The sequence below is a fragment of the Panthera pardus genome, unplaced genomic scaffold (genome assembly GCF_024362965.1).
Source record: "Panthera pardus isolate Hobbes unplaced genomic scaffold, ASM2436296v1 HiC_scaffold_3, whole genome shotgun sequence".
NCBI lineage: Eukaryota > Metazoa > Chordata > Mammalia > Carnivora > Felidae > Panthera > Panthera pardus.
The window spans coordinates 47,235,646-47,812,361 of NW_026526876.1; the positions used below are offsets into that span (position 1 = coordinate 47,235,646).

The 576,716-nt window shown below is 36.1% G+C and overlaps 3 protein-coding genes, 1 long non-coding RNA gene and 2 pseudogenes across 6 annotated transcripts; 3 read left to right on the forward strand and 3 right to left on the reverse strand.

Moving 5' to 3' along the window:
- Positions 1-29,272: 29,272 nt before the first annotated feature.
- On the forward strand, positions 29,273-138,399 carry MED13 (mediator complex subunit 13). Of its 2 annotated transcripts, none has more exons than XR_002075509.2 (30): positions 29,273-30,098; positions 31,890-32,124; positions 40,808-40,976; positions 61,986-62,131; positions 63,166-63,363; positions 64,991-65,185; positions 65,751-65,913; positions 66,104-66,214; positions 79,138-79,821; positions 91,485-91,698; positions 93,799-93,880; positions 95,860-95,981; positions 97,691-97,781; positions 97,921-98,135; positions 99,506-99,702; positions 100,456-101,369; positions 112,641-112,802; positions 115,421-115,644; positions 117,067-117,256; positions 118,212-118,674; positions 120,777-120,996; positions 121,839-122,030; positions 122,218-122,441; positions 124,922-125,064; positions 125,521-125,679; positions 125,790-125,975; positions 127,911-128,059; positions 130,871-131,044; positions 132,500-132,574; positions 133,915-134,017. XR_002075509.2 is itself a non-coding variant. In XM_019431058.2 (30 exons), exons 1-30 carry the CDS (start codon positions 30,033-30,035, stop codon positions 134,501-134,503), a joined length of 6,522 nt encoding a protein of 2,173 aa, XP_019286603.1. In that variant the 5' UTR covers positions 29,274-30,032; the 3' UTR covers positions 134,504-138,399. The 2 variants fall into 2 exon arrangements, 1 of the variants encoding a protein (XP_019286603.1); XM_019431058.2 differs by lacking the exon at positions 132,500-132,574 and adding an exon at positions 134,371-138,399 and having other exon boundaries at positions 29,274-30,098; positions 133,915-134,015.
- On the reverse strand, positions 120,392-145,700 carry LOC109256103 (uncharacterized). The gene is made up of 3 exons (XR_002075510.2): positions 144,978-145,700; positions 143,492-143,607; positions 120,392-120,585 (listed from the first exon to the last, which is right to left on the reverse strand). It is a non-coding gene; the product is annotated as an uncharacterized LOC109256103 (long non-coding RNA).
- INTS2 (integrator complex subunit 2) lies at positions 145,161-205,519 on the forward strand. Of its 2 annotated transcripts, none has more exons than XM_053892320.1 (25): positions 145,161-145,263; positions 146,557-146,863; positions 147,493-147,631; positions 150,933-151,035; positions 152,122-152,235; positions 155,698-155,828; positions 156,059-156,232; positions 159,660-159,886; positions 162,002-162,127; positions 166,138-166,209; positions 166,293-166,407; positions 168,280-168,348; positions 170,070-170,204; positions 171,470-171,646; positions 172,429-172,537; positions 184,276-184,380; positions 187,093-187,257; positions 188,334-188,535; positions 192,385-192,510; positions 196,578-196,776; positions 200,660-200,911; positions 201,267-201,374; positions 201,758-201,863; positions 203,223-203,399; positions 203,516-205,519. In XM_053892320.1, exons 1-25 carry the CDS (start codon positions 145,254-145,256, stop codon positions 203,683-203,685), a joined length of 3,618 nt encoding a protein of 1,205 aa, XP_053748295.1. In that variant the 5' UTR covers positions 145,161-145,253; the 3' UTR covers positions 203,686-205,519. The 2 variants fall into 2 exon arrangements, with proteins under 2 accessions (XP_053748295.1, XP_053748294.1); XM_053892319.1 differs by having other exon boundaries at positions 145,183-145,276.
- Positions 205,520-207,143: 1,624 nt separating this feature from the next.
- On the forward strand, positions 207,144-414,731 carry BRIP1 (BRCA1 interacting helicase 1). Its single transcript, XM_053892318.1, is given in 22 exon segments — positions 207,144-207,392; positions 209,041-209,156; positions 210,700-210,811; positions 212,411-212,584; positions 223,385-223,515; positions 224,428-224,547; positions 262,447-262,737; positions 267,449-267,670; positions 270,588-270,787; positions 276,525-276,657; positions 286,235-286,389; positions 289,542-289,707; positions 289,825-289,965; positions 294,764-294,925; positions 344,050-344,209; positions 345,203-345,324; positions 376,023-376,135; positions 395,923-396,005; positions 405,857-406,183; positions 412,669-413,302; positions 413,304-413,353; positions 413,356-414,731. Coding segments are annotated over 21 exon segments (3,687 nt in total). The 5' UTR covers positions 207,144-207,392; positions 209,041-209,063; the 3' UTR covers positions 413,454-414,731.
- LOC109256120 (60S ribosomal protein L26-like) lies at positions 377,743-378,261 on the reverse strand (annotated as a pseudogene).
- LOC109256082 (ankyrin repeat and SOCS box protein 3-like) lies at positions 409,643-412,107 on the reverse strand (annotated as a pseudogene).
- Positions 414,732-576,716: the final 161,985 nt, after the last annotated feature.

The following is a 576,716-nucleotide window of genomic DNA, read 5'->3' on the forward strand; positions in this document are numbered from 1 at the left end:
AGGGGATGCCAGTGGTCTCTAGCAGCCAGAGGTCTTCCAGATAGTGAAATAGTCTTCATGCCTGTCACTTCCCAACTCCTGGGCTTTCACAATGAATGCTAATACATCCAATTTGTTGGTCAGTGTTCTCCTGCTCCTGGCAGGTCTTCAGTTCTTGGATTTCTGCTTATTTGTTCCAGGATCACGACTAGTGTCTGCATGAACCATCATAACCTCAGATAACTCTGGGCCAACACTAAATACTTCTGTCCAAGTCAGGTTGAGGACACACTACCAGATGGTCCCAGAGAAAACTCAGTTCTCTGTGTGTTTTTATTTCAAAATCAAGCCTATCTTCAGACAACAGAACAAATGTGCTAATATCCTGTTCCAAAAACCAAAATACACAAACTCTCAGGAACCACCAGCCCTCCAGTTGATCTGCCTTCTAGAAAATGCCCTTACTATTCAATGTCTCTGGGTTCTTACCTCCTTTTCAATCACACCAGTAATGCAACACAGCACCTGTAGCAACTGAGCCTTGCCAACTTTGTTGCTAACCATATAATCCACAGTACAGGGAGCTGCCACTTAATCTGGCTTTCCCCACATAAATTCCTCTTTGTGGGTTCCAGCAGGGGAAGCCAAGGTCATATGCTATAGTTGGGCCGTGATGCCTTTGCATACCATGCTTCATTGAGAACTGCCTAAGATAAACACAATGGTTCTACATCTGACATAAGAGTTAGCGCTTTGCTGAAACCTATGGCACTTAGGCCCGGACTAAGGACTGTCCCAGAGAATCCAAAGGCCTCTTGCTCTCGCCACTTTCTTCTAGGCATCCCAGGAAGAAAATTTTGTTAGAAACTTATCACTGATTTACCCTTATCTAAGGCTATGCTGTTTTCCTGCAAGGAACTGGACAGAATTTCCCTAAGCCTCACTCTGGTCATCATTTGAGTGATTAACGCAGCCTGATGCTGTATTCAAAACCACCCCTGCTCTCTGCCCTGCACCCTGCTCAGAATCCTTGATTCAAACAAGTGCCCTCTTTCTATCTCATGAATGAGAAAATTCCCTATGGGTGAAGTCCTTGCACATTTAGATTACTGCTCTGGAGTGTAAGGTTTATCTCCCAATGATAAACATGTCAATTCTATATAACGTCTGCTGCACTGTAATTTCTTCCTTCCAAGAGAAGCTTATTAATTTGAGTTAAGCGGCAGGTTGCTGATCAGCCCATGTATTAATTGTCCGTGGTCAAATGCCAGCCTTTAGTCCAATTAGCTCTGTCTGGATGTTGTGGACATGACCGCCTGTTGTTGCTGCCCTGAAGATGGCCAGCTCATGGGTAGTTTAGCAACTGATCCCAAGGCCTGGTTTGAACAAATAAACCGAGGCAATTAGAATGCACCTGAAGCACTTTTGTGATTATCTGACTAATGTCTTTCTGACTAGACAATAAACTGCATGGGAGCATACAGTAGTTGCTCAATAGGTATTTTTCAAATTAATAAATGTATGAATAAAGCAGAAAGACTATGGGGTTAAGAGAAGTCAGGGAAGTCAGGGGAGGACTTGAATGAGTCAAAGGTTTGACTAAGTTATGACTAAGCCAAGTTATGAGTAAACAAAACCTATAATGCAGAGAAGACACACAGAGTAGATGGTAAAAAATCCAGACAGTAGTGAGTGGAGAGTGTGGCAGACATAGGGAGTAGCTGAGTCACTTAAGAGTAAGAATTCACAAAACTCAATGGCTGAAGTCTTAGAACTGCCTTGAATCCACAGCCGCCCTCCTATTCCTGTTCTTCCTGACTGTGATTGCTCATCCTTCCCTGGGTTTTTATGAATTGCATCTTTAAAATAAATCATTTATTACTAAAGGTAACTTGAGTAAATTGCCACTCCTGGAAGTCTCAGTTGGGAGCTTGAGGATAGCACGTGAGCTCTAAAGAATCCAGTTGTTTTTCCCATGAAGCACATTATCTCTTTCTATGAAGAGAGTGATGGTGAGTGATGGAGACACCTTGACATAATTGCATTCAGGGTGGAGACACAGCTTATGGTCCATCTAGAACTCTTGCCACAAATATTTATCTTCTTTTTTTACTCCACATTTTAAGAAAATCCTCTTATTACTCTTGAGCAGTGATAACCAGATTTGCTTGACCACATCTGCATTTTAAGATTGAAGATTAGAAAAAAATATTTTAGAATATTATTTTTGAGGATTTGTGAAGGTAATTTTTATCATATCATAAATAATTATTGCTTGGTTATTATGATTAATCAATTGGTTAATTGGAAGCCATACTGTCATTACCTCCGTGGTCCTGAGCCCTTTTCAGTGTCTGTATATATTGGTTTTCTATTGCTACTATAACAAATTATTATGACATTAGGGCTTAATCAACACAAAATTATTATCTTAAAGTTCTGTAGGCTGGAAGTTCAACACAGCCTCGCTGGGCTAAAATCAAGATATGAGAAAGGTTTCATTCCTTTCTAGAGGCCTTATGGAAGAATCTGTTTCCTAGCTTTTTTCAGCTTCTACAGGATGCCAGCATTCCTTGCCTCACGGTACGCTTTTCCCTTTTCCATTTTCAAAACCAGCAATGGTGTGTTGAGTCCTTTTTATATCAAATCTTTCTGACCGTTCTTCATAGTCACATCTCCCTTTCACTGACTGCAGCTGGGAAAGGTTTGCTGCTTTTAAGGACTCATGTGATTAAGTAGGGCCCACCTGGATAATCCAAAATAATTTCCCCATTTCAAGGTTCTTAACCTTAAACACATCTGCAAAATCCTTTTTGCCAAGTAAGGCAACATATTCACAGTTTACAGGGATTAGGAGATGGACGTTTTTGGAGAGCAATCATTCTGTAGTTACATACTCCAGTTACAAATCCTTTTATGTTCTTATAAGAACATCTAGGATCAAGATAGCAGTCAAGTATGTCTGTAAAAAGTGCAAGTAGGTTGCTAGATGGAGAGAACCTTATATAAGAGATGAGATATGGCTTTGTCCATTAAAAATCAGCAGAAAAGAAAGAGAATTACCACTTACTGGGTGCCGTTAGCTTCAATGTTTCAGGTATTACAGTGAGATATATCTTAATCACAGTTAGCCTTCACAACAACTCTCCGATAGATATTATCTCCATTTCCTAGTCAGGGAAACTGAGACTCAGAGTGATTAAATAATTTGTGCAAAGTCACACGGCTGATAAGTGGGTAAGCTCGAATTCAAACTAGATTTGTCAGGCACTAAAACAGGTACCCTTTCCAGTATGCTACAGTATGTTACTCCCAAATTTTCTGTGGAACATAGTTCGACTATATAAAAAAACATACAAAAGATTCCTTCAGGGGCTTGAAGACTGACTTTCTGGGACTCTTTAAAGATGTATTTGGCATTGCACATCTAAAAGGAAAAGATGTTCCAAGGACAGGATGCTGCTTCTATTTCCCCACTGTGGTGTATAACCAGGAAGACTGCTAGACACTGCTAGACACACTAAATATTTTTCTTAGAAATATAATCCTGCCATTTTATTAACCAGGAAGGCTGTGGACCTGAGGACTGCCCACGAAGATTTACTGATCAGATCCATGCTCCAGTCAAGTCCTCCCTTTCCATCAGTGACAGATAAACCTGCATACGAAGCTAGCCAAGACAGCCCTGAAATACTTTCCAAGGAACCTTGTTAAGTCTCCTTCTCACTCCTAACCATCTAGTTACAGTTACCAGCAAGACTACAGACCAGGCTCACTGCAGACGCATTCTCACCAGGGTGAGAGAACTGTAATGGCTTTGTTGAGGCTAAAAGAGTATGTTGCTTCTATAATGAGAGTCCTTCTCTGTTGGGTCTGGGTACTGTCTGTTCTGCTAACTCTGCCTCTTCCACATTTCCTGTGACCCTTTCTGAGGCCAACTGTTTGATTGATCAATAGCTTTCCTCCCTGCAGGCCGTATGTACTTTGGTCATCTTATCTTGTTCTGCCCTTGGATATTTATTTACTCATTCTTGATTTTTGTTGATTAATTGGCCTTTGTCTTATTGCTGCCCAAACCCTTGCATTTCTTGTTGTGGCCTTGGTCTGCTGCAACATTCAACATAAATACTATTTCTTTCTAGAATTCTCTAGACTGTTTTGGAGTCAGCTTCTTTTAGATCTTTCCACAATCAAAAGCCATTTATTGAGATCAGCAATATCTTAGGACTGTGACTTTTTCTTGATTCTATCAATTTCTTAATATTTGTATTTTTTAACGCATAATGTAATTTTGGTGCTTAATTTGTATACTTGAATTGCATTCTTCTGCACCTCAGTATGTGCTTCTTTGCAGAGCTCGCTATTTATGCTTCTCTCGGTAGACAGTTATAGAAAGGGATTCATTTGTGTACTTCTCAGCAAATGCATTTTCTTTTTCAGATCAGCTTGACTCCGTAACACTATTCAGTAATTGGAAGGTAGTTAATGCCTGTTCTTAAAAACAAATCTCTGAACAATCACAACAAACATTTAAGTAGTTCATAGATATTATCCTCACATAATATTGCTAAACGTTCCCAACACTTCCAGACTAGATCACTGTTTTACAAATGATGAAACTGAGGCTTTAAAAGGTCAAGTAAATTATACAAAGTCTCCTAGCTAGCAGGTGATAGATCCAGGAATTCAACCCCATTTTATCAGTTTCCAAAATATGGACTTCCATTACCTTGTATTGCTGCTGGTGGTTCAGATCTTAGTTTGCAACATTTTAAGAAAGAGAGTATCAAATAGCCATGTAAACAGCAAGAAATACTATAGAAACAAAGAGAATTTTGATTATTGTCTCCTGGTAGGATAAAATGAGACAAAAGTGGCCAAGTAGGGTAGCATCTTAGAGGGACCAGAATAGAGTACCTACTAGACTGTCTTAGAATGGTGCCAAGGTATAGAACCAATGTAAGTGGGAAAACAAGGAGAGTTAACAAATAAGTTGAAGCAAAGGAAACAGGAAGGAACGATAGCATGAAGGAATTCCCAACCTGGAAGACACACACTAGTGGATACTAGTGTCATTTTAAATTTCTGTGCCAGTTTACATGGGTTTGTCAATTACAGCAACTCAGTCCAAAAGGGGACAGACTGCACCAGGGACAGAGTTTCACACAAAGTGTGTGGTGGCTGTAGCAGCGAAGAAGTGATCTTGAGTTCTGAGAAGACAGCCTTGCTTGGTTCCAGCTGCTGTTTTTCTTTCTATCCAGGATCCCCACCCCAGTCAGGTGATGGTGACTGAAGGAGAGGAGTATTGTTGACCTTTGAGGGGTTGGGAGAGTCAGAGGTTGAGAGCAGGAGGTTGTTGGCTAAAGCGTGGGATTTCTCACCTCAGATGATGGAAGATGCCCAAATCATAGAAGCCAGGAGAGCTGAGAAAGGTTCAAGGAACCAAAATCCTAGAAGATGGGAGGTAAGATGTGAGTGAGGGATGTCACCAAAACAGCACAGAAAGGGAAGCTGGATAGTAACACAAAGAGTAAAGGATTTTTGTCTAGAACAGTTCAGACCTTTCATAGTTCTTTTCCAATGCGTGGAGGCTGTAAAGGCCCTATTAAAAGCCTGGGGCTGCTCATTCCTCTGCTCCTTTATTTTATTTTATTATTACTATTTTTTTTTTTTTTTTTTTTTTTTTTACCAAAACTACTTGCTCTGTCCTAATGGTCTCCATTTCCATCCTGTTGTGCTGTACCTAGCCTCTGCTGCTCTGCTTAGTCTCATTGGCCATGTAATTCACTAAGATAATCTCTGTAGCCATCTATTACAGTTTTAACCCTTGACAATGTCGACATTTGCTGTCGCTTCATGCTCTGCAGCCTGCAATCTGTCTTATCCAGCCAACTGGTTAACTCATTCCACAATACCCCCTGACTCCTTCTTAGAGGTAGGCCCACAATGGTGTTTCTTCCATTCTATCTGGGAACCAAGGGGTGGAGACCTGTGTAGTGTTGGCTGTATGCAATATCACTGATCATGTCCTGCCAAATACCATGATGTCCACTGGAGGTGGGTTGGGGAGGGATGTCTCCATTATAGCAGCAGAATCTATAGGTTTTATAGGTTAATAGGAATTGCTATGTTTTTCAAAATGACAAGTAGGAACACAAAACCCATTTAGTCAGCCACTAAACTTGAGCGTCTTTAATAACTACATTTTCAGGAGAAAGCAAGAAAATTTTTCCTTCTGTCATTCACTTTATTCACGTAGACCATATATAGGAAAATACATGAATCACAAGTATACAGCTGGATGAATTTTCACAAAGTGAACACACTAGTTTAATCAGTACCCAGATTAAGAAACAAACATTATCAGCAACCAATCCTCTCATGTCCCCATCTGGTTACCACTCCCCATATGGTAATCATTCTTCTGACTTCCAACAACATTGATTAGTTTTGCCTGTTTTAGAATTTCATATAAATGGAAAATATATTATGTATTCTTTTGTGTGTGGCTTTTTTGGGTCAACATTGTATATATAAGATTTATCCATGTTGTCATGCATAGAAGTAGTCTGTTCTTTTTCATTGTTATATTAGCACATTGTATGAATATACTACTCTATCCACTCTACTGCTATTAGACATTTGGATTGTTTCTAGTTTTTAGCTATCATGAATAGTCTTGTGAACATTCTTGTACGTGTCTTTTGGTGAACATATGTATGCATTTCTACTGGAAATGTATCTAGGAGTAGGATTGTTTGGTAAAAGTATACACATATGTTCAGTTTTAGTAGATACTGCCAAACGGTTTCCAAAATTGTTGTAACCAAATATATATATATATATATATATATATATATATATATATATATATATTATCCTTCCTAAATTTCATGGAGCCAGAAGAAAAATGGGACGGAGGTGGGCAGGTAGAAATTTGGCTGGCAGTGACAGCAAGTGCAGGTTGAAAACAATTCTTCCCTGTCTTCTGCCATTGTTTTTGTCCGATAGTTTTCTTTCCCAGTCACAGGGCTTGGACAATACATGCCACCCAGGTGCAGGTAGCTGTTGGAATTCTGCAATAATGGGGATGAGAATGAAGATTCTCAGCTAAATCAATATGGGATACCAAGCCAGAGGAACTAGTATAGCTGAAAAGTGAGCAAGAGGTCAAAGTCCAACCAGCCTAAAGGCAACAGTATAATCCACCAGAGAATGAAGTTGGGTTGACACAAAGAAAGAGAGATGCAGATATCAAATTGGCATATGAGACCAAGAATCCAGGATTAGGAGAGAAAGAACAAGCAGGTAAAAGTGAGTGGGAACAGATATGTGGCTCATGACTGGCTTTTATACACCAGCCTAGGGTGGAATGAGAATGGTCAGCCAAGTATAAAAAAAATAAAACAAAACAAAATAATTTTATCCTACCAAAAACCAAAGCTGAGTAAGTCTTGTCTGGAAACATCTTTTGAGGATAATTGCAAACTTCTGGGAACTTGAATGTTAAGTGTGGGGGTGGAACAAATACAGAGTTTTCTGTCAGAGTTGTGATGTTTGTATAGCAGACATTTCTCTGGGCCACTCTAGTTTGACAGTAGAACTGGATAATGTGGACAGTAGCAGCCTCTACAAGGTGATCATATGAACCTTAGGTCACTTCTGTATCTCTCAAGATACATGGGGGGAGGGCAGGTCTCACATGCATTTCTGAGTGGCTATTCACAGACGCATATCACCAACCACAGCTGGACAGTGCAGCCACTTCTTTGCTGAAGTAGAAAGAGATGCCTTCTTCCTACCTGTTCTGTTATCAAGCCACAAAAAAGGTGACTTTGGGCCCAGTTTCCTTGGGTGCCTCTAATAGAATAGCACTTTCATTTGACTTTGTTTTTCACTTGAACAGACAACAATTGAGATGACCATGTAAGTGACTTCATGATGTGCCATGCTCAAAAAGCATCTCTCCTGGGGCACCTGGGTGGCTCAGTCGGTTAAGTGTCAGAGTTCAGCTCAGGTCATGTGTGATCTCATGGCTCATGAGTTCGAGCTCCACGTCGGGCTCTGTGCTGACAGCTTGGAGCCTGGGGCCTGCTTTGGATTCTGTGTCTCCCTCTTTCTCTGCCCCTTCCCTGCTCACACTCTGTCTCATTCTCTCTCTCTCTGAGAAATAAATTAAAAAAAAAAAAACATCTCTCCTGATCAACCTCCTCCAACCCACCCCTGTAATTCCTAATACTTACACTGTGTTGCCTCAAACAAGTCATTCAACCTCTCTGATACTTAATTTTCTCATGGGTAATATAGCAAGAAAAATATCTACCTTCTAAAGTAGAGTTAATGTGATTAAATAGGTAATATGCATTTTTCCCTAACTTCCCTGACAGAAGTGGCTATTGGTTGGTTAGATTCCAAGACATTGACCAGGTCATTTTCCCCAGCAGTCAAGATCATGCACAATGTCCTTGGATCACACATGGGTATGGATCCCTCTGGGCTCCTCTCTCTTTGCCCTCATAGGAACTGAGTGACACTTTAACCCAGGCCTGCCCTCAGGCTTAGAGAGGGAACAGCCAGGTTGTAGTTACACTGTGAAGGCGCAGCCTGTTTCAGCTAGTGTCCATTTTGATTAGGCAGGTTCTTGGCTTTCCTGGTGGCTAAATATATTTTTTTAATTTTTTGTTTATTTTTGAGAGAGAGACACAGAGAGAGAGAGAGAGAGAGCAAGCATTAGCAGGGGAGGGGCAGAGAGAGAGGGAGACAGAGAATCCAAAGCAAGCTCCAGGCTCTGAGCTGTCAGCGCAAAGCCTGACGTGGGGCTCGAACCCATGAACCATGAGATCATGACCTGAGCTGAAGTTAGATGTTCAACCAACTGAGCCCTGGTGGCTAAGTATTTTTAATTTTACCCTTGAAAAAGGCCCTATAAGCCTCCAGCTCTAAGCATGTCACCTCAGACCACCTGATCAGAGAGAGCAAGCCTAGCTAAAATTCAAGTGTTGTTTTCTTTTGCCACTGTCTCCTGTATATATTTCTTCCTCCAGACCTTGGTGGAGGCGTAGGGGATGGCTGTGGTCTAAGGTAGGATTCTAGTATTCTTAAGCTTCTTGACCAAATATTATCTAATGGGACTCAAAACTAATCATAACCTTTAACATTATTAATCTTAGTAGTGTTTTGGTTATCTATTACTGCTTAATAAACCACTCTAAAATTTCATGGCTTAAAACGACATCTTTTGTTTTTGTTTTTTATTATTTATTTATTTATTTATTTAACATTTTTTTATTTTTGAGACAGAGAGAGACAGAGTATGAACGGAAGAGAGTCCGAGAGAGAGGGAGACACAGAATCTGAAACAGGCTCCAGGCTCTGAGCTGTCAGCACAGAGCCCGACGCGGGGCTCAAACTCATGGACAGCAAGATCATGACCTGAGCCGAAGTCGGACGCTTAACCGACTGAGCCACCCAGGCGCCCCTGTTTTTGTTTTTTAATTTCTCACGATTGTACAGGTTGACTGGTTGGTGCTCTGCTGGTCAGTTCTCCTGGTCTCCTTTGGGTCTCTCACATGGCTGCAGTCGGATGGCAGCTGACACTGGAAATCTCCAGGATGGCTTCACTTCTGTATCTGACACCTCATTGGGCATGTCTGGAAGGCCAGACTCAGTTGGGATGCTGGCAAGGAGAGACCTCTCTTTCCTACCATGTAGTCTCAGGGCTTTTCTCTCTCCATGTGAACTTACCAAATGGTGACTCAAGGCTCCTAAAAGCATAAAAGTGGAAGCTGCCAGACATTCTTAGGGCTTAGGCCTGGAACAGGCAGAATGTCACTTCTACCATATTCCATTCTTTTTTTTTAAATTATTTTTTAAATGTTTATTTTTGAGAGAAGAAAGCATGTGCATATGCGCACACAGGGGAGGGAGGGGCAGAAACAGAGGGGGACAGAGGGTCTGAAGTGGGCTCTTTGCTGACAGCAGAGAGCCCAACTTGGGGCTCGAACTTACAAACTGTGAGATCATGACCTGAGCTGAAGTTGGACACTTAACTGGAGCCACCCAGGTACCCCTCTACTGTATTCTACTCTTAAAAACATAGACCGAGCCCTGAGAGAAGGGACTATATAAGAATGTAAATGCCAGGAGGTATGGTTGATTGAGGGCCACCAATGTAACTGACTTCCATAAGAAATATTAGATTTTATTTTCTGTCTTTAGATTTAATAGACATATACCAGGATTAACCTCTCTCTCTACCCAGGGTAAGTTTTTTCTTCGTATGATACAAATCTCCATTGAGTGTGTCTTGAGAACTTGGGGGTCTTAGTGTATAGGGCTAGTCATATACTCCAACATATCCAGTCACTCTCTTTTGTATGTGGTTTTATTTACAATCATGCAGATAAAGCCTCTGCTGACCCACCTGTTCAAATTTGACCTCATAGGGTTATGTGGAGGATTAAATAAAATCATTTGTGTAAATTGCCTGGCAGTACATGTCAGTAAGTTCTCAATAATGGTAATTGTTATTATTTTATTACCAGGGTCCCTAAGGCATTGGGTTGGCCTTGGTAAAAATGTAATGAGATGACTTTGGGAAGTCACAGTTCCCGAGGGCACCTGAGTGATTAATACCCAAGAAAGTGGGTGAGATAATGGGACAGAACAGGTTATCTGCTGTCCACATGCAAGATGGAAAGAGAATCAACAAGTACAGTTGTAGGAAGTATCAGAAAAACAAAAACAACAAAAGGAAAAGATAGAAATAGTGTGAGGTCAGGAGAATAGGAAAAATAATTTAGAGATGTCAGAACAAAAGGAAGAATCATTTATTTCTTAGGCAGCAACAGGCCCCAACAGGCGATGAGGCAATCTAATACAGACATTACCTGGAGGCGGGAAATAAGACGAAGAGCCACCAGTTTCCAGCTTGCAAGGAAGACAGAGCCAGGCACCAACTAGACTGAGAGACAAGTAGAACCTACATGCCCTTTGGAGTAGCATCAGCTTTCCAATACAACTAATTGTGGATGAGCCAGACAGCAGAGGACAAAGGAGAACACCAGCTCTTGGAAAATAACAAATCAACTCTATCCAGAATGAAGAACCTGAGCCAATCAAAACAGCTTTGGTCTCAGGGCACCTGGGTGGCTCAGTTGGTTAAGCATCTGACTCTTGATTTCTACTCGGGTCATGACCTTATGGTCATGAGATAGAGCCCCGCCTTGACCTCTGTGCTGGGCACTGGACATGGAGCCTGCTTAAGATTCTCTGTCTCCTTCTCCCTCTGCCCCTCCCCTGTGTGTGCACATGTGCACTCTTTCTCTCTTTCAACAAACAACAACAACAGCAACAAACAAACACACACACACACACATACACAAAACCCCAGCTTTGGTCTTATCATGATTACAGTGTTACCATTTAGTCAGCTTATAACTATCTATGAACTTCCTTTTCCCACATCTTACTCAAGTTTTCCCCTTGGTTCTCCTAGAAAAACTTGTAATAACCTGCATGAGAATAAAGGGATTAAATAAGATTTAAGTAAGATCATGGGGTTAAAAAGCATCTTGTAAACTCTTAAGTGCTCTACAAATGTGAAATGCTATTACTTTCAAGGGAAGCAGATTCAAGTATTACCGCTCAGAGAGAGAAGTGTTGGAGGCCCATGGCTGAGGCATGTAGTTCCAAAGCCAGTAAAAACCACAGAGATATTGGGATAGAGACCATTGCTAATTGTTGACCCTGTGAGCTCTCCTCCCTGGCTCTGATCCTCACCTCCGTCTCATCTCCCAGTGGCTCTGAGAGAGGTGTTTCGTACCATTCAATCTCAGCCAAGCTTGTAAGCTGAAGTTGCAAGAAAAAGGGCTAATGGATATTTAGCCATTGCATCAAACTAATAATCAAATATCTGGAGACAAGTAATACAGAAAGAACTGAGAGAAGCACAGATAATCATCTCTCTCTTCTAGCTTCATTTTTATCAAAGAAAGAATTTCTGAACAGAAGGGGAGGAAAATTTATGGGGAAATACTTTACTAGTTGTCTGAAAGGAGGGCAGTCATAAGAATAATTTCTTCAGTTAATTTTACTAGAAACACAGCAGGAGGGTCTGTAAGGGCTTTTGGTGCTAAATTAGTCTGAAGCTACAAAGCCATGGAAATGTACCAGAAAAGATGGTATAAGATTCAATATAATTTTCACTTTCTCTTTTATTCAGCAAGAATTTACTGAGTATTTATATCCATGATACTCTCTGCCTTCAAGGAATTTATATTCTGGAGGGTGAGACAGACAATAAAATAATAAATAAATAAAAACCAAATAAATAAAATTTCAGGTAATGAGAAATTCTATGAAGGAAATTAAATTGGGAAAGGGGATGGAGAAATATTGTGCACTCGCACTCACAGCATCTCTGTCCCCCTGCACTTAGCTCAGTGAGTGTCTATAAATGCCTGATACATAAATGAATAAATAATGTGCCTTCCCAAGTTCAAGCCCTTACTACTCCATGCCTAGTTTATTGTTAATCATGCTTTAAAGGGTCGTTCTGCCTTCATTCTCTCATTTTCTGATATGATACATACCTGGTTTAAAATACTACTTTTATCATGTCACTTTTTTTTACTTCAAATCTTTCAGTGACTTCCTAATAATTAAAAAACATGTTAATGTTTATTCATTTTTGAGAGACAGAGACAGACAGAGCACGAGTGGGGGAGGAACAGAGAGAGGAGACAGAATCTGAAGCAGGCTCCAGGCTCTGAGCTGTCAGCACAGAGCCCGGTGCGGGGCTCGAATTCACTGACTAGGAGATCATGACCTGAGCTGAAGTCAGAGGCCCAACTGAGCCACCCAGGTGCCCCCTTTCAAGTAACTTTTTTAAGCAAAGTTTATTTTTTTAATTTTTAAAAAATGTTTATTAATTTACTTTTGAGAGAGAAAGTATGAGCAGGGGAGGGGCAAAGAGAGAGGGAGAGAGAGAACCCCAAGCAGGCTCCATGCTGACAGCACAGAACCCAACGTGGGGCTCAATCCCATGAACTGTGAGATCATGACTTCAACCGAAATCGAGAGTTGCGTGCTTAACCGACTCAGCCACCCAGGCACCCCTGCAAAGTTTAAAGAAAACATTATATTTGTCTGTCGCTGAATCTTATTTCCTGATTAATATTATGTCTGTCCTATGTCTTCCTAAAAATATGTGGTATCCTTTTAAAATTATTATTAACCTAAACAATTTTATGGGAAAGAAGGTAATAAACGATAAACTATATCTATGTCACTCCGAATCTGTGAACTCTGGAATCACTAAACTTTAGCACTGAGACTGGCCTTCCTTATAGACTGACTCTAGATTAAATTCTTCATTTCATGGATGAGGAAACTGAGAACAAGCAGATAAATTGCTTAGATATCAATATCCAGCCAAGTGTCACAACTAGAATACAGCTCTTCTGATTTCCACTGTCCTTTCCACTGTACTACAGTACATAGGCATATATTTTTACATAGTTTAACCGGAGTATATATGCTACTTTGTATCTCTTCTTTTCTTTTTTTTATTACTCTATACACATTTCCATGTATGGACATGAATGAGGCTCTTGTCATTTTTGGTAGCTACATGGCATTCCATTATATCCATATAGGCTATGGTACTTTATGAATCATCACTGAGTTGCACAAAGGAAGAAAAGCCAATACTAATACTTTGTATTAACTTTTTAACAATAAAATAATATCTGCAGCTGCTTTGTAAATTATGTTTTAATAAAATCATATATTCTTAATCTCGTTTACTCATATTTTCTTTTTTTAAAAGTGGACATTTAAAAACATTTTGTGTGTTTTCTAAGAGCTATTCTTTTTTTAAAATTTTTTATATGTTTATTTATTTTTGAGAGAGAGAGAGAGAGAGAGAGCAGGGGAGGGGCAGAGAGAAGGAAACACAGAATCTGAAGCAGGCTTCAGGTTCTAAGCTGTCAGCACAGAGCTGATGCAGGGCTTGAACCCACAAATCATAAGTTATGACCTGAGCTGAAGTCAGAGGCTTAACTGACTGAGCCACCCAGGCACCCCTCTGTTATTCTTATTTCAGTTTTTAAAAGTATATAAAATGGTTAAGCTATAAATACATGCAAAGTATGAAATAGTTTTGCATCAAAATTGCCAAACCCATTTAGTACTGAATCAAAATATGTACATATTTAGATTCCTGATTATTCTTTGTAATTCATTTTTTTGGTTATGGCTGTTCTGCATTTGAATATATAAAAAGACTTCATAAAGTATTATTCTTCTCCCCTTTCCGTCTAGAAAATAGGGGGAAAGAGTCTTACAAAGGTGATTACCTCCAAAGTTTATTGAATACTTCCCAAAATATCTTAAGATTTATAACATTTACTTTCCAAAGACCAATTCTGGGAAAATTAAGCCCAGGTTTATAATCTGATAATCATTTTGTGGTGTTGCAGTGTCTTATTTTTCTTGAGGGTCATCATTGTGAGAAAAAGTATTTTTAAAAATGTCTACTTCATTGAATTACATATTGAATGGACTGCTTTGCATCCAGAGAAAACTTAAAAGTAAGGAGCAACACGACCATAAGTTAAGCTTTTTAATCATTGTTATTTTTGAAGTGCCTTCAACATTTTAAAATCACTAATCACAATATGTCTTTTGAGGCAAGGGAAACAAGAGCAAAAATGAACTAGTGGGACCTCATCAAAATAAAAAGCTTCTGCACAGTGAAGGAAACAATCAACAAAACTAAAAGGCAACTTAAAGAATGGGAGAAGATATTTGCAAGTGACATATACAATAAAGGGCTAGTATTCAAAATACATACAGAACTTATAAAACCTAACACCCCCAAAAAACAAATGATCTAATTAAAAATGGGCAGAAGACATGAACAGACATTTCTCCAAAGAAAGACAGATGGCCTGGGAATGCAAGCTGGTGCAGCCAGTCAGGAAAACGGTATGGAGGTTCCTCAAAAAACTAAAAATAGAACTACCCTATGAGCCAGCAATTGCACTACTAGGCATTTATCCAAGGGATACAGGTATGCTGTTTCAAAGGGACACATGCACCCCCATGTTTACAGCAGCACTATCAACAATAGCCAAAGTATGGAAAGAGCCCAAATGTCCATCGATGGATGAATGGATAAAGAAAATGTGGTATATGTATACAATGGAGTATTACTCGGCAATCACAAAGAATGAAATCTTGCCATTTGCAACTACGTGGATGGAATTGGAAGGTATTATGCTAAGTGAAATTAGTCAGAGAAAGACAAAAATCATATGACTTCACCCATATGAGGACTTTAAGAGACAAAACAGATGAACATAAGGGAAGGGAAACAAAAATAATATAAAAACAGGAAGGGGGACAAAACAGAAGAGACTCATAAGTATGGAGAACAAACTGAGGGTTACGGGAGGGGTTGTGGGAGGGGGTATGGGCTAAATGGGTAAGGGGCACTAAGGAATCTACTCCTGAAATCATTGTTGCACTATATGCTAACTAATTTGGATGTAAATTTTTAAAAATAAAAAATAAAAAACAATAGAAAAAAAAGAAAAAGATGGCCAACAGACACAAGAAAAGATGCTCACCATCAATATCATCAAGGAAATGAAAATCAAAACTACAATGAGGTATCACCTCACACCTGTCAGAATGGCTAAAATAAAAAACACAAGAAACAACAAGTGTTGACAAGGATCTGGAGAAAAAGGAACCCTCATGCATCGTTAGGTGGGAATGAAAACTGGTACAGCCACTGTGGAAAACAGTATGGAGATTCCTCAAATAGTTAAAAATAGAACTACCTTATGATCCAGCAATGGCATTGCTGGCTATTTACCCAAAGAACACAAGAACACTAATTCAAAGAGATACATGTACCCCTATGTTTATAGTAGCATTATTTACAGTGGCCAAGATATAGACACAGCCAAGTGTCCATCAATTGATGAACGGATAAAAAAATATGTGAAATGTGTATATATATTTTATTCAACCATAAAAAAAAGAATGAAATCTTGCCATTTGCAACAAAATGGATATAGCTAGAGAATATAATGCTAAGTGAAATAAGTCAGAGAAAGAAAATACCATGTGATTTCACTCATATGTGGAATTTAAGAAATAAAACAAACAGGGGCACCTGGGTGGCTCAGTTGGTTAAATGTCAGACTTCATGGTCTTGCAGCTGGTGAGTTAGAGCCCCGTGTCAGGCTCTGTGCTGCCAGCTCAGAGCCTGGAACTTGCTTCAGATTCTGTGTCTCCCTCTCTCTCTCTGCTCCTCCCCCATTCTCTCTCTCCCAAAAATAAATAAACATTTAAAAATTTAAAAAAAGGGAACAAAACAAACAAGCAAAGGGAAAAAATAACAGAGAGACAAATCAAGACACAGACTCTTAATTACAGAGAATATACTGATGGTTACCAGAGGAGAGAGGGTGAGAGGGTGGGTTAAATCGGTGATGGGGATTAAGAAGTGCACTTATGGGGGCGCCTGGGTGGCTCAGTCGGTTACGTGGCCGACTTCAGCTCAGGTCATGATCTCACGGTCCGTGAGTTCGAGCCCCGCGTCGGGCTCTGTGCTGACAGCTCAGAACCTGGAGCCCGTTTCAGCTTCTGTGTCTCCCTCTCTCTCTGACCCTCCCCTGCTCATGCTCTGTCTCTGTCTCAAAAATAAATAAACGTTAAAAAAAAAAAAAAAGAAGTGCACTTATGATGAGCACCAGGTGATGTGTGGAAGTGTTGAATCAGTATATTGTACACCTGAAACTAATATAACACTGTGTTAATGACCTAGAATTAAAACAAAGGCTTAAAAAATATCCCTAATCAGAGGTGCTTGGGCGGCTCAGTCAGTTAAGTGCCTGACTCTTGGTTTTGGCTCAGGGCATGATCTTACAGTTTGTGAGTTCGAGCCCCACATTGGGCTTGCTGCTGTCAGCACAGAGGCAGAGCCAGCTTCAAATCCCCCATCTCCCTCTACCTCTGCCCCTCCCCCCCCAAATAAATAAACTAAAAAAAAAAAAAGAATTAAAATAATCACTAATCACAGATGCCATGTAGTGTTAAGAGAAGATAAGACCTGAAGACTGAAAGGTGAACTTCTTTCTTTGCTTGCCCAAACTGTTAATAGTAGCTATCATTCATTGAACCCTCACTCTAACAGGCATTTTGCTAAGTACTATATTATATCATCTAATCCTCAATTTGGTTATTATCCCCATTTTACAGAGTAGTAAATAGAGATTTGGAGAAGTTTGGTAACTTGCCCAAGGTCACACAGCTAGCAAAGATACAAGGTTTTAATTCCAAAGTTTATACTTTTCATATACCATACTGTCTCTATTTGGCAAATCATTGAGGGAGAGGGCAATAGTTCATCTTTGGAACAGTCTCATAGAGAAGACCTATCTAAAGGTCAAGGTCGTACCTGTAAGAAGAAGGTAAGTCTTCTTATTAATTGAAATGTAACATTTCTTCTGGTCATATACTTTCAGTAACTTATCTCTCCCACATTAAAAGATACAGATTGTGAATGAATACAGTTTGGGCTTTTTAAAGGAAAAAAGTTACTGATTATTTATATGATTTTCATGTTTTAAAAAAAAGAGGTCTTCTAAAATCAAGCATGTCAGATATTGTATATACCTGCTTCCCCTCTCCCCAAAGAGATGAATTTGTTTATGGTGAGCAGAGGAATAAAATAACTGGTGTCATAAACTACTTTTCTTCATCAATGATGAATTTTCAGCCTTTGGATAAATCTTTGTTCTTGAGAGATTCCTGACTTGCTTAGCTTTTGCAATAGGAAATCCCATACATAGCTTTGAAAACAGAAATCCAGAAGACTGGCTGAGCTTGCACTGAAATTCTTTAAAATTTGACCTGATAATATGATATTTTCAGTATGCTAGGCATAATTTGGCTATCCAAATTGTATCTATTTCGAAAGAGTTTTGTTGAGGGAAAGACTGTTAACAGAGGAATCTAGAAATGCAGAACATATGCTATGGTAGCCAGCTTCCAAGATAACCTAGACTGATGCTCCTATCTTGGTGTTCCCCTCCTACATTCAATCAGGGATGATTTGTGTAACAAATAGATTACTATAGAAGTGACAGTGTAGGCCTTCTGAAACTAGACATTAAAGACATTGTAATTTTTGCCTTGGCCTCTTAAATCCCTTGCTCTGGGGGGAAGTCAGCCACCATGAATTCAAGGACCCCCTGAAAATTTACCTCTGTGAAGAGAAACTGAGGCCTCCTGCTGGTAGCCAGCACTAACTTGCCATTCATGTGAATGAGCCACCATGGAAGCACATCTAGTAGCCTAAGTCAGGCCTTTAGATGACTGCAATCACAACCACCATCTGACTTAACCTCATGGGAATCTCTAAGCTAGAACCAAACAGCCACAGACTATGAAAGATAATAATGTTAATAATGTTAAGATAATAATAATGTTTGGGGATAATTTGTTTTGCAGAAATAGGTAAGTCATGTACACATTACAATTTAAATACTGCTTTTCCTAAAAGATGTCTATTCTCTTCCTAGTTACTAGCTCATTATTTCCCTGAGATATACTTCCATCTTCTTTTCTCATCACTAATTCTTTTCAAAAGAATTTCTCTATCTTTTAATGTCTCTGACAAAGCTGTTTTTTAGAGGAGTATGTTGCAGCATTTTCTTTTCTTCTGAGGGTTTCTCCATTTTTTTTTTTTTTCAAATTCATCTACTATATTGAAAACATAAGCCAAACAAGATGAGATACCTAAAGTTTGGGTCAAGTTTCTTCAACCCTTTTAAACCAAAGATAAAGGCAGTAGAAAGAAAAACATTTAAACTGCAATTCTCTTGGGGTCCCTGGGTGGCTCAGTCAGTTAAGCGTCCAACTTCGGCTCAGGTCATGATCTCACGGTTCGTGAGTTCAAGCCCCGTGTTGGGCTCTGTGCTGACAGCTCAGAGCCTGGAACCTGTTTCAGGTTCTGTGTGTGTGTCTCTCTCTCTCTCTCTGACCCTCCCCCGTTCATGCTCTGTCTCTCTCTGTCTCAAAAATAAAAATAAACATTAAAAAAAAATTTAAACTACAATTCTCTTTTCACCATTTCACTAACCATACTAGGTAATTCTGCATATAAAAAAATAAAGGGCATTGCTATGATTAAACAGTTTAGCTCAACAATTCTAACTTTTTACCCAACAGGAGGCAACCTTCAGTCCTTCAGTGACTCTTCAATGCCTATAGGATCAAGTTTAAACACCTCACCCTCAGTGATTAAGCCTAAACCCTTTTCTCACCTTGTTTTCTACTGCTTTCCTTTACAAAGCTTATTGTTTCAGTTAAATTGATCTATGATGTTTCTAAGTCATGGCTCTTGCATCCTAGCTATAAGGTGCATGTAAAAACAAAACAAAACAAAAACAAAACAAAGGTAGGATCTGTGATGAAAAGAATTTGGGAAATGTTGTGTGTTGTAGATTCCTCAGGGAGATTGACAGTGTATTTAACATATTAAAAGCTCTGAAAAGTCCCACAGTAAAGAAATTTGTTCCCTCAAACAAAACTTTGTTCAGCTCAACAGAACCTCATTGACTAACATATGAATCAAGATCCAGAACAGAAAACAGCACCTATGCCAGGGAATTCAATCCAGGGAATCTAATGTGAGGAACTAGTTTTAAAATTTTTAGAGAAATTCTAAGGGTAATAGTGGGACAACCCACAGATGGGCAATATGAGGGAGATGCTACCCCTTGGATTCTAGAGACTAAGGGAGAAGGTAATGTTGCCCAGATGTGTGGTAATACATTTTTTGGCAGATTCTCCAGCCCCAGTTAAGCCTTGAGATAACTGCAGCTCTAGCAAACATCTTGACTGACTGCATCCTCTTGAGAAACCCTGAGCTCCTAGCCCTGAGTTCTAGCTAAGCCAGGTCCTGGACTCCTGATCCTCAAAAACTGTGTGAGATAATAAATATTTGCTGTTTTCAACTGCTAAGCTTCAGCATAATATGTTACATAGAAATATATAACTATGTACTTATTGCTACCTGGAAGTGGGATTCTGCTGTAACAAAATCCTAAAATGCAGAAGTAACTTTGGAACTGGGCAGTGGACTTTGGAGATGGGGTTAGTGAAAGTCTAAAGTACTTGAAGAAACTGTTAATAGAGGTATCATATCATATGTTTGATATGCTGCAAGTGAAGGTTTGCAAGAAAATGAGGTTCTGTTATTGGATACGAGAGGAAAGGGGACGTTATTACAAAGGAGCATAAAGTTCAGCAACACCATTGCCTGCCATACAGTAACTGAAAGGTAGAAAACGTGTCTAATGAACTGGGTGATCTAGCAAAACAGATTTTCAAGCAAATCTTTCTTCTATAGTAACATGTGAGAGAAGAGAGGTAAAATAAAGAACTGTTAAACAAAAAGGAGACAGAATTTGCCGTTTTTGAAAATCCTCAGCTTCTCTGAATGGTAAACAAAGCTAAAATTAAGATGCAGCTTCTGAGCAATTATGAGATCCAGGGCACTGTCAGTAAAACACAGCCCAAAGATAAAGCCAGTGGTGTGACTGTAAAATCTTTTGTCAAAGAAAGTCTCAGAAAGATTTAAGGCATGTGTCAGAGTACTATTCTGTCAGACAAAAGTTCCTCTAAGGAGATTAAAAGTGTGTCTCACACAGACTCTCAATAAAATGATAAAGCATCTAGGAAGCTTAAGGTCATTATCCCTCAGCCATGTCATCAGAAAGGTATTTGTAGGTGTAGCTTTTGTCTAATGGAGTGGACTCCAATAAGATTCACAGAAAACTCATACAAATTTTAAAGGAAGTGTGTATGCAGAAACATTGCCATCTTGGACCAAAAATTATCAATATAATACAAAATTTTAAAAGGCCTTTACACTCTCAAAAGTCCTACTCGCAAGAAGTAGGCTGAGAAAACTCCTCAGCTGTAAACATGGGCTATCTTTCATGAAAAAGGGAGGATGACTTTGAAGTCAGAACCAAGACCCCAGAACATGAAGCTCAGAGCCAGGGAGAATTATTCCCAGACATTGAGACTTAATTAAGGAACTTTCAACATTTGCTCAGCTGGGTTTAGGAATTACAATGGACCAGTGACTTCTCTGTGCCTGCCATTCTCCCCCTTTTTGAGCAGGAATATCCATAGCAGTTACCCTCTTATGCCCGTGTCACCATTGTATGTTGGATGAATGGAGGGCTGATAAGTTGTTGCTTTAGCTCTATGGAGGGGAGAGGGACTATACTCAAGGAGCTATACTTAAGGAAGCCTCAACTGTGTTGGGACTTGATTTAGACGATGACACGTTGACTTCAAGCTGATGCCGTAAGAGACTTTTGGTGACTTTGGGGAGAAAGTAAGTGTATTTCATATTTGAGAGGGACGTTAATCATCAGGGACCAGAGGATGGACCAGCCTTCAAGATAGCCCTCAATTATCCTTGCCTCTTGGTATTAGCACCCGTGTGTGCCTTTCCCGCACTGATCACAGTTAGTCTGTGTTACCAACAGCATGTGGCAGAAGTGGTGGTGGTATGTTACTTCTGAGTTAGGTTATTAAAAAGACTGCATTTCTATTCTGGTATCTCTAGCTCTTGGATAACTTCCTATTGGAAACACAAGCTGCCATGTTGTATACAGTTCTGAGGAGGCCACCTGGCAGAATACTGAAACCTCTGGCCAATGTCCAGCTAGGAGCTGTGTCCTGCCAACAACCATGTGAGTGAACTTGGAAGTGAACTCTTCAGTCCTACTCTGGAGACTGAAGACTCTCTGGAGTCTACTCTGGAGTCCTACTCTGGAGTCCTACTCTGGAGTCCTACTCTGGAGAGTTATCTTGAGATAACTGTAGCCCCAGCCAACATCTTGACTGCAACCTCATGAGAGACCTTGAGCCAGAATCACCTGGTTAAGTCACTCTCAGATTACTAAACCTCAGGAATTGTGTGAGATAATAAAATATTTGCTGTTTTAAGCTGTGAAGTTTCAAGGTAATTCAATATGCATCAGGAGATGGCCCAAGAGCCAAGACTACCCAGTAGAAGCTGGGTCCACTGAGAGAGAGGAGCTGTCCATTTGCAGTTGGAGTCCCAAAGAAGATGCAGCCAGTACTGGAGACACTGCCTGAAGCACAGGGAGAAGGAAAGACCTAGCCTCTCCATGGCCCCTCATCTGCTGCCCTTGCTTTCATTGGCCAAACCAAACCACAAGGAAACTGATAAGAGAGCCTGAGAAATGTCAGTTGTAAGGAGCAACTTCTTAAAATGCAAAATATGGCAGAGGGAGAGAAGGAAATCAATTTGAGAATAGGCAAGTTCCCAGCACAACCAAGAACCTTCTGTCATGGAATTTCCAATGTTCTTCAGAACCTTGTTTTCAAAGTCCAGCTTGGGAAACAGTAGCCTAAATTGCTCTTCCGAAATCTCTGCAAATCCAAATCTTATACATAAATTATTGTCCGCTTTAAATGCAAAGTTTCGCTCCTTTAACCTTTTGTTCCTCATTACTTGAGGATAGCCCCATCTACTTTCAATTTTATAATATTTGATCTACACCCATTTTAGTCATTTTTATACACAACTTACTTTTATTTAATGTTATCTTACTGTCTGAGAATTAAGAGCTTCTTCAGAGTCAAATCTATTTCTGATGTACTATTGCATATTGCCCCATCGTTATAGCACCTAGCACAGAACCTTGCTCATTGTAAATATCAATAGATATTAATTGAATGAATGAGTGAATGAATGTCAAAGCTAGTGGTAGAAATGCTATGAAACTATTACCTTCATCTATGTTACTATTAAATCCCTTACATATATGCAAGTTCTACACGGTAGAATAATCCTAGAATAATCTTCCCATTTTATCACCTCATTACATCTTCTGAATTCTTTTGAACCTTTCCTTGAGGGAAGAGAACATAAAATCCCAAACTGGGTTGTATCTGGGTAGGAATTAAACTGGGTTGTATCTGGGTAGGAATTATCCTGTGAGACCAAAGTTCTGTGTGGAACTTTTTTTTTTTTTTTAATTTTTTTTCAACGTTTTTTATTTATTTTTGGGACAGAGAGAGACAGAGCATGAACGGGGGGAGGGGCAAAGAGAGAGGGAGACACAGAATTGGAAACAGGCTCCAGGCTCCGAGCCATAAGCCCAGAGCCTGACGCGGAGCTCGAACTCACAGACCGCGAGATCGTGACCTGGCTGAAGTCGGACGTTTAACCGACTGCGCCACCCAGGCGCCCCTTTGTGGAACTTTTTAGTAGGAGGAGTAGGTTCAGAGAATGGCACTTGTCTCCTCTCTTAACTTTGGCTACTCTGAGAAAAATCATCTGCTCAGTAAGAAAGGAATGCTCAGCATTTTGCAAAAGTGATTTCCTCTAGCTCCCTGTCTTCCTTGCTGATGCCTTAATAGAGGGAATAATTGTGAAGCAAAAAGGATGTTTTTAGATAAGCTCCTCTTAATTAGTTCAGGCGTCTTCACTTCCTGACTGGATTTCCATAATGCCCAGAACAAGTCTCCTGGCATCTTGCTTCTAAAAACAAATCTTAGTTCGGTACTCTCATGTTTAAAGTTTTTCAGTGGTTACTCATTCTCTTCTGGAAGAAATCCACACTCTTCATAATTTGGCCGTAAGGTTACTTCTTCAGCCTAATCTTTTCTTACCAACACTAAGCTTTCCGTTCAGCCCCCACCCATCTCCACCCCATCCCTTCCTTCTGTCCCTCTCCTTCCCCTTTCACCTGAATCTTTCCTAGCTCAACCTAACTCATCCTTCAAGATTTAGTTTAACTATCCCTCCAGGAAGTTTCTCTTGAGCCCGTCACTATGGATTAGGCTCCCTTAGCACACTTTTAGAGACCTTGAGCAAGTTGTTCTCTAAACCTCAGTATTCCAATCTAAAAAAGTGGGATAATATAGCACTTACCTCAGAAGCTTGTGGAAAGGATAGTAGATAATTAATGCAAAATACTTAGCACAGTGCCTGACATATATTAAGTGTTACATTTGAGGTGTTAAATCATAGCAATTATTTAATTCAGTCTTTCATAATTGAGAAAACTGAGATCCAGAGCAATCAAATGACCAGCTCAGATAAAATAAAGAAAGGGGGAAGGAGATATTTGATTTGCTTATGAAGGATTACAAACGAAATTTCAAAGTGAGGAAATTAGGGGGAATTGACTTCAAATTTAATATTAAAATAAAACATGTATTGAGAAACTTGTGTTTGAGAGTAGATGCTACACTACTAAGAAAAATGGCAAGTCAGTCCAACCTTGAAGACAGTTTAGGATATTTAGCACTTAGAACTGAAATGTTTTAATTGGCTCAACTTACTAATTTACATTGTTTATTTCTATATTCAACGAAGCAGTGTCTGTGCATTCACTCAGCCTTTTTTTTTATACATTGAATTAAATACAACATTAAAACATTAACATGACCTTATGAAAATCAATATTGTCCCCAGGCTCAAGACCACTCACTCTACAGCTTAATTGGTCCTTAGTTTATAGCTTTTGACTGTATAGACATGTATTACTTAACATAGTAGCCACTAACCACGTGTGGCTATTGGGCATTTGATATGTGGCTAGTGTGAAATGAAATGTGCTGTAAGTGAAAATACATGTGTATTTTGATTCTGTGTAGATTTTGAAAGATTGGGTTTTAAAAAAAAGGCAAACTATCTCAATAATTTTTACATTGATTACATATGAAATTGTAATATTTCTGTTATGTTGGGATAAATATATAATTAAAATTAATTTCACCTATTTATTTTTTTTATTTTTTTTAATGTGGCTACTGAAAAAGTTTTAATTACTTCTTTAGCTAACGTTACACTTCCATTGGATAGCTCTGCTCTAGACCCTGGGATTTTTCAGAACAGGTGGGGAACATTAGTCCTAAAGTCCGACATTGCCCTTTCCTAGACTTTCTCTGTTTTAGATGATGTATCTGTCCCCTGTCCTGGAGGCCAGGTACATCCACTGTCCTTTTCAGAATGGAGTCCCTAAAAGGGTGAAGGAGTTAGAGAACAATTTTAAATGTAGATCATTAAGCAAATTCACATTTCAAAGGGTCAAAGACAATAGGTGATTAGCACCCCAACGCAACTGTCTACCATTCACCTTAGCATTTCTGCTTGGCTCTCCTATTTTACTTAGATTATCTCCTTTGTCACAACAACTCTAACATTTGGGTGCTATTGTTGCATACACATTTTACTAATGAGTAAATGGAAGTTAGGGAGCTAGCAGGCAGTGTGGAGTTTTGATCCTAGTTGGTCTAACTATCCAATTGCCATATCTAGCAAGATTATGAACTCCTTGTATATCTGATGCCTTGTTCATACATGACCTGACACATTAACTAGATAGTAAATATGTATAGTAAAATGTATATGTAGTATGACTACAACCATGTCGGAGATATATATGTATATAAGGAAAAGTCTGGAAGGAAAAACGTCAAAATGTTAAAAGATGGTTGATTATGAATGGTGATGTAATGGGCATTTAAAAAAATTTTTTTTAAATGTTTATTTATTTTTGAGAGAGAGAGAGGAAGAGTGTGAGCGGGAGAGGGGCAGAGAGAGAGGGAGACACAGAATCTGAACTAGGCCCCAGGCTCTGAGCTATCAGCACAGAGCCCGACGTAGGGCTCGAACCCACGAACCACGAGATCATGACCTGAGCTGAAGTCAGATGCTCAACTGACTGAGCCACCCAGGCACCCCTTGGGCATTAAAAAAAAAAAAAAAAAAAAAAAAAAAAAAGTGTACACTTAAAACGTTTCATCTTTACACTTTTCTGTATCTTCCAAACTTTTGACAATGTGCATATACTGTTTTATTTCCGTTACTTTAAAACTTACACAAAATAGCATTTTAAGAGAAGGTAGGTGGTTACTGACATGTTCTCTGTGTGCTGATATTGATCTTTTCTCTTCTCTCCATGATGTTTCCATTCCTCTCACATTTGGTGTCCCTTTCCTCCACCTTGTTTCTCCATTTTCTCTCAGTTTTTCTCTTTTGCTTTTTCACCCTTCTTTCTCTGTCTTGCTCCTTTCATGATCCTTTCTGGGACATTTTCTCCTGGGTCTTCTATCTCCTCTCTCTTCTTTTTGACAAGAATGATATTCAAATGAAAGGTCAAACAAATGTTATTTTGCAAATGTTTCAGGGAGATTCTACCTGCCTCTGGAGTCCTGAGGAAGGTGCTTGAGTTGAGGCCTGAGCAATGGAGGGTGAGACTTCCAAAGAGGATGGCTATGTTTTGGATAAAATAAAAGGTGGGGAAGGACATTTCAGAGTGCCAAAAGCAGTGGGAACAAAGATCTGAGGATTCTATCAGGGAAAAAGAGATGTGGAGAGGCACTCTTACCTTATGGGGTCTGGGAATTGTTGTCTCCCTGGTGCTGGCACTCAGAAAGGATGTGGACTTCAGCTAATTTGAGCTCCTGGATTAAATTAGTCTTGGTTGTATAATTGACTTTGATATGTGGCCTTTGGATCTGAATTGGGCTTAATAAGATTTAACTGCTTCAAAGGGCTTTATAAGAATTCATTTTATCCTTTAAATCTGATTTCAAATGCTACCTACTTTAAGATGCCTTCTCTGACTTTGGTGCTCCTCCTCCTATTGTGCCATAGTTGATACATGCCTTATTCAAGCAATCACCTTCATTGTATTTTATCTGATTCTGTGAGAAATGTTTCCTTTATTGCCTCTTTTCAGGAATCTTGAGAGACAGGCAGGTATCTTATTCATATTTGTATCCCAGGCCTAGCAAAGACCAGGAACACACTCAGTTAAGCACACAGATGCTCAATGTTTTTTTTTTTTTTTTTAATTCTTTTAATGTTTACTTATTTGAGAGGGAGAGTGCGAGCGCGCATGTGCATAAGCGGGGGAGGGGCAGAGAGAGAGAGAGGGAGACACTGAATCCAAAGCAGGCTCCAGGCTCCGAGCTGTCAGCACGGAGCCGGACGCAGAGCTCGAACCCAGGCGCCTTGAGATCATGTCCTGAGCCGAAGTCAATCACTCAACCAACTGAGCCACCCAGGCGCCCCTCAATAATGATTTTTAAAAGTATTTTAATAGCTAACATTTAGTAAGCACTGCGGCAAGCCCTATACCTACAATGTGTCATTCACCAGACACTTTAGGAGAAAAGTACTTTTTTTTAAAAGTTTATTTATTTATTTATTTTGGGGGGGGGCTGGGAGGGGCAGAGAGAAAGGGAGAGAGAATCCCAAGTAGCCTCCATACTGTCAGAGCAGAGCCTGTATGGGGCTCGATCCCACGAGACATGAAATTATGACCTAAGCCGAAATCAAGAATGATGCTTAACCAACTCAGCCAGCCACATGCCCCCCCAAAACACTTATTATCTTCATTTTACAATACAAAAGCAGAGAGTAGTAGAAATTTATTTCATCTGAAGTAAAATTTAATCCAAGATCAACTAGTGAGAGGTAGAACTTTTTCTACAGGCTTTGGGCTTTAAGATTTGGGCTCTTAATCATCATAGATGAACGAATGGTTGACTAAAGAATGCTTTCCATTCCATGGCTGTAGAAGTGACATGGAAGAGCCCATCATTTATATTACAAAGGCAATTATGATGTAAAATTATGGTAAATCCTAACTCAAGAAAGAATGTTTCTTTTTTTTTTTTTTCCTTTTTTTGAGAGTGTGCACACACACATGTGTGAATGGGGGAGGGGGGAGGGAAAGGGAGAGAATCTTTAAAAAAAATTTTTTTTAATATTTATTTTTGAGAGCAAGAGTGACAGAGCATGAGTGGGGGAGGGGCAGAGAAAGAGGGAGACACAGAATCTGAAGCAGGCTCCAGGCTCTGAGCTGTCAGTACAGCCCGATGCGGGGCTCGGACCCATGAACCCCCAGATCATGACCTGAGTCCAAGTCGGATGCTCAACTGACTCAGCCACCCAGGTGCCCCAAGAAATAAAAATTTTAAAGACAACAAATACATGAAAGAAAGTTCAACTTTCATCATCAAGATGAGAGAGAGAATCTTAAGCAGCCTCCACTCCCAGCACAGAGTGAGCCATGCGAGGCTGGATCTTTTGACCATGAAATTGTAACCTGAGTCCAAATCAAGAGTCGGAAGCTCAACTAACTGAGTACCCAGGCATCCCCTAACTTTTGATTCACCTTTACCTCTCCTTGCCTTCTTCCATTCTCTCTCTTACTTCCTTTCTCTCTCCCCACTGTTAGGGGAGAGAGAAAACCTCAGGGAAAATGTTTGAATTCTTATACTTAAGTGTAATCTAGGAAAGAATTGAATGTTTTATAGGGAAGGGAACTAATATCTTACTTACTTACCACTTCTTACTATTCATCGATTTGCAGATTTACAAATATCAAGCACCTACTGTGATCTAGAAACCTTGTTTTATGCCCTAGTGATACAGCGGTAAGCAAAACAAAGTTCTAGTTCTCACAGAGATTATACTGGTGGGCACTTCACTTAAACTGACTGGTTCACCAACTCCTCACAATAATCTTATGAGGTAATGATGACAACAATAATAGATAACTCTTAGCAATGCAGATCTATCCCAGGTACTTGGATACCTGCTTTATATGTATTAATTATCACAACAATCCTGTGAGATAGGGGGTATCTCTTCCCCACTTCACAAATGAGGAAACTGAGACACAAAGAGGTGACTAGCTCAAGGTTTGAACCCCAACAGTGTGGCTCTAACTCTCAGGCTATTAACAACGAGGCTATATTGTTTCTTATACATTTCTTTCTTAGTATCACAACTTTTAAGGGTCCAAGTTCTATCTCAGGTCGTCTGACTCCCAAGCTCGGAGGTTTGCAAAACACCTCAGTGGTCCCCTGGAAAAAATGAGGATTGAGGATGCCTGAGAATTTTTACAACACTTTCTCTTACGACGAAATCAAACTGATTTCCACGTAATTATCAGATTTGTGATACAACCCTCTTGCACTGCAAAATTCCCAGCAAGGAACAAGGTAGGGCCTGGGGCCCGGGGTCATCTTACACTAGCTGGGGCACCCAGCAGATGGCGCTATCTTAGTAGCCGCCAGCTGGTTGTCCGGTCCCCAGGGCTCACCGCCTCCGCCGAAAGCTTCCCGGCCCTCTCTCACTCCCTTCTCTCTCCTCCTCCCCACGGAGCCCGAGCCCACGTGACCTCAAGGCGGCCAATGGGCGAGCAGAGAGGGCGAGCTGGTCCCTGTGGCCGCCATTAAAGCGAAGGGAAAACCCGTGAATTCGGATTAAAGGGGGAAAAACACCGCCCGCTGGGCCCACAAAATGGGGGAGACTACGGTGTCCGGGCGGTGAGGCCGCAGTAGAGCAGACGTTAGGCCGGCTTGGCCCAGGGACGACACGAAGACACAGCCAGAGAATGGTCTCAGCCCGCAGACGCCGCCACCACCTCCGCCGCTGAAGAGATTCTGGGCTTAAGGACATCGCCGCTGCCGGGCCGGGGGCCTGAGCTTCTCTCCCGGTTCTTGCCCTTCCTGCCCCTCTACGGGCGCCTCCCCGCCCGGGAGAAGTCTCCAGGGCTTGTGCTCTGCCCTCTCGGACTCGATTTTAATTATTTATTGTGTAATTTATTATTTTTCCTTGTGGAAGGGGCCCATATCTCCTCTGTCCCCCAGAGAGGAACGAGCGTCCGCGGGCTCCGCGGCGGCTGCAGTCCGGCCCGCGGGGCGAGCGCGGCGCGGCCCTCCCGCCGGCCCTGGGCCCCGGGCGGCTAGGTGCCGGCCGGGCGGCGGGGGCTGCTCGCGGCGGCGGGGGGGGTGGGTGGGGAGGGCGGGCGGCCCGGCGGCCTCCTCTTCCACCGCTCCCCCAACCACCACCCCCCCGCCCTCCCCGGTGTCTGTGTTTCTCTCTCTGGTCGGAGGCGGCGGTAATGGCGGATGGTGGGTTGTGGCGCCGGCGGCGGCTGCTGTGAGGGACGATGAGTTCCTCCTTCGTGCCGAACGGGGCCAGCCTGGAAGATTGTCACTGTAACCTCTTCTGCCTGGTAAGTGCCCGGGCCGCGGGCAGAGGCCCCGGCGAACGGGGCGGTGGGGGAGGGGGCGGCGAGGTGCGCCCTTGGGCCGTGGGGGAGGGGGTCCGGGTCTGATCCAGATGCCCGAGTCCCTAGGCTAGGCCCAGCCAGAGCCGGCGTGGCGGCCCAGCTCCGCACCAACCCCGGGAAACGCGTTCGCTCACCCACCATCCTGGGCTCTGGTGTAGGAGTGCTGGCTTTTTTTTTTTTTTTTCCTTCCTTGTTTCTGACTCTTTCTCACCGTAGTCCTGCCTTCAACTTGTGCTCCTTATCTGGCTGGACACTCACATTTCCCTCTGTGTTTCTTAACTATTGCTTTTCACCTTATTGACCGTGTATCTTTCTTCACACTTTGCACATTGCCCATTCTCCCGGTGCCTTTATGCCTCAGTCCGGTAGTTTGGTTTCCCCCAATAAACAGTACCCCGGAACTTAGATACTAAAAATCTCTTTTCGTTTTACGTTCTTCTAATGAGTCAAACTAGCAGATTAGTTTTTTCCTCCGATGAGTTCATATCTCTGTATAAAAACCAGTAGATACTATTTCATATGTTTTCTCTTTAAACTTTGAAAACAGTTTACCGTTTTGACAATTTCTAGCCATCTTGCTTTTATTACATTATGTTTGTGTGAGAGTGAAACGGACTAATGGAGGTGTCATGATTTTGCACTAATTTTTTTTTTTTTTATTTGTCTGTTTTGCTTGTATTTTTAGAATGCTTTGAGCAGGTTGCTCCTCGTTTTATTGAAAAGTCTAGGGAAGTTGGATGCAAGAATGACAATTGTATAGGTTGGCCCAGTTCTGGGAACATCCAACTATTAAGACTTTGAAAAGTACCAACTGTTGCAAATATTTAGTCCTCAGTTGGGCAGTAGCTTAGCTTCATCCATGATTTAAAGTTTCAGTGACTTTTTTTATATTTTCTGTGCTATGAGAAATATTAAGAGAGAATCTGATAGGTAAGTGAACTGAGTGGGCGGAGCACAACTAGTTGGCAAGTGTAAACTGCCAGTCATGTATCAGCAGTTTCATTTTTGGCACTTTAGGCTTTACACCTTTAAGCGCAGTAAAGAATTACGGAATTTCCTCTGTCGAATTTCTTTCACTGTGCCAAATAGGGATTTTTAGCGCCCTTCTCTTATAAAATGTTTTCTTGTACAATGTCCATTAATCAGCATCATCTTCAGATGTTAAGACATAACAGCAGGTTTTACATTTCTGGCTCCGTCTATTTTTGGTACTTTTAGTATCAGGTTCTTTGAAAATAGACTACTACAAATCTTGACAGTTCTTTGTGAGCACCTATTTCACTTTTCCTAAAAGGGATATGTGAAGAACTAATAAATTTTTTCAGTTATAGTTCACGTTTCTTTTCATTAGAGACATCACTTCTATAAACATGGAATGATGAGTCTTTAAAAATTAATTTTCTGTTACAAGTGTGACTAGTTGGAACAGAACTTAGGAAATGTTTACTAAGTGTGCAGTATTAAAGTACATGTTTGTATTTAACATTATTACACTTATTTCTCTTTGGGACACAGTATTTGTTGCTATTCAGTGATATGTCAGTGTTAATTTTTTAACTGTTTCTGGTCCTTAAATTTTTGGTTCACTTATCAAACATTTTTTTTTTTTCAGTCAATCTGCTTTAATATCTTAAGTATATATTGAAAAATTATAATGTCTTAAAGAAGGGACTTTAAAAGTGAGTGCTTTTGACTTTGAGTGAATGTGCAATAATCACGCTTTCTTTTCTTTAGGCTGACTTGACGGGAATTAAATGGAAAAGATATGTATGGCAAGGCCCAACTTCTGCCCCTATTCTGTTTCCGGTGACAGAGGAAGACCCCATTTTGAGCAGTTTTAGTCGCTGCCTTAAGGCAGATGTACTCGGTGTTTGGCGGCGAGATCAGAGACCTGGAAGAAGAGAATTGTGGATATTTTGGTGGGGTGAAGACCCCAATTTTGCTGACCTTATTCACCATGACTTGTCAGGTGAAAGCAACTTATCATTTCTAAGTAATGATACAGCAACATTGTATACTTTTCCTAAAAATCATTTATATTACAAATTGAGATGTTTTTGTGTGTGAAACATTGTTAGGCATGAAGCCAGATAAAAATTTAGCTTATTTCACTCTGGTTATTTTATTTTACTTAAATTATCCATACTGTGGTAGGCTTTAGCCTTGAATAACTGTTCTTTCACCACCCAGCTTCCTTGTGAACTTCTTACAGACAGGGCACAGGGAAGACATGTTACATTACCTAAGAAAAATGGAATGGGGGAGCATAAAGTTCCTAACAGTAATTTGTAGGCATATGTAACTAACTACTTGAGTCAATTTTGCCATTGCTGTCTACTGTATGAGTATGCAGATAGTTATAGGGGTATCTAGAAATGTTGTAACTTTCTCGTGTTTTTTCAGATACATATTTAGTTATTGTTATATTAACGAATGAAAGCATATGTTAATTGTGTTATTTTTGGAAAGTGATTCTTTTAGATACTGTTTCATCAAAGACTATCATTAAGATGAGACTAGTGCCAACTTATTTAGCTTATATAGAAAGAACATGGGGTCATAATCAAAAAAGTTACACAAAAATAATTTTATTATAAATGTATCAATAAGGTTACTTCTGTCTTATTTTTGTGACTTTTAGGACTAAATGTTACTTTAGAAAAACAAACTATAGCTCTCTTACAGTAATCGCTGATGCTTTTGCTTACTTTGACTGTAAGAATCAATGTTAACTGAATCTTTGATGATAGGAATGTAAATGATTAGTTATTTGCATGTAAGGTACCAACCACTTCAGCAAGATGTTTGGTAATGCTTCTTGACAGGTAAATTTAGGATTTTTAGATAACTAAAAAAAAGCATTCTTATTTGAAATTGAGTACTCTGAAGTTTCTATTAGTGCCCATTTGACCTGTAAGACCTATTTTATTTTTGGATGTAATGTAATCCAGGTGGCTGTCTCAAATAAGCCCTTAGTAAGACTAACTTTTCTGTAGGAATGTATGTGTTATATTTGTTTTGAATGTCGCCTTTACCTTCTAATGAACAAACCCTTCAGTGCTAATCCTTATTTTGAGAGTGATTGCAGTTCTTTTATGATAAATGCTTTCCAGCTTTTCCAGCTTTCCTAATAAGATCCCTGCTGGAGAGATTAGTTCTTAGTTCTAAGTATGCAGTGTAGTTGTAAATATGTAAAGTGATGTGTTTATATATATGTACATGCACAAATATATGATATATACATATATATCAGGATATGAAATTTCTTCCTGGCATCAGCAAGATGCTGCTGCTTTTTAATTGTTATGTCAAAAGGTAAGCTTGCCAGCTTCCTTTTTCTTCCATTGACTTTGGTATGCTGGAGTTATTTTAATCTTTATTTTAAGTGGTCATAAAAACCACCTTACAAAAATTTTGGGAACTATTTTTAATGATGTTTATAAACTATAGATAAAAACTAGTTGTTGATAAACTATAATGCTGACTTGGGGATTTTAGTGTTAATAAAATTGGCAGAGCATATGAACAGACCATTTCCCCCCCAGATTCCATGTAATACATTTTGTGAAATCAAAGATAATTTTAACAGGTGTGAGGTATTCAGTTTTACCATAGTAGGACTAATGTTTTAGAAGTAAAGCCTATTAAAGTTAAATGAAAATACTGTGTGGATTTTTTTTCTCCCCTAAGTTTCATGTTATGCTAAATGTTTTCTCCTAAAACTGGGCTACAGTTTAAAAAACTGCTTCTGTAGTTTAATTTTGCTTTTTTGCATAACTAAAAAAAATGGTAGTACCTGTATTTTAAAATATTGATCTTGAATGTAAATGAATATAATTTTGGCATATTAGGTTTTAATTGTTGTTAGATTTTGCTGAATGCCACTGAATGGTAATTAACTTTAAAAATTTTGTCAAAGTGAAAGCAATTGAAATAGTAAAGCAAAATATATTAGGAGTAGTATGTATAATCGTAATTACCGTTCCAAAGCCTGTTCTGTAGTGTGTATAGTCATTGGTATTTATGTAATGTTTTAGCTTTCTCCCCCAGCCCCCTTGTCATTTACTTTAGAATGTTGTTACTTAAATCAGACATATCTTAAAGAATAATAAGGTCTTTTCAGATGGAGTATATTTGTCTAGCCCTTTTCTTTGCTCCAGGGACACCGTCTGCCTCCCTTTTGGGATAATTAGTCTGCCTCTGTCTGTCTAGCTAACCCCTTTTTCATTTCTTCCCATCTGTGGCACTCTATTCCCTTCTTTTAAGCTCCCCTGAGAAGAGAGCAGCTGGATAGTAGGGGTGGCATCAGCTGCAGGAGGCAATCCTGAGTTCCAAGTGGAGGTGTAGCACTGAGGAAAGGGGAACCGGAAGGACCCAGGTGGTAACTAAAAAGCTGGTTAATTTAGTTTGAGCTTGCTTTTTGCAGGCACAGGCAGTGCCCTTCTGTTTGGTTCAGCACCTATGACATCTTGTTACTGAAATGTTTGTGATTATGGTGATATTTCCCTTCTTGGTGGGGAAAGGAGGGAAAGCATTCTATTTTGCAAAGAGTAAAATTCTGTTTTTCTTATTAACTGAAATATTTAGTTATAAAAGTACAGAATTGCCCTTGCTTAACCCCTTTCTTTCATGTCATCCTTAGTGTATTTTTAAAAATAAACTCAATTTTAAAAGTTTTACATAAAATTTGCAAAGATAGTATAGAAAGTTCCTATATAATTCTCACCTAGCTTTTATTTTGAGTATCTTATGTATTGTTAACATTTTTCACAACTAATGAACTGATAGTGATACAGTGGTGTTAACTAAAGTCTGTACATTATTTGGGTTTCCTTTATTTTTACTTGAAATTCTTTTTCTACCCTCTGCCTCATCCAGGATACTGCATTTAGTTGTCCCGTTTCCTTAGGCTGTTCTAGACTGATATTTTCTCAGACTTTTCTTGTTTTGATAATCTTGATAGTTCTGAAGAGTCTGATCAGGTTCTATAGTGCATTTTAAATTTTGTCTGTAGCCTATGTTTGGGTTCCTTTCTTTTCAAGTGTAGATGAGGTATAGAAATAGAATGTAAACTCACCTTATAGCTAATTGGTAGAAATCTGTCATGTTGCTAATTGGTAAAAATCTGTCACAGCAAACCAAATCTAATTTGATACTTCAAACCCTCAGTTATTTGTTTTGTAGCAGTAGTCAATACTGTTTAGTAATTTGCAAAGACCTAATGATTTTTGGGTTAGGGTTTATGCTAACTAGTATTGGCCTAACTAACATTCCAGGAGGACATTTGTTCAGAATATTCTTTGAATCCCAAAGCCAAAAACTTCTACTTACTACTATTTTTTTTTAATTTTGTTTTTAACTTTTTGCTCTTTCCTCTGAGAATGGGTAGTTGAATCAATATCAGTATGTGTTTTTTTTTTTTAATGTTTATTTTTGACAGAGAGAGACAGAGAATGAGTGGGGGAAGGGCAGAGAGAGAGGGAGACACAGAATCAGAAGCAGGCTCCAGGCTCCAGGCTCCAGGCTCCAGGCTCCAGGCTCCAGGCTCCAGGCTGTCAGCACAGAGCCTGATGCGGGTCTCAAACTCACAGACTGCGAGACCATGACCCGAGCTGAAGTCAGACCTTCAACCGATTGAGCCACCCAGGGGCCCCAATATCAGTATGTTTTGATAGAAGAAGGATTAGGGAACAAAATTCCTCTCTTGATTACAGCCTTAAATTTCTTCTTTTTCTTTTTTTTTTTTTTTTGCTTTAACATTTGTAGCAGACCTCATTTAGTGGTTGTGTGATAGAAATATAAAACTGGTGCTGGGAAAATTTTAGCTTAATTTCTCTGGTCACAAGTCCTATCTATAGTGGGCAGGACTGATTTGTTCTTTTAAGTGTGCTATTAGTTTGCATCAAAGCAAGATTGTTTTATTACCATTAGTGTGTCCTTGAAGGAGAAGAATTTTTTCTGGGTATTTTTGTTTTATGCCTTCACTTTTTTGGAATTTTATTGCTGTCATTATTGGCTTTTAGTCTTTCCCTTAAATAAGAATAAAAACAAAACCTCTCCTGAAGGTTTACATCTTTTAAAAAAAAATTATAGTAAGCTAGAATGTGATGAGACTTTGAGAAAACTTGATACCTTGAGAACTAAAAAAACAAAGTCAGGGCTAAAAATACTTGTTATTTTTTTTGGCTCCTGTGGTGTATATATGGAATTTTAGCTACGTGTCCAAATACTTTTCATTATACAAGAATTTCATCATAATACTGTCAAACTAAATGGGCCATTCGTTAGTCTTAGAATTTTAGATTCTTTTATTGAAGGATATTAATTATAATGGAATTTAACCTTGAGTAGCAGCTTTAACAGGATTAACAAGTAGATAAACAGCAGTGAAGTATAGGAATCTAGTGCAGCCAAACTAAAAACTTTTGTTCTCTAGCTACCCTGAAGAGAGTTAATTCATTTTTGTCTTCTTCCATAATTTACTTGTGACCCAACTTTTTTATTCACTTGTCTTTTAGGACACTTTTGTTTGTCCTGTTTCTTCTGTGTACTGTCCATTTTGAGCAAGAAACTATATTTTTTTAGACCTTCATATCAAAGATAATCATCAACATATATTAGGGTATTTAAACCAGAGCTTTTCAGGTTTTGCCATAGATCAATGATGCTGTCAGCTTAAGGCTCTCAGTAATATTTGTTGAATGAATGACTGTGAATGGGCAATTATAGTATTCAAGATAAATGCTGAATTAGACATTTAAACATTTCTTTTTGGGGCGCCTGGTTGGCTCAGTCGGTTGAACGTCCGACTTTGGCTCTGGTCATGATCTCGTGGTCTGTGAGTTCGAGCCCCGCGTCGGGCTCTGTGCTGACAGCTCAGAGCCTGGAGCCTGCTTTGGATTCTGTATCTACCTCTCTCTCTGCCCCTCCCTCGCTCATGCTCTGTCTGTCTCTCTCTCTCTCTGTCAAAAATAAACATTAAAAAAAATAATAAAAATAAAAACATTTCTCTTTACTCTTTCAGGATATTTTTTTTTCAGGTAGTATTTTCTACCATCATTTTGACCCATTCATTATTCATTAGTGTATGTTGTGTTTTAATAGTTTGTCAAAATTATTTAGGAAAAGATTCCTTTTTTACTGGTCTATTGTTGAAATGTTTAAAGATGTCAGTTTTGAGAAAAATGTTGAACATTAGGTATTAGGTGTGTCAGCTCATTTGTTCTTTTCATTTTTTCCCCCACTCAGAATTATTATTTTTAAAGATTTTATTTTTAAGTAATGTCTATATCCAATGAGGGGCTTGAATTCACAACCCCCAGATCAAGAGTCGTATGTCTACCGACTGAGCCAGCCAGGCACCCCACCACTCAGAATTATTTTAATGACCTATCAGATAGTTTATCATCATCGCTGTAGTCTTGTATCCTCAGGAAAAAAAATATTTTATGGTTATCAAATTTAGCATGTGAACTTTTGTATTTTTTTTTCAAATAGATACTTTGTAAAAATTTTTCAAGTAACGATGATGAAGAATTCTAATGCTAAGAGTTCTGATGGAAAAGTACTATAAACAAAATTGAACCTGTTTTCTCTGGGGATACAGATACAAGAGGAGAAAAAACATTTAAGTGCATTAAGCAGACTTTTTCTGTTAGGCTATGGTTGATAAAATTCAAAAGAACTAGGTAAAGATTTGCCATGTGTTCCCCTCTACCTCCTTTCTCTATTGTAGTACTTGTGTTGCAATTCAAGGACTTGTTTTAATTAGTGTAAGAGGTGCATATCATTGTCTTGGGTGGGTTGGTTGTACCATTTCACTTTTCATATCTGAATACAACATGTAGAGAAGTATTTTTGCTATGGTTATTATAACATCAGGATATTAGAAGCTTTGCTCAGTAGTCTCTTATTTTTAAGTGATTCCCCCACCCCCCCAAAAAAAAAAACACCAACAAAAATCTTTAGGCTTTTCACTGAGTGTTAGTTATTAGGACTTACTTCCTCAGCAGTGAAAAATGAAATTATGTTACTTAAGTGTAATAGTTGCTTAGTTACTTGATGTATAGGTGAGGATGTACTTAAGATGTTTGTTGGCTTAGAAAACCCTAACAGGTGGTGGTTTTATGCCTAAATCCCATTTACTGTTAATGAAAATTGTGGGAGTTTGAGGGTATGATGTAAAATGAGGATAAGTTCATTTGAGTTTCTCGAGATAAAAGCATTAAGTTCACCTGAGTTTCCCTAGATAAAACTTAAAGCAATGAGAGAGAAATGCTTGAAAATTAATGCTGATTAATTTCCTAAACTATATTTAGTATTCTTAAATCATTTAAATTCAGGTGTAACTGAATTTTATGTAAAAAAAAAAAAAAAATGTATGTAGGGGTGCCTGGGTGGCTCAGTCAGTTGAGTGTCCAACTCTTGATTTCAGCTGAGGTCATAATCCCAGTGTCCTGGGATTAAGCCCTGCATCAGGCTCTGCATTGAGTGTGGAGCCTGCTTAGGTTGGTCTCTTTCCCGCTGTCCCTCTCTCCTGCTCTGTGTCTCTAAAAAAAGAAGAAAAATGTATATAAATTATTGTATTGTAGGCTTTTACTATTCCAAACACTTTTTTATTTACTTTTTGGGAAGAAGGCAAATTCATTCTCAAGTTTTAAGTGAATAATTTTCCGATATTTGAAGTTTATAGTAACTGTACAACTTTAATATGTAATGGTGATTCTGTGTCTTAGGTTTTTGTAGCTTTTGAACTTAGAACTAGTTAAAAAGGTTTTGGTAAAGATTTCTTGTATAGAACAGATGTTATAACCATTGTGCTTCTCGGAAGGTAAGGATTTTTGAGGTAAATGGCAATAAAAATACACTAAATAGATTACAAAGAAGTTAAGAACTGGAAGATATTCCTAGGATAACTTTCTTGGAATTAAAAACATGCATATTTTAAGTAATTATAAATCATAATTTGAGGTAAAACTTTTAATGTGACTTTAATTTTGAAATGATAGAATCTGATTAGCCTGAAAGCACATTAAGATTTTTTTCTCTCAGCGACTCACAAATATACTTGTGATCTAGACCCTTAAATAATTAAATTGAAGTCCATGTGTGCCACTTCTCTTTTCTCCTAGCTTACTGTTTTCTTTAATAAAGCGAAACTCATGAAGTTTTGGCTTTAAATGGATACATATATATAGATAGATAGATCGATTTATATAGATCTAACTATATATGGTTGTCTATAATATAATAGAATGTGAAAGCCTTTTATCTTTAATACTAATGCTTAATATTAATGATTTAAAATTATTCCAGTTCTCAAGTATTGTCATTTTCTATAGCTTACCTGATTTTTTTTAAAGCTTACCTTTTTGGAAAAATAATTAATTGACTTAAAAGACTTGACTAATTTAAAACACTTTAAAAACACTTTAAAGAACATTAACTTTGTAGTGGCACAAATTTGTAGTGCAGTTAAAGTCCACTGTCATTATATGCTTTTTAGTTAATGTTTATTCTCCCATTTGTTGTGTAGGTTATGAATGTAAACCATGTGTCCCTCTAAACACATGCTTCTGCTTTTATTCAAAAGCATCATAGTTTATTATTTTTCTATGAGTGTAGTGTAGACATTTTTAGTGTTGAATTAAGAAAGGTTTTATGTATTTTTTTACTTACATTGAAAGATTCACATGTATATTGTTTGTAAAGACATAGGCTATGAAATAATACTAAATTATATTTGAAACAAAATAAGTTAAAGAGCTCAAGTACAGTTTGTAGCAGTATTCTTTTGATGCTTTGTTAAAGGTATGAAAGGATAGAGTAATACATTTTTGTTAAACTATATCTGGACTTCTCTCGAAATAACTATGTTAATATTTTTTGATAAGTTAACTTGGAGTGGTTAATAGGTGAGCTGGCAAAATTGCTGCTTACTAATGAATAGTGAGGGTAGTTACAACTATATCATAAGTGCTATTTAAAATTTTGGTTTTTATATTTTAAAATTTCTTCCCCCAGTAGAGGATCCTATACTGAATAGTAATCATGGGAATCGTTTGTTTGAAATGAGACCTAAGGTGGCTAATAATACGTTGCTTGTTAGGCTGTGTGCCAAAAGCTTCCTTTTTATTCATCACTTATTTTTATAGTTGAGTCGTGGATTAGAATGCTGATGGACATAAAATGTTTTGGGTTAATTATTAACTAGCTAATTTTTTTGGCAAGCTGAATGAATAGAGGAATTAGGACAAGGTAACTAACAAGTAAGCCAGCTTAGAAATTGGCACTTCAGGTATAGAGTGTCTTTAATAAATACAAGCTTATACAAATGGTCTTTTCATGGATACAGAAATCAAATCAGTATGTTTGCATTACATCATTGCTTTTTTATGCAGTGGGAAAATAATTTTCAGGTACTTTAGTAGAATATATGGCACTTAGGCGTTTTATTCCATATGGAGTAACTTTGAAACCTGATATCTTAATGTGTAGAGATATATTGAAGTGATGGTAGCTCAATATTCTGAGGTGCAGTAGGTTTAATGTACTAAGTGGTAGTGGGGTTTACGAATTGAGAGTTTAAATTGTAACACTTTTTGCTTGGCTCTGAGTAGATATAGTTTTTGTTTCTTTCATTTCTCTTGTAGAAGAGGAAGATGGAGTGTGGGAGAATGGACTTTCCTATGAATGTCGTACTCTGCTTTTTAAAGCAGTTCACAATCTGTTGGAACGGTGTTTAATGAACCGGAACTTTGTACGCATTGGCAAGTGGTTTGTAAAGCCTTATGAAAAAGATGAAAAACCTATAAATAAAAGGTAAGCTATCTTATTTAAACTCCTACTTAACATTTCTTAGGTTTGTTAATTTTTATAGCTTTACAGAAAATGTGGAGTAAAACAAGCTATCTTACAGACAGATGAATGAGGTTAATTTTGGCAAAGTGCTGTAAGTATGTGATTTTCTTTAACCACTTCACCCTTTCTTTTACACATTTTAAGAATTTTCTTGAAGTGAGAATAGGCTGTGGTTTCAGTATAGTGGCCTAAATTTTTATTCGGGATGATAGAAAAAAGGTAGGATGAAAGCAGAGGCTTAAGCAATGAACAGTGCTTATTTTAGTACTATACTAGTGCAAATATATTCACAGTACTCTGTTAAGTAATATTAATACTTGTAAAAGATAGTGATCTGTAATTGTAGTGATCTGTAGTTATGTTTTGGATTGAGTTAGCTCTTTTCATTCCCAAACTTCTCATTTTGCTTTAAAGTAATTTAAATTTGTGCTTTTCTTTAAATTTTTTTTTTTCAACGTTTTTTATTTATTTTTGGGACAGAGAGAGACAGAGCATGAACGGGGGAGGGGCAGAGAGAGAGGGAGACACAGAATCGGAAACAGGCTCCAGGCTCCGAGCCATCAGCCCAGAGCCTGACGCGGGGTTCGAACTCACGGACCGCGAGATCGTGACCTGGCTGAAGTCGGACACTTAACCGACTGCGCCACCCAGGCGCCCCTAAATTTGTGCTTTTCTATATAAGACCTGTTTAGTCTTAGAGTATTTGTAATTTTCTTGAACTTTGAATTAAGCAAATTTATGACACTAATTTGTAGAGTAGGTAGAGGCACAGAAGACTTTTAAGATACCATCTTTTCCTGTGCAGTTAAAAGCTTTAGGTTGCTACAGTTCTCTGTGATTTAAATGGTTTGAGACACAGCCTGTTAGAAGATTTGGTCCCAAGCAGTTGTTAAATTAGTGAGGCTTCAAGAGAGATAAAACAGTGGTAAGATGGAATGTGAGAGAAGGGAAAAGGAAATATTTTAGTTTTCCCTGAAAGATGTGAGGATATGAAGTAAACATTTGGTTATGTTGTATCATTGCTGAGAGGCCATCTTTTCTGTCTTATGTGCACATCTTTTTTTAATGTTCTTTTAAACTTCTCTTTTTAGTTTTATTAGAATGGATGAGTAGATAAACCTGGACAAATCAAGGCTCTTTTATTTTTTCCCTCTTTGGAAATGAACATAAACCTTTATTATCAACAAGAAAATTAATTGTACAGGTTGGGAATGAATTCAGTTGCAAAAGACAGAAGACTTAACCACTTGCCTTATGTAGGAATTGATTTTTCTCAATTGCAAGGAATCTGGGGGTATATAGTTCAATACTAGTGCATTGGTTCAGTAATGTCTTCAAGGACTCAGGTTTCCTGGACTTTTCTTCCATGTCGTCTTTAGTCTTTGGCTTTCATCCACCTGGTCCCAGTGGGTGTTGTTGCTTTGGATTTCACTCACAGTGAATTCAGGCAGGAAGAGGAAGGGAAGAATTTAGACGGGGTGACCCTTGAATTAGAAAATAGGTTCCTTCTTAGAGACTTTAGCTGACTTATCACTGTCTATCCTGAGAGAAACAAATATTTTTATGTGGAAGCATTGCTACTCTGAACAAAATAAGGTTTCTGATTAGAAGAAGAAAGAGAGAATAGACATTAGGTAGGCAATTAGAAGAAGGGGAAATACAGGTTGGTAATTAGCAATGTTCACCAAATACATAATACAGTTTTGAGAAGTCAAGCACATTACTAAGATCTAAAATGATGAAAAGCTGTGATCCTGAGCCCCAACTCCTAGATGTGCTCCTTATACGCATTCCCTTTTAATCCTTTTAACTTTCTTTTAATTTACCTATTATAAATTTTAAAGCAAGTAACATGCTTACTCTTGAGTTTTCAGTTATTCAGGATTAATCTATTGACTTTGTATTGATGGTTTAGTTACTTTATACTCTTCCTCCATCCCAACCACTTGGACATTGATATACTTGTATGCGTTCTTTTCCCTTTGTTTCTTTCTTATCTTGCCAATAAGATTATAAGAGTTCATAAAAAATATTTACTATGATTATATAAATACTATTTATAGCCAAGCCATATAGTATATTAGGATTATATTCCATTTACTCTGTATCTTTTTGTTTTCCTCTGTGTTCATGATTATTTCTTTTTTCACTTAATTATCTATGTCAGGGATTGGTAAACTACTACTCCGCAGGGTAAATATAGCCTGCCACCTGTTTTTGTAAGTAAAATTTGATTTTAACATAGCCATGTTCACTCATTTATGGATTATTTTATGCCTGCCTGCACGCTACAGCACAGCCGAATAGAGATAGATGACCCACAAAGCCTAAAATATTTAGCCTAAAATGTTTATCCTCTAGCTCTTTTCTGTTAGTTTTCTGACCTTTGATCTATGTACTGATTGGTGATTCACTCCCAGACTATTTACCAGAAGCACAAATCTTCCCTCCCTTCCTTTAAGTAGTTTGTGTAATCTGTTAGTTTCTTTTTTCTTTCTCTCTCTTTTTAATTTATTTTTGAGAGAATAGAGAGTGTGTGAGAGTGCACTCAGGAGAGACAGACAGAAAAAGGAAGAGAGGATCCCAAGCACCATCAGTGCAGAGCCTGGCACAGGGCTTAAACTCCCAGACTCTGAGATCATGACCTGAAGCCGAAACCAAAAATCAGGACACTTAAACAACTTGTGCCACTCAGGTGGCCCTCTGTGTGTTTTTGTTTGTTTTGTTTTTTAAGATTTATTTTTAGAGAGCATGAGCCAGGGAGAAGGGGGGCGGGGGGGGGGGGGGGGAGAGGAAGAGAGAGAGAGAGAGAGAGAGAGAGAGAGAGAGAATTTTAAGCAGATTCCACACAGTGCGGAGCCTGACACAGGGCTCAGTCCATGACCCTGGGATCATGACCTGAGCCAAAATCCAAGAATTGGACACTCAACCAACTGAGCCACCCAGGCTCCCTTCTCTTGTTACTTAATATCTTTATTTGTGGGGCACCTGGATGGCTCAGTTGGTTAAGCATCCAGCTCTAGATTTCAGCTAAGGCTATAATCTCACAGTTCATGGGTTTGGGCCCCACATTGGGCTCTGTGCTGACAGCATGGAGCCTGCTAGGGATTCTCTCTCTCCCTCTCTTTCTTTCTTTTTTTTTTTTTTAATTTTTTTTTTTTAATGTTTATTTATTTTTGAGACAGAGAGAGACAGAACATGAACGGGGGAGAGTCAGAGAGAGAGGGAGACACAGAATCTGAAACAGGCCCCGGGCTCTGAGCTGTCAGTACAGAGCCCGACGCAGGGCTCGAACTCACAGACTGTGAGATCATGACCCGAGCTGAAGTCGGACGCTCAACCGACTGAGCCACCCAGGCGCCACTCTCCCTCTCTTTCTGCCCCCTCCCCCATGTGCCTTCACGTTCTTTCTTTCTCTCTCTCTTTCTCTCTCCTAGGATAAATATTTTAAAAAAATATATGTTTGAGCCCTTCATTTTTCAGTTCTAATTTGGACTGGTTGTTCTATAGGCTCGTTTCACAGCATTCATCATGGGAATTCCCTTTCCCTTATTTCCTAGATCTCATGTTTGCTTTTTTTGTCTTAACTATTTTGGTAGTGCCTATCTACCAGTAGTTTCCTAAGAAGGGAGTACATGAGAAGTAATATTTTGGGATCCTGAATATCTAAATTACCTCCTTTTCTACTCTTGAGACTTCTGGGCACTAAAATACTGATTGGAAATTCTGTTTGTATGTGAGTAGCTATGAAATTGCAGGCTTTAGTAGGGTGACTTGTCGGGGACCTGTTCATTTTATTGGGTGCCTGCTGCCTGTCTATCTGTATGTGTCCCTCCCCACCCCCATTACTTTAAGCTAATTGCTTTCCCGGAGGAGTCCTTTAGTATCCTAACTAGAGAGTATAAGCTTGGCTGCCGATGTTTAGGGAGTCTACTGGGGAAAGGGGGCTGTAGTTGTACATTTATATTGGGGAAATACTATACTTGTATGGTATTTAGATTTTCACTTAATTTCTCTTTTAAATACATCATTTCAGCTGTATCTAGTATCTTTAAGTGCAGAGTCGCTCTGTTTCATCCAATTCATAGTGAACTTGTAAGTTTTCCACTGATCTGGAAAGATGTAAAGATCCTGTCTACAGGATGGAGAAGTAAGTCTAGGAGTCTGACTTATCATTTGAACTTTCATTCTTTCTCTTTTTAGTTACACCATGCATCCACCTTCAAAGATCTACCAGTGTCTTCAACTTTTGTACCTCTCTGGGATTCAGGATTCTGTGGGTTTAATTCATTTTTTACCTTGGTATCTTCCCGTTAGCCCTTATTTACTAAGTTAGTTACTATTTTTGCTTTTGCTTGCTAGCTCCCCAAATTTTGTGATCATGTTTTGTCTGTTGCCTTTACTTCCACCATTCTCTTTGTGCTTCTCCTGCCTTTTACTATCTATTTTTGCTTCACAAAGAAGTAGAAGTAAATGAATGTGTTCGATGGGCCATGTTAGATACTGGAAGTATCTTTATTTCTCTTCATGCAAGAAGTTCTCTTAATGGGCTATTATTAATAGAAGATACAACTTTTCATATTGGAGATTTCCATGAATCTAGTAGATTCTACTTGTTATTTAATTCTGTAATTGAGCACTAGTGTTTTTCTGTGGGCTGACCCATTTATTTATTTTTAAGTTTATTTATTTTTGAGAGAGAGCATGAGTGGCGGAGGGGCAGCGTGGGGGACCAGAGGATCCAAAGTGGGCTCTGTGCTGACAGCAGTGAGCATGACGCAGGGCTTGACCCCATGAACCATGAGATCATGACCTGAGCTGAAGTCTGACACTCAACTGACTGAGCCACCCAGGTGCCCCAGGAGGCTGACCCATTTAGAAGGGGGACTAAATTCAAATTGTGTTTTATTAGTGGGGTGGTATCAGAAATAGTATATGCTCTTTTGAATTACTCTTGAAGGATAGTTGTGGTACAAAACTGATTTTATCCAGGAAGAATAAATGCTGTTCCTCAAATCTTTTTTCATAGGAGCTTACCTGACATCTCCCCTCCCTTTAGAAAAGCAAGTAGAGGGGTACCTGGGTGTCTCAGTTGGTTGAATATCTGACTTTGGCTCAGGTCATGATCTCACGCTTCATGAGTTGAAGCCCCGTGTCAGGCTCCATGCTGCCAGCTTGGAGCCTGTTGCCTGCTTTGTATTCTGTGTCTCCCTTTCTCTCTCTGCCCCTCCCCTACTTGTGCACATGTGCGCGCTCTCTGTCCCTCCCAAAAATAAATAAACATTAAAAAAAAAAAAAAAAGGAAAGGAAAAAGCAAGTAGAAAAACCTAGCATATAAGTCTGTCAGTTGCTTTAAATTATGGTTTGGGACTACTAACTTTTCCAGTGAATTCAATGGAATGATAATTGGGAAGGTAGATAAAGATTAGATTATAAATTAGTGCACTTCTAGCCCATTATGAAGCTAACCCATTAAGCATAATATATACTATTTTTGTTCACTGATCAGTTCACTTTTTGTTAAACTTGTATACACTTTCTTAAAAAGAATTAACACAATTGTCAAGGAAGGAAATTGTTACTGTGAAACTGGTTTGATTTGAACAAAGGAGAAAATACTATTACTGACCTCTTCTTCATTCTTCCTCCTTTTATGCCCCTTAAATATAGATTCTCATCTAATAATCTGGACTTCAGTATAGCTAATTGTCTGATTAACTGTAATAGTCTTCAGGGACTCAGGAAATGGAATTAAATCTAGTGGTATAGCTAGGTTAGCTGTAAAGAACCCCTCAACTATATGGGTAATTAACCACAGAAATTTAAGAAGCTATAAGGATAATTAACACAGAAAAATTGAAAAGAATTACTTTTAAATCTGCCATCTTCAGGTATTGTTAAAAGAATGATCAGTGTTTTGTCTTAACAGTTTAGGTATTTTCCTACAGTGTAAGGGGCTCTATCAGATGACAGTCGCTATGTTTGCTAGTAAAAGCACAGATAAATGGATGTAGTAAGTACCAGTGACTTACTAGCATTACAGGTGCCCCTAGTAAGAGTTTTAAATGCTTGTAGGAATGTACACAGAGTAGAAAGTTATTAGTAAGGATTTTTTTTTAAGACTGCTAGTCCAGGAGCACCTGAGTGGCTTAGTCGGTTGTGTCTGACTCGATTTCTGCTCAGGTCATGATCTCACGATTCATGAGTTCAAGCCCTATAAGTTTGAGCCCTGCCTTGGGATTCATGCTGAGTGTGTGGAGCCTGCTTGGGATTCTCTGTCTGCTCTTCCTCCACTTGCACATGCGCTCTCTCTCTCTCTCTCTCTCGCTCTCTCTCTCGCTCTCTCTCTCTCTCGCTCTCTCTCTCACTCAAAATAAACTTAACAAAAAGACTGCTAGTCCAGTATCTTACAGTATGTATTTACATAGGAGTCTGCTAAATGGCAGTTGAGATCGTATAGGAGAGAAGTTAATAGGGAACACTGAATATATACCTTAATTTTACTATGTTCCCTCAACTACAAATGTAGCCGTATAATTAATTTCTATGCAAAAATATATTTGGTAAATCTGCTTTGAGATTTTTACTGTGTAAGATACCTTTAACTTCAATTTTAAAGGCAGTATAGGAAATATGTATATACACATATATAAGATATATGTATGTGTATAGTTACATGTATATATAAGTAAAATAAATCTTTTCTGGATAGAACATAAAGGAGATGGGATCAAATGTCTGTTCTGTATGTTCTAAGCCGTTACGGTTAAGTATTAGCAAAGAGAGCCTGGTTCACAGAGATTTTCGTCTTATGGCGTGAAGCAGGCAAAGTTCACAGGATGGAGAGGAGTACATCCCTGAGTATTTGTACAGAGTTAATTGTAACTAGAATATTAGGGCAAAATAAGGAAATATCCCTATTTTTTTTCTTTTAAAGAAATTTTAGAACTGTGCTATTCAAGATAGTGGCCACTAGCCACTGGTGGCTATTTAAATTTCAGTTAATTGAAATAAAGTTGGAATTCAGTTTCTCAATTTCACTAACCATATTTCAAGTGCTCCTGTGACTGGTGGCTATTGTATTGGGTGATGTAGATAATAGAGTATTTCCATCATAACAGAAAGTTCTTTTGGATGGTGTTGTTTATACCAGAGCCTTTACAGTTATAATTAAAATAATACTTCAGGAGCTTTCCTGAATTAGTTGGTCAAGATTTTGTTATTAAGGCGATACATGAAGGAATATACTTTAAATTTCACCCATAAAACTGTTTATCTTTACTACACCTGTGGTTTCTACACAGTGACTTTAATATTTTAATAAATATAAACACAAGATTTAAATTTCATTTGGAGATACATTAGCAGCCATTTTATATAGCTTTAGGATGTCCTTTGGTTGGATTCCTCAATACCTCTGAAAACTTGAACTTCTAGGTAAGATAAGAGCTATCACTATTATTTTTTCTAAGGATTCCTTTTCTTTCTTCCTGCATTCTAAGGTAATAGTGTCCAATGGAAATTTTGTGAGTTACAAATGTAATTTTTAATCTTCTAGTAGATACATTGAAAAAGGTAAAACAAAAAACCAGGTGAAATCAATTTTAATATATTTAACTCAGTAGATCCAGAATATCATTTTAGCATGTAATTAATTATGCAAAGAATATTGAGATATTTTACTTTTCTTAAATAAGTTTTTGAAGTTTAATGTGTATTCAGTAATTAGAGTACATCTCAGTTTGGACTGGGCACATTTTAAGTGCTCAGTAGTCACGTGTATATATTAGCTGTTGCATTAGCAATATAGTTCCAGGACTTTAAGTCCAGCTGAGCTTGGTATAGTGTTTATTGGTAAAAGATATTTTTTATCTGGTTTTCTGAACCCTCTTGGAATTGTATGTTAAATTTTGAGACTCTCAAAGATAGGGGAAACCTTCACCTATCTCAAAGTACCTACTATTTGCCCAGTTGGACATAGTTGCTGTCTTTTTTTTTTTTCCCTCTCTGCAGCCTGTGTTGGTCTGTCATTAATGTCTCTTCAAGATTATTATGTGTCCTATTTTCTGAAATCTTAAGTGATGATATAATAGTACTTATGACCCATGAAATTTCTCTAATGCTTCAGTCATTAGGATTTACATGGTCAGTTTTCTACATTCTCATGCTTTCCAGAAACATTTATGAGAAAAATTAAGTGCTAAGGAAGACTTCTTCCTTTTTTCCTCTCATTTGAGCTTTTCTTACTATCATTTCTTACATGGTTTTTACCATAGACTCCTATAATCTGTCCTTTTGAACCATTGGCTTTAGATATGAATGATAATAGGGAAGGTTTTTTTGTTTGTTTGTTTTTTCTCTCTGAAGGGGAGGAGGGTAGTGAGAAACCTTTGCTCAAGCAGAACTGTCCAGGCTGTGTTCAGAATAAGGACTTAATGTGTATTAACTCAATTCTTAAAACAACTCTGTTATTACTTCAGTTTTACAGTTGCTAAGCCTGAAGCACAGAGAGGTTAAGTCCCTTATCCAGGGTCATACATCTTGCTGGTATTGGAGCTAGATTATAGGGTATGAGAGATAGGACAGATTGTGGACCCTGTAGACCACTGTTTCTTCTGTATCTACATCTTTTTAAAGTGATAGGAAGTAGTAAAAGAATACTTACAAATTTCTTTTCTCTCTCTAAGTTTATTTATTTATTTATTTTGAGAGACAGACTGTGAACAGAGGTGGGGCAGAGAGAGGGAGAGAAGGAGAATACCAAGCAGGCTCCTCACTGTCAGCACAGAGCCAGATGCAGGGCTTGAACTGACATACTGTGAGATCATGTCCTGAGCTGAAATTAAGAGTTGGACACTTAACCAACTGAACCACCCAGGCGCCCCCTGACAAATTTTTTATATTGGAGAAATATAAGCATATAAAGAGTACTTGCAGAGCATCTGAAGATGTAAACCAGAATATCATTGCTTTCTAAGTATTCCTTACACTGTAGTGTAAGTAATGTGTTTAATAAGTGAGCAGAAGTATATTCAAAATTCACAGATGAAATGTTATCTTTTAGATTTTAATAAAGCTCTCGTTCATGGAGATATGTTCAGAATACCTAATGTTGAAGTTATAAATTTAAGAAATTAAAAATGGTACCATGAGAGCTACAGAAATATAGATTAATGCAGTAGCCAAACTTGATGTGGAATAACCTTGAAAGATTAAAACAATAGTGATGTGTCCATGTTTTAACCTGGGAGTATGGCCTGGGCTTTGAAATTTTTAAAAGCTATGCAGGTTGATTGTAATAAAAGACAGGTTTGGAAATTATTGGATTAATGGAATAAAAATATAGGAATTGGGGGAACTGGTTTGTTTTTTTATTATTGTGGTAAAATAGACACAACAAATTTACCATTTTAACCATTTTTCAGTGTACAGTTCAGTGGCATCAAGTATATTCGTGTTGTTGTGCAACCATCACCACTATCTACAGAACCTTTTCATCATCCCAAATTGAAAATCTGCCCTTTAATAACTCCTCCTTATATAGTCCCCTCCTCCTAGCCGCTGGTAACCACTGTTCTACTTTGTGTCGCTATAAATTTGGCTGTTTTAGTTATGTTATATAAGTGGAATTATATAGTATTTGTCCTTTTGTGTCTGCCTTATTTCACTTAGCTTAATGTCCTCAGGTTCTGATCCTTGTACTATGCACCACAATTTCATTTCTTTTTAAGCCTGAATATTCCATTGTATTTTTATTCCACATGTTGTTTATCCATTCATCTGATAGTGGATGATTGGTTTTTCCCACTTTTTGTGTGTTGTGAATAATGCTGCTATGAATATTGGTGTGCGAATATCTGTTCAAGTCCCTGCTTTTAGTTCTTTTAGGAATATACCTAGAAGTGGAATTGTTGGATCATATAGTAATTCTGTGTTTGATTTTTTTTTTTTCTTTTTAAAGGAACTGCCATACTTTTTCATAGCAGCTACACCATTTTACATTCCCACTAGGAGGATTCCAATTTTTCCACATCCTCACAAACACTTCTTTTCTAAAATATTTTATTTAATAATAGCCATCCTAGAGTTGAAATGGTATATTGAAGATCTGATTTGTATTTCCTTAATGATGAGTGATGTTGAGTATCTTTTCATGAGGTTGCTGGCTGTTTGTATATCTTCTTTGGAGATATAAGAAGTCCTGTTTTAAGTTCTTTGTCCACTTAAAATTGGCTATTAGGATGACTAGGATGTTAAGTCAACATTCTCTTTAACTAGTTTTATGATTTTAAGACAAGCCTGTTAACTTCTTTGTGCTTTAAATTCCCAATCAGCAAAATGGGATATCATCTTCCTGTACCTACCTAACAGAAGTGCTAAAACTAAATGAGATATGGCATCTCTTAAAACAGTGTACATATTAAACTATTAGAATAGGTGTTTATAAGCATATTTTCATTTTGTCTTAGAAATAATGTTTTGTTTAATTTCAGTCCTTAAATGAGGAATGTTTACTATTCTACAACAGATTATTTGCTCAGGTTTCATCTGTAAACTTTTGCTTCACTCATCTTTTTGTTTTGGCTATTACAGTATTAGCTCCTAGAGAACAAGGTATTCTCTGCAGTAACTATAGTAGCTAGCAGTACCTTGGATTCTTTTTTTTAATTTTAGAGAGAAAGTGCATGAGTGAGTGGGGGATAGGGGCAGAGAGAGAGAGAGAGAGAAAGAATCTCAAGCAGTCTCCATGCTCAGCACGAAGCCTGGCAAGGCTCAATCCCATGATCCTGGGATTGTGACCCCAGCTGATAACAAGAGTTGGACGCTCAACCAGCTGAGCCACCCAGGTGTCCCACCATGGATTCTCATTGTAGTTACACATATTTAACTCCATTTTGCTAAGTGCCAAAGATGTTTTAAGTGATGTTATAAATAATATCTTCTCCTTGAAATAAGAGCCATTCTGAATTTAATATGGCAGTATTATGTAACATTTTTTTGTCCTATAATATTTTCTGACTAGAATATTGTCTTTAATTTTAGAAATTTTTAGAATTTTAGAAATTTTATGCCATATTAAGAATGGTTAGTTTTTTCTCCTGTATTCACAAATTTGATTTATTTTAAATCATTTTATATTAGAATTAGATAAGGCTATATTAGGAACATATGCTAGCAATATAGGAGGTGATATTTTTCTTTAATCATAGGCATCTGGAATGGAGAGCTGCTGATAAGTAGGAAAATAACAGATAAATAGTGGCAGCTGAGAGATTGTGTGTTGGAATGTTGGGTTTTTACAAAACCCTTTGGAGACAAATTTTTTTACATCAGCCAAGTTTTTGTGAATTAAGAGTTATGAGGGTTAAGTACTCATTGTACATAATGGAAAGCCTATATTGGACCTTCATTTTACAGACCATGGTGTTTGTATATACCAGATTGTTTATTTTCCTAAATAATATTTAATAGAATATAAGTAGTGTACTTTTTAAAAAACATTTTCCAGATTATAGTAATCTTTTTAGGAAAAACTTGAGGCATGTTATTTGCTTTTTATGTCATGACAAAATCAATTTTGAGTTTCCTTTTTTATTCTCATTTAACATTTACATACGAAATGAAACATAGTCAAACTGTATTTTTAAGAACTATATTTCACTGATTTTTTTTTCCCTAAATTTTTTTTATATTTATATATTTTGGGAGAGAGAGAGAGAGCGTGAGCAGGGCCGGGGCAGAGAGAGAAGGGGAAGAGGATCCGAAGTGTGCTGACAGCAGCAAGCCTGATATGGGGGGCTCAGATTCACTAACTGTGAGATCATGACCTAAGCCAATATCAGATGCTCAACCCACGGAGCCACCCAGGTGCCCTATACTTCACTGATTAAAAACAGGGAGTAGGATATAAAATTCAAGTTTCCTATCCTCTTAGTCTTTTAAAGATAAAGAACATGAGACTGTTTTAGGTTGTTGCTTACACTTGCAAATGTTCTTGAAAGTATTTGCAAGTCAGATTTTAAAATTTACTATTCAGTTACTGAATAAGCACATAGCATTCATAATCATTTTTGTAAAATACTTAATTGATCTTTAAAACTAACCAAATTACAATTTCTTTGTGTAATCATTCTTGCTAGAGTCACTTAATATTTTTTTTTGATGTAAGTATTCTTAGTAATTCCCCAGTAAACTCTTAAATTTTGTCTCATTTATTGAGAAATATTTGTCTTCTAAAGTTTCCTGAAAAATCCCGTAAAAAAAAAAAAAAAAACAAAAAAAAACAAAAATGGGCCGCCTGGGTGGCTCTGTCAGTTAAGCGTCTGACTTCGGCTCAGGTCATGATCTCATGGTTCGTGGGTTCAAGCCCCACGTTGGGCTCTATGCTGACAGCTCAGAGCCTGGAGTCTGCTTTGGATTCTGTCTCCCTCTCTCTCTACACCCCCCACCCCTTCTCTCAAAAATATTTATTTTTATCTTAAATTAAATAATTTAAAAAATTTAAAAAACCAAAAAACAAAAAACCTTGTAATGGTAAAAAAATATATATATAGTCATTCTAACCAGTTGAATATGAATTTTCTTAAGTTTTTTTTTTTTTAGCATTTTGTCCTTTTTTTATTGTTTAGAGAGAGAAATGCTTTGAAAATTATCTGCCTGTTTTAAAATGGGCCAATCTCTCTCAGAAATTAAACATTAATGGTTGGCTAAGACAAAAATGCTGTTTAGAAATTATATTTATATGCCCTATTACTCAGCCTTAACAATTATAGAAGAACTGTGTCAGGAAAGAGGACAAAGAAAGAAAAGTACAAATATAGCTATCTATGTATTCCCACATATAGTAACAAAATATTGCATAAATACTTGTTTACTTTAGATACCTTCTTTGAGAAAAATGTATTGAGGCCTAGGAGTGATATTTAAAAATCTTAATGTTTCAACTGGTATCAAGAATCATGTATTTTTAACAAAGGGTATTAGAATCACACTCTTGATCTTGTGTTTTCTTTGAAGCAGTGTTATATATAGGCCACACCATCACTTTGTTGATGAATAGTATTATTTTCTAGCCTACAGTTTCTGGGTTGTCTGTATCTTTATAAATTATGCTTGCAAACCATCAGGTTTTTTCCTGAGCTTATCTCTGTCTTTTAGTACCTTATGAAGTATAGCTAGTAACAATCAAATTACATTTTGACTTGATGTGTTCTCCCAACTCTTTAAATTCATTAGGTATATTTTCTGTCTTCTAGATTATTTCAGGCAACAGTTCTATGATGTATTTCTCCATTACATAACATGGGTCATCATTTTCCCAGCCCCCTAAAATAATTTCTTCATCAGTTTTCAGTGTCGTGTTCCTTGCTAATCTCATCCTAAAGTTAGTGCCACATATTTAGATTTCTGTCATGGTAGCACCTCACTTTTGGTTCCAATTTCTGTATTGGCCATTGCTGTGTAACAAACCACCCCCAAAACATGGAGGTGTAACAGCAGTTCTGTGTTTTCAGTAACGTGCCTGCTTGTCAGCTAGGGGTTAGCCAATCTAGTCCACACTGTGAACTGCAGGTTGGGTAGAGGTATATTTTATATAATTCTCATGGGAATGAAAGAAGCACTGGAGGGCAATCCAGACTGCATATGCATGTTTTAAGCTTCTGCTTGCCAAAGCAAGTACAAAGCAAGCCTGAGTCAGGTTGGGGAGGTATATTTCACCTCTAATGGGAGGAACTACAATGTCACACCAAAGAGCCTGGATAAAAGAGGGTGAGTGGAGTCCCTGGCTGGCTTAGTTGGTGAGGCACGCGACTCTTGATCTCGTGGTTGTGAGTTGAGCCCCACATTTGGGTTTAAAGATTACTTAAAAATAAAATCTTTAAAAACAAAAAAAGGGTGAGCAAAACCTATTACAAAGCTATATAGTAATCAAAACAGTGTGGTATTGGGACGCCTGGGTGGCTCAGTCGGTTAAGCATCTGACTTCATCTCAGGTCATGATCTCAGTTTGTGGATTCGAGATCTGTGTCGAGCTCTGTGCTGACAGCCTGGAGCCTGCTTTGGATTCTGTGTTTCCCTCTCTCTCTGCTCCTCCCTGGCTCATGCTCAAAAATAAATAAACATTAACAAATTTTAAAACAAAAAAAACCCAGTGTGGTCCTAGCATACAGACATGTAAATCAATGGAATAGAAAGTCCAGAAATAAGCTTGTATGTATGTATTCAAATGATCTTTGCAAGGGTGGCAGTACCACTCTGGGGAAAAGAGCAGTGAGACAACTTAGTATCCACAGGTAAAAGAATTAAGTTGGCCTTTATCTTACATTACATACAAAAATGAGCTCAAAATGGATTAAAAATCTAAATAAGACCTAAAACAATAAAACTTGTAGAAGAAAATAGGGAGAAAGCTTTATGACTTCAGATTTGCTAATGATTTCCTGGTTATGACATCAAAAGCATAGGCAGCAAAAGCAAACATAGACAACTGAAATATATCAAACTTAAATACCTTTGTGCATCAGTGGACATAATCAGTGAAAAGGCAATTTATGGATTGGGAGAAAATGTTTACAAATCATATATCCGTTAAGGCATTAATATCCAGCATGTATGAAGAACTACAACTCAACAACAAAAAGTCAAGTAACCCAATTTAAAAATGGGCAAAAGGCTTGAAAAGACATTTTGAAGATATACAGAGGGTCAATAAGCATATTGAAAAAAAAAAAAAAAAAAGATGGTCAACATTACAAATTCGAGAAATGCAAGTCAAAACCACAATGAGATACCACCTCACATCTGCTAGGATGGCTACTATTAAAAAAAAAAATCACAAAGGTTAGTGAGGGTAGAGAAATAGGAACCCTTGGTGCACTCTTGGTGGGATTGTAAAATGCTACAACTGCTCTGGAAAACCTTATGGAGGTTCCTCAAAAAATTAAGAATAGAACTATATGATCCAGTAATACTACTTCTAAGAGAATTGAAAGCAGGATCTTGTCTTTTTTCTTTTTCAAGTTTTTATTTAAATTCTAGTTAGTTAACATGTAGTGTAATATTTGTTTCAAGAGTATAATTCAGTGATTTCTCACATTTAACACCCATTGCTCATCATGACAAGTGCCCTCTTTAATACCCATCACCCATTTAGCCCATTCCCCCACCCACTTCCCCTCTAGCAATCCTCAGTTTATTCTCTGTAGCTGAGTCTGTTTTATGTTTTGCCTTTCTTTTTTTCCCCCTATGTTCACCTGTTTTGTTTCTTAAATTCTACATGAGGGAAATCATATGGTATTTTTCTTTGACTTAGTTCACTTAGCATAACACACTCTAGCTTCATCCACATCATTGCAAACGGCAAGGTTTCATTCTTGTTTTCCATGGCTGAGTAATATTCCATTGTATATATGTATAAACCATATCTTTATCCATTCATCAGTAGATGGCTATTTGGGCTCTTTCCATAGTTGGCTATTGTTGATAATGCTGCTGTAAACATTGAGGTGTGTCTTCTGAATTAGTATTTTTGTGTCTTTTGGGTAGATACCTAGTAGTGCCATTGCTAGATTGTAGGATAGTTCTATTTTTAACTTTTTGAGGAACCTCCACACTGTTTTCCAGAGTGGCTGCCCCAGTATGCATTCCCACCAGTAGTGTAAGAGGGTTTGTCTTTCTCTGCATCCTTGCCAACATCTGTTGTTTCCTGTGTTGTTAATTTTAGCTACTCTTACAGGTGTGAGATGATCCTCATTGTAGTTTTGATTTGTATTTCCCTGATGATGAGTGATGGTGAGCATCTCTTCATGTGTCTGTTAGCCATCTGTATGTCTTTTATGGAAAAATGTCTGTTCATGTGTTCTGCATCCCCCCCCTCCTTTTTTTTTGAGAGCACAAGTGAGTGAGGGCAGAGAGATGAGAGTCCTGGGTGGAGGGGGGTGGAGAGAAAGAATGAAAAAGAGCGAAGCAGGGCTCACCTGAAGAGGGACTCGAGCTCTTCTGATGTGGGAGTCAAACTCATGAACTGTGAGATCATGACCTGAGTCGAAGCCAGATGTTTGACTGAGCCACCCAGGTGCCCTGTTCTGCCCATTTCTTAACTGAATTGTTTGTTTTTTTTAGGTGTTGAGTTTGATAAGTTCTTTATAGATTTTGGATACTAACCCTTTATCCAATATATTGTTTGCAAATATCTCCTCCCATTCTGAACAGTTACCTTTTAGTTTTTTTGATTGTTTTCTTCACTGTGCAGAAGATTTTTTGTCTTGATGAAGTCCCAGTAGTTCATTTTTGCTTTTGTGTTGCTTGCCTCTGGAGATGTGTCTAGTAAGAGATTGCTATGGCCAGTGTCAGAGAGGTTGCTGCCTATGTTCTCTAGGATTTTGATGGTTTCCTGTCTCACATTTAGGTCTTTCATCCCTTTTGAATTTATTTTTGTGTATGGTGTAAGAAAATGTTCCATTTTCATTCTTCTGTATGTTGTTGTCCACCAATCCCAACACCTTTTGTTGAAGAGACTGTCTTTTTTCCATTGCATATTCTTTCTGGCTTTGCCGAAGATTAGTTGACCATATAGTTTGGGTCCATTTTTTGTTTTCTATTTTGTTCCATTAATCTATGTGTCTGTTTTTGTGCCAGTACCATACTATCTTGATGACTACAGGAAAGCAGGATCTTGAAGAGATTTGCACACCCATGTTCATAGCAGCGCTTTTCCCAATAGCCAAGAGGTAGAAACAACCCAAATGTCCATTGATGGATGAATGGTTAAGCAAAATGTGTTATGTACACAGTGGATTTTTATTTACCATGTAAAAGGAAAGGAATCCTGTCACATGCTACACCATGTATCAACCTTGATATTAATGCTAAGTGAAAAAAGCCAGTCACAAAGACAAAAACTGTATGACTCTACTTACATGAAGTAGATCTAAAGTAGTCAAATTCTGGGTGCCTGAGTGGCTTGCTTGGTTAAGTGTCCAACTCTTGATCTCAGCTTAGGTCTTGATCTCAGGGTTATGAGTTCAAGCCCCACGTTGGGCTTCACTCTGCGTGTGGAGCCTTCTTAAAAAAAGAAAAGTACTCAAATTTGTAGAAACAGAAAGTGGAATGGTGATTGCCAGGGACTGAGATGATGTAAAAAGAGGGAATTGTTGTTTAATGGGTGTAATTTCAGATTTACATAATGAAAAGTTCTGGAGATCTAATTCAGAATGATAGGAATATATTTAACATTACTGAACAGCACACTTAAAAATGGTTAAGATGATACATTTTATGTTGTGTTTTTTACTGTGATTGAAGAAATGAAAGAGGAGTGAAGAATTGGGACCAATAACTCAATTTTCTACAAATATTAAAGTTACAGTTTTTCTATCAAGGAATTTACAACATGGCAGGAATTCAATTAGTTAAATAAGTAATAGTAGTGTTACAATAAATACTATGATAAGCATAGACTATTATAGGAACACAGAGATAATGTTTAAAGGAGTGTTGGAGAATGATGAAGAAGTCGGAAGGAATTCAGGGTAAACAAAGGAGGGGTTCTTAGTGGATTAAATACCTCTGCCTGGAGAGTTAGGCAAGGATCAGATTCTGAAGGGTCTAAAGTGCTGTGCTAAGGTGTTTTTTTGTTGTTGTTTTCTGTCCTTAAGGCATTGGGGAACTATTGATTTTGAGCCTGCCAGTTATGTGATCAGAATTAATTTTTAGGAAGATTGCTGGCAGCAGTGAAAAGATAAATTAGAGATTTTAATAGTTATTCAGACCTTAAAAAGACAATTGACAAATCATAGATACTTAAATAGAATCAGTAGGAATTGCTGATGGTTTAGTTAATTATAGGGAGTTTAGGAAAAAAGAAAAGTTTAGTGTGATTTACATGTCTGGCTTGGACAGCTATATAGGTAGAGACTTGGTAAGAAAAGGAATGTTTGATTAGAAATGAGTGGTTCAGGAGATGCCTGGCTGTCTCAGTCGGTTAAGCCTCTGACTCTTGATTTCGGTTCAAGTCAGGATCTTGTGGTTCGTGAGTTGGAGCCCTGTGTCCGTCTGTGCTGACAGTGTGGAGCCTGCTTGGGATTCTATCTCTCTATCTCTCCATCTCTCCTTGCCCCTCCCTCATGTGCTCTTTCTCTCCCTCAAAATAAGTATTTTTAAAAAAGAAATAAGTAGCTCAGATACAGAATTTATCCTATAGTATTTAGTGCATACCTACTATGTGTTAAGGACCTATTCTGAAATCTGAGGATACAACATTGAACAAAGGAGACAAATTCTTCCTCCTTTAGAGCTTATGTTCTGGGACGACTATAAGAAATAAACTGTGTAACACGTTAGATTGTGATTTCTTAGCCAAACAAAATCAATCCCAGAAGAGGAATTGTGGGTCAGTTTAAAGTAGGGTGGTCAGTGAAGATTGCACCTATGAGGTATCTGAACAAAAAACCTAATGAAGGTGAATGTAGATGTGTAGCGTGTTTCAGATTGAGTAACAGTAGGTATAAAGGCCTGGTATATTTAAGGAACTGCAGAGAGACCAGTTGAGGGAGAAGGGAAAGTATTATAAAGGAAGACTAGTAAAGAGATGAGGTTGGGGAAGAAATCGGTACCATGAAACATAAGAATAACTTTTATGTTGTTACCCAGGGTACCAAGTTGATTCTTTTCTGCATAGGAATTAAAGTTTATTTTCATTATCTAGGTCTTAAGACATTCTCATAGCATCTTGTACCTTTTTTTATAGCACTTAGCATAACTTAAATGTGTGCTTAGCATAGTGCCATGTGCTTAGCCATAAAATATTTGTTGAATAAAGGAATAATACTTGCTTTCACTTGGTAGCTTAGATCTGAATATTAAACTAAGTTTAATGCAGAGTTCTTTTGAATGTGGGTGGGTGCTTTAAGCATTTGGAGTTAGGTTTATGTTTGGTAGGTTTTTTGTATGTTTTACAGTATAGGTACCTTACCAGTGCTGGAAAATACTGCTGGAAAGCAGTAATAAAATTGAGTTTACTTTAAATGGCCATTAGCAACGGTCTGCCTTTGGGAGGACAGTTCTCAAAGTTATTAGTTAAGACTCTTATCTTGGTGATTATTTTAGATTTTACTCTTACTCCAAAGCAAATGTCTGTAGGCTTTGTAATTACTCAAGCAGTAGCTGTTCCAATAGGATTAGTCTTTCAGTCAGATGAGAAACAAGCTTAATATATTTATTAAAATAGTTCAGATACTTTTATTTCCTGTTAAAAAACTGTTTGGCTTTATCAGTAAGGCAGGGGAGGGAGGTTAAATGCAGTGTGGTATCTTGGATTGGATCCTGAAAAGGAAAAATGCCATAAGTGGAAAATCCAAAATGACTGGAATTAATGTACTGGTGTTAATTACCTGCTTGACAAATGTAGCATGATTCTGTGAAATGTTTAACTTTAGGGCAAACTGGGTAAAGGGTATATGACAACTCTTTGTGATACTTTTGCAGCTTTTCAGTAAACTTAAAGTTATTCCAAAAATAAATTTGTTTTTAAAAAAAAAAAGCAACAGAAGCTACTGGGGTGGGGAAAGATACAGTAATCATTGTAGAATTCATAATTTTTAAGAAGGTAAAATTAATATAATTTAAACAGTACAATTCCCTAGAAGTAACCAGGTTTAGTTTTCTATTTTTCGTGTTTTAACTTTTTTGCTTACTACTTCTGGTGGTTACTGCCATAATTCCAGCGATGCTTGTACCTCTAGGCCTTGATTAACTAACTTTAGACAGTATCTGATTCTTTACCATGAAAGATGATTTGCTTTATTAGCTGTATTTTTGTCAGTTTTTCTGTTGGTTATCTTTTTAACTTGAGTGATATGCTTAAATTTCAGTTTCTTGCTATTTTTATCAGCTTCAGACAATCTTTTGCCTCCATTGTGTGTGTGTGTGTGTGTGTGTGTGTGTGTGTGTGTGTGTGTAATGAAGAAATTATCAGCTCTGCGTTACTCTTCACCTCCTTCTGACTTTTTGTTTTCCCACTTTCTTAGCTCTATTATTACTTTTAATATAACTTAATTTATTGTGTCCTTGACTTGTCCAGAAATAATTCAAGAGGGTTTACAGAAATATACAACAGGTTTTTAGTTTATTAATGGTTATATTTTAAAGAACTAGTTCTTTAAGACAAATTCTTAAGATAAATGTGTGGAGAAGAAATAAGAAAAGTGGATTCTTCTTAATGTACAGTCTCCTCTTCTGGGCCATTTGACCTTTCTAAGTTTTATCATAAGGATACATGTGCTTTCCTCTTGGGAACTTTCATTTTACCAGCCATATCTAAATATCATAAGATGTTCTGCATATAACTTTGATTCTAGGATGCCTTCAATTGTGAGACCCATCATGGCTTTAAAGTACCTTATCATTGGGGGTCAGGGGAGGGCAGTACATTAAATGCTTGACTAATGGTATGCAGCCCAATTTCAGAAATAAAAAAATGAGAAAATATAGTTGTATTTAATTTCTCATATAGAAGAGAAAATAAAAATAAAAATTAGGTCATCCTTAATTCTATTGCACGCCTAGATTTTTTTTCACCGAGGGAACCTTTCTTAAAAAATTGAGATTATACCATTTTGGTAGCCTGTCCTTTCCATTAAACTCACTCCCCTTTTACTCCACCTATACTTATTTTGGTGGCTATATTATAATGGTATGTGTGGGTGTACCTAACTTGTTTACTGATTCCTTTATTTAGTTCTTTCTACTGTAAACAGTGCTATGAAGAACATTTCTTAAAACTAAATCTTGGCTCATATCTGTGATGTTTTTTTGTTTTGTTTTTTTTCTCCCCTTCAGATGATGAAGTAGAATTTCTGGGTTAAAGAGAATGTGCGTTTTTGTAGTATAACTTATTAATAAAGAAAAGCAAGTTAACTTATTTTTTGGCTATTAATCATCACTAAAATATAACTTTTTCTTCTTTATTAGTGAACACTTGTCCTGCTCTTTCACCTTTTTCTTGCATGGAGACAGCAATGTTTGTACCAGTGTGGAAATTAACCAACATCAACCTGTATACCTTCTTAGTGAAGAGCATATCACCCTTGCTCAACAGTCTAATAGTCCATTTCAAGGTAGATTATTTTATTGGCTTAGATATTTCATTTGTCTCAGGAAAATTCTTATTATAGTTGGTAATCTTAAATTTTGGAATTAATGAGAATTCCCCTGATCTTTAGCCTAGCGATGATTCTAATGTAGTTTATTTTCTTCTTCCGTATTAGAGTTTTAAGTCCGTGAAAACAAGTCAATGAAGCAAGTTTTTTAATACAAATATTATTTGAAAAAATTTTTGTGCATGAATGATAGTATATTTTAAAGTGTTCTTTTAAATAGCATTTAGCAGATATACATGTTCATGTTTTCAAGTTCATCTTTTGTTTGCAGTCACATAAGCCATTTTTAATGTTGGTACACAGGGACTTTAATAATATTTATACACAATTGCTGATTTATTTTTAAGGACTGGCAGTGTGTTCTTGTTTAATTCTAAGCCTAGTATTTCCTTTTTTAAAATTTACATGGCAGAACATAATAAGTGTACACACACATTATTTTGTTTTCTCAAATTGCTTTCTTAGTAGAAATCAAGAGAAGTTGAAGGATGTACATATATCCGCAACTCATGTTGAAATTCTATCTATGTGAGATTTTTGAGTGAACGAAATTTTAAGATTTAAAATTAAAAAAAAAATTTTTTTTTAACGTTTATTCATTGTTGAGAGACACAGAAAGACAGAGCACGAGCAGGGAAGGGGCAGAGAGAGAGGGAGACACAGAATCTGAAGCAGGCTCCAGGCTCCGAGCCGTCAGTACAGAGCCTGATGCGGGTCTCAAACTCACGAACCGTGAGATCATGACCTGAGCCGAAGTCAGACACTCAACCGACTGAGCCACCCAGGCACCCCTAAATTTTAAGATTTTATAATAAATTCAATATTGTGGTTTATCTTCACAATAATGAAATACAGTGAATTTTCTCTGGAATGATCATTTTGGGTTTCCTTTTCTTTTTTAGAATTGCACAATTACTTATCAGACTATTCTGTGTGATCTTATTTGGTGTAACAGTCTTTAGTTACTTACTTCATGTCTCTTGGGTTTCTAGTAATCTTAAGCCCATTTGGACTAAATGGCACACTCACAGGACAAGCATTCAAGATGTCTGATTCAGCTACAAAAAAATTGATTGGTGAATGGAAACAGTTCTATCCTATCTCATCTTGCTTAAAGGAGATGTCTGAAGAAAAACAGGAAGATATGGATTGGGAAGATGATTCTTTAGCTGCAGTAGAAGTTCTTGTTGGTATGGATTCTGAGTATTAATTCTAAGGGAAAAATATGTGACTATATGTATTAGATTTTGTTGAATAATAAACAATTCATATACCTCAGTGGCTTTCAACATTAAACATTTATTTCTCCTTTATTTTCTCCTCACATTACATAAAGACTGCAGCTTGGTTGTGGTTTGGCTCCTTGTATCTTCTCATTCTGCAACCTAGGTTCAATGAGTACCCAGTATCTGGGACATGCTGTTCTTACAAGAACAGAGGAATAATAAGGACTGAGTGTATCATGTAAGTGTATTTAAAGCTTCTGCTAGGATATGATGTATGTTACATTTGCTCACACTCCATTAGGCAGAACTAGTCACTTTGCCATGCCAAAGTCATTGGGGCAAGGAAACATATTTCACCTAGAGGTAAGCTTGCAAAGCTTATCATTGCAAAGAAAATAATTGTGAATAAATAACATTTGGAAGCTGGAAAGTTGACAACCTGTGTTATGTAGTATTTTCACATTTCTTAAAACTGTTGCCTCTGATAACTTTTAAAAGGTAGAAAATGTACCTAAAGAACTTGTGGGTTTGATCTGCTCTGCCCGGGTCAACTCTTTTCATATTGACTCTACCCTGTGTCTTCTCATTTAAGGGACCCAGATTAACAAGATAAACTATATTTGGGACATGCTAATCTTGAGGCAAAGGGCAGAAAAAAAGAGAGGCTGCTTCTGTTTTAAGCTTCTGTTGGAGTCTGGTCTATATTGCATGCAGGTCACACAGCCAAGCCTAACAATGGGATAAAGATGGGAGGTTGTGGAGAATGTATAATTGAGCAGATAATTAGTATTAGAGTTTGCAACAGTGTTTAATGGAGTCTTATGGGAATGTTATGTATATGAAAATTGCCTTGAGTTTTTTAAATAAAAAGAATACCAGTATTGAATTTCAATAAATGCATTTCTGCCAGAGTAGTTGTGACAAAACCAGAAACAAAGCATAAACATATTAGGTTTTCATAAAAAGAGATATATAAAGAAGAAAGCAGAAGATGGCCCATAATTCCTTTTTTTAATGTTTATTTTTGAGAGAGTGAGAATAAGTGGGGGAGGTACAGAGAAAGGAGATAGAAAATCCAAAGCAGGCTCTGTGCTGTCAGTGCAGAGCCTGACATGGGGCTTGAACTCATGAACCATGAGATCACGACCTGAACCAAAGTTGGAAGCTTAACTGAACAAGCCTCCCATGTGCCCCTGGTCCATTATTGAGTGCCCAGATTACCTGTTGTTAAACTTAAAAATTCTTTAAAAGTAATACACAATATAATTTGTCAGATTTGCAAGTAAAGATTTAAAAGTAATACTCATGGTTAGAAAATCCAAAAATGAAAAGAGAAGCTGCTTTCTTCTAAGTTTCTTCTAGGTTACTGAAGGTAACCATTGAAGGTATTAAGAGCTTCTCCTGGTTTATTCCAGAAAAACTTTATGCCAAAAGGAGCATATGTTTATAAAAATATATTAAATATATTTTAATTTTATTTAAACATTATATAATCATATGTACTTTTCCATTACAGTACTTTTGAGTGAAACTAATCCCACTACAATCACAGTGGTAATTGATTTTCTTGCCTATTATTTTTGCCTTTCAGCTGGTGTCCGAATGATCTACCCAGCATGCTTTGTTCTAGTCCCTCAGTCAGACATTCCCACTCCTAGCTCTGTGGGATCCTCTCATTGTTCAGCTTCTTGCTTGGGTGTCCACCAAGTGCCTGCTTCCACAAGAGATCCTGCTATGTCTTCAGTTACTCTTACACCACCTACATCTCCTGAGGAAGTCCAAACAGGTATTGTACTGATCTGTTTGATTAGCACTAGTTACATATCTGTTATTTTGAATACATCAACATTTAAAAAATTGTTTTGAAGTAATTTGAGACTTATTGAAGAGTTTGCATGTACAATACAAAGAACTCCCTCATTCAGATTCCCAAACTGTAAACATTTGTTCCATCACCCTTTTTGTATGTATACATTCATTATCATTGGTCTTTTTCTGAACCATTTGAGAATGAGCTACAGACATGATGCCCCATTAGCCTAAGTACTCTGTATTTCCCAAATGTAGGAACACTGTCCTATATAACTACCATTTAATCCTCAAAGTCAGGAAGTCAACACTGATATAACACTACCATCAAGTTTACATCCTCTGTTCAGATTTTTAGCTTTCTGTGTTTTAAATAAAGGAACATGCTTTTTTGCTTCAAAATATAAGTAGACCTACCAGATAACAGTGGAGTATGTTGTAACACAAATTAACAAGTAAAAAACAAAAAAAACCCCACAAATAATGTTACTTTAAATCTACTTTTGTTCTCCTATAGCCTATTCTTTTTGGTTTGTTTTCAGTTGATCCTCAGTCAGCCCAGAAGTGGGTCAAATTTTCTTCAGTATCTGATGGCTTCAACTCTGATAGTACTAGCCACCATGGTGGGAAAATACCCAGAAAATTAGCAAATCATGTGGTGGATAGAGTTTGGCAAGAGTGCAATATGAACAGAGCACAGAACAAGTATGTGTTTTCATTTTCAAGTTTAAAAATTGCATGTTGGTAATTACTTTATAAATAGAAGATGTTTAAAGTATAAACAGTCGTTTGTACGCCTTTAATTTAAAAACTTTAAAAATTCAATTTTAATGCTTAATTCACGGTTATGGGAAACTTCATGAATTCTAAAGAATTTTATAATTTCAAATCTTAGGAGGAAATATTCAGCTTCATCAGGTGGTCTATCTGAAGAAGAGATACCTGATAAAATAGCATCCTGGGATTTTGTAGAAGCAACACAAAGAACAAATTGCAGCTGTTTGAGGTAGTACCCCCAACCCCCCAGTTGATCGATGCCTATATATTTGTGTGTTGTAGCTTCTTATGCTACTGAATACATCTCAGTTTTAGCTAGCTTACCTAAACATAGTGTGTTAGGATTGTTTTCAAAAGAAAATTTGAGGGGAAAAAAATTTAATAATTTGGAACTGATTATGCAAGTACATACAAATGTATGCCATAGTCCTTACCAGAGCTGAACTGTGAAGGCTTGGTTTTACAGCTAAATAAAAGAGAATTTTATACTGGATTGTGGTATATATAGTATCTATAAGGTAAAAGCACAGAAGTCTCTTGAAAAGAGTTCATAGATGGCACTGGGCTGGAGAAATTTCTCCCATGGGTTCTCATAAAAAAGATGATATATGATACACTAGATGAAAGTTTCTGCGATTCTTTTTATAGTAAATATGGTTTTGGGTTTTGTGCAGAAATTTCTTATCCTTTTGGGCAAATTACATGTGAAAGAAATGCTGAAATAAGATCAGAAAAAACGATTCTGCAAGGGATTGAAGCTGTACTATAAAAGTACAAGCTTTCTAATAGACTGTATTGGTTAAAGATTGGTAGAAGAATGGATGAACTTGGAATTCTTTTGGCAATTGTATTTATATATTGGAAACTTTGATGAGATTTGGTTATCAGAGGCTTTCAGATTATATTGCCTAAAGTTTATTAATTTATTCTAATATGAAAGATGCGTTTGCAGTCTTGTAAAAAATAATAATGATAATAATAATGACATTGGCATCCCTTACCAGAACTTGTGAGCTAATAGTTGGCCACTCTTTTGTCACAGATGTGAGCCAAAGGAATGGAATACTTGTATGTTAGGGCCAAGGTTTTTCTTATATTAGCTCTGTGTGATTACTGTGACAGACTCTGAAGTGCTTTGGTATGTTTTTATGTAGATTAAATGTATTTACATAGATTCTTTGGGTTAGAGACTGTGTAATGTCTGACAACTTTGTTAAAAACTTGTTTCTGTTGCTGATAGGTTGGAATAAAAATATGGACAGATTAGCTCTTGTTTAACAGTTTAAAATGGTTAAATACCACAGCCACTTGGGTGGTTTTAAGACCCAAACCTAGTCTTAAAATGTAGAGCTCCATCACATGTTTGTCTGATACCAGAGATCAGCAAACTGTGATCCATTGGTCACATTAGGTTCACTGCCTGTTTTCATATGGCCTGTGAGCTGAAAGTGACTTTTACATTTTAAATAGATGGAAAAAAAAAAAAATCAAAGAGTATTTTGTGCATGTGAAACTTCTGTGAAATTCAGATTTTAATGTCCATAAAGATTTATTGGAACAGAGCCACACCTGTTCATTTACATGTCAGCTATGGCTGCTTTCACAGAATTGAGTAGTTGCAACATAGACTATATGGCCTCTGGAGCCTAAAATATTTGCCATCTGGTCCTTTATAGGAAAAGTTTGCCAATTTCTGGTCTAAGACCAGTAAAGTGCTTAAATGAAGTTAGGCTTTTCTTTCCATATATTGGCATTTTTATCAAGCAGCAATTCTTTTTTAGTTGCTAACCTAGACTTTTGTTTTATTCTTTTTGAAAGATGTGGGTTTTAGGTATATTTGTCTAAAATGGTTTTAGAATGGGATGCCTGCCTGGGTGGCTCAGTCAGTTAACCGTCTAACTCTTGATTTTGGCTCAGGTCTTAATCTCAGGGTCGTGGGATTGAGCCCTGTGTCAGGCTCTGCACTGACAGTGTGGAGTGTGCTTGGGATTCATTCTCTCTCTCTCTTTCTCTCTCTCTCTCTCTCTCTCTCTTTCAGCCCCTCCTCCACTCGCACATGCATACTCTCAAATACACATTTTTTAAAAAATGATTTTAGAAGAAGACACTCAAAATGCATATTGATTGGTAGTATAAATTTAATTCTTGGTCTCTGAGCTGAACTTTTATTTCTTAAAAACTTTGTCTCATATTTCCAGAAATTCTTCCCAGGCATAGAGGGAATTGATATAATGAAATTTTATATAATCCATACATATGACTTGTTTTGGTAAATTTGCCCCTCTAGGAAGTAACAGTGTTTCTAATCTTTTACCCCCACCCCTCACCCCCTATTGTATTCCGTACTTCTAATTCCCCTCCACTTCCCTCAAATCAGGTTCTCTTATTTAATTCTTCAATAAGACTTAAAGTAGATTTTGAGCCACCATATGTATTATCTGCTGCCACAGAATATAGGAAGTAGGGCACACATTGATAACTGACTGTGCTAGTCAGCCAGTTTGCTGTCAGATCTATCCCTGCTTTTTCCCTACTCTGTTCTGTATTGCAGGGTATTACATTTCCTAGGCTCCTTTGCTTTTTACATGGTGTTTTTTTTTCCCCCCAGCTTTATTGAGCTATAAATGACAAATAACATTGTATAAGTTTAAAGTGATGATTTGACTAGGCCCAGTTGTTTTCTGGATTTGGCTAAGGTAGGCACTAACAAAAGATTGGTTCATGAAATGAGGAAAGAAGCTGGCAGATTTCCCCACCCTTCTTTTGAGTCAATTCCAGCAGCAGTTCTGCGACCCATTAATAGCCTCTTCTTCCGTGGTCCACTGAGCAGATCCCACTAATGTTGTAACAGCATCCCAGGCTTCTTTGATCTGGTGATAGTTACTATCTTCATCTTACTGTCCTTCTAGTCCTAGAAGTCATAGAAACCCTCTAAACCCTCTAAATAGAGCAGAAGTTACCCATGACCACTCTTAATCTCTCTACTACCTCTTCCTAGAATTGACTACTTGCCAATAAGGTATTATCTTTCCGTGTTTTTTCTGTAGTTTTATATGTGTATGTGTTTTTCCTCTCAACACACAAATATAATACTGATGTATTTGACAGCTTATTTTTTTCACTTAATGTGCCTTCAGTCTTTCCATTTTAGTTACTTGTGGATCTGCCATATTATTTTTAAAAATTTCTTGGGGCCCCTGGGTGGCTCAGTCGGTTGAGCATCCGACTTCGGCTCAGGTCATGATCTCACAGCTTGTGAATTGGAGCCCCGCGTCGGGCTCTGTGCTGACAGCTCAGAGCCTGGAGCCTGCTTTGGATTCTGTGTTGCCCTCTCTCTCTCTACCCCTAACCCACTTGCATTCTGTCTCTGTCTTTCTCAAAAATAAACATTAAAAAAAAAAAAAATTTCTTGGTATTTTACTGAATGGAAGGTACCCCATGGTGTCTTTAATCATTTGGATTTGATGGACAAATAGGTTGTTTCAAAAAGTTTGTTTGTGTTTACTTTTATAAAAATAATACTTCTTTATCAATTATTAGATTTTTTTAAAACACTTATTCTATGATAGGAGATGTCCTAGGCTCAGATACACTAGTCAGTAAGGCTCCTGCTATTACGAAGCCTATACATTAATGGGATAGATAATTACTTAAAAAAAAAAAAATTAATTTTTTAAAAAAATTTAGGAGTGATGCAGGGCTACGAAGGAAAAAAATGAGGTGGGTGGTGTGATACAGAGCTGGGGGGTGGGGGGGAGCTGTTTAAACCCTTCTGTGAATTCAGGAAGATTCTACCATTTTACTCCCACTTTTTACATATAGGAGTGCTGTTTTTTCTTGTGCTTTCACTGATCTGAGAAACTGTCCTCAAAATTATATTTTGCTCTTATAGTAAGCAAAAAGCACAAGATTGCTTCAGTTGGAATTTTTCAGTTATTAATGAGATTAAATATTACACATTTATTGAAATTAAGCTTTAGTCTGGTAGAATGTTCTTGAGAAAATAAGCATTTAGCAAGCTGTATAAATAGAAAGTAATACAATAAATTCCAAATAAATTTCCTGAAAAACTAGGAGTTAATCAATAGGAAAACAATCTAAAGGGATCATTCTTTAGATCATCTTGAATTTTGCTTTAAAAACACAACTTTTTTTTTAGGACAGTTCCCCAAATTGGTTGAGTTCTATTATGAAATTCAGTTGCTCTCTAAAACAGACTAGCTTTAAGGAAAGGGTCTATATAGAAGAAAGGGGCTGTGACTTAATGTTACCAAAATTTTAGAGAGTCACTACTATTAGTATATATCCCAAATTAATAGTTTCTTGTCCCAGATTAATAGTTTCTTACCCTTATAGAAGGGTAAATGAATTTATGGCTGTGTGCTTTTCGTATCTCTTATATACTTGGAATATAGTTCACCTCAGATTATTGGAGATACTATCTCTCCTTAATGCCTTGTGTAACTGGACTGATTCTTAAACTTTGGTCTCATCACTCATCTGTGCTCTCAAAAATTATTGAGGACACAAAGTGCTTTTATTTATGTGGATTATATCTAATATCTATTTTAGCAATATCAAAAAAAATTTTTTAATGTTTTTATTTTTGAAAAAGTGCAAGTGGGGGAGGGACAGAGAGAGAGAGGGAGACACAGAATCTGAAGCAGGCTCCAGGCTCTGATTTGTCAGCACAGAGCCTGATGCAAGGCTTGAATCCACGAACTCTGAGATCATGACCTGAGCTGAAGTCAGATGCTTAACCGACAGAGCCACTGAGGCGCCCCTGTTTTAGGGAAAAAGAAAAATTAAGAAAAATGTTTTTTTAATGTTTTGTTTATTTTTGAGACACAGACACAGAGCATGAGCAGGGGAGGGGCAGAGAGGGAGGGAGACACAGAATCCGAAGCAGGCTCTCGGCTCTGAGCTGTCAGCACAGAGCCCAATGTGGGGGCTTGAACTCACAAACTGTGATATCATGACCTGAACTGAAGTTGGACGCTTAACCAACTGAGCCACCCAGGTTCCCCACACCCCCCGCCATTTTAAAGCTCTATTAAATTTATTTATTTATTTTATTATTTAAAAAAAAATTTTTTTAACGTTTATTTATTATTGAGAGACAGAGCATGAGCATGGGAGGGGCAGAGACAGGAGGAGACACAGAATCTGAAGGAGGCTCCAGGCTCTGAGCTGTCAGCACAGAGCCCAACGTGGGGCTCGAACTCACAAACCCAGCGAGATCATGACCTGAGCCAAAGTCAGACATGCAACTGACTGAGCCACCCAGGTGCTCCAAGCTCTATTAAATTTATTGAAAAAATAACAGTAAGACCAGTACATATTAACATAAATAAAATACTTTTATAGAAATCAACTGTATTTTCCAAAACAAAAATTAGAAGAGTGGCACTGTTGTACAGTTTTGCAAATCTCTTCAATGTTGAACTTAATAGAAGATAATCTGGATTCTCCTCTGCCTCTGTAGTCAGTCTTTTGTGTATATTAGTTGAAGTAGGTGAAGAAAATCCAGCCTCATGTAGCTATGCAGTTGGAAAGGGGAAGGGTATTTTAGTAGCTTTTTCAGGTAATTGTGGATACTCTTCGATACTACACCAAAATTTGACAAATGGTAGTTTCTTAAAGGTTAGTTCTCACGTGTAATCTGAAGCCATATTAATTAAATCCTTGTACTGCATAATAACTAATGGATCTTTTACTTATGCATGATTTTGCAACATCATTTATCATTTGGAAAATACCAATTCATGGCATTATGCAGATCCTGAGTGTTGGCACATTTGTTTTACAGTGTAAAAAAAAAAAAAAAAATCACATTCATTAGTATCACCAGTGATCTCACCAGAAATATCTTTTCAGTATGGGAAGCTGTGAAGCTTACTATAGCAGATACAGTTTTCCAAATTCAAAGTCTTGTTTAAAAGCTCACATTTTATTATTCTTCCTTAAAATGACAAACTCATTTTGTTCATTTTGAGACCTAAATAACCAAGTCTGCCAAATAACCAAATCTAGTTAACTAAGGTTTATCAGTCAATAGTTATGTAAAAAAAAAAAAAATTTTTTTTTTACATTTATTCATTTTTGAGAGACAGAGAGAGGGCACAAGTGGGGGAGGGCCAGAGAGAGAGGGAGACACAGAATCTGAAGCAGGCCCCAGGCTCCGAGCTATCAGCACAGAGCACAGTGTGGGGCTCGAACTCACAAACTGTGAGATCATGACCCGAGCTGAAGTCGGATGCACAACCAACTGAGCCACCCAGGCACCACATTTTTTTTTTTAAGTTTATTTCTTTTGTGAGAGAGAGAGCCAGAGCATGAGCAGGGGAGGGGCAGAGAGAGAGAGAGGGAGACAGAGAATCCCAAGCTGGCTCCCCATTGTCAGCGCAGATCGCAGAGCAGGGCTCAAACTAACGAACTGGGAGATCACAACCTGAGTCAAAATCAAGATTCAGACACTTAACCGACTGAGCCACCCAGGCACCCCTAAATGAAAGTAGTGTTCCTTGAAAAAAATGGCTAGTTGAGCTTACAACTCACTTATATAAAGCCTTTTCCATAAATCAGCCATTATTTTATAATATGTAGCAGAGGGGCACCTGAGTGGCTTTGTTGATTGAGCATCCAACTTTGGCTAAGGTTGTGATCTCACGGTTTGTGAGTTTGAACCCCGCATAGGGCTCTCTTGCTGTCAGTACAGAGCTGCTTTGGATCCTCTGTCCCTCCCCAGCTCATGATCGATCTCTCTCTCTCTCTCTCAAAAACAAAACTAAAAATAAACATAATATGTAGCAGAAATGCTTTATGTGTATTTTCTGTTTCTTTTTGAGTTTTTTTTTTAAGTAAACTACATACCCAATGTGAAACTTGAACTCATGACCCTGAGATCAAGAGTTGCATGCTCTACCGACCCAGCCAGCCAGGCACCCCTCCTGTTTCTTTAGGTAGAATATGAAAAGCTGTGTATGCAGGGGTGCCTGGGTGGCTCAGTGAGTTGAGTGTCTGACTTCAGCCCAGGTCATGATCTCGCGGTTAATGAGTTCAAGCCTCGCGTCGGGCTCTGTGCTGACAGCTCAGAGCCTGGAGCCTGCTTCAGATTCTGTGACTCACTCTCTCTCTGCCCCTCCCCTGCTCACGCTCTGTCTCCCTGTCAAAAATAAACATTAAAAAAAAATAGCTGTGTATGCAGAGATTGAAACTTAATAAAAAATCATTTTTACTGTCTTTTGAAAGACATTCTTTAAAAAAATTTTTTTTAATGTTTTTATTTTTTATTTTTGAGAGAGACAGTGTGAACGGGGAGGGGCAGAGATGGAGGAGGGATACACAGACTCCGAAGCAGGCTCCAGACTCTGAGCTGTCAGCACAGGCCCGATGTGGGGCTCAAACCCACGAACTGCGAGATCGTGACCTGAGCTGAAGTCAGAACGCTTAACCAACTGAGCCACCCAGACGCCCCTCTTGAAGGACATTCTTAAGTGAAATTGGCCTTAAAAACATGAGTGTATAGTGGTAAAGAATACACAGTACTACTACTAATAGTACCACTGCCTTGAATCATGATCTGTTGCCAAAAATTTTACTGTCTGTTGCTTTTGTAACATTGTTAAATATCAACATAATGAAAAAGGCAAATAATGTCTTATGCTATTATGATGGTTTGAACCCCATACAACCCTGAAAGAGTTCATGGACCATACTTTGAAGACTTTCATAGTAGACACTAAAATATTTGAATAATTAATAAATGAATAATAACTGTCACAATATACCTATCTATTCCTACCTTCTTATTCTGCTTCCCCCACACCCTATTTTGCTTTCCTTCCCCTTTCCTGCTTTTATTGTTGACTGTCTTCTTTTTTTCTTACAGCTGGCTGAGAAGTTATTTTAATTCTTTTGTTAATTAATCAAACATTTATCTCATTTGCTTTCCATGAAGTTTAAAGCTAATCTTTGTATCCCTATATTCATTATGGAACAGAGAAGGACTTTGGGACAGTTCAATCTTGTTCCAGTTATTTCCATTTTATTATTTTTTGCATTTTAGTTCTATCTTATTCTGTGAAAAATTTCAGATGTGCAGAAAAGTAAGAAAGTTGGACAGTGCTCTCCTGTCTATCAGCCATCCATATTTACTTGCTACATTTGTTTCATCTAGACTTCTTCTTTTACTGAAAAACTTGAAAAAATCTTAACATTTTATTGAATTTGATCTAAAATTACTATTTTGGGGTGCCTGGGTGGTTCAGTAGGTTGAGCAGTTGAGCATCTGACTCTTGGTGGTTTCACCTCAGGTCATGATCTCAACGTTCTGAGATCTAGCTCCGCTTTTAAGATGTTTTAAGATTCTCTCTCTCTGCCCCTCCCCTACTTTCTCCCTCTCTTTTCTCTTTCTCACTCTCTAAATATATATATATATATATATATATATATATATATATATATATATATATATAAATTATATTTTTAGTTTTTAATGTTTGTTTTTGAGAGAGAACGAGAAAGAGAGAGCACGAGCAGGGGAGGGGCAGAGAAAGAGGGAGACACAGAATCTGAAGCAGGTTCCAGGCTCCGAGCTGTCAGCACAGAACCGGATGCGGGGCTCGAACTCACAAACTGTGAGATCATGCCTGAGCCGAAGTCAGATGCCCAACCGACTGAGCCACCCAGGCACCCCCAAAAATACACACACACACACACACACACACACACACACACACACATGCATACATACACATATATATGCATGTATATATATATAATTTTTCTCTTTTTTCGACTGGAGCTATTTGACAATGGCCGGAATGCCGTTCCTTATAAATCGATGTGGTCTTTGTCATTGAAAGTACTCAAAGAGAGGATGATCAGTGAAGGGATTATTCCTACATTGGAATAACCTACTGCTTGTTTTTTAATGCTATTTGTAAAATTTTTTATGCTATTTAAAAAATTCAAATAATGCACATGAACTAAAAGCTGTGAGTTCCTTGCGCCTATATACTTACGATCTGCCTGTCTGCTTTGTTTTCATACAAGTGGAATCCTGCTATGTATGCTGTTCTGCAACTTGCTTTTTTCTTTTTTAATTTTCTATTTTTTAATTTACATCCAAGTTAGTTAGCCCAGTGCTTCATCCCCTATGTATAATACCCAGTGCTCATCCCACCAAGTGTCTTCCTTAATGCTCCTTATCCATCCCCCAACCCACAACTCCTCCACCAACCCTCAGTTCTCTGTATTTAAGAGTCTCTTATGTTTTGTCCCCCTCTTTGTTTTTATATTATTTTTGCTTCCCTTCCCTTCTGTTCATCTGTTTTGTATCTTAAATTCCACATATGAGTAAAGTCCTATAATATTTCTTTCTCTGACTGAATAATTTCACTTAGCATAATTCCCTCTAGTTCCATCCACATAATTGCAAATGGCAAGATCTCATTCTTTTTGGTTGCCAAGTAATACTCCATTGTATGTATGTGTGTGTGTGTGTGTGTGTGTGTGTGTGTGTGTGTGTGTGTGTGTATCTCACATCTTTATCCATTCATCCATCAATTGACATTTGGGCTCTTTCCATACTTTGGCTATTGTCGATAGCGCTGCTATAAACATTGGGGTGTATGTCCCCCTTCAAGACAACACATCTGTATCCCTTGGATAAATACCTAATAGTGCAATTGCTGGATCATAGGGTAGTTCTATTTTTAGTTTGAGGAACCTCCATACTGTTTTCCAGAGTGGCTATACCAGTTTGCATTCCCACCAGCAGTGCTGAAGAGATCCTTTTTCTCTGCATCCTCTCCAACATCTGTTGTTGCCTGATTGTTAATTTTAGCCATTCTGACTGTTGTGAGTTGGTTTCTCATTGTGGTTTTAATTTGTTCCCTGATGATGAGTGATGTTGCACATCTTTACATGTGTCAGCCATCTGGATGTCTTTTTTGGAGAAGTGTCTATTCATGTCTTTTGCCCATTTCTTCACTGGATTATTTGTTTTTTGGGTGTTGAGTTTGATAAGTTCTTTATAGATATTGGAACTTTTTTTGATAAATAGTAATCATGGGTATTTTTCTATGTTAGCACATTTAGATCCATTCTTTTTTTTTTAAGTTTTATTTTATTTTATTTACTTTGAGAGAGAGAGAGAATCCCAAGCAGGCTCTGCGCTCGAACCCACAAACCATGAGATTAGTACCTGAGCCAAAGTCGGTTGCTCAACTGACTGAGCCCCCCCCCCGACGCCCCCCCCCTTTTTTTTCTTAATTTTTTAAACGTTTATTTATATTTGAGAGAGTGCGTGAGCAGGGGAGGGGCAGAGAGAGGGAGACACAGAATCTGAAGCAGGCTCCAGACTCTGAGCTGTCAACACAGAGCCCTGTGCCCGACGTGGGGCTTGAACTCCCAAGCCATGAGATCATGACTTGAGCCAAAGTCGGATGCTCAACCTACTGAGCCACCCAGGTGCCCCCCCTTGCTGAAGATTTTTAAAGCAAATCTTAAATATCATTTCACTCCTACTTCAGTATGCAACTCTAATATTTTAATTCTGTTATTATTTAATAATATTCTGCTAATATTTTCTTATATAACTATAATTCCATTATCACCCCTAATAAAAAGAATAGTATTTTCTTGGCATCATCTGATATCCTCTACAGATTTGTCTCAGAAATGTCTTTTTTAAAAAAATAATGTCTGTGTAGTTGGTTGTTTGACAAAGACCCAGACAAGAAGTATACCTTTGGTTGTCTTGTAATCCCCTCTCCAATTTTTAGGACATTGGCTTGGCTGGAAAAACTAGGTCAGGCATCCCGTGGAATGTCTCACATTCTGTATTTCTCAACTTGTCATATTGTAACTTGTTCTTTTAGTGTCATTTAATTTCTTTATCCCTTGCATTTCTGTAAATGGAAGTTACCTCTAGAGCTGTGCTGTCTAGTCCTAGCCATGTTAGTAACCACTAATGGATTTTAAATTAAAGCATTTGAATTTAAATACAGTTAAAAATTCAGTTTCTCATTGCACTGGCTGTATTTCAGGCCTTCAGGAGCCGCATGCAGAACATTTCTGTCATTACAGAAAGTGTTGTTGGACAGTGCTGATCTAGAGGCTTAATGAATTTAGGTTCAATATTTTTGATGAGAATACTTCACAGGTGGTGCTGTGTTGCTTGGTATCTGTCACATCAGAAGACACATGTCTGGTTGTACCACTTTTAATAATTTGTTGAGATTGAGAAGGTAATGGTCAGCCTGACCCCTTATTGTAAAGCTTGCCATGTTTAGTATGAATAAAGACAGTTTTTCTTCTTCTTTTGAAATCTCCAATCTTTCTTTTTCTTGACTTACTGCATTGGTTTAAACTTTTGATAAAATTGTTGAATAGAAATGTTGAGTTAATATTCTTGCTTTGTTCCCAGTTTTAGGGATTAAGTTATTCAGTCTTTGATCATTAAGTATGATATTAGTATAGTTTTTCATAGATGTCCTTTATCAGATTAAGATTAGTCTTGCTTTTTGAGTCTTGTTTTATAAATTTTTTTTTATGTTTGTTTTTGAGACAGAGACAGAGCATGAACAGGGGAGGGGCAGAGAGAGAGGGAGACACAGAATCTGAAAGAGGCTCCAAGCTCCGAGCTGTCAGCACAGAGCCTGACACGGGGCTTGAACTCACAAACTGTGAGATCATGACCTGAGCTGAGATCAAGAGTTGGATGCTTAACCGACTGAGCTACCCAGGGTGCCTCTCTATTTTTTAAGTTTATACTACTCCATAATACTATGAAGGTATAATACTTTGTTTTTGAGAGATAGAAACAGAGTGCAAGTGGGGTAAGGGCAGAGAGAGACGGAGACACAGAATCCAAAGGAGGCTCCAGGCTCTGAGCTGTCAGCGTGGAGTGGTGCTCAAACCCACAAACGCAAGATCATGACCTGAGCCGAAGTCGGACACTCAACCGACTGAGCTGCCCCAGCGCCCCTTGAGTCTTTTTATGATGAATTATGTATTGAATTTTGCCATGTTTTTCTGTGTTAAGATAGTTACATGGTTTTCTCTTTTATTCTGTTAATGTGATGAATACTACTGGTTTTTATTGAATGTTATACCTTACATTCCTGGGACATGTTTTAAATTCATCTTCCCTCCACATTTTTCTTCTAGTTTCTTAGTTAAAAAAAAATATTATATATATCACTATCAGTTTAGCTTGGAAATCTCATAGGGCACAGTATTTTTACTATGCTGAAAGAAATCTTAAACTCTGAACAAAATTACTAGATTTTTAGGCATGTAGTTTTAAGTTTTTCAGTTTAGAAATTGCTTCACATTATGAGGGAATAAATTTCTTCAGGCATTTTCTTTTCCTTTTCTAGTTAGTGGATTCGTTCTGTCATGGTATGCCTTGGGAGAAGGATGGCAGATATGGTGTGGGGCCCATCAGTCAGTTGCAGTGCTATCCAGCATGATTAACTTCGTTTCTGTAGAATAAGTTTCCTAGCTGGTTGCTGTAGGATTGTAGATTATGACTGAGTTTAGCCAAGCCATTGATTTGCAGGTACATTGGTAAATGAATAAATTTCAGACCTTTTTAAACACGACTTTATCTTAACTAAAATTTTGTCTCTTGATTCAGATACTAAAATATTTAGGTTACGTTAGTAAACTATCTTTGGTTGTCCGATCACATAGCTATTAAATGAGCAGAAGAGAATTGGCTCTTAGGAATCTTTCTGCAGTTCTTGGTTTTAGGTCACTCAACAAAGTATTTTTTATTTTTTTTGTTAAAAATTTTTTTTTAATGTTTATTTTTGAGAGAGAGAGTACAAGCGGGTGAGGGGCAGAGAGAGACACAGAATGTGAACCAGGCTCCAGGCTCTGAGCTGTCAGTACAGAGCCAAATGCGGGGCTCAAACCCACAAACCATGAGATCGTGTCCTGAGCTGAAGTTGGATGCTCAACCAACTGAGTCACCCAGGTGCCCCAAAGTATTTTTTTCCAATGTAAATTCAAATAATTTTACTTTTAGATTTATATGTAAAAAACAAATGATAATATGGAATGTCTAATAGTGTTTACTTGTGTACTTTGATGTAATAACGATACTATAAACATTAAACCTTTCTTTTAACTTTTTAGGCACAAAAATCTCAAGCCAAGAAATCCTGGACAACAAGGACAGGCACCATCTTTAAGTCAGCAACAACAAGTACTTCCTAAGCACAAGACCAATGAAAAACAAGAAAAGAGTGAAAAACCACAGAAACGCCCCTTGACTCCTTTTCACCATCGTGTTTCTATTAGTGATGACGTTGGCATCGATGCAGATTCAGCTAGCCAAAGACTTGTGATCTCCGCTCCAGATAGTCAAGTGAGATTTTCAAACATCCGAACTAATGATGTAGCAAAGACTCCACAGATGCATGGCACCGAAATGGCAAATTCACCTCAACCACCCCCACTCAGTCCTCACCCATGTGATGTGGTTGATGAAGGAGTAACTAAAACACCTTCAACTCCTCAGAGTCAACATTTTTATCAAATGCCAACACCAGATCCCTTGGTTCCTTCTAAACCAATGGAAGATAGGATAGACAGTTTATCTCAGTCTTTCCCAGCTCAGTTCCAGGAAGCTGTAGAACCTACAATATATGTCGGTACAGCAGTAAACTTGGAAGAAGATGAAGCTAATATAGCCTGGAAGTATTACAAGGTTCCAAAGAAAAAAGATGTAGAGTTTTTGCCTCCTCAGCTTCCAAGTGATAAATTCAAGGATGATCCAGTTGGACCTTTTGGACAGGAAAGTGTAACATCAGTTACAGAGTATGTATTTTTTTAATAGTCACTATTATAATTTAAGGGTGGAAATGATGTAAGTTCTTAATACTAGGACTCCAGAATTGGCTTCAGGGTAGGATTTACAATAATAATAAACCCTGTAAATATTAGTTTTGCATAATTTCTTTACTGTGATTTTTCCTTAGGGAGACTCTTTATTATGAGATACTTTAGTCACAAAAAAGTGGAGAAAATAATAGCACTTATCCATCAAACAACTTAAAGATTTTGAATATCATTAGAACTCTTGTGTACTGTTTTTTTTCCTCCATTCTTCCTTCGTCTGTCCTAAATTTGGTGTTTATCATTTCTGTACATGTTTTTATACATGTAGCTCTAATTAATTCATTTTAATTGCTTTATAGTATTTGTTATGAATATACATAATTTATCTACTCTCTTAAAGGTGGACATATTGGTTATTTCAGTTTTTTCCAGTTACATAGGATGTAATAGTGAGCTTTTTGGTACACGTTTCCTTATGTACTTGTATAAGATTTCTCTAGGGAATACATCTCAAAGTGGAATTACTGGGCCATGGGGTTTGTCCACATTCGGCATTAAGGGTCATTGTCACATTGGCTCTCCAACTATACCAGTTTACACCTTCATCAACCAGCAGAGTATGAGAATGATCTTTTCATCAGCATTTGGTATTACGAGCCTTCAATTTAGCTAATTTTCTATATGCAGAATGGCATCTTACTGTCTTAATACATGTTTGAGAGTAAGCATTTATTTAAAATGTTCTTTGGACATTTAGGTTTTCTCTTCTGTGAATTGTTTGTATATCCTATCTTTTAGTCCCATTTTTCCCCCAATTCTTTGCAAGTTCTTGCTGTAAATCTTCAAAAAAAATTTTTTAATTAAAAACATCTTTAGTGTTTATTTATTTCATTTTTTAAAAATATGTATTTATTTTTGAGAGACACAGTGTGAGCAGGGAGGATCTGAGAGACAGGGAGACAGAAAATCCAAAGCAGACTTCCAGGCTCTGAGCGATCAGCACAGAGCCCAACGCAGGGCTCAAACTCATGAACTGTGAGATCATGACCTAAGCTAAAGTCAGACACTTAACCTACTGAGCCACCCAGGCACCCCCTGGCTATTAAGAAATAGTATCCCCTTCTTAATGTTCTGTACCTTTTTTTTCTATAGAATTTCTTTTCATCTTTTTCTTTACTGCTTCTCATCACATTTTTTTTCATTTATTTTTTAATTTTTTTTTAACATTTATTTATTTTTGAGAAGCAGAGAGATAGAACAAGCAGGGGTGGGGCAGAAAGGGAGACACAGAATCTGAAGCAGGCTGTAGGCTCTGAGCTGTCAGCACAGAGCCCAATGCAGGGCTTGAACCCACAGGCCGTGAGATCATGACTTGAGCCAAAGTCGGATGCTTAACTGACTGAGCCACCCAGGCGCCCCTCTTATCACATTTTTAAAATATAATTATTGTTTCTTCCTACACATTTTTGAATGAAGGAATAGGGGAGCTGATTGGTAGGCCTTACTCATTCAATAAGTTATTTAGCTTATACTATGTATTAGTTTCATACACTGCTTTATGATAATGGGGTTGGGATATTTTGGAGGGGAGACCTGGTACCTAAAATTGCAGAATGAAGGGGATCTTGGGTCTTTACCAGGTAGGTTATTCATTTTTATAGAAAAGAAACCCTGTTGTTCCTCCATTTTCAGCTCTGATTTTTCATTTCTGTCTAGAAATACAGGTTCATATTTTCTCTTGAGTTTTTGGTCATTTTGGCTCTCTTGTTGTGGGTTACCATCACCCCCTCTTTCATATTCTAGGCCATGAACTTTCTCTGCTGTGTTTTATTGATTTTGAGTTTCCCTGAGACTAAATAAAATGTCCCATTTGTAGCCTTTGTCTCCTTTTCCCTACTGTTAAAGATTTATTCTTTCAATATTCCTTGTTATTTTAGTAAACCTGTGCATCTTATCTAGCTCTTTGAATCTTAAAAATATTCTAGTATGGGTTTTTTGTTTTTTTTTTTTTCAGTTAAAATTAATCTGGATTTGAAATTTAGGGACTTTAGGATACCTTTTGATCATGGAAAGCAACTAGCTTATTTAACAGAAAGTCTCTTGAAAACAAATGATGTCTTGGAAACAAGTCTTAAAAAGATCTTAGTCTCATTTGTGCTGGATATAATATAAAAGTCCTGAGTACTTGCCTGAAACTACTTTTGGTCTCCTTGTTTCTGTACTTCTCCTTTACATAATATTCCTACACAGTAGAGTGATCATTGTAGGTTAAATGTTAGATGTTACTCATTTGCTGAAAACCCTCCAGTAGTTTCCCTCTACATTTAAGATAAAATCCAAACTCTTTTTCCTCATCTGTAAGCTTCTACCCAGTTTCCTGTCTAGCTAGTTCTTCACTCTTATCTATTACTGCCCTGTTTGCTTTCTGATTTTGAGGCATCAGATTTTCTGGTTATTCCTTCAGAAAGCCAAGCTCGTTCCTTTTTTTTTTTTTTTTTTTAATTTTTTCTTAAAGTTTATTTATTTTTGAGAGAGACAGAGACAGAATGCGAGTGGGTTAGGGGCATAGAGAGAGGGAGACACAGAATCCGAAGCAGGCTCCAGGCTCTGAGCTGTCAGCACAGAGCCCAACGCGGGGCTCAAACCCACAAGCTGTGAGATCATGACCTGAGCCGATGTCAGATGCTCAACTTCAACCGACAGAGCCACCCAGGTGCCCCAAGCCAAGCTCATTCCTAATGGCCTTTAGTATTGTATTACAGATGCGGGGAATAGCTCACCCCTTCTTATTCAGTCCTGCTGAAAAGTTACCTTTTCAGGAGGTAGTATCCTGACCATTTTATCTAAACTATGGCTTTTCTTCACTCCCCAAATCACTACCTACCTTGTACACGGTTTTCATTTTTTCCTTATATATATCATTCTATATCATCCAAAATCATATCATGAATTTGTTAATGATCTTTTCCCTATTAAAATACGAGCTCTGTGAAGGCAGGGCCTCTCCGTCTTGTTTACTGCTGTATTCCTCCAGATTACACACAAACATCCCTAGAACAAGTCTAGGCACATAGTGCACATTCAGTAGACGTTTGGATAAATTAAACAACAGTATATTCCTAGGGTTACTTTATGATTTTAGAACTTATTTTCTTTCTAGATTATATTTTCTTATTTAATATAAAAAATGTAGTGTTAAGGACGAAAAGTACTGTTATGAATATTTTAAAAACTTAAGGGGTGAGTTTATGGGCATATTGAATCCATAAGATCAAGAATTCTAGCCATGACTTTAAATAAGTGTATTAGCTGATTGTATGCAGGAGCATCTGTAGGTGAAATGAAATGAAGGTCTCTTAGAAGTTTTAGGGGTGCCTGGGTGGCTCAGTCAAACATCTGACTTCGGCTCAGGTCATGATAATCATGGTTCATGAGTTCGAGCCATGCATCAGGCTCTGTGCTGACAGCTCAGAGCCTGGAGCCTGCTTCGGATTCTAGGGCTCCCGCTCTCTGCCCCTCCCCTGCTTGTGCTCTTTCTCTTTCAAAAATAAACATTAAAAAAAAAAAAAAGTTAATATATTTGGGGTGCCTGGGTGGCTCAGTTGGTTAAGTGTCCAACTTTGGCTCAGGTCATGACATCACAGGTTTGTGAGTTTGAGCCCTGCATTGGGCCCTTTACTGTCAGTTCAGGGCTCGCTTCTCTCTCTTTCTGCCCCTCCCTTACTTGTCTGTTCGTGTGTGGCACGCTCACTCTCAAAAATAAATAAACATTAAAAAAAATAAGTACAGTTTAACATTAGAATCTGTTTTGAAATTGTTTGACATTTTTCTCATTGAATAAGAATGAGAGGATACAAGTATAATGTAGAAAGGTAGCTGCAGAGTAGAATGGTGCTGGGTCGTGATTATTTAAATTAAGGAAATAACATGCTTCCACTTGTTCCTCGTCACCATTTTTTCTGCTTTGTGAAAAGAGAAGACTGAATAAAAGGGTGGTGGTGTTTTTTTTTTTTAATTCTGTGTCTTATGTGAGTATTGTTTTAGTTACATTAGTTACTAAAATGTGTATTATGTTACAATTTGCTTTTGCGTAGAATCCTTTATTTTAATAGTAGATTAGAATATGGAAAAAAGTAAACAGGTTTAGCTGCTTGCTGTATGAACTAAAACATTTATGGAACATAATTGTTCTGTACTTGATAGAAGTTTTTTGGTTTTATGTTTTAATCACGTGAATATTTTGTCCTTGGCAGTAGCTCTCAATTGGAGCAATTTCTTATTCCCTCACTCATACCTTCAGGTGACATTTGACAGCGTTAAGAGACAATCTAGATTGTCACAATGGGGAATGTGCTACTGGTATCTGGTAGGTAGAGTCCAGGGATGCCGCTAGATACCCTACAATATGTAGGACAGTCCTCCGCAACAAAGCCCAAAATGTTCATAGTGTTGAGGTGCCTTAATATCATGAATAACTTTTACAGAAATTTGAACTCTGGAATAAGTTATTAAATTAGATAGGCCAAACATGTTTACTGATTAGTTTTACTAGGGAGATTCCCCATACTATTTTACTATACAGTAAAATACCTGGTGTGGGCTTCAGTGTTTGCATTATGCTAACAAAAGTTTTGTTTTGTTTTGTTTTGTTTTTCATAGTTAAAAGGATCTTATTTGGATAACTTAGTGATTCAGGTACCTACGATTAATATTACTTGAGATAGGATGTCATGAGGATCATCACTCAGGTGGTGTCTCCTGTCATTAAAATAAATTCTATGAATTAATACTCTTCTCGATGGCATTTAAACACCTGTCCTGAATTCTTTTTTTTTTTTTTTTAATGTTTATTTATTTTTGAAGGAGAGACAGAGCACTAGCAGGGGAGGGGCAGAGAAAGAGAGAGAGGGAGACACAGAATCTGAAGCAGGCTCCAGGTTCTGAGCTGTCAGCACAAAGCCTGACACAGGGCTCGAACTCACAAACTGTGAGATCGTGACCTGTGCCCAAGTCAGACGTTCAACTGACTGAGCCACCCAGGCAACCCTTGTCTTAAATTCTTTATAGAAGCATTGTCTAGGTTTAAAGATATAATATGATCAAACCTTTTCTAGTCAGAGTAGTCCAGTCAGAAGCCTAGATTGCTTTATATAATAAATTTCTGAATTCATATTACTAGGTAAATTCATATTACTGAATTCATATTACTAAACTTGGTAAATTTCTATTCTTTTTCCATACTCTGAGTTTTGAAAGTATTTAAATATATGGCGGTTAATTAGGGGGCTGTTGCAACTCCTGCATTCTTTTGCCCTTTGGAACATTATCTTTTTAAATTCATATTCTTCAAATATCTGTTTCATCAGTTTGAATAAAACTGAAGTTTCTCTAATATGCAGGATGCTGCAAAGCACTGTTGGGAGTAAAAAATGAATTTGGTCCTGGCCCTAAATGAAATTGTAATCCAATGGAAACTAACATTCTTTGATAGAAGCATACATAAAAGATATTAGGGATGGTGAGCCAGAGTGAAGAATAATTTAATTCCATTTATGAAGATCCAGAAGTTTTATGTACTTTGGTATGGATAGATTATACGGTGTTGCTTAGTAGTTTGCTATGTCATGATGAGAAATGAGACCTGAAAAGGGAGGTGGGGCTATATACTGGAATAAATTATATTAAATACTATTTATAAAAATACTGTTTATGAGCTTACCTATTTTCCTTGAGATGATAGGGGCACTGTTGCACTTTTTTTTTTTTTTTTTTTTTTGAGGTAGATAAAATAATAGGGTTTTGGAAAATAAGGATTTTAGAAATATTAACCAGGTAATATTATTGAAAGATTATTTGAAATGAAGAGGTATATATGTATGAAAGGACATCAGTTTGGACTCTTGAATAGTTCAGATATAAGGTGATACAGGGCCCTAGGAAATTAGAGATCGTAGGGATGTGTAGATTTTGTTAAGTATAGAATAGACAAGAACTTTATGACCAGTTGAATAGTGCAGTGAGGTAGTAACAGGAGAGTTAAAAACCAGCATATTTATTTTATGAGGGAAAGAGGAGGAAAAACCGATTTGAAGACTTCTACCCTTTTACTCAATTTACATTAAATTAAGATTTACGTAATTTTTAAAATTTTTTATAATTTAGTTTTTATAATTTTTTTTAAAGTACAATAAACTGTTAATCCCTGTTATCTTGAAGGAGAGGTATTGGGATATTTAGAAGTTTCAACTATGCCTTTGTTTATAATATGACTTTTATTTATTTTTTTATTTCATTTTATTTTTTTAATGTGTATTTATTTTTGAGAGAGAGAGAGAGAGAGAGAGAGAGAGATCGTGAGCGGGGGAGGGGCAGAGAGAGAGGGAGACACAGAATCTGAAGCAGGCTCCACGCTCTGAGCTGTCAGCACAGAGCCCGACGCGGGGCTCAAACTCAGACCACGAGATCATGACGAGAGTTGAAGTCGGACGCTCAACCAACTGAGCCACCCAGGAGCCCCAGTGTACAATAATGACTTTTAAATATGTGCTTATAATACATACACATTGTAAATTAAAAAAAAAAAAATCTTAACATTCATTTTTGAGAGTGAGAGAGACAGAGCGTGAGTGGGGGGGGGGGGGGGCAGAGAGAGAGGGAGACACAGAATCCAAAGCAGGCTCCAGGCTCTGAGCTGTCAGCACAGAGCCTGATGTGGGGCTTGAACTCACGGACAGTGAGATCATGACCTAAGCTGAAGTCAGATGCTTAACTGACTGAGCCATCCAGGCACCCCATTTAATTTTTTTAGTTTATTCATTTATTTTGAAAGAGAAAGTGTGAGCAGGGTGGTGGGGGAGAGAGAATCCCAAGCAGGCTCTTCACTGTCATCTTAGAGCATGATGCGGGCCTCGAACTCATGAGCTGAAATCAATAATCAGACAGGAGTCAAATGCTCAACCAGCTGAGCCACGTAGGTGTCCCTATGTTGTAAATTTGAATTTAGTGTGAGGAGCCTGCTGAAAGATTCTGTCAGACATTTGTGACATTGTATCTGAAGCTTAGGAGAGGAAACTATTAACACAGTTGGAGTAATACATAATGCAAAGAGGGGCAAGAATCTTATCAGTAGAAATTTAAAAAGAAACATTTTTTTAATAAAAATTTTATAGGTGTGTGCTTTTTTAGAATGATGGAGGAGAAATTTGTATGTTTGTTTTATTCACGTTAAGTGAAAATTCAATTTCCATTTGGTATAAATAAAGTTTTCCATTGACTGCTGTTAAAGAGTGGCACTGTACTTCCATAATAGGTGGATAAACAAAAGAAAGCAGTATTCTTAGTTTTTTTAATTCTTAGCTTTAGATGGTGATGGCTGCCTAACTAGTACAGAGTATTAGGATTCATCATTTCTAAACATCTCCCTTGTTCTTAGACTTCCATGTGCCTCAGTTGATGCCAGATTTTTCAGCAGCTACTTTAAAGCGAAATTCCTTTCTAATTTCTTAGAATTTAGTTCGGGGAGAGAGAGGTTGAGGTGGAGCATAGCATATTTTACATACCGGATGTACACATCTGTGGCAATCTTCTTTTTGCTTGTAATTATTTTTAGTTTCTTTATTGGTTAACGCTAGTATCTATTTTAGAATAGTGGCTTTTAAGACCTCATAAGCTTTAGGGGTGCCTGGGTGACTCAGTCGGTTAAGCATCTTACTTTGGCTCAGGTAATGATGTTGTGGTTTGTGGGTTCAAGCCCCGCATCAGACTCTGTGCTGATAGCTCAGAGTCCGGAGCCTACTTCAGTTTCTGTGTCCCTGTCTCTCTGCACCTCTCCTGCTGGCACTCCGATGTTCTCTTTCAAAAGTATAAATAAACATTAAAAAAAATTTTTAAACCTTGTAAGTTAAAAAAAAAAAAAATAAACCTTGTAAGTGTTGAAGATAGCAAAATTTCTGCAAAGAAACATTACAGTTTTTTTAATATCATTTTTCAAGGGCTAGCACTTAGTTCTAGTAGTATTTTGATTGCTTAAAATAGTCTTCTATTTTGATTCAGAGGGAGACATTTCTAAACCCTGAGCAGAGAAAGAACTATACTGGAGCATAGTTTTATCATGTCTTGTTCTATAGCAAGGCTACATCTGGATATCTTAACCATAGAATTCATCAATAGAATTAGCTCCTATGTTGCATTAGGGGTATACCTGACATTTATATTGTATATATCATACAGTTACAGAGTGCATTATCTGATCTCTAAAAGATAGTTTCTATTTTGTTTCATAGGAGTCTATGATGAAATAAACTTGTTTTGGTTTATTGTAATCTAAATATTTTAAGTAAGTCTTACTTGATATCCTAATACAATAAAGCTATTCTTCTTACAGTTAGCTTGACTCAGTTTAAGGATTGATGCTGAATAGTGGGCGTGGTACCAGAAAAGGTACTATTAAAGAAAATAGAGGATTTTTGATATTTATTAAATTCATTTGTTCCTTAACATTTCCTTCTATAGCTTATCTCCTTCTATAATTGTCAATCCTAAAATACTGTCGTTTCTTGTCTGGAAGAATTTTTATTGAATAAAGGCCTGAAAGCATGTGCTACTCCAAGCCATGTTAAATTCTCTACAAGTATATTTCAGGATAGAATGTTACTGTTGTCATAGTAAAAGGAAAAAGATACACTTAATGAATAATACAAACGTAATTTCAGTTTGCTTTGGGCTTTGCAAAGCTTCCTGTTCATTACTGTACCTAATCCTCTTCCAGTTTGTCTGTACTTAGCTCTATATCTGATTGAAACTATCTCTGTAGTTTGACTATATGTGAAAAGTTTCTTTTAGAAAAGCAGGGGTTATTCCTGTTTCACAGAAATATATATATACTATATGATGATAGTGATGAAATAACTTTGAGTTTTTAATCTGACATCTTTTAAAAATCACAATTTTTTCTATTCTTATCAATTTTAAATATAGAAAGATGTGTAATGTAAATATATTTTAAAATATGTTGTGACTTGATACTCATGATATTATTGACTACATTTAAATTCATTGCGTATCCCAATGTCTGTGAGAACCATTCAATAAAATAACAAGTTGTCTTTAGGCACTGCATTTGGTTTACTCATTTTTATTCTTAATAGAGCCCTGTGCAGGAGCATTGGTCCTTTTAATGTCACTGCACACTAGTTTAACTACTTGTGTAAACAGTGTGGCAGTTTTCCTGCTTCTGCCAGAGGACAACTTAATATGAGAAACAGAGTTGTTTTATTCACCTCTACACAGAGTAGTAGTGTCTTTCAGGTTGGTGGTGGGGAGGAGGAGTGGGATCTTAACACTTTTCTCCTATGAATAGTTACTTGAATATGCATACTTAAAATCTTTCCAGCCTTAACTTTGTTACTATGTTACCTTAGCATACCATTTCTTTCTACATAATTTGCACATCAAAATCAGCATACTCTGCATTTTCTGTCTTATAAGATTAATTTTAAGTAGTGAATAAGAAAACATGTCAAAGTAGATAGCAAACTACTTTGGAGAGACTTATGTTAGCACCTAATAGTTGAGCAAACAGTTTTGGTCTAAGATGGTAAGATATAATGCTACTCTTTAAGAAATACCTATTCATTCATTTATAGAAGTATTCTAACAATTTTAAAACATACTCCTGTTAACTAGTTAGCACCATGTTCAAATGGAAGAAAGTTTTTGTAGACCTGGGATTTTAGTTTTGGGGATAAATCTGGGGCATATTGGGAATAACAATGACATGGTATTTGATAGCATGTTTAGAAAATATCAGTTATTATTTTTTTATGGCCTCTGTTTCACCCTTAGTTTATAGTGTATATGGAGTACTTATAGTGCTGGGCATCTTAAATAGATTTAAAGTTATGATATCCTTCCATTCAAAGATTTTATAAGCTAACAAATACCTTCACCTTCATTGTTCCCAAATCTTACATCTCTTATAATTTTTTGTCTTAAATTGTAGGATAGATAAGTGGCAGCAGTATCACTTTCTGATGAATGAAGATGGTTTATTTCCAAGTACAAGATACTGTATTTTAGAATTATTAATGCATCCACAACGTCTCAATCCTATGTGGTTTTTCGATTTCATGTATTCATTTAAGAAATATTTATTGAGTACCTTCTACTTGCCAGGCCCTGTTCTAGGCATTTGGGATAATTCAATGAACAAAGACAAGATCCCTGTCATTTAGGGTCTTATATTCTAGTGAGAGTGACAGTCAACTATTAATACAAGCAAGTTATATAGATTTTAAAAGATAAGTGCTATGGAGGGAAAAATAGAGCAGGGTGAGGGGGATCAGTGTTGAAGTAGTTGGGCATTTTGCAATTTTAAATAAGGTCTCCTACATAAGGTGACATTTAAACAAAGTCTTTTAGAAAGTGAAGGAGTTGGCCATGCAGATACTTGGAGAAAGAATGCTCCAAACAAAGGCAACTGTCAGGAGTGTGTCTGGCCTGTTTGAGGAACATGAAGGAAGGTCTTGGAAGCAGAGTTGAGAGAGGCAGGAGTAGAATAACCAGATGAAGTTGGTTGGAGAGGCAAAGAGGAGAAAGGTCAAGGAAAGCTTTGGTAGGATATTACAAGGGGTTTGGTTTTTATTCAGAGTGAAATAGTCCTTGCTAAATAGGACTTTTACCCTGGTCTGAGTAGAAGCCTAGCTACTTCTTTCTGGCAGCATGGGAATCTCCACTTTACAAACTATAGAGAACATGAATTTGGGAGTCAGAAAGTGTCTTCTACAAACCAAAAACATCATTCAGTGTTCACACTCACCAAGTACCCTGGTCTTCAGAGATAGAAAAGTCTTGATGCTTTCCGGGATTCTGGTGGTGCAAATCAGCTTGTGGCTTCTTGCTCTTACCCTTAGATTTTAGCTTTCTCTGATCTGACAGTTTCTACTTGTTTGTCTTTCTAACTTCAGTGTTGTCTCCTCTCTTGTTTTGTTTTATTGATTCTAGTCACCATGTGAAACCATAAGACTGATGATATAAAAATAGATTTTTCCAATCTGATCAGATAAAAACTTTGAGGTACTTGAGCTGAAACTTCACTTGCCATTATAAAACCTCTTGCCAGAATTAATAAGTTATAGTGTTCATGAAACACAAATTAGGTCCTTATAATTTTATAACCTTATCCACTCATGTCAATAGGAAAAGGATAATCACTTTCATTGTATAAATTGTATAAAACTAGTCTTGCCTCAGCACATAGCCCACGATTTTGAGAGTTCCTGTCCTGGAGCAATTTTGATGTAAGAGTCCCTTTCAAAAAAAAAAAAAGTTCCTTTCAGTGAATAGACTTGGACAAGTTAATGCATGTAAGGAATTGGGGACAGAGTGGACATATTTTGGTGGAAAGAACATATAGATAGGAAACCTAGATTTTAGCTTCATTTCTTGATTGCTAAACTTGAGGCTTTAATAAATCATGTAACCTCTCAATGCCTTAATTTCCTCATTTGTAATATGAAGGATTACAGTTTAGATCATCTCTAAATAATCATGAAAACTTGATGATTCTTAAGTCATTGGAATTTTTTTTCTTTTATGGAAAATTAAGTATAATTTTCTAATTTTGTTTTTTTTTTTTAATGCAGGTTAATGGTGCAATGTAAGAAACCTTTAAAAGTTTCTGATGAATTAGTACAGCAATATCAAATTAAAAATCAGTATCTTTCAGCAATAGCATCTGATGCAGAGCAAGAATCTAAAATTGATCCATATGCATTTGTTGAAGGAGATGAGGAATTCCTTTTTCCTGATAAGAAAGATAGACAAAACAGTGAGAGAGAAGCTGTAAAAAAACACAAGGTGAGTAAAAAATCATAGTACACCAAAGGGTCGCTGATATTTTTTAACACAGCATATAGTACCATACTTCTCTCTCTTTTTTTTTTTTGTCTTTTAAAATAGATTAAGGGGCACCTGAGTGGCTCATGTCAGTTAAGCCTCCAGCTCTTGATTTCAGCTCAGGTCAAGATCTCACCATTGTGAGATCAAGCCCCGTTCCGGGTCTGCACTGACAGCATGGAGCCTGCTTGGGATTTTCTCTCCCTCTCTCTTTGCCCCTCCCCTGCTCGCACTTGCTCTTTCTCTCCCACTCTCTCAAAAATAAACACACTTAGGGGTCCCAGGGTAGCTCAGTAGGTTGAACGTCCAAGTTCAGCCCAGGTCATAATCTCGCGATTTGTGGACTCGAGCCTCGCGTCAGGCTCTGTGCTGACAGCTCAGAGCTTGGAGCCCGGTTTGGATCCTGTTTCTCCCTGTCTCACTCTGCCCCTCCCCCACATGTGCCTGCTCTCTAAAAAATAAATAAACGTTTATTATTTTTTTATTTTTTTTAACGTTTATTCGTTTGTGAGAGACAGAGACACTGTGAATGAGGGAGGGGCAGAGAGAGAGGGAGACAGGATCTGCGAGGCTTGAACCCACGAACCATGAGATCATGACCTGAGCCGAGGTCAGAACCTTAACCTGCTGAGCTACCCAGGTGCCCCAATTTTTAAAATAAATAAATAAGCAAACAAACTTAAAAAATATAGAATGGATTTTTATCCTTTTAAATTATGAAAATATTTTTTTTAAATAGGTAAATCAGGCACATTGTATAAAATTTAAGAGTTTATGTAGACTTTATACCTGGTGTCTGATAATGAAAAATTGTTATTTACTGTAAGAGTTTTTTTGGGTTTGAGGAAAGTACATTAACTTCTGTAATATTGAAATCAGAAAATTTAGGTAGATGAAGTATTTTGATACTGAGTTAAAATATACTGAAATAAGTGAAGTGCCAGTTTTCAAAATACAATAAAATACCCAATGCTGAGTTTATAACGTACATGATATTTTTGAATGTGAGTTAACTTATAGAGCCCCTTGATGAAATATATTAAATATAGGATACAGGAGTATTTGTTAGAAATTTGAAAATCTAATATTATAGGATGTATTAAGCACAAGATAACTCTGTTGGATAAGAATTTTGCCTTTAAGGGTACCTGGGTGGCTCCGTCAGTTATGCGTCTGACTTCAGCTTGGGTCATGATCTCATGGTTTGTGGGTTCAAGTCCTGCGTTGGGCTCTGTGCTGACAGCTCAGTGCCTGGAGTCTGCTTCCAATTCTATTTCTCCCTCTCTCTGCCCCTCCCCTGCTCATGCTCTGTCTCTGTCTTTCAAAAATAAATAAATGTCAAAAAGTTAAGACAAAAAGTAGGGGCGCCTGGGTGGCTCAGTCAGTTAAGTGTCCAGCTTTGGCTCAGGTCATGATATCACACTTCTTGGTTTCAAGCCCCACTTTGGGCTGTGTGCTGAAAGCTCAGAGCCTGGAGCCTACTTTGGATCCTGTATCTCCCTCTTTCTCTGCCCCTAACCCGTGTGTGCTCGCTCCCTCGCGCTCTCTCCCTCTCTCTCTTTCTTTCTCCCCGTCAAAAATAAATAAAAACATTAAATAAAAAAAATTTTTTTAATTAAAATTTGCCTTTAATGTAAAATATGGAAATTGAAAGCTGTAAAATTGTGAAAAGGACCCAATAATAAGTATAATACAGAAAATTCTTTCACAGAGTTTTTAGCCTTACTATGCGCCTGGTACTTGAAATTTTGTCCTTCTGTAAATATGAAGACAGTAGTAGCTGGGAAGGATATAGGTATTATAGAAAGAACATGGACTTTGGAATTTGACAAATTTAGCTTGGAATCCCAGCTCCCACCGTTTATCCAGATACATTTCCTGGGTTATCTTTAGAACTATTTTTTGTAAGTTGAACGTGCTATTTATCATATAGATTAATTGTGGGAATTAGTATGTCTGTAGAACATCTAGTAGGATGCTTGACACATAGTTACTCAGTAGTTGGAAGATTTTGTTATTTTAAATTATATATTTCAGTCTAATATGTAATATTGTTTGCAGGTAGAAGATGGGCCATCTAGTGTAACAGTATTATCACATGAAGAAGATGCTATGTCATTATTTAGTCCATCTATCAAGCAAGGTAAAACTTTTATTTTCTAATCAAAATATTGCATTACAAGATTACTGCTACAAGCTAATCTGATATTATTGGACTTACAGTGTTCCTTTTTGCATAATTCATGTTTCATAGAAAGGTACCTGTCTTAAAATGATTTACTGCTTATTTTGTATTGAGAGAAGCAGGTTGAGATGATAGAAATTCTGTTTTGAATTGTTGAAACTTTCTCTCAAATAAAAATAGTTCTTATGGAAAATGAGATTTGAAGAGATCATCACCTTAAGGTCCCTCTCTGATCTGAAAACTCAACTTTATAAATTAGACTTGACTACAATTTTGTTGTCCTTTACTCTCTCACTCAAATTAGAAGAACTGTTGAAATTATTAATTTAACAAATATTTATCAAACAGGTTTTATATGTAGGGACTATTCTTAGCACTGAGGATACTGTGAAAAAGACTCCACTTTGAAAGTGTCTGACTAGTGCTCCTTGTGCTTGGAATAGAGAGGTGTGGCACATTATTTGTTTTACAAAATTTGTGTGGGAATGAGTGTAATTGCTGTCTTCTGCTTTCTCTAAATTTGGACCATCTCCCACATTCTGGAGCAATCTTTTGAGGTGGAGCTTTGAAATATTTTTTAATAAGTACCCTAGATGATTTTTTACACCAAATTTCAGAACTGCTCCAGTTAATTTTTAGAACTATCATGCAGAGGCACTTGGAAAGTGACTTTCATCTTTCTGAAAGTGAGGACTATTTCAAGTCATTTGATACACCAAGCATACTTCAGAAGGTTATACACCAAACTGTAATTTTTTTTCTTATATGAGAATGTAAAAGGAATTTAACTTCTGTTGGTATTTGTAATTTTTCTTAAGTAATCCTATATTTTTCCCTCTACAACTGGGGAGAGTAAAAAAAAAAAAAAAAAAGAAAAAAAAAGGAAAATAAAATTCTAGAACTAAGGGGGCGCCTGGGTGGCTCAGTTGGTTAAGCGTCCGACTTCACTCAGGTCATGATCTCACCGCTCGTGAGTTCAAGCCCCACATTGGGCTCTTTGCTGACAGCTCAGAGCTTGGATCCTGCTTCAGATTCTGGGTCTCCCTCTCTCTCTCTGCCCCTCCCCTGCTCATGCTCTCTCTCTGTCTCTCAAAAAATGAATAAACGTTTAAAAAAATTTTTTTTTAATTCCAGAACTAAAATGAAAGCTTAACCAACAGGTAGTATTTATTGAGTACTTCACTGCCTGGCACTGGACAAAGTGCTTTAGCTACATCCTTCATTTTTAATTCTTGTTATTACTAAGGTACAGAGAGGTTAAGTAACTTGTTCAGGGTCATATTGTTAGTGTCATAGTTGGGAATTCAAATTCATGATAGTCTGTCTGACTCAAGAGCCAGGGCACTTAATCATTGTACTATGTTTCTTTCTTTCAGGAAGATAGAAAACTAAAAATGTGGAAGATAGAAAAATAAAAGTGTCCTGTTAGTGTATATCTTTTTATTTGTTATATAAAATCAGAGTACTTAGCCATGTTATGGATTACATAGCCTTTAGTGAGCTTCCTGGAGAAGTTACTACATTTATTTGCAATTTTATTTCTATGAAAAAATTTCTAGATTTCAAGGAAATCACTGTTTCGTTTTTTTTTTTAATTTTTTTTTTTTTTTTTAATGTTTATTTTTTTGAGAGAGACAGAGAGACAGCATGAGCTGGGGAGGGGAAGAGAGACGGGAGACACAGAATCTGAAGCAGGCTCCAGGCTCCGAGCTGTCAGTACAGAGCCTGAAGCGGAGCTTGAACTCCCAGACTAGGGAGATCATGACCTGAGCCGAAGTCAGACACTTAACCAACCAAGCCACCCAGGCGCCCCAAGCAAATCATAGTTTCTTATTGCAGAATAGGTTTAAGGTTAGATATCTAGTTTAAATAAATAGAATAATACTTATTTGGTCAGTAGTGGAATTTTTTATTTTGCCTTTTTGGTTGACGTGTAGATGCTCCACGCCCTACTAGTCATGCCCGCCCTCCATCAACCAGCTTGATTTATGACTCAGACCTGGCTGTCTCTTATACTGACCTTGATAATCTTTTCAATTCTGATGAAGATGAATTAACAGTGAGTATTCTATTAATGGCTAAGATTTATAATATCTTTTCCTTAATTTCATGTAGACTTATTTTTCAGAAGTGATGTGTGACTTGAACAGTATGTTTTGGCCCTGAAAAATAAGTATTTTGGAATAAAATTTTATTAATTGGTTTCCTTTTTTTAAACTTATGTTTGAGCATTCTTGGCATAGTGTCACCTACAAACTATGTGTGGTTTTTTTAAATTTTTTTTATGTTTGGGATGTGTGATTAAGTTTAATTTGAACGCTACGATATATTTTTTTTCTGCAATCTTTAGGAGGCAGAATTATTTTCCTATTCTTTAATCCTCTCATTTGAGAAATGACCCTGGAATTGACTCACTTAGATAAGAATAATAAGTAGTTAACATTAAAATTGTATGCCTTGTCAATTTATTAAGGAATACCACTTCTTTTGAATATGTTTGTCATCATAACCATTATTTTAAGACAGCAATATACTATAATAATGAAAAAGGAAGAAGAGGTAGTATTTAATTTTGAACATCCATTTGCAGACAAAGGTGATTATAAAAGAAAACTTAAAATGAGGTTTGTTAGAATGTCAGATTAGTGAACTGAGTGCTGCATTATCATAAAAGGGAATTCCATTTTCATCTGCATAAAGGTAGCTTAAAAACATCTGTAGTACATTTGGTCTTTCTTGTCCTATATAATACATACTTTTTTATATAACATATACTTTTAATCCTCTTTTGTATATGATACACACTGTGTGTATTTGTGTATATATACACATACGTACACATATAGGCACATTTGGTGTCTTCAATTAAGTGATATACAGCAGGTATAGCTGTACATAAACTAACATTTTATATCTCAAAATATAGTATATTTTAGAGAGCACCATTTACTAGGTAAATATATCCTTGAATTCTTTGGTACTTTTATGCTTCCTGTTACTATTCATGTATCAGCTATGGATATTGTGAGGTAAGAAGGTTGTAATTAGAACTGTTATGTTTATGACAAAGAGGCTAACAGGAGACTTGGAACCATGTTAGATATAACCAAATATAAAAACATTGGTGATAGATTGGAGATAGTAAAACTTGGTTTGTTCAACGTATTAAAACTAATTTTTAGTTAGGTATACTATTGTTTGTCATATGAGATCTTTCTGAAGTGTATGCTTTTGTTTTACGTGTTGCAGCATTTTTCTAGGGAGAGGAGGTTATTAAACAAGGTAAAAATATAAATTAGAATTCAGAGAGGTGATTGATTATATAGGAAAATTTGATGTATTTTATTTGAGGGGACAAATGTTTTAGGAGTATTTTTTACTAAAAAGCGGTTCTGTATTACAAATCCTTATTGCAGATTTCCGTTTTCTTTTTTTTTTTTTTTTTTTTTTAATTTTAATGGGCTTTAAGTGGTAGGTTATTCTTCTGTGTTCTGAAAATATTAGTCATTTTTATTTGGAGGAACTTTTCCCTCTGTTAAATTGCAGGATTATCATATAAACAGACAAAATAATCTAGGTTCAGTGATTGTTTAAAATATGTTTTAGGTCTTTATAAATTGTTTCTAGTATCTAATATTTTGGCTCTAGCATAAATTCAAAATACTATATTTGATGAATGGGTTTGACCTTCAAGTTACATCTTAATGATCTTGAATCACATTGGATTTAAAATTTCAGATAAATATGTGTTTCTGTTTTTGTTAATAGCCTGGATCTAAAAAGTCAGCAAATGGAACAGATGATAAATCCAGCTGTAAGGAATCAAAAACAGGAAATCTGGATCCATTATCTTGCATAAGTAAGCTTCCCAAATCTGCTGCAGATAAATCCGTAACTTTTAATATGAATAAAATTCCCCACCCCTTTCTTTTAAACACAGATTAATTAACTTCTTTTTATTTAGTCTTATGTTAAAATGTGCGCTTTATTAATTATAGGCACTGCAGATCTTCATAAAATGTATCCTACACCACCATCGTTGGAACAGCATATTATGGGATTTTCCCCAATGAATATGAGTAATAAAGAATATGGTAGTATGGATATAACACCTGGAGGAACTGTTCTAGAAGGAAATAGTTCTACTGTTGGAACACAGTTCAAAATTGAGGTTGATGAAGGATTCTGTAGCCCAAAACCTTCTGAAATTAAAGTAAGTATTTTATATTTCTGGAAAAATAGTTTACTACCAATATTTTCTTATAGATTTAGTTAGTTTGTTGCTATATTAAAAAATCTGTCATGATTCTCATTTTGTAATTAACAAATTTATAGGCTGAATAGTGGTGAAACTACAGAGAATGCATTTAAGAATACTTGGGCTGCTTCCATAATTTGGCTATTGTAAATAATGCTGCTATAAACAAGGGTGCATGTATCCCTTTGATTAGTGTTTTTGTAATTTTTGAGTAAATACCCAGTAGTGTGATTATTGGACTGTAGGGTAGTTCTGTTTTAAACTTTTTTAGGAACCACCACTGTTTTCCACAGTGGCTGCATCAGTTTGCATTCCCACCAACATTGTAAGAGAGTTCCTTTTCCTCCACATCCTCTCCAATACCTGTTTCTTGTGTTTTTTATTTTAGCCATTCTTACAGGTGTGAGGTGATATCTCATCGTAAGGGTTTTTTGTTTTTGTTTTCTTGTAAGTGAACTCCATACCATACATTGGGCTTGAACTCACAACCCTGAGATCAAGAGTTGCATGCTCTACCGACTGAGGCAGCCAGACTCCCCTCTCATTGTAGTTTTGATTTGCATAGCCATGATGATGAGTGATATTGAACAGATGAATGGATAGAAGATACACACACGTAGGAATATTATTTAGCCATAAAAAAGAATTCGGTCTTGTTATTTGCAGTGACCTTGATGGAGCTAGAGAGTGTAATGCTAAGTGATATAAGTCAGAAAAGGACAAATACCATATAATTGCACTCCTATGTGGAACTTACGAAACAAAGCAAATAAGCAAAGGGAAAAAAAAGACAAACTAAGAAACACTCTTAACTATAAAGAACAAACTGATGATTATCAGAGGAGTTTGGTGATAAACACTAGGTGATTTATGGAGTTGTTGAATCACTATATTGTACACCTGAAACTAATATAACACTGTATGTTAATTTTACTGGAAATAAAATAAAAAGAATGCATTTAAGAATAGAATAATAGGCACCTGGGTGGCTCAGTCAGTTAAGCATCTGGCCCTTGATTTCCACTCAGGTCATCTCTCGGTTCGTGAGATTGAGCCTCGCATCTGTCTCTCTGCTGATAGTGTGGAGCCTGCTTGGGGTTCTCTCTCCCTCTTTCTCTGTCCTTTCTCCCTCTTTCTCTGTCGTGTGTGTGCGTGCTCTCCCTCTCTCTCTAAATAAATAAATGAACTTAAAAAAAAAAAGAATAGAATTATATTTACATTTTATTATTTTGTTTAAAGAGACGGGAAAAAAGACTAGATAGAGACAGTTTAGCTTTTTTCCCTTGGAAGATAAGATGGTGAAAGTCATGGTTTTTGTATTGTAGGATTTTTCTTATGTCTATAAGCCTGAAAATTGTCAAGTTCTGGTGGGGTGTTCCATGTTTGCACCTCTAAAAAGTCTCCCAAGCCAATGTCTGCCTCCTATCAAATTGCCAGAAGAGTGTATTTACCGTCAGAGTTGGACTGTTGGAAAATTGGAATTGCTTTCCTCAGGGCCTGCAGTGCCATTCATCAAAGAGGGGTATGATATAGATTTATGTTATTGGTATACTACAGGTGTGCTTATATAGCTTTAATTTTTTTTCATAGAGGTGCCTGCTTTGCTAGTATTTAGAAAAAAGATGCTGGGTTTTAAAGATTCTAAGAATTGTTTTTTGATCAATAAATTATAATGGTATTAGTTGGGTGTGGATAAATTGTTGGAAAATTTAAGTATTACTCATTGATTACTTGCTTTCATTTTTTTTTTTGTTTTGTTTTTTGATTGTCTTCAGAAGCACTGTTTATTTTGCTCTAAAATTCTAAATGCCATTTGTGTATTTGCCATATCACATACTTCTCATATTTTAGTATCTGAAATTGGGGTGTCTTATGACCTCTTTAAATGGCCATTGTCCCTTATTGCATGTAAACATCTCTGAAATTAGAAGTTTTTTTTTGTTTTGTTTTTAACAGTGGCATCTTAGGATCAATGAAATATGGTTATTTGTAGTATAAGAACTATAGATAGTAAAGGTGGATGTTTAGGTGTGGGTAAGTGTAAACAGATTTTATTTACAATATGGAGCTAGTTGGTTGGTCCACAGCCCACAACAGTCACCTAGAGTGGATTTATTAACCAGAAATACATTTTAATTCTACTTGTAATTTTTGCAGTAATTGTACTTTCATAATTATCAGTGTTACTGAAAAATACTGGACATTTTTTGTTCTGTTTCATATCACTAATATGTTCCTTTATGTGTTTAATTTTCTTTCACCTTGGTAACACTAGCGATGGAAGTACTATTGATCAAGAATATGGTCCTGCTTATACACCTCAGACTCATACTTCTTTTGGGATGCCTCCTAGCAGTGCACCTCCTAGTAACAGTGGAGCAGGAATTCTTCCTTCTCCATCTACACCTAGGTTTCCAACTCCAAGGACTCCAAGGACTCCAAGGACTCCTCGAGCTGGTGGACCTGCTAGTGCTCAAGGTTCAGTCAAATATGAAAATTCAGATTTGTATTCACCAGCTTCCACGCCATCCACATGCAGACCCCTTAACTCTGTTGAACCTGCAACTGTTCCTTCCATCCCTGAAGCACACAGTCTTTATGTAAACCTCATTCTTTCAGAATCAGTTATGAATTTGTTTAAAGACTGTAACTTTGATAGTTGCTGTATCTGTGTCTGCAATATGAATATCAAGGGTGCCGATGTTGGAGTTTACATTCCAGATCCAATGCAGGAAGCACAGTATAGGTGTACCTGTGGCTTCAGTGCTGTCATGAACAGAAAATTTGGAAACAATTCAGGATTATTTCTTGAAGATGAACTAGACATCATAGGACGCAACACAGAATGTGGCAAAGAAGCAGAAAAACGTTTTGAAGCTCTCAGGGCTACTTCTGCTGAACATGTTAATGGAGGACTAAAGGAATCTGAAAAATTCCCTGACGAGTTGATATTATTGCTACAAGATCAGTGCACTAATTTATTTTCACCCTTTGGAGCAGCAGACCAAGATCCTTTTCCTAGAATTGGTGTAATTAGTAATTGGGTACGTGTTGAAGAGCGGGACTGTTGCAATGACTGCTACCTTGCATTAGAACATGGACGTCAGTTCATGGATAACATGTCAGGAGGGAAAGTTGATGAAGCACTTGTGAAAAGTTCATGCTTACACCCCTGGTCCAAAAGAAATGGTAAGTATGCTAATGGAATAATTTTTGTTTCTTTTCCTTTAAGTAGGACTTTGCCTTTCTTTCTGAGGATAAAGTATTAAAGGCAGTTTTCCATGTAGCTAATAGAGACACTAAAATTTGGACTGAAAACTCCTTTAAGGATGACATTTTTAAAGGGAGAAGTTCCTAGCAGTTTAGTTTAATTTCACCAATAAAAGTATGGCTCTTGTAAATCTGTAATTATGTACTTATGTGGGAGTATAAAGGGTACTTTGTAGATGTTAATTAACAGAAAATTGCTAGTTGTCTGCTTTATTCAACATTCTTTCAATCATTAAATATTTACTGAGCACCTGATATGTGCCACACACTGTTCCTTTGTAAAAGTGCAGCATTAAATGAAACAAACTTAGTTCCTGCCTTTTTGAGCCTATAATTTAGTGTAGAACATATAAACAAATGAAAAAAAAGTAATTATGTAATGATAGTGATAAATGGCTTTGAAGAAAAAGCAAGTGGAAAGGAGTGGAAAAAGACAGGAGGACACTATTTTATTTATTTAGGTAAGTACTTCATGATTTATTTTAATTAATTAAAGTGAGCTCTATACCCAGTGTGGGGCTTAAACTCACATCCCAAGATCAAGAGTCACATGCTCTACTGACTGAGCCAGCCAGGTGCCCCAGGTGTGTATGGTTATTTTAGATGTATGGTTAGGAAAAATATTACCGAGGGACAGCATTTGAGCAAAGTGCTACATAAAGTAAGGGAATGGAGCTATGTGGATAACTAGGGGAAGAGTGTTTCAGGTAGTGCAAAGACCCAGAGGGAGTAGTATGGTTAATATGTTTGAGGAACAGTAAGGAGACATTGTTGCTGGAATGAATTGGGTGATGGGGAGATTGGTCAGACATGAATCTAGGAGCTAGCCAAAAACCAAAATCATGTAGGGGTCTTAGGGACTGTGTAAAACCTTTATAGTTTATTCTAAGACTGATGGGAAGCTATAGGTCAGTTTTGAGCAGAGAAATAACACGGTCTTTTTTCTGTCTATTTTTTTAAAAGATCATTCTGGCTATTATGTGTTGTGAAGGTAAGAATAGAAGTAGATAGAATAGTTAGGAAGCATTTAGAAAGATGGTGTAAGATGATGGTAACTTAGACAAGATTGGAAGCGATGGAGATTAGTAGGTTCTAGGTATATTTGGGAAGTAGAACCTATAGGATTTGCTGATACATACAAGAAATGATGAGGCATCAAGGATAGCTTGAGCAGCAGGATGAATGATGGTTCTAATTATAGAGGAGGGAAACACTGGGAGAGGAGGTCAGGTACATATGTGGAGATAACAGTTTTAAATTCACAGGAGTGGTTGGGTCTGGAGATTAAAATTTTCTAGTGTAAGTTATCAGTGTTAAAATCTATGGAGCTGGATTTAACAACATAGAGAGTAACTAGAGAGAAGGATGGAACTGACATTTAGAGATGGAGAAGGGAAGGATCCAGGATTGGAAACCAAGGAAGTGGGAGGAAAACCAAGAGAGTAGGGTGTCCTAGAAGTCAAATAGGTACAATAAATGTTTGAAGAAGGAGAAAATGATCATCAGCGTCAAATAATGTTCTACAAGGTACAACGTCAAATACTAGCTGTGTAGAGTTTTAAGGATCTAGGGGCACCTGGGTGGCTCGATTGGTTAAGTGTCTGACTCTTGATCTCAGCTCAGGTCATGATCTCAAGATTTGTGAGTTCAAGACCCACACCGGGTTCTGTGCTAATGGTGTGGAACCTGCTTTTAAGATTCTGTCTCTCCTTCTCTCTGCCCCTTCCTGCTTGTGCGCGCACGCTCTCCCTCTCCCTCTCCCTCTCTCTCTCTCTCTCTCTCTCTCAAAATAAATAAACTCAAAAAAACTTAAAAAAAAAAAAGAAAAGAAAAGCTAATGATTTAATCCATATTACATGCTTGGTACAGTGCTTGGAATATAGTACTGAATTAATTTAAGTTGCCATTATTATTAAAATAGATATTTAAAAAATTTTTTTTAAGTTTTTATTTATTTATTTTGAGAGACAGAGCACAGGTGGGGGGAGAGCAGAGAGAGAGAGAGAGAGAGAGAGAGGAAGAATCCCAATCAGGATCCACACTGTCAATGCAGTGCGTGATGCAGGGCTTGAACTCACAAATGGTGAGATTATGACCTGAGCTGAAATCAAGAGTCAGATGCTTAACCAACTGGGCCAGCCACCCAGGTGCCTCCAGATATTTTTCTTTCAGGCACAACCAACCAACCAACCAACGTACAGTTTTTTCAAAAGTTTATTTATTTATTTTGAGAGAGTGGGGAGCAGGGAGTGGCAGAAGGAAAGAGAATCCCAAGCAGGCTCCTCACTGTCAGCACGGAGCCTCCAGTGGTGGGGCTCAAACTCACAAACTGTGAGATCATACATGAGCTGAAATCAAGAGTCAAGACGCTTAAACTGATTGAGCCACCCAGGCACCCCAACACTTTCTATTAATTTTTTTTTAATGTTTATTTACTTTTTTCGAGACAGAGAATGAGTGGGGGAGGAGCAGAGAGAGAGGGAGACACAGAATCTGAAGCAGGCTCCAGGCTCTCAGCTGTCAGCACAGAGCCCGAAGTGGGGCTCAAACCCATGAACCGTGAGATCATGATCTGAGCCCAAGTTGGACACTTAACCGACTGAGCCACCCAGGCGCCCCCCAACAGTTTTTAAAATATGTCTCAGTATACCACCTAACTTTTCTAATTTTTGACTGTTATACAGAAAATTTGCCTCCTTCAAAATGTGGTTTTTGGTAAGGATCTTTTCTAAGGTGGTATATGCCGTATAATAACTTCTCTATTTGGTCCATGAGTCATTTGCTAATTCAGTCATCTTTTTGACACATGCAAAACAATGTGCTTAGCATTCTGGGAGATACGATGAATCTCCTACACTCATTCATTCATTCATTTGTTTATTAATAATTTCATCTTATTTAAAAATTTTTAATGTTCATTTTTTATTTTTATTATTATTTTATTTATTTATTTATTTATTTATTTATTTTTTTTAATGTTTATTTTTTAGACAGACAGAGTATGACCAGGGGGAGGGGCAGGAAGAGGGAGACTTAGAATTCGAAGCAGTCTCCAGGCTCCACGCTGTCAGCACAGAGCCTGACACGGGGCTTGAACTTATGAACTGCGAGATCATGACCCGAGCCGAAGTCAGACCTCGGCTTAAGTTGCTTAACCGACTGAGCTATCCAGGCGCCCCAGGATAGTGGTTAATTTTAAAAAGCTGTGGGAGGGATAGGATAGAGAGAAGAACTTTGGTGATGTTCTAGTTCTTGGGTCATGAGATCATAGTTGTTCATAATATTATTAAAATTTGTGATATAAGATAGGAGGGCAATACATGGACCAGTGGTTAATATTTTGTTCATGACATAATTTGATGATTCATCAAACTCATTGTACTCAAGGACCAAGTTGAAAAAGGTATATGTGAATGTTGTAGATGTTCAAAAAAAGGGCAGGATTGTTTTCAGCCGTAGGTGATAGTTAAGAATATAGGCTGTGGAGGCATTGTGGTGATCATTTTACAACATATGCAAATATTAAATCATTACATTGTGCACCAGAAACTAATGTTATGTCAATTTTACCTCTAATAAAAAATAAAAAAAGAACTTAGGCCAGATGCACCTCAAAAAAAAGAACCAACTTATTTTCCAAATAATAGAAAATATTGAGTCTTAATATTTTTTGTGTAACAGTAGACATTAATGTAAACCGAATCCTCAGAACTTGTGTTAAGCTAATTCAAAACAAGCGTGCCTGGCTGGCTCAATTGGAAGAGCATGCCACTCTTGATCTCAGAGTCATGAGTTTGAGCCCCACATTGGGTGTAGAGATTACTTAAATAAATAATTTTTAAGAATAATTTAAAACAAAAAGAGCAATGCCTTTTTATACATTTCAGTATAAAACAATGCTTTAAAAGCTAAATGTGTAATATTTATTGGAATGCTTTCATTAAACTACAGTAGCATCATGAAAGGAAAAGTCCTACATTAGGTAGGACCTTTGCCTAATTGTTTCCTCTGCCTGAGACAACTTTCCCCCACATATTTACATGGGTAACTGTCTTGTCTCCTTTAAATCTTCTCAGATACCATTTTCTCAGTATAAAATTGCAAACCCCTCTCCACATTCTCCATCCTGCTTGTTTTGTTTTTTTTCCATAGTGTGCATATTACCCTCTAACATACTAATTCATAATTTATTATTATTATCTCCATTAAATTTACCCAATGCAAATTCTGTGTAAGTGCAAGAATTTTTGTCTGGTTTGCTTGTTGATATATCCCAAATACTTAGAACAGTGCCTGGCATATGGTAGAGGTCCAAGGGGTTAAAATATTTGTTTGAAGGAATTAAAAATCTATAAACAACAGTTTGTATATTTTATTTTTTTATGTTTATTTATTTATTTTGAGAGAGAGAAAGTACAAGTGGGAGAGGGCCAGAGAGAGGGGGGAAGAGAGAGAATCTCAAGCAGGCTCCACACTGTCAGTGCAGAGCTCAACTGTCAGCATAGGGCTCGAACTCGCGAACTGCGAGATCATGACCTGATCAGAAATCAAGAGTGGGACGCTTAACCAAAAGAGCCATCTAGGCACCCCGGCAGTTTGTGCATTATAATGGTAATGTTAATTTTTTTTTTCAACATCCGAAAAGCTTTGTTCTAATTTTTTAAAAAATGCATACTTGCTGAAAAGAAAGGATCTAGACAATGAAAAAACCGAGAAGTAAAAATTACCCATATTTCTGCCCATCCTCACCATTACAAAACTCCAAGATAACTCTGATTTCAGCAGCTTTATTGACTGCCATACCATACAATTTTCTCATTTATAAGTGTACAGATGGTTGAATGGTTTTTAGTTCAGGCATGCCTCGGAAACATTGTGCATCTGGTTCCAGACTACCACAATAAGGCGAATATCACAGTAAAGTGAGTCAAATGAGTATTTTGGTTTCCCAGTGCACATAAAAGTTACATTTACACTACACTGTAGTCTTATTAAATGTGCAGCAGCATTATGTCTAAAAAATGTATAACCTTAATTTTAAAATACTACATTGCTAAAAAATGCTAATAATCATTATCTGAGCTTACAGCAAGTCATAAATCTTTTTGCTGGTTGCCTCATTGTTGATGGCTGCTGACTGAGAGGATGGTGGTTGCTGAAGACTGAGAGGTAGCTGTGGCAATTTCTTAAAATGAGAACAACAGTGAAATTTGCCACATTGATTGAGTCTTCCTTTCATAAACAGTTTCTCTGTAGTAGGAGGTGCTGTTTGATAGCACTTTACCCACAGTGGAACCTTCAGAATTGGAGTCAGTCCTCTCAAATTCTGCTGCTACTTTACCAACAAAGTATGTGTGTGTGTGTGTGTGTGTGTGTGTGTGTGTGTGTGTGTGTGTGTATTTAGAATATGTAATATTCTAAATCCTTTGTTGTCATTTCAACAATCTTCAAAACATCTTCACTGGAAGTAGATTCTGTCTCAAAAATAAGAAGCAACTTCTCATCCATTAAAGTTTTATCATGAGATTCAAGCAATTCAGTCACATCTAATTCTAGTTCTGTATTTCCACCTCATCTCCACTGAAGTCTTGAATCTCTCAGAGTCATCCATGAGGGTTGCAATCAGCTTTTTCCAAACTCCTGTTAATGCTGTTTTTTGACCTCTTCCCGTGAATCACAAATGTTCCTAAGTGACATCTAGAGTGGTGAATCATTTCCAGAAGCTTTTCAATTACTTTGCCCAGATCCATCAAAGGAATCACTATCTATGGCAGCTACAACATTATGAAATTATTTCTTAAATAAATAAGACTTGATCCTTAATCCATGAGCCACAGAATGCATGTTGTGTTAGCAGGGATGAAAACAACATTAATCTCATTGTACTTCTCCATCAGAGCTCTTGGGTAACCAGGTGCATTGTCTTGAGCAGTCATATTTTGAGGAGATTGGGTGTGTTCAGGGTCGTATGGCTATAGACTGAGCAGTCATATTTTGAAAGGAATCTTTTTTTCTGAGCAATAGATCTCAGCAGTGGACTTAAAATGTTCAGTAAATCATGAGGTAAACGACGTGCTATCACCCAGGCTTTGTTCATTTTATAGCGCCAGGGCAGAGAGGATTAAACATAATTCTTTTTATTTTCTTTTTTTAATTTTTAAGGGCCCTAGGATTTTCAGAATAGTAAATGAGTATTGGTTTCAACTTAATGTCACCAACCACATTAGCCCTTAACAAGAGAGACAGCAAGTCCTTTGACTTGGCATTAACTTCTCTCTAGCTATGAAAGCCCTAAATGATATCTTCTTCCAATAGAAGGTTGTTTCATCTGCATTGAAAAATCTATTATTTGGGGCTCCTGGGTGGCTCAGTCAGTTAAGCGTCTGACTCGATTTCGGCTTAGGTCATGATCTCGTGGATTATGGGATCAAGCCCATGTCAGGCTCTGTATTGACAACATGAGGCCTGCTTGGGATTCTCTCTCTCCCTCTCTCTCTCTCTCTCTGCCACTCCCCAACTTACGCTTGCTCTCTAACTCTCTAAATAAATAAATAAACATTAAAAGAAAAATCTATTTAGTGTAGCCATCTTCATTAATTTTCTTAGCTAGATCTTCTGGATAACTTGCTGCAGGAAGTTAACTTAAACAGCCTTACTGCTTCACCTTGCAGTTTGGTGTTATGGAGATGGCTTCTTTGCTTAAACTTCATGAACCAACTTCTGCTAGCTTCAGACTTTTCTTTGGCAATTTCTTCACTTCTCTTCAGCCTTCACAGAATTGAAGAAAGTTAGGGTCTTGCTCTGGATTAGGCTTTGGCTTAAGGACATGTTGTGTTCTATCCAGAACACTAAAACTTTCTCCATATCAGCTAACAGGCTGATTTTTTAAAATCATTTGTTCACTGGAGTAGCACTTGTAATTTTCTTCAACTTTTCCTTTGCTTTCACAATTTGGCTATTTGGTGCAAGAGGCCTAGCTTTCAGCCTGTGTGGGCTTTCGACATACCTTCCTCACTAAGTTTAATCATTTCTAGCTTTTGACTTAAAGTACAACTCTTCCATTCACTTGAATACTTAGTGGCCACTGTAAGGTTATTAATTGGCCTAATTTCAATATTGTTGTGTCACAGGGAATAAAGAGGCCCAAAGAGAGGGAGAGAGGGGGAAAAGCCAGTTGTAGGGCAGAACACACACAACATTTATTAGGTTTGTCGCCTTATGTGAGAATGGTTCGTGGTGCCCCCTAAATTTATAAGAGTAACATCAAAGATCACTAATGGATCACAGATCACCATAACAAATGTAATAACAATGAAAAACTTTGAAATATTGGGAGAATTACCAAAATGTGACACAGGGACATGAAGTAAGCAAATGCTATTGGAAAAATGACACCAATAGACCTGCTCGTTGCAGGGTTGCTACAAACTGTCAGCCTATTAAAAAAAAAATGCAGTATTTGTGAAACACAGTAAAGCAAGGTATGTATTCATGGAGTTGTATAGCCATCATCAGTCAATTTTACATTTCATCACCATGAAAAAGAACCTCATACCCATTAGAAGTTCCCTCCAAACCCTCCCTTTCCATGCCAGTCAACTACATTCTCTCTATATGAAATTTTTTTTAACATTCATTTTTTGAGAGACAGAGTGTGAGTGGGGGAGGGGCAGAGAGAGAGAGGGAGGACAGAATCAGAAGCAGGCTCCAGGCTCTGAGTTGTCAGCACAGAGCCTGATACGGGGCTTGAACTCATGGACCACAATATCATGACCTGAGCTGAAGTTGGACATTCAACCGACTGAGCCACCCAGGTGCCCCTACATTCTCTGTATATAGATTTTTTAGTACATTTTGCATAATCATATACCGTAGTCTTTTATGATTGATTTCTTTCACTTAGCATAGTGTTCTCAAAGATCATCCATGTAGCATGCATTAGTACTTAATTGCTTTTTTTTTTGAAAAAAATTTTAAAGATTTATTTATTTTGAGAGAGAGAGAGAGAGCATGAGCAGGCGAGGGACAGAGAGAGGGAAAGAGAACGAATCCCAAAAAGGCTTTGCACTGTCAGCTTAGAGCCCAGTGGGGGCTCAAACTTCCAAACCGTGAGATCATGACCTGAGCTGAAATCAGGAGTTGGGTGTTCAACCAACTGAGCCACCCAGGCTCCCTGTAATTGCTTTTTATTGCCAAATAATACTCTGTTGTATCCAGGTATACCATACTTTATTTATCCTTTCATCTGATGATGGACATTTGGAGTGTTTCTACTGTTTGGCTATTACGAATAATGCTGGTATGAACATGTGTGTACAAGTTTTTATGTGAACATGTTTTCATTACTCAATGGGTGGACTTGCTGGGTCATAGAACTCTGTTTTACCTTTTGAGGAACTGCCAGGTGTTTTCCAAAGCACCATTTTACATTCCCACCAGCAGTGTGTGGGGGTTCTCCTTTCTCCACATCCTCATTAACACTTGTCATTTTGTGTCTTTTTTTATTACAGTCATTGTAGTGACTGTGAAGTATTATCTCATTGTGGCTTTGATTTGCATTTCCCTAATGACTTTTCATGTGCTTGTTGTCCATTTGTATGTCTTTGGAGAATTATCTTTTCAGAACCTTTGTTCATTTTGTAATTAGACTTTTTATCCTTTCATCATTGAGTTGTAAGAGTTACTATTTTTTTAACTTTTTATTTTTGAGAGAAAGTGTGAGACGGGGAGGGGCAGAGAGAGAAGGAGACACAGAATTCGAGGCAGGCTCCAGGCTTTGAGCTGTCAGCACAAAGCCCAATGCAGGGCTCAAACCCACAAACCACAGGATCATGACCTGAGCCGAAGTCGAATGCTTAACCGACTGAGTCACCCAGGTGCCCCTATAAGAGTTCTTTACATGTTCTGGATACATGTCCCTTGTCGGATACATGATTTGCAAATGTTTTCTCCTGTTCTCTGGGTTGTCTTTTCACTTTGTTAACAGTATGCTTTGAGGTAGAAGAGTTGTTTGTTTTTTTTAAGTTAATTTATTTTAAGAGACAATCCTATGCAGGCTCCGCACTGTCATCACTGAGCCTGACGTGGGACTTGAACTCACAAAACACGAGATCATGACCTGAGCTGAAACCAAGAGTTGGATGCTTAACCAACTGAGCCACCCAGGTGCCCCAAAGCAGAAAAAAATTTAGCTTTAATGAAGTTCAGCATACTTACTCTCTCATTGCTTGTGCTTTGGCATCCCATCTACAAAGGCTTTTCCTAACCCTAAGTCATGAATATGTATTCCTGAGTTTTTATTTCTAAGAGTTTTATACTTGTAGCACTTCTATATGGGAGTATAATAAATTCCTAATTAACTTTTGTATTAGGTGTAAGGAAGGGGTCTAGCTTTATTCTTTTGCATGTGAATATCTACCTGTCAACAGAACCATTTGTCAATAAGATTCTTTCCCTGTTAATTTGTCTTGATGCCCTGTCAAGAATAAATTGACCATAAATGTGAGATTTCTGGGTGTTCAGTAATGTTTCTACTGATTTATGTGCTGTCTTTCATGATCCCTCTTAAAAATTGTTTTATACCCTTTTAATCATTGCTTTCCAAACAGGCTTCAGCTTAAATAGAGACTTGGCACTTGTCACTATATACGTTTATATTCTTTTTCATGTCTGTCTCCCCCACAAGATTATAAGATCCCTCAAGATGTAAATAAGAATTAATTTACACAGCATATTTCTTGCAGCTAGCATAATTCTTGGCCCATAATAGGTCTTAAATAAATATACTTTCTAAAAGAATGAAAAAGTATTCAAAATACAAATTCCTGAGCTAAACCCAGGTCAGAATTTCTCAGGGTAGCTCTGCATATGTTTTTAAAAAGTTCCCATGTGATTATGACAAACCACCTTAGCCAATAGCAACTTTTTCTAGATTTCATTTTATGTGAATACACATTTATGTTTTATACTATTTGTGTAAAATATCCTCTGTAGATAGTTTTATAACTTGCTTTTGCTTTACCAGTGTGTAAGTCAGTCCATTTCAGACAGCTCTGTTGTTACTTTACTGACTATATATTCTATTGTGTATACAGTAGTTTATTTAAGCATAATAGTTATTAAGCAGTATATTTGAAATTAAATTACTTCTAATTCATATGCTATTTAGATATAGGGAATGAAAGCCAGATATAATAAATTAGGCAATAATAATAATGAACTAAAGTTAAATGACTAACTGTAAAAGTACTCAAGCATGTTTAATGCTACAACTAAACCTACTGGGGGAGCAGATTAAGTATATCAGTAACATTTAGTGATTTTTTTTTTTTTTAAAGCCTTTTGATATTTAAGAGCAACATCTTTCATACCCATTCTGATAGTGGGTCAGAAATGCAGGTCATGATAATGTGATAATCTATAAATCTGTAATCCAGGTTTACAAAATATCTGTGGATATTATAACACTTTTTATAGTGTGAGCAAGTTATCTGTTACTGTATAAGTTCTGTATTTCAAAATTGTTACGGTTTACTTTCCAAATTAAATTTTAGTCAATGTAACTAGTCTTCTCTATCAGATCATTTTACCATAGTGGTAGTAACTAAGGTACACAATTTATAACTCATTTCACTGTGAGGTAGAGTTCTTTCTCCTAAACTACCAAAACTACCATCCAAAACAAATGCAAAAAGGAAGAAATTTTTTGATTAATTTATAAATTGGTTAGTGAGCTAATGATTAACTTTTTTATGGAGATGAGTTACAATAACTTTCATTACGTCTGTTCATTGGTAAGGATCTAGAAGAACCATTTCTACAGATCATTTGAGATCAAAACTAATACAGTTTTCTGCACAAACAGATGCTTAATCTTGATGATGAAAGTTGAACTTTCTTTCATGTATTTGTTTTTTTAAGATTTTATTTCTTGGGGTACCTGGGTGGCTCAGTCAACTAAGTGTCTGACTTCAGCTCAGGTCATGATCTCACGACCTGTGGGGTTGAACCCTGTGTCAGCCCTGTGTCAGGCTCTGTGCTGACAGCTCAGAGCCTGGAACCTACTCAGGATTCGGTGTGTCTCTATTTTTCTGCCCCTCCCCTCCTCTCAAAAATAAATAAACATAAAAAAAAAAAGTTCTTTGTGTTGGCAATAGTAATTCTTATTTTTTTCCTTTTTAATGGTTGTAGATGTGAGTATGCAGTGCTCACAGGATATACTTCGAATGCTCCTATCTCTTCAGCCAGTTCTTCAGGATGCTATTCAGAAAAAAAGAACAGTAAGGCCTTGGGGAGTTCAAGGCCCTCTTACTTGGCAACAATTTCATAAAATGGCTGGCCGAGGCTCTTATGGTAAGTAATTTATAGTAATGTGTATTGACTGGTTTTATTTTAGTCCTCCATTTTTGTGCCTAACTTAGAATAAGCACATTCATCTTTTTAAAATATTTTTGTAGCATTTGCTTGGCTTAATGCCAGTGTGGTCAGTCCTAACCTTTGTTAGTTTGAACATTTCCAACATTCAGTTTACTGGGTTCTCCAACCCCTCTTCAGAAAGAACAGCCTCACCTAGATCTATTTATACAGGCTAGACTGACCAGTGAGATTTTATGAAATCTAAGATTTTTGAAAGAAAGAATCGTACTGCCAAAATTTTTTAAAATGAACATTGCTTTCGTTGCAAATTATCATTTTACAAAATTGAATGAAAAATAGGGCCAATGGAGGGGATAATCGTAGTGATAAAAGACCCCGAGTTCTTCATTTGCACAAAAGGGGGGAAACGAGAAGAAATTTGCTGGTTGTAGGAGTAGCAAAGGAATACTCAATGTGGTACACAGTTAGAGGCACCTGGCTGGCTCAATAGGTGAAGCATGTGGCTCTTGATCTCGGGGTGTGAGTTCAGGTCCCACATTGGGTATAGAGATTACTTAAAAATCTTTAAAAAACATATACATATATATATATGTATATGTATATGGTACACAGTAGATTTATGGTCATCTGTAAAGAAAGAGAACGTTCAAAATCTTGAAACTATTGGGGTGCCTGGGTGCTTCAGTTGGTTAAGCGTCCTACTCTTGGTTTTGGGTCAGGTCATGATCTTGCAGTTTCGTGAGTTTGAGCCCCACGTCAGGCTCTACGCTGTCAGCTCGAAGCCTGCTTGGCATCTCTCTCTCTCTCTCTCTCTCTCTCTCTCTCTCTCTCTCTCTCTCCTCCTCCTCCTCCTCCTCCTCCTCCTCCTCCTCCTCCTCCTCTCCCCCCCCCCCCCCCCCCCGACTTGTGTGGTCTCTGTCTCTCTCCCAAAATAAATAAATAAACTTAAAAAAAAATACTTGAACTATCTATTGAAGATTGTCTCTGAAAGGTGGGAGTAATTGGAGCTTTTAAAATATATTTGGAGGCACCTGGGTGCCTCAGTTAAGTGTCCCAACTGTTGATTTCGGCTCAGGTAATGATCTCATGGTTGGTGGGATCAAGTGCCACATTGGACTCTGGACTGAGTGTGGAGCCTGCTTGGGATATTCTCTCTCTGGCTCGCTCTCTCTCGCTCTCTCTGCTCCTCCTTTGTTTACGCACGCTCTCTCTCTGTCTCTCTCTCAAAATAAATTTTAAAACAGGTTAATGTTAGTATCTGCCTCATGGTTTTGTGTGGATTAAAAGAGTTAACATATGTAAAGATCTTTGAACAGTATCTAGCACATAGTAAATGTTATAACTGTTCACCATTTTAATTTGCCTTCTCTTAATGAGATTGAGATCTTTTTATGTATATTTGTTTCTGTGGATTTTGTTCATATCCTTTATCCATTTTTCTGTTAGGTTGTTGGTCATTTCTTAGGGATTTATAAGTCCCCTTTATATGGTAAGGAAATGAACCTTTTGTCATATGTATTGCACATCTTTTTTCCAATTCATTGTTTAATCATTTGGCTTTTGTATAATGCTTTTTGTGCCAAATTTTAAAATTTATGTAGTTATAATAATTAACTCTTTTTAAAAAATGTTTATTTATTTTGAGAGGGAGGGAGGGAGGGAGGGAGGGAATGAATGAATGAATCCCAAGCAGGCTTCGTGCTGTCAGCACAGAGCCTGACGTGTGGCTCATCCCATGACAATGAGATTATGACCTGAGCTGAAATCAAGAGTCAGACGTTTAATCAACTGAGCCACCGAGGCTCCCCAGATTAATCAACTTTTAAATGGACAGGTTTTTATGTTATGCTTAGAAGGGCTTTCCCCAGTCCAAATTTATAAAAAATAAAACTCCTCTTCCATGTTTTCTTTTGTACTTCTTTTTTCATTCTAAATTAATTTTTTTACACTTATTTTTTTTAACTTTATTTGTTTTTGAGAGAGAGTGTATGAGCTTTAGTGGGGGAGGGGCAGAGAGAAGGAGGGAGGACAGGATCTGAATAGGGCTCTGTACTGACAGCAGAGATCCCCATGTGCGGCTCAAACGTGAACCAGCAGATCTTGACCTGAGCTGAAGTCAGAAGCTCAACCAACTGAGCCACCCAGGTGCTCCAATGGATTTACATTTAAATGAGGTATAAATCATATGTTTTATAAAGACCATTTAGCAAATGCCTAACTGTGGACGCGTCTCAGTCATTGGCTTTACATGTTTTTGTCTTTAATTACTTCTAATAATGACTTCAGTAATTTTGACATTTAAATAAAAAAGAAGACAGAGGCACCTGGGTGTCTTATTTGAGCATCCGACTTCAGCTCAGGTCATGATCTCACAGTTCGTGAGTTCAAGTCCTACATTGGGCTCGCTGCTGTCAGCACAGAGCCCACTTCAGATCCTCTGTCCCCATCTCTCTCTTCCCCTCCCCCACCTGCACACATGCTCATGTGTTCTCTCTCTCTCTCTCTCAGTCTCAAAAATGAATAAACATTAAAAAAAAAAAAAAGACATGTAACTGCTGTAAAATGTTTTCTTAAAATCTGATTTTCTTATTTAGGAACTGATGAATCCCCAGAACCACTGCCAATCCCTACGTTTTTGTTGGGTTATGATTATGATTTTCTGGTGCTTTCTCCATTTGCACTCCCTTATTGGGAGAGACTTATGCTGGAACCCTATGGATCTCAAAGAGATATAGCCTATGTTGTACTATGTCCAGAAAATGAAGCCTTGTTAAATGGAGCCAAAAGCTTTTTTAGAGACCTCACTGCAATATATGAGGTAGGTGTTTAAAAAGAGGTAGCATTTTAAGACTATAATTTGTATGTTTATATATGAAATGTACTGGGCAGTTCAGTTGATTGTACAGAATAATAATGATGTGAGACTAGTTGTGTAGTTCTCATACTAGCCAGTTATATTCTTCACAGCATTAGACCGGGACCCTTTGTTGGATATGTGTGCCATGTGTCACAGTAGAAATTGCTGTATTGGGGAAAAACCTTCAAGGGCATATATGTACCTTTTATGATCATCTTTTTTCTGAAACAAAGGGTAGTATTAAGTAGCCAGGAAAAAATTACATTTATGAAAATTCTAGTCCTGATTCTCTAGGACCTCAGGTACTGACACTAGGCCTCACTTTCATAAAATAAAGCTGTGCTAGATTTCTCTATGATCATTATTTTTTTTTGAAATTCTTGACTGATCTTCTTAAAGTTATAATTCTCATGTTGTAGCCATCATGAGTGCAGTGATTACAAATTTTAAGTGGTACAGGACATAAAGCCTTACTTGATTATACCTTTCTTTTCCTACAAATGTTGGAAATCCAGTCCTTAAAATTTAATTTGACAATCTGAATTGTTAGTTTGTGTTAGTTTAGTTCCTTATAAATGTTCCATTTAATTGCAGGTCATCTGTAGTGTGTTTGGGAAATAATTATTTCCCAAAGAGTGTTACTTGTTCTGCAAAGTCTCTCCAGACAAAAGTTCCATGATTAAATAGCTCTGGGGAAACATTATGCTTTATATTACTTTTTTAGAGATTCACTATTCATATTAGATTATTAAAGCCTTTGAAAGTCTTAAGAGTAAAGAAATCCTCTCTATATTTTCTTAATTTAGTGTTACAAACTTATTTGATATTGGGCTTCTTGTAATAGACATCAGTGGCCCATAGAATTGGAGGGAGAGCTGGCAAATTCATAATGTATATACAGTTTTTATTTTGATTTGACTGGGATATATGTGCATTTTTATGCTCAGTTATATCTGTATTCTGCAAGTTTTCAATCTTCAAACTATGCTTCTTGTGCCATTCTTATCTAGGTGTTTTATTTCATTGGAGATAGTTTAATTTGGATTTCTCATGTGAAAGAGAAAAAGATGTACCGTTTCACTCTTGATATTTTTATTCCAAATGTTAATTATAAATTATAAAGCTTACTTTAAATAACTTAAATGCTTGGGGCTCCTAGCTAGCTCAGTTGTTAGAGCATGTGGTTCTTGATCTTGGGCTTGTGAGTTGGAGCCCCATGTTGGGTGTAGAGATTACATAAAAATAAATGAATAAATGATTATTTAAAATATGTAAGAGATATTTTTAAAAATAAGTAAAAATAAATTAAATGCTTTATTTATAACATGTACTCAAATACTATAATAAATTCACTAATTCTGTTTTCTTTATGTATATCTCTAGTCCTGTCGACTAGGTCAGCATAGACCTATTTCTCGACTGTTGACAGATGGGATCATGAGAGTTGGATCTACTGCATCAAAGAAACTATCAGAAAAGTTGGTAGCAGAATGGTTCTCTCAGGCAGCTGATGGTAACAATGAAGCATTTTCTAAACTCAAGCTTTATGCACAAGTCTGCAGATATGACTTAGGTATTAAATTTGCATTTATTTTATAAGATCAGTGGTAGCAAAGTGTAGCTTTAGTGTATTAGCTGTTTTTGTAAATAAAATTTTATTGGAACCCAGCCATGCTCATTTGTTTACATATTGTTTGGCTGCTTTTGTGCTATAACATCAGAGCTGAATAGTTGTGACAGAGACTGTGAGACCCACAAAACCCAAAATATTTACTGTCTGACCCTTTACAGAGAAAGTTTGCTGATTCCCAAAATAGGGATTCTATCAGGTAAGAAGAAATTGAGGGTATAAACAATTTCCTTTGCTTCTTTTGGATCTGATGAATTTGTGTTTTTATTTAAGCTTATTAACATTAAGATTTGTTATTGGTTTAGAGATAAAATGACTTGTTGTTACCTCTACAACACCAAGAAACAGTTCTTTGTTGAACTAAGAAAATAACATCTATTTAAGACGGCTTTTAACACCCTTGAATTAACATTGAATTAAATAAATATCAATGGACTTACTTTAGACAATCCAAGGAAACACAGAACCAAAATATTGACCCTTATTAGACATCCTGATAATATGAATCCCATAATAACATTTTCTATTTTATTTATATCTAGTTAGCTCCCAATTCACTCAATATTAGGAACCCTTTGAATGGTTTGATGAAAATTTGCTTGATATTATTTTCATCTAATTAATTATGCCTAGTAAATATAATTTTGTTATACTTTCTCATAGGAACCATTTCTTGATTTTGTATGAAAATGCTGGCTTTTTCAATTCCATTTAAAATTTGTTTCTTCAGTTTCTGGGGGGAAATAAAAAGCTTATATCTGCTACACTGCTAGCAAGTAACTAAGGGAGGGTGATTTAAAAAAGCATCAACTAGATAATTATTCACATAGTAGAATAAAAAAAGAACCAATCAGTAAAATAAAGAATTAAATATACTGCCTGTTTTTATTATCTTTAGGTCCTTATCTTGCTTCCCAGCCTTTGGACAGCTCTCTACTCTCCCAGCCAAATTTAGTTGCCCCTACAAGTCAATCTTTGATTACTCCACCTCAGATGACAAATACTGGAAATGCTAATACTCCATCTGCCACCCTAGCATCTGCAGCAAGTAGCACTATGACAATGACTTCAGGTGTTGCCATGTCTTCTTCAGTTGCCACAGCTAATTCAACTTTGACCACAACTTCAACTTCATCTTCATCATCCTCCAACTTGAGTAGTGGAGTACCATCAAATAAACTACCCTCATTTCCACCCTTTGGCAGTATGAACAGTAGTGCTACAGGATCCATGTCTACACAAGCGAGTACAGTTCAGAATGGCCAGCTAGGAGGGCAACAGTCATCAGCTCTACAAACAGCTGGGATTTCTGGAGAATCATCTTCACTTCCCACTCAGCCACATCCTGATGTGTCTGAAAGGTACCTTTTTTAAATATACTATTGTTCACAGAAATGTAAATACATTGTGAATGAACACAGAATTTTTTGGTCTTATCCTTGAAATTTTAGTTTTTGTTACGTTGATTATTTTACTTATAAAAGTATGATGCAGGGGTGCCTGGGTGGCTCAGTCAGTTGAGTGTCCAACTTTAGCTCGGGTCATGATCTCACTGTTTGTAGGTTTGAGCCCCATGTCTGGTTTTGTGCCGTCAGCATGGAGCCTGCTTCAGATTTTCTGTCTTCCTCTCTTTCTACCCCCCCCACTGCTTGCATGCATGCTGTCTCTCTCTCTGAAATAAACATTAAAAAAAATTATAATGCAGACTTCATAAAGCCTTTATCATAGCATCCTAAAATTTCAGTGTGGGAATTAAGACCTTGAAAACCATTTAGGTCAACTGTCCTGTGATGTTTTGAATCTCTTCTGTGACATAATTGTCAAGTAGATTTGCCTTTGCAAATCACTCCCAATGATATAGTAGTTCCTATTGAACTAGTCTGTTCAGAACTTATTAAGAGTCATAACCAAGATTTGAATCTTAGCTCTGCCATTTTCTGGCTGTCTTACTTTAGGAAAGTTGTCTAAATTTCTGAGCATGTTTCTTTAATGTAAAATGGGAGCAGTAGGGTATAATGTACATTAAGTGCTTTATACAGTGTTTTCCAAACATATGAGTTATTTATAGTGACAACAATGATGATGGCAGCTCTCTATTCCTTTTATGAAGGTTTTGAATGAGCTTCCTTTTGATTTATAGATTAGGTTAGCCGGAGCTTGGTAATAATCTTTCAGCTACCTAGATGCATTTGGCTCAAAGTTAAAAAACTCATTTATGTAAGTAAAAACAAACCATTAATTACCTAGATGGATCCATTCATCTTGAATATCTAAATAGATTTGGGGTTTTTAAAAAATCGTATCACCATCAAAGAACGAAGCTTGTTCACCATTAAAATTATGAAGTGTGAAGTGGATTAGTATAGTCTAAAAATGTAATAGAACATTGACTAAGTTTGAAAACCTGGTTCCTTTCTGGTCTAGCTGTGCTTTGTGATTTTCAGCAGCCCATTTAACTTCCCTTTGTCTCAGATTTCTCACTAAAGCACTAAGCGCTCTGGCATTTCTGATATTCTGTGGTTTTAGGAATACTTTTCCCTTTTTTAATTCAAGACCTCTTAATGCAAGCATCTTTGTATACCATGAAATTGTGTGCACAATGTTTTACTATTCTCTTTGGTAAGAAAGAGATGTCCCTTAATTTTTAGACAGGCTCTCTGACACCACCAGAAAAAAGGGAGAGGATAAAGTATTTAGGGATCAAGAGGATTCCTTAGTAAGACCAAATATTTTTGTCACTGAAGTGTTCTGAGGTATACCCTGATGTTTAAAAATATATATATTGGCTAAAACACTTTCACCTTCTGGATCTACTTTTTAAATCATCTATTCCCTGTAGTTATTAACTATATGTACCAGGCCTCTTTAGAAACTAGTGTGTTAAACTGAACCAACTTGATGGGAGTAATTATCTATAGGACTAATTTTCCAAAGAAGAACATTGTTTAGAGTAGCGAAATTATAAGTCTACTTGTTGTAAAGCTGTTCAAGAAGTAACTTGGCAAGTTTTGTGAGTGAAAATGTAGTGCTCAAGTGCTTTAAAAGGTTATAACAAAGACAAATGAATTTTTTAAAGTTTTGTGAAAATGTTTTATTTGCGGGAAGTTGAGTTCTAGATGACTGGGCAGTTCCAGAATGTAAAAACTTTAGGTATATACATGTCTGCTAGGAGATTCAAGGAAGGAAGGAGGTAGTTAACACTGATGACTTGAAGTCTTCTGTGACTTTCCCAGTGCACACTCAGGTGGCAGCTGTGGGGTGGTGAGCCTTTTCTAGAACACACAGAAGAGAATGGGAATATCACACAACATGTATTCTCTGTAATCCTGTGTTACGTTTCCTAATAAACTACTCTTTTCTCCTTGGGGCACGGAGAGGGGAAAGAACCTGCTTTTGATACTACCTCAAAAAAGGTACAGTACAACTTTTTTTCCTAACTATATATTTCTACCTTAAATTTTAGCACGATGGATCGGGATAAAGTGGGCATCCCCACAGATGGTGATTCACATGCAATCACTTATCCACCTGCAATTGTCGTTTATATAATTGATCCTTTTACCTATGAAAATAAAGACGAGAGCACTAATTCTTCTAATGTATGGACTTTGGGGCTACTTCGATGCTTTCTGGAAATGGTCCAGACTCTTCCTCCTCATATTAAGAGTACTGTTTCTGTACAGGTAAGAATGGTAAATGTTGCAAATAAAATTTATATAAAACAATTTGATGTAGATAGAAGTTTCAAAAATACTATTCTGTATCCAAATTAATTTTTTTTAAAAACCAGGTTCTATTATATTTTACTTTAAGTGATATTATGATAGAAATTTTCGGGAGTTTATGAAGATAAATTTTACAGTCATATCACATTAATAGAGGATAAAAAGATTGCATTTAAGTACATTAAATATTTCTCTTGTGTTGCTTTTATAAACTAATTTTTAAATTCATATGCTTAAATAGAAGACTAGAGCATGGGCCTATATAATTTTTCTTTTTTCTTTTTACGTTTATTTCGTTGAGAGAGAGGGAGACACAGAATCTGAAGCAGTCTCCAGGCTCAGAGCTGTCAGCACAGAGCCCAACGTGGGGCTCAAACTCATGAACCACGAGATCATGACCTGAGCCAAAGTCGGACATCTAACCGACTGAGCCACCCAGACACCCCTAGAGTATGGGCCTATATAAACTAGAATTCTAAATAAGACAGATTTCAAGTAAAAGTAGTAAATAATGATATTAACTTTTTTACAGATATTTTGAATTATTTCTTTATAGACTATAACAGAACTAATCAATGGCAGTATTAATATAACTGCTGTGTAGAAATTTTAAAGTTTTTATATAACCTGTTAGTAAAATTATTAAAAACCTATGTAATAAAATATAATTCTTTAGATTATAGTTTTAATTAGGTTTTATTTAAATTTTCTGGTAAAAGTTTTTAGAGATTTAGACCCACAGTTCTTTTTATTTTTATTTTTACAAGTTTAACTTTGTAATATTTGCTTATAATTCTTAGATTGTTCCTTGTCAGTACCTGTTGCAACCTGTGAAGCACGAAGATAGACAAATATATACCCAGCATTTAAAATCCCTGGCTTTTTCGGCCTTTACCCAGTGTCGGAGACCACTTCCAACATCAACCAACGTGAAAACATTGACTGGCTTTGGTCCAGGTTTAGCCATGGAAACTGCTCTTAAAAGTCCTGATGTAAGTATGTTTTCTGTGACCAAAATTATTGAATGATTATACATTTTATGATTTTATACAAAACTACAATCCTCTGTTTATTTCTCATTTTCCAATTATCTTATAATTGAATAGAGATATCACATTTTCAGTAAAAGATTTTTAGGATTGCATAGTACCAATAGTACCTTAATTTTTTATTTTACAGAGACCAGAGTGTATTCGACTTTATACACCACCTTTTATTCTGGCTCCAGTGAAGGATAAACAGACAGAGCTAGGAGAAACATTTGGAGAAGCTGGACAGAAATACAATGTTCTTTTCGTGGGCTACTGTTTATCACATGATCAAAGATGGATTCTTGCATCTTGCACAGATCTGTATGGAGAACTTTTAGAAACTTGTATCATTAACATCGATGTCCCGAATAGGTACTTCTGTTTCCTTAAGTGTATCATTAGATCATCCATTTAAAAATACTCTCACACACACTATATTTCATTATTAATGAATAGAAAAATAGAAAATTGGAAGGTTATATCATTAAGTTTTGGAATTGTGGGTGATACTTTTTTTTTTTTTTTTTTTGGTAGGTAATATATTGTATAATTTAGGAGTATTAGAAATAATTTTGAGAGGTGTCAGACTTTGGCTCAGGTCATGATCTCATGGTTCGTGGTTTGAGATCGAGCCCCGCATCAGGCTCTGTGCTAACAGCTTAGAGCCAGGAGCCTGCTTCGGATTCTATGTCTCCCTCTCTCTCTGCCCCTCCCCCGCTCATGTTCTGTCTCTGTCTGAAAAAATAAATATTAAAAAAAATGGAAAAAAAATAATTTTGATTTTTGTTACATAGAAGAGAGTAAAGTACCTAAATTCTATGTAATAAGGCTTGACACAATGATTTTAGCCTAAAAAACTTTGAAGCATGGAATGAGAGAGCCTCTGCAATTTAAAAAAAAAAAAAAATCTAGTAAAGCATCCTAGGACATTTATTTCTCTCATGTGCCATCTAAAATATAGTCCATAATTAGCTGCATTAACTTCATTTACTAAAATTGTTGACTGAAAATTTTGCCTTTTAAATTAAATATTGGAGTGTCTTTTGAAAATGGTGGCCTTATTTTTAGAATAATTCTTGGTAGTAATTAGGTATCATGGCTAGTTATTTCTGAAGGTTGTAAGTAATAGATCACAACAGGTAAGCCTCATATTAAGTTATAACTTAATAGACATTTCTAGTAATATATTTCAAGGCTAGTGAACATGGACTAAGAGAACCTGAAAGGCAAGTCCATGAAGTAATTTTCAAAAAATTTTGAGGTTTGGTTCTATCCTTTATTATTTTTTTTATTATATGAAGGTTCAGTTTCTTTAAGTTCAGAAATTGGTTATATACAGAAATATTTAATGACTATTAGATTATAGTGATGCTGAAGAAATGAAATATAGAAACATTAATTTTATATTATTATAATGTTTTATTGGCTATTTTTAATAAACCTTAGAGAAGTACTTCATACCTTATTTCCTTGACACAGTTTTTATTATTTATTTATTTATTTTAAGTTTATTTACTTATTTTTGAGAAAGGGAGTGAGAGAGGGGGCACAAATCGGGGAGGGGCAGAGAGAGGGAGAGAGATTCCCAAGCAGGCTGCATTCTGTCAATGCAGAGCCCAGTGCAGGGCTCATACCCACGAACCATGAGATCATGACCTGAGCTAAAATCCAGAGTCAAACACTTAACCAACTGAGCCACCCAGGCACCCCATAAGTTTGATTTTTTTTAAATGCTAAGTTAGTGAGCTTTGGAAATAGTATGCTTATCTGTGAAGGTTGAGAAAGAATAGAGAAAGAAAAATATCACCTTTCCAGTACAAAGATAGTATTGCCATTTCACTGAAGTAGAAATGTCCAACTCTAGAGTTTTAGAGATCTGGGTTCAAATCCCGACACTGCCACTTACTGGCTATGTGATCTTGAGAAAACTACTTTAGCCAGCTAAGCTTCAGCTTCTCTGTAAGATTGGGAGAATAATTTTATCTGCCTCATAGGGTTGTTAGGCTGAAATGAGGTGTAACATGTAAATTGCACATAATGCTTGTTATGTGTTAAGTACTTAGTCAATCGTTGCTCAGCCAAGAGTGCTTATGTTACGTACTTGCCTAATAAAGGACTTATATGCAGAAAACCCAACAGTGTTGTTTGGTCTGAGAAACATAGTGTTTTGTTTGATATTCTTCAACTTAAAGTATGAAGCAAGGGTTAGCAAACCACAGCCTTTGGGCCAAATCTGGTCACACCTGTGTGGTTAGGTATTCTGAAGGACTGCGTTCATGCTGCAACAGCAGTTATTGTTGCAACAGAATCTTGATGGCCTGGCCTGCAAAGCTTAATATATTGGCCCTTTAGAGAAAAAGTTTGACAATCTCTGGTGTAGAGCAGTGTTTCTGGTGAATTTTGATGTTTTGTGAACAATTTTTCATTTTAAAAGTTAAATATTTTAATGTGTTGGGGCGTCTGGGTGGCTCAGTCGGTTGAGTGACCAACTTCGGCTCAGGTCATGATCTCACGGTTTGTGAGTTCGAGCCCCGCATCAGGCTCTGTGCTGACAGCTCAGAGCCTGGAGCCTGCTTCAGATTCTGTGTCTCCCTCTCTCTCTGCCCCTCCCCCACTCATGCTCTGTCTCTGTCTCGGAAATAAACATTTAAAAAAAAATTAAAATATTTTAATGTGTATTATAAAGACACAAACTAGCATAACCTATGATTTTATGTATATTCTTGCTTAGGACTATGTAGAAAGTGTCAAGCATTAAAATTAAGGGACCAGTTTTTCACAAATTTGAGCTCTTTTAAAATGTCATATGAATTTTAGAAATATTTAATTGTCTCTTGTATTCTGTACAATAGGGCTCGTCGGAAAAAAGGATCTGCTAGAAGGTTTGGTTTACAGAAACTTTGGGAGTGGTGCTTAGGACTTGTACAGATGAGCTCATTACCATGGAGAGTTGTAATTGGCCGCTTAGGAAGGATTGGTCATGGAGAATTGAAAGGTAAAATTGTGCTTTTGATTGTTAATTCATACACTGTTCAGACTACATCTGTGTAAATGTACTGAATAAAATTCAGAGGTTATAAAACTAGTTGTTTTGTTTTCAAAGAGGAATCACAAATGTCTAGTTCACAAATGGCCTAATTCCAATTTTGAAAGGACATTTTACTTTGTTTTGACTTAATGGCAGTGTTATTACTACTGTCCTTATTTTTTGTCTTCCATTTTTTCCTCTTTTTGCCCATTATTGCAGCTCATCCCCTATTTAACAGATCAGTTGATGTTGACCTATATTAAAATATGATGTTGAGTAACATCAGCAAGATTTTTGGTTTGATGATGATTCCTATTTGAGGAATGCAGTAACTTAAAAACCATTATGTTTTAACTTTGGTTCTACAGAGTGTTAACAATGCTGTTACTTTGGATGTTATATTTTTACTGTTGATACCCACAGATTGGAGCAGTTTGCTGAGTCGTCGAAACTTGCAGTCTCTAAGTAAAAGGCTCAAGGACATGTGTAGAATGTGTGGTATATCTGCTGCAGACTCTCCCAGCATTCTCAGTGCTTGCTTGGTAGCAATGGAACCCCAAGGCTCTTTTGTTATTATGCCAGGTTAGCTATCCTTAGTTTATATCCGATTTAATTCTTCATGCACTTGCACTTCTAAATATCATATAAAATTGATTCTTCTATTATTGAAAGAAAAAAAATTCTCTTTTCAGATTCTGTGTCAACTGGTTCTGTATTTGGAAGAAGTACTACTCTAAACATGCAGACATCTCAGCTAAATACCCCACAGGACACATCATGTACTCATATACTTGTGTTCCCTACTTCTGCTTCTGTGCAAGTAGCTTCAGCTACTTATACCACTGAAAATTTGGACTTAGCTTTTAATCCCAACAATGGTAGGTGAATTGTTCTTTAAAGGTTTGCAAATATAAAGTAAGTCTTGATGATTGTGGCTAATTCATCTGAAGAGTTCCTCCCCAAACCTATCCGCATCCTATAAATGTTTATGAAACCTGTGAATGTTACTTTATATGACCATAAAAGACTTTACATGTGTGATTAAGTTAAAGATCTTGAGATGAAGAGGTTATCCTGGGTTATGCAGGTGGGCCCTAAATGCAATCACGTGTATCTTTACAAGAAGGAGGCAGAGGGACGTTTGATTATACACAAAAAAGAAGAAGGCCATGTGATGGAAACAGAGAGAAGCAAAGTCAGAAATGATGCTATGCTGCTGACCTTGAAGATGAAAGAAGGGGCTATGAGCCAAGGAATGCAAGGAATATAGTTCTAGATGCTGGAAAAGACAAGAAAAGCTTTCCCCTAGAGCCTCCAGAAAGAGAATAGACCTCCTGGTACCTTGATTTTGGCCTAATAACCAGTACTTTGATTTCAGCCCAGTAAAACTGATTTTGAATTTCTGGCCCCCAGAACTGTAGAGAATTAAGATATGTTTTTTTAAGTCATTAAGTGTGTGGTGGGGCACCTGGGTAGCTCAGTCAGTTGGGCATCTGACTTCAGCTCAGTCATGATCATGAGGTTCGTGAGTTCAAGCCTCACATTGGGTTTGCAGCTCTCAGCGCAGAGCCCACTTCAAATCCTCTGTCCCCCCTCTCTCTGCCCCTCCCCCACTTGCACTCTCTCAAAAATAAATAAAACATTAAAAAAAGCTTGTGGTAATTGGTTAAAGTAGCAATAAGAAACTAATACAACCATTCTTCTACTTTATTGATACTGGAACTAGTGCTATGAATTGTCTCAAAAATATTTACTTATTTTAAAAGGCAACATTGATCATAAAATGTTTGTATAGGTTTTTGCCTGTGCTGTTTACCTGTACATAGACAATAGACTTTGTGGCACATTTTATATTCCTTTATAAATTGATTTGCCAAAATAATATAGTAATTTATATAAACTGCCATAGTAGGGATATAGCTTTTGTAGATGAACTTAATAGATTACATTTTAGTAGAAGAGAAAATAAATGATATTCCATTGTTGCCCTGAATTACCTTAGAACACGGCACATCTCTAAAGTCACAAGTAGGGACTATTTAATATTCTCTTCTTTTAATGTGTTATACAATAACTTGAATATTTTATTTAATAAGGAACTAGAGTATTAATTGTGCATAGTCCCATTTTAAATATATTTTCATTCCAAGCATGCTGTTTTGTATTATTTTACTGTTGCTGTTGTAACAAATTAACACATGCTTAGTATCTTTAAACAACACACATTTATTTTCTTATAGTTCTGGAGGTCAAAAGTCTGAAATCAGTCTTAAGTGGGCTAAAGTCAGGGTGTCTGCAAGGTTGATTCTGTCTGGAGGCTCTGAGAGAATCTGTTTCTTTGCCGACATCTAGAGACCACCTGCACCTCTTGTCTTCCATCTTCAGCAGCAGCAGCAGCAGCAGCATAGCATCATCATACGTCCTTCACTGACTCTAACCCTACTGCCTCCCTCTTATTAGGACCCTTGTGATTACATTGGACCCACCTGGATAATCCAGAATAATCTCCCCATCTCAAGATCCTTAGCTTGATCACATCTGCAAAGTTCTTTATGGTAACATATTCACACATTCCTGGGATTAGGATGTGGACATCTTTGGGGGAGGGCATTATTCACACTACCACATGCTTGTGTATAATGTATAGTTGTTTATATGGCTTCTAGAACAATACCTATCACATAGTAGGCATTAAATAGATGTTAATTAACCCATTTTTATTAAAATTCATTAATTTATTTTAACCCTCTTCTGCAAGTGACCATGGGATGTGAAAAATGGAATATTTATTTATTTTTCTTTCTCCTATATAGATGGAGCGGATGGAATGGGTATCTTTGATTTGTTAGACACAGGAGATGATCTTGACCCTGATATCATTAATATTCTTCCTGCATCTCCAACGGGGTCTCCTGTACATTCTCCAGGATCTCATTACCCCCATGGAGGTGATGCTGGCAAGGTAACCCTGTTATAAAAGCTTAATCTAAATGTCATTCATTAACTTAGTAACGGATTGATAAATAGAACACTATTTTTTCCTTGGAAATTAACAAGAAGTGAGAATTACAGTACCTGCATGCACTTTTGTCTTACAGATGTTAATACCTGAATCGCATATTTTTTCTTCAAATTCTTATTTAAATTCTAGTTAACATACAGTGCAGTATGGGTTTCAGGAGTAGAATTCAGTGGTTCATCACTTACATACAACACGTAGTGCTCCTCATATCAAGTGTACTCATCACCCATCCAGCCCATCCCCCCATCCACCTCCCTCCATCAGCCGTCAGTTTGTTCTCTATTGTTAAGAGTCTATTAAAAAAAAAAAAGTGTCGGGGCGCCTGGGTGGCGCAGTCGGTTAGGCGTCCGACTTCAGCCAGGTCACGATCTCGCGGTCTGTGAGTTCGAGCCCCGCGTCAGGCTCTGGGCTGATGGCTCGGAGCCTGGAGCCTGTTTCCGATTCTGTGTCTCCCTCTCTCTCTGCCCCTCCCCCGTTCATGCTCTGTCTCTCTCTGTCCCAAAAATAAATAAAAAACGTTGAAAAAAATTAAAAAAAAAAAAAAGTGTCTATTATGGTTTGTTTCCCTTTCTCTCTTTTTCCCCCCCTCCCATATTTTCATCTTTTTTTTTTTTTTTAAATGTTTATTTTTAAGAGAGAGAGAGAGAGACAGAGTGCAAGCAGGGAAGGGGCCGAAGAGAGAGGGAAATACAGACTCCGAAGCAGGCTCCAGGCTCTGAGCTGTCAGCACAGAGCCCGATACAGGGCTTGAACCCATGAACTGTGAGATCATGACCTGAGCTGAAGTTGGATGTTTAACCCACTGAGCCACCCAGGCGCCCCGTCATCTGTTTTGTTTCTTAAATTCCACATATGAGTGAAATCCTATGGTATTTCTCTTTCTCTGACTTATTTTGCTTAGCATGATACAGTCTAGCTCCATCCACATCGTTGGAAATGGCAAGATTTCATTCTTTTTGATGACTAATATTCCATTGTGTATATGTACCACATCTTCTTTATTCATTCATCAGTCGATGGATATTTGGGCTCTTGCCATAGCTTGGCTATTGTTGATAATGTTGAATTATATATTATAAACAGAGTCTCTAAGGCTCTGCTGTCCCTGACTTCATGTTTTCTTGGCTTTAGTCCTTCGACCACTCACCATAGCTTCTAATCAGGTATGGCTAGACCAGATTATTTGAGGATTATAGTATATGCTCTAATCTGCCATTTGTATCAGGGCTGTGAGGAGGAACATAATAGAAATATTAATTTTCTCATAAGAATAGGAAAAACAGGGGCGCCTGGGTGGCGCAGTCGGTTAAGCGTCCGACTTCAGCCAGGTCACGATCTCGCGGTCTGTGGGTTCGAGCCCCGCGTCGGGCTCTGGGCTGATGGCTCGGAGCCTGGAGCCTGTTTCCGATTCTGTGTCTCCCTCTCTCTCTGCCCCTCCCCTGTTCATGCTCTGTCTCTCTCTGTCCCAAAAATAAATAAAAAACGTTGAAAAAAAAAAAAAAAAAAGAATAGGAAAAACAATATCTTCTTCCCTCCATCCTAATTTTTAGTGTTTAGTGTTGGGAAGCAGCTGTCTTGTTCTTCTATTTGAATTCAAAACTGATTGGGCTTCATTTGAGTAACATCTTTATTTGAGTGAAATTAAATATAGTTTTTATTTGATTATAATAGTATGCATATGTTTAGAACCTGCCTATTTGTTTATTCTTTAGAGCCTGACTTTTTAAAATAAGGAAGGATCTTTGCCCCATCTTACCTTGTATCCTTTCCTTTTGTTTTTAACTGGAAAGAAGTAAGATCATTGGGGCACCTGACTGGCTCAGTTGGGAGAGCATGCAACTTTTGATCTTGGGGTTGTAAGTTTCAGCCCCAAGGAGGGTGCAGAGATTAATTAAAAAAAAAAACAACAAAAAACTAAAAAAACAGTGAGAGTATTAAAATGTGTGTGTGTGTGTGTGTGTGTGTGTGTGTGTGTGTGTGTGTGTGGAAAAGCACCAGTAATTTCATCACTTTAAGAAAACCATATGTACTTGTAGCAAATTCCCTTTCACATGTATTTATGTTACAGCTTCCAATATGTATAAATAAGTATAATAAGTTTTTTAACCTTGTTTTCCCATAATTTGTTATGTCATTCCCAAAATGTTGGACATTTAAGTTTTTTTTTCTTTTTTTTAATGAAAAATTTTTAAGTTTATTTTGAGAGAGAGCAAGTGTGTGCATGCGAGCGAGCAGGTGAGGGAGAGAGAGAGAGGGAGAGAGAATCTCAAGCAGGCTCTGCACTGTTAGCACAGAGCCCAACACGGGGCTCGATCCTGTGAACCATGAGATCATAACCTGAGCTGAAATCACGAGTCAGATACTTAACTGAACCACCCATGCACCCCCCCCCCCTTTTTTTTGGTCTGTTATAGGTAATGTTGCAGTGAACCTTTGCATATCACTTTTTCTTCTTTTTATCTATTTCCTTAATGTAAATATCTAGAAATACATGGACTAATCTAAAGGATACAAGCATAAGCAGTTGGCATATTAATTTCCTCTTAAAACTCTTGAAATAAAGCTCATTCTTTTAGTACTGTTACTAATTATGATCTTCTTACTAAGTAGATAGCAATTGATTTTTTTCAATATCTTTCAGTATTTTTCTAAATTGACATCATAAGATAATGAGACTGATTGCCATTGTGTATATATAGTGCCCAAGTATATATCAAATGAACTAACACTTTTAATTTTTCTCTCTTAAAGGGTCAGGGTACTGATCGGCTACTTTCAACAGAATCTCATGATGAAGTAACTAATATTCTTCAGCAACCATTGGCCCTTGGTTACTTTGTGTCAACTGCCAAAGCGGGTCCGTTACCTGACTGGTTCTGGTCAGCATGTCCTCAAGCACAATATCAGTGTCCCCTTTTTCTTAAGGTATTTCCATTTTTATGCCAGTTCCTAAATAATACTAATCGACGGCTTAAGTCTTAAACACAGAAGTGTCTAAGGTCAAATGCATTGCAATATATGACAAGAGCACAAAGAAGTTATCTAATTATGAAACAGCTCCACGTTTTAAATTGATACTAAGTTTGAACTTTTAATTAATCTTAAGTCATATTTCTGGGACCCTTGCTCTTATTATTTTCAGCTGCACATATGGAAGTTTAGAGCTGGGTGAAAACTTCTATTACTTTTAATCTAATAACTTTTCATTTTCTAGGTGAGCATATTAAAGTTCAGAAAAACTCATTTGTCTAAAGTCATAAATTGGTTAGTAGACTAGGATTACAGTCTGGATCCTTTCATGATTATATGGTTATTCTTTGAATTACATCATACTGTACTTCTGTTATGCCTCAGTATTTGGGGGATTAAAGGATTCATAATTTTGTAAGAATATTTGATATTTAGATCCACTTACTACCTCCTTAAAAATTTTTTTTCTAGCTTTGTGTAAATTGCTGTGTTAAAACTACTAAGTCATTTTCAAGTACTAAGACTCCCATAGTGACTTATTTTATCAAAACAAGTTCATTAGCAAGTGCTGTAACAAGGTTGAGATACATCATATAATGGTAAAATGAGATTTGAAAGCCCTATCCAGAGTTTGTTGCTTCTGCTTACTACTTTTCCAAAATAGGAAATTCAGATCTGATTCACTTATTCTTATATATGCCCACCAGAAGTTGACAATTTTATTCCAGAGGTCATACTAACTAACCTAACTTCTTGCCAATTGATTTTTAATTGTAGGGTAAAAGTTGGATGCTATGCTTTTAGTGGGTACTTGAACCAATAGGCTTGGTATCTTTTAAGCCTGTTGCTATTAAATCTTGATACCCTTGGCCAACATACCATTGAGTCCGTGACATTTGAGATTAAGCAATGAACTTCTGTAGCACATAAAGAATACAACAGCTGTTGATCTGAATTGACTATTAATGAGGTGATATATTTAGGAAGGTCAGCCAAGGTAATAAAGTTTTATCATATGGATTTTCCTCTCTTTCCAATATATGTACAGTGGTCTATATAGATCTCATTACAAGAACATATTCCCAAGTGTGTTTCTGCAAAATAGTAGTCCTTGGTGTTTCTATAAAACAAAGGGTTTTTTGGTCCTTTGGGAAATGTTACACATGCTTTCTGCTCCCTTTTGTTGTTATAATACATGTGTGCACATTAAAATCTCTGAAAAATAGTAGCAAATAACATTGTATACCTACTATTTCCCAAATTTACTTTAATACACAAGAAAGCAATTGTGTAACACCAGTTAATAATTCATGACCTTAGTGTTTCACGGAACATTTTTTTAGGAAACACCACTTTACAAAAAGTCCAAGGGACTATCCAGATTCTTTTCTACTCAATATTTATTTGCAGAGAGGATAGTGTAAAGTGGGCATTCACCCTCAGATACAGTGTAACAAGATTAGGACTTCTGGTCTGAATTACCAGGTAAGGCATAATTTACCATAATTTTGTTCACCTTTTATTTTCATACATTCCATTTTATTTCCTGTACCATAGGCAATAAAACCACCCGATGTGTTTCTCTTTGCTTAGAAAAATAGTAGATTATTCCCTAGATGATTTAAAAAATCTTTTTATCTTAGAAATTAAATGGTAATTTTGGTACTGATTATATTCATTTAATCTGTAGTGATCTGTCATATGAGACTTGTCTATAACTTACAAATGAAGAGTTATGGGCAGTTAAAGACATTTCTTTGGTTATATTCTTGAATATATATTAGAAGAGTTTATACATCTATTGCAGTTGTAGAGATCACCTAAATATAAAATAGTACCTTTTACTTTATACAGAATGAAGTCTGCTAGTGTTCTGCAGTCAATACCTCCATCTCTCATAGTTTTTTCACACTTAATATATTGACTCAATAAACAAAATGATTCACTTTCTTTAATTGAAATGTGAAGAAGAGTACCACATTCCTTTCTTCCACTCTTCATTGTCATACCAAAATGGGTGTGGCAGTTGTTACTAAGCCTCCATTATGAAATTGCATGGGCAAAGGAAGGCATTCTATGTACTGTATTAGAGTGCTTACAATTCCACCATAGGTAGCTTTATTTAAAATTTGTAGCTTTGTATGTAGTATATTTGCATATGCTGACTTTTTCAGTGCTAGACCTAGGTGTATGTGCATAGTCTTAAGTTCTGTGTAACCTGTAGACAGGTTTATCAGTTTAGTGCTTCCTTAGACATTTACTTGACACATCTAGGCATGTTACATGCAGAAAATAGATAATAACTTTATTTTCTTTTTTTACTTTTTATTTCGTTTTTTTAATGTTTATTTTGAGAGAGAGAGAGAGAAAGGGAGAGAGAGAAGCGATCAGAGGAGGGGCAGCAAGAGAGGGAGAGGAAGAATCCCAAGCAGGCTCTGCACCATCAGTGCAGAGCCCGACTTGGGGCTCGATCCCATGAACCGTGACACCATGACCTGAGCTGAAATCAAGAGTTGGCCACTTAGCCAGCTGAGCCACCCAGGCACCCAGAAAATAGATAACTTTAAGTAACTTTTAAAATAACTATTAAATAACTTTTGAAGGGATTATTATGTGGTCTCAAAAACAATAGAACTGAGGAAAATTAAGATTGAATATAAATTACGCACTTAAACAAGAAGAACAAGCATCTTTATAGTGGTGCCCATTCATTACATAGGTCGAAAATGTATTTCATCAAGGACGAGACCTTGGGAAAACTTGGGAAAATAAGGTAAAACCAACAGAACTTTTTCATTTGGCTGACTGATTACCTGTTTTTTTAGGCCTCTTTGCACCTCCACGTGCCTTCAGTGCAATCTGACGAGCTGCTTCACAGTAAACACTCCCACCCACTTGACTCAAATCAGACTTCAGATGTCCTCAGGTATAGCTCTTTTTACCATTAAAGGTTCTCCATTGCAACTTGGAAAGAGTATAATGTTGATCCTTATGTATTTTCCTCCTATTTGTCAATAATTTATAGTTGTGTACCCTTGGATCTCTAGATGAATTACATCATTCAGAATGAGTCCTTTTCTTTCTAGCATGTGTAATCTACTTTTGAGAATACTTTTTTTTTGAAAATTAGTTTATCTTTAATTTCCCCAAGGACTCTCTCTTCCATACCTTCCACCGTTTTTTAAAGTGGCTTTAAATCTTAGATGCCATAATTGGAAACTGCTTCCAAAATCTACAGTGTAAGTATATACAGGACTTAAAACAGTTTATTTACTTTTCAGGTTTGTTTTGGAACAGTACAATGCACTCTCCTGGCTAACCTGTGACCCTGCAATCCAGGACAGACGCTCCTGTCTCCCAATTCATTTTGTGGTGCTGAATCAGTTATATAACTTTATTATGAATATGCTGTGATCTTCATTGGATGGAACTGTGCAAGAAGAGAACAAGGAAAAAAGATATTTCACTGCAAGATTAAGTTATAATTATCTTCTCAGTGAAAGTCATCTGTGATGGGGTCTAATTCTTATTACTTCAACAAATATTGTTTTGACTTGGGGGGAGGGGCTATAACCCTGCTATTTTTCATTGACTATACTGAACTCTTTAGGATGATGACTGATCATACAAAACGTATTATAACATTTTCGTAGCAAAATTAACCTTTTTTTTCCAGTCACAGTATTTGTGAAAAGTAATGAGCCATAGTACCCAGTCATGTTAAATGAATATTAAAAGCATGGAGAGGAAACATGAGGAACAATGAATTTCAACATATGGCTTCAGAACATCAAGATGTTCTTGTATTGGATTATAGTATCTAGTATTCAAAAATGCCTGCATCTCTTATTTATTGTAAGTTTTTAAATGTATAAATTGTCTTATATTTCTTAACCTCTTTTATAAAAATTTTCCTAGAAGGTTTATACTGCCTTCTTGCTTTAAAGCAATTGGTCTAAAATATATGTAATCGTCTTAATTAAAAAGTTGCAGTAGGGTTGCTTTTAGAGTATTATTTTTTTGTAAGGGGGTGGGTGGGACAGTAAATTTGTATTGTCTCGATGTACAGTTTAATGGGGATAGAGGGGGAATAATGTCCATACCATTGTGTGTGGAGGATTTACAGCTAAGCTGTAGTTGCAGAGTACATGTACAGTAATGAAGTTCACTGTGTTTATAAATTGAAAAGGTACCGGGTCTTACAGCATTTTATATATCACACCTTTACAGAATAACATGATGGCAATATACAAGTGATATTGTTGGGTGGTTTAACTTAGAATAAAATGAGAATTCTTCAGTTATATTTTGTACTATGGTTTAGGGCTATGACTAATATTTCAGGCCATTTCCAGTGAAAGAAACTTAGTTTTACAAGAAAAACATTTGCTACTGAATGCTTAAACTAATTTTGGTGTTTAATGTTACATGCTTAAATGTTTTTTTCAGTTTTGACAGTGGCACATCTAGGCATGGGAATATTAATTATGAAAATTATCTTCAGGATCTGCTATAAGGTTGAAATTTAGCCCAGCTCTAGGCATTTTACAAATTATTTTAAGAACAGTCACTCTGATTGTTTGACTTTTTTTTGTTTTTTAAATTAAAGATTGGGAATGTATGTGAGAGTATGCATATGTATGGATGTGTGTGTGCAATCAAACTGTGGTGTAAATAGATTCTCAGTGAATTCTGGTATTCAGACTATTCCACTAGTTAAAGAACCATTTTCTAAACTTAACCTGTTTCCTTTTGCCTTTTTTATTTATTTAATTTTCTTGGTTTGGAGATGGCAGTCCCAAACACCAGAGTCTGTACTTTTCTATAACACAGCTCAGATTAAGGCAGGACATATGCCAAGGAGGATCTCACCTCCCTAAAGAAGGGACTTGAATTTTAGGGACTTTAATTCACCCCTTCCTTCAATACAGCTTTTCCCCTTCTTGTTTGCACATGCCAAGATAAATGCTTTTATGCAGGCTTTACCCCTTTAAAAAGTTGTTTCTACAGTGCTGCTCACAAGAGAGTCCAAGTTAGCTTCCTGCCTGTGTTGCTGACTTGAATTCACAGTCACCAAGTCTACCTATCTTTCTTGGAAGCAGTCTAGAAAAATTCTGAATTTGTACATTCAGTAATTCTCCACAAGGACAAAATCAGTTGTATTTACAAAACTGTAATTCGGTGTGTTTTGTTTTGTTTTTACTGAAACTTGTTTTGTAAATACTATATGCTTAGCTTAAATATCACTTTCTTACAAACAATATAACTTCTTCAAATTGTGTATATTAAACATTAGCAAGTCTTGTTTTTTCTATAAAAAACACACAACTGGTGACAAAGGTTTTCAATCACTTCTTCAAAATTATAATGCAATTCCAAGGGTCAGCATTTTTGAAATTAGAATTTAAAGATCACATCTCTGCATTCATTTTTAAATTATGCTAGCACACTACAGATTATGTTGGCATGTTTTGTTCTATACTTAAAAAAAACTTGTCTGAAATTTGAGGGGAAAAAAGATGCTTATTTGGAATATCTATAAAAAGTATCCTCTTTTTTTTTTTTTTTTTTATAAACTTAGCTTAGTAGTGACTTAAAAATAAAAGCTATATTCTCAGTTGTTTAATATCACTAGCTTGTAGTGAACACACCTCAGTTTGAGGATAGATTTTAAAAAAATTATTCCCTGACAGTTTCTTTTATATGGAGCCATAAAGAAAGGAACCCAGTATACAATTCCTTTTTATCTGGGAACAGGGAGTAGTTCCCAAATATATAAGATTTACTGATAAGATTTTTTTCTTCCCTTCATATTTAAGTTCACACTTAAATAGAAAATTATTAAATATCCATTAGAAAAGGTCAAGAGACTTATTTCAAAAAGTTAAGCCTTTTATGCAGGATGATGGATCTGACTTACTACCATACTGTCACAGACAAGTATGGGTAGTTTTTTGTTTGTTTGTTTGTTTAAATGGTAAGCAAAATAATATATACTTTATACCAGTTGATCACCAACACATTGACTTCTTTGTTACAGTGCTAATGTCTGTTTTTTGTGCAGTTATCCATTACAAAGCAGGGTGGAAGTACAGTATTTTGGCATTTAAAAAGATTAGTTATATAATGTCTGCTTCCAGCCAGTGAGAAACATCTAGCCATACTTTCTTATGCAAGCCATTCAGTTATCAGGACTGTGAATTAACACTGTATGAATAAATTTCTGTACACCTTATTGTTTGGCCAGAAGGCCACCAAGTGTACTTATATGTAATCCTTAAATTTTAAAGTAGCTGTAATTTTTAAATCTTTCTAAACTTTTCTTAAACCACTAAAATTAAGCTCTTACTACTTAGTCAATTATCCTCAGCTGTATTCGTACTCAATTGTCAGTATGGCACAGATTACTGTATTAAAATATTCTCCTTTCGTCTTCATATTTACCTTCTGAGGTAATTTTTTAACTTAATGTGTTACTACAAAGATTTGCAGATCTTTAATCAAGCACTATGTTAATACTGTAATATTCAAAATACTATGTTGCGTTATTTAAAATGTTCAAATTGAATACATTAAAAGGAAGTTTTTAAATGCTGTTGCATCATATAATTTGCTACTCATCCACTATGGCATCGCATACCAGTCTATTAATACATTTAATGTTGCATGAGTAATGTTTTGGTCTGGGTTTCCTCTTAAGATTTTAGTTTGTCTAAATTAAAGAAAAATGTTTTTGACATACATTTTTTTTGGTCCCTCACCCCCTCCTCCCCCACTCCCAATCAGCTGGAAATCTTAACCTTTAGGTTTTTCTTGGTGTTTTAATGGGCCCAGAACTGTGGTTTAAATTTTCATATATATGTTTTCTCTTTTGTGGAGTATTAATTAAAAAACTGGATTTGGGACCTAAGATACTCCTCAGGTTGATGTATTCATGAAGTTTTAAAATAGTTTTAGTTTTCAAAGTAAACTGGATTTGTGGACCTTAAAGTTACTGAGTTTAAACTACAAATTGTAACGTCATTACTGGACATGTCAGCATCAACTCTCTCAAATAGCTTGGTCACTTTATGAAGGGGCGTTTTAAAGTTGTTGTTTAGCAGTGACATTTAATATGGTCCAATTGCTTTTTTTTTTTTTTTTTTAATGTGACAAAAAAAGAATAAGGAACAAACACTATTGCTGCCGAATGCCATAACACTGAGTTGTACAAATTGTGATTGAGGAAATGAAAAGGTTTATACTTTTTAAAAAAAACAAAAAACAAAAAACAAAACTTCAAATGGAATAAATTATTCATGAAGCCTTCATTGTGGTGTCTCATTTTGTTAAAAATATTTCCATCTTAAACTTAAGTAAAAATTAGTGGTATTTTTTGTTGTAAGTCGAAAAGGGTAACCTAAAAATTGTACTTTTAATATCTCCATCTGAAGTATTTTATTAAAATTTTTCTAACCATATTAGTGATTAATATACAGGAAAGTTATATGTGTACATACATACTCCTTTTAGGCTCATCAGTTTGGTATCCTTTTTCTAGTCCAAAGCTACCTTCAGATATTTAAAGCTTAGCTCAGTCCTACTTTTTTGATCACATAAATGTTTTTGAAACATAAAGTCTTCAGATATGAACACTCCATTAAAATATTGTATGAGCAGCCATTTTAAATATTTTTGTCCAAACTTAAACTAAGGACAAACCCCAAAATTGTGTCCATTTTGAAATAGTGTTTGCCAGCAAAATTTAAAAAATAATCCTTTAAAAGGAGGTATATGGTGTTGGAACTTCTACCTTCTTAAGTTATTCTCTGTCTCACAGTTTGTATTACCTGTGATTTTTTTTTTTTTTTTTTTTTTTTTTTTTTTTTTTTATCTTGTTAGTCTAAAACCCTTTATGGCTGCTTCTTCCTCTAAATATCGAAAGTCTTAACATGGTCTGTCCCCTGCCTTCCCCACAAGAATCAAAATGGGCTTTTTCCTGTGTTTTCCTCCTTGCCTCTTAGGCCATTTCAATTCTTTGAAAGCCCCATGGTTATTTTTGCCTTAACTTTCCACATACAACCTTGCCTCAGACTAGGTCCCCTAGTAATATACTTTTTTAAAGTTTATTATCCGAGAGAGCACAAGTAGGGGAGGGGCAGAGAGAGAGAGAATCCTAAGCAGCCTCTGCACTGTCAGCACAGAGCCCGAGGGGGTCAAACTCCCGAACCATGAGGTCATGACCCGAGCTGAAATCAGTAGTCACACTTAACCAACTGAACCACCCAGGTGCCCCCCTAGTATTTTACTTCTATTGTAATAATCTGTATGGAGCCTTCACAGTGTTTTTCACAGTTTGTATGAATGTTTGATCCTACTAAATGACCTCATGAAGGCAGAAACTGGGTCTGTTTTGCTTACTGATGCATCTAGAATCCAGCACAACATCTAGCACATTAATAGGGCACTGAAATACTTGAATAGACTTCTTGTGATAAATACCTCAAACTATAGTACTTAGTTGAAGTGTGAGTTCTGCAAAAATTCAAATGAAACTGTACAATCTAATTACTTGGGACTATTTTCACATTAGTAGAAACAATCACTAGATGAGTATTCTTGTGCTCTCAGATTTGCCACCTTTTAGCTGGTGACTTCAGACAAAACTTTGAACCTCTTGAGGTCTCAAGTTGTTCATTTGTATATGAACACAATAGTAACCACTCCTTCCTAATGTTAGTTTTGTGAACCTCAAAGGATTACATAAAACATAGAAATTTGTAAAATACAGGGGCGCCTGGGTGGCTCAGTCGGTTAAGCGTCCGACTTCGGCTCAGGTCACGATCTCGCGGTCCGCGAGTTCGAGCCCCGCGTCGGGCTCTGGGCTGATGGCTCAGAGCCTGGAGCCTGCTTCCAATTCTGTGTTCCCCTCTCTCTCTGCCCCTCCCCTGTTCATGCTGTGTCTCTCTCTGTCTCAAAAATAAATAAATGTTAAAAATAAAAAAATTTGTAAAATACAAATGTGAGGGATGATTAATACAATACCTATGTTCTCTAGAAGAGTTGTGATTTAAGACCTGCCAGACCAAAAAAAAAAAAAAAAAACAAAAAAAAAAAAACAAATGCTTACAACAAAAGGACTCATTTATTTTTAATGTTTATTTTTGAAAGAGTGAGGGGTGGGGGACAGAGGATCTGAAGCGGGCTCTGTGCTGACAGCAGAGTGTCCAATGCAGGGCTTGAACTCCCAAACCATGAGATCGTGACCTGAGGTGAAGTCAGACGCTTAACTGACTTGAGCCACCCAGGTGCCCCAACAACAGGACTTTTAAAATATGTTTCTAGCAAGATCATCCATGGAAAAAAATGCAAAGAGTCAAGTATTTAATACTTAATTTTTATCTCCCTTCTGTCCTAACCTACTCTGACTAAAAAGAAATCAGCTTGAAGGGTCTTTAAGCTCTAAAACATAAAGTAACACACATATGATGAAATAAAATCTGAGATACTTAACTGATTTAAAGCATTTAAAGGTGTCAGGTCCAAAGGAAATATATCCTCGGTACTAAAAGAACTTGTAGATATGATTTCAGAAATGCTGTGGAAAACTGAAAGGTTCCAGAAGAGTGAAAATGCACAACTTGCTCAGTTTTTAAATTTTTAAAAAGATGGGGTGCCTTGGAAGCTCAGTGTCTGTCTCTTGGCTTTCAGCTCAGGTCATGATCTCAGGGTTAGCGAATTCAAGCCCCAAACTGGGCTGTGCTGGACAGCAAGGAGCCTGCTTGGGATTCTCTCTCTGCCCCTGCCCTACCCATTCTCTCTCTCTCTTTCTCTCTCAAATGTTATGTCCTAGAAACTACTAATAATTTATTTCACTTTATGAACAAGTTCATTAGAGACCAGCATAGTTCCACTAAAGCACTATTTAATAGACTGTTTACACTAGTCATGAGATACACACCTTTGACTTTTAGCCATCAATCTGCTGAGAAACATACATGCGTATACATAATTAGTTCCATAAGCCCTCTAGAGTGATAAGAACAACAATGTAGTGCATATACAAGAAGGAATAGCTTCTTGTATCAATCTACATTTTATTTTGACAGCATTAATAAACAGATCATGGAAATGGACATTCAGGTTATTTAATAAGGTTTCATGGTATTGTTACACTTAAATCATTAATTCAACAAACCAGTATTAAGTACCATACTTTAGTTCCTGCCCTCCAAGTACTTACTTTGGAAAGGTAGGAGAAACAAATTTTAACAATGTAGTACAATGTGTGATGTGCTATGATGGAACGAAGTAAAGGGAGCCTTGAGAATATCGAAGAGGGATACTTTAAGAGATAGGCGGTTTGTCTGGGAAAGATTTCTTAGCAAGGGAACACTGGAAGTGAGACTTAAAGGATTCATAGGAGGTACTACATAAAGAGAATAAAGGAATTTCAGACCGAAGGAACAGTGGGAGAGAAGGTCCATGAATAGCATGAAGGATTTGGGAAACAGCAGTTCCAACAGACTAAAACAGAGGCACTATGGTGGGATAGATAATGCAGGAATCCAAACCAGAGCTAAGAATTCAGACTATGAAAAACTGTCTTTTGAGTGCCACCTTAAGGAAAATGAACTTTATCCCAAAGCAGGGAAGTGTTTCAACAGTCGGGATGATTCATAATTAATTGAACAATCATACCAAAAAAGGCTTGTTGATGGAGCTGTATCAACCTGAAGGGATGTCTCTAACATACTATAGAATCTTGGCTGGACCCAATTCCATTCAATATTTTACCCATAAAATTAATGAAGAGATGATCTGCTTTGCAGATAGCCAGTGTAAAAGAAGAGTCCAAAAGATCTTGACAGGGTGAAACAATGGAAGAAATTTTGGGATTTCAAGATAAAATAGGACACTGTTGAGGATAATTATAAAAAGAGTTCCATATTGAGAACATTTGAGTTAGATGGCTCCTGACATCCTTGTACTTCCAAAATTCTATGAGTCAATTTCTAAAGAATATTGGTCTTCCTTTAAATACCTAGGTCTTCTAATTTCTTGAAGCTCATTTACTTGGCAATAATCTACATAAAAGCACCTAGTGTGCCTGAAACATAGTATTGTTTTTTCTTTCTGTTTGTTTCTCCTTTTCTTCCCTCAGTCTTACTGAAAAATAGTTAAGTAGAAAAGGATAAATCATAGTAAGCCAGTCAGAAGAGAATGTTTACTTCACTTAGGAAGGAGTGTTATTTTTTAACTTAAGTAAAAATAGGAACTAAGCAACGTGTTTCATCAAATCTAAACACCAGTAATTGTAAGACACCATTATATGTACCACTAAACAAATTTAAAAGATCATTACTGATCTTAAGACACCACAATATCAGAGATGTTAAAATGTGAAAAAGTCACCATAGAGTTGATGAAATATGTCTTTATGTGGGGGACAACCTCACTGACTCAGTTGGTGGAGCATGCAACTCTTGAATTCGGGGGTGGTAAGTTTGAGCTCCATATTGCATGTAGAGATTAGTTTAAAAAATAAAATCTTTTTTAAAAAAGAAATATCTTTGTGAGTAAAATGGTAATGAGCCTCAGTGCCACACTGGTCTTAAAGGGGGATTATTTTCTCAAACATTTCTTTCTCAAACGCAAAGTGTACACCATAATTACATAATATGCCCCTTTAGTAATCAAACATTTTGTGGTTTATAGGCAACTAAATGTTAGGGCTAATTTGTAGCATTATTTACTTTTCTATAAGTTCTTAATCTAATTAAGCATCTGAGCTGCAAAGTCTTTAAAAGTTGATCTTAGTATAGTTAGAGAAACCACCTCAGAAAAAGCAGATTTAAAACTCAAAAGTCCATCAGTAAATCTTTTTTCACTGAGTTCTGTATGGCTGTCAAAATGATTTCACTGGTGAACAATGTAGATCTCAAAGACTTTGACTAAGTGGATATGAGTGGAACAGGCGAGAGCCTAGGGTAACTTCCAGGTTTCTGGCTTGAGCAATTCTGGGTAGTGGTGATATTCACTGAGATAAGAATTGGAAGACAAGGAGAAGGGGACTTGGAAGAAGGTAAGTGTCAGTATTCATTTCCATTACACGCTGGCTATCTTATTTGAGCTGGGTGTGATTTGCTGTTAGATTGAGACAGATCTGTAAGTTGTTTCTTCATTAGTGATTACAGGATTGTAAGTAGAGTTGGAAGAAATTTTTTTTTTTTTAATTATTTTAGAGAGAAACAGAGCACTAGAAGGGGAGGGACAAAGAGAGAGGGAGACTGTAAAGATTGGGAGACACAGAATCTAAAGCAGGCTCCAGGTTCTGAGCTGTCAGCACAGAGCCTGATGCAGGACTCGAACTCGACCTCATGAACTGAGAGATCATGACCTGAACCAAAGTCAGACACTTACCTGACTGAGCCACCCAGGCACACCTAGAGTTGGAGGAGATCTTAAAAATCACTTAGTTCACATCCCCTTTCTCCCCTTATTCATCCCCCAAACCATGAATTCTCTTCATACTCCTCCTGTGAAAAGACCATCCAGGGAGATTAAATTGTTTAACCTCTGTCTCAGTCTCAATTTCCCCACAATTATAAAATAGAGACTGTTCCCTACCTCAGATAATTAGATCAGGTAACAGATATAAAATACTAGTGCCTAGCAAGTGTTCAATAAGTATCAGCTTAAAAATGACAATGTTGTACAATTTGTGACCGAATAGACTGTGAAATCAATTTTAGTGTGTAGTGACCAGCAATTAAACATTTTTTTAATGATTTTCTTTTTAAGTAATCTCTACACCCAATGTAGGACTCGAACCTAACAAACCCGAGATCAAGAGTCATATGCTCCACCAACTGAGCCAGTCATGTGCCCTGTGACCAGTAATTTAAAGAAGTGAAATAGAACATATAACATGTAGTATGTGTTATTTCATAAAAACTTTGTTCCTTTTAAATGTGGGCATATATGAGCATGTGTGTCCTGGGTCACAATGTGAAACTGTAGGTCAGGTGGATATAAGTTTGAGAAACAATGAAACACACATTAGTTCTCTTCTTCCTTTGTTGAAAGAAGAGAAAGTCTGAAAGCAGACTTTATTAGGAGATTAGTACTCTGAAATCTTGGAAACTATATAGTATGAGGCTGTATTTCTCTCTGTAAAATATTTTTGCTCCCAGCTTGTAGCACAGTATTTGGTAAGCAGGTGATACATGCACATTGCTTAAATCGGAAACTAGAAATAGTATGAAAATATACAGAGACTAGTCTTTAATCTTTTCTGCTTAGACTCTATTTGAAAACTTGTTGGAAGTTTTGGGTCCTCTTTCCAGAAGTGCCAAGCACACACAATTTTTCAGATTCCAGGGAATTCCTGAAACCCCATCCACCACTTTCTAAAGGTCTATGGACCTTGAGTTTTTTGTTCTGGTTTAAACCGAAGTATAGTTGACACACAATGGTACACTGGTTTCAGGTGTACAATATAGTGATTGGACAACTCTATGTTATACTCTAGGCTCACCATAAGTGTAGCTACCATCTATTACAATACCATTGACTATAATCTCTATGTTGTAAGGGAGTTCGTTATTCATTCCATAACTAAAAGCCTGTACCTCCCACTTCCCTTCACCCATTTTGCCCATGCCCCAACCCCGGACCCGAAGGCATAGAAACCCGAAACTAAGATGTTTCACTTGTGACTATGAGGGTATGAGGTCAAGAGCGAAAGAAAGATCAGGAAAAGGTTAATTTTTAAATTCGCCTATAAATCCCACGATTCCAGAGCTTAAGTGCTAGGGAGGCATAGGCAGGGACAGAAAGAAGGGTGCAGTCATTAGTGTTCCGGTCAAAGGATGGCGGAAACAACTTTAACGTTTCTTTTACATACGTTATGTCATTCAAGTGCCACAAAAATCCTGTGAAGATGAAACTGCAGGTCAGAGGGGCTTAAAGATTTAATCGGAAAGGATAAAAGTGATAGATTTTGGAAGAAGAAACTGAAAGCAGCATTTTAAATCTTCGGGAACGCAGTTAAGGGGACGGGAAGGAAGAGGTGGGACCGCGCACGCGCACCGTTGCATCAGCGCGGACGTCTCTGGGTTTCCTTTGCAGACAGCCTTCCTCTCAGTCCAGTACGGTGGCCGACGGGAGCCAGACGCTGGGGATGAATGAAGGTGCTGGGTGCAGGTTGAAACAGTCCCCTCCGCTTTCCCCTCCCTTCAGTGCGGTTTCTGCCTTTGTGCGGTGTCCCCATCCAGCCCTATCGCACTGCCGACCCCATTGGTCCCGGCGTCTGGGTTTTTGGTGCCTGTGTCGATTCAGGGCACAGCTGGGTTTGGCGAATGCGGATTTTCGCCTAGGCCCAACTTTGGGCCGCGCTCTCGATTTCTACCGTGTCCCGCCTGTAGGGCGCGGAATCGGTGTTGAGTCCCGGGAGGTTGGAGGGTAAATCTTGAGGTATGAAGCTTCCGTTTCTCAGGCCTCAGCTCGTTCTCCGATCCACGTCGGTCACTGGCCTTCCATTTCTCTGCCAGGGGGACTGGTTGGTTCTCGTTACGCTGAGGGCGAGACCTGTGAACACACACCGGTCTTGCTTGGCGCCACTGCTCCCTCAGCCCGCCCCTGTGTTAAAAGGCCAGCTCCTCTTGTTTAAAAACAAAGTAGCGTTTCTGCCCACGACTCTGTTAACCCATGATTTTGCTAGTCTGATGGATTGGAGGGGATGGCTTTGGCCACCTGCTCCCTGCCTTTTTTTTTTTTTTTTTTTTTAAGCTTCTGATTAGTGAAGATAAGAGAAGTGCTCAAGTGGAACTCATCCTTCTCCCATAGCTAATTGTAGCTCCACAGCAATTTTTTACCAAGCAACCCAGGGGACATTAGGATAGTGTTAGGCCTTGAGGACGTTGAGTCTGGCATTGCTTCTGCCTAGTGAGGAGATTTAGCAGTGCATTTATTGACTGGTGGAGGGTGGGAAAGAGAAGAGTAAGTTTTTTACATTGGTTGGATAGGCATAAGAAGCTAAAGAGATATGGACGAGGAACACATTCTTCTTAACTATACTACTTTTATTTGCATTGCGGCGCTCAGATGATTGATGCAGTGGAGAAAGTCTTGGACTGCGATTTAATAGATGAGGGTTCAGCCTAGGATTTTGCCACTAGTAGTAATCATTATATGTCTGTTACCTAATCTCTCTGGGCTTCATATTTCTTCTTTGCAAAATAAGTATTAGAAGATCCCGAGGGCTGGAGGAAATGTTAATATACTCTGCTTTCTTTTTCATTTTCTAGGTGGGAGTAAAAACATAGGGAGCCTTCACATGTGCCTGAAACATAGACAACATAGAGGCATATTAAAGATAGACCACACTTCTTAGGGTTTTTAAAAAGAGGGGCATTCATACATGTAGGAGTTATACACCTACTTTCGTTTTTTTTGTTTTTTTGTTTTTTTTTTTTTACCATTAGGATCAACAGTGATAATGGCTGAGTGTACAAGCCTTCAATTTGTCAGCCCTTTTGCTTTTGAGGCAATGCAGAAAGTGGATGTTGTTCGGTTGGCATCTTTAAGTGATCCAGAATTGAGACTTCTTCTGCCCTGCTTGGTGCGAATGGCACTTTGTGCTCCTGCTGACCAGAGCCAGAGCTGGGCTCAAGATAAAAAACTCATCCTTCGTCTTCTGTCTGGAGTGGAAGCTGTCAACTCTATTGTTGCATTGTTGTCAGTGGACTTTCATGCTTTAGAACAGGATGCCAGCAAAGAACAGCAGCTTAGGTAATGTTGTGTTATATAATATGTGGACTGGGATTTACTCAGATTTGTCAAAGAAGAGGGAGTCAAATATTTTTTGGAGATTTTAGGACTTTTTATTGGATGCACTTCCCCAGAAAAGATTGAGAATCTGAACTTTGGAGAGCATTTTACTTAGTTCTTTTCTATTTATAGTTAAAATTCTAGAATTCCATATTCTAAAATGTGTAGAGAATTTTGGCTACACATATTGTATACATGCTAAACTGAATAGGCCAGTTGGTCTCAGTGGGAAGTGGGTAGGGTAAGTTCCCCTAAAAGTAGAAGTATTTACTGGAGTCACCTGGGAGGCTTTTTAAGCTTATATTGATTTTCCCAAATTCTGGGCAGTTGTTTGGTCCTTTCCTGCTTATTGTGAATCCAAGAGTGAGCAACTGTTCATGTAAGTGGGTGTTAACTATTAGCTGGTGTCTTTATATAGGTTGTGAATCCCTGAAATAGGCAAACTAAATAGTATTTCAGAAGTATTATTTTCATGAAATGTATGAAAATAATTCATACATTCTTTTGTAGATTATTTCAACAAAAGATAATTTTATGCTATTTTTGTGCCAGTGTTCTCATAATTGTTGTACACATTTGTGCTTTATTAGGCATAAACTTGGAGGAGGCAGTGGAGAGAGCATCCTGGTATCACAGCTTCAGCATGGACTGACATTAGAGTTTGAACACAGTGATTCACCTCGTCGATTGCGTCTTGTGCTTAGTGAGCTGTTGGCAATTATGAACAAGGTGCATTTTTAAAAAAATTTTTTAGAGAGAGAGAGAAAGAGAGAGTAAGTAGGGGAAGGGAGCAGAGGGAGGGAGAGAGAAAGAGAATCTTAAGCAGGCTCCACGCTTAGCGTGGAGCCCAACACTGCCTGGATTCCATGACCCTGGGATCATGACCTTAGCTGAAACGAAGAGTCAGATGCTCAACCCACAGAGCCACCCAGGAACTCCAAGAGGCATTTATTTTAATCACACCTCAAAATATGCATGATTTGATGTCTACACATAAAAAGTAGAAACACAAGCAAGAAGGCAGGCAGGTTGTATACTCTTCTACACATATTTCTTTCTTTTTTTTTTTTTTTAATGTTTTATTTATTTTTGAGACAGGGAGAGACAGAGCATGAACAGGGGAGGGTCAGGGAGAGAGAGAGAGACACAGAATCTGAAACAGGCTTCAGGCTCTGAGCTGTCAGCACAGAGCCCGACACAGGGCTCGAACTCACGGACTGCAAGATCATGACCTGAGCCTAAGTCTGCCGCTTAACCGACTGAGCCACCCAGGCGCCCCTCTTCTACACATATTTCTATTTGTTTTGTGTTTTCCTTTGAAAGCCTTAAAGGGGTATATATTAATATATATATAAATAATATAATAATTATATAATAATATATAATAATAGAATATAATGTATATAATATATAATTATATATAATGTATAATTATATTATTATATAAGTAATATAATAATATACAAATAAATAAACTTATGGATATATATATAAAATATTTAAGTTTATTTACTTATTTTGGAGTGGCAGAGAGAGAGGGAGAGAGAATTCCAAGCAGGATCTGTGATGTCAGAACAGAGCCCAAGGTGGGGCTTGAGACTATGACCTGAGCCAAAATCAAGAGTCAGATGCTTAACTGACTGAGCCACCCAGGCTCCCCAAAAGGCTTAAAAAGATATTAAATGCTTACCTTAAAGGCTTTCTTTCTCTAACTACTATTTTTTCTCATTTATACCTATGATGAATTTTCTATTGTAGGGGTTTTTTTCTGTATGGATTCCATATAATGCCTTTTTGATATTTAGAAGGGTACGTAGCTCAAGACTTGTACAAATTACCAAATTTGATAATACCTTTATAGGATGTAATTTCCCTCATAAAATATTATACAGCATAAATATAAAATATATGTGATTTCTTTTTTTTTTTTTTAAATAGGAAATTTATTGTCAAATGGGTTTCCATACAACACTCAGTGCTCATCCCAACAGGTGCCCTCCTCAATGCCCTTCACCCACTTTCCCCTCCCTCCCACCCCCATCAACCCTCAGTTTATTCTCAGTTTGTAAGAGTCTCTTATGCTTTGGCTCCCTCCCTCTCTAACATTTTTTTTTTCCTTCCCCTCCACCATGGTCTTCTGTTAAGTTTCTCAGGATCCACATAAGAGTGAAAACATATGTATCTTTCTTTCTATGATTTATTTCACTTAGCATAACACGCTCCAGTTCCATCCACGTTGCTACAAAAGCCATATTTCATTTTTTCTCATTGCCAAGTAGTATTCCATTGTGTATATAAACTACAGTTTCTTTATCCATTCATCAGTTGATGGACATTTAGGCTCTTTCCATAATTTGGCTATTTCAACAGGATCTTTATATTAAGATGGCTCATATCTTAAGCCCAGAGTTTCAGAGGCAAAAGTTCTTTACTGTTAGAATTTCAAGGTCAATTTGTTTATAATAAAGTTTAGTTTTGGGGTGCCTAGGTGGCTTAGTCAGTTAAGCATCTGTTGCTTGATTTTGGCTCGGGTCATGACCTCACGGTTCCTGAGACTGAGCCCTCTGTAGGGCTCTGCACTGACAGCTTGGAGCCTGCTTATGATTCTCTCCCCCCCCCCCCCCCCCCCCCCCCCGCCCCTCTCTCACTTCTGTGCACATGTATGTGCATACTCTCTCTCTCTGTCAAAAAAAAAAAAACAAAACTTAAAAAAACTTTTTTTCTGGGGCTCCTGGATGGCTCAGTCAGTTAAGTGTCTGACTTTGGCTCAGGTCATGATTGTGCAGTTCGTGAGTTCAAGCCCCATGTTGGGCTCTGTGCTGACAGCTCAGAACCTGGAGCCTGCTTCGAATTCTGTGTCTCCCTCTCTACCCCTCCCCTGCTTGCTCTCTCTCTCTCAAAAATAAATAAACTTAAACAAATTTTTAAAAAAATTTTTTTTCTAAAAATATGTTTAGTTTTATACATTGTGGACCCAAACCCTCTAAATTCTATTTCCAGAGAAAATACTGGTGGTGGTGGGTGGTACAGTTAGTCAGTTTTGGATAGTTTTTAAGATATGTTAGAAAAAAAAAAGAAAAAAAAAAGAGATATGTTAGAAATCTTTATTTTTTTATTTTTAAAAATTTATTTGTTTTTTTAAATTCCAGTATATGTTAGAAATTTTTTAAAAAATGTTTTTTCTATTACAATTATTTCTTTCTACTCTCTTCTATACTAATAGTCTTAATTTTTTTTTTAATTTTTTTTTTTAAGTTTATTTTTGAGAGAGGGGGGAGGGGTAGAGAGAGAGGGAGACACAGAATCCAAAGCAGGCTCCCAGCTCTAAGTTGTCGGCACAGAGCCCGATGCGGGGCTCAAACTCACGAAACTGGAGATCATGACCTGAGCTGAAGTCGGATGCTTAATTGACTGAGCCACCCAGGTGCCCCTAATAGTCTTAATTCAATCAATATTTTCCCTACATCTTTTTCTTAATACCTAACTTGATGGCTCTAGTAAAATAAGTGATCTTTGTCCTCTGGGAGGTTTCCAGTTTTTCAGTTCAGAACTCTGTAGCAAATGGAAAGTGTGATGAAACTGCTGTAGGATATTTTTTAAAAAGTTGGGTACTTCTGTTGACCTACATTTTTATTTTTTGGTTTTCCTGCAGTTCATTTGGAATTGAACATCATTTATATTTGTTATACTGCTTTAAGTTTACTGTTTTTTGCCTTTTATTGAGCTACAACTTTTGTAGCTGGCATTCCTAGTTCATTTGTTTGGCTTGTCTTTAATTCCAGATGTTTCCAAATATTTATATAGAAATAAATTATTGAGACCCAGATTGCCATGTCTGAATAATAATTAATGTGACTAATTGTGATTACATTGGCTCAAATTTATCCAATACTGCATATTCTGCTGCAAGTATATTAATGACATATTAAGAGACATGATCTGTAAGCTCAACGATAATTATAAAAATAGTGAGGGCTTATCTGAAATTAATAGAGTTCATCATTTCTTTTATTTGTTTTTCTTTTTTAAGGTGTCTGAGTCCAGTGGAGAATTTTTTTTTAAGTCATCTGAGCTATTTGAGAGTCCAGTCTATTTGGAGGAAGCTGCAGATGTACTTTGTATTTTACAAGCAGGTAATGACTACTAAGATACATTACAAATATAGTTTCTTGTTATATGATACTGTGTAACTTCTTAACTTTGAATATTGTGTTATTTTACATATTTTATAAAAATATACCTTAAAACATTAAGATAAAAGTGGCAAATAATAGGACAATGATTTAGTAAATTATATTATATCCATAGTATGACATGTTATGCAGCCATTAACAGAGTGTATTTGAAGAAATTTAATGATTTTTGAAGATGGTCATAATATGTAAGTGAAAAAAGCAAAGGGTAAATTGATAAGTGGAATATAAAAAGCTAAAAGTTACGACAATGCCTGTGGGAGGATTAAAATATTTCAGTTTACTAATTTTGAATGGGATTAAAAAGGTGGAGGACATAAAAATGCAAAGATTTTCATGCAAGTAACTCTTGACCAACACTGCCGACTGTAGCAGTGGCATTGTTCTATATTGTGCTTTCTAATACAGTAGCCACTAGTCACATGTAGTTACGGTTTACTGGACATGTAGCCAGTGTAACTGAGCTATTTTTAATTTTATTTAATTTTAATTAATTTAAGCTTATTTATCCATTTATTTGTTTTTGAAAAAGTTTTATTTTTAAGTACTCTCTCTACCCATTGTGGGCCTCGAATTTACAACCCTGAGATCCAGAGTCTTGTGCTCTATGGACTGCACCAGCCAGGTGCACCAATTAATTTAAATTTAAATAGCCACATGTGGCTGGACAGTTTGTTCTGGACTGTGAAAAGAAAGTACCTTAATTTATTGCTTTTTTCCCCCTAAAGTTATTGCTCTTTTTTTTTTTTTTTTTAATGTTTATTTATTTTTGAAGGAGAGAGAGACAGTGTGAGTGGTGGAGGGGCAGAGAGAGAGGGAGACACAGAATCTGAAGCAGGCTCCAGGCTGGGAGCTGTCAGCACAGAGCCCACTGCGGGGCTCGAACTCATGAACTGTGAGATCATGATCTGAGCCAAAGTCAGACGCTCAACCAACTGAGCAACTGAGGCGCCCCTAAATTTATTGCTCTTAAATGATGTTTGTGAAATATCACTCCTTAGTAACGTTGATTTTGTTTTCTTATAGAGCTCCCTTCTCTGCTTCCTATAGTGGATGTAGCTGAAGCTTTGCTACATGTTAGAAATGGTGCTTGGTTCTTATGTCTGTTGGTGGCCAATGTTCCTGATAGTTTTAATGAAGGTAAAACATAATTTTAAAATAGGATATTGAAGAGATTTGCTGGTGTAGGTTCAAGACCTTTTTTTTGAGCTACAAAGAAATATTTATGGGCTTTCATTTGAGATTTTATCTCTGGAAAGTTTATTAGTGAGTATTCATTGTAGAAGTATTGGGTTTAGAAGATTTCAAAATTGTTTTGAGATTATCAATTTAAATATGGTAAGTATGCAATAGGGGTACCTGGGTGGCTCAGTTGGTTAAACATCCAGCTCTTGGTTTCAGCTCAGGTCATGATCTCACGGTTTTGTGTTTGAGCCCTGCATTGGGCTCTGTGTTGACAGTATGGTGCCTGCTCGGGATTCTCTTTCTCCCCCTCTCTCTGCCCCTCCCTCATTCACAATGTCTCTGTCTCTCTTGAAATAAACTTAAAAAAAAGAATGCAACCCAAAATTTTTTTTTTTTGCCCTTAGTCACCATTGCAATAATAAGACAGTAAAAAATACTAAAGAACTAGAAGATATAGTCCTATGCTTATGGAGCAGTGGGAAGAAGATATGTCTGTGAACTAGCCAGAATACAATACAAGGCATAAGTAATCAGAAATAGCAGCAATCAAACCCTTTGGTTTTTAGCCTTATTGTTGTCAATTTACAGAAAAGGATAGAGTCAAAACTGAGAAAATCAACTAAAATTTCCACCTCTGTTTCAAACTACTACTGATTGAACATTGTTTGGATCTGTGTGATATTAAAATAAAAACATTCATTGAGCAAGGTTGTGAATTGGGAGCCAAAGAGGAAAAAGCACTGGATCTGGCGGTTGTAATTTCTAGTTTTGTCACTCACTTTTTGTGTAATCTCCATCAAGATACTTCCATTCTATAAAATGAGATATTAATAATAACATTTCCCTTACATTTTTTTTTAATGTTTGTTTATTTTTGAGAGAGAGAGAGACACAAGCAGGGGAGGGGCAGAGAGAGAGGGGGACTGAGGATCCAAAGCCGGCCCTGCACTGACAGCAGGGAGCCTGATGCAGGATGAGATCATGATCTGAGCCAAAGTCAGATGCTTAAGTGACTGAGCCATCCAGGTACCCCTCTCTTATATTTCCAAGAGATTTATTGAATATATCATAAGGTATGTAAAAGTTCTTTGTAAAAACTGTCTTATTGTTGATTTTCTGTCTGTATTGTCTATCAGTTACTAAGAGAGGAATGTTGACGTCTCCAAACATAATTGTGGATTTGTCTATGTCTACTTTCATCTTGTTTTTGCTTCACCAATTTTTAAAAAATATTTTATTTTATTTTTTATTTTGAGAGAGAGAAAGTGTGTGCATGCGGGCTGGGGAGGAAGAGAGAGAGAGAATCTTTTTTTTTTTTTTTTTTAGAGAGAGAGGGTATAAGTGAGTGAGGGGCAGAGAGAGAGAGAATCCCAGGAGGGGCAGAGGCAGAGAGAGAGAAGTGGGACTCACCCAAAGCAGGTCTTGTGTTCCCCTGAAGCGGGGCTCCAGCTCACCTGAAGTGGGGCATGAGCTTACCCGACGTGGGACTTGAACTCATGAACTGTGAGATCATGACTTGAGCTGAAGTCAGCTTAAAGACTGAGCCACCCAGGTTCCCGGGAGAGAAAGAATCTTTAAAAAAAAATTTTTTTTTAATGTTTATTCATTTTTGAGAGACAGAGCATGAGCTGGGAAGGGGCAGAGAGAGAGGGAGACACAGAATCCAAAGCAGGCTCCAGGCTCTGAGCCATCAGAACACAGCCCGACACGGGGCTTGAACCTGTGAACTGCGAGATCATGACCTAAGCCAAAGTCAGACGCTCAACCAACTGGCACCCCCCGGGAGAGAAAGGCACCCCCCGGGAGAGAAAGAATCTTAAGCAGACTCCACACTCAGCGCAGAGCCTGGTGAGGGGCTCAATCCCACCACCCTGGAATCATGATCTGAGATGACATCAAGAATTGGATGCTCAACCAACTGAGCCACCCAGAAGCCCTGCTTCATTAATTCTGAAGCTATGATTGGGTCCATGTACATTTAGGATTGTTAAATCATTATGATGAATTAAGCCTTTTTCATTATAAAATATTCTTCTTTATCCTTGGTAATATACCTTCTTTTGAAGTGTACTTCATTAATACAGTCATAGCAGCTTACAATTAGTGTTTGTATGGTATATATCCATCTTTAAAAAAATCTGTATCTTGGGGCACCTGGGTGGCTCAGTCGGTTAAGTGTCCGACTTCCGCTCAGGTCATGATCTCCCGGTTTGTGAGTTCGAGCCCCACGTCAGGCTCTGTGCTGACAGCTCAGAGCCTGGAGCCTACTTCGGATTCTGTGTCTCCTTCTCTCTCTGCCCCTTCCTCACTTGTGCTCTGTCTCCCTTTGTCTATCAAAAATAAATAAATGTATAAAAAAAATTAAAAAAAAGTCTATCTTTAAGGTGGGTTTCTTATAGACAAGTATAGTTGAATCTTGTTTTTTAAAAAAACTTAGTTGCAGTCTCTGCTTTTGGAGTATTTAGACCATTTATGTAGATCATTCAATGTGATTATTGTGGTAGTTAGATTTAAGTGTATCATGTTATTTGCTTCCTTTTTCTTCTTTTCCTTTCTTCATTTGGATTGAAATTTTTTGGGATTCCATTTAATCTCAACTACTGTCATATTAGCTTTATGTCTTTGCTTAATTATTTTCTTGGCATTTACATTTCTTTATTGTTGTTGGGTTAAAATTTTTTTTTAATATTTATTTTTGAGAGAGACAGAGAGAGACAGAGTGTGAACAGGGGAGGAGCAGAGAGAGAGGGAGACACAGAACCCGAAGCAGGCTCTAGGCTCTGAGCTGTCAGCACAGAGCCTGACGTGGGGCTCAAACCCACGAACTGTGAGATCATGACCTGAGTTGAAGTTGGATGCTTAACCAACTGAGCCACCCAGGTGCCCCTCCCCTTCTTTTAGCTCTTTAAAGATGTTGTTATATTGTCTGTGGTAGTTTTGATTTCTGTTGCTCTGTATATGTTTCTGTTTACCTCTGGCTGCTTTTATTTGTCTTTTCTTTGTGGCTGCTTTTAAGATTTTCTCTTTTCCACTGGTTTTCAGAAATTTGCTTATGATGGATCTCAATATTATTTCTTTGTGTTTATCCTGCTTGAAGTTTATTGAACTTCTGGTTTTATAGTTTTTATCAAATTCAGAAAAATTTCTTCAAATATATTTTTGTTTTCCATTCAGTTTTTCTTTCTGAGACCCTAATTATATTTGACTACTTGGTATTGCACCACAGGTCACTGTTCATTTTGTCTCTTTTCACTCTTTGCTTTATTTTGACCAGTTTCTTTTGCTATGCTTTCAAATTCCCTGATGATTTTCTTCTATAGTGTCTATTTCGCATAAATGATTAATTCAAAGACTGAAGAAATTCTTTTTAACATTCTACTTAAAAGCTTAAAGTAATAGAGGGTATTAAATGTTCAGTTTGTAGGGGTCTCATAAAAAATGGAGAACGACAAGATGAGGAAAGTCTTGGAGGAAGGCGCAGGACAGATGCCCTACGCTTCTTATGTAAAATGAATCCTTCTCAGGCCCTCAAGGTCCGAGGCATGGTGGTAAGAGATATTATTTTTATAAGACAGAAGCCTTTGTATTATGACCAGGAACTTTCCCAAGATGATTTGAGAATCTTGTAGAGATTTGGAATTACTTTCCTTTCTGGGTTTTTGTGTTTTGTGATATGTCCTCCTCTAAACTTTAAAAGCTTTAAAACATCTGAACACTGAAGTGTCCCGGCTCTTTTCCTTATGAGATTGAGTTCAGTTTGTTTTCTTTGCTGTGTTAGGTAGAAGAATGTCACTTGCCAGGCCTTGGAGTGGCTTTGACATTGGATCATACTAAAAATGAAGCTAGTGAAGATGGAGTGAGTGACTTGGTTTGTTTTGTTAGTGGTTTGCTTCTTGGAACAAATGCAAAAGTCCGGACTTGGTTTGGAACTTTTATCCGAAATGGACAGCAGGTGAGATTAAAAATATTTATAGGCTAAAATTAGAACTACCCTACAACCCAGCAATTGCACTATTAGGCATTTGTCCATGGGATACAGGTGTGCTGTTTCAAAGAGACACATGCACCCCCATGTTTATAGCAGCATTATCAACAATACCCAAAGTATGGAAAGAGCCCAAATGTCCATCGATGGATGAATGGATAAAAAAAAATGTGGTGTGTATATATATATATATATATATATATATATATATATATAGATATAGATATAGATATATATAGATATATATGTATGTGTGTGTACGCACACACACACACACACACACACACACATATACATACAATGGAGTATTATTCGGCAATCAAAAAGAATGAAATCTTGCCATTTGCAACTACGTGGATGGAACTGGAGGGTATTATGCTAAGTGAAATTAGAGAAATTAGACAAAAATCATATGACTTCACTCATATGAGGACTTTAAGAGGCAAAACAGATGAACATAAGGGAAAGGAAACAAAAATAATATAAAAACAGGAGGGGTACAAAACAGAAGAGACTCATAAATATGGAGAACAAAGTGAGGTTTACTGGAGGGGTTGTGGGAGGGAGGATGGGCTAAACGGGTAGGGGGCACTAAGGAATCTACTCCTGAAATCATTGTTGCACTATATGCTAACTAATTTGGATGTAAATTTTAAAAAATAAAAAATAAAAAAATAATATTTATAGGCTAGGAATCAGGATATTTTGGCAACTAGTAAAAGAGGAAGAAACACTTTTAGAATGATGTCATTAGACCAGTGCTTCTCACACTTTTAGTCTTAGGACCTCCTGACATTTTAAATCACTGAAGGTACCAAAGGGCTTTTATTTATGTGCTTTTTATCTATTGATATTCATGATATTAGAAATAAAACTGAAGATTATGAAATACTTACCTAATTCTTTAAAAATGGCAAAAATAACTTTTTAATAATAACCCTATTAAATGTGAACATATTTTTAATGAAAAATAACCATATTAAAAAAAAAACTTAGTGAGAAGTGTATTGTTTTATATGTTTGCAAATCTCTTTAATGTCTGGCTTAGTTGAACATTTGGAAAACTGTGTTGTACGCTTGTGAGAAAATGAGGGTAGAAAAGGCAAATAATGTTTAAGGAGATATTTTTAACCTCTGGACTCTGAAAGAGTTTTGGGAATCTCTAGGGTTCTGGGACAGATCCATGAGAATAGGTCATCAAAATAAGTTGTTATTATAGTCTATAATTTTAATATGTATCTTTTTTTATTATGGTAAAATATACATGATATAAAATTTACTGTTTTAATCATTTTTAAGTGTATAGTTCTGTGGCATTAATTACATTCACAATATATTGCAACCATCACCACTCTTCATTTTCAGCACTTTTTCATCATCTCTAACAGAAACTCTGTACCCATTAAACAATAATTCCCTATTTCTCCTTTCTTTCAGCCCCTGATAACTTCTTTCTACTTTCTGCCTCTATGAATTTGACTATTCTAGGTACCTCATATAAGTGGAGTCACACAATATTTCTCTTTTTAGGTTTGGCTTGTTCTATGTTTTCAAAGTCCATGCATGTTGTAGCATGAATCAGCATTTCTTTTTCAAGGCTGAATAATATTCCATTGTATGTACATACTACATTTTATTTTTTCATTCATCTATTGATGAATATATATTATATTTTGCAACAGTTTTTAAGTTGCAAAATATTTCACTTTTTCAAAGAACATTTCATGGTAACTCTGAAAAGAATCTCTATGAAGGAATCTATGCAGACTGACTTTTATCTTGTTGATGTCAATGAATTAGACGGTAGCATATGTACTGCTTAGTCCTCCAGCCTATATATTTTTTAAGTTTATTTGTTGCTTTTGAGAGAGAGAGGGAAAGAGAGAATCCCAGGCAGGCTCCACACCATCATTGCAGAGTCCAGTGCAGGGTTCAAACTCACAAACTGTGAGATCATGACCAGAGCTGAAATTGAGTCAGATGCTTAAATGGCTAAGCCATCCAGGTGTTCCCACTAGCCTATTTTTTATGCTGCTGGCTCACCATACTTTTCTGTAGACAAGTTCTACTTTATTTCTAGCCCATTTGAGAACTAGTTTTAAGCCTTGATTTTTAAGGGGAAGTTAACATTTATTGCGTACCTTCTATATGCACTGTGTTAAGCACTTTGGTATGCTCCTCTTGTTTGTGATTGTCCTTTATGTGCAGTAAATTTTTCTTATTTGAAGCTAATGTTATTAAAGCAGGTTTATCATATTTTACTTAGAACCATTTTAAAAATAATAACTGACATCTGCCTGGTTCTTTACAATTTAGAACTGCTTTCATATGTGTTACCTTTGTTCATTCTTTCATCTATTTAACAGATACTGTATGCTTGCTATATGTCAGGCACAATGTTAGGCCCTGCCAAGTAATAGATGACTAAGATGTTATCCCTGCCTCAAGAACTATGAGGGTGATAGACTTATAAACTCCTCATTACAACAGCCCTGGAGTTAAATATTACTATTATTATTTTTTAGCATTTACTTATTTATTTTGAGAGAGAGAGAGACAGAGACAGAGAGAGAGCGAGCCAGTGGGACAGGGGCAGAGAGAGAGGGAGAGAGAGAATCCCAAGCAGCCTCCACAGTGTCACACAGAGCCCAATGCCAACTGTGAGATCATGACCTAAGCCAAAATCGAGTCAGATACTCAACCTGAGCCACCCATGCACCCCAGGAGTTAAATATTATTAATATTCATTTCCTTGTCATTAAGGACATTGGAGTTCAGAGAGTTAAGTGTACATAGTTAATAGCAAAGCTTTGTTTAAACCCAAGATGTCCTGTCTCCAAGATGTGAGCACTTTCTACTGTATTACATATGACTCTGTTAGTTAGTCATTATGTATTTGAAAGTATTTAAATGACATTTTACAGTTCAAATTGTCATTAACTTAGTGTTTTCTGTATAGCCAATCTGGATTAGTGTGAATAGAGTGTTCTTCAAACGAATCAGTGAATTTTCAGTTTTTAATCAGTTGGTTAAAATGAGATTCTACAGTTACAACAGGCTCTTCAAAAGGGTCAATTTCGGGGCGCCTGGGTGGCTCAGTCGGTTGAGCATCCGACTTCGGCTCAGGTCACGATCTCGCGGTCCGTGAGTTCGAGCCCTGCGTTGGGCTCTGGGCTGATGGCTCAGAGCCTGGAGCCTGCTTCTGATTCTGTGTCTCCCTCTCTCTCTGCCCCTCCCCTGTTCATGCTCTGTCTCTCTCTGTCTCAAAAATAAATAAACGTTAAAAAAAAAAAAATTTAAAAAAAAAAGGGTCAATTTCAAGTGTTTAACTGGGGAGCTTTGTTTGAATGTCCTTTTGACTTGGTAAGTGCTCCATGCTCTATATTTTTTACAGAGAAAAAGAGAGACCAGTAGTTCTGTCCTTTGGCAAATGAGAAGGCAGCTTCTTCTGGAGTTGATGGGCATTCTTCCCACAGTAAGAAGTACCCGCATTGTGGAAGAAGCTGATGTGGAGATGGAGCCCAATGTGTCTGTGTATTCGGGGCTGAAAGAAGAGCATGTTGTGAAAGCCAGTGCACTCTTACGTCTGTACTGTGCTTTGATGGGGATCGCTGGACTCAAGTATTCAATAATTTGATATTTTACCTTTTTATTATTTTATTTTCTTGTTTTTAATTCCAAGAAAGCGAGCCAAAGGCCTTTTATTCAGAGGATTTGGGTTTTCTAATGGGCTTAAGTAGCAGGCTGGCTTATATCAAGAATGAAGTCCTTATATCAAAAACATTCCTAGGTGGGATGTATCCATCTATTTTTGTCAGATTGTAAATAGTATTATGTGAATATGGGAAGGGCCAGAGCAGTTTAAGAAATGTATGACTTTAACACAGCTTGACATGACTATAGTGAATGATCTGTGAGTGATGCTTTACCTAGCCCATGTAGCTAGTTGAAGTAAATCTCTCCTGTGTTTCCTTTCACAACTGAAATCATAAATTATTTAAAATCGATATATTGTGATTATATTTATTTATTTATTTTTAACATTTATTTATTTTTGAGAGACAGAGAGAGAGTATAAGCAGGGGAGGGGCAGAAAGAGAGGGAGACACAGAATTCGAAGCAGGCTCCAGGCTCTGAGCTGTCAGCACAGAGCCCAACACGGGGCTTGAATTCACTAACCACGAGATCATGACCTGAGCTGAAGTCGGATGCTTAACCGACTGAGCCACCCGGCGCCCCAATATGTTGTGATTATTAAGCACAAGATTTCTTAGTTAGTCAATGCACTACATCCTTTTGAGTAATGTCCTCAATTGTTACATATACAGTCCTCACTTTGCATGTCTCTGATAAGTCTGGATTTCACTTACCACACTTAGTGTTGGCTTAGTTAAATAACACTGCTCCTCAACAACTAATGTATCAGTTACTATGATACATTAGCCAAATAATTGTATAAAGTACAAACTTTGCTGAGAGCTCTTCAAGCCCAAGTCATTATGTAAATAACAGATGTACATCATGATCAGTGACTAATCACATCATGTCGTTTAAAGTTGTTGGCGACTGGTCACTGCCAATCTATTATTCGGTTGGTGAACATACAACAAAATGCATAGTTGAACTGTCACCTTGTCTCTCAGTGACACCTTGTCTCGTGTCATTTGAGGAAAATAATTGAAAGAAGGAATCGGCCAAGAAAGATGAAAATGTAGCAAAGAAACAAAAGGTGGTAACACTGAAAGTGATATTTGAACCAAACATAAATAGAAGAAATAGCTGACTGTGAAGATGTTAACACTGCTGCCATTTGAGAAACACTAGATATGTATCCCACGAACTTAGTAAAGGTGCCCTTGTCAACATGCATGAAGAAAGTCATTGTGGAAAAAGGATGAAGTCCCAGAGGAAGTGATGCTGGCAAAAATCTTCACCTTAAAGGATTTTTCATGACTGAACATAACAAAGAATAAAATGTTGGAATCAGATTCAAACTTAAAAAGGGCTATGACAATTCATCAAGGATTAAGAAAGAGGTTCACTCCACATTATGATATATAGAATGAAAAGAAGGCAAGGGCTATTCAAACTACTGACAAATTTTTTTTTTACAAAGAAAACACTTTAATTCCCAGTGTTTGTAATATTTTCAATTACAGAGTGCTATGTAAATATTACTTTGCTATTTTTTCCATTTCCCTATGTATTATGACTGAGAGGAGGTTTTTAATGTTTTGACGTTTTATGATATATTTTTTACACTTTTTTTTAAAGTTCATTTATTTTAGAGAGAAAATGTGAGTGAGAGTGAGCAGGGGAGGGGCAGAGAGAGAGAGAGAGAGGAAGAGAGAGAATCCCAAGCAGGCTCCACACTATCAGTGTGGAGTCCAATGCAGGGCCCGAACTCACAAACCTGACTCATGACCTGAGCTGAAATCAAGAGTTGGATGCTTAACCGACTGAGCCTCCCAGGCACCCCTGAATGGTTATTTTTATGGTCCCATACTACTCTGCCGAGTGAGGATTGTGTGTATTTGTATCTGAGGAAAAGCACTGGTTGTAAGTGCAACAGTTTTGCTTTTAATGACTTAAGATCTTAAAGACTTTATAAATATGAGGTATCTTTATAAAGATCAGAATTCATATCTGAAAAGTTAAACTGTTTGGGAAGTCCCTTCTTCTTCCTTCCTCTCTCAACTAAGAAGAGTAAAGCCTAATAATATATTCATTTTTTAGACCAACTGAGGAAGAAGCTGAGCAATTACTGCAGTTGATGACAAGCCGTCCTCCTGCTACACCGGCTGGGGTTCGCTTTGTTTCGCTTTCCTTTTGTATGCTACTGGCCTTTTCTACACTTGTCAGGTACTTTACTATATAGGTTGCTCTATTTTCTGAAGGTCTGATTTTGTTTGCCTATTAAAATGCATGTATAGCATTAATTAGGAGTGTACTAAAAAAAATTGGTCTAGGGATGGACAGTGGTATTATCTTTTAGTAAATGGTGTCAATAGCATCAATTGTATGCCAGTTAAAGAGTCATAATAGTTCTTCAACATTTGTTAAGGCAAATTCCCTTACTTCCTGTTTCCCCTTCCCTCAGGCAACTTTCAGTTCTTTTAGTGGATTGTTTTGTTTTTTTACTTCCATATCTATAAATACTGTGTTTGTATTTGCTATATTTTGATCTTGATTTTTCAATTTTAGGAATAATTGTTGAGTTCCTACTGTGTATGAAAGATGAATAATTAGTTCTCCTTTCTTCTTTTCCCCCTAGCACATCTATATGTCCTTCCCATCTTCCCATTCTCCTAGTACAGTTATATTGCAATTTTGCTTTGGCAAATACTTAGTTGTTCATATAATACTATTGGGAGCTCAACCATGTAATAGATGATTATTTTTCTTCTGCAAAACTTGCTTTTTGCATTAATAATTATCCTGTATTTTGTTTTCATTTGTTCTTTATTCTTTGTACTTACATTAATGGAACCTCATACTCTCTGCCAATCTTAACCTCCTCCCAAGATATTTCCCAAAGCATTTCCAAGAATACCTCCCAAGGTATTTCTAAGGAAATCTCTCCTCCTAACTGGCTCCAGTCTGAACTGGTTACCTCTGCATCTGGTACACAGCTCTTATCCTGGAATTGCTCTTCATTATTATTTTCACAACTTGCTTCATGTCTCCTTTTTTGGATTTCCTGTTTCCTGCATCTCATATGTCCTTCTTTTAATTGTTTTCTCATTTTGCTTGTTTAGAATCGATATGTGGGAGGTCAGTTATTTTGAGACTGGGTATTTCTGACAATGTCTTAATTCTGACATGATTAAGTTTCATAGAGTTTAGAATTTGAAGCTGGAAGTAATTTCCTTTGAGAATTTTGAAAGTGTCATTCCATTGTCTTCTGACTTCCAGTGTTGCTGATGAGAAGTCTGATGACATTCTGATTCTTGTTTTTTGTGTAGCCTGTTTTTTTAAAAATATGGAAACATGGAGGATTAACTTTTTGTCCATAGAGTTTTGAAATTTTTTGGATGATAAGCCTTAGTGTGGGTCTGTTTTTGTCTGTTGTCGTAGATATTCATTAAACCCTTTCAACCTGGGAACTCATGTCCTTTAATCTAGGAAATTTTGTTAAGCTAATTTGTTGGTAATGTTCCAAATGGCTTTTTTTTTCTGTCCAAAACCTTCCCTTACTTAGATATTGGATTTCCTGAAATGATTATCTTATTTTCTTATCCTTTCCTGTTTTCCTTATCTTTGTCTTGTTCTCCTTTTTTAAAAAAACAGCTTTATTGAAAGACCATTCACATACCATAAAATTCACCCATTTTAAAGTTTATGATTTAATAGATTTACGTGTATTTACAAAGTTGTACAACCATCACCACAATCCAAATTTTAGAACGTTTTTCTCACTCTGAAAAGATACTGTTCATTCTACCTTCTAAGATTTTTTTTCAACTTTTAATCCTCTGTAGTTTTTGATATCTAAGAGTCTTGTTTGTTTTCTGGTTATTTCTTCTGTATAGTAGCTTCACAGTGGCATGCTTTCTCTGATACTAATCATAATGACTGAAGAGATTTTATTAGTACTGTTTCTTTTCTAAGTTTTTTTTTCCTGCTTTTTTTTGGTCTCTATTTTTCAAGTTAGAAAGTTTTTTCAAGGGTTTGATAAGTCTCTATTTTCTTCCTTCCTTCCTTCCTTCCTCCCTCCCTCCCTCCCTCCCTCCCTCCCTCCCTCCCTCCCTCCCTTCCTCTTTCTTTCTTTCTTTCTTTCTTTCTTTCTTTCTTTCTTTCTTTCTTTCTTTCTTTCTCTCTTTCTTTCTCTCTTTCTTTCGTGGGCTCCATGCCCAGCATGGGGCTTGAACTCACAACCCAGATCAAGAGTCACGTGCTCTAATGACTGAGCCAGCCAGGCGCCCCAGGGGCTTGATAATTCTTGATTGTTTATATTTAAATACAAATATAAGTAGGAAAATAAATAAATAAATAAATATAAGTAGGAAACTGATAAGCAGATTAGAATCTTTTAATGTATAGGTAGCTCTTTGGGAAACTTATCATATTCTTAGAGGAGACTTTTGTCTTGTGTAGAGAGTAAAGGCCTGACAAGAAACCCATAAGCAAAGTTAAAAAATGAGGGTTAGGGAACTAAGCTTGTAGTTTAATCATTCACTTAATTCTCCTACATTTTGAACGGTGCTTCAGATATCCCTGGTTGTCCCTTAGTTCAAAGACACCTTCTTTTACCATCTCCAGAGCATAAATCTTCAGTCTTCTCTCTGCTGGGGGAGGGGGATTCATCTAATTGTGTAGAATGGAGGAGGTGATCTGGAGGTCTACTACTTTATATAGACTGTTGACCTTTTTAATTTAGGCTGTGTCTTCACTCTTCCTCCTAGAACTGCCTGGAGCTGTCAGTTCCTAAGCTCTTTGGGGATTCTGTGGTATAAAGTGGATTGGCTTTTCCTTCCTGCCAGTTGAGTATTCTGCTTTCTTGCATCTGCTGAATCAGTTACCACTCTTCCATATGTTCTCTTGCTTCCAGTATTCTGTGTTGTTGTCCATCGTCATCATCATATGCATTTATGCCTTTTAGGAAAATCCCTTTAATGTAGTTTGGGGTTTTAGGAGGGTGTGAAATTAGGTAATAAAATGACGTGATTTCTCTTTTCCTGAAGTAATTTCTAAACATTATCTCTAATCTTCATTACTTTTAAAAGGTGGGTATTTTTACTTGTATTTTTGGATAGGAGAGCTAAAGTTCAGAAGGATCATTTACATTTCTTGTTTGAGATTAACAGAGAGAGGATTCCTACTGAGGTCTGCCATGCTCTAAAGGCTATTATCTTTCTACCACATAATACTGTCTTTTTTTAGAGCAATGATTTATGTAGAGTTGAGACTCACCTTTTAAATTTTCTTTACTTGGATTATCAGGCTTTTCAGTTGCTTTTGTTTTATCCATTTATACCGCAATGAAGTAGAAGAAAATCAATGCAAATTATTTTCACAAGTCAAAGTTGACTTGTACCTTTCGATGTAAATCTAGGAATTCCCTTTTAAAAAGTCATTGTTGGTATGTTTTTATAATCATTTTTTATGTGTGATGAGCCCATGCCTCTTTTTTCTTTTTCTTTTTTTTTTGAATAGTGCTCTCTTATTTCTCTATAGTTTTGAGTTCTGCTCAAAATGTTTTTTACAAAAAGTTTTTTTTCCATTTTATTTATTTGAAAGAGAGAGAGAGCACAAACAGGGGAGAGGGGCAGAGGAAGAGAGAGAGAATTTCAAGCAGGCTCCATGCTCAGCACAGAGCGTGACGTGGGGCTCAATCCCACAACTTAGGATCATGACCTGACCTGAAATCAAGAGTCAGACACTCAACAAACGGAAGCATCCAGGCACCCGTCTGCTCAAAATTTTTCAAAATTAAATTTTAATTACCTTGTTACTGATCTCATACTCAGTTTGTGACTTTTTGGTGATTGTTTTAACACTAGATTTTTTTCTATATGAAATATCAGCTGTTAATGCAGTTTTTCTAACATTTTAAATCCAAAAGGTCTTTGCTTTTCAAAAAATGTGAGGAAGTTCACTTTCTCCAACTTGTAAATGCAGTAATTAAAACTTTGAGAGGGTTTGACTGTTCACATTCATAAAGAAAAGCAAAGGCCCTTATTCTTCATCTCTGGAACTACTTCATTATTTCAGTGACAGGTAATAGCCATTTCAACAAGGAGTTAATTTAAATTGATATTTCAAAATAGCGAAGGAAAAAATACTATCTACTAAAAAATAATTCCAGAATGCTTTCTCATTCTTATGCTAGTATCTCTGATAAACCATTGACTTTTTCATGTTTTATATAGTACACCTGAACAGGAGCAGCTAATGGTAGTGTGGCTAAGTTGGATGATAAAAGAAGAAGCATATTTTGAAAGGTAAGGTGACTCCATTTGTTTCAGTTAGTAAGTTTTTCTTAACTTCTTTTTGGAAATTCATATTTTCTTTTTTGTTTCAACAGTACATCTGGCGTCTCTGCTTCTTTTGGGGAGATGTTGTTATTGGTTGCTATGTACTTTCATAGCAACCAGCTTAGTGCTATCATTGACTTGGTCTGTTCCACTTTGGGGATGAAGGTAATTTTCTTTTATCTTCTTTCTAAGGAAGGTGTTTCTAGGTGGGGCATTTTCTTGTAGTGTACAGTATATTTTGTTTCCATTTTGAAGTAATTTTAGTTTAATAGTTTGAAATTTTATCAGGAAAAAATATATGTTTTGAAAACATTTATTTACAAGAATAATAGATGTTCAATATAGAAACCATGAGAATACACAAAGGAAGAATATAATTTCATTTTTCAAGATATCAAGGATACTACTGTTCACATCCTGGCGTCTATTCTTTCTTTACATTGATATATTTTTCAATTTTTCAATTTAAAGAACTTAACCAACATGTGATGACATATCCTCATATCAATATATATTCTAGGGTGCCTGGGTGGCTCAGTCGGTTGAGCGTCCGACTTCGGCTCAGGTCATGATCTTGCAGTTCACGAGTTTGAGCCCCGTGTCGGGCTCTGTGCTGATAGCTCAGAGCCTGGAGCCTGCTTCAGATTCTGTGTCTCCCCCTCTCTCTGCCCCTCCTCTGCTCACACTCTGTCTCTCCCTCTGTCTCAAAAATAAATAAAAACATTAAAAAAAAATTCTGATACAATATCATTTTTATTATGGACTGCATAGTAGTCCATCATATGGACCAATCAGGATTTTCTTAATGGATCCTTTATTTGCCATGTAGATTTCTTACTTTCTGAATAGTGCCTAGATGATTATCCTTATTTATGTAAATACATACATAGGTACTCATATATGTTTATCTTTAAACTTGTTTTTTAAGTAATCTCTGCACCCACCATGGGGCTTGAACTCACAGCCCCAAGATCAAGAGTTACATGCTTTACAGATTGAACCAGCCAGGTACCCCCTTTAAACAATTTTTGGATTATCTCCTTAGGAAAAAGTTCTAGAAGGCAGTTACTAACTAAAAAGAATATAATGATATTAATATAATTGCCAGATTATCTTACTGAAAGTTTATATCGGTTTAACTGTTCTCATTAGTGCATGAAAGTACCAGTTAACTGGACTCTCACCATCACTGGGTGTTACGATTCTTTTTCATCTTTACAAATTTGATTGATGAAAGATGGTTCCACTTACTTTGCATTTCATCGATTACTAGTGAAACTGTGTCTTTTGTGTTTTTTTAAAAGGTTTTTTGTATTAGTTTTTTAATGTTTATTTTTATTTTTGAGAGCAAGAGAGACAGACAGAATGTGAATGGGGCATGGGGGAGAGAGAGAGGGAAACACAATCTGGAGCAGGCTCCAGGCTCCAAGCTGTCAGCACAGAGCCTGATGTGGGGCTCGAAACCACGAGCAGCGAGATCATGACCTGAGCCAAGGTTGGATGCTTAAGTGACTGAGCCACCCAGGCGCCCCAAAAGATATTTATTTTCACTTATTTTTTTAAGTAGGCTCCATGCCAATGTGGGGAGAGAACTCAAAACCCTGAGAGTAAGAGTCATATGCTGTACCGAATGAGCCAGCCAGGACCCCCAAAACTGTGTTTATTTTTAATTTATTTTTTAAATTTACATCTAAGTTAGTTAGTGTGCAGATACATATATTATATATTATATATATGTATGTATGTGTGTGTGTGTATGTATATAATATGTATATATACTTATTCCCCAGAAAGGTAGCTATTTCACCTTCACTTATTGAATAATCCACTTCTTCCCACTTACTTGAAATGCTGATAGTAGTATTTACTAAGTACTTGTATATGATGAAAAACACACTTTAATGTTGGTTTGAGAAGCAACTTTAAAATAGAGTATTTGAACTTTAATTTTATATATCACAGTCATTTTAGATAATAAATTTATTAAAGTGTGCTTCATATATTTTTATGTGCTGAGAATTTTTTTGGTTGTTTTAGATTGTAATTAAGCCAAGCTCCTTGAGCAGGATGAAGACTATCTTCACACAGGAAATTTTTACTGAGCAGGTACTTCTTTTAACTTTATTCTTTAGGTACTTCTTTAATTTTGTTTTACAACATTCATTTGGGGAAAACTTGCATATCTCAGTTTAAGAGTATACTATAGTCCTTTAGTTTCCAATGATAGTTTATTTAATCTCTGAAACTTCTGTAAAGAATAATCCCATTTAAAGTTTACTTTTTTGAGAGAGAGAGAGGGAAGGGTGTGGAAAGGCAGAGAGAGAGTGAGAGGGAAAGAGAGAATCTCAGCAAGGAGCTGATGCGGGGCTCGATCCCACAACTGTGAGGTCATGACGTGATCTGAAATCAAGAGTGGGGGAGCACCAGGGTGGTTCAGTCGGTTGGGCAACTGACTTCAGCTCAGGTCATGATCTCACGGTTTGTGGGTACGAGCCCTGCGTCGGGCTCTGTGCTGACAGCTTGGAGCCTGGAGCCTGTTTCGGATTCTGTGTCTTCCTCTCTCTCTGCCCCTCTCCCACCAAAGCTCTGTCTCTGTCTCAAAAATAAACATTAAAAAAATAATAATAATGAAATCAAGAGTGGGTTGTTTAACCGACGGAGCCCCTCAGGCACCCCTAAAGTTTACTTTTAAAGTATATACTATATACAAATGTATGTTTTAAATTTATATATTTTGGAGATTTTGAGTAAATACTAAGAGTATGGTCTTAGATGTTGATGGTAAGGATCTCACATAGAGTAATCATTTGGATTTGTCAAGAGAAAAACAAAATATAGACCTGTTTAAACTTTTAGGCTGTAATGTTCATTTCTAACTAAATTATAAGCTAGAGTGTCTACATTCCTTATTCTTGTATTTACATGTTCTTATTTGGCCTTAGTTCTTTTGTCCATGGGTAATCTTAAGGATATTTTGTTTTTTTTTTAGCGAGGAGACAATTCTGAAATTTAAAATTAATTCCCAGATTAATTTGTTAATGTAAACCTCAGATAACAAAGAACATACATGTCTTAAAAAATGAGATTCGAAAATACTCATGGATGCATAACTGTTGTTTATTTTAGGGTAATACTCTCATCCCTATACCAAACTCTCTTTTCTCTCCTCAATGTACATACACTCCCACGTACAGACACACATGGTACATAGGAGACTCATAAGTTATTTTTTATGTGTTTATTTGAACTGACTGGAAGATGACTTTGGGAAGGGTCTTTGAACAACCATTAGAGGTCTATGCATGACAGAATGAGAATGACAATAAAAATTCCTGTTTATGTCAATGTGATAATTTATATCCTATATAAAGAATTTATATCACATATAAAGAACTGATACTTTATAATTGACATATGTTTTTCAAAGCACTTTTTCCCCCTCACAAAAACCTTTTGAGGCAGGTAAGACTATATTGTTCCATTTTATAGATGTGAAAATAGACTCCAAAGATATAATGACTTATGTAAAGTCACTGAGTCCAGATTTTATGATTCCAAATTTTAGATTTTTATTTTACCTTACTACATCACTGTCAACCTATCTATGCTTAAAAACAAATTTAAAAAATTAGAGTGCTTTACAAATTCCTAAATGTATGCTGCCTCATCATTCAGAAGTATTAATTACCATGTAATTAGTTTTTCTCATTCATTCCTAAGGACCGCATTTGTATTAAATATTGACAGTCTACCTGCTAATCTTCCCTGTTTCAGAATAATTTTATATTTGGTTTTATCATATGTATTAATATTGTTTTCCCTTTTAGGTTGTCACAGCTCATGCTGTTCGGGTCCCTGTCACCAGCAACCTGAGTGCCAACATTACTGGATTTTTGCCCATTCATTGTATTTACCAGCTTCTCAGGAGTCGTTCCTTTACCAAGCACAAAGTGTCAATAAAAGTATAACCTTATAGTTATATTTCAAGCTACAACCCAAGTTAATGGTTTTTTTTTTCTAGTTCTGTTTATAGGCTTCTGTGGATTTTGTGTATAAAATATGTCTAATTACTATCCATTTATACATAGTAACTAGGACTATGTATAAATGTATGTATAGTTAATGTCAGATTTTAAAAATAATACAATTCTTAAGTTATTGACAAAATGTACGATGATACTAATCCATTTGAATTTTCAATAATAGCATGTGGCTGTTTCGTTAAAACTTAGTAAGAAATTGCCATTTTCTATACTTTGGTTTTCTTTACCAAACAAAGTTTCTTGTCAGCCATGACCAGCATTTGTACTTTTGTCACAAGGATAGCTAACACCTAACATACATATTTCGATATATTTCCAGTTACTTATAGTTGGCTATATCAGTTAAAAGGTCTTCTAAAGAAAAGGATAAACCCCAAAAATAAAGAAATCTGAGCCTTTTCTGGAGGCTCTTTAATTTATAAAGAATAATGAACACTTATATGCATTGATATATTACCTTTAACTATCCTTGTTTTCATGATTTAGTGAAGTTATTTTCCAGGTAGATTGTATCTTCTGCTTCTTTATATTTTTAACAAATGAAATAGAAAAGATTTAAGAGTCTGAATGCACACCCACCATATCTACATGTCCTCTATCTGTGTGTAGTTAAGTGATAGTCTCTCCCATAAGTAGTTGCCAAGGCCACTTTTTTTTTTAAGTAGTCTCTATGCTCAGTGTGGAGCCCAGCACGGGCCTTGAACTCACAACCCTAAGATCAAGACCTGAGCTGAGATCAAGAGTCAGGTGCTAAACCGACTGAGCCACCCAGGCAACTCATCACTTTCTTAATCTATCCGAGGATTTGCTGTAAAGAGTTGTTCCTCTCCCTAAATTCCTCTGTGCTATGGGGTCTATACCTAAATATAGATATAGTAGTGACTTACAATATTTTTCCTACTACTTAAAAACTAATAGACTAAAAACCCAAAGTCCATATTTGAAACCCAGACTCATCATTTTAGATTTATCTTCTACTAGACAATAGTCTTGATTAAGATATAACAAGTAATTCATATTTTAAAATCAAAGACAGTTGTGAAACTGGGTAATATATTTATAACTGCTAAAAGTTAATAGTTTCAGTGATTCATAAATCATGTAAAATTGTATGTACTTATTAAATTTTACTTGCTTTTTCTTATTGCCATAATTGATTTAGTGCCTATAACCTTCTTTTTTAGGACTGGATTTATAGACAGCTTTGTGAAACCTCTACTCCACTCCATCCTCAATTACTTCCTCTGATTGATGTATACATAAATTCCATACTTACTCCAGCATCTAAATCTAATCCAGAAGCCACAAATCAGCCAGTCACAGAACAGGAGATCCTCAGTATTTTCCAAGGAGTCATTGGGGTAAAGTAGTAGTTCTTGTACATTTTTCTGATTTTTATTTTATTTTATTCTTCTGACTTATTTCATATTATTTCTTTGATTATTAGAGGACTTCTGGGTGGTTCTGAACTTTAAATGAGATAAAATTTCTTCAGCTCACTTAGGAAATTTATAGGTATGTTATTAGTTCCAAGTGGTTTGTTGAAGAGGCACTTTTTGAGGAGTTCTTTTAAAAGGTCCGTTTTAAAGTCTAAAGAGTGCCCCAGAGAGTGTGTGCTTAACACAGGACTCTGTGACATTACAATACATTCAAAAGATGTTTGTTTAACTTCCTGGGAATCTAAGATCTACTTAGATTCAATTGGGCAACTTGAAGAAAATTTTTTTTGTCCATTTCTTAGAAGGAAAAGATGGTTGTATTTTTCATAAATATATTCAGACGTAAAATATATATTTTTTAGGAGTTATGTTCTTCATGGTGATTTCAGGTACTACTTGAGACTCCAGTAAACCTTTTTCAGAAGCAGCCTGATAGAATTGCTGTTGAGGAAAGCTGAAGTCCTTTTTTTTTTTTTTTTTTTTGTCTTAAAGACTGTTAAGCATGTTGCCTTTCATCTTCCATACCATCTCAAATTTAAACTTCAAGTTGTCTCTGAGTTTAATACAAACATGGCAATGTTTCTCCCATTTTATCTGCTCTTGGGAATAGTAACACTGAATAGTCTATGTTAAATGATTTTCCCATCAAAAAAGCAGTCATGAAATTTAACAGTATTTTAAAGTATTTATATTATTACCTCCAGGGTGACAACATCCGTCTTAATCAACGTTTCAGTATCACAGCACAGCTTTTGGTGCTTTACTATATACTGTCTTATGAGGAGGCTCTCCTAGCAAACACGAAGACTTTAGGTAAGGTGTACATGTATATAGGGGAGTGTTTCTAGTGATCGTTCATTTGATTTGCTTATATTGTGTTATTTTCCAAGCTGTCATGAGAAAATAAGGTCTAGTATACTAACAAATTCCAGTATCATTCTGTAGTCTTTGCAATGTAGGCATTATATACTCTGATGCATAAATACATGTATGTATGGGCACATAACCACCCCTTGAGGCTCAGTCTTCTTTTTTTTAGCAGGCTAAATTAATAATGGCCTAATTGCCTATATTTTAGCAATTTAGTGACTCTACTAAGTACCTATAAATTAAGAGATAAATCTGAAAGAAGTAACTGAAATTTTTTTGCTTGATTTCAATCTTTGCCCTGCCTTCCTTCCATTAGTGTGAAGAATACCAACTATTCAAAAACAGGAGAAAAAAACAACAGAAGAGTTTCATTTTGCCATTAAAATTATCACTGAACTGGGCTTTCAAACAGCAACTTTAATATCAGAAGATCAGATTTAACATAGAAGATATTGGTATAAAGTAGTATGCTCTTCTATATTTGAAAAAGAAAATTCACCTGTGTTTTAGGCTTGCTAAGTGTATGTAGTTCCATACTGAACAAAAAGTGTCATTAGAAAGCTGTAGGCATTTAGTATGTAATACAGGGAAAATTCTTGTAAGGGCTGTTATTTTGCTGAGTGATTTTACTTTTTGAGAGCTATAAATCAAAGTTACTATTCAGTGTTCGGCGGGTCAGTTTCTTTTATTTATCTGAAGTATTGGGTTTTAAGAATACTGTGGATTTCTCAGCTGCTTTCTTTCCTGACTATAATCATTAGGGTTATATGGATGATATCCCTTAACTGTAATTATAATCTTAGTCATATTAGCCACAAGATGGGCTAATAATAGGCAGTAGATAGTAGTCTCTCACTTTTATCCACATATAACTAATTCTGTTAAAAAAAAATGACACTTGTGATTCAGTAGACCATAGAAGAATAAATTACAAGAAGGTGGTCTGGGGGAGAATTCAGACCATTCACACTGTAGCTGGAACCAAGATACACTCTTATTTTTTATATAAATTAATGTCTAGCAAAAAATTTTTTTAATACAGGAACGTACAGAGAGTAGTATAGTCAACTCTTATGTGTATACCATGCAGAATTAACAAGTACTCAGGATTTTTAGGACTGGAGCAATCTTTTAAGATTATATATTCCAGTCCCCAGTGATATGCTTAGTTCAACTCTGTTCCTGTTAAGCCTCTGTTCTTTGCTCAATAATCTGATGGATCTCAGTTGGAAAGTTAAGGATTTTAGGTTAGGAGTACAACTTGGCCTGGATTGAATCTGGGAAAGGAACTGGGGCATTTGAGGAAAGTTATTAAGTTTTTACAAGATTCTAGGGAAAAGATAATGGTGTTTTGGACTGATAGTGCATATGTATTTTTCAATTAGAGTTGAAATGTTTTGCTGATGAATTCATGAGATTTGAGAGACCTGAGCCAAAGTTAATGTGGAGCCTTTTGGCCTGAGCCTAAAGGACAGAATGGCTATCAACTGAAATAAAAGAGCCAGGGGAAGGAGCAGATTTGTGGAGGATCAGGAGCTCAGTTTTGGACATGTTAATTTTGAAATGTGTGATAAACTTTCAAATGGGGATGTTAAGGAGATAGTTATATATACTGGCCTGGAATTCAGGGGAAATAACTAGACTTTGAGATTCTTCAGCATATATATGATATTTAAAATCATGACATTAAATAGGATTACCAAGGACAAGAGTAAAGTGTGGGAGAATCAGGAGGTTATGATGTCCTGGAAGCCAAGAGAAGATGTTTCTGAAGATACAGTGATCCCCTCTGTCAAATGATGTTTCTAGTAAGTTAAGGTTTGGACTGAGGCTCAGCTGATGACTGCATATTGCTTGCTGGAGGTCATTTGACTTTTACAGTTTTACTAGTAAAGTGGTAGGAGAAAGCCTGATTGTAGTGAATTGAAACAAAAAGTAGAGGAGATATACTGAAGACAGTGAGTAGAGACAGGTCTTTGGAGAAGTCATAAAGAAAGGAAAGCAATGAATGTGATAATTGGAGAGGAAAATGAGGTCACGAGAGGGCTTCTTTTTTTTTTTTAAGGTGAAAGAGTTTAGGGAATGCTTGTATGTTGTTGGGAGTAATCTAATGGAGAGGCAAGGTTGATAATGCTGAGGACAGAACCCCTGGACTGATGTCCTTGAGAGGTGATGGATGTGGAAAACAAATAGAGAGATCTGTCTTTTGTATTGGATTATCATGGCCATTAAAGTGCATATGAGGGCATCTGGGTGGCTTAGTTTGTTAAGCATCGACTCGATTTTGACTCAGCTCATGATCTCATAGTTTATGGGATCAAGTCATATATCAGGCTCTATGCTGACAGTGCAGAGCCTGCTTGGGATTCTGTATGTCCCTCTCTCTCTCTGCCCCTCCCTCTCATATGTGCACGCTCTCTCTTTCTCTTTCTCAAATAAACGTTGGAAAAAAAGTGCATATGTGTCTATATATTTTTCGTATGCACATATATTTTTGGTTTGTTTAAAAATATTTATATTTGTTTATATTTATACCATGTATATTAATTTTAGTTAAATATTGTATTGATCCAGAAGAATATATGTAAGAAATAGAGTGCTATAATAAATCCCAGTGTACTAATACCTAATTAAAATATGAGCATTACCATTATAGTTCCAGTTTTTAGACTTAAAAAATGTTTCCTGTTTATTACATCTAAAGACTTTATTACCTCTCTTTCTGCCCTTCCTTCTCTTGCTCTCTCGAAAATAAATAAACACTAAAAAAATAAAATAGAATGCAGTAACTTTTAAGCAAACATTGGCCAATGTTATTTTTTTTTAATGTTTATTTTTGAGAGAGAGAGAGAAAGAGAGAGAGAGAGAGAGAGAGACAGAGCATGAGAGGGGGAGGGGCAGAGCGAGAGGGAGACACAGAATCCAAAGGAGGTTCCAGGCTCTGAGCTGTCAGCACAGAGCCTATTGCAGGGCTTGAACCCACGAACTGTGAGATCATGACCTAAGCCAAAGTCAGATACTTAACCGACTGAGCCATCCAGGCACCCCATTGGCCAATGTTATTTATTGGCAACTTCAAGTTTTAGAGCTTTAAAATAAAGTTTGGACAAAAAAGTTGTATGACCATATTTTAGAGTAACAGTATAAGAATTTTAAAAACTTATTTCATTGTTTACCTACCTAATTGTACCTTATTTGATGCAAAGGAGCTGGATTTAAAAAAAGAAAGCATTTATTAGAAGTTGTGTTTACTGGAAAAAAATCTAGGAAATGAGAAAAGTAAAAAGATTGAAATATAAACCACCCATAATTCTGCTAATCACCATTTGAATTTTCTTAGAAAACCTTTCAGTCTTTGCACAGATGATAGCTTTTACAAAGTCAGAATCATAATACATTTTTTTAAAGATTTTATTTTTAAGTAATCTACACTCATTGTGAGGCTCACAACCCTGAGATTAAGAGTTGCGTGCTCTACTGATTGAGACAGCCAGGCATCCCAGTAATACATATTTTTTTAATCTAACCTTTCTCCTTAATACATTTTAAACACTTGCCTATTATAGTACATTTTCAAGGACATCTTTAAATAGCTGTACAATATTTCCTCATAAATATCTCATTACTAACAAACTTCTTTTTGTTGGACATTTAAACCGTTTCCAAATTTTGCCATTATAAACAGTGGAGGAATGACTGTTAGAGCTAACTTTGTACATAGGCATGGTTATTTCTGTCCTTAGGAGAGATTCCTAGATATAGAATTACTAAGTCTAAGATTCTGAAAAATTGTAAGATTTAAAAAATGAACAAGGTTGCCTGGGTGGGTCAGTCAGTTAGGCGTCTGCCTCTTGATTTTGGCCCAGGTCATGACCTCTGGTCAGTGGGTTTGAGCCCTGTGTTGGGCTCTGCACTGACAGTGCAACGCCTGCTTGGGATTTTCTCTCCCTCTCTCTTTGCCCCTGTCCCACTTGTACTCTCTCTCTCTCTCTCTCGCTCTCACTCTCAGAATGAATAAATAAAATTTATATAAAAAAGATGAACTGCCATATTGCTTTCCAGATAGGTTATACCAATATAGACTCCTATATTTGCATAAGATGTGAGTGCTTTTTTATAATATAGAGTATTATTATTTATGGTGTTTAAAAAATTTTTTTTTGATGTTTTATTTATTTTTGAGAGACAGAAAGAAACCAAGCTTGAGCAGGGGAGGGGCAGAGAGAGAGGGAGACACAGAATCTGAAGCAGGCTCCAGGCTCTGAGCTGTCAGTACCTCGGTTTATGGTGTTTTTTAATTATAAAATTTTGGGGGGAAGAAAATCTTCCAAAGCTAGGTACTAACGTTCATATAACTAATCACCTATATGTTCTTTTAGGACCTTATTATTTCATTTTTAAAATTTAAGTATGCCTTTAATTAATTTTGGTGTAAAGTATGGGGTACAGATCCAATTTTATTTTTTTATAATTGGCTATTTGTCAACATCACATAGTGAATAATCTGTCATTTTCCTATTGCTTTGGAAGGTCGCTTTGATGTACATTGAAGTTTTCTTACAAACCTATGTCTGATTTTGGATTTTCTTTCTTAAGTTCCAGTCACTTTCATCATAACTTCTTGTTCAGAATTTTTGTCTGTTCTTACATGTTTAATCTTTCACATGAACTTTCCAGAGAAGATTATTATGCTGGGATTTTTGATCAAAATTATGTTAAGTTTATAGATTTGGAGAGAATTTACCATCTTTACAATATTAAGTCTTCCCATCTAGATATATGAAATAATTTTCTTTCATTGTTAAAATTTAAGCTTCATGAGGACTGATTTTTGTCTGTTTTTCTGCCATTGTATCTAGATCTAGTATATTCCTTGACACATATAGTTAGTAAATGTTTTTTGAATGAGTTCAAATTTATTTAAGTTTCAAAATTTATTCAAGTTTTTTTGCATCTGCCAATAAAATTTTCCTTTATATAGGTTCTGGATAATCTTCTAACAAGTTATCACTGGTTATAGGAAAGGTATTGGTGTTTAGTTTGGATTAGTTAAGCTCTGAATTTCTTAGAGTACCATTTAAAAAATAATTTATCAAGTAAATACTTTTTTGGCAGTTATTGAGATGATTTGTTTGGTCTATTTATATAATTCATTGTAAAATTAATATCTTTATATTCCTGGAATGTATCCTACTTGGTTTTGGTATGTTATTCTTTTAGTATGGTGCTAGGTTTGATTTGCGTGTTGTTGTTGTTGTTTTTTTTTTTCCATCTGTATTTAAACAAGTGAAATTGACCTTTTTTCTTCTTTCTTTTTTCTCTTTCTGCTTTGGTATCAAGTTTACGCTAATTTCTACGTGAATTATTTTCTATCGGATTTTTTTAAGGATTAAAATGTCACAAAAACTAGGGGCAATGTAAATAATATTCAAAGTAGTTCTACAGTTTTGTTGGGGATGAGATTAAATGTTAGATTTGACTCTTTGAAAGCCATGCATTGGAAGAAGTTTGGAAATATGATTGTTGTCAAGTTACAGTTTATCTTTTACTGAAGGATTAAGAATATCTTTGATGCTGTATTTCACAGAGATGTTAAAGAGAAATAAGTGCTTTAGGCAGGGCCTCATGGGCTGCTAGTTCTTTGATGGAATCATTAAAATGTGATCAGGATTTTGTCTTCATTTTTATAGGTCCAGAAACTTAAATATTGATACTTTACACTAAATTAATCTTGGAGACTATAGATCTTAATAATACCAGTTAACATTTGAGTGCTTGTCATGTGCCAGACATTATTTGAAGCACTTTACATGTGTTAACTCATGTAAACCCTCAAAACAATTCTATGAGATGAGTACTGTTTCTGTGATTTTACAGGTGAGAGCACTGAGGCACAGGGAAGTTAAGAACTTCCCTAAGCTGAACTTCCCTAAGCAATAAGTGTGGGAACCAGGATTTGACTATCACTGGAACACCTGTGTGTGTGTGTGTGTGTGTGTGTGTGTGTGTGTGTGTGTATGTGTGTGTGTACTTTATTATTTAACATATCTATCTTTACTAATTTATATATAAGTATTCTGTGTAAGTATAGTCAATCTATTACTTTCTCTTTAAAGTACCATTTTATGTGTTTTTTTCCTCTTTAGTGTTATTTTATACATTTTATACAATTTTATTTTATATCAAGATGAGCCATAGGGCTGTGGTTTCAAAATGGGTTTTTAGTATTGAGGTTTTTTTTCTTTTTCTTTTTTGAACCCCCCCTTCACCTGTTTCTTCTTTTTTTTTTTAAATTTTTTTTTTTCAACGTTTTTTATTTATTTTTGGGACAGAGAGAGACAGAGCATGAACGGGGGAGGGTCAGAGAGAGAGGGAGACACAGAATCGGAAACAGGCTCCAGGCTCCGAGCCATCAGCCCAGAGCCTGACGCGGGGCTCGAACTCACGGACCACGAGATCGTGACCTGGCTGAAGTCGGACGCTTAACCGACTGCGCCACCCAGGCGCCCCTCACCTGTTTCTTCTATCCCCCACCCCCTGCTTCTGGCATCCACCAATCTGTTCTCTGTATCTGCGAGCTTTTTTTTTTTTTTTAAGATTCCACATAAAAGAGATAATATGGTATTTGTCTTTCTCTGACTTTTTTCACTTAGTGTAATGACATCGAAGTCCATCTGTGTTGTTGAAAATGGTAAGATTTCATTTTTTTTTATGGATGAATTATATTACACACACACACACACACACACACAAACACACATCCCACATTTTTCTTTTATCCATTCATCCATTGATGGACACCTAGGTTGTTTCCATATTTTGGTTATTGTGAATAATGCAGTGAACATGGGGGGATCTTTTCAAGTTAATGTTTTCATTTTCTTCAGGTAAATTACACAAAAGTGGAATTGCTGGATCATATGGTTGTTCTATTAATTTTTTCAACTTTTTAATTTTTAAAATTTTTATTTTTTAAAGATTTTTTTTAAGTTTATTTATTTATTTTGAGGGAGAGAGTGGGGAAGGGGCAGAAATAGTGGGAGAGAGAGAATCCCAAGTAGGTTCCATACTGTCAGCATGGAGACTGGTACAGGGTTTGATCTCACGAACCATGAGACCATGACCTGAGCCAAAATCAAGAGTTAGATGCTAAACAGATTGAGCCATCCAGGTGCCCCTCTATTATTGATTTTTTGAGGAACCTCCATATTGACTATACCCGATTTACATTGCCATCAGTAGCACATAGGGTTCCCTTTGCTCCACATCCATGGCAACACTTATTTCTTGTCTTTTTTGGTAATAGCCACTCTAACAGGTGTGAGGTGATGGCTAATTGCAGGGTTTTTTTGCCTTTCACTGATGATTAATGATGTTAAGCATCTTTTTATATACCTATTGGCCATTTGTATATCTTCTTTGTAAAAATATACATTTAGATTTTCTGTCCATTTTAAAATCAGATTTTTTTTTTTTTTTGCTGTTGAGTTGTATGAGCTATTTTATATATTTTGGGCATTAGCCTTTTATCAGATTTATGATATGTAAATATTTCCTCCAGTTCATTTGGTTGCCTTTTCATTTTGTTGATGGTTTTCTTTCCAGTGCAGAAGCTTTTTAGTTTAATGTAGTCACACTTGTTAATTTTTGCTTTTTTTTTTTTTTTTAAAGTTTATTTAGTTTGAGAGAGAGAGGGTGCAAGTAGAGAAGGGGTAGAAGGAGAGAGGGAGAGAGAGAATCCCAAGCTGGCTTTGCACCATTAGTGCAGAGCCTGACGCAGGGCTCAAACCCACTGACTGTGAGATCATGACCTGAGTCAAAATCAAGAGTCAGATGCTTAACTGACTGAGCCACCCAGGTGTCCTGCTTTTGGTTTTGGTGTCAGAGTCAAAAAATCACTGCCAAGACCAAGAAGTTACCACCTACGTTTTCTTCTAGGAGTCATAAGGTTTTAGGTCTTCTGTTAAAGTCTTTAATCCATTTTGAGTTAATCATTGTGTGTGGTGTTAGATAGTTGAGCTTTATTCTTTTGCACGTGGCTGTCCAGTTTTCCCAACACTGTTTATTGAAGAGATTGTCCTCTTGCTCATTATATATCTTTGTCTCCTTTGTTGTGGATCAGTTGACCATGTATGCATGGGTTTATTTCTGGGCTCTCTACTTTGTTCCATTGATCTATGTGTCTGCTTTCATATAAATACCAAACTTTTAATTACTATAGCTTTGTAATATAGTTTAAAATCAGAGGGGCGCCTGGGTGGCTCAGTCGGTTGGGCGGCTGACTTTGGCTCAGGTCATGATCTCGCGGTCTGTGAGTTCTGTGAGTTCGAGCCCCGTGTCGGGCTCTGTGCTGACAGCTCAGAGCCTGGAGCCTGTTTCAGATTCTGTGTCTCCCTCTCGCTGACCCTCCCCTGTTCATGCTGTCTCTCTCTGTCTCAAAAAAAAAAAAAAAAAAAAAAAAAAAAAAAATCAGAGAGCATGCTCCTTCTAGCTTTGTTTTTCTCTCTCAAGGTTGCTTTTGGGTTTTCTGTGGTTTCATACAAATTTTAGTATTATTTGTTCTAGTTCTGTGAAAAATGTCGTCAGAATTTTGATAGGGATTGCACTGAATTTGTAGATAGCTTTTGATGATATGGACATTTTAATAATATTGATTTTAAACAGTCCAAATGTTACAAATAACAAATTATAAATAACAAATATTATTAATTTGTGTCCTCCTTAATTTCTTTCATTGATGTCTTACAGTTTTCAGTATTCAGGTCTTTCACCTCTTTGGTTTAACTTATTCTTAGGTATTTTATTCTTTTTGATGTAACTATAAATGGGGTTGTTTTCTTAATTTCTCTTTCTGATAGTTCATTATTAGTGTATAGAAATACAATAAATTTTTGTGTATTGATTTTATATCCTGCAGTTTTACTGAATTGATGTTTTTAATAGTAGACTTTTTATTTTAGAAAGAGTGCAAATGGGGGAGAGGGACAGAGGAAGAGAAAGAGAATCCTAAGCAGGCTCCACAACCCTGGGATCATGACCTGAACCGAAATCAAGAGTTAGACACTCAGCTGACTGAGCCACCCAGGTGCCCCCTGAATTCACTTATTCTAACAGTTCTTTTTTTTTTAATGTTTATTTATTTTTAAGAGAAAGCGTGAGCGGGGGAGGGGCTGAGGGGGCTGCAGAGGATCTGAAGCTGGCTCTGTGCTAACAGCAGAGAACCAGATGTGGGGTTTGAACTCATCAACTGTGAGACCATGACTTGAGCCAAAGTTAGATTCTCAACCCACTGAGCCACCCTGGTACCCCATATTCTAACAGTTTTTTGATGGAGTCTTCATATGTCATCTGCAAAGAGTGACATTTTTACTTCTTCCTTTCCAATTTGGATGTCTTATTTCTTTTTCTTTCCTAATTGCTCTAAGACTACTTCCTTCACTAGTAAGTGTTGGAATCCCAATTTGACTGTCATTAGAACCTATTCTGTTTAACTGCCTTCTGAAACGTGTTCTTAATGGAATTCATACAAAATTGGTATGGAAAACTAGGATGCTAATTTATTAATTTACAAGGGAGGTTATGTTTAGTCAAGAGGTATATGGTCTATATAGGCAATGATTCTCAACCTTTACTCTAACACTTGGACTTATGTACTTCTTGTCTTCAAAAAAAAAATTGTTGAGTTTACACTTTGTGGTTTGTATTTGAAAAAAGGGTAAGCATATTGCATATGCTTTTTTACACTATGAACATCCTGGTTGATCATATAGTCCTATGGTGTATAATAAAGTACCTTGGAATGAGAGGAGGGTGCCAGGCATATAGAATATGATGGAGATGAGACAAAAAAAGATAAGCATCTGACTTTTGATTTTTGGCTCAGGTCATGATTTGATGGTTCGTGGGATTGGGCCCACATCTGTGCTAACAGCACAGAGCCTGCTTGTGATTCTCTCTCTCTGTCTCTCTCTGCCTGTGCATGTGTGCTCTCTCTCTCTCAAAATAAATAAATAAATGTAAAAAAAAAAAAAAAAAGATAGTGTTGATTGGTAGGTACCTTTATTCTGTAGGATATAGGAATCCACTGAAGGATTTTGAGCGTGTAACCGGAGGCACGTGATCTGGTAAAATCTGTATTTACATAAGAGGACTATGGCAGCAATGTGAAGGATGGATTAAAGAGAAGAGAAACTGGAAATAGGGAAACTAGTCCATAATAGATATTTAAGCAAATGAGTAGGTACTGATTTAAGACCACAGAAAAAGAAGAGAAATTAAGATGGACTTGTTTTATTTATTTATTTATTACTTAAAAAAATTTTTTTTTTAATGTTTATTTTTGAGAGAAAGAGAGCACAGGGGAGGGGCAGAGAGAAATGGACACACAGAATCTGAAGCAGGCTCCAGGCTCCAGGCTATGAGCACAGAGTCTGATATGGGGGAAGGGTGGGGGGGTGCGTGGGTCAAACCCATGAGATCATGGGCCTGAGCCGAAGTCAGACACTTAACTAACTGAGCCACCCAGGTGCCCCTTTATTTATCTTTTAAAAAGATTTTATTTTTAAGTAATCTTTACACCCTGTGTGCGGCTCTAACTCACAACCCTGGGATCAAGAGTCACACGTTCTACTGACTAAGCCAGCCAGCTGCCCCTAAGATGGACTTGTTTTTTTAAAAAAAGGAATTGTTTGCTGGCTAAAGATAGAAATTGTGAGAGGGCAGTCAAATTCATACTGCCCAACTTCCTTTAAAAAGAGTGGATCCTGAGAAACTTAACAAGACCATGGGGGAGGGGAAGGAAAAAAAAAGTTAGGGAGAGAGCCAAACCTTAAGAGACTCTTAAAAACTGAGAATAAACTGAGGAGGGCTGATGGGGGGTGGGAGGGAGAGGAGGGTGGGTGATGGGCATTGAGGAGGGCACTTGTTGGGATGAACACTGGGTGTTGTATGGAAACCAATTTGACAATAAATTTCATATTAAAAAATAAATAAAATAATAAACTAAAGAAAAAGAGTCGGTCACCTGGGCATCTGGGTGGCTCAGTTGGTTAAGTGGCTGACTTAAGGCTCAAGTCATGATCTCATGGTTGGTGGGTTTGAGCCCCACATTGGGCTCTGTGCTGACAGCTTGGAGTCTGGAGCCTGCTTCATGGATTCTGTGTGTCTCTCTCTTTTTGCCACTCCCTCGCTTGTGCTCTGTCTCTCAAAAATGAATAAATGTTAAAAAAAAAAAATTTTTTTTTAAGTCAGTCACCAGTATAATATATAATATAATTAAATTAAGACTATTGGAGTCATGAAGCTTTAAGCCATATGGTCATGGCTACATTTAGTCTTCCTAATTAGTTTTGGGAGAGTATTGACTTATTGGGGTTTTTTTTGTTTTTTGTTTTGTTGGTTTTTGTTTTTTAGTGTATAACACTTCTGCAGATGGCTTCTCTTCACGATTTTTTTCCCTACTAGTTTCAATGTAGGGGCATTTTCCAGATCTTCCCCTTAGATATGTTCTTGCTTTTCCTGTGTATCCACTATTAGGTAATGATTCTTCATTTTTTGTGAAGTATATTCACAGGGTAAGTGAATGAAATGCAATTTAATGTTTTTTGTTCCATTTAGGTTGAAGGTTAAGATTGCTGTTGTTTGTTACACTGTTTTTATCTTACACTTTTTATCTTTGACAGCTGCTATGCAAAGAAAGCCCAAATCATATTCGTCTTCTTTAATGGATCAGATTCCTATCAAATTCCTTATTCGACAGGCTCAAGGACTGCAGCAAGAGTTGGGAGGTATTTGTTTTGCTTGCTTTTTACTGCTAACGTTTATTGTTAAAAAATGCGGTACTGTTTATAATGTTATAAAGTGTAATAGGTGCTTGATGGTAAAAAATCCAACAATTCAGAAGTGAATTCCTCTTCACATACCTATCTTACTCCTTGCATTTACCCTTCCCCAAAACCCAGTTTTATTTTGGAATGTAATTTCAGACATTTTTTCTGGTAAGTCGAACCATATGAAATTGCAGGTATTCAACTTTTTTTGACCTACAAAAATACAGTTTCATATGGTTAAAGCTAATAGCTACACACATGTAAAACAATTGTTTTTTTAAACTATAAATGATTATACCCTATCTCTTTTGATACTTGCTTTTTTCTTTTGGTGTCTTAGAAATGTTTTTATGCCAGTACATGTAGATCTACCTTATTGCTTTTAATTGCTCCATAATTTTCCATACCACAGAATTACTAGATTTTTACTGTAAAACTGTCAAATAGACATAGAGTAATATTTTTAGAAATTCAGGGTTTTTTTAAATGTTTTTAATGTTATTTTTGAGAGAGAGAGAAAGACAGTGTGAGGAGGAAGGGGCAGAGAGAGAGGGAGATACATGATCTGAAGCAGGCTCCAGGCTCTGAGCTGTCAGCCCAGAGCCTATCACAGGGCTCCAACTCACTGACTACAAGATCATCACCTGAGCTGAAGTCGGACATTTAACTGACTGAGCCACCCATGCACCTCTTAAAATTCAGTTTTTTTCTTAATTTGACACCACTCTTTGTAATGTTTGAGTGTGGGTTTTTTGTTTGTTTCTCTGAAGTTGGAGTTTTCTTTTTCTTTCTTTGTTATGGTTGGTTTCAAGCAGGAACAAAGATGACCTTCTTTGGTCACATTTAGTCAGATGTCTGCATTTATTTACTTATATCTTTGCATAATCTTTTCCAAGGAAATAATGTTTTATTTGACAATGTTTGGCAAGTAACATTTTATTGAAGAGATTATGAAGTGTAGATTAATTTTCACTATTGTAGGTACTCATTTTATGACTGTTTTGGGATAGTCTTAACTGTACACGTAGCTGTGCATTTAGATATTTAAACTTTAAAATAATACCACTTTTGGGGTGCCTGTGTGGCTCAGTCAGTTAAGCAGCTGACTTTGGCCCAGGTTGTGATCTCGCAGTTTGTGAGTTTGAGCCTTGCGTCGGGCTCTGTGCTGACAGCTTGGAGCCTAGAGCCTGCTTCAGATTCTGTGTCTCCCTCTATCTCTCTGCCCCTCCCCTGCTCGTGCTCTGTCTTTCTCTGTCTCTCAAAAACAAACATTAAAAAAAAAAATTAAACCACTTTTGATTGTTGCAGCATTTTTCAAATAGAAATATTAATTTTAAGCAGTTTCTGTGACAAAGGAAGCAGATACTGCCCCTCCTGGGACTGAGCAGTGGTATGATTTGATCTAAGTTGCATAATAAGGAGATGATTGGATGAAAAGTACTGTTATTACACCTAATACTGTTACTACTAGTCTTACAACTCTGATGAGGATGATAATAATAATATAGTAACAACAATATTTTTGTGCCATTTAGCATAGTGGTACTTCATGTATCTAATTAAGACATTTTGTACACTATCATTTATTTTATCGTTATTGATATTATACAGTAATAGTCATGAATAGTCAAACTATGCTATAAGCATAGCATAGCATAGTCTTGTTACAAGCAAGACTTTGATTTAGTAAAAGGAAGTTTCCTATTCCTTTTGAGCTTCCTTAACTCTTCTTGAAGGAAGGCCAATGCAGTGTCTTGTAGGTGTCATCAGTACTGCTTTGGTTGGCTGACATACTTAGCTATATGATTCAGGGAACTTTAAAAAATGTCTTTCAGTCTGTTTCCTTACAGTAGAATGAAGAGAATGTTACTTACCTTGAAGGGCTGCTAGGGAGAAATGAAAAAATGTACATAGAATGCTTGAGATCTTTTAGGTACTCAAAGGGGGCAATTTTGATTTTTTACCCATCTGTAGCAGTGATTCTTAACTGGGCTGGAAGAGAGCATGTGTTCTTCTATCGAAGCCTGTCAGAATTTCTCAGTGAGGCCTTTTTCAAACCATATATGATCTTCCCAAAATGGACATGCTTTTCACCTTTTTTTTCCTCCCTCCCTCTTGAACTATTGCTATGTCAAGTGACTTTTCCTGATGGGAGACTTTTTTTTTAATTTTTTTTATTTTTTTTTTAACGTTTATTTATTTTTGAGACAGAGAGAGACAGAGCATGAATGGGGGAGGGTCAGAGAGAGAGGGAGACACAGAATCGGAAGCAGGCTCCAGGCTCTGAGCTGCCAGCACAGAGCTCGACGTGGGGCTCGAACTCACGGACCGTGAGATCATGACCTGAGCCGAAGTCGGACGCTTAACCGACCAAGCCACCCAGGCACCCCCTGATGGGAGACTTTTATATTAGGATAGGGTAGAAGAAAGCTTGAGAACTTTTGATAAAACTTGTAGTTTCCACCTTTTTGTGTATCAAATCACTTGGGGATCTTAAGCAGATTCTCTAGCTGAACTACTGAACAGAAGTTCTCAAATGGTAGTATGCTTGCACATATGAAGTATGAAGTGCACATTCTTTTGGTTTGCCGAAAATGGAAGGGACGGGGAGGGAGAAGATTTTGATATTTGAGAATGAAGAATCCAGTTGACTTTTTGTAAATTTTCAAGGGTTACATTCTGCTTTACTACGTCTCCTTGCAACTAATTACCCACATTTATGCATTGTGGATGATTGGATCTGTGAAGAAGAAATCACAGGAACTGATGCCCTGTTAAGGCGTATGCTACTGACCAATAATGCCAAAAACCACTCTCCTAAACAACTCCAAGAAGGTATAGTAAATTGGATACTCCTTTTACCCTGTTGTAGTACAAAGAGATGTTAGGCTCATTGAAATCTTCAAATCATGCAGAATTTTCCAAGCGTTCCAGGGTATGTAACCATATTTGGTTAATATATTTTAAGTAATTTTCTTTGAGTTTAAGGAGTTTTAGCCATTTCTTTCTGACATGCTTGTATCTGTTTTTTCATAGTTTCTATGTCCATCACTAAACAGGTCACATGGCTTTAGGAAGGTCCGAACTGGTCAGAAATAAATGCCATGGAATAGAGCAATGTACTTGCTGTTATTGGATAATGTTCAAACACTCTCAAATAGAAATATGATATGACCCACATATGTAATTTTAAACTTTCTATAGCCACATTAAAAGTAAAACACAGGCAAAATTAATTTTAATAATTATTTAATTTAATCCAGTATATCTAATGTATTATTATTTCATCATGTAACCAATATAAAAATATTAATGAAATATTTTACTGTTTTTCCATACAAAGTCTTTCAATGTGGTGTTTTATATTTACAGCACATCTCATTTTGCACTAGCTACATTTCTTAAGTGTTCAATAGCCACATGTGGTTAATGACTATTCTATTGAAAAGCATAGTTCTGGATACTTTTTACTAACAGCAGTGTGCTGGGTACTTACATCCTATAGAGGGGGCCACCCAGATGGAAGATATCAAGAAGTTTGAATCTTAATGAATGTTACTACCAAAAACAATATTTGGGTATATTTTCATGTTTCAGTCAATTTTTTAAATTAGTCTGAATCACCAAGGAAATGACATTTGTCTTTGGGTCACCAATGTATTTTTTTAAATGGGATTTTTGTTGTTGTTTTGTTTTGTTTTATTTTTTTATGATATAACTATACTTACATGAATTTTTCTTAGGGCTCTTATTTTAAGTATAGCCACTTATGGGCAGGATTGAAAGTTTTATTCTTTTTGAGCAACAGTGTTTCCTTGATTTTTGTAGTGTGTAGTCTGATAGGACGGTATTACCAAATATTTGGTAAGCTGTATAGAAGTTAGATCATGACTGCTAAGTTTTCCTTTTAGCATTTTCAGCTGTCCCAGTAAGTCACACACAAGTGATGCAGATTCTAGAACACTTGACTCTGCTCTCTGCCAGTGAACTTATACCATATGCAGAAGTATTAACATCCAATATGAACCAGCTGTTGAATTCAGGGGTTCCGCGGCGAATTCTTCAAACGGTCAATAAACTATGGATGGTTCTTAATACTGTGATGCCTAGAAGGTAATTTCAGTGTATTGTTTCATGTAATAAATAAGTGTATAGCAGTGATTGTATACAATAACCTAAACTTAAATGTGGAAAAAATGGTTGAGTATCTGATAATATAAATCCTTCCTAAAGACTGCTAATTAGAGAGCTGTTATAATTTTAAGGAAAAGGATAAACTTTCTTTGGGGCGCCTGGGTGGCTCAGTCGGTTAAGTGCCAACTTCAGCTCAGGTCATGATCTTGCGGTTTGTGGGTTCGAGCCCTGCATCAGGCTCTGTGCTGACAGCTCAGAGCCTAGAGCCTGCTTTAGATGCTGTGTCTCCCTCTCTCTTTCTGCCCCTCCCCCACTCATGCTCCCTCGCTCTCCCTCTCTCTCCCTCTCTCCCTCTCTCTCCCTCTCTCTCCCTCTCTCCCTCTCTCTCCCTCTCTCCCTCTCTCTCTCTCTGTCTCTCAAAAATGAATAAACATTAAAAGAAATTAAAAAAAAAAAGAATAAACTTTCTTTTAAGAAACAGAGAGAAACTTTAAAGTATTTCCAACTTGAGAAAGATCTTTAAAAATGAGTTCTCATGTATGGTCTTTTGTGGCTAATTGTGATTTAGATCACCATTGTATCTTCCAATCATTGCCATGGCTTCAAATTTTGCTGCACATTAAAAATCACCTGGAGAGCTTTTAAAACCCCCTAACCCCCAAGTTGTAACCCATGCCAATTAAATCAGAATGTCTGTTGGTGGTCATTAGGTCAGCCATTAGTATTTTTTTTTTAAGTATTTCCCAGTGATTCTGGTGTGCAGTAAAGTTTAGAGAATACTGGATTAATTATTTTGCCTTTACAAAGATGAGTCTCTCCTGTTCCATATATTGCATCAAAAACACCTGGTTTAAGTAGGTGATGGGGATGGAGTGCACTTGTTGTGATGAGCACCGAGTGTTTTATGTGAGTGTTGGGTTACTAAATTGTACACCTGAAACTAAAATTACACTAGGTTAACTAACTGGAATTTAAATAAAAACAAAAGAAAATACTGTTTAAATAGAGAAACAACCAAAAACACCTAGTAAAAACAGAATGCTGGGCTGGACTTACCTGTGATTTTGATTCAGTAGGTCTGGGAATATTTATGCTTTTTATTATTTTTTTAAATGCTTATTATTTTGAGAGAGAGTGTGTGTGTGCCCACAAGTGGGGAAGGCACAGAGATTGAGAGAGAGAGAGAGAGAGAGAGAGAGAGAGAGAGAGAGAGAGAATCCCAAGCAGGCTCTGATTCAGGGCTTGATCCCACAAACCATGAGATCATGATCTGAACTAAAATCAAGATTTGGATACTTAACCAACTGAGTCCACCCAGGTGCCCCTATACTTTTCAAATTTAATTTTTACTTATATCAGATAAAGAAATACACAACTTAAGAACATAAATAGTATATTCCTTCCCATTTTAGACTGTTGCTCCCCAGAGACAACTATTTTCAGCTCTCTTACCTTTTTATTCTGGCATTTATGTCCCCCCATCTATCTCAGTAATATAATTACTATGATTTCCTGACTTTCCAATTTAGAAATTATCTTACGACTTTCCACTATACAAGATAAAGGGTTAGCACTTTTACCTGTTTGCTCCTCCATGAGTTCCTCTTCCCCCAATACATACTTTTCCTTCCTCTGTGTTTCCCAACACAGTAGTATCAAAATTTTTGGTTGAAGCAGTATTCAATGTGCCTCTTAAGTCCTAATTTTATAGGTGACCTATGCAATATCCTTTGATTACAGTCTCTTTCCTATACAACTGCCTTCCTTTATACCTTATACACAAACCCTGAGTTAATACTTTCCTCTTCCATTTGCTTGGGGTTTGTTTTACTTTTGTTTTTGTTTTGTATCAATAACTAATTCATCCCTCAACTTCATTGAGAGGAAATTTACTTTACAATTAGTTATAATACATCAGGTAATGTATCAGTAACATTTTTTTGTTGGAAACATTCCTTTCATAGCTTTCCATCTTCATTTTTCAATTTGGGACATGCACAGTAGCCATCCTGGAATTGCTTTTGTCTCTCTTTTTGGATTCCATGTTTTTCTCTTTCTTGGTTTACTTCTTCATTTTAGTGAGTGGAACACACACTCAAGTTGTTCCCTGAGAAAGGGTGTTTAGAGAACTTACTTATTTTTTGAGACTTCCAGGTGTGAAAAGGTTTTTATTCTTCCCATTACATGTGATTATTCTTTAGCCTGGGTGTAGAATTCTAGCTCAGTTTTCCTTTCAGAAATTTGAAGACTTCATCCTACTGAATGAATTGAGCTTCCCTTGTTGCTATTAAGTAATCTAATGATATACCAATTCCCACTCCTTTGTATGTGACCATTGTTTTTTCTCTCTTAAATTGTAGGGTTTTTTTCTTTCACTGTTTTCTGGAATTTCATGATGATGTATTTTGGTGTGGGCCTTTTTTTATTCATAGTTTCATGTGCTTGGCCTTTTTTTAGTCTGGGACTAATGCCTTCATTTTTTTTTTTTTTTTTTTTAATGTTTATTATTTTGAGAGAGAGAGAGAGCACAAACAGGGGAGGGGCAGAGAGAGAGAGGGGGACACAGAATCCAAAGCAGGCTCCAGGCTCTGAGCTGTCAGCACAGAGTCCAATGCGGGGCTCGAACCCACAAACTGTGAGATCATGACCTGAGCTGAAGTCAGACGCTCAACTGACTGAGCCACCCAGGCACTCCTAATGCCTTCATTTCTAAGGACATTTTAATATATATATTTTTTCTTCAATAATGTTTTTCCTCTGTTTTCTGTAGTTTTTGTAATTTGGATTTTAAGCCTCTTGGTTTAAACCCTCCGATTTTTCAATTTTCTCTCTTCTTTTTAAATTTGTCTTTTAAATATATTTTCTGAATATTTCCTCAGTGTTATCTTCTGGCCTTTGATTTGAATTAAAAAATTTTGTTATATTCTTAATTTCTAAGAATTCTTTCTTACCTGAATATTTTTAAATGCCTACTGTTCTTGTTTCATATATGCAATATTCTGTCCTTTAAGGATATTAATTATAGGCTTAAGAAAAATTTCTCATCCCTACATTCTCTGTTTCTTTGAAGTTTCTTTCTGTTTGCATATCTTAAATATTTATTTATTTATTTATTTACTTATTTATTTTTATTTGAGAGAGTGAGGGAGGGCCGATGCGGGACTTGATCCCACAATGCTGGGATCATGACCTGAGCCAAAATCAAGAGTCAGACACTCAACTGGCTGAGCCACCCAGGTGCCCCTCTGTTTGCATATTTTAATCTTTCAAACTAGATGCTTTCCTTAGGTGTCTGATGACTCTTGGCTGTCCACTCATATGTAAGAGTGGACAAGCAAGCTCTGTGTGCAAGGTGGGGCTGATGAACTCTGGGGCTTCCCTGTAAGAGATCAGGTACTCTTCATACTGGCATATCCTTCAGAAATTATAATATACAGTCAAGTTAGTAATCACTTTTATAGTTTTGATGTCTAATCTCTAAGTGGCATCTCACATTGAGATATTATGGTGCTACAGAACCAGGACTTAATTTATGAGGCCAGATACAGTTTCAAAGTGCTGAGATTTTCATTCATACTTTCATATGCCATGATTATTCCATTACAACTGTGAGGATTTTTGAAACTACTTTGTGTTTACTGTTTTATCTTCATTTGTTTTAGAGACATCATACTTAAGTTAGGTTTCTATAGTTCTTAATTTTTCCAAGTTCATTCACATCTTTTTAAAAATTTTTTCCTGAATATATCATTCTAAGTTAGGAGTAGATGGCTCCAAGTTTGAAATATAATATAGCTGTTTTTGAACATGTGATTATTTTCTCATCAGGCTGTGGGTAATGACAGTTAATGCACTTCAGCCTTCAATAAAGTTTGTACGACAGCAAAAGTATACTCAGAATGACCTGATGATAGATCCTCTCATTGTCCTAAGATGTGATCAGAGGGTACACAGGTATGTGTCATTTGAGTTTCATTTTTATTTTGGAGTTATACTTTGGAGAGTCAAACGAAATTGAAGAAATTTAGTTTAAGCTTATATCTTACTGTTCTTACAGATAATTGGCAGTATGAACTGTGAGGTTTTGTTTGTTTTTTTGTCTTCAGTCAAGAACTATTTATTCAGTTTAATATTTAATATGTGATTAGTAAAACCTAGCCTTGTTGCTAGCATTTTTGTAAAAGGCTTTTAAAAAAACTGGCTTAGTATGAACTGTTATGTACACTAAAGCTGTGATCTTTTTGGCATTTTCAGTTGTGATGTTAGCTTGATTCCACACTTGTCTATAATTCCTTGTCAGTTTTTGAACTTAATCAATTGAGTTGAAGTGACTTCACCTCAAGGGGCAGATTTTGTTAATTCACATCATTAATATTTGAATTTCCAATTGCTAAGTAATCTCAAAGATATATAGGATGAGGGGCCTGCCTTTGAAGTGATTATTGCCTGCATGGGGAAATAATACAAACACATGAGAAGTTAAATAATATGGTCATTTGCAGATGAATGGTATAGTATATGAATGCTGTTAAAGGATCAGGAAAGATGTAGATGAAGTGGGACCTGAGTAGTATTTTAAAGGATAGAAATAGGGTTTAGATGAGTAGATACTATAACGATGGGGCTAAGGGGTCAAGGAAGGCATTGTGGGAAAAAGAACAGTTTTGAGCAAAAGTATAGAAACAGAAATGAAAAAGGCTTTGTTGGAATGGAGGGGTAAGTTGTTCAGAGGAACACACTTTAGAACTGGAATGTCAAGTTGGGGTCAGACTATCGAGGGCCTTGAATGTTAGGCTAAAGAGGTCATGTAGGTGGTACCTTGAGAAGCCTTAGGTTAGATGGCTTGGGATGGGGGATGGAAACTGGAGTTAAAGAAGACTTAACCAGGATATATACTCTCTGAATGTACTCCTCTCTCCTCAACTGAAGGATGATATTTGTGAAGTGACAAAAGTTGCAAAATCAGCCACGTATGGTTTGGTGAGATCAAGGTCTCATAGGAAATAGGAATCAAAAGAATGAACAGTATAAATGACACTTAAGTATCTAATAAAAGAAAAATAGCAGTAAATAACACTTCCAGAAAAAAACTTCTAAAACAATTTGTCAATGTTAAAAATCCACTTAAGTAGGTAACTTTTCACTTGAATTGTCTCCAGTTGTTCAAGAAGTTGTCAAATTATGCTATCATAATGTATGTAATGTTTTTGTAGCTTAGATTTTCACTTGTGAAACTTTCCCCCCATTAATAGGTATTCTTATATCTATTGGCTGCATAATATTCCATATAGATACACTATGCTTAACCCAATCCCTATTGTTGGATATTTTTTTGCTTATTTCTGTTATTTGTTATCATCAGTAGTGCTGCGGTGACTGTGTACTGAGAATTTCCTTAGAACAGATTCTTTTTTTGTAAACATTTTATTTTTAAAGTTTATTTATTTAAGTAATCTCTGTAACCAATGTGGGGCACAAATTCATGACCCTGAGATTAAGAGTTGCATGCTTTTCTGACTAAGCCAGTCAGGTGCTCCAGAGCAGACTCTTAAAAATGGTATTATGGAGGCAAAAGTTACATGCTCATTTTCAAGACTTTTCATTCATATTTTTCATATTCATATTTTGATTCATACTCATATTTTTATTCTGCCATCTAGAACGGCTGAACCAGTTTATAGATTGAATGTTTTAATATGTTTATTGGCTATTGCTATCTCTTCTTTATATTTTAGTCTACTTTTCTATTATAATGCTTATCTTTTTTGATTTGGAAAGAGTTCTTCATAAAGGATATTAGCGCACGCGCTCTCTTGCGCACTCTCTCTCTCTATATATAGCTGATTTTTCCTGTGTGGTTCTATTTTGCCTTTTAATTTTGTTAATTAAAAAAAACATTTTTTAATGTTTATTTTTGAGAGAGAGAGAGACACAGTGTGAGTGGGGGATGGGCAGAGAGAGAGGAAGACACAGAATCCAAAGCAGGCTCCAGGTTCTAAGCTGTCAGCACAGAGCCTGACATGGGGCTTAAGCCCATGAACTGTGAGATTGTGACCTGAACCAAAGTCGGACACTTGACTGACTGAACCACTTAGTAGGTGCCCCAATTTTGTTAATTTTTTTAAAATTTAACTTTTTTACCAAGTGATCATCCATATGGTTTTTAAAAATATCAAATAATATAAAAAGATATATGCATAAAAAGATATGATGTTTAGGATTTGCTTTGAACTAACCCAGTGTTGGTGGTGGGAAAGTGGATGCGGGCATAGAGGAAATGACTGGCCATATGTCGATAACTGTTGAAGCTAGGTGATTAGTTATTGGAGATTATCATCTTTCCTTTTTTATGTGTGTATGAAACTTTTCATTATATTAGTAATGTGAACAAACACATTAGTGTTCATTAGTAAGCGAACAAACACATTAGTGTTCATTAGTAAGTGAACAAACAAGAAGATTAACAGAAGAAAAAGGTATACAGTGAAAAATCTTGTTTTTTCTCATTATCTACCACGTTGCCATGGCTAAAGCAAAATTGTTCTTTGGCCTCCTGACCAATCCTAGTTATGTGTCCAGAGAAAACTTTGTTGTCATAATGGTTTGTGTGTAGTTTTACTTTCTACATATTTATAAATTTATAAGTAGAAATACTTTTTTCCCCAGTGGTTTAAAAAAAACACAAGTCATACATTGTAGGTATTATTTTGTTCTTTTAAAAAAAAACTTAGTGTTGTTTATATGTTTTCCATATTGATATGCATAGTTCTACCTCATTTGTTTTAACTTCTGCATAGTATTCCATATGTAAATTACTAGGCCTGTCCTCCAGAAACTCTGATTTGAAATTTTGGAATGGAGCTTGAGTTGTTTTTTTTTTGTTTTGTTTTGTTTTGTTTTATTCAAATAAGTACCCCAGATTATTCTCTTTAATTTTAGGAAACATTGCCATAGTTTTTTAACCATTGACATATTTTTTTTTCACTGTGAATACACAGATGTTTATTATAGAAAATTTGGACATTTCAGAAAAACCATGGATATATTATTGATGAACATTTAAGCTGTTTGCATTGTTTCACAGTTATAAACACAGCTATACTGCCTGCTTATGCACACATGCTAGTTCCCTCCGTGATAGACTGAGAAGTGACATTTTCCGGTTATTCTAAGGGCTTGGCTTTTTAAATTTTAGTGGTTACTAATTTGTCTTTTTTGTTGTTTTCTTTCTTTTTTTTTTTTTTAAAGTTTATTTATTTTTGATAGAGGGAGAGTGTGGGCGGGGAGGGCAGAGAGAGAGAGGGACACAGAATCCGAAGCAGGCTCCAGGCTCTGAGCTGTCAGCACAGAGCCTGATGCAGGGCACGAACTCACAAACTGTGAGATCATGACCTGAGGCAAAGTCAGACGCTTAACCGACTGAACCACCCAGGCGCCCATTTATATTTCTTATATTTGTTCTTATCTCATTTAAATTTAATCTGTAACATTCTTTTAGGAATGAATAACTATATTCTTTTATAGATAAGGAAACTGAGGCTCAGAAAATAACTTACTCCAGGTCAAGTGGATGAAGAACTTTTGGAATACAGAGTTGTCGTGCTCCAAAGAAGAAACAAGAGTAGAAAGAATTAACTATTGTGTTCTAATCTCCTTCATGTTATCGATAATAGAATATTTCTCTTTGAGGACAGCTGCTTCGCAGGTTCATTATCTAAGAGATTTACTGGTAGTGTCAACGTTTGCAAAAAAGGAATCTTGTCTCTAGGGCATACATTTATATTTGATTTTAGCTGATAAGATGGAATAGTTAATACTTAAAATATTTTCAATATAATCTTGAAATACAGAGGTTAAGACAAATATATTAAACTTTTATGTTTAGAATAAATATTTCAGTGGGAAAAGTGTTACTACTCTTTTTAGTTTTTTTCAGGTACTGTTCAGGACTGATTGATCATGTTCTGGCTAATTTATAAATTTATTTCTTTCTCAACTATTTTTCTTTTTTCTGTGTTTAGATGCCCGCCACTGATGGATATCACTCTACACATGTTGAATGGATACCTTCTTGCATCCAAAGCCTATCTTAGCGCTCATCTGAAGGAAACAGCAGAGCAAGATAGGCCTTCTCAGAATAATACAATAGGCTTAGTTGGGCAAACTGATGGCCCAGAAGTTACCAGAGAAGAATTGAAAAATGCATTACTGGCTGCTCAGGTAATAAAATAGAATTTAGTCTAGAAAGGCATGAGCTTCTGTCTTAATATAATGAGTTAAATAGATGTTATTTGATAGCCCTCTGTGTACAATGGTGACATATTATGAATTTCTTTTTTTTTTTTTTTTTAATGTTTATTTATTTTGAGAGAGAGAGAGACAGAGAGACAGAATGTGAATGGGGGAGGGTCAGAGAGAGACGGAGACACAGAATCAGGCTCCAGGCTCTGAGCTGTCAGCATAGAGCCTGATGCGGGGCCTGAACCCACAAACTGCGAGATCATGACCTAAGCCGAAGTCGGACACTTAACCAACTGAGCGCCCACCCAGGTGCCCCATGAATTTCTTACATTACAGAATGTATTATAATGGTATTACCTTTGCCACTGAATATCAAATGGACTGTATTACTAAAATTAGGAATAATCTTTATGATATTAGGTTAATAGCCATTTATTTTATTTTATTTTATTTTATTTTATTTTATTTTATTTTATTTTATTTATTTTTTGGTTAACAGCCGTTTAAACAAGATTTACATTTTAACAAAATATAAAACTTTTGTTTCTTAAAATCAAATGGTGGAGACAAATAGAACAAGAAGTATATATATAATAAAATGTCATGTAGTGGTAAATAGTATGACAACATAAGGAGTTTGGTTTTATATTTAGAAAAGTTTTATAACAATGTAGAATTTTACTGAAACCTTAAGTAGTCATTTTTTGAATAAGACAGGTGATGTGAGATGATTAAATGTTAAACAATTTGAAGTCTTTAAAGTAGAAATGTTTTCTTAGTTTGAAATATATTTTCTGAGGGACGCCTGGGTGGCTCAGTCAGTTGAGAATCTGACTCTTTTTTTTTTAAGCTTTTGTTTATATATTTTAGGAAAGAGAGAGAGTGAGAGCAAGTAGGGGAGAGGCAGAGAGATAGAGGCAAAGAGAATCCCGAGTAGGCTCCACACTATCAGCGCAGAGCCTGACACAGGGCTCAGTCTTATGAATCATGAGATCATGACCTGAGCCAAGGTCCGGAGTCAGACACTTAATCAACTGAGCCACCCAGGCACCCCAAGCGTCTGAGTCTTGATTTCAGCTCTGGTCATGATCCCAGGATCGTGGGATCAAGCCCCGTGTTGGGCTCCGTGCTGAGTGTGGAGCCTGCTTAAGATTCTCTCTCTCTTTCTGCCCCTCTCCCTCCCTCACGTGCTTTTTCTCTCTCTAAAATAAAATAAAGAACAACCAAAAAACAAAAACAAAAGCTGGAACCGAGATATATTTTTTGAAATATTTTCATTGGCAGTTAATGGAATTCGAATAATAATATAAGTCCACAGTCCCTTATCTGTGATACAGAAATCCAAAAAACTATGAAAACCGAAGCATTTTTTTGGTAATTCAGTTGGCAGAAAAACCTGACCTGATGTGGTCTCATTTGTGACCTGAATTGATATGAAGCTATTTATGGCCTTATCCCACTTATTTGTGAATATTGTTCTGCTGTAGAAATGTGAATATGTTTGACTGCAGTGTGTGCTACCCTAGTCTCTGCTGGAGGTATTATATAATATTAAAAAGAATTCTGGGGGCACCTGGCTGGCTCAGTCAGTGGAGCATGCGACTCTTGATCTTGGGGTCGTGAGTTTGAGCCCCATGTTGGGCATAGAGCTTTCTTAAAAAAAAAAAAAAAAAGATTTCTGAGTTCTAAAAGAAATCTGGCTCTCAGTTTCAGATAAGGGATTGAGGATTGTAATAGCTGCCATTTACATAATGCTTGTTATATGCTGAATGCTATTCTAATTTCTTTATATATTTAATTTAATTTATATATAATTATATATGTAATATATATGTTACATATTATTTATATAATTTATATTATATATTTAATCTAATACTAATCTAAGTTCTTTATCTTATTTAATCTTCACAGCCAATCTGTGAGGTATGGAGTATTATCATCTCCATTTTTATAGATTAGGAAAATAAGACTTAGGGAGGTTAAGTCACTTGCTCAAGGCCACACATTTAGTAAGTGGCAGAGCTAGTATTCAAGCCTGGGTAGTCTGGCACCAGAGTCTACAAACAAAAACACAACAAATCAATAACAACCCCAAACCAAAAACCCTTCAACCCAAGAATTATAAAGTAAAGCTGACCTTACTTCATTAATGATTATAATGTAAGGCTAACCTTACTTTATGATCAAGTTCTGAAAACAGTTAGGTGAAGTAATTGTTTTCTTCCATTCCAGGCAGTGGCTATCTTCCAGAGATAGATACATCATGTTTTGTGTGTGTGTGTGTGTGTGTGTGTGTGTGTGTGTGTATTTTTTTTTTTAACTTTTTCCTGCTAGGTAAGAGTGATTATAGCTCTCCTTTATATGTAGGGGCATTGAGTAGATCACCCTCAGGAAATTACTGTTCTATGAAATGACAATCAAGCTTGTAGACTGAGCAACAATGAGTTGTACAGGTGGAATAGATCGTAAGGCAGAACTTTTCCTTGCAAAACCAGGGTCTTAAAGAGCTCATCTTCAAATTAAAAGGGAAAAAGAGCTTTAGGAGGTGACTTTTAGGCATTAATTATTAACCACCATCTTCAGAGGAATTAATTAGTTGGTGAGAAAAAAGGCCAGGTGAGAAAAAGAGGAGAATGCAGGATAGGATCTTTGGAAATGTAGGAATTTAAGAGAAAGGAAAGGAGATTCTGGTAGAAGTTATTTTTTGCTTAGGGCCTGTTTTGGATGTCATCGAATCAGAATACTCTTCTAGTAGATATTCTTAAACTGGAGTCCATGGATCTACCTTAGTGATATGTGACTACCCTGAAATTATATATCTGTTTACATTTTAATTTTTTTAAAGCTTTTATTTAAATTCTAGTTAGTTAAGATAGTGTATTGTTGAGTTCAGGAGTAGAATTTAATGATTCATCACTTGCATATAACATCCAGTGTTCATCTCCAGTGTTCATCACAAGTGCCCTCCTTAATGCCCATCACCCATTTTGCTCATCCCCCACCCAGCTCCCTTCCAGCAAATCCTGTTTGTTCTCTGTAGTTAAGAGTCTTTTATGGGTGTGCCTCCCTCTCTTTTTTCCCCCCCCTTACCCCTGTGTTCATCTTTTTTGTGTGTGTGTGTTTATTTTTGAGAGAGAGACACAGTATGAGCAGGGGAGATACAGAGAGAGGGAGACATAGAATCTGAAGCAGGCTCCAGGCTCTGAGCTGTCAGCACAGAGCCCGAGGAGGAGCTCAAACTCACAGACCTGACCGTGAGATCTTGACCTGAGCTGAAGTCAGACGCTTAACCAACTGAGCCACCCAGGCGCCCCACCCCCCTTTTTTTAATTAATTTTTTTTTTTGAGAGAGAGAAGTTTGCAAGTGGGGGAGGGTCAGAGGGAGAACGGAGATAAAGAAGCTCAAGCAGTCTCCACACCCAGTGTAGAGCCACCGCAGGGCTCTGTCTCAACAACCATAAGTGAGATCATGACTTGAGCCAAAATCAAGAGTCAGATGCTTAACATACTGAGCCATTCAGGCACCTGTTTTGTTTCTTAAATTCCACATGAGTGTAATCATATGGTATTTGTCTTTCTTTGGCTTATTTTGCTTAGCATAATGTTTACATGTTCATTTTTATACACAGAAGGTGTGTAGTTTTCTTCAGAGACTTAAAAGGGTCCTGAACAAGGACCCTAAACAAGGTGAGAATCGCTACCCTATAGATTGTTCACGTTTGCTTTTAAAAGTACCTCTTTTTTTTTTTTTTTTAAGAAGTTAATTTACCACTTTTGTTCATGTGAAAACAAAATTAGATTTGGTTTTCAAACAAAATTTTCAGAAACTTCTTCAATTCACTGTTTTATTTGGTTGTAGGATAGTGCAGCTGTCCAGATTCTCTTGGAGATTTGCTTACCTACTGAAGAAGAAAAAGCAAAGGGTGTCAATCCAGACAGCTTGCTAAGGAATGTTCAAAGTGTTATTACTACTAGTGCTTCAAATAAGGGAATGGAGGAAGGAGAAGACAATTTGCTCTGTAACCTTCGAGAAGTTCAGTGCCTTATCTGTTGTCTGTTACACCAGATGTACATTGCTGATCCCAACATTGCTAAACTTGTTCACTTTCAGGTGTGTTTTCAAAGAATGATGCTTTATGGTTGAACTTTATTTTTGAGGGAGGGGGAGTGCTTTGATTATAAAGTTAATAAGGATCAGTCAGAAATTGGAGATCACATAAATGATCATAGTCCTTTTTAATAGGGAAAAAAAATCCATATTTTTTAGATTTTATTTCAGACTAACATGTTTAATTTATCTCTGTTCTAGTGCACCAGAAAGGCGAAATGCCAGGATATATGTAAGGCATAGTAGCCTTCTGAGCAACTTTTACATAAAGGAAGAAAAACATTCCTGTGTATTTTTCTCTGTATTTGGCTTATAGTTTTTTTATTTCTAACTTTTCCCCCCTTTCTTGTTGTGATAGGGTTATCCTTGTGAACTTCTACCTCTGACAGTCGCAGGTATTCCATCTATGCACATCTGTCTGGATTTCATACCTGAGCTTATTGCACAGCCAGAACTTGAAAAACAGGTAATGAGCATTTTGGAGCTTTAGGAAAATTTTAATCTCCAGTCTTTAGTTGTCAAGCATTTAACAATTTAATACTTTTTAAAAAAACAAATTTTTTTTTTAATATTTATTTTTGAGAGAGAGAGAGAGAGAGAGAGAGAGAGAGAGGGAGCATGAGTGGAGGAGGGGCAGAGAGAGAGGGGGACACAGAATCCGAAGCAGGATCCAGGCTCTGAGCTGTCAGCACAGAGCCTGATGCGGGGCTCAAACTCATGAGCCATGAGTTCATGACCTGAGCCGAAGTCTGACACTCAACCGACTGAGCCACCAAGGCACCCCAAATTTAACAGTTTAATACTTAAGGATTCTTCAGAAACATGTAACATTTTGGTTTTGTATTGCAGATATTTGCTATCCAGCTGCTTTCTCATTTGTGTATCCAGTATGCATTACCAAAGTCACTTAGTGTGGCTCGCTTAGCTGTGAATGTCATGGGAACTTTGCTAACAGGTGTGTAGCCAACGAGCATCAATAATAACAACTTCTAACATAAAGTAGTACATATTTTTCTGAATTCAGTAGCACGATGTTTTCTGTGTTACTAGTAGTTTATGCCATCTCTTCATTTATTCTTTTGAAAAATTTTCTGTTACAAATATAATTTACAGTGAAGAGGAGATGAATAGGTAAGCAAATAGCATCTTTTATTTTGTGAATGAATGTATATAGATGTAAGTAAATATAATAAGCTTTCCACATTTTATGAATGAAAATCAGATCTGCTTTCTGATTGTAATTATGTCAATAGAAGACAAGTTGCAATTTATTACAACTGCTTAGTTACAATTTATTTCAAATGTAATCATAATGTATAAATAAGAGATAAATATATAAGTTGTTTCCTTAAGTTTTAAAACCTACTTTAATATTTTACTCACTGTCTGGTTTGTAGAGTTAAATGGTATGAAAATAAACTAAAAGATATGAACTATATATTACTTGGCAACCAAAAAGAATGAAATCTTGACATTTGCAACTATATGGATGGAACTAGAGGGTATTATGCTAAGCAAAATTAGTTGGAGAAAGACAAATATCATATGATTTCACTCATATGAGGACTTTACGATACAAAACAGATGAACATAAGGGAAGGGAAGCAAAAATAATAGAAAAACCGGGAGGGGGACAAAACATATGAGACTCTTAAATATAGAGAACAAACAGAGGGTTGCTGGGGGCGATGGGGAAGAGGGGATAGGCCAAATAGGTAAGGGGCATTAAGGAATCTACTCCTGAAATCATTGTTGAACCATATGGTAACTAACTTGGATGTAAATTAATAAATAAATAATAAAAAAGAAAAAAATAAAAGATATGGACTATAATTCAATCTTTTAACGTTACGCCTTAGTTAATTTTATATTCTTTCTTAGTGCTCCTATACTACTTTATTGATTTTTCTTTTCATTGTATTCACCTCATGTTATGATTAGTTTTCGTGGTTAAGAGCTTTAACTGCCTGAGTTCAGTCCCAAGTCCATCACTAACTGGCATTAAGTTTCTTAATATAAGGTTTATTTAAGAGTTTTCCTCCTTTATAAAAGAGGTATCATCATAATACTTTCCTCGTTCATAAAACTGTGAGAATTAAATAATACTTGTAATGCACTTAACACAGTGCTTGGGAGTAAGAATTTATGTTGGATGATGGCTGACTATTACATTAGATTGTAAACTCCTTGAAGGCAGGGATCAGCCATGTCTTAGAAAACTTAGTACAGAGCATGGTACTTAATATATTTAGTAGGCCATGTACATTGAATTTATATCTGTAAAGTAAAAAGTTGTTTAACTTCTTTCCAACAGTTTTAACGCAGGCTAAGCGTTATGCTTTTTTCATGCCAACTCTGCCAAGTTTGGTCTCTTTTTGTCGAGCATTTCCTCCCCTGTATGAGGATATTATGTCTTTGCTGATCCAAATAGGGCAAGTCTGTGCCTCTGATGTTGCCACTCAGACAAGAGACATTGATCCAATTATTACACGTAAGTAGTAACTTATTTTCAAAGTTGTTTTAATATATCAAAGAAAAAGGCCAAAATCCTTTCCAGATTCCTTGCCTTAATTAATTCATTTTTTTTTTTTTTCCTTATGTTTCTAGGTCTTCAACAAATAAAGGAGAAACCGAGTGGATGGTCTGGAATCTGTAAAGATCCATCTTACAAAAATGGATCTGGGGACACTGGAAGTATGGATCCTGATGTACAGCTCTGTCATTGTATTGAAAGCACAATAATTGAAATAATAAACATGAGTGTTAGTGGAATTTAAAAAAAAAGTAAAACAAAAAAGTGAAGCTGTTTGCTGCATATACTCAATACAAATCTGCATCTTATAACAACTTTAAACTGAATGGGAACAGTAACGTCTTGGAATCATTAAACGATTCATTTCAACATGAATATAATTTAGAACTCTCTTAAGAATTGTGCTTGCTTGTATTTGATTGGCAGTTCTTTGGATCTACTTTGCTGGTATGTTTATATTGTAGCAGCAGAGCTTCTTTTGTTGTTTTTTGTTTGTTTGTTTGTTTGTTTTTTTTTCCTATTGGGAGCACATTTAAGAACTCCTTATTGGAAGGTGAATTTGGCCTTGTATTTAGCATTTGCAATAAAGGAAAAGTGCCATGCCTTTAACTTAATTTCTTATAAAGATGAGTGGGTAGCCCTAGTTTATGGCTGTCAGCTCGTAACAGTGTGACAATGATGCAATGATGAGAGGGAGAAAAAGGGAAGGGAGACTTCAGGAAAAATTAGTTTAAATACCTGATAGAAATTGCTAAAACTTGCAATGCAAGTAATTACAGATGAGAATTTTAAGATTTTACATATTTGCTTCAATTTTTACTAATATGTAGACATATGTTTAAAGAGATACTTGAATAATTTGGAATTTTAAGATACTGGTTTAAAAGAAACATCTTTGTGCATAGAAGAACCTGAAAAGAGATCTCATTTTGTTGTTGTTTTTTTTAATTTATTTTTATAATGCTTTACTAACTTACCTAGTGGTCAGTGGTGGGAAATACATTGGTATCTAATTAAAGTTTAGGGCAGTAAAACGCACTAGATTGAAGTGCTCTTGGTGTACCATTAGGATTATAATTCATATCTTAATTTTAGAAGATCTCTGAATAAAAAAATAAACAGTATTTCGACCTAAGGAAAAATTAAAAAGTGTAAAGTACCATGTGGGTGAAGGATTTTGCAGTTGTGTTAGTAACTTCCATTGATTAGGCAGATGCATTCAGGTAACCCATAATCCTAATTTTTCCCCCCTTAATTAAATATCCAACATAGAAGGTACTTTTCTTTGCTTTCTGAGAAATACCTGAATGACACACTCCTCCCAACCTCTCCAGTCCCCTGCTTTGAAACAGACCTCTTCACTTGTATAAGAAATTAGGTAGACTAATAAGAAAGTGTGGTTTTTTTTAAGAAAAGAAACTTAACCTTAGTCTTTTCCGTAGTGTATAGGCACATCTCATTTTCCTCCTTTGTAAAATGGAATTACTACTGGCCCTACCTCATAAGGGTATTATATGAGAACTAATTTGTAGCTATTTCAAATCATGAAGTACACAGCATCACAGATGATAGAATATTTATACCTTTTATTAGATGCTTAATGTTCAATTAAGTAATTTTGATGCAAAAAGTAAAAGCATACACTTAAAAAATACCGTAAGAATTTTCATATTTTTAAAGAAAGCAGTTTTATAGTCTTTTAAGATTAAATACAACTGCTCCTGTTTTGTTTTGTTTAGTTTTTAAACAGAGGCTTTGGAATATTTTGTGAGTACGTAACTTCTAGGAGTTCAGAAAATGTTGAAATGTTTTCTAACTAAATGCAGTGCACATTCCTGGATCAATTTTCAAAGACTGGTCAAAACCTGCTGTGTTAAAATAACATATGCTGTTTTTCATCAGATTTGTTGATGATGTAAATAAAATGTGTAAATATATTAGTAAATGTTAATATTCATGTATTTTAAGTTAAGGTTAAGATTTGTCACAATGTGATTTTTTTTTATTCAGGTGAAAACAGATGTGTGCAACTATTTTGAATATTGGTTTATAAACATTCATATTCTTTATCAAATGAATTTGTAGTTTTTGTGTTTCATTTCACTGCAGCTAACTTGAAAGGGACATTTCAAGGTACTGGAATCTAGGGGTCACTGGCTCCAGGGTTTATGTGTGTCCCTTTCTGTTATGCCCCATACATCAAATGACAATACAAAGTTATAGTCAGTTGAGAGCCTTAGGAATTTAGGAACAGAAAATCAGAATAGTTACCTTGGAGCAGTTACTTAAAAGACTGGATATTTAAAAAATATTTTAAATTAAAAGAAATTAAAAACAATTTGTAAATGCAGAATAGCAATTTGAAGGTATTTTAAGGACTTATTTTTTATATATTATCCTTCATTCCACTGTCTTAACAAATTACATTTTTTGTACTTTCCCTTCATCTTTGCTTATGCACACATATTTGTCATATAATGTAAGTAGTGGTACCCACTAATGGTATACGGTTTGGAGTCTGCTTTTTTTCATTTAATTTTATATGGAATTGTTTTTTGCAAGTTGTTTAATTTTTATAATTACAATTCATAGTGATTTAGTTTTATAATTATTGGCTTCATGATGATTGAATTGGTATATTATAACCATCTTCCTATTACTATACGGAAGTTTATTATTTTTTTCAGTACTACAATAGGCGCTGTTATCAACTGAGGTATTATTACTTTTTATTAATTTTAGATTACTTATTTAGGATAAATTTATGAGTCTGAGAGGGCCAAATTAAAGGGTAGAATTTTTTTTCATGACTGTAAGTATTGTCATTTGGGGACGATGTAGTAAAAATGCAAACAAATCCTGCTGCTCCCTCCTGGAGCAAACCTCTCTCCCAAACCAGTTTCTCGAATTTGAGAAAATGTCTCAGGTTTTGCTTTTTTGGACACTAGTATTTTAATCAAGTTTAGCCTATACAGAACTTTTTAAAAATAACAATTCAGAGGGATCATGATTAACCTACTTTTGAGGAACTTTAAGTGTACTTCTTGGCAAAGAATAAACTGGCCTTTAAGGGCCAGAAGGTGGATGAGCCACAATAGAAGGTAGAGGTTACCTGGTGCCGGAAGACCTCGAGAGCGTTTGTCTGGTTTAATTTGGTATCGGAGAAAGCCTTGAGTATTATGAGATACTGTAGCCGGTTGTCATCGAACCTTTTCTCCTGGTTTGGCTCAGTCTGGCAATTCCCGCTTCAAGTCTCTATACCCTGACTGCTTATAAAGTTAGAATTTGAATTAGGTGGCACTGATGAGTGCTCGGAGAACTCGGCAAGACTTAAAGGTGTTTTCTCTATGTTAGTCTACGGACTTTAAGAATACAGACTTTGAGTTTCCAAGAAAGCTATACACAGGTTAAATCACCAGTTTCAAAAAGTCAAACAAAGAACTCTTTTCCTTTAAATCCCTGAGATTTGGACGAGTCGTTCACGCTTTGGGTAGTTCCCCTTCCGGTGTCGCCACTTACCTTGGGCCTACTTTTACTGCGGAGGCTTCCATTGGATGCCAGAGTCCTCGCCCCCCTAAACTCCCGCCAGGACTGGTTGTTTCATTTCTGGTCTTGGCGTCTGATTGGTTGTCTGAGCTCGTCCGGCGATTGGATGTCGGGAGTTAAGGGGTGGGAGGCGGGAATTCGTCCGGGAGAGCGTGGTTGAGGTGACTGATGAGGGTTGGAGAGGAAAGCTACAGCCGCCCGGAGCCCGCGACCAGGCATGGGTGGTAGCAGCCCCCTGAGGGAAAGAGGCTTGTGACCTTTCTTCTTTGTCAGCGCTCCACTGTATTTTTTTTTTTTTTTTTTTTTTTGCGGATATAGCTTTCCTTTTCTTCTGTGAAGGAAAAGCTTTCCTTTTCTTCTGCCTAGCGCTGTAGGCGTTTCTTCGGTTTTCCCCTGGACAGGCAAGTCTGTCTCCCTTGCCCGGGAGTGCGCGAAATCTGCGGCAAGGCTGCTTCCGCTTTCGCCCTACCGCCTTGCTGGCTGGTCGGTGTTGATTGGATCAGCCAGGGCGTCTGGAATCTGCGGGCTGAGGGAGGAGGAAAGTATGAGGACGGAAACTTGGGGAGAAGGGGAGCCTGTCCTCCCTTGATGGGAGCGGAGGCCCGTTAGGCGGCCGGGAGCGACAGGCAGATACTTGTGGTTTGTTTTGGTTTTGTTTGTTTTACTCAGTGTGCGTGGGAAGCTACCCCATTTTGAGATGCCTGTTGCCACAACTGGGGCGGGGGATGGATTGATTTGAAGGTCATATCTGAGTAACTAGACCAGTTTTGAGTTGTTGGTTCAGATTAAGGGGTTAGATTCCATCAGTTTCATTCTCAGAGCTTCACAGAATCGCAAGATATTAGGACTGGAAAATACTTTAGAATAGTGGTTCTTCTTTTAGAACACATAGGCTATGGTTAAGGTTATAATTGGTTTTCTAATCTATTACACTGTTATTTCAACCATCCCTCCATCCCCAGTTTGAGTTTACAATTTTTTTTTCACTATTGCAAAGTGGTACCGATGTATATCAGTCCCTCCCTACCCCGCCCCTTTTCAGTTATTTCCTCAGGATATATTTCTGGGAATGAGAAGTCTATAGACCCTTTTTAGAAAAATTCAGTCATGGCACAGAAACTTCATAGATCCCAGTTTCTGGATTATATATGTCGTAGGTTAAGAAAAGGTGGTTTAGAATTGTATCTATGTATCTTAGGTTAAGAAAAGGTGGTTTAAAGTAGATCATTTCCTCTGTGTACCCACACTGAAGTTTGGGTACATTTCTGTACATTGTTATTCTTAATTCAGTGCCTGGCTAGTTTTCATGAAAACCCGATCAGGTGGGTAGTGTTATTTCCATTTCACAGATGAAGAAATAAGCTCTGAGAGGTTAAGTGATACACACAGAGGAATTTATTTTTTAACGTTTATCTATTTTTGAGACAGAGAGAGACAGAGCATGAACGGGGGTGGGTCAGAGAGAGGGAGACAGAATCTGAAACAGGCTCCAGGCTCGGAGCTGTCAGCATAGAGCCCGACGCGGGGCTCGAACTCACAGACCGCGAGATCATGACCTGAGCCGAAGTCGGCCGCCCAACCGACTGAGCCACCCAGGCGCCCCTCACACAGAGGAATTTAAATGTAGGTTTGCCTTACTCCAAACTCATCTTCTTTTCATTATACCCCCCTGACCTTTAAAGAAGAATTATTGGGCACCTACTAAGTGTCAGGCCATTGTTATTACAGATAAGGATCTTAGTCTATAGAAGTGAAGAGACATGATCAAGGTAACATATCTGAGTTGTTTTCAGAACCTGGTCTAGAACCTGTACTTTCTAGTTCCTAGTCCACAGCTTTGGCAGAGCATGGATGAAAATCGACATTTGTCAGATTCCAAGACATGCTCTCAACTGTTGTGATTTATAAGACTAGGAAATTTTTTTTACTTCCATTTGTTTTGTTTAAACATTTATTCCAATTTTTATTTCCAGACATCTGTCCTAATGTTGGGTATCTGGTTTTCTTTGAGTGGTATTGTTTCAATATTGATTTTCATTTCTGTTGCAGTTAGGAATCTGAAGTAAAGAATAAAGCATGATGGCTTCAGTGTCTGAATATACAATTGGTGGGGTGAAAATTACCTTTCCTTATAAAGCTTACCCATCGCAGCTTGCTATGATGAATTCTGTAAGTATTTTTTTTTTAATGTTTTATTTATTTTTGAGAGAGAGAGCATGAGTGAGGGAGGGACAAAGAGAAAGGGGGACAGAAGATCCCAAGAGGGATATACCCTGAGAGCAGCAAGCCTGATGCAGGGCTCGAACTCATAGACTATGAGATCATGACTTGAGCCGAAGTCAGACAACCAACTGAGCCACCCAGGCGCCCCCTGTAAGTATTTTTCAATAGATATTTTAAGTCTTTATTAAGATACATATGTTTATAATTCATAAGGCTACATTCATTTTCTCAGATAGTAAATAGATTGAAAATATTTGCCTGCTTCATTGAAGAACATCTAACCCTTGGAAAAATAATACCACTGCTAAACCATATATGTCCATGGATATAATGGAGGCAAAGGAGAACATTCTGAAAAATATTCTCAGCTCATTTGGAACTTCTATTTACTTTGCAGAATTACTGCTTTCTATGAAGTATTTGTTGTCTATTACACAGACTAGTATATTTTTTTGAGACTGTTTATATAGGCAATATGCAAACTTAAGGAAACCAACTTTGTTAAATACCAATATTTTACTATATTTACTTTATACTTTGTTTACGAGTGTAATAGAGTATTTATTTTACGTAGTTTAAATGTTACATAATGATACGATACTATACCTATCTTTGTGCAGAACTTTTTTTTCTCTTCACATATTTAAAATGTAGGCCTGGTGATTGTTAATCCATTTTACATGCTATATAGCATTCCATTATATGAGTATACCAGAATTTTTTTCTATTTTCCTTTTGATAGACTTCTAAATTGTTTACATTCTCTAGCAATTATAAACAATGTTGCTTTGAACTTTATTATTCATGTTTCCTTGTGTTCATGTGGGTAAAATTTGGAGTATATACATAGTACTGTACATGCTGGAGTTGGGTATTTTCAACTTTATTAGGAATCATTAGTTTTTGTGCAAAGTGTACAGGGGTGCCTGAGTGGCTCAGTTGGTTAAGCATCCAACCCTGGGTTTCAGCTCAGGTCATGATCTCACAGTTCATGAGTTTGAGCTCCGTGTTGGTCTCTGTGCTGCCAGTATGGAGCCTGCTTGGGATTCCCTGTCTTTCTCTGCCCTTCCCTCACTTGCGTGCTCTCTCTCTCTCTCTCTCTCAAAATAAATAAATAAACTTAAATAATAACAATAACAACAGAAACCAAAGTGGTTATAACAGTTTACACTCCCATGAGCAGTAGCCTCCCTTGTTTTTATCAAAAATATTCATGTACTATATTCTAGTTTTACAGAAACCGTTAAGGCACAAATTGCTTTTTTTCATTTCTTTTTTGCTTGATATGCTTTTTAGGGCCATCATAATTTTAGGGAGAGATATAAAGGAATAAAGTTTAGATTTCATTAAACATGGGTTCTTGCTTCTGCTCTTGCTGTGCTCCCTTAAGTACAACCTTATTTCTCATTGTTGTATTTGTACTTCTCCTGGAGAGATACCCTATGAAGTAAATTGCTTATTGATTTTTTCATTGTTTTTGTGTCCATAGATTGTCAGAGGATTAAATAGTAAGCAACATTGTTTACTGGAGAGCCCTACAGGAAGTGGGAAAAGTGTAGCCTTACTTTGTTCTGCTTTAGCATGGCAACAATCTTTTAATGGTAAGTAGTTGTTGATATTTTCAGGTTCCTTATTGGGACCTGAAAAAAATATTTTAATAAATTACTTTTTATCCTGAATGGTTCAACCATGTTCTAGCTAATTTAAGTGTGGATTCTCTTTTAAGGTATTTCTTTATAAGTTAAATATCTTCCAAAAGAGTTTCAATAGAGCAAAATATGTTCAGTTAATTATGAAACAATTTTGAGCATAACGTAGTCCTTTATTTGATGATTCATAGTATGCACAGGAATCTTGGAATGCTTAGAGTTATTATGAAAATGATTATGATAATTTGTATTTAAAAGATGCAAGAGATTGGCCTGTAATGGTGTATAATATACACAAATAATTTGAGTAAATCCTTTAATGTATTTGCTTATCTGTCCCTTCCTCACAACATTAGAACATGGAATATATAAAGGAAACATTCTAATCGATTTTTCTACTTGTTTGGATGCCATATAAGCAAAAGTTTATTGTAATATTGTTTTCATGAATACATATTTTTTTTCCATTACTTTTATTTGCTAACAAAGGCCTAGTATATTGACTTTTATAAAAGACTAGCTGATGTACATAATGAATCCGAAATGCAGTATTGGATATGTTTTAGTTACATAATTAAATGGATTTGACCTAAAGTATTAGGAGAATTTAAAGTTAACCAGGAGTGTGTGTAGGTAGGTATATATGTTTTTATGTGTGTGTCTTTTGAAGGGAAATCTACTTATAAGACTCTTAAAAATGAACAGTAAATATTTTATAACTTTTGTTCATTCTGATTGTTACTGATAATCTTTGGGGAAAAATGAGATAATCTGTTAATAATTTAAAATTTTAGTGGGAGACCAAAATGTAGAATTAGTAGTATTTATGTAGTACAGGTGGGAAAATAATGTCATTACTGCTTATAGAGAATAATTATTCACCTTTTTTTTTTTTTTTTTTTTTTAGTCTCTATGAATTGTGTATTTATACATGTAGGCACACAATGTAGACCAATTACAATTTTGTATTTTATTTAAGTATTAAAAATTACCTGTTTTATTTAGTTTGAATATTGACCTTAAAGTATATTTTAATACATGTATCAGAATTGATACATCATGAAGCATGTTTCTATTTGAAATAGATGTATAAAGTGGAAATGACTTAACCCTTATATGTTTATGTTATTTGATGTATTGAGCTTTCAATTTCTTCATTTAAGGAAATAGCAGTAATTAAGAGTATACTTTAGGTCTTTATTTTAATCTTCCCTGCTTGATATTTTAATAAAACTCGATATAAATGAGTACTTGAATGGTTAACATTATCTTTGACTATTACTAGATTTTTGCAATTATGTAAATTGATAACTCCCTCTATAAGTATTTATGGCATAAGTGTTTCTTGGCTGTTGTAATTTGATCCTGGAGATAGGTTGACCAACTTGCCCAGATCTGCCAGGTACTTTTCTAGTTTTAGGACTGAGAATCTTGTTTCCTAGGAAACCTCCCAATCCTGGGCAAATTGGGTGGTTGCTCATCTGAGTTGCAGAAGATTATGAATGTTTGTTAAATTAGAAATATTACAAATTGAGATTCTTTCATTTTTAGGAAAGCCAGTGGACAAAAGCTTAAGTAAAAAAGCTGAGGAACCATTGTCATGTTGTTGTGCATGCCATTCAAAGAATTTTACAAACATTGACTTGAAACAAGGAACTTCACATCATTTCAATTGTCCAAGTACACCACCTTCTGAAAGATATGGCACTTCATCAACTTGTCAAGGTAGTTTATAATTTGCCTGGCTCTTTTGGTATCTGTGGTAGCCTTAATTATTGCTGTTATTAGATTTATCTAAGATAAATTTGGTTAGCATAATGGATTATGTATCTCCACCTAATTCTCTGGAATTATTTTCAGATAACACACAGAGTAGTCAGATATCCTTGGACTATTGTATTCTTGGCTTGACTTTTAATTTATTCAGACATTTTGCTAGTTTAAATCATTTTTTGAAGAAGGCAGTGCACAATAAATGATATTTAGAAATTGATCTTATTTGTGGTCAGTATTGTTAGAGTTTAAAAAAATAATACTGATTTGTATTGTAAGACAAAATCAGTTAGCCTCATTCGTTCATCTTTATGAATTTGCCTGAACTTCTGAGGCCAGTATATCCTCTGAGACTTTTTTTAAGTACATTAGTTTTTTTTTTTAATTGAAGTATAGTTGACACACTATTACGTAAATTAGTTTCAAGTGTGCAACATAGTGATTCAAGAAGTCTAGGCATTATTCTGTGCTCACCACAAGTGTGTCTACCATTGTCACTTTAATGCTATTATAATACCATTGATTAGATTCCCTGTGCTGTACCCTTTATCCCTGTGACGTATTCATTCTGTAACTGGAAGCCTGTATGTCCCACTTCTCTCTGGCAGCCATCAGTTTGTTCTCTGTGTTTATGGGTCTGTTTCTGCTTTTCATTTATTTATTCAATTGTTTTGGTTTTTAGATTCCCCATATAAGTGAAATCATGTGGTTTTTATCTCTCTCTGACTTATTTCACTTAGTATAATACCCTCTAGGTCCATTCATGTTGTCACAAATGGCAAGATTTCATCCTTTTTTAAGGCTGAATAGAGAATCAGGTAAATTTTAAATATGATCCTTTACTAGTTCTTACTAGATTTATTTAAGAGAAGTATACTAAGAGACACCTGGCTGGCTCAGGCAGTGGAGGGTCCAATTCTTGCTTTCAGCTCAGGTCATGATCTCATGGTTCATCGATTTGAGTTCTGCTTCAGGCTCTGCACTGACAGTGCAAAGTCTACTTGGGATTCTCTCTCTCCTTCTCTCTGTCCCTCACCTGTTCTCTCCCAAAATAAAATAAACTTAAAAAAAAGAGAGAGAAATATACTAAGAATATCACAAGATTATTAATATTTAAAAGTATTTCTTTGGCTTTGAGTATATGGGAATGGTTAACCATTATTTGCCTAAGCTGAAAACCTGGGAAATATCCTGTATGCCTTGTTCTTCCATATTTCTCCATGCAAACCTCTATCTCCATTGATACTTCCTTAGTGCCAACTACCATGTTTAGTTTAGAGCATGCATTAACTTCTTGTACTGCTTTCACTCATGCCATTCTTTAATCACTGGTAGGAAGAGAGAGGTTGCTATGATTGATTTAAGTCTAAATAGTATCCATTTCCTGAAATCAAGGTTGGAGTCATCTTCCCCTAAAACACATGACTGTGGGGGCGCCTGGGTGGCTCAGTCGGTTGGGCGACCGACTTCGGCTCAGGTCATGATCTCGCAGTCTGTGAGTTTGAGCCCCGCATCGGGCTCTGTGCTGACAGCTCAGAGCCTGGAGCTTGTTTCAGATTCTGTGTCTCCCTCTCTCTCTGACCCTCCCCCGTTCATGCTCTGTCTCTCTATGTCTCAAAAATAAATAAACGTAAAAAAAAAAGTAAAATAAAAAAAAATTTATAAAAAATAAAATAAAAAATAAAAAGCTTTAAAAAAAACAAAAAACACATGACTGTGTGGAGGAGGGTAGCTGTTTGAACTAAAGTATGATTCTGTTAGGAATGAGGAAGAAGTGGTTGAATACATGCTAGAGAGGTGATCATTAATGTTGTCTACACTATTCTTTTAAATTTATTCTTTAATTTATTTTTTTAAGTTTATTTTTGAGGGAGAGAGACAGAGCATGAGTAGGGGAGGACCAGAGAGAGAAGGAGACACAGAATCTGAAGCAGGCACCAGGCTCTGAGCTGTCAGCACAGAGCCCGATGTGGAGCTTGAACTCACAGCCTGCGAAGTCATGACCTGAGCTGAAGTGAGATGCTCAACTGACTAGGCCACCCAGGTGCCCCAATGTTTATTTATTTTTGAGAGAGAGAGAGAGAGAGACAAGAGTATGAGTGGCATAGGGGCAGAGAAGGGAGAGAGAGAGACACACACACAGAATCCAAAGCAGGCTCCAGGCTCCCAGCTGTCAGCACAGAGCCGGATATGGGTCTTGAACCCACAAACCGTGTGATCGTGACCTGAGCTAAAGTCGGATGCTTAACCAACTGTGCCACCCAGGTGCCCCAGTGTTGTCTACACTATTTTGACCCTCAGCCCTTTTGACTTTCTTTCCATTCCTTAAGAGGGTTATGCTTTCTCTTGCCTCAGAGCCTTTGTTTATAGTGTATCTTCTGAGGAAAATCCCATTTTCAGTTTGTTTTCCTGCTTTTCCTTTAGGTCTCAGCTTAAATGTCACTTCCTTGAAGGAGCCATACTGACCTTTCTATCAGACTAGATTTGGTTTCTGTATTATGTTCTGTCCTCTCACTGTGTACCTCTCCTTTATAGCACTTGTCATAGTTTTATTATCCATATGTCTGTATTCATCATTTATCAATCTCAGCTTCCCCTAGCAAACTATGTACTCCATGAGGTCAGGGACCATGTCAGTTTGCTTATCATTGAATCTTTAGTGCCTAGCAGAGTGCCTGGCATATAGTAGGTGCTAGCTAAAAAGATTTATTGTATGAATGAGTGGAATTGACTTTGAGATAATTATAGGAACTTTGGTTTATCTTTATATACAACCTGGTTTTTTTTAATTTTTTTACGTTTATTTTGAGAGAGAGAGAGAGAGAGGGAGAGAGAGAGAGAACGAGCACGAGCATGCACAAGTGGGAGGGGCAGAGAGAAGGAGAGACAGAATCCCAAGCAGACTCCACACCACTAGCCCAGAGGCCGATGCAGGGCTCTAAATTACAAACTATGAGATCATGGCCTGAACTGAGATAAGAGGCCCTTAACTGACTGAGCCACGCAGGCGCCCCTATACAACCTGTATTTTTTAAAAAAACAGCCTTATTGAAATATACCTGACATGACTATATATATGCATGGTAGGTACACTTTGATAAATTTTGACATAGGTGTACCTTCATTAAACTTTCAGCAGCATCAAGATAGTGAACATATCCATCACCTTCAAAAGTTTTCTCATGCCCCTTTGTTATCCCTCTTTCCCAACCCTCCATGATTCACTCTCCCCAAACAACCACTGATTTGCTTTCTGTCAATATAGATTAGTTTGAATTTTCTGGAATTTATATAAATGGAATCATAGTTTGTACACTTATTTTATCTAGCTTCTTTCACTTAACATAATTCTTTTGAAATTCATCCATGTTGTTGCATGTATCAACGCTTTGTTCCTTTTTATTGTTAAGTAATTTTCTATTGTATGGATATACTACAAATGGTTTCTCCAGTCTCCTGTTGATTTATATTTGAGTTGTTTCTATTTTTAAGCTATTACATATAAAGCCACTGTGAGTATTTGTGTGTAAGTCTTTGTTATGGACATATATGCTTTCAGTTTTCTTGACTAAATACTTAGAAGTGATAGGACTAGATCATTTATGTTTAACTTTTTAAGAACCTTACAGACTGTTTCCCAAAGTGGTTTTACCTTCTTACATTCTCACCAGCAGTGGTTGGGAGTTCCCAATTCTTTATATCCTTGTCAGCACTTCTTTGCCATTCTAATAGGTATGTGGTGGTATCCCATTAAAACCCATTGTGGTTTTAATTTACATTTCCCTCATCACTTGTGACAGTTGAGCATAATTTCATGTGCTTATTAGCCTTCTATGTTATCTTCTCTTTTTTTTAAGGTTTTTTTTTTTTTTTTAATAAAGAGAGTACTATGTGAGCAGGGGAGGGGCAGAGAGAGGGAGAGAGAGAATCCCAACCAGGTTCTGTGCTGTTAGCACAGAGCCCAACTCGGGGCTCCATCCTCAATCCTGATCCCAGGAACCGTGAGATCATGACCTGAGCCAAAACCAGCAGTCGGATATGGATGCTTAACCGACTGAGCTACCCAGGTGCCCCTCTTTTTATGTTTATTGAGCGTTTGAATAGCCTCTTCAATGAATTGCCTATTTAAGTTGTTTGCCCATTTTTCTAGTGGGTTGTTTCTTACTGATTTCTAGGAGATGTGTTTTGTGTTTTTTTAAAATTCTAGATAGGTCTTATTTCTTTATAATTTTATATTTTAAAGACTTAACCCCTTTGATAAACTTCTTGCGCACTGCCCTGCTATAAAGGACAGGAAGAGGGGTGCCTGGGTGACTCAGTCGGTTAGGCGTCTGACTTCGTCTCAGGTCGTGTTTTGATGGTTCATGGTTCAAGCCCCATGTCGGGCTCTATGCTGACAGCTCAGAGCCTGGAGCCTGCTTCCGGTTCTGTGTCTCCCTTTCTCTGGCCCTCCCCTGCTCATGCTTTGTCTCACTGTCTCTCTCAAAAATAAATAAACATTTAAAAAAAAAAAAAAAAGGACAGGAAGATAAGCCTTTTTTATATGCAGGTAATGTGATTTTTTTTTTTTTTTAACAAATTGGGTTTAATCTTATTTGACACATGGCAATTTAATTTTTCTAAAACTAAATTAATTGCTTTTGGTAGATGCTTCCTACCCTTTAATGGGCCCATACAAATTTGCCCCTTGATTTATTAGGGGCAGAGTTTCTCAATAATGGCACTATTATATTTTGAATGGGATAATTGTTTGTTATGGGGACTGTCCTATGCATTGTGGGATGTTTAGTAGCATCTCCTAGGACTCAACCCACTAGATGCCAGTAGTATCTGGCATTTTGTGACAGCCAGAAATGTCTGTGTCCAATGTCCCTGCGGGACATTGTTAAAATTGCCCTAGTTTGGAACCACTGATCTAGATTCATTTTGTGGGTATTTTACCAGTTTGACCAGAAATTGCAGAGCTCAAAATTACATGTCTTTTCTAAAATATATATGGAAATGCAGAGGACTAAGAATGGCCAAGACATTTCTCAAGAACCAGTGATAAAAACAGTTTATAGTGATTAAAACAGTTTAGTGTTAGCATAGTGTAAAACCAGTGTAAAACAATAGGAAACCCAGATTCATTTCTATATGTATCTAGAAACTTGATTATTTATTGAAGTGCTTCTACAGAGTAGAGGCCTAAGGAGGGACCTTTTTAAAATTGGTACTTAGATATCCATATGGAAAAAAATGTAGATTTTTTTTTTTTTTTTTGTAATTTGAGAGAGACAGAGAGCATGAGCGGGGGAGAGGGGCAGAGAGAGAGAATCTTAAGCAGGTTCTGTGCACAGCTCAGAGGCCTGCATGGGGCTCAATCCCAATGCCCTGGAATCATGACCTGAGCTGGAATCAAGAGTCAGATGCTCAACCAACTAAGCCACCCAGACACCCCTCCATATGGAAAAAAATTTAAATTGGTGTCCTACTTTACTTCATGCACAAAAATTGATTCCAGATAGATTAAAAACCTAGTCATGAAAGGTTTTTTGTGGTTTCACATTTTAGGATTATTTGTTCTAGTTCTGTGAAAAATGCTGTTGGTATTTGACAGGGGTTGCATTAAATCTATAGATTGCTGTGGTTAGTATAGACATTTAAACAATATTTGTTCTTCCAGCTCATGAGTATGGAATGTCTTTCCATTTCTTTGCATCATTTTGAATTTCTTTCATCAATGTTTTATACTTTTCAGAGTACAGCTCTCTCACTTCTTTGGTTAAGTTTATTCCTAGATATTTTATTGTTTTTGGTGCAACTGTAAGTGGGATTGTTTTCTTAATTTCACTTTGTGCTGTTTCATTGTAAGTGTATAGGAATGCAACAGATTTCTGTACATTGATTTTGTATCCTGTGAATTTATTGAATTCATTTATCAGTAGTTTTTTGGTGGAGTCTTTAGGGTTTTCTGTATGTTATAGTGTTATATCATCTGCAAATAGTGAAAGTTCTACTTCTTATCAATTTTGATGTCTTTTATTTCTTTAGATTGTCCAATTGCTGTGGCTAGGACTTCCAGTACTATGTGAATAAAGGTGGTTACACTTATTCCTGACCTTTAGGGAAAAGCTCTCAGTTTTTCATCACTGAGTATGATGTTGACTGTGGGTTTTTCATATAAGGCCTCATATTGAGATATGTTCCCTCTAGACCTACATTGCAGAGGATTTTTATCATGAATGGATGTTGTACTTTGTCAAATGCTTTTTCTGCATCTTTTGAAGTGATCATATGGCTTTTATCCTTTCTCCTATTGATGTGACATATGACGTTGATTGTTTTGCTTCGATAGCCAAAGCAATCTTGAAAAAGAAAAACAACTGGAGGTATCACAATTCCACAGTTCAAGTTATATTACAAAGCAGTAGTAATTAAAATAGTATGATACTGGTAAAAAATACACACATAGCTACATGGAATACAACAGAAAACCCAGAAATAAAACCCACAATTATGTGGATAATCTTGACAAAGGAGGAATGAGTATATACTGGAAAAAAGACCATCTCTTCACCAAATAGTGTTGGGAAAACTAGACACCCACATGCAAAAGAAAAACTGGACCATTTTCTTTCACCATACACAAACACTCAAAATGGATCAAAGACCTAAATGTAAGACCTGAAACCATAATCTTGAAGAGAGCACAGGCAATAATCTTTGACATCAGCCATAACAATGTTTTTCTAGATTTGCCTCCTGAGGCAACAGAAATAAAAGCAAAAATAAACTATTGGAATTACACCAAAATAAAAATTTTCTGCACGGTAAGGGTAACAACCAACAAAACTAAAACGTAACCTACTTCTCCTATAGGAGAAGATATTTGCAAATGACATAACTGACAATGGGTTAGTATCCAAAATACATAGAACTGATACAACTCAATACCCAAAAGAGAATCCAATTAAAAAATGAGCAGAAGACATGAACAGATATTTCCCCAAAGAAGACAGACAGATAGATGGCTAACACACATGAAAAGATGCTCAACATCACTCATCATCAGGGAAATGCAAATCAAAACCACAATATCACTTCATACCTGTCAGAATAGCTAAAATCAAAAACACAAGAAACAACAGGTGTTGGTGAAGATATGGAGAAAAAGAAACCCTCTTGCATTGTTGGTGAGAATGCAAATTGGTGCAGCCACTCTGGAAAACAGTATGGAAGTTCTTCAAAAATTAAAAATAGAAATACCCTATAGTCCTGGAATTGCACTACTGAGTGTTTACCCAAAATATATAAAAAACACTAATTCAGAGGTATACATGCACCCTTATGTTTATTGAAGCATTGTTTGCAATAGCCAAGCTATGGAAGCAGCCCAAGTGTCTGTAGATAGATGAATGGATAAAGAAGATGTGGTATGTAAATACAATCGGAAATTATTCAGCCATAAAAAGAATGAAAGTGGGGCACCTGGTTGGCTCAGTCGGTTGAGCATCTGACTTTTGGCTCAGGTCGTGATCTTACTGCTGGTGGGTTTGAGCCCAACATCAGGCTCTGTGCTGACAGCTTGGAGCCTGCTTTGGATTCTGTGTCTCCCTCTCTCTGCCCCTCCCCCACTCGCACTCTGTCTCTCTCTGCCTCTGAAAAACAAAGAAAGGTAATAAAAAAAAAAAGAATGAAATTTTGCCATTTCCAACAACATAGAGCTGGAGAGTATAATGCTAAGTCAGTTAAAGAAAGACAAATACCATATGAAATCATTCATATGTGGAATTTAAGAAATGAAACAAAGGAAAGCAAAGAGAAAAAAGACAAACCAAGAAAGAAGACCTTTTTTTTTTTTTTTTTTTTTTTTTTAAGCGAGTGAGGGTGTGTACACAGGCAAGCGGGGGAGAGTCAGAGGGAGAAAGAACGAGAAGTAGGCTTCACGTTCAGTGCAGAGCCCAATGCAGGGCTCAGTCCCACAACCCCAGGATCATGACCTGAGCCGAAATCAAGAGTTAGACACTCAACCGAATGAGCCACCCAGGCATCCCAAGAAACAGAATCTTTAATTAAAAAAATTTTTTTTTATTAAACAAAATTTGTTTTCTTAATGTTTATTTATTTTGAGGGAGAGAGAGAGTATGAGCAGGCAAGGGTCAGAGAGAGGGGGAGACAGAATCTGAAGAAGGCTCCAGGCTCTGAGCTGTTAGCATGGAGCCTGAAGTGGGGCTCAAACTCGTGAACCATGAGATCATGACCTGAGCCAAAGTTGGATGCTCAACTGACTGAGCCACCCAGGCGCCCCAAGAAACAGATTCTTAGCTGTAGAGAACAAACTGATGGTTACCAGAGGGGGGTGAGTGGGATGGGGATAAAAGAGTACACTTACTGTGAGGAAAACAAAAAATAAATACTGGGAAAAAAAAGAAGAAAGAAAGAAGGAAGGAAGGGAGGAGGGAAGGGAAGAAGGAAAGGAAGGAAGGTTGGATGGATGGATGGATAGATGGATGGATTTAGGCCAAAAGATTGATAGTGATTACCTCAGGGAGGAAGATTTACAGAAGTGAGAAGGTGGGGGAGGGAAGCAGATGGCACTTTACTTTTTCTTATTTATATTTCTGATTTGCTGAAATCTTTCATAATGAGCTTATATTAGTTGATAATTTTTTAAAACTAAAGTGTATTGGGGGTACTTGGCTGGCTCAGCAGGTAGAGCATGCAGCTCTTGGTCTTGGGGTTATGAGTTCAAGTCCCATGTTGGGCATAGAGCTTACTTTAAAAAAAAAGTTAAAAAGTTATCTGGCTGGCTTAGTAGAGCATACAACTCTTGATCTCAGGGTTGTGAGTTTGAGTCCCATGTTGGGTGTAGAGATTACTTAAAAATAAAATCTTTAAAAAAATCCAGAATTTCAAGGTATTGGATTACATTGGAAACAGGTTTAGAATGGGTCCCATTGTTTACCTTGGGCATTTAACTCCATTTTCCTATGTATCAGTTTCCCCAATTGTAAACTAACAATTGCTGTTGTATGCCATAGTAGCAGGAGCTGATCTATGTAAAACTTTTAGCATGCTGCCTGATACTAATAAAATTGAATTGTATAGGTCAAAAAAAAAAAAAAAAAGACCTACGTATAAAAGGCAAAACCATTAAGATTTTAGAATACAATGGTATTTAAACTATGTTCCTAAGAGTCTTGGGAAAAAACATGGCTTGTAGGGGTAAGGGCACAATGAGTCAGGGAAGTTCTAGGTCTTTTATTCTGTTTTGGAAATTTTAAGCAATATTTATTTAAAAAATATAGTCCTCCTCAGTAAAAGCTTGAGAATCAGTGCTATGTGGCATAGATTTACTTTGTTTTTACAGACTCAAACTTGGTTTTTGAAATCAGTATTGGACCTGCTTATAGGGCTTCCTTCTCTAATGGTCTATAAATCCTTTAAGGCAGAGGCTGTTTCTTTTTCATTGCTTTTCCATGGTTTCTGGAATTATATGGACTCAGTAAAATAAATGCTTGTTAAATGAATTCAAGCCCTAGAAGTGGAAGGAATGTATAGAGAAGAGTGGGAAGGAAGGAAGGTACTTTTCAGAACACTCACATTTAGGGAAAAGGAGAAACCCATGTATAGGAGCAGTTAAGTAAAGTGTTAACAGATATTAAGGAAAAAGGAAACGTATTTGTTATATTTCAAAAAGACAGTGTTCTGTTTGTCTGTATTCCTAGAGGTTATGCGATGGATTTTGGAGTCAGACAGCAAGAGCCAGTCATATCCACGCTCTGCCTCTTACTAGCTATGTGATACTGGGCATATTAACTTCTTTAAAACCTAGTGTTCACATTTATTAAAAGGAGCTAATATTATTTGGTGATTAAGAGGTCACTGATGACCTTCAAGGTAGTGGGACTAAAAGGCAGATTATGGGAGCTTGATTCTACTGTATTTTTAAGTGTAAAGAACATTTAGAAGCTTAGTGGGGAAGAAACATTGAGATACTGTAGAAAGATGTATATATAAATGAAATACTTTTCTTGGGAGAATCTTACAGATATCTGTATCTATATAAGTGTATATTTTTTAATTAAAAATTTGTTAAATGCTTATTTTTGAGAGAGAGACCAAGCATGAGCGGGAGAGGGGCAGAGAGAGAGGGAGACACAGAATCCTAAGCAGGCTCCAGGCTCTGAGGTGTCAACACAGAGCCTGACATGGGGCTCGAACTCATGAACCACGAGATCATGACCTGAACACTTAACTGACTGAGTCACCCAAGTGCCCTTATATATATATTTTAATGTTTATTTATTTTGAGAGAGAGAGAGAGAGAGAGCACGGGAGGGGCAGAGAGAGAGGGGGGGGCTGGGGGGGCAGAGTTTCCAAAGCAGGCTCTGTGCTGACAGCAGAGAGTCCAATGTGGGGCTTGAACTCATAAATCTGTGAGATTGTGACCTAGCTGAAGTTGGATGCTCAACTGACTGAACCAGCCAGACACCCCTTACAGTTATATTTTTTAAACCGCATTATCGGGAGTGGTTTACAAAAGCATAAGCCTATTAAGAAATCAAAATTGGACTTTCCTGATGAAAGCATATTTCTCAAAATGTTATATCTTTGTTAAACTCAGTGGTAAATACATGCTTTTAAACATGTCAACCTCATGTTTTAAAGTAAGGAAATTTTGAGTCTTTAACATCTTGGTTCTAATTTTTCCTGGAAAAATTGCCTAAGTGTCAGTTATTTATACTAATTTTTTATGACTTCTTGTAGAAGACTCTCCTGAAAAAACTACGTTGGCTGCAAAGCTATCTGCCAAGAAACAGGCTTCCATAAAAAGAGATGAAAATGATGATTTTCAAGTAGAGAAGAAAAGAATTCGACCCTTAGAAACTACACAGCAGGTAAACAATTTATTGGCAGTGAAATAGTACCATTAGAGCTGCACAAGGTAGTCAAGTATCAATCAAGTTTTCATTGGCCCTTGTGCAATTTACTTGGGTCGTATCATAGATGTAAATTAAAGGATAAAATATTGTAACTTCATTTTATAATATTACTCATTGAAAAGAGTGTCATTATAATACATTATTGATAATATGTCTTTAAAGTACATGGTGCTTTCCTATATATGAGGAATTAGACAGTTAAATATTTACTTAAGGTATAAATTGGTAATATAGCTACTTTGTACTTTTAATTTTTTTTATTTTTTATTTTTTTAATGGTTATTTTTTTAATTTTTTTTTAACGTTTATTTATTTTTGAGACAGAGACAGAGCATGAACGGGGGAGGGTCAGAGAGAGGGAGACACAGAATCCGAAACAGGATCCAGGCTCTGAGCTGTCAGCACAGAGCCCGACGCGGGGTTCTAACTCACGGACCGTGAGATCATGACCTGAGCCGAAGTCGGCCGCTTAACCGACTGAGCCACCCAGGCGCCCCAATGTTTGTTTATTTTTGAAAGAGACAGAGACAGAGTGTGAGCGGGGGAGGGGCAGAGAGAAAGGGAAACAGAATCCGGAGCGGGCTCCAGGCTCTGAGCAAGCTGTCAGCACACAGCTTGATGTGGGGCTCGAATTCACAAACGTGAGAGCATGGCCTGAGCCGAAGTTGGACGCTTAACCGACTGAGCCACCCAGGTGCCCCTGTATATTTAAAAATTATTTTATTATTTCCAGTTAGAAAGAGTCATCTTTTTTTTTTTTTTTTTATGCTTAACACATATAGAAAAACTACTTTTGACCTTCAGGAACAACTTGCCTGCTCAGACTTTGAGTTTGCATTAAACTTCATTTTGGTTCTGTGTTAACAGATAAGAAAGCGTCATTGTTTTGAAAAGGAAGTGCGTGATTTGGATGCAAAAGTTGCTTCAGGAAAGACCACAAAACTCAACTCTCCATTAGGAAAGATAAACTCCTTTTCTCCACAAAATGTATGTATTTATGCCATTGTTCAGTAAAGAAGGAAAATGTGGAATTTGCTAAACTCCTTTTTTTTTTAAGGAATAGTATAATGCAAAGAATAGTAGAAAACAACTCAGAAGTCCTCGAAGTGCTGTCACATCTCTGCTACTAATGTCTGAGATAGGAAACCCTATTTTCTTTGTGCCCCACTTTCCTCATTTATAGAATGAGAGAATTGGACTAGAAAGAAATCTGAAAGGTTATTTTTCTCTTGTAGATTCTAATGTTGTGTACTATACTTCCCTATAATTCTTTCAGTGTCCTTTGGGCAGGCAGTTCTTAAGGAGTAGTCTAGGGAGTTTTGGAGATTACTGACATTTTTTCTCAGGCAGTGTGTGAGGTAAAAAGTATTTTCATAGTAATAATATGTTATTTGCCTTTTATAAGGGGCACCTGGTGGCTCAGTTGATTAAGCGTCTAACTTGATCTTAGCTCAGGTCTTGATCTCAGGGTTTTGAGTTCACGCCCCATGTTGGGCTCTGCACTGGGCATAGATCGTACTTTAAAAAAGTGATACCAATCTTTTTTTTTTTCATTTTTTTTTTTTCAGTTTATTTATTTACTTAGAGTGTGTGCAAGCGAGGGAGGGATAGAGAGAGAGGGAGAGAGAGAATCCCCAAGCAGGTTCTGTGCTGTCAGCATGGAACCTGAGGCAGGGCCCCACGAACCTCAAGATCAGGACCTGAGCTGATGTGGGACTCAATCTCATGAAATGTGAGATCATGACTTGAGCCGAAAGACCCAGATGCTTAACTGACTGAGCCACCCAGGCACTACCCCCCTCCCCCCGCATAGTAGTTTTCTTCATTAATGAACAGTTAACAAAAGCCAGTTTCACCTGAGAATATCCTTGATGAAGCAGTAAAAATTACTAATTTTATTAACTCAGCCCTTGAGCTTTTTTAACATTCTGTGTGAAGAAGTGAGCAGTACTCAAAACATTTTGCATGCAGAATAGGATGATTATCTTGAGGAAAAGCACTTGTAGAATAGTTTGAATTGTTAGCTGAACTAGCCACATTTTTCATGGAACATTATTTTTACTTGAAAGAATGACTGACAGATAAACTATGGCAATTCTTGAAATAAAGTAAGCCTGATAAAATTTGATTGAAAATCAGAATTTTGAAAAACTGTATATACCACTGTGAACTTGGCAGTTTATGGTACTTGTAGACTTTCCTAATGATATTGGTGGTGATATACAGTGTGACTTTTTGATATTATATAATGAAATGTATTACCATTTATAAGATCTGTAAAATCAGTGAACCACATATTTTCTAAATGGCCTGTGCATGATATTATGAAATGATACCTGGAAAAGATCCATCCTAAGTGCAAGATAGACCAGTGGACCTTTTCTACCCCATCCCTCCACCTCCAGGCAACTCTAGAGTTTTTTTTTTTCAGTCACTGTAGATTAGTTTTCATATCCATAGTTTTATATAAATGGAATTGTGCCTTTTTTTTAATTAAAAATTTTTTAAATTAAATTTCAGATGTTGTGAATTTTACCTGCTGGGTGCTGGGTGTTGTTATATTTCTATAAATACTCTTGAATTTTATTCTGAGATACAGTTAAGTTACAGGGAATCAACTTGATGCTTTTAATCTGCTTCTAGGATTTGTTAGGTGGGATCTGAGCAGGGTTTAGTTGTGGGTTACCTCAGTAGAGGCTAGCTCCTTCTGAGTCCTCTACCTAATGCTCTATGAATTGTTAGGTTTTCTAGTCTGGCTGGTGGGAACAGGCACTGTTCCATGCCCTGTGTGAGTGCCTCATCATTTAGGGTGATTCTTTCTGCTCTCTTGGATTGTTTACTCACTCACATATGCTGACTAATACCCTGCTAGATATTTGAGAGGTCTGTCTGCAGATCTCTGGGATTCATTCTTTGTGCAGCTATCTCCACTTTAATATTCTTCCCTGTGAACTTTAGTCTTTCCATTTTTCTGGACTGAAGAGCAGAGTCTCTTCAATTCAGGTTTGCTGGGCTATATCTTGGTTCCCCCTCCCCATGGCACAGCCTAGAAACTCTCAAGGCAGTAAGCCTAGGCGATTATAGGATCTATTGCATTTATTTCCTATCTTTCAGGGATCACTCTTTCTTACCTGAAATCCTATATCTTAAAAACTATTGTTTCATATGTTCTGTCTGTACTTTTAATTTTTCAGGGAGGAGATGAAAAAACTCATTGACTCTGGGGACAAATTCTAGAAGTCCTTATTTTATTTTATTTTTTTAATGTTTTATTTATTTTTGAGAGAGAACAAGAGAGAGAAAGAGCAAGTGAGCAAACACGTGAGGGGCAGAGAGAGAAGGAGACACAGAATCCGAAGCAGGTTCCAGGCTCTGAGCTGTCAGCACAGAGCCCGACATGGGGCTCAAACCCACAAACTGTGAGATCATGACCCGAGCCTAAGTCAGACACTTAACTGACTCAGTCACCGAGGCACCCCTAGAAGTCTTTAGATGGCTTATAAGGCTTCCTGTTTATCTGTACAATCATAAGTCCTCTATAAACTTTATTTTCTTTTGCGCTTTCTCCTTCTTCCTCTTTTTTTTTTTTTTTTAACCAGCTCCTGCTAATTCTTCAGGAAGCTGCCTTTGACATCCCCAATTTGGAGTTAGATTCCCATCTGGAATGTTCCTTGTACTTTTCGGTTTTTAACACTTACCTTACTCTTACTATCTTCTTTACAAGGCTCTAAGTTCCATTAAGGACAACACCAGGTTTTCTAGTATGTGGAGACCTCCTTGAAGGCTGTGACTGTTACATTCATCTTTATGTTCCAAGTACCTAGCTTTGTGCTAGGAACCTAGTTAAAGACTGAGTGAATGAAAACTATATTCCCTGCCCTCAAAGAATCTTCCTTTAAATTCTTAAAAATACTAAATGGGGAAAAGTCATCTTAGGAGCCTTTAATGTTAAATTGTCAATAATAATATATACTGTGTGTTTGCTTCTGCCAATGTTTTCTACCTCATTTTCTTTCACAGTGCCTTATTTTCTTCATAGCTCTTACCGTTTGAATTTATTTATTTACCTGTTTATTATCTATCTGTGCTGTTAGAATGTAATGTCAGTCTTTTTCGTAAGTATCCCTAGTACCTAGAATAGCATATGGTGTATATTAGTTGCCTGATAAATAGTTGTTAGTTAGAATCTTCTCTAATTCTTACAATGGCATAGGCAGTTATTATTGTTATTCCCATTTTATAGATAAGGATACTCTGAGAATTAAGTACTTTGCTTAAGGTCACAGACTGGCAAATACTAGAGCTAAATCCTACCTAAACAGTATGATACTCTGGCAAATGCTCTGATCACTTTATTTTACATTCTCTCTAAAATGCCTCTCAGAAATCCTGGAGTCCTATAAGCAGGATTCTAATATCAATATAAAGGAAAGAAACATTATGTAGAAGCCTCAAGAATAAAGAAATCAAGTATAGGATAAGCTGTGATTGGTAATAATTAAAATTAGAGAAGTGGATTTTTAAATTTCGTTTTGTTTTTATTGGTTAAGAGAATGAGCTTGAATCAGACTACCTGGGTTTTAATCACAACTCTGCTCTTTACACCTATGTAATCTTGATTAAGTTTTTCTACTGTGAGCTATTTTTACTTCAGTTTCTCCATTTGTTGAACAGGGCTAGTAATAGTACCTCTCTCACAGGGCTGTTAGGAGGGTTAAACAGGTAAATATTTATAAAGTGGTAAGAGTAAGGGCGCCTGGGTGGCTCAGGTCACGATCTTGTGGTCCGTGGGTTCAAGCCTGGTGTTGGGCTCTGTGCTGACAACCCGGAGACTGGAGCCTGCTTCAGATTCTGCCTCCCTCTCTCTCTGCCCCTCCCCCACTCACACTATCTCTCTCAAAAATAAACATTAAAAAATTGCTTATAAAGTGATTAGAGTATACTTAGCATATTTTAGAGCTTATTAAGTGGTAAGTGGTAGCAGAAGTAGCAGCAGTAGCAATAATAGTAGCAGCAAAAGGCTCCGTATTTGTGTGCTGCTACTAAAGGTATTATATAATATTGATTAATATCAAATATATATAGTTATCTTTAAATGCTGCTAAAATATATAGTATCGCTTGATACTAATTTTGAGGAATTAGATTTATAATTAAGTAACATATTCTTTTAATATCTGGTAAGGATGTCTATGGCTAAACCTGTTTAGAGTCTAGACCATGTGACCATAAGCAGAATTCCTGGCTGGATACCTTAATTTTTAGCTAAGTGCTTTGATCAATTTCTCCTTTTGGTTATGTACTATGTTGATCATTTATTATGGTCTTCTTAGTGGTCAAGTATAATTGCATTTATACCTGTATATCCCTATCTTTATATTGGTTATATTTTTAAGGTTTATGTGTTTATTTTTGAGAGAGAGGGGGGACAATCAGAAGCAGACTCCAGGCTCCACGCTGTCAGCGCAGAGCCCATTGTGAAGCTTAAACCCATGAACAGTGAGATCAGGACTTGAGCCGAAGTCGGATGCTTAACTGATTGAGCTACCCAGGTGCCCCATATCGGTTATATTTTAAACCAGAATTTATAAGTTTTTTTCCTTGGCTGTAGGTAGTGTAACTATATTACTGTAGAAATGGGATAATTTTTATAGGTGGGTGATAACATTACTTACAAGATTAAAGGTATGGTTTTCTGATAATTTTTTATAACTTTAAAGATTTGTTAAACTAAATTTCTCAAATCTGGTAACTAAAATGATAACATTTCACTAATGTGACATAGAACTTTTGTTTGTAAGAAGACATAAGTGGTATATGCCATACTAATTCAACATAGATAAAGTAAATTGATCATCACCAGAGTACTTTTGCAAATACAGAAAGACCATGTGGTTGAGCTCTAATATTCTTTTTTTGTAGTCTGGAGTAAAAAACATAAAGGTATAAAGTAATTTTAGGTAGTTTCTGAATGATTAGGGAGAAGGTCACAAATACTTAGGTAAAATGATCTATATTTTCAATACTTTTTTCTTCCTAACAATATTAGAATAAGCAGTTACGATAGAATCATACTCAGTACAAAATATAAAATTGTAGTTAATCTTTTTGTATTTTAGTAAATTGTTAAGAAAATATATAAATTTGTGTGTTTTAACTGTCATTTTAATTTTAAAAGTGGATGGTAGCATTTTTAGTGTAATCTCATAGACATTTAGCACTAGGTAACATATCTAGTTTTTCAAAAGCATTTTCTCAAGCTAATCGTTTCCATGGATGTGAAAAAGAATAATGGGGCTATGAGTAGAGGTAGTTTATTTAAAGAAAGGAATCTTTGAGTATAGAAGTTTTTTTTGTTTTTCCTGTTAGAAACTTACTTTGCAGGGTGCCTGGGTGGCTTAGTCGATTGAGCGTCTGAATCTTGGTTGCGGTTCAGTCATGATCTCCCAGTTTGCAGGTTCGAGCTCCTTGTTGGGCTCCACACTGACAGCATGGAGCCTGCTTGGGAACCTCTCCCCTCCCTCTTTGCCCCTTCTCCACGCACAAACTCTCTCTCTTGTTCTCTCTCAAAATAAATAAACGTTAAAAAAAAAAAAAAGAAGAAACTTACTTTACTTCTGGTACAGAAGCATTTCCTCCTCTCTCTTTTTTTCTTTTTAATAGAGGTATAATTGACATTGTTTTCAGGTGTGCAACATGATGATTCGATATTTGTATACACTATGAAATGATCACAATAAGTCTAGTTAACATCTGTCACCTTTTATAATTACAAAGATTTTTTTTTTCTTGTGATAAGAACTTTAAAGATTTGCTCTTTTAGCAACTTTCAGATATAAACCATGGTCAAAGTGCTATTTTACATCTTCATGACATATTTAGTTTAATTTAATTAATTAATTTTTAAATTTACATCCAAGTTAGCATATAGTGCAACAATAATTTCAGGAGTAGATTCCTTAATGCCCCTTACCCATTTACCCCATACCCACAATCCCTCCAGCAACCCTCTGTTTACTTTCTATATTTAAGAGTCTCATATGTTTTCTTCCCTTCCCTGTTTTTATATTATTTTTGCTTCCCTTCCCTTATGTTCATCTGTTTTGTATCTTAAATTCCTTACATGAGTGAAGTCATATGATATTTGTCTTTCTCTAATTTTGATTAGCATAATACCCTCTAGTTCCATCCACGTTGTTGCAAGTGGCAAGATTTCATTCTTTGTGATTGCCGAGTAATACTCCACTGTGTGTGTGTGTGTGTGTGTGTGTGTGTGTGTGTGTGTGTGTGTGTATGTATATATATATGTATATATACCACATCTTCTTTATCCATTTATCCATTGATGGACATATGGGCTCTTTCCATACTCTGGCTATTGTTGATAGTGCTGCTATAAACATGGGGGTGTGTGTGCCCCTTCGAAACAGCACACCTGTATCCCTTGGATAAATACCTAGTAGTGCAATTGCTGGGTCATAAGGTAGTTCTATTTTTAATTTTTTGAGAAACCTCCATACTGTTTTCCAGAGTGGCTGCACCAGTTTGCATTCCTACCAGCAATGCAAAAGAGATCCTCTTTCTCCATAGCCTTGCCAACATCTGTTGTTGCCTGAGTTGTTAATGTCTGCCATTCTGACAGGTGTGAGGTGGTATCTCATTGTGGTTTTGATTTGTATTTCCCTGATGATGAGTGACATTGAGCATTTTTTCGTGTGTTGGTTGGCCATCTGGATGTCTTCTTTGGAGAAGTGTCTATTCATGTCTTTTGCCCATTTCTTCACTGGATTATTTGTATTTTGGGTGTTGAGTTTGATAAGTTCTTTATAGATTTTGGATAGTAATCCTTTATCTGATATGTCGTTTGCAAATGTCTTCTCCCATTCCGTTGGTTGCCTTTTAGTTCTGCTGATTGTTTCCTTTGCTGTGCAGAAGCTTTTTATTTTGATGAGGTCCCAATAGTTCATGTTTGCTTTTGTGTCCCTTGCCTCTGGAGATGTGTTGAGTAAGAAGTTGCAGCCAAGGTCAAAGAGATTTTTGCCTGCTTTCTCCTCGAGGATTTTGATGGCTTCCTGTCTTACATTTATTTAGGTCTTTCGTCTATGTTGAGTTTATTTTTGTGTATGGTGTACGAAAGTGGTCCAGGTTCATTTTTTTGCATGTTGCTGTCCAGTTTTCCCAGTGCCACTTGCTGAAGAGACTGTCTTTATTTCATTGGATATTCTTTCCTGCTTTGTCAAAGATTAGTTGGCCATACATTTGTGGATCCATTTTTGGGTTCTCTATTCTCTTCCGTTGATCGGAGTATCTGTTTTTGTGCCAGTACCATACTGTCTTGATGGCTACAGCTTTGTAATACATCTTGAAGTCTGGGATTGTGATGCCTCCAGCTTTGGTTTTCTTTTTCAAGATTGCTTTGGCTATTCGGGGTCTTTTCTGGTTCCATACAAATTTTAGGATTCTTTGTTCTAGCTCTGTGAAGAATGCTGGTGTTATTTTGATAAGGATTGCATTGAATATGTAGATTGGTTTGGGTGGTATTGACATTTTAGCAATATTTGTTCTTCCTATCCAGGAGCGTGGAATATTTTTCCATTTTTTTGTGTCGTTTTCAGTTTCTTTCATAAGCTTTCTATAGTTCTCAGTGTATAGATTTTTCACCTCTTTGGTTAGATTTATTCCTAGTATTTTATGGGTTTTGGTGCAATTGTAAATGGGATCGATTCCTTAATTTCTCTTTCTGTTGCTTCATTATTGGTGTATGATTTATTTTATAACTGGAAGTTTATGCCTTCACCCATTTCTCCCACACCACTCCCCTACCTCTGGCAACTGCCAGTCTCTTCTCTGTATCTATGAGCATGTTTTTTTGTGTGTATTTTTATTTTTTTTTAGATTTCACATATAAGTGAGAGCATATGGTACTTGTCTTTCTCTGACTTAATTCACTTAGTATAATGTCCTTGAAGTCTGTCCATCCATGTTGTTGCAAATTACAAGATTTCATTCTTTTTTATGGCTGAATAACCCATTGTATATATTTATATATACCACATTTTCTTTATCCATTCATCCAATGATGGATACTTAGATTGTTTCCATATCTCAGCGATGATAAGTAATGTTGCAGTGAACACAAGGGTACCTGTATCTTTTTGAGTTAGTGATTTTATTTTCTTTGGACCAGTACCCAGACATGGAATTGCTGGATCATATGTTATGTTTTTAATTTTTTAGTAATATCTGTACTGTTTTCCATAGTGGCTACACTAATTTACATTCCCACCAAAAGTGCACAAGGTTTCCTTTTGTCACACATCCTCACCAACATTTGTTATTTCTTGTCTTTTTGATAATAGTCATTCTAACAGGTGTGAAGTAAGAGCTCACTGTGGTTTTGATTTGCATTTACCAGATGGTTACTGATGTTGAGTACCTTCTTATATACCTGTTGGCCATCTGTATATCTTTTCTCAGATCTTTTGCCCATTTTTAAATTGGATTTTTTTTTTTTTTGCTATTGAGTCATATGAGTTCTTTGTATATTTTGGGTTTTAGCCTCTTATTGGACATTTGGTTTGCAAATAATTCTTCCTGTTTAGTATGTTGCCTTTTCATTTTGCTGGTGGTTTTCTTTACTGTGCAGAAGCGTTTTAGTTTGATATAGTCACACTTGCTTATTTTTGTTTTGTTGCTTTTGCTTTTGGTGTCAGATTAAAAAAATCATTGCTAAGACCTGACACAGGAGCTTACTACCTATGTTTTCTTCTAGGAGTTTTATGATTTCAGGTCTTATGTTCAAGTCTATAATCTATTTTAAGTTGATATTTGAGTATGGTCTAAGATGATGATTGTGTTTCATTCTTTTGCATATTACCGTTCATTTTTCCCAGCACCAAATATTGAAGAGATTGTTTTTTTCACCATTGTATAACATTTCATAATCTTTGCTACATGGCTCATTATAAATCACAAAAGTATTTTCTATGAATTTTGGAATACATGATTTCATAAAGACGTGGAAGAAAAATATGTAGTTTCATAGGATTTAATATTTATTGTATAGCAGTTTCTGAAATTATTTTATCACCAAAACTTTAGATAAAGTATTTTTCTAAATGCAGTCCATATTTTAGAACTTTTCCTAGTGGAGAGATGATATGCCTCACATTTTGTATATCATATTTTAATCTAGATAATCTAAACATCTTAAATAAGCTAAATTGAGAGACTTGGGTAAGTAACATATCTTTTTAGGACCTGTTCCTTCAAATGGGAGGAAAAAGAAAGTGGAACTAGATTTTATATGCCTTATATTGCTTTTAGCTCTAACACTTCTAAATTCTAAGGATGCTTCTTCTGTTTTGGCTCTTATAAGATGGTATTAGCAAAGACAACTTATTTTTGGAAGGATAGTTATATTTGTATTCATAAATTAATGGTTTAGTTCTCTTATTCCTAAAAAATGTAAATATTATAGTCTTTATACTTTTAAAATCCATAGTTATATTTTTTTGAAAAACTCCTTCATAAATGAAATGATAAATTAGTGTAATGATTTCTCTTTTTATCTAAACTTGACATTAAACTTTTTAAGTTTTTCTTTTAAAATTTTCTTAGTTTTCATTAAAATAATTTAGTTTCCAGCCTGTTGATTAGAGAATTGGATAGTTGTCTTTTTACCATCCTGTCATCTCAAGTATACTCACTCTCTCTTCAAGTCAGAAAATGGTGTCAATATTTCCTCTCTTTTATAATTACCATCCATTGTCCACTGTTTATTCTCTTTCCTTACATTTTAGATTCTTTCGTTTATACTGATAATTCATACATCAGAGATCTAGTAAAGCATTAGTCTCTCACGTCAAAATAAATTAAGAGAAACATTGTTTTTTAATAGAGTGTTACCGTTCTGATTTTACTTTATTCCACCATTCATAATCATTTTCTTAAGAATTTATTTATATTCTCTTCACTTTCAGTAAATTTTCACAATAGGTGAGGTGGGTTTTTTTTTGGTTTTTGTTTTTTTTTATAACCCTGAGATCGAAAGTCTCATGCTCCACTGAACTGAACCAGCCAGGCACTCCTAGGTGAGGTATTATTATAGACTCATTCTTATGCTTATATATGATTTTTATTTCTTCATTAAATAAAGGCTTACATTGGCTATATACTTTTATAAAAGTAGTTATATTTTTTGATTTAGTGTAGCAGTAGCATTTATTTATTACTTTTGCATAGTGTGTAGAAGAGATGTGGGTCCAGTAGAGTGCGCTGTTGACCTTCCGATAAAGTTGACATTGGGCAAACCTTGGGATATTTTCTCCTTTTTTTCCTCTTTTGTCTCTGTCTTTCCCTCTCTCTCTCTCTCTCCCCCACTCTCCCTTTAAAATTTAAGATATTTTCTAGGATCTCAGCAGAAAATGGCCCGTTTTCTCTGAAAGTATGTTACAAGTCATTTTCTCACAGTTTAATTTACTTTTAATATACTGCTTATGTAGTGATACAATGCTTGCTTACTATGTGCCAGAAACTCTTCTAAACATTCTAGAAATATTAATTCACCTGGTAAATACAGGTTCATGTGAGGTAACGCCTATTGTAATTTCTTTTAACTTTTCTGTGGATTTGATAATTTTCAAAATAAAATGAAAGAATTTAACTTAATCCTTACAATAGCCCTTTGAGAGAGGTATTGGTATTTTCCCCAATTACAGATGTAAAAATGGAGGCATAGAGAATTTAAGTAGCTTGGTCATGTCACAAAGCTGATGAGTAGACTCTGGTTTAAAACTTAGTCTGGCCTAGAATTGATTCTCTCAGCCTCCTCATTATTCTGCCTGTGAATAAACTCTTCCAGATGAACTTAGGTGAAAGTGCTTTTCTGTACTGTAATAGGCTATATTATATTCAGTACCATACAAGTAATTAATTTAACATTAGTTCCTCTTTTAGTCTGTCTCTCAATACCCTGTCCTTTTCTTTACAATGTTTCCTGAAGTTTATAATAATATATTTTATTTGTAGGTTTAACTGTTTTATTTGCCTCCTTGCCAGGCTGTCCATAAGAACAAGTGTTATGTCTCCCTTACTGCCTTTTTAATAACCAGCATCTGGCACAGGACCTGCACCTAGTAGGTACTTTCACATTTGTTTAATAAATGAATGAAAAAATGGCCAAAGTTGAGAAAGTGCATGATTTATCATGGTTCCTGTAGCTTACAAGTTTTACTCAGATCCATGTACTAAAGGAGGTGTGACAGTACTGTTAAATAGAGGAGACTTAAAGCAGGTTTTAAAATGTTTTTTTGTCTTCTGCAGTACATTTTGGTGGTAGTGTTTTAGGTACTAGCACACAGAAATAAGAGATCAAACAATGACTTCAGGGAACAAGAGGTACATTGGTGCTTAATATAAACAAGAGATTGGAAACACCTTTTGATTTCTCTAGTTGCTGTAAGAACAAGTTGTTAAAATTGCCAATTTGAGTATAATTTATTCAAGGCAACAAAAATTTTGAAACCTATGATATGCCAGACGCTTAATAACCTATATTTCTTAAAGGGTTAATAATAATGATAATGTGATAGCTTTTTGGAATATATATTTGTGCCAGGCAATTTATGTGTTCTCTTATGTAATCCTTTCATTAGCACTGTGAAGAAAGTTGAGTAGATACTAGACTCATTTTATATGTAAGAAAATTCAAGCCCAAAGATATCAGACTGTTTGAGTATGTAAATGATGGAAGCATGACTTGAGCCTAGCTCTAAAATTGAGTACAAATAGATTCATTGATTATAAATGGGGAAAAGAGAGGGAAAAGGAATGGCTGGGTAATTTTTTTTTCTTGGCTGGTGAGGAAAAAACCCAAGTCACTGTGCAAGAGAAAATAGATGATATTATTCAATATGTCTGGTGTTAAATATCTGCTTTTAAACAGTTAATCTGTAGTTAGAGAAATATTAAATTATCTTAAATATTTTGTGTATTTTATCTACTCAAGAGTTTTAAACTAAAATTTTAAAAAATTGTGAGTAATATACATTTTTCATAATTCAGTATAGTTAAAATTTTTTTTAACATTTAACTTTTTTATTTATAGGATTTATTTTTGTATATGTATGAGTTGATGCTCTAATTGTATGCTTTTCTAAGTGGATGATCAGTTGTCCCAGTGTCAATTAGAGAATAATTTTTCCTGATATAAAGATTTGTCATAATCGTACACTAAATTGTTATATATACTTGGATTGGTTCCTAGACTGTTTTTCTCTTTAAATTTTATACTTTTACTTTTTTTATACTTTCAAAGTATGTGCATATGTATGTAGTTAGAGTCAAAGATATGGCATTGAACAAATGCCTATTTCTATTCTCCAATTCCTACTATTTTTTTAAAAATTTTTATTTAATTTATTTTTTTATATTTACGTCCGAATTAATTAGCATATAGTGCAACAATGATTTCAGGAGTAGATTCCTTAATGCCCCTTACCCATTTACCCCATCCCCCCTCCTACAACCCCTCCAGTAACCCTCTGTTTGTTCTCCATATTTAAGAACCTCTTATGTTTTTGTTCTTCTCCCTGTTTTTTATTATTTTTGCTTCCCTTCCCTTATGTTCATCTGTTTTGTATCTTAAATTCCTTACATGAGTGAAGTCATATGATATTTGTCTTTTTCTGACTAATTTTGATTAGCATAATACCCTCTAGTTCCATCCACATTGTTGCAAGTGGAAAGATTTCATTCTTTTTGATTGCCAAGTAATACTCCTCTGTGTGTGTGTGTGTGTGTGTGTGTGTGTGTGTGTGTGTGTGTGTGTGTTATATACATCACATCTTCTTTATCCATTCATCCATCGATGGACATTTGGGCTCTTTCCATGCTTTGTCTATTGTTGATAGTGCTGCTATAAACATGGGGGTGCATGTGCCCTTTCGAAACAGCACACCTGTATCCCGTGGATCAATGCCTGTATCCCGTGGATCAATGCAATTGCTGGGTCGTAGGGTAGTTCTATTTTTAGTTTTTGGAGGAACCTCCATACTGTTTTCCAGAGTGGCTGTACCAGCTTGCATTCCCACCAGCAGTGCAAAAGAGATCCTCTTTCTCCACATCCTTGCCAACGTCTATTGTTGCCTGAGTTGTTAATGTCTGCCATTCTGACAGGTGTGAGGTGGTATCTCATTGTGGTTTTGGTTTGTATTTCCCTGATGATGAGTGACATTGAGCATTTTTTCGTGTGTTGGTTGGCCATCTGGATGTCTTCTTTGGAGAAGTGTCTATTCATGTCTTTTGCCCATTTCTTCACTGGATTATTTGTATTTTGGGTGTTGAGTTTGATAAGTTCTTTATAGATTTTGGATAGTAATCCTTTATCTGATATGTCGTTTGCAAATGTCTTCTCCCATTCCGTTGGTTGCCTTTTAGTTCTGCTGATTGTTTCCTTTGCTGTGCAGAAGCTTTTTATTTTGATGAGGTCCCAATAGTTCATGTTTGCTTTTGTGTCCCTTGCCTCTGGAGATGTGTTGAGTAAGAAGTTGCTGTGGTCCAATTCCTACTATTTGAAGTCAATAATTTTAATCATTTTACTTATTAAATACTTGGGTATTTATTTATTTTTTAAAGAATAACATATGTACTGCTTTTTTCTTGAATTTTTGGTTTTAGATACCTTCTCTTGCCTTCCTGGTACCCTTTCTAGATTGTCCCATTACTTGTCCGCTTTAAGCCTTACAGTTAGTGTTTACATTATTGTAATTACATAAATATCATGAAAAACATAGCCAGTTTTCTACTATGATTACAGTTCTTCCACCAAACTAGGTTTTATTTTTTTCACTACTAATATTTGTCTTGTCATTTGCTTAGTTTTCTATATAACTGTAACTATTTATCCCCGAGCTTTGATAGAATGTAAAATCTGTCAGCTCATTCAAATGCATCAGGTCAGGAATGTCCATATATTTGGACTCTCAGTATTTAGTGGAAATTATGAAAAATACTTTTCATTTTCATTTACTTTTCATCATTATACTTTTCATTTCATGTTGAATTATGTGTTTTTTAATGACATTGAAGTTTTTTGAAATAAAGGTATTATCTGTTCTTTAGTGAAAATTTGGAAAACACCAAAATAAATGTGTACTTAAATTATTAAAAAAAAAAAAAAGAGGTTAGAGTGGGAGAGAGAGCCAAAGCATAAGAGACTCTTAAAAACTGAGAACAAACTGAGGGTTGATGGGGGGTGGGAGGGAGGGGAGGGTGGGTGATGGGCATTGAAGAGGGCGTCTTTTGGGATGAGCACTGGGTGTTGTATGGAAACTAATTTGACAGTAAGTTTCATATATTTAAATAAATAAATAAACATTAAAAAAATTAAAACACACACACACACGAAACCAAAATAAAACCAAAACAAAACAAAAAAAATTATTAACATGAATCTTTAATTCAACTATTTCCTTAGTATCAGCCCTGATATTTTACTTGCTATCTATTCTTAACACACACACATACACACACACACACAATTAGTTACCCATTACTATGTAATAAACCAACCATTTATTTGGCTCACTATTCTGGGGATCAGCAATTTAGGCTGGGCTCAGCTGGGCATTTCTTCTGCTGATCTCAGCTGGGCCACTCATGCATCTATGTTCAGCTGCAGGTCAACTGCAGGTCAGCTAAGCAACTCTTTGTTGGGGGTTGGTTGGCAGTTGGTTGAGACTGGTGGGTATCTCTCATCATCTAATCTTGGCTTTGTATGTGGTGGCCCCAGGGTTCCAGAAGCAGCAAGAGAGCAAACCCCAGTGTGCAAATGCCTTTTGAGTCTCTGTGTCATGTTTGCTAATGTCTTAGTCACCAAAGCAAATCACATGGCCAAACCCAGATTAAAGTGGTGGAGTTCATTTCTTGGGTGGAAGACCTATAAAGTGACCTTGCAAAGGGGCTTCCATATAGAGATGGGAAGAATTTGTGGCCATTTTTGTTATATAACATATGTGTATAAAACATATATATAATATGTATTATGCACGTACTTTATTTTTATTTTTTTTTTTTCTTTACAAAATTTAGATTATAGTGTATATTGCTTTTACTTTTCACCTAATATATTATGGTCATAAAAAGGCTTTTAAAAATCTAAATCATAACTGGTCTGTTTTGATACATACTTTAAAAAAATTTTTTTTAATGTTTATTTATTTTTGAGAGAGACAGAGCATGAGTGGGGGAGGGGCAGAGGGAGAGGAAGACACAAAATCTGAAGCAGCTCCAGGCTCTGCGCTGTCAGCACAGAGCCTGATGCGGGGCTCAAACTCACGAACCATGAGATCATGACCTGAGCTGAAGTCGGTCGCTTAACCGACCGAGCCACCCAGGTGCCCCTGATAAATACTTTTTTGATGTAACCTTTCTTCTGTGCCAGAAGTTGGCAAACTATAGCCCATGGGCTGAATATGACCTGCTGCCTGTTTTTATAAATTTGGGGGAACATAGTTTATGTTCATTTACATACTGTCATTGGCTGCTTTTGTACTGCAACATTGGAGTTGAGTAGTTGGACAGAGATATATGGCTCACAAAACCCAAAATATTTACTCTCTGACCCTTTAAAGATAGTTTACTAACCCTTGTCCTATGTTATTTTTTTTATCTTAACTTTCATTATTTATTTATATAAAAATTTTTTTGTGTTCATTTATTTTTGAGGGAGACCAAGCATGAGCAGGGGAGGGACTGAGAGAGAGAGAGAGAGAGAGAGAGAGAGAGGGAGAGAGAATCCAAAGCAGGTTCCAAGCTGTCAGCACAGAGCCTGACGCAGGGCTTGAACCCATGAACTGAAAAATCATGACCTGAGCTGAAGTCGAATGCTTAACTGACCGAGCTGCCCAGGCGCCCTGTCCTATGCTATTTTAATCTTGGTAAGCAAGGCCAGAAGTTAGCAGGATTAGTGTGAATCTCTTGCTTTATCTGCAAATTTACTTAAGGACAGGATGATAGAATGGATGAGTAATTGCTTGAAGGAGTTTCCTTCAGCTCCAATAATTAAAAATTTTTGCAAGTTTATAGAAAACATAATAGTGACCTCTGTAGTGGCAATACAAAGGAAAATTCTCAAAAATTTCCAATATTTTTTATCACTGAGTAAACTTGGCTAATGCTTTAGAAAGATTGACAATTATTTTTCTTGATATGTAGAAATACTTAATGAAATATGTATACCAATCCAGCTGACACGTGTACATATTTAGTGAGAATAGAATCTATAATTGCCATATAGAAATTTTTCACTCATGGATAAGTGGATATAGAAAGATAACTGTACTTTAGAATACTACTTTGTTAATTGGAAAATTCTCTGGCCAGTAGATGCAGTTGTGTGTTTATTTTAGCTTTTTAAGATTTGACATAGCCACCAAATTATACAAAAATTGGAAGTATAATACAAATAAATTTTTTTTTCCTTGGAGCCATTTGAGAGTAAGTTGTTGACCCGAAGCTGCATCACCCTCGGATACTTATGTGTCTATTCCCAATAAGCAAAGACATTCTTTTATATAACTACAATAAAACCATAAAAATTAGGAAATTAAAACTGATTCATTTTTACTATTTAATACTCAGAACTAGATCAAAGTTTTGTCAGTTATCTCAATAAAGCTTTTGCAGCAGAAGGATCCAGTTCAGAATCATGTATTGCATTTAATTGTCATTTTGCTCTCTTCTTCAGTCTGGAACAGTTCCTTAGTCTTTCCTTGACTTTCATACAAGATTATAGCCTTTGTAGAATGTCTCTCAATTTGGGACTTTATCATAATTAGATTAAGACTAGATATCTTTGGCAGCAATGTCACAGAAGCAGTGCTTCCCATTCTACCATTCTACCTATTGCATTCTGTCAAGTGGCAAATCGTTTCATTTTGTTCCATTACTGATGATTACTTTGATAATTTGATTAATGTAATGACTGCTAGTCATCACCATAAAGTTATTTTTTTTCCTTTTATAATTAAAGAAGACTTTGGGGAGAAACTCTGAAACTTTATAAATAGCATGTCCTCACTAATTAAATTTATTCATTTTATATCTTTATGGACTCATGATTTCCCATTTTATTCAGTGAGTGATAATCCATTATTATATGATTTGTTTAGATGTTCAAGTGGGAGTTTGTTGCTTGTGTATTTCTGATATGTATCCATCATTCTTGGAGCATTTCCTTACTTTCTGGCACAAAGTGTTCCAGGATCATATGGTCTTTTTCCCTGGCATACGCTTGGATTCAGCCATTTTTCCAGGGAGCCCTGGTTCCTTTTAGTGGCAAATAATATTTAGAAGCCAAGTTCTGGGTGTTAGTTTTATTCATTGCTGTTGCGATTGGTATTCCAGGCCCTTTCAGCAGACAGAGCTAGGAATTACGTGTGTGTGTGCAGATCTACACTTCTATATATTTATATTTATGTGTGTTGAAAATTATGTATTCCTACCAATAGATACAATTCCATTTTAGTACCAGAGGGTTCATTGTAAGTTTCTTCCTTTTCCTATTTTTAACTGAAAAACCTTATTCCCAGTTCTCCAAAAAGTTAAAAATAGAATTACCATATGTTCCAGCAATTCCATTTCTGGGTATATATCCAAAAGAATTGAAAGCAGATACTGAAACAGATACTTGTACACCAGTATTCATAGCAGCATTGTTAATAATAGCCAAACAGTAGAGACAACCCAAGTGTCCATTGATACGTGAATGGATAAACAAATGTGGTATATACATACTATGGAATATTTAACCTTAAAAAGGAAGGAAATTCTGAAATGTGCTGCAACATAGATGAACCTTGAACAGAAATAAGCCAGACACAAAAGAACAAATATTGTATGATTCCACTTGGAATTTTCTTTTCTAGTTATGTGTTAATATTATAGAAATAGAGTTCATTTTTTTTAAGTTTCTTTATTTTATTTTATTTAAAAAAAAATTTTTTTTTTTTAACGTTTATTTATTTTTGAGACAGAGAGAGACAGAGCATGAATGGGGGAGGGGCAGAGAGAGAGCGAGACACAGAATTGGAAGTAGGCTCCAGGCTCTGAGCCATCAGCCCAGAGCCCGACGCGGGGCTCGAACTCACCGACCGTGAGATCGTGACCTGAGCCGAAGTCAGACGCTCAACCGACTGAGCCACCCAGGCGCCCTATTTCTTTATTTTAAAGAGAGAGATAGTGTGAGTAGGGGAGGGCCAGAGAGAGAGAGAGAGAGAGAGAGAGAGAGAGACTGAGAATCCTAAGCAGGCTATGCACTATCAGTGTGGAGTCTGACAAGGTTTTGAACTCATGAAACTGCAAGATCATGACCTGAGCCTAAACCAAGAACTGGACGCTTAACCCACTGAGCCACCAGGTGCCCGTAGAGATAGAGTTTGTTTTTTGTGTATTGACCATGTAACCTGCAACTTTGCTGAGTGATTTTTTGGTTCTAGTTGGTATTGGAGATTTTGTGGGACTTTTTAAGTGCACAGAATTGTATATTTACATCCTCTAGTAAACATTGTTTTACTTTCTTAAATTGTTTTTTAAATGTTTTATTTATTTTTGAGACAGAGACAGAACATGAGCAGGGGAGGGGCAGAGAGAGAGGGAGACACAGATTCCCAAGCAGGCTCCAGGCTCTGAGCTATCAGCACAGAGCCCAACGTGAGGCTCGGACCCATGAACTGTGAGATCATGACCACCCAGGCACCCCACATTATTTTACTTTTTAAATAATGTTTCACTTTTAACATATTTTCTTACCTTATTCCAATGGCTAGGATATACAGTACAGGGTTGAATTGGAGTAGTGAGAGTGGATATTCTCGCCTGTTTACATCTTGAGGGGAAAGCATCTTTCACGTTTCTTACCATTATATATGACATTTGTCATCAGTATTTTATATCTACCTTTTATCAGGTTGAGGAAGTTTTTTTTCTATTCCTAGTTTGCTGAAAGTTTTTATAAGGAATGGATGTTGAATTTTCTGTTTTAAATTTTATTGCATCCATTGGTATCATAGGATTTTCCTCTTATATCCTGTTGATATGGTGAGTTATAATGATTGGTTTGGTTGTGGACCCAAACTCATATTCCTGTGGTAAAACCCACTTAGTCATGGTGTAGGACCCTTTTAATATGTTGCTGGATTTGATTTGCTAAATTTGCTAAGGCTGTTTTTGCATCTGTGCTCTTAAGGATATTGGTCTTTATTTTTTAGAATGTGTTTGGTTTTGATATCAGGGTAAGGCTAGCCTTATAAAATGAGTTGGGATGTATGGATATTATTTCTTCCTTAATTTTTTGATAGAATTTGCTAGTGAAGCCGTCTTGGACTTTTATCTTATTCTGTGTAAGTAAAACTTACACACTTAATTTTTCTTTTTTAATGTTTATTTTGAGATAGAGAGCATGGTGGGGGAGGAGCAGAGAGAGGGCTAGAGGGAATCCCAAGCAGGCTCCATGCGGACAGGGTGCTGACAGGGCTCCATGCTGTCAGTGCAGAGCCCCATTGCAGGGCTAGCTAGATCTTATGAACCGTGAGATCATGACCTGAGGCAAAATCAAGAGTTGAACGCTTAACCAACTGAGCCACCCAGGTGCCTTACACATTTAATTCTTGAAATAAATATAGGACTATTCAGAATTTCTGTTGCTTCTTGAATTGGTAATTAGCATCTCAAGAAATTTGTCCATTTCATTCAAGTTTTTAAATTCATTGATATAATGCTCAGAATAGCCTTTCTGAAAAATACAGGATCTGTAGTGATAGCTCTTCCTTTCTGATATTTATAATTTGTGTTTCTCTTTTTGATCAACGTAGGCAGAGGTCGATAAGTTGTATTATCTCTAAAAAACAACTTTGTTTTTCCATTTTCTCTAATATTTTTCCATTTTCTACTAAGTTGATTTCTGCTTTTATCTTTATTTCCTTTGTTGTACTTCGGATTTAATTTGCTCTTTTTTTAACTTCTTGAGGCTTAAGCATAATTGATTTTGGACCTTTTTGTTTTCTTTCTAAGACAGCCATTGAAAGTTCTACATTTCCCTCTAAGCACTGGTTTATCTGTATCACACAGATTTTGATACTAGTTTACTTTTTTCCCTAACTTTCCTTGTGATTTCTTCTCTGACCGAGGATTTATTTACACGTCTAAATAAACACTAAATAGGTGTTTTCTCTACAGATATTTTTCTCATGTTGTTTTCTAATTTGGTGGGGTTAGAGAACATTCTATATGATTTCAGTTCATTTAGATTTAATGATCTGTTGATAAATACTCAGAGTTCTTGCTAAGTATGTGTATTCATTTATAGACTACTACTCATTTATTCAGTGTAGTAGTCTATAAATGTCAGGTCAGGTTGGCTTATTATGTTGTTTATGTCTTCTATATCCTTACTGATTTTTTTGATCTACCTATAAATTAGAGAAGAGTGCTGAGGGCCTTATAATTGTGGATTTGCTGCTGCTTTCAATTCTGTCAATTTTTAGCTCCTAGATCTTAAGTTTTGTTATTACCTGTGTACACATTTAAGATGTCTTCATGGTGAGTTAACCCATCTGTCACTGGAAGAGTCTGTTCTTAAATCTACCTTGTCTAATTAATATAGCCAGCTAGCTTTCTTACGCTTAGTGTTTGCACAGTATATCTTTTTTCATCCTTTTACTTTTAACCCATCCGTGTCTTTACATTTAAAATGCATTTTTTGGGGCAGCTGGATGGCTCAGTCAGTTAAGCGTCTGACTTTGGCTCAGGTCATGATCTTGCAGTTTATGAGTTTGAGCCCTGCATGTTGCTCTGTGCTGACAGCTCAGAATCTAGAGCCTGTTTCTGATTCTGTGTCTCCCTCTCTCTCTGCCCCTCCCCTGTTTGTGCTCGGTCTCTCTCTCTCAAAAATAAGTAAAAACATTAAAAAAAAATTTTTTTTAAATGCATTTCTTGTACATAGTTGAATCTTTTCCCACCAATTTGACACTATTGTACATTTAGTGTAATCATCAATATGGTTGTTGTAAGTTTTCTATTTGCCACAACTGTTTCTTATTCTCCTTTCCTTTTCTGCTTTCTTTTTGATTAATTGATCATGTTTTAGCTTTCTTAACTATAACCATTTGTTTGGGGTTGCTCTAAGGTTTATAATTTGCATCTTATTGTACTTCAAAATAGTTTACTTCACATATAATATATAAGAATCTTCTACCACTGTATTTTCATTTCTATCCTCATCTTTTGGCAACTTTTTGGAACAATACAGTATTTTGTTACATTTTCAAATCATCAGTTATATGTTTCAAGTTTTATTTTTTTTATTGAGATTTAATTTTTGTAGAGCAGTTTAAGGAGCACAGCAAAATTGAAGAGAAAGTACAGAGATTTACTGTACATGCCTTGCCCCCTGCCAACATGCATAGGCACCCCGTTATCAACATCCTGCACCAGAATGGTACACTTATTAAAATTGATGAACCTACATCAACGCATCCTAAGTGCCCAAAGTCCATAGTTTATATTACAGTTCACTCTCAGTGTTTGTATATTCAGTGGGTTTGGACAAATGTATAATAACATGTTTCCAACATTATGATGTTATACTGAGCATTTTTACTGCCCTAACAATCTTTTGTGCTTCGCCTATTCTTTACTCCCCACTTAACCCCAAGCCCCTGGCAACCACTGATCTTTTCACTCACTGTCTCCATAGTTTCACCTTTCCCAGAATATTATATATAGTTGGAGTCATACAGTATGTAGTCTTTTTGGTTTGGCTTCTTTACTTAGTAATGTGCTTTTTATTTTTTAATTTTTTTTAATGTTTATTTATTTTTGAGAGAGAGAGAGAGAGAGAGAGTGACTGGGAGAGGGACAGAGAGAAAGGGAGACACAGAATCTGAAGCAGGCTCCAGGCGCTGAGCTGTCAGCACAGAGCCTGGCGCAGGGCTCGAACTTATGGACCAAAAAATCATGAGCTGAAGTCAGACACCCAACCAAATGAGCCACCCAGGAGCCCCACTTAGTAATATGCTTTTAAGGTTCCTCTGTGGAACCTTAACTCATGGATTGATAACTCATTATTCATGGCTGGATATTCCATTGTCTGGATGTACCACAGTTTGCTTATTCATTCACTTTCTTGAGGATATCTTGGTCACTTCCAAATTTTATATGAATAAAGTAGATGTAAACATCTGTGTGCAGGTTTTTTTGTGGACATAAGTTTTCAGCTCCTTTAGTTAAATACCAAGGAGCATGACTGCTGGACCTTATGGTAAAAGTATATTTATTTTTTTAAGAAATTACCAAATTGTCTTCTATTGTGGCTGTACCATTTTGTATTTCACCAGTAATGAATGAGAGTACCTGTGGCTCCACATTTTCATCAGCATATGGTGTTGTCAGTGTTCTGGATTTTGACCATTCTAATATGTGTGTAGTGGTATTTTGTTTTAATTTGCATTTCCCTGATGATATCTGATGTTAAGAATCTTTTCATACGCTTATTTGCCATTTGTATATCTTCTTTGGTGAAATGTTTAATAAGATCTAAAGGGTTGAAAAACTCATTTTTAAAATTGGGTTATTTTTCTTAAGTTTTTTTTTTTTAAATTTTTTTGATGTTTTTATTTATTTCTGAGACAGAGAGAGACAGAGCATGAGCAGGGGAGGGGCAGAGAGAGAGGGAGACACAGAATCTGAAGTGGGCTCCAGGCTCTGAGTTGTTGGCACAGAGCCCGACCCGGGGCTCGAACTCATGAGCTGTGAGATCATGACCTGAGCTGAAGTCGGACGCCCAACCGACTGAGCCACCCGGGTGCCCCTCTTCTTAAGTTTTAAGAGTTCTTTGTATATTTTGGATAATAGTTGTTTACCAGATAAGTCTTTTGTAAATATATCTTCTAGTCTGTGGCTTGTTTTCTCATTTTTTCATCATTGTTTTTCACAGAACGTTTTAATTGTAATAAAGTCCAGCTTATCAGTTATTTCTTTCATGTGTTGTGCCGTTGTTGTTGTATCTAAAGCCGTACTTGAGATTATCAGAGGGGATGATATTCCTATATGTGTATTAGAATTAGATGTCAGAGGTGCCTGGGTGGCTCAGTTGGTTACGTGTACATATGACTCTTGATTTCGGCTCAGGTCATGATTTCATGGTTTGTTTTATCAAACCCCATGTCAGGTTTCGCACTGAGTGTGGAGCCTGCTTAAGATTCTCTCTCTCTCTCTCTCTCTCTCTCTCTCTCTCTCTCTCTCTCTCTCTCTCTCTCTCCCTCTACCCTTCTCCCCTGTTTGCTCTCTCTCTCTCTCAAAATAAATAAATGAACATTTTTAAAAAAATAATTAGACTGTCTAGCTTCTTGATATATTTTATAGATATTTGGAAGAGAGTTGAGGTCTTTATGATGTTGTCTATTTGCTTGTGTTTTTTAACTTTCCTTAATTAGTGTTTAAAATTTTCATACCAACTTTTTTCAGGTTTAATGAAGTGTAATTGACAAATAAAATTGTAAGATATTTAAAGATTTTTTCCTATATTTATTTTTGAGAGAGAGCACGTGCGTGGGGCAGGGGCAGAAGGTATCTAAAATATATGTCATGATGATTTGATATACATATAGGTTGTGAAAGGATTTGCCTCATGTAACATATCCTGTTACTACTTAAATATAGTCTTAAGTTGATTCCTAGGGAATTTATCCTTTATTTCTATATAATTGGAATTTTGTTCTTCAGTTACATTTTCTAATTTGTTATGGTTTTATGTATAAAGTCTATTAATTTCACTTTCTTTTTTTTTACTGAACTCCATTTACTGTGTGTTTTTTTTTGTTGTTTTTTGTTTTTTACTGAGCCACGTCAATGAATTCTTTTATTAGAATAGTTCTAATAAATTTTCTCAGGTTTTCCAAGTATATAATCATCTGTACATAGTGATCATTTTACCTATTTTGCAATTTTATATAATACTTCCAATGTTAAGTGTAATAATAGTAAGAGAAGAATATATTTATTGCCCAGAATAGGACACTTTTGAGAATGAAAGGTGGTGGGGTACATTATTAGTAATAAACCTGAAACAACAGATATAAACTGAGATTTTCCTTGGCACATTCCAAGTATGGTCATCATTGTCTTCTTTGAGACTTTAATGGGAATACTTCTATGGTTTCCTTCATTAAACGTGAAGTGGCTTTTGAAAATTATATATATATATATAAATATAAATTATTGGATTACTATAAGTTATATAAGTGTATAAATATATAAATATGTTAAATTATACAAGTTATATTTATATGTAAATCATAGATTTAATTATAATTTTAAATATAATTTTTAAATATGATTTTTTGTCATGGTTGAGAAGAATGATTTTATTCCTATTCAGCATTTTCATCAAGAATGAATATTAAACTATGGATATGAATATGATTTTACACATTTTTAAAATATGTTTTTTTTCTTTTTTTTTAAATTTTTTTAACGTTTATTTATTTTTGAGGCAGAGAGAGACAGAGCATGAACAGGGGAGAAGCAGAGAGAGAGGGAGACACAGAATCTGAAGCAGGCTCCAGGCTCTGAGCTGTCAGCACAGAGCCCGACGCGGGGCTCGAACTCACGGACCGTGAGATCATGACCTGAGCCGAAGTCGGACGCTTAAGCGACCGAGCCACCCAGGCGCCCCTAAAATATGTTAAATGATACTATTAGACCTTAACACTGAATTATCCTTTCATTTTTGGCTTTTTGGTTGTGTGTGTGTGTGTGTACACATGTACAAGAATCCTATTTGCTATTACATTTAGAAATCGTTTCACTATTTATGTATTGATGGTATGGATCTCTTCATATTTTTAGTTAAAGAAAGATTATCTAAATTTGCTTTAGGATCAATGTTGTACTTGTTTTATAAAAATGGATTTTTAAACACTCCTTCCATTAAAAATATTTTATTAAGGAAATTTCATACACAAAGCAGACAGAAAGGACAGCATAATGAACCTCCTTGTGCCCATCACTCCACTTTAAAAATTATCAATACTTTGCCATTTTACCTCCCCTATTTGTTTTATTTACCCATTGTTATTTTTTTTTTTTTCTTTTGTGGAAGGATCAGTAGAAGAAAGAAGAAAGAGTGAGGGATTAGAACTTTTTTTTTTTAATTTTTTTAATGTTTTTTTTATTTTTGAGAGACAGAGAGATAGAGCATGAGCAGGGGAGTAGCAGAGAGAGAAGGAGACACAGAATCTGAAGCAGGCTCCAGGCTCTGAACTGTAAGCACAGAGCCCTATGTGGGGCTTGAACTCACAGACCACGAGATCATGACCTGAACTGAAGTCAGACGCTTAACCGACTGAGCCACCCAGGCGCCCCTAGAACTTTTTTTTTAAGTTTATTTAAAAAAAGAGTGGGAACGTTTGTGGGTGTCTGTGATGGAGGAGGGGCAGAGAGAGAGGATGAGAGAGAGAATCCCAAGCAGGCTCTGCACTATCAGCACAGAGCTGGACATGGGACTTGAACTCACAAACTGTGAGATCATGACCTGAGCCGAAATCAAGAGTCAGAGGCTTAACCGATTGAGCCACCCAGGTGCCCTTGACTTTTTTTTTTAAGATTTTATTTTTAAGTAATCTCTGCACCCAGTTTGGGGCTCAGACTCACAACTCTGAGATCAAGAGTCACATGCCCCACCGAGTCAGCCAGGTGCCCCAAAAGAAGCTTTTATTTTTTTTAATTATTATTTTTTTTGTTTTGTTTTTTTAAGTAATCTCTACACCCAACATAGGATTGAGAGACTGGAAGGTTTTCAAACAACTATTAGATTTCACATACGTTTACCCATGCGTAAATTAGCATATATTTTTAACAGATATAGACTTTTATTTATTTAAAAAAATTTTTTTAATGTTCATTTATTATTGAGAGACAGAGCATGAGAGGGGGAGGGGCAGAGAGAGAGGGAGACACAGAATCCGAAGCAGGCTCCAGGCTCTGAGCTGTCAGCACAGAGCCTGACGCGGGGCTTAAACCCACAAACTGTGAGATCATGACCTGAGCCGAAGTCGGACGCTTAACCGACTGAGCCACCCGGGCACCCCTAATGGACACAGACTTTTAAAGACATAGCAGTGACATTTTAAAGATAGTATTATTACACTTTAGAAAATTAACAATAATTCTTTGTCTAATATGCAGTCTGTTTACAGTTTTTGTTTGTTTAAAAATGTTTTAGAGTTGGCTTTCTAAAAATGAGAATCTAAACAAGATACATGCATGGCATTTATTTGTTGAAAATGCATTATTTGTCTTGTAGGATTTCTTATATTCAGGATTTGTTTGAATTTATCCTGGTGGTGTTATTTAAGATAGTGCTCTGTCCCCAGATTTCTAGTAATGATAATTAGATCTAGAGAGTGAATTAGATTCCGGTTTGATTTTGTCCTTGGTTTTTGTTTTTTAGGAATAACACAAAGTGCTACATGCTTACTGTTGCATCACCCAGCAGGCAAATAATGTCCAATTATTTCTCTTTATGATAATGAGTCAGGATCATGTTTTCATGTCATTTTATATTCTTCATCATTTTTTTTTTTTTTTTACATTTATTTATCTTTGAGAGACAGAGACAGAGTGTGAGTGGGGGAGGGGCAGAGAGAAGGAGACATAGAATCCGAAGCAGGCTCCAGGTTCTGAGCTGTCAGCACAGAGCCCAGTGCAGGGCTCGAACCCACGAACCATGAGATCATGACCTGAGCTGAAGTCAGACACCCAACCTACTGAGCCCCAATTCTTCATGATTTTTTTTTTTAATTTTTTTAATTTTTTTTTTTAATTTTTTTTTTTTTAACGTTTATTTATTTTTGAGACAGAGAGAGACAAAGCATGAACGGGGGAGGGTCAGAGAGAGAGGGAGACACAGAATCTGAAACAGGCTCCAGGCTCTGAGCAGTCAGCCCAGAGCCCGACGCGGGGCTCGAACTCACGGAGCGTGAGATCGTGACCTGAGCCAAAGTCGGACGCTTAACCGACTGAGCCACCCAGGTGCCCCTCTTCATGATTTTTAATGACTATATTGCATTTTGTTGAATGACTGTTCTATAATTTATGTTTATAGTCTATGGCTGGATATTTAGGTGAGATACATTTTCATTAATATACATTAGCTATTTACTAGGTTTTATTATATTGAAGACTCAGACTTCTTCAGCCTAGGGAAAGTCTCTTGTTATTTGATAATTTCAAACATGGACTTTATCAGGAATGATTTGCTTTTGAAGAAATGGAAGCCTACTCAAAGAAAGGTCAAGTAGGGAGTACAGTTGGCTTTTATTGGAACTGAAAAGTTTTAGGATGCTTTTTTCTTCTCTTTGAGGCCTTAAGTGTGTCTTCTCTTCCTTTCTCTACAGAGTTCTCTCATTATTATTATTTTTTGGTTTGTCTTATGTCCTTACCATGACATGTCAGAATGAAAGCCTTGAATTATGAAATGTTCTTGTCTGCTCCTTGTAGTTAATCAACTCAATCTAAATGCCCCAAATAAAAGTTCCTGAGTAAGTGAGTCTTACTGGTCTTGCTATGCCTGGGAGTGTGTTTGGGTATGGTTGTATGTTATTAGATCCACCTTTTTAGCAGGAACTATAATAAACTTTTTTTTTTTAATGTTTATTTATTTATTTTAGAGAGAGAGAATGAGGAAGGGGGAAGGAGAGAGAGAGAAGGACACAGAATCCAAAGCAGGCTCCAGGCTCTAAGTTGTCAGCCCAGAGTCTGACGTGGGGTTTGAACTCATAAACGGTGAGATCATGACCTGAGCCGAAGTTGGCCGCTTAACCAACTGAGCCACCCAGGTGCCCTTAAACTCTTTTAAAAGTATAGGGTTGGACACCTGTCTAAAGAAGTGCCTAGCACAACATCTTTATCATGTACACTAAATTCTTACATATATAAAAATATATACCATTCTTGCCCATCTTATTTTTCCAAATATTTTTTTGTTATTCTCACTAGTTCATTTTCCAGATTAAACTTAGAACCTGTGATAGATAGTATTTTATTTTTTTTAATGTTTATTTATTTTAGAGAGAGAGAGAGTGAGCATGTGCACGCAAGTGAGAGAGGTGCAGAGAGAAAGGGAGACACAGAATCCAAAGCAGGCTCCAGGCTCTGAGCAATCAGCACAGAGCCCGACACGGGGCTCAAACCCATGGACCACGAGATCATGACCTGAGCTGAAGTCAGAGGCTTAACCGACTGAGCCACCCAGGTGCTCCGAGCACCTATGGCAGTATTTTAAATCTACCTTGTCTGATATGGTAGCTACTAGCCACATGTAACTACTTAAATTAATTAAAATTAAAGTGTAGTTCTTTAGTCGCACTAATTACATTTCAAGTACTCACTAGCCACATGTGATAGTGGCAAGTGTATTGAATAGTGCAGATACGGAGCATTTTATCATTGCATAAAGTTCTGTCGGGTAGTGCTGCTAAATTTAAAGGCTTGTATATTGATAATAACTTATCTATTTCCTAATGCTCATGAAAGGCAAAAATCTCTATTTTGTGTAGGTTTTGTTTGTAGCATTTGGTCAATTATGTGTGGAAGATAATGTCACAGTATATCTTTGTTTTCTCGTTTTAAAAGGTTCATTGAAGGAAGTTTGAAAAACTTGTAAGTGTGTAATTGGATTACTTTTCACCAACCTAATAATACATCTCTTTAACACAGTTTCTTTATTTCTAGGTTCTGCTTGATTCATGTCTGGATTATTTGGATTACATAATCATGTAGTTTTGTTCAAGAAGAGCACATAAGTGTATTTCTAATATCACATCAAGAGGCATGTTGATGCCAGTTTGAACACTGTTAATGATAAATTTGACCATTTGGTTAAACTGGTGACTACCTGGTCTCCATTATGAAGGCACATTTTTTTCTTTTGTAATTGATAAGTAATCTGTGGGGTCATTTTTGGAGGCTGTGTGAATATCTTGTTCCCCAACAACTTTTTCTCACTGATTTTAGCATCCATTTAGGTAGCTTGCAGGACTCAGTACATGGGAGTTGCATGATGGTGAGTTTTAAAATTCTATCATTCTGTTTACATACAATTTTTAGCTGGCATTTTTTTTTTTTAATCACCAAGTTCTTAATGTTTATTTATTTTTGAGAGAGAGAGAGAGACAGAGACAGAGCATGAGTGGGGGAGAGGCAGAGAGAGAGGGAGACACAGAATCCGAAACAGGCTCCAGGCTCTGAGCTGTCAGCACAGAGCCTGACGCGGGGCTCGAACTCATGAACCATGAGATCATGACCTGAGTCAAAGTCTGACGCTTAACCACCCAGGTGCCTCTCTTTTTATTTTTATTTTTTTTAAGTTTATTTCTTTATTTTGAGAGAGAGAGAGGGAGAGACAGAATCCCAAACAGGCCCCACATGGTCAGTGCAGAGCTGGATGCCGGGTTTGAACCCACAAACCATGAGATCATGACCTGAGCTGCAGATGCTTAACCAACCGAACCACCCAGGTGCCCCAGCTGGCAGTCTTTAAGGAAGAGCTTTCCCTTTTCCACTTACATTCTTTGATTCTTCTTTTTCTTTTCTTTTTTTTGTTATAAATACTCCAGGTATGTCTCATGAAGTTCGCCAGTGTGACTTTGAGACTTGTTGCCATGGGCACTTCTGTGTAAAGTGCTTTTAAACCAAGAGAATTTTTGCTTTTTAGCAATTTGGTCATTTTCATCATGTGTTTATTCTCAAACTGAGGATTTGTATAGAATAGCTATAAATTTAGGTAAAAAGTTATTCCACTTTGGATCTTTCTTGATTAATTCTATTGAAACATAAACTTTTCAGAAACTAGGGCAACTGTGTTAAGGAATTCCCATTTACACCAGACAAGAAAGTAAACAGTAAGTGGAGAGTAGGGTAACAAACACTTATGGTATCAAAAAACAACCGTGAAAAGGATCTGTCTTAATGTGCTAGCCCATTGCAGTTTAACATATTGCTTACAACCTTCACAATAGAATTTGAGTGACTTCAGTTACACATTCCAGGAGACTGGCAGTCTGTTACAATCAGAGTCTGAACTTTAGAGCAGGCTAATTTACAGCGATGGGATGAAGAAAGTTGTGGATTTGTATTACACACTCTCACCTGACACTGTATCTGATCCCTTACCTGCTGATTGACATCTTGAATGAGCTCTTTGAAGCAAGTTCCAGCTTAATTAAAACGTTTGCTTGGTTAGCAGTGATCTGTGAAAGCCTGTGATAAATATTGAATCAGGTTCACCTGCTGGTTGCTGTGAGTGGATAAACAGCTGCTTTGTGCAGTTTAATCATGAAACTGGCAGTAGAGTACTACTGTTTGAATTTTTTAAAAAGAATAGTTGAAAAGGTATAGTTATGTCACTTTTGCTATCTTACTAGAGTGTGTGCTTATGTGAGATTTTGCACAACAGGCATTCAGTACCTGTTTAGATGGCTTGGACAACAGCAATTGGTTGATAAAGATTAACAATAAACCCTCTTTTTTTTTTTTTTTTTTAAATAAACCCTCTTTTTTATGCCTCAAAGATCTTAGTAACATTCTACATTCATTGGCTTTTTACCACTAGCTTTTTATGTGCGTGGCGTTCTGAAATAAAAAAGGGCAATGTTTTGCTTTTTTGCCAAGTTACATTGTAGATGCAAATGATCCTGTTAAAGCTTTGTTTTGACATTTACATTTATGATTCCAACTTCTCTACAAATTTATCATGTATTTTGTGATAATTTGAGGAACTCTTAGATGTTATTTTTTTCATCTGTAAAATAGAATTAGAAATAAAAAGTGAACTAGGTGTTTTAGAATTATATGTTAATATCAGGTAATTAACAAACGTAAAAGATAAATGAATTTATAAGCAGTAGAGAAACCTTTATAAAATTGTCTTCTTTGGACTGTCAACTTGTTTATTCCTTTACAGAATAAATGGGTCTGAGCAAGTTGGTTGTAAAGAAAATGCTGTTTCCATTTGATTTTCATTATAAAATCAGACATAAATTCTTGAATAAAACCCTCACCCAATAAGTCAGAGTCTTCTTCAGCACCTGATGAAAGTTATGGACTTAGTTTCTGGAAATGCACACAAAATTGTGTCTGTAGCTTCTGGGTGATCTCAAACCCTTTCTTCTGGAACAGTTCATGGACCCTAAATTAAGAATCTATTTCCTAATAAATTAGGTTAAAAATTTTTGATCAAGAGATGTTAAGATGAAAACGATCCTGCTTTCATAAGCAGCTAAAGACGAACCAGAATAGACTGTGCTGTGCTGTGTTTCTTTTGAAATTCTTTTTAGCATTTTTCAGGTATATTGTCCACTAGAATCCTTAGCTCCAAAGAGGATCTACCACAGTAGGGATTCTTAATTCTGTACCTAAAGTTTTATAGTTTATATTCCTATCATCACTTTGTTTGGAATTTTATGGGGAGAATTAAATTTTATTTAAGTTATACTCAGTCTGTTCAATATTGTTTTGTTTTTTTTTTATTTTTTCATTATATATAGTATTCCATTAATTGAAAAAAACTTCACAATTTATCCATTTTTCTGTTGATACACTTAGCTTATTTTCCTCACTATTAAAACAGTGCTGCAAAGAGTATCCCTGCTGTATCTGTCTTAATGTTCAAGAGTTTCTGTAGTATGTATACTTAGTGGTGTCATGCACGGTCACAGTGTCTATGTATCTTTGATTCACTAGATTGCCAATTTGCTCTACAAAGTGGATGTGCTGCTTTATACTTGGGTCAGCAGTTTGTGAGAATTGTTCCATACATATCCTTTCTAACACCCTATCTGATGGATGTGAAATGGGATCGAATTATGATTTTAATTTGCATTTTCCTAACTAATAATGAGGTTGAGCATTAGATTACACATCTTTTCAGATGTTTATTGGCCTTTCAGCTTTTTTGTGATTTTCTTATTCTTGGCCAGCTATTGGATTTGTCTTTTAAAATTAATTTGTTGGAATTCTTTGTATGTTATGGATACTGGTCCTGGGTTATATACAGTGCAAGTATCTTAGTTTGTGCTGCCTTTTTTTTCCCATTTTTTTTTTTCTTATAAAGGGGAGTGCCGTTTTAAATAGAAATTTGCATTGTAAGAGATTGTGTTTTCAGTCATTGTGCTTTTGGTATATTGTTTAAGAAATCTTTTCCCACATTGGGATCATACAAATATATTCCTATACAGGGCCAGAGACCTTATTTCCCACAAAACATAAAATATTTCAATTCTGGCCCTTTACAGAAAACTTATGTTGATGTATGCTTTAACGAATCTCTTAATTGAGAGTTTTGATTTTTTTTTTTCCCTTATGGAACATAATGTAAATCTTGTTAGAAAATATTTGATTTAAATGTCAGCTAATAATAAGTTAAAATCGTTTTTTGAAGTAAATTTTATAGCTTACTCTTAGGAATATTTTGTAATTACATTCAGAAAATAATGCACTTAAAGTACTGACTTTAAACAGTTCTGTAACTCATGAGTCAAACTGGTATTGGTAAACAATCTGCAAACTATGCTTTGTTGAAAATTAAAGAGTATGCAGTCTTTGTCAGTGAGATGAGGTGACCCTTGTCATTGTCTTCTAGTTGGTTCGATATATCAAGAATTCTGATGTTTCTTGAATGAATGTATGGATGGATGAATAAATGAAATAGTACATGTAAAGTGTTTAGCACAGGGACAGCCTTCATAAATGATAGTTATTATTAATGAGTATATCAGGATATTTGTCACTCACAACTAAAAGTGGCTCGAATATTAGCATAACAAGATGATTTTTCTTTTTGGCTTTGAAAATAACAAATTTCCCTGTACTTTTTATTTTAAAGCTAACCTTTTTATTTTGAAGTAACTTTTTGATATGTGGAGAACTTCAAACTAGGACATCAATTATGCATCTATCAGACAAATAAAATGCAGTACATGTACAGTATTTGGCTTAGGGACATTAGTCAAAGTACATCAATTTAAAAAGATTTCAGTTACAGTTATGCAAAACACCATGTTCAGTGAATGAGTTATATAAAGAAATATAAGAAATAGTTTCTTTCCTTAAGGAATTTGCAGTGTGGTTGAAAGACAAAACATGCACATGTGGAAAGTTTCAGAAAAGTATGTTTCTATTTCATGGGCCTAGTTTTCCCTTTATTTCCTACAAATAAACTTCTTTTGGGTCTCTTTTGCTCTCCACTTTTTTTATACACTTATTTTTCACATTAAATATATCCTTTTATGTCTGTGTTCAGAATTCAATTCATAGCCTCCTTTTAGAAGGTCCTCTGATTTATGAATTAGCAAAATAACTTCTCTGGCAATGTAATAGTTTCTAGCTATTCTTTTATTATTTTCCATTTTTAAATGTATTTAGTCACCATGCTCATTTTTGTTTTTCAGCTGTTTAGGCATAGTAACTTTTTTGTTGTTGTGTAGAAAAGTTGCAGAAAATTATGAAACCTTAGACTTTGTATCATACCTTAATCTACTTGAACTGTTTTTTTTTTTTTTTTTTTTAGAGAGTGAAAGCGTTGGAGAAGGACAGAGGGGGAGGAAGAGGGGTGGGAGGGAGAGAATCTCAGTCAAACTCCACATTCAGCATGGAGCCTGATGAGGGGCTCAATCTCATGATCCTGGGATCATGTCCTGAGCTGAAATCAAGAGTTGAACACTCAACCGACCGAGCCACCCAGGCGCCCCTTAATCTACTTGACCTTCTAATTATAACTTTGTGAAAAGAATAGTGTCAAGGACTCAGAAGTTGGCCTGTCTTTAAAATCAAATCTTATAATCTTTCTTTATCCTTTCAAAAATTTAGATATATGTTTCTATATATATATAGTATGACAAGAGAGAGAATAGAACTTGTAGACATGAAGAGGATTTCCTAAGATCCTTGGTTGCTGACCTTCTAAGAACAGATTTAAATTTTTTTTTTTTTAATGCTTATTCCTTTTTGAGAGAGGGAGACAGAGTGTGAGTGGGAGAGGGGCAGAAAGAGAGGGAGACACAGAATCTGAAGCAGGCTCCAGGCTCTGAGCTGTTAGCACAGAGCTTGACGTGGGGCTCTAACCCACGAACTGCGAGGTCAAGACCTGAGCCGAAGTCTGATGCTTAACCAACTCAGCCACCCAGGTGCCCCAAGAAGAGTTTTGACTCTTGTAGATTTGAAATGTAATTTATGTATGTATGTATGTATGTATGTATGTATGTATGTATGTATGTATTAGATTTTATCTTCACGTTATCTCCATGGACCCAGTGTGGGGCTCGAACTCACAATCCTGAGATCAAGAGTCACATGCTTTACTGACTGAGCTGGCCAGGTGCCCCTGAAATGTATTTTTAAACAGTTGACCTCCTGCATATGGAAATAATACAATTGTCACACCAACGTATGTCTCTTATGTTTCTGTTTATGAATATACATATTTATGTATATATATAGGCTCCACACCCAACATGGGGCTTGAACTCATGACCCTGAGATCAAGAGTTGCATGTTCCACTTACTGAACTATTAGGGGCCCCTAATAGTTTTTGTTTGTTTTGTTTTTTGTTTCTCTTTAAATGATAGAATTTTGGTGTTATTTGGCTTGGGTTTTCTTGCCTTTTGTTGAAGTAAAAGGACTCTAGACAGTTTCTAGTTATAGGAAAAGCAGTCATCTCTTAAAGAGGTTGGTTCTGCCACTCAGTGTCGCCACTTTCAGGTCTTAGAGATTATAGGTTTTGGGGAACCTGTATGTTTTATCTTTCTTGATATTCAGATATGTTGGGTGAGAGTGAACACTTTTTTATTTATTCTCCAGTTTACTAATGCGGTTTCTGTAAATTCAAAGGTCAGAAGCAAAAGAAAAATATCCCTATGAAAGATAAAGCTGATAGCTTGTTAGTAGGAGAAATATTTAATGAAAGGTACAAAATTTAATTTATCCATTTATTATTTCAAGACGGCTAGATCAAAGTGTTTCAGAAAGAGGCCATAAAGTGTTAGCCTATTAATTGGATTTGAGGATATTATGACTTCCTGACATTGCTGTTTTTAGTATTCTTTCTCTAGTTTTCTTACAGAATTGAAAGTTGGTGATTTTGGTACAAATAATTCTCTTTTGTAGCTAAATAAATGCCTTTTTTCTTTTGCCACATTAAATTTTTTCCATCTGAAATAGGATTGATTGTATCAAATCCTTTGAATGGAAGCTTCAATAGAAGATCACTTCTGAAGAAATAATTCCTCTTTAATATTGCAAAGGAAAAACAATGAATTTTCTTTCTTAATTTCTATTTTCTCCAATACTTGCATAACCACCCACGGAAAAATCATATTCTTAAGGAGAGTCAGCCTCAAATTCATAGATGATATATTTACTTCAGACCAGTGTAAAACTTAATAAACAAAAACATGTTTTATTAAGTTTTACACTGGTCTGAAGTAAATTAGCCATAAAATTAGCCATAGTTTCTAATTTTCTCAGTTATGGGGTGAGAACCAGATTTAAGGTACCTAAATAAAGCTGCTCTACTGGCAAAAGTTTTCTAAAACTAGTTCTTGATCTTTAGCTTTTGTTAGTTATAGCTACTATCATAACATTTTAAGATAGGGAGATCCTTTATTTTAATTTATTAGTGCCAAATTTTAAAAAGTAAAAAGTTTTAATATAAAACAGCAAGTTACTAAACTGTATAATAGCATTTCTTTTTGCTTGAAAAAAATTGTGTGGTAGATGTATATGTATGAAGGTTTACAAGTTATGTGTTAGATAATTTGGCATAGGGGGTTGACTTATTTTGTTTATTTCAATATTGTTTGGACTTTTTGGTTAGAAAACAGTGGAATTAAAAGGAGTAGGTGATAAAGCTTTAAGTGAAATTGATTTTGAAAGCGTTTCATCAAAAAGGAGGTCTTCTAAGCTTTGAGAAAACAACACTTTATTGGATTACTTTTATGCTTGGATATAATATATCCATATAGTATATAACAATGCATTAGACCCTAGCATTCCAATATTCAACTTAATATTCAGTATTTAATTTACTATATCATACGGTAAGAGAAATACTATAATTGAATGAAAAGAGTGGAGGTACAGAAGAGTAAACTACTTCTGCTACCTCAAGTTATCTCAATTCATTAACTAGGTTAATTAACGTGATCATTGCAAAGGCCAAAAAAGAATTCAGTCAGAAATATCATGATATAATTTGCATTCCATTTTCTGTGACCATAAATTGTTATATATTGCAACATATGTAACATAAACCACATGTCAGCTGTTTCCTGCCTCACTGTTGACAAGAGTCCCATTCATAACTCTTCTTTTTATCCTTTCAGTGAATAAGTAATTATTCAATATAGAAGGCAGGATATTTGGAACTGGCTATTTAATGTGGCAGCACTCTGTAATGAAATCTGCTGCTACTGGCAACCTGAGAGGGGAATGTAACAATTCCAGCATGGCTGTAACTTTATCTGCTTTGACTGACTGTTTATTTGGCACATCAGTGAACCTTTTATCCCTGTGAGTGACAGCTCCAGAAGGGTCACATTTACATCCATTCTATCATGTATTGTAATATTTAATGGTGGACAAGGTTGAGCGAGACTGGGAGTAATTTGAACTTGCTTTTCCACTGAGTTGAGGCTAAAAGACAGCTTGATCCCCAGTATTGTGGTGTAACATGCTATGACTTAGTATTTGTTTATGAAGGCTACTCTTACTGATTATAATTAAAAAAAAAAAAATTCAGTTAAATGGTGTATTTGTTCTACTAAACTAAAACTCTACAGCACACATTTTCTTAAGCTACTGTGCTAGTTTTTTTCCCATCAGTGACCACTAATATAAAACTAACCACCTCACAGTATTTCTCTTAAATGAGGCTGCATTCTGTCTCATTTGTGTAGTAATTGAGGTTGAAAAGGGAGTAGTTATTAAGAACCCATGGTTCTGAAATACAGCATTGAACTTTTTATTTTATTTTTGAGAATTTGAAAACAGAAGAGAAAAGTCAGGTAAATAATGGACTATATTCTTGATGTTCCAAATGGTATGCTTAAGGAGACATATATCTATTTTAATTATGGAACTAAATTATGAGTAAAGTTGTCCAGAAAAAGCTATCCTGTATAATTTTACTGATGGATTTGCATTCCATGACAGGTAATTTAATTTCAGAAAGACTGTTCCGCGCGATATACTTCATTATTAAGTATTAATAATTTACATTCATTTTTATCCCTTTGCTAGAGAATAGTTTTCTTGTTTTTAGTGATGTTTTAGATTCAACTTGATATTTCTATTTTTTTGTAAGCTATATTTAAAATGCTTTTTAAAATATTGGTATATTACAGGATATTTGAATGGGCTACTCTGTAAACAAAAATAGCACTATCAACTCTAAACTAATATTGCGTGTTCACTTGAAGTCTAAGCAAAAATGAAAATTGTTCTCCATTTTGTCTTATTTTTTACAATTTGTGAAAGAGGAGAATTAAAATCTATTTAAAACATTTGGAATTCAACAGTTGGAGTGATATGTTAGAAAGCCATGTAAATATGGAAACATCATTTATAACTTCTAAGAGTGCAACAGAACTGATTTGAAATGGAGTTTTTAGTTTTTTCTTTAATGGTAAGTTTTAGATGATGTAACATCTTGATACTCTCTTTATTTGACAGTTGTGATTTATTACTTATAGCTTCTGATTGTGTGAGAGGTTTAATAACATTTTTTGTGGTATACCAGACATGAGTTGTCTTTTCTTTTCTTTGTTACAGCCCCCTGGTCACTGTTCCAGGTGTTGTTGTTCTACTAAACAAGGAAACAGTCAAGGTTACTCAAATACCACTAAGAAGGATCATGGGGGGAAATCCAAGATACCCAAAATATATTTTGGGACGCGCACACACAAGCAGATTGCTCAGATTACTAGAGAGCTCCGGAGAACAGCATACTCAGGGGTCCCAATGACTATTCTTTCCAGCAGGGATCATACTTGTGTCCATCCAGAAGTAGTGGGCAACTTCAACAGAAATGAAAAGTGCATGGAGTTGCTGGATGGAAAAAATGTGAGTAAAGTTATTTTGTTTCAGAGGAAAAACAAGACTGAAAAGATTCAGTTTACTCAGTTTTTTATGTGTTCATCTTATGTTTTATATGTGTATTTCCAGTGATAATCTAACCTATGAAAATCAAATTACTTGCTAGTACTGATAGATTTCTTATGGTAAAATTGTCTTTAAAAAATTTTCTTTAAAATTTTTTTTCTTTGAGTTTAAAATCATAGATTTTCGTTCTAAAGCTTGGGGATATTTTAGTTAGGTGTCTTCTTCTTTGAAATCCTGCCACCAAAAATATTCAAACATGGATGATGTCATAGGAGGAGATGAAAGTATTTAAGTGATTGAATTTAATTAGATTTAATTAATATATTTTATGTGCAGTATTTTAAAACTTCAAAAGAAGATAGTTTATTTAGGCTCTCCCTTGAGTAAATTTTTAAAATACTTTTTCATTGAATGAGAAATATAATGATTATCCTATCTTACAATTCTGATTAGTACAAACTTCTGTTTCAAAAAAAAGTTATTAAATTATTAACTTTAAAGATACGTCATTAATGGTTTTGAAGTTTTCCAGGGAAATCTTGAATAATATGAATTTGGGCAAGGTGGAAATTGAGAAGTCTTTCTTAGTAAAAACATACGATTTTTTAATAGTTTTTTGGCGGTATTTGTTAGTCTGTGTACAGTTTAATAACTTGTTTACTCTGAAACTGAAATTACAAGTCTGGAATATACTCAGATTATTGGTGAACTGTAAATTGATAGTCTATGAAATTACCTATAATAATTTAATATGTTTTGAAAGTTATTCTATCTTTTGCTAATATTTTGTCAGAGTTGGTTCTACACAAAAAGCCGTGAGCCATAGGTAGCCCTGGAGTTTTATTTAATTGATAGATCACCTTCTACCATGTAATTTGAATAAATTATTTTGTATTATGCATTTCTTTTTCAGTGCTTATGGTTATTTGTCTTGACCTTATTCTTCCTCAGAATGCTTAGCTCATAGGCATACATGAACATTCTTTTTCTTGTTCTCAAGTCCTGAAGGTAATTTGGTATCGTAATTATGCCAATTACAAAGTCACTATAGGTGTCTATGTTTACTATGGCTGAATCACCAAAGTGAAATGATAAATAGATAACTGACAGTTTGAGTGAAAAAGAGTTTAAAGTGTGATAACACTTCAATTGACAGACTCCCCTCAGGGTTGTGTTACACTGCTAAAATGGATGAACCATTCTGGTTTTGCTATCAGCCTGCACAGGAGTGTCATTCTAAGTGCCCTTGAAGTGTAAACTTTCCGATTTTTTGGCTTGATCCAAAGGCACATGTGTTTTTGTTCGGTTTCTTTTGCAGAAGTGCTCCTGTACTGGAAAAGCAATGCACTTATCTGCTAAAAGTTAATTTTTGTTTCAATTAACAAAAAAATCATCTTAATTAGCCCCAGAAATAATTCTAAAAAATTATTCTCGATATGGAAAATATGGTTTTTTGTGAAAATGAGATTTAACAGTTAATAATCACATACTCTGAAGGCATCTTGGTGATCATTTGGTACAAATACAAGCTTTTAGCATAGTACAGAAGATACTTGGAATGAAGAAATGGCGAATGTATTTTTAAACTCAATCTGTATCAAAGTCAGTATGAAAGATATTTGGCATGTCTCCATCTGTCTCTGGATCCCACAATCAGGATTTTAGAGGAACCTTAGAAATAGCAGCCTTTGGGTCTGAGGAATCTTTAATAGGCTCCTGTCTCATTTACGCTATTGATGCCTCATCACATGAGAAAAATTGGCCCTGAAGTTTGTCCAATGTCTGACAGCGAGTTAGCAAGAAAGACAACTTTTCTAACTCCTAGCCGTTGTTATTTTGATTATACTAGAAAGAAAACAAAAGGTGGCTTATGAAATGAGGAAGATGACACAGCATGAGGAGTAAAAAAGAGTAGTAGAGATGGGACAGAGGAAGTGAAAGAATGAACTAAATAAACGTTAGGTGAACCCTTTCCTCTTGATTTTTATTGTTAGTACCTTGGAGGTTCTTTTTACATGACTGAATACAAAGCTGTAGAACTAGTAGTCCCTCGGCTGATCATGCCTTGTCCTGGAATTGGCGACATTATTTTATAGGTTATGAACCTTTTATGTTTTACTCCATCTCTAGTAATTTCTAGGTATTTTTGTGAATGTAATGAGTAAATATGTTTTGAAAACGTAGATTTGGCTTTTGGATAGTTTGTAGATAAGAATGTACTATGTGTATATATATAACAATTGTATATATATAATTCCTTTTCACTTGTTAAGGACAGCAAACTGAGATGATAAATATTGGATTTCACAATCATTTAATTTTTTTATTGGTACATAGAATTAGTGAAAATAAAAACGGCCCATTCTTCTACCACTTAGTCCCAAATGAAAATTGAAAAACAGTAATAATATATTTGTGGTTAGAAGACTCAAAATTACAGAAAGGTGTAACATAAAAAGAGAAAAATCTCTTTTTTTTTACTCTTCCCATTTTCTTAACCTTTCAAGGAAATTACTGTAAAGTTTTATGTATATTCTTCCAAAACACTTAAAATATGCATTTGTTATATGTGTATATACTCTTTTAAAAGCTCAAGTACATTGGCACATGGACAAATCTAACACATTTCTTAAGGGCTATATCTTTTACATGAATTTACCATAAGTTATTTAACATGTCCCTTCTTGATAGACATTAAACATTGCATTATATACATATTCACATGAATGGTGAAATTTTAAATTTTGGTAGTCATTGATAAATTGTGTGCTTTTAATAGAAGTTTATACTTCTAATAATGTATATTTATACTTCTAATTTTATACATCTTTTAATAGGATATGACACACTTGCTAGGACTTATTTTCTCTTATTTTTTGATTAGCATATATTAATAAAATTTTTTACTTCTAATAATAGATTAGCAAAGGACATTAGCAGATAGTACATGAAAGAAGAAATGCAAGTTACTGTTGAAACTTGTTAGCATGTTCATATAGTATAATAGCAGTGTTAAACCTTGCTGGAATATATAAAAAAAGTCAAAGCAAGAAGATTCTATTTTTTACCTTTAAAATAGGTAAAGATAGAAAAGATAATATTAGTGTTGATAAAGTTATGGGGAAAGGGTAATGTAAAATGCTATATGCTTTTTGGAGGATAATTTGGTGGCATAGTTTTTATGAAACTTAAAACTACTTTGTACTGTTTGGTCTTATAATGCCATATCTAAAATTGTATACTAAGAAAATGTTGAGAAATGTGCATTAAATTGAAATTCTCGTTGAAGCATTATTTATAATGTAAAAATTGGTAACAGTCTAAATGCCCAGCAATAATGAAACTGGTTTATAACTATTAATTCAATGTACATATGTGGGCAACAATGAAAAACTACTTAGTGATGTGAGAAAATATTTCTGATAGGATTTTTAGTCAGATGGAGAGAAAAAAAATGATTCTGGTTTTATAAAAAATTTATTGTGGCTTTATTTTTTGTGGCTAAATTGTTAATAATCCTTGATGCCTGGGGAAAATTTGCTTTGTTCTCATCGTTTAAATATTAGATCACATTGTAGAGTTGTATTCATATGTACATACGAATATAAGAATTATGAAATGAAACATATCAAATGTTACTGGTACATTCTTTGTATGGTAGATTTATAGATAATTTAGTGAGTTTTTTGGTACTGTTTGTATTTTCCAAATATTTTGTAGTGAACACTCTTTATTTTTTTTCCCCTAAGACATCCCTCCTTCCCTTTCTCCTTTTTTCCTTACATATATTTGATTAAGTAATACTCTCTCATGGCTTAACTGAAAACTATAAAAGTATCTATAGAGAAAAATGTCTCTCGCTCCTGTCTCCAAGTCACTTAGCTGTCGTCTTTGAAAGCAACCAGTGATACCATTGTTCTTGTATATCCTTCAAGAAATATTTTTGCCTAAAATCTCTTTATTTTTTTTTTAATGTTTATTTATTTTTGAGAAAGAGAAACAGACTCTGAGTAGGGAAGGGGCAGAGAGAGAGGGAGACAAAGAATTCAAAGCAGTCTCTAGGCACTGAGCTGTCAGCACACAGCCTGATGCGGGGCTCAAACTCATGAACTGCGAGATTATGACCTGAGCTGAAGTTGGACGCTTAACTGACTGAGTCTCCTAGGCTCTCCAATATCAGTTTAATCAGAACAATGGTACAACAAACATAATTTAAATTTTTTTCTTTTTTCAGGTTAATTTGGAGTATCTAGAGCTATACTGATCTGGAGCTCTGAGTCGACCATTACAGTTGTTTTTTTTAATTTACTTTATTTTTTTTTATGTTTTTATGGTTTTTTAAATGTTTTTTAAAATATATTTATTTTGAGAGAGAGAGTACAAATGAGGGAGGGGCAGAGAGAGAAGGAGAGAGAGAATCCCAAGCTAATAGTGCAAAGCCTGAGGCAGGGCTCAGTCTCACAAACTGAGATCATGACCTGAGCTGAAATCAAGACTGAGCCACCCAGGTGCCCCAACTACTATTTTTTCTTTGAAATGGTTGTGATTGTGGGTATGGTATCATTTCTCCTGTATGTGGCTTTAATGATGTTCTGAAAATTCTGAGATAAACTTGCTTTATTCCTTTGTTGCAATGTTGATTCATATTTCAGTTATGCGTATTTGTTTTTAGGGCAAATCCTGCTATTTTTATCATGGCGTACATAAAATTAGTGATCAACACACATTACAGACTCTGGAAGGGATGTGCAAAGCCTGGGATATAGAAGAACTTGTCAGCTTGGGAAAAAAACTAAAGGCATGTCCGTATTACACAGCACGGGAACTAATAGAAGATGCTCACATAGTATTTTGTCCCTACAACTATCTTCTAGATGCACAAATAAGGGAAAGTGTGAGTAGCTATATGAAAATTCAAACTTTTCTCCCACTTACTGGAATATAAGTGATCAATATGAAAGCTTTTAGATGTTTCACTTTTTATTTTTTGCTTTATATTTATGTACATATATAAATAGAGTACTGAAAACATTCTGAGGTGTATTAAAAACTGAATTTTAGAACTTGTCATTTTAATGTCCAGAGTAGTAAATATTTTGAAATGGGATTATAGCACAGGTTTTCAACCTTGATAGTATTGACATTTTGGGCTTGATGATTCTTTGTTGTGGTGGTTTCTCTTGCACACTGTAGGATGCTTAGCAGCATCTCTGGTTTTATCCTCTAGACACCAGTAGCATCCTTAGAGCTGTCACAATCAAAAATGTCTCCTGATGTTGCCAAGTATACGGGTGGGGGAGGGCGGGTAGGAGCAGAGTTATCCCCATTTGAGGCCCATTGATAACTATCACTCCTTCCATTTATGAATAATCAGAATTATTTTAAAACATTCATCTGAAGAATCTATAGTTTGAAGAATTTGTGTGGGGAGAATATGTATAACATGCAAATTATGCTTTGTGAGCTTTTGATAAATGAAATTTGGATATAGCATTTGTGTTTATTTGCATGGTTCTTCTTAGAAACATCCAGTTGTTACAGTATAAGACAAAAAGTGAATAACTTAGTATATTCAATTATTATTCTTCTCTTTAGATCTGACTACTTACTAACTTCCTATTTAAGCTTAAAATTAATAGGCATTATGTTTACTATCTCTACTGTCCTACCTCTTATTTGGTTGCCTCTTATCTAGACCCTTTCCTCTGAGCCACTGTACATATCAATGGCATGTCAGTCTTTCTAATATTACTTTTATTACATCGTTCTTTGGCTTGAAAATCTATTGCACTCTTGGCTCATGGGATAAAGTCCATATTTCTTAAGCTTACTCTCAAAATGTTCAATAGTCTGGCTTGAATCTGCCTTTTCAGACATCTTTCAGACATCTCTGCTACAAACTTGAACCCTACAAAAATTACCTCATACCCCCCTGAGGACACCTTATTCTTTCCTATATCTCTGCTTTTGATGATGCCTATATTGAAATGCCCTACTCCTTTTATCTATACAAATCCAAATTCTATTCCTTTTATAAACCCCAATATATTTCCTACTCTTCCATGGTTCTTTTTCAGTCATCGTCAACCCTCTGTATATTTTTTCTTCAGACTAACTCACTGGTAATTGCTTTGTACATTTCTTTCTATTAGCCAGGACTCTTTCAGTTGCAAGTGATACAAATCCAGCTGCACCAGAACTTAAGAAAAAAATACTTGGCTGACTTTATTGCGATGGCTTTATTCTCAGGCAGGTTCTTTCTAGTGGAAACAAAGGTAACCACAAGCAGCCACCTAACCTGGAAAAAAAGAACATCATCTCCTATTCATCACCCTAGATTTCTCTGGTTGGCCTACCTTGAATCCCACCTCCATTCTTTTTTTTTTTTTTTTTAATTTTTTTTTTTAATGTTTATTTTTGAAAGAGAGACAGAGTGTGAGTGGGGGAGGGACAGAGAGAGAGGAAGACACAGAATCTGAAGCAGGCTCCAGGCCCTGAGCTGTCAGGACAGAGCCTAACACGGGGCTCAAACTCATGAACTGCAAGATAATGACCTGAGCCGAAGTCCAATGCTTAACCGGCTGAGCCACCTAGGCGCCCTCCCCATCTCCATTCTTAAACCTGTGACCACAGAGGGATGGAATATTTTATTTAATTGATAAGCCTGAATTCTATGTTGTGAGAGTGGTGATATCCCTTGATTAACAGATTAATAGTTCTATCAACATCACATCAGAATTGGGGAAGAACAATTCTCAAAATGAAGGGTTGTAAGAAAGTCTAAAATGAAATAGATACATGCTATATTATATTAACATTTTGAGAGTCTTTTGAATCTTGTATTTTAGTTTAAAAATTTTTTTTTTTACTCTGCTTTTAACATTATGTTGGAGATTCCCTCATAGTGAGATTTTTTTTTTCCAATATATGAAATTTATTGTCAAATTGGTTTCCATACAACACCCAGTGCTCATCCCAAAAGGTGCCCTCCTCAGTACCCATCACCCTCCCTCCCCTCCCTCCCACCCCCCATCAACCCTCAGTTTCTTCTCAGTTTTTAACAGTCTCTTATGCTTTGGCTCTCTCCCACTCTAACCTCTTTTTTTTTTTTTTTTTCCCTTCCCCTCCCCCATGGGTTTCTGTTAAGTTTCTCAGGATCCACATAAGAGTGAAACCATATGATATCTGTCTTTCTCTGTATGGCTTGTTTCACTTAGCATCACACTCTCCAGTTCCATCCACGTTGCTACAAAAGGCCATATTTCATTCTTTCTCATTGCCACGTAGTATTCCATTGTGTATATAAACCACAATTTCTTTATCCATTCATCAGTTGATGGACATTTAGGCTCTTTCCATAATTTGGCTATTGTTGAGAGTGCTGCTATAAACATTGGGGTACAAGTGCCCCTATGCATCAGTACTCCTGTATCCCTTGGGTAAATTCCTAGCAGTGCTATTGCTGGGTCATAGGGTAGGTCTATTTTTAATTTTCTGAGGAACCTCCACACTGCTTTCCAGAGCGGCTGCACCAATTCATAGTGAGATTTTTATACCCCTTTGTGTGGCCAGCTGTACTTTAATCCAGGCTCACATAACACATATTTTGATAGTGAAAAATGGGAACCGGTAATGTTGAGTTGATACTTGTTAGCCTTAGTGTTTCAAATGTTTTAAGACCTAGAATCAGTTGCTTATATAATTACCCTTGTTATTGGTCTGTCATGCAAAGTTTTAAATGAAATATCTTGCCTACTGCTGTTAAATCCATTTTGCTGAATGTTTTACAGGAAAATTCTTTTGTCTTATAGATGGATATCAATCTGAAAGAACAGATTGTCATTTTAGATGAAGCTCATAACATTGAGGACTGTGCTCGGGAGTCAGCAAGTTACAGTGTAACAGAAGTTCAACTTTGGTTTGCTCGAGATGAATTAGATACCATGGTCAACAATAATATAAGGAAAAAAGATCATGAACCCCTACGAGCTGTGTGCTATAGCCTAATTAAGTAAGAACATTTGTCTGTCATTTATACTGCCTATGTATTAACAACATGTTTCATTATGCCATAGTATTTTATAATTACTAACTTTGACCAGGCTACTTGGGAAATGGGTTGTTCCTCGCCAGTTAAACTTTTAGAAATAGGCCAGTCCGAACTTTTGTCTTGTTGAAAAGAATATGATAAACCAATTGATTTTTAAATTGATCATTGAGAATATTATTTCTAATTTAACAGAATAATTTAATAGCCCCATATTTGATGTATAAAAGACATTGAGCTGACAATAAACTAAACATGGTTTTAATTAACATATTTTAAATTTATAATTTTTTTTAATGTTTATTTTTGAGACAGAGAGAGACAGAGCATGAGTGGTGGGGGTGGTGGGGCAGAGAGAGGGAGACACAGAATCCAAAGCAGCCTCCAGGCTCTGAGCTGTCAGCACAGAGCCCAACGTGGGGCTTAAATTCACAGACCACGAGATCATGACCTGAGCTACAGTCATATGCTTAACCTACTGAGCCACCCAGGTGTCCAACATATTTTAAAATTTTATATTATGGCTTTAATTTATTGCTTTATCTTCCAGTTTGAGTAAGATTCTGATTGGATGAGTTTTAATTAACCAAAATTTCAATACTCTAAAATAATAGATTTGGTAATAATTTTATTAAAATTTATGTTAGATAAATTCCTTTTTATTAGATATTAGGTTGTTGATCTAGAATCTCTTTATCTTAGACCTTGATACTATGTCCCATTCCATTTACTGCCACATTTTTCTTTTCTTGTTTCTTTGTTTCTTTCTTTGTTTCTTTCTTTCTTTCTTTGTTTCTTTCTTTCTTTCTTTCTTTCTTTCTTTCTTTCCTTTTATAAGTTTATTTATTTATTTATTTGGAGAGAGAGAGAGAGAGAGAGAGAGAGAGCACACATGTGAGCCAGGGAGGGGGCAGAGAGAGGAGAGAGACAGTCCCAAGCAGACTCTGTGACTGCATGGAACCCTACTTGGGGATCAGTGCCACAAACCACGAGATCATGACCTGAGTCAAAATGAAGAGTCGGATGCTTAGCTGACTGAGCCACCCAGGCTCCCCCTGCAGCACTTTTCTTTTCCCTCACAGTATACTTCAAAAATTTTTTGAATGTTGGGGTGCCTGCTTGCATGCATGCTTTCTCCCTCTCAAAATAAATAAACTTTAAAAAAGTGTTTAAAATTTTTTTGAATGTTGTACAGTCTCATGTTTGAACATAAAAGGTATACAAATTTATGTTGTAAAAACTCCTTCCCACCCTGTTCTCTATCTGCTTAGTTTCTCTCCTCCTGAACAAGTTTATCTGTCGTTCAGTCCATATTTATGAGCAATTCAGTGCATATATGAAGCAATATACTTTCCCCTTTCTCTCCTTTTTACCCAAATGATAGCATACTATACTTCCATTTTTTGTCTTCTCCATTTTAAGCATAAAAATATGTTATTTTTAAGCCCTTTTATTGGGGTACACAAAGCTGTAAATATTTAATGTATACACGTGATGAGTTTTCAGATAAGTATTCATCCATGAAACTGTCACCACAATTTTGCCATAAATATATCGCCTCTGAAAGTTTCCTTTGCCCTCTTATTTTTTTATGATATGAACACTTAATGTAAGATCTACCCTCTTAGCAAATATTTAAGTATATAGTATAGTATTGTTAACTCTTGGCACTGTACTTTATACCTCTGTCTTCCTATATCTTGCCTTTTTTTGCTTAACAATATATTTTGGAGATCTTCCCATATCAAGACTTAGAAAGCTTTCTCAGTTTTAAAAAAATCGTTGCCTAAAATGCCATTGCATGGATGTCCACTAATTTCTTTAACTAGCCTCTAATTAATAGGTACTGAGGTTTATAATCCTATGCTGTTACATTACTGTAATGAATAACTTTGAACATATGTCACATGTTTGGGAAGATATAGGAAAATTCTTAGAAGTGGGATTATTGGGTCAGAGCATAGATCTACATGTAATTTTGATAGATATTTCTAAAACTTACACAATAGGGGAATGGGTAGAAGACTAATTTATACTCCTATGAGCAATATATGAGAGCATGAAAGTTTTTTTCTAGTCAGATGGGTGAAAACTTGTATCCCACTGTAGTTTTTACTTATATTTCTCTGAATAGGATTGAGATTAAGCATTTTATTTTTTTATGTTTATTTATTTATTTTGAGAGAGAGAGAAAATTTGAACAGGGGAAGGGCAGAAAGAGGAGACAGAGAATCCCAAGCAGGCTCTGTGCAGTAAGCAGAGTCAGACTTGGAGCTCAGTCTCACAAACCATGAGGTCATGACCTGAGCTAAAATCAAGAGTCAGATGCTTAACTGAGCCACCCAGCTGCCCCGAGATTAAGCATTTTAAAAGGCCATTTATTTGTTTACTAAAAAAAAATGTTTTTCAGTGTTTATTTATTTCTGGGAGATTGAGAGAGAGTATGAGCAGAGGAGGGGCAGAGAGAGGGAAACACAGAACCTGAAGCAGGCTTCAGGTTCCAAGCTGTCAGCACAGAGCCTGATGCAGGGTTTGAACCCACAAACTGTGAGATCATGACCTGAGCCGAAGTCAGACACAACCGACTGAGCCACCCAGGCGCGCCTTAATAGGCCATTTATATTTCCTTTCCTGTCAGCTGTCTATTGACCTCTGTGTCCTCTTTTTGTTCTTGTTATGGTTCTTATTGATTTGTACAAGGTCTTTGCAAATTAACCCTTTGCCTGTGATAAGAGTTGCAATATTTTTTCCCCTATTTTGCCATGTGCTTGTGTCTTTCCTTATGGTATTTTTGCCATGTAGCAGTTTGTCATTTTTATTTCACAGCATGATTTGTTGAGTTACCTATAGTTGCTAATTCTATTTTCTCACTCCCTGGTCTTTCCTCATTGATCTCTGCTGTGTTGCTGTCTGCAGAATTCTACTAAAACTGTTTTTATCAAGGTCACCATTGATCCATATGTTGCCAAATCCAAAGGTTATTTTTCTGTTATCTTACTCAGCCTGTCAGCAGTGTTCTTTGGGTATTGTTGACTACCACCTCTATGAAAATGTTTTTGGCGTATATATATATATATATACATATATATATATATATATATATATATATACATATATATATATATATATATATATATATATGTATATATATATATATATAACAGAGTTGCTCTCTGTCCCCAGTTCCTGGCACAGAGTTTCTAAAACCCTTGTAATTTCCTAAGTGGTGGTAACACTTTTGTGTTAGGAGCATCTTTTGTTCTAATATTTGGTCTTCGACCCCAGTTCCTGACAGAGCTCCTAAATCCCTTGAGACTTCCTGGGTGATAGGACTGTTTTTTATTCCAATGAGGTGATGTTTGGTGGGCTCTTGGATGGAGCTGGTCACTGGAAAGACTAAACTATGATTAGAAGCTTAGAACTTTCAGCTCCACCTTCCCTCTGGAAAGGGAGAAGGGTAGAGATTAAGTTAATAATCGATCATGCCTACATGATGACGCCAGGATTCAGAGAGCTTCCAGACTGGTACACACATTTATGTGCTTAGAGCACCCTGCCTTTACTGGGACAGAAGCTCCTGTGCTTAGACCCTTCCAGACTTCTTCCCATATATCTCTTCTTCTGGTTATTTATCTGTATCCTTTATTATATAATAAACTCGTAAACATAAGTGTTTCCTGGAGTTCTGTGAGTTGTTCTAGTAAATGATTAAACCTGAGGAGGGGTCATGGGAACCTCTGATCTATAGCTGGTTGGTCAGAAGTACAAATGACAAGTTGGACTTTTATGCTGGCATCTGAGATGAAGAGGTGGGGAGGACAGTCTGGTGAGGCTGAATGCTTAGCCTTTGGGGTCTGTGCCAATTCTAACTCCAGTTAGTGTCAGAATTGAATTGAATTATAGGACACCCAGCTAGTGTCTTGAGAATTGCTTGGTGTAAGGAAAGAAGAATGCCACATACATTTAGTGACCAGATGTGTCAGAGGTGAAGTAGTGAGACAAGAGGAGACAACATAGGAGTGTGTTTCCTAGATAGCCTCTATGACACCTGGTTTTCGTCTTCCTCACAGTCCATTCTTTCTCAGTTTCTTTTGATAGTTCTTACTCTGTTTGATATGTAAATATTGAAGTGCCTCAGGATTTGGTCCTGGGACCTCATTTCTTCTCTGTCTCTGCAGTTTGCCTAAATTACATAACCAAGTACCATAGCAGTCCTAGTGACGCCTAAATCTGTGTTTAGCCCGGTCTTTAATAAATCTAGGTTCTAGTCTGTCTCTGGAATGCTATTTTCATATATCCAACTGTACTTTATGTGTCTGTTTGGATATGGATATCACATTTCAACTTTACAAAATTCCTTCCTTTTCCTTACCTACTCCCCTCAAATGCTCCCTGTCTTCCTTACCTAAGCAAACATTACCAAGCAGTTCCTCAAATCAGAAATCTGTTGTCCTTGATACTGCCTCACTTCATCCGGTTCATCAGTAAGTTTAATAAATGCCACCTGTACAGTATGTCCCAAATCCTTCAGTCTCCTATCATCTCAGAATCATCTCTCAAGTAGAATTCTGTAACAGCCTCCAACAGTCTCTGTTTTCATTTTTGCCTTTCTCCTCTAATCCAGTCTGGCTTAGAAACTGGAATCATCTTTTAAACACTTAGATTGTCTCTCTCTTATTTAAAACCCTTCATTTAAAACCTTCCCATTGTACTTTTGAATAGAATCCAGATTTCCTAACCCTGGCTTAACCTGACCTGAATACTGCTTATCACTCTTAACATTGATCATAATGTTATTCTTTTTTGCCCATTGTGTTGCAACTTTATATTGGCTTTTTATCAGATCCTTAAATAAGTAAAATTTGTTAACCACTTCAGGATTTTTGCACTAGCTGTTCTTTCTGCTTGGAATACTACCCCCCACCCCCACCCCCCTGATCTTTTCATGATTGGGTACTTTTTGCATTCAGTTGTTAGAATAAATGTTACCTCATGGAGAACTTCTTTGACATTCAAATTAAAATAGCAATTAGATTACATTATATCCTATATCACTACATTTATCCTATATCATTACTTTATCCTGTATTTTCATTGTATCACACTTTTCACTATCTGATATTTTCTTGTTTCATGTATATGTTTCTAAGTTTATTTCTCCCTTTGGTAGAATGTAATTTCTATGAGAATGAGGATCTTGCCTATTTTATTTACTACTGTATTTCCAGTACCCAGTACAGTATGTGACTGTATAATAATATAGACATTTAAGCACTGGCTGAATATAAAAATGTGTGTATTTACATACAAATGAATATATTTTCTAGTAACTCCCTTTTGGTGTTAATATGTAACACCTTAATTTCTTTATTAGATTGTTTTGTATTTCCTTTATGTGCATTTGGGATATGCTACGACCTGGCTGTCAGTTGGAGAGATAGTCAAGTAAAGCAGTGTGAATCCATAAAACACAATTGGGAAATCACCTACATGTTTCTCTTTTCTGAATAAAAGCTTACTTTTTAGCTATATAAATGTTTATTTTGCAATATGAGACATGCATGCATCTTAAAAGATGTCTTAATCCGCATTTGTGTTCTAAGAGCTTCAAGGAATATGATCAATGTATCACAGTTCTCTTTGTTTTATTGAAATAGTGCACATAAGGATAATACTGATTGATGGAATTGTTTTATTTTAGTTGGTTAGAAGCAAACTCTGAACATCTTATGGAAAGGGATTATGAATCATCCTGTAAAATATGGAGTGGAAGTGAAATGCTCTTAAATTTACACAAAATGGGTATCACCACTGCTACTTTTCCCATTTTGCAGGTAAGACATTTTTCTATCTGTGACATTTATTTAGTGAATGGTTTAATAGTGAATAAATTAATACAGACTAAAAAAAGTAGCAATTTAATTTTTTTTTAATTTTATTTTATTTAAGTTTGATAATTTTTAACTGATAAATTATTTATAATTCATTTATAATTAATAACTGATCATTATTATTTATGGATGAAAAAGTAGCATTAGTGAAAGAAATAAGGCTTAACGGAATGAATTGCTTTATTCCAGTCTAAAACAAGTCAATATGTTTAGGTTGTAATAAAAGTTATTTTGTCAGTTATACAAGTTAAAAATTTAGAAAATAAAAAGGTAAATTCATTTTTTGTTCTCCTTAATTTAGTTAGAGGTTATAAACCTGGGGGATCATGAGTGGGCTGGGGGAGTCTGTGAATCTTACGAAATTGTATGCAAAATTTTATGAGTATGCACTTCTGTACTTTTTTCTAGTAGAGGCTTCATAACTTCTATTCTGAAAGAGGTTGTTCCCTCCCCCCCAGATAAGAATGTTTTTATCATTTTTGTTCTTAATTACTTATTTAAATTAATGGATTGTTTTTTAATTTTTTAAAAAAATCTTTATTTATTTTTGAGAGAGAGACAGAGTGTGAGCAGGGGAGGAGCAGAGAGAAAGGGAGACACAGAATCCGAAGCAGGCTCCAGGCCCTGAGCTGTCAGCACAGAGCCTGATGTGGGGCTCGAACTCACAAACCGTGAGATCATGACCTGAGCCAAAGTCGTATGTTCAACCGACTGAGCCACCAGTAGATTTTGCTTTTAAGAGTGGTTGTTTTAGTTGTTGTTTACAGAACAATTGAGCAGAAAGGACAGAATTTTCATATTCCCCTAACCCTAGCCACACGTGTGGCGCACGCATGCCCACAGGCACGCGCGCGCACACACACACACACACACACACACACACTCATACACTATACAGTTTCTATTATTAACAGCTTGCAATTGTATAGTACATTTGTTACAATTGAACCAATATTGTTACATTATTGTTAACTGAAGTCCATAGTTTACATTGGGGTTCACTCTCTGTATTGCGGAGTTCTGAGTTTTGATATAAACAAAGTCATGTATCTACTCTTAAAATATCATACAGAATGTTTTCACTGCCTTAAGAATATTCTGTGCTATACTTCTTAATTCATCCTTTCACCACATCTCATTTGCCCTCCTGAACCTCTAGCAACCACTGATTTTTTTTCAACCGACTCCATAGATTTGCCTTTTCCAGAATGTCATTTAGTTGGAATCATACTCAGGTTCCTTCATGTCTTTTTGTGGCTTGATGCTTGTTTCTTTTTATTGCTAAACAATATTCACTGCATGTATACACACTGTTTGTTTATCCATTCACCTACTGTAGGATATATTGGTGACTACCAAATTTGGGAAATTCTGAATAAAGCTCTTATAAATACTTGTGTGCATATTTTTATATGTACATGCTTTCTTCTCACTTGTGTAAATAGTAAATACTTAGGACAATTGCTGAATTATATGGTAAGACCATTTTTAGCTGTGTAAGAAACTGCTGTCTTCCAAAGTGGCTGTGCCATTTTATATTCCCATCATCAGTGAATGAGGGTTCTTGTTATTCTATATCCTTGCCAATATTAGGTATTGTCAGTGGTTTGAATATTACCCATTCTAATGGGTATGTAGTAGTATCTTATTACTGTTTTAGTGTACAATTCCCTAATGACATTTGATGTGGAACATCTTTTCACATGCTTATGTGCCATCTATATATCTTATTTGGGGTGAGATGTCTCTTCAGATCTTTGCCTACTTTTCAGTTGGGTTCTTTGTCTTCCTGTTGTTGATTTTTAAGTGTTCTCTGTATATTTGGTATACAAGTCCTTCATCAAATATATGTTTGTAGATATATTCTTCCAGTCTGTGGCTTGTCTTTTCATTCTATTAACAGTGTCTTTTATAGAACTTTTTTACTTTTAATAAAGTTCAACTTAACAATTTTTTCTTTGACAGATCATGCTCTTGGTATTGTATCTAAAAACTCCCCACCAAACCCAAAGCCACCTAGATTTTCTTGTCTTTTTCTTCTAGAAATTTTATAGTTTTGCATTTTACATTTAGGTCTGTGATCCACTTTGAGTTAATTTTTGTGTTGTATATAAGGTCTGTATCTAGATTCATTTCTTTGCATGTAGGTGTCCAATTATTCTATCACCATTTGTTGAAAAGGCCATCCTTTCTCCATTGGATTATATTTGCTCCTTTGTTAAAGATCAGTTGAATGTATTATTATGGGTCCTTTTTTCGGCTCTCTATTCTTTTCCATTAATTGATATGTCTGTTCCTTCACTAATACCACACTATCAATTGCTATAGATTTATAGTAAGTCTTGAAGTCAGGTAGTGTCAGTTCTCTGATTTTGTTCAGTATTGTGTTGATTATTCTGGTTTTTTTCTTTCCAAATAAACTTTAGAGTCAGTTTGTCAGTATCCACAAAGTAACTTTCTGGGATTTTGATTGAAATTGCATTGAATCTACAGATCAAACTAGGAAGAACTGACAGCTGAACAATATTGAGTCTTTCTATCTATGAATAGGAAGTATCTCTCCATTTGTTTAGATCTTTGATTTCTTTTATCAGAGTTTTGTAATTTCCCTCATTTGGATTTGAAGAGGTCCTTGAACCAAACAGATAGAAACTATGGCTAGCATGATAACCACTAGCATATGAGCATATGAGCATTAAAAATGTATTTTAATTAGATGATATTTATACTTTTTGCCTGCTTTTAAAATGCAATATGGTATCATAAATATTGTCCATATTGTGACATCTTTTCATGACTGTTTTGCATAAACTTTGCATTTTAAAGGTTCATATCAACAGTGAAATGAATTAATTGTGAGATATTCATATAGTAGAATATTAGACAGCAATTTAAAAAATGAACCACTGCCACTATGCAAATGAATCTTGCAGGCATAATGTTGAATAAAAGAAACCAGACACAAAAGAGTAAAAACTGTATGATTTTATTTTTATGAATTTTAAAAAGAGACAAACATAATTATGTTAGCCAAATTCAGAATACTGGTTGCTACTGTGCAACAGTAAGGAGCAATTTGGGCTGAGAGGAGCAAAATGGAACCATCTGGGATTCAAAAAATGTTTTGTTTCCTTAGTGAGTGTTGGTTACGTGTGTGTGTGTGTGTGTGTGTGTGTGTGTGTGTTTAGGGAGCTGTATACTTAAGATTAGTGCATTCTGTGTATTATACGTTAATTTTAAACAGGTACAGATAAAATACATGTCAAGGAAAAATTAGGAAAGTACAAAGACATGGAAAGGAAAAAGAAAACAAAGGAAAAAGAAAAACTACCAAACATGATCACTATTAACTTTTGGATTTATGACCATCTCTCTTATTCTATGCATATATCCTTAACATAAATAGATTTCTGATATGATACATGTTTCTTTATAGCCTCTTTTGACTTAACAGTGTACTATGAGTACTTTACTATTTTAATAAAGATTTTTTCACATGAGTTTTAATTGCCGTGTAGCATTTTTGTGAGTACACATATTCTAAATTACTTGATAATCTGTCATTTGAAATATAAGTTGTTGCCAGTTTTCCAAGGATAAGAAACAATTCTGCTGTGAACATCCTTGAAAATGTATCTTTGTATACATTGCTATTCCTTTATATATTCAAAATACTAATTCTTTGTTGCTTATTGCATTGTATGTATATTCTTGTATCTATGGTTTGTTTATAGAGTATTTTTCTAAGTGTTTTTTATTTTAGTGCATTCAAATTTATCAGTGTTTTCTTTTGTGAATTGTATTTGAGTTTAGTTTTAGCAGTCTTTCCCTATCTTGTGGTACATTTTCTAAAAGTGTTACTATTTTTTTAATAAAGGTTTTTAATTAGCCTAGGATTCATTTTTGTTTATATTGTGAGGTTAGGAATCCATTTTATTTCTTCTATGGATAATTTTCGCAGCATCATTTACTAAATAATCCATCCATTTTCCTCTGATTTATAATGACACTTCTGCCTTTATATCTAATTTTCTCTTATTTGTGAATTAATTTCTGGACTTTGTTCTATGATTCTGTTTATCTAAACTGTCATATTTGTTGACTACTCTGGCATTAGAAAAATATTGATAGTGGTAGGGCGTATCTCCTCTTTGTTCTTTTCCTTTGGGATGATCTCAACTGAATTTTAGAATTAGCTTGTAAATTTCTATGAAAAATCTGTTGGAATTTTGATTGGAATTGCAATGAGTTTATGGATTAATTTATAAAGAATTGACATATTTACAATACAGAGTTTTTCTGTTCACAATGTATATTAAGTTCTTCATTTATTATGTCTTATATATCAATAAAGTTTTATGATTTTATTTTTAAAAGTCTTAGGTGTTTTGGGGTAGATTTATTCCTAAGTAAGTTAAAGTTTCTGTTTATTTTTCACATAGTATATTTTAAAAATTGCATTTTCTAATTTCTAATTGGTGTGTAAAAATGGTAGATTTTTATTTATTTATCTTGTAAGTAACTATGTTGCTAAACTATCTTATAGGTTTGCCTATGGATTCTTAAATTTTCCATGTAATTTTATTGTCTATGAGTAATGACTATTTTCTTTCCAACTCCATCACATTTTATTTCTTTGCTGGCTTCAACTTTTAGAGCATTGTTTATCACGGGCAGTGAAACACATTTTGGTCTTACTGCTACCCAGAAGAGGTTATATTACTAGTGTTACATCATTTAGTAACATGTCTACTGTATTGTTTTAAAATTCTTTTATTTTTTATTAACAGCTAGACTGAGATATAATTCACATGCCATAAAATTTGCCATTTTAAAGCATACAATTCAGTGATTTTTAGTATAGTCACAGAGTTATGCAACTATCACTGCTATCTAATTTCAGAACATTTTCATCACCTCATAAAGAACTGTGTACCCATTAGCAAGCATTCCCTATTTCCTTCTCCCCCAGCTCCTGGAAACCACTAATTTACATTCTGTTTCTATAGACCTGCCTATTCTAGGCATTTCACATAAATGGAAACATGATATGGTGCTTTTGTGACTGGTATCCTTCATTGTGTATGTTTTCAAGGTTCATCTATGTATGTCATAACATTCATGAATACTTCATTCCCTTTTTATTACCAAATAATATTCCATTGTATAAATCTACTGCATTTTGTTTATTCATTATCACTTGACACATTTGGGTGGTTTCTATTTTTGTCTATTATAAATAATGCTTTTACCATTCATGTCCAAATTTTTATGTGCACTTATATTTTTAATTCTCTTGGGTATATACTTAGGGGAATTGCCAGGCCATTTGGTAACTCTGTGTTTAACTTTTTTTTTTTAATTTTTCTTAATGCTTATTTTTGAGAGAGACAGAGACAGAGCACAGCAGGGAGGGGCAGAGAGAGAGGGAGACAAAGAATCCAAGGCAGGCTCCAGGCTCTGAGCTATCAGCACAGACCCTGATGTGGGGCTTGAACTCATGAACCGTGAGATCATGACCTGAATTGAAGTCAGATGCTTAACCCACTGAGCCACCCTGGTGCCGTCGTCCCCCCCCCCCCCCTTTAAAAAAATATTTTTTTTAATGTTTATTTTTGAGAGAGTTCTGTGTTTAACTTTGAGGAACTGCAATCTGTTTTACAAAGGGGCTGCACCATTTTACAATCCCATCAACAGTGTATAAGGATTCTGATTTCTTTCACATCCTCACTAATACTTGTTATCTCTTCTTATAGTTTTCTAGGGGAAATGAAGTGGTACCTCAGTGTAGTTTGATTTTCATTTCCCTCATAATTCCTAATGTTGAGCATTTATTCAAGTGCTTAATGTCCATTTATATATCTCCTTTAGAGAAATCTCTATTCAAATTTGTTGCCTACTTTGAAATTGGGTTGTCTTTTATTATTGACTGTAAGTTCTTTATATATTCTGGATATGAACACTGTATTAGATATATGATTTGTAAATTTTTTCCCATTCAATAGGTGCTGTAGGATTTTTATAGTTATATTTTTATTAGGTTAAGGAAATTTCCTTTAATCCTAGCTAGCTAAGAAACTCAACATTGTGATTATTAAATTTTTAGAAGTTAATTTTTACACAAGTAGCATGTATATAATTTAAAGAGTCAGTACCATCAAGAAAAGCATTCATCTGCCCCACTCCTTCTCAATCCCAATTTTCACTTCCTAGTGGCACTTTGATTTATTTAAAAAAAATTTTTTTTAATATTTATTTATTTTTGACAGAGAGAGAGAGAGAGAGAGAGAGAGAGAGAGAGAGAGAGAGGGAGCATGAGCGGGGGAGGGATAGAGAGAGAGGGAGATACAGAATCCAAAGCAGGCTCCAGGCTCCGAGCTGTCAGCACAGAGCCTGATGCGGGCTCGAACCCACAGACCGCGAGATCATGACCTGAGCCGAAATCTGACATTCAACCGACTGAGCCACCCAGTCGCCCTCCTAGTGGCACATTTAACTCTTCTGGTGATTTCTTCTGATATTTAACCCGTTTTCTAAATAACATTTGAGTTCTGCTGCTTTTGAGTTTTCAATTTTAGATATTCTCTATTGACTTCCTATAATGTATGATGATGCATTATCTCCTTTACACACACACACTGTCTCTCCCTTTCAGTCTCTCACACACTCACTCTCTTTTTCCTCTCTCTTTCTACTTTTCCTCTCTTTACCTTTCTCCTCTCTTCATTCTTTCACCATAATTAATATTCGGTGTGTATGTCATTATCGTGTATACATATTATCATAGCTTATGATAGTAACTATCATGTAGCTTACTAGGTTAAATTTGTATACAACTTTATGTGTCCTGTGAAGTAATAATTACTGGTAAATAAATATGCTTAGTTTTCTGTTTATCTATAAACCCACTTGTCAATTTTTAGGTAACCTAGGCAGAAGTAGTCTTGGAGTAGTTTCATGATTCAATATGTAGAATTTCATTCAGTCCATGTGTTTTTAGTACATTGCCTTACCTTCAGTAGTTGAGGATTTTCTGTAGTTTGGGCTTTCTTTCAAATTTTTTTTTTTTTTAAAGTATAGTTGACACACAACGTTCCGTTAGTTTTCACGTATTACATTACTTTCAACTTAGTGATTCAACAAGTCTTTATGTTATGCTATGCTACAATCTTATGCTATTAAAGTACCTTGACTATTCCCTATTCTGTACCTTTTATCCCTGTGACTTATTCATTCCAAACTGGAAGTCTGTATCTCCCACTCCTCTTCTGGCAAATCATTAGTTTGTACTTCGCATTTATGGGTCTTTGTCTGCTTTTTGTTTGTTTATTCATTTGTTTTGTTTTTGATTCCACATGTAAGTAAAATCATGTAGTATTTGTTTTTCTCTGAGTTATGTTACTTAGCAAAATAGCCTCTAGTCCATCCATGTTGCCACAAATGGTAAGACCTCATTCTTTTCTACGGTTGAGTAGTATTCCATTGTGTGTATATATACACCACATCTTTATCTGTTCATCTATGTATGGACACTTGGATTGCTACCATATTTTGGCTATTGTAAATATTGCTGCAGTAAACATAGGGGTGCATTTGTCTTTTTGAATTAGTGTTTTCATTTTCTTTGGCTAAATACCCAATAGTGGAATTGCTGGATAATGTATTTCTACTTTTAATATTTTGAGGAGCCTCCATAGTGCTTTCCACATTGGCTGCACCAATTTACATTCCCACCAACAATACAAGAGGGTTCCTTTTTCTCCATATCCTTACCAACACTTTTTTATTTCTTGTCTTTTTGAGTCTAGCCATTCTGACAGGTGTAAAGTGGTATCTCACTGTGGTTTTCATTTATGTTTCCCTAATGATTAGTTGTTGACCATCTTTTCATGTGCGACTTGGCCATCTGAATGTCTTCTTTGGAAAAATGTCTATTCAGAAGTTCTGTAGTTTTACAGAATAAATTGCCAGTGTTCTGCCAATGTTGGGGAAGAATTGTACCTTTATATAAAGTATTGCTGAGGGGACTTGATTTTTAAAAAGAACAGTTGAGGGGCACCTGGGTGGCTTAGTTGGTTAAGCGTCCACCTTTGGCTCAGGTCATGATCTCATGGCTCATGAATTCGAGCCCTGCGTCTGGCTCTGTGCTGACAGCTCAGAGCCTGGAGCCTGCTGCATGTTCTATGTCTCCCTCTTTCTCTGCCCCTCCCCCACTCAGGCTGTGTCTCTCTGTCTCTCAAAAATAAATAAACATTAAAAAAAATTAACAAAAAAAGAAGAACAATTGAATACTTGTTTTTCGTTAATAATTTGTAGTCCTGAATGTTTTTCCAAGTTAATGTTTTCATTTTTTCTTTTTCAAAAATCTTTCTATTTGTATCCTTCAATGTTCAGTGGAAACTAATTTTACTCTAGATGTGTATTATTTCAAAATATATCTGAATGTTAATATTATGTCTTAATTTATCTTAACTATTTTCCCATTTTATTTTTATTGAACACATACTTTATTGTCAAACATCAGAGTTGTCACCAATATCTTTTGCTTCAATATTCAGAGTTTTCACAATGTGCGAGTGCATACTTTTCTTTTTTCTTATGTCCACACTTCTTTTTTTTTAGTTTGCTTTAAGCACTTTATTTTTTTTTTTTTTAAGATTTATTTATTTTTGAGAGAGAGAGAGACAGACAGACAGAGTGCGAGCGGAGGAGGGTAGAGAGAGGGAGACAGAATCTGAAGCAGGCTCCAGGCTCTGAGCTGTCAGCATAGAACCTGACAAGGGACCCGAACTCACAAACCGCGAGATCATCACCTAAGCCGAAGTCAGACGCTTAACGGACTGAGCCACTCAGGCGCCCCTTTTATGTCCACACTTCTATCTGTATTAAAACTTATTAGTCACATGAAAACAAGTGAGCCAGTTAGTATACATTCTGTATTTAGCATGTATTATTTCCTTGAGTCACTTTTAAGATTTTCCTTGTCATGTAGTCATATTATTCTCATTGTTGGAATACTCCCTGGAAATATTTCAGGCATTTAGGTGGCGTATCAACTCTTAAGCTCCTTGGAGAAACCATTTGGTACATTTTTATTTAGTCCATTACTTTTCTCTTCTTCTCTTCTCTCTCTCTCTCTTTTTTTTTTTTTTAAAGTAAGCTCTACACCCAACATGGAGCTTGAACTCACAACTTTGAGATCAAGAGTTGCCTGCTCTAAAAACTGGGCCCACTAGACATGCCTAGTTCATGACTTTTGAAGGGTGCTAAATAATACCCTAATTGCCTGAAGAAGTAATGAACTTCCTAAGTGTACAACTTATTATTAAAGAGTCTTGAACTCTGAAGAGAATTTTGGAATATGTGGGAATTTAAAACACACTTTTAGCACTTGTGTATTGGTAATGTTTTCCTCAAATTTCAATGTATATTTCATTTGTGTTTTATTATAGTATTGAGAGGTTTTTTTCCTCTTCTTCCCATTTCCTGCAGTATACTTAATAACAGTAATTTCTTTCAGGGACATTTTTCTTCTGTCCTTCAAAAAGAAGAAAAAGTCTTACCAATTCATGGTAGAGAGGAGACAAGAGAAGTACCGATTATTAGTGCTTCAACTCAAATAATACTCAAAGGACTTTTTATGGTGTTTGACTATCTTTTTAGGCAAAACAGCAAGTAAGTAAATACATATGTATTTTTCATCTTAATTTTTTTTTTTAACGTTTATTTATTTTTGAGACTGGGAGAGACAGAGCATGAACAGGGGAGGGTCAGAGGGAGAGGGAGACACAGAATCTGAAACAGGCTCCAGGCTCTGAGTTGTCTGCACAGAGCCCGACGCGGGGCTCGAACTCACGGACCCATGAGATCATGACTTGAGCTGAAGTCGGATGCTCAACCGACTGAGTCACCCAGGCGCCTCTGTATTTTTCATCTTAAAAATATTAATTTTATTGGGTACTAGTATGTATTTAATCCATACTTGTTTTGTGTGAGTACCTACAATCATTGTAAATAAGTGGTATAAATATTACTCTTACTTATTGGCACAGACTTAGATCAATTGAAATTAGTCTTTATTAATGAAAATGATTATTGAAATAAATATACTTGAAATACATCTTATTAGTTAATTCAGCATTAAATTTTTAGTTGTATATGACTGAACTTAAACATTTACCTTTTAAGTGTAGTTTTAAATATGTTTCTTCCAGTGTCAGAAAGTCTCTTTCTTATTGCATAAAGCCTCTATCTAGTGAAATGTGGAATATGAGAAAGAGTTAACTCCCCTCACTCTACCCCTTATTAAATTGTAGTACTATTTGGTTCCTGTTTTTTTTTTTATATGGCAGAATATACATAACATAAAATTTACTATTTTAACCATTTTTCAAATATATATTTTAGTAGCATTAGGTTTATTCACATTGTTGTGCAGTCATCCACTTCCAGAACTTTTTCATCAGCCCAAATAGGATCTCTATATCTCATTTCTTTCTTCCCACAACCTCTGGTAACCTCTATTCTTTCATCTCCATTGATTTGTCCTTTAGATATCTCCCAAAAGTGGAATCATATATTTGTTCTTTTGCATCTGACTTATTTCACTTAGCATAATGGTTTCAAGGTTTATCCATGTTGTAATATAGATCAATGCCATTCCTTTTTATGGCTGATTATTCTATTGTATGTATGTACCATGGATTATTTTCACCTTTTGTCTATTGTGAATAATGCTACAGTGAATTTTGATGTACAAGTATCTGTTTGAGTCTCTAGCGGTGGAATTGCAGGATCATATGGTATTCTATATTTAACTATCTGAGGAACCAACATACTGTTTTCCATAGCAGCTGCACATTTTAGATTCCCATGGTTATGCACAACATTTCTAGTTGTTCTACAGCCTTGCTAATACTTGTTTCTGGTTTTTGGATAATAGCCATCGTAATGGGTATAAAGTGGTATCTGCTTATAATTTTGATTTACCCACCCTCCACTAATGGCTAGTAATGTTGAGCATCTTTTCATATGCTTATTGTCCATTTGCAGGTGTTCATTGGAGTAATGTCTATTTGCATCCTTTGCCCATTACAAAAAAATTTTTTTAAGTTTATTTTGAGAGAGAGACAGAGCCAGCGGGGAAGGGGAAGAGAGAAAGGGAGAGAGAGAGAATCCCGAGCAGGCTTAGCATTGTCAGTGCACAGCCCCATGTGGGACTTGAACCCACAAACTGCAAGTTTCTGACTTGAGCTGAAACCAAAAGTCAGATGCCCAACCAACTGAGCCACCCAGACACCCCTCTTTGCCCATTTTTAAAAGTATTTATTTATTTTTGAGAGAGAGACAGAGAGAGCACGTGTGGGGGAGGGGCAGAGAAGAGACTTTGAGGCAGGCTCCAGGCTCTGAGCTGTCTGCACAGAACCCAATATGGGGCTCGAACTGAAAAACTGCGAGATCATGACCTGAGCTGAAGTTGGACACTTAACCAACTGAGCCACCCAGGTGCTCCTCCTTTGCCCATTTTTGAATTGGGTTGTGGTTTTTGTTGTTGTTGTTGTTGTGAAGTTGTAAGAGTTAATTATATATTCTGGATATTATCCCATATCAGATACATGTTTTACAAAGATTTTCTTTTTTTTTTTTTTTTTTAATTTTTTTTTCAACGTTTTTAATTTATTTTTGGGACAGAGAGAGACAGAGCATGAACGGGGGAGGGGCAGAGAGAGAGGGAGACACAGAATCGGAAACAGGCTCCAGGCTCCGAGCCATCAGCCCAGAGCCTGACGCGGGGCTCAAACTCATGGACCGCGAGATCGTGACCTGGCTGAAGTCGGACGCTTAACCAACTGCGCCACCCAGGCGCCCCAAAGATTTTCTATTCTTTGGTTGTCTTCTCATTCTCTGATAGTGTCCTTTGATGCACAAAAGTTTTTAAATTTTGATGAAACCCAGTTTATCTGTCTTTTCTTTTGTTGCTTGTGTTTTTGGTATATACAAGAAATGTAGCCAAATATGGTATCATAAAAATTTTTCCCTATGTTTTCTTCTAAATGTTTTATAGTTTTTAGCTCCCTGTACTTTTATAAAATTCTCTCCACAGATTTTAGGGTCCTGACTTGAACTTTGAGATCTGATCTCTCTAGAGATGAAGTTAACAGTAAATATTATTGTGAGGACATGGTAGGGAATACTAGTTTTATTCTGTAAGTTGAAGTGTATATAGCCTCTTATTGAAAGAAATTGTAAGTTGGATGGCATCACAAAAATCAATATCTTCATTAAAAGTTAATGAAGACTGAGACCCATATTTTAAAGGAACTTAAATTTTGTAATTAGTTTCCTAAACTTTTGAAATCTTCAGTAAAAATTCTCTCCATTTTTCTCATGTAATAAAAAAGTATAATCCACTGTTTCGTTTCTTTAATGATACCCTATTATCTGTTTTGTAGCTGATAATGTAGCACAGAATGCAAAGAGCTCTGGACTAGGAATTAGAGACCTGGATTTTAATTCTGTTTCGGCCATGATTTATGTATTGTTTGAACGTAGGAATGGGAAATGGTAAGGGGTGGATATTTAGATAATATCTAATCTCTAAGTGAGAAAGTTGATTGTAAGATTTAATGATTCATTTTCTATCAGAGTTACTGAGTTTAATTTAATTAGTGGTGGGGGTTGTTGGTGGGGAAAATGTTATCTTTGAGTGGGAAGATACCACGACTTTCAATTTAGTTTTAATATAACCAGTTTTTACATTGTATGTATCTGGGACATCATATGTTTCATGAAGTTTTGCATTTAATTACCATTTTATTTTCATGCAGATTTGCAGATGATTATAAAGTTGCTATTCAACAGACTTATTCTTGGATAAATCAGACTGATTCTTCAGATAAAAATGAATTCTTTGCTCAAGCAAAAAGTAGGAAACGTGTAAGACAGAAAACTGCAGTTCGTGTGCTAAATTTTTGGTGCTTAAATCCAGCTGTGGTAAGCCTATCATGTTGTAAATGAAAATTTTGTCATCTTGCTCGGTACCAACAATTAAATAAATATGTTTGACTGTTTTAAAGATGATCTTATGTATCTAATAATGTTTCCTTTTAGGCCTTTTCAGATATTAATGGCAAAGTTTGGACCATTGTTTTGACATCTGGGACATTATCACCAATGAAATCCTTTTCATCAGAACTTGGTGTTACTTTTAGTATCCAACTGGAGGCTAATCATGTCATTAATAACTCACAGGTTAGTCTTCTGAAGGCTCTCAATCTTTTTACATCAATATAATTTTATATAAAAAAAATTAGAAGATACCTGAAATACTAGCAAACAGATCCTGTAGGAAATCCAACATCTTAGCTTTAGAATAAAAGAAAATCTGTCAGCTACTCGGTAGTGTCAACCAAGGGAAATACTGATAAATAGCATTCCTTGAGTTTAGTGAGTAAAAATACACACTTTAGATGCAAAGACTATATTGCAATTTCCTCATTTAAATATTTTTTACGTTTTTTTTTTTAAAAATGAGAATTAAAAACAAAACAAGGAGCTCCTGGGTGGCTCAGTCAGTTGAGCATCCAACTCTGTTTTGGCTCAGGTCATGATCTCACAGTTAGTGGGTTGGAACCCTTCATTGGGCTCTGTGCTGGCAGTGCAGAGGCTCTCCCTCTTTCTACCCCTCCCCCACGCACGCTGTGTCTCTCTCTCTCTCTCTCTCTCTGTCTCTCTCAAAATAAACTTAAAAAATTTAACATCTTTACCATAGTTCCTATGCATAATTCTTTGCTCATGTGTTTCTTTTTTCCATTAGACAGTGGTATTATTTTATTCCTTCCATGTTCCCATTCTTCCACTGCACCTAGATTAATACCTGGCATTAGTTACCAGATATTCAGCATATGTTTGAATATCTGAAATGAATTGAAAACTCTCATGAGTCATATAACTTAAAATTTTAATGTTTTAGAACAATAAATGTTATTTAATTCCCTAGGAACATTTGAGCTGTCATTTGTCAATCTACCCTCTTTCTTTTTATGAAGTCATTTAAAGCAGTTAGCTACATATTGAGCATCATTTGTGTGCCTAACACAATTCTAGTTCTTTATAAAGCTGTTGTTTTTAACCAACAAGGTGTATTTGTGAGGACATTTTGGTTTTCACAATTACTTGGCAGGAACTATTGATATTTAGTAGGTGGGGGCCTGGAATGCTAAGCTATTATATAACTAAGAGTTGTGCTTTCTATAATGGCAGAGTACTCCTCTTTGGAAACATTGCTGTAAACAATAGTGAAGGAAAAATATATGTTCCACTTTTTTTTAAACTTTCTTTTTAAATTCCAGTTAGTTAACGTACAGTGTAATATTAGTTTCAGGGGTAGAATTTTGTGATTTAACACTTACATACAACACCCAGTGCTCATCACAAGCACTTTATGCTCCACAGTTTTAAGTACCTTCCTTCAGAGTTCAAATAAACATGGGAAGCTATTAATAAATTTAGTATATTTTCTCATAAGAATGGTATTATAGGCTCTAAGTTCTCAAACTAGTACACAAAAGCCTATTTAACCTATAATGTCAATGGATTGTAATAGTAAAAATGATAATTGTTCAGTTGAATTCTATTGTAACATTTACCCCTAATGTTTTTTTCTTTTTTTGTAGTTTCTTTATATATTTTTGAGAGTGACCGTGTATGCATGAGTTGGGGAAGGGCAGAGAGAGAGAGAGAGAAAGAGAGAGAGAGAGAGAGAGAAAGAGAGAGAGAGAGAGAGAAAGAGAAAGAGAAAGAGAGAAGCAGGCTCCACACTGTCAGCACAGAGCCCAGTGCAGGGCTTGAACTCACAAAGTGAGATCATGACCTGAGCTGAAATCATGAGTCAGGTGCTTAGCTGAGTGAGTCATCCAGGTGTCCCCCACCCAACTTTTTAAAACTTATTTTTTATTATAAAATGTCTTATTATCTTTTTAATATCTATGAACTCTGTAGCCATGTTCTCCTTATCCCTACCTGATATTATCAATTTGTATTCTCTGGTTTTATGTTTTTTCTTTATCAGTGTTGGTACAGTTTATCCTTTTTATTAATCTTTTTAAAGAGTAAACTCTTGGCTTTTTTTGAGTTTTTGATTATAAAACATGATTTTTATTTTAATTGTAATAAAATATATATAACATAAAATTTACCATCTTAACCATTTTTAAGGGTACAGTTCAATCTTGTTAAGTATATTTACATTGTTGTGTACCCAATCTCTAGAACTTTTTCATCTTGCAAAACTAGAATTCTTTTCCCATTAAACAACAATTCTCCATTTCCCCCTCCTCTTAGCCCTTGGTAACCACCCTTCTACTTTCTATTTTTATGAATTTGATACTCTAATATAAGTGAAATCATAGATATTTTTTGTGATTAGCTTATTTCACTTAGCATGATGTCATCCATGTTGTAACATGAGTCAGAATTTCCTACCTTCTTAAGGCTGAATGATATTCCATTGTATGTATGTAATACCACATTTTGGTTGTCCATTCATTTATTGATGCCCTCAACTTCTAAACAATTATAAACTTCAGAAAGTTATAAAAAATAGTATTAATATGGTGAACATCTTTATACCCTTCACATAGGTTCATCAATTGTTAACATTTTTCATGTGTATATATGAAAGAGAGAAGAGGAAAACTGCAAAATGTTAACAATCACATTATATATGTGTATGTGTATAATGTACATTTTTTAATAAACTATTAGAAAGTAATTTGTAGACATCATGACATTTGCCCTTAATTAGTTGAGACTGTCTCTCAAGAACAGTTACATAATCTGCAGCACCTGGGTGGCTCAGTTGGTTAAGGATCCTACTCTTGATTTCTGCTCAGGTCTTGATTTCACAGTTCGTGGGTTCAAGCCCCGCATCAGGCTCCATGGTGACAATGGAGAGCCTGCTTGGGATTCTCTCCCTCTCTCTGCCCCTCCCCTGCTTGCTCTCTCTCTCTCTCTCAAATAAACTTTAAAAAAAGAACAATTTCATAATCGTGTATAACCACAATACCATGATCATACTAAGGAAATTTAAAATTGGTACAATAGTGTCAATATTTATATTTATCTATTTATTTCCAAAATGTCTTTATATCTTTTTATTTTGTTTGTTTTTTTTTTTTTTGGTATGCTTCATGAATTGAAAATTATTTTTATTTTTAATTTTTTTTAAACATAATACTTTATTTTTTTTAATTTACATCCAAATTAGCATATAGTGCAATAATGATTTCAGGAGTAGATTCATTAATGCCCCCTTACCCATTTAGCCCATCCCCCCTCCCACACCCCGTCCAGTAACCCTCTATTCTCCATATTTATGAGTCTCTTATGCTTTGTTCCCCTCCCTGTTTTTTTATATTTTTGTTTCCCTTCCCTTATGTGCATCTATTTTGTCTCTTAAAGTCCTCATATGAGTGAAGTCATATAATATTTGTCTTTCTCTGACTAATTTCACTTAGTATAATACCTTCCAGTTCCATCCACATAGCTTAAATGGCAAGATTTCATTCTTTTTGATTGCCGAGTAATACTCCATTGTATATATATACCACATCTTCTTTATCCATTCATCCATCAATGGACATTTGGGCTTTTTCCATACTTTGGCTATTGTTGATAGTGCTGCTGTAAACATGGGGGTGCATGTGTCCCTTCGAAATAGCACACCTGTATCCCTTGGATAAATACCTAGTAGTGCAGTTGCTGGGTCGTAGGGTAGTTCTATTTTTAATTTTTTGAGGAACCTCCATACTGTTTTCCAGAGTGACTACACCAGCTTGCATTCCCATTTTTTTTTTAATGTTTATTTTTGAGAGAGAGAGACAGACAGACACACCGCAAGTGGGGAAGGGGCAGACAGAAGGGGTCAGGATCCAAACCAGGCTCTGCGCTGACAGCAGCAAGCCTGATGTGGGACTGGAACTCACGAACGTAGAGATCATGGCCTGACCTGAAGTCTGACCATCATCCAGGCGCGCCTATTTTGTTTATTCTTGACCCAGGATCCAATCAAGTATTATGTATTGCATTTGACTTTCATATCTCTTTAGTCTTTAAAACTGTTGTTTTGCCTTTTATTTTTTTTGTCTTTCATGACATTTTTATAGAATTCAAGTTAGCAGTTATCTTGAGGAATGTCTTATAATCTGGATTTTATCCGATTGTTTCCTGTTGATAAGATTCAGGTTAAACAGTTTGGTAACAATACTATATAGGTGATATGATATTGCTACTTCCCATTGCATCATGTCAGGAAACACTTAATATCAGTTTATCTTATTACTAGTTAATCATTTAGTTAAAAGTTGGTTAAACTGGTATCCATTAGACGTCATCTTGTAAAATGTACCTCAGTCTCATACATTATTTGAAAATATAGGGCTATTACAGTTTCAACAATCTGAAGTGTTTATATTGTCTGTAGATTACCAGTCAAGTTTTTAGTTTCTCTTAGTCAAATCACACTAATACTAGATCTGTATGAATATAAATGAATTGCAAATAACTAAAATTTGGTGGGTCTGATTTTTTAAGACTATAGATCTTTGAGCATCAGTGAATTTGTAAATTTGTTGAGTGTATTCATAACTCTTACCATAGTCAAGTCTTAAAGACTTACCTATAGCAGATCATACAAGCCTTCATCTAATAGTCTGGAATCATTTCTGATTTATTCATTTCATTTGTTTACATTATCCAACAAAATTTTGTTGCATGTTTAGTTTTACAAAGCTGTTTAGGAAATAGAAAAGTAATTTTTTCTTGTATCCTGAGTGGTCAGTGATGCGCTTAAAGTAAAACTTTTATAATTTAGATTTATATATAATTAATTAATGAAAATAGAGAAACACCAACAATTTAAAAATAAAGTTTCTCTAAACTTGTTTCTTGATCTTTTGACTACACGTAATATGCGTAATTAAGGCTCCCAACTAAATGCTAATTTGCCTGCCTGGTTCAGGCATGACTCTAATACATATTTATATTCTAGGTTTGGGTTGGCACCATTGGGTCAGGTCCCAAGGGTCGGAATCTCTGTGCTACCTTCCAGCACACAGAAACTTTCGAGTTTCAGGATGAAGTGGGCGCACTTGTGTTATCTGTGTGTCAGGCTGTGAGCCAAGGAATTTTGTGTTTCTTGCCATCTTACAAGGTAAGGGAATATTTATTGTTTCTCTTGCCTTTAAAAAATCACATGGGATTACCATGGTAAGTTTCCAGGAAGCAACAGGAATTATAATTTTCTAAGTATCATATATTTTACTTATTTATTGATTGAGATAGTCCATTCACTGTTTTACTTGAAACTCTAAAACACTAAAAGTCTTCAAGCAGTGTTTGTTATATGAGGACTGTTTATGATGTGTACATTATTTTTATTTTTAGGGGCAGCTTGATTTTTTTCATAGTAGACGGGAAAAAGTATATTCATTTTCACTTTCACAAATTATACTTTTGAATGTTTCATTAATCTGAATCTAAAATCAGACTTTCTTTGTTGCCCATCTTTTTACTTCATGTATTTGGCGAGGCTAGACATTTTTGTTTTTAAAGTCACTCTGGTTTTTAATAATACTGTGTAAAATTGAGTTACATAGTGTATTTTAGTCCTAATATTTAAAGCATTAAAACTACATATAATTTCTGAGAGTAAAATCATACTTTATCAAAATCCAAGCTAAATTCCAGTGTAGAAAAGTGGTATTTCCTTTTATTTTCTCATTGGAAGTTGTATACGTAAGGATAGTAGCATAAATAAATAATATATTTGAATGGCAATACTGAAATACTTTTGACTCTGCTACTGTTTTCCATTTATGTACATACTGCTTTACCTGAATGTGTCCTCCCAAAGTTTCATATGTTGAAATCCTAACCCCTAAAGATGGTGACATTATGAGTGGGGCCTTTGGGAGGTGCTTAAGTCCCGAGGTTAGAATTCTTACGAACAGGATTAGTGTCTAATAAAAGAGACACTGAGAGAAACCTTGCCCCTTCTACCATGTGAGGACATACAGAATAGATGCCAGCTATGAACCAGAAAGAGGGACCTCACCAAATGTGACCATGCTGGTGCCTTGATCTTGGACTTTCCAGCTTCCAGAAGTGTAAGTGATACATTTCTTATGTTTAAAAGCTATTGAGGTATTCTGTTATAGCAGCCCAAATGGGACCAAGGCACATACTTTTTTTTTTTTTTTTTTTTTTTCAACGTTTTTTTATTTATTTTTGGGACAGAGAGAGACAGAGCATGAATGGGGGAGGGGCAGAGAGAGAGGGAGACACAGAATCGGAAACAGGCTCCAGGCTCCGAGCCATCAGCCCAGAGCCTGAGGCGGGGCTCAAACTCACGGACCGCGAGATCGTGACCTGGCTGAAGTCGGACGCTTAACCGACTGCGCCACCCAGGCGCCCCGGCACATACTTTTTTAGCCCGATACAGTAAATTAGTCTTCCTGTAGATAAATTGAAAGAATTGCTTTCAGAAGAAATTTAATCAGATAGTTGTGTTTTTTTTTTTACAAGAATATCCAGAAAAAAAATGAACATAAACATTTAAAAAATTCTTAAAAGAAAGCAATATTTATCCCAAAGTGTGAACATTTACACCAAACAGCTATGTTAAAGAAAACTAATAATTAAGCTTGGAGCTAAAGAAAAGTAAAATCTCAGTACATTAATACATACCTTTTTATATTTCCCAATCATGATCACAAAAGTGAGCCATGAAATGCCCAGTTGAATAAATAATTTCATATTCTACTAGGCTTCAAAGACATGGTAAGAATGATTGTTTATATGCTAGTAAGCAGTTTGGTATGGTTTTTTGGGGTTTTGTTTTTTGTTTCTTGAGTTTTTTAGTGTATATATGGAGGAAAACCAAATCTAATATAAAGGTATTTAAATCGACAATAATACAATTGTCATTGGAAAAGTTACAGTGAGAAAGAAAACAGACTGTTGAACAGTACGCCATATCATATTGTAGCAGTGTTCTCAAATGATGTAGTTTTTGTTAGCTGGGTTCAGCAGTTTGAAAATACATCCTAATTATTAATATATTGAGGTGAAATACATTACTTGGTAGAAGAAAAGTAACTACTCTAAATATAAACGGAATATTACCTCCTAAATTTAATTTTTGGAATAGATATAGCACAGTATTAATTTTACAGTTACTGAAATTGATGATTGATTATTGGGTGACTATAGAGACTGTAACATTTAAATATACTTTTTTATCAGATTTATAAATTGGCATAATGAATGGATTATAAAATTTTCTGTTTCTACTTTTTCAACTAAAAAGAATGAGAAGATAATCAAATAAGCTTTCAAACATTTTATTTCTGTCTTAGTTAATTGTTTTTATTAATAGTAGATTGATAGTTCTGGGGGGTTTGCTTATTTATTTTAATTTATTGTCTGTTTATACTGTATCTTTTTTATTAATTTTTATGGACTTAATCACGTGGGTATTAATTCCCTATAGTACATATCAACATTTCCCCAGTTTTTCATTTGTTGAATTCATTATTATAATTTCTTTTTTTAAGCTTTAAAAAATAAATTTGCTATCAAATTAATTCTTATACACAAATAATATAAAATGATTATAATGAAAACCAATAGTCCTCTGGCTTCTCACTTTCCATTTCTATACCTCGAGACTTCTCAAATCTTTGATCTGTTCCTCTGATATTTATTGTTATTCCTTTTTTTTAAATTGTGAAATATGCATAACAAAATTTATCATTTTAACCGTTTTAGGTGTATGATTTACTGCCATTAAATATATTTGTAATTTATTCAGCCATAAACACTGTCTATTTCTACAACTTTTTCATCTTCCCAAACAGGAATTCTGTAGCTATGAAATAGTAGCTCTCCAGATCCTCTACCCACAGTCCCTCTATTCTTTCTGTTTGTAAGAATTTGTCTATTCTAGGCATAAATGGAATCATAAAATATTTGTCCTTTTGTATCTGGCCTATTTCTCTTAATATAATTTTTGTTTTCAAGGTTCATGCATGTTGTAGCATGTATTAAAATTTCACTTTTATGCCTGAATAATACTCCATTTTGTGTATGTACCACATTTTGTTTATCCATTCTGTGATCACTTGGGTTGGGTCTACCTTTTGAGTATTATGAATAATGCTGCTGTGAACATTGGTATACAGATACCTGTTTGAGCCCTTGCTTCCAGTTCTTTGGAATATATACCTAGAAATGGTATTGCTATATCATATGGTAAATCTGTATAACTTTTTGAGGAGCCATCATGCTGTTTACCACAGCAACTGTATAATTTTAGATTCAGAAAGCAGCATTTCATAAAGATTTCCATTTCTTCACATTCTTGCCAACATTTGTTATTTACTATTTTTTGGATAATAGCCATCCTAATGGATATGAATGGATGGAAACCACAAGTGGCATCTCCTTGTGGTTTTGGTTTGTATCTCCCTAATGACTAGTGATGTTTTTTGTGCTTATTATCCATTTGTGTATCTTCTTTGGAGAAATGTTTAATTCAAGTCCTTTCCTCATGTTCGAATAAGGTTTTTGTTGTTATTGTTGAGCTGTAGTTCTTTTTATATTTTATATATTAATCCCTTACCAGATACATGCTTTATAAATATCATCTCCCATTTTAGGAGTTGTCTTTCACTCTGTTGATAGCATTCTTGGGTACACAAAAATTATAAATTGTGAAATTTTGATCGAGTTCAATTATCTATTGTTTTCTTTTGTTATATGTGTTTTGGTGTCATAACCAAGAAATTATTGCTAAATCCAGTGTCATGAAGATTTCCCCCTATGTTTTCTCTAAGGACTTAATAGTTTAGGTATTAAATTTAGGTATTTTAGCCATTTTGAGATAATTTTATGTATGGTGTAAAGTATGGGTCCACTTCATTTTTTTTGCATGTGGATACCCACTTTTCCTAGCATCATTTGTTGAAAAGTTTCCCGTTTCTCCATTGAACGGTCTTGGTACCCTTATTGAAAATCCATTGACCACATATGCAAGGACTTATGTGTAGACTTCCTATTCTCTGTCCTTGGTCTGTAAGTCTATCCTTATGCCATTAGTGTTTCAATTACTTTAACTTTAAAGTAAGTTTTAAAATCAGGAAATGTGGATCCTCTAATTTTGTTCTTTTTCAAGATTGTTTTGGTTATTTGGAGCTCCTCAGGATTCTTTATGCATTTTTTTTAAGTTTATTTTTATTTATTTTGAGAGAGAGAAAGAGAGCATGAGCACACACGAGCAGGGGAAGGGCAGAGTGAGGAGAAAGAGAATCCAAAGCAGGCTCTGTGCTGTCAGTACAGCCCTGACACAGGGCTTGAACTCACAAACCATGAGATCATGACTTGAGCTGAAATCGAGAATCTGACGCTCAACCAACTAGCCACCTAGGCACCCCTCCTTATTCATTTTAGAATGGATTTTTTCTTTTTCTGCCAAAGAATGCTTTTGAGATTTTGATAGGGATTCCAAAGACTCTGTATCTGGCTTTGGTAGTATTATTAATAATGTTAATTTTTCCAATCCATAAACATGGGATGTCTTTCCTTTTATTTATGTCTTTTTTTAATTGTTCTCAGCAGTATTTAGTAGTTTTAGAGTACAACTCTTTAACCGTCTTGGTTAAATTTATTTCTGAGTATTTCTTATGCTGTAGTAAATGGGTTGTTGTCTTAACTTCCTTTTCCAGTTGTTCATTGCTGTTGTATGGAAAGGGAACTGATTTTTGTGTCTTGATTTTGTATCCTGCAACTTTACTAAATTTATTGGCTTTATATTTGGGGAGGGATCTTTAGTTTTCTAATTATAAGATCATATCATTGGCAAACAGAGATCATTTTACTTTTTCCTTTCCAATTTGGATGTCTTTTTCTTGCCTGATTTTTCTGGCTAGAACTTAAACTACTATATTGAATAAAATGGTGCAGACTGGCATTGTGGGTTGTTTCATTGAGTGTGATGTTAGCCTGTGGGTTTTTCATATATTGCTTTATAATGTTGAGGAAGTTTCCTTCTATTCCTAGTTTATTGACTTTTTTTTTTTTTTTGTCATTGATGCTTTTTCTGTATCAATTGAGAATAATCATGTGGCTTTTTTTGGGGGGGGTTCTTCATTCTATTAATTCTATATGTTACATTAACTGATTTTCATATGTTGAACTACTCTTTAATTTTGGGAATAAATCCCATTTGGTCTTGGTTATAATCCTTTTAGTATGTTGCTAAATTTGGTTGCTGAATTTGTTGAGGATTCTCGCATCAGTATTCATAAGAGATATTTGTCTATAGTTTCTTTTGCTTTTTGAGAGAGAGAGAGAGAGAGAGGAAAGAGAGAAATCTCAAGTGGGAGAGGGGCAGAGAGCACAAGTGAGGGAAGGAGAGAAAGAGAGGGAGATACAGGATCCAAAGCGGGCTCTGCGCTGACAACAGAGTGCCTGATATGGGGCTTGAACTCATGAACCATGAGATCATGACCTGAGCCAAAATCAGATGCTGAACTGACTGAGCCACACAGGCGCCCCAGTTTCTTTTGCTTCTAATATCTTTGTCTGCCTTTGCTCTTAGGGTAGTATTAGCCTCATAGAATAAGTTAGTAAATATTCTCTACTCCTCAGTTTTTTGGTAGAGTTTGAGTAGGATTGGTGTTAATTCTTTAAAGGATTTGTAAAATTCACCAATGAATCCACTGGGTTCAGGGATTTTCTTTGTTGGAAGATTTTTGATTGCTGTTTCAATCTCTCTACTAGTTATAAGTCTGTTCAGATTTTCTATTTATTCATGATTCAGTTTTTGTAGATTGTGTATTTCTTCAAATTTGTCCATTTTATGTTGGCTATCCAAGTTGAGATACAATTATTTATGATGTTTTTTATAATCTTTATTTGTGTAAAATTGGTAGTGAGGTCGCTTCTTTCTTTTGCGGTTTTAGTAATTTGAGTCTTACCCTCCCCTCCCCCCCACAGTCATTCTAGCTAAAGGTTTGTCAGTTTTTTTTTTTTACCCTTTCAAAGAACCAACTTTTGGTTTTATTGATTTTCTCTGCTGTTTCCTGTTCTTTTTTTTTTCCATTTATCTCTTCTGTGATCTTTATTATTTCCTTCCTTCTGCTAGTTTTCGATTTAGCATGCTCTTCTTTTTCTACTTCCTGAAAGCACAAAATTAGTTTATTAATTTGAGATCTTCCTTTTTAATTTTTATTTATTTACTTTTAAATGTTTATTTTTGAGAGAGAGAGCAGGGAAGGTGTAGTCAGAGGGGGGTGACAGGATCCAAGCAGGCTCCATGCTATCAGTGCAGAGCCTGATGTGGGGCTCGAACTCATGAACCATGAGATCATGACCTGAGCCCAAAGTCAGATGCTTAACCGACTGAACTACCCAGGCACCCTGAGATCTTCCTTTTTTAAATTTATTAAAAAAAAAATTTTTTTAATGTTTATGTATTTGAGAGAGAAAGAGAGACAGAGCATGAGTGGGGGAGGGACAGAGAGAGGGAGACACAGAATCCAAAGCAGGCTCCAGGTTCTGAGCTGTCAGCACAGAGCCTGACATGGGGCTTGAACTCACAAACCATGAGATCATGACCTGAGCCGAAGTTGGACGCTTAACTGACTGAGCCACCCAGGTGCCCCTTTCTTTTTTTTAAAGCATGTCATTATAGCTATAAATATCTCTCTTAGCACTGCTTTCTTTGCATCCTTTAAGTTTTGGTATATTGTGTTCTCATTTTCATATTTCTCAAGGTATTTTCTAATTTCTCTTGTAATTTCTTTTTCGACTTGTTGGTTGTTTAAAATATGTGTTGTTTAGGGGCACATGGGTAGCTCAGTCGATTAAGCATCCAACTCTTGGTTTCGGCTCAGGTCATGATCTCAAGTTTGTGAGTTTGAGCCCCGCATCAGGCTCTGTGCTGCCTGCTTGGGATTCTCTCCCTCTTTCTGCCCCTCTCCTGCTTGCTGTCTCTCAAAATGGAAAAATAAACTTAAAAATTTTTTTTAATATGTGTTATTTAATTTCCTTATATTTGTGAGTTTTCTAGTTTTCCTTCTTTTATTGATTTCTAGTTTTATTCTATTGTGACCAGAAAAGATCTTTTGTATGATTACAGTGGTCTTCCTTCCTTCCTTCCTTCCTTCCTTCCTTCCTTCCTTCCTTCCTTCCTTTCTTTTTTTTCTTTCTTCCTTTCTTTCTAATTTACATCCAAGTTAGTTACCATACAGTGCAATAATGATTTCAGGAGTCGATTCCAGCGATTCATCCCCTATGTATAGTACCCAGTGCTCATCTCAACAAGTGTCTTTCTTAATGCCCCTTACCCATTTAGTCCAGCCCCCCCACCCACAACCCCTCCAGCAACCCTCAGTTCTCTGTATTTAAGAGTCTCTTATGTTTTCTTCCCCTCCCTGTTTTTATATTATTTTTGCTTCCCTTACCTTAGGTTCACTAATTTTGTATCTTAAATTCCACATGAGTGAAGTCATATATTTGTCCCTCTCTGACTGACTTATTTCGCTTAGCATAATACCCTCTAGTTCCATCCACATTGTTGCAAAGGGCAAGATTTCATTCTTTTTGATTGTCAAGTAATACTCCACTGTGTGTGTGTGTGTGTGTGTGTGTGTGTGTACCACATCTTCTTTATCCATTCATCTGTCAGTGGACATTTGGGCTCTTTCCATACTTTGGCTATTGTCGATAGCACTGCTGTAAACATTGGGGTGCATGTGCCTATTCGAAACAGCACACCTATAGCCCTTGGATATATACCTAGTAGTGCAATTGCTCGGTTGTAGGGTAGTTTTATTTTTAACTTTTTAAGGATCCTCAATACTGTTTTCCAGAGTGGCTGCACCACTTTGCATTCCCATCAGCAGTGCAAAAGAGATCCCCTTTCTCCACATCCTTGCCAACATCTGTTGTTGCCTGAGTTATTAATTTTAGCCATTCTGACTGGTGTGAGATGGTATCTCATTGTGATTTTGATTTGTATTTCCCTGATGATGAGTGATGTTGAACATTTTTTGTGGTGTCTGTTAGCCATCTGGATATCTTCTTTGGGAAAGTGTCTATTCATGTCTCTTGTCCATTTCTTCTACAGTGATTATAAATTTATTAAGACTTGTGTTATGGACTCATGTGGTCTTTTCAGGAGAATGTTCCCTGTCCCTTTTGGAGAAATGTGTATTCTCTGTTGTGATTGAAGTTCTATACATGTCTATGAGGTCCAACTAATTGACAGTGTTGTTCTAGTTCTCTTTTTCCTTTCTCATCTCTATGCAGTTTCTATCCATTAGTGTAAGTGGGTTATTGATGTCTCCAACTGTTGTATAGTTGTCAGTTTCTCCCTTTCTGCCATTGTTTGCTTTATATATGTTGGGTCTTCAATTTTGGTGTATTATATTTACAGTTATATGTTTTTCATAATTGACCTTTTTATCATCAGTGTATAGTATCCTTTGTAGCAGTTTTTGACTTCAAGTTTATTTTGTCTGATATTAGTAATGCCACCCTACTCTTCTTTTGGTTACTATTTGTTTGGAATAGCTTTTCCATCCTTTTACTTTCAGCCTTCATGTCTTTAGATCTAAAGTGAATCTCCTATAGTTAGTGTATAGTTGAGCCATCTTTTTAAATCCATTCTGCCATTTGTTATTTGCTTTCTGTGTGTCTTACAACTTTTATGTTCTTTATATCCTCCATCACCACCCTCTTTTTTGTTTACTTGATTTTTTATAGTTACACATTTTGCTTTCTCGTTTTGCTTTATATATATTTTATAGATACTTTCTTTGCGCTTAGAGTGGGGATTACCTATTTAGCATCCTATCATAGCAATCAGATTTGAATTGATACCAACTTCATTTATGTACAGAAACTTCCATGTAAACAGCTCCATCTCTCCTTTGTGTTACTGATGTCACAAGTTACTTCTTTTTACATGTATGCCAAATAACAAAGATTTATAATAATTTTCATGCATTTGCCTTTTAAATCCTGTAGAAAATTAAAAATAGGGTTACAGGGGTGCCTGGGTGGCTCAGTCGGTTAAGCGCCCAACTTAGGCTCAGGTCATGATCTCACGGTTCATGGGTTCGAGCCCGCATCGGGCTCTGTGCTGACAGCTCAGAGCCTGGAGCCTGTTTCAGATTCTGTGTCTCCCTCTCTCTATGCCCCTCCCCAACTCATGTTCTGTCTCCCTCTGTCTCAAAAATAAATAAACATTAAAAAAAAATTAAAAAAAAATAAATAAAAATAGGGTTACAAACCAAAATTACAATAATTGTGGCTTTATATTTTTTCATGTTTTTATCTTTCCTGAAGATCTTTATATTGTTATACCACTGTAAGTTACTGTTTTGTGTTCTTTTATTTCAAAATAAGGACTCCCTTTAGCAGTTCTTGGAGTAAGGTCTAGTGTAATAAACTCTCACCTTTTGTTTATCTGGATATGTCATAATTTCTCATTTTTTAAAAATTAAATTCAAGTTAGTTAACATAGTGTAGTATTGGTTTCACTTTTCTCCATCATTTTTGAAGGAGAGTTTCTCCAGATAATAGAATTCTTGGTTGATAGTTTTTTCTTTAGCAATTTAAATATATCCCATTGCTTTCTGGCCTCTAAGGTTTCTGATGAGAGATAAGCTTATGGTCTTATTGAGAATCCTTTGTATGAGATGAGTTGCTTTGCTTTTGCATCTGTTTATTCATTTGTTTGTTTATGTATTTATTTTGCTTTTCATCTTTTGACAGTTGAATTACAAAGTGTCTTTGTGTATGTTGCTTTGGATTTATTCTAATTGAACTCCTTAGAACTGATTGAACTCCTTCTGGATTTGTAGACTCACTTCTTTCATCACATTTGGGGAAATTTTAGCCATTATTTCTTGAAATATTTGAATTAAGAGATAAGGGAAATACAAAATGTCACAATTTATGTACTGTAGCTGAAGTTATACTTAGAGGGAAATTTATAGCTTTTAATCCTTATTAGAAAAAAAAGAGAAAGATCTTATAATCTGAATTTCTGAGGAAAATAAACAAAAATAAACAAAATAGAGGAAAGGAAATAATAAAATAGAAAACCAATAAATAATATAAAGAAATCCGTGAAACCAAGAGCTATACTCATTATTAAAATGTATTAATAAAGCTAATAAAATCTAACAAGACCACACAACATAAAAAGAGAAGGAAAATTACCAATGCTAAGAATTAAGTGGGAATATCATTACAGATTTTGTTGAATTAAATAGGTAATAAAGGGATATTTTTAACAACTTTATGCCAAGCAGATAAACAGCTTCTATGAAATGGATAGATTCCTTGAAAGACACAGATTACCAAAATTGACTCAATAAGAATCAGATAATTCAAATAACATATCTGTTGAACAAATTGAAATAGTAATTAAAACCTTTCCACAAAGAAAATTGTAGGCTCAGATGTCTTTATTGGTTAATTCTATAAAGAAAAAGTACCATTACTACTCAAACTCAGAAAATAGAGGTAGAGGGAGTACTTCCCATGTCATCAGGCAAACTATCCCTGATACTAAAGCCAAATAGGACATTATAAAAAATTAAAACTATGGACCAACATGGGCCTAAAAGTCATTAACAAAAAATTGGTAAATATAATCCCTTAGTATAAAGAGGATCATATATCATGACCAAGTGAGATTTATCCTAAGAAGCTAATAATAATTCAAAAATCCACCTGTATAATTCAGTTCATCAGTGGAATAAGTTAGAAAAATTAGAAAAAAACACATGTTTCTCTAAAAATTCACAGATATAGCATTTTACAAAACTTACTGCCAGTTCATAATATAAACTTCTATGAAATAAAGAACAATCTGATAAAGGGGAATCTGAAAAACTTACAGCTAACATCCTGCTTAATGTTCTAAGACTGAATGTTTTTTGTCCACTTTCAGGAATAAGGCTCAGATGTCTTTTTTTTTTTTTTTTTATCGTTTATTTATTTATTTTGAGAGTGAGAGAGTACACGCAAGTGGGGAAGGGGCAGAGAGAGAGAGAAAGAGAGACAGAATCCCAAGCAGTCTCCACACCGAGCATAGAGCCTAACATGGAGCTCCATCCCATGAACCTCAAGATTATGACCTCAGCTAAAATCAAGAGTCAGACTTTTAACTGACTGAGCCACCCAGGTACCCCCAGATATCTGTTTCTTACTCTGTTCAACATTGTACTGTATCTAGAATAGTAAGACAAAAAAAGGAAATAAAAGTTAGATTTCAAAAGAAAAAGAAAATGGTTTTGCTCAGACATCGTGATTGTGTATTTATAAAATACTAAGGAATCAATAAAAAAAAGCTATTAGAATTAATAACTGAATGTAGCAAGTTCTCAGTCTAGAGAAAGTCAATATAGGCACCCCTTTTCATGGGTTTGAACTGCACAAGCCCACTTATATGTCAATTTTTTTCATAAATATGGTGTAATATTATAAATGTGTTTTCTTTTCCTTATAATTTTCTTTTTTTTTTTTTTTTAATTTTTTTAATGTTTATTTATGTTTGAGACAGAGAGAGACAGAGCATGAATGGGGGAGGGTCGGAGAGAGAGGGAGACACAGAATCGGAAGCAGGCTGCAGGCTCTGAGCTGTCAGCACAGAGCCTGACATGGGGCTCGAACTCACAGACTGTGAGATCATGACCTGAGCCAAAGTCGGAAGCTCAACCGACTGAGCCACCCAGGCGCCCCAATTTTCTTAATAATATTTTTCTTTTCTCTAGCTTGCTTTATTATAAGAACACTATCATACATTTAATATACAAAATGTGTATTAATCAGGTATGTTATTGGCAAGTCTTTTGGACAGTAGTAGGCTATTAGTAGTCAAGTTTTGGGGGAGTCAGAAGTTATATATGGCTTTTTAACTGGGCAGGGGTGTTGTTCCTAATTCCCACATTGTTCAAGGATCAACTGCATACATAAACAGATTGTTTATCTATAATAGTAATGGCCTATTGGAAAATAAAATTTAAATCAGCATCAGTTCAAATAACATTAAAAAGCATGAAATTATGTGCATGATATGCATGACCTGAACACTAAAAAGTACAAAACATTGCTGAGAGAAATTAAAGACTGTATATAATACCTATATAAAGAGATACTATGTTTATGAGTCTTAGTATTAGTATTGTCTTAGTATTGTTAAGGTATCTATTATCCTGAAATTTATCTGTACATTCAAGCCAATCTTAGTAAAAATTTCAATAGGCCTTTTTAAAAAAGTGTTTTGTTTATTTTGAGAGAGAGAGTGAGAGAGCACGAGCAGGGGAGGGGCAGAGAGAGAGGGAGAGGAGTCTGTCAGTGCAGAGCCTGACACAGGGTTTGATCTCACAAACTGTGAGATCATGATTTGAGCCAAAATCAAGAGTCAGACACTTAACCAACTGAGCCATCCAGGCGCCCCTCAATAGGCCTTTTTTTTTTTTTTTTTTTTTTTTTGGTAAAGAAATTGATACGATTCTGTTAATTCACACAAAAGTGCAAATAACTTAGATTATTTAAAAATTTAGAAAAATAAGCAAAAACAAAGTTGGAAGTCTTAAATAACTGATTTCAAGATTTCCTGTAGAGCTACAGGGATACTGGGCATAGGGATCAACATATATATCGGTGGAACAAAGTAGAATCTAGAAGTTGATTCATATGTATATACATATATGGTCAACTGGCTTTTGGCAAAGATGCAAGTAATTAAAAAAATTCTTTTTAGGGGCGCCTGGGTGGCGCAGTCGGTTAAGCGTCTGACTTGAGCCAGGTCACGATCTTGCGGTCCGTGAGTTCGAGCCCCGCGTCGGGCTCTGGGCTGATGGCTCGGAGCCTGGAGCCTGTTTCCGATTCTGTGTCTCCCTCTCTCTCTGCCCCTCCCCCGTTCATGCTCTGTCTCTCTCTGTCCCAAAAATAAATAAAAAACGTTGAAAAAAAATTTAAAAAAAAATTCTTTTTAACGTTTATTTATTTTTGAGAGACGCGCAGAATATGAGTGGGGGAGGGGCACAGAGAAAGGGAGACACAGAATCTGAAGCAGGCTCAGGCTTTGAGCTGTCAGCACAGATCCCTATGCAGGGCTTGAACCCATGGAACCATGAGATCATGACCTGAGTCAGAATCTGATGCTTAACCATCTGAGCCACCCAGGTACCCCAAGATGCCAAGGTAATTTATTAGATAAGTGGAAGTCTTTGCAGAAAATGGGATTCTTGTACATCCTTATGGGATAAAGTGAACACTGACACCTCATAACCTTATCCAAAAAATTAACTCAAAATTGATCACATACCTAAACATAAAAAGCCAAAACATAAAAACTGAAATCACTTCTTTAAAGACCTTATCTTTAAATATAGACACATTTTGAGATACTGGGGATTAGGACTTCAACATATAAATTTTGAGTGAGAAAATCTCAGTCCATAATGGTACAAAGGAACTTTTTGGGAAAATGTATGTTTCATATTTTGATTATGGCAAGAGTTTCTTGGGTACATGAATTTGTTAAAACTCATTGAATTACTCGCTTAAAATGAATGCATTTTGTTATAAGTAATTATACACCAATGAAATTGCTTTTTTAGCAGCAAAACATCAGCCCAAGCAAAACAGAAAAAAATACAATTTTCATTGCAAATCTGATGAAAATGTTATTCAAATATGTTTATCTGGAAAGTATAATATAAGATCTTCCCACATAGGATATGATGTGTGTCTATATTATGCAGTATTTTTGTATCCTTCAGTAAAATTAGGTGGTTAAACCAACAATAAAACAGTGTGCTTAATACTTTCCCTTTTTTTTTCCCAAAAGTTTTTAATGTTTATATTATTTTTGAGAGAGAGATTGTGAGCAGGGGAGGGACAGAGAAAAAGGGAACTCCAGGCTTTGAGCTGTCAGTAGAGAGCCTGATGCAGGGCTCAAACTCACAAACCACAAGACCATGACCTGAGCTGAAGTTGGACACTTAACTGACTGAGCCACCCAGTTGCCCCGATACTTTCCCTTTAACAAAAGTGCATAAGCAGATACATTCTACCTTTCATTAGGTCATGTGGTATGCCAATATAAATAACTGAAAAAATAGCTTTTGCTGTGAAAATTTATATGTTCAAATATTGTTCAAATTCAGTTTTAAAATGAATGTTTAGAGTTGTTGTTTATACAAGTTGACATTCCATGAGTTTTTAGGTAATCAGTCTTATAGTTCACATTCCCTACAAGCTTCTACTTCACCTTTATGAAGTCTAGAATAGTTAATAATGTAAGTACCAGAGTCAGGCAGGAATTCAACTAAAGAAAATTATCAACCAGAAAGAAAAAAAAAGGGGGGAAAGATGTTTAAAAGTTTAAAAATGGCAAACAAAATGATGAAATTCTGTTTTTCATTAATGAATAACATGTCTATATTGATGACAACTTAAAGATCAGGATGCTATTAATATCTAAATTAGATGCCATTCCATAATTATGACATAGTATACACAATTGGTAAAATATTATTGTGTTACAGACCTATAATTCACAATTTAAAAGCATATTTAATTATAATATTGTAAACAGCTTCCTTAGAAAGATGAGTAACTATGATGATGAATCAACTAAATGTATAGGCATTATCACTTTTCCCTTCATTGGGTACTTAGTCTTTGATAAGATACCAGGCACCAGGCCTTTCTACATCTTAATGTAGACAGATTGACAACATGAACACTAATGGTTTTTATCTTAATTTTATTTAAAAGCATCTTCTAATTCTAATTAACTTGTACTTTCTGATACTCTTTGGTACCCAGTGAGTATCAGTTCTGATACTCATTTTGAAAAGTTATTTTTGCTAGCATTGCTACTGATTTTTACCATAAATAATCTTGTTAGGGTATATTTATTCACCTTGTCTTAACAATAAAAAAATATTAAACATGACAGTTGTAACACAGCTTTATAGTAAAAGTATATTTTCTAAATAAGTGAAAATTTAAGTAAAATTACAAGAACATTAGTTTTATTATAATAAAAATTACATACTTAAATGTTACTTAGTAATAGAGTTTTTATATCATGTGATTATGCTGTATGGATCTAAAAAGAGACACAATATATGGGTTAACAGGGTTTTTTTTCCTGATTAGAATGTGATTATCATAATAATTCATCATGAAGCATAAGAACTTTATTAAAGACATGAGAAGTTTTGAAATTTGGTTTGTAATACTAAGACCAAATATTTCTTCAAAATTAAAAAAAGTATGGGGGCGCCTGGGTGGCTCAGTCGGTTGAGTGTCCGACTTCAGCCCAGGTCATGATCTTGCGGTCCGTGAGTTCGAGCCCCGCGTCAGGCTCTGTGCTGACAGCTCAGAGCCTGGAGCCTGTTTCAGATTCTGTGTCTCCTTCTCTCTCTGACCCTCCCCTGTTCATGCTCTGTCTCTCTCTGTCTCAAAAATAAAACATTAAAAAAAAATTAAAAAATAAATATAAAGTATGTGTAGGGTGCCTGGGTGGTGGCTCAGTTGGTTGAGCATCTGACTTGATTTCAGCTCAGGTTATGATCTCTCCGTTCATGTGAGATCGAGCTCCACGTTGGGCTCCACACGGCATGGAGCCTGCTTAAGATTCTCATTCTCTCTCTCTCTATCTCTTTCTCTCTTTCTCTCTTTCTCTCTCCCTCCCTCCCCCCCCCCAACCCCACCCCTTAAAAAAGATATTTAAAACAGAGAAGATTTTGAAGAATCAATATTACAGCACAGAGGAGACAATTTTTCTTTATTCATAATTTTCAACTAGTTCTTATTATCTAATTACTGTAATTACCAATTGACTCCTATTATAATGTTTCAAAATCTTGAATTTTTGAAAATTCGGAAACCTCCTAATTTTTCCGTCTTTAACTTATTTTTTCTTAATCTCAAGTTGGTCTCCTTCCTGTTTTCATAAACCTTTTTTTTTGAGATACAGTTCACATATCATATAAATCACCCTTTTAAAGTATAGAATTTAGTAGTTTTGAGTATACTTACGAAGTTGTACAGCCATCACCACTAATGGTCTAATTCTAGAACATTTTCTTCACTTCAAAAAGAAACCTCTTATCTAGTAGTGGTCATTTCTTCCTCTTACCTCCCCTTACCCCCTGGTAACCACTACTCTGTGTTTCTATGGATTTGCTTTTTCTGGACATTTCATATAAATGGAATCATATAATATGTGGCCTTTTTGGTGGCTTCTTCACTTAGTATAATGTTTTCAAGGTTTATCTGTGTTGTAGGATGAATCAGTACTTTATTCCTTTTTATGATTAAATAATATTCCTTTTACTTTCAATATTTGTATCTCTGAACTTAAAGTGTGTCTTTTATGGACAGCATGTTCATTTTTTCAAAATCCATTCTGCTACTCTGCCTTTTAACTAAAGTTTTTACTTCATTTAGATTTGGGGTAATTATTGATAAGGTAGCTTTTATATCTGCCACTTGGCTATTTGTTTTATGTATGTCGTCTTTTTCTCCCTTGTATTCCTCCATTACAAGTAGGAGGAATACAAGTGTTAAGTAGGTATTTTCTAGTGTGCTGTTTAAATTTTTCTAGTGTGTCATTTTAATTTCCTTGGTGGTTTTTTTTTACTATATATATTTTGTTATTTAAAAATTTTTTTTGAATGTTTATTTCTTTATTTTGAGAGCAAGAGAGAGAAAGAGCATGAGTGGCCGAGAGGCGGGGGAGGGCAGGGTGGAGAGAGAATCCCAAGAAGCCTCCATGCTGAGCATGGAGCCAGACATGGGACTTGATCTCACGAACTGAGAGATCATGACCTGAGCAGAAATCAAGAGTTGGATACTCAACCAACTGAACCACCCAGTCCCTATTTTTTAGTTATTTTTTAATGGTTGTCCTGGGAATAATAATAGCCATCTTAATTTATAACAATATACAGTAGTTTGGATTGATACTACTATAATTTCAATAGGATATAAACATTTTTATCCTGTATAGCTGTATTATGTTCTACTTTGTGATATTATCATAAACATAAATTTTTATACATGTATGCCTGTCAACAAAGATTTATAATTACTGCATTTGTACTTATTTTTTTAATCAAATAGACAAAAAGTGTTACAAAAAATACATTTATACTGTCTCTTATGTTTACTTTATATTTACTTCTGTTACTTATTTTTCATGAACTTTTGAGTTACTATCCCCCAAAACTCATTCTTAGGGTCTGAGATTACAGCTCTCTCCATCATAATCCACTGTCATTATCCAATCACCTTGGGGCTCAATCTCATGAACCATGAGATCATAACCTGAGCCAAAATAAAGAGTTGATGCTCAAGTGACTGAGCCACCCAGGCGCCCCTAAGAGAGATCATGTTAATGGGTAGAAGATTTTCTAAACTTTTTTTATGGATAGAAAAGTTTCCAAAAAATTATTTTGAAAAGAGACTCTCTGGTGCCAAAGTAGCAACTTGAACCTTTTTAATTCATTTCAGTCTGATTTTTTGTTACATCTTTATGAGTAAAATATATAAACCATTTTCCCTGAGGGAACATTTTTGCATTGACCACTGAATGTCAGATAAGGAATAAAATGCAAATGTTTCTGTTCAGTCTCTAGTTAGAATTTTTATAAGTATTGTTTAATATTAAATGTGTATGTTGAAAGAAATTAGTTTGATATGTTTCTCATTTTTGAGCTATATTGCATTTAATTTGAAGGAGAAACCAAATTGTTCCATTCAACTTTTTTAAACGTTTATTTTTGAGAGAGAGAGAGAATGTGTGCAAGCAGAGGGGGGGCAGAGAGAGAGGGAAACAGGATCCGAAGTGGGCTATTCACCAGCAGCAGAGGCCAGTGCAGGCTCGAACTCACAAACCATGAGATCATGACCTGAGCCGAAGTCAGATGCTCAGCCAGATTGTTGGAACCAAATTGTTCCATTTAAAATGTTATTCTTTTTTTTTTATTTAGATGCTTGATGTTTCTATAGATTATAGATTTGCCTTATTTAACTAATCAACCAAGCATTTCTGAGGAACATTTTCCCCACAATGTAAAGGAGAAGGAATGTTCATGGTGTTGAGGACTTTGGGATTGTGAGAGGTTAGGTGTAGTTCTTAAGAACTTCTCTTTTTAACTAAACAATATTCCTTCATTTGTTCATTCCTTCACTGATTTTATTTATTTAACAAACATTGGGCACATAACTACATTCTGAGTAAACAACTCAAACGACTTGGCCAAAGTTGTATGTTTAATTAATGAAAGCATTTGCCTTAGAACTCTTGATTTTCTGGTCCAGTGCTGTGTTCATAATAGCATTCTAGAGTTTAATATATGAAATATAGTTGATATGGTAAATATTAATTTGATCTATTATTACTTAAAATAATACACACATTTATACAAATACCTATATACTGGTATATCAGTATTTATTTTTGCTTTTCACTTCTACCATTGCTTGTGAGCTAAACTGTTATCCTTAGAAAGGTAGACATAAGAGCTACTCTGAAGGGATATGCTGAAAGTGGCTTTAATGAGTGACTGATTAAATATTCTGGAAAATAGATCATTCGGAAATCATCTATTTAAACAACCAGGTTTTTTGCTTTTTTTAATGTTATGCATGTATATAATCATTCATACAGTTTTTCTGTAAACAAAAATATGTACATTTATGTCACATCTAGCTTCAACAGACCTTTATAAAAATATATTGATTACAATTTTTTAAGTGAAAAACCTAGGGAGAATAAGAGCAGGGAAGTTAAGATTAACTAGAGTGAAGGATGGCTAGATAACCTAGTTGAAAGAGGCAAGGGTCAAGCAATAAATCTAGAAGCTGCATTCATTCTAACTGATTTCTCTCAAAAATGAATAAACATTAAAAAAAAGTTTTTTAAGGGGCGCCTGGGTGGCGCAGTCAGTTAAGCGTCCGACTTCAGCCAGGTCACGATCTCGTGGTCCGTGAGTGCGAGTCCCGCGTCGGGCTCTGGGCTGATGGCTCGGAGCCTGGAGCCTGTTTCCGATTCTGTGTCTCCCTCTCTCTCTATGCCCCTCCCCCGTTCATGCTCTGTCTCTCTCTGTCCCAAAAATAAATAAAAAAAAAAAAAACGTTGAAAAAAAAAAGTTTTTTAAGTCAGTAGACATTAAGATAGGAGATTATCTAGATGGTCCTGATCTAATCATTCAAACCCTTTAGGAGCAGAATTTTCTACAGCTGGTTGCAGAAAAGGAAGTCAGAGACACATGATCTAGCCTGGAAGAAAACAGACATCTGTGTTGTAAACTGGTGGGAGGGGTGGAGCATGTGGTAAGGTATTTCAGATGGCCTCTAGCTGCTGAGAGACATCGCGGTCCATAGATAGCAAAAAATGGGGCGGAATAGTCTTGAAGCCAGTAGGAAATGAATTCTGACAACAACCAGTGACCTTGGAAGAAAATCCAGTTTCAGATGAAAACTGTAGTCCTGACAGACACCTTAATTTGAGCCTATGAGACCTAAGCAAGAATCTAGTTGTGCTATGACCGGACATCTGATCTTCAGAAACTGGGATAATAAATGATGGTATTTTTATGCTACCACGTGAATGACACTGGAAGACATTATGCTGAATAGAATAAGGCAGTCACAAGAAGACAAATACTGTATGATTCCCTTTATTTGAGGTACTGAGAGTAGGCAAATTCATAGAGACAAAGTAGAAGAGTAGTTGCCAGGGGCTGGGGGAAGAGGGAATGAGGAGTTTTTAAGGGGTATAATTTTGGTTTTGCAAGGTAAGTAGCGTTTTGGAGATTGGTTGTACAATAATGTGAATGTACTTAACACTACTGAGCTATACATTTAAAAATGCTTAAAATGGTAAATTTTATGTATACTTTACCACAATTTAAAAAAGTGGGTATTGGGGCGCCTGGGTGGCTCAGTCGGTTAAGCATCTGACTTCAGTTCAGGTCATGATCTTGCGGTCCGTGAGTTCGAGCCCCGTGTCGGGCTCTGTGCTGACTGCTCAGAGCCTGGAGCCTGTTTCGGATTCTGTGTCTCCCTCTCTCTCTGACCCTCCCCCATTCATGCTCTGTCTCTCTCTGTCTCAAAAATAAATAAACGTTAGGGAAGATGGTGGCGTAGGAGGATGCTGGGCTCACAGCTCGTCCTGCTGATCACTTAGATTCCACCTACACCTGCCTAAATAACCCAGAAAACCGCCAGAAGACTAGCGGAACGGAGTCTCCGGAGCCAAGCTCAGACAAGAGGCCCACAGAAGAGGGTAGGAAGGGCAGCAAGGCGGTGCGCGCTCCACGGACTGGCGGGAGGGAGCCAGGGTGGAGGGGCGGCCCGCCAGCCAAGCAGAGCCCCGAGTCTGGCCATCAAAAGCGGAGGGGCCTGACGGAGTATGTTCCAACAGCAAGCACGACTTAGCATCTGGGAGGTCATAAGTTAACAGCTCTGCTCGGAGAGCGGGAAGCCTGGAGGACAACGGGAGGGAGAGTTGCTGAGCCCTGGGAGGACAGAGCTCAGTTTGGTGGGGAACAAAGGCACTCTCTAGCGCCATCTCCCTCGCCCATCCCCCAGCCAAAATCCCAAAGGGAACCAGTTCCTGCCAGGGAACTTGCTTGCTCCAAGCAAACACCCAACTCTGTGCTTCTGCGGACCCACCCCTCCGGTGGCGGGTCTCATTCCCTCCCGCTGCCACAGGGCCCCTCCTGAAGTGGATCACCAAAGGAGAAGCGAGCTAAGCCTGTCCCTCCTGCTGCCGTGCACCTTGCCTACTCACCCCAGCTAATATGCCAGATCCCCAGCACCACAAGCCTGGCAGTGTGCAAGTAGCCCAGATGGGCCACTCCCTCCACAGTGAATCCCGCCCCTAGGAGAGGGGAAGAGAAGGCACACACCAGTCGGACTGTGGCCCTAGTGGTGGGCTGGGGCAGACATCAGGTCTGACTGCGGCCCCGCCCACCAACTCCAGTTATACACCACAGCACAGGGGAGGTGGCCTGCAGGTCCGCACCACTCCAGGGACTATCCAAAATGACCAAACGGAAGAATTCCCCTCAAGAGAATCTCCAGGAAATAACAACAGCTAATGAACTGATCAAAAAGGATTTAAATAATATAACAGAAAGTGAATTTAGAATAATAGTCATAAAATTAATCACTGGGCTTGAAAACAGTATAGAGGACAGCAGACAATCTCTTGCTACAGAGATCAAGGGACTAAGGAATAGTCAGGAGGAGCTGAAAATGCTATAAACGAGATGCAAAATAAAATGGAAACGACCACGGCTCGGATTGAAGAGGCGGAGGAGAGAATAGGTGAACTAGAAGATAAAATTATGGAAAAAGAGGAGGCTGAGAAAAAGAGAGATAAAAAAATCCAGGAGTATGAGGGGAAAATTAGAGAACTAAGTGATGCACTAAAAAGAAATAATATACGCATAATTGGTATTCCAGAGGAAGAAGAGAGAGGGAAAGGTGCTGAGGTGTACTTGAAGAAATAATAGCTGAGAACTTCCCTGAACTGGGGAAGGAAAAAGGCATTGAAATCCAAGAGGCACAGAGAACTCCCTTCAGACGTAACTTGAATCGATCTTCTGCACGACATATCATAGTGAAACTGGCAAAATACAAGGATAAAGAGAAAATTCTGAAAGCAACAAGGGATAAACGTGCCCTAACATACACAGGGAGACCTATGAGACTCGTGACTGATCTCTCTTCTGAAACTTGGCAGGCCAGAAAGGATTGGCAGGAGATCTTCAATGTGATGAATAGAAAAAAATATGCAGCTGAGAATCCTTTATCCAACAGTCTGTCATTTAGAATAGAAGGAGAGATAAAGGTCTTCCCAAACAAAAAAAAACTGAAGGAATTCGTCACCACCAAACCAGCCCTACAAGAGATCCTAAGGGGAATCCTGTGAGACAAAGTACCAGAGACATCGCTACAAGCATAAAACATACAGACATCACAATGACTCTAAACCCATATCTTTCTATAATAACACTGAATCTAAATGGACTAAATGCGCCAACCAAAAGACATAGGGTATCAGAATGGATAAAAAAACAAGACCCATCTATTTGCTGTCTACAAGAGACTCATTTTAGACCTGAGGACACCTTTAGATTGAGAGTGAGGGGATGGAGAACTATTTATCATGCTACTGGAAGCCAAAGAAAGCTGGAGTAGCCATACTTATATCAGACAAACTAGACTTTAAATTAAAGGCTGTAACAAGAGATGAAGAAGGGCATTATATAATAATTACAGGGTCTATCCATCAGGAAGAGCTAACAATTACAAATGTCTATGTGCCGAATACAGGAGCCCCCAAATATATAAAACAATTACTCACAAACATAAGCAACCTTATTGATAAGAATGTGGTAATTGCAGGGCACTTTAACACCCCACTTAAAGAAATGGATAGATCATCTGGACACACGGTCAATAAAGAAACAAGGGCCCTGAATGATACATTGGATCAGATGGACTTGACAGATATATTTAGAACTCTGCATCCCAAAGCAACAGAATATACTTTCTTCTCGAGTGCACATGGAACATTCTCCAAGATAGATCACATACTGGGTCACAAAACAGCCCTTCATAAGTATACAAGAATTGAAATTACACCATGCATACTTTCAGACCACAATGCTATGAAGCTTGAAATCAACCACAGGAAAAAGTCTGGAAAACCTCCAAAAGCATGAGGTTAAAGAACACCCTACTAAAGAATGAGTGGTCAACCAGGCAATTAGAGAAGAAATTTAAAAATATATGGAAACAAATGGAAATGAAAATACAACAATCCAAACGCTTTGGGATGCAGCGAAGGCAGTCCTGAGAGGAAAATACATTGCAATCCAGGCCTATCTCAAGAAACAAGAAAAATCCCAAATACAAAATCTAACAGCACACCTAAAGGAAATAGAAGCAGAACAGCAAAGACAGCCTAAATCCAGCAGAAGAAGACAAATAATAAAGATCAGAGCAGAAATAAACAATATAGAATCTAAAAAAACTGTAGAGCAGATCAACGAAACCAAGAGTTGGTTTTTTGAAAAAATAAACAAAATTGGTAAACCTCTAGCCAGGCTTCTCAAAAAGAAAAGGGAGATGACCCAAATAGATAAAATCATGAATGAAAATGGAATTATTACAACCAATCCTTCAGAGATACAAACAATTATCAGGGAATACTATGAAAAATTATATGCCAACAAACTGGACAACCTGGAAGAAATGGACAAATTCCTAAACACCCACACTCTTCCAAAACTCAATCAGGAGGAAACAGAAAGCTTGAACAGACCCATAACCAGCGAAGAAATTGAATCAGTCATCAAAAATCTCCCAACAAATAAGAGTCCAGGACCAGATGGCTTCCCAGGGAAGTTCTACCAGACGTTTAAAGCAGAGATAATACCTATCCTTCTCAAGCTATTCCAAAAAATAGAAAGGGAAGGAAAACTTCCAGACTCATTCTATGAAGCCAGTATTACTTTGATTCCTAAACCAGACAGAGACCCAGTAAAAAAGGAGAACTACAGGCCAATATCCCTGATGAAGATGGATGCAAAAATTCTCAATAAGATACTAGCAAATCAAATTCAACAGCATATAAAAAGAATTATTCACCATGATCAAGTGGGATTCATTCCTGGGAGATGCAGGGCTGGTTCAACATTCGCAAATCAATCAACGTGATACATCACATTAATAAAAGAAAAGATAAGAACCATATGATCCTGTCAATTGATGCAGAAAAGGCCTTTGACAAAATTCAGCACACTTTCTTAATAAAAACGCTCGAGAAAGTTGGGATAGAAGGAACATACTTAAAGATCATAAAAGCCATTTATGAAAAGCCCATAGCTAACATCATCCTCAGTGGGGAAAAACAGAGCTTTTTCCCGGAGATCAGGAACATGACAGGGATGCCCACTCTCACCACTGTTGTTTAACATAGTATTGGAAGTTCTAGCATCAGCAATCAGACAACAAAAGGAAATCAAAGGCATCAAAAAATTGGCAAAGATGAAGTCAAGCTTTCACTTTTTGCAGATGACATGATACTATACATGGAAAATCCGATAGACTCCACCAAAAGTCTGCTAGAACTGATACATGAATTCAGCAAAGTTGCAGGATACAAAATCAATGTACAGAAATCAGTTGCATTCTTATACACTAATAATGAAGCAACAGAAAGACAAGTAAAGAAACTGATCCCATTCACAATTGCACCAAGAAGCATAAAATACCTAGGAATAAATCTAACCAAAGATGTAAAAGATCTGTATGCTGAAAACTATAGAAAGCTTATGAAGGTAATTGAAGAAGATATAAAGAAATGGAAAGACATTCCCTGCTCATGGATTGGAAGAATAAATATTGCCACAATGTCAATACTACCCAAAGCTATCTACACATTCAATGCAATCCCAATCAAAATTGCACCAGCATTCTTCTCGAAACTAGAACAAGCAATCCTAAAATTCGTATGGAACCACAAAAGGCCCCGAATAGCCGTAGTAATTTTGAAGAAGAGAAAAGCAGGAGGCATCACAATCCCAGACTTTAGCCTCTACTACAAAGCTGTAATCATCAAGATGGCATGGTATTGGCACAAAAACAGACACATAGACTAATGCAATAGAATAGAAACCCCAGAACTAGACCACAAACGTATGGCCAACTAATCTTTGACAAAGCAGGAAAGAACATCCAATGGAAAAAAGTCTCTTTAACAAATGGTGCTGGGAGAACTGGACAGCAACATGCAGAAGGTTGAAACTAGACCACTTTCTCACACCATTCACAAAAATAAACTCAAAATGGATAAAGCACCTGAATGTGAGACAGGAAACCATCAAAACCCTAGAGGAGAAAGCAGGAAAAGACTTCTCTGACCTCAGCCGTAGCAATCTCTTACTCGACACATCCCCAAAGGCAAGGGAATTAAAAGCAAAAATGAATTACTGGGACCTTATGAAGATAAAAAGCTTCTGCACAGCAAAGGAAACAACCAACAAAACTAAAAGGCAACCAACGGAATGGGAAAAGATATTTGCAAATGACATATCGGACAAAGGGCTAGTATCCAAAATCTATAAAAAGCTCACCAAACTCCACACCCGAAAAACAAATAGCCCAGTGAAGAAATGGGCAGAAAACATGAATGGACACTTCTCTAAAGAAGACATCCGGATGGCCAACAGGCACATGAAAAGAGGCTCAATGTCGCTCCTCATCAGGGAAATACAAATCAAAACCACACTCAGATATCACCTCACACCAGTCAGAGTGGCCAAAATGAACAAATCAGGAGAGTATAGAGGCTGGAGAGGATGTGGAGAAACAGGAACCCTCTTGCACTGTTGGTGGGAATGCAAATTGGTGCAGCCGCTCTGGAAAACAGTGTGGAGGTTCCTCAGAAAATTAAAAATAGACCTACCCTATGACCCAGCAATAGCACTGCTAGGAATTTACCCAAAAGATACAGGAGTGCTGATGCATAGGGGCACTTGTACCCCAATGTTTATGGCAGCACTCTCAACAATAGCCAAATTGTGGAAAGAGGCTAAATGTCCATCAAGTGATGAATGAATAAAGAAATTGTGGTTTATATACACAATGGAGTACTACGTGGCAATGAGAAAGAATGAAATATGGCCCTTTGTAGCAACATGGATGGAACTGGAGAGTGTGATGCTAAGTGAAACAAGCCATACAGAGAAAGACAGATACCATATGGTTTCACTCTTATGTGGATCCTGAGAAACTTAACAGAAACCCATGGGGGAGGGGAATGAAAAAAAAAGAGGTTAGAGTGGGAGAGAGCCAAAGCGTAAGAGACTCTTAAAAACTGAGAACAAACTGAGGGTTGATGGGGGGGGGGGGGGGGGGGAGGGAGGGGAGGGTGGGTGATGGGTATTGAGGAGGGCACCTTTTGGGATGAGCACTGGGTGTTGTATGGAAACCAATTTGACAATAAATTTCATATATTGAAAAAAAATATATAAATAAATGTTAAAAACAAATAATAAAAAAATAATAAAAAATTAAAAAGTGGATATTGTGGACGCCTGAGTGGCTCAGTTGGTTAAGCCTCTGACTTTGGCTCAGGCCATGATCTCACAGTTCGTGAGTTGGAGCCCCATATCAGGCTCCATGCTGATGGTGTGGACCCTGCTTGGGATTCTCTCCCTCTCTTTCTGCCCCCTTCACCGAGATCATGCTCACTCTCTCCCTCTCTCTTTCAAAATAAATAAATAAACTTAAAATCAATAAAACATGGGTATCGTTTTAAGTCGCTAAGTTTGTGAATCATTTGTTACACAGACTATGTCATGTTCATAGTTTTGTGTCTTTTTGAAATCCACTCTCTGACTTTATTATTATCCAGAAACGTTATGCTCTATATCCAGCTAAAAGGTTATTAACCTTAAACTCTATTAAGCCATCCTAACCCTAAAGCAAAGTTAGTCACTCTTTGGCCTAGCCTCATACGTCTATAATAGCACTTACTACATTACATTTTAAGCATTGGTGTGGGGGTTTGGGGCGCTTCTCCACTAGATTGTGAAGTAGTGTTTTTTTGTAGAGCATTTGATCTTCAGGATTTACAGCAACAGGTTTATAGTAAATTCGTGTTGGCAGTACCTGAAAGTAGTAACTTTTAGGAAACTTTGTAGTGATTTCTTCTTACTCATTTTCTTCTTTCAGTCTGCATTCTACCAAGATTCTAGTAGTACAGGTGCACTGACTACATTGTAGTTTACTTTAATTGTTACCTTTTAACAGAGGATAGAATGCAAGTCACATACCCCACCCCTTTTTTGCCTGCAATTAATTTTGTCAGATAAGGAATGAAACATATATATATATATGTATATGTATATATATATATATATATATATATATATATATATATATATAAATTTATTCATTCCAAGTTCAGCCAAATTTACTAAGCCAATACTTCTTGACTGTAAAGTAGCAAAACTGATCAAATTTATACATTTTAACCATATGCTTATTTCAGATACTGATGAACTAACTATTCTGGCCAGTCAACAGAAATTCAGAATTCATGTTTTAGAGAACTAATAATTTGTTGCATACATAAATAACCATTGTTTTCCTTTTAAGAGATTTCAACCAAGTAGATTGTTGTGAGGAAATGTATGAGTTATTTCTGAAATTCCATTTTATTTGAAATTTTTTACATTGTAAATAATTGTGTACTTTTATCAGAATGTATCAATAAATGACTGCTGCAGTATCAGTAGTGCAGCTCTAATATTTTCAGAGTCCTCACTCTTAACAAATTTATGGGAGGAAATGCTTTGTCAGAGAGGACTGTAGGACCTTTCATTTCCATTTAGATAGCCAACAGCTACAAGGGATCTTACTTACTCTCACTTGGGACAGTATTTCTCCATATTCTTCCTTATGCTTTTCTGACTACTCCTATATGCGTTGAAAATTTGATCCTGAAATATAACCCGGTCTCTTGAGCTGAAGATGCCGAGTCAAATCTCACCAAATAGCTAGAGTTTAATAGGTATTTATATTTTTGGTTTTTTCACATTTTACATTTGATTAGGATATGCCTATTTTTACTATAAAAGTTGTAGAAAATACCACTACTTTATTTTCCTTTTTTTATTTGTATTTAAAAGAAGCTAGGTGTGCCTGGATGGCTTAGTTGGTTAAGCGTCCAGATTCTGGATTTCGTATCAAGTCATGATCTCACAGTTTGTGAGATCAAGCCCCACATCAGCCACTACACTGACAGCACGGATCCTGATTGGGATTCTCTCTCTCTCTCTGCTGCCCCTCCCCTGCTCGCTTGCACATGATTTCTCTCTCTCTCAAAATAAATAAATAACCTTAAAAAATATAAAGGGAACTGCACTTTATTTCTAACATGTGTCATCTATAGATAGGCACATATACACTGAGTAAAAGAAAGTAAATATTTCTTTAATATTAGTACCTCATGGAATGAATAGTGAAGAATCCTCCTCAGATGGAAAATATGACAGGCTTTACCTATGAAATAAATCATGTGAAAAAGATTACAAAAGATGGTAGTCTGTTTAGGCGGGCCTATTAAAAGCATTAAGACTTGAGTACTGGCTATTAAAGTGAGTAAATGGCAATATTATAAAGTTAAACACATGCCAAAAAACATTTTCCAGAGGACTGGGATTGTAACAATACCATTAATGAGGGCAAAGAGGTCTTAATGCAATTTACACTTTCTAAAGTTTCAAAAAGAGGCTTTGAGTTAGAACATTATTAATGTACGAACATCTGGAACTGTGTAAAAGCTATAGACGTTGAGCAAATGCAGAATTTCCCCACTAGGTTGCATTCTAACTTATTGCCTCCCTAGTGAGATACTATTTAAGAAGCTTGGAAAAGTAAAATAACAATATCCAGCTAAAGCATAAACATTCCAAAGTGTCCTTTAATTTGTGAGATCTGACTAAAAAAAGTGAGGTTACCAAATCCAAGTGATGTGAACTTCAGTTAATAGATTAAGTCATCTGTATATTATTATATATGAGCTAGTCTGTATGTGAATAGTATTTGTTTTTTATAAGCTAAGTAAACTATGACAGAGATGACTCTGTGTCAGTGTTTTTTTCCTCTTAAGTTATTTGATTTTTAGGTGTGTAGTTGGGATACTTAAGAGAATTTAAAAATCAACTGAGTAATGTGTGTCTTTAGTTATCTATATGATTTTTCTGGCGGGGGGGGGGAGTAATTAAGATGTATAAATGGATAATTTGAGTGTCACCTGCAGTGAGAATGGAAAAGCTATATATCTAAATATTCTGTTATCTAAAACTGAAAATTTGCTACAGACCATTTTCACCAAAATAATCAGTATGTTTTTGCTGTAGAGCTACTATTCCATGTGCATGTAGCCGCTGTGTAATCTTTTTTTTTTCTTAAATCTTTATTTATTTTTGAGAGACAGAGACACAGAGTGCGAACAGGGGAGGGCACAGAGGGAGACACAGAATCCAAAGCAGGCTTCAGGCTCTGAGCTGTCAGCACAGAGCCCGATGCGGCGCTCATACCCACAAACTGTGGGATCATGACCTGAGCCAAAGTCGGACACTCAACTGACTGAGCCACCCAGGCACCCCTTCTGTATAATCTTTAACAGAAGGCTTTTAAGATACTTTTTTTAAAACCTCCACTGAAGAGATTAAAATAAACACATTATATTCTGTGAAAATGTCTCACAATTATCAAATTCCCTCTTTTTCACAGTGTTCCTTGTGCTTCCTTACCTAAACTAAAATCTGCATATACCCAGAGGACATGTCATTTCTTCATTAACTCTTTCATGTTGTGACTATGTTTCCTCTGTAGTAACTCAGGTGATACCCTATTTACTCTCCATTGCTTTTTCTAAACCTTTACCTCTCCATTTTTTTCTGAAGGAGGGAAGGAAAGGAAAGAAGGAGGGAGAGAGAGAGGGAAGGATATGGGGAAGAGAGATACATGTAAAGAGAGAGGAAAAAACTCACCAACAAAAGTTCTAGTCTCTGAGCTCATGTCTTTTGACATATATCGCCCTTTCCCTTTCATCTTTATCAACATGTGACAAATCACTTGAATACTCTTCCTTTATTAAGGCCATTGGCACTGGATTCTACAGGAATTTTTTTTCCCCTTCTTACACCCCTCTCTGACCTTCCATTATCTTGGGCCTTCCGTTTTTCATTCATTTATTGAATTCATTCAACAAATACTTATTGAGTACTTTCTGTGTGTCAGGTACTGTTCTAGGTACTGGACAATCAACTGAGCAAAACAAACAAAAGTCATTGTCCTTAAAGAGGTTATATTCCAGGGATGGAAGAAAATAAACCGGACACACAGAAAAGATAAATTAACATATTAGATGATGTCATGGACTGGATGTTTGTGTCCCCCCACCCCAACCCCAAATTCATGTATTGAAGCCCTAACTCCCTGTATTTGGAGATGGGGTCTCTAAGGAAGTAATTAAGGTTAAATGAGGTCATAAGGATGGAGCCCTGATCTAGTAGTATTAGTGTCCTTACAAGAATAGACACCAGAAATCTTGCTCTCTTCTCTGCAATCTGAGCAGAGGAAAAGTGATATGATGACTCAGTGAGATGTCTGTCTACAAGCCTGGAAGAGAGCCTCACCAGCAACTATGTCAGCCAGCATCTTGATCTTGAACCTCCCAGCGTCCAGAACTCTGAGAAATGTTTCTGTTTAAGCCACTCTGTCTGTGGTATTTTTTTTTCCATCTTTATTGAGATATTGTTGATATAACCTATGTAAATTGTTGACATCCCATCAATGTGATTATTTGATTCCATGTGTCTATAACAAAATGATTATGTGGTATTTTCTTATAGTAGCCTGAGTGGACTAGTACAGATCATGGTAAAAAATGCCAAGAAGGGGAAAATGAAACTCTTGGGGGAGTGGGGAAAAGTGGTTTAGAATTTTAAGTGGATGGTTTAGAAGGCCTGTCAGAGATTACATAGAAGAAGCTGGATGACTATGTAGGAGTCTACTGTAATATCTCCTATGATAGATGGTGGCTTGGACTGCTGTGGTAGCAGTGTTTAGAGTCTAGATATGATTTGAAAGTAGTGCTGGCAGGATTTGCTGATGAATTGGATGTCCAATGTGATAGAAAGGGAGGGAGGGAGGTTTTCTTGCTGGGCTTTTTTCTGTATTTGTACTCTCCTGCTAGTTAGTCACATCTGTGTTCATTATTTTAGTTACATCGGTTGTCTTGGTTTCCTGATTTCGCATCCAATTCTCCCCTCTCCTCTACCACATTCTAAAGAGAAAACTCACTTCTTGTGTGCCTCCTTTTGGTAATCTGCTATAATACACCTTTACTTCTGACACCAGGTGTGTGGTTGTTCTATATAGTTTAACTTAATTCCGACACTGTCTACCTAGAGGCAGCATCAGACTACAGTTTAACTTAATTCTGACACTTTCTGCCTACAGACAGAGCATCAGATTCCCTAGGTTAAAGGTTCAGTCCCACAAGATTGCCCCCACTCTGACACCAATCTCAGGTCCGGATTGTTAATTTGTATTTCTGACTGACTGGCTGTAAATTAGAGGTACCCACCACTCCCTCCTCAGGTTCAGTTAATTTGCTAGAGTGGTCTGTAGAACTCAGAGAAACATTGGCTTATGTTTACCAGTTTATAATAAAGGATATAAAGGATACAGATGAATAGCCAGATGAAGAGCTATATGAGGTGAGGTCTAGAAAGGTCCCAAACAGAGGAGCTTCTGTTCACATGGATCTGAGGTATATCACCCTGCAGCACGTGGATGCATTCACCAACCTAGAAGCTCTCTGAACTCTATCCTTTTGGGTTTAATGCAGGCTTTATTACATAGGCATGATTGATTAAATCATTGGCTGCTGTCAATTGATTCATCCTCTAGCCCCTCTCCCCTCCCTGGAAGTTGGAGGTGGAAGCTGAAAGTGCCAACCTTCTAATCACATGGTTGGCTCTTCTCCCCCTTCCCGCAACCAGCTGCCATCCTTACCTGGGGGCTGTCCAGAAATCATCTAATTAACATATACTCAGGTGTAGTTGAAGAGGCTTGTTATGAATACATAATTTCACCTTTATGGTTCTGGAGCTATTTTAGGAACTGGAACAAAAGATACCCCTACAGCTCTTATTGTTTAGGAAATTCCAAGGGTTTTAGGAGCTGTGTGCCAGGAACAGGGATACAAACCAAAATATAGATTTCTTATTATAAATCACAGCATCACGCACAGCCGTATATTGAACTGACAGATAAACATGTCAATATGAGTATCTCAAAGGCAAAAAAGTTGTGATCTTTCTTCCCAATCTTGGTCCTTTTCCAGTGTTGCTTCTATGAGTGAATGGTACCACAATCTGTATTTGGACTAATCATATAATCGGGGTCATCTGTGAACCTTCCCCCCCCACCCCTTGTCATATCCAATCTTATATTTCATTTTAAATATTTTTGTAACTTGCTCACTTTTCTTTCTCTACAGTATAATTTTCAAAAAGGTAAAATCATGACTCACATGTAAATATAAAGTAAATTTTATTCAAAGAGTTCATTCAGTTTATTGATTAATGTCAAACAGTTTATTCAGTTTATTGAAAAATGAGGGAATGAGTATGATGTTAGGCTAATGAGAGTATTTAAAGAACTATGAACTTATAGGCCACTTATAGGAATACAACAGTGAGTTTAATAAAGTACACTTCCCTGTATAATCCTTGGATGGGCCTTTGCCTTCATATGAAGTATATAAAACAAACATACACATTTTATTTTTTTTATATAAAATTTATTGTCAAATTGGTTTCCATACAACACCCAGTGCTCATCCCAACAGGTGTCCTCCTCAATGCCCATCACCCACTTTCCCCTCCCCCCCCCCACCCCCCATCAACCCTCAGTTTATTCTCAGTATTTAAGACTCTGTTATGTTTGCCTCCTTCCCTGTCTGTAACTTTTTTTTTTCCTCCCCCTTCTCCATCTCCCTGGTCTTCTGTTGAGTTTCTCAGGATCCACATATGAGTGAAAACATAAGGTATCTATCTTTCAGGGGAACATACACATTTTAAACAATAAAATTGACATTGGCATATCTACCACCAACTTAAGAAATAGAACATTACTCTTAACAGTAGAATAACACATGTACTCCTTCACAATCATATCCTTCCATCTCAAGGGATAATAGTTTTACATTTTTAAAGATAGTATGTATATGTGTGTGTATATGTACATGCTTAAATAATATATTGTTTTTGAACTTAATATGAATGAAATCATTTGTTATCTATCTGTAATTTGCTTTGTTTTTTAAAGTTTATTTATTTTGAGAGAGAGAGTGCTTGTGCATGAGTGGGAGAGGAGCAGAGGGAGAAGGAGAAGGAGAAGACCAACCAGGCTCCGCGCTGTCAGTACAGAGCCCAGCGCAGGGCTGGATCTCATAAACAGTGAAATCACAACTTGAGCCCAAACCAAGAGTTGGCTGCTTAACCCACTGAGCCATCCAGGCACCCCTCTGTAATTTTTATAGCTTTGTGTTCATCTTTGTTGTTTCACATGTTACTAATTTATTCATTGACACTCCTGTGTAGTATTTGTTTTTGTGTAGGTGTGGGTTTTTTTTTCTTCAATTTTTAAAACGGTGGTGTGAAAAGCATATAACATAAAATTTGCTGTTTAACCATTTTTTAAAAAGTGTATTTATTTTGAGAGAGAGAGAGAGCTCGCATGCGTAAGTGGGGTAGGGGCAGAGAGAAAGGGGGAAAGAGAATCCCAAGCAGGGCTCAAACTCATGAACCATGAGATTGTGACCTGAGCTGAAATCAAGAGTCAGACACTTAACCAACTGAGACACCCAGGTGCCCCTGCTGTTTAACTGTTTTTGAAGTATACAATTCCATGTTGTTGAGTACATTTATAATATAGTACAACATCACTGCTGTTTCCAAAACATTTTCATCATTACAAATCTAGAAACTCTGTATTTGTTAAACTATTAACTCTTCATTTTCTCCTCTCCCCAAGCCCTGGCAACTCCTGTTCTACTTACTTTCTTTATGAATCTGTCTATTCCATTCATAAAAAATGGAATCATAGGGGGTGCCTGGGTGGCTCAGTCGGTCAAGCGTCCAACTTGCACTCAGATCATGATCTCACGGTTTGTGGGTTTGAGCCCTGTGTCGGGCTAATGTGCTGACAGCTCAGAGCCTGGAGCCTGCTTTAGATTCTGTGTCTCCCTCTCTCTGCTCCTCCCCCGCTCATGCTCTGTCTCTCTCTCATAAATAAACATTTTTTTCAACATAATACTTAATTTTATTTTTTTTTAATTTACATCCAAATTAGTTAGCATGTAGTGCAACAGTGATTTCAGGAGTAGATTGCTTAATGCCCCTTACCCATTTAGCCCATCCCCTTTCCCACATCCCCTCCAGTAACCCTCAGTTTGTTCTCCATATTTATGAGTCTCTTCTGTTTTGTCCCCCTCCTTGTTTTTGTATTATTTTTGTTTCCATTCCCTTATGTTCATCTGTTTTGTCTCTTAAAGTCCTCATACGAGTGAAGTCATATGATATTTGTCTTTCTCTGACTAATTTCACTTAGCATAATACCCTCCAGTTCCATCCACGTAGTTGCAAATGACAAGATTTCATTCTTTTTGATTGCTGAGTAATACTCCATTGTATGTATGTGTGTATGTATGTATGTATGTATATGTGTATCCATGTGTATACATATGTATATATGCCACATCTTCTTTATCCATTCATCCATCGATGGACTTTTGTTTTTTTTCCATACTTTGGCTATTGTTGATAGTGCTGCTGTATACATGGGGGTGCATGTGTCCCTTTGAAACAGCACACCTGTATCCCTTGGATAAATACCTAGTAGTGCAATTGCTGGGTCATAGGGTAGTTCTATTTTTAATTTTTTGAGGAGCCTCTATACTGTTTTCCAGAGTGGCTGTACCAGCTTGCATTCCCAAAAAATAAATAAACATTAAAAAAATTTTTAATGGAATCATAAAATATTCTTTTGTTTCTGCTTTATTTCACTTACCATAATGTTTTCAAGGTTTATGTACATTGTAGCGTGTATCACAATTTTATTCTTTTTTATGGCTGAATATTCCATTGTATGGATATCCTACTTTGTTTATCCATTCATCTGTTGATGGATGTTTGAGTTGTTTCCAGCTTAATCGCTATTGTGAATAATGCTGTTATGAACACTGATGTACAACTATCTGTTTGAGTTTTTTGCCTTCACTTCTTTTGGTGATATATCCCAGCAGTGGAATTTGCTGAATCATATGGTCATTTTATGTTTATAAACTCTTCGAGGAACTGCCAAACTTACACAGTGGCTATCCCACTTTACTTTCCCACCAGCAGTGTACAAAGATACCAGTTTCTCTATATCCTTGCAGCAACTATTTTCTGGTTTTGTTTCTTTGTTGGTTTGTTTTATAGTAGCCATCCTAATGGTTATGAAGTGGTGTCTCATTGTAGTTCTGATTTACATTTCCCTAATTATTAGTGAAGTTGTGCATCTTTTCATGTGCTTATTCATTCTCTGTGTATCTTCTTTGGAGAAATGTCTATTCAAGTTCTTTGCCCATTTTTGAATTGGATTGTTTTTGAGTTACAGGAGTTCTTTATATTTTCTGGATGTTAATCCCTTATCAAATAAATGAATTGCAGATATTTTCTCCTGTGGACTATCTTTTCACTTTCTTGATAGTATCCTTTGATGCATAAAAGTTTTTAAATCTAGATGAAGTTGAATATATCTATATTTTTCTTTTGTTCACTGTGTTTTTGATGTCATATCTAAGAATTCATTTTTAAATCCTTTTTTTTTGATTGGTTAAAAAAATTCTCTCCATTGAATGGTCTTAGTATCCTGGTGGAAAACCAATTGACCATATATGTGACAGCTTATTTCTAGCTCTCTGTTCTATTCCATTGGTCTGTATGTCTGTCCTTAGGCCAGTGTCCCACTGTTTGATTGCTGTTGCTTTGTATTAAGTTTTTGAAATTAGGAAATGTGAGTCCTCCAATGTTGTTCTTTTTTTTTTTTTTTTTTTTTTTTTTTTTTTAAGATTCCTTGTGAATTTTAAGGTTTTTATATTTCTGGGGAGGAAAGGTTGGGATTTTGGTAGGGATTGCACTGAATATAAATCTCTTTGGAGGGTAGTATTGTCATGTTAACAATATTAAGTCTTCCAGTCCATGAACATGGCATGTTTTTTCATTTATTTATGTTTCTGTGATTTCTTTCAACAGTGTTTTGTAGTTTTGAGTATACAAGTCTTTCACCCTTTGATTAAATTTATTCTTTTTTTTTTTAAGTTTATTTTTGAGAGAGAGAGACAGCATGAGCTGGAGAGGGGCAGAGAGAGATGGAGGGAGGGAGGAAGAGAGAGAGAGAGAAAGAGAGAGAAAATTCCCAAGCAGGCTTGACACCATCAGCTAGATGCAGGGCTCAAACTCATGAAACCATGAGATCATGACCTGAGTTGAAACCAAGAGTCAGATGCTTAACCGACTGAGCCACCCAGGCACCCCTAGTTAAACTTATTCTTAAGTATTTTATTCTTTTTGATGCTATTGTGAATGGAATTTTTTTCTTCATTTCTTTTTATAGTTATTAGTGTATAGAAATAAAACCAATTTTTGCATGTTGATTTTATATCCTGCATCTTGGCTGATTTAATTTATTAGCTGTAACAGGGGTTTTTGTTCGGGGGGGGTTGGGGGGTCAGGGTTGATGTGTATTCTTTGATATATATATTTTCTAGATATAAGACCATGGCATCTGTAACAGAGATAGTTTTACTTCTTTTCCAATTTGAATACCCTTTCTTTGTTTTTATGCCTATTGCTCTGTTTCATAGAAGTGGTGAAGCTGGGGGCCTCCTTATCTTGTTTCTAATTATAGGGGGAAAGCTTTAGGTTAGTCACCTAAATTGAGTATGATGTTAGGTATTCAAAAAGTTAGGTATTCATAAAAGTTAACTTTTCATAAAAGACCTTTGATATGTTTAGGAAATTTTCTTTGATTCCTAGAGTGGTTTTATAATGAAAAGATGTTAAATTTTGTCAAATGCTTTTTATACATCAATAGAGATGCGTATTTTTTTCCTCCATTCTGTTAGTGTAGTGCATTACATTGATTTTTATTAGTGCATTACGTTGCATTCCAGGAATAAATCCCAAATGGTCATGATATATAATGCTTCTTGTATGTTGCTAAATTTTGCTTACTAGTATTAGTTGAGGATTTTAACATTAGTATTTATAAGGGATATTGGCCTGTGGCTTTCTTTGCTTGTGGTATCTTTGTCTGCCTTTGGTATCAGGATAATGCTGGCCTCTAGCATGAATTAGGACATGTTCTCCTTCAGTTTTTTGGGAGTGAAGAGGATTGCTATTAATTTCATATATATACATATATATGGAATTAAGTATATGGAAATATATATATATACATATATGTGTATATATATACATATGTGTGTGTGTGTATATATATATATGTATATATATATATAAATTCTTCTTTAAATCTTTGATGGAATTCACCAGTGAAGGTATCTGATCCAGAGCTTTTTCTTTGGGAGGTTTTTGATTATTGATTCAATCTCCTTACTTGTTACAGATCTATTTACATTTTCTTTTCTTTATGATTCAGTTTCATAGGTCATGTGTTTCCAAGAATTTATTCATTATGTCTAGATTATCCAATTTGGTTTTTTGTTCATAGTATTGTTTTATAGTCCTTTTTATTTCTGTAAAATTGGTAGTTATGTCTCTACTTTCTTTTGTGGTTGTAGTCATTTTAGTCTCCCTTTTTTTTTCTTAGTCAATCTATCAAAGATTTGTCAATTTTGTCGATCTTCAAAGAACCAACTTTCATTTCGCAATTTTTTCTATTCTCCATTTCATTTATTTTTTATCTACTCTTTATTTTTTTATTTCCTTCTGCTAGTTTTTAGTTTAACTTGCTATTCTTTTTCTAGTTTTTTAAGATGTACAGTTAAGATTAATTTGAGCTCTTTAATGTATGTGTTTATGGCTATAAATATCCTTCATAGCACTGTTTCACTATATCTCATAGGTTTTGCCGTTTTTGTATTTTTGTTTTCATGTGTCTGAAGATATTTTCTAATTTCCTTAGTGATTTCTGATTTCTAGTTTGTTCCAGTAGTTATTTAAGAGTATATTATTTAGGGACACCTAAATGGCTCAGTTGGTTGAGCATCTGACTGGCTCAGGTCATGATCTTGCGGTTCATGAGTTCAAGCCCTGTATGGGGCTCTGTGCTGACAGCTTGGAGCCTGGAGCCTGCTTTGGATTCTGTGTCTCCCTCTCTCCTTTCCCCTCCTCCACTTGTGCTCTCTGTCTCTCTGTCTCTCTCTCTCTCTCAAAAATAAACAAACATTTAGAAAAATTGTAATAGTATATTATTTAATTTCCACATATGTGTGAATTTTTCAATTTTCCTTTTATTTATTTATTTATTTATTTATTTAGTTATTTAGTTATTTATTTTTTATTATTTTTTAATATTAGAGAGCTCAAGCATGGAAGAGAAGCAGAGGGAGAGAGAGTCTTACACAGGTTCCATGCTCAGTGTGGAGCCTGATACAGGGCTCCATCCTACAACTGTGAGATCATGACCTGGGCAGAAATTAAGAGTTCGACACTCAACTGACTGAGCTACCCAGGGGCCCCTCAATTTTCCTTCTGTTACTGATTTCTAGTTTCATTTCATGATTGTCAAAAAAGCCACTCAGTCTTTTAAAAACTTATTATGACTTCTACTGTGACCTAATCTATGGTCTATCCTAGAGGATGTTCCACATGTACTTGAAAAGAATGTGTATTCCTACTTTGTTGGATGGAATGTTCTTTATATATGTGTTAGGCCAATTATTTTATAGTGTTTTTCAAGTCCTCTTTTTTTCTTTACTGAACTTCTGTGTGGTTGTTTTGTTGAGTATTGAAATTCAGGTATTGAAGTCTCCTACTGTTGCTGTGCAACTGTTTATTTCTCTATTCTGTCAGTTTTTGTTTCATATGTTTTGGGGCTCTGCGTTTAGGCATTTATATGTTTATAATCACATCTTCATGCGTTGACACTTATTTCAATATATAATATCTTTGTCTCTTTAACAGTTGTTCACTTAAAAGTCATTTTTTCTGGTTTTGTGTTGCTGTCTAGCATCTTTATTTAAACTTGAAGGACTCTCTTTAATATGTCTTATAAGGCAAGTCTAGGGGCAATGAAACAAACTCCCTCAGTTTTTGTTATTCTGGGGAATAATTTGTTATTCTGGGGAAGTCTTTATCTCACCTTCATGCTTTACTGGATATTTTGTTCTTGGTTGGTAGTTTGTTTTCTTTCAGCATTTCATATATATCATTCTACCCCCTTCTAGCCTACAAGATTTCTGCTGAGAAATCCACTCAGTTTTATGGGGGGGTTTTGTTTTGCTTTTGCTACTTTCAGAATTCTCTTTTGTCTCTGACTTTTGATACATTTATTTACAATGTATCTCAGTGTGACCTTCTTTGTTTTCATCTTATTTGGTGTCTGTTGGCTTCTTGAAGCTGGATGTCCATTCCTCACCCCTAACCCCCATTTGGGAAATTTTTGGCTATTAATTCTTTAATTAAACTTTGTACCCCCTTCTCACTTTTTTTCTCCCTCTAGGACTCCCATACGTGTATATTTGTTTGCTTAATGGTTTCCTATAAATACCCTAGGCTTTATTCACTCTTTTTCATTTTTTTTTTTTACTTCTCCAACGACATAACTTTAAATGACCTGTCTTCAGGTTCACTGATTCTTTATTTTGATTGATCAAATCTGCTGTTGAATCTCTTTAGTGAATTTTTCAGCTACTATATTCTTCAGCTCTAAAATTTGTTTGGTTCTTTTTTAGTTTCTCTTTTGAAATTCTCATTTTGTTTATATATCATTTTCCTGAGCTTATTTAGCATCTTTATAATGGTTATTTTTAATTCTTTATCAGGTAATTCATAACTTCCATTTCTTTATGGTTGATTCCTGGGGTTTATTTTGTTCCTTTATATCTACCCATTTGAAAAAAAAAAATTTATGGACTGGCTTTGTAGCTACAGATTCTGGGGACTTCCCAAACCTTTCCTATGGATGTTCTTCTCTAGACTCATATGTATAGATCCCTAATTAGAGGTATTTTCCCATTTTTTTCCAAGAGCTCGTAATTTCTTCTTCCCTCTGGTTTTAGTCTATGGTACTACAGGTTCTGTGGAGTGCTGTAAGCCACCCAGCTCTCTTTTGTTTTCAGCGGCCCCCAGGCCTTTAGAGTATGTCAGGTCCCATCAGCTCTCTGAGTCAGGCAAGACAGAAACCAGCCCCTCGGGCAGCATGCCTTCCCAGTGGAATATTGTACACATAGTCCACTCTTCTCTACTACCCATCCAGGAGACCACCAAGTTGTCTTGGTCTGTCTGCTGTACTGCTAGTCCTCTGGAGTGGCACCAAGCTTCCTAGCTCTCTTTTGTTCTCAGTGGTCCCCTGTCATCTAAGGTATGCTAGATAAGGTATGCTAGCTAGGGTATGCTAGGGTATGTCATCTAGGGTCTTGTCAGTGCTCTGAGACATGTGCACAGAAACCACCAGTCCTTCAGGTAGCTTCCTGAGAAAGTGGAACATTGAATATATGGTCCCAACTGTTTCCTTCCCCTGCAGAAATTGGGAGTTGGGTTTTTTTCCCCCTTAATTAAGACTTGAGCCAGTGGGGAGAGACTATGGTGAGTGAGTGCATTCTAGGCTAAACTTTAGCCTTTGTGCCCAGTGGTCCCCAACCCAGCACTATTTCCTATCAGTGCTTAGATTTAGGTAAGACAGAAACCAGTCCCCTGGGTAGCCCCCTAATAGTCTGTACATTGGATGTATGTTTCAGTTTTCTCTTTCCCTCCTTGGGGAAAAGCCAGGAGTTGGAAGTTTTCCCTGACTCACACCATACTGAGCTGGGGAGAGGGACTAAGGCAAGTGGTGCCACAAATTTTTCTACCTTCTTTGCAGCTGGTTTCACAGTCATCTAGGAGCAAGAGCCTCTTAACTGTTTTCCGGATTTTTCACAAAAGTAATTGGTCCATGTATTGCTATTGAATCAAAGTTTCCATGAGGGCAAAGAGAGTTTGTTGATATACACTTTATTGAGTTTTCAAAGTGGAGATGTGAGTGGATGTGATAAAATTTGTGTTTTGAAAATATTCTCTGGCTGAAATGTAACAACCTAAGAGTGATAGATAAGAAATAGGAAATCCAGGGGCACCTGGCTGGCTTAGTCGGTTAAGTGACTTCAGCTCATGGTCTCACAGTCCATGAGTTCAAGCCCTGCATTGGGCTCTGTGCTGACAGCTCAGAGCCTGGACACTGCTTTAGATTCTGTGTCTCCCTCTCTCTCTGCCCCTCTCCTGCTATCTCTCTCTCTGAAAAATAAATAAACATTAAAAATTAAAAAAAAAAAAAGAAATAGAAAATCTAGTTAGGAGATTATTGGAGTAGTTTTTCAAATGATTTTAATAGCTTAGACTGGGGTGGTGGTTTTAGGTATGGAGAGATAGAAGACAAAAATTCAGAGAGGGTTTGTAATAGACTGTATATGGGCAATGAGAAGGAGAGGGAATTGTTAAGGATGACTCAGTGTTCTAGCAAAGGCAATTCAGTGAATGGTGATATCCTTTATTGAAATAAGCAGTATTAGAATGTTATAAATTTGGTCTTGTATGAAACATTTCAGGTGCCTTTGAGGTCTAACTGGTGAATTTGACCAGGGTGTTGGATGTATGAATATAGCATATAGAGGAGCAACCTATAGATACAAATTTTGTAGTTTCAGACCATATTGATTCTGCATCTTTAGGAATATAATATTCTGTCACTGAAATGTAAGTGTATGTAGGCAGGTACCTTTTCTATGATGTTGCCTCTTTATCCTTAGATTTTTTTTATGTTTCAGCCACATTGTAGAAGCTAAATATGTTTATTGTTTATTTCCTTATCTTTATCCTCCATCCCCACTCCCTGGTATTACTAAAAACTAAAAACATGTGAAAGAAATACATCTTGCTTCATTTTCACAGTCATTATATATTTCATATTTATATAAGAGCACATGTAATGTATATGTGAGTTATGAAGTATATTAATAAAATGAAAACATCAAAAACTTCACTTAAGAACTAAATATTACATTTAAAGCTATGTGGATGCCCCTTCTCAATCCCATCCCTTTGCCTACCCCCCATAGAGTTAATAATTGTCCTGAAGTTTGTAATTATTCATTTTTTTTTAAAAAATGGTCTTACCACATTCATATGTATTCCACAATACATATGTATTCCTAAACAATGTTACTTAATTTTGCTTTTTTTTTTTGAGCTTTTAAAAAATGGAATGGTATATAATTTTCTGCCATTTGCTTTTTTTCACTAATCCATGGTAGAAGTTATTTTTATTGCTTATCCATTGTATGAATATGAAACAATTTATATATTACCTTTAATCAGTGTTTTTGGTTATTTTGCTTTTTAAATAATGCTACTATTGACATTTTTGTAGAATTTGAGAAGCTGATTTTAAAATTTATACGGAAAAGACCTAGGATAGCCAAATGTTTTAAATTTTTTTCCCCTCTTGAACCTAGAAATTGTATGGAAAAAATTTTTTTCTTATTTCTATGTCGATAAATTTTATTTTGTTTTGATATAGAAGACCTTTCTGTTAATACTCATTTCCAGTGAATCTGTACAATTCCAGATTTTAAAAATTTATTGCTATGTTCTTTGTGACTTTACATGTATTGTTCCATGTTTGAAAAGAATCATTATTTTCCATTTAGCACTAAGTTCTCTACATATATTAGAGCAAGGTCGATGATTCTTATAAACTTCAATCTTGTGTATTCTTACTAATTTTGTCCAAGTCATCTATAGATAGCTAACCGAGGTATGTTGAAATCTTCTATAGTATTTAGGCAATTGATCAGTTTATCCTTGTATTTCTTGTTAGCTTTTCTTTTCTGTATTTTGAAACTATGTTTTAAGTGCATAAAGATTCAGGACAGGGGTGCCTGGGTGGTTCAGTTGGTTAAGCATCTAACTCTCGGTTTCAGCTCAGATCATTATCTCACAGTTTTGTGGATTCAAGCCCTGTGTTGGGTTCTGTGTTGGTAGCACAGAGAGCCTACTTGGGATTCTCTCTCTTTCCTTTTCTCTCTGCCCCTCCCCTGCTCATGCATTCTCTGTCTCTCTCAAAATAAATAAATAAACCTAAAAAAAAAAAAAAAGATTCATGACTGTTACATCTTTTTAGTGGATGCACTTTTTTTTTATTAAAAAAAATTTTTTTAACTTTTATTTATTTTTGAGACAGAGAGGGACAGAGCATGAACGGGGGAGGGTCAGAGAGAGAGGGAGACACAGAATCTGAAACAGGCTCTAGGCTGAGCTGTCAGCAGAGAGCCCGACACCGGGCTCAAACTCATGGACCGCGAGATCATGACCTGAGCGAGTCGGACGCTTAACCGACTGAGCCACCCAGGCGCCCCAGCACTTTTTAACTATATGGAATGTATATTTATTAGAAAACTTTTTGCTTTGAAGTCTGTTTTTTCATGACTGTGATTTACCTGATTTCTTTTGGCATTTGCATTGCATTTCTTCCTCCGTATCTTCACTTTCAAGATTTCTGTGTGGTTTAATTTTAAATGTCTCTATTTATAAACAACAAATGGATGAGTTTTTCTTTCTCTCTCCCCACTTCTTCCCTCCCTCCCTTCCTCTCTGCCTTTTTTCCAGACAATCTGAGTGTCTCAGTTTTAATAAGTTAAATTCATTTGTGTTTGCTTTGATTCTGGGCACATTTGGACATATTTTCTACCACCTTATATTGTGCCTTCTTTTACCTATTTTCCCCTTTTGTTTACCTTATTCAGTCAATATGGGCTTTTGTCCTTTTTCATCATAGTGATTTGGGAGTTCTGTGTCCCACTTATCATTTTTTCAACGTGACATCTTTATTGTGATATAATTTACAGATAGCTCACTTCACTTAAAGTGTAAATTCATTGGTTTTTATTGGATTCACAAAGTTCTGCAAGTAATCCACCACTATATTTGAACATTTTCATCACTCCATGCCCATTAGTAATCACTCCATTTTCCCTCGAACTTTCTCCCTTCCCCAGCCATAGGCAACTTCTGATTTACTTTATGTCTGTATGCATTAACCTATTCTGGAACTTACATATTGTAATTGTATAGGATGTGATCCTTTGTGTCTTACTCCTTTCACTTGGTATAGTTGACCCTTGAACAATGCACTAACTCCCTGCACAGTCAAAAATCTGTGTGTAACTTTTGCCTCCCCCAAAACTTAACTACTAATAGCTTACTGTTGACCAGAAGCCTTACCATAACATTAACAGTTGATTAACATATATTAACACAAATAGTTGAACATATAACAGTTGATGTGTATTATATTCTATATTCTTAGAATAAAGTAAGCTAGAAGTAAGCTAGAGAAAATCATAAAGACGAGAAAAGATATACATGGTACTGTACTGTATTGAAACAGAAAAAAATCTGTTTATATAAGTGGATCTACACAGTTAAAACCTGTGTTGTTCAAGGGTTGGCTGTATATTGTTTTCCAAGTTCATCCATGTTATAGCATGTATCAGTACTTCATTTTTATGGCTGAATAATATTCCACTGCACAAATATACCATGTTTTATTTATCTAGTATAAATAAGGTATCTGGATTGTTTCTACTTAGGGATATTATGAATAATGCTGCTATGAACATTTATGTACAAGTTTTTGTGTAGGCATATGTTTTCATTTCTCTTGGGTATTTAATTATGAGTGTAATTGCTGGGTCATATGATAGCTCTATGTTTAGAGCTTCTTTCCAAAACACCTGCACCATTTTCACTGCAGTATATGAGAGTTCCAATTCTACATATTCTCACCAACACTTACTAAAAATAGATACAACTGAAAAGTAAATTTCTGACTAAGTGTTCTCCTAGTTATGCTCAATTATTTGTGTCTTACCTGCCTCATCTTTGCTTGAGTTGCCCAAAATATTTCTCTGTACTTGGCTTTAACTGGTATGGCAGTTTGGAAAGGCTGATAGGTGTCAAACTGCATAAATTTTTTTCTGGAAAAAAAGTAGTTCTTCCTTTTCAATTTAAGCACATTTGAATGGTTTCTATGTAGGGAAAAAAATTGGTCCTAGTTATAAGATTTGCATTACCAGTAAACCTTTTCAACCCTAATGCAAACCTAGAAAAAAATATCCTATCTTTGTGTGTCCCACCTTTTCCATTTTTGTTCTCTCCTATTCTCTGAAATTATAATCTTATATGTAAATATTATGTCCTGACAATTCAGTTTTAGAAATTTAATAGAATTAAAGAGCTTTAGAACTAAAAGTTCCTTCAGATATAGCAACAAACTTTAACAGGCTTATTTTGCAAATAATTTTTTAAAGACCCAATAACATAGACAGTTTGTTTTGTATTTGCCACAGAAGTTTCCTGAAGTGATTGATAGTGCATTTTGTACTTTTTAATTACAATATTCGTGATTTATTTACAGATATGTGGGCATTTTCATTGTCCATAAATTTTTGAAGTTTTTAGAATCCAAAAAAGCAGTAGACTTTTTTCTTCATTCATTATAACAAATTTTGAAATTTTGCTTATATCATATCTGCTTTGAAATTTTTTAAACTTTTGTTAGACATTTTCTAAATTGCCTCTGACTCTTTGATGTTCTCAATTCTTTTCTATATAATGGGAATTTCTTTGGAGGTAAATGTTGTACATTGAACTAATTTCTTTGTTATTTCTCAAATTGCCTTCTTAAATAGATTTTATGTAATATATTTTGGAATTACCAACTTGATGATCTCCCTCAAGTAAGAAGTATTCCTCAGATCTTGAATGTTAAAAACATAATGTACTGACAGTTATCTCAAGATCAAGGAATCAGAGATGAAATGCTAGCTATGTTTTCAGATGACAGAAAACAGTATATCATTAGATTAAATTCCATTAAGTATCAGTAATTACACAAATTCATGACACATTTTATCTGGTTTTACATTCTTAGGATATTTATATCCTCTTCTAAACTGGTTATTCAATAGAAAATGTAAAGAAATTAATATATTATTCTGAGCATTATCAACTTTATAATAGTCTTGTCTTTTCAGTTGAAGACTTGGTTTGACTCTCCCATAGACACTGTAGCTCTGAATACTGTCACAAGATTTAATAGTTCCTAGCACTAATGAGAGACTGATTCAGAAACAGTGCATATTCAAAAAGCAAATTTTAATAGCCAATCCTTGAGGCACTCAAAAAGTACTTTTAGATTAATGATAGCCCTACTTTTTTTTTTTTTTTTTTAACCTAAATCATATGGTGTTAACAGAGAATTTTTCTTTTTATTAATCAGGGTACCCTGATCATTATATAATACACAATGAGGTGTTTTACCAATTAGTGGTTTTCCTAATCTGTTCCAATTGTTATAACAAAATACTGCAGACTTGGTAGTTTATAAACAACAAAAATTTATTTTTCACAGCTCTGGAGGCTGGAGGTCCAAGATCAGGTTGGAGGATGGCCCTCTTCCTGGTTGGTAGCTAGGGCCTTCTGGCTGTGTCTCAGATGATGGAAAGAGCCGGGAGCTCTGTGGGATAAGAGCACTCATGTCATTCATGAAAGCTCCACCCTCATGACTTAATCACCTCCCACAGTGCCCACTTCATGATACCATCATCTTTGGGGATGAGTTCAACATACGAATTTTGAGGGGGACACAAACATTTACACTATAGCAGTGATAACAATTTTGTCTTATGATCTTATTAAGTTTACTTCTGAAAATAGATAGGGTGAAGTTCTGAGGAAATAAGTCATCTTATAAAAATTAGTTTTTGTTCTCTAGAGAATTTGGGGTAATGTCCTGTTGCCTACGATATAATAACTGGTCCACATTGCATAGAACTGTTTGCATAGAACAAGTGGGTAAAACAGGTCGGTTTAAATGATAATAATCCTGGGGCGCCTGGGTGGCTCAGTCGGTTAGGCGGCCGACTTCGGCTCAGGTCATGATCTTGCGGTCCGTGAGTTCTGGACCCGCGTCGGGCTCTGTGCTGACAGCTCAGAGCCTGGAGCCTGCTTCAGATTCTGTGTCTCCCTCTCTCTGACCCTCCCCCGTTCATGCTCTGTCTCTCCCTGTCTCAAAAATAAATAAACGTTAAAAAACATTTTTTTAATGATAATCCTAATATTGGCTTTTTTTTTTTCAGCTCTTACGGTTATTAACTTCTACTTTCTTTGCATTTATTCTTTGTTTTTCTTTTTCCATTTTTCTTTTTTCTTTTTTTGTGATTTTTTTTTTTATGTTTATTTTTGAGAAGAAGAGAAATACACAGTGTGAGCAGGGGAAGGGCAGAGAGAGAGGGAGACACAGAATCCGAAGCAGGCTCCAGACTTGGAGCTATCAGCACAGAGCCCGATGTGGGCTCGAACCCACAAACTGCGAGATCATAACCTGAGCCCAAGTCGGACATTCAACCAACTGAGCCACCCAGGCGCCCTGTTTTTTCTTTTTAATGTTTATATATTTTTGAGAGAGAGAGCATGAGCCAGGGAAGGGCAGAAAGAGAGGGGGACAGATGATCTGAAGAGGGCTCTGCACTGACAGAGAGTCCAAGTGGGGATCAAACTCAACAAACTGTGAGATCATGACCTGAGCCAAAGTCAGAGGCTCAACCTACTGAGCCACCCAGGGTACCCTGATTTTCTAGCATTCTTCAAAAGAATGCTTCATTCAGTTTCAGGTTTTTAAAATAAATACATCTTAAGCCCAAAGTATATTTCTAAGTATTATCTGTATTGAATCCCGTATTTTGAATGGTGAGTGCTTTTCTTATTCATACCTAAAGATATCATTAATTCTGTGTTTTTCTTTTTTAACCATATGTTCTTTTTTTCCCTAGTTTTATTGAGATATAATTGACATATAACACATGTTTTCTTTAAGAATATAATCTTTAGTGTTGAGTTTGGTTGCTGGGTTTTTTACCCCACTAACTTTGTATTGTCTATTAGTCTAAAGTTACACTGTTGTTAGAATATGTGGTTAATCTTTTTTAAAATGTTTATTTATTTTGAGAGATAGTGTGCATGCTTGTGCATGAGCACATGAGTGGGGAGGGGCAGAGAGAAAATCCCAAGCAGGCCCCGCGCTATCAGCGCAGAGGCTGACATGGGGCTTCATCTCACAAACTCTAAGATCACGACCTGAGCCAAAATTAAGAGTTGGATGCTTAACAAACTGAGCCACCCAGGCGCCCCAGAATATGTGGTTAATCTGATAAAGGTTCTTTGAAATTTGTTGAAAGTCATCTTGTAATCTAGTATGTGGTTATTTTTTTTTAATAAATGTTCTTTCGTGCTTGTATATTTTCTACTTGTTAGCTACCTGAGTCTCTGTTTATGTATTTACTTAATTCAGTTTATTAATGATGATCAAATTTTTAAACAGCTTAGCTGCCTATGGACTAGGTAAAATGATCTTTAAGAATCTTTAGTTGAGGGAATTAAGGAATTTCACTTTAGGTGTAAAGAGGTAAGTTAAGGGGTGCCTGGGTAGTGGCTCGGTTGGTTAAGTGTCCAACTTCGGCTCAGGTCATGATCTTGCAGTTCATGAGCTCAAGACCCTGCTGACAGCTCAGAGCCTGGAGTCTGCTTTGGATTCTGTGTCTCCCTCTCTCTCTCTCTGCCCTTCCCCCCCTCATGTTGTGTCTCTCTGTCTCTCTCAAAAATAAATAAACATTAAAAAATCATTTTAAACTGATAAGAACAGATACTACACTTGATCTTAGGTGGATCCTAAGAAACTTAACAAAAGACCATAGGGGAGGGGAATGAAAAAGAAAAAAGTTAGGGAGGGAACCAAACCAAAGACTCTTAAACTGAGAATAAACTGAGGGTTGATGCAGGGCGGGGTGGGGGGGGGGGAGGGGAGTGGGTGATGGGCATTGAGGAGGGCACCTGTTGGGTTGAGCACTGGGTGTTGTATGGAAACCAATTTGACAATAAATTTCATATTTAAAAAAAATAATTTTAAAGAGATAACTTAAAATTTATCTACTTTGTCAGAAGTCATTTTTCTGTTTTTGAAACCCCAAAATAGCAATCATAGAAGTAGCAGCAGCAGCAGCAGAAGTAATGTTAGTAGTAATAGAAATGGTAACAGCAGCAGTAGCAGTTAACTCTTGTGGAGTTCTTACAGTGTGCAAGGCATCATTCAAAGCTATCTAAATCAGTTCATGAATTTAACCCACTAATAACACTATGGCATATTATTGTTTTTCTCATTTTATAGATGAGAAAAAATAAAACACAGGTTATTAATTCACTTGCCATAGTCACATTGTAGTCACATTTTCTTTCAGCAAACCAAGGTAAGTTCAGTTGGACACACAAAACGTTCATTTTTTTTTTTCTTTTTCCTTTCCAGTTGTTAGAAAAGTTAAAAGAACGTTGGCTCTCTACTGGTTTATGGCATAATCTAGAGTTGGTGAAAACAGTCATCATAGAACCACCGGCAGGAGAAAAAATTGATTTTGATGAATTACTACAGATGTACTATGATGCAATCAAATACAAAGGAAAGAAAGGTAATTGGAAATTATTTGATGGCCAATCAAAAAGTATTTTTTATCATAAAGAAGTTGATGCTGTCAGAATTCTGTTACCTTTTAAATGAATTTCACTTAAGAGAAAAGTTATATTTTATAATCTGGGTGAAAAGAAAATAAACTGAAGAAACTCTTTTATTTGGAGTTGTTCTTCTATGGATATTTTCATTGGAGATGCCAGTTCAACTTGAGAAACAGCATATATTCAGGTTAGGAAGACATTTAGTATAGTCTTCCCTACACTACCTAAAATGTTTTGTGAAAGAGGATGGATGGAGTATGCATAAATATCTACCTTAGTAGCCAAATGAGTCCTGCATTTTGATGTAAATAATGTACTTTATGCTTACATTCTATTACATAAGGTAAATTTGAGTTTTCAAAGCATAGCTGAAGTCTTAATTTCAAGTTTAGAGAATGTCCATAAAAAGTTTGACAGGAAGAGCTAATAGTAATAACACATGAATAGTGCACCATCTTAAAGATACTGTAACATAATTGTCAATATTGTCAGTATGATGAGATGATACAGAGTATTCTGTGTGTATGTTTTAAATGCTTTCCAATATAATAGTGATCAATATAATATATAGTACAAACTAGAGTTGTTTAAATCAATCTGAGGCCTTTACAATGTTGGTGGTAAAAGTAATGATTGCAGTTACACTCTTAAAGATAAAACAGTTGGTGCCTAAAATTTCTCAGTTCATCTGCAAGCTAATTCTACTCTGATGTGGTTTTTCTGTGGAAGTTATCTGGGAGATACAGTTTGTAAATTGGTTTGGTACCATATTACACAGAAATGCAATTTTGTGGCCCTTTTAAAACTTTATTTCATCATAGTTTTTTATTTTGATGTTTTAAAATTTGCTATGATGAGTACTTAATTAGATCTTTTCAAAATGACAAGAATAAGCAGTTTTGAGGAATTTTAGATGTAGTTTTTAAAATATTTATTTTTTATTGCTTAAGATGGAGCCCTCTTGGTAGCAGTTTGTCGTGGTAAAGTGAGTGAGGGTCTGGATTTCTCAGATGACAATGCCCGTGCTGTCATAACAATAGGGATTCCTTTTCCGAATGTGAAAGATCTACAGGTAAGCCATCAAAGCCTTAAGTTTTATTTACCACAGAGGTTGTTGATCTTTTTCTTTTTCTTTTTCTTTTTTTTTTTGTAGTTTTTACTTAAATTCCTATTAGTTAACATACAGTGTAATATTAGTTTTAGATGCAGAAGTTGTTTATCTTTACATAAAGTTGATTATATGTTTTTCTTATATCCTGAGATATTTAAATGCTTTGGTGATTCAGAATGAGTGAGAAAGGTTTGGTAGATATGGATTTATTTTATTTTTAACTTATATTGTCTTTTGCTCAATAAGAGTGATTTTCAAAGTGTGATCTTGGATCAGGAGTATCCGAATCACCTGGGAACTTGATAGAAATATACAGCTCAGTCTGAAGCCTAGCAATTTGTGTTTTATCAAGCTCTTAGCCACAGACTTACAAAGGCTCTTCAGGGAATTCTAGGGGACTTTCTCTCTGTCTCCCTTCTCTCAGTGCTATGCCCAGCCCTGCTGATTTCAGTGATTTTAGCTGCTCCAAAATCTGATCTCTTGGACCCCAGCTCAGTAGGACCACCATACTCTGCCTGTATGTCAGTGCTCTGTGCTTTTGTCAGGAAATTATACCCAGGAAGAGAGCTAAAAATCATGGAATTCACCTAATGGTTTCCCTTATCTCAGAGATTATAGTCTTATGCTACCTCATATCTACTCCCTGAAAGCAGTTGCTTTATCTCTTTTGTCCAGTTTTACATTTACTTAACAGTGGGAGGAGGGATCCCAAACTGGTTATTCTGTCAAAGCCAGAAACAGGAGTTTTGCTTCATTATCACTGATTGCTAACCATTATATTTGAAAAATTATTTGCAGCAATAACTTGAAGCCTAAGGTGATGTTATTTTCCATCACGAAGGATTTTCTCTTACTCCCTGCTGGAATTTGAAGGTTCTAGCCATCTGAGACCCAGACTTCAGGTTTTCTGGCCTTTGAGCTGAGCATAATTTGTATCCCTCTTCCTAGGGTACAGTCTGTTAGGGTCTCATACCAAAGCAAGAATTCTTTCCCTTACAGTTACATTTATTAATACTTCAGCAGACACTGTGAATTATACAATATTAACAGTAATAAACAGTATTTCTCTGGTTAGCTCCTATTCTTCCCTAACCTCTGGATTTCTTGAAAGTTTCTGAAAGTCCTTAGGAGGTTACCTAATTCTTTCAGCCTTCACTAACTTTGGTGGCTTTCACTACCTTTCTTCAAGTACCGTGACTCTTACTGAGAGTGCTGACAATCACGCCCAGAGCTCCTATCCTAAAATGGTTAATGCTGCCTCTGACTACTGATGAAATAGTTGACATCCAGTCAAGAAAACCGTTGTGTTCACTATCAACAGCTTTCATTGCCACATTCCATTGAAGCTGAATGCTGCTGATGGTACTGCTATTGGCAGTGTTACTGTCTCTCTTTGATGTCTTATCATTTTACCTTGGCCCTATATCGTTGCACTAATGCCACTTTGTTAAAGTGGAGAGAATCCCTTTCCCCTCTTTGTACCACACGTTCTCCTAATGTCTTAAATATATTTTTTCCCTAAAACTAGCTCTTTAAATTTTTGCTTATTATACCCTCTCTTTCTTGGACCTATGTATGAGTACTTGAGGACCATAAAAGAAGATAACTTTTTGGCTGATACTAGGTTGTACAAAATATGCTCACAAAAATAGCAAATCCTGAAGGGATTAATTCACATCAAACTCAATCGTGTTACATCTGAGAAGAGAAAGGAATGATGGTGTGGGTAGCTATCAAAAGGGACTTTAACTTTTCCTATATTTGTTTTAGTAGAAAACAAGTTTTAAGAGAATATGGTAAGAATAAAGATGTTTATTATGTCATTCTTTGAAAAAAATTTACATTTAAAGAAAATGTTACTTGTGAACAAAATTACATTTACCTTATATTTTCTCTACTCTCACTCCCAACAACTATGATTATGGGCATTGTTTTTGCACCGGTATTGAGTTCTTACTGCTCTCTTTCCTCAGCATTATTTTTTCTCAGGCAGTGTCTCACTCTGTCATACAAAAAAGATAGCTGGTAACCTGCTCTGACATTCCTTAATAATGGTCTTGCTTGTTACATTTCTGCTTATCTGAATTACAATGACTGACTGTAGTTATACAGAACAGCAAAACAACAAGCTTCACTGCAATCTGGGTGCAGAGGGGGAGGGTGGTTCTAAAGAAGTTTCCCCAGTAGTTCCTGAAAGGGGCAAGTGGAGTAGACCTAAGAGTAGTCCTAACTGCAGGGACAAGGGACAGATAGAGAGGAAAATTCTTTATTGGCAATACCAGATGTAAGGGAAGTGTATTTCTTACTGCCTTATGTCTAGATCAGTTCTTCTTATGTAGCAGACAAGTCTAAAATTTAATGGCTTAAAACAACCATCTGTTATGAGTCACATATCAATTGGTGGGGGGTGGTAGCTGGGTGGTAAATGATCTGAGTGAACTTGGCTGGGCTGCTCTGCTGATTTCAGCTGGGCTTAGTCACCCTGCTATGGTTTCACCAATGTAGGTTTGGCCCTACTGGGTCAGCTCTGCTCTACATATATCTCATCCTTTGTATACCAGCAGACTAGCCAGAACATTTTACCATGTTTTATACCTTGTCAGAGATAGAAGAAGGCAGCCTTGATTGTGCAAATACTTTTCAAATACCTACTTATATCACATCTGCTAACCTATTGCCCAAAGCATGTCATGTGCCTAACTAAGCCCAAAGTCTAGATCAAGGGGTGGGGTGTGGTTATTTTCTACCACACATGGCAAAGGGCTTAGAATCAAGACTCCAAAAAGGAGTTTTGGCTTTTTTTGTTTTAATAACTAAAGAATATTTATAAAGCATCCATTCAAAAGACTGATGTTTATAAGCTTTAGGAGTATAGGTATACAATTTTTATAATAATTAGGAAGTTCTTTTATCATTTGGAAGTGACCAGAATATAGCCATCAATACCTAAATTTTCTGAATACTTGAAATAAATCAGAACACCATTATGGGTGATTTCTTTTTTTTTTTTTTTCTGAACTTGGAATTAATATTTACTATATATATGATTGACAGGTTAATTGCCATAAATTACAAGAAGTACTACAAATCAATATCAAATAACTAAATGGAATAAGAAAAATGCAAAAGTCATAAAACATAATCCACAGAAAAAAGTGCAAATAACCAGAAACATATGAAAAAAAGATGTTCCTCCTGACCCAAGAGAGAAATGCAAATTCAAACAATGAGATATCTGTCTTGGAAAAGATTGAAATGAGTGATGATGCCAGTGATGGAAATAGACTATTTTAGAAGGTGGAAGTATAAGTTAACACACTCTACTGAGAGCAGTTGGAAATATCTATTTAAAGAAACGTCAATTTCAGAATTAAGCTATTGATAAATTTTGGAATCAGATACACCATGTTTAAGAATTTTTCCTGAAGGAATAGTTGTACAAATGTAGGAAGATATATGTTTATAGGTATTAATTGCACTTTTGTTTTCATATAAAAAAATTGGCAACCACCTAATTGCCTATCAACTGAAATCTAGCTAAAAAGCATATAGCAGTTGTCTATTGACTATCACACATTTGCGGAAATAGTAAGTTATATCTATACATACTGACAAGGAATGATAACTGATAAGTGATTTTTAATGGTCAAAATGTGTATAATCTGAACCCTTTTTTTGTAAAATACATGGTATAAATCTTGAATATGTATTTTAAAAAATCCAAAAGAGTACACATCAAAGTGAAACCTATGATTCTCTCTTGGGAGTGAAACTATGGAAAAGTAATCTTCAACTTCATATATTCTATATTGCTTAGTTATTTTACAGTGGCCATGTAACACCCTTGTTACCAGAAAAATACATAAATTTATATAATTTTAGATACATAAGTTTATATATTTTAAAATATATAGTACATAATTTTTGAAGACAGAAATTAATGCTGTTAATGCCGTTGAATAACTGTTATTGATATATTTACCAGACACCTCACTGACACCTGCTAGAGTAACTCAAAATTGTTTAAAAGTTCATTTCAAGTTATAAGCAAGGTGGTGTATTAGTAGACAATATGTGGAGCATTGGTAGAGAGTAGTATAAAACTTTAAATGAAGGGATGAAGCAATAAAAATAGAATATTGAAGAATGGTAATTATTTGGGAAATTTTAATGGCTAGATTATATGACATTCCAGGTTCTTTGTAACATCAGTGCTCAGTACACCACATTTTGCTCTGTAGTTGCAATTATGCTTACTGATGATTCTCGAAATGTATAAAAAATTCTCTGATTCTCGAAATGTATAAAAAATCAGCACAAATCATCTTCGGTGGTTCTCTCTGATCACTACCAGGGATCCATATTTCTTGTATCAAGTAGAAAGAAGCGTTCTTTTTTTTTTTAATTTCATTTTTTATTTTTTAAAATTTAATTCCAAATTAGTTAGCATATAGTGCAACAATGATTTCAGGAGTAGATTCCTTAGTGCCCCTTACCCATTTAGCCCATCCCCCTCCCATAACCCTCAGTTTGTTCTCCATATTTATGAGTCTCTTCTGTTTTGTCCCCCTCCCTTTTTTTTATATTATTTTTGTTTACCTTTCCTTATGTTCATCTGTTTTGTCTCTTAAAGTCTTCATATGTGTGAAGTCATATGATTTTTGTCTTTCTCTGACTAATTTCACTGAGCATAATACCCTCCAGTTCCATCCACATAGTTGCAAATGGCAAGATTTCATTCTTTTGGATTGCCGAGTAGTACTCCATTGTGTGTGTATATATATATATATATATATATATATATATATATATATATATATATACCATATCTTCTTAATCCATTCATCCATCGATGGACATTTGGGCTCTTGCCATACTTTGGCTATTGTTGATAGTACTGCTATAAACATGGGGGTGCATGTGTCCCTTTGAAACAGCACACCTGTATCCCATGGATAAATGCCTAGTAGTACAATTGCTGGGTCGTAGGTTAGCTCTATTTTTAGTTTTTTGAGGAACCTCCATACTGTTTTCCAGAGTGGCTGCACCAGCTTGCATTCCCAATGGGTGATTTCTTAAAATTCGTAAGTGATCCAACAAGTTATTGAAGATATTTATTTCGGATAAAAAAGGAAAAAAATATATAAATTAAATTTATAAATTATAAATTTATAATTATAAATTAAATATATTTAATAATTAAATATATTATATATTAAATAATTAAGTATATCATATATTTATATATTGTATATTATATTAAATAAAAAATATATTTTATTTAATTTATAAACATAAAATATAAAAGAATAAAAATATAAACGTATACGTACACAAATATACATATACATATATACAAATATAAACAAAATATAAAAGAAATACAAAAGTTTGATAATTAAGTCACTTCATTTTTTTGTTTTTGCCTATGCTTTTGGTGGCATATTTAGGAAACTTGACAAATCTAGGCCATGCAGATCTGTCCCAGTTTTCTTCAAAGAGTTTCATAGTTTGAACTCTGAAATTTAGATACGTGATCCCATTTGAGTAAAATTTTTTTAATGTTTATTTATTTTGGGAGAGAGAGTACGAGCAGGGGAGGGGCAGAGAGAGAGGGAAGGGGAGAGAGAGAGAGAGGGAGAGGGAGAGGGAATCCCAAGCAGCCTCCGCACTGTCAGCGCAGAGGCCTACGCTGGGCTGGATCCCACAAACCAAACCGTAAGATCATGACCTTAGCCGAAACCAAGAGTTGGACAATTAACTGCCTAAGCCACCTAGGTGCCCTGAGTAAATTTTTGTATATGACGTAAGATAAGAGTTCAGCTTCCTTATATCTGAAATGAGTCACTTATAGACACCATATAGTTTTTTTAATTCATCTAGCCAAATTCTGCCTTTCTGTTGGAGAGTTTAATCTATTCACAAAGTAATTACTGATAAGGAAGGACTTAGTTCTACTATTTAGCTATTTGTTTTCTGTGCTTTTTGTTTCTCAGTTGCTTCGGTATTACCCCTTTTTGTATTTAGTTGGGTTTTTTTGTTGTGTACTATTTTGGTCCCCTTCTTTTCTTTTGTGTACATTGTTTAGTTATTAGTATTACCTTGGGGATTACAAGTAACATCTTAACCTCTGTCCTTCCTGTTTTATATCATTACTGTCATAGATTGCATTTTTATACATTGTATGCTCATTAACATAATTTATAATTATTGTTTTACACATTTGCCTTTTAAATCATGTAGAAAAAAAGAATTACAAACTAAAAGTATAATAATACTGGCTTGTATGTTTAACTACACAGTTCTCTTTACCAGTGCCCTTTATTACTTCCTTTACTATAGTAGGAAGTATTAAGCTAAACTGAAGTACTTCCTACTATATTGCCTTCATTATATTATATTTTAGTGTTTATAAATGCACTTTGTAATCTGTTATATGGTGTACTTCAAGGATTAGGATAATTTCTTAAACATCTTTGTCTCTATAATTGGAATGTAGTGAGTGTTCAATAAATGTTGATTTTATTAACACTTAATATAAACTCATTTAATATATTTAAGTCTTAAATACATATATTTTCATATTTAAACATTCATATTTAAACATGTTTCATATTTAAACATATTTAAATATATTTATTATATTTAAGTATTAAGTATATTCAATATATTGATTGAAATAAATTAAAATAGAACTAAAAGTTAAATATGTATTAATATTCAGGCATACCTCTTTTTTAAATTTTTTCTTTTAGTTTAAATTTTTGTTTGTTAACATTCAGTGCAATATTGGTTTCAGGAGTAGAATTCAGTGATTCACACATACAACACCCAGTCCTCATCACAAGTGCCCTCTTTAGTACCCATCACCCACCTAGCCCATCTCCCGCCCACCTCCCTCTGTCAACCCATAGTTTGTTCTCTAGCATTAACAGTCTCTTGTTAATTTTCTCTCTTCTCCCCACTGCTTCTCATATATTTATCTGTTTTGTTTCCTAAATTCCACATAGGAGTAAAATCACATGGTATTTGTCTTTCTCTGATTAACTTATTTTGTTTACTATAATACATTCTAGCTTCATCCATGATATTGCAGATGGCAAGATTTCATTCTTTTTGTTGGATGAGTAATATTCCATCATATATGCCACATCTTCTTTATCCATTCATCATGTGTTTTGATTACTCCACTAACTGGCTGTTCCTCCATCTCTCCCCCTCTTCTTGGGCCTATTTCCTGAGATACCACAATACTGAAATTGGTACACTTCTCCCCCTCTTCTTGGGCCTGTTTCCTGAGACACCACAATATTGAAATTGGTACAGTTAATAACCTTTCAGTGACCTCTAAGTGTTCAATGTCACATGTCTCACTTTAAATCAAAAGCTAGAAATGATTAAGCTTGGTGAGGTAGGCATGTCGAAAGCTGAGATACGCTGAAAGCTAGGCCTCTTGTGTCAGTTAGCCAAGTTGTGAATGCAAAGCAAAAGTTCTTGAAGGAAATTTAAAATTCTACTCCAGTGAACACAAAAATGATAAGCAAAACAGCCTTATTGCTGATGGAGAAAGTTTTTTTGGCCTGGATAGAAGATCAAACCAGCCACAACATTCTCTTAAGCCAACACCTAATCCAGAGTAAGGCCTTAATTATCTTTAATTCTATGAAGGATGAGAGAGGTGAGGAAGAAAAGTTTGAAGCTAGCAGAGGTTGGTTCAAGAAGACATCTTCATAATATCAAAGTGCAAGGTGAAGCAGCAAGTGCTCATGTAGAAGGAGCAAATTATCCAGAAGATCTAGCAAAGATAATTAATCAAGGTGGCTACACTGAACAACAGGTTTTCAATGTAGATGAAACAACCTTATACTGGAAAAAGAGGCCATCTAGTATTGGAACATCTAGAAAAGAGAAGTCAATTCCTGGCTTCAAAGCTTCAAAGGATGGGGTGACTTTTCTTAGTGGCTAATGCAACTGGTGACTTTAAGCTGAAGCCAGTGCTCATTTCCCATTCCAAAAATCTTGGGGCCCATAAGAATTATGTTCTTGCTCTATAAATGCTTGTGCTTGTGCTCTATAAATGGAGCAACAAAGCTTGGATGACAACACATCTATTTACAACATGGTTTACTGAATATCTTAAGCCCACTCCTAAGACCTACTAATCAGAAAAAAAGAAAAAAAAAAGATTACTTTCAAAATATGACTGCTCATTGACAATGCACCTGGACACCCAAGAGCTCTGATGGAGAAATGCAATGAGATTAATGTTGTTTTCATGCCTGCTAATACCACATTCATTCTGCACTCATGGATCAAGGAGTAATTTTGACTTTCAAGTCTTACTATTTAAGAAATACATTTTTATAAGGTAATAGCTGCCACTGATAGGGATTTCTCTAATGGATCTGGGCAAGGTCAACTGAAAACCTTCTGGAAAGGATTCATTATTATAGATGCCAATAAGAACATTCATGATTCATGGGAAGAGGTCAAAATATCAGCATTAACAGGAGTTTGGAAGGAGTTGATACCAACCTGCAGAGATGACTTTGAGGGACTCAACACTTCAGTGGAGGGGTGCCTAGGTGGCTCAGTTGGTTGGACACCCAACTTCAGCTCAGAGTCTGGAGCCTGCTTCAGATTCTGTGTCCCCACCTCTCTTCTGCCCCTTTCCCTCCCCCCCCCCCCACACTCTCTCTCTCCCTCTCTATGTCAAAAATAAACATTAAATTTTTTTTAAAAAAATTATAAAAAAGACTTCACTGGAAATGTGGTAGAAATACTAAGAGAACTAGAGTTAGAAGTAGAACCTGAGGATGTGACTGAATTCCTGCAATCTCATGATAAGAATTTAATGGAAAAGGAATTGCTTCGTATGGATGAGCAATGTAATCTCCTAGTGAAGATGCTGTGAAGATTGTTGAAGTGACAGCAAAAGATTTAGAATATTACATTAACTTAGTTGGTAAAGAAGTGGCAGGGTTTGAGAGAATGGATTCCCAATTTTGAAAGAAATTCCACTGTGGGTAAAATGCTATGAAATAGCACCATGTGCTATAGAGAGAGTTCGTGAAAGCAAGAGTCAATCAATATGACAGACTTCATTGTTGTCATATTTTAAGAAATTGCCATAGCCACCCCAGCCTTTAGCAACCACTACCCTGGTCAGTCAGCAGCCATCAACACTGAGGGAGGAACCCCACCAGCAGAAAGATTTTGACTCACTGAGACGATGATTAGCACTTTTAGCAATTAAGGCATTTATGTTGTTTTTTTTTTAAGACATAATGCTATTGCACCCTTAATAGACTACAGTATAGTGTAAACATAACTTTTATATGTACTGAGAAATGAAAATTCACTTGACTCATTTTATTTTCATATTTGCTTTATCACAGTGGTCTGGAATCAAACCCATAATATCTCTGAGGTGTCTATTTCTATTTAATATAAGTTATTAAAATAGTATTTAGTTTTGTTGTTTGTTTTACTTGACACTGTTATTTAAAAACAACAATCCTAAGGCGCATGGGTGGCTCAGTCAATGGAACATCCAACTCTTGGTTTTGGCTCAGTTCATCTCATGGTTCATGGGTTCAAGCCCCACTTTGGGCTGTGCACTGATAGCATGGAGCCTGCTTGGGATTCTCTCTCTTTTTCTGTCTCTGCCTCTTTCCTGTACATGTGCACATGCGCTCTCTCTCTCTCTCTCTCTCTCAAAAATCTTAAAAAAATTTTTTTTAATCTTTATTTATTTTTGAGAGAGAGACAGAGTGTGAGCAGGGGAGGAGGAGAGAGAGAGGGAGACACAGAATCTGAAGCAGGCTCCAGGCCCTGAGCTGTCAGCACAGAGCCCAATGCGGCACTCGAACTCACAAACCGTGAGATCATGACCTGAGCTGAAGTCGGACGCTCAGCTGAGCCACCCAGGCACCCCTCTAAATAAGTAAACTTTAAAAAAATCCTCCAGTTCTATATACTTTAATTAAAACATGGTAATGATAGTAATCATTATTAGATGATAATAGGACATTAGTGAACATTAATATGACTTAAATGAGGCAACATGGTGTGTTGTTACAGTCATTAAAGGAGTTACAGAAGAAAATGCTCAATCCCAGTACCATTTTATACTAATACATAGTAGAACATCATAAATGAAGGGGGTGTCTTATATTGGTTATACTGATTGTCACTCTTTATATATTATTTTTCTGTTGCTGCATTAGTATGATCACATAGTAGCTTAAAACAATACACATTTCTTAAATGTCACAGTTTCTGTAGGGCAGGCATATAGGTATGGCTTAACCAGCTTCTCTCCTCAGGCTTCCACAGGCTGCAGACAAAATGTTGGCTGGGTTGTGTTCTTATCTGGACCTTGGGGTCTTCTTCCAAGCTCATCCAGGATGTTGGCAGAATTCATTCCTTATGGTTGTAGGACTGATCCAACCAGGGGCAACTCTCATCTCAGGCTATGCAGAGTTCCTTGCCCTGTGGCCTTCTCACAAGCCCTCTCACCACATGGCAGTTAACTTCTTCACAAGGTCAACAAGGTAGATAAGAAGCAAGTCACAGGTTCTGCTCATACTTAAGGTGAGAAGATTATATAAGACACAACTCTCTGAGTCACCTTATGGTATGTTTGCCATATTCTTGTTTTTGGTAAAATGAGATGATGAACTAAATGATTTCCATAAATGGCTCTTCCAAAACTAAAATAGTGCTTCAAATTACTTACTAGACTATAACTTAGGACTTTATTAATAGGACTTTTATATTAATACTCAGTCTATCACACAGAAATAAGTGGAAGCTATTTATATTGAAAACCTTAAATACTACAGCTTCTGGAAATGAAATAATCTATTTCTACATTATTTTCTTCATTGTTTCATTTGAATTCATATTTTAGAAGATTAAGATCAGTGTTTGAGTTAGAAAAGTGATTTGAGTGGGAAAAAGAACAGTGACATTAATTTTATGATACTAAAATTTTTTTCTTAAATTTGAGACACAGATTATGGAAATAAAAATGAAAATACAGTTTAAAATACTTACTTAAGACTCTTATAGTCTCAGTTGCAGAGTTTGGCTTTTAGAGAAGCAGGAAAATGTATGTTAGAGCCAAAAATATGACTTCTTTGGCTGTGACCAGGATTTCCTCTTCCCACCTTGGGGACTAGAAAGTAGAGGTAGGAAAATTTCATTTTGGAGCCAAGTGTGACTTGTTTAGTTCAAGTCGTAATTTATTGCCCATACCTCAGGGACCTGAAAATAAAGAAACCCACTATGAAATGTTGATAATGGGCCACTCTGAAGGGCAAGCATTAAGCTAACTTTCCCAGTGAGGGTTTTTTTCACTTCCACTTTTCCCAGATGCTTCTGATCATTCTATAAGGACATACTTAATCGTGTAATAGTTAAAAAGAAAACTTTCTGTGCACTAAACCATAGTATTTGAGGGGCAGGAAAGTGAACCAAGGCCTTTATATGATTAGATGTCGGTGGAAAAGTATAACTGAAAGAAAAGTTTTTTTAATGCGGTTAAGTCACAGTATAACAAGGCTGCCATTTAATGGATATCTAAAGCAAATCCTTTGGCCAATTAGTATGATCTAAAAGCTACAAAAACCTTCAACTTTCTAATTCAGACATCTACATCTCAAATTGGTGGCATATTCATAATTTGTGAGACATTATAAGGTACAATATTTAGATTTTAAAATTAAATTTTATTTATATTCCTTAACATAGTTTGGTAGTATATAGAAATTTGTTTTTCGTGGATATTGTGCCTTTAATTCCCCTGTGGAAAATTCATAAAACCACAGAATATGGCAAAAAAATCTTATACTTTAAAAATGTTCAAGTGGTATTTTAGATTTTTATAATTGGTTTCATAAAATTTGATGGTAACATTCAATTTCAGAAGTGCTCTTATAGCAATTGAAATAACTTAAGATGACAAATTTTATGTGCTTATTATTTTTCTTTATTAATATAATATGTTGAGTTATTAAAATTGATTTTATTTGGAAACTATTTACAATTCAGAGGATGATCTGATTAGTTATCTTAGTTTTGACATACAGTAACTATTATTTTTTTTAGCAAACTTCTCTTAGCTCTGAAGGTACTGAACTATATGAATATATTATTTTAATCAATTTTTAAAAGTTATACTCATAATTGAAAAATATAGGCATGTTAAATTAGTTATTGACTTTATAACAAACATGTATAAATTTATAGACTTCCATGCATCCTTGGCATTTTATAAACCTCAGAAAAGGATTTGTTAGCCTTTGCATGCCCCCAGAAGATAACACCATTGGGGTGCCTGGGTGGCTAAGTCAGTTAAGTCCAACTTCAGCTCAGGTTGCGATCTCATGGTTTGTGAGTTCCAGCCCTGCATCAGGCTCTCTGGTGTCACAACAGAGCCCGCTTTGCATCCTTTGCCCTTCTCTGTCTGCCCCTCCCCTGCTCACACTCTCTCTCTCTCAAAAATAAACATTTTTAAAAAGATATCAGCATTAATAAAACAGTGCACATTGAACCACATTCAACCAGTGTTTTCAAGTGTCAAAGTACTTTTTTTTAATTAAAAAAATTTTTTTTAATGTTTATTTTTTGTGAGAGCGAGAGAGAGAGAGCAAGCATGAGTCGGACTGAGCCACCTCAAGTATCAAAGTATTATTAGATGATAGCAATATATGAATTCTTAAATCTGACATTTCTTTTTAAGGAGATTGTTGTTGATTCCTCATTATTCCTTGTTCCTTTGGCAGCAGTGTGTATTTTCATCAGTAGATGAATGAAGGCAGGAATGTAAAGGGCTATAGTATATCAAGACAAACAATTTCGGAAACAGAAACTATTCTTAATTTTAAGTAGGTTTATCTATTCCTTTTGTATCACTTCCATAATTGTGCTGATGATCTTGAGTATTGTAGCGTTCATGTATTCATTCATGTAATAAGTTTCTACTAAGAGCCTAATTTGTACTAAACACAGTAGGTATAAAAATGAACGTGATGCTGGGGCGCCTGGGTGGCTCAGTCGGTAAGTGTCCGACTTCGGCTCAGGTCATGATCTCACGGTTCATGAGTTCGAGCCCTGCATCGGGCTCTGTGCTGACAGCTCAGAGCCTGGAGCTGCTTCGGGTTCTGTGTCTCCCTCTCTCTCTGCTCCTACCCCACTCACACTCTGTCTCTCTCTCAAAAATAAATAAACCTTAAAAAAAATTTTTTTTAAATGAACATGATGCTATCTCTATACTACTAAAGTCTTTAGTGAAGGACATGAATGTATTACAGTGTTTGGTGGGATTGAATCTGAGTGTTCAAATGCTTAGAGAAAGTAAAATTAAGGAATACCTTTCTTTCACCTGTCATCCAGATATCCATTTACTTAGGTTTGCCTAAAATAGATGGAGACAGAGAGATGATATTTGAATCTTGTCTACAATGATATTGAAGCATACAAACATTTGATAAAATGGAATGGCCTCACCAAAGGTCAGATTACAATAAGACTATTAATATCGTTAAGACTATTCAGAATACCGAAACAACCATTTTTTTAAATATCTGCCAAGAGTACCAAGTACTTTAATAGACTGGTGACGCAGTGAACCACTATACAGATTATAGCCCTCTGACTCATGTAACTTACAGTCTAGCAAGGAATAGTGACATTAAAATAATGAAGTTAATTACAGTCGTGATAAAGGCTATAAGAAAAAGTCACAAGAACTATGAGAATGTATAACAGGATCCTGAGCTAGTGTTTGTGGGTAAAGAAAGACTTCCTGAGGAAGTGATATTTAGGCTGACACTTAAATACTGTCCTAGAAGGCTAAGACTTATATAGATGAACAGAATGGGTACGAGTATTCTCAGCAGAAAGAGTGGCCTATGCTAAGGCTCTAAGGTGTGAAAGAGGATAAGCAGTTTCCAGGAATTGAAAGAGGCTGAGGTGGAGAGTGGGGGAGAATGGCATGTGAATAGAGACTGGGAGAGATATTAAGGAGCCAAATCATTTAGGACTCTGTATGCCATTTTAAGGATTTGAGACTATTCTAAGCCAAGGGAAATTCTAAGCTGTCCTGTGGGAAACCAGATCTGGGAATAGAGCCTGAGGTCAGAGTGTAGTGGATTTTTAGTTATAGTGTAGCATCTGATACAGAAACCCACCTGGATCTAGCCCCAATAATAACATGTGGTTACCCAGGGGAAATGGCTATGTGTATAAACTTAAAGGGCTGTAATACTAAACTCCCAACATTTAGGAGTTCAGCAATTTGCTGTCGGAATTTTTGGAAACACTTAGACCAAAGCACAGATATGGAAGAAAAACCATGTCACCTCTGAAGGTCTAGAATGAGTTTATCCTCAATTACTTAAACATTTTTTTCCTCCTCAGAACGCTTTTTTTTTTTCAAGATAGTTTGGCCAAAAGTATTATTAAAGTAGGTTTTAAGTGCACTTTGAAATAACAAAATTAGAATCTAGTTGAAATCTAATTATTCCATGTGGGTTGACAACTTGTAATTTGCCGTGGACAGTGAAAACTGAGATAACCAAACCCTTGTTCCCATCCTTTTTTAAAAACAAACAAGCATAAAATCACAAAAATAAATGGCTGAGGTATTTTTAATTTTTAAATTAAAAAATTCCCATATTTCTTAAAGGAATGTTTTGGGATCAGGGGAAGAAACATTTAAAATCACAAAATTTCAAGCAGTTTTCATTAGCCTTTTTCCTTCTTTTTCTCCCAATAATCATGTCATTCTAGTTCGGGGGGGGGGGGGGGGGGAGCAGATAAAAAGCCATGCCTGAATATAGCTACAAATTAAAGCTTTGGATATTTAACAAATAAAAACTTTTGGTTTATGAAAATTTTTGAAATTATATTTTCTTATGTGCATCTTGTTGGCAAGAACAAGAACTTTATTGACTTTTGTATTTTACTTTTGTTCTCATAGTAGGTTGAAGGCTTTAAAAGTGATATTATCACCCTGGGAACTTATGAGGTTGATTGACACATTACTTCCAGTGGCCTAGAGCATAATCAGCACCACTGACCTCAAGGGAAGTGGTGGAATTGACTTTTAACTTCTCTGAAAGTCTTCTTTTTCTTTAGAGTAGAATTTTTTGTTGCAGTGGATTTTGGCCTATTTATATTTACTTAATCAAATCCCCTCGTTGTGAGCAATGTTCTGTGCATTGTAGGATGTTTGGCAGCATCTCTGGCCTTTACCTATAGATGCCAGTAGCAGACCCTTCTCTCCTCACTAGTTGTGACAACCAAAAATGTCTGTAGACATTGCCAAAATCTTTTGGTAGACAAAATCAATGTCAGTTGAGCACCATTGCTTTATATAATAAGGCATAGGAGCAGCTGGGTAATTAAGTCAATTGAGCATCTGACTCGACTTTGGCTCAGGTCACGATCCTTGGGTCATGGGATTGAGCCCTGCATAGGGTGCTGAGCACGGTAAATGCTCAAGATTTTCTCTCTCTCTTCCCCTCTGCCCCTCTACCCTGCTCATGCTGTCTCTCTCTAAAAATATTTATGTGTGATATATATAAATATATATATAGAGAGAGAGAGACATATGGGTGTGTGTCATGAATTAAAATGAGCAATCTGTTTATCTTTTAATTATTTTTTATCAAGTTGAAAAAAAGTTCAATAAAGCTTTTACTAAGAGCCTAATTTATACAAAATACAGTTGTTTCTTATATTAACAATATCTTGGCTTCTGCCCCATTCCCAGCCCTTACTTCTGAGAGGCAGCAAATTTTGCTTCTTTTAGCTATTTTTGTCTGGTATTTACTCCATATTTTATCTTTCTTTAATCAGTTTTAGACCTAAGTATTTATTTGTTATATTGAGATAAGGATTTTAGCTTACTATATACCTTTTCTTTCTTTTTCCTCCTAACATAGTTACATCACGTTTTAAAAATTAAATCCATAATCAATATTCACATCATGACTATGAAAATATTGTTCATTGTAGTCAAATAATTTCCTTCCTTTCTTGAACTTTTTATCTTCCTATTAATAATGCCCTCTGTCCTTTTTTCCTTTTCAAAAGATATTTGTTTTGGGTGTTTTGGGGGTTTTTTTTAGGTTTATTTATTTATTTTGAGAGAGAGAGAGAGAGCATGAGCAGGGGAGGGGCAGAGAGGGAAAAAGAGAATCCGAAGAAGGCTCAGTTCTGTCAGCGCAGAGCCCCATGTGGGGCTCAATCTTAACCAACTGAGCCACCTAGGTGCCCCTAAAATATCTTTAAATTAATTTTGGGTCACCCTTCAATGAATATATGCAACACCTCTCAATACAGTTTTCCTATCAGATCTGTGAGATAATAGGTCAGTCCTTTTTTTCCCTCTGAAGACATTGCTCCTGGAGCCTCCTGATCTCCTACTTCAATCAAGCAAGACCAAGTTGTTCTTTAGCCCACTTAACTGCCAGATTCCTGAGATTTCCTTTTGCTGTCATCCTGGGAATTTGATTTGCCTATCTTCTGTGTTGGATCATAAGTTTCCTGAGTCTCAAATCTTCCTAAATGTTTTCATCTTCATAGTACAGTCCTCTGGCAGTTTATCTATACTTTCATTTCCTGAGCTTTTTTGGACTCCTGCTGGCCTAACTGGCTTATTTCCCATCAGTAGCTCTGTGGGTACTTTGGTTTGAACTTTCACCTCTCTGCTCAGTCATACACCTTTTGTCCATCTGCTTTTCACATTCATGTATCAGGTTTTGAGTTTGCAGACGTCTCTTAGTTTAATTGAAGATGAAGACTGTTTCTCTTATTTGTCTTTTAAGTTTGGAGAAGTTTTTATGTCTTTCTTTTTTCCTTTCTGAAACTAGAAGTCTTCATTACTTTGTAAGATTAAGTATGGGATTTTAAAATGTTGTGATCCCAGGGGTGCCTGGGTGGCTCAGTCAGTTAAAAGTCCAACTCTTGATTTCGGCTCAGGTAATGATCTCATGGTTTGGTGGGTTCTAGCCCCACATCAGGCTCCATGCTGATGGTGTGGAGCCTGCTTAGGATTCTCTCCCTCCCTCTCTCTCTCTCTGCCCCTCCCTCACTCCCGCTGTCTCTCTCAAAAATAAATAAACTTAAAAACTTAAATAAATAAATAAATAAATAAATAAATAAATAAATAAATAAATAAAATCTATGATCCTGTATACTTTATTCCCACACTTCTACAAGCACATTTGAGAAGCTCTAAATCAAATATTCCTAACAATAATATTGTAAAGGTAGAAAGTAATAATTGTTCTAAAAAATCAAGTATATACTTATATTTGAAAGATAAATTTAGATGTAATAAAAATCTAGGTGGAGAAAGTATCATAATTCATTTGTTGGGCTGTGGAGGTAATAAGTTTCAAGGTTTTAAGTGTATTGCAGTATTTTTCAGTACTTCTATAATCTTTGTTACATGCACACTTTCTTGTGACCATGTTTGTTTTTAAATGTCACAGTGTTTAATCATGTGAAATCTGAGTCTGAGCCTCCTCTTACTGTGATTACCTTCTACTTTCTATGCCTGCCATTGCCATAAAACTTTTATCCAGCACCCCCTCTCCCACCCCACTCCACCCCAGGGCCAAAGTGCTTAGTATTGCATTTTCTAGCATCTACAAGCTTCTTCCATGAGAGATCTTGCCATCCAGAGATACATAGGAGTAGGTGCAGGTTTCTGTCACTTGCTGAATGCAGCACTACTCATTCCCTTAACAAAGCCTTTTTTTTTATTAAAAAAAAAATTTTTTTTAATGTTTGTTTATTTTTGAGACGGAGAGAGAGAGCATGAGCAGGGGAAGGGCAGGGAGAGAGGGAGACACAAAATCAGAAGCAGGCTCCAGGCTCTGAGCTGTCAGCACAGAGCCCAATGTAGGGCTTGAACTCACGAACTGCGAGATCATGACCTAAGCTGAAGTTGGACGCTGAACCGACTGAGCCACCCAGGTGCCCCATCAAAGCCTCTTAATATTAGCTTATTCCTTTAAGAGCCTGGAGTTCCATTTACAGCCTCACATTGCTTTCTTACATATGATATTACTTCATTTTATTGGTTGTTATTGCTAGACAAGTTTATTCATAGTGAGGGAAGCTCTAGATCGTAAGATATGCGAATGAGATAATATTCAGACTAATAAAGTAGCAGTCATGCATTCATTCCATAGATTATATCACTAATGTATTTTATATGTATATAGTTCAAATACAGCTCATGGGTTGCAAAGTGATAAAGAATATTATGAAAGATATTAAAAAGTGCTAGTGTTATAATTTGTCAGAAAATTTAAGATCAATTGCAGAAATTATTTAGCAAAAATTGTGTTTCAAAACTGAATGCTGTTCTCTATGTCCTGCCAAAGTACATACTTTCATTGATATTTGATGAAAAAGTAGCTACGTCATAAACTGAAGAAATTTATTTTATGTTACCTAAGATAATGTGCCTATATACTGAATAGAACAGTTTAAATGTCTTCATAGGGAGTTGATCCAGGTGGTAAAGCCCTAATTTGAGGTGAACAGCCTAAGAGATGGCCTACATTGGCTAGATGGCCCACATTGTCTCTATTAGTCCTGTGACTTCTTTCATATATGTGCAACAATATAGTATAACAGAATGTAAAGCCCACCCAAACCATTGGATTTTAGAAATAATGGGATATGTAATGACTCCAATCCACTTACCTCCAATATGTGATGATGCTTTACTGTTTTGTGTGTCATTTATTTCTTCAACTCTGTGTGGCAGGAATTATTTTCTTATGTTTTCTTGTTTTCTTCCACTTACAAAGGAGGAAACTAAGAAAGAAAGCTAAATTGAGGAGGTACTGTGCCTCGCCCAAGGTCAAACAACTAATTAGTGTCAAAGCCTTGAATCCAAGCTGTGTATTTTTTCCATTATACCTCCTTCCCTCAGAACCTACTATAGCATGAATATATATATGACCTTTTCTAGAGATGATAACTTAAGCATTTTCAGATTTATATAGATGATATTTTAGTATGGGTAGCCTAACTGAATTGCCACAAAACTTAGTATTTAAAAGAATTTTTTTAAACTTTGCCCTTTATAGAATGAGTGTATTCAACTTAAGGTTTCTTACATGTTTTAAAATATTAACTGTCTTTTTTTTTCTTTTAATAGAAAAATATTAATTTCTGCTTTTTTCTGGGTTCATTATCTTATCTTGAAAAATTATTTTTGTAATAAAAAAACCCAAAGATCTAATGCACCATACTGACAGAATGTTTTTGCATTATTCAGAATTACTTAGATGTTGCTGAGTTACCAATAAGCTAGCTAAATTATTATAACTAGTTGAGGTAAAATATGTTGAGTATGTCGAGAATAAGAGATGCCTAGTTTGAGGAGAATGTTTTTTTCTTATATTTGAAATTTCTAGGCCATTTTTTTTTAACAATGATAATTTATAACACAGAGTTCAATATAGATTTTTTCTGTACAAAGTGTGTTACCCAAAGCAGCCTTAAAGCATATGTGAAATAAGTTATGTTACTGATACTGTGTCTGTTACTATGTCTTGATTCTTATTTCTTAGTAGATTATTGTGGTCAATTCCTATTGTAACAAGAAAAGTAAGTAACAATTGAAAACCATCTCCAATGTGTGTGTGGTTTTTTGTGTGTATTTTTTTTTTTTTAAACTCTAAAAGGGAGCCTGGCTTCTTAAGTCTTGGCAGAAATCCATTTTTTCCCCTTTTAAGAAAATATATATACTATATTTGGTTAACTTGGTGTTTCAGAAATCTTGAAAATATGCCAGATGAAATAAAACCAGCTATATTCCTTTTATCTAGCTAAATTATTTTACATACAAGATCTTATGCTGAGTTTAGAACTCTAACCATTGGAATTTATATTGTGATACCCTGATAAAAAGTGTTTATACTGTGATGATATAAAGCAGTAAATGTCTCTAATGCACAGTCTCTGTCTCCAGATTTGGTTTGCTATAAATGTTTATGTTTTAGGTCCTTTACCTTGGCGAAAGATAAAACTATGCATCTTGAGTGTTTGCTGGACAAATGTGTTTATTTTTTTGAAGCAAAGTTTTAAAATATTTTTAATAATAAGTTTAGCTGATTGTTGTCAGTCTTATTTTGAGGCTTGAACTTCTGTTTTAAAGCTTACATATGAGAAAAAAATATATTCTGCCTATAGTGATTGCTTTTAGAAAAGCATTTAATACTGAAATCATAATATATATTCATATGAATTGGGATAAATTCCCCGGTCTTTTATATGAGGCAGTAAAGTGAGGAGATGCATTTATAATTCCAGTTCATATTTATCACACCACTTATTTCTTCAGAAGCTATGTGTAAAATGATACTCTCATCATGCAGAGCTACTTATGGCCACACTGTTGGGTTTGACTAAGTTGAAAAAATAATCTAGTGTTCAAAAGTGTGACTTAAATTTCTTGTTGACATATACAGTATAATCCTTTTGGTTATTTTATATATTCTATACCCATTCAGTAGTGTAGTACGTATACTGTCTCCAATAAAACTGAGTCATTAAAGGACTTGAGAAACTTACTGTTTGATCTCAAGTATATTATAGTGTAATAGTAAAATCAGAATCCAGAACCATTTAACTTCTGCTTGACAATAGTTATCTGGGTATTTTTACATAATTCTCTAAGTGTCACCTCAGTCTTGATTATCTGTGTCTGCTATTCAGGATCTCATCTTTGCTTACATCAGGTTAGCTTTTGATGCACAGATATTTTTAGTTGCCCAGAAACTACTATATTAAGGGTTGTTTTGTTGTTTTTTTTTTCATTTTCTGTGAACTTAAACTCATTATGGAAAAAAAAAAAAAATTCAGTGCAGCATCTGAACCAATGGGTTGCAGACTCAAGCCACTAAAGGAGTTAAACAGGTTATTTAAATGAGTGAGCTAGTTGAGGGTTGGTAAATAGTTCAAATTATTTTAAGCTATGGTAAGAGCCACATGAAACGTAAGTTTGGGCCCTCAGTTTGCAACCTTTGATAAAATAGTTTGATTTCTCTCTGCTGTTTACACACCCCTCCAGAATTACACATATACTAATTTATTGGGAGTGGGGACCAAGTGGTTTAAACTCTTTCTAGAGTGTACAATTAAATATAGCTTTCTATTTTGGGAAAGCCTTGTAAAATGTATTTGAAAAGTAATGTTAACTGGTCTACAAGATCATCTTTCCAAACCACACTTCAGCTTAGTTTATAGTGTTTACTTTCTGTCAAAACTTAGAAAAAACATTCACAGTTAACTTCCATAATATAAAATGTCTGTCTCGTTAGGCATTAAAGGATTGGTCAACAGGTATAATGTTGTTAGACTGTATTGCTAATGTGAATGTGGACATGACCTCCCAAATAGATCAAAGACTAATCTCTTTGACAGTTACAAGATGGCAGAGCTTGCCATGGGCCTTTTGCTGCTGCACATTGAAACTATTTGTTTGGAAATCATGCCTGAGGGATGAGAATGCATTTATAAGGATGAGCAGGTAAAAGTAAAAGGTTGTCTTTTGACATTTCAACTAATCCCTTCCAGCCTTTGGTTTACTTAACATTTAGGCTATTTGCTGGCAGGAGAAACTGACTTTTTCACATATGCTTTATGTCATTTTAAATTGGGCATTGATTTTCATGCCTGATAATCCCTAAGTGTACAGTGTAATAGATTCTGATGTCATTATAATGCGATATACGATCTTCCTACCTTTTCTAAACCCTTAACCTTGCTTTCCCTAATGAAATGTGTTTCCCCAAGACAATTTTTTCTTTTTATTAATTTTTAGGAGTTTGTTTCTTTATATAATAAAAAATATTTAAATGTTAATTGATATATATATATGTATATATACATATATATACATATATATATATATATTTACCTTCAAAAGTTTTTTTTTTTTTTTCTTTTCGCCTAAAATAATTTTCCTGGGTAAAATACTCACAGTATTTTAAAGGCTATTTGGATGGTAGAGAATATTTGAAAACTTATAAGAAATTGAATTCATGTTGTCAAACATAAAAATTAGTTCATTTTAATGAAAACTAAAACACTAAGGAGAGATAATTTTGTTTATTTAATCTAATAGTTGCTACATTATCTCTGTTTCATTTATAACTAACATATCCTAGAACAACTGTTATCATAGGCAGAGTGATCTTTATAAAGTATTTGTTTGGAATAAGGTGTAGGGAAATTTGAAAGCCCTTAAGCTATTATGTCTAACAAAGGATAAATGCTACAATTTGGCAGGGGTTGGCAGGTACCCTCAAAGAATATAAAGAAACTACTTAGTTATATTTTGAGAGATAGGTAGGAAATATACATTTTTCCCAGTTGGATAGAATTTTTAAAGTATATTTTCTTTTAATCTCTACATATTATAATATACTTTATCACTGAATTGTTACTTTTACATACTATTATCTAACCTTTCCTATGATGCCATATTATTATATTATTTTTTAAAATATAACCTATAACACTTAAAGGAAAGTGTACTTCCTTTGTATTCTAGTTATAAAGTTTTAATATAGAAATTTGACAGGTTATTTTGAGAGGATATAAAGTACAGTTTGTTTCCTACCAATTTGAAAGCTACTTGTCAGAAGTATACTCTTCTGATTTCTCGTCTAACACATGTCCTTTTGTTTAAAAAGTTAATAGTAATATAGAGTGTATTGAAGAGACTTTGTTTTCTCTTGAGTAGTTTTACAACTTTTTTTGTTTTTTAGTTTTTATTTATTTATTTCAAGAGAGGGGAGGAGGGGGAGAGACTGAGAGAGGAAGAGAAAGAATGCCAAGAAGGCTCTGCACTGTAATTGCGAGGCTCCTACGCTGGGCTCAAACCCACTAACCATGAGATCATCACCTGAGCTGAAATCAAGAGTTGGACGCTCAACCGACTGAGTCACCCAGGCGCCCTAAGTAGTTTCACAACTTCTTAAAACTAACTTGTTAATTTATCTTGAAAGTCCAGAGTTTATCCAAGAAGGTAACTCTTTATACCTTTAATTAGGCTTATACTACAAAAATATACTATATACTTCCCCAGGAATACTACATATGAGATCTTAAAAAGTTGACTAAGTGAAGAAAGAGCAGTTCCTGCTGTTTCATATTCAATAACTAGTTGCTGGGTATTATAGTCAATTGTTTCTTCTTCTTTCTCCTTTCTTCTTCTTCTTATTCTTCTCCTTCCTCCTCCTCCTCCTCCTCCTCCTCCTCCTCCTCCTCCTCCTCCTCCTCCTCCTCTTCTTCTTCTTCTTCTTCTTCTTCTTCTTCTTCTTCTTCTTCTTCTTCCTCTTCTTCATGTTTATTTATTTTTTGAGAGAGAGAGCAGGGGAGGGGCAGAGAGTGAGGGAGACAGAGAACCCCAAGCAGGCTCCACACTGTTAGTGTGGAGCCCGACGTGGGGCTCATGCTCAGAAACTGTGAGATCATGACCTAAGCTGAAATCAAGAGTCAGATGCTTAACTGATTGAGCTACCCAGGCACCCCTGTAGTCAATTTCTGTGAGCTCCCAATACTAGCAGATAGTTATAGGTGAATAAATTGCTGTCGTTGTATTTGAGAACTATTTTAAATTTTACTTTAATTAGATTTTCTTACTGATTCCATTTCTAATTAGGAAAAGTAAGCCACAACAGAATTGATTTACCCAAGATCACTCAGGAAAGCTATATAGTGTCTTGACTCCAGAGTTTTCACTCTTAAGAGAGCAAGCTCTGGAAAGAGACCTAGATTCAGTTCCCAGCTCTACTCCTGTGCACTGTGCTTAGAACATTATAGGAGCTCAATAAATGTTATTATCATTTATTATTAAAATCTGTTGTTCCCATCTTTTCCAATTTTGACTTTGTGTTTAGCTAATTGTGTATTCCATTCATTCTGACCTTGTGTAAAAGTAGTTCACTCTTGGGAGGATGTAATTTTAACATTTTTTATGAAGACCATATGAAGGCTGTGTATGTGGTATCCTTTGGTGTGACACTGCTTTTAATAGGAATGTAGCATTATATGCTGTAATTGAGTCCATCTTTGAAAAGGAGTATGATTTTATTTTATTTATTTTTTCGCAGTTCTTAAAATTTTAATTCTCTTGTGCAAAAAATGTATCTTTAATTAAATAGAACAAGAATTTATTTGTCCAGATGAACCTGATTTTTAATTTCTTGACTGTATACACACCACAAAACTGCCCCCCCCCCCAACTACGTTTGGCAGTTGTATTTGTAGTATATTATATTTATATCTTATTTTGGAAAGATTTGACATCCATAGTCTCCTTTAGGAACCTTGATTTGTTTATATAGATCTTGTTTTTGGTCCTTCAGCAAAGCTTTATAAATTCTTTTAAGAAATGGATCTAGTTCATTTTTGTTGGTTTTATTCCTAGGAATTTGATAATTTCTGTTGGTCCTGTGAATGAAATTTTCTCCTCACTATGTTTTCTAAATAGTCATTGTAATATGAAGGAAAGCTATTAATGTTTTTGGTTGACTACATAGTTTGACCATCTTTTAGAATTCTTATTAGTTTCAATAATTTCCCACTTCAGTTCTTAGATTTTCTAGGTTTATATTCAAATCATCTACAAATAATGGTGATGTTTATTTTTTTCTAATTGGTACTATTGGTTTTTCTTAGTTCATTTAGTGATTAGAATCTCCAAGTAATCTTACATGATGACAGTGGATTTTGGATATTCCTATCATTTGTTGAATCCTTTGGATCTGAGAGAATTGAAGACATTTTTCAACCCAGAAAAATTCCTTTTATTTCTTTGGTTATTTATCCTCTAGTCTGTCTTTCTTGATCTTCTGGCCTTCCATCTTCCATGTCTCTCTTCTTCATTTTCCATTTCATTACTGTCTTCATGTTTTGGGTTTGTTTCCCTGGAAGCCGAGCTTGAGATGGGGACTGTAAGGACAGGCACTTACTGAAGGAACATTCTTTTTTTTTTTTTAAGGAAAATTTACCTCTTTTAATATTGAGAAGACTCAGTATTCTTAAGTAACCAAAGACCTGATAAAAAAGACAACATGAAGTTATTTTGGTAAGATACAAAATCATTGTTGTCTAGGAAGATTACTTAAAGTATAAAGAAAAACCTTTTACAAGTTCACAATCTCTTATTACCTAGAATAGAATAGTCCAGGAAAAAAAATGTCCTTTTAACAGAAAATTTTAAATTACGGTTTTATATAAGTACACTATTGATATTAAAGCCTATCTTTTAATTTTATTTTTTATTTTTTAAAATTTACATCCAAATTAGCATATAGTGACAACAATGATTTCAGGAGTAGATTCCTTAGTGCCCCTTAACCATTTAGCCCATCCTCCCTCCCACAACCCCTCCAGTAACCCTCAGTTTGTCCTCCATATTTATGAGTCTCTTCTGTTTTGTCCCCCTCCCTGTTCTTATATTATTTTTGTTTCCCATCCCTGATGTTCATCTGTTTTGTCTCTTAAAGTCCTCATGAGTGAAGTAATATGATATTTGTCTTTCTCTGACTAATTTCACTTAGCATAATACCCTCCAGTTCCATCCACGTAGTTGCAAATGGCAAGATTTCATTCTTTTTGATTGCTGAGTAACACTCCATTGTATCTATATATATATACCACATTTTCTTTATCCATTCATCCATCGATGGACATTTGGGCTCTTTTCCATACTCTGGCTATTGTTGATAGTGCTGCTATAAACATGGAGGTGCATGTGTCCCTTCGAAACAGCACACCTGTATCCCCTGGATAAATGACCAGTAGTGCAATTGCTGGGTCGTAGGTTAGTTCTGTTTTTAGTTTTTTGAGGAACCTCCATACTGTTTTCCAGAGTGGCTACACCAGCTTGCATTCCCAGAAAAGGAGTATGATTTTAATATCAAGCTCAATTGACTAGACGGCAGGATTTACTGTGATCTCTTTTCCAGCAAAGAAGAAGTTTAATTTAACAGTCTCTGTGTGTTAGTACTGTGTATTAGTACCTAGATAGAAAATGAATATAGTCTCAGCCACTTGGAAAAGTATGAGATTCTTGATATCCTTTAATAGTGGAGCCTTTGAAGTACTAAGTATTGTCTCAAATGTATTAGTACTGTTTCAACTCTGAATTTTAAATTTGTTCAGATCATCACTGACTGCTTTCACATGCTTTGATTCTTTCATACCTATGTCTTTGGTGTGTGGGGCTCTAGTTGATGCTTTTCATTGCTTCTGTGGATCTGTCTTAAGATTTACCAGTTCTTCTGTCTTCTCTGATCTGTTAAACCCATCCAATGGATTTTTATTTTAGTTACTATATTTTTCAGGTATAGAATTTCCATTTGGGTCTTTTTTTATAGTTTCCATTTCTCCAAAGTTCATTTATTAAGCTATATATTTTTAAGTTGTTTAAATATATTTATAACGGCTACAACAAGGTCTTTGCTAATTCCAGTAGCTGGGCCCTTGCTAGATTGGTTTTTGTTCACTCTTTTTTTCTTTGATTATGGCTCACATTTTTATTAGTAATTTTTATTGTACACTGGACATTGTAGATGGTACATTATAGAGATTCTGTTTTCTGTTATTCTCTGAAGAATATTGATTTTTGTTTTTTGTAGGTAGTTCGGTTAGTAGCTGATGATCTTGAACTTACATGGGCATTATTTGACAAGTTTTTAGGGGAACTCTGGAAAAGCTCAAGGTACATAATCTTTAAATTTTTTTTTTTTTTTTTTTTTTTTGAGACAGAGAAAGACAGAGCATGAACGGGGGAGGGTCAGAGAGAGGGAGACACAGAATCCGAAACAGGCTCCAGGCTCTGAGCTGTCAGCACAGAGCCCGACGCGGGGCTTGAACTCACGGACCGCGAGATCATGACCTGAGCCAAAGTCGGCCGCTTAACCGACTGAGCCACCCAGGCGCCCCTCTTTAAATTTTTTTTAATGTTTATTTTTTAGAGAGAGAGAGACAGAGACAGACAGAGCATGAGTGGGGGAGGGGCAAAGAGAGGGAGGGGGACACAGAATCTGAAGCAGGCTTCAGGCTCCCAGCACAGACCCCTGTGTGGGGCTCAAACTTCATGAACTGCGAGATCATGACCTGAGCCAAAGTCACATGCTTAACCACTGAGCCACCCAAGCATCCCTCAAAGTACATAATCTTTAAACTCTGTCTCCCCTGTGATTTTTGTCAGGGTTTTGGTTTAAGTCTTTTTGGGAGTTGGTTTAGAATTGGCATCTTTCTAAATCATGGTCCTTTTTAAAAACATTATACCTGACTGTGTGTGAGTGTGTGTGTGTGTGTGTATTTTACTTGATTTTTTATTTACAAAATATATTTTGGCTAAATTTCCATGTCAAAATATATAAATCTATTTCTTTTAATTAGTATTTATCTCAGAATAAATGTAATATAACATTTAATTATCCACTTGATAATTAGACATTTAGGTTGTTTCTTATTTGTCTTTAGTAGAAAGATGCTATGAATATCCTTGTACATATTATCTATCTGTACTTGTAGGAAAATAGAAACACTTGTGGTAAATATTTGTCAGTATTCTGCAGATAAAAACAGTGGGATTGTTAAATTTGCATTTCTTGCAAAATAAAAAGATAAAGTTAAGTATCTTTTCATGTGGGTTACTAGCCAGTTACCATTCATCTAGTTCTGTAAAAGATGCTATTTGGGTTTTGAGGGGGATTGCACTGAATCTGTAGATCATTTTGGGCAATAAGGACATCTTAACAATACTAATTATTCCAATGCATAAACATAGTATCTTTCCATTTCTTTGTGTTTCTTCAGTTTCTTTCATCAATGTCTTAAAGTTTTCAGTGTAAAGATCTTTCACCTCCTTGATTTATTTTTATTTTAGAGAGAGAGTGAGCAGGGGAGAGAGAGAGGTAATCTTAAGCAGGTTCCACACTCAGTGTGGAACCCGAAACAGGGCTCAATCTCATGACTCTGGAATCATGACCTGAGCTGAAATCAAGAGTCAGACACTTAACCAACTGAGCCACCCAGGTGCTCCTCACCTCCTTGGTTTAATTTATCCCAAAGTATTTTATTCTTTTTGATGCTATTGTAAATGGGACTGTTTTTCTTTTTCTTTTCTTTTCTTTTTGTTTGGATAGTTTGTTGTTAGTGTATGGAAATACAGCTGATTTTTGTATGATGTTTTTGTATCCTCCAACTTTACTAAATTCATTTATTAGTGCTAACAGTTTTTTGGTAGAGTCTTTAGGGCTTTTTACATATGAGATCATGTCATATGCAAACAAAGTTTTACTTCGTCCTTTCTGGATTGGATTCCTTTTATTTCTTGCCTAATTGTCCTGGCAAAGAATTTCAGTATTTTGTTGACTAGAAGTGGTGAGAGTGGGCACATTTGTCTTATTCCTGATACTAGAAGAAAAGTTTTCAGCTTTTCACCACAGAGTATATTAGCTGCAGGCTTGTTATATATGGCCTTTATTATGTTGAGGTACATTCCTTTTATATCTGATTTATTGAGAGTTTTAATCATGAAAGGATGTTGAATTTTCGCAAATGCTTTTTTGCCTCTTTTGAGATGATTATATGATTTTTGTTCTCCCTTTTGTTAATGTGGTTTATTACATTTATTGATTTATGTATAGTTAAATTAATCTTTCATTCCAGGAATAAATCCCTCTTGATCATGTATCTAATCCTTTTAATGTGATGTTGAATTTAGTTTGTTGGTATTTTGATAAAGATTTTTGCAACAGTGTTTATCCTATAGGGATATAGCCCTGTAATTTTCTCTTCTTGGAGTGTCCTGATCTGACTTTGGTATGTGAGTAGTACTGGCTTCTTAACATGAGTTTGGAAGTTTTTCCGTCTCTTCAATATTTTGGAAGCATTTGAGAAGGAACAGTGATAATTCTTCCTTAAATGCTTGATAGAATTTACCATTGAAGCCATCTAGTCCTAGGATTTGTTGTTGTTGTTGTTGTTGTTGTTGTTGTTGTTGTTCAGAGACTTTTGATTACTGCTTCAATTTTCTTGCTTATTATAGATCTGTTCATGGGGCGCCTGGGTGGCGCAGTCGGTTAAGCGTCCGACTTCAGCCAGGTCACGATCTCGCGGTCCGTGAGTTCGAGCCCCGCGTCAGGCTCTGGGCTGATGGCTCGGAGCCTGGAGCCTGTTTCCGATTCTGTGTCTCCCTCTCTCTCTGCCCCTCCCCCGTTCATGCTCTGTCTCTCTCTGTCCCAAAAATAAAAAAAAAAAAAAAAAAAAAAATAGATCTGTTCAGATTTTTTCTCTTCATTATTTAGCCTTGGTATGTTGTATATTTGTAGGAATCTATCCATTCCTTCTGGGTTATCCCAGAAATGTACTCTTTCATTTATAATTTTATTTGACCCTTTCTTTTGCTTAGTTAGCAAAAAGTTTATCAGTTTTGTCTTTTCAGAAAACCAGTTCTTCATTTCAGTGATTTTTATCTATTGTTTTCTAGCTTCAAAGTTTATTTCTGCTCTCATCTTAGTTTCCTTCCTTAAGCTAACTTTGAGATTAAGCTGTTTTTCCTTTTCTAATTACTTAAGGTGGAAAGTTAGGTGGTTTATCTGAGATCTTTTTTTTTTTTTTTTTTTTTACTGTAGATATTTATTGCTATAAACTTTTCTCTTAGAACTGCTTTTGCTGCATCTGATAGTTTTGGTTTATTGTGTTGCCATTTTCATTTGTATCAAGATATTTTTTAAGTTCTCCTTTGATTTCTTCTTTGACCCATTGTTCAGTTGTGTGTTATTTAATTTCCACATGTTTGTGAACATTCCAGTTTTCCTTGTGTTAATAGATTTCTAATTTCATACCATTGATGTTGTAAAAGATACATTATATGATTTATATGATATAATGTATCCTGGAGAATATTCCGTGCACACTTGAGAAGAATGTGTGTTCTGCTGCTGTAGATTTAAACGAAATCATAACAATATTTACATTAAATGTGAAGGGTGTAAACACCCCAATCAAAAAAGCAGGTATTATCAGGCTGGATAAACATAAAAGAATGAACCACTGATGTATATTTCATCATGAATGAATTCCAAAATCATTATGCTAAATGAAAACAACAAGCGATTACATACTATATAATAACATTTACATGGAATTCTAGGAAAGGCAAAACGGTAAGCAGATCATTGTTTGACAGAGTCAGCAGTGAAGGAGAGAGACTGAAAAGGAATAGAAAGGACATTTAGGAGGGTGTAAGAATATTCTAAATTATGATTGTAGTGGTGGTTACGTGACTATGTATTTGTCAAAACTTATCTACATGTACATTGAAAGTTTGTGAATTTTATTTTCTGTAAATTATTTCTCAATAAAACTGATTTCATCACACAGCTAATTAATTATTTGCATGTAGGAGTTCAGGGAATATAAGGATGAATAAACATGTTTTAAATGAACTGAAAAAAAATGTATTACTGAAATACTGAAAAACAAAATGTCTCTACCCTAATAAAATGATTCAGAATGTTGGAAGTTAATATGGTTTTTTAACTGAGCCGTAATTATCTACTATATTTTTAATATTTTTAAATTATTAGGTTGTACTAAAGCGACAGTACAATGATCAGCACTCCAAACTGAGAGGTCTTTTACCTGGTCGTCAGTGGTATGAAATTCAAGCATATAGGGCCTTAAACCAGGCCCTAGGCAGGTAAGTGAAATTTCATGTAATGTAACTGTAATATTAACCTTTGGTCAGGGCTGTAGAAGAGATAGTCTTGCTACTTTAATCCTTATAATAAATTTGATAGAATTGTATTTCACTAGAACCTTAGGAACTGGTTTGTTTGTTAATGAGAGAGAATGCATGTGAGTCGGGAAAGGGCAGAGGGAGAAAGAGAATCCCAAGCAGGCTCTGTGCCATCCGCACAGACCTCAATGTGTGGCTCAAACTCACAAACTGTGAGATCATCACCTGAGCTGAAATCAAGAGTCCAGTTCCTAAATGACTGAGCCACCCAGGTACCCCTGGAACTGGTATATTTTTAATGATAGATGTCACAAGTGAAAGCTAAAAAGAATCGATGGAACAAATGAAACTCTACAAACTCTGCTAAAGTTTAAAGATTTGTGGTTGGGACACTTGGGTGGCTCAGTCGGTTGAGCGTTCAGCTCTGGCTCAGGTTGTGATCTCACAGTTGGTGAGTTTAAGCCCTGCATCAGGCTCTCTGCCATCAACACAGAGCATGCTTCTGATCATCTGTCCTCCTCTTTCTGCCCCTCCCCCACTTGCTCTCTCTGTCTCTCTCAAAAGTAAATAAACAAACTTAAAAAATAAAGGATTTAAAAAATATGTAAAGATTTATAATTGATCAATGAATGTCACACAGAAGAGGTACTCCATAAATGTTTATAGAAGTTCACTATCTCAAACAATAAAAGTTTTACCTTGTGAACATCAGAACCCAATTGATGATTTTATGGGTATAAAGCAAACTATTCAAGAAGAGATAAAACAAACTATACTCGTGGTACTAAAGAATTAACATCAACTAATAATAACATTTAATTGTAATACTTCTTTTCTAAGGATTCTGGTCCATTAAGATTTGTGTTTTGTACAACTAGTTATTAAATCACCATTTTATAGCATAATTTTCATATTGTAGGACATCAACGTTTAATTTATAAACACTGTAATTCTTGTATTTTTAATAATATAATTTAATATTTCATATTCTCTGTTTATGAAATTATTATTAGTTAAAACCATGTAATTTTCCTGTGAGGCTATAAGGCACTCAGATAATTAAAATAAAAGAACACAGGTTAAGAATAAAATCATCAGGGGCTCTTGGGTGGCTCATTTGGTTAAGTGTCCCACTTGGTTTTGGTTCGGGTCATGATCTCGTGGTTTGTGAGTTCAAGCCTCACATCAGGCTCTGTGCCGACAATGCAGACCCTGCTTGGGATTCTCTTTCTTGCTCTCTCTCTGCCTCTCCCCGGCTTGCTCTCTCTCTAAAAATAAATACAAATAAAAATAAATATTTAAAAAAAGAATAAAATCATGAAAACATGACCATTTGACATCTATTCAGTTCAGGCAGAAGACCCACCGCTAACCATTATCTGACCTAGCCAAATCCAGAATTAAAATTTTTCTCAAGTATCTTGTTCATTAGTTAGTCCATTTACACATAAGCAGATTAGATTGCATTTGGGTTCAAATTTACAGATAGCTAATGACATAAGACTACAATAACTGGATTTAAGTCCCAAGAACACATCACCCACTTTCTTCCCCATTATTTTTTTTCCCATTTTAACATTTTTTATTTAATATTGTATGTAAGATTACTTTATTCCTGCATCTTCTCAATTGTTTCTTCCTTATATTTGCCCTTTTCCTTTCCTACTAGGCGAGATTTGGATTTGCGTTCAAGGATCTTTTTGTGGTCTTTGTCCAGTTTTAGTCCAGTGATAACCACCTTGCTGGGGTGGATGCCCACATAGACAGTTGTGCCATTTGCCTTCCTCGCTGTACTTGTTCAATGTAGATAACATATTTCTTCCTGTAAACCTGGACTACTTTGCCAATTTGCTGACCTTTGTAGTGTCCTCCACAACTTGTACTTCGTCATCCTTTGGGATGGGCATGGATTGAATGTTGTACTTCTGTTGCAGCTCCTTGGAAAGAGGGGAAGACATACTCTTCCTGTGAATGTGGGAAGGTGCATTGAAATGCCTTTTATGGTTCTTGCTCCGGTCAGAGGTCACAAACAGATTGAACTTCATGTGGACCACTGTAGCTCCAGCCATGGCCTCAAAAGGGAAGACCCCATTATTTTTTTTAATTAAAAAAAAAATTTGTTTAATGTTTATTTTTTGAGAGAGAGGGAGACACAGACAGGGGTGAGTGGGGAAGGGACTGAGAGAGATGGAGACAGAATCTGAAGCAGGCTCCAGGCTCTGAGCTGTCAGCACAGAGCCTGACGTGGGGCTTGAACTCACAAACCATGAGATCATGACCTGAGCTGAAGTCAGACACTTAACCGACTGAGCCACCCAGGCACTCCTACTAATTTTTTTTTTTTTAAAAAAACATTCATTTTTGAGAGACCAAGCGTGAGTGGGGGAGGGGCAGAGAGAGAGGGAGACACAAATCCAAAGCAGGCCCCAGGCTCTGAGCTGTCAGCACAGAGCCCCATGCAGGGCTTGAATTCACAAACTGTGAGATTAGGACATGAGCCGAAACTGGACTGAGCCACCCAGGTGCCCCTCTTCCGATATTCTGCAGGTGTTTCCCTTCAAACTGAATGATTCAGTTCTGTGATTAATCTGATATGGTTAAGCTGCTGCCCTTCTCTGCCTAGAAATCCCATTGGTACTTGGCATCAAGTTGCATTATAAATTGTTCTTGAAGCATTTCATCTGCTTACTTGGTCTCTCCCTGGTGATCAGCCTGTTTTGTCATCTTTTGTTTGTATTTTAATATTCAGCAAATAGTTTCTATGGGAGCTTGAATATTATTTAATATTCCTGAATTTTAGTCACTATACTTAATTTTAGGAAAATAAATATTCTTACCTCAGTTGATTATTTTTCCTCTTTAATGTAGGCAGTGTCTTGAATTTTAAGAAATCGTTTGAAGCAAAAATATATTTACTTTGTCATTTATAAACCTTTTCTACATATATTATACAGGTTGTAAGAGATGAAATTACTTATCTAACCTCACATACTACTAAATGAGCCTTCACATCTTGGCCCCCACCTACTTTTAAAACCTCAAGACCTGCTTTTTCATCCTTAGACCTTACCTTTATGTGCTGAAGTTTTCACTGTTAAACATAAAATCTTTTACTAATAAACATACCATATCCCATCATTACTCTCTGCCTTGGCATACAACTTATACAATTCATTTGGCATATTTACCAATCAAAACCAGTTGAAGGTTATGTTCTTTATGAAAATTTCTTTTTACTTTTCTGAGGATTTACTCCTTAGGAAACCCATAGTAGTTTATTACTATTATAGCATATATCTTACTGTGTTGTAATAGCCTATTTATATATCTGCCTACTTCCTTAAACATGTGTTATACATTTGTACATTATTAGCAACCAACTGTGTCTCAGCTTAGGGTATGGATGCTCAATAAATACTTGTTGAATTCGTGGAAAATGGTGGGTTTGATACTTTTGCCACTATACCATGTTGTCCAGAGAGCTTCTAAAGGTTCAAAACATACTTTTCCTAGAATTTTCATTAAAAATACATTTGTAATATTTACATATAATGCTATAGTTTTAGTATTTTATTAATTAAAAAATTGATAGTCCAACTGTCATTGTATTGATTTTGAGAGAAACAGTATCAACAAGTAGCAACTTACTACAAAGAAACATATCTATTTAAAAATCAAGTGAGTGTTTTGTATCACTTGATAAAACTCATAATGTGTATTGATTGACATAAAAGGTACTTATAATCAGGATTCCTCTTATAAGGGATAAGTCTAGAAGGTCTAAAGTAAGCAGAAACAAATTAAGGTGTTTTTTTTTTAAATCCTCTTTTTAAGCCCACATGGGACTGTTAGAGTATTTGAAGTAATATAAGTCCGTGAAATGTAATAACAGCCTTCGGGAATGCACCAGATGGTTTTGTGACCAGGTTACAACTGAACTATGAGTTTCCTAAAAGGTCTGCTTTGCTGAAAGTATAATCTTTGTCTGAAGTGGGCATAATTCATTTGAACAAGGCAGTATGAAAACAATGGAAAAAAGAAAATGTGAAATTCTTTTTCTCTGAACTGTTTTTTTTTTTAACTTAAATGCCTTTAGGACCATAGGACACTTTAAAATAAACCAAAGTGGAATCAAAAATAGAGTGGCACTCTGACTTTCCACTGATTTTCATCACTGTTCTATAATATTGGCAGTATCCATCTTCCTCTCCTGCCTAATTTTGTGGTGTGATGCCTGAGAACCTATGGATTACTTTAATATCAAAAAAGAATGTTATATAGAATTTAGATTTTTTAGATTTTCTGGAAAAATCAAATATTTATATTAATCTTCACCCCTCTCAAAATTCCATGATAGTAAAGGAATAAAAATGTCCAACCACAGAGTTAAAAAAAGAGTGGAAGAGGGGACAATAACAGATGAGATGTCAACAAATTTTGAACATTGGAGAACAAATGAATGATTGAGTGATTTAGCAGGCAAAAGAAGGCTGTTGCAAAGCCAACAAGATCCTTCAGATTCAGGCCTGGAAAAACTCAGGATGTGGGGACACTGAAGTATCATTTGAAGTAGGGTTAATCACAAAAGAATTGGTTGCAAGTTCCTGTAAGTAGACAGCTCCCTCCTCCACTGAGATTTACTCTCTGGAGAGATTATACTAGAGAGTTTATATATTCTTCAACTCCAGCTGTAGCTAAGGATGCATAAAAGATGGGGGTTAAGAAAGTCTGTTTATTGAATGTGAGAACTCCACCCCTCTTTTCTTCTCAGCTCTGAATAGGCTTATAATCAATCTTACATCTCTAAGGCAGGAAAGTACAGTTCTAGGGATACTATCTACCTTGTGAGTAAAATAGTATCAAAGTGGTCCTGTTCCTACCAGAGTACCTTACTCTGGCAAAGCTTCCCAGTTTATAAGCCACAGCCATGTAGGCAGAGCTACCAGTCAGCATTTGATACTCAAAGAAAGTCTGCATCATGAAAAATACAGAAAAAAACAACAGCAGAACTATACCAACAAAAGAAAAACAAGGTGGAAGAACTTGTAGAAAACATAAACAGCACAATAGAACGTAGGTTGGCAAATTTTTTCTGTTAAGGAGCAGACAATGTATATTTTAGGTTTTGGGGGCCATGTACAGTCAGCATGCATATTCTTTTTTATTTTTTCTTTAATCCTTAAAAAATGTGAATACCATTCCAACCTTGCAAGCTGTACAAAAACAAGGTATGGACCAGATTTTCTTTGTGGGCCAACCCCTGCCTAGAAGAAAATACAAAAAAAATGTAACAATAATATACATAGAGAGGTAAGATATTTCCTCCATGAAACAAGAACAGATTTATTGTAAGAAAAGTTTCTAGGCATTAACATGATAGGAGCAAATTTTAAATGCAGAATTGGGCTTAAAAGATAAAATTAAAATTTCCTGGGTCAAAATGACAAAAAGGTAGAAAATGGAAAAGAAAAACCAAACAATTTAAACATCAGTATTCAAGAGACAACTTCTGATAAAAAGGAAACCTATATGAAGAGACGAGAGAAAATACAGAGGAAATAAACCTATCAAAGAAATAATCCAAGAAAAACACTCAGAATTGAAGGACATAATTTCTTGGTTAAAAAGGCCCACTCAAGTACCAGTAAGAGAAAAGCTACAGAGCACCTCATGCAGTTTCAAAGTACCTGAGATAAAGAAAACGTCCTAAAACTTTCCTGAGGGAACAAAGAGGTCTCCTATAAAAGACGTGGAATCACAATGGAAAGAGACTTCTTAAAAAGCAACATTAGAAGCTAGAAGACAGTTTTAAATTATCTTCAAATTTTTGAAGGAAATTTTGACTTGCAATTGAAGTTCTATACAACCCAAACAATCAATAAGCTCCAAGATAGAATAAAGTCTTCAACATGGAAAGATTTAAAACATTAGCTTCAAATGCACACTTTCTCAGGATGCTACAGGAAGATATGCTTCATCAAATAAGAGAAAATTCAGACAGAGGAATATCAAGGTTTTAGGAAACTGGAGTTCCAACCTAGAATAGAAGAAAAGGAAATTCTCAAATTAGGAAAGGATGCTCTGGGGTGACAGCTGTGCACCAGTCCCATAGTGGCCAGTCTAGATTTGTTTCTAAGGGTAGAGATTTTAATTATATTGAGAAGAATTTTTACAGTTTGGCAAAGTTTGGGAATTAATGATAGAATACATAGAAAATTAAGCAAAAAAAAAAAAAAAAGAGAGAGAGAGAGAGAGAGAGACAGTTATTAACTCTAAGGCAGACCAAAAAATCTTGTACAAGAAAGAAAATATAATCGTAGTGTACAATATAACTCACCTGTAAATGGTAATCTACTGAATATTGATGACACAAGAATTGTGGTATAACTGTCAGGAAAATGAAGAGATGATGAAGTATCAGTGATATAAGATAATGAACATCTTGTATAAGAAAAGTCATTACATAAAGTTAAAAACCAAGAAGTAGTAGTAGTTCTAAATGTTATTTAGAAATATGGAGGTAAATGAGTGGAAGAACTAACATATTTAAAAGATTTTTTTTTCCCCTGAGGATTGGGAACTGGAGACAGGATGTGAGTAGATTAAAAAAGAATTGTTTGGGTGTTTTGGTTTTTTTTTAATTCTAACTATTATACTATTATTTGACTTTTAAACTATACTTGTGTATTTGGTTAAAAGTTAAAATTTACAAAGTTAAAATTAACTTTTACTTATTTTTTAGAGTTTATTTACTAAAAGAATCAGAGAGAAGTGGGGGAGGGGCAGAGAGCGAGAGGGAGAGAGAGAATCCCAAATTCTGTGCTGACAGCACAGACCCTGACATAGGGCTTGATCTCACGAACAGTGAGATCATGACTTGAGCCGAAACCAAAAGTTGATGCTTAACCAACTGAGCCACCCAGGTGCCTGTGCAAACTTAAAATTAACTTTTAAAAAGTAGTCTGGAGGTTTCAACTCTAGATAAGATGGAGCACACATGAGACATACTGTCTTAAAAACCTAGACAGAATGCATGGAACAGCTATTTGAGTGCTGTGAAAAGTAAATAGGCAGATTTGGGAAGAAGAATAGAATTCAAAATACAAGTGAATGTTTTGGAATAACTATATTAATATCAGACAAAGTAGAATTCAGGGCAAAGAGTATTCTTGGAGTATTAAAAAGGAAAATCTTATGATGATGAAAAGGCTAATATGCCAATAAAATACAACAATCCTTAATGTGTATGCACCTAAAAATCAAACTTCAAAATATATTTGAACTACTGGCAGATCTGAATAGAGAAATAGACAAATACACAAGTATAGCTAGAGATTTTATATCCTCTCTCAGTTATAGATACTAAAAGTAGACAGAAAACCAATAAAGATATAGAAGACTTGAACAATGTTATTAACCAACTGGATTGAATAGATATTATAGAACACTACGTGCAACAATATTAGAATAAATATTTTGTCAAGTGCACAGGGAACATTTACCAGTATAAACGATATCCTGGATGAGTAACTTTACTTTTTTTTTTTAATCTTAGAACGATTTGGGGGGGGAGAGAGAGAGAGAGAGAGAGAGAGAGAGAGAGAGAACGAACCTTAAGCAGGCTCCACACTGAGCATGGAGCCCCATGCAGGGCTTGACCCTGGGATCATGACCTGAATTGAAATTAAGAGTTGGACGCTCAACCTACTCAGCCACCAAGGTGCCCCAAAGTTTACATTTTTAAAAAGAATTGATATCATAGTATTCTCTGACCAAAATGAAATTAAACAATTAAATTAGATATCAGTAACACATAACAGAAAAAAAAAATGTCTGAATACTTGTTAATTAAAAACATACTTCTAAATAATGCATAGGTGAAAGGTAAAAGAGAAAGTCTTAGGAAAATTAGAAAATATTTTGAGCTAATCAAAAGTGAAAATACATCCAAATATGTGGGCTGCATCTTTAGCAGTGCTCAGTGGGAAATTTATATCATTAAATGCTTATTTTGAAAAAGAAAAAAGTTCTCAAATCAATAATCTCAGCTTCTATCTTAAGCTAGGAAAAGAAGAGCAAAATAAATGTAAAGCAAACAGAAGAAAGGAAATAATAAAGATAGAAGTATAAATCAATGAATTTGAAAACAAAAAACAATAAAGGAAATCAGTGAAGCTAAAAATTAAAAAATCGATTTTAAAAAGATCAATAGAATTGATAAACCTCTAGGTAAACTGACAAAAAAAGAAGCCACAAATGGTCAGTATTTGGAATAAAAGAGGTCATATTACTATATACTCTACAGATGTTAAAATGATAATATGAGGAAAAAATATATGCATACATTCAACAACTTATATGAAATAGACTAACTCCCCCAAACCCACAAAATACCAAACTCACTCAAGATGAAATAGATAACCTGAATAATCCTCTGCCTAGTAAAGAAATTTAATTTGTAGTTTGAAAAAAATCACTTTGATAGGTTCATTAATAAATATTACCAAACATTTAAAGAAGAAATAACACCAATTCCATATGATTTCTTCTAGAAAATAGACCCCTTCCCAATTCATGAGGCCAGCACTATTCTACCAAAACTAGATGAAGACAATATAAAAACAAGAAAGAGAAAAACTACAGACTAATATCTGTCATGAACTTAGATGAAAATATTTGTAACAAAATATTTACAAATTTGGTTAGATGCACAAAAATGACAAAAGAACTCTGAAAATCTTTAACAAAGGAATGAGAAAATAAGCAAAATAGTTAGAATCAACTTTTTCAAAACTGTAAATTAACCAGTTTACAGCATTCCAGGAAACATTCATGAAAATGGCCGAATCTCATTAAGAACTGTGAGTGTTATGGCATTTTCACTTGCCCAGTTCCCATTTCCCTTTCTCCTAGTTCATAATAGTTGTAAATCATGGTGAAAGCAAGCAATCTGCTAGCCACAGTGGCAGCTGGATCTTATTCCTGGAGAATTGTCATTATGGAACCTCTCTTCCATGAGACCCCATTTCTTGGAAGACCCCATTCACAAGGCTATCTTTATTTGACCTGACTAGGAGTTCACCCAGGCAATTAGTTGTTTAATTTCACAGTATCCTGAGACAGTGACTAAATTTTCCGGCAAATAATAAGCTAACTAAACAGTTTAATGGGAAAAGCTAGGAACTGAGGTCTCCATAGAGCGTTTCAAAAGTTCTCATGTATTTCTCGGACTCTAGTGGGCCATGCCTGTTTGTACAATGGTGCATATAACCAGGGATGTACACATGCTCAAGAAAGACTGAGAAGGCCCTGTGCTCTCACCTCTGGCTGTGTTGAAACAGGAAGTGAAGACTAAGGTAGAGTTGTCACCTGCCTGGCTGAGGATCGAAAGCATGTCAAAAGACATACAAAGCCTCTTGGCAAATAAGACATATATTGGTTATGGATGTTTAAGGAAAATTTTGTCTACTCATTAACTGATCACTGAGTAGATCTTGCAATGGTCACACATGATAGAATACAGACTTTAAAGAAACATTTTTTTAAAAGTCACAATAACAAAAATCCTTGAACAGAGGGAAGAATCAGAATTCTACAATTGCCACATTGTATTATTTAAAATGTACTTTTTTCAACAAAAATTATGACATGCAAAGAAAGAATGTCTGCCCCATACACATGGGAAAAAAGCAATCAATAGAATGTGTCCCTGAGGTAGTTAGTATGTAAAGCTATTTTAAATATAGTCAAAAAACTAAGGAGATTCTGTCTAAAGAACTATAAGAAACTATGAAAATGATGTCTCCCCAAATAGATTTTTTTTTTTTTTCAGTTTATTTATTTTGAGAGAGATAGAGACAGTGTAAGTGGGGAGGGGCAGAGAGAGAGAGAGAGAGAGAGAGAGAGAATCCCAAACAGGCTCCACACTGTCAGCACAGAGCCCAGCACAGGGCTTGAACTCATGAAACTGCGAGATCATGACCTGAGCTGAAACCAAGAGTCGGACGCTTAACTGAGTCACCCAGCTGCCCCTCACCAAATAGAATTTTTAAAAAGAAGGTAGAATCAATAATAAGATATAATTTTTTTAATGTTTTTTAATGTTTATTTTTGAGAGAGAGAGAAAGAGACAGAGCACGAGTTGGGGGAGGGACAGAGAGGGAGACACAGAATCCGAAGCAGGCTCCAGGCTCTGCACCGTCAGCACAGAGCCTGATGCGGGGCTCGAACCCACGAGCTGTGAGATCATGACCTGAGCCGATGTTGGACACGTAACCAACTGAGCCACCCAGATGCCCCAGAATTTTTGATGTTTATTTATTTTTAAAGGAGAGAGAGAGAGAGAAAGCGTGAGTAGGGGAGGGGCAGAGACAGAGGCAGAATCCAAAGCAGGCTCCAGGCTCTGAGCTGTCAGCACAGAGCCCAACACAGGGCTCAAACTCACAAACTGTGAGTTCATGACCTGAGCTGAAGTCAGACGCTTAAATGACTGAAGTCAGATGCTTAAATGACTGAGCCACCCAGGCTCCCCTAAGATAGAATTTGTGAAAAGAACTTAATGGAAAGGCACGTGGATGGCTCAATTGGTTAAGCGTCCAACTCTTGGTTTTGAATCAGGTCACGATCTCACAGTTCATGTGATCAATCCCTGTGTCAGGGTCTGCAATAACAGTGTGGAGCCTGCTTGGGATTCTCTCTCTCTGAAAATAAAAAAATAAAACTTAAAAAAAAGTAATGGAGATCCTGGATTTGAAAAATTCAATAACAAATGAAAAATTCATTAGAGGGACTCAACAGCAGTTTTGACCAGAAAGAAGAAAGAATCAGTTTACTTAAAGGTAAGTCAGTTGAGATTATCCAGTCTGAGTAATTGAAAACAAAGGAATGAAGAATAATGATCATTGTCACAGGGTCCTGTAGGACCCCATCAAATATACCAGTGTACACATACTGGGAGTCTTTTATTTTTTTATTTTATTTAAAAAAAAAATTTTTTTTTTAACGTTTATTTATTTTTGAGACAGAGAGAGACAGAGCATGAACGGGGGAGGGGCAGAGAGAGAGGGAGACACAGAATCGGAAGCAGGCTCCAGGCTCCGAGCCATCAGCCCAGAGCCCGACGCGGGGCTCGAACTCACGGACTGTGAGATCGTGACCTGAGCCGAAGTCAGACGCCTAACCGACTGAGCCACCCAGGCGCCCCAACTGGGAGTCTTTTAGAAGGATAGAAGAGAGAAAGGAACAGAAAGATTAGCTGAAGAAAAAAGGGCTGGAAACTTTCCAAATTTGATGGAGAACATCAAATCTAAGAACCAGCAAGTTTGAAGTAGTTAAAAATTAAAGAGATCCTTACGTAGATATGTTATTGTCAAACTGCTGAAGACAAAGAATCTAGAAAACAGGAGAGAAACAATTCCTCACATATAATATAATTATATTTATAATTATATATATTATATATGTTATATATTATATATAATTAAATATAATTATAATATAATAATATAATATAATATAATAATATAATTTCTCACATATTCCTCACATCCTCAATACTCACTAACCTTAGAATTCTTATTGGAAACTATGGCAAGCAGAAGGCAGTGGACTGACATATTTAAAGAAAAAGACTGTCAACCAAGTCTATATCTAACAAAACTATCCTTCAAAAATGAAGGAGAAAGGAAGATATTCCCAAATAAACAAAAACTGAGAATGAATCTCCAGAAAACTTGTACTACCATAAATGCTACAGGGAGTCCTTTTCAGGTTGAAATGGTGAAACACTAGGCAGTAATTCATCCATATAAAGAAATAAAGAACATCTGTAAAGGTAATTTCATAGATAAATATTAAAAAAAAAAACAATATAAATGGGGCACCTGGGTGGCTCAGTCAGTTAAACGTTTAACTTCAGCTCAGGTTATGATCTCATAGTTCGTGAGTTTGAGCCCTGAATCAAGCCTGCTTGGGATTCTCTCTCTCTTTCTCTCTCTCTGCCGCTCCTTTACCATCTCTCAAAATAAACGATATATATAAATGTATTTTTATAGCTTTTTAAATCCTATTTGTTTTTTTTAAACAACTGCATTAAAGCAATCATTTTAAATATGTGGTAATAGGCATTGTCTTGGGGCCCCCTAAACCACCACTGTTTGAGTAATTCACTAGGAGCAGGGATATACTCATCATATAGTTGCATGCATATGTAAGATCTATTACATTGAAAGAATACAAAGCAAAATCAGCAAAGAGAATAGGCACATGGGCAAAGTCAAGGGAAAACCAGGCCAAAGCTTCCAAGGCCCCTCTCTCAGTGGAGTAATACAGGACACACTTAATTCCCCAGCAGTGATTTTGGTGACATGTGTGAGATACTGCCAATTAGGAGAACTCAAAAGACTTGGCACTCAGTGTTTTTATTTGGGGCTGGTCAGATAGGCAGCCTCTGCCTAGCATTTCTCCAAAGTTTAGCCTCTTAAAAGCAAAGTGGGTGGTCAGCATCAATCACTGTTAGCATGAACATTTTAGACACAGGGAGCCCTTCTTATCCATCAATGATTGGAACCCTACTGAAACCTAAGTTCTTAAAACAACCAAAACCTACCTTGTATGCAGGCCTTCCTAGGATAAGCATTTTGGCCTCCTGTTACCTTTCTGTACAGGCGTACAATGTATAAAGATGCAATTTATATTACAGTAATAACACAGATGAAGAGGGAAGGAACAGCATTATATAGGAGTAACATTTTTGTATACTATTGAAATTGGTATTAATCCAAACTAAATTGTTATAAGTTAAGGTGTTAATTGTCCTCAAAGCAACCACAAATAAAATAATTCAAAATAATAAGAAATGACAAGATAATTAACATGATACCTAAAAATATCTATTGCATGCAGAAGAAGGCAATAATGGGAAAACAGTGGAACAAAAAAAATTAGACCTATAGAAAACAAATAGTAAAAAAAGTATTTATGAAATAACTAAGTAAATCCTGCCTTAATCTGTAGTTACATTAAATGTAAATGCATTAAACACAACAGTCAAAAAGCAAAGATTGGCAAAATGGAATTTTTTTAATGACCCATCTATATGCTGCCTGTAAGAGAAACACTCTAGTTAAAACACACACACACACACACACACACACACACACACACGGATTAAGGTAAGTGGATGGGAAAAGACATATCATGCAAACAGTAAACAAAAGAGAGCTGGTTTGCTCATACTCAGTATCAGACAAACTAGACTTTAAGATAAAAACTGTTACTAGAGACAGTAAATAGTCTATAATAATAAATTTTTCACTCCAAGAATAATATGCAACTATTAAACACATATATGCAGCTAACAAAAAGGCCCTAAATCTTCAGTAGCAAAAACTGTCAGAAATAGACAATTCAACAGTTAAATAGTTGGATACTTCATTACCCCACTTTCAATAATAGAACAATTAGAAAATCAATGAAGAATGTGAGTTTGGGGCACATGGGTGGCTTAGTTGATTAAATGTCTAGCTCTTGATTTCAGCTCAGGTCATAATCTCACAGTTTGTGAGATTGAGCCCTATGTTGGGCTCTGCTCTGACAGCATGGAACCTGTTGGGGAATCTCTCTCTCTCTCTCTGCCCCTCCCCAGCTTGCACTCTCTCTCAAAATAAATACATTTTTTTGTTTTTAATTTTTTTAATGTTTTTATTTTTGAGAGAGAGCGTGAGGGGGGGGGTGGGGCGGGGTGCAGAGAGACAGACACAGAATTGGAAGTGGGCTCCAGGCTTTGAGCTGTCAGCACAGAGTCCAACGCAAGGCTCAAACTCACCAACTACGAGATCATGACTTGAGCCAAAGTCGGATGCCTAACCGACTGAGCTAACCAGGCACCCCAACTTTTTTTGTTTTTGCTTTTGAGAGAGAGAATCCCAGGAAGGGCAGAGGGGGAGAGGGGAGAGGCAGAGAGAGCGAGAAGCGGGACCCACTCGAAGCAGGGCTCGAGCTCATCCAGAGCAGGTATCTTGCTCACCCAAAGTGGGGCTCAAGCTCACCCTATGTGGGACTTGAACTGACAAACCATGAGATCATGACCTGAACCAAAGTCAGATGCTTAATGACTGAGCCACCCAGGCACCTTAAACATTTTTTTTTAATGTGAGTCTTGAACACTTAAAACCAAGAATTACAAACCTAACGTATATCTATTACACTCCACCCTCCTCAGGTTCATGTGGCATATTCTTCAGGATAGACTATAAGTTAGGGTACAAAATAAGTCTTCAGTAAATTTTAAATGGTTAAAATCATAGAAAGTACTTTTTCTGATTTCAGTGGAATGAAACTAGAAATAATAACAGGAGGAGAAATAGGAAATTCATAAATAAGTGGAAATTAATACATTCTTAACCAATGGATCCAAGAAGAAATAAGAGAAACTAGGATGTACCTTGTGACGAATGAAAGTGAAAGCACAGTACCAAAATTTTGATAAAATGAAAGTATTGCTCAGAGAGAAATGTATACTTGTAAGTGCCTATATTTTTTAAAAAGAAAGATCTGAAATCAATGATCTAACCTCTTAACTTAAGGAATTAGAAAAAGAAGGGCAAGCAAAGCCCAAGGCCAGCAGATCAAAAAGGATAATAGATATTAGAATGGACATAAAGGAGATTGAGAATAGAAAATACAGTAGAAAAAATAAGGATAACAAAAGTTGGTTCTTTGAAAAGACCAAGAAAACTAACAACTTTTAACTAGACTGACCAAGAGAAAATAACAGAAAGAACTTAAATTACTAAAATTAGGAATGAAAGAGGGGATGTAACTACCAACCTTACAAAAACATAAAGCATTATAAAAGAACACCTTGAATAATGGATGACAGCAAATTTTATAACTTAAGGATGGGCAAATTCATAGGAAAACATAAGCTACTGCAACTGATACAATAGATATGAATAGGTCTGTAAAAGTAAAGAGATAGTAAGTAATCAGAGAACTTCCCACAAAGAAAAGCCCAGGACCAAATGGCTTCACTGATGAATTCTAGCAAATATTTAAAGAATTAACACCAGTATTTTACAAACTCTTATGAAAAATTGAAGGACAAACATATATCAACTTAGTCTATGAGGCCAGTATTGGCCTGTTACCAAAACCAAAGACGTCACAAGAAAACACAGCATTATCTTTTATGGGTATAGATGCAAAAATCCTCAACAGAGAAAGTAGAAAACTGAATCCAGCAACTTACTAAAAGGATTATACACAATGACCAAGCGGAATTTATCCTGGGAATGCAAGGTTGATTCAACATCCAGCCAATTTTGTTGGTCCAACTAAAATCAATCAATGTAATAGATTAAGTAGAATAAAATACATCTTCTCAAGATGAGGAAAACGTTTGACAATATCCAACACATTTTCATGATAAAACCCTCAAAGCAGAAATAGAAGAGCGTCTATGGCAAACCTGTAGTTAACATCTTAATGATAAAATACTGACAGATACACATTTTCACTCATATGTAGATCTTGAGAAATTTAACAGAAGACCATGGGGGAAAGGAAGGGAGAAAAAATAGTTACAAACAGAAAGGGAGGGAGGCAAACCACAAGAGACTCTTAAATACAGAGAACAAACAGGGTGGATGGGGGCTTGGGGGAGAAGGGAAAATGGGTGATGGGCATTGAGGAGGGCACTTGTTGGGGTGAGCACTGGGTGTTGTATGTAAGCCAATTTGACAATAAATTACATTCATTAAAAAAAGAAAGACTGAAACTTTGCCCCTATGTTTGATAACAGGATAAGGATGTCCACTCTCACCACTTATATTTAGTATTGTATTAGAGGTTCTACACAGGGCAATTAGGCAAGAAAAAAAGAAGAAAAATTAATTTGGATTGGAAAAGAAGTAAAATTATTTTAAAATTTGCAAATGACATGATATTCTACATGGAAATTTATATCCATAAAATATAACTAATAGAGCTAATAAACAAGTTCAGTAAGTTACAAAAGTATACAAAAATCCATCACGTTATACAATGGGAGTGAATAATCCAAAAATGAAATTAATAAACTCTACTTGCATACTGTAATAGTGTTGTGACAAATGGTAGCTACATTTGTTGTAAGCATAGTATAATGTGTAGACTTGTCAGATCACTATGTTGTAAACCTGAAACTCATGTAACACTGTGTGTCAACTATGTACTTCAATAAAAATAAATATTTTTCATTTGCAATAACGTCAAAAGATACTTAGGAGTAACTGTAACAAAAGAAGTGCAAGACCTGTACACCAAAAGCTACAAAACATTGTTGAAAGAAATTTCTAAATAAATGGAAGAATTCTGTAATGATGGATTGGAAGACTTATTGTAAAGATCGTAGCATCCCCCCAGAATGATCTGTAGAGATTCAGTGCAATCCCAGCCAAAATCCCAGCTGGATTTCTTGCAGAAATTGAGAAGCTGATTTAAAATTTATATGGAAATTGAAAGAAATCCAGAATAGTCACAAAAATTTTGAAAAAGAAGAACAAAATTGGAGAACTGACCATTCTCGATTTCAAACTTATTGCAGTGCTACAATAATTGAGACTTGTGTTGTACTGGCATAATATAGACATGTAGGACAGGGGGTAGAATTGAAAGTCCAGAAACTAACCTCCGTGTTTACAGTGAGCTTATTAGTGCCAAGACAGAGAGAGAGGAAGGTGGTGGTGGAGTAGGAGGACCCTAGGCTCCTCATGTCCCATGAACACAGCTAGATAACTACCAAATCATCCTATATACCCCAGAAAGACCCTACACCTAAAGGGAGAGAAGAGGGTACATCATAGAAGGTATACTGTGCTCCTTGCTGTTTCCTGACCATGTCAGGTAAGCTCTTGCTGCAGAGACTTTGCCCTTGCATTTCTCTCTGCTAGACACTTCCCTTCCAGATACACACACAGCTCATTCCCTTACCTGTGAAGAATCTTTGTTCAAGTAATGTTTTCTCAGGTGCTCAAAAATCACCCTATTTAAAATTTAGCACCCTCTGCCAATATTCCCTCTTCTCTTTCCCTTTTTGTTTTTCTTCCCTAGCACTTAGCATCTTTTCATATATCATATGATTTTCTTACCTCCTTGGACTGAATTGTGCCTCCTTCAAATTCATATGTTGAAGCCCTTATCCCCTACATAATGCTATTTGGAGATGAGGCCTATGGAATGTGATTAGGTTTAGATGAGGTCCTGTGGGCAGGGCCCTCATGATGGGATTAGCACCCTTATAAAAACAGACATCAGAGGACTTGATTCTTTCTCTCCTTTTCTTCTCCCTCTCTCCACCCCCACCCATGTGAGGACACAGTGAGATGGCTGACATCTGTAAGCCAAGAGGAGAGCCTTCACCAGGGAACTAAATCAGTTTGCACCTCTATCTGTTCTTCCTAGCCTCAAGAACTGTGAGAAATAAATCCCTGTTGTTTAAGCCACCACCCCCTCCTAAAAAGTGCTAAGACAATCCAATGGGGGAAAGAATAGTCTTTAACAGATGGTGCTGGGATAACTGCATATCCATATAAAAGAATGAAACTAGTCCTCTACCCCCACACCATATACAAAAGGTAACTCAAGATGGGTGAAAGACTAACAAGGTGTAAGTCTTCTTAGACTCCTTGGATTAGGCAATGGTTTCTTGCTTTTTTTTTTTTTTTTTTTTTTTTTTTTAATGTCTATTTTGAGAGGGAGAGAGCATGAGCAGGGGAAGGGCAAAGAGAGAGGGAGAGAGAATCCCAAGCAGTCTCTGTGCTATCAGAGCAGAGCCCAATACAGGGCTCACTAACTGAGAGATCATGACCTGAGTCGAAACCGAGAGTCAGACGCTGAACCTACTAAGCCACCCAGTTGCCCCTAGGAAATGGTTTCTTTCTTTTTTTTTTTTAATGTTTATTTTATTTTTGAGAAAGAGTATGAGCGGGGGAGGGGCAGAGAGAGAAGGAGACATGGAATCTGAAGCAGGCTCCAGGCTCTGAGCTGTCAGCACAGATCCCAGTGTGGGGCTCAAACTCAAGAACCTCGAGATCATGACCTGAGCCGAAGTTGGACACTTAACCGCCTGAGTCATCCAAGTACCCTGGTAGTCAATGGTTTCTTAAATATGACATCAACAGCACAAACAGCTTTAAAAATTAGATAAATTGGGCTTTGTCAAACTTTTGTTTAACTTTGTTAAAACGTTTGTTCTTCAAAGAACAATGCTAAAAAATAGAACTCACACATGTGAGAAAATGTTTGCAAATCATATGTCTAAGGGTTGTAGTATCCAGAATATATAAAGAACTCTTATAATTCAACAATGAAAAGACAAATAATGCGATTTAAAAATGGACCAATACTTTTAGTAGACATTTCTCCAAAAGAGATACACAAGCAGCCAGTATGCACATGAAAATATGTTCAACATCACTAGTTACTAGGGAAATGCAAATCAAAACCACAGTGAAATGCCACTTCGCACTTCCTAGAGTACCTTTAATGAAGAAGATGGATAATAACAAGTGTTGGTGAGGATATGGAGAAATTGGAAATCTCACACAATGCTGGCAGGAATGTAAAATTGTGCAACTGCTTCAGACAAAAGTGTTCCTCAAAAAGTTAACATTGAATTACTGTACAGCCCAGCAATTCCACTTCTGGTTGGATTCATATGAAAACTTGTACCCAAATGTTCATAGCAGCATTATTCATAATAGTCAAAAGGTGAAAACAACCCAGATGCACATTTACTTATGAATGGATAAATGCAATGGAATATTATTCAGCTAAAAAAAGGAATAAAGTACTGATACATGTGATAACAAGTAGCCTTGAAAAAACATCATGTTAACTGAAAGAATCATGTTGTATGTTGCATGATTCCGGTTATATGAAAATTTCAAAATAGGCAAATTATAGAGATAGAAAGTATGTTAGTGGTTTCCAGGGAATAGGGGGAATAATTGGATAAAGAGAGTGACTGATTGACACTGGGTTTCTTTTTGGTGAGATAAAAATGTTGTGTGATAGATAGTGGTGTAGGTTGCACAACTTTGTAAATGTACTAAAAGTCACTGAATTACACACTTCAAAATTTTTTAAATAATTTTTAAAATTAAAAAATATTTTAGCAAACCAAATTCAACAATCTATAAAAAGACTATACACCATAACAACATGTGGTTATCTTAGGAATGAAAGTCTAGGTCTGTATTTGAAATTTTGCCTGTGTGATCTACCATGTTAACAGTTTAAAGGAGAAAAACTACATGATCAAATCAATTGGTTCTTCCCAAGTTTGTTGTTTGTTTGTTTGTTTGTTTTACAAATTAAACATTCATTCATGATAAAAACTCATTAAACTAGAACAAAGTTTATCTACATAAATTCTACAACTAAAATGACATTGAAGGTAAAAAAAAAAATAATTTGTTTAGCTAAGTAAGGGTTTGTAAATATTTTCTATAAATTTTTGGCTTTCAAAATAGAATGCATATAAACATTTTTTGATGTAAGTTATCAAGAGTTGGCAAAAGGAGATTTTTAATATACCTACTTTGGTACATTGTATTGAGTTGTTTCTATAATCTTGCTCATAATAACAAGGCTTAGAGGAATATACTACTGACATCACTGATTTTTCTCAATCTTCTGTCTCACAAGAAGTCTGGCTTTTGTTTTCAAAGTTATTTGTTTGATTTTTCTCCCTATTTTTTTTAAAGGTGTATTCGACACAAAAATGATTGGGGAGCTCTTATTCTTGTGGATAATCGCTTTAGTAGTAACCCTGCACAGTATATATCTGGTAAGATTCTCAGCTGGGTTTAGAGTAAGAGTTAATAACAGTTATTGGTATTTAATAACTACTGGTTGTTGTTCTTTTTTAATGTTTATTTATTTTTGAGAGAGAGAGAGAGAGAGAGGGAGAGAGCATACAAGCCAGGGAGGGGCAGAGAGAGAGAAACTGAGACACAGAATCTGAAGCAGGCTCCAGGCTCCGAGCTGTCAGTACAGAGCCCAATGCAGGGCTCGAACTCACGAACTCATGAGATCATGACCTGAACCGAAGTCAGACGCTCAACCAACTGAACCACCCAGGCACCCCTAATAACTGCTGGTTTTAAAGAAAAAATTTGGACAGGGGCACCTGGGTGTCTCAGTTGGATAAGCATCCGACTTTGGCTCCAGTCATGATCTTGAGGTACTTGAGTTCAAGCCTGCATCAGGCTCTGCACTGGGATTGGAATTCTTTTACCCTCTATTTCTCTGAACACTTCCCACTTGCACACTCTCTCTCTTTCTCTATCTCAAAATAATCTAATAGATTATTTTTTTATTAAAAGATTTTTTATTTTTTTTTATTATTTTTTAAATATGAAATTTATTGTCAAATTGGTTTCCATACAACACCCAGTGCTCATCCCAACAGGTGCCCTCCTCAGTGCCCATCACCCACTTTTCCCTTCCCCCCATCAACCCTCAGTTTATTCTCAGTTTTCAAGAGTCTCTTATGGCTTGGCTTCCTCCCTCTCTAACTTTTTTTTTTCTTCCCCTCCCCCATGGTCTTCTGTTAAGTTTCTCAGGATCCACATAAGAGTGAAACCATATGGTATCTGTCTTTCTCTGTATAACTTATTTCACTTAGTATAACACTCTCCAGTTCCATCCATGTTGCTACAAAAGGCTATATTTCATTCTTTCTCATTGCCATGTAGTATTCCATTATGTATATAAACCACAATTTCTTTATCCATTCATCAGTTGATGGACATTTAGGCTCTTTCCACAATTTGGCTATTGTTGAAAGTGCTGCTATAAACATTGGGGTACAAGCGCCCCTATACATCAGCACTCCTGTATCTCTTGGGTAAATTCCTAACAGTGCTATTGCTGGGTCATAGGGTAGATCTATTTTTAATTTTTTGAGGAACCTCCACACTTTTCCAGAGTGACTGCACCAGTTTGCATTCCCACCAACAGTACAAGAGGGTTCCCGTTTCTCCACATCCTCTCCAGCATCTATAGTCTCCTGATTTGTTTGTTTTAGCCACTCTGACTGGCATGAGGTGATATCTCAGTATGGTTTTGATTTGTATTTCCGTGATGAGGAGTGACGCTGAGCATCTTTTCATGTGCCTGTTGGCCATCTGGATGTCTTCTTTAGAGAAGTGTCTATTCATGTCTTCTGCCCATTTCTTCACTGGATTATTTGTTTTTCAGGTGTGGACTTTGGTGAGTTCTTTATAGATTTTGGATACTAGCCCTTTGTCTGATATGTCATCTGCAAATATCTTTTCCCATTCCGTCGGTTGCCTTTTAGTTTTGTTGATTGTTTCCTTTACAAACAGCAGAAGCTTTTTATCTTGATGAGGTCCCAATAGTTCATTTTTGCTTTTAATTCCCTTGTCTTTGGAGATGTGTCAAGTAAGAAATTGCTGCGGCTGAGGTCAGAGAGGTTTTTTCCTGCTTTCTCCTCTAGGTTTTTTTTTTTTTTTTTTTTTTCAATTTTTTTTTTTAACATTTATTTATTTTTGAGAGACGGAGACAGAGCATGACTGGGGGGGGGGGGGGGCAGGCAGAGAGAGAGAGGGAGAGGGAGACACAGAATCCGAAGCAGGCTGTAGGCTCTGAGCAAGCTGTCAGCACAGAGCCTGATGTGGGGCTTGAACCCACAAACTGTGAGATCATGGCCTGAGCCGAAGTTGGATGCTCAACCGACTGAGCCACCCGGGTGACCCTTTCCTCTAGGGTTTTGATGGTTTCCTTTCTCACATTCAGGTCCTTCATCCATTTTGAGTTTATTTTTGTGAATGGTGTAAAAAAGTGGTCTAGTTTCATTCTTCTGCATGTTGCTCAAGTCCAGTCTTCCCAGCACCATTTGTTAAAGAGACTGTCTTTTTTTTTCATTGGAAATTCTTTCCTGCTTTGTCAAAGATTAGTTGTCCATACTTTTGTGGGTCCAGTTCTGGAGTCTCTATTCTATTCCATTGGTCTATGTGTCTGTTTTTGTGCCAATACCATGCTGTCTTGATGATTACAGCTTTGTAGTAGAGGCTAAAGTCTGGGATTGTGATGCCTCCCGCTTTGGTCTTCTTCAGTATTACTTTGGCTATTCAGGGTGTTTTGTGGTTCCATACAAATTTTAGGATTGCTTGTTCTAGCTTCGAGAAGAATGCTGGTGCAATTTTAACTGGGATTGCATTGAATGTGTAGATTGCTTTGGGTAGTATTGACATTTTGACAATATTTATTCTTCCAATCCATGAGCATGGAATGTGTTTCCATTTCTTTGTATCTTCTTCAGTTTCCTTCATAAGCTTTCTATAGTTTTCAGCATATAGATCTTTCACATCTTTGGTTAGGTTTATTCCTAGGTATTTTGTGGTTCTTGGTGCAATTGTGAATGGGATCAGTTTCTTTATTTGTCTTTCTGTTGCTTCATTATTGATATATAAGAATGCAACTGATTTCTGTACATTTCTTTGTATACTGTGACTTTGCTGAATTCATGTATCAGTTCTAGCAGACTTTTGGTGGAGTGTCTCGGGTTCTCCATGTATATTATCATGTCATCTGCAAAAAGTGAAAGCTTTACTTCATCTTTGCCACTTTTGATGCCTTTGATTTCCTTTTGTTGTCTGATTGCTGATGCTAGCACTTCCAACACTATGTTAAACAACAGCAGTGAGGGTGGACATCCCTGTCGTGTTCCTGATCTCGGGGAAAACTCTGAGTTTTTCCCCATTGAGGATGATATTAGCTGTGGTCTCTTCATAAATGGTTTTTATGATGTTTAAGTATTTTCCTTCTATCCTGACTTTCTCGAGGGTTTTTATTAAGAAAGGATGCTGAATTTTGTCAAATGCTTTTTCTGCATCGATTGACAGGATCATATGGTTCTTACCATTTCTTTTATTAATGTGATGTATCACATTGATTGAATTGCCAATGTTGAACCAGCCCTGCAGCCCAGGAATGAATCCCACTTGATCGGTGAATAATTCTTTTTACATGGTGTTGAATTTGATATGCTGGTATCTTGTTGAGAATTTTTGCATCCATATTCATTAGGGATGTTGGCCTGTAGTTCTCTTTTTTTGCTGGGTCTCTGTCTGGTTTGGGAGTCAAAACAATGCTGGCTTCATAGAATGAGTCTGGAAGTTTTCCTTCCCTTTCTATTTTTTGGAACAGCTTGAGAAGATAGGTATTATCTCTGCTTTAAATGTCTGGTAGAATTCTCCAGGGAAGGCATCTGGTCCTGGACTCTTATTTGTTGGGAGATTTTTGTTAACTGATTCAATTTCTTCGCTGGTTATGGGTCTGTTCAAGCTTTCTATTTCTTCCTGTTTGAGTTTTGGAAGTGTGTGTGTGGTTAGGAATTTGTCCATTTCTTCCAGGTTGTCCAGTTTGTTGGCATATTATTTTTCATAGTATTCCCTGATAATTGCTTGTATTTCTGAGGGATTGGTTGTAATAATTCCATTTTCATTCATGATTTTAGCTATTTGGTTCCTCTCCCTTTTCTTATTGAGAAGCCTCCTAGAGGTTTATCAGTTTTGTTTATTTTTTCAGAAAATCAACTCTTGGTTTCATTGACCTGGTCTGCTGGTTTTTTTAGATTCTATATTGTTTATTTCTGTTATGATCTTTATTATTTCTCTTCTGCTGGGTTTGGGGTGTCTTTGCTGTTCTGCTTCTATTTCCTTTAGGTGTGCTGGTAGATTTTGTATTTGGGATTTTTCTTGTTTCTTGAGATAGGCCTGGATTGCAATGTATTTTCCTCTCAGGACTGCCTTCGCTGCATCCCAAGGGTTTGAATTAAAAATTGAATAAATTATTTTTTATTTTTTTATTAAAAGTTTTTTTAATGTTTATTTTTAAGAGAGAGACAGTGTGCAGGCGGGAAATGGTCAGAGAGAGAGGGAGACACAGAATCGGAAGCAGGCTCCAGCCTCTGAGCTGTCAGCACAGAGCCTGACGCAGGGCTAGAACTCATGAGCCGTGAGATCATGACCTGAGCTGAATTCAGACGCCTAACCCACTGAGCCATCCAGGTGCCCCAAAATAATTGAATAAATTTTTTAAAAATTGGGGAGGGACACATTTTTAATAGATCAAATATGGAAAAAATCATATTCACAGGAAATCTAGCCTTTTAATGCTTGTGTGTTTACAAAAAAATCTTTATAGAGGAGAATCTAGTTACTAACATAGTATTAATCAGTTAGTATCCTTCAATTTTGTAGAATGTTGGATTTAATTCAGTAACAGTAATTATTTATTTATCATTATCAGGGAAAAGACTATTCACAGAAATGAATTTTCCAAAAAATAAGTTTTTACATTTAAGCACATCTCCTTTGGCTGCTTAGGATTCTTTATTCTTTCATTCTTGATTATATTGAAGATTGTTGATTGTTTTTTGTTTGTTTAGAAATGCTTCAGCTGTTATAGAGTTCATGTTAGAGCTAGTATTTTCTAAAAGGAAAAAAGCTCCACTGTAGGCCTCAAGATATAGTGAATGGCCATTTTTCCCCACTCAGATGAACAAATATTATGTGCCTATAGTATTTAGTTTGGAAATACTTGCATCTTTATTATCTTCAAAGCTAAAAAGTTCATACGACAATGATAAAAAGAGATGCAAAATTTTAAATTTGTTTCAGATAAACCACCTATGGGTATGGACTCTACTTTTTCTATTTCAGAGCCTAGTATTTGGTTTGGCATTAAAATGTATACACCTGGATTAAAGCAGCAAGTGCTGCTTTATTAGTCTTTTCTGCTCTTTCCATGTAAAGCAACCCATTGCACTTAGGGCCAGACATAACTAAAAGCAAAATGTTAAGTGCTTATGTTTAGTCAGCAGGTGGAGCTCAGATTCTTTGAGTTTTCAAAAGCAAACTGACATTTTGCACTGAAAAGGCTTTCTTTGATTACAAAAAGTTCCACACGTGAAAGAGGCGAGTATAATACTAAAATTTTTCAGTTTTAGAAAAGTTTGATTTTTAATCAGTATAATTATTTTCCCAACCAAACAAAATAAAGAACTTTAAGGGAAATCCTTCTTTAAAATATTCTTCTATGGGCACCTGGCTGGTTCAGGGTTGATCTTGGGGTTATAAGTTCAAGCTCCACATTGGATGTAGAGATTACTTAAAAATAAAATCTTTAAAAAGTTAAAAAATTAAATGGTCTTCTTGTCAAATGTTTTTCTTAACTTCAGTTAAAAAAATGCAAAATCTGAAAAGTTTTTCTTATTTGAACATCTAGTACTTCTTACCTTATATTTCAGACTTGTTGAATTTTTAAAAGATTTATTTATTTTAAAAAATGTTTTTTGTGGTTTGACTCCCTCTCAGTTTGTAACTTTTTTTTTCTTCTCTTCCTGCATGGAATGAGATGGAAACTTAACTTCTGTTAAGTTTCTCAAATTCCTCATATGAGTGAAAACATATGACATCTGTCTTTCTCTGACTAACTTATTTCACTTAGCATAATACCCTCCAGTTCCATCCACATTGTTGCAAATGGCAAGATTTCGTTCTTTGTCCTTGCCGAGTAGTATTCCAAGCTAACTTGAAAATAAATTATATATCTTAAAATTTTTTTTTTATTTTATTTTAGAGAGAGGGCGTAAGTGGGGAAGAGGGGCAGAGGGTGAGACAGAGAATCTCAAGCTGGCCCCATGCTCAGCGCAGAGCCCAATGCAGGGTTTGATCTCACGACAGTGAGATCATGACCTGAGCCAAAATCAAAATCAAGAGTCAGATGCTTGACCGACTGAGCCACCCACATGCCCCTAAAGATCTGATTTGATTTGATTTGAGAGAGAGACAGAGCACACACTAGTAGAAGGACAGAGAGAAGGAGACAGGATCCGAGCAGGTTCTGCACTGATAGCAGAGAGCCCAATGTAGGGCTCACACTCAAGAACCATGAGACAACGACCTGAGCCTAACTCTTGACAACTGAGCCACCCAGGTGCCCCTAAAGATTTTATTTTTTAAGTAGGTCTCTATACCCAATGTGGGGCTCGAACTTACAACACCAAGATCAAGAATGACATGTTCCACCTACTGAGCCAGCTAGGCACTGCCAACAGATTTTTTAAATTAAGAATTTTACATTATTTCTGTATGGTTTTTATTTATTTTCTCTGAGACTCATAAAAGTGTGAAATCTTCCTATCTAGATAATACTAGCGCAACAATGTACAAATTCCTTTTGATGGCTAATTTTTATTTGAAGTGAATTTGCATTAACTACAGAACTCAATTCATTTTGCATTAAATATAGAAAAACTCCCATAAAAAAAAAACTAAAAGAATGTATGTAAATGATTGTATAGGAGTTCAAGGTGTTTGAAGCCCTGCCTTATTTTTCTTTTAACTTAAAATACCATAGTGACTTTTTTTTTTTTTTTTTAATTTTTTTATTTATTTTTGGGACAGAGAGAGACAGAGCATGAACGGGGGAGGGACAGAGAAAGAGGGAGACACAGAATCGGAAACAGGCTCCAGGCTCTGAGCCATCAGCCCAGAGCCCGACGCGGGGCTCGAACTCACGGACCGTGAGATCGTGACCTGGCTGAAGTCGGCCGCTCAACCGACTGCGCCACCCAGGCGCCCCCATAGTGACTTTTTAAATTACTCCAGAAGATGATGATAGTAACACCAGCAGAGAATATTTTCTAAAAGTGAATATCTGATTTTGAATTTCCTTCTGAAATAAGTCATACTACAAAACATGTATACTTTTAATATGGTTCAAGGTTTTACAGTTTTCACATGTCATAGGTCAAATCATGTCCCTTACAACTTAATTGTTTATATATTAAAAAATATATCATAAATATTCAAATAGGACATGATTTGTCCATGGTAACATTGTTATTCCTTTCATTTCCAGGATAGTTTAAGACACATTTGGAATTGGGGGAGAAGAGGAACAAAAAAACCTATGAGACTGGAATCTTGCATTTATTTTTTGTAAAGGGAGTCAAAGTTAGAAAGTTGGAATGGAAGATCGTGTTGTTTACAACTTCTAGTTTCTCTAAAATTAAAGCATAGGCAATATTTGTGGGGAATTATGATGAAATTAAATTTGTCTTATTTCCCCAGTTATTCTAAACTGACAAATAATACATTTCTCCCATTCCACTCTACTCCCACTCCCTCTTCCCTCCCTTCAGTTGACAATCACTGCATGTAAAGAAAAATGGTACTGATACATGAGCAATACTAAGCATAATGTACATGTGAAGATTTTTAGGCAGGAAAAATATTGAGAATCTTTTTTTTTTTTTCCTGCTTAAATCCAAGTTAGTTAACATATAGTGTAATGATGGTTTCAGAAGTAGAATTAAGTGATTCTTCACTTACATGTAACACCCAGTGCTCATGCCAACAAGTGCTGTCCTTAGTACCCATCACCCATTTAGCCCAGCCCCCTACCCACCTCCCCTCCAGCAACCCTTAGTTCTCTGTATTTAGAGTCTCTTAGGGGTGCATGGGTGGCTCAGTAGGTTAAGCATTCAACTCTTGATTTCGGCTCAGGTCATGATCTCACGGGTCATGGGTTCAAATCCCACATAGGCTCTGCACTGACAGTGTGGAGCCTGCTTGGGGTTCTGTCTCCTCTCTCTGCCCCTCTCCTGCTCGCGCTCTCTCTCTCTCTCTCTCTCTCTCTCTCTCTCTCTCAACGTAAATACATAAACTTAAACAACAACAACAAAAAAGAACCTCTTATGGTTTGCCTCCCTCTTTTTATCTTCTTTTTCTTTCCCTTCCCCTATGTTCATCTTTTTTTCTTAAATTCCACATACGAGTGAAATCATACGGTATTTGTCTTTCTCTGACTGACTTCTCTTAGCATAATACATTCTAATTCCATCCACCTGTTTCACATGGCAAGATTTCATTCTTTTTGATCGCCATTGTATATATATACCACATCTTCTTTATCCATTCATCATTAGTCAATGGACATTTGGGCTCTTTCCATAATTTGGCTCTTGTTGATAGTACTGCTATAAACATTGGGGGGGGGGGCATGTGCTCCTTCAAATCAGCATTTTTGTATCCTTTGTATAAATACCTAGTAGTGAAATTGCTGGGTGGTAAGGTAGCTCTTTTTAATTTTTGGAGGAACCTCCATACTTTTTTCCAGAGTGGCTGCACCAGTATGCATTCTCACCAACAGTACAAAAAGGATTCCTCTTTCTCCACATTCTAACCAACATCTGTTGGTTCCTGAGTTTTTAATTTTCGCCATCCCGACAGGTGTGAGGTGGTATCTCATCATGGTTTTGATTTGTATTTCCCTCATGATGTGTGATGTTGAGCATCTATTTATGTGTCTGCTAGCCATCTGGATGTCTTCTTTGGAAAAGTATCTGTTCATGTCTTTTGCCCATTTCTTCACTGACTTATTTGTTTTTTGGGTGTTGAGTTTGATACGTTCTTTATAGGTAGACTTTGGATACTAACCCTTTATCCGATTTGTTATTTGCAAATATCTTCTCCCATTCCATCGGTTGCCTTTTAGTTTTGTTGATTGTTTCCTTTGCTGTGCAGAAGCTTTTTATCTTGATGAGGTCCCAATAGTTCATGTTTCCCTTGCTTCCAGAGACATGTCTAGTAAGAAATTGATGCAGCCGAAGTCAAAGAAGTTGTTGCCTGTTTTCTCCCCTAGGATTTTAATGGTTTCTTGTCTTACATTTAGGTCTTTCATCTATTTTGAGTTTATTTTGAAAATTTTTTTAATGTTTATTTATTTTTGAGACAGAGAGAGAGCACAAGTGGGGAAGGGACAGAGACAGAGGGAGACACAGAATCCAAAACAAGCTCCAGGCTCTGAGCTGTCAGCACAGAGCCCGACGTGGGGCTCAGACTCACAGACTGCGAGATCATGACCTGAACTGAAGTCAGACGCTCTGCTGACTGAGCCACCCAGGTGCCCCCATTTTTAGTTTATTTTTGAGCATGGTGTAAAAAGTGTTCCAGGTTCATTCTCCCACATGTCACTGCCCAGTTTTCTGAGCACCATTTGCTGAAGAGACTGTCTTTTTCCATTGAATATTCTTTCCTGCTTTGTCAAAGATTAGTTGGCCATACATTTGTGGGTCCTTTTCTGCTTCTCTGTTCTGTTCCATCGATCTATATGTCTGTTTTTGTGCCAGTACCATACTGTCTTGATGATTACAGCTTTTTAATCCAGAATTATGATGCCTCCAGATTTGGTTTTCTTTTTCAACGTGGCTTTGGCTATTCAGTCTTTTCTGGCTCCATACAAATTTTAGGATTGTTTGTTCTAGCTCTGTGAAGAATGCTGGTGTTATTTTGATAAGGATTGCATTGAATGCATAGATTGCTTTGGGTAGTATAGATATTTTAACAATATTTGTTCAGAAGAACAATTAAGAGCTTAATCCATTAGCATGGGATGTTTTCCCATTTTTTTGTGTCTTTTTCAATTTCTTTCATAAACTTTCTATAGTTTTTTCTATAGTTTTTAGTGTAGAGAATCATTCTATATACCCTAAATTCATATAGGTTACTTCATTAGAAAAATTATCTAAGGTTTTTCTTAATACATAATGTCTTAAGAAACTAAATAACCAAAGTTTCTTCCCTGGGTTTACTTTTTCCTTAGGACTTTCTAAATGGATACGGCAGCAGGTTCAGTACCATTCAACCTTTGAAAGTGCAATGGAGTCCTTGGCTGAATTTTCCAAAAAGCACCAGAAAGTCATTGATGTATCCAAAGAGGACAGAAAGTTTATACAGGACAGTGGGTCTACACTTGAAGTGGCCTGTTTGAAGGACAATACCTTAACTTACTTATCAGAAGCAGCAAGCCATCTACCACCAGAAAATCCTAGGGAAGGTGAAGCAAAAATGTGTGTCCAAGAACTACACTGTCCTAAAATAACCACAAGTCTATCTCTACCAGGAGACATCATCTCCCGAAAGGACCAAGGTTTGAAAAGTTTTGCCTATTTACATTTGATAGAGAATTCTTTCATTATACAAGTGAAATGATATATATTTTGCTATAGATTAATTTCCTTAAATATGTTGGCTTGTAATAGAAGACATTATCATAAAGTAATGAAATAGTATGGTGTATTGGAATGAGAACAAACTTTTGTCAAGAGACCTGAGCATATTTTCTGGTTTTCCACTCAAAACTTTGTCATTACCTAACTTTGTGACCATGAGCAAGTCACGTAACTTTTTTGAGTCTTAATAGGAAAAGGAATCTCTGGGACACCAGGGTGGCTGAGCTGGGTAAGCATTCGACTCTTGATTTCAGCTCAGGTCATGATCTCAGGGTCACAGGATCAAGCCCCATGTCTGGCTCTGCACTGTCAGCTGAGCCTGCTTGGGATTCTCTCCCCCTCTCTGTCCCTCCTTATCTCTCTCTCTCTCCCTCTCTCTCCCTCCCTCCCTCCCTCTCTCCCTCTCTCCCTCTCTCCCTCTCCCTCTCCCTCTCCCTCTCTCAAAATAACTAAATAAACTTTCAAAAAAAAAAACCCGAAAAACAAAAAAGGAATCTCTTCATAGCTATCCCTTAGCTTGGGATGCAAAGATCTAATAAGATGATAAATATCACAGCATGGTAATACTGTACAAATGGCAGATGTTTTCCTAAAGGCTATATTAAAAATTGGTCTAATGTATAGATAACTTCTCTTACATGAATTTATTAGTTTAGGGAAGTGAGAGTCATTTATTCTGAATAATAAAAAATAACATTTTAAAATATATTAGAATATAATAGTCTGTGTCAGGGATTGGCAAACTATGGCTTATGGACCAATTTGGCCATCTGTTTTTGTATATCATGTTTAATGGTACAGAGTCACATCCATTCAGTTATGTATGAACTGCCTGGCTAGCTCAGTCGGTAGAGCATTCAGTTATGTGTGGTACACAACAGCAGAGTTTAGTCATAGTGTATTTTGCACTAGACCAGCACAATTGAGTACTTACATACCTTGGAGATGTTGCGGGTTTGGTTCCAGACCACCACAATAAAGCAAGTATCACAATAAAACAATTCAGATGAATTTTTTGGTTTTGTAGTGCGTATAAAAGTTATGTTTACATTATACTAATACTATAGTCTCTTAAGTGTGTAATAACATTATGTCCTAAAAATAATGTATATACCTTAATTAAAAAAACTTTATTGCTAAAAAATGCTAACCATCAACTGAGCTTTCAACAAGCCATAATCTTTTTACTGGTGGAGGGTCGTGCTTCAGTGTCTATGGCTGCTAACTGATCAGGGTGCTGGTTGCTGAAGGCTGGGGTGGATGCAGCAATTTTTAAAATAAGACCACTATGAAGTTTGCCACATCAATTGACTCTTTTTTTACAAATGACCTCTATAGCATACGATGCTTTTTGATAGTATTTTACCCAAATTAGAACTTCTTTCAAAATTGGAGTCAGTCCTCTCAAACTTTGCTGCTACTTTATTAAGTTTATATAATGTCTTAAATTCTTGGTAGTCATTTCAACAATTTTCACAGCATCTTGACTAGGAGTAGATTTCATCTCAAGAAACCACTTTCTTTGCTGATACATAGGAAGTAGTTCCTCTTCCATTGAAGTTTTCTTATGAGACGGCAGCAATTCAATCACATTTTCAGGCTTTACTTTTAATTCTAGTGCTCTCGCGATTTCCACCACATCTCCACTAAAGTCTTGAATTCCTCAAAGTCATCCATGAGGATTGGAATCAACTCCTCCCAAATTCCTGTTAATGTTGATATTTTAACTTCTTCCCATGAATCATGAATTTTTTTGATAGTTTAATTTTTATTACATATTTGAACATGAACAAAAACACATGAGAAGATTCACCCTCAAATGTAAATATTCTATGTGTATTTGGCCCCAATAATAAACCAGTTATGTGAAAAACCAGAGACTTGGGGTTTGGAAAAATAAAGATTAGAACAACATTTAAAAATTATTACATAGTACATACATTCTTGGAATTTATTTATTAAGTATCAGAATTTCCACCTGGTTTTCCATATCTACACTTATTTCTACCTGTATACCCACATTCTAACTCTTATCTCCACCCACAGGCAACAACTATAGCTCTAATCTGCACCGAGTTCAGTCATCTCTCTGGATCTTAACAATGTTTCCATCATTTGGTCTGACTTCATCCTTGCTATTTAGCAAATAGCAAAGGCCTATCAGAGACGGACTTGGCTGACACACTCCCATCTATTTCAAGCCACAGAATCCCAGTAGGACAAAAGATTTTCCCTCCTCTAGGCCCAATTTCTAGTTGTCTGTCATGACAGTAATGATTTCATAAACTTTCTTTCAAGGTTGGTCCTGACAGCATCTTACCATAGCTCACCTGATCCAGTGTTTTTTCTTCTCTGACTGTAGATTCATATTGAGCACTACCAATGAGGTCGTAGCTCATTACCCTAGGTTTCTGAGGTCTAAATTTCATAGGATCAAGGACTATTTGATAAAAAGGAAAAACACTATAATATTAATAAAAGTAGCAATCATTGCTTCATAGGATCAAAGCTGCCCTCGGATCTGGAGGCTGAATGGGGCTTGAATGTTTTATTTGATACTATGTGACTCAGAAATACATAGCTTTCTTTCTTTAATGATAGTGCCACAGAAATGCCCCTCTCAGTGTCCTGATTAGTACTCTAAGTGTGGTAATATGCTCATTTATTTCAATATTGACCTAATTTTTTTCAACTTAGCCTATGTTTGAGTTTAGATCTGTTCTTGCCTTTGCAGAAATGGGAGTCTCTTTTAGCCAAAGAGAACATTAAGAAACTTGGGGGGCAGGGGGGATCAACAGAAAAATTATTCATTTTCTGTATTCTTAAAAAAAAAAATTCTCCCCTGAGTTTACCTGTGAAAAGCCAATGAATAGCAGTTCTTCATAAAACTGACTGAATTAAGAGATGAGAATGGACTTATAAATATAAGAGACAACCTCAAATTAATAATAATAATAATAATAATAATAATAGATTCAACCCCATTGTGTGTACATTTCCTGGAAAGTTTTATGCATTCCATTCTAAGCTCCTAGCCCTAGGTAAACAGACTCATAAGTGGAAATGTGCCATTTTCAGCACTAGAAGCAGCATCATATTTCATTAACAAAATAATGCAGAAAATGGTTAGGTAAATGAATTTACAACATAAAATGTGTTGGTGATAAACTTGCACTAATGTAACATAAGTCAGGTTTACGGTATTTTTTTTTACCAGGAAGCACAATTGTAAACATTTGCAATAAACTACTGCCTCCCCCCAAAAAACCTAACTGACCACACAAACAAATATCATCATTTATGACCATAAAATCACGAAGAATTTGTACCACATGGCTCTTTGTTTTGGTCGTTTTGAGAGTAAGACACGAGCTGCATTAAGTAGTTTCCCTGATTTCTCCATCTTAAATAACTGCCAGTTCTGGAACTTCATTCATCCTCGGAACCTTTGCATAGAGCAAATCTGGGAAGTGGCAACTGACAGATAAAACTGTTGGATCATAGGTGTTCTGGTTTGAGACTGGACTGAACGAATTTCTAAACAACAAAGGTGGGTGAGGGACAGAACAGAGGCAATATGCTGCTTGCAGAGCCCAAGAGGAGTTTGAGACACGAGCAGAGAGCATCTTTTCAACAGCTGGAAGAAGCCTCCTCCAATTAGTAAACTCCAAAGTGAAGATAAGGGTGTCATCACTGACTGAGTCAATCCAAGAATTGCAGAGTAGATTCAGTGGGTCAAATCCAGCAAGCAGGAGAGATGGTAGCCATTCCTTATATTTTGTCTATGCTTTAATTGCATGATTTAAAGATTCAGAAATATGGTTCCACAATGCCAATAGACAACCTTTCTTCAAAAAGTAGCAAAATACTGAAAATTTCTCATACTTTAGGCAGTATGCCAAATGAAGTTCATTTAGTTGGGCTCCATATTTCAAAAGAATATTCACAATTCCAAAAACTCACAGTCCTTTTGGAAAGCCATACACATGGGAGAACTAAATGCAAAGATGTGGCACATCTAGACATCTTGTCTGTAGTCATGCTGGAGTAACATTTCTAGGCACTCTTCATGCCCTCCGAACACTGCAGAGTAAACGGGGCTCACTTTGTCTGGCCCATGTCACAAACCCAGTTGGTAAGTGGTATTAACAAGTCCATTAATGGTCCAATATGGACCATTCATGCAACTGCATGAATAGGTAACTGCCAATAGGCCTCATTACAGTAAAGATCAGGATCTGGCCCACTGAACAGCAAAAGCTCTACACATTCTGTGTGGCCCTCCTGAGCAGCAATGAATGAGGGAGTAACTTCATCCAATGTTTGACAGTTGACTTTTGCACCCGATGAAATAAGTATGTTTAAGCTTTCCAGCTTGCCGTGCCAAGCAGCCACAAATAAAAGTGTGATTCCAAAGTCATCCTGGCATTCCTTGTTTGCTCCTTTCTTAAAAAAGCAATTTTATGATCTCAGCATTTCCTGAAAAGTAGCCTGATGCAAAGCGTTGCATCCACACCCAGAATGGGACCCATTAACATTTGCTCCATGTCGAAGCGACAGCTTTAATGTATCTATCTGTCCATTTTCAACAGCTAAAAACAGTGGTGTGGTTTTCTCTGAAGTAGTGGCATTAGCATCTGCCCCAGATTCTAAAAGAGTGTACGGTCTTCCAATGTCCTTGACTTGCAGCAAGACGTAATGCACAGAAGCCCTGAACTGTCTTTATCTTAATGTAGTTTTCAGATGAATCTGCATGAATTAACATCTGTAAACATTCTACAGAGTTGTGATAAGCTGCTTAGGAAATCTGCATCCATCCCCTGTTATCAGCGACATCAACATTACGTCCCTTTTTGAGCAGTTTTCTTAAGACTTTAACATTGCCTTCCCTGGCAACAAGTCCAACCGTGGAGCATGTGTCAGAGTAAGCCTCTGTAAAATAGAGGCTCTCGGTGCCGCCACTTCTGCACAGAAAGGCCTGGTCCGAGGCGGGGTCTTCTAAAGTCTGCTCCCAGAGGCCGCTCGAATCATGAATGTTCTTAGTGGCATTTAGAATGGTGAATTCTTTCCAGAAGGTTTTCAATTTATTTTTCCCAGATCCATCAAAGGAATCACTATCTGTGGCAGCTATTGCCTTACAAAAATGTCTTTCTTAAAAAGAGTTGAAAGTCAAAATTACTTCTTGATTTATCTTGGTTTTCAATATGTCTTCCTCACTAAGCGTATCATTTCTAGCTTTTGACTTAAAGAGACAAAAGTAAATAAAGAGAGACATGTAACTCTTGGCACTTAGAGGTCATTGTAGGATTATTAATTGACCTAATTTCAATATTGTCGTGTCTTAGGGAATAGGAATGCCTGAAGAAAGGGAAAGAGATGGGCAAACAGCTGGTGAGGGGAGCAGTCAGAACACACACATTTGTCTATTAAGTTCACCATCTTGTATGGTATGGTTTATAGTGCCCCAAAACAATTACAATAGTGACATCAAAGATCACTGGTCACAGATGAGCATAACTAAAATGTGACACATAGACATGAAGTAAGCAAATGCTGTTGGAAAAATGTTACTTATAGACTTGCTCGATGCAAGGTTGCCACAAACTTTGAATTTGTAAAAAACACAGTACCTGCAATGTGCAGTAAAGCAAAGTGCAATAAAAGGAGGTATGCCTGTAGTTGCAGCAGATACAATATGATCCACAAAGCCTGAAATATTTACTGTCTGGCCAGGTGTAGAAAAAAATTTGCCAAACTGTGGTCTATAGCATTGGATACCATTTTAATTATTTTAACTAATGTATGATAATTTAATATATCAAGTATTAAAGATTTACTTCATAGTATCTGGTGGGTTTTTTTGTTGTTATTTTTTAATAAATGTCATAGTAAATTTAAAGACATTGACTAGTAATCAGGAAACCTGAGTTCTAGTTGGGTCTGATTACTAACCAGTTTTATAACTTTAAATCAAATAATTTAGTCCTTATGGTTGCCAGTTTCCTTTAGGGAATTAATCTAGGGTCAGTTTTTCCCTATCATTGGTTAGTGAATTTTCAAGGCAAATTTTTACAGTGTATTTCCTCCATTACTCAGCCCTCTTTCTATTCCTTTTTTACCCCTCCTTTTCTCATTCACTCCTAAAGTCCCTGGTGTGGAATTTGATAGTTTACTAGACAGCGTTATAACTTGGGCTCAGAATCACTGGAGACCTAGGATTCCTTTAAGAGTTCACATTTTGTGCTTTATGTTCTAAGATGAAGTCCTGCTACTGTTGGTTGTGGGCTCTCAATTATGATCCCTACAGTTACTCCATTATTTTTAACAGAAATTACTTTAATGTGACAATTATTATATTAGTTAGGAACAGGAAATTAACATTCTTAAATTTTTGTATTTATAGATGATCCTATATTATTGGAAGAGTCTGCCCAGACAATGAAAGCAGAAAGAATTGTGATTTCCAGATCGACAAGCCCAACCTTCAACAAACAGACAAAGAGAGTTAATTGGTCTAGCTTTAATTCTTTGGGACATTATATTACTGATGAAATTCTGACTGCAACACCTAAATCCAGGTCACCAGAGGACTGTGCCTCTAGCGCTTCCCCTTTTGAAACAGAAAAAGGATGCAAAACAGTCTTACCACTCACTGATAAATGTGAGTCCTCATCTCTGACGGTAGACACATCAGTTGAACCATGCCCTCAATCAGAAATCGTTATTTCACCAATAAAGATTGATGCTACTCTTCTTAAAGAAAATTATTCCAAACAGCTGTTCTATGAAGAAACCCTGGGTCCGGGCATTGAATTGTCTCTAGTTGGTAAAGAAGCTAAACTTTCTACTTCAAATAGAGCTTCTGACACAGAAGCAGAGGATGAATCTATCTATTTTACACCTGAACTTTATGATCCTGAAGATACAAATGAAGAAAAGAATGAACAAGTTGAAAGTGATAGAGATAATAGATTGGCTAATAATTCAAAATGCATTTTAGCTGAAGATCTTTTTGAAATTAGAACTGAGAAAGGAGTCCCAAGAAATAAAAGCTGAGGATTGCACAAAGTTGAATAGACTCATGAATATTAAAGTAAAATTGATGACAATGGTAGTAATATAAAAACAACTCATATAAATGAATTAGACCTGGGAAAAACTCGTGAAACAGATACAAAAGAATATTAAACAGTCTCCTTCCAACAAATAAAGGTGTATTCCCTGGTGTTAGGTAATAATACTTAACTGTCACACACTAAAAATGTGTTGTCATGCTTGTATTAAACTCTCTTATAAATGACAATTTCTACACTGGATAAGTGGTATAGCTTTTTTTTTAATGTATTTTTCACTTTAACTCATTGTTATTACAGTGTTTTAAAAGTCTATTTTACATTCAGAATGTTTTATTATTTTCAAGTTTTGATAAAGAGATTCATACAAAATATTTTCCTCCAAGAAGTCTTCCTTAGCTGAATACAATTTAAAAATTAACCAATGTGAAAGATATGTAGTTTCCTAGGGTACTTCATATGTCGCATAAATATTTTTTTTTCTTTTTTTTTACATTTATTTATTTTTGAGAGACAGAGAGAGTGTGAGCAGGGGAGGGGCAGAGAGAGAGAGGGAGACAGAATCAGAAGCAGGCTCCAGGCTCCAAGCTGTCAGCACAGAGCCAGATGCCGGGCTTGAACCCATGAACTGTGAGATCATGACCTGAGCCAAAGTCAGATGCTCAACCGACTGAGCCACCCAGGCGCCCCTGTCGCATAAATATTTGTATTTTGTAGTCCTGTTTTTATACATAAAACATCTGTTTAATACATAAAAATGAATAGCAGTCTAATCCAGTCTTATCTCAGTCTTGTTTCACTTACGTATTTACCTCAAATCAATATATTATTTTAGAAATCAGAGTTTTCTTGAAAAGTTTATTCCTGTATTAAACTGCCTACTTAGAGGGAATTAAGAATTAAGGAAGAAAACTGCATGTATTTTTAATTGATGTTGCTTTACATTTTTTCATTTGATAAAACACAATCAAGCACTGAATATATAGCAAATTATATAAAGTTACAAAATGCCAAAGGAATGACTCCAAATTTTTAATTCTAATTACTTAGCTTCATCATTGTAGAAAAAAGTGAAATGTTCTAGCATGAAGGTTGTAATTATGAAACTGTTAAGATAGAAAACTCCATATATAAATTTTATAAGTAAACCCAAACATGTAACTGCAGCTGAAAAATGTTCTCTTATAGCTCACTAAATTTTTCTGTAAATTTTGACCCTGTTTATGTATTTGTGAATGAAGCTATACTTCTGATCAAAAATGGTTATAAAAGATGCATTTCTCTGTCATCATTCCAAAAATACATTCACTCCTCTTTTTCTAAGAAACATGTCTTATTCAATGGACATTTAGGCTTCATGTGAGCGATTTGAATTGAAAAATCTTACAAGTTGTTCAAGTTGTGGATGTGGTTTATTTTCAAGTCAAAATTTCCAGGAATCCAGTATTTTATTTTATTTTTTTATTATTTATTTATTTTTTTAAGTTATATCTAAGCATATAGTGCAACAATGATTTCAGGAGTAGATTCCTTAATGCCCCTTACCCATTTAGCCCATCCCCGCTCCCACGACCCCTCCAGTAACCCTGTTTGTTCTCCATATTTAAGAGTCTCTTGTGTTTTTGGCCCCTTCCCTGTTTTTGTATTATTTTTGCTTCCTTTCCCATATGTTCATCTGTTTTGTATCTTCAAGTCCTCATATGAGTGAAGTCATATGTTTGTCTTTCTCTAATTTCGCGTAGCATAATACCCCCTAGTGTCATCCACATAGTTGCAAATGGCAAGATTTCATTCTTTTTCATTGCCGAGTAACACTCCATTGTGTATATATACCACATCCTCTTTATCCATTCATCCATCGATGGACATTTGGGCTCTTTCCATACTTTGGCTATTGTTGATAGTGCTGCTATAAACATTAGGGTGAATGTGCCCCTTTGAAACAGCATACCTGTATCCCTTGGAAAAATACCTGGTAGTGCAATTGCTGGCTCATAGGGTAGTTCTACTTTTAATTTTTTGAGGACCTCCCATACTGTTTTCCAGAGTGGCTGCCCCAGTTTGCATTCCCACCAGCAGTGCAAAAGAGATTCTCTTTCTCTGCATCCTCGCCAACATCTGTTGTTGCCTGAGTTGTTAATGTTAGCCATTCTGACAGGTGTGAGGTGGTATCTCATTGTGGTTTTGATTTGTATTTCCCTGATGATGAGTGATGTTGAGCATCTTTTCATGTGTTGCTTGGCCATCTGGATGTCTTCCTTGGAGAAGTGTCTATTCATGTCTTTTGCCCATTTCTTCACTGGATTATTTGTATTTTGGGTGTTGAGTTTAAGAAGTTCTTTATAGATTTTGGATAGTAATCCTTTATCTGATATGCCTTTTGCAAATATCTTCTCCCATTGCATTGGTTGCCTTTTCGCTGATTGTTTCCTTCTCTGTGCAGAAGCTTTTTATTTTGATGAGGTCCCAATAGTTCATTTTTGCTTTTGTTTCCCTTGCCTCTGGCGACGTGTTGAGTAAGAAGTTGCTGTGGCCAAAGTCAAAGTTGCAGGCCAAATTGCCTGCTTTCTCCTCAAGGATTTTGATGGCTTCCATCTTACTTACATTTAGGTCTTTCATCCATTTTGAGTTTATTTTTGTGTATGGTTTAAGAAAGTGGTCCAGGTTCATTTTTCTGCATGTTGCTGTCCAGTTTTCCCAGCACAACTTGCTGAAGAGACTGTCTTTATTAGATATTCTTTCCTGCTTTGTCAAAGATTAGTTGGCCATATGTTTGTGGGTCCATTTCTGGGTTCTCTATTCTGTTCCATTGATCTGAATGTCTGTTCTTGTGCCAGTACCATACTGTCTTGATGATGTACAGCTTTGTAATACAGCTTGAAGTCCGAGGAATCCAGTATTTTATATATTCATTTGGATAAATGAATTATTATACGTCTGTATGTTTACTTTTATTTTGAAGGTGTTTAGGTTGAATACAGCTTGTTTCTATAGCACTGGATAGTACAACTATAAGCGTAGTTCAAAGAAATTTAAAATGATAACTTACCAGTTAAAGAATTCATCTATAGATTAGGATATATTTGATCCCTAGTATTGTATATTTTTCTTAGTTGATCAGTGAGTAATAAGTTACAAGCACTAGAATAAAAGAAAATTTCTAATTTTGCAAGAGTGAAACCATTTATCCTCTCAGATGTAGTTCCTAATCCACAGATAAAGGTAGTGGGGTAGTAGAAAGAAAAGCAAGTGGAAGACAAGAGACTTGTGTTCTGTTCCTGGTTCTGCCACTAATTTGCTAAGTCTTGTTGGCAATCACCATGCCTTTTGGGAAATTAGTTTCATCTGTGAAATGTGGGATTTAGTATATAAAATCATGTAAATCCCTTTCAGCTTTAAAAATACATAATTTAAAGATGTTAATATTTTATTCTGAGTCAATTTTCATTTGCTTTTGTTCCAGAATGCTTAAAATAAGGCAAACCAGGGGTGCGTGGATGGCTCAGTCAGTTAAGCATCCGACTTTAGCTCACGTCTTGATCTCACAGTTTGTGGGTTCTAGCCCCGCGTCAGGCTCTGTGCTGACAGCTCAGAGCCTGGAGCCTGCTTCAGATTCTGTGTCTCCCTCTCTGTCTGCCCCTCCCCTGCCCGTGCTCTGTCTCTCAAAAATGAACAAAAGTGTTTTTAATAAAAATTAAAAAATTAACAGGGGCTCCTGGATGGTTCAGTCAGTTAAGCATCTGACCTCTGGTTTCGGCTCAAGTCATGATCTCACATTTGGTGGGTTCGAGCCCCACATTGGGTTCTGTACTAATGGCATGGAGCCTGCTTGGGATTCTGTCTTCCTCTCTCTCTGCCCCACCACTGCTCGCTCTCTCTCTCTCTCTCAAAAATAAATAGACATTAAAAAAATTTTTTAATAAAGTAAACCATTTTTTAGAAACAGTGAAATAACACTCATATATCTTTTAAGGAATAATTGTATGAGTATGTACATAGTAACTTGAGAAGCAAGATAATTTTTTTTTTTATTTCTTTATTTATTTTGAAAGAGAGCACAAGTGAGCAGAGGAGGGACAGAGAGAGGGAGTGAGAGAATCCCAAGCAAGCTCTGCATGGTCAGCTGGAGCCCAATGCAGGGCTTGAACTCACAGACTCACAAACCATAAGCTCATGACCTAAGCCAAAGTCAAAGGCTTAACTGACAGCCACCCAGGTGCCCCAATATTTATTTTTAACAATGCTATAATGAAAACATTTTTGACCCTTAATATTGCCTTTAGAAGAATTGGCAAATTACATGAGAAAAATTAAGCACAATATTTTTTAGTCATACCTTGGTGTATTATCCAAACTTATCTCAAATTTATTCTCTCCAAAATCTAATTCTCTCTGAGGCTAAAAATTTCCAGTATCCGAGAACATATGTAGATCTGTGCCACTAGTATTTAGTAATTCCAAAAGATATTTTAAAAATTTTGTGCAATGGTACCATTAGTGAAACAGGTATATAGTCTCCTTAGATAGCAACTTTGACCAGGATAATGCAAGAATTAAAGTACCAGCCTTTATAATAGATTAGGTTGTAGAACATTTTAATTAGTAATAATGTACTTTTAAAAGATGTTTTAGAGAGTTAAGTTAAAATGTGAAAGCATTTAAAAGAATATCTGGCACATGTCAAACCCTCAAATATTAACTAGTAAATCAATCATATATCTGAAGTACACCCTTGCTTTATGTGAAGGCTTCCCTTTTATGATGATAGATGACAGATAGATACATAGGGAGATAAACTGACAATAAAGAATTGTTATATAGTAGGAAGGAAATATTATTTGGCTAGTTATTTTTTAAGGCTTTGGAGGTACATAAGTTAGAAATTGTTTATCAGGTAATTTGCCTTACCCATTCAATGGATATATGAAATAATTATACTGAATTTATTTAAGGGCTGAAATTATATAAAGCATACTGGCCATGAATCAGGAAAACTGCCAGTTGGAAAGGGCTTTATTGATGGAGAAAGGTATAATGTAAAGAGTAGATGTTTCATGATTTTACTTTTGAAATTTAGATAAGTCATTTAAAACTTTTTGTAATTGTATTGGAAATTAATGACAGTTCATACAATGCTGCTACTATGCACTTAGTTATTACATGGTTTTTAATTTGCTAGTGTATCTAAGTTCTCATAAGGCTTTGTTTTTTGTTTTTTTCTTCATTAAAAACATTTTTTAAATGTTATTTTTGAGAGAGACAGAGCGTGAGTGGGGGAGGGGTAGAGAGAGATGGAGACACAAAATCCAAAGCAGGTTACAGGCTTTGAGCTGTCAGCACAGAGCCTGGCATGGGGCTCAAACCCACAAACCACGAGATCATGACCTGAGCCGAAGTCGGACGCCTAACCGACTGAGCCACCCAGGCACTCCTTGGTTTTATTCTTTTGATCTTTGTATTCATTAATTTTTTTATTTCCATATTTTTCTGCAACGACTTTGTTGTTATTTTTCCAAAGTAAAACACATTCAAAATATTTAATTCTTCAGGATTGTTTATAAAACTTTATAAATCAAAGTGCCTATTGTAAAATCACTTGAAAGACTGGTTATTGTAGTTATTTAATCTCTAAGTGATGGCATTTTTAAAAATTTGATTACCACACAGTTATTCTTGCTCATGCCTCAGATTTATCAGTGAGCTGCACTTGATTTTACTTTAGCCTTCATAAACTGTTGGTAGTTTCTTGTCTATTCTGTAGACAAATGAAGTCAATCTTCTATAAAGAGAAGGGCAGTATTAATACTGGACATTTTCATAATAAAAAATAAATTTAATGCTACATCAGACAATGAATGTCTTAAAGAAGCTAAAATAACAAGAAGTATATGTGCAACTATTAAATGTACAATAAAGAACATCACTTCAGGAAATGGAAATTTAGACAGATGACCTGGGCTTATGATTCTCTAGGCTTAAACGATTTTCATGTCTTCCCACCTCCTCCCCCCCAAAAAAAAGAAGTTTGTTTCTTAAGGTTTCATTTGATAGAACATTGGCTGCCCAGCTTCCTGTACTCTACAATGGAGCCTTGTTATAATATCCATGGGATCTGAGCCAGTGGATCACCTTATTGGTGAAACTACCTTATAATGAAGTGCTTTCAGTAACTAAACTCTTGGACAAGGTCCAAAACAACCCATCTTATACCAAATTCCACTCTGTAATAAACAAGTTTCAATGTATTAAAAAAAAAATTAAAAGCTGCATGAAACTTACTATTCCCAGAAATTAACCTTTAAAATCTAATGGTAAATACCGATGAAGAGGAATATATTTTAACAAGGCATAATCAGGTAGTTACTTTAGTGCTTTTTTTTAATAATAAATTTGTATTTTTATCTTGGTTTTCCTTTTTAAAGCAATTTATTTGATTTTTATTTTCTTATGATTTTTCCCAAATTCTGTCATTTTACATAACATTATTTTACATCAATATTTATAAAACTCAATATTAAAATGTTTAATTTGGCTCTTTGATATTGTAAAGTACTAAATTGTACAAGTGGCATATCATTTATCTAAACTGTTAGATGCCACCATCTTGGCCAACAGACACATGAAAAGATGCCCAACATTGTTCCTCATCAGGGAAATACAAATCAAAACCACACTTAGATATCACCTCATGCCAGTCAGAGTGGCCAAAATGAACAAATCAGGAGACTATAGATGCTAGAGAGGATGTGGAGAAATGGGAACCCTCTTGCACTGTTGGTGGGAATGCAAACTGGTGCATCCACTCTGGAAAAGTGTGTGGAGGTTCCTCAAAAAATTAAAAATAGACCTACCCTATGACCCAGCAATAGCACTGCTAGGAATTTACCCAAGGGATACAAGAGTACTGATGCATAGGGGCACTTGTACCCCAGTGTTTATAGCAGCACTCTCAACAATAGCCAAATTATGGAAAGAGCCTAAATGTCCATCAACTGATGAATGGATAAAGAAATTGTGGTTTATATACACAATGGAGTACTACGTGGCAAGGAGAAAGAATGAAATATGGCCCTTTGTAGCAACGTGGGCGGAACTGGAGAGTGTGATGCTAAGTGAAACAAGCCATACAGAGAAAGACAGATACCATATGGTTTCACTCTTATGTGGATCCTGAGAAACGTAACAGAAACCCATGGGGGAGGGGAAGGAAAAAAAAAAAAAAAGAGGTTAGAGTGGGAGAGAGCCAAAGCTTAAGAGACTCTTAAAAACTGAGAACAAACTGAGGGTTGATGGCGGGTGGGAGGGAGTGGAGGGTAGGTGATGGGTATTGAAGAGGGCATCTTTTGGGATAAGCACTGGGTGTTGTATGGAAACCAATTTGACAATAAATTTCATATATTAAAAAAAAAGATGCCACCATCTTTCATATATGATTCATATGTAGTTGAAAGATTTAAAGATATTAAATACAGATTGTTATTTTGAATCAAGTATAGTTTTGATATATTTTCCCTTTTTTTCAAACTAGTTGTTATGGTATTTATATTTAAATGTTAGCATTCTTTCAAACACTGATGTGTTTCATCTGTTGTAAAGGGACCCAAGTAACCTGTCTTGCCAGTCAGGATGCTATGTATTACATGGGGAACAATTGCCTAAAGCTGGAGGTAGGAAACGTAAAAAAGATTCTGTGCCATCCTTAGTATAGGCCTACCTAAAATCATAATAAAGTAGATTGATATATTAATATTTCCAGATTTCAGCCTTTAAAGTTGATTGCAATACACATGAAATTTGTTACCATTGGACTTGGAAACATGTTCTGATTCCACCTGCTGACTTTTTTGAACAAATCACTTCTCGGAACTTCCATTTTTTTATCTTAAAATGGAGATAATAATCATAAGAAATTGATCAAACATTATGACTATCATATTCAGTAGAGTGCATAAAAGCTTTCTTTTTTATTAAAAAAAATTTTTTAATGTTTATTTTTAAGTGAGAGAGAGAGAGAGTGCACAAGCAGGGGAGGGGCAGAGAGGGAGACAGAATCCCAAGCAGGCCCCAGGTTTCAAGCTGTCATCACAGAGCCCTACACGGAACTCAGATCCACGAACTGTGAGATCATGACCTACACTGAAGTCAGATGCTTGACCAACTGAGCCACCCAGGCGCCCCTTTTTTATTTTTTGAAGTAGGCTCCACACCCAGCATGGAGCCCAACATGGGGCTTGAACTTACAACCTAACATCGAGACCTGAGCTGAGATCGAGAGTTGGATGTTCAACCAACTGTGAGCCACCCAGGCACCCAAAAAGTTTTGTTGTTTTTTTTTAATCAGACGAAGGGAAAAGTAACAGAATTTGGGGTCAAAGGAATAAGTTTGAGTTTTGGCTCTGCTATTTGCTAAGTGACCATGGTCATACAGAGAAAGACAGATACCATATGTTTCCACTCTTACGTGGATCCTGAGAAATTTAACAGAAGACCATGGGAGAGGGGAAGAAAAAAAAAAGTTAGAGAGGGAGGGAGCCAAACCATAAGAGATGCTTAAAAACTGAGAATAAACTGAGGGTTGATGGGGGGTGGGAGGGAGGGGAAAGTGGGTGATGGACATTGAGGAGGTCACCTGTTGGGATGAGCACTGGGTGTTGTATGGAAACCAATTTGACAATAAATTTCATATTAAAAAAAATGTATGGAGGGGTGCCTGGGTGGCTTGGTCAGTTAAGCGTCCGACTTCGGCTCAGGTCATGATTCCACAGTCCGTGAGTTCGAGCCCTGCGCCGGGCTCTGTGCTGACAGCTCAGAGCCTGGAGCCTGTTTCAGATTCTGTGTCTCCCTCTCTCTCTGCTCCTCCCCTGTTCTGTCTCTCTCTGTCTCAAAAAAATAAATAAACATTAAAAAAATTTAAAAAAATGTATGGAGCATGTATATTTATTTCTCTCAGGACTTTATCATATGATACTTGACTGTCATAAATGCCTATTTCATTTGACCAATTTCTATACTCTAATGACCTTTCTCTTTCCAAATGTTTTATTCTTTATTTCTTTATTTCTTTAATAGCATTAAATCTTTCACATTTTCTCTGTTCCTTCAGTTGTGGGCCAGAGATTTTCTTTTCTCTTTTTATTTTGAGGGGTATACTTTTACCAACTTCACCTATAAGGAATGTTGGATTTTTGCACATTCTATAGAGATGTCCATAAACGGTATTATTTCAACACAATTGGATTCTGAAATATTAATTGAGGGGCGCCTGGGTGGCTTAGTCAGTTGACCGTCCGACTCTTGATTTTGGCTCAGGTCATGATCCCAGGGTCATGGTATCAAGCCCGTCCGATCATGGAGCCTGCTTGTCTCTCCCTCTGCCCCTCTCCCCTGCTCACTCTCTTTCTATAAAATAAAAAATAAAATAAAAATAAATGTCAATTGAATTTCATATTAACTAAATTGATTAGCTAAAATGTCAGCTATTTTGTAAGCCTTTCATTACCACCCTGTGATAAAATGAGTTGTTCTCAATGTAATATTTATTGCATGATATTGCAATTAATTATGTAGAAGTCTGTCTCTGGCACACTGTGACTTCCTAAGATTAAGGACAGCTTCCTATATTACTTAGCATTTGTTCATCCACTCACTCATCTAGCATGTTTTGAGAGCCTGCTTGCATTAAGAGCTATGCTATGCTCTAGGGATACCAAAGATGAGTAAGACAAGGATCATATCCACCAGGAATTCATACCCTAATTAACATACAAGCAAACAGTTACAGTACAGTGCAGTAAGAGCTGTAATAGACGCAAGGCACACAGCATATTGGTATGCATAGTTAATTATTCTAGTTAGAGGATCTGTAAATTAACAGTAGAATTTAACACAGGAAACATCTTGACAGATTTTCTTTCATTTTTTAATGGAAAAATACTTACAATTTTGAAATATATTCTTGAGGAAATTCAGGATATGCTATTTCTCCTGATAATCCTATTTTCGGATCTCTTAGGCTCTCTACCCAGGATTATTGAGTTGTTAATTGACCTAAAGGAAAGAAAACAAGAACACGGCAAGTAAATCTTCCATAGTACTTTTAGTATATGGTATGTAGTCTATCACAGAGCTTTCATAACCATTAGCTCATTTGGTTCTCAAAATAGCCAGCCAATGTCAGCAACACATTTTATAAACGAGGAAAATTAAACATGAAGCTACAATCAAGGTCATGATACTCTTTCCACTGTTTTGTTGCAGTTTTGTACTTTCATGTTGATTTCAGTCCACCTTTGTTTTCCAAAAATCTCTTTATGAAAAGTATATAGCCTTAGAATTCTGAAAGCAAGCTTCATTATCTTACTTTTTTCCAAGGGAGTACTTGCCAGAATCATCTTAACATTTCTTACTAATGTGCTCACTTCGGCAGCACATATACTAAAATTGGAACATTTCTTACTATTAAACAAAGATACAGTAACATCCATTAAGGAGTTTAATCTCTTTGAGGGCAGAACAGTCCTAGAGTATAGTATACTGCTTGACCTATAGCAGCAGATGCTTAGTAAATATTTTTTGATGAGAAAAGGAATCTTTTCAAAACTACCCCAAAACCTTAACCTTGCCTTAGGTTACATAGCTAACTAGTGACACTACAGTTCGAAACTTGTACACAGGTGTTATAAGTTCTATATTCTTAACACCTTACCAACTTACCTAATACCAAAGCCTCAGTTTCTTGACTTGTGATTTCATTTCCATTTCATCCACCCACTTCCATTGACTATACCCTGAAACTTCCTTACTCATGTAACCTTGAATGAATATCCTTCTCTCTGATTACATTTCTGATCCTGTCCTCCAGCTTTTACTCCATTCATCCTTGTATACCTACTCTCTCAGTTTTCTCCCAATTTATCAGTTTTCTTCAGTCTAAGCTTCCTTCCTTGCAAGTTTCGACTTCATAGTCAGTCACTAGGACTGTTTTCTTCCTAGTGTCCTGAAATCCTGTCTACTTTCATCATTCTACTATCTTAGCTTTGCAAAATCATAAGCCCAGTTTAATGTCACAGTCTGTTTTTGCTATTACTACATCTGGGGAGTTGACTACTACTGAAAAACATTGTATAGTAGTGTGGATTGGTGCCACTACAGTATTATGGCTTCTAGTCTTAATGGGATTCTCAATACCACTTTTCCACTTACGTATTTTACCTGATTAGTTTTCCCTCTCCCCTCACTCACTAGTGACTGAACTAAACTTAAATGTTACTTCTTACCCCAGTTTCCTTCCCAGTTGATATTCTTCCTCTGAATAATCTTATCCTCTCTTGAACTATATGCCAATAATTCCTAAACCATCATCTAGCTGTGTACTCAACATCTTGGATGCCCCATAACACCTCAAACTCAATTTGCATAAAACAGTTCTTTTTTTTTTTCCTTAATGTTTATTTATTTTTGAGAGAGAGAGAGAGAGACAGAGAGAAGAGGAGACACAGAATCCGAAGCAGGCTCCAGGCTCCGAGCTGTCAGCACAGAGCCTGATGCAGAGCTCAAACTCACAGACCAGGAGATCATGACCTAAGCCAAAGTTGGACGCTTAACCTACTGAGCCACGCAGGCACCCCTGCACAAAACAATTATTTCCTGAAACCTGTTCTGCCTCTTTCAGCTGATGGTACCCATCATTCATCTAGTTCTCTAAATCTTAAATTCAAGTCATGTAAGTGTTAGAGTTGAGCAATATTGCTCAACTTTCTATCTTTATTGTGATTGCATTAAGAACCTCGTAATCTCTTCTAACCTAGTGTAATCAGTCACTTTGCCGCTAGTCTTACCCCTTTCCACTTTGTTGCCATTTAGCTGATCAAAAATGCAAATCTGACCATTTCATTCACTTGTTTAAAATCTTCTATGTACAAGACCAAGTCAAAACTCCACCTGAAAACGTACCAGGCCTTTTGTGATCTGGTCTTTGCTGATGTTTCCAGCCTTATCTCCTGCCACCCTTTGCTGTCATTATACTTAAGAATAGTTTTAAAAACAGACCATACTGTTTCAGACCCATTACTTTTGCTAATGCTCCTTCACTTGTGCAGAGTTCTCTCCCTCTCCTTTACCTGACACACTCCTACTAATCCTGAGAAATTCAACTAAGGCATTATTCCTCTGAAAACATTGTGTTCTCCCAACTGCATTAAGTATACTTCATCAAACTTTCTTGGCCCCCCAGTGCCTAACTTCAACATAGTATTTTCAACACATTAAGTTGTTTATTTTTGCTTGTCTCTGTACCATACTATATACTTGTTTGTAACTCTTGCATCTGGTACATGCTTTAAAACCACCCAATTTATCGCACTCTTCAGTTCCACAAGCTGAACTGTACCAGGCTATTTTAAGATAGGCTACTTTTATTTAGGTGCTGCTTAGATTTGCTTATTATATTGTTTATTACTGCTTTAATATTTTAGAGTAGGCCAGAACTTTAGGAATCATATACTTCCCTTACATTAGACTTGAGGTAACTGAGGCACAGGGAGAAACTAGACCAAGGTCATTGATAGCAACACACACTGTTTGTTTTTAATGTAGTTTAGTATAAATTAACTTGATTTAGCCTCTTTTTCTGGGCATTCTTAGAGAAAAATACAATGTTAGATAACCAAAATCTAACAAATTTAAGATACTAATTAAGAATCCACTCAATCACATTCTTTGTGACTGCATCTAACTATAGAGCTTATTATGAGAAGAAGTATATGTTGGTGATAATAGATTTTAATGATAATACATTTACTTGTTTTATTATTACCACTATGTACAATAATTCTCCATTGGGCTGTCATCTGATTGACTAAACATATACACCACACCTTAACAAAGTACTACAGCCAGCAGTTCATTTTTAGGAAATTAACATAATTGTTAGTATGATATGCCTTTCCTAAATCTTTTTCACTTTATTTTACTCTTTTTTAAAAAATGTTTATTTATTTATTTTGAGAGAGAGAGAGAGTGAGCAGGAAAGGGACAGAGAGAGAGAATCCCAAACAGGTTCCACACTGTCAGCACAGAGCCTGATGCTGGGCTCGATCTCACAAACTGTGAGATCATGGCCTGAGCCAAAATTGAAAGTCGAATGCTTAACCAACTGAGCCATCCAGGTGCCCCTCACCTTATTTTATTCTTAGGAATTTGTTTTAAAAGCTTTTTTCAAGAATCAAAAAAATCCAAAGAATCTTCCTGATGTAAAATTGCACAAAATTCCTTTGCTGTTGCTTAACTGAGAGTACAGATCAGAAGAAAATTTATTTTATGTCACTGGCAACAGAGCAACCCTTTATTATTTAAATGCCACATTAACAGTTTATCAGACTTCAGTGAAGAATGAAGATAAACTTACTTAATTGCTACATTGCAATTGCTACATTTGAAAAAGTTCAAATGTAAATAAGACACCTTTCTCATTTTCATGTAAATTCTGAAATGAAAAGCAAATTTTTTAATGTTTATTTTTGAGAGAGGGAGAGCAAGAGCGCACAAGCCTGCATGCACAAGCGAGGAAGGGGCAGAGAGAAGGAGAGGGAATCCCAAGCAGGCTCCACACTGTCAGCACAGAACACAGTGGGGGACTTGATCCCACGAACCATGAGATCATGACCTGAGCCGAAATCAAGAATCAAACACTTAACTGACTGAGCCACCCAGGTGCCCTGAAAAGAAATTTTTAAGCTGCTTTTCAAAATATGGCCAACTGACTTAATAATTGCAAAGGAAGAAAAAAATAAAACAATCTCAGTTCTGTTCAAAACAAAGAAAGTAAGAAATGTCACACTGGAGCAGATAAGCATTGATCTATTTGTGTCTGATAATGAATTTTAAAACAAACAAACAAGTATTCCCAAGTATTCCCAACACATAATCCAGATCTCATGCCTTGGCAGACTTGACCTGGGAAAAGGATGGGCAATAACTCATGGAAGCAACCTAAAGATAAAAGGGACTGGTTCTACCAGCTGTTCCTAAAAAGCAATGTGATGGGTGCTCGTATACAAACAAGTGACCCATAAGCATTTTTCCTTTGCATAAGTATGTCTCAGTTTGCCTGCTACCCTTTTTCAATTTCCCACTTTTTAAAAAAAGTTTAATTTTTTTTAACGTCTATTTGAGAGGAGGAGACACAGAATCTGAAGCAGGCTCCAGGCTCTGAGCTGTTAGCACAGAGCCGGACACAGGGCTCAAACTCAAACCGCAAGATCATGACCTGAGCTGAAGTCAGACGCTTAACTGACTGAGCCACCCAGGCGCCCCTCCCAGCCACTTTTAATGCTGCTCATCATATCCATTTTTATTATTGGATAGAAAAGACTAGGTCACACATGATTTACTTCAGGCAACTAGAAATAATCCTAAACTCCACTTTTCCTAGGAGCAGTGTGGCCAAGGAGAAGCATATTAGTTGTATTCCAAAATGCTTACTTAAATAACCAAGCATTTATTATTTACCCATTTTCAAAATCAGTGGATTCATCCAAACTCTCTTTTCTACCCATTTAAAAATCTGAGGGTAACAAGTTCTATGATAATATCCATTCATTCAATACTTAAGTATAAAAGACACTTAAAACTATAACTTGGGATTTTCTCTGCTGCTACCCCCTCAAAGGTGGACCATTTATGACAAGTCTGAATGTTTACTTTGGTTACAAATGTCTGCAGAAACATATGGTCAGATCATATGGTTCTAATAATGTTCCCTTTAGTACTTTGCAGCTTTGACCAATTTCAATATTTTTTCTGGAATTGGAAATTCTTTCTTGTGGGAATGTACTCATTTATCAAAAAATGAATATGTGGTTGTTAAGAACTTTTTGGCTTAGTGCAATATGAAAGACTGTAAGAAGTTTTTTGAGAATTACAACTTTGGATAGATTCATAGTCTTATTACACAAATTCTTCTAATTTCAACTGTGTACCCTTGAGCTTGAAGTAAAATACTATGTTGTTATTTTTTTTTTGAGCTACATCATACAATGTCTACTCATTCTGAGTTTCCACCCCTCTTTACAGTGACTTCCAGACACAAATGTAATACAATCCCAAAAGAGATTGGGGGAATGTAGTAAGGGAGGCTCTCTCTTGGTCTATTGTCTTCTCTTTGCTATAACTGAAACCCTCTGTTATATAGTACCATTAATTCCTACAGAAGGTAGGAGTTTTACTCACTTTATACAAAAGGCAGTCTAACAAAGAAGACTGTCCTCGATTATTTGAGATTTGTTTGGTGGATTGTCCAACTAAAGAATATGGAGAAACTTTTTATTCTGAAGCCAGTAGTGTGGCAGTAACATATTATTATTATTATTATTATTATTATTATTATTACTATTATTATGAATATACTGTAAAAGGAATGGTAACTCTCACAGGTGTATTACAATGTGGAGGAAGCTTGAATAAAATTACTTTGCTATTTCTAACTGCTGAAGAAATAGTTGCATTTTAATATTTTTCTTTTAAATTAGCCTTCTCTTAGACTATGAATCCTCCATGTAATTTTTGTTATAGCCTCTATTATGGGAAAAATTAAGTTCTTATATATTTATATGATAATCAAATTTCTGTTTTAAAACTAACTGGTTTGAAAAATTTAAAAGGTGCTATTTCACATTTAATTAATATAGAGAGGTTTTTCTTATGGTAGATTATAGAGATTTATTAATATTCTCATTTATACATAATTTAATTAGAAAACAGAAATAGGGGTGCCTGGGTGGCTCAGTCGGTTAAGCGTCCAACTTTGGCTCAGGTCATGATCTCGTGGTCTGTGGGTTGGAACCCTGAGTCGGGCTTTGTGCTGACAGCTCAGATCCTGGAGCCTGCTTTGGATTCTGTGTGTGTGTCTCTTTCTGCCCCTCCCCCGCTTGCTTCTCTCTCTCTCTCTCTCTCTCTCAAAAATAAATAAACATTAAAAAATTAAAAAAAAAAACAAAAGAAATATACTTTTCTCTTGAAAACAGTTTTGATTCTTAGGAAGGCACTAAGCCTAAGGAACTGGAGCATGTGTTTGGGGTTCGGACATTTTCAAACCCAGCCTACTGCTTCCTAACTTTTACTTATATTCTCTGAAACTCAATTTTCTTATACATAAAATGAGGACAATAGTACTTACTTCATAGTGTTGCTATGAGAATAAATCGAATTAATGAATTTGTATAATAGGCAATAGTAAATGTAAGCTAGTACTGTTTTTTTAAACCCATTTTTGTACTCTTCCATGCTAAACTAAAGATTGTGAAAGTTAAGATTTTACTTTTTCCTTTAAAACCATTAAACTAATGGTTTATCCAGTCTTAACATCCATTCTACCTTCTATTAGACCTTTATAAGTGAAATTGAGATGTTGAATCTGGTGGTTCAGGGTTTTTGAAAGCCTTTTTAAAAATTTTTTGTAGGCATGGAGACAGGTTTATCTTTAAATGCCATCTGGAATATGAAAGAATGTTCTTTAACCAACTACTTATAGTATAGGAATTGTATCAACCAGTCCCTATTCCCATGCCCTTTAATTGGTGCTGGAAATTAAAAAAGTGATCCTGGAAACATTGCTGAATCAAGGGTAAGTTTTTATACATTTGTTCTTGAAATTTAATATGGAGCTGCTTATGCATAATAATATTTCATATATCTTAATAACATAAATATTGCTGTGATGCAGATAAATATAATTAATAAGGTCCATTCTCTTTTTTAATAAAAACAAATATAAAATATGATATGCTATTAAAGATAAACTATTCCTAGATATAGTACTTTAGTAAATTTGGCATTAAACCATAAGTATCAAAGCCAAAACTAAAAAGCCATTTAGTATGTCAGCATAGAAAAATTAGACACCTTATAGTTCCACATTACAGTGAAATTACACTTTAAAAACTTGCATTGTTAAAGTAATTCTGTCTTATGTCTTCGTGTGTTTTTTAATCTGCTCACTTAAACCTAATCAGGATTAAATATACATTGGAGACAAAGACATGACCCAAAGATTAGCTTTGTAAAATAAGGATCAGATTTCCAACTCAGTAAACTGCTAGTGTACATCCCTAAACTAAGAAGATTCAAAGTTATAATAGTAATGTAAACAATTTGGTTATAAATACAGTTTTATCAAAGGATAGAAGTAGTTTCAGCAAATATGTTCTATGAATTAAGACTAGGTATGTTCTTAAAGACCTATGAATAACATTACTTTAAAAAACATCAATCCCAAATAACTAAAAGTAGTAAGATTTTTAAAAATGTTTTCTTAGTGTAATATAATGTAGCAGGTAAGAATGTGAACTCTGCAGTGAGACCAGTTGAATATCAAATTCTACTTCTCTCACTCTTTATTAGCTCCATGACCTAGAGCAAGTTACTTAACTTTTCTGTTACTTTTGTGCAAAACTAGGGAAATAATAATACCTAAGCGATAGGGTTGTAATAAGGATTAAATAAGTTAATTCCTATAAACCACTTAGAACAGTGCCTAGCATGATGCAAGAGTTCATGCAACAACAATCATAATGATAATAATGCTATATTATTGTTGTTATTATTATTACTATTATTTATTATTTATATTACTTTAAAAGTCTTTAGCTATTAAAAAGTACAAGATCACTCATCATCCCAACATTAAATAACGTAATTAGAGGTTAGAACATTTATCCAGTTTAGTGTTTAAGTTGTCTGATGATGGCTAGGCATATGAACAATTAAACTATAATATTCCTGTTTTAGCATTATGAAATAGTATCATAGTCCCTTAGCAACAAGAAATGTCCTACTGCTGTGGATTTTATAAGGTGAGTTTCAATACACGTTCAGAGGAAATGCCATTTATAAGCATACAGTTAATTGAATGCTCACAGGAAGAGCACAGTTAAGTAGTATTCCTTTGTGGGCTGCTGAATTATGCCTTACAATTAATACTTCTCTGTGGGAAAAAAATAGAGCTTGTCTTTCTTCCAAGGAAGGTAAAATTGGCAGTATGGGAACATTGAAAAGTTCTGGCAGGGTTATAGATTTTACTTTTGAAAATTTACTCTTCCCAATTGGAAATGTAATAAAGATTTTGCAACAAGGTTTTGTTCCATTGTCTTGCCTGATAAGAAATTTAGACAGGGCAGTAAGCATAACCTTATTTGGGTTAGAACCACTGGGAATTAACTTTCAAATATGGCCTTCTCTTTTTTGGTTATGCTCATGTCATATCCATCCATATTACACTCTTGTATTAGTGAGTTAGGAAATTATATCACTTATCACACATCTTAACTAAACATAACTATCACCTGTGTTACTGAGAGACTGTTTTTTATTCTCTTGTTCAGTCTTACCTAATAGTAACACACTTAATATTTTTTTTTTACTTATTTTAATATGGTGATTTTCTTTTCTTTTTTTTAATGTTTATTTATTTTTGAGGAGGAGGGCAGAGAGAGAGGGAGACACAGAATCCAAAGCAGGCTCAGGCTCTGTGCTATTAGCACAGAGCCTGACCCAGGGCTCAAACCCACAAGCCATGAGATCGTGACCTGAGCTGAAGTCGGATGTTTAACACACTGAGCCACTCAGGCGCCCCCATATAGTGATTTTCTTAAGTCCATTCATTTATTTTGAGAGAGCACAAGTGTAGAAGGGGCAGGGGCCGGGAGGACAGAGAGAATCCCAAGCAGGCTCTGCACCATCAGCATGGAGCTGGATGTGGGGCTTGAACCCGTGAACCATGAGATCATGACCTGTGCTGAAGTCAGATGCTTAACCAACTGAGGGACCCAGGAGCCCCAGGATAGTGATTCTTTTTAAATACTGAATATATTTGGGGATCTGAAATCTGAAATGATTCTATGTTCAAATGTGCTGTGTACAAATAAAGGATTAGTTCTGCTGTTTGTGGCTTTACTGAAGGTGGTTTTTATAACTATTATTGACAATCTTATTGATGAAAATGAGATTTGCTCTAGAGATGTTCATATTTTTAACTTAGATATATCATATGTAACTTAATAACTTGTGGAAGATATATTTTTTATTTTTTATTTTTTATTTTTTTTTTTAAATTTTTTATTTATTTTTGGGACAGAGAGAGACAGAGCATGAACGGGGGAGGGGCAGAGAGAGAGGGAGACACAGAATCGGAAACAGGCTCCAGGCTCCGAGCCATCAGCCCAGAGCCCGACGCGGGGCTCGAACTCACAGACCGCGAGATCGTGACCTGGCTGAAGTCGGACGCTCAACCGACTGCGCCACCCAGGCGCCCCAATATTTTTTATATTTTTATTACCACCCAGAGTAAGCAAACTACATTTTTCTCTGATTTATTATTTTTAACATCTCCCCTTTTCCTTTTGTCTTCAAAATATCCAATGAATAATGTTAGTTTTTTAATTTTTTGTAGATTTATTTTTTATTGTTTTATTTCTCTCATTTATGCCTATTTATAACCCTTTTCTCTTTTTTCTCTTTTTGCCACTATTTATACTAAATTAGAGTTTGCATACTAGTGTTCCTTAAATGACTGCATCAGTGAAAATCACATTACTCTGTAAAAATATTTTATTTGTTTTAGGTGGTATAACACTCTTACTTCAGTAGAAAAGGTAGTAGGAATGTTTTCGCATTTTATGCATGTTGGGCATGTCGCTTGATGATGGACCTACATGTATGTATATAGCTTGAAGTCTTTATTTCAGTGAAAACATTATTAGAAGAGCAAATCAATGATAAGGAAGAGAATCTGAATGAAAAGGGGAAGGGGTAATATTATAGCAAGCACTGGCATCCTATTTGGCAACTATTAGAAGAGTACATTGTATCATTCCAAAACATATAATTTCTCCTTAGCTAAAACAACACTTCTTTCTAAGAATTAGACATACTGTGAGATTATTATGGCACCGCCATAGCAATATCTCTAAAGCAGGATGAAGGATGAAGAATAAACTAAAAATCTCAGGTTACATCCAAAGGTCAATAAGAATAATGGTTCCATAGGGAACTGGTAAAAAACTGCTTTCTTTTGCATCTCCCAGTTTGGTTAGTATGTGTACGTAAATGAAAGAAAAAAAAGTTCTAAATAAATGATTTTAAGGTGTTCTTTTTAATAATCCATTCTCTATTGATAGTTCATTAAAGCTTCAGAAATGTTGTTGTTATCCTTAACATTTATTGTATGGGGTACCTGGATGGTTCAGTTGGTTAAGTGTCTGACTTCTGCTCAGGTCATGATCTCAACGGTTTGTGAGTTCAAACCCTGCGTAGGGCTATGTGCTGACAGCTTGGAGCCTGGAGCCGGCTTCAGATTCTGTCTCCTCTCTCTGCCCTTTCCCTGCTCTCTCTTTCTCTCTCAAAAATAAATCAACATTAATTTTTTTAAAATTTATCTTTGTAAACTTCTAGATTCTTTAGAAGATACCTTAATACAGCTGAGAAACTATTCGCACACTCATAGTGATCATTTATTATAATTGATCATCTAAGTTTTCAGTAATTTTTTGAAACGATTGCTTAATTCAAATTTACTGGGCATTTTCTCCAGTGAGTGAATTTTCTACCTATTTGTTGTTATGCAAATCTTTAGGTATATTTCTATTTTAATCTTAAACTTGCATCTAACACCATAGTTTCAAAATAAACACTTTATTTTTTTTTAAGTTTATTTATTTTGAGAGTGAGAAAGACAGAGTATAGGGAAGGAGTAGAAAGAGAGGGAGAGAGAGAATCCCAAGCAGGCTACTTGCTGTCAGTATGGAGCCTGACACAGGAGTCAATCCCATGAACTGTGAGATCATGACCTGAGCTGAAGTTGGACGCTCAACTGACTGAGCCACCCAGGCACCCAAACAACACACTTCTAAATAACACATGGGTCACAGAAAAAAAAAATCTCAAGAGAAATTTGAAAATATTTTGAACTAAATGAAAATGAAAGCACAACTTTTCAAAATATGTGGGATGCGGCGACATCAACGCAAAGAAGAAATTTATAGCATTGAATGCATATATAAGAAAAGAAGAAAGATCTAAAATTAAAAATCTAAGTTTCCACCTTAGGAAACTAGAAAAAGAAGAGCAGATTAAATCCAAAGTAAGCAGAAGAAAAAGAATAATTTACAACAGAAATCAATGAAATTGCAAATAGGATATAATAAATAATGAAACCAAAAAGCTGTTTCTTTGAAAATATCAAAAATCAATAAACCTCAAGCCAGTGTAACTAAGGAAAAAAAAGGACAAAAATCACCAATATCAGAAATGGAAGAGAAGATATTGCTGAAGATCTTGTGAACTTTAAAGGATAATAAATACTAGAAACAACTTTATACCCAAATATTGATAACCTCTATGAAATAGGCCAATTTCTTGAAAGACGTAATTTACCAAAACTCACACAAAGAAACATACAATCTGCATATTGTCTATATCTATTAAAAAAATTGAATCCATATTTAATAACCTTCCAAAACAGAAAGAACCCAGCCCAAGTGGGTTCACTGATGACTTCTACCAAACATTTAAGGAAGAAATTATGCTAATTTTCTAAAATCTCTTTCAGAGGATAAAAGCAGAGGGAATACTGCCTAACTCATTGTATGAATCCAGAATTACCCTTATTTCAAAACTACACAAAGATAGTACAAGAAAAGAAAACTACAGAACAATCTCTCTCATGAAGATTGATGTAAAAATTCTCAATAAATATTACCAAATCAAATCCAATAATGTATAAAAAAATTATACCCCACAACCAAATGGGGTTTATCCCAACTAGGAAAAGCTGACTCAGCATTCAAAAATCAAATTAATGTGGGGTGTCTGGGTGGCTCAGTTGGTTAAGTGTCCAACTTCGGCTCAGGTCACGATCTCGCAGTTCATGGGTTCAAGCCCCAAGTTGGGCTCTGTGCTGACAGCTCAGAGCCTGGAGCCTGTTTCAGATTTTGTGTCTCCCTCTCTCTCTGACCCTCCCCTGCTCACTCTCTCTCTCTCAAAAATAAATAAACATTAAAAAAAAAAAGATAACATGAGAAAACCTAGATGACCTTGGCTAAGGTGATAACTTTTTAGAGACAGTAAATAAAGTCTTATTTAAAATTTTTAATGTCTATTTATCTTTGATAGAGAGAGAGAGAGCCGGGGAGGGGCAGAAAGACGGAGACACAGAATCCAAAGATAGTAGTCCTATCTCCAAATGCAGTTATATCCTGAGTTAGTGGGGAGTTGGGCTCCAATATATGAATTTGGGGGGAGGAGACGATTCAGCCCATACCATTGTGTATATAATTTTCATTTTTTTTCTGAGAAATTTCTTCTAACATTTCTTGCAAAACATGAAAGTTGCCTACTGGCAACAAATTCCCTCATTTTTTGCTTTTCTAAGGAAGGTATTTATTTTTCCTTCGGTTCTGAAGTTTAATTTAGCAGCAGATAGAATTCTAAGTTCGTTATTTTTTTACTTTCAGCACTTTATTTTACTCCACTATATTTGTGCTTGCATGATTCCTGATGAGAGGTAACCTTGTTCCTGTATAGGTAATGTGTTTTTTTCCTCTGGCTTCTTTCAAAATTTTCTCTTTGTCTTTGATTTTCTGAAGCTTGAATATAATATGCCTTCGCGCAGATTTTGTGATATTTATCCTCAGTGGCTTATGGGCTTCATGGATCTGTGATCTGGTGTTTCTCATTAATTTTGGGAAATTGTCAGTCATTATTGTTTCAAGTATTCCTTTCGTTCCTTTCCCCTTTTTTCTACTTCTGGTATTATCATTACACACTTTACACCCTTTGTAATTATAATTTTAATTCTCATTTCTTAGATATTCTGTCTCTCATTGTATTTTCTCTTTGCATTTCACTTTTGGAAGTTTCTATTGACATTTCATCAAGCCCACTGATCTTTCCTGAGCATGGGTCAATCTATTGATGAGCCCATCAAAGCATTCTTTATTTCTGTTAATGGTATTCTTGATTTCTAGCATTCCCTTTTGATTCTTTCTTAGAATTTCCATTTCTCTGTTTATAATATCTATACATTCTTACATGCTGTCCACTTTCCCATTAGACTTCTTAGCATATTTATCATATGTTTTAAGTTCCCAGTATGATAATTTCAACATCTCTGTCATGTCTGAGTCTGCTTCTCATGCTTGTCTCTTCAAACTGTTTTTTTTAATCTTTTAGTATAACTAGTAATTTTTTTTATATCTACTTCATAGGTGGTATTGTATTCTTCCATCAAGAAGTATATGTCTATGTAACTCTCTTTTGATGATGTTAACAGCCAGTGATGTTCAACATCTAGGACCATTAATCCATTAAGAGTTGCAAAAGAGTGATGTTTCAATTCTCTCATCCTTTATTCAGTTATTATATCCAGAACTTCTAGGAGAAGAGCTTCTCTTTGTCTGCTATCTGATTACTCAGAGGAACCATATAAATAAGAAAAAAACTACTTGGTATTTTTCTTTACCATAATTATAATGAGTTAGTTCAATAGCATTCAATAGCAATGTTTTTTGGTTGTTTGCTTTTTTGTTTAATTATAGGCTCAGAAACCTAAAAATATTGATATATTTCAATTCATTTCATATATTAAAAATATAATAACTAAAATTTCATTTACATGCTGGTTAATACAACTACTTTTAGGAGATATTATAGTTTGGCTTGGCAGGTAAAATGTAGACCAAAGACTTGAATAGGTACTTCACCAAAAAAGGGTATTTAAATGGCCAATAAATATATGAACAGATGTTCAACCTTACTAGTTTTAATGGAAATGCAAATTTAAACCATAATCACTATATACCTACCAGAATGGCTAAATGAAGACAGAAAATGCTAAAGATTGGTGAGAATGTGGAACAGGCAGAACTCTTGTTATACTGTTAATGGGAATGTGAATTGGTATAACCATTGGGAAAACTGATTCACAGTATGTAATAAAATTGAATATATGTATATTCTAAGCCCCAGCGATACACCTGGATATATGCTCAACAGAAATGCATACATATGTTCACCAAAAGACATGTGTAAGATTGTTTGCGGCAGCAGAATTCACTATAGCTATAAAATGACAATAGTATCATGAATAAATAACCCAAAATAAATAATGGTATATTTGCACACAAAAAATGAATGAGCTATAACTGCTTAAAAACATTGAAGAATCTCAGAAACATTATGTTGAGAGAAAAAGTCAGACACAAGTTCAAAAACAGGCCAAACTAATGTGTGGTTTTTAAAATAGGGTTAGTGAGGGGCGCCTGGGTGGCTCAGTTGGTTAAACGTTCAATTTTTGATTTTGGCGCAGGTCATGATCTCATAGTTCTTGGGTTCCAGCCCCATGTTCAGCTCTGTGCTGACCATGCAGAGTCTGCTTGGGATTCTTCTCTCTCCCTCTATCTCTGCCCCTCCCCCTCTCCCTCTCTTTCAAAATAAATAAATATGTTTTTAAAAAATAGGGTTAGTGGGCAGGCAGGGAGGCTTCTAGGATGCTGTTTCTTGATGTTTAGTTTTAAAAATCTGGTTATTGGTTAATGTGTGTGCTCACTTTGTGAAAATCCAGTAACCTCTTATTATTTGTATGTTTCTCTGTATGCTATTCTTCAATAAATCATTTTAAAAACACAATTTGTGATATCCTCATCTAACCTCTTACATACTTTATTAATTGGTGCTTATTTAGATAAGAACAATTATTAAACCCCATTGGATCCAAGGCATTTTAGGAATATAAATATGACTAAAACAGAGTACCTTCAAGTTGCTCATAAAATGTCATTGGTAGAAAAACTTTAGCAATGGAACAGTTAAATCTCCTATAGCATAATTTTATCATGTTTTCAGTGTTTGGAGATCAAATTGATTTAAAACTTTTCTGAAAAATTAAATACATATAACTCATAAAGATGTTTTGTCTATTACTTTCCTAACTGATAGACAAGTCAGCTTTTAAAAAGGTGACCTTTGTATAATAGGGATTTTGTGTGGATTTTTTAGGGGGGTGCATGTTAACACATTTGATAAACTTTTATCTTAATGCGCCTTTCTGGAATACCAGTCTGACCTCAATCTGAACAAAGCCTTAGTTGATGTTTGCTGGAGGTGGCTTGGTCATTTTCTCAGCCTGTATGTTTATTATCGAATGTTAATCAGATTCATTATTAAAGATTTCATCTGCTACACAAATACGTAACTGGCTATGTCTGAGTGGCCACCTTTTGTCTTGAGCAGATTGCTTAAAACTGCATTAAGCATCATTAGAACAAAATGATGACTGAATTAATTTGTCCTTTAGTTGTTTTCTAGTGAATTGGGTTTTACTATTATGCAAACACACTACAAAGAGCAGTCTTAGAAAAAGCTCATATGAATTCCTCTTATTTCATTATAGGTTTCTATATTGAAGGATGCATGAAATAATTACTGATTATGTAAAACTGTTTCCTTTTGTATATATTATAGAGCATCATTTAAAGTCCATGGCTTAAAAGTAGTACAAAAGTGAGAAATTTGTAAGCATTGCTCTCTGCCTTGATATATTTTATCATCCACTTTGATCAAATAATACAGAAGAAAAAGGATTAAATATATTATTTAAATATACATGTTAGTTTTCTCTTAAAATGAGTCAATGAGTAGAATAAGCAGAAAAATAATCATGAAAGTATAATTATTAAACAATATAATTATAAATCCACATTTTCCCTGCAACATATTTTTCTTAAAATCATATTTGCTGACCCACACAATTTTATTTGTAAATTATTCATCTAAGGTTCTGATTCCCCAAATGAATTATGTATAATGCCTTCTTTCTTGTTCAGTTTCTGTTATTGTTGTGATTAAAAAAATTCAGTGACTATGAAATGCATGAAATTGACTGTCATCAGAGATCTGGAAATTTCACCATAATTGGTTTAAGCAGAATGTACTTCAAACTGATCTTAGAACATCTTTAGTAATCTGTCTGCTCCTGGAACTGACTTGGCCACAAATGAAATTATTGCAGCCTTAGAAATGAAATCCTCACCCATTAAGGGTTCAGGTGGACTTAGTTTTATAATCTGGTTAAAAGTTTTGAGTAGATGGAATTAGATGGTTGTCCTTCATATTTCCTGACCAGTGAGTCTTAGGGAAGAGTTTTTTATTATTTTCTGCTTTATCAAGGAACTGAATCCTCTCAAATTCATACAATGCAAATTATGTTAGGAATGAGTTATGGTCAAGCATTTTATAAATAAAGCAATTATTATATGCTGTAAAAATATTTCTGTATATCTATTCAAGAGTAAAAATACTCACTTAAAAATTCTCTAGTGCCTTTATTGTTTTCTATCCTCATTTAGATTTACAATGTATCTGGGTTTCCCCCAGTTTTATTAAGGTAAATTATACAGATTTAAGTTATACCACACAGTATTTTGATATTTGATACATTGTGATATGATTACCACGATAACCTAATTAATATATCCATCACCTCATAAGACCCTTTTTTTTAATGTGGTAAGACAAAAGATCTAATTCTCTTAGCAAATTTTAAGTACACAATACATTATTATTAACTATATAGTCACCATGTTGGACATTAAGTCTAGAACTTATTCATCTTATAACTGAAAGGCTGTACCCTTTGACCAACATCTCTCCATTTCTTCTGCCCCTTGTGAACACCATCCTACCCTTTGGTTCAGTGAGTTAGACTTTTTTAGATTCCACACATAAGTGAGATCATGTAGTATTTTGTCTTTTTTGTCTGGCATATTTCACTCAGCTTAATATCCTATCCTCCAGGTTCATTCATGTTCTTGCAAATGGCAAGATTATCTTGTTCTTTGAGGTTGAATATTATTCCATTATATATATTTATATCATATTTTCTTTATTCATCCATTGACAACACTTAAGTTGTTTTCATATCTTGGCCATTATGAATAATGCATTGAACATGGGGGTGCATATATCTTTTCAAGTTAGTATTTTCATTTTCTTCAGATAAATACCCAGAAGTAGAATTGCTGGATCATATGGTAGTTCTATTTTTTATTTTTTGAGGAACCTCCATATTGTTTTCCATAATGGCTATATCAATTTACATTCCCACTGTAGTTCCCAAGGGTTCCTTTTTCTCCACACTCTCACAAACACTTGTTATCTCTTGAGTTTGTTTTTGGGTTTTGGTGTTTTTAAATTTTATTTAATATAATAGCCATCCTAACAGATGTGAGGTGATATTTCATTGTTGTTTTGCATTTTCTTGATGATTAGTTATGTTGAGCATTTTTCATATTATACCCATTGACCATTTGTACATTTTTGGAAAATGGCTATTCAGGTTCTCTGCTCATTTTTGAATCAGGTTATTTGGGTTTTTGTTATTTGTTGTACAATTTCCTTATATATTTTGGATATTAACCCCTTATCAGATAAATGGTTTCCAAATATTGTCTCCTATTCTATTGGTTGTCTCTTTGCTCTGATGATGGTTTCCTTTGCTGTGCAGAGCTTTTTAGTTTATGCAGTCCCACTTGTTTACTTTTACTTTTGTTGCCTGTTTTTGGTGTCATGTCCAAAATATTATTGTGAAGACTAATGTCAAGGAGTTTTTTCCCCTATGTATTTCTTCTACGACTTTTACAATTTGAGGTCTACATTTAAGTCTTTTTTAAATACATTTTGAGTTTTGTGTATGGTGAAAAATAAAGATTTAATTTCATCCTTTTGCATGTGGATATCCTGTTTCCCACTTCCATTTCTGTAAAAAATGTCATTTGGATTTTCTAGGGATTGCATTGAATCTGTAGATCACTTTGTGTAGTATGGACATTTTAACAATAATAATTCTTCCAATTCACATACACAGATACCTTTTCATTTACTTGTGTCTCCTTCATTTTCTTTCATCAGTGTTTTATAGTTTTCAGTGTAAAGACCTTTCATTTCCTTGGCTAAATTTGTTCTTAGTATTTTATCTTGTTGATGATATTGTAAATGGGATTGTTAATTTCTTTTTTTGGATATTTATTGTTAGTGTACAGCAATAAAACTGATTTTTTTTAAGTTTATTTATTTTGAGAGAGAGAGAGAGAGAGCTTATAGCAGGGGAGGGGCAGAGAGAGAGAGAGAGAGAGAGAGAGAGAGAGGAAGAGAGAGAGAGAATCCCAAGCAGGCTCAGTGCAGCCAGTGCAGAGCCCTCTGCAGGGCTGGATCTCATGAACCATGAGATCATGACCTGAGATGAAATCAAAGAGTCAGATGTTCAACAACTGAGCCACCCAGATACCCCTAGAAATACAACTGATTTATGTATATTGACTTTATGTCCTGCAATTTTACTTAATTTGTTTTTTAGTTCTAACAGTTTTTAGGTGGAGTCCTGAGGGTTTTTTATATAGAAGATCATACCATCCATAAACAGAGACAATTTTATATTCCTTTCAATTTGGATGTCATTTATTTCTTTTTCTTGCCTAATTGTTCTGGCTAGGATTTGCCATCCTCTGCTGAATAGTAGAGGTGAGAGTGGGCATCATTGTCTTGTTCCACCATGGAGTATAATATTAGCTGCGGGCTTGTCATATACAGACCTGTTATGTTGAACTACATTCCTTCTATACCTAATTTGTTGAGAGTTTTTATCATAAACAGATGTTGAATTCTGTCAAATACTTTTTCTACATCTATTGAAATGATCTTAAGATTTTTTCCCTTCCTTCCATTAACGTAGTGTATCACATTGATTGATTTGTGTATGTTGAACCATTCTTGCATCCCAGAGATAACTCCCATTTGATCATATTGTATGATCATTTTAATGTACTGGTGAATTCAGTTTGCTAGTGTCTTTTGAAGATTCCTGCAACTATGTTCTTCAGGTATATTGGTGTATAATTTTTTTTGTAATGTCTTTATCTGGCTTTGTTATCAAATGCTGACCTCATAAAATGAGTTTGGAAGTATTCTCTCCTCTTCAAACTTTTGGAAGAGTTTGAGAAGAACTGGTATTAATTCTTTAAACTTTATGTAGCTTGCCCTCGTGAAGCCATCTAGACCTAGCCTTTTCTTTGTTTGAAGGTTTTGATTATTGCTTCAATATCCTTACTTATTATTGGTCTGTTAATATTTTCTCTTTCTTTATGATTCACTCTTGGTAGGTTGTATGTTTCTAGGAATTTATCCATTTCTTCTAGGTTACCCAATTTTTTCGTATATAATTGTTTATAGTAGTCCTTTATGATCTTTCATATTTCTTTGGTATCAGTAGTAATGTCCCCACTTTCATTTCTGATTTTATTTATTTGAATCCTTTATCTTTTTTTCTTAGCCTAGTTAAAGATTTGTCAAATTCATTTATCTTTTCAAAAAAATCAACTGTTAGCTTTAATGCTCTTTTGTTTTTGTAGTCTATATCTCATTTATTTCTGTTCTGATTTTTGTTATTTCCTTCCTTCTGATAACTTTGAGTTTAGTTTGTTCTTTTTCTAGTTCCTTGAAGTGTGAAACTAGGTTGTTTAGTTGAGATTTTTCTTTTTTAATGTAAGTGTTTATTACTATAAATTTCCCTATAATAAATGCTTTTGTTGCATCCCCAGTGTTTAGTTGTGTTTTGTTTCCTTTTTCCTTTGTCTCAAGATAGTTTTTTTTATTCCCCTTTTGATCTCTTATTTGACTCATTGATTGTTCAGTGATGTGGTCAATTTTCACATATTTATGAATATCCCAGTTTTTCTCCTGTTATTTATTTCTAGTTTCCTACTGTTTGTGTCAAAAAAAAGATACCTGACATGATTTCAGCCTTCTTTCTCTTAAGACTTGTTTTGTGGCCTTACATATGATTTATCCTGGAGAATACCCTAGGTACTTGAGAAGAATATGTATACTCGTACTGTTGGGTGGATTGTTCTATTAGACCCATTTGAAGTGTAGTTTAAGTCCACTGTTTCTTTATCAATTTTCTGTCCGGATGACCTATACCTTGTTGAAAGTAGGGTATTAAAGTCTGCTACTATTATTATATTATTGTCTATTTCTGCAGATCTGTTAATATTTATATATTTAGGTGCTCTGATGTTGGGTGCATATATATTTACAACTGTTATAGCCTATGATAACTCTCCTTGTCTCTTGTGACAGTTTTTGACTTAAAGTTTATTCTTTCTCATTTAAGTATGGCCACCCCCCAAACTCTTTTTGTTTCCATTTGCATGAAATATCCTTTTCCATTCCTTAACTTTCAGCCTGCATGTGTCTTTAAAGCTGAAGTGAATCTCTTCTGGCAGCGCATAGTTGGGTCTTGTTTTTTATCCATTCGGCAGTCACTCTGTGTCTTTTGTTTGGAGAACTTAATTCATTTGCATTTAAAGAAATTTTTGATAGATAAGGCCTTAGGATTGCCATTTCATTCATTGTTTTCTGGCAGCTTTTGTAGTTCCTTTTTTCTTCAGTTGCTGTTTTTCTTTATGATTTGATGATTATCATTAGTGGTATTCTTTGATTCTTTTTTTTTATCTTTTGTGTGTTTACTATATAGGCCTTTGCCTTGTGACTCCCATGACACTTACCTAAAATATATTTTAATTCTAACAGTCTATTTTAAGGTGATAACAACTCAAATTCAATTGCAAAGAAAATCTCTACACTTTTTCTACTCCCTAGTATTTTGTTTTTAATGCTACAATTTATATATTTTTGTATTGTGTATCCATTAACAAATTATTTTGGCTACAGTTATATTTATTTATTTATTTATTTATTTATTTATTTATCAGTTTGTTTAATGTTTATTTATTTACTTTTGAAAGACATAGAGAGGGGAGAGAGAGAAGAGAGAGAGCATGAAGGGGGAGGGGCAGAGAGAGAGGGAGAGAGAATCCCAAGCAGGTCCCACACTTTCACACAGAGCCCAATGAGGAGTTCAATCTCACGAAACATGAGATCATGACCTGAGCCAAAATCAACTGACTGAGCCACCCAGACATCCCAGATATGGGTATTTTAAATACTTTTGTCTTTTAACTTTTATACTGGAGTTAAAAGTGATTAAGTCACCACCATTCTCTATTAGAGTATTCTAAACCTGAGTATGTTAAGGCATATTTTGTTTCATTGGACTTTGCAAATATTGCACTTTTTACAAATTGAAGGCTTGTGAGAAACCTGTGTTGAGCAAGTGTGTGAACACTATCTTTTCCAACAGCATTTTCTCACTTTGTAACCTTTCTGTCACATTTTGGTAATTCTCATAAAATTTCAAAGCTTTTCATTATTATTGTGTTTGTTATTTTGATTTGTGGTCAGTGGTTATAGTTCACAGAAAGCTCAGATGATGGTTAGCATTTTCTGGCAAATTTTTTTTTTAGTTTATTTATTTATTTTGAGAGAGAGAGAGAGAGAGAGAACAAGTAAACAAGGGAGGGACAGAGAGAGAGGGAAAGAGAGAATCCCAAGCAGCCTCCACACTGTCAGCACAGAGCCTGGTGTGGGACTCAAATTCTCGAACTGTGAGATCATGACCTGAGTTGAAATCAAGATTTGGTTACCTAAACAACTGAGCCACCCAGGTGCCCCAAGTATTTTTAAATTAAGGTAGGTACATTTCTTTTAATGTAACACTATTGCACGCTTAGTATACTATAGTGTAGTGTTAACGTAATTTTTATATGTAGTGGGAAACCAAAAAATTCATTTGGCATTTATTTATTTATTTATTTATTTATTTATTTATTTTTTATGAAGTTTATTGTCAAATTGGTTTCCATACAACACGCAGTGCTCATGCCAAAAGGTGCCCTCCTCAATACCCATCACCCACCCTCCTCTCCCTCCCACCCCCCATCAACCCTCAGTTTGTTCTCAGTTTTTAAGAGTCTCTTATGCTTTGGCTCTCTTCCACTCTAACCCCCCCCCCTTTTTTTTTTTTCCTTCCCCTCCCCCATGGGTTTCTGTTAAGTTTCTCAGGATCCACATAAGAGTGAAACCATATGGTATATGTCTTTCTCTGTATGGCTTGTTTCATTTAGCATCACACTCTCCAGTTCCATCCACGTTGCTACAAAAGGCCATATTTCATTCTTTCTCATTGCCACGTAGTATTCCATTGTGTATATAAACCACAATTTCTTTATCCATTCATCAGTTGATGGACATTTAGGCTCTTTCCATAATTTGGCTATTGTTGAGAGTGCTGCCATAAACATTGGGGTACAAGTGCCTCTATGCATCAGTACTCCTGTATCCCTTGGGTAAATTCCTAGCAGTGCTATTGCTGGGTCATAGGGTAGGTCTATTTTTAATTTTCTGAGGAACCTCCACACTGTTTTCCAGAGCGGCTGCACCAATTTGCATTCCCACCAACAGTGCAAGAGGGTTCCTGTTTCTCCACATCCTCTCCAGCCTCTATAGTCTCCTGATTTGTTCATTTTGGCCACTCTGACTGGCGTGAGGTGATATCTGAGTGTGGTTTTGATTTGTATTTCCCTGATGAGGAGCAACATTGAGGCTCTTTTCATGTGCCTGTTGGCCATCCGGATGTCTTCTTTAGAGAAGTGTCTATTCATGTTTTCTGCCCATTTCTTCACTGGGTTATTTGTTTTTCGGGTGTGGAGTTTGGTGAGCTCTTTATAGATTTTGGATACTAGCCCTTTGTCCGATATGTCATTTGCAAATATCTTTTCCCTTTCTGTTGGTTGCCTTTTAGTTTTGTTGGTTGTTTCCTTTGCTGTGCAGATTTTATCTTCATAAGGTCCCAGTAGTTCATTTTTGCTTTTAATTCCCTTGCCTTTGGGGATGTGTCAAGTAAGAAATTGCTACGGCTGAGGTCAGAGAGGTCTTTTCCTGCTTTCTCCTCTAGGGTTTTGATGGTTTCCTGTCTCACATTCAAGTCCTTTATCCATTTTGAGTTTACTTTGTGAATGGTGTGAGAAAGTGGTCTAGTTTCAATCTTCTGCATGTTGCTGTCCAGTTCTCCCAGCACCATTTGTTAAAGAGACTGTCTTTTTTCCATTGGGTATTCTTTCCTGCTTTGTCAAAGATTAGTTAGCCATACGTTTGTGGGTCTAGTTCTGGGGTTTCTATGTGTCTGTTTTTGTGCCAATACCATGCTGTCTTGATGATGACAGCTTTGTAGTAGAGGCTAAAGTCTGGGATTGTGATGCCTCCTGCTTTTGTCTTCTTCTTCAAAATTACTATGGCTATTCGGGGCCTTTTGTGGTTCCATACAAATTTTAGGATTGCTTCTTCTAGTTTCGAGAAGAATGCTGGTGCAATTTTGATTGGGATTGAATTGAATGTGTAGATAGCTTTGGGTAGTATTGACATTTTGACAATATTTATTCTTCCAATCCATGAACAGGGAATGTCTTTCCATTTCTTTATATCTTCTTCAATTACCTTCATAAGCTTTCTATAGTTTTCAACATACAGATCTTTGACATCCTTGGTTAGATTTATTCCTAGGTATTTTATGCTTCTTGGTGCAATTGTGAATGGGATCAGTTTCTTTGTCTTTCTGTTGCTTCATTATTAGTGTATAAGAATGCAACTGATTTCTGTACATTGATTTTGTATCCTGCAACTTTGCTAAATTCATGTATCAGTTCTAGCAGACTTCTAGTGGAGTCTATCGGATTTTCCATGTATAATATCATGTCATCTGCAAAAAGTGAAAGCTTAACTTCATCTTTGCCAATTTTTTGATGCCTTTGATTTCCTTTTGTTGTCTGATTGCTGATGCTAGAACTTCCAACACTATATTAAACAACAGCAGTGAGAGTGGACATCCCTGTTGTATTCCTGATCTCAGGGAAAAAGCTCTCAGTTTTTCCCCATTGAGGATGATGTTAGCTGTGGGCTTATCATAAATGGCTTTTATGATCTTTAAGTATGTTCCTTCTATCCCAACTTTCTCGAGCGTTTTTATTAAGAAACGTTGCTGAATTTTGTCAAAGGCCTTTTCTGCATCGATTGACAGGATCATATGGTTCTTATCTTTTCTTTTATTAATGTGATGTATCACATTGATTGATTTGCGAATGTTGAACCAGCCCTGCATCCCAGGAATGAATCCCACTTGATCATGGTGAATAATTCTTTTTATATGCGGTTGAATTTGATTTGCTAGTATCTTATTGAGAATTTTTGCATCCATCTTCATCAGGGTTTTTGGCCTGTAGTTCTCTTTTTTTACTGGGTCTCTATCTGGTTTAGGAATCAAAGTAATACTGGCTTCATAAAATGAGTCTGGAAGTTTTCTTTCCCTTTCTATTTTTTGGAATAGCTTGAGAAGGATAGGTATTATCTCTGCTTTAAACGTCTGGTAGAACTCCCCTGGGAAGCCATCTGGTCCTGGACTCTTATTTGTTGGGAGATTTTTGATGACTGATTCAATTTCCTCGCTGGTTATGGGTCTGTTCAAGTTTCTATTTCCTCCTGATTGAGTTTTGGAAGTGTGTGGGTGTTTAGGAATTTGTCCATTTCTTCCAGGTTGTCCAGTTTGTTGGCATATAATTTTTCATAGTATTCCCTGATAATTGTTTGTATCTCTGAGGGATTGGTTGTAATAATTCCATTTTCATTCATGATTTTATCTATTTGGGTCATCTCCCTTTTCTTTTTGAGAAGCCTGGCTAGAGGTTTATCAATTTTGTTTATTTTTTCAAAAAACCAACTCTTGGTTTCGTTGATCTGCTCTACAGTTTTTTTAGATTCTATATTGTTTATTTCTGCTCTGATCTTTATTATTTGTCTTCTTCTGCTGGGTTTAGGCTGTCTTTGCTGTTCTGCTTCTATTTTCTTTAGGTGTGCTGTTAGATTTTGTATTTGGGATTTTTCTTGTTTCTTGAGATAGGCCTGGATTGCAATGTATTTTCCTCTCAGGACTGCCTTCGCTGCATCCCAAAGCGTTTGGATTGTTGTATTTTCATTTTCATTTGTTTCCATATATTTTTTAATTTCTTCTCTAATTGCCTGGTTGACCCACTCATTCATTAGTAGGGTGTTCTTTAACCTCCATGCTTTTGGAGGTTTTCCAGACTTTTTCCTGTGGTTGATTTCAAGCTTCATAGAATTATGGTCTGAAAGTATGCATGGTATGATTTCAATTCTTGTATACTTATGAAGGGCTGTTTTGTGACCCAGTATGTGATCTATCTTGGAGAATGTTCCATGTGCACTCGAGAAGAAAGTATATTCTGTTGCTTTGGGATGCAGAGTTCTAAATATATCTGTCAAGTCCATCTGATCCAATGTATCATTCAGGGCCCTTGTTTCTTTATTGATCGTGTGTCCAGATGATCTATCCATTTCTGTAAGTGGGGTGTTAAAGTTCCCTGAAATTACCACGTTCTTATCAATAAGGTTGCTTATATTTGTGAGTAATTGTTTTATATATTTGGAGCTCCTGTATTTGGCACATAGGCATTTATAATTGTTAGCTCTTCCTGATGGATAGACCCTGTGATTATTATATAATGCCCTTCTTCATCTCTTGTTACAGCCTTTAATTTAAAGTCTAGTTTGTCTGATATAAGTAGGCTACTCCAGCTTTCTTTTGACTTCCAGTGGCATGACAAATAGTTCTCCATCCCCTCACTCTCAATCTGAAGGTGTCCTCAGGTCTAAAATGAGTCTCTTGTAGACAGCAAATAGATGGGTCTTGTTTTTTTATCCATTCTGATACCCTATGTCTTTTGGTTGGCGCATTTAGTCCATTTACATTCAGTGTTATTATAGAAAGATATGGGTTTAGAGTCATAGTGATGTCCGTAGGTTTCATGCTTGTAGCAATGTCTCTGGTACTTTGACTCACAGGATCCCCCTTAGGATCTCTTGTAGGGCTGTTTTAGTGGTCACAAATTCCTTCAGTTTTTGTTTGTTTGGGAAGACCTTTATCTCTCCTTCTATTCTAAATGACAGACTTGCTGGATAAAGGATTCTCAGCTGCATATTTTTTCTGTTCATCACATTGAAGATCTCCTGCCACTCCTTTCTGGCCTGCCAAATTTCAGTAGAGAGATTGGTCACGAGTCTTATAGGTCTCCCTTTATATGTTAGAGCATGTTTATCTCTAGCTGCTTTCAGAATTTTCTCTTTATCCTTGTATTTTGCCAGTTTCACTATGATATGTCTTGTAGAAGATCGATTCAAGTTACATCTGAAGGGAGTTCTCTGTGCCTCTTGGATTTCAATGCCTTTTTCCTTCCCCAGATCCGGGAAATTCTCAGCTATTATTTCTTCAAGTATACCTTCATCACCTTTCCCTGTCTCTTCCTCCTCTGGAATACCAATTATGTGTATATTATTTCTCTTTAGTGCATCACTTAGTTCTCTAATTTTCCCCTCATACTCCTGGATTTTTTTATCTCTTTTTCTCAGTTTCTTCTTTTTCCATAATTTTATCTTCTAGTTCACCTATTCTCTCCTCTGCCTCTTCAATCCAAGCCATAGTTGTCTCCATTTTATTTTGCAACTCGTTGATAGCATTTTTTAGCTCCTCCTGGCTGTTCCTTAGTCCCTTGATCTCTATAGCAAGAGATTCTCTGCTGTCCTTTATACTGTTTTCAAGCCCAGCGATTAATTTTATGACTATTATTCTAAATTCACTTTCTGTTATATTGTTTAAATCATTTTTGATGAGTTCGTTAGCTGTTGTTATTTCCTGGACGTTTTTCTGAGGGGAATTCTTCTGTTTCATCATTTTGGATAGTCCCTGGAGTGGTGAGGGACTGTGGGGCACTTCCCCTGTGTTGTCTTGAATAACTTGCGTTGGTGGGTGGGGCCGCAGTCAGACCTGATGTCTGCCCCCAGCCCACCACTGGGGCCACAGTCCGACTGGTGTGTGCCTTCTCTTCCCCTCTCCTAGGGGCGGGATTCACTGTGGGGTGGAGTGGCCCGTCTGGGCTACTTGCACACTGCCAGGCTTGTGGTGCTGGGGATCTGGCATATTAGCTGGGGTGGATCGGCAAGGTTCACAAGGGCGGGAGGGGCAGGCTCAGCTGGCTTTTCCTTCAGAGATCCACTTCGGGAGGGGCTCTGCCACACCAGGAGGGAGTCAGACCCACCAGAGGGACGGATCTTTAGAAGCACAGCATTGGGTGTTTGCGCAGTGCAAGCAAGTTCCCTGGCAGGAACTGGTTCCCTTTGGCATTTTGGCTGGTGGATGGGCGAGGGAGATGGCGCTGGCAAGTGCCTTTGTTCCCCGCCAAGCTGAGCTCTGTCGTCCGGGCCCCAACAACTCTCCCTCCCGTTGTCCTCCAGCCCTCCCGTTCTCCGAGCAGAGCTGTTAGCTTATAACCTTTCAGATGTCAAGTCCCGCTTGCTGTCGGAACACACTCCGTCCAGCCCCTCTGCTTTTGCAAGCCAGACTCGGGGGCTAAGCTTGGCCGGCGGGCCGCCCCTCCGCCCCGGCTCCCTCCCGCCAGTCCGTGGCGCGCGCACCGCCTCTCCACCCTTCCTACCCTCTTCTGTGGGCCTCTCCTCTGCACTTGGCTCCGGAGACTCCGTTCTGCTAGTTTTCTGGCGGTTTTCTGGGTTATTTAGGCAGGTGTAGGTGGAAGCTAAGTGATCAGCAGGACGCGCAGTGAGCCCAGCGTCCCCCTACGCCGCCATCTTCCTAGAGTATCATTTGGCTTATTTAAATGCAATATTCACTTTATGGTGGTGGTCTGGAACTGAACCATCAATATCTCCAAGGTATGTCTGTACTTCCCTTTACCAGTGAATTCTATACTTTAATATGGTGTTCATATTAGTAATTAGCATCCTTTTGTTTCAACTTGAAGAATTCCCTTTAGCATTTCTTGTGAGGTAGGTCTAATGGTGATGAACTTCTTCAGCTTTTGTTGGTAAAGTTTTATCTTCTTCATTTCTTTTCTTATTTTTTTTTAATTAAAAAAATGTTTGACAGAGAGAGTGAGAGAAAATGAGGGAGTGGGGGAGGGACAGAAGGAGAAGGAGAGAGAGACTCAAGCAGGCTCCACATTTAGGGTGAAGCCCAATGTAGGGCTTGACCTCATGACGATGAGATCATGACCTGAGCCAAAATCAAGAGTCAAACAGACTGAGCCACCCACACACCCCTATTTCCTTCATTTGTAAGAGGCAGATTTGCCCAGCAAATTATTCTTGGTTGGCAATTTTTTTTTTTCTTTCAACACTGAGTATCCCTCTCTTCTGGCCTGCAAGTATCTCTCTTCTGGCCTGCAAGATTTCTGCTGAGAATTCTGCTTTTAGTTTTAAGGGAGTTCCCTGGTATGTGATGAGTCACTTTTGCTGCTTTAATAATTCTCTCTTTGTCTTTGATTTTGGTCAGTTTAATTATTATGTGCCTTGGTGATTTCCTCTTTGGGTTAAACCTGTTTGGGGATCTTTGACTTCTAGGTACCTGGATGTTCATATACCTCCCACGATTTGGGGATTATTTCTTTAAATAAACATCTGCCCGCCTCTCTTCTCTTCCTTTTGGGACTCTCATACCACATATATTAGGGTTTTTTTGATGGTGTCCTATAAATCCCATAGGCTTTCTTAATTCTTTTTATTTTTTAAAAAAATGTTTATTTATTTTGAGAGAGAGAGAGAATAAGTAAGGGAGGGGCAGAGAGAGGAGGGAGAGAGAGAATCCTAAGCAGGTTCTGCATTGTCAGTGCAGAGCCCAACACGGGGCTCAATCTCACAAACCTTAAGACCTGAGCTGAAATCAAGAGCCTGATGCTTAACCTACTGAGCCACCCATGTGTCCCTCTTTATTCTTTTTCTTTGTTTTTTCTCTCTGACTGTATCATTTCAAATTATTTATCTTTGAGTTCAGAGATTCTTTTGCTGTTGACACTCTCTATTGCATATTTCATTTCATGTATTTTTTTTTTGTATTTTTCACCTCCAGAATTTCTCTCTCATTGGTTTTTATGATTTCTTTCTTTTTGTTGAGCTTCTCAATTTTTTTGTGTATTATTTTCCTATTATTTTGTATTGTTTATGTTATCTTGTTGTTTGCTGATCTTCCTTAAACTAATTATTTTTATGTCTTTTTCATGTACTTTGTAGATCTCCCTTTCCTGGGGTTAGCTACTGGAAAATTGTGTCATGTTTCAGTGACACATGGTCACCACTTTGGTGGTGTTATGTTTCTTTGTTCTGTGTGTGTTTTGTGAAGTCTTGTGTTCTGTATTCACATTTGAAGAAGCAGTGACTTCCTTCAGTCTTTATAACTGACTTTGGGAGAGAGCTACCATCACCAGTCAGCCTGGCTAGAGATTCTGGGGCTCTCTTCAACATTTTCTATGGGTGTGCCCATTTGACACCTCTTTCTGGGCAATGAGGATTCTTAAGGTTATCTGCCTTTTCTTGATCCCACAAAGCCAGTCAAATGCTGAGATCCTCCCATTTGTTTTTCCTAGGGTGGTGCCCTGAAATATTTAAGTTTGTATGCCTTCTCCCAAACCCATAAAGTCATGTTGGATGTCTGTGTGTGCTTGCAAGTTGTCTCCAGAGGCCTGCATATATCCACAGGGGTTATGCATGGTGATACAACCATGAGGGAAGAGATGCACGGAATGTCGGGGAAGTCTATGGGCCAGTTGTGGGGGTTCTTTACATGAAGCATCCCAAGTGGCTCATCGCTCAACTCAAAAACACCACGCTCATTGCAGCATTATTTACAATAGCCAAGATATGGAAGAAGGAGAGAATTTCTTTGCAAAGCACTGTTTTCTCTGACCTGCTAAAGGCACTCTGATGGAAGCCAAATTAATATCTCTTCCAGGCACTAAAATTCATAAGAAGCAAAGATCTAGTTAGAGTATAAGAAAAAGGAAAGAGCTTAATTGTCGGTAGCATCTAACAATCTAAGCAACCATCATGCATTTGAATATGAATTATACTAGGCATAAACAAAGTAATCAGAAATTTTATCAGACTGTAGAAATAAAGCAGTTAAGCTAAAAGATGTGCGTTTTGCTCAATATTAATTTAACTAAGTGTGATTGTCAGTATTTGGCCTTTTTTACCTACAAAAACATTAATTTCATACAGTGTAGCCTGATGGTGTTAAGGTATTGAATTATTCGGCAAGATTCATATCAAAACCCATTTTCTTGATAATCCAGTGAGGCAGAGGAACAGGTTAAATGACTTGCTCAGTAAGACAGCCAAGACTATACTTAAGTTTTGTTTTTTCACAATCATGAGTTCAAACCCTGTGTTGGGCTCCATGCTGGGTGTGAAGCCCACTTAAAAAAAAAGTCTAAATACTAGTCTTAGCTTTTCCACTGTACTTCCCTTAAAATCTTCATAAGAACAGCATGTAAAGGATTAATTCTTTTACCCAAGATTTCTGTGAGCCTGGAGAGGTATTGGCATGTTTTCTTCTTTATCAGAAGTCTAAGCTTCTGCTTCTGCTGAATTTATTCAGTTACAGATTATTTGCTCTTCCTCCACATGCTGCCCTTGTCTCACATCATACTAACTTAGCTATAGAATTGGACCCTGTTCATAAATATCATTTTTTTTAAAAAGGAGGAGGAGAAAGAGTGAGAAAAAAAAGAGAAGGAAGCTAAATAAAAATAACAAAGAAAAAGAGCCACCTGCATCAAGGAATTTGTGTATATATCAGGTTTAATGAAGATTTGGAGACGGGGAGATTTAAACTGAAGGAATGTGTGCATCCGATTGTATACTTCAGGAGTCGTAAGTGTTGCTAACAATCCTTCTCCTTGTCTCTTCTATTTATTCTTTTATACTATCTTTATGCCTCAATTCCTGCTCATCTCTAATGTAGAGCAATTTAACTATCTCTTGTTTTCCTGTCTCCAGCTAATTATGTTCTCAGAATCTCATATTTTTTATTTCCCAGTGGCATATCAAAGTTTTTTTCTAATAAGAAAGAGTTGACTCCTCAATGGAAAATAAATTTTTCTGTTTACAATAAAGATGATTTTTGTCACCCTACTGCAACAGGGTGAATTTGAGTAAAAAGCTTATACTGCCTAAAACCCAATGTTTTCATCAATAAGTTGGAGGTGTTCTACTTGATTTGCCTGTGTCTTAAAGCAATAAACATTAAATGGGTTATACTTAAATGAAAGTGTCATATAGACTTTTATACACATTTAAGAACTTGAAAGAGAGCATGGCAAAAATAAAACTATCAGTTGGAAATGACATGTGTTTACTTTGTGCATTAATTTATTCCTCACAATAATATTGAATAGTCATTACTGCCAATTTTACATATGAATAAACTGATACAAAGAGATGCCAAGTAATTTGCAATGTCAGACAATTTTAAGGTAGGAGAGGTGGGATTTAAGTCCCAGTTTAATTACCTACAAACCCTGTGGATCTGTTTGTTTGTTTTTCATTATATCTCACTTCCAGATCCGAGTTACTAGAGACACTATGTATACACTTAATTTATTAGAATTTCTGAGTTTTTTATTTATAAGTCAGAAATAATGCCTACCTCACAAGGATTTTCAAGAATCAAATGAAGTATTTTGAAAATTTAAAGATCCATCTAAATTTAGTTAGTATTACTTTATTGAGAAATGAATGCAAACAAAGTGAAAGTACATACACATACTTAAGTAAAGAATATTTAAATTCAAATGAAAATAATTGAGATCATTTTGTTGAGTGCCAAAAAATTTATGAGATAAGTACTTCAACATTTGATTCAATAGAATGACTTTCCAGAATGGCAGTCAGATTTTCCTTGCCATGTGTTATGGCCACTACATGTACTTTCTGCATCCTTCTTTTATTTGAAACAAACAAAAAATCATAATTAAAAATTATCATGTAAGATTTAGTCAAGAATGTCAGTTCCAGCCAATGTTTTAGAGTTAGTATAGATTCAACTCAGTGTCCTAAATCATCTGTATTAATGATTCTGAGTCTTTTATAAATGTAAGAAATGATAAGTATAGTATACTTACTAAATCAGCAAAGTGTGAAATACTACACATATATAAAAAATGTTTAAAACAAATTTTTGAAGTTCTCAAATACCAGCATTTATGTACCCAATAATTCTATTTTTGAAGGCCTACACCAATTCAGTACAATTTTGCTACACTTAGTTTCTTTCTTCTTTCTTTCTTTCTTTCTTTCTTCTTTCTTTCTTTCTTCTTTCTTTCTTTTCTTTCTCCTTTCTCTTTCTTTCTTTCTTTCTCAGTTTCCTTTTGAAATCATTTGATTTTTCAGCCTTTTAAGAAACTTAGAACTTTTCCAAATATTGAGATGTATTTCTGTTATTATATAGGTACTGGTAACTGAAACTAAAGGATTAAAATAATGATATAACAAATGTTTGCAATTATTAATATTTAAAAATACACATTCCAGACAAAAATAGTATAATGTTGGCCAAAATTCAAAATTATTTTTTTTTAATTTTATTTATTTTGAGAGAGAGAGGGAGAGAGAGAGAGAAGAGAACAGGGGAGGGGCAGGGAGAGAGAGAGAGAGAGAGAGAGAGAGAGAGAGAGAGAGAGAAAGAATCCCAAGCAGACTCTGTGCAAATGGCACATGGGGCCTGAACTCACAAAACGTGAGATCATGACCTGAGCCAAAAGCAAGAGCTTAACCAACTGAGCCACCCAGGCACCCTTAAAATTCAAAATTCTAACAAGGCCCTTTAAATGTTAAAATATTTATGATTAGGGGCAGCTAGCTGGCTCAGTTGGTTAAGCATCTGACTTTGGCTCAGGTCATGATCTCACCTTTCATGGGTTCGACCCTGCATCTGGTTCTGTTATGACAGCTCAGAGCCTGGAGCTTGCTTCAGATTCTGTGTCTCCCTCTCTCTCTCTCTCTCTCTCTCACACACACAAATAAATAAACATTAAAAAATTTTTAATAAAATAAAATATTTATGATTATATATAATTTGTTTGAGATGTCTAAATAAGTAGATGAGTATTAAGCAAATCTTATAAACATGATGTATGTGTAATTTGTCTTTGCTCATTATATTATGAATGAAAAACTTTATAAGAGTGTGTGTATGTTTTTTTGTTAGCTAATGTATACATAGTTGTATTTTGGATTACAATTTAGCTTTGGCCATTATAAATTTAAGAATTTTGCCATGTAACATTACTTTTAAGTTATGGTATGATGCAGTCATTAAGTTAGAAATCTCATTTAATTTTAGAAATTTGTCATGTGAGATTTAAAAGTCACCTGCAGCTTTCAAGAGTGCTTTAAACAAATTGTTTTTGCATACTATTATTTTGCAAGTTAATGTGTCTCTGTCTGCCTTCCTGAATTGATACTTCAAGACCGTGTAGTTCTAAGCAAGGATTCAGTATATATTTAAAGCCTACAGGAGTACCTGCTAAAAGTAAGAATTATAGATTAGATTGTTGCATATTTTAATAAAGATTCATTAAAATGGGATTGGGCTTTATGCTGATTGTTCTGCCATTGACACCTCTCAGGAGTATCGAAATATAAATTGCTTCTTTGTTAGTAGCATATTATTTGACTTTGAAGGATGTGAATGCAAAACATCAAACAACACAAAAAACAATCAAATTGAGCAAATGCTATTGGAAAAATGGTACCAATAGACTTAATTAATGCAGGGCTACCACAAATCTTCAATTTGTTAAAAAAAAAACCCACACAATATCTGTGAAGAGCAATAAAGCAAAGTAGAAAAAAGTGAGGTGAGCATGTAATGTAATCCCTCATTGAATCAATAGGCTAAAAAGAATAATCACATGATCGTATCAGTAGATGCAGAAAAAGCATTTCACAAAAGCCAATACCTATGTATAATAAAAACTGTCAGTAGAGTAGGAAGAAAGGGAAACTTCTTCAACCTAATTAAGACTAATTTCAAAAACCTTCAGCTAATATCATACTCAATGGTGAGAAATTCAGAGGTTGCCCACTAAGATCAGGTACAAAGCAAGGATGTCCTCTCTCATCACTCCTTTTCAACATTTTACAAGAAATTATAGCTAATGCAATAAGACAAGAAAAGGAAATAAAATTTAGATAGAATAAGAAGGAATAAATAAATCTGTTTTTGTTCAGGGATGACATGATCATCTATGCAAAAAATCCTAAATAAATAAATAAATAAATAAAATAAAATAAAACAAAATGAACCCAAATACCCCCTTAGAACTAATAAGTGATTATAGCAAGATTTCAGGCTATGAGATTAATATACAAAACTCTCTTGCTTTCCCATATACCAGCAATGAACAAGTGGGATTTGAAATTAAAAACACAAACCTTCAAAAGATACACTTAGGTATAAAGCTAACAAAATATGAACAAGATCTAGATGAGGAAACTATAAAACTGATGAATGAAATCAGAGAGGAACTAAATAAATGGAGAGATTTTTTGTATTTATGGTTAAGAAGGCTCAGTATAATCAAGATGTTCTTCCCAACTGATCTATAGATTCAGTGCAGTACCAATCAAAATCCCAACAAGTTGTTTTGTGGATGTCAACAAACTGATTTGAAAGTTTATATGAAGAGGGAAAAGACCCAGAATATCCAACACAATATTGAAAGAGAAGAATAATATTGGAGGACTGACACTACCCAACTTCAAGTATTACTATAAACCTGCAATAATCAAGACAGTGTGGTATTGGAACAATCATAGCTATGTAGATTGATAGGACAGAATAAAGAGCCCAGAAATAGGCCCCCCCATAAATATAGCCAACTAATATTTGACAAAGGAGCAAAAACAGTAAGATGGAGCCAAGACAGTCTCTTCAACAAAGGGTGCTGGAACATCTGGACATGCACATGCAAAAAAAAAAAAACACAAATATCTAGGCACAGACCTTACACGCTTCACAAAATTAACTCAAAATGGGCCACAGACCTAATGTAAAACACAGACATATAAAACTTGTGGAAGAAAACATATGAGAAGAACTAGATGATCTTGGCTAAGGCAATAATTTTTTTACATACAACACCAAGGGCATGATCCATGAAGAAAATAATTGATAAACTAGACTTCATAAAAACTAAAAACTATTCTGTCAAGAGAATGAGAAAACAGACCACAGCCTGGGAGAAAATATTTGCAAAATACATATCTGATAAAGAACTTTTACCCAAAATATACAAAGAACTCTTAAAACTCAACAAGAAGAAAATGAACAACCCAATTTAAAAACGGGCCACAGACCTTAAATGGTACATCACCACAGAAGGTGCGCAGGTGGCAAATAAACATATGAAAAGGTGCTCCACTTCCTATACCATCAGGGAAATGTGTATGAAAACAACAATGAGATACCACCACCCACCTACTAGAATGAACAAAATCTGAAACACTGACAACAGCAAATGTTGGGAAAGATGTGGAGCAATAGGAACTCATTCATTGCTGGTGGAATGCAAAGTGGTATTGCCACTTTGGAAGACAGTTTGGATGTTTTTTACAAAACTAAACATACAATCCAGGAATTGCAGTGCTTTTGGTGTTTACTCAAAGGAGTTGAACACTTTTATTCACACAAAATTTAATTCATAATTAAAACTTGGTAGCAACATAGATGTTCTTCAGTAGGTGAATTGGTAAATAAACTCCGGTCATGGTACATGACTACATCCAGTCAATGGAATATTATTCATCACTAAAAAGAAGTGAGCTATCAAGCCATTGAAAAGTTTTAAATGCATATTACTAAGTGAAAGAAGCCAATCTGAAAAGGGGTACATACTGTATTATTCTAATTATATGACATTCTATTAAAGGCAAAACTATGGAGATAGCAAAAAGATCTGTAGTTGCCAAGGGCTGGAGTTGGAAGGGAAAGAATGAATGCGCAGAACACAGAATTTTTATGGCAATGAATATACTCTGTTTGTTACCATAATGATGTATACATGTCGTTATGCATTTGTGCAACACCAAGAGTGAACTATAATGTCAACTCTGGACTTTGGGTTATCTTGATGTGACATTGTAGGTTCATCAAATATAGCAAATGTACCACTCTGGTGGGGGATATTGATAATGAGGGAGGCTGTGTATGTGTGATATGGGAAATCTCTGTACCTTCCTCTTAATTTTGCCATGAATCTAAAACTGCTCTAAAAACAATACTTTTTAGCAACAAAACAACTACAGCCAGCAATATACTTAATTTTGGTGAAAGATTAAATACTTCCCTAAGATCAGAACAGAAGGATATTTGCTCTCACTACTTCTTTTTTTAAAATTTTATTTAAATCCAAGTTAGTAAACGTATAGTGTAATAATGATTTCAGGAATAGAATTTAGTGATTCATCACTTACATATAATCCCCAGTGCTCACCCCAACAAGGGCCCTCTTTAATGCCCATCACCTATTTAGCCCATCCCCCCACCCAACATCCCTCCAGTAACCCTCAGTTTGTTTTCTGCATTTAAAAGTCTCTTATGGGGGTGCCTGGGTGGCTTGGTCGGTTAAGCATCCGACTTCAGCTCTCAGGTCATGATCTTGCGGTTCATGGGTTCGAGCCCCACACCAGGCTGTGTGCTGACAACTCAGACCCTGGAGCCTGCTTCAGATTCTGTGTCCCCCTCTCTCTCTGCCCCACCCCTGCTTGCACTCTTTCTCTCTCTGTCTTTCAAAAATTAATAAACATTAAAGCTTGTTTAAAAATAAAAAAATAAAAAATAAATAAAAGTCTCTTATGTTTTGACTCCCTCTCTCCTCTTTTTTAAAATTTAATTTATTTTTTTAATTTACATCCAAGTTAGCATATAGTGCAACAATGACTTCAGGAGTAGATTCCTTAATGCCCCTTATGCATTTAGCCCACTCCCTCTTCCACAACCCCTACAGTAACCCTCTGTTCTCCATATTTCAGAATCTCTTATGTTTTTGTCTTCCTCACTGTTTTTTATTATTTTTGCTTCCCTTCCCTTATGTTCATCTGTTTTGTATCTTAGAGTCCTCATATGAGTGAAATCATATTTTTGTCTTTCTCTTACTAATTTCGCTTAGCGAAAATAATACCCTCTAGTTCCATCCATGTAGTTGCAAATGGCAAGATTTCATTCTTTTTGATTGCCAAGAAATACTCCATTGTATGTATGTATATATATACCACATCTTTATCCATTGATGGACATTTGGATTTTTTCCATATGTTGGCTATTGTTGGTAGTGCTCCTATAAACACTGGGGGGCGGGGGTTGTGCCCCTTCAAGTCAGCATTTTTGTATCCTTTGGATACATACCTAGTAGAGCAATTGCTGAGTCATAAGGTAGTTCTATTTTTAATTTTTTGAGGAACCTTCATACTGTTTCTCATACTGGCTGCACCAGTTTGGATTCCCACCAGCAGTACAAAAGTGTTCCCCTTTCTCTGCATCCTCACCAACATCTGTTGTTTCCTGAATTATTCATTTTAGCCATTCTGACAGGTGTGAGGTGGTGTCTCATCGTGGTTTTGATTTATATTTCCCCGACAATGAGTGATGTTGAGAATCTTTTCATGTGTCTGTTAGCCATCTGGATGTCTTGTTTCAAAAAGTGTCTGTTCATGTCTTTTGCCCATTTCTTCACTGGATTATTTGTATTTTGGGTGTTGAGTTTGATAAGTTCTTTATAGATTTTGGATACTAACCCTTTATCCATTATGTCATTTGTAATTATCTTCTCCCATTCCATCGGTTGCCTTTTAGTTTTGTTGATTGTTTCCTTCACTGTGCAGAAGCTTTTTATTTTGATGAGGTCCCATGCTCTCATTTCTTCTATTCAACACTGTGCTAAAGGCCCTAGCCAGAGAAAGGAGGGGAAAAAAAATGAAAGGAAAGCATATATATTGGAAAGAAATAAGTAAAACTTTTTATTCATGGACAACATGACCCCCTTTGCAGAAAATCATAAAGAATGTACAAAATGTTACTAAAACTAAGAAGTGTGTTTAAGAAGGTCTCATGATGCAAGATAAAATACAAAAATAAATTCTATTTTTACATAGCAGTGTTTCTTTTAGTGTTTGTCCTCTGGTCACAAAGTCTTTCAATATTTAGTTGTGTGTAAATACTCTTCTTTCACATTCATTTTTGAAGGATATTTTCATTGGGTATAGAATTCTCAGTTGGAGTTATTTTCTTTAACTGCTTTGAAAATAATCTATTCTCTTCTGACTCCCATTGTTTTCATTGAAATATTGTATGTCCTTTCTTTTGTCTACCTCTAAGATTTTCTTTTTGTCTTTGGTTTCAGCACTTTTATTATGATGCTCTTAGTTATACTTTTTTTTTTAAATTTATTGCTCCTGGGGTATTAGTACTTCTTGAATATATGGCTTGGTATCTTTTATGAGTTTTAGAAAATTCTCAAGCAATATCTTTTCAAATATTTTCTGTCCCACTCTCCTCCTCTCCTCTTGGGCTCCAGAAAAAGTCTCAGAACTTTTGTACCCAATTTATTACATGTTCACTGAAAGAAAATGGCTTAAAGTGTCCTCATCTCTCTATTAATATTTTTAGACTATCATGCTGTAATTTTGCTACATAATAACAAAAGTAATTTTTATTTTTACTTAGGATGAGCACCAAAGCTTCTGAGTAGCTTTCAAAAGAATAAGTATAATATTTTTTTGATTTGTAACTTCTTGTGAATTAAATGGATGTTTTGGCTTTAAAAAAAAAAGCATCAATCTCAAATACTGTTTTGATACTTACACTGTATTTTATAAGCATTAACTTCTATTCACCCACACTTATGGAAAAAGTCTGTATCCTTCCTTTATTACTACCAGCCAAGGATATATGATTGTGGATGCATACTTCTGTTTCAGCTTTTGTTTGAGCAGCTTCCAAAACATCATCCTATAGGTTTTTAGAATCTGTGCCAAGTTCAGTTCAGATTAAGTTTCTTTGTTAGAATTGCTTTTTAAAGCATCTGGATCAGAAATCATATACTTCTGCTGCATAGCAAAGGAACATTTGGAAATCATCAGGGGCATCATAATAGAAGATGATAGTATTGTATGTTTTTTCTCAGAGTAGGTAAAGACTACAACAAAAAATAATTTTATTCAGAATTTAGAAAATGCTGGTTTGATATTGTTAAAACATTTTAAGTAGTTAATGGCTGGCTTCAAAAATATCATTCTACATATTATTGTTGCTAAATTCATCATAGAATATTTGAGTAAAAGTAGAGATTTCTGCTTTTTACCTATTTTCAATGGTATGCATACAGACATACACACACATGTTAAGAAGGCACATATTATTAAAAATTTTTAGTTTAATATCATAATTTTATTTTTGCTTCTTCCCTAAATCTGAAGCAGAGACCGCAGTTATTCTTCATATCATTTTAACAACAGCATCCATTTAGTTAGGTTTAGTTTGGATTTCATTAGATGACAATAATCAATTTGCTCTCCTAAAGAGAAAGATCCATCTTTTTCATTTGAAAAAGAAAGAAAGAAGAAAGAAAGAAAGAAAGAAAGAAAGAAAGAAAGAAAGAAAGACAAAACTCCAAGAGAAGCCTTCAGTTTCTAATATAGTACATTGTGTCATTTTCATAAATGGGTAAGAATTTAAAAAATAGTCTCAGTACTTTTGTACCTATGAAGTAAACTTAAATCTATGGTTTTTAGGCTAATGGTTTCTAAAATGATTGATGGGTTTTGGAGCGATCATTTGATTATTCCATACATAGCCATGAGAAGGTACATTTAGGTTGTGGTCTGGAAATCCAAATGATTTAGTGGATAAGTTCCAGACTGTGGAACCAGAAGAAAAGAGTTCTTTTTCTGGTTGGAGTGTGACCTTTGTCATGCTTCCCTCTGTGCTATTCTTAAATTTAGAAATAACTTTCTCCATTACGTTCACTTCCAAAGATAGTGTGAGCCTATGAAATCATGAAGATACCTCAACAACCTAATTGTACTTTGTCATAGCTACATATGGGATAACCATATGATCTCTCCACATCTCATTAGTCATGAAATTATGATTAGTATGACCATTTTGGTACCAATTAAAATGTCATGGTTCTTATTTTTGTGAATCAGATCACCTTCATAGTGGTAGCACTATTTTTCCAAAATCTAGCCTAATATATGTTTTGTTTTTCCCTCTCATTAGCCAAGGAAGATAGTAGAGGAAATGTGGACACATCCTTTAGAGAGTAAGGAAATATACTTTTGCTTCTTTATAGCCTACCTTATCTGCTCCTTAAAGACATAGCTAAAATGTGATGTCTGAGATATATGTAACAATGAAGTTTTTATTGATTGATATAAATATGGATGACTTTGTTCAGCTGAATACTGCTGGTAGGAGTTACTGGCGTATGTAATACATTATCTTATTACACTCATTTTATGGAAGCTGATCCTGATGGGACAGTGGAAGGAGAGCTTACTCCAGCTTTCTGGAAAAGCAATTAATCCTACTGCTTATATAGCAACCATGTCTTGGATCGCATTGGTGTACTGGCACCCTTTCTCCTTTTATTAAAACAAAAATGCAGCTGCTGACCAGAAGTGCAGCTCTACAAGTGAGGCTTTCATCGTATTGGTAAGAGATTCATATCCAGGGTTGACATCATTTCAGTTATGGCTTTTTCATTATTAAATTTTGGAATTTCACGTTTGTTTATTAAAGATTTAAAGCTATAGGTTAAATCACCAAATTGAAATCCACTTATTTTTCTATACTATGATAAGTGGATAAGGTGTGCTGGAAAATGTATTTTTCAGATTTTACCACCAGATGAATTATTTTAATTATGAAATGCATGGTATCATAAGGAAATGGACAATTTTTTTCTGAATCTTTAGCATTTCTATTTCATGTGTAACTCTCCACATGCCTCAGTTTGTAGTAAGTAAATTTAACAAATGTTTTAGAGCTATTGACTGTTGGTAAAAGTAGTGACCAGGTCTTTTACTTAGCCCTTGTGGCAACTTTACTGTATTTCATCTGTTTCTCATCAGTATTGAAAACTGATAATTCTTTAAAACACGTGGCATTCACTAATGTTAAAGATTTTTAACTTTTAGTATGGTCCTGTATACAAGGGTTCTCTTAACTTATAATCCAGTCTTTCTCAAGGCCATTCATCTTTTACTGCAAAACCAAAAATTAGCAGAACGCTTTTTATCTAGGGTTTAATGTAAATTTTATTTTAAATAGCAGAAGTAACATTGTATAATTAAAGACACTTTTACAAAGACATTAATGAAACAAAGTTCCAACTGCAATATATTTTATATTTGTAAATTTTTGATGCTTTGGGGTTTTGATATTTTAGGTCTTGCTTTCCCATTAAATCAAAGTCTATTGGGTTTCAATTTTGACCTCTATAAAAACCATTTTAATAAAGACCATTGAATGTATGTAATGTACAATGGCTTCTATTCTCCTGCCCTGTGCATTTTCCATATATATTAGTAGGTTATAGTTGTTTTTTTAATTGTTGTTATTTATTTGTTTTGTTATTTAGGATGAAAATAACATTTAGAACAAGCAACCAGAATAATGACCGACACACCACTCTGACATATTTTCTTTAAAGACTATTTAAATTGGGGCTCCTGGGTGGCTCAGTTGGTAGAGCGTCCGATTTTGGCTCAGGTCATGAACTCGCAGTTTGTGAGTTTCAACCCTGTGTCAGGCTCTGTGCTGACAGCTCAGAGCCTGGAGCCTGCTTCGAATTCTGTGTATCACTCTGTCTCTGTTCCTCCCCTACTCATGTTCTGTCTCTTTCTTTCTCTCAAAAATAAGTAAAGATATTTTAAAAATTTAAAAAAAAGACTATTTAAATTGATTTCATAGTGCAGAGGGGAGGGGTGGGGAAATAAATCCAAAAGTTTACAGTTCTTAAGATAAAAGTTGTGTGTTACTGTGTTCCAACACCAATTCTCTGACACCGATTGGGTGTCCTACTATTCCATTCAATTTGATACCACTTACCCAGAGTCATGTCAGACTCCACAGGCTTAAGACAAAGTCTTTCATAAGACTGCTCCTACTTCAGCTGCCAATTGCAAGTTTTGGGTGTCACCAAAACACCCACACTTCTGTCTGGCCTACTACAAATTTAGTCAGGGCTTCCCACAACATTTTCAGGTTTGATAATTCACTAGAATGACTCACAGAATTCAGGAAAGTACAATACTTATGACTGACATTTTATTATAAAGGATACAAACGAACAGTCACGTGAAGATACACAAAGAGCAAGGTCTGGAAGGTCCAGAATACAGGAGCTTCTATCTCTGTGGGGTCATGATGTGACACCAGCATATCAATTTGTTCACCAACCTCAAAGCTCCCCTGGGACTAGGTATCCAGATGGTTTCATTATATAGACACAATAAATCAAATCATAGGACACTGTGATTGATCTCTCTAGCCTACCTCCTTTCCCTGAAGGTTGGGCTGGCCCAGAGTTCCAACACTTTAATCATGTGGTTAGTTTTCTGGTTATTAGCCCTCTCATTCTGAAGCTATCTGGAGGCCCTGTCCTAGGTCACCTAATTAGCATAATAAAGACACTCCCATCACTCAGGAAATTCAAAGGGTTTTGGGAGTTGTGTGCCATGAATAAGGTCAGATATAGATTTAATTATATTGCAATTGCCTACTATAATAGTTATAATTACAAATACTTGTCATGGGATAAAGCATAAAGAGATATTTAAAAAGGTAATTCTGATGTAGAGGTCATCAGTAAATTAATGGCAAACACACTGGATATGTTTCTTGTGGGAGTTGCAATTTTTAAAAATTTCTATATCTACATGTAAAATAGATTTAAAGACAGGACCACTTTCTTACACCATACACAAAAATAAACTCAAAATGGATTAAAGACCTAAATGTGGGGCAGGAAACCATAAAACTCCTAGAAGAAAACATAGGCAAAAATCTGTTTGACATTTGTTGTAGCAACATTTTTTTTAGATGTGTCTTCTCAGAAATGGGAAACAAAAATAAATGTATGCACAGCAAAGGAAAAACATCAACAAAACAAAAAGGCAACCTACTGAATGGGAGAAGATATTCGCAAATGATCCATCTGAGAGGAGGGGTTAATATCCACAATATATGAAGAACTTACACAACTCAACACCAAAGAAACAAATAAATAATCCAACTAAAAATGGACAAAGCACTCGAAGAGACTTTTTTCTTTTTGTTTCTTTTTTTAAAAAATGTAAACTTTAAAAAAAATTATTTTTATTTTTTGAGAGAGAGAGGGAAAGAGAGGGTGTGTGCATGCTCACATGGAAGTGGTGAAGAGGCAGAAGGAGAGGGAGAGAGAGCATATTAAGCTGGCTCCACACCCAGTGCAGAGCCTGACGTGGGCTCAGTCTCACCTCTGTGAGATCATGACCTGACCCAAAATCAAGAGTCAGACGCTTAACCAACTGAGCTATCCAGGTGCCCCTGAACAGACATTTCTTCCAAAGAAGGCATACAGATGGACAATAGACACATGAAAAGATGCTCAACATCACTAATCATCAGGGAGATGCAAATCAAAAACACAATGAAATATCACCTTACACCCGTCAGAATGGCTAGACTCAAAAAGACAAGAAATAACCAGTGTTGGCAAGGATATGGAGGAAACAGAACCCTTGCGCACTGTTGATGGGCATGTAAATTGGTGCAGCCACTGTGGAAAACAGTGTGGACGTTCCTCAAATAATTAAAAATAGAAATACTATTTGATCCAGTAATACTATTTATGCAAAGAATATAAAAACAAGCACACTGACTATGTTTCCATCTATTTGAAAACATACCTGCACCCTTGTGTTTATTTCAGCATTATTTACAATAGCCAAGATATGGAAGAAACCCAAGTGTCTATTCATAGATGAATGGATAAAGATGTGGGATATATACAACGGAATATTACTCATACATAAAAAAGAATGAGATCTTGTTATTTGTGACAATAGGAATGAACCTAGAGAGCATTATGCTAAGTGAAATAAGTCAGAGAAAGATAAATACCATATGATTTCACTTATATGTGGTGGAATGTAAAAAACAAAACAAATGAATAAACAAACAAAAAGCAGAAACAGACCCATAAATACAGAGAATAAACTAATGGTTACCAGAGGGGTGGGGGGTGGAAGATGAGCTAAATAGGTGAAGGGGAGTGAGAGATACAGGCTTCCAGGTATGGAATGAATAAGTCACAGGAATGAAAGATATAGCATAGGGAACATGGTGTATGAATGGTATTGTAACAGCGTTGTGTGGTGACACATGGTAGCTATACTTGTGGGAAGCATACCATACATATTATATAGAGTTGTCCAATCACTATGTTGTACACCTAAAACTAATGTAACATTGTGTGTCAACTATTATTTATAATAGTTATTTATTTGGTACAGAATCATGAAATAATGTTCTGATTCCAGTTTTATAATTTAAAAAGCCTTAAACTTCACAAAGTAAATGCCAAACACCAGTGTACTTGAAATATGTACTTTCTACCCATTGAAAACTGGTTTTATTTATCATTAGCCAAATTGTATTTATGATATCCGTGTCATAGCAATTTGCTAACACAAAGATCAAGTTATTTCTTCAGCCACACATTGTTAGTGCCAGAAACAGATCTGAATACTGACTTTCCATAGCCTGTGCTCAACATGTTTATGCATAATATAATTCAAATTACTAAAAATATAGTTTTTTGTGAAATACTTTGATAATATAATAATTATTGCATTGTATATATCACATCGCCAGGTCTTATTTGTCCTTTTGTTAATATCACTCCCATTTGACACAATAGATTTCCTTATGAAAATGAATAACAATATTCAAATCTTACAAACATAGAAACTGAGAAACCATGGTGTTTTTATTTTTAGGAGGAAAGGAATTGAATTTAGGTTTTCTGCTAAGTTCTCGGCCTGTGTATTCATTACTATACTAAACGTACCCCTTTCTTGTAAAAGAATCATAAATCACACAAAAAAATATGAGGATTTATAATCTAGGAATGGCTGAACATGGAAGTTAAGATTGTTAATACCACCTTGAGAACAAATCAAGATGATTTTTTGGGACACCTGGGTGGCTTAGTCAGTTAAGTGTCCAATTCTTGATTTCAGCTCAGGTCATGATCTCATAATAGTAAGATCGAGCCCTGCCTTGGGCTCTATGCTGGGCATGGATCCTGCTTGGAATTCTTTCTGTCCCTCTCTCTCTGCCCTTCTCCCACTCATGCTCTTTCTCTCAAAATAAACTAAAAAAAAAAATTTAAAAAAAGAATGATTTTTCAGAAAATATATTCTTTTATCAGCAACAGCCATCACTTTCTTCCAATGAAATTGGAAAATGCAGCAAAACACACAATTTTCAAGAAATTAATAAAATTAAATATTTTGAGTAGTAAATGTGACATTTAAGTGAAATTATAGCTATATTTTGGGATAATGTGAGCAACCATTAGAAGAGAGGACCATTGATTTCAGTAGGAAAAATCAATTTAAGATAACCCAAAATTATCTTTATTTAGTTTTCTAGATTTCTTTTAAAGCAATAAGGTAGGAACAAAGTTTAAAACTCTAATAATCAATTATGTAAAATAATAATATATTTTATAGTATATGATTTTTTGTAGGAAGGTTACATAGTTGGTATTATGTTTGTGTGTATGTGTATGTGTAGTTGGAGGTGTGTGTATATCCTGGCAGTGGGAGGAAAAAGAAAAACAGAAATATTCAGGAGTAACAAATAGATGAAGGAAAAATGAGACTCAGAATAAGTCATAAGTGGAAAAGGCAGTCAGATTTACCTAATAATATTGGATTTGGGGGGTAAAAAATACATCTAGAGTTTTTAAACTGATAAGTATTGCTAGAATTTCACAATCAAGTATTTATTGAGTACACATTATATGCTTAAACCATGCTAATAAAGGGAATGAGGGGAAAGTTTAACACATGGTCCCTGCTTTCAAAGAATGTAAAATCCAATGGGAGCGACAAAATTAACATACAAAAGACAACTAGAAAAATAAATTACATGGTTTTGGTGTGGAATGAGTTAGCTTCTCAAAGGAGGCGGAATTTGCAAATTTTACAAAAAGCATGTATATTCCTTTTTATAGTTTTATATAATCATTCCTGAAATCGGGTCTTTGTTTTCATTGAGAAATTATAGCTTCTTTACTAAAAAGTATGGTTACCACAATTCCTTTTACATAAAAGCAAGTCTATTTTAATGTTTTAGCTATTTTGTTTTTCTAGAATGTAGCTGTTAAAGATTTAAAGCCATGCTTCTTCAACTCTTCCTGTTCTTGCTCCAAGAGCTGGCCATATAAAGTTAAACTAAGATTTTGATTCAAACCCTGATATTAGGCTGGAAGTTCTCCTTCCTCTTTTGCCCCTCCCCATTGTACATTAGATAAAGAAAAAAATATTAACAGAAAGTACCTACATAAACATAAATTATCAATGATGATAAACTTGCAAGAAATAACTTTTTCATGTTATTCCAATATCTCCAATATTATTAAAATTATTTCAGAAAACATCAGTATTTGATATGAGGACTTTTTAAACTAAAATTAATATGCACTTGGTGAATGTCATTATAAGAATTGTATAGATCAAGATTGTTTTACAATAAGAGAAGTCATTTGTGGTCAGTGGGGTATAAAATGTGGCTTTAGATGCCAAAGTGTAATGAAATTAAATTTATGTCACTCTATTTTTGCTTTCTTTTCTATGGGCTAATCATGAATCTACTATGTCACTTGAGTTTGCTTAACAGCTTGTGTTGATGAAAAGATACTGTTCTTAATATATAGTAAAGGCGGTTATAATAAACCTAGTACAATATGCTGAAAATTTTTATGAGTCAGTTCATAATGTACATGTGAACTTGTCAAAAAAAAATCAATACCTTTGTGAAGGATAAAGTTGAGAGGAAGTGGCTAAGATCAGAATTTTTAGATTATTCTAACATTTGTTTTAAAATTTTTTGAAAGTACTTATTTTAGAATTATATGTGGATTACATTTGCATATTTTTAGGTAGCTATTTTGCCTCATTAGATTAGTAAACAAATCAATGATACTTTACTAGGAAACTTTTCCCAATCTGAATGTTAAGAAAAATTGGGTATGATGATATTAATTTGCTGTTAACTAATGTTGTACAACATTGTTAAATGACAGTCCATCTGTCAAATTAACATCATGACATCCTACTTGTTATTTTAATATGTTATAACGATGAAATGTGTTTTTTAGATATGTTTTACATTTGCACTAAGTAATGGAAAGTACAATATATTATGTGCCTGTGCCCTGAGGAGAGATTTTAACAAAAATAATTGAAGGTAATAAATCTTAGCTCCTTTCCCTCTGTGTTGCCCCTACCCCAGTATACCTTTTATATTATTGTATCTCCTGTACATAGCAAGCTTTCTAGATAGTGACAAAGGTTGAGCACTATTGTGTGTATTATAGAGTAAAACTCACAATACCTGCCAAAAGTTTACTTTGCCCCAAAACGTTGCTTTAATATACCCTCTCTATGATCACTTTTATGATGGTTTGATCCCCTTACCTCAGATTGAAATGCACTCTTGAATGATGTTGCTCTTGAACATAAGACAAGTTTTTCAAATAATTAGGAACATCTACAAGCTAATAAATCTCTCTACAGTTTTAATTTGATTGTATACCTGGTAGGTGTTTTTGCTTAAGAGTGTGTGTGAGGGTGTGTGATTTATAATGTGTTTGGATTTTTTGTTTAAATTGTCATGGGCGGCAATGATAACATTTGGTGCAAAGAAGTGATACAACTCATATTTGATATATAATATTATTATCTTAATCATGCCTTGGTCTTGCCAATATTCCCTAATGTGATTTTTTTTTAATTTGCAATGGTTAATTTTCAGACACATTATTCTAATAACTGGTATTCCTTATAGTGCTTTGTTTTCATGTGTAACTATATAGCACAGATGATTATATACCATCTTTTCAAAAATGATTACAGAGTCTTGTAACTTTTGTATAATATTATCCAGAGTGTTTTCAGTGTATATTTAAGTGTGACAATATATTGTGAAAAGCGAATTTTAAAATTATTCAGATGGAATACTTTTCAACAAGAAATAATGATGTGAATGAAAACTAATCCAATATATATGAATGTAGCTCAGGCTTGCAATATTGGTTTATCCATTAATTTTCTTAGCCCAGGTGTTTGTTTAGTGGGAAGTCATCTCACAAAGTGATGATAGATGTATTTTACTCAGAGCTAGTAACACAAGTCCAACATCTTGTACTTTTCGTGTTCAAAACTGTTTGGTTAGGAAACTTTGCTTATAAATGTTTAAAAATCACAATTCAAGAAAATTGTTCATGATTTTTCAATAGAGGAAACACTTTCTAAAAGCTTTCAATGAACAAAATAGAACATTTAAAAACCTAGGTAGGAATGAATTTGATTCATAATGTTATTAGAAAATTCTTATTGAATAACATTAGAACAGATTTTTTTCCTAAAATGGAAAACTTTTACTGATCTTTCACCCTTAAGCAACAATACATTTTTGTTGTAAAACTCAAGCAATACCAAAAGCTCAAAACTGGAAGATTCTATCCAGTCTTCCTTCTCAGAGAAAAACATTGTTAATACTCTGCTTGCAGGATTTTTTTTTACAAAATAGTCTTAAAATTTACTTATACTTATGTATATTACTTTGCAAAATGCCTTTTTTCAGTTACTGTATTATGGATAACTTTCCATGTCAATAAATTTAGATCTTGATATTTAAAAAATTTTTTTTAATGTTTATTTATTAAAAACTTTTTTTTATCTTTATTTTTGAGAGAGAGAGAGAGAGAGAGAGAGAGTGTGAGCGGGGAGGGGACAGAGAGAGAGGGAGACACAGAATCCAAAGCAGACTCCAGGCTCCAAGCTGTCAGCACAGAGCCTGACGCAGGGCTCAAACTCACAGACCGCAAGATCATGACTTGAGCCGAAGTCAGATGCCCAACTGACTGAGCCACCCAGGCGCCCCAGATTTTGATAATTTTAATGGTGACCTAGTATTCTGTTCATACTTAACTCCCTACAGGCAAATGAGAGTTTATTTAATGAATCTCTCTAGCGATGGTCATTTAGATTGTTTCCAATTCAGGGTTTTTATAAACCACATTACATTTGTTTAATGACTTCCTTGGAAAAAATTCCAAAAATTCCAATTATTGGATTAAGTGTTTAGGTGTTTTAGTTTTATATATCTTGTCTAGTTGCTCTCTGAGAGAGTTATGCAAATTTACAGTGCCATCAACAGTATATGATATCAACACCCTCACCTACTGTGTATAATCCATGTTTCTAATATTTGTTAATTAGATACGACAGAGTAGCACATCTTGTTTACCGGCAAATTTAGATTTTTTCATTTGTGAAGTACAGGAAATACATGTTTTTTCACCCCATTTTTCTATCTTTTCTATTTAATTGGTAAGAGACTTTGAAAGAAGATATGAATCATTTGTGTATTATATGTTGAAATTTATTTTTTTTTAGCTTTTTAAAATTTATTTTTATTGTTTTTAAGTTTATTTATGTAATTTGAGAGAGACAGAGAGTGGGGGAGGGGCAGAAAGAGAGGGAGAGGGAAAATCCCAAGCAGGCCCGCACTGGCAGCACAAGTGGGGGTGGCGCGGCTCCAACCCATGAAACTGTGAGATCGTGACCTGAGCCGAAACCAAGAGTCAGATGCCTAACCAACTGAGCCACTCTGGTGCCCCTGAAATTTTTATTTTAACTTTATGTAATGTGTCAATGTGTGGTCAATTTTATTTGTTTTTTTATTGATAATTTCTAGCTTTAGTGCATGCTAAAGAAGGTCTTCCTTACTCAGATTATGATAATATCTTTTATTTTCTTCTAGGGCTTCAATAGTTTTGTTCCATTCATTTCTTTTTTATTCTTATTTATTTTTTATTGATACACAGTTAATAAATCGTACATATTTAAATTCTACAATTTGACAAGTTTTTATATATTTGTAACCCATGAAACCACCAACACAAGATGATGTGCATAATCATCACCTCAAAAAGGTGTTTCCTGCTTCTTTGTAGTTCCTTCCTAACATCTCTTTCTCCCCCACCCCTCAACAACCACTGATTAGCTTTCTGTCACTGTAGATTAGTTTGCATTTTCTAGAATTTTCTATGGATGGAATAGTAAAGTATACATTCTTTTTTTGTCTGGCATCTTTAACTTAGCATAATTATTTTGAGATTCATCTGTTATTGCATATAACAATAGTTAATTGCCTTTTATTACTAAGTAGTATTTCATTATATAGCTATGCCAAAATTTGTTTATCTGTTCACGTGTTAATGGACACTTGGGTTCTTTCAAGTGTGGTGCTATTACAAATAAAGCTACTATGAACATTCGTGTACATGTCTTTGTATGGACATGTGCTTTTCATTTCTCTTATTGATGAATGTTTAAGTTTTTAAGAAACTGCCAAACTGTTTTCCAAAGCGATGATACCATTTTACTTTCCTACCAACAGGGTGTAAGTGTTTTAGTTCCTCCACATTTTTGCCAACACTTGGTGTGGTCAGTCATTTTAATTTTAGCCATTCTAATAGGTGTACGGTGGTATTTTATTATAACGTTAATTTGAATTTTCCCTATTGCTCAATGTCTATTCATATGTTTTCATGCTATCCATATATGTTATCTGTTCAAATCTTGTGCCCATTTTTAAAAATTGGGCTGTTTGTTTTCTTGCTGAGTTTTGAGAATTCTCTATATATTCTGGATTTAAGTCCTTTATCAGATATAAGCTTTGCTTTGCAAATATTCTTACAGTCTGTGGTTTGTCTTTTTATTTTTATTTTATTTATTTTAAAGTTTATTTATTTATTTTGAGAGAAAGTGAGAGTGAGCAGGGAAGGAACAGAGAGAGAAAGAGAGAGAGAGAATACCATGGGGCTCGAACCCACAAACCATGAGATCATGACCTGAGCCGAAACCAAGAGCTGGATGTTTAACCAACTGAGTCACCCAGGTGCTCCTGGTCTTGTCATTTTCTTAGCAGTGTTTTTCAAAGAACAGAACCTTTAAATTTTGATAAAGTCATATTTGTCCATTTTTCTTTTTTTGGATTTTGCCTTTGGTATTATTTTTAAAAAATCTTTGCCTAACACCAGGTTGCAGAGATTTTTCTAGATGTTTGTGGTCTATGATGCATATTAGGGTAATGTTTGTATATGGTGCAAGATACAGGTCCAAGTTTATTTGTTTGTATCCAATTATTCCAACAACTTTTGCTGAAATGAATACTTCTCTCCACTGCATTGTCTTTGCATCTTTGTCAAAAATAAATTGTCCATATATGTGTGGATCTATTTCTGGACTCTCTATTCTGTTCCATTTATTATTTGTCTATCTTTACAATACCACACTGTCTTAAAATAATGTTAATCCTCCAACTTTTTTTTTTATCAAAGTTAAATTGACCATTCTAGGTCCTTTGCATTTCCATATGAATTTTGGAATCAGCTTGTCAATTTATACAAAAAAAGTTCACATAAACTTTGGCTGTCTGGCTCAGTCAGTGGAGCATGTAGCTCTTGATCTTGGGGTTGTGAGTTTGAGCCCCACGTTGGTAGTGAAATTATTTAAAAATAAAACCTATGGGGCACCTGGGTGGCTTAGTTGATTGAGCATCTGACTCCTGATTTTGGCTCAGGTCATGATCCCCAGGTTGTGGGATCAATTCCCACATTGGGCCCTGTGCTGAGTGTAGAGCCTGCTTGGGATTTTCTCTCTCTCCCTCTGTTTATTTCCCCTGTTCTCACATGCTCTCTCTCTTTCTCAACAAAATAAAACAAAACAAAATGAACAAAAACAAAAACAATAAAACAAAAAAAAACTAAAAAAGAAAAAGATTGCAGTTGGAAGAATTAACGTCTTAAAAATATCAAGTCATCCACATATGAATATTTCTCCATTATTTGGGTCTTGTTTAATTTAACAGTGTTTTATACTTTCCATGTATAGGTCTTGCCCATCTTTTGTCACACTTATTCCTAAATATTTTATATTTTTATGCTACTGTTGGTTTGTATTTCAGTTTCTGAATGTTTGTTGTTAGTATATAAAAATATAATTGATTTTTGTATACTTATCTTGTGTCCTGCAATCTGACTAAATTCATTTATTAGTTCTAGTAGAGTTTTGTATATTTCCATCAGATATTCTATTTTTTTTTTATTGTTTTTTGTTTTTTTGTTTTATTTTTTTATTTTTATTTTTATTTTATTTTTATTTTTTTGGTGTTTTTATTTATTTTTTATTTATTTATTTTTTTTCTTTTTTTTTTTTTTTTAATATATGAAATTTACTGTCAAATTGGTTTCCATACAACACCCAGTGCTCATCCCAAAAGGTGCCCTCCTCAATACCCATCACCCACCCTGCCCTCCCTCCCACCCCCCATCAACCCTCAGTTTGTTCTCAGTTTTTAACAGTCTCTTATGTTTTGGCTCTCTCCCACTCTAACCTCTTTTTTTTTTTTTTTTTTTTCCTTCCCCTCCCCCATGGGTTTCTGTTATGTTTCTCAGGATCCACATAAGAGTGAAACCATATGGTATCTGTCTTTCTCTGTATGGCTTATTTCACTTAGCATCACACTCTCCAGTTCCATCCATGTTGCTACAAAAGGCCATATTTCATTTTTTCTCATTGCCACGTAGTATTCCATTGTGTATATAAACCACAATTTCTTTATCCATTCATCAGTTGATGGACATTTAGGCTCTTTCCATAATTTGGCTATTGTTGAGAGTGCCGCTATAAACATTGGGGTACAGGTGCCCCTATGCATCAGTACTCCTGTATCCCTTGGATAAATTCCTAGCAGTGCTATTGCTGGGTCATAGGGTAGGTCTATTTTTAATTTTCTGAGGAACCTCCACACTGCTTTCCAGAGCGGCTGCACCAATTTGCATTCCCACCAACAGTGCAAGAGGGTTCCTGTTTCTCCACATCCTCTCCAGCATCTATAGTCTCCTGATTTCTTCATTTTGGCCACTCTGACTGGCGTGAGGTGGTATCTGAGTGTGGTTTTGATTTGTATTTCCCTGATAAGGAGCGACGTTGAACATCTTTTCATGTGCCTGTTGGCCATCCGGATGTCTTCTTTAGAGAAGTGTCTATTCATGTTTTCTGCCCATTTCTTCACTGGGTTATTTGTTTTTCGGGTGTGGAGTTTGATGAGCTCTTTATAGATTTTGGATACTAGCCCTTTGTCCGATGTGTCATTTGCAAATATCTTTTCCCATTCCGTTGGTTGCCTTTTAGTTTTGTTGGTTGTTTCCTTTGCTGTGCAGAAGCTTTTTATCTTCGTAAGGTCCCAGTAATTCACTTTTGCTTTTAATTCCCTTGCCTTTGGGGATGTGCCGAGTAAGAGATTGCTACGGCTGAGGTCAGAGAGGTCTTTTCCTGCTTTCTCCTCTAAGGTTTTGATGGTTTCCTGTCTCACATTCAGGTCCTTTATCCATTTTGAGTTTATTTTTGTGAATGGTGTGAGAAAGTGGTCTAGTTTCAACCTTCTGCATGTTGCTGTCCAGTTCTCCCAGCACCATTTGTTAAAGAGACTGTCTTTTTTCCATTGGATGTTCTTTCCTGCTTTGTCAAAGATGAGTTGGCCATACGTTTGTGGGTCTAGTTCTGGGGTTTCTATTCTATTCCATTGGTCTATGTGTCTGTTTTTATGCCAATACCATGCTGTCTTGATGATGACAGCTTTGTAGTAGAGGCTAAAGTCTGGGATTGTGATGCCTCCTGCTTTGGTCTTCTTCTTCAAAATTACTTTGGCTATTCGGGGCCTTTTGTGGTTCCATATGAATTTTAGGATTGCTTGTTCTAGTCTCGAGAAGAATGCTGGTGCAATTTTGATTGGGATTGCATTGAATGTGTAGATAGCTTTGGGTAGTATTGACATTTTGACAATATTTATTCTTCCAATCCATGAGCAGGGAATGTGTTTCCATTTCTTTATATCTTCTTCAATTACCTGCATAAGCTTTCTATAGTTTTCAGCATACAGATCTTTTACATCTTTGGTTAGATTTATTCCTAGGTATTTTATGCTTCTTGGTGCAATTGTGAATGGGATCAGTTTCTTCATTTGTCTTTCTGTTGCTTCATTGTTAGTGTATAAGAATGCAACTGATTTCTGCACATTGATTTTGTATCCTGCAACTTTGCTGAATTCATGTATCAGTTCTAGCAGACTTTTGGTGGAGTCTATCGGATTTTCCATGTATAATATCATGTCATCTGCAAAAAGCGAAAGCTTGACTTCATCTTTGCCAATTTTGATGCCTTTGATTTCCTTTTGTTGTCTGATTGCTGATGCTAGAACTTCCAGCACTATATTAAACAGCAGCGGTGACAGTGGGCATCCCTGTCGTGTTCCTGATCTCAGGGAAAAAGCTCTCAGTTTTTCCCCGTTGAGGATGATGTTAGCTGTGGGCTTTTCATAAATGGCCTTTATGATCTTTAAGTATGTTCCTTCTATCCCGACTTTCTCAAGGGTTTTTATTAAGAAAGGGTGCTGGATTTTGTCAAAGGCCTTTTCTGCATCGATTGACAGGATCATATGGTTCTTCTCTTTTTTTTTGTTAATGTGATGTATCACGTTGATCGATTTGCGAATGTTGAACCAGCCCTGCATCCCAGGAATGAATCCCACTTGATCATGGTGAATAATTCTTTTTATATGCTGTTGAATTCGATTTGCTAGTATCTTATTAAGAATTTTTGCATCCATATTCATCAGGGATATTGGCCTGTAGTTCTCTTTTTTTACTGGGTCTCTGTCTGGTTTAGGAATCAAAGTAATACTGGCTTCATAGAATGAGTCTGGAAGTTTTCCTTCCCTTTCTATTTCTTGGAATAGCTTGAGAAGGATAGGTATTATCTCTGCTTTAAATGTCTGGTAGAACTCCCCTGGGAAGCCATCTGGTCCTGGACTCTTATTTGTTGGGAGATTTTTGATAACCGATTCAATTTCTTCGCTGGTTATGGGTCTGTTCAAGCTTTCTATTTCCTCCTGATTGAGTTTTGGAAGAGTGTGGGTGTTTAGAAATTTGTCCATTTCTTCCAGGTTGTCCAATTTGCTGGCATATAATTTTTCATAGTATTCCCTGATAATTGTTTGTATCTCTGAGGGATTGGTTGTAATCATTCCATTTTCATTCATGATTTTATCTATTTGGGTCATCTCCCTTTTCTTTTTGAGAAGGCTGGCTAGAGGTTTGTCAATTTTGTTTATTTTTTCAAAAAACCAACTCTTGGTTTCGTTGATCTGCTCTACAGTTTTTTTAGATTCTATATTGTTTATTTCTGCTCTGATCTTTATTATTTCTCTTCTTCTGCTGGGTTTAGGCTGCCTTTGCTGTTCTGCTTCTATTTCCTTTAGGTGTGCTGTTAGATTTTGTATTTGGGATTTTTCTTGTTTCTTGAGATAGGCCTGGATTGCAATGTATTTTCCTCTCAGGACTGCCTTCGCTGCATCCCAAAGCGTTTGGATTGTTGTATTTTCATTTTCGTTTGTTTCCATATATGTTTTAATTTCTTCTCTAATTGCCTGGTTGACCCACTCATTCATTAGTAGGGTGTTCTTTAACCTCCATGCTTTTGGAGGTTTTCCAGACTTTTTCCTGTGGTTGATTTCAAGCTTCATAGCATTGTGGTCTGAAAGTATGCATGGTATAATTTCAATTCTTGTAAACTTATGAAGGGCTGTTTTGTGACCCAGTATATGATCTATCTTGGAGAATGTTCCATGTGCACTCGAGAAGAAAGTATATTCTGTTGCTTTGGGATGCAGAGTTCTAAATATATCTGTCAAGTCCATCTGATCCAATGTATCATTCAGGGCCCTTGTTTCTTTATTGACTGTGTGTCTAGATGATCTATCCATTTCTGTAAGTGGGGTGTTAAAGTCCCCTGCAATGACCACATTCTTATCAATAAGGTTGCTTATGTTTATGAGTAATTGTTTTATATATCTGGGGGCTCGGGTATTTGGCGCATAGACATTTATAATAGTTAGCTCTTCCTGGTGGATAGACCTTGTGATTATTATATAATGCCCTTCTTCATCTCTTGTTACAGCCTTTAATTTAAAGTCTAGTTTGTCTGATATAAGTATGGCTACTCCAGCTTTCTTTTGGCTTCCAGGAGCATGATAAATAGTTCTCCATCCCCTCACTCTCAATCTAAAGGTGTCCTCAGATCTAAAATGAGTCTCTTGTAGACAGCAAATAGATGGGTCTTGTTTTTTTATCCATTCTGATACCCTATGTCTTTTAGTTGGCACATTTAATCCATTTACATTCAGTGTTATTATAGAAAGATATGGGTTTAGAGTCATTGTGATGTCTGTATGTTTTATGCTTGTAGTGATGTCTCTGCTCACAGGATCCCCCTTAGGATCTCTTGTAGGGCTGGTTTCGTGGTGACAAATTCCTTCAGTTTTTGTTTGTTTGGGAAGACCTTTATCTCTCCTTCTATTCTAAATGACAGACTTGCTGGATAAAGGATTCTCGGCTGCATATTTTTTCTGTTTAGCACACTGTAGATATCGTGCCAAGCCTTTCTGGCCTGCCAAGTTTCAAAGGAGAGATCAGTCACGAGTCTTATAGGTCTCCCTTTATATGTGAGGGCACGTTTATCCCTTGCTGCTTTCAGAATTTTCTCTTTATCCTTGTATTTTGCCAGTTTCACTATGATATGTCGTGCAGAAGATCGATTCAAGTTACGTCTGAAGGGAGTTCTCTGTGCCTCTTGGATTTCAATGCCTTTTTCCTTCCCCAGTTCAGGGAAGTTCTCAGCTATAATTTGTTCAAGTACCCCTTCAGCACCATTCCCTCTCTCTTCCTCCTCTGGGATACCAATTATGCGTATATTATTTTTTTTTAGTGTATCACTTAGTTCTCTAATTTTCCCCTCATACTCCTGGATTTTTTTATCTCTCTTTCTTTCAGCTTCCTCTTTCTCCATAACTTTATCTTCTAGTTCACCTATTCTCTCCTCTGCCTCTTCAAGCCGAGCCATCGTGGATTCCATTTTGTTTTGCAATTCGTTTAAAGCGTTTTTCAACTCCTCGTGACTGTTCCTTAGTCCCTCGATCTTTGTGGCAAGAGATTCTCTGCTGTCCTGTATACTGTTTTCAAGCCCAGCGATTAATTTTATGACTATTATTCTAAATTCACTTTCTGTTATATTATTTAAATCCTTTTTGATCAGTTCATTAGCTGTTGTTATTTCCTGGAGATTCTTCTGAGGGGAATTCTTCCGTTTGGTCATTTTGGAGAGTCCCTGGCGTGGTGAGGACCTGCAGTGCACTTCCCCTGTGCTGTGGTGTATAACTGGAGTTAGTGGGCGGGGCCGCAGTCCGACCCGATGTCTGCCCCCAGCCCACTGCTGGGGCCACAGTCAGACTGGTGTGTGCCTTCTCTTCCCCTCTCCTAGGGGCGGGATTCACTGTGGGGTGGCGTGGCCCGTCTGGGCTACTTGCACACTGCCAGGCTTGTGTTGCTGGGGATCTGGCGTATTAGCTGGGGTGGGTAGGCAAGGTGCACGGGGGCTGGAGGGGCAGGCTTAGCTCGCTTCTCCTTAGGTGATCCACTTCAGGAGGAGCCCTGTGGCAGCGGGAGGGAGTCAGATCCGCTGCCGGAGGTTTGGCTCCGCAGAAGCACAGAGTTGGGTGTTTGCGCGGAGCGAGCAAGTTCTCTGGCAGGAACTGGTTCCCTTTGGGATTTTGGCTGGGGGATGGGCGGGGGAGATGGCGCTGGCGCCTTTGTTCCCCGCCAAGCTGAGCTCTGCCGTCCGGGGGCTCAGCAGCTCTCCCTCCCTTTGTCCTCCAGCCTTCCCGCTTTCCGAGCAGAGCTGTTAACTTATGACCTCCCAGACGCTAAGTCGCGCTTGCTGTCGGAACACAGTCTGTCCGGCCCCTCCGCTTTTGCCAGCCAGACTCGGGGGCTCTGCTTGGCCGGCGAGCCGCCCCTCTGCCCCGGCTCCCTCCCGCCAGTCCGTGGAGCGCGCACCGCCTCGCAGCCCTTCCTACCCTCTTCCGTGGGCCTCTAGTCTGCGCTTGACTCCGGAGACTCCCTTCTGCTAATCCTCTGGCGGTTTTCTGGGTTCTTTAGGCAGGTGTAGGTGGAATCTAAGTGATCGGCAGGACGCGCTGTGAGCCCCGCGTCCTCCTAAGCCGCCATCTTCCGGAACCCCCCCCCCCATCAGATATTCTGCATAAATGAATATGTCATCTATGAATAAGAATTCCTTTTCAACCGGAAGCTTTTAAATGCTTCTTGTTTATTCCACTGAATAAAACCTCCAGTACAATATTGAATAGGCATGGCAAAAGGAGACAAACTTGTCTTGTTATTGATCCTAGAAAAGTTTCACACAAAAAAATTAACTCTTACTACATATGATACAGTCTGATATTTTCTCTTCTATGTCATTTAAAAAAATTAATACTAGTGGGTGCCTGGGTGGCTCAGTCAGTTAAGCATCCAACTTTGGCTCGGGTCATGATCTTGTGGTTTGTGAATTCAAGCTCCACATCAGGCTCTCTGCTATCAGCTCAGAGCCCACTTCAGATCTTCTGTCTCCTTCTCTCTCTGCCCCTCCCCTCCTCTCTCTCTCTCAAAAATAAATTTAAAAAAATATTTTAAACAATTACTACTAGTTATAACAAACTAAACTGATGAATGACCAAAGTAATGGATTACAACTTGCAGATTGAAAAAGACTATACTAAGATGATAGAAATGTGAGTAAAACAAGGTTCATGTTCTAAAGGAGCTTTCATTGTAATGGCAGAGGAAGACAACATACACAGATAAAGTTTAATGCAACATGATAAACTGTGATAGAATACAGGGCATTGTGGTATATTAGAGTTGGTGAAGTGAACAAAAAGGTCAATTTTCCAGGCCAAGGGAACAACAAGAGGAAAGAATGAAAGCTTAAGGTTAGAAGTGGAGAGTAGTTGGGAAATGAAGCTAGAAATAGATAAGAACCAAGCCATTTAGGGCTTTGTATGAGGAATTTTGTCTTTATCCTGCAGGTGATGGAAAGCTATCAAAGGATTGTCAGTAGGGACTTGACATTATGTGACTGGTGTTTTAAAGAGATCACTCTGAAAACTAAAAGGCAACCTATGGAATGGGAGAAAATATTTGCAAATGACAGATTGGATAAAGGGTTAGTATCCAAAATCTATAAAGAACTTATCAAACTCAACATTCCAAAACCAAATAACCCAGTTAAGAAATGGGCAGAAGACATGAATAGACAATTTTTGAAAGAAGACATCCAGATGGCTAACAGACACATGAAAAGATGCTCAACATCACACATCATCAGGGAGATACAAATCAAAACCAAATGAGATACCACCTCACACACCTGTCAGAATGGCTAAAATTAACGACATAAGAAACAACAGGTGTTGGTGAGGATGTGGAGAAAGGGGAAACTTTTGCACTGTTGGTAGGAATGAAAACTGGTGCAGCCACTCTGGAGAACAGTATGGAGGTTCCTCAAAAAACTAAAAAAAGAACTACCCTATATTCCAGCAATTGCACTACTAGGTATTTACCCAAGTGATACAAAAATACAGATTCCAAGGGATAAATGCACCCTGATGCTTATAGCAGCATTGTCAACAATAGCCAAACTATTGAGGAAGCCCAAATGCCATCAACTGATGAATAAATAAAGAACATGTGGCATATACATATATAGTGGAATATTACTTAGTCATCAAAAAGAATGAGATCTTGCCATTTGCAACAATGTGGATGAAGCTTGAATATATTATGCTAAGCAAAATAAGTCAATCAGAGAAAGACAAATACCATGATTTCACTCATATGTGGATTTAAGAAACAAAACAGTTGAACATATAGCAAGGGGGAAAAAGAGGAGAGAGGGAAACAAACAATGAAAGACTCTTAAGGATAGAGAACAAACTGAGAGTTGATGGAGGGAAATGGGTGGGGGATGGGCTAGATGGTATTAAAGAGAGCACTTGTTTTGATGAGCACTGGGTATTGCATGTAAATGATGAATCACTGAAGTCTACTCCTGAAACCAATTTGCACTGTATGTTAAGTAAAATTTAAATTAAAAAAAAAAAAAAGAGATCACTCTGGCTGTGGTGTGGAAGATAGTTTAGAGAGGGGCAAGAATAGGGACAAGAGGACTAGTTAGGAGATTATTGTAAATGCCCAGGTAAGAAATGATGATGGCCTGAACAAAATCAGTAGCAGTGATAATAGAAGCATATTTTAGAGATTAATTGAAGGATTTAATGATTTTAGAATGCTGAGGGTAGGAGAAGAGAATGTGACCATTGGATTCAAAGGTAATTCTTTCTTTCTTTCTTTCTTTCTTTCTTTCTTTCTTTCTTTCTTTCTTTCTTTTTCTTTCTTTCTTTCTCTTTCTTTCTTTCTTTCCTTCTCTTTCTTTCTTTCTTTTGTTCTTTCTTTCTTTCTTTTTAATATAAAATTTATTGTCAAATTGGTTTCCATACAACACCCAGTGCTCATCCCAAAAGGTGCCCTCCTCAATGCCCATCACCCACTTTCCCCTCCCCCCCACCCCCCATATGAACCCTCAGTTTATTCTCAGTTCTCAAGAGTCTCTTATGGCTTGGCTTCCTCCTTCTCTTTTTTTTTCTTCCCCTTCCCTATGGTCTTCTGTTAAGTTTCTCAGGATCCACATAAGAGTGAAAATATATGGTATCTGTCTTTCTCTGTAGGACTTATTTCACTTAGCATAACACTCTCCAGTTCCATCCATGTTGCTACAAAAGGCCATATTTCATTCTTTCTCGTTGTCAAGTAGTATTCCATTATGTATATAAACCACAACTTCTTTATCCATTCATCAGTTGATGGACATTTAGGCTCTTTCCATAATTTGGCTATTGTTGAAAGTGCTGCTATAAACATTGGGGTACAAGTGCCCCTATGCATCAGCACTCCTGTATCCCTTGGGTAAATTCCTAGCAGTGCTATTGCTGGGTCATAGGGTAGATCTATTTCTAATTTTTTGAGGAACCTCCACACACTTTTCCAGAGTGGCTGCACCAGTTTGCATTCCCACCAACAGTGCAAGAGGGTTCCCATTTCTCCACATCCTCTCCAGCATCTATAGTCTCCTGATTTGTTCGTTTTAGCCACTCTGACTGGCGTGAGATGGTATCTCCGTGTGGTTTTGATTTGTATTTCCCTGATGAGGAGTGACATCTCTTCATGTGCTGTTGGCCATCTAGGTGTCTTCTTTAGAAAAGTGTCTATTCATGTCTTCTGCCCACTTTTTCACTGGATTTTTTGTTTTTCGGGTGTGAAGTTTGGTGAGTTCTTTACAGATTTTGGATGCTAGCTCTTTGTCTGATATGTCATTTGCAAATATCTTTTCCCATTCTATCAGTTGCCTTTTAGTTTTGTTGATTGTTTCCTTTACAAACAGCAGAAGCTTTTTATCTTGATGAGGTCCCAATAGTTCATTTTTGCTTTTAATTCCCTTGTCTTTGGAGATGTGTCAAGTAAGAAATTGCTGTGGCTGAGGTCAGAGAGGTTTTTTCTGCTTTCTCCTCTAGGGTTTTGATGGTTTCCTGTCTCACATTCAGGTCCTTCATCCATTTTGAGTTTATTTTTGTGAATGGTGTGAACAAGTGGTCTAGTTTCAACCTTCTGCATGTTGCTGTCCAGTTCTCCCAGCACCATTTGTTAAAGAGACTGTCTTTTTTCCATTAGATATTCTTTCCTGCTTTGTCAAAGATTAATTGGCCATACTTTTGTGGGTCTAGTTCTGGGGTTTCTATGTGTCTGTTTTTGTGCCAATACCATGCTATCTTGATGATTACAGCTTTGTAGTAGAGGTTAAAGTCTGGGATTGTGATGCCTCCCGCTTTGGTCTTCTTCTTCAATATTACTTTGGCTATTCAAGGTCTTTTGTGGTTCCATACAAATTTTAGGATTGCTTGTTCTAGCTTCGAGAAGAATGCTGGTACAATTTTGATTGAGATCGCATTGAATGTGTAGATTGCTTTGGGTAGTACTGACATTTTAACAATATTTATTCTTCCAATCCAAAGATAATTCTTTAAAAAAATTTTTTTTTACATGTATTTTTGAGAGAGACAGAGTGCGAGTGGGGAAAGGGCAGAGAGAGTGAGGGAGACACAGAATCTGAAGCAGGCTTCAGGCTCTGAGCTGTCAGCACAGAGCCTGATTCAGGGCTCAAACTCATGAATGTCAAGATCATGATGCGAGCTGAAGTTGGATGCTTCACTGACTGAGCCACCCGGGTGCCCCCCTACCCCCACCCAACAAAGATAATTCTTAAAGATATTCTGTCGTTTGACTGTCTGACTTCAGCTCAGGTCATGATCTCAAGGTTTGTATGTTTGAGCCCTGTATTGGTCTCTGTGCTGATATCTCAGATCCTGGAACCTGTTTCAGATTCTGTGTCCCCTTCTCTCTCTGCTCCTTCTCCACTCACACTCTGTCTCTCTCTCTCACACACACAAAAATAAACATTAAAAAAATGAAAAAATAAAAAGATATTTTGTATATTAGGCACCCTACTGGATGCTGGAGATCCAGTAGTGAGCAAAACATGTGGTGTCTGCTCTCATAAAGCTTACAGACATTGAGGGAGCAGATATTATGCAAATGAATACATAAATAGATTCATTAAAATTGTGATGGGGCTCCTGGGTGGCTCAGTCAGTTGAGTGTCCAACTCTTGATTTCAGCTCGGGTCACGATCTCACAGCTGGTGAGTTCAAGCCCCACATTGGGCTCTGCACTGACAGTGCGGAGCCTGCTTGGGAATCTCTCTTTCCTTCTCTCTCTGCCTCTCTCTCTCTCTCTCTCTCTCCCTCAACATAAATAAATAAACTTAAAAAAATTGTGATACCACTCTGAAAAAAAGGAACAAAATGCTTTGAAAGAAGAGAGCATGAACTAGTTTAGATTAAGAAATATGGAAAGACCAACAAGGCACACAGTTGATAAGGGGAGTATTGTAGATGGGAGGAGCATCATGTTTGAAGTCCCCGAGTTAATAAGGAGCTTATTGTGTTCAAGAAGGTAAAAGGAGGCCAGAATTGTTGGAGCTCAGTGAGCAACTGGGGAGCATGCTATAAGACAAGATTAGAGAAGGTATCTGGAACCAGAATATAAAAGGTCTTATAGACCACGTTAAGGATTTTACATTTTCTCCTTTTCTTCTAAGAACAATGGGAAGCAATTGAAGAATATTAGACTGAGGAATATCATGATCAGATCTGAGTTTGAAAAGATCACTGTGGTTGCAATGTGGAGAATGGATTAGATTTGAGGATGACAAAAGCAGAACCATGAAAGTTCTTATAACGGTCTGGGTAAGAGAAGATGGTAGCCTAGATTAAGGGTGATATCAGAGAGTAACTGTATAAAAGTGAATCAATTCAAGATCTATTTTGGAAGTAGAAGTAACAGGACTGAATAACATGTGTGAGAAAAGGGATATTGAAGTAGTTAGAATTCTTTTTTTTAATATTTATTTAATTTTGAGAGAAAGAGAGAGAGAGAGAACGAGTGGAGGAGGGGCAGGGAGAGAGGGAGACACGGAATCCGAAGCAGGCTCCAGGTTCTACACTGTCAGCACAGAGCCCGACATGGGGCTCAAACTCATGAACCACAAGATCATGACCTGAGCTGAAGTTGGATGTGTAACCATCTGAGCGACCCAGGTGCCCCTAAGTAGTTAGAATTCTTGATTGTAAGATATAAGAACTAACTGTAGCTGACTTACATGAAAAGGGAAATTTAAAAAATAAGGATATTGAACAATTCACCAAAATGATTAAAAGGTGAGAGAATTAGGATTAGAAATGATGGAGCAAGTTCAGCAGAAACCAGCTGACAGTCTCATTAGACTGCCATCACAGGAATGAAAGAAATCCAACTGTTTTTTTATTCTTTTCATGCCTGCTATAGATAGAGAAGTGTCAAGGATGACTCTCTTTCTCAGACAATAGAGCTCTCAGACTTTAAAAAACCCCTCGTTAACCATCCTTAAGCATTACAAGGATCTAAAGGGTAGAGACACCAAAAGTCTCATTACCCAAAGGCCTGAGCTCTTTGCAGACTCTTAAAAAAAATTAAATTGTCAGAGGGCACCTTTCTACAAATGGAGAAAAAAGCAAATTTAGAAATGAACTGCCATCCCCAGGGCATATTAATGAGCTAGAGGCCAAGTACTTCCAACCATTTATGCTTATAGTCTTCTTTCACTCTCCTAAAGACTGAAAAACATTTTCTTTAGTTCTCCTATTATTAAAACTATTGACTTCAGCTTCTGTTTTCCTGATCTTTTCTGTGTCCCATCAAACTCAACATTAAACTTCTTTCTTTCCTACACAATGTCCTCCCTACTCCCTTCCTATCCTTCCTTCACTGATTTCAAATAAGGGATGCTATGGAATTTGAGGTCCGAACCATTTAGTATTTCTTAGGGGTGCTCCATTGACAGGGGTAACTTGTAGACTTGGGACCTGCTATCTACAACCAAACACCATCTAGAGATTTGTGCACCTGATAATCCACTTAGTAAACATGAGGGGGGAACAGTACTGGTTCTCTAGGCAAAAGCCCAGCTATTAGGAGTTCTAGAGAACAAATTCCATATGGAAATTCCTAAAGTCTTTAGAAAATTGGAATTGGTCTTTGAGTGGTGATTATATCTTTGATACTCTTTGAAGAAATAGCACTACACATGAAGATGATCCTGGTTAAATGGAAACCACTGTAATAAACAGGAATTCTTTAACAAACATCTTGTGGGTGGAACTAATGTAGAAAGATGTATTCTTTGCATTTAAGAGGCTATAATTCCTTTTATTTTTATTTTTTTTAACGCGTTTCTTTTTTTTTAATGTTTATTTTTGAGTAAGAGAGAGAAAGCATGAGCAGGGGAGGGGCAGAGAGAGAGGGGTACAGAGGATCCAAAGTGGGCTCTGTGCTGAGGCAGACAGCCTGATGCCGGGTTGAACTCATTAACCGTGAGATCGTGATCTGAGCTGAAATCAGAGGCTTAACCAACTGAGCCACCCAGGCACCCCTATAGTTCTTTTTATTTTTTATTTTTATTTTTTTTATTTTTATTTTTATTTTTATTATTTTTTATTTTTTTATTTTTTAATATATGAAATTTACTGTCAAATTGGTTTCCATACAACACCCAGTGCTCATCCCAAAAGGTGCCCTCCTCAATACCCATCACCCACCCTGCCCTCCCTCCCACCCTGCCCTCCCTCCCACCCCCCATCAACCCTCAGTTTGTTCTCAGTTTTTAACAGTCTCTTATGCTTTGGCTCTCTCCCACTCTAACCTCTTTTTTTTTTTTTTTTTTCCCTTCCCCTCCCCCATGGGTTTCTGTTATGTTTCTCAGGATCCACATAAGAGTGAAACCATATGGTATCTGTCTTTCTCTGTATGGCTTATTTCACTTAGCATCACACTCTCCAGTTCCATCCATGTTGCTACAAAAGGCCATATTTCATTTTTTCTCATTGCCACGTAGTATTCCATTGTGTATATAAACCACAATTTCTTTATCCATTCATCAGTTGATGGACATTTAGGCTCTTTCCATAATTTGGCTATTGTTGAGAGTGCCGCTATAAACATTGGGGTACAGGTGCCCCTATGCATCAGCACTCCTGTATCCCTTGGATAAATTCCTAGCAGTGCTATTGCTGGGTCATAGGGTAGGTCTATTTTTAATTTTCTGAGGAACCTCCACACTGCTTTCCAGAGCGGCTGCACCAATTTGCATTCCCACCAACAGTGCAAGAGGGTTCCTGTTTCTCCACATCCTCTCCAGCATCTATAGTCTCCTGATTTCTTCATTTTGGCCACTCTGACTGGCGTGAGGTGGTATCTGAGTGTGGTTTTGATTTGTATTTCCCTGATAAGGAGCGACGTTGAACATCTTTTCATGTGCCTGTTGGCCATCCGGATGTCTTCTTTAGAGAAGTGTCTATTCATGTTTTCTGCCCATTTCTTCACTGGGTTATTTGTTTTTCGGGTGTGGAGTTTGATGAGCTCTTTATAGATTTTGGATACTAGCCCTTTGTCCGATGTGTCATTTGCAAATATCTTTTCCCATTCTGTTGGTTGCCTTTTAGTTTTGTTGGTTGTTTCCTTTGCTGTGCAGAAGCTTTTTATCTTCATAAGGTCCCAGTAATTCACTTTTGCTTTTAATTCCCTTGCCTTTGGGGATGTGCCGAGTAAGAGATTGCTACGGCTGAGGTCAGAGAGGTCTTTTCCTGCTTTCTCCTCTAAGGTTTTGATGGTTTCCTGTCTCACATTCAGGTCCTTTATCCATTTTGAGTTTATTTTTGTGAATGGTGTGAGAAAGTGGTCTAGTTTCAACCTTCTGCATGTTGCTGTCCAGTTCTCCCAGCACCATTTGTTAAAGAGACTGTCTTTTTTCCATTGGATGTTCTTTCCTGCTTTGTCAAAGATGAGTTGGCCATACGTTTGTGGGTCTAGTTCTGGGGTTTCTATTCTATTCCATTGGTCTATGTGTCTGTTTTTATGCCAATACCATGCTGTCTTGATGATGACAGCTTTGTAGTAGAGGCTAAAGTCTGGGATTGTGATGCCTCCTGCTTTGGTCTTCTTCTTCAAAATTACTTTGGCTATTCGGGGCCTTTTGTGGTTCCATATGAATTTTAGGATTGCTTGTTCTAGTTTCGAGAAGAATGCTGGTGCAATTTTGATTGGGATTGCATTGAATGTGTAGATAGCTTTGGGTAGTATTGACATTTTGACAATATTTATTCTTCCAATCCATGAGCAGGGAATGTCTTTCCATTTCTTTATATCTTCTTCAATTACCTGCATAAGCTTTCTATAGTTTTCAGCATACAGATCTTTTTAATCTCCTATCCTGCCATCACCCCTTAATGAAACACTTGGAAACCATTTCAGATGCTTTCTTAAGATTACAGTTTCTCTTTCCTACCTATAAATGGGGTCTGAACCGAGCTTCAGTTGCCCTGTTCACTTGCCTAAATCTATCCTTGTCCCTAATAGTGTATCAATGTGTCTGTTTGTTTAGGGAGTTCCATTCTAAATTAATAACATTGTTAATCCCATTGTTTGTGCATTTTGTTATTGCTGTTTTGCAGTTAGCTTTTTCTGGTCCCTGCTATTTGGCCATGTTACTTGCTTAATCTTATTGCAACTCCAGTTTGCATAAAGAAACTAATTTGGGGCTTCCTGGGTGGCTCAGTTGGTTAAGTGTTGGACCCTTGCCTTTGGTTCAGGTTATGATCTCATGGTTTGTGAGACCGAGCCCTGTGTTGGGCTCTGTGCTGACAGTTTGGAGCCTGCTTGGGATTCTCTCTCTCTGCCCCTCTCCCACTCGTGCTCTCTCTCTCTCTCAAAATAAATAAATAAACATTAAAAAAAACCCTAATTTGGTGTTTGTTAGTATTTGTAGGCAGATCTAAGAGAGAATTTTATAGTGTTAACTGATAACTTCCAAATGGCTTTTAAGGTCATCATTACAATTAAATCAATTAACAGGTTTTTGTTTTTTGGTTTTTTTTTTTTTACATTTATTCATTTATAATGAGAGAAAAAGTGCGACTGGGGGCGAGGCAGAGAGAGGAGAGAGCGAGAATCCCAAGCAGGCTCTGCACCATTAACACTGAGCCTGATGCAGGCTCATGAACCCTGTAAGATCATGACCCGAGCAGAAGTTGGAAGCCTGACTGAGCCACCCAGGCACCCTTCAATTAACAGTTTTTTTAAGGGATGTAGTGCCAGAGAGATGCCAGGGTGGCTCAGTTGGTTAAGTGTCCTACTCTTGATTTCAACTCAGGTCGTGATCTCATGGTCCGATGAGTTCAAGCCCCAAGTATGGCTCCACATTGTCTCTCCCTCTCTCTCTGCCCCTCTCCAGCTCGTGCTTTCTCTCTCTCTCTCTCTCTCTCTCTCTCTCTCCCTCTCTCTAAATAAATAAATAAATAAATAAATAAATAAAAGGAATTTAATGCCTGAAAAGTAAAATGCTAGGCACTGGGGAGAAAGATAATACAAAGAAATTTCATGGTTCTTGCCCTCAAATACTGTTTGGTGAAGGAGAGGGACATATAGATAATTAAGTTCAACCTCAGTTTGAATAAGAAAACAAACCCAAGAAACACATTGTTGTACAGGACTGGCCAGATAAGGATAGGGAAGATTTCACAAAGGAGTCGGAATAAAAATATATTTTCATAAGAGCGAATATTTATTTAGTATCATGAACTAGGTACTGTTTAAAGTGCTTTACATATACAGTTTGCCCTTCAACAACATGGATTTAAACTGCATAAGTCCACTAATACATGGATTTTTTTCTACAAACATTACAGTAAATGTATTTTCTCTTCCTTGTGATTTTCTTAATAACATTTCTTGTCTCTAGCTTACTTTACTGTAAGGATATGGTATATAATATATATAACATACAAAATATGTGTTAATTGTCTGTTTATGTTATTGGTAAGGCTTCCGTTCAACAGTAGGCTATTAGTAGTTAAGCTGTTGGGGGAGTCAAAGTTATATGCAAATTTTCAATTGTACAAGGGTCAGCACCCCTAACCTCTATGTTGTTCAACGGTCAACTGTATTAATTCATTTTTAAAAATATAACTAGAGGAGTACCTGGGTGGCTCAGTTGGTTAAATGTCCGACTTTGGCTCAGGTCATGATCTCATGGTTCACCGGTTCATGAGTTGGAGCCCTGAGTAGAGCTCTGTGCTGACAGCTCAGAGCCTGGAGCCTGCTTTCGATTCTGTGTCTCCCTCTCTCTCTCTACCCCTCCCCTGCTTGCACTCTGTGTCTCTGTCTCTCAAAAATACATAAACATTAAAAAAATAAAAATAAAAATACACGTAGGATTTTAATATATGACTATAGAGGGAAGAGCAGAAGTCAAAGCACAAAAGCCTAAGTTCTTTCTTATCTGTAAAAAAGAAAGTTTGGACTAATATCTCTTACCTTTTGGGTTACCTTTCCAAGCCATAAACACAGGAAGTAGCCTTAAACCCTTTGGATGGTGGCAACAAAAGCAGGAGTTAAGTATTTTATCACAGAATGCAAGAATATAATCTCCATTTATACATGTACAGAAGACAAAACATTTCGACAATTTGTCTAATGCTACATAAAGAATTAGTATTGAACAATGGATTAAATCTAATTCAGCTAACATATTTGATAGGATGCAGTTAGAATAACCTTTCAGGTAGCTAAATAAACAGAAGGTGGAATATATAACTCTGTTTCTTTTAGTTAATTCCAAACTGCTGTATCCCGCCTGTTAACCAAGCATGCTGTCATTTTAAGACCAGGGCCTTCCATTTATGGTGCTGTGGATCCCTGAGGTATATAAATTAAAGCTGGTACTATAGAGCTCTCTTTGGGACCACTTATATGAAATAAATAATGGGGTTAAATTAAAAAAAAACGAAATCCAAAAATCTTTCCCAGAAATTATGTATAAACCTTCATTAGGTACATTTTCCATTTTGAATTCTGGTGGATGGGAGCCAGCAGGTGGGTGAAGCCAGCACCACATACTGCAATATGCTCAACACTTAAATTCTTAGTACTTGAATCTTTCATATTTTTGGTTGAGTAGAAAGCAGCAACTCTCAAGCCAAGTGAGAATAATGAAAGAGAGAAAGCTTTCGCAGGTAAAAACACCAATTTTGTTAAGATACAGTAAAACCTTGGTTTGCAAGCCTAATTTGTTCTGGAAACATGCTTGTAATCTAAAGCACTCATATATCAAAGCAAATTCCAAGAACCATTGGCCCAGTTGTGATCATGTGCCATTCGGTGTCTTGTACTACCTGTATCGCAAGACATAGCTCATTTATCAAGTTAAAATGTATTAAAATGTTTCCTCATCTTGCAGAACACTCACAGAAAAAGTTACTCTCAATTCAAGGTTTTACTCTACTGGAATCATATGAGGCTTTAACCCCATCCCCAATTTTTGAATGCATGAGAAGAAAATGTATTTATCTTTGATGGCTTTGGAGAAATATATATATATTTCCTTTATGTTTGTTTACAAATCTTCAGACTTAAGCAGTAAGCAGTTTGGTAAGGAAGGACAATATTGATGTATACTTATAGTAGCTAAAGAGCCAATTAGAAAACCAGTAATATAAATTGGAACGGACAGAAGCCTGATGTGGCATCTTTCCATGTTGCTTTGGTGTTGCTCACTCTGGGAAAGTGATGCATTCAAAATATCCTTGGAAGGGTGATGAATTGAGAAAAATTGTCTTTTTGTGTGTGTGGGGGGGGGGATGCGGAAACCCAGGAATGAACCATCTTCTGGTGAGATTCCGAATTTTAGTGCATTCTCGTGATACGGAAAAGCTTCATATCAGCTATCACTTTACAGACCAAGCAAGTTACCAGGACAGAAGCTTTGTCATTTTCTTAGAGACCCAGAAGATAGCAAGCAAGGGATAGAAGGGAAAAAAGTGTAATTTCTTTGGGTGCCAGAGGGCCGCTGTCCAGCCCTTGTTTATATTCTTCCTCACTAGTTACATTAAAAGGAAAAATTTGATACTATTGGAAAACAAAATCCTCAAGACCTTCATAAATTTGAACTTTAAAAACTGAGAAGGAGATTTCAGAGCAATGACAGGAGTTTTAATAAAGGAAAACAGAATACTGAACCAGGAATTTGAAAATTGAGGAAATTCTCAGTGTTGATGAAAGGTATGGATATGGAGATTTAAGGAACTAAAGAAACTGCTTTCCCATGGAGAGTCTTAGAGCCTTTTGGAAGCATTCTTTCCCTGGCATTCATGTTGACTACAATTCTGGGTTTTTTTTCCTGTTCTTGAAATTCTTGGCACAGTGTCTCATGTGGCAATTGGGACTAACTACATTCTCTTGTTCATTGCAATTAGAACACATTGTTTCATTTTGAAACATAAAATTTATATTTATCCAGAATTACTATATTCCTACTATGAACCAATTTGCTGTCATTAGGTTTAAATCAAAATATATCTCTAAGTCATGTAATTTTAGTTCAAATAGAAATTCCACGACTAAAATTTAACTTCTCAAAAGATGATGATGTCAGTCAGTTTTCAGCAACTAGAATTCAAGAAATAGAAAATTCACTAGATCTGGCTACAGTTTACTAGAAAATGCTTGGGGATTTAGATTCAGTCTTTTCTATTTTCTATATTCTTTAAACTCCTACTCCCACTGCAATCTGACTTCCTCCTGGTCGTCCCCTGGAGCTCAAGAAAAAACTCTTGTAACTAACCTCTATTTAACCAACATAATAAAAAATAATGGGTACTCTCCATTACCTCTATAAACAAAACGTATTAACTGATGCACACAGCACACTGAAGCCATTGAGGTAATATGCCACTGCCCAGTATACATGTAGACTTTTGTTCTCACTAGAGAGTGGTAGACTTACCAAGAAACAGTTGTGTTTATTCAACCTGTTTATGCTAGATATACTTGTTATTGAATTACATCACTTAACTGATGTTTGTATAAACCGTCACATAACTGTTATTTGAAATATAAATAAAGAAAATGGTTAGTTCTATGAAAATGAAATTGAGTACTTTGGAAAAATTCACAAAAGGAAAATGGCTTAAAAAATTTCCATTGGACCTGGGTAAAAAGATTGGGGAAAATACTAAGTATCTAGCATTCTGCACTCAGATTGCTTCACGAGCGCTTTTTTTTCATTTTTTTAATTATGGTTAATAACATTTTCCATTTAAAAATTTTTAAGTGTATAGGTCAGTGGTATTAAATATACTCATAATGTCGTGCTATCACCACTACCATCTATCTCGAGAACTCTTTTCATCTTATAAAACTGAAACTGTATACCCATTAAATAATAACTCCCCATTTTCTCTTTTGCCCCAGCCCCTGGCAGCCACCATTCTACTTTCTGCCTTTATGCTTTTGACTAAGTATTAACCTAAGTGGAGTCATGCAGTATTTGTTTTTTTAATTTTTAATTTTTCTTGTGAGTGGTCTATTTCACTTAGCATAATGTCCTCAAAGTTCATACTACTTAAAAATATTCCTTTTTAAGTCAGAATAATATCCCATCGTATGTCTATACAACTTTACTTATTTATTCATCTGCCAGTGCACATTTGGGTTGCTTCCATGTTTTGGTTATTGTGAATAATGCTGCCATGAATTTGGGCATACATATATCTCTTTGAGACACTGCTTTCAATTCTTTGAGATAAATACCCAGAAGCAGAATTGCTAGATCATATGATAATTCTGTTTTTACTTTTCGAAGAACTATTTTCCTTGGTGGTTGTACCATTTTACATTCCCAAGCATGCACAAAGGGTTCGATTTTCTGTACATTGTTATCAACACTTGTAATTTTCTGTTTTGGGTTTTGTTTTTTTTTTTGAAATTAGCTATCCTAATGGATATTAGGTGGTATCTCATTGTAGTTTTGATTTGCATTTCCCTAATGACCAGACATGTTGAGCACCTTTTTTCATGTGCTATATGGCCATTTATATTTTCTTTAGAGAAATTTCTATTCAAGTCCTTTGCCAAATTTTGAATTGGATTGTTTGGCTTTTGTTATTTAGTGTTAGGAATTCTTATATATTCTTGATATTATCAGATATGTGATTTGTAAATATTTTCTCCCATCCTGTGGTTTGCCTTTTTACTCTGTTGATAGTGTCTTTTTTTTACAGTTTAAAATTTTTTTAAGTTTTTATTTTAATTCCAGTAATTAACATACTGTTATATTAGTTTCAGGTGTACAATATAGTGATTTAACAATGCCATATATCACCCAGTGCTCATCACAACAACTGTACTCCTTTAATCTTCATTACCTATTTAATCCATCCCCCCACTCACCTTCCCTCTGGAAACCATCCGTTTGTTCTCTGTAATTAAGAGTCTGTTTCTTGGTTTTTCCCTCTCTCCTTTTTTCCCCTCTTTGCTCATTTGTTTTGTTTCCTAAATTTCATGAGTGAAATCATATGGTATTTGTCTTTCTCTGACATTTTATTCAACATTATACTCTCTAGCTCCATCCATGTCATTGCAAATGTCAATATTTCATTCTTTTTTATGGCTGAATGATTTTCCAGTGTGTGTGTGTGTGTGTGTGTGTGTGTGTACATATACACCATGTCTTCTTTATTCATTCATCAATCAATGGACACTTGGACCACTTCCATAATTTGGCTATTGTAAATAATGCTGCTATAAAAACAGGGATGCATGCATACCTTTGAATGGTTGTTTTTATATTCTTTAGGTAAATACCCAGTGGTCTGAATCCTGGCTATTAAGGTAGTTCTATTTTTAAATTTTTGAGGAAGCTCCATACTACTTTCCCACAGGCTGCACCAGTTTGCATTTCCACCAACAGTGCAATATCCTCCCCAATACCTGTTGTTTCTTGTGTTGTTGATTTCAGCCATTCTAACAGGTGTGTCTCATTGTAGTTTTGATTTGCATTTCCCTGATGACGAATGATGTTAAGGATCTTTCATGTGTCTGTTCGTATGTCTTCTTGGGACAAATGTCTGTTTATGTCTTCTGCCCATTTTTTAATTGGATTGTTTGTTTTTTGGGTGTTGACTTGTATAAATTCTTTATATATTTTGGATACTAACCCTTTATCAGATATGTCACTTTAAATATCTTTTAAATATGTCACTTAAATATCTTGTTGCCTTTTTGTTTTGTTGATTGTTTCCTTTGCTGTGCAAAAGCTTTATATTTTGATGTAGTCCCACAGTTTATTTTTGCTTTTGTTTCCCTTGCCTCAAGAGATGTATCTAGGAAAAAGTTGCTATGGCTAATGTCAGAGAAGTTATTGCTTGTGTGCTCTTCTAGAATTTTTATGGTTTTAAGTCTCACATTGAGGTCTTTAATTCATTTTGAATTTATTTTTGTGTATGATGTAAGCAAGTGTCCAGCTTCATTCTTTTGCATGTTGCTGTCCCGTTTTCCCTACACCATTTGCTGAAGAGACTGTCTTTTTCCCGTTGGATACTCTTTCCTGCTTTGTCAAAGACAAATTGACCATATAATTGTGGCTTTACTTCTGGATTTTCTGTTCTGTTTCATTGATCTATGTGTCTATTTTGGTGCCAGTACCATACTGTTTTGATTACTACAGCTTTGTACTATAACTTGATATCTGGAATTTTTTTTAATTTTTTTTTTAATGTTTATTTATTTTTGAGACAAAGAGAGACAGCATGAACGGGGGAGGGTCAGAGAGAGAGGGAGACACAGAATCCGAAGCAGGTTCCAGGCTCTGAGCTGTCAGCACAGAGCCCAACGTGGGGCTCGAACTCACAGACTGTGAGATCATGACCTAAGCTGAAGTCGGATGCTTAACCGACTGAGCCACCCAGGCGCCCCTTGTTATCTGGAATTTTGATGTCTCTAGCCTTGCTCTTCAGTTTCAAGATTGCTTTGGCTATTTGGGATCTTTTGTGGTCCTATACAAATTTTAGGATTGTTTCTTCTAGTTCTGTGAAAATGCTATTGGCATTTTGATAGGGATTGCATTAAGTGTGTAGATTGCTTTGGGTAGTATAGACATGTTAATAATATTTCTTCTTCTAATCCATAAGCATGGAATGTCTTTCCATTTCTTTGTGTCATCTTCAATTTCCTTCATCAATGTTTCATCGTTTTCAGAGTACAGGCCTCTCACCTTTTTGGTTAAGTTTATTCCTAGGTATAAATTCCTAGGTATTATTATTTTTGGTGCAATTGTAAATGGGATTGTTTCTTAATTTCTCTTTCTGCTGCTTCATTATTTGTATATAGAAAGGCAACAGATTTCTGTACATTGGTTTTGTGTCCTGCAACTTTACTGAATCTGTTTATCAGTTCTAGCAGTTTTCTGGTGGAGTCTTTCAGGTTTTCTATAGGTATGCAAATAGTGAAAGCTTTATTTCTTTCTTACCAATTTGGATACCTTTTATTTCTTTTTATGTCTGATTGCTGTGGTTAGGACTTCCAGTACTATGTTGAATAAAAGTAGTGAGAGTGGGCATCCTTGTCTTGTTCCCAACTTGAGAGAAAAGCTCTCAGGTTTTCCCCAGTGAGGATGATGTTAGCTATGGGTTTTTCATATATGGTCTTTATTATGTTGAGGTATGTTCCCTCTAGACCTACTTTGCAGAGAGTTTTTATCATGAATTGATGTTGTACTTTGTCAAATGTTTTTTCTGTGTCTATTGAAATGATCATATGGTTCTTATCCTTTCCCTTATTGTTGTGATGTATCATGTTGATTGATTTGTGAATATTGAACCACCCTTGCAACCTAGAAAGAAATCCCACTTTTTCTTGGTGATTAATTTTTTAATGTCTGTTGGATTTGGTTTACTAGTATTTGGTAGAGGATTTTTGCATCTATGTTCATCAGGGATATTGGCCGGTAGTTCTCTTTTTTTGTGGTGTCTTTATCTGATTTTTGTATCAGGGTTATGCTGGCCTCATAGAATGAATTTGGAAGTTTTTCTTCCTTTTCTATTTTTTGGAATAGTTTGAGAAGAATAGGTATTAACTCTTCTTTAAGTGTTTGGTAGAATTTGCCTGTGAAGCTCTCTGGTCCTGGTCTTTTGTTTGTTGGGAGTTTTTTGATAACTGATTCAATTCCTTTGCTGGTTGTCAGTCTGTTCAAATTTTCTGTTTCTTACTATTTCAGTTTTGGTAGTTTTATGTGTTTCTAGGAATTTATCCATTTCTTCTAGGCAATCCAATTTGTTGGCATATAGCTTTTCATAATATGTCTTATAATTGTATTCTTGTGGTGTTGATTGTTATTTTTCTTCTCTCATTTGTGATTTTATTTATTTGAGTCCCTTCTTTTTTTCTCTTAATAAGCCTGGCTAGAGGTTTATCAATTTTATTGATTTTTTCAAGGAATAAACTCCTGGTTTCATTGATCTGTTTTATTGTTTTTTTAGTTTCTGTATCATTTATTTCTGTCCTAATCTATATTATCCTTCCTTCTGCTGGTTTTAGGTTTTGTTTGTTGTTCTTTTTCTAGCTACTTTAGGTATAAGGTTAGGTGGTTTACTTGAGATTTTTCTTGCTTCTTGAGGTAAGCCTGTATTGCTATAAACTCTCCTCTTAGAACTGCTTGTACTGCATCCCAAAGGTTTTGGACCGTTGTGTTTTCATTTTCATTTGTTTCCATGTACTTTTTTATTTCTTCTTTTATTTCCTGGTTGACCCATTGATGGTTTAGTAGCATGTTGTTTAACCTACATGTATTTGTGTTATTTCCAGGTTTTTTTTCCTGTGGTTGATTTCTAGTTTCAGAGCATTGTGGTCAGAAAAGATGCATGGTATGACTTTGATCTTCTTGAATTTGTTGAGGCTTGTTTTGTGGCCTTATGTGTGATCTCTTCTGGAAAATGTTCCATATGCACTTGAAAATAATGTGTGTTCTGATGTTTTAGGATGCAGTGTTACAAATATTGATAGCATCTTTTGATGCACAAACTTAAAAGTTTTTCATCTAGGGGTGGCTGGGTGACTCAGTCAGTTAAGCATCTGACTTCAGCTCAAGTCATGATCTCATGTGGGTTTGAGCCCCAAGTTGGGCTCTGTGCTGACAGCTCAGAGCCTAGAGCCTGCTTGAGATTCTGTGTCTCCCACTCTCTCTGTGTCCCTCCCTTACTCACTATGTCTCAAAAATGAATAAATATAAAAAAAAATTTTTAAATTCATCTCCTCCTGTTTGTCATTTTTTCTTTTGTTGCCTATACCTTTGGTGTCCTATCCAAGAAATCATTGCCAAATCCAATGTAATGAAGATTTTGACCTGTTTTCCTTTAAATAATTTTGTAGTTTTAAATATTATGTTTAGGTCTTTGATTCATTGAGTTAATTTTTATATATAGTATTAGTCAGGGTCTAACTTCATTCTTTTACATGCAGATATCTAGTTTTCCCAGCACCACTTATTGAAAAACCTTCCTTTTCCCCATTGAATTATTGTGGCACCCATGTCAAAAATCATTTGACTATATGTGTGAAGGTTATTTCTAGGATTTCCATTCTATTCCATTGGTCTATATGTCTGTCTTATGTTGTTTTGATTATTGTAGCTTTGTAGAAAGTTTTGAAATCAGTAAATGTGAATCCTTTAGTTTTGTATAATCCTTAGGTTTATTTAAATATTCAACAGTGAAGTCATCAGATCCATTGCTTTCCTTTGTTGGGAGATTTTTGATTACTGATTTGGTCTTTTTTGGATTTTCTATTTTTTTCATAATTTAGTCTTAGTAGGTTTTGTGTTTCTAGGAATTTGTTCATTTTATACAGAGTATCCATTTGGTTGGTATACATGGTACTCATTTATAATCTTTTGTATTTCTGTAGAATCAGTAGTAATGTCCCCACTTTCATTTTTGATTTTAGTAATTCAAATTTCTGTTTTTCTTAGTCCATTTAGCTAAATATTTATCAAATTTTTTGATATTTTCCAAGAACCAACTTTTCATTTCATTACTTTTCTCTATTTTTTAAATTCTTATTTTGTTTACCTCTGCTCTCATCTTTATTATTTCCTTCCTTCCGCTAGATTCAGTTGTTTGGGTTTCATTTGTTCTTCTTTTTTTCTAGTTCCCTCAGTTGTAGAGTTTGGTTGTTGGTTTGAGATCTTTTTTTTTTTCTTTTTTTCTTTTAGCACTATGAATCTATCAGCCCACTTCCTTCTGGCCTCCAAAGTTTCTGATGAGAAATCTGTTGATAATCCCATGAATATTTCTTGTATGAGATGAGTCACTTTACTCTGTCTGTTTTCAAGATTCTCTCTTAGTCCTTGTTTTTCAAAAGTCTAATTATAATGTGTCTTTTTGTGGGTTTCTGAGTTCATCTTATGTCAAGTGCCTTGAGCTTCTTGGATGTTTATTTTTATGTTTTTTATCAAATTTGGGAAGTTTTCAGCCATTATCCAAATACTCTACCCACTTTCTTTCTCTCTTCTCTTTCTGGGACTCCTACAACGCATATGTAGTCACATTAGATTGTATCCCACAGGTCACTTTGATGCTGTTCACTTTTTTCAATCTTTTTAGTTTTTGTTCCTCAGATTCAGTAATTTCCATAGCCCTATCTTCAAGTTTACTCCTTCTTTCTTCTCCTGGCTCAAATTTGCCTTTGACTCCCTCTAGTGAATTTTTCATTTCAGTTATTGTACTTTTCAGCTCCAGAATTTCTTTTAGTTTCTTTCTAAGTTTTCTATATCTCTATTGATGTTTCTATTTCATACATTGTTTTCTTTTTCCACATCTCCCTGTAGTTCTTTGAGTATTTTTAAGGCATTTGTTTTAAGGTCTTTGTCTAGTAGATCCACCAGCAGGTCTCTCTCTCTCTCTCTCTCTTTTTTTTTTTTTTTTTGGACAGTTTCCATTAACTTATTTTTTGAATAAGTTGAATGAATCATTCTTTCATGTTTCTTTCTATCCTTGTGTTTGCTGTTGTTGTTGAAAACTGGACATTTGACCCTAATAATGTGGTAACTCTGGAAATCAGATTCTTCTCCTTCCCCAGGATTTCTGAGTTTTGTCTTTTATTATTATTGTTGTTATTTTATTGTTATATGTGTCTCTTTGCCAAGGATTGGCCTGAGGTATAAACTTAAGGTCTTTTCAGTTCTTTTCTTAGCCTGCACCTTTCCCTAGGCATGCATGGTGGCTTTCTAATTTCCTTTGTATATGCAGTTGCTTTTGAATGTCCTAGTCTTTAATGTCTGGCTTTCAAAAGGGGAAAGGTAAAAATGAAGGAGGAAGATAAAGTGCCAGGCTTTTAAATCCCCTGGAATTTGTTCAGCAAAAGGGGTGGAACTTGTAATAACTGAGGAGGTGCAACAAGAATGGCCTCATATCTCTTTGTACCTCTGAGATTAGAACCAGTAATTAACAATTAGAGCACAAATCCTTGATATTTTGTGGAAAGTCCTTTTTGCTACCCTAGTTCCTGCAAGCTGCATTGCAAGCTGCCCCTGGAGTGCATGCACAGCTACCTGTCACTGGGCTGAGACGTAGGGTAGGTAGCTACTACTGTGCTAAAAGCTGAAATTGATCAAAATTTACCATCCAAACCTTCCCCTGGAAGTTGCAAGCCTCAGTTGACTCCAGAATTCCAAAATAGTTACATGAAACAGATCTGCCAGTGCAATTGTAGTCTAGATAGAAATACAGATTCCTTGTGCTTCTTACCCTACCATCTTCTCAGAATTATCTCCATGAGCACCTTTAAGTTGTTAATTTACTTTAAATAACCAAAACAGGCTATCATAAAAGATGCAGTTATGGATATGGTCTATACAAGAAAACTGAAGCTGATTCCAATAAACATATTCTAATAACAGAACATACTTAAAGAAATCCAATGAACAGATTATACTCAAAGAAAGTTTTAGGCCCTAAATGAAAAGATTGGCAAATAAATTCACAGTTATATGTTTTAGGTTAAAATAAATGTTAAAGAATGTAAATTTTTCTATGATTCCCCAATTTAATGTCTTTTTCAATGAACTACCCATTGACCAATTCCCAGGTCCTTATAAATAAGTGGCTTTCTGTTGTACTCTGGACTATCTATAATTTATATCCTCTAAATCCAGCCTTATTTCAATTCCAACCTTCTTTGACTTCTTGGCAACATTTAACACTGTTGACATCTGTCTTTTTAAATGCTCTTTTTCTTTGGCCTCCATGCCACCACATTCTCCTGATTTTTTTCTTTCCTCTCTGGCATGCTCCTCAATTTCTTTTGTGGGCATCTCCTCATCTCAGCTCTTAAATATTGATATATCTCAGGGTTTTTCCCAACTTTGTGCTCTTTTCACTCTATATATTCACCTTAAATTATCTGATTCATTCCTGTTGCTGATGACTCACAAATCTATAATTCCAAATTCAATCTTTGTTCTGTGACACACACGTGTATGTCCAAATGCCTACTTAATATTCTTTCTTGGATCCCCCTCTGGCACCTCAAACATAGCATACCCAAAAGTGAATTAATCACTTCTCCTTTATTGATTGATTAGAGATGTGTCTCCAGTGTCCCCAGCTCAATGCGTGGCACCATCACATACATAATTTCCAAACCAACAACCTGATAATCACTCTTAACTCTTCCCTGTCCTTATCTGTGACATCCAATAAACCTTCAGTTCATGTTGCTCTTACTGCCTGAGCATTTCTCAAACCCAGGTACTTCTCTCAATTGCTACTACTATCGCTGTCTCCAAATTTTTGTAATAACCTACTAAATGGTCTCCTTACTTCCAGTGTCCATTCTCACCAATCCATTCTTCAACCAGATTTGCATATCCATTCTTCAGTATGTACAACTCTGACCTCTGTAACATGGTTTATTAGGCCTTGTATGTTCTGGCCTCTGTCAGTCTTCTCTTGTTATCCCCCCAAACACACTTAACCATACCGAATTTCTTTCAGTTCCTGCAAAATTGTGCTTCCTTGACACGAAGCTTCTACATGCTACTGTCTCTACCTGCAACATTTCTACTCATCTTTCAGATCTCAGCTTTGAAGTCATTTTCTCAAAAGAGTTAATCCTGGTCCCTAGATTAACTTAGATCTCCCTCAAATATGTTCCCATTACACCACTCTTTCTGCAATTGCTTATTTAATCTTTGTCTTCCTGACTAGATCAAGAGTAGTGGCCATGTCTGTCCTATTCACTGCTAGATCTACAGCTCAATGCCTATCACATAGTAGGTACTCAATAAATACTTGTTGGGTGAATGAATGAATAAACAAATTGGCAATAGTTAGAACTCAATAACTATTGAATAAAATGATCTTTTTTTAAAAAATGTTTATTTTTTTTTGAGAGAGCACAAGTGACGGAAGGGAAGGGAGAGGGAGCCAGAAGATCCCAAGTGGGCTCTGTGCTGACAGCAGTGAGCCCGATGTGGGGCTTGAACTTATGAACTGAATTGCAAGATCATGACCTGAGCCAAAGTTGGATGCTCAACCAACTGAGCCGTCCAGGTGCCCCGCTGAATGAAGTGATCTAAAAAACCCCAAAAACCCAAACACTACATCTTTCTATTCAGGGGAGAGTTATCCTCAGCAAACTTATTGCCATGGGAGATGCCATTCAAGCATCTGGAATTTTGGAATTCTTTTTGGGATTGCCTCCATGCAATATATTCGCCTCTAATACCCTAGATTGTGGCAGATATTTATCCTTTGAGGTTGGATTTTATTTTGGAAGCAGCAAAATCACTCAGAGCCAAGATAGGTAATCAAGCAGAGCAATATTATCAGAGGTAAAAAAAAAAATATGCATGACTATAAATGAATGAGTCTGATTTTTTTCATATGGCTCATAAACTGGGTCATAAGGCAATTCTAGAAGAGAAGTTTCAAAAATGTTTTGAGCAATGGCAGGATTGTTAAAATGTTTGTATAGCATCCCAAGGGAATTTCTTTGCAGGGAACACTGTTCATTTAGATGTATACAGTCAGGAATGTTTTGTTTTGTTTTGTTTTCTTTAATAATTCTTGTTTCCTTTAGACACAATTTCTACATACATGTAAGCTTTACTCAAGGCTTCAGGGAGAGCATGATATAATAGATAGAGCCCAGAAATGTGAAGTAAATGTTACTTATCATCAATATTGTGAACATTTAATAATGTGCAAGGCACTTACAAATTAATCATCATCATAATTTGGCCACATAGCACCATAAAGTTACTTCAACCCGCCTACTTTATATACCTCCCCCAGCAAAAATGTTATGAAATATCGGATAATCCTTTGCCAACTAAGATAGCTCTCAAGGGTACCAACCACTGTGAGATTGGGTTGGCTCAGTTTATTGAAGCTAATGAATGAGTCCAACTGCCACAGATGGTGCCTTCAGACTCTGGTCAGACTACTCAAAAATATGTATTATTGGTCACAAGGGAAATCATGGGCAAGAACAGATCTACAGAAATAAATCTATCTTCCCTATTAACAGTAACACTAATAGATCTTATTTAGATCCCCCATTATGTGCCAGAAAAGCTAAGCATTTAATATGCAGGTATTATTTTTTCATTTCAGAACCCAAAGCTAAGAGAGGTTAATTAACTTGCCCATCATTAAAAAGATAGCAATTGGAAGATCTAGACTGAGAGCCAATGCTCTACATAGTTCCGAAGCCAAGTTTTTTCCACTTTACTCAAAATACAAAATGAACCAGGCCATCACCATAGGCAAAGATGGTACATTTGAAGTACCACCTTTATTGACTAGACTTTTTTGTGTGGCTCATCTTGTCATCAGTGTCTTAGTCTTCTGGCAGCTTTGCTTTCTTCGAAATGAGAATCAGGAGTTTTCCATTCTTTTTCTCAATCTTTTACTATAATGAGTGTATTCCAGCTGTGTTCTCAACTGCCCTTATGCCTCACTTCTAACTTCATTGCCCAAGAAGTTGTTACTGAAGCTCAGATCTTGCCTCCCACGACCTGCATTATGGAAACCAACTTTCCTTGACCTTTGCCTCCTATAAAATAGTAAGCACAAACCCTTCTCTATGGAGGAGGGGGGTTCTTGCCATTTGATATTGAGTCTTGTATGGGGAAGGTAACAGAGGGTGGTTGATGGAACATTCACAATTATTAAATCTGATATCCATGCTTTGCCCAAACACAGATTCCAATTTGGATATGGACCGCAAATAGACTGTCAGTCTCCCAGGGAATGCATTGACTGTCGTAACATTTTTGTCATATATACATGTTGATTGTGCCATTATGTTGATGGAACCAAATTTAGCTGCCACTTTTAGCTTGATGCTGTTGATGAGGGTCTTAGAGGAAAGTATGATTTGTTGTGAGTAGGTAGGTTGACACATTATCTTTGTCTTCTAGCTTAATATTAGCCAAAAAACTATGATGCAAGAGCCTTTAATGTGCAATGAAAGGGAAACATCTAAATAAAGGAAATTGGAAAGGAATTAATAAAGCTTTGTGTCATAAAAATCATCATTACTCTCATATGCATATCAAACTATAAATCAATATTTTTCTATCTACTTACGACCTAACACATTTTAATATTTTTTTAATGTTTACTTATTTTCGAGAGAGACAGACTGTGAACAGGGGAGGGGGAGACACAGAATCCAAAGCAGGCTCCAAGCTCTGAGGTGTCAGCACAGAGCCTGAAGGAGGGCTCAAACTCACCGAGCACAAGATCAAGACCTGAGCCGAAGTTGGCCGCTTAAGCAACTGAGCCACCCAGGCGCCCCATACAACCTAACACGTTTTAACCCCACCTCATTGTGTTTCTCCTCTTATCTATATTCCTGACTGATTTCATGGTGTTTATTTTAAGGTCAGTAGAGTCTGTTTTCAGCTCTGCATAATATTTTAACTCTTTATCTGTCCTTCATCCTTCATCATGATTTAATTATTTATTATAAGCATCTCTCAAATCACATCTGTTCATAGAGCTCTTTTCTGTGCCTTAAAATGATATTGAATCTCTAAGTCAAGCTGTATATTCTCAAAAAGGAAAACTCTTGACCTAAAAGAAATATTTTGTAAGGGTATAAAGAACAATCAGGAAGAAAATATGCAATGAAGAGAATTAAAAGAGGTCTAAAAATTGCTATTCTAGCAGGTCTCTCCATCCATGTATTTATCCTACAGTGTTACTCAGAGCAGCCTACAGTATTATTAGTCTGCTAATACTAGTTTTCCAAGGGTCTAGAAAGTAAGTTAGCAGCAGAAATTATTCTCACAAAATATATGAGGAAACTAAATCACAGTAAGATTGTACAAGGTCTCCTGACAATTATAGAACTAATATTTAGATGTCCTGACTCCTACTAAGTTATTTACTAAAGATAAGTTGATTGCTGGAGAGGCTCAGCTACATGTTCCTTCACTATCTGTTAGCATACATTATTATCGTATGTTAGAATACTATTATATATATGTTAGTGTATGTTATCTGTTAGTATACATAATTCTTCTTCTGCAAAGCTTTCAGCGTGGAAAATAAATTCCAGGATATGATAACTAGTGATAAAAAAATCAAGGGTTACCAAGAAGGAAACCAAAGAAGAGAAACATGCACAAAATATTGAAGAAAACTAGCAATACTTTTCGTAATTGTTTTACTCAGAATCAGTGCTTTTCAAACTTTTAAAACCATAATTCACAGTAATAAATACATTTTTATCATAAGACTCAAAAGTAGTTATCCTCACTCTGCATAATGCAACCTTTGATACTACTTCTTTTTTAAAAATATTTTTAATGTTTTTATTTATTTTTGAGACAGAGACAGAGCGTGAGCAGGGGAGGGGCAGAGAGAGAGGGAGACACAGAATCTGAAGCAGGCTCCAGACTCTGAGCTTTCAGCACAGAGCCCGATGCGGGGCTCGAACTCACAAACCATGAGATCATGACCTGAGCCGAAGTCAGACGCTCAACCAACTGAGCCACCCAGGCAACCCCCTTTGATACTATTTCTATTTCATTTCTTAAAAATCTGGTTAGGACCTAAGAAGTGTGTCAAAGTCCATAGTTTGAAAATCACTGCCTTAAGTTGTCCACAGCTATGAAGAAGGAGAAGGAGGAGGAAAAGGAAGAGTTAGTGATGACATAGGCTAGTCCAACTCAAGTTTAGTAAGAGATACTTAACATGATCCTTCTTTTCCCCCTCGCTGACAAATATGTACATTTTCTTCCAAAGAGACCTGGTGTACTTGAATTCATATTTTATTATAGGACTCATCTGGGAATGTAGAACATTTTGTTTACCAGTTATGAATCATACAAGAAACATCTTTTCTGAATTTTATACCCATTTTTTAAAACAAGGGAAGTGATACAAATGGTATTCTAATTCTATTTTTTAAAGACTTCAAAAGAAGGAAGTTACATGTGCCCAACATTGCATATTTTTAGGATGCCAAAGAGTTTTTACTTAGGTTTCTTTTTCTTATTTCAAAGTAATAGTCAAAAAGCAAAGATGTATATATGTTTTTTTTAAATCAACTAGTGTGAATTTTAAATAGCAGATTTCTGCTTTCATAAATCATTTGTATCAAATTCATCTGTTCTTATTTATATGGTATATCACAAGTGGATTGCAGCTGGCTGCTTTACAAACTGGGAATTTGGATTCTATTAACAGCTGCACTGAAAGATTCTTCCCCAGTATCTGGGCTTCTTCATTGCTACACACACTGAACATGGCTTTAGCACAATTAGTTAAAGCTCCTTCAATTAGAAATTTCAAGATAGCTGTCATCAAACTTATGTAATGTGGATCAGCCAAATATCTGGCAGAATTCGTATGTGCAACAGATTAAATACCTACAATGTTTTCTCTTCTTGAAGCAAATGCATTGCTTTTATAGCTAATGGAAAAGTCAGAAGTGTTTCCATTATCCTGGTTTTTAAAATACACATACAATAAAGCAAATGTCAAAGTAAAATGCATGTTTTTTAAAAATTGCAATTAGGAAGTACATAAAATAGCTTTATTTGCACCAAACTGAAATGATAGCATTACTTTTAAGACATGAAATATAAAAATTACAAGAAATTGAGAGCATTTGAATAAGTAGCAAAGTTGCTAAGCATAATGAATTTTGCTGTCTGGAAAACCCATTTGAAATTCACTCTACTGCTAAGCAGTATTGTGCTGTATAGTAGAAAATGTACTAAAGAGTATATAAGGCCTGGGATTTGGTCTTAGCTCAGCCATTAACTGATAGTATAATGTTGGGTGATCCACTTAACCTTCTAAGACTCATTTTCCACAATATCCTAAATTCCACAACATCTTGGGGATAGTGAGGTTCCAGATAGGTTTTTAGTATATAAATTGTTAACAAACAGGAATTATCTGCTCTTTCCTTTCCACATTTGTTAGTGGATACCTCTCATCATGTAGGTAGAAAGTAAATACCTTTGCTTAAATTCAAGAGAGTTTAATAAACCTTTAAAAAAAAAAATCTCTGACCCCACTTAGAAACTAATGGAATAGAAGTTGCTAAAAGTCTATTCTGGTTATCCAGGCAAAATGATCACTATACTAAAAGAATAAATCACAAAGGAAAACACATTAGTAAAAACTGAAGAAAGTAATAAAACAGTGTGCACATCCACCCATATCACTGAGAAAAGGCAATGTGTTTTTATACAATTCAGATTGAACAAAAATTATACTAACTTATGAATACTAGAGCAATCAGAGAAAGAAAGAGGTGACCATCTGGAGTTAAGAAGTTTCTTCTTCATATAATCACAGTGACGACATCATTCACAAGTGGCAGAACATGATAAAGCATTTATATTTCATTCCACAAGGTGGTGTGTTTATGTATAAACTATTTGAGGAAGTTTTTTTATTCTGAATCTAATGATGTGCTTTTAAAACAGGTTTCTTATTTTTGCCTTGTTAGTACATGACTTAGAATCCTGCCTCTGGGTCTAACAAGTTGCCTGATGCCAATGTAGATACATGTACTTGTTCCCAAATTGATAACATATGCCAAGCTTTTCTGTATTGCCCTCAATAAACACACTTTTAGGGGCATTCGTGACCCTGATCCCAATGAGAACTCCAAATGTGTTCTTTCAGCAAGAGGATCAGCTTCCCTGTGCTTTTTACCCCACAGTTATGTCTTTAAAATTAAACATATTTTGAAGACATAATATGATCCTTTATAAATATTATTTGTATAGAGTATAGGGCTGAATAAGGTTTGTGGAATAGTACTAGAATATATTTTTAATAGGGGCGACTGGGTGGCTCAGTCGGTTGAGCAACCGACTTCGGTTCAGGTCGTGATCTCACAGCTTGTGAGTTCGAGCCCCGCATCAGGCTCTGTGCTGACAGCTCAGAGCCTGGAGCCTGCTTCAGATTCTGTGTCTCCGTCTCTCTCTGCCCCTCCCCCGCTCATGCTCTGTCTCTCTCTGTCTCAAAAATAAACGTTAGAAGATATTTTTAGGGGCGCCTGGGTGGCTTGGTCAGTTAAGCCTCTGACTTTGGCTCAGGTCATGATCTCACGGTCCGGAGTTCGAGCCCCGCGTCGGGCTCTGTGCTGACTGCTCAGAGCCTGGAGCCTGTTTCAGATTCTGTGTCTCCCTCTCTCTCTGCTTCTCCCCTGTTCACGCTCTGTCTCTGTCTCAAAAATAAATAAACGTTAAAAAAATTTTAAAAAAAGAAGATATTTTTAATAGTTTTTTTAAGTTTATTTATTTAATTTGAAAGAGAGAGAGAGTGAGCAGGGAAGGGGCAGAGAGAGAGGGAGGGAGAGAATGCCAAACAGCTGAGCTGTCAGCATGGATTCCCACACAGGGCTTGATACCATGAACTGTGAGATCATGACCTTAGCCAAAATCAAGAACCTAACTGACGGAGCCACCCAGGCACCCCAATATTAGAAGATACTTAAAACAAAAGTCGAGGAGTTTTTGGCAATAAAGTTTGCCGACTGTAACCAAAGAATCTACTTAGAGCCTCCCAAATATCTGAGATTCTGCCTTTTCCTCTCTTCCATAATGACTTCTTCAACCAAACCCCTCTAAGTCCAAGATTCAGATGAGTCCAAGATTAGTTTCAAGCAGTCCAGGTTAAAAGTGCTGATTCTTTTTTTCTTTTTCTTATTTTATTTTAAAATGAAGAGAGAGAGAGAGAGAGAGGGTGGGGAGAGAGAGAATCTTAAGGAGGCTCCACACTCAGCCAGAGCCGATATGGAGGTCAGTCCCACCACTCTGGCTGGGATCATGACCTGAGCTGAAATCAAGAGTCAGTCACTCAACTGACTGAGCCACCTAGGTGCCCCAGTTCCACTGATTCTTTATGTTCTCCGACATTTTTCTTTCAGATACATCTGTAAACCGAGTATCAGTGGTAAGGTACAGGCTTATGCATAAACTGCAGTGTATATCTAGAGTGCGTCGGCCACTTATTCACTCATTCATTCATTCATTCTCTCACTGATGTTTCAAATAGTTGTTAAGTGTCTTCATTGTTCCAGGCATGTGTTAAGCATTGAGGATGCCAAATAAAAGATTAATATTATGATATTAATTATATTTACATGTATATAATTTAATTATATTTACATCTAATATAATTAATATTTTATACTGTATATTAATATTATATTTATATTATATTATTAATATGTTATATTAATAGTATAATATACTATTGATATATTAATATTATCATAATATTAGATTAATATGAGATTAATATAATAACGATAGCATTAAACCTAATATTCAGTAATGTAAATGAAACTTAATAACTTTTCATTTGAAATATCTTTATTTCTAATAATTTTCTCTATGTTTTTGATTATTGATCATTTATCATCTGCTTTTCTGTCTTTGATACAGTTTAAGGTAAGAGTTACTTATGGTTTAAACACTACATCCCATCAAAGAAATTCTCAGTAAATTCATTTAGATATTGTAGGAGATTTTAGTGGCTCCTAGTTGTTATTCCACTCTTATTTTTGCTCTAAAATAATTTTAGATTCTCTTCGTATGCTTGGGTCTTAGAGTGCTAGAAAAATGGAGGGAAACGGTCTCTGCCAGCAGATCTTTGGGAACTGGAACTTGAACGTTACTTATTTAGAGAGGATTATAATAGGTATGAGCTCAGAGATCAGGAGACAGTACACACTACAAAAGTAAATATAATTATTAATAGGACACATAATAGAAGGTTTAACTGTGTATACATCAGAACTGAGTAGTTGCTTTCCACCCTGGGAGGGACTGGTTGTCTTCTTAAAAAGTGTCCCAATTCAAATGTATAGCAAAGCCAGTGATCAAATGCTTTCCTAACTAGAGATTAGCTCCAGTGTTTACTTTTAACAGTCTTTCTACTCAGGGCATAAAAAATGGCATGTTAAGATGAAAAAACATTCCCTATACTGAGAGAAAATGATGCTGCTAAATGGTAAGATAATTCTTATTCAAACTAAAATGTCTTTTTCTTTCACTCAAATTGAGTCATCAGACCTTTCAGTAGTACACCTAAGCCAATAAAAGAAAGAAAGAATAAATTATTCAGAAGTAAAACATGTCCATACTTAACACAGTTTCAAGTTAGAAATGGTTGGTTAATTATCTTATTAAGTTGCTATCCACTACAATATTGAATGCTTTCTATTTCTCAAATGCTGCACAAATATTAACAGATTGATTCCATAACACTCTTTAAAGTTTGCGGCTGTTGTCACTGTGATTTCTAAGGCAAAGAGAGAAGAGACCATTTTATTAGTGTACTTTGAGCTGGAGGAGTGACAACATGTTCAAATACCTGTAAGTAAGTTAGTCCTGTTTTGGAAGCAAGATACGCACTTCTGGAACAACTAGAAAATATTCAGCACTGGACGTGATCACGTGCCAAAATAGACCTGAATAGAGAGGTAGAAAACCAGATCTATGGTCAGTGTTAGAGCCAGGGCTATTTTACTCCTTAGGTACAGGAAATATTCCTATGCCATGGTTTTGTCTTTCACCCTAACTACCTCAGTAGTCACTTTGAGACCAGGGAAAGTAAGTGCCCTTTCTCAGCTAATTCGGAACACATATGGAGCACACTATCACCGCACTCAAAGGCAGGTACTTTAACATCTAAAATGGGTGCAACTGTGCTTGTCAAATTTTCCCCAAACAAGAGACAATAAAAGCTTAACCGTTCCCCAGGAACAGATCTTCAAAATTAGAAAAGTGACTGGAAATTTGACGGAAAAAAAAAAAAAAAAAAAGAGTTGGGGCCATTTTCTTCATGAGCTCTCCCCACCAGCCCCTACTGCCTTTTAGAAAATAAATTAACTCATCATGAGACTTCCAAATGCATTCCTTTAACATATGGTAAGAGCGTAAACATACTGAATTTATTTCAGGGGAAGAAGTAACCTGATTGATTCAAACAGTACCTCAGAATTTATTTAGTGATGTCAAAAGTCACAACTTCTTTTTATCACTTTGGATTCACAAAATTGCATCAGAGGAAGATATATGCTTGAGTGTGATTGCTCCCAGACATGCATTTTTCCTCCATCAAGGATCTGAAATAATACCAAAAAGCCAACTTGTATTCGTGTGGGTTTTAGTGGCACTCATCCAGAATGATTTCCCACTGAATGTTATGTCAAACTTGTGAGGCAATAAGGTTCTATCTTGACACCAGTAATTTTGTCTCTGGTATCTAAAATTCAGATCCTTCTGTTGGTAAAACTGTTCTTGAGATTTAACTGGCTCTCTTGTATTGCTTCTGCAAGGTGAGGATAAGAATGCTGAGCAGGCAAGTATGAGAGTGAACATATGAAAAATTAGAAGAATGTGAGAAATTGCTTAATAATAGAAGAGTTCTAATGATGGTATTCTTACACTTTGAAATGAACAATGCAAAAGTCAAAACACAGTTAAATTGAGTGTAGAGGAAGGATACACTGGAATGAAGTCAAGTACTGCCAGGATTAAGCCTTCATTCCTTTTCATTAGGAGTCCCTCCCATGCACACATGTCACCACACTAATAGGCAGCAGGAGACACTGTTGCACTGTTTTCTTCCCAACACAAGAGGCCTCAGGATGAAATCAGAGATCATCTGCTTGTGAATATGGGGGAAAGAACCCATTTTCACTGCAAGGATTTAATGTGATGTTGATGGTAAGTGACATGATCACTGAAAACAGATGCCATATGGAGTCTCGCTGATTGATGTGCAAATCTTTGACAGCAGAAACCCAGGTTGTCAGTTTGCCTTCATGGTTGTCTTATTGAGATCTAGTCAGCAAAGGATCCTCTTCATTTAAAATGTTGGGACATGAATCACTCTGACAGAGAAATAAAAGGTTCTTCTGTCTGGCCTTATTATTCCCAAGTGTAAGCAACAGGGGGAGTTTTTCTAAAGGTGAAACTCAGGAATTTCAAAATCCCCTTTAACAAATTCTCTTCTTTAAATGAAGGACATTTTCACTAAATAGTTCACTACACCCTGTTTTCTTGTTTGAAACAATGTTTTATTATCCTTTTAGATGGTTGTTACTTTTAAGGTGTTTGCTACCACCCCTCCCCGCCCCAGCCCCAGACCCATGTGTGACAACTTTGGTTTACTTGGGGTTTTGTGAAATGAGGAGTCATGGCCCTGCAAACTTTTGTATGAGTTTGCATACAAAGAAAAAACATAACTCTCCCATGTGCGTGAAAGAGTGAAAGACGACTGCCTTGAATTAGGAAACCTCTCTGGAAGTAGCCAGAGGAGCCTCTCCACCTGAGTTAAGTTTGGGAGACTTGTGCAATTTGGTTTTAATTGGTGCAGTCTGATCAAGGAAATCAAAAGACGGAAGTGTTTATAAGCCCTAGAGTTAATGGTATTCTTTAGAATCTCAAAGAACTATATATTTTGTTAGTTATTAATCATATGTGATTCTGTAAACAAAAGCACTTAGCAACGACATAAGAAATGATGGCATTGGAGAATGTGTGTAGTGGAAAGGCATCTGAACCCAAAGCCTGTAAATACTTTGGTCCAGCGGTAGAGCCTAATTATATTCTGAGTCGGTTTTTGATGGGCTGACTCATTTTATATTTGTTGTAATAACATCTATTAAAGATTTTTCTACTGTAAAAGCAGTACATACTTTTTATTAAAACATCGGATAATATAAGAAAAAACACCCTTTCAGTTGGCTAAGTATTCAACTCTTGATGTCGGCTCAGGTCATGATCTCATGGTTTGTGAGTTCGAGCCCCTCATTGGGCTCTGTGCTGACAGCGTGGAGCCTGCTTGGGATTTTCTCTCCCTCTCTCTCTCTGTCTCTCCTCTTTTTTTCTGTGTACAGGTTTTTATTTTTAAAAAATATGCCACATGTAAAATTTTGTACTTTTTTAAAGATTTTATTTTTAAGTAATCTCCACATGGGGCTTGAACTCACAATCCTGAGATCAAGAGTTGCATGCTCCACCAACTGAGCCAGTTAAGCATCCCTGTATTCTGCCTTTAAAACTTAACATTCTATCACATAATTTCTGTGTAAAATTCATCTACATTTTCTTTTCTTTGCTACTATGACAATCGTCAACTGAATATACTATGGTGTTCTTAAGCATTCCCTCACTAATATTTATCATTTCTTATAACGATAAGTAAGGTTGCAATGAGCATTTCTCTGCAAAGTTGTATCTCTGGATCTTAGTTTATATTTATATAATTGGTTCCCAGATATAGAATTATTAGGTTAAACTATACAAACTTTTTAAAGGCAAATTGTGAAATCGTTTTCCCGAATGGTTGTTTTAATTTACACCGTGCCTAGCAGAATGTGATAGCCTGCATTTCATGGCTTATTTGGATGGCTGATTATTAAAAGTCTCTTGGGATTTCATGAGGCCCAATGGAGTTTGGAAAGAGATGTGATTGCTGTTTGACTCTTTCCTTGACCTCCCCCCTCCCCAATCTCTGCATGTTCAATTTTCTTCATCAATGATATTAACTACAAAATATCTCACAAAATTGTTGTGTGAAAAAAACAGTAAAAATAAATGGAAAATAAATCATAATTTAAAAATATTTATTAAGTACCTGCTTCACATGAGATTATTCTACATATAAATATGGTTTTTCAATTGACAACACCTAACAAATTTTTATTTTCCCTAGATGATAGTAGTCTATGGAAGGAAAGAATGAAAACTTTTGATTAGAAAATCAAGAGATCCATTCTGTTTTACTCTTAGACTAACTTGCTGCATGACCTTGTGTAAATTACTTAACGTCTTTGGGTCTCTATTTCTTCATCAAGGACAGTGGATTTAATCAGATTATCTGTAAACTGCTTCTGGCTCTAAGATTCTTTAAAGCTATCAAAAGTCATTTTTCCAGAAAAGAATGACCCTTCTAACTCCTCTTCCTTTCAAAATCCAAATGAAGAGTGCCTGCAACATTTATTTCCAAAAACTTCCAGTGAGTTCAAACGTATATGGCTCAAAAGCTACTAGGGGAACTTTTTTGTTTCTATTCAGATTTACTTTAAAGAAATATCATGATGAGAGCATAACCTTTGCTTGATCCTTTGGTGAGTTAAACAAAAACAGATGAAAGTTATGACAAAGAATCCTTTAAAAATATAAGTATACTGCAGAATGTGCCAAATCATGCTCTAAGCTTTGTAGTGTATGGTCACTGGTATCAGTGGACATTTCATACAAGTCTTTAAGATTACAATTTCGTGCCCATAACTACAACACAGAAGATATCCTACTCTAAACAGAGAATATCATCTTATCTGGGCTGCAGTGAAACCTTATTTTGTTTATTTCATTTTGTATACTCTTAAGTATAGTGCTAGCAAGGAAAAAATCACATATTTTTTACTAACAGGATTTTGTTACAAGAAATTTTAGCTTTTTTAAATAACACTTTTATTATGATGTAATTCATACTTCTAAAGTGTATAATTCAATGGTGTTTAGTATGCTTACAGAGCTGCAGACCCATAATCACAGGTGTGTTTTAGAAACAAAACTGAAATGGGGCGCCTGGGAGGCTCAGTCACAGGCTCAGTCTGTGCTGACAGCTCAGAGCCTGGAGCCTGCTTCGGATTCTGTGTCTCCCTCTCTCTCTGCCCCTCCCCCGCCCACTCTCTGTCGCTCTGTCTCTGAAAAATGAATAAACCTTAAAAAAATTGTTTTAAAACAAAATGAAAGTGTATAGATCATAAACCATACACCAGTTGCTTGCTTCTGTTTTAGATTTGATACATATATATTCAGTCAGGACCTTGTTTAGTTGTAAGAATTTAAATTATTCAGAGTTAATAAAATAATTGGTTGTGTTATGGGAACATTTTCAGTTCAATTTGAAATCCAACATCTACCTAATCCTACTCAGAAATCTTTTGTTTACAGAATATAGAAAAATTAAAAGTGTGTGTGTTTGCTGGTTTTGCAGTACAATTAAATGAATAAGTGGCTGAGAAGAGTTCATGTGTTTCTGAATTTATTTTAAATATTTAGAGTCTTTTAAAAATTTTGCCTCTCTCTGTTGACTTAGAATTCTTATGGACGATTAAATATCATGCCTTAAGAAAAAACATCCCCCCAAAACTCTGAAGGTGATAGAGGGACAGTAGTTGTCTTTTCTCCTCAAGCCACAGGGAAAAAAACTGCTTGTATTTTTAGAAATCATAGGTATGATTTAAAGTCATACATAATAATAACTGAGACATTTATATTTATCCCTAACATTTCATAAGATTGATTTTGAAAGAGTTAGCTAGATTTTTCTACCTAAGCCTTTGCAATAAGCTTGCAAAGTCTTTTCTTAACCGTTTTATAAAGCTGAATATCTTACTACTACCGGATGAGTTTTTAGTAACTTGACTACTGAAGCTATAAACACATAATACTACCACTGTAAATTTAGATAAAACCTTTTTTTCTTTAACATTCCAATCTAAATCTTTCAATAGAGCATCTCATTTTTCTTCCCTATCCATCTCTTGGGAATTGCATGGGTTGTCATAAATTATTTTCTCAACGGTTCAATTTGAGAAATTGGTGCCCATTTTCAAATAGAAAATGTATTTTGTTTATTTTTTTATCCAAATATAGTTAACATGCAATGTTATATTAGTTTCAGGTATACAATATAATGGTCAGATGGAAAATTTGAAATAGGCCTCTCACTACAGAGGTAGAAAAGGAAAGGTCTAACATTCTCTCTAGGACCTCAGTGCAGATCTTAATAAGAACCTCTTCTCTAAGTGCTCATGCAAATCACTTGAAATGACCTTGAGTAAGTAATTTAACCCTTAGATGCCTCATTTTTCTTATCTCCCAAATGACAGTAAAGAGTAGTCTAATTGTGTGGTTACCTATGATAACCAAATAGTTTTATATCTTCTGTTCCTCACAAAGACATCGACAAACTAATATTTTTTTAAATGTTTATTTTTGAGAGAAAGAGACAGAGCACGAGCTGGGGAGGAGCAGAGAGAGAGAGAGACACACAGCTGTCAGCACAGAGCCAGATGCGGGGCTCAAACCCACGAACCATGAGATCATGACCTGAGCCGGAGTCGAATGCTTAACCAACTGAGCCACGCAGGCGCCCCAACAAACTATTTTTAATATGACCTATAAATTTTCTGTGATATCCTTGTCCACATTTGGGAAACCAATTGAATTCTTAATCTAAAATACCTAGAAACACTATAAGGGTAGAAACTCATTTCATATCATAATAACTCATTATGATATTTTTGAGAGATTATGAACACTGATTTTTGTTATCTTATCTTTAAGTGAGCACTGAGATATATGAGAAGCAAACCTAGCTTGAAAAAAATAAGTGGATTCATAATGAGACACAAAAATTTCAGAAAAAATGTGGGACAGTTGGTAGAGATCAAATAATTAGCTGAGCAAAAACAAACTTGGAAACAAGTTAGAAACTGGAAATAGCGATCACAATTTTCACTTTTGTAAAATTGGTTATTTTGGGGAACATTCTGTGTTTTATAAATGTGACTTATGTATTAGTTAGATACTACTTATTGATGCAGCATTGTTCTCTTAGGGAAAAAAAAAAAAAAAAGACTGATGCCCTCTGCTGTCATCTTCCTTCTGCTTGCCGTCAAAACAGGACCGAAAGGGCAAAACCCAAGCAAAGTGGTCAGAGAGCAATAATGGGAAATTCTGGTATCCGCACTGCCATGGACTGAATCACCTGCCTATATCTGACTGTTTTATAACTTCACTCTGAAGTGAATTCACACCATCATTAGAGATAAATATAATTCTTTTATTTTTTATTTATTAAAAAAAATTTTTTTTAATGTTTATTTTTGAAAGACAGAGAGACAGAGCACGAGCAGGGGTGGAGATGGGGGGCAGAGAGAGAGGGAGACACAGAATCCGAGGCAGGCTCCAGGCTCTGAGCTGCCAACACAGAGCCCGACATGGGGCTCGAACTCACAAGCCATGGGTTCATGACCTGAGCCGAAGTTGGACGCTTAACCGACTGAGCCACCCAGGCGCCCCAGAGACAAGCATAATTCTTTTAAAAAGATGTTGTACTGATAGAAATGTGTGCTTTTGAAATTGAGGAAAACTGATATGAAGTGAAAGTATCATCTGTTTGAGATTGCTCCTGAAATCTGATTATCCGAAGAAATCTCAGCCCAAAATGTTTTTGGAACCAATGAGTACCTCCTTATTCAATGAAGCAACCTAAAAGATTGGACAGGCCTAGAATAGTTATTTTTCACGGAAGCATTTGGAAAATTCTGGCTGTAGATGGCAGCATCACACTAATGCATACTTTCTAAAGCCTCTCGCAGTGAATTTGTGAGAAAGATGCTGAAAACTCTCCAGTGCCTACAGGACTGAAAACCAGCCACCATTTTTCCTTGTTGAGGGTGAAAACTTTCTTTGACTCTGCTAGCGTCCACCTCTAAATTTACTACATTCAGACTTGCCCTCAAAACTTTGAGCATATTCCTATAGTTGTGGGGTTTAGAAGACAAAATGAATGTGTATTTTATTAGAGCTTCTGAAAATACCAATTGTAGGGCCTTTGAAAACACAGATTTGTCAGCATTTCACATTAATGGGTCTTTTATTTGTTTGTTTTTCTTCCTGATTTATAGACAGCACCCCATTATAGAGGCAATATATCTTAATTTAAATAACTTTCAAGTTATTTATGACTGGCAATGACTTTGAGGCTGGGGTGTTTTACTTTGTTTTATTTTTGTTAACAGGTTCATTCTGGTGCTAGTGATAACAGTGGAGCCTAAAATAAAAGCAGTTTTACAGAGTTCTCTGGATGATTGGAATAATCTAGTTAATTATATGAAAGACCCAAATTTTTCCTGAAAAGTCTTTTATCATTTCCAGCTATATTCTGACTTAATTTTTAACAACAAAAAACTATAATCAATAAATGATGAAAACTCACTATGTCACAGATACTACGTAGGGTTCTTTTATCTTATTTCCTTTAACTCTTGTTATGAACCCACATCATTCTTATTTTGCACATGAAGAAGAAAGGGCAAAACAATCCGATGACTTGTCCAAGATTTCCCAGCTAGTGGTGGTAGAACCAGGCTATAATGCACATTTTTTAATTCTCAGGCCAGTTTTTTCAAAGCCATTACAGCTGCTTCTCCTTGGAGAAAGACAGGCTGGTAAGTAGGACATGAGAGATTTAAGACAAGAAAATGGATATAATCTGTAAACACTTGGAATGGGTGGTGGGTGATTTTTAAATTTGTTTGTTTCTTCATTCAATAAATATTTATTAAATGTCTGGTATGTACCAAGCCCTGGATAGGAACTAAGGAAACACTGACGTAGTCCATAATACACAATTCTTGTCCTTTTATACTCTATGGGGGGGAACCGACACATAAATAGATCATTATAACACAGTGACTCTATCTTTGCATTTAGTACGTTGTAATATATGGTAATACGAGAACATAGAAAAGACAAAACTTACCTGGGGTGGAGGGCAAGAGAGCCTTCCTGAAGTAATTGATATTTCAACTGTGGCTTATAGGCTAGACTAGCCAACTGAAAGGGATACAGGAAGGGCATTCCAAACAGAGGGACAGCATAAATCAAAGACAGCATGGTGTGCACATTAAATAATATAATACAGTTCTAATATTAAAGTGAAATTTCCAGAAAATAGTTTTGTTGAAGTCAAAGGGAAGAGTCAAGGTCACTATTTTCTCATCAACCCTTAACTATAACCTAAAAATATTATAATAATGCTAAATCTTTTAAAAACATTTTTTAGTGTTTATTTATTTTTGAAAGAGAGACAGACAGACAGAATGCAAGCAGGGGAGGGGCAGAGAAAGGGGGAGAAAGAATCCAAAGCAGACTCCAGGCCCTGAGCTGTCAGCACAGAGCCTGATGGGGGGCTTGAACCCCCCAGCCACGAGTTCATGACCTGAGCTTAAGTTGGACATTTGACTGACTGAGCCACCCAGGAGCCCCAATAATGCTAAATCTTAAGGACACTTAGATAACAACCTCAGCTATCAAAAATATAGTTAAAAACCTGGAAGAGGAAGGAAAATAAGAACACTGACATTTTTTGAATAGCACTCGTGGCGTCTCAATACTGCACCTTAATTCTGTGATATTAATAGTAATGTGTCTGTTTTATGACAAGGCTTAAAAATATTAAGGAAGTTTCCCATAGCAAGCTCGGGAATGGTAGAGCCAGAGTTGGGGCTCTGATGACTCTAAAGTCTATGCTCTTGTTAAGCTTTTGCAGGGGAGGGAAAGATATCTTTTCCTCCTACCCTTCCAAGATCTTGCCTGGGTCCCTCTAACAAAAGACAGATTAACAAGAGAAAAGCATACAAGGGTATTTAATATAAGTTTCGTGTCACACAGGAGCCTTCATAAGGAAATGAAGACCCAAAGAAGTGATTAAACCAGAGTGATTTTATGCTAGGTGTGACAAAGAGTGGAAAGTCTTGGGGAAAATGTGATAAGGCAAAAAAGAGTATGAGCTCAGAGTAGTGAACTGGGAGAAGCTGAGTAAGGCCTTGTTGACATTCCTCATGGTGTCCTTCTGCACATCAGAGATAAGGATGCTCCCTTCCTCCGGGTACAGACATGAGGGTCTTATGACCTGCTTCAGGGGAAGATCAGAAAGTTCCTCCTGCACATGGGATTTCTCAAATTCCTTCAGCTTTGGATAGTATGCCAAGGTGCCATATTTTGGGGTAGCATGTCCTGAACCCTGTCACTTTCTTTCTTCATAGTAGCCAAAAGTTAAACATCACAGAGTCTGTACACTATGATTTCCTGATGCACTTTATTCATAGGAAAGTTCCTGAAACTCTGACTCATGTGGTTTGCTTTAATAAATCACAAATCCGTTCCCATTGCCCACTCCTCATCATCTCATACAGAGATTAAAAACTCTTTGCCTCAATCTCACCACCAGCACCACACTCCATACCACAAATTTTCTTAAAACAGAACTACTCATAACAGTTATGCAAACAAAAAACTTTACTGCCTTCCAATTGTCTTCATAGTAAAGTTCAAACTCCTTAGCGTAGTTTTCAAGGCTATTCACTCAGCCTCATGTTTTCCCATCTTTATGTCTGTTCCTTTCCTTCTGCTCTTCCTCTCTCTCCACTTCCCTCTCTCTTTCTCTCCCTTCTCTTTCTCACTGTCCCTCTGTCTTCCTCTACCTCTCTCTCATCACCCCCTCCATCCTCTCTCATCCCCTACTTTAAAAAAAAATTATTTAGTTTTGAGAGTGAGCACATGAGTGGGGAGGGGCAGAGAGAGGGGAGACAGAGGATCTGAAGCAGGCTCTGCACTGGCAGCAGAGAGCCTATGCGGTGCTTGAACTCCCAAACTGCGAGATCATGACCTGAGCCGAAACCAAGAGTTGGACACTTAACTGACTGAGGCACCCAGGTGCCCCTTCATCCCCTCCTTTTTTACCATGACTCTAGTCACACTGGAATATTTTATTGTTCCCTGGGCATCATATGTTCTTTTCCCCTCGAATGTACTTCCCACCCTTTTCTAGCTGATAAGATCTGATTCATCTTTCAAGGTATAGTTTGTTTGTTTGTTTATTTATTTATAATGTTTATTTATTTTTGAGAGAGAGAGACAGAGACAGAGAGTGAGCGGGGAAGGGGCAGAGGGAGACAGAGACACAGAATCTGAAGCAGGCTCCAGGTTCTGAGCTGTCAACACAGAGCCCGAGGTGGGGCTCAAACCCACGAACCATGAGATCATGACCTGAGCTGAAGTCAGAGGCTTAACCAACTGAGCCAGGAGTCCCTTTCAAGGTATAGTGTACATGTCACCAACCCCGTGAAATCTTTCCCTATCTCCCAGGACTAAATTAATTCCACCTTCTTCATGCTCCCACAACACTATTCTTAACCTCTATTAGTGCATTGAGCATTTTATTTTACAATTAGCTATATACATATATGCTTGTTAAATTGTGAGTATGTTCATACTCATTTTAGAATGTGAGAGTCATTAACTCTTTCTCAAAAACTAAAAATGTGGACACTCAGAATGTTTATGGAATGCATAAAGCTCAGTTATCTGAATTCACAGAGGCACTGAAAATAATGAATTAGGAAGGGAAAGGTGAGAGTATAAATGTGATAGGCACCCTGATCATAGCAGAAAAATAACAGCCCTGAGCAAGGGGAAGATAGAAAACCACATAAAACTAAAAACACCAGTCTGAGTTTATTTTCTGTGAAGTAAACATCCAGTTTATTTCAATGTACCCTGAGGTGGCACTGTTGTAACACAGTACATTATAGTTGACACTAAGAGTAGTGATCTTGTATTATGAAAACATTTACAATTTGTTCTGTATGGTGTGTGTAAGAAAGCATGCCAGCATAAGAATAGACATATAGATCAATGAAACAGAATTGAGAGTTCAGAAAGAAACCCATGTGTCCATGGTCAACTGATTTTTGGAAAGTTTCTAACATTATTCAATGAGGAAAAAATAGTCTCTTCAACAAATGGTTCTAGGATAACTGGAGAGCCACATGCAAAATAATGAAGTTGATCTCATACAGTATACAAAAATTAACTCAAAATGGATCAAAGACCTCCATGTAGGCACTAAACTACAAAACTTTTAGAAGAAAACTTAGGTGTCAGTCTTTGTGACGTTGGATTTGGCCATGGAGTCTTAGATATGACACCAAAAACACAGGCAACAAAAGAAAGAATAAATTGGACTTCTTCAAAGTTTAAAACTTTGTACATAAAATGACACTATCAAGAAGATGAAACGACAAACAGAAGAATGGGAGAAGATACTTGCAAATCATGTATCTGATAAGGGTCTAGTATCTAGAATATATAAAGAACTCCTACAACTCAACAAAAGGACAAACAACCCAATTTAAAAATGGATAAAGGTTTGGAATAGACAATGGCCAAAAAGCTCATGAAAAGATGCTCAAAATCATTTGCCATTAAGGAAATGCAAAGCTAGACCACAGTGAGATAGTACTTCACACACAATGGGATGACTATATATTTTTTTAAAAAAGGAAAGAACAAGTGTTGATGAGGATATGGAGAAATTGGAACGCTTGTACATTGCTAGTATGAATATAAAAAGATATAGCTTCTATGGAAAGCAGTTTGGTGGTTCTTCAGAAAGTTATGGAATTATCATATAACTCACCAATTCCACTCCTTGGTATATACTCAAGAATTGAAGACATGTATTCATACAAACTCTTGTATACAAATGTTCATAGCAGCATTATTCACAATAGCCAAAAGGTAAAAATAACCCCAAATTCCATCCACTGATCAGTGGATTCAAGAAATGTTAACATTTTGCTATATTGGCTTTAGTTTTGCTTCTCAAGAAATAAAAGATTACATGTACAGGTAAAGTGTCTTTTGTATTCCTCCTTGATCTCATTTCACACTCTTCAACCCCCAGAGGCAACCACTATCCTGAACTTGGTGTGTGTGAATCTGTTCCATTTATTTTCAAAAGATTTTTTACATATTGAATCCATAAAAAATATTTACTATTGTTTCATGTGACTTTTAAATTTTTTAAAAAAAGGTATCATACCTATCCGACTGCATTTTGCTCTTTTCACTCAATATTTTAAATATTGTAAATTTTATTATGTAATTTTAAGACATTAAAAAACTGTCACAGATGTCTCCTAACTTGGTCTCCCTCTTTAAAGTCCTACTATCTCCAGTGAAGCCCTATTTAACCATTTCATCAGTTAAAAATTCTAATGATTCAAAGACAAATGACATAAAAGAAGACATGAAAGACAGTTCTGTATTCCAGAAGCATAGTCTTACTATATTCTATGTATTTTTCTGTCACTACTGAGATTTCAGAACTTAAGCTATAAGACATAAAACATTCAAGGAAAATCATAGTTAAAAGATACAGTAAGTACCCAAGATTCTTAAATTTGTATGTTTCAATTTCTGGAGAACACTGGCCCTAAGCATAATCCAAGCATTTTATAAAAATTAACACTATTGAGAAACACAATCACATTGAAAATACTCAAATAATTTGGGAATAAAACTATGCACATAACCATATAAGATCAATAGTATGGGCTAGATCATAACTGTATTTGATATTTACACATGGCACTGTATGTTTGTATCTTTAGATCAGGACTTGCAACAGTTATAGTCTCAGACCAATAATTAGCCTTCAACATATTTGCTTTGAGAAACTAATTTTATCAGGAGGTGAACTTTGGTGTTTGATGATTTTATATGTTCTTCAGGTACCTCTACAGACCACCCCCGTCTCCTAACGTACATATATGACAAATACAATCTTTCCTTTGACTCAGGAAAGACGTTATGTTCTGGTATGGAGTGGGATTGCAAGTCTGATTCTCTCCTCCCCTCTCTCACTTTGCCCCCTTCTTTGTGCTCACACCAGCAGCTACAAGAACTCCGGATGAGAGGTTTGGCTCCAATTAGCGTCCTCTGGCACCTGAGCCATTAGGTTGGCAATTCATTTATACATCTCTCTGGCTAAGATCTCACTTAGCCAGATCTAAGTGATCTCACTCAATAGTATTTTCCTGGGTGGTATTTTTTGTTGTTGATCTTTATGCTTAAATATGGGTTCTTATTTTTCTCTGTGAATCATTGTGTCAACAGAGGTGTAGTTGGTTAGGTAAACACAGAGGAGATAAACGAGCTAAATCTGAAACTGTAGAAACATTCTATTTTCAGTGCTTATAGTAACCACTTGCACATTTGTAGTATTTCTTTTTGTCTTCTTTTCATGGTAGGTATTGAGACTGGAAGTAAAAAAAAAAATGGAGCTAGGTGGAGATAAACGGGGAATGTTTCCCACTAAGAGTTCAAGACATCTAAAATAAAAGTTGCCTTTTTAACAAAAATGCAAATGAAACACTTGAAAGAAAACAGGTACCTAATAGTTCTCAGGTAGAATTAGTCTCTATAATTTTGTAATACCTTCCAAAGTGTGCTTCTTTGAACTTTCAGTTGAAATGAGACCTGTGTTAATTAGCATGCAGCTTCTTGTCTTGGAGATCAACACCTTTAAAAACCAGGTGGATACATCAATTTCAATGTTAATCTAAGGTGTCTGAAACTCCTCTTAGCTTTCAAATGCTTTAAAATATCCAACCCTCCAGCTCGATAGAAAAATCAGGTGTTTGTTAAGGAACTTTTCAGCTTGTTTTTCCTTCATTTGCATTGTTAGTTTTTATAGAAATAATAGTTCCTAGCAACAATTGTTTCCAGTGAAAAGCAGTTCAGGGCAGATTGAAAATATTTTTGAATGAGCTCAAACAATTTGTAATTTATATAGAGTACAGTACTCTCTTACTCATAGGTAATATTGTTTAATCATTGTTAACATGTTAGGTATAAGATCAATGATTTCTGTTTGATAATTCCTTGCACTTGAAAGTGTATTCAGTGTTTACTTACCATCTGGTTTTAATGTGGTAGAGTCATAATACATAAAAGAGAATATTCACCAGGCCCATCTTTTGGGTTACACCCATTAACACAAAAGTTGTAATGTTTTCCAAAATGCCTTCATTTAATTACCAGTTATGCTGAACTTTTCACAAGTTGCATCAATGGTGAGTCACATAAATTAAAATCCACGAATGTGTACAATAGAACAAAAGAGAGGGGCAAAAGAAGTCTCAGCCTCTACACAAAAGTAGAATTTTCAAAAGGTACAAAGAAATAATCTTTTGTCAACTTCCCATCCTATAGAAAAGCTGTAAGAAAAATACTAAAGAGTCTAGTACCATGTAAACATTAACAGAAACTAATATTTCAGCAGGTGTGCGTGTTGTTTTTTAAATTGAACAGAGTAATCCTTTTGATCCTGTCTTTGAAAAGGATTTCTTTCCCAGATATGTTGCTGCAACTTTTCTTAAAGGTATAGTTTCTCTTTCTGGATATTTCTTGATATCATTATTATTTTTTGTTTAAAAACATTCCATAAAATAGTAATTTGGAAAGTAACTATTGGCCATTCCGAAAATACCTGTTGTACTCTTAGAATTTCTACTTAGACAAACTTACTAAATTCTGTTATTAACCATGTCATTAACTGACATTAAGTTTTATTATAATCAGAATATAATTTTCATTACAGTCTAGTTAAAGGAGGGACATTAACATATTTAAATAGTATGTGTAGGATTAAAAATATACATGACACCAAAATAATAGGTAAACTGTCAACATTTGGAAAAGTAATTTAAAAAAAAAACTATACAATTGGTGATACAGTAATGTGTTTTGAAGGTGTTTTTAAGTTTTACCTTTCCCAGGTTTTGTCAATGTCCTAAGCTTAAGGACAAACCTCTCCATCTCTGCTACTCATACTCTAATTCAAATCTGCACCATACTTTGCCACCTATCTAGGCTTCCTGCCTCTTTTTAATCTTCTCTTCTCCTAAATCTGTCACCCAGAAAAATCTACCTACAACTTCCTGCTTAAAACTTCAGTATTTCTTTAATATGCATATAAGACTGTTGGCCCCTCATTGCCCAGTCTTATCCATTTCTTCAACTAGAATTTTATGCTCTAGTAATACTGGATATTTTATTTTTACACATGCACATATGTTATTTCATATTTTTGGTGCCTTTTTTCTCATTATGTTCCCTCTACCTCTACTTCCCATGAATCTTTGCTTGGCTAATTCTTACTCATCTTTTAAGACCCCAATTCAGGCATCATTTTCGCCTGAGGTCCTAGGTTGAATTTAAAAGTCCTTTTCTTTGTGATCACATAATGATCTCTGCAAATCTCTATTCAGCATATTATATTGAAATCATTTATGTCTACATAAAAGATCTGCCTTACTTCTTTTTTTATGTCATTAGTGTCCTAACACTAAACTTAAAATGCATACTTTTGCATGTTTTCTGAAGTAAACATATAATAGCTTATAACAGTTAGTTAGGTGGAATTTTTTTTTCTTGCTTATAGCTTTACTACTTTTTAGCTAATTGCACTTGAGCCAATCACTTGCCTCTTTAAAACAGTTTTTTCATCTTTAAAATGAAGATAACAATTGCTCATAGTTACTAAACACTAGCTGTTACTTTTCTAAGCATTTTGCATGTGCACACAACAGAGCTGTGAGGTACATACTATTGTCTCTATTTTACAGGTAAGAAAACTGAAGCATTAGAAAAGAAATTTAACCATTTTGTATAGTTAGCAAATGGGGAAGCTAAACTTCCAGCTTAAGCAGTCTGATTCCAGAATCCATTCTTTTAACAATTACACTGTGCTGCATGATAGGAGTGAGGTTTCTAGGAGAAGCAAGTGATATGCCAGCGAGAACACTTTGTAAAGCATGTAGTATTATGCAAGTAGTAGTAACTACCATTTCGGAACCCTCATATGTGTTGCACGTGGTGCAAAGGAACTTGCATATTTGATTAATTGGTATTATAATTGATTGTATCAACTATATTATACTAATTATAGTTAATACTAATTGATTTAATCCTAGGTACTATTGTAATCTCCCCTAGAGAGAGACAATTAAGGCAAAGAAAGTTTGTATGGCAGTAGGCCTGAATCGAAGCACAACAGTCTGAATCTGTAGCCAGCATGCTTAACCATGATACTGTGCTGCCTCTTAAATATTACTATCAATATGGTCGCTGTATGCTCCTTCCACATGAATTTTGCTACATAAATCTTCCCATTTACATTGCATGTATCTGAAACTATATATGCTTTAAACAAAGTGAGTTTATTTCATTTGGAATCAAATAGAGGTGTTACAAAGCAAAATACACCTGTTATGCAAGTGAGGGCTTTCAGGATTGGCACCTATAAATAACCTGCTTGCTTCCTTAATATAGGTACGTCTTTAAAGATAGAATCACACATATACTAAATGTACTTATACATATGTTGTAAGTGGAAAAGGAAATCAATGAAGAATTCAATGTGTCCAGTTCATTATTATCTAATTCATTACTTCCTAAATAACAAATACCAGCATTATATCCTCTTTTGAAGAATTACAGCATATGAGTCAGAGACATTTTTTAAAAAATCCAAAACTGGAATCCACTGCTTAGTAAAATAGGGAAATATGAGCTCAAAACACCCTGACTTTGGTGGGGTTAGGTGAGAAAATAGAGTGATTTCATTTTAGTGCTGGCTTTTAACATTTAATTTCCTTTTATAATAGTAGTTTGGGGGTGCCTGGGTTGAGCGTCCAACTTCGGCTCAGGTCAGGATCTCGAAGTTCGTGAGTTCGAGTCCTGCGTTGGGCTCTGTGCTATCAGCTCGGAGCCTGGAGCCTGTTTCAGATTCTGTGTCTCCCTCTCTCTGCCCCTTCCCAGCTCATGCTCTGCCTGTCTCTGTCTCTCAAAAATGAACAAACATTTTAAAAAATTAAAAAATAAAGTAGTTTGACCTTTGTGGAACATGGGAAATATAAAGGGACTGAAGAAAAGCCCAAGGTTTCTTTCCCATCCCTCCAGAACCATCTTCTCCAAAGGATGCCTAGACCAGATGACCTGCTTTAGCATTACTCAGCTGTATTCAGATGGATAGGCTTTTTTTTTTTTTTAATGTTTATTGTTCAAAGACTGAGAGAGTATGCACATATGTGCACACACAGGAGAGGGACAGAGAGAAAGGGAGACTGAGAGTTCCCGGCAGGTTCTGCACTGTTAGCCCAAAGTCCAACACGGGGCTCAAACTCACAAACCGTAAGGTCATGACCTGAGCCGAGAGTCAGAAGCTTAACCGTCCCAAGTGGACAGACTTACATCTTCGAACAGCAGCTATATCCTTGGCATAATATGGCATTTTTACCTAACAGCTTGCTATGTGCCTAATATGCGAAGTTCCTTTTCATGGCTGTTTGTTTCTGTTGGACTATATGTGTTTAAAAAAATAATATAAGGTCAAATTCCATAAGAAAGCATGGTTCTGATTGAATTTCCAGTCCCAAACTCTGGACCTAAGCCAGTAGGATCTGGGAACGTGGCGCGGACAGTATGCCCTACACTGCACACTCAAAAGCGACTACGTAGGTTGATTAACTAGTAGTAAGGATAGGTTTGGAGAGATGTTTCAATCAGACTAATTAGCAAGCAGTTAGATATGACAAAAAAGTGAGAAAAATATCTGCTACCTCTCTGGTAGGGAGCTAAAGGAATCACTGGGAAAAGATGGACGCAAGATGCAAGCTGGAACCACATGGTGAGAAAAGTCAGCTCCCCTGCATGATTCGGGCTGTTTAAAAGTGGAGCTGGGAGCTCTTAAGCATGCGTTAAGTTAGACTAAGAGTTCCACCCCAAGCATATGTATTTAGCTATATAATTTTTTATGCAATTTATTATAGGCAATGTTGCCTTTAATCCCAGGTTAGAATTCAAATTAAGATATGAAACCTGGGTGGTTCAGTCGGTTAAGTGTCTGACTCTTGATTTCTGCTCAGGTCATGATCTCGGGGGCTTGTGGGTTTGAGCCCCACGTCGGGCTCCGTGCTGACAGCTCAGAACCAGCTCAGGATTCTCTGTCTCTGTCTCTTTGTTTGTCTCCTGCTCGTGCAAGAGGTCTCTCTCTCTCTCAAAATAAATAGGCTTAAAAAAAAAAAAATGAAATCTTAAAAAAAAAGCCATATGATGTCCCCTCAACTGCATTAGTCTAAATTTAAACTCTGAAAGGATCAATTTTTTTATCTTTTTAATTTCCTTTGCAAAATACCTAGAAAAACATACATATTTGTGTTGACACTTTTTGAAATTAACAATGGAATGAAAGGAATGAACAATCTGCACAAGCATACCACCTTTAAAAAATGAATTGTGATTGTAGATGATGTAGTTCTCTTATTTGGCTCAAACAATTAAAACTTTAATCCTTACTTGGTCACCCTCATACTCAATTTTTGTCTCCTGGATTCTGGCTTTCACTTACGTTTCTACTCTGAAACAACTTTCAGTCATCAGCCTGAAATGCCTTTCTCACCTTGTTTAGCTTAACGAAATCCTATTCATCTTTCAAGGAATATTATTTCCTACAAAAATTCTTCTCCATTTCTTACCCTCCATTCTTCCCAAACAGAATTATTCCCTGTACTCCATGGTTCTGGTACCACTTCTATGACCGTACTTGAAACGTTATATTACAGTTAATATGTATTTGTCATTCATCCAAATTAACTTGTAAGCTGCTTGAGGGCAGGAATTCTTATTTATCCTAGAACACCTACTCTCCGTGATCAAGAAATTAGCATAAAGTCTTGCACCTTGTTGACACTTCATGTTTTTGAAACCAAAGGAGGTTCAAAGCAGAAATTCTTCTACTTTGAAGGTTGGGGAGGGGGGGTGGAGGAGGCAGCAGGAAGGATCCTTCCAAACATTCTTCTTCTTTGTTCCTGAATGAGGCTCCCTATTTGCCCATGTTCTCCACAATGTAGATATGAATTTCCCTCTTATATCTGCACATCTGTTTGTCAACTGTTCTCATTATGAGGTTGAACATGTTACTTAGGATCTATTTATTTATTCAGAAAGTATGTGTTGACCACCCACTATGGCATTGCTGAAATTTTCATCAATGTTAACTCCTCATTTTTCTCAAATACTGATAAATGATAATGTCCACCACCACCACCATTGTTAGTGTAGCATTTTACAGCTTAAAAAACACTTTCACAGTCTCCGTTTCATTAAGTTTTCCAAAATGTATGAAAGTGGGTAGCATTATCTCAACTTTTAAGGCTTTTCTCAGATTATCAGCTAACTTCATGGAAAAATGCCTTTGTTTAATCACGTCTGATTATAAAATTTAAGATCTCTAAGGGACCTTAATGATTGAGTCCTGCTGTTTCTTCCTACAGATAAGTAAAATGATTATTGGACAGGTAAAGAATATGTCACATATTCTTAATAAGTGGCAGAACCTAAGCTGCATTAGAATCTGTCTTCCCGGAGTCCTAGCTCAGTGTTCTATCTACTGCCTTCATTGCCTCTAGGACAAAAAAATTTGAGTACATCATCCTCATTTTTGAGAAATTCTATTTATTCATTTTTGAGAAGTGTCATTTTTGACACAGTTTTTAAAAATTTTTCTTAATATTCATTTTTGAGAGAGAAAGAGAGACAGAGCACAAGCAGGGGAGGGGTAGAGAGAGAGAGAGGGAGACACAGAATCTGAAGCAGGCTTCAGGCTCTGAGCTGTCAGCACAGAGCCTGGTGCGGGGCTCGAACCCACAAACCGTGAGATCGTGACCTGAGCTGAAGTCAGACGCTTAACGAACTGAGCCACTCAGGCACCCCCCTGACACAGTTTTGTAAATCTCGTTCTTGTTATAGTCTTCTTCCTGGATTTGTATTCTCTTTTCTTCCTTCTACTATTTGAAGTAGAACTTACGCACACCTCCACCATGTACAACTTTTTCTATGCAGCTTTCTCTCTCTAGTAAATTTCATCTGCAGATTTAAAAATCTCAGCTTTTTGGCCTTCAGTTTCCTGTTTTCAGTGTTCAGATAGCTGGGTAGTTTTATAGCCTTTACTCAAGGTCTGTTGAGAGACTTGAGTAATGTGATATCTATGCACTACTGCCTCGTATTCCTCCTTTGCTGAGAACTCAGTGTTTTACACTGGAACAATTCTTAGAGGTGCTTGGTCTAATTCCATTGTTTTCCAGATGAGGAAAATGATTCTGGTGAAAAGAAACTTGCCTAAAGTCAAACCCAGGCTTCTAACTTCTAACTGTGGCCTTTCTACTACTTGTATTGCTTGTTGAGTGGAAATAAGATCTCTGAGCAAGGGCAAAGGCAAGGCTGAGTACAGAGAAAGGAAATCAAGGAGTTCATGCTGATCATTGTAAACTGGTTAAATATGATCATCCAAAGCTGGTTAAAAATGTAAACACTTTGAGGATATTGTTTGTAAAAATTGATCTTAATTTGCAACTAAACCCGAAGATATATTCTGAAGAGCCTAGCAACATTATCTTCCTATTCCAGCTAATCAAATTATTAGAAGTGTAATCATTTTTTAAGAAAATGACCTTCGTGTGACAATTTCCTGGCACTTTATGCCATTTTACCTTTAAATATAAGCTCCATTATCCTTTCCATGGCGCATTACAGGGAAATACTGATAGTGTCACAGCTGAAACTAGCTGAACTTAAACATAGTGTGCAAACGCTTTATAATTTATTAACAAGATTTGAGCATAGAAGCTGATTTTTGTAAGATTTGGTTCTGTGAGACAGAGTCTTTTACATTGATTTAGGATACCTAAATTCAGACTGAAACTTTCCAGGCTTGAGAGTGTTCACATTTTTGTAGCTTAATTGTAAATCATCTTTCATTTAGAAGATTTAAAGACAGGCTAAAGACCTAAATCTTTTCAGTCACCTTCCTAACTAGGAAGGCCTCTAGATGAGCCTTACTATGTTTTTTTTTTCCCCTAATGGATTAGAACAAACAGTTTGATAATGTTCAAATAGAACAAATATCATCACAAGAAAAACAACTTTGTCCTCCAAGAGTTAAATGTAAAATTAGGTGTCATTATAGGGCATTTGGAAGACGTTTGAAAGCAGTCTAGCCCAAGCAGGCCAAACCGCTCAACTGTAATGGGCAGCAAATCAAAACCAGAGTGGTAGGCTTGTTGTTCCCCTATTTGTTTTGCTTCATTCTGCTTGATTATTTTGGCAAGGCTAAGCTGAAACGGCAATGCTCTGAAGTTCTGTAAATTTAAGCTTTTAATTAGGTAAAAGACTCTTTTGCAGCTCTTGTTGAGTGCTCATTTTGTGCTTGGAATGCTTTATTCCATCCTTCGGTATGTTTGGAAAAGAGTTGTGGTGCCCTGCTGACTCCTGTCAGTAGCCATGAAAACCCTCCATGGGCCTTTTCCTAGTTCTGCGTGCTTACATGCTGTTCTGGTGCCTGGTGCACTTGAACATCTCTGGGATCTTCTGTACATGTGTGCTGTTGAGAAGAAAACGGAATTCTGCTTAAAGATTGCCCACTTAAAATTATTTTTAAATTAAAAAAATGTTTAATTAGCAGTGCCTGTAAGTGGTAGATTTTTCTCAGAAGAGAGTCTTTTCTACTTTGCTTTTTCACAATATTTCCTCTAATGTTTAACTGATTTGCACATATTTTTGTATCTGTGGTTTTAACTAAAAAATGGAACATTGGAGAAAAACAGTTGTCAAGTGATGATACAAGACCATGGTCCTGTGGTTTTCTTTTAAGAAAAAAAAGTATGGTCTTTAAATTGATATTTTTCATATGGATTTAAAAAAATCTTTAAATAATAATTCTCATATGTTAGGGTATTAGAGCCTGCCTTATAAAGAATTCATTTAAACAATGTAAGGATCATAGGGAAATCTTGATCAAAATCAGATAGATTAAGTATGTGTTTAGAAACATCAGTCACTTTTAATGTTTTTTGGTGCAAGGAAAATCTCTAAATTGGCTTCCTTCTGAAATAGAAAATATATTGCTTATGAATTAGTAACCATAGTAAGAGGATGGTCTATTTATTTCCAATTAAAATCCGGTCTGTTTTTTACATAGAATGTAACATTTATCTACATTGTAGAAAAAGTAGCCACCCTTATGAAAATGAATGCTACAGTATGTGTGTTAATGTTCTAATGTTAAGAATGTCTACAGAAGAAAATTGCTACCCACAGATAATCTTATCACACTTACTCTTGTGAAACAGGTGTCTGAACTGCTTTGGGAGCTTGGGTTTTATTTTTGTCGGTGTTTAATTTCCTGCCATGCAGATGCACTTCGTGTTAAGGGATTTATGTGATTAAGTGGCAAAATGACAAACAAGGTTGTCTGGTGCTCATCTTCCCTCTTTAGTCGACTAATCACCTTTGGATTCTGGGCTCTGTCATTGAGTGTGTCCCTTACCAAGTAAGCCGCATTTATCAATCTAAACATTTGATCTGCACATGACCACATCAGCTGGAGGTGAAGTCCAAGAGAAAAGTTATAGTTTGGGGGCGTCTGGGTGGCTCAGTCTGTTGGGCTTCCGACTTCGGCCCAGGTCATGATCTTACCATTCACAAGTTCAAGCCCTGCGCTGGGCTCTGTGCTGACAGCTCAGAGCCTGCAGACTGCTTCAGATTCTGTCTCTCTCTCTCTCTCTCTCTCTCTCTCTCTCTCTCCCTCCCCCACTCACACTCTGTCTCTATCTCTGAAAACTAAATAAACATTTTTAAAAAGTTACAGTTTGGATTTAGGAAGACATTTTATAATCCTGGGTTGGAAATGGTTTTCTCGGTTAGCATTAGTGTACTTATCTTACCTTCTGGTTATGTTGACGGCACAATCCCGCCCTTGTACTTCAGCTTAAGTGGGAATCACAACACTGTTGCCAAGGTTTAAAGCGTCAACAGAGGTCACCTAGTCAAAACTGTATCTTCTCATAGCAGTGAGGTTAGAATCATTTTCTTAGCAGCAGATGTTCACAGTGAAGGCTTGAAGCTCGTACAAAATCATTCTGACACCATTTGTACATCTCTCACTTGCCCTTGACTTGACACACAACTTGAGGGATTTGAGGTGATTAATAGCTTGTTCTTTCTCTCTCTCTCTCTTAGGTGATGATTACCTCCCTGCAGGTACTATCATCCCAGTGTATTAGTGGTGATAATGACTGGGATTTATGTAACACTGTCTTAAGGAAGATTGCAAAGTATTTTATGCTTATTATCTCCTCCCATTGTGTTACCAGCCAGAATTGTTATTTAGAGCACTCTGGTGGGGAAACTGAAGCATTGGATTTGTCCCTGAGGTCCATTAATAGGCAGCGGTATAAACAAGGTTTAGATCCTTGATTTCCTTATTGTTAACCCACTATTCCTTCAACCAGATTGTTACTCCCTCTTCATTTTTCAAAGTGCAAAGGAAACATTAGCTTTCCCACTTCACTCCAAGCATAGAAAACAACAAAAATCTCCCGGCAATGTGAAAATACATCTATGTGCTAGCTTGAATTTGTATTTCAGCATATAGTTCTCTGCACATGGTTTGATACATCTTTTCACAAAGAAGTTTCCGATAGAGGATGACCTAACTCTGAGTCATCAATGGTGAGGCATGGGAGCTGTTGAATTTTCTTTGCACAGACGGCCCAAATGTACACGTTGCATGTTGTGAGTGTGGCTCGACGGTGGTTAAAGTGGTGTGAGCCTCCTTTATATTCGAGGCTTCAGTTTCTCTTGTTTTGAACTTTGGTAGGATTCTTTCCCTCACCAACTCGTATACCAAACCACATATTCACATGCAGCAATAAGATGAACTAAACTCTTCTAATTCTATCGAATTTCTTATACAAAATGGATTATGCCTTTGGTACTTTATATGTACACCCAACCCCCCTAAAACCCACTTCCTTTGGTCAGCATCAACCCAAATTTGCCTGCCTTTCTTCTGGTAAAAGCACAATCTGACGAGGAGAAGAATTTGGTTTGATTCACAGTTGGCTTGAAAATATGTTGTTGATAAAGGATCCCACCTGGGCATATTTTAAAACACAGATAACTCTTACTTTGAAGTTATTATTTAAAGTGTTCTTTAAAAAGGGAAAGGAAAAGTAGGGAAACATATATTTAGCCTTAATTTGGGGTGAGTCTTTGTCATAGATGTTTCTTACTCAAACCTCATAAAACCTGCAAGATAGTTATTTTCTCCCATTTTAATAGAAAAGAAAATTCAGAGTCAGAGGAGTTAAGTGACTTGAACAAGTTACTTAACAATAAACTAAAAAATGACAGAACCCAAATTTAAGCTTTAGCGGGTGTGATAGTTATTATCCAAAATACATCTGGAGAAGCCTTTGAGTTAAAGTTTATTTATTGATTTTGAGAGAGCGAGAGCAAGGGCGAGAGCGAGAGCGAGAGAGCGAGAGCGAGAGAGCGCGAGAGAGACAGCGTGTGCGCGAGTGGGGGAGGGACAGATAGAGGGAGAATCTCAAGCAGGCTCCAGTCTATCAGCACAGAGCCCACAGAGCTCAAAATCACGAAACTGAGCTCATAACCTGAGCGGAAATCAAGGGTCTGAACCCCCCAGTTGCCCCTCCCCCCGGTTGGGTTAGTTTAAATGCTATCAATGAATATCATGGAAATAATGGAACTAAGGCTCTCTGAAAGGGAAAGCTTACTGTGTAGAGAGCCATATCCATGCAGATATTAAATATAAACAGAAATCTTTCCCAACCCTATAACTTGTGGCAGTTGAGAAAATCTTCTCACAAAACCCCCAGTTTAAAAAGTAATTACATGGTTTTAAAATCTGAGATAATTTTGAGGAAATCTGAGGAAAAATGTGTGTTGTAGGCTCAATGGTTTGACAGAATCAAACAGCTTTTGGATTCCGACTTTGTAGGGGAGTAAACTGTAGGAGAATCTTTAGTGCTTTTAGTCAACATTTCAGCATCTGGGTAGATTAAAAGAAAAATTATCTGAAAAGAGTAATATTTCTCTTGGCCATTTTGCATTTCTAAGCACTAATCATTTTAGATGGAGGTTTTTCTTTAGAGGCAGGAGATGGATTTAAGAAACACGCTCTCCCCTTTCTAAATTAGGTAATAAATTACTATGAGATAATAGATTACTTCCAACTCTTAGCATCAGTGAGGATTTAACTTGTGTAAACATTAGATTTGTTTGTAATCAGGCCTCAGAAAAACTGTAGTAATCAGACCCAATACAGAATCATAGGCCAGAAAATAGCACTAGGATAGGGGGCACCTGGAGATGAAGTAGTTCCAGGAGGTAAGAGGAGACCTAGATTCAACTTTATAAGCATTTCTGCATAAACTTCAGTGATTATCTGTGTGCCTCTGAAAATAATTTCTGAACTTTGGGCAGGCTGTAGATTGCACATGCCTGATTAATGTTTTCCTGAACATTTAATCCTAACATTGAAGTCATTCACACTCTCAACAGTAGAGGTCCTCAGTATCATAGTTCTTCAACCAAGATGCTGAAAATCCCACTCTTGAATTATTTGGCTTTATGATTGCTTGTGGAACTTAAGTCACTTTATGTGTACAATGGTCTACTTTTATGTCATCGATAAATGAAAAAAAAATTTAGTTCTAATCGTCTTACCTTGGCTTAAATTTCATAGTCTTTTGTAACAGCTGAAATAATGTGTCAGACATGAGTTATTCAGGTGGGTGGGGGGATGGGTGAAATAGGTGATGGGCATTGAAGAGCACACTTAGCAGGATGAGCACTGATTAATGCAGAGAATTGATGAATCACTATATTGTATACCTGACACTAATATAACACTGTTAACTCTACTGGAATTAAAATAAAAAGCTTGAAAAAAAAAATGAGTCATTTAACAGTGGGATATTTGAAAAAAAATGTAAACTATTTTCTTGAAATTCTGGAATGAAAAGACTGTGAGAAACTGTTCAGAGAAGATTTTAAAGCTTTTTGAGATGAAGGACAACAATGATTTGGGGAGGAGAGCTAGGGGTTCAGTTCCGGTTTTCTAAAAACTACCAATTTACTTATTGTTTCTTGTGTTTGGAACTATGGATCTACAAGATTTGGGACAGGTTATTTTTTGGCTTTGTCCCAGGGATTTTTCTTTTCATCTATTTTTGTTAGGAATTCCTGCTATTAACACAGTTCACTAAGAACATTCCTATATACCCTCTCTTTTTCACCAAAATCTGACATCATACTTAACTCCTCCCAATTCTTTACTCTCCACAGCTAAGTAATCACTAAACGTGATCAACTCTACCTCCTATATATTGCTGTGCCATTTCCCGTCTCTTTAGCACTCACAGCCCTAGGTTAGACCCTAACTTAGCTATTGTAACTGTCTTCTAATTAATCTCTTTCCAGTCTCACCTGTTTCTAAACGATTGCCTGCATATTTACAAAACCACCTATCTGAAATGCCGTTTTCCTCCTTAATACTTTAAGTGGTTTGCCACCACTACTCAATAAAGCCCAAATTTTCTTAGCATAGCCTGCAAGTTCTTTTATAACTTTGTCCCTAACTACCTCTTCAGCTTTACTGCTTCCTTCTCTCTTCACCACCGCCCTCAAATCTATGTTCCAGTCATACACTGAACTATTTAGAGTTCTTCAAATGCATCAAACTGTTTCAAACTTTCCAAGTTTTCAAACTTTGCATGCTGTCATTCTCTCTAGTATTACTATTCTTTTTTCTTTCACTCCTTGTTTGCATGACAAATATCGAACTCTTCCTTTAAGATCCAGGCCAAGTATATTCTACTTTGTAAAAACTTTGCTGAATCTAAGACAGGGTTAGCCATTACCTTCTTGTGCCAGTACTCTCCTGTATATACTCTTCTGTAACATACTCCCCATATTGTATTCATTATTTCTCCTGCTAGACCAGTGGTTTGGGTGCAGAGGGGTGGGGTGGGGTGCTATTTTGCAATGTTTAGAGACATTTTTATTGTCACACAGGGGAGAGGAGTGTTACTGGCATTTAATGAGTAGAAGCCAGAGATGCTGCTAAACATTCATGATGGATGCCCAGGGCAGCCTCCCACAACAAAGAATTATCTAGCCAAAAAAGCCAGTCATACCAAGGTTGAGAAACTCTGTCAGATATAAATTTGTGTCTTTTTTCAACTTTGGATCCTTAGAATGTAAAACAATGCCAGGTAAAAATAGGCCCTAGGTAAAAACTGGTTCAATGAGTGAAAAACTTCATAGGATTCTCTGAAGAGAATTCATCCAAAGATAGAAAGGCAAGATTCTTTGAGAAAATAGCCAGAGCTCAAATTCAATCCCATGCAAAGGTATAATTTGAAATTCATTTTGAACTTCTCTTAGTAACACATTGTAAGATTGGATTAAAATCATGGTCTGTTGTGCCTACTTCCTCTCCCAGCAAGTCACAAAATGTAAGAAAACACGCATTAAAAAGAAGAAACAGTTCATCAGATTAGATATTTTGAAGAATCTCTGAAAGAATACAGAGGATAAAAGGAAGGAAATAACCAAAGAAATAATAGGAGAAAGTTTTCTAGATCTAAAGGAAAACAGAAGCCTTCAGATTAAAAGGACCCACACCAAAATACCAGGGATAAAGAGAGGAAAAATAAATAATCTACAAAGGTATAGATACCAGTTCAACATTATATGCTTCATTACTAAGGCTGGATGCCAAAAGACAATGAAACAATATCTCAATATAGTAAGGGAAAAGTATTTTAATTTTTTAAATTTAATTTAATTTTTTTAATTAAAAATTTTTTTAATATTTATTTATTATTGAGAGACAGAGAGACACAGAGCATGAGCAGGGGAGGGGTAGAGAGAGGGGGAGACATAGAATCTGAAGTAGGCTCCAGGATCTGAGCTGTCAGCACAGAACCCAGCACAGGGCTTGAACTCACAAGAGATAGTGACCTGAGCTGAAGATTGTAGCTCAACCAACTGAGCCACCTAGGTGCCCCAAAGGAAAAGTATTTTAAAGCTAAAACCTTATTGCCAGCCAAGTTAACACTTAAATGGGGGTTGGGGGATGGAGGAAATTAAGGCATTTTTAGGCACATTAAGACTTGGAAGCTTATCACCCACCAACCTTCTCTTTAGAGTATTACTAAATTATATAACTCAACCCCTCCTCCCTAAGAGGAATTTTTAGAAACATAAATGATCAACATAGCAACAAAACCTATAGTAATTCTAATAATGTTCATAAATAATGAAAAATTATTAACAACAACCTGGAGCTAGAATACCAGATAATTTTAGCATTAGCAATAGGAGGGACAAGATGAGAGGACAGAGCAGTAACTGAATGCTTACTAAGACTCTTTTGTTGTTGGGGGCAAGAGCTGTGTTGATAAGTAGACTAATTGATAGGGAAAAATGGTGGAAAAATTTTAAAAATTAATTTAAAAATATGTGTAACCATCAGAAAAATATATAGTTTCCAGTAAGACAGTAAAGGGAAAAAGAACTAAATCAATCCAACAAAAGGCAATACAGAAGGAAAAAGAAACAATAAGAAATCATAGTAAATAGAAAATGTAAAATAAGTTGACAAGTTTGTCTAAATAAACTAACAATCACAATTAATGTAAACAGGTTAAATTCTCCAATTAAAGGATAGAAAATCCAATTGAGCTTTTAAAAAATGTTGCCTTAAGCTGTTTACAAGAAACATATACAATATAAAATGATTAAAGGTTAAAATTAAAAAATGGAAAAATATATCCATTATAATAAATAGATGCTAACAGAAAGTAAATATAGTAATATTAATTTCAGACAAAATATTAGTTTCAGTCTAAAAAAAATGAAAAACATAAAGAGGGCAAAGGATTGTTTATATTGATAGAAAGTATCATCCACCAAGAAGAAATAAGAATTTTGAACTTTTATCAACTAAAAACATAGTTTTGAAATATAGAATAGTAAGTAAAAATTGATAGAAATACAAGGAAAAATGGACAGCTCCATAATTAGAGTGGAATATTCTAATAGCTCTCTCTCAGAAATCAGATAATCAAGTACACACACACACAAAGTTAAGAAATAGAGGATTTAAATTGCACAATTAAGCAATCCTATTCTAAATGATACACATAGAATATTATATCCAGCAAAGACGTAGTACACCTATTTTCAAACAGCCATGAAAGATTCTTAGAATTTAGCCATATATTAAACTACAAGGGAAATTTTAACAAATACCAGTATAGCAAATATTTTCTATTCTACAAATCTCTGGCCATGATGCAATAAAAATAGCGATTAAGAATTAACAGTTAAAGGATATTCTCCCACCCAAATTTCTCTAAATGGAAAAAATTAAGCATTCTTAATACCATTGCACCAAATCACAGACTATTTAGAAATGGAAAACAATAAATACATAACATAACCTAAATCTAGAGGATTCAGACAAAGTGATAATTGGAGGAAAATTTAGATATTGGAGGAGATATTAGAAAATTTAGATAATTGGAGGAAAATTATTGCATTTATTAAAAAATAATAAAGATGAAAGATGAATGAATTAAGACAACTAGGGGGAAGAAAAACAATAAAATAAGCCTGAATTGAGGAAATAATTAATCAAGATGAAAGCAAAAATTAATAGGAAGGTCAAACTAGTAGATCCAATTAATAAAACCGAATATTGGGTTTTTTTAAAAGACTAATAAAATATACAAAACTTCAGTAAATCTGATCCAGAAAAAAAAAAAAAGTACAAATAGACATTGGGACTTCCTAGCGAAGTATAACTTAACCAAATCTATTCCATAAAATAAATAGTTTAATACACCAAAAATAAGAGAAAATTTAAAAGTGGGAAGAAGTCTTCCTCTAAGAAAGCATTAAGCCTAGTTTTTTTACAGACGGATTCTATCAAGCCTTAAAGAATAAATGTTTCTTTTGTTAGATAAAATGCACCAGAACATAGAGAATGCGCTAAAGCTAACTCCATCTCCAAGGCTGAAACCAAATTCAGACAAGGGCAGCATGCAGATATAGGCAATGTCATCCACGAAAGATTCCAAATTTTAAATATATTCATAAATCAAATCCAGTGATGTATTAGGAGATAAATGCATTATGTCTAATTAGGATTTATCTCAGGAATGTAAAGATAATTTAATATTCTATAAGTTATAAGAGGGAAAAATCAATAATTTCAATAGTCCCCACCTAAAAAAGAACATTTAACATAACTCAGCTCCATTCCTCATTAAACAAATAAAAACCATCAATTTTTAGTAGATTAGGAATAGAAGTAAACTTCCTTAACTTGATAAAGTTTATCTGTCCAAAATCTACAGCAAACATATAAACATTCCCTTCAAAATCTGGAATGAGAGGATGCCCACTATAACTACTTTTTAATGTTATACTGAAAGCCAATGCAATATGAAAAGGAAAAGAAATGAGAATTATGAATATTGGAAAGAATGACAACAGTGTCATTGTTTGCAGACCACATGATAGTCTGCTTAGAAAAATCAACAGCTCCAAAAGCTAAAAGAAAAAAACTAAAGAAAATTTAGCAAAGTAACTAAAGATCAATATAGAAAAATCAATGGATTTCTTATATGCCAACAATTACATGAAGCAGATAAATTCCTAGGAATAAATCTAACAAGAAATCTGAATGAGCGATATAAACTACTGAACTTCAGTTAAAGTCATAAAAGAAGCATCAGTGGAGATAAATACCCTGTTCTTGGATTGGCAGACCCAACATTGTAAAGATGTCACTTCTCCTCAAATTGCCCATAAGTTTAATGCGATCCAAATCAAAATCCTAGTTAAGTTTTTTTCATGAAACTTGACAAGCTGATTCTCAATTATTTATTGAAGAAAAACTGAATGAGACCATAAGAAAACTACTTGATACAGAGCAGTGAAGTGGGAATTGCATTACCAGATATGAAAATACACTATAAACTTATGATAATTAAAACATTGTGACACCGGTACAAGAATAAACAATGAAGTTAATGGAATAAATGCAAAGCTCAGAAACAGATATATTCATACAAATAAACTTGGTTTATGAAAACAATGGTATTTCAAATGAATGAGAAAATACTGCTGGGGTGATTCAATGTCAATTTAGAAAAATAAAACAAAATCGTATCACAATCTCACATCAAATACAAAACTCAATTCTAAATAGATTAGAAAGCTAAATATAAAAAGTAAAAAATAAATATCAGAAAAAATATAAAAGAATATCTTAAATTTGGTCTGTGGAAGTCCTTCTGTAAAGAAAAATCTAGAACCCATAAAATAGATTGGCAGTAAATAAAACTTTTGTACACCTGAAAAACACATAAAGGTTTTTTTTTTTAACTTAAAAAAAGTTTTCTTAATGTTTATTTATTTTTGAGAGACAGAGAAAGAGTAGGGGAGGGTCAGAGAGAGGGAGACAGAATTTGAAGCAGGCTCCAGGCTCTGAGCTGTCAGCACAGAGCCTGTCGCAGGGCTCCAACTCACAAACTGAGAGATCATGATCTGAGCTGAAGTCAGATGCTTAACAGACTGAGCCACTGAGGCGCCCCCACATAAAGTTTTTTTTAATGACATGAGGGTAAGTTTTTATAAAAACTTTTGAACTGTATACTTATCATGTGTAAATTATACCTCAAGTTTTTTTAAAGGATAGAAAAAAATGGGAGGGAGAAAATAATTGCAACATACTTAATAAATAAAGGTAACACTCAAAATATAAAGAGTACTACAAAGCAATTAGAGAAATTATAAACCAAGAGTGAAAAGAGCAACTGACAGAAGAAATAAAAATGACCAATTAACATCTGACAAGATGTTCAAATGCACTAGCAATCAGGAAAAGGCCAAGATAAACAAAAAGAGATGCCACTTTTGCTCATCTGCCGGGCCAAAACAAAAAATATAGGTAATATCCACTGTTGATGAGTAAAAGCAATAACCACTCACATGAATCACTGAGCTTGAGAGGTGACTTCACTATTGACAGGTGACATCTATTCTCATCAACATTTCACTTGTTTCTTGGTTTTTATTCTAGATAAACACTTGTGCCTGTATATGTTGAAATATGTATGAGGATGTTTATCGAAGCATTGTTTATAATAGCAAAAAAGAGAGAAATAACATTAATATGAATGGAACTGACTAAATAGACTCTGGTTCTATCAATTCATGGATATGATCCTATTTATAAACAATATAAAAATATACATATGCATAAAGTATAAATATGTAGAAAAATGGTCAAGAAGGATATATGAAACTATCAATAGTAGTTACACCCTAGAAAGGAAATAGAATTGGGGACAGGGTAGGAAGAAAGAATTTTTCAATATTTATACTACTACTTCTGTGTTTTTTAAAATCTCATTATAATGTATTTCTTGTTAAATAATTTAAAATTTACATAAATGTTTGAAATGACATCCTTATTATAAAAGCAATATATGTTTATTATAGAAAACTTAGAAAATTCAGAGAAGAAAAATAGGCAAATAAAAATTAGCCTAACCCCGAAATGACCATCATTAACATATTGATGTATAAACTGTCACATTGTTTTAATTCACAGATATGCGTATTTCCTCAGACTAGATTCCTAAGCTAGAAGTGTTGATGCTGGATCAGATGTAGTATGCATTTTCTAGGTCTTTGAAATGTACTTTCACAAGCCTTTTAGAAAACTGCTATTTAGTACCCACCAGCAGTACATAAGAGTACCAGTTTCCCAGGGCCCTAACCAACACTGGGTATTGTAATTTTAAAAAATATGAATTAGATAAGTCTGGCATTTTGTGTTTGTTCCTTGATTATGAATAAAGTTTAGTATAAAGGATATTACCCTTTGATAGTATGTTGCAAATGTGCATAAACTTTTAGCCTCCAACCCATAAACAGAGATTACATTTGATTGCTTTTAGAGGTCTCAGTAATATTTGTTGTTTAAACATGCTATTAAGTATGTATTACGCAGTGTGTGTGTGTGTGTGTGTGTGTGTGTGTGTGTGTGAAATACATCACTCTACATAGAAAAATAACATTACCATCTTGGCTTGTGATTGACTCCCATATTTCCTCATAGAAAATTTTAATTTATTTCAATCAATTAATAATGTTTTAAAAAATAAAATGTTTTCTGGAAAACTACAGTCTTTGGTAAAGCTTTCTTCATGAGAGATTAAGATCTGCCTAGACTTTTACATGGATTTAGCTTTAAATTAGCATAGAAGAATAACAATATGAATCAATTTGATCAAAGAAAAAGTGTCACTAATTATTTAAACAAGACACTTACAACAGGGATTTAAAGGCAAAGAAGCGGATTTCCCTTGCATGTGGATCAAATCAGAAGTATCCCATAATTGACTCTTTACAAGAGCCTGCTTCAGTATAATGGACTAGATATTAAAGCTCTAAGTATTTAAAGCTAGTTTCCGTCTTTCTCTAAATGGAGGCCCGCCACTAAGAGCTATTTTACAAGTCTGACACATTAGCTGCATCACGGAGAAATACACTGGCCCTCTTCTAGGGTCCGGAATTTCAAGTGCTTTCAATAGTTAAATGGTGTGAAATGGGTAACATTGAACCTGTGAGAAGCAATGAGTGCCTAAAAAATAAAATCCAGATGGGAAAGTTGATGAACAGGGATATAGATACTGTAATGGTTCTTTCAATGAATTAATTCCAAAAAGAGCCCATACACTTTTTTTAATATCTTTAGCTAATTTATTTGTGCACATTTGGGAGGGAAACCCTGTATTTCCCCCCCTTCTATTATTTAACATTGTTTGGAAACAAAGGAGCTTTTGTAAACTATTGCTGTCAGATCAAACACAGAAGTAGAACAAGAGGAGTTATGTAAGGAGTATTTTATAACTTTCTTAGAGCAGTAAAGTCAAAGGGTCAAGTCGAGACCACAGCTCTTCCTTACAGTGTAATTTTAGACTAACTAACTAACCTCTTCATACTTCAGAATTCCCCCCACAGAATGCAGGTTTGGGTCCTACCACTACAGTAGTGAACTGTAGTGGGACCCTTAATGTGTTTCAAAGAACCTAAGTTGTTCTGATCTCACAACATCTTTAGCAGTTCACATACAAAATAACTCTGAAGAAGCATTACAGGGTAATGAAAAGGGTTTTAATATTTGACTAGATGTGGATTCGAATCCCACGTTTGCCACTTAGTAAATGTGTGATCTGGATCAGGTTACTTAATCTCTCAGAGCCTCAGTTTCCTCATTTGTGAAACAGGGATAGTAGTCTTATCATTAGGTCTGTTAAGGGAATGACACAATTCAGTGTCTGAAAAGCCCTAAGAGGAGTGGCTAACTTGAAAACCCTCAAATTCATAGCTATTATTATTCTTGGTAAAAGCTCATATTTGAATTAATTTTCTTGTAATTTTTCTTCCCAATAATAAAAATAAAGACTAATTAGTACCAAAAAGAGGTCCTGTTTTGACCCTCAAACACTGGCTATTCTTTCTCTTGTACAGAATACAGAACATTGGAAAATATATATTTGCTTCTACTATCCAATTCGATGAATGGAATAAAGCCAAAGCAATACCCTCAGACCGACTTTTTGAAGCTCTAGCTTTGTATCTTACCAACACAACTGCAGAAAACCGATGGCTCCAAGGCACCAGGGTGTTCCATTAGAGAGTCACATTGGCCGGTGAAGGGGGACCACTCTGCAACTCCCACAGCTCCATTTGGCAGGAATTACTCGTAAGTGAAAGGTGCTGGGGGAGTCAGGATAGGGATCTGGCTCTGACTCTAGTTAAAGTTCTCCATACTTTCATTACCAACTCCATTTTTACGGTTTAAACCATGGCTATAGTAAACTCCAGATTGAATAGATGCCTCAAATATACATCTGAGACCAGCATTTAGCCTTAAACAGTCAAGTTGCCTGCAGATGCATTTTTTGAAATGGGGCATAGAAAGGGTTTAAAAAAATGTCAGGCCTCAAGCAGCCTCACAAATCATTTTTACGTGGCTTCCTGGACCTTTGTTTTTAGCAAATCCTTTAACGGGGGATTGACTCATTTGTGTATTTCTTCAAAGGAAGGATTTTGCAGGTAGCTCTTCATGAGGCCTGCTACCTTCTGGGATTCGGGAGAAGGAGAGTTTTAAAAGAGTAGAGATGTTTACTCTTGAGAAGTCATTGTTTGGTACCTGCAGCCATTAGCTCACTAACGAAACCACTAGCAATCTCTGGAGTAAAAGTATGTGTCTGCATTAGTCCTGTAGTCCTCAGACTACAGTTTTAAGATCCCAGGACTGAGCTGGAGACAGAGCTATGATGTTTTGGAATCTCATTAGCATTATTAATAAGTGGACATGGCTCCACGTCAACCTGAAAGCTGATTGTGGCTTACTTTATAAATAAGAATTTTATTGTATGATGTTTGTTTTGAAAGCAAAACCATTTAAATGCGGTGAAATTATTTTTTTGTCCCTTCATGTTGGGTTTTTGAAATAAAAACATATATGTAATTTAGATGGCGTGTGCCTCTAACTAAGTTAAAACATAAGCAAATCTACTTAGCCAAAAAGCCAAATTTATTCTCATTTTATTAGGCAGGTGGCGTACATATTAGATGATTTCCCTCTCGGGTTTTACATTTATTTCATCTGTTTTTCTCCAAAGAACAGGAGTTATTCTGTCAAAAGTGGGGAGGTGAAACCTCGGTTAAGGGGATACTGCAAATTCTACCCTTTCAGCAGAAGTAATTTATAGTTTCATAATATTCCAGAGTTTCTCTTTGTCTTTTACATGACAATTTATGACCGAGATATTTTCGTGTTTCCCTTACTCCTTGCTACAAGCCTGAACAAATAAACTGTGTGCATATAGGGTCTGTTTCCCCATGCTAGTTTCCAGGTATCATTATTTTTTTCTTTCCCTGACCTCATGTGACATAAACTGGATTCTGCATTGCATTATTTTAATCCAGAAGGCGTGTAATGTGAAACTTAACTAGTGGGAATAAGCTTTTGTGTTATTTTGTCTAAAACTATTCTTTAAAGCAATCCAATTGTTAAAATCCAATATTCTGAATATAGAAAAAAATGTTTGTGGCTGCCTGGAGTGTATATATACCTATATATATCTTTGGTTTACCTAAAGAATGACTTTTTCAGACATTTGCCCTGGAGTTTTAAAAACATTTATTATGACCTATACAAAACCATGTAAAAAGTAATACAACAAACACCTCTCTACTCACTGCCTAACTTAAGAAATGAAACATTAGCAATAAAACTGAAGCTCTCTGTGTGTCCCCCTCCCAGTTCCATCTTCCTTCCAATTCCCTAGATGAGGAAATCTGGTGTTTATCATTTGCTGGCATTTCTGTATATTTTTACTACACATGTGTGTATTCCTAAAAAATATACAGCACTAATACCCATTTTTAAAACTTTATATAAATAGGGGTGCCTGGGTGGCTCACTCGGTTGAGCGTCCGACTTTGGCTCAGGGCATGATCTCACAGTTTGTGAGTTCGAGCCTTGCGTCGGGCTTTGTGCTGAGCCTGCTTCAGATTCTGTGTCTCCCTCTCTCTCTGTTCCTCCTCCACTCGCACTCTGTCTCTCTCTCTTTCACAAAAATAAATAAAGATTAAAAAAAATTCAAAACTTTATATAAATGTCATACTATATGTATTCTTATGAAACTTGCTTTTTCTCCCACATTTTGTGTGTGAGATTCATTTACATAGCTCTGACTCATTAATTTTTGCTGATGTATGGTATTATATCATATGGTTATACTGCAACCTATTTATACATCGTCTGTTGATAGACATTTAGCTTGTCTGGTATTGTTTGCTATTATCAACATTGTTACTATGAACATTCTCGTGCCCATCTTTTTGCACACATGCAAGAATTGTTCTAGAGCATATCCCAAAAGTAAATACATATTCACTTTTTCTACTAATTGCCAATTTATTCAACGAAGTGGTAAATCAAATTATACTCCTACCAGCAGGTTTTGCTTCACCATCTCACCAACAGTTGGTATTATAAGGCTTTTTAATTTTTGTTAATCTGATGGATGTGAAATATCTCATCTCCTTGATTACTTAGTAAGTTTTTCTATCTATTTGTTTACTGGCCATTTGTGTTTCACCTTCTGTGCAACATAAGCTTATGTCTTTTGTCCTTTTGAGGGGCAGGAGTATTATTTGTCTTTTTCACATAGATTTGTAGAAATTCTTTATATATCCTGAGTATTTATGCCTTATTTGTTCTATGTATTACCAGTATCTCTTTTCTTTTCATCTATTTTATGGTATCATTTGATAAGCTGAAGTTTTAATATTTAAAATGGTCAAATTTATCAGTCTTTATAGTTTGTGCTTTTTGTGTCTTACTATAGTTTTATAATAAGTGGCACAATTTCTCCACCCTGTTCTTCTTCATAATTATGTCCTTGGCTTTTGAAAGTGTGCTTTTTCCTGACTTTTCTGACAGTATGATTTTACTACATATCTATTTCTAGCCATCTGAAGATTTCCACAAATGGGCTGAATATCTTTCCTGACTCTACTCCTCCTCTAACTCCAGCTCCATCCCAACCTTTCTTCTGCCTTCTCTGATCTTTCAGAAAAGTGTAAAAAAAACTATGAGTATCTCTATGTAGATTGCCAGTTAAGTGATCAGTTGCCCTATAAAGAACCAAGATTCATAAACTTTTAATGCTATTTAAAAAATTTAATTCTAAAAGGAGTCAAAGAGATTATTGGTTAAAATCCCATCATAAATGGTGTGAAGATGAGAAAAATTTTAACTAGGTAGAATTTCTCTAGATAATAGAAAACTAACTCATGATCAAGTACAAAGGACATATGCTTTAGATTCAGGTAGCTCTTCCTCTTACTAGATACATTATTCAACCTCCCTAAACTTTGGTGACTTCATCTATAAAATCATCTCACAAGTTGGGAATGCAAACTGGTGCAGCCACCCTGGAAACCAGTATGGAGATTCCTCAAAAAAATTTAAAATAGAGCTACACTACGATCCAGCAATTGCACTACTAGGTATTTATCCAAGGGATACAGGTGTGCTGTTTCAAAGGAGCACACGTACCCCAATGTTTATAGCAGCACTATCGACAATAGCAAAGTATGGAATGAGCCCAAATGTCCATCAACGGATGAATGGATAAAGAAGATGTGGTACACACACACACACACACACACACACACACACACACACAGTGGAGTATTACTTGGCAATCAAAAAGAATGAAATCCTTCCATTTGCAACTATGTGGATATAATAGAGGGTATTATGCTAAACGAAATTAGTCAGAGAAAGACAAATATCATATGACTTCACTCGTATGAGGAATTTAAGATACAAAAGAGATGAATAATTGAAGGGAAGCAAAAATAATGTAAAAAAGAGAGGGGGACAAAACATAAGAGACTTTTAAATACAGAGAACAAAGGGTTGCTGGAGGGATTGGGGGGGGGGGGGATGGGCTAAATGGGTAAAGGGCATTAAGGAATCTACTCCTGAAATCATTGTTACTACTATATGCTAACTAACTTGGATGTAAGTTTAAAAATAAATAAGTTAATTAATTTAAAAAATTGTCTCACAAGATTTTTGTAAGCATTAAATGTTAAGTATCCTGCATGAGGCCTGAAAGATGGGAGGTACTTAATAATGTTATTCTCTCCATACCCTCATCCTAAATCTTCCCCATGATGTTAGCATAATGCTATGGGAGGAGGTAGTGCTTCAGCCAAAACCTGAAGAATATGTAGTAGGGGTAGGGAAGGACCAAGGAACATTCTAGGTCCAAGGAACAGCATGTGTTTGGCAGTAGTTTACAGTCTGGTTTCCTCCATGCAGGACACAGCTATCTTTTGGTAATTCATAAAGAAAAAGACTTGCAGAAGCTTCCCTGCAGGTTTTGTACTGTAGTGATAAGTTGGAACAAAGGGGTCAACCCTCTTAATGGCTTTTGGACTCCAGTTTCTTGTTAAGCATTTCAGTTGGTTGTGGGTGTGTTAGTGCCAAGGTGGTAAATAGAACAGTGGATCTCAATTTTACAGATTCCTGGGAATTCCCAATACCTTTTCAGGGAATCCACAAGGGTAAAACTATTTTCTTAACAGCACTGAGACATTAATTTCCTTTTACACTCTGTGGATGTTTGCATTGATGGTTCAAAAACAATGGTAGGTAGGGGTGCCTGGGTGGCTCAGTTGGTTAAGCATCCGATTTCGGCTCAGGTCATGATCTCCCAGTTTGTGGGTTTGAGCCCTGCATCGGGCTCTGTGCTGACAGCTCAGAGCCTGGAGCCTGCTTTGGATTCTGTGTCCCTCCCTCTCCGCCCCTCCTCCACCCGCGCTCTGTGCCCCTATCTCTCAAAAATAAATTAACATTAAAAAATTAAAAAAAAAATAAAGCAATGGTAGGTAAAACTACTGTAAAAACTGCATAGTAGTCACTGTATTCTTCACCACAACACCCTCACAGTAAAAAGCAAAAACAAAACAACAAATAAAAAGAGTAAATTTCCCTTGAGAATACCTTTGATGAAACAGTAAAAATTATTAATTTTATTAAATCTCAACTCTCCACTACAGGAATTTTTAGTCGGTGTAACAACAACAACAACAACAAAAAGCATTCCTGCTGCATACCAAACTATGACTCAAAGACAGTTATGGTGCACCTGTTTGCGTTGTAAGTTAAACTAACTCCTTTTTTTCACAAAATCTTATTGTTACTTGAAAAAATTACTGACAGACAAGGTGTGGTTGCTCAGATTTGGCAGATATTTTCTTAATGATGAGAAAAGGGAGCCAGTCATTTCAACAATGAGTTGGTATTTGTTGCCAATGATAAAAGTCCAGCTTCCAAGCAAAAATAGAATTTTGGAAAACTTTAAGACATTTATTTATCACATCTATATTGATATTGGCAAGCATGATTTTTTTATATTGTATAATGAAATGCATCAACATTTGGAAGATCTATATAACTCAGTGAACCAATATTTTCCAAATTACTAATGAATGATATTACAAAATCATCAAGAGTAGATGACTTGTTCTCAGTGCATGAGAAACCAATGATTTTAATGAAATATAGTACAAAAATTCATTGATAGGGTTTCAGATTCTACCTTACAACTAACATTTAAGAAACCACCACTTGTCAATTTTTGGTGTAGCATCGAAGAAAAATAGCCACAATTATCTCCAAATGCTACTTAAAACACTTCTCCTTTTTTCAACTACATGTCTGTATGAGGCTATTTTTTCTTTATATACTTTAAGCAAAACATTTCACAACAGATCAAATGCAGAAGCTGATATCAGAATCCCCTGTCTTCTATTAAACCAGACATTAAAGAGACTTGTGAAAATATAAAGCATTACCACTCTTGTTGTTTTTTTTATTTTGGAAAATATAAGTTTTTTTATTTTTAAATTTGAGTATAGTTAACACACAATGTTATATTAGTTTCAGGTGTACAACATAGCAATTCGACACCTCTATATGTTATGCTACGCTCACCACAAGTGTAACTAGCATCTGTTAACCACACAACACTATTATAATATCATTGACTATATTCCCTATGCTGTACATTTTATTCCCATGACTTATTCATTCCATAACTGGAGGCCTGCATCTGCCACTCCCTTTCACCCATTTTGCCCACCGCCTCTCCCCCGTCTCTCTGGCAACCATCAGTTTGTTCTCTGTACTTAGAGATCTGATTCTGCTTTTTGTTTGTTCATTTGTTCTGTTTTTTAGATTCCACATATGAGTGACATTACATGGTATTTGTCTTTCTTAGTCTGACTTGTTTCACATGAAAAGTATAGTTTTTAAAAATAAATGTATTTATACTAATATTTAATAGGTTTATTATTAAATGAATTAATAAATATATATAATTTTCTCAATTTTAATTTGGAATACAGTAAATATTGATAGACTCACATAAGAACTCTTTGGGGTCTTCAATAATTTTTTTAATGTTTTATTTTTTTGAGAGAGAGAGAGAGAGAAAGCAAGCAGGGGAGGGGCAGAGAGAGAGGGGGACAGAGAATCTGAAGTGGGTTCTGCACTCACTGGCTGACAGCAGCTAGCGTGACGTGGGTCTTGAATTCACAAACTCATGAACTCATGAACTCATGAACTGCGAGATCATGACCTGAGCCAAAGTCAGTCGCTCAAGGGACTGAGCCGTCCAGGTGGCCCAGGTCTTCAATAATTTTTAAGAATAAAGGATCCTGAGGGGCGCCTGGGTGGCTCAGTCAGTTAAGCGTCCAACTTCAGCTCAGGTCACGATCTCACGGTCCATGAGTTCGAGCCCCGCGTCGGGCTCTGGGCTGATGGCTCAGAGCCTGGAGCCTGCTTCCGATTCTGTGTCTCCCTCTCTCTCTGCCCCTCCCCCGTTCATGCTCTGTCTCTCTCTGTCTCAAAAATAAATAAAAAAACCTTAAAAAAAAAAAAAAAAAGAATAAAGGATCCTGAAACCAAAAAAGTTTGGTAACTACTAGTATAAAGGGAAAAGAAACTTTGGGCTCCAAAGAGAAAAGTAGCAGAATTCAGAATAATAGAATTATAATTAAAGGTGAGGATGAAGATGGTAGAATTAGTATGGTTAATGGATTGTGTTGAATTAGAGCCAGACTATGATGTATGAAAAGGTAGAACAATATATATTTTTTTAAATCACTGGAGTCAAAACTAATTGCTCCTAATTCTGCCATTAAACAACGGTTCAAGTAACTAAAAGACATTTCCCTTTAATGTTGCCATATTTAGCAAATAGAAATACAGGTTGCCCTATTAAATTTGTATTTTAGATAAACAACAAATTATTAGTTAGTATAAGTATATCCCAAATATTGCATGGGATTTAAATTTAATTAGGTGCCCTGTATTTTATCTGGCAATCCTACTTCCTTTTCCAAGTCTTAATTTTCTTGTAAGTAAAATGAAGATTCAGGTTAAATTCCTATAGTTCTACTCTGGTAATGCTGCTGGTCTCTGATGGTAAAATGAGAAAAAGAAGCAGTATATAGAGTGTGTGCATGTTTTGTGTTGAGAAGGTCTACCATTTATTTTGAGGTTATTCTTCTATCGTATGAATTCATAGTTTGGATGTCTACCATCTTCAACCCTACTTCTGATTCCATTATTCCAAATTCTGTTACTTTCTTCTTTATCTCCCTCTAATATCAGCAGTTATAAACTTTTTGGTTTCGGGGTGTTATAATGTCTCCTTTTTCATAAAATTACTGGTGTTGTTTTTCTAGTGTCCTTTTTGGAGAAAATTTATGATTAATCCTTTAAAATAGCTTCAAAGTTTTACTTGTATATAAAATCCAAAGTATCAGGAATTACTGTACTAGATGATAGGTCTAAGTTTTCTCCCAGCTTTAGCATTCCATGGGCTTTGCCGTAGATATGATAGGCACATACACTTCCACCTGACACCCTAGGTGACTCTAACATAAATTCTTTTCTAAGCCACATTTTCCTTAATATATAATATATACAGAAAAGTTCTCACTCTACCCTCCTGCACTGTTAGTTACTGGAGAGCAAATGAAGTCATGTCTGGAAAGTGCTCTGAGCTCTTCAGAAAAGTACCTAGAAGGGGTGGGAGGTGACATTACTCTGTATTGGGAGCGATAGTTGAGTTTTTAGGATGAACTGAAAAGCTGAAAATATGTTTAAAGTATTGTTTTTGATTTGCACATCTTCAGTATGATCCTTAACAACATGTGTGCTATGATTCCAGGAATTTTGTGATCTTAGTTCAGTACTGACATTTTACATCCTTCCCAGGACTTTAAGTACTCTTTAAGGAATGCATGGTTAATGTAGTAGAAAGAAAAATCCAAAATCACACCATATATCAGAGCCAAAAAGGCCAACCTTTTTATTGGCTTCCAATACTGACCTTAAACAAACATGACTTGTTTTTCTAGAAACACCTGTCAACTTAAAACAAGCAAAAAGGACAAAGCCAGAATTCTTAAAGTTCACTGAATAGCTAAGTCAGACATCATTTCTATTCTTCCAAAGATTGTGATTGTTTGTTTTTCCATACAATTTCTTAGACTAGGCTTTCACCAAAAATGAAAGCTAAATATGATGCATCATGGGCAGAGAATTCTTGATCCAAAGCCCCAGAGATTACCTGACTTGATTATTCCACATACTCTGTATTCTCAACCAAAATAGACTTCTTTTTAAAGAGAATCCAATTTCCAATGGGTTTAACCTAGAAAAACAGCAAAAAGCTAATAAAAGCTCGGAGGCTGGTCCAAGGAAAGCATTGTGGCTGCTACACATTTGGAGGCCTGGTCCAGTGGAGCGGTTTGGAGTAGCCGCCAGTTTCTCTAGTGAATTTGCTGTTCTCTGAGATGTGGGATGGGGCACCTGGTAGACTCCTGGTAAATTCTTATCCAGGAATAAATTTTGCTTGACTGCTTTCCTATATTGCCAAAACTTGGAATAATTGAGATACTAGGGTTGTTAACAGAATCTTTGGAAAGAAAGAAAGATTCTTCTCCAAGTTCTTCCTACTCACTCTTTATCACCCAAATTAAGATTATGGCAAATTCATATTTTGTGGTGCACCTGAGAACCAGATTTCTTTAGGAAAGCATATTTTCAATGCCTGGAATAATGCCTACCACTCCCCTATCCATTCTCTACCATAGTATCCCACACTACCCAAGAGGCAGAGCTTAAAATCATTATTCAAAGTTAAATTGATTTTTCTGTTATCAGTAGCTGGATAATCTCAACAAGCGTCAGATGGGTAATGACCTTTCCTTTTCTCCCCATACTTATGTCTGAATGCAGGGCTTTAAGTCTTATTGTCAGGTTTAGAACCTTGCATCTACATGTATTGTATGGTATTATATAGTAGATTTATATCCACATTTAGCATAGGGTCTGATTAGGAATTTCTTCTTTCTTTCCTGCTGGGCTTCAAAATCAACCTTACTTTCCTTGTTCTTAGCTAGATTGACTAAAGACAAGGAGCTAATACAAATTAGCTATTAACAAGCTATTAACTTGAGGTGTTTTTGTTTTGTTTTGTTTTTTGAGGTGTCAAAGCTATTAACATGAGGTGGTTTTTTTTTTTTTTTTCTAGACTAAGGATCTAGTATGTTCCAATACTTCTTTCAGGTGTCTTTGGCTGCTTCTCCCTATCTTAGAAAAACTAATTACCCTCTCTAGATGAGAAGTTCTACCTCATAAGTAAGTGTAAAGCAAACAATTATGAAGTGTCATGACTTCCAAGGAAGAAAGTAGACACCAAATACAAAATAGTAAATATCACTATGTAAAGAAATCTCATTGAGGATTGGGTTGATGCTACCATGGGATGTCTTGTTTCTAGTGTATTATACTCGTGGGATTCTAGCATCAGTGGCTTAGGAGGTCAAAGGCCAAACAGAGAAGTTTTTGTTTTAGATGAGCTAAGCCTGTTGGGTTACAGTGGGCCTGAACAACTGAGAAAGACAAAGGATTCCAAAACAGCTCCTAAGACAGCTTTGTAGAACTTGCTTCTCTGCTGCCAGGATGAACCTACTAACTCTCTCCCCTAGACCGCAGAAAAATTGACAACTATCATTGTTAAAAAAAAATGCATAACAAAATTCATTTATTGAGCGTCTACCATGTACCAGTAATTACACACGTTAGCTTGTTCTTTTTTTTTAAATATAATTTATTGTCAAATTGGTTTCCATACAACCCCCAGTGCTCATCCCAACAAGTGCCCTCATCAATGCCCATCACCCACTTTCCCCTCTCCCTCACCCCCCCCATCATTAGCTTGTTCTTGAGACAGCTCTGCAAATTAAGATTTATTGTCCCCATTTTAGAAATAAGGAAACTTGCGTCAGAGAGATTAAAGGATTTATTCAAGCTAGTAAGAGAACCGAGTTTAAGTGGTCCTCTTTATACAAATAGGGACATCCAGAGAAAGAAAGTGGACTTCCAAGTCCATATATTGTTGATAAGCAGAAAAAGCTAGAGTTAAAACCTAGTTGGATAGTGATTTTTCTATCATATTCCAATTCTCCTTGATCTGAGGACTCTTCAGCTACAGCTTAAGAGGACCAGGATAGACCATATGGTGGAACATAAAATAAAAACTTCAATAGATTTAAAAAGAAAGAAATAATACAATGTTCTCTTACCATGATGAAATGAAGTTACAAATCAATAACACAGGGGTGCCTGCGTGACTCAGTTAAGTGTCTGACTCTTGATTTCGGCTTAGGTCATCTCACAGTTCATGAGATTGAGCCCTGCACACAAATTACCAAAACTGACTCAAGAAGAAATAGACAATCTGAATAGGTCTATAACAAGTAAAGAGATTGAATTAGTAATTTAAAAAACTACCCACAAAAAAAAATCCAGAACCAAATGTTTTCTTTGGTGAATTCTACCAGACATATAATTTAGAATTAATACCATTTCTTCACCAACTCTTCAAAATATAAAAGAGGAAGGAACACTTTCCAAATCATTGTAGAAGGCTAATATTAGCCTGATACTACAACCAGATGAAGACGAAGAAAACTATATACCAATACCTATTAGAAAAATGACCGTAAAAATTCTCAATACTTGCAAACTGAATCCAGCACTTATAAAAAGAATTATATACCATGACCAGTGAGATTTATTCCAGGAATACAAAATTGGTTTAACGTTTGAAAATCAACTAATGTAATACATCATATTGACAGAGTAAAAAACAAAACCTCATGACCATCTCAATAGACACAGACAAGCATTTGTCAAACTTCAACACAACTTCATGATAAAAAACACTCAACAAAAACTACGAATAGAAAGCAACTACTTTAATCTAATAAAAAGCATCTATAAAAATCCACAGCTAACATCCATAATGGTGAATGACAGAAAGCTTTCCCTCAGGAACAAGGCAAGAATGTCAACTCTTGCCAGTTCTATTCAGCTTTGTACTGGTGGTTCTAGCCAGAACAATTAGATAAGAAAAATAAATAAAAGACATCCAGGTTAGAAAGGAAGAAGTAAATCTATTTGCTAATAACATAATCTATTATGAAATCCTGAGGATTCCACTAAAAAACTATTAGAACTAATAAAAAAGTTCAGCAAGTTTTCAAGACACATGATCCAATACATAAAAATAAATTATATCTATAATCATATATATAATTTGCATATAATATACAAAAATCAATTAACTGTGTTTCTATATACTTGCAATGAATAATTCAAAAATAAAAAAATTTTAAATTACATTTACAATAGCACCAAAAAGAATAAAATACTTAGGAATTAACCTAACAAAAGAAGTACAAAACTGGGGTGCCTGGGTGGCTCAGTTAGGCATCCGACTTCAGCACAGGTTATGATCTCCTGGTTCGTGGGTTCGAGCCCCGTATCAGGGCCTGTGCTCATGGCTCAGAGCCTGGAGCCTGCTTCAGACTCTGTGTCTCCCTCTCTCTGCCGCTCCCCCACTTGCACTCTGCCTTTCTATCTGTCTCAAAAATAAATAAACATTAAAAAATTTTTAAAAAAGAAGTACAAAACTTATACTTTGGAAACTATAAAAAGTTGTTGAAAGAAACTAAAGGAGACCTAAATACGTGGAAAAATATCTCATATCCATGCACAAGAAGACATATAAATAAGATGGCAATGTTTCCCAAGTTGATCTATAGATTCAATTCAATCTCTATCAGAATCTCAGCTGGCTTCTTGGTGGAAATAGATAAACTAATTCTAAAATTCGAATTCAATCAAATTGAATTCAAATTCAATTAAAATTGAAATAGCTAAAACAGTGTTGAAAAAGTAGAACAAAGTTGAAGGACTCACACTTCCTAGTTCCAAAACTTACTACAAAACAACAATAATCAAGACAGTGTGATACTGGCATAAGGATAATCATATAAATCAATGGAATAGAACTGAAACTCCAAAAATAAACCCATGTGTCTATGAACAAGAGTGTCCATATCATTCAGTGGAAAGAATTGTCTTTTCAACAATTTGTTCTGGGACAACTGGATGATAGCCACATGCAAAAGAATGAGGTTGGACCTTTACCTCATATCATACCCAAAAATTAACTAAAATGTGATAGTTAGAAGTATAAAACTCTTGGGGCCCCTGGGTGGCTCTGTCGGTTAAGCAGCCGACTTCGGCTCGGGTCATGATCTCACAGCTCCAAGGCCCCCAGTTCAAGCCCCATGTGCTGACAGCTCAGAGCCTGGAGCCTGCTTCCAATTCTGTGTTTCCCTCTCTCTCTGCCCCTCCTCTGCTCACATGCTCTCTCTCTCTCTCTCTCTCAAAAATAAATAAACATTAAAAAAAAAATTTTTTTTAAAGAAGTATAAAACTCTTAAGAGAAAGCATAGAGGCAAATCTTCATGACCTTGAATTTGGCAATAGATTCTTAGATATGACATTAAAAGAACAAGCTACCAAAGAAAAAAAAAAGATAAATTGGACTTTATCAAAATTAAAAAGAAATCTTTGTGCTTCAAAAGATGCTATCAAGAAAATGAAAAGCTAACCCACAGAATGGGAGAATATACTTGCAATCATATTTCTGATGAGGGAATTGTATTTAGAATATATAAAGAGCTCTTACAATTCAATAATAAAAAGATAAATAGCCCAATTTTTTAAATGGGCCAAGGATCTGAATAGACATTTCTACAAAGAAGATAAACGAATGGCCAGCCAATAAGCACATGAAAAGATGTTCAACATAATTAGTTATCAGCAAAATGCAAATCAAAACCATAATGAGATGCTAGGTCACATCAACTAGGATGACTATAATCAAAAAAGTCAGATGATAGCAGGGTTGCTTTGGTGAGGTGTGGAGAAATCAGAACTTGCACACACTGCTGGTGAGATGTAAAATGGTGCAGCCGTTTTGGCAAATTGTCTGGAAGTTCCACAAACCATATGTTACCGATGACCCAGCAGTTCTACTCCTAGATATATACCCAAGAGAAATGAAAACATATGTTTTCAAAGGAGCTAGTCACAAAAGACCATATATTACATGATTGCTTTTATATGAAATGTCCAGAAGAGGCAAATCCATAGAGATAGAAAGTGATTAGAGGTTGCTTTGGGCCAGGGCGTGTGGGAAATATGGTGGCAATAGTGAAGAGATACAGGGTTTATTTTGGAGGTGATGATAACATTTTAAATTGATTATGGTAATGGTTGACACCTCTGTGAATATACTAAAAATCATTTAATTATACACTTTAAATAGGTGAATTATGTGACATGTGAATGATATCTTAATAAAGCTTTCAAAAATGTATCAGGGACAGAGAATATTATAATTAAAGTATTTACCCAAATAAAAATTCTCCAGATATTTAAAAAAGAATAAAGAAAAATTGAAAAAAGAAGAAGTTTAAATCGAAGAAGAAGAAGAAGAAGAAGAAGAAGAAGAAGAAGAAGAAGAAGAAGGCGGCAAAATTAAATAAGGTACAAATCAGAAAGCTCACAGAATCAAGGCTGGCTAGAATCAAATCACCTAATAGGTTTTCATCTCGTGTATCCAAATCTTTATATATACCACAAGGGTTTCCACTGTCAGTTTCAAATCCTGTGTATCTTCACACTTCTTTTAAAATTTTTGACTAAGAGGTAAAAGATTTAGCTAACGATAATAATGAGAAAAGAAGGAGAATGCCTTGTCAGTTGGAGGAGGGTAGGTATGAAGAGGGATTCAAATCCACAAAGATTTGAGAGCCTAGCATATGTTTTGTACTAGGCTTTATAGGGAAACAAAGATGAATATATTCACATGGAGGCTATAGACTCTAGGAGAAATTTGACTAAATGACCAAGCTATTTGGGCTGGAGAGACAAGAGGGAGGAAAGGATATGTACCCTGAAGCTTCCTGGCAAGTTTGCGTGTTTCACAAGTTAAAAAAATTGAAAACTACTAATCTTGACTGGGTATGTTCCCTACACTGTGATAGGTGACTCTTTTTCATTTCTCTGGTCAGGTTGATCTAAACTTTTAGAGATTAGACCCTCCAATAAATGCAAAAATCTGGCTGCATTATGTGGTTTCTCCTTTCCTCCCCTTTTTTTTAAGTTCATCATCTTGTGTTCATGTCTCCACATCTAAATGCGGGGGGGGGGGGGGGGCGGTCAGAGCAGAGTTCTTCCTGACCTTAATGATATCCAGCCCTATCTCCTAGGACCATCATAGTTTACCAGTTGGAGCCCTAAACTGGCCACTTGTTACACACAAGGTTTCTGTTCCTTTTTCTTTTCTTTCTTCTTCTCTCCCCTTTTTTCTTTCTTTCTTTCTCTTTCTTTCTTTCTTTCTTTCTTTCTTTCTTTCTTTCTTTCTTTCTTTCTTTCTTTCCCTCTCTCTGTCTCTCTCCTCTCTCTTATTTAATAGAGGCAGTAATGTTCTGGATGACTCTGCAGTTAACTCTGGTCTGACCCTGCACCTTAGTGGTTTTATTAGCTGTGTGTTTGGCTGTGGGATCCTCTCTCTAGCTATTGTCATTATTGAGACTATTTGTGTCTCCACTGAATCTCTCCTAAATCCCCGGCTGTTATCTGGCTTGGGTATGTGTGTCTAAGAAGTGAGTGCATTCTTGTCTGAAGTATGTCCTGACTGTCTCTGATAGCAGCCATTTCTGACCTAAATTTACTGGGTACTCAGATTGATATGATTAAGATTAATGAGGCTTACTCTCAGTCATGAATCTATTTGAGGATAAACTTGTAAATCCAATGAGTTCTGAAGATGACTAGTAACTACTTACCTTTCAGCCTTTAGGGGATTTGAAGGATGATTTATAACTACTCCTTTTCCATCCAACAATATCATTAGAAAGATGTCATGAAAGATACTACTTTGCAGCCCACAGATTATCACTCACAAAAATGTGCTTTTATTAACAATAATTCATAAATTATATTTATGTGTTTGTACAAACTCTACCAAATGGTGGTTCAATAAAATCATTGCCACAAAGGCAGGCCAACACATGCCCCAGCTGAAAAGTGTACAGTTCTCATGATTACTATGACAAAATCCTTCCTGAATTGGATTTTCTTCAAATTGTCCACTGAGATGACCATAAAAGATCATCTATAAGACATACAGACATGAAAATTATAATATTGCACTAATGTTAATATCAGGTTGGGAAAACTGTAAGGATCTTGATTATATAGTGCTCCTCTGTTGTTGTATCTCTAGTCATCCTGGAAAGCTAAGTTTTCCAGAGAACTAGGTGTTTGTACACTTCCATTAGTTTAACCAATACAGTTTCCCTGGATTTTTAAACAGTTATAAATTAACCTTCTTTCAGTGACTCAGAGTCATGCCTATAAAGGTGGAGGCAACATGACAATGGAAAAAGCACAGGCTGTGAAATCAGCAGACCTGAGTTTGAATACTGGCTCCTGTTCTTCATAGCTATATGACTTTGGGCAAATTTCTCAAAGTTTTTGAGCTCATCTATAAAATGGGAATGGTGGAATCAAACTGAACAGTGATTGTTTGATAATTAAGTGATATAATGCAGTGACTTTTCAGTATTTTTCACCCCAAAATTCTTTTTCCAAATGAAATCTTATACAGAGCTGTGTCATGAATAAAAAAAAGTGGAAATGTTCTGGGTCTTTAAAACCATTGTGTCTAGCACAGAGCCTGACACTTAGTAGATACTATTTAATAATATTTATTTATTTATTTTTGAGAGAGAGAGAGAGAGAGAGAGAGAGAGAGAGAGAGTTTGAGAGAGCTAGCAGGGAAGAGGCAGAGACAGAGGAAGAGAGAATCCCAAGCAGGCTCCACGCTGTCACTGCAGAGTCCAACATGGGGCTTGATCCCACGACCATGAGATCATGACTTGAGCTGAAATCAAGAGGCAGACACTTAACCGATTGAGCCACCCAGGTGCCCCAGTAAGTACTATTGAAATGATAGCAGTGTAGGATTAGCATCACTTACCTTGAAGCTTTTATTCATATTTATGATTTTATTCTATATCTGCTTTTTTAAATGTGGTTTTCTGTCTTACCATCAAGCTATCATTTGTCTCTTCTCACAGTAATCACTGTACTTGTTCACAAAAACCCTTCTCCCATCTTCTTTTTTTTTATTAAAAAATTTTTTTTAACATTTATCTATTGTTGAGAGACAGAGAGAGACAGAGCATGAGCATGGGAGGGGCAGAGATAGAGGCAGACACAGAATCCAAAGCAGGCTCCAGGCTGTGAGCTGTCAACACAGAGCCTGACTTGGGGCTCAAACCCACAAATCACGAAGTCATGGCCTGAGCTGAAGTTGGACGCTTAAGCAACTGAGCCACCCAGGTGCCCCAGCATTTTTTTTTAATTAATTAATTTATTTTTAAGAGAGAGAGAATGTGAGAGAGAGTGTGTGTGTGTGAATGGGGCAGGGGCAGAGACAGAGGGGGACAGAGGATCTGAAGCAGGCTCTGTGCTGACAGCAGAGAGCCCAATGTGGGGCCCAAACTCGTGAACATGAGATCATGACCTGAGCCAAAGGCAGGCGCTCAACTTACTGAGCCACCCAGGTGCCCCAATTTGCTACTTCTTTCTAATCAGCTCTGGACTTCAAAACCAGACAACCATAATTTAGAATAAGGGCAACCAAATTCTACATGGGGGCTTTAGACTACTTATGTGAATAAGACACTTTGGTTTTATCCTTTGTAACACAGGTCTTGGTTATTCAGAGACCTTTTCAGAAAATAGTGTGGTACAGTGGAAAGAATATGAGTTTGGAAGTTAAACAGACCTAAGTCTGAATCCTAAGTCCTCTATTTGTTAGCTGTGTGACCTTGGGCAAGTTACTTGATCAATCTGAACCTCAGATTTATTGACTTTAAAATACAAAGAATAAAACCTGTATCATAGAATTACAATGATTAAATGAAGGAAATGTATAATGGAGTCCTTCATTCTCTTTCCTTGCCTTGCCCTTCATTTTCCTTTCTTCCTGAATTTTCACTGTGTTTCTGAATAGATTAGGTTGCCAACTGGCTCAGGTGAGGTATGTGGTTCAATGGCATACATTTTAGAATATGTTAGAAAAGGGGTGGTGGTGAGACTGTAGAAGACTGTGACCACGAGAAGCTGAGACATGGAGTATGGCTATAATTTCCCACCCATAAAAGAAAAAAGGAAGAAAAATGCCAAGATGATAAGGCAATTTTGTGAAGGTCATAGCATACAAAATCAATAAAGCAAGCATTAGCACAATACACGCAGTTACAAGTGTAGTGCATCCTTATTCAGGCACTAGTCTGAGCTGTCAATCTTGCCCGCTAATTTTTCACATAAAATCTGGACTATAGTCATGAGCTGGAACCCAGTTCGTTCGAGCGTCATCAATAGTTAAAGGGTTTTGTCTGTTTGAACTCAAGACTTCATAAAGACTTTTCAGAGTTTCTTCAGAGAATGACTAAAAACATATAGAATGAACCATATTTTGTGAAATAGTTAATTTGAACATAAATCTATAAATACAACTATAGTAATAAATAACTCAGTTCTGATGTTAAGCACTGGGGGGACAGCTCTCTCCTGGGCCTGTGAAGTTCCTCTTCTCTCTTTGTCTGCCCTCGCTACAGTGCACTGCTTGCCCATCTACTGTGTCCCACTGTCTTACAGTCACCACTGTTTTACCTTCTCCAAATGCTTTTCAATAATCACACAGAATTTTCAGCTTTTCTGTCTGCAATTGCTCAAAGTTTACTCTTTAATTACAGTCCTTTTGAACTGCATTTCCACAGCACTAGCAAAACTGTTCCACATCTGCTCCTGAACAGAACCATTTAAAGCTATAACATATGAAGGTTCATTTTCTTTTACTGTGCACCCTGCAAAATGCCTGCCACAGCCATCCACTCTCTGTCTTCTACAGCTTTGACTTCTCTTGTTCTCACTTGCTTGTGTTCTCTCCCTTTCTCTTTCTCTAGTTCTTTTTTTTTTTAATGTTTATTTATTTTTGAGAGACAGAGAGAGATAGAGTGTGAGCAGGGGAGGGGCTGAGAGAGAGGGAGACACAGAATCCGAAGCAGGCTCCAGGCTCTGAGCTGTCAGCACAGAGCCTGACGCAGGACTCGAACTCAGGAGCCGTGAGATCATGACCTGAGCTGAAGTTGGACACTTAACCGACTGAGCCACCCAGGCTCCCCTCTCTGTTTCTTTTTTAAAGAAAGAGAATGGTTTCCAGGTTGGTACAATCTGAAAAGTCTTCTCCACTGTGCAGAAGAAATGATAGTTCTTCTTATATCATACCATACTTTCCTTTCTTGTTGTAACAAACTAGGGTTTTGTTGTTTAATTATTTGTGTATATATACACAAATATATATACAAATGTATATAGGCATATATTTATAGGCATTAAAACTCTAAGCACATTTTACTAAATTATGAAAAATTTCCCAGCAGTTTCCTTTGATTTTATGTTGTTTTACTCTATTGTTTTCTAATTAAATTCTGATCATGGAGTGAAAGATTTTATAAGACAGTTTCTGAGAGAAAGAAAATTACTAAAACCAAAATTGGAGAAAGTATGAAAGAAAGAAGAATTAAGTTAGTTCAATATAGTCCATTTAAAAACATGCTCATTTGATCCTTGATTGTACCAATTCCAAGGTACTTTCTGGGGTTCTCAGTGATAAGGAAATGAGATATGCTTTCTTTAGATAGTGAGTGGTTTAAAGGTATAATGTCCACCTTTTAGATTAAGAACCCATAAGGTGATGAGGACTCCACCATCACCATCAGCCAGTCCTTCTAAGTCCATGAAACCCATGGAATAATGAAAAAAGCACCAAACTTAGTATCAGGATGTGGTTCAAGCCGCCCCCCCCCCCTTTTTTTTTGAGAGAGAGAGAGAGAAAGAGAGAGAAAGAGAGAGAAAGAGAGGATGCAAGTGAGCGAGGGGCATAGAGTGGGGAGGGAGAGAGAGAAGAGGGGCCCACCCTTTGCGGGGCTCAAACTCACAAACCGTGAGATCATGACCTGAGCCAGAGTCAGATGCTTAACTGACTGAGCCCCCCAGGCTCCCAGGTGCCCAGGCCCTGGCTTTTCACTTGCTAGCTATGTGGGCTTGGCCATGTCACATAAGCTCTCTGAGCCTTAGTCTGTACAATGGAGACAACCTCCCTAAGGATGCTCTGATTAAATTATGAGACCATACACTGTAACACATCAGGCAAATAAAATTTTATTTTGAAGTCATCAATTCCATCTTATCTCCCTTGGGTTCACTCATGTGCAGTGTTCCCAGAGCCAGTCCTCTTAGTTCCTGACCCTGCCTCTTGATTCAGGGTAAAAGAGCACACCGCTCTCACCCAGGCCTTCCCGAGTGAGTGTCAAGCACTCCGAGTATATGACCTCACTGAATCTTCAGAACAATCCTGTGAGATAGGTACTGTGTGGATTCGAATCCAGGCAGTCTGACAAAGTCTGCATACTTGAATCATACTGATTTGAGGTAGCTTTCGGGCAGCCATCAATACATGTCATTCTTGCTGCCATGAGGGAAAGCATTTCTGACAGAGGTTTTCTTTCAGGATGATGGGAACTCAGCCAAAAGGCCCTGGCAAATCCAGGGGGAGTCCTGTAAACCTCAGGAATGGTGGCCTTCTGCATCATGGGAAGTATTCCCAGGAAGGTGTTGGCTTGCCACAGCGTGGTAGCTCAGTGTAGTACCTCTCAGGGCCACTTGGGAGACTTTAAGCTAGGAGGGCTCACAGACAGCGCCATCGCAACACCACAAAGCTCTGAAACCAGTAAGGGCTCCACAGGCTGCACTCTATGGTCCGTCCAGGCATCACACTGAGTATCTCCAGATGGGCCTGTATCTAAGCTTCCTTTCCTAGCTGGGCAAGGGGAAGGCTTGGGGAGATCTAAGAGAACAAGAGGCCCCACAGTAAAGAAAGCTGGACAGGAAGTCTCCTAGCACAGAGGAGGCCAGCAGCAGCAAGAGGATAGCACCACCCCCACCAGCACTCAACGTTCTACGAAGTGCAAAGATTGTGTCAGCATTTCCATTTTAAACCCTTAATTTCATAGGCTTACAGCTCAAGTCATAAAAATTCACTCTGGGTTGAAGTTTGGCATCTACTCTCTTAGCTGTTCTTAAGCTGTGTGCCCAAAAATAGAGACGTTTCTAGTTTTAGACATTTGGGGGATGTCTATAAACACCCCCCCCAAAACTTCATTAGGTAAAAAATAGGCTTCTAAGCTGTTGGTCCACAATGCCTCAAAAGCTTGCCTCTGTAAATATGCAGGAAAACATGTTTTGAAAAAGCAGTGTTTTTCCACCAGAAATATGGATTCTCTATACACGGAACTAGGGCAGTGGAGTGATGGAATCTAATGTTATTGCATATTCAGAGTAACAGGCCATGTGACCTTCACTGTCCCTCACCACACTGGCTGGAGCTGTCCTTGCCTTAAGAGGTTTGGAGTCAGTGACTGATTCAGATTTTTACAGGTTATTGGATTTTGACCAATATGTATTTAAATCTCGTTATACTTTCCTTATAAGTTTGGTACCAACAGAAAAGATAATACATGCCAATACGGCCTGACATATAATAGACTGACCTTTATTGGTAGCAAATAATTGGTCTTTTAGATCTGTGAAGTTTATCTACAGTAGTCATCAGTGAAAAGTCCTTTAACTTCTTCATTTTATTTTTTTATTTTTTATTTTGAGAGAGAGAGAGAGAGCAAGTGAGGGAGGGGCAGAGAGAGAGGGAGACAGAAACCCAAGCAGGCTCTGCGCCGTCAGTGCAGAGCGGGATGTGGGGCTCGAATTCACGAACCATGAAATAATGACCTGAGCAGAAATCAAGAGTCTGATGCGTAACTGCCTAAGCTGCACAGGTGCACCTAACCTCTTCATTGAAAAAAATTTCACCCATTCTGTTCTTCTTCTAATACCTTTCACTGGCCACTGAAGCTATATAGACACTCAAAGTATCAGACAAAGTGAAAAATAGATTCCCAAAAGAAAGCTCCCAAAGTTTTAGGAGTCAGGCAAGTGACAAGGAGCTAATAATGCTACCTGTATGGCAGAGGTGCCCTAAGAGCTGTGAGAAATCAGTCAGATGACTTAGCTCTGGTAAGTAATACTCTGACAACTCAGCTCATTAGAACAGCCCAATGTGAGGGAAGTTTGAAGAGTCTGGTCTCCTGAAGTGTTAGAACTTTGGCAGCTAACAAAGAGGAACTGAAGGAAAAGCAGAGCGGGAGCAGGGAAGCCACCATATGGGACCTCCCATCCCTGAGCAGGAGGTTGCCCTCTGGTCTCCAGTCTGAGAGACTTGGAGAGTCAAGGCTTATCTCAGGGGAGAAAGGGAATGTCTGGCTGTGGCGCCTGGTTTGGGAGCCAGGAGGGGAATCAGTGGCTCTGAGCCCTAATCCCAAACTACCCATATGATATCTATCTCTTGAAACAAAGTGTCTATCAACAGAGGGATTTTCAAAAACATCTTCTTCATTAATGGAGGAACTACTGAAATGTCCATGGAGCATTTAGGGGTCATTCACACCTGAAGTTTACCTTGTACTTTTTAAATGTCAAAAGCAAACTGCAGATCTACCAACAGTTAGCAATTTTACCTACCGCTGTCTAATCCTTTTATCCACTGCAAATTCCATTCCAAAGAGAATCATTAAGGCAAAGTAAAAGTGATGAATACTAACTGATTAGGGAGGGGAAATTAGTGAGGTCCTATTAAAACTAATGCATTTCTAAGCCCTTAATGCTATTTCTTTCTTCTTTTTTTTTAAGTTATGCATTCAAAGGAATGCATATAAAATATATATCAGGCAGAAGAATAATAAGATAAGCACTCTTGTACCCAAAACACAGGCTAAGAAAAAGGACACCATTCATACCACTGAAGACATCTGTGTGCTTCTGCCCCATCTCAAATCCTGCTCCCTCTTCCCTGGAGGTTACCCTATCCTGAATGTCATGTTTATGACTCTTTGACTCTTCTTTATTATGTAGCTCACCTATGGAAGTAAATATTCCTAAACTGCGATGCTCAGTTTTTTTGTTTTGAGCTTCATAAAAATGTTGTCATACTGTGTGTATTCTTCTGCAACTTACTTCTTTCATTAAACATGCTTGCAATATTCACTCATGTTGATATACATGGCAAAGCTTTGTGTTCACTGCAGTATAATACTCCACTGTTTGACTATACTGAAATTTATTTAACCATTGTCCTCTTGAGAGATATTTGGGCTGATTACAATGTTTAGCTATTGCAAACAATTCTGCTTTGAACATTACTGTACCTGCCCTCTGGGGAACATGGCACAAATTTCTCTAGGGATTTATTTCTGCTGAGTCATAGAGTTTTCACACCTTTAACATCCCAAATAATGCCAAACTGTTTTCCAAATTGTTGTACACAACCACCAGCAGTGTATATTTGCTCCAGTTGCTTTATATCCTTTCTATTTCTTGGTTTTATTTGACATTTCAAGTTTTGGCTGTCTAATGAATGTGAAATGTTTTCCCTTTCTGATGCTACTTTGCATTTTCTTGATTTCCAGTGAGGCTAAGCATCTGTTCATATGTTTATCAGTCGATCATATTTATTCTTTATGAAGTGTGTGTTCAAGTCTTTCTGTCAGTTTTCTATGGAATTGTTTGTCTTTTTCTTATTAATTTGTAGAAATTCTTTATATACACTAAATCTTTGTCACTTGATATGTTAAAAATATATTTCTGACTTGTTCTTTTCACTTATTTATGCTGACCTTTGATAAGCAGAATTTTAAATACAGTTTGTTATTGCTATCTTTGTTCTTCTTTTTACCTAATTGTTTCTCACAAGAGGAAAAATAAGCTGGAATTTGGTTCATCCTTAGTGAATGGCTTCCCTAGTCCCACTTGGATAGTATTGGTTGGGATGAATCTGGAGTTGATTCAGTTTATTTTACACATATTTTTTTTTCCCAAAAGCAGGAGTCTATCCCAAGAGGCCCTCAAAAAGTATGGGCTTTTGTTGATAACTTTCACCTGTTTCTGGGGGATTTCTGCTTAGTGTCAAACAGCCATCAGAGTCTCACAGAGATTTTTTGTTCCTGAGAGTCAGTAAGAAGTTGTAAAAAAGAGTCTTCATCCTTACTTAGGGTTCATGGTGGTGTGGCCATATGGAGCCGACAAACCTGGTATCTCAACCAAGTTCCAATCTTTACCCACTGTGTAAGCTCTCAGACCCTTCTTGTTTGTTAAAGGAAGGTCATTGCACTTGCTTTACTCCCTTGTGAAAATCAATAAGAGGATACGTCCACGTGCCCACATGACACATAGCTCTCAACAAATGTCTGTGCCCTTCGCCTTAGGAAGGGGAACCCCTTAGCAGTTAGTCTGTTAAGTCCATCTCTAATCTTTGGTCAAAAACCTTTCTTCCACCACTCTCCCCAAATTTGCGTCTGCACCTTTGGCATGTACGGAGACCACAGTGGACAAATAATTGTTGGCCAGGGCTTCTGATTGTTTCTTTTCTTCAAATACTCAGAAATATCAGAACCATGTGCTTAACCATTCCAAGTAACTCAGTTACCATGTTCCTTGTATTTGTCAAATGAAAATCCAGTATTATTTTTACAATCACAAAATCTAGGGAGGAATACTCACGGCAAATACAATTGGACAATCTGATTTTCATTTTGTCAATCACAATGTTTCACTCACAGATTACACATAGACTATGAAAGTCTATATGAATGAATATGAATGAATCATATTCTCTCTCTCTCTCTCTCACACACACACACACACACACGCATGCACGTGCACATGCATGCACACACAAACACGCTCTTTCCTGCTTCTTATATTAGTATTTCTTAGTTGCCATAAGGTACTCAGAGTAGCCAGTTATGATCAGAATGAATCAGGAACAGTTGCAGCGAGGTTTTGCCTCCAATTCCATCTTTACTGCTCCTTATAACAGAATTTAAGAAGCTTTCTAAACCCTTTGTCCTTGATCAGTCTTCATCAATTGACCTCACCCTGGCTAGCACCAGGGTTTGTGATCTTGGTAAAGTAAGGAGATATCCTAGCATCTATGCTGTTCATTCTCAAATTTATTTTTTAGGCAATGTATCAACTCAAGATCTCAGACACTCTTTGTAAGCCATCCATTCCTTTATTTTACGATTTTTCCTGCTTGATTAGTTGCACTGATTCATTTATCACTCTCCCATTCTGAATTACTTTACCAAATTCTTCACTCATCATTTATTTAATCAACAAATATATTGTTTCACTTTTAAAAATGTGCTCTTAAATTTACTATTGCAGAAATCACTGTTAGAGTTTTTAGTGACTCATAGCACATTTATCTGTGTGTTGTTGGTATGCACATTGCTTTTATTATATATGCATTCAGATACTTTTATCTCATTCTACTTTCATTAATATCAAAGCCTCACCTTGATGTGGTGATTTTCAGTGTTTCTGTTTTCCTATTCTGTACTCCAACAGTTTTTTGTATATACCACTCTATGGCATGTATTTTACATTGCTTTGTATTATGATTTTACTTGTGTTAATCTCCTTTCTAGATTGTAGGTGTCACATAAGTGCCTACCTGCCCCCTTTCAAAGATAACTTTCTCCTGGGACACCTGGTTGGCTCAGTTGGTTAAGCATCCAACTCTTGATTTTGGCTCAGGCCACGACCTCACAGTTTGTGAGTTCAAGCCCCACATCAGGCTCTCTGCTGTCAGTGGGAATCTCTGCCCCCCCACCCCCACTCTCTATCCACCCCCATCCTCTCTCTTTCTGTCTCTGTCTCTCTCAAAAATAACTAAACATTTAAAAAAAATCAATAAAAAAGATCACTTTCTTCTAATATCCTTGATGAAAGGGGTTTTGTTTCAAGGGAATAGCCTTGAACTGTCCTTCTGCCACACACTGCTGCTACCAGCCACATTAGCCTCGAGGAGAGGTGATATAGTGAAAGCTTCACTTCTTTTTACTGCACCTCATTCTAGTTTCCTTCAGCACCATTTATGCAAGGCTGTTATGGATAGTATCTTTTTATGGGAGTCATAGAAGGGCTAACAACATAGCACAGCAAACAACTCGGAAGTGAACATCACGGTCCTATAGTCCCCAGGCCACCCTCATTACAGAGAATCTCTCAGAAAGAAAGGAACTTTCCTTTGGTTCTAGCTTACTGGCCCTCTTGTCTCCTAGTCCCTCTTCACATCTCTGGACATCTCCATCTGGTGGTCCCACCCACTCTCTTTCACAATGATTCTCTGTAGAAACTCAAGTCTTCTCCCTTTTTTCCACATAAACGTTCAGCTCTCTCTTTGTCTAGTACATCTAAGCTGTGCCCTTCTCAGCTAAACAGTTCCATCAAAGTGTCTTCTCAAACAATCGTGTTATGTACCCTGAAAATCAATGTTGCAACTTCCCTATTAGTTGGGGCTGTGACGTGTGTGTGTTTTTTTTAATAGAATTTTTTCCTACCAACACAAATGTGAGGATCTTATTTCACACCATTCATAATACCTTACACATGAGATTATTTCATTTTGCCGTTCCCATTTTTTTTTTTTAAGTTTATTTATTTATTTTGAGAGAGAGAAAGCAAGAGCAGGGGAGGGGCAGAAAGAGTGAGAATCCCAAGCAGGCTCAGCACTGTCAGCGTGGAGTCCAACATGGGGCTGGATGCCATGAACTGTGAGGTCATGACCTGAGCTGAAGTCAGATGCTTAACTGACTGAGCCACCCAGGTGCCCCTAATCCAACTCTTTTGGCCTTATTTAATAAAAACATTTGTGTTTCAATTGTATGTGAGAAGGAGAGGGCAGGAAGAGGAAGGGGACAAAACTAAGTTTTCTTCCTTCGATGAATGACCAGGTGATTGGTAAATCATCAGCTTCTGCTTAGGACACACGGGAGAAGGAACTTTTTTTTATGGGGAAAGGATTTCAATTTTGAGTATGTCAAGCTTGCAGTATCCATAGGACATCGGATAACAATACCCAAAACTAGGAATACAGATGTTGGTATTCAAGACAGAAGTGATTTGTTTCTTGATTTGGAAATCATTAGCATATAAGGTACTGGTTAAGCTATAAAAGAAATCACTCAGAATACCAAGGAAAAGAGAAAAGGAACAATGAGACAGCATGATAGATACAGAAGTCAGTGGATAAATGATGCTCTTAGAAAGAATAGAACAAATAGAACAAATGCAATAATCAAATATATAATATAAGAAAACATAAGGATAAAGTACTAGAAGGATTTCAAGAGAAGTCAGAGTCAAGACAAGAAGGTCCATTGTGTTTTTTTTAACTTTTAAAAAATTTTTAACATTTATTCATTTTTGAGAGTGAGAGAGACAGAACGTGAGCAGGGTAGGGGTAGACAGAGAGGGAGACACAGAATCCAAAGCAGGCTCCAGACTCTGAGCTGTCAGCACAGAGCCCAACACAGGGCTCAAACTCACAAACTGTGAGATATGACCTGAGCTGAAGTCAGATGCTCAACCGAGACACCCAGGCACCCCCAAGAAGATCCATTATCGCTACATTTATTTTACATTGTTGTTAAAGTAAATTCTGCCCAATAAAAAGATAGAAGGGAAGAGAGGGAGGGAGGGGTTTTATTATTTGCAATATTATCAATGTTTGCAAAAGATAAGATTGTGTAACTAGAAAATCCAAGAGAATCAAAGCTACTAGAACCAAGAGAGAGTAATAGTACCCATTTACAAAATAAAAACTGTTTTCCCACCATATCTCAGAAACCTCCATTTAGAAAATGTAAGGGAAAGATATTGAAATAAATATCATGCACCACAAAAACAAAATAAGGGGGTCACCTGGGTGGCTCAGTCAGTTGAGTGTCCGACTGGGCTCAGGTCATGAAATCTTGCGGTTCGTGAGTTGGCGCCCCACATTGGGGTCTCTGCTGTCAGCACAGAGCTTGCTTCAGATCCTCTGTTCCCCTCTCTCTCTGCTCCTGCCCTGCGTGTACTCTCTCAAAAATAAATTAAGCATTATAATAAAAATGTAAAAAACAAAAACAAAATGAGGAAACAGCTATGTTTGGAAATGCAGAGGAAAGAAATGAAAGGTACTTCTTTCTTATGTCCCACGTTATAGGTGGTAATTATACTCCATTTTTGCTGTGGCCGCACGTGTGCTAGTTCTGAGTCTCCAGTCAAATAACAAGCTCCTAGACTGTAGGACCATGTCTTCCCTTCTGTTTCTTCCCTGAAACCGACTGGAAAGCTAAGCACAGAAGAAGAGAGCTACAACCATCTGATTCATCTTGTTTTTGTGCATTTTTTTTCCCAATTTAAATTAAACTTTAAGTAGAGACTTAACAGGAGAAAATAACCAGTTTGTGAACTAACGGAAACATATCACTATATCAAAATTATTCTTCTAACTACCTCCCCTGACTCTGAGAACTAATGGTTCCACAACACAAGATTTAGTGTGCACATTCCTGTTAAATTTTTCTCGCTTCAACTAAGCACATTTTATAAAAGGGTCTTTTAAAAATGAATCTGCTGGAATACCCATAAGAACCAGCATTCTCAAACAGACTAGGGTCAAGGGAAAGAGAAAGCACACTCTTTCAAACCAGAGTTTCCTCTCTCCTGTCACTTCTGTCTCCTCACCTTCTTGCTGGCTGGGGGATTACTTGGTGCAACAAGGAAAGTAATTAGTACATCTAACGCCTGGGAATGTAAGGCACAACAGGGAAGATAATTAGTATGTCTAAGTCAGGCAGAGAAAGACAAATATTGTATGATCATGCTTACATATGGAATCTAAAACAAACAAACAAGCAAACAAAATTTACAGAAAAAGGGACTTGTAACAAGAGACTTGTTACCAGAGGTGGAGGGTAGGGGGGAGAAGGAATTAGAGGAAAGTGGTCAAAAGGTACAAACTTCCAGTCATGATGTACATGATGAATGGTTAGTACTATTGTGGAAAGTTAAGAGAGTAAATAAATCCTAAGAATTCTCATCACAAGGAGAACTTTTTTCCTTTTTTCTTTTTTTTTATTGTATCGTTTTGAGAAGTTGGATGTTAGCTAAACCTATTGTGGCAAAGTAATCATTTCACAATATATTTATATGTAAATCAAGCCATGTTGTATGCCTTACACTTATACAGTACTGGATGTCAATTATTTCTCAATAAATCTGGAAAAACAATCCAGGTGAGTCCAGAGTGATACATGAAGAACTGTTTGTTAAGACTAAATCACTGGGGTCTTTTGCCTCATGGTTGACTGAGTTTAGATCCCTGCCATAATTAGAAGAGAGTCACTTGAGAAGTAAAAATGCTTAAGGAAATTTCAAACAAGAGGGGGTGTAATAGTATTAGGGTTATAATTCGCATTTTCCGGATGACTATCGAAGTCAAGCACCTTTTCATAAAAGACTTCTGGTTTTGGC

Bases quoted from the DNA above. Each gene is read 5' to 3' on its own strand.
- MED13 (XM_019431058.2), top strand. From the start codon at position 30,033: ATGAGTTCCTCCTTCGTGCCGAACGGGGCCAGCCTGGAAGATTGTCAC. The intron at 66,215-79,137 runs GTAGTACCCCCA...TTAACTTTTTAG, and splicing joins ACAAATTGCAGCTGTTTGAG to GCACAAAAATCTCAAGCCAA. The intron at 134,016-134,370 runs GTATAGCTCTTT...TTTACTTTTCAG, and splicing joins CAGACTTCAGATGTCCTCAG to GTTTGTTTTGGAACAGTACA.
- INTS2 (XM_053892319.1), top strand. The intron at 156,233-159,659 runs GTGAGATTAAAA...TATTTTTTACAG, and splicing joins TTATCCGAAATGGACAGCAG to AGAAAAAGAGAGACCAGTAG. The intron at 200,912-201,266 runs GTGTGTTTTCAA...TTGTTGTGATAG, and splicing joins CTAAACTTGTTCACTTTCAG to GGTTATCCTTGTGAACTTCT.